Raw genomic sequence first — 576,716 nt, forward strand, 5'->3', positions numbered from 1 at the left:
TTAAAAAAATTAAATACGTAATGTTGTCCTGGCAACAGGGATGAATTAAAAGAGAAAAAGAACCGGAAGATGCAAATTCCCTAGGCTTAGAGCTTACAGAAATCTTATGTCCTGCTAGCATTTTATTTTTAATCATGGAGAAAATGAAGATAGACTAATCACTCAGCTCTTATTTCTTATTTGTTTTAATTTGCTTTTTACTACTTGCACTGTAAAGAGCTGATAAATACTGGATGTCTTAAAGCTTGAGTGGCCTAGAAAAATAAATTGCCTTATATTATTGCTCCTTATGAATAAAATTGACATATCTAAGAAGCTGCTGCCATAGAGTCTAAAAAGATATTGCAGGCGAATCGATTAATTAAGTGTCTTTCACCATTCTAAATAATAATAAAATTCAGCTGAGGGAGGCTTACTAAACAAATCACCTTTTTCATAACCTACCTTGCTTTAGCTTAAATAAGCTGCTCTTTTTTATTTGTATTTTTCCTTTAATTTCTTCAGTCATTTGGATTTTTTTTGTAGGCAGAACTCCCTCCAGGTTTCCACAGTACATTAAAGCTTTATTTAAACCAGCTTTCCTCAAAGTGGGGTACAAGAGCCACCTAAACCAGAATCACATGGGGATGCTTGTTTGAAATATAGGTCCTGTGGACCCATGCCTTCAGATACTCTAATTCAGTAGACTAGGATAGAAGTCAGAAAGGACACATGGACAAAGACAGAGATGGGTAGGACTGAGGGTGGGAGGTGGGGATGGGTGAAGAGGGAGTAGTGAAGAGAAAATGGAGACAACTGTACTTGAACAATAAAAAAGAGAAAAATGAAAAATATTTGACAATATAAGCTCTTTAAACTGTGATGAAACACTTTCTCAAGGGGAGTAAAATCTTTTCTGTGGCATTAAAAAAAAGGAATCTGTATTTTTATTTAGTTATTTATTTTTAATCCTCACCTGATGATATGTTTATTGATACTAGAGAGGAAGGAAGGAGGAGAGAAGTGGTGGGGAAGAGAGAGAGAGAAAGGGAGAGGAACACTGATGTGAGTTAGAAACATCAATAAATTGCCTCCTGTACCCACTCTGACCATGGATCAAACCCCCAACCCAGGTATGTACCCTGACTGAGGACCGAACCCATAGCCTCTCAGTGTATGGGACCATGCTCCAACCGACTGAGCCACCCAGTGAAGGCAAAATCTGCATTTTTAATAAATGGCCAAGAAATTCTGATCATTTGAATTCTATATGCTCTTATTTTTTTAATATATTTTATTGATCATACTATTACAGTTGTCCCAATTTTCCCCCCTTTGGTGTCCTCTCCTCGGCACCCCTGTTCCCTCCAGCAATTCCCACACCCTCAGTTCATGTCCATGGGTCATGCCTATAAGTTCTTTGGCTTCTCCATTTCCTATGCTATTCTTTTTTTTTAAATTGTTCAAGTACAGTTGTTTCCATTTTCCTGCCACCACTTCCTCCCACCCGGCCCACCCTACCTCATATGCTCTTCTTTTAGAGTTCTGTGGCTTCGTTTTTTGTTTTTGTTTTTAATTCACTGGTTCTTCTTTTTGCCACAATGCTTGACTTCACAGGACAAAAGGTGTCCCTGAGAGAGTGTGGTGCCATGAATTGGTTTTAGATGGCCAACTCTGTTGTTCTTCTGGTCTGTGGAGGTTGGAGCTCAACACCACAATGACTTTTAACTCAGAGTGCCAGGACTGTTGGTCTTCTTTGCTTCTTTTCGACTGAAAAGTACCGCTCGGCTATGGGGGCATGAAAGTTCAAGAACAGAATAGAGATCATCACAGAGTAAACGCAGAGAGTTTTAATGGGCCCTCCAAGCTTTGAGAAACCTCTTTTCTGGCACACAGTTAGCCTTACTAATTCTTAGTTTGTATTTTTAATCAAACCTGGGTATGCAATAAACTAAAGGCACAAAACTAAAGCCTAATAAAACAAATCTATCATTGATTCAGTTTTGCAATCAATATAGGATTTGTGGGCCTATGAATGAATAACATCAACAATTTGTTGAGGATTTACTATGTGTCAAACAAGAGCTAAGTGTTTTGTATAGATTATATCATATATCTTTTCAGCAATAATGCTTTGAGGCATTCCAATCTCCCATTTTATAGATGAGAAGCTAAAGATTTGAGAGGATTACTAGTTTACCTGAGGTTCCTGGTTGTAGACTTGACATTCTGTTCCACATTGGTCTGACTCCAGGGCCTGTGCTCTTAACCAGGAGGCAATCCAGCCTCTAATCATAAGTGGGTTTTCTCTTTTCTTTCTAATCAGCTAGTCTTTGTGCCTGTGTCTTTGAAATAAAGTCTAGGTTGTATATGAGCATCTGCTTCCTTTGGGAGTGCTTCTAGCTACTATTACTATATTATAAGTTCTTTGAGATGAGAACAAACGGATTGAGCCCCACCTCTGGGTTTCCTTGCCAGCACTGTCAGAACCACAGCACAATGGTGACGTGCTCAGGCTAAGTAAGTGAGGTCCTGCCGCTCTATTTTAGGACTCAGAGCTCTGACAGAGAGCTCACTGTTACATTATCGCACAACATGATTACAATAGATGAAGTCACTTTCAAGGGAAGCGGGAGCCTATACCCTGCCAGTACTTTGTTTAATGAGCCCAAGACAAAAATAACCGCATCTAATGTGCAGAGATGCTGAGAGAATGGCACAAAATAGTCTTTACAGAGTGCAACTTTGAAATACAAAGTAAGGCAAAGGAAAACTGCAAATTGATTTTTAAAATTTCTCTTTGCCCCAAATAATCATTGCTTTACATAGAGGATTTTCTTTTGTGAGTGTATGCCATAGTTCTACAAAGCAGAATAACCAAATTCCCATCAGACTTCCCCACCTCTGCACTACACCACTGCTCTCATTTGGATGCCTTCCTCATGCCGACTTCTCCTTTCCCAAACTCTGCCTGGCTAGTGGCATTTCTTTAAGATGAGGGACAATGTGACTGTGAAGGTGTGTTCCTACTCTTTTAAAAAGAAATCTATGCAAGGAGATTTAGGGCTGAAAATAGGTTCTGACACCTGAGTTTTTGCTTTAAGTACACAACAAATTTTGATGTCTTATTTGGTTCTGCAGCTCTTGACCTGGTTTTGGTTATAATTCTGATTCCAAAATTCATTCCAATCAGTTCTTATGACTGCTCATCCTCGTAAGTGAGTACGGGATTCTGGTTCTGCCCCTGGAAGCCACAATTCTTCCCTGAACTGGCTTTGACGGCTGGCTGCTGTTAGTTCAGTATCATCCCACAAATCTCTAAATCCACTTTCATTTTCCCTCAACTTATGGCTAATATTTGATTCAAGAACTGTGAACTAAGAGCTACCCTTAACCAAAATCTCGCCTGATTATTCAGGCAAGAAGTGATTTATTCCTCCTCTGCACTTGATTTAGACCTTTTTTTTTATGGTACTTATATTGCCTGCTATACAATGACTATCTGTATGCATGAATACATTTAGTTTTCTCTGCTGAATTATCAGCTCCTTGGTATTAGGGACCAGGCCTACAGTGTTTTGAATTAATAATAATAGTAATAATATTAGATAAGATTTAGTGAATCTCTAATATGTTCTAGGCACTGTGCTACAAGGTTTTCACCCATTTATTTCTTTTGATTCTTGCAGGAATACTGTGAAGTAGGCATTACTCTTATTAACATTTAATAAATGAAGACACCAAAGCTTAGAAGGTTTCAGAAGTTTTCCCAAATTTACAGAGCTAGGATGTATGAAGCCAGGATTCTAAATCAGGTCTGCCTAACTTCAGAACGAGAACCCTTAATCATTGCACTGGAGTTTTTAGTGAATAGGATGAATGAATGGACCCATTTACAAAATTAAATAGAGCAAACTGTTAAAATATAAAACCCTGCTTAATATTTCAAATAAATCATTATAGACCTAATATTTTTAAATATCAAAAGGGGCAGTTTTTCTCTGACTGTACAATATTTAAGGATTTTTTTTTAATTTTTAGAGAGGGGGCAAGGGAGGGAGAAAGAGAGGGAGAGGAACATCAATGTGTGGTTGCCTTTCACATGCCCCCAACTGGGGACATGGCCCACAACCCAGGCATGTGCCCTGACTGGAACTTGAACAAGCAACCCTTTGGTTTGCAGTCCAGCATTCAATCCACTGAGCCACACCAGCCAGGGCGGAATCTATTATTTAGAATGAACATGTAAAAGAACTTTACATTAAAGATGTAAATAAAATAAAACTCAACCAAGTTAGACAGCTAATGGAAAGCATGATGGAAGGAATTTATGGCACTTTCTACAATACATAGAAGACACCCACATTTGTTGAATAAAAAAAGATTGAATTAATGAACCATTTGGTCAGTGAGCAAACATTGAAAATCAGCCTGTGTACTTTAGAATAATTAATGAAAATGTATAGCAACCTCTATAAACTCTTTGAAATTAAACATGCTATCAATAATGTATATCACTGCAAGAATGGAAAAATATATGAAGACAATGATCCTAACAAAATCTCTGTAGTGGAATCACACGTCATATCAAAACTTAAAGTTAGCAGCTTCAGCATGTCACTGGGTTATAATAGACATGGTTAATTCTACTTAACCATAACTTGTAGATTAAATGAAATATAACACTGATGTATAGTAACTTGGTACATAATAGGCACTCAATAAAAGTCAGTTCTCTTCTTCCATCCAAAACCTTCCTATTCTATTCACTTGGTGGGATGGCTTCAACTAGTTACATTTTTTCTGAGACCACACTTCCTCTAGGCCTCAGACAACCATCATGCTGGTAGAAGTCATGCCTGGCTGTCCCAGATGTCTTCAGTTACAACAACAAGAAACAAAGGAGAGTCAGAATACTTGTGGTAATTTCTCTCCTCTCTCAAGAGAGTTCTAAGAAGAAACTTCTAATGAGGTCAGTGTCTGTAGCTCCTCTAGGACTTCTAACTCTCCTCAGGGGCACCACAGGGGATTGTGAGTTAGAGCTAAGCCCACTTTCCTCAGAAGTCTAAAATCCACCCACAAGTTTCAAGGTGTACTTTGACCCTACACAGCTTCCCCAAACTTCATGGCCTTTCCTAATAGGAGTCTGGAGGGAGGCCTAGATACCCAAACCTCCTAATTAACCATAGCACTACACTTAACATCTTTGCTACCATCTCTGCTTGACTCTACCAGGACTAATCACATTATTTCTATTATCCCTGTCTGTGGCAGTCATCAAAAGAAGCCCAGGATCCCAGTCACCCCTCATATCTGTCACTTTAATTCTCATAGGGTTCTGCACAGCCTCTGACCTATCCCCTGTCCCACTACTCCGCAATTCACGAAATCCTTCTTCTGTGTCCTCGGGATTCATGGTCTGTCCAGAAACAATCCCCTAAATCCTTAACTTCTACAAATACCCCCTACACCATTTTTACTGTAATGAAAACCTGGTTTTCCCTGAGGAGGTTGCTTTCCTTATGATGTCTCTCATTTGGGTTCTTGTTATTTGCTTGTTTGTTTGTTTGTCTGTTTGTTTGTTTTTCTTCCTCAGTCCTCATACACCTGGAACTAGAGGTTGTGGAAATGTCTTTCAACCATCCTTTCTTACTTGTCAGTGATAACCATATTATATTGCTAAGTCCAATGGTCAATTTTGGTTTTCATCTTGCTTGACAGAGTTGGTTCCTCCTCCTTGAAACTGCTCTTCATGTGGTTTCGAGGACACCATATTCTCCTGATATTTCTCCTATGTAAGTAGCTGTTCCTTCTCAGTCTCCTCTGCTGCTTCCTCCTCAAACCTCCAACAAAGTAAATATCAGAGTTTTCTGTGGCTCAGTCCTTCAGTCTCTTCAACTCTTTATTTTTTCTCATTGATTTTTGTCCATTTTCATGGATTCAGTTATCATCTATATGTTGATACCTTTCAAATTTATCTTTGGATTTCTCTTCTGATTTTTTTGATTCATATAGTTAACTGCCTAGTCAACACCTTCAGCTGGAGGTATAGTAGAGATCTTGTACCCTTTGTCTCCCACAGTCTATTTTTTAAATATATTTTATTCATTATGCCATTACAGTGGTCCCATTTTTCTCTCCTCTTTATTTCCCTTCACCCTGTACCATTCCTCCCACCAACATTCCCACCCTTCTTAGTTCATGTTCGTGAGTCGTACATATAAGTTTTTCAACTTCTCCATTTCCTGTACTATTCTTAACCCGCACCTGTCTATTTTGTACCTACTATTTATGCTTCTTATTCCCTGTACCTTTTCCCCCACCTTCCTTCCTCCCCCTCCCTGCTGATAACCCTCCATGTGATTTCCATTTCTGTGATTCTATTCCTGTTCTGGTTGTTTGCTTAATTTGTTTTTGGTTTGTTTTGTTTAGGTTCAGTTGTTGATAGTTGTGAGTTTGTTGTCATTTTACTATTCATAGCTTTAATCATCTTTTTCTAAGGTCAGTCCCTTTAACATTTCATATAATAAGGGCTTGGCGATGATGAACCCCTTTAACTTTATCTTGTCTGGGAAGCATTTCATCTGCCTTTCCATTCTAAATTATAGCTTTGCTGGATAGAATAATCTTGGATGTAGGTCCTTGCCTTTCATGACTTAGAATACTTCTTTCCAGCCCCTTCTTACCTGCAAGATTTCTTTTGTGAAATCAGCTCTTAGTTTTATGGACACTCCTTTGTAGGTAACTGTCTCCTAGTCTCCTTTTCTCTTGATGCTTTTAAGATTCTCTCCTTATCTTTCATCTTGGCTAATGCAATTATGATGTGCCTTGGTGTGTACTTCCTTGGGTCCAAATTCTTTGGGACTCTCTGAGCTTCCTGGACTTCCTAGAAGTCTATTTCCTTTGCCAGATTGGGAAAGTTCTCTATTATTTTTTCAAATAAGTTTTCAATTTCTTGCTTTTCCTCTTCTTCTTCTGAAACCCCTATGATTTGGGTGTTGGAACATTTTAAGTTGTCCTGGAGGTTCCTACGCCTTTCCTCATTTTTTTTTTTTGAATCCTTGTTTTTCCATTCTGTTCTGGTTGATTGTTTATTTCTTCCTTCTGTTCCAAATCATTGATTTGAGACCCAGTTTCCTTCCCTTCACTGTTGGTTCCCTATATATTTTTCTTTATTTCACTTTGTATAGCCTTCACTTTTTCCTCTATTTTGCAACCATACTCAACCATATCTGTGAGCATCCTGATTACCAGTTTTTTGAATTCTGCATCAGATAGGTTGGCTTTCTCTTCATCACTTAGTTCTATTTTTGGAGCTTTAATCTGTTCTTTCATTTGGGGCATATTTTTTTGTCTCAATGCACCTGTTATGTAGTAAGAGACAGAGCCTTAGGTATTTGCCAAGGTGGGGCAACCCATGTTGCTGCATTGTGGCACTGTATGTGGGGCAGGGGTTCGAGAGGGAATGATGCCACTTGTTCCACTCTCAGCTGGCTTTCTGTCACTTTCCCCACTACCAACAAGCAAATTGGGCCATTTTGGTGCTGATTCCTGGGTCCCACAATCTATTTTTAATATAGCAAGCCAAACAAAAGGTTCTTCAAAGTAACAGCATGTTACCCTTCTGTTCAAACACTGCAATGACTTCCTTTTCCACTCAGAGTAAAAGACAAATCCTTACAAAGGCCTAAAGGGCCTTATAGAATCCAGACTCTGTTACTTCTCTGAGTCCACCTATGACTACTTGTTTCCTCACTAACTCTGATCCATACACAAAGTTTATGTGCTCCTTTCTTAGGGCTATTTCTTTGACCTGTAAAGCTCTCTAACAGATAATCTGAAAGTCTAACCCCCTTGCACTTTCAAATTTTTGCTCAAGTGTCACCTTCTCAGACACCAACCCTAACCTGACATTATTAGTTCATTGTGCAACCCCTTCTACAGCCCCACATTCCTAAGGCTCTTTACCTGGCTCCATTTCTTCTTCTTTTTTTTTATTATAGTTATCCCTTTTAACATATGGTGATATTTACTTTTTATTTTTTTTAACACCTATTGCTTGTTTTTTGTCTCCCCTGCTAGAATATGAGTTTCATAGATTTAATTTCTTTTTTTTTTGTTCTCGGATTTGCCCCAGGGACATGGAAATCTGTCTGCCACATAATATGTAAATAATACATATTTGTTAAATAAATGCTAGATTTTACAGTGTTTTCCAGTGTGTTGCCTGCTGTCATGTGTTACAAAAGTGTATCCTTAAAATTACCCTTTGCTATTGGTCAAGCAATTATCATTATTTCTGATATTCAGATTGGGATGCTGAGATCAGAGACATTTTTTTCTGAGTCTTAAGCTCATTGTTTTTGATTCTTTAATCTGGGCATCAAGATTTTTTTTAGATTGATTTTTAGAGAGAGTAAAGGACAAAGAGAGAGAAAGAGAGGGAGATAAACTGATTTGTTGTTCCACTTATCTATGCATTCAGTGGTTGACTCTTCTATGTGCCTTGACTGGGTATCAAACCCACAACCTTGGCATATTGATATGGTGTTCTAACCAACTGTGCTGTCTGGCCAAAGCCAGGGCATTGCTTAAAACTTTGCTTAAATCATAACATAAAACAATGGCTTTACTTTTATTGGGCACTGAATTCTGTGTGCTGGCTATTATGCACAGATACAAAATATAGCTCAGAGTGTGGCAGACAAAGTTTTTGGACAAGAAGGACTTGCCTAGTTCTTGACTCCTAAAAAGCAAAGTGCTTTTCCTTCACCAGCAGAGCTATGCAGACTTTTTTGTCATTAGTTTCTCTTCAACTTGCAAGCCACCTGGCATTCTGCAATTGGCTTGACATGTTCAAATCAGGGTTTTGATCTCAGCATTACTCTGAGATAACACCTTGGAAGGTGACTAATACAATTTTATTAAATTTAGATTTTGGTAATTTGCCAGCACTTACTCATTTGACTGGGGGAGTAAGGGTCTTCGGTACTTCTGATCATGGAATGGAAATAATAAGGCTCTTGCTGATTGCTCTTGAATGCATTTAGCATGGGTCTGTCAGAAAGTGTCCAGCCATGTGCTATGAAAAATAGAGACATTTTTAAAAAAAGATACAAGACACAAGAAACATTGTACATAGGACAATGACACCTCAATCCCCTTCAAAATGCACCTCAGGATCTCACACAATTCTCCCAATCATCATCAGCTGATGTATGGTATTTTCCTGAATCTCACCGGTAGTCTGAAATCTCTTCCTTTTCAAAGGTGATTTTAGTTTGGGGAACAGCCAGAAGTCACAGAGCACCAAATCTGGGCTGTAGGGGGGCTGAGTCACCTGGGTAATTTGATGTTTCACCAAAAATCTTTGCAGGAGACATGATGCATCAGCAGGTGTATTGTTGTGATGAAGCTGCCAATCACCACTTGCCCATAGCTGTAGCATTCTGAATCATCCAAATAGTGTCTGTGGAGGAATGTTCAAGCTTAATGCAAAATTTGATGCAGATTCATTGCTGTACTTGCTCAGTCATTTTGAATGATATGGCCACACAGTACTCATGTTCACTCAACGGCATCTTCAGCCTCCGTTAACTAAAACAGTGAAGTCATCATGGTTCACACGTGCACATTCCAGTCCCTTTGGCTGCCAGGTTGCATCAATATCATGTGAACCATTCTCATTATATTAACAATGGTTTGACTTTTTCAGGACAGATCTTGTATTTTAGGGGCAGCTTTATGATTGGTGACCAAAAGCAGTCCTGTGGTTAGTCAACAATCGCAGCTGAATAGAAATTTTTTCACTGTAAGTTACTTGTTTCTCTGAACCATAGTCAGAACTTTACCTTTGGCTTTCATGTAGAAGTATTACTACTCTTTAAGAAGCTTCTCTACTTCCTACAAAGAGATATAGGCCCTTGTGGTCTTCATGTTATTGAGAGCTGTTACCTTCATCCCTGGCTGGCTAATAAACTCTCAGATTCTATTCAGGCATTGGTCTAAATTTTTGTTGTATCTATTTCTGACCTGAGAGAGCAGTTGAATTGATCCTAGTAATCAGGGACATTTTGAAAATCTTAAAGTAGATTTGCTATAATTATTGATTCTTGTTAAATGTGCAAAGGAACAAATGAAAATGTTTACTGAGTGATCACTTCCTATGTGTCATAGCTGTTCGGGGTACTTCATACACATTAGTAAATGCACTTAGCTTTGCCTTAATCCCAAGAGAAAACTGTGCTCAAGGCCATTGCACAGATAAAGATTCTGAGAGTTGGGAAAATTAGGTAACTTTCCTAAGGCTACACAGCTAGGAAAAGGCAGAGCCAGGGTCTAAAATCACACCTCCAGACTGACTCAAAATGTGTTGACTAATATTTTTTACTATTGTACACACCTAAAATGTAGCCATATGAAATCCAAAGAAATATGGAAATAAGAGACGAGACAACCTCACATTTGAGAACTACTACTATAATATGCCAGTAAATAAAGTCCCTAAGCCAGTCAGACCATCTCTATACAGGTCAGGCTGAGAAGCCATGAAGACAACTCTTTTCAGTCATCTTATGAATGAATAACAGTCAGATGTGTAGGAATATAATTAAATTTGTTTGAAGTTAAAATAAACTGATAAATTGGGTGTGACCACTCAGATAAAGAAAAATTTTGACCACATGCTTTCACTGTCTCCATGCATGGAATGCTGACTAAATGCCTGGTGATATATGTTAAATAGCGGATGGATATTTGGTCTGATGTATTTGTCTCAGGAAAACCTCATGAACTCATGTAAGGGGAAAACATTCTGGTCTTCTTTCTCTTCCTTCTCTTCCTCCTTCCTCAGTTTTTCTGTTCCATCTCCTCCATCTTCTTCTTCTTCTTTTTATTTTTTTTGTATTGAAGTCCCTACTACACAGAAGCTGAAAGACCTGAAAATTGATAATCCTGTCCCAGGAGTCATTGGTTTCCAGGTTTTCAGCTATGATTATGGCAATTTATTATTAGAGTCAAAGATCAGAAGAACTTTTCTTTCTATGTACAATTCCTTTTCTCTTTATGGAATACTAAGGAAGTGTTCCTCTGAGTTATAAAGTATACTTTTTATGACTTCTGAATGCCTGAATTTAATTAATTTTCTACTTAATCCTAGTCCATTCTTAATTTCTCAATATCTATTGTTTAAGCAGGAATGAAGCTACAAGACTCTTCTGTGAATAAGAGACTTTCTTATTAGTTTAGAAGAATCTCACCACCAGATATGTTTAATTTAATTATCATGATTTTCATTCATTTTAAATATAATTTGAATGGTTTTAGATGAAGCATATGCTGTCTTGTAAATCACAGACCTAACATCTCTCAATTGTTTAGTTTCTGACTTCTTCCTACATTTATGATACTTGCTTAGGCCCTGAAGGCATTTCAGTTTGCAACCCTTATTTAAATGAAAATCAACAGTAATGTGATTTAATGATGGTTCAAGATGTCTTTAAGAATATGTATGTAGGCTCATCACACAATATATTTCATTTCACATTTTATATCTTTATGATCAGGTTATGCACCAACAACATTCTTATCCATATCTATTTGAAAAGTTCATTGCCATTTTAGCAGCATTTTTTTCTCTAAAATGGATGTGAATTTTACAGGGTCATTTTTGGAAGAGATATTTGTCCTAGCAAATAGATTTGGACCTTTATCTGCCATTGATAGTTTGGCAGTTTCAAATACAAAATTAACTGTGACTTTCCAAATATTTTTTTAAGCCAAGATACTTGTGTGCCTGTAAAATCCAGCCATAGCACTACAGATATTTCTGAATGAATGCCAGTATTAAGGGGATACATACATAGTATGAGATAATTTGTTAAAAAGATTTGTTTTGTTCAAACTAGGGAATTTACTGATCCATGGCTAATATGTAATGAGATGTCAATCAGGTTCTCATTTACAAAAGCTATCTATCCATCCACCAAATGAAGATCTGACCCAAAATGCTACTTAGGAGTGTAAAATGGTTTGAACTTGAAAGTATAAACACGGTTTGTTTACAATATAGAAAAAGTGCCAGTTATGTTTTCACCATATTTTATTATATGTTTATCTTGAGTAGAAAAGGAACTTATTACATTGATATAGAAAAAGGAATACACTGTATTTACAAACTCAAGGAAAATGTTTGTGCTTAAATAATCATTGCTCTGTTGAGGTCATTTTATATTCTTTTCTTCCTGTTTTTTATAAGTCAAATTACTAAAGAGATGTTCTGGGTATTAGAAAATAAAATACTTATATTTTAAATGTCTTTTATTATAAAATTCAAGGACCTAGTTTTCAAATGTAGATTAATTTGTCCTTGAAATACCTACATTATCTTTAAGTACCACTAATGCAGACACCAGAGAAAAAAGGTTCTATATATATTAGCAAAGTCAGAGATGAAGAACTGTTGTAACAAACTATTAAGAACAACCAGGATTACTTAAACCTTTGTAGAAAGGAATAACTGTATTTTGAGTGACAAAAAGGCTCAATACTATCTTTATACGTATTTAAAATTGTGAAAAATTAAGGTAGAAGGAGAGCTCAGGTCTTGAATACTTCATTTAATAAATGAGAAAACTATGATTTGGTTAGTTGTGGAAGAACTGGAACTAGAATCATATTTCCTAATGCCTAAACCACACACAGTTATATATAGTCAGAATAGCTAACCAATTTGGGGGCTGTTATGTGTCTGGCATGGGAAGTCTTTATTCTCTTAACAATTCTGTAAGATAGATTTTAATATCCCAATTTCACCGATGAGTCAATTATAAATTTCTATTTTGAGATTAAGCAACTTGCCCAAAGTCACCTTACAGAGAGCTAACAATCTAATAAACGTCTGACTGAATTCAAAGTCTCTTCTCTTGTTGCAAAACTATGTGTTTAATTTTTAAAAATTACAAACAGGTATATAGAGTTGTATAGGAAAGGGAAAGTATAATATACTCATTGGCTTTTCTCTTTTCAGCTTCTCCTGTTATGTAGATAAAGTTGAATATTTATGTAAAATTTATAACCTGTGCTCATCATAGGATATTTGATCCAGAAAAAAACCAAGAATAGCTCATCCACTTCATTCATTTATAAATGAGGTAATTAGGACCAGAAAGGTCAAGCCCTTTCCAGCAGAGGAACAACTGTAAAACTAGGATAGAGTGAGAGTTCTGGCTTGAAGTTCTCTGATTTGCCCGTTAGTCCACAACCACAGTCTTATGGGTGAAATAGGGGAGAGAAGATGAAGAGGAGAGGTTGGGAAGACACAGAAGTACTACCATGCAGTGAGCAGAGTGCTGACAAGGTCAATGCAGTACATTTTCTGGAAACACAGTACTGTTTGGATGTGACTGACCTTCAAAGGGCCTGGTAACATTTTTGGCTTTTCTATGAGTCTTCTACGAAACAAATGAACAGAATGTGAACTCCATGTTTGGCTCTAAAGGACAGCCAGTAATTTTTATATTTCATTGCATCTTCCAAGAAAAATGCACATTGTATTATGTAAAATGAGGAAGAAGGTCATTGTTAGTTAAAACACAAGTCAACAATTAATTCTAATTTTTTTCTTTGTAAATCTTTTCATTGATTTGTCTTAGGTGAAATTGTTCTAGTGAAAAGAAAAGCATCTATAGCACATTTAGTAATATTCTCCCACATCTAGTTTAACTTACTTTCTTGGGGAGAGTGAGGTGGCTATAAATACCTTAGACCACTTGATCTTGTAATCTTAAATGAGGGCAAAACTCCCTTGGCACTAACAAGAATTTTGTCTACGAATAGTTACAGAATTGGGTCCAAGACTATTATGAAGCATTTGGTTCTTTCCCAGGAGATAGAAACTCCAGCACAATTTTCAGATGGAATACACATACTAACACCTTGTCCATATGCCTAATAATAACAAGAATGAGGGAGTAGAAAAGCCAGGAATTCTTGCAGGCTTTAGCCGGCTTGCTTCAAAAGCCTGTCAGCTAAACAAATAAAGAGAAGTAGTGGGAGGGAGAGGCAGGAAATTAACTGCTGTGGGCTATAGTTAATGAGTAGTCGGACAAAAGGGAAGTTATGGCCATGGAAGTGTACACATGGAATGAAAAAAATTAACACTACCAAAAAGAGTTAGTGTGCACAAATTAGATTTTTATTCAATCCTGAAGTTTATTGCTTTCTTGTGGGATCTGCCTCCATCCAGCTGCAGAAGCTTTGCTGCATCCACTCGCCCCCAAACAAGATGAGTGAGATCAATCAAAAGATTGAAACTTTGAAGCATGGTTAGGCTGCTGGGTAAAAGCATGCAAAATATGTCTGAGACTTCATTAAAAAATGCCTACACGACACCTTGGGTAAAATCCACAGCAGCTTAGCATTGCCGCCTCATTAGGAGTAAAATGAAGTGGTCATTCCCTGAAGATTGTCCTGCCATATTCTGACCGATCCCAGGAGTGTCCTGTTCACACTCAGTGGTTTAAAGCCTAAATGGCCACAGTCCTCTCTCCACCATCTGTACAAGGATCTCTTGGCTTTAGGCACTTCGTCAAGGGCCTTATATCTGTGCAGACTTTTAAAAGGGAGGACTGATCAGAGATTTTCTACCAGCAACTTCTTGTCCCCCTTTTTTCCTCAAAAATTTGAAAATAAATTAATTACCAATAATTTAGTTAAAGAACTAAACTACCCATTAAAACGAAAGTTGCTCTGGGTGTAACAATGACTAGAATTTTTAAAGAAAGGGGCAACACACAGAAAGAAGGACATTTCCAAAACAAATGCTTCGGTGCCCAGTATCCCTGTACCAGATGACACAGGGGATTCAAAACCAGCATGCTCCCAGGACAGAAGAGGGGCGAAGCTTTCTCATAGGTGTTCCCAATAATTGCACTACTTAAAGAGCGGTTCCAAGACCAGCCTTACATTGGTGCTTGTCAGAAATACAGAATTAGGCCGGTCCCAAATGTCTTGAATCAGAACATGCATTTTAATCTCATACTTTTGCACATGAAAGTTTGGAAAGCACTGTTCTGAGTCAAGGGTTCACCATGGAGAATATCATGGAGTGGTAATCAAAAATCCTTATATGCCATTCTACATGAACAACTTACCTCTGACCCCCCTTTCTACCAATGTGGTTCCAAGTAGCCTAATGACACAAGAGGCTTTCAAATTATTCCAACTACTGAGTGCCAATCCTATGAGACTCAACTGTTGGTTGGGTTTGACATTACATGATGTGGGCCAATTATTTCAGTTGAAATATCGATGGGACCATTACTAACTTTTATGAAATATTTGATACTGGAGGTAGAGAAAGAGCTGTAAATAAACTCAAGGCATTTCTGTTTGTTTTCTAAGAATAAACCTTTAAATAATGTAGTTTACCCTGAAAAAGACACAGACAGGCCTAGATCAAAGCTCTCTGTTGATTCAGTACCACAGTTTACACTAGTAATTTCCAGCCAAGGCTTCTTACAGTCAGAACCAAGCTCCTGTCATCAAGGGTAAACCTGTCATCAGCTATTACCTGGGCTAGCGTATGAGTCAATGATGTGTGGCTGAACAATCCTTTAGTTAAATCAGTGGCTCTATTTTTATAATAATTTTTCTTGTATAAATGCCTTCTCTGTGTTTTTTTTTCTAAAAATGAAGCCAAAATATTAGACTGAATTCTCAAGAGTATGATAAATGACATGAAGAATCATGTTTAGACAAGCCGTTGTCCATCAGCCAAATTTTATGTCAGACAAGATCCTGATATCCTAAAATTTGTCACAAAAAACATATTTCTAGATTTATTATTTTCAGTTACTATTACATTATTGTTTTGTAGTTTATGAATTTGCCAAATCTAACATTTTCTTTTTTTAAATTTATTTTATTTTTCAATTATAGTTTACATTCAAGATTATTTTGTATTAAGTTCAGGTTTATCGCACAGTGGTTAGACAATCATATACTTTATAAAGTGATTCTCCTGATATTTCATGTACCCTCCTGGCACCATGCATAGTTATTACAATATTTTTGACTATACTTCCTATGCTGTACTTTTTGACCCCGTGACTGTTCTGTAATTTGTTGGTACTAATTGTACTCCTTAATTCTTTGCCTCTTTCACCCAGACCCTCAAACTTCTCTCCAATCTGTCAACCACCAGTCTCTTTTTTGTATCTATGTGTCTGTTTCTATTTTATGTTAATTTTGTTCTTTAGATTGCACATGTGAGTAAAATCATATGGTATTTGTCTTTCTCTGTTTGACTTATTTCACTTAGCATAATACCCTCTAGGTCCATGCATACTGTTGCAAATGGTAAGATTTCACAGTTTTTATACATGTACCACAACTTTTCTATCCACTGGTCTATTGTAAAATCTAGCATTTTCTAAAGTATGTTTGGAGGAATACAAATGCTAAGAGACATTAAGGGTCCAATGGTTAATTAAATTTGGGAAATAGAGATTAAACAAAATTATACACATTACTTTCCTGTATGATGTCTTAAAGTCTTCAGTATCCTATAATAAGTTATTAACACTCAATACACAATGTTTTAGACCTCAAAAGTAACATGTTGAAGAGCATTCTCTATAATTAGTGTCTTGAGCTACATATTTTGGGACACCCTAACCTGGAATGATTTCCAGTCCTGTTTGGATTTTTTTCCCCCTGGATACCTCATTATACAACTTACAGTAAAAACAGACAAACACACAAATGAAAAGACAAAACCAGCACATTTGTACTACAAAATTTATCACATAATTATATACTCTTTTGTGTTTTTCATTATGTTGTCAGCTGATCTTGCCTCCCAACTGGACTGCACTACTGGGGAAGTATGAGTTATATCTTACACCTTGATACCTACCACAGAATCTAGCTCTGTGTTTGATATGTTTGTAATTAAATACATATTGGTATATTGAACTATACAAAATTAAGTTTTTCAAGTTCCCTTAGGTGTTCATTTCTGGTATTTCAAGATTTGGTGGGATAATCTGTTTTCTTTAAATAGAACTTATTTATGATTTTATAAACTTTGATCCTATATCCAATAAGCCTTTGTCTTTCTGAGACAATGGATATAAATATTTATTGTATATGATTATCTAAGTACTTCTGGGATCATTTTCCAGTTTTAATTTCTGCTGTCAATGTCAGGAAGTAGACATGCCAGGACAATTTTAGTGCAGATGCACCATTAGTTTGAACCTGGTTTGTTATTTATTTTATCATCAACGATTTCCTTAAGGAGATCCAACAATTGTTTGAGTTTGACACGGGAGAATAATGTTGAAATCATAAATCTAGAAAAAATTCAAAGCTTTACTTTTGTTTAAGGGGCACAGGGCCAGAGAAGTGAAGTCAATGTCCTTTAAAAGTTGTTTACAAAGCTGTTTGATTTGGTTTTGCTGGCACATTCTTCTTACAAGTATAGCTGCCATTAGTTTTCATTAAAAAATCATAACATACTGGTTTTTACTATGAGCTTCACTTGTTGCTTTACTTCATTTTCACCCACACTCTGAGGTCCTACTTGAATTTAGTCTTTTTACATGGACATTTCAAAATTAAGAAAGAAAAGTACTTTTTAAAGCTTGGAAAAATCACTTAGGGCTCCATTGCTTGGGGCAGGCGAGGATGGGGAGTGGTGGGCAGGGAGCAGAGAGAAAATCTTTTCCTCCCACCATTTCAGGCCACAGAAAAATTCTCTTGATAGTCAGTTCTATTTTATCCCTTGGCAGGAGGTTCTACAAATATCCACACAATATCTTTGGGGTGATATGGAGAGCTTGTATTGAATTTCATGAATTGAGTAATAACAACCAGTCACAGCCAAACCTATTCAAAAGTATGATGGTTTATAATAAACTAGATTCTACTTGTTACCCTGGAATTTACCACCACCCAGTAATAGAATTTGAATTCCCACAGCAGGCACACATTTGGGTAATATTTGAAACTGCCTTAGTCCCTTAAATTGGCATCTCAGTCAGTGGGAAAAACAAATTGCTCTTTTCCACGTGAAAAGTAAATATATTTGATTGTTTTAAATATTTGTCTTGGGTGAACTGGCTAAATACCTGCCTAAAGGCAGAAAATTGAGCACAATTATTTCTAATATTCTTTACTATATTAGTTTATCCTTAACTGGGTACATTAAAAAAAATCTTGACATTCTAAGCAGTGAAAATAATCTCCGTCCCTCAAAGGATTTGTGACCACAGAGATAAATTTTCTTCTTGAGCATAACGGTTAAAAAAAGTAAGAGAGTTGAGACTTCAAAGTCAAGGAGATGCCTCAAAACACCTATCGACCTTCCATTCCCACCCTGTCCTCATCTGGACACCATTAGGGGAATCACTGAAATTAAATTCAACTTCCATGTATTATGCATGACTACATTGTTTACTGTATTATTTTATGCCATTCAGTTTACCTGAGATGAAATCAGGCAAAGAAGGTAAATTAAGTCTACTTTCAGAATTCTAGACTGCTAACTCTTTTAAAAATTGATTTACTAGTTTATCTAATGTTTTAAAAACTCATTTTATTAAGTTCTAAGTCATATTATTTAGTACTACTTATACAAGAAGGTAAAATTAATGATAGAGATAAGGACATTAGAAAAAACCACAGCATGACTACATGACAACATGAAAAAACTGATGAATAGCAGCTTAGGAGCAGTGACACAGGGTTCAGATTTAATTTGAATGGTGAAGGGCATCATCCTGTTGAGCTGACTGGATAAGGGTAAGTTCATACTGGCACATGGTTTGATGTCATCATGGGTGACATGGAACAGTGGTACAGTGAGAAAATGACATGTGGCATTTTGAAAACCAGAAAAATAAAAATTTGAGGTTAGTTCTTAATAAAAGTGTTTTTCTTTGCCCTATTAAGACCAAAAACAAACAAAAATCTATCCAGCAATTCTGAGATATAAAGTTTCTTCTCTACTGACTCTTTAGAAGGAACCTGAAAGGAAAACAAAATTGATAGCAGGGATGTGGGGTCAGGTTATGTGCAGGTGGAAGACAGAGAAGTTTGTGAGTGAAAATTTAACGTCTGTATAGTTTTATCAGAATGAAAGTAATGCCATCATAGTGAGATGCCTGTAACATCAGGAATTTCATTACCTTTCACGTAACAAATGTGCTTCCTATGCTTTTTATACCAATGCTCATGCCATCTCAAGAAAGAGGATGGATTTAAATAGAGACAAAGGGGTCTTTAAATTTACTTAGAGATAAAGAAGCTGAGGTTTAAAGAGTATGTCATGGGGGCAATGCTTTCTACAAGAAATTCTAAGGCATCAACAATTTGTTCTTCTCAAATCCTTACACTGATTAATATCCAGTCTAGGTCAGCAGCTTTTGCCATCAGATCTCCTGACCACGGACCTGCCCTCTCTCTTTACCTGCATCAGAAACAAGCTCCTTCATGGCCAGCTGTGCACATGTCTCACCTGTGGCTGCAGTTAAAACACATAAGGAAAGCAAATCACTGCTCCTCATCTCAAAGAACTCGGAAATTCTGACATACTTGTTTCAGTATATCAAATGTGCTTATGGAGGCCAGAGAGTGCTACTTTACAAATGAGGGAAGTATGAAGAGGCAACTGAAACCCTCCCCTTTTAATCACCAAGTGACAGATCTAGGAAACAAATTCTGGTTTTCTGCCTCTGTTTTATTAAGGCTGATCATAACAAATAATCAGTTTGCTGCCTTATTCTCCTTTCAAAGAAGAAATACTGCCTGTATTTTGAATGAGTCTGAGCAACAAGGAAAATGTCTATTTTCAGAGGGAAAATGGACCCATTATATAAAATGCAAAACATTTTTCCTTTATGGAAGGGATTAAAACTATAGACATATGTTTTAATAACATAGAGGTGAGAAAATAAGGTACTTAACATAATCCTCAAAATGATAAAATATTGAACCAGTTCCCAGAGTCTGAAAATGAATCAATCTACATATACGATGACGAAGTTTGGAAATGCTACTCCTAAAAATTTAATATGTCAGTCAGGCCTCCCGCCTGATATGAAATGAACACATTTAAGGCCTACTGCATGTGACTGTCTCCTGGTTTATGAGTGAGATTGAGACAAGTGTACACTTGCCCAAGCAAAGTAGACCTCTGCAGAACTCCCCTTCTGACCATTGGAGAATCATGCTCACAGCAGGAAATAATCAGGTCTTCACTCATAACATAAGCACATTCATATTTCTTTATTCCTGTAGGACTAAGAATTTTTTTTAAATGTATTGTATCAGAATTTCTTTTTTTAATTTTTTTATTGTTTTAATCATTGTTCAAGTACAGTTTTCTCCCTTTTACTCCCATTCCAGCCCACCCACCCATCCCTCCCCACTTCCCTCTCGTTACCACCTTCCCCCTAGTTTTTGTCCACGTGTCCTTTAAATTTGTTCCTGTAAACCCTTCCCCTTTCCCCCTGAAATTCCCTCTTCTCTCCCCTCTGGTCACTTTCATCCTGCTGTAGGACTAAGAATTGATTTTTAATGATGAGCAAACAATTTTGTGTCTTTGAAATAGAAATAGGGTTTAAATTTTTTTTATTTTAGTGCACGATAACATACCAGCTCTCTGTGTTCATCTCTACCCTTGTATGTTGGGGCTCAGTGCTGTTGAGCCTGAATAGTTTGTACAAGATAAGAGAACACACTAAGATCTCACATGTGTCTTCAAGTGACTTGGGCAATGATGAACATGCCAGCATCACTTGACTTTTCATACAGTATCTTTTATATCAATTACAAATAGAGCAGTAGGATACCAATAGGAAGAACAGAGTGGAAAAGAAAAATAAAGAAGAACAAAAGGTGTTATGGAAAATAAAAGAAATATAGAAAATACATAAGACAAAGTACAGGCAGGAGGAGTGTCTGGACAGGAACACTTACATGTGATGAAATGCTATGTAGCCAAGTTGATCTTGCACATTATGTTAACCTACTCTATTAAAATTTGTATTCATTCACTTTTTAAAAAATATAGTTGACATATGGTATTATATTAGCCTCAGGTATGCAATATAGTGATGCAATATTTATGTAATCTATGAAGTTATTACCACAGTAAGTAACAATCTGTCACCATACGATGTTATTACAATATTACTGACTATAGCCCTTTTTAATCATTGTGAAACTCATTCTTATATGATAAACTTATATGGATAGAATATAAAGGCCTTACTTTATTTTTAAAAACTTACAAATAATGAAATGTAGAGATTAAACCATTACTTTTTTTGGTAACATATACTTATTAATCCACGTGGGAAACTGGAAACAAATGTATTTGAGGAATGCATAATAACTCATCATTCTAAGAGGCACAGATAAAAGTAAACTAAGAAATACTGATAATGAAAGTGAATATGATATGATTATAGTTTATTTTCACCTTAAGAAAGGGGTCACTGGCTACCTTGTCATGGAAAGGATCTAGCAGTTGTTTAGTGGTTTCTAGAGAAAGCTGAGAACAGTGTTGGTGTGTGTATATTTGGGGGAATCTCATAGGAACTGACCCATGAGTATGCTTCATGTAAAACAAATGAAATAGCAAAAATAAGTAGTCCCTTTCATATGGTTTATCAATAAATAGTAGATTTTCACCTAAAGTGTTAAATACAGGAAAACATATATATCAATACAGAGTTCTCCCATTTAAAAGCCCATTCTTATAAAGAAAGAGAAGAACATTTTAATTGTTCTTTCGACTACATATTCTCTTAAATGTTAATCCAAATACAGACCAGATGACTGATAATTATCCATCAAATTTTGACTGTATGGACAGAAAGTCAATTATTAAAGGCAAATAACATAGTTGTGTTTCAAAAGTGATCCCGATGTTTTGATTGCACAATAAATCTTGTTTTCAACTCTTTCCTCAGTTTCCAGTGTTCAGGTGGGCAGGCAATTTAGAAAATGCCATGACACTCAACATTCCTTCACAGTCTGGAAGGAGCAGAAAGGAAACCCACAAGGTCATAAGAATTTGTCTACCAGCATTCAGATCTTGAAAGCATGGTCAGTTCAAAGCTACATGCATGCAGATAAAAGTCCTCAGTTCTCACCCTACCAGATTGGGCAACTGGGTGTTTTGCTCCTTTAAGACTGTGCTCACAAGACATGTTAGTGAATGAGTTCTTGAAGACAAAGACATTCCTGCAATCCTTTTAATACCAGCAAGGGTCTGGACTAACTGTATGGAAACAAGATAATGGATGACTGAAGCCTTAAAAATAAAGCAAAAGTGCCTTCATCTGTTCTAAAAATAAAACAGTATAAAAAGCCTATTTGGGTTTATAGCATGCTCAATGTTGTGCTATAACCTAAAAGAAAATAGAAACTACCCTAGGCCTGAATGGTGTAGCAGTGGGTTGGTCCTCATCCCACAAACTGCAAAGGTTGCTGGTTTGATTCCTCATTAGGGCACATGCCTGGGTGGCAGGCCCATCCCCAATTGGGGGCATGCAAGAGGCAACCAACGGATGTTTCTCTAGCACACTGATGTCTCTCTCCCTTTCTTCCCCTTTCTCTAAAAATATATAAATATAATCTTTTAAAAAGAAAAGAAACTACCTTGTTTCTTATAGACAAATGCCATTTGTGTAATTCTATTACAGCAATGTGGTGACTACAGGGGTCAAATAACCAAAAAATGGGAACTTGGGACGAGCCACTCCTCTTTCCTTCCATTGTTTGCCTTATTTATGGCAAACAGTACAATTCTCCTTTCCTAAGTTAAATGATAATTCAGGATATTTATACATTGCTTATTTAATAAATCCCCTATCTAAGCATTTCCCAAATTAACGCTAAATAGAAAAGAGTAGAATGCAAAAAGGTAAATATTTTTCTCCCAAATCTAATCTTTTATTAATCTGCATACATGTTATTCCAAATATATACATGTAGATCACCACATATATATGTGCATAGAATGTATAAATACATATATATTATACATGAATGATTTATTACAGAAATATCAGTGTTTCTAGATTACACTGCATACTTGATGAGCTGTCATTAGTGCAGAAAGGATACACAGCTTTTCAACAAAAGAAAAGAATGAGGCTGCCAGAGTGTTGCAGTGGTTTGGGCTTTTTTTTTTCTTCCTCCAGCATCTATCCCTGCCAATCTCTGCACTGCCAGTAGGGAAAACCATATCCATGGCAACCAACCATACCATTCCAACCCACATCAATGACGCCTCCAATCTAAACTGTCAAATATTCTATGCACATCATGTAAAATAGGTCTCTTTCCCCTTATACCTCTGTGCATCTCGTTTCCGTGGCTACATGTTTATGCAAATGAGAATTGTCCTTTCTCTCTCAGGTTGATTGAACACTGAATTTGTTTTGCACCTTGGCAATGCAAAGCCATGCTGTCTTGCCACCTGGTCTACCACATAATTGCAAAAAATTACATTATAATGATAACTGTCCCCAAATTAGCCTGATAACACCATCTACCTGCCTTGTGAGCAAAAGAAACAGTGTGCAATAAAGAAGCATGTTAAAACAGAGTCGAGATAGGGGAATAATGTTTAATTGGCTCTCCAGAGTCTACTAATTTTCAGAATTGGAAACCTAGTGTTTGATTTGTTCTTTTTAGTCAGTGAGAAGAAAAAATATCCTTCATAAATTCTGAATGACAAATTTGCCCATCCTTTTTTGCATGTGGTTCCAGCATCCTAGGGAATCTAAAGTGTCATTTCCTCTCTGGAAGAAAGGAAGCACAAAACATGCTAGGTGTGTACTCTAAATTTTTACTCAGTCTCAGTTCCAGCTATAAAAATTATTCCAATTCCTGTGTATCTCTCATTCTGTTTCCCAGCCCCCTCCAAATTTTGAATCAATACCTTTCATTTAAAGTTGAGATGCAGGATTTTTACAGGATGACACACATTAAAATAAAATAAAACTGGGAAGCTAAAAGAATTACCTTCTCTCCTCCCCTGTCTTCTTTAATCTATTGCTTCCACTAGATTATGTCCTGTAAATAATTTTGTTGTGGTGGTGGTGGTAGTGGTCAGTATCTTTTTCAGAAAAATTATACTAAACATTTTGCAAATAATAAAAGCAATCAATAGCTTTTATTCAATTTATTTTAAATTACAAGTTACATTAATACCATGACTTTAACTAAGGACACTTTGCATGTTAATTTTTCTACAAAAAAAAAAAGAAGAAAACAAGCAGGTAAAAATGTCGTACCTAATGTATTTCCCCAGGATATAAGTAACAAAATAACAGATACTAGATTCTATTAAGATAAATACTGAGGATATATTTTACTTCTTCCCTTACTTAATACTTCTCTCTCTGCAAAACAAATCCTTCATATTTTTTTTAAAAAGCAGGAACAATATTATACAATTTTATAAGATTTTTGTCTGACATATCTGTTGAACTTTGTTTATAAAAACTACAAGTCACCTTTAAGTAGATTAGGGAGAAACAAAGATTGCAGAAGTGGACAAGGGTTTCAATTTATTTCAATCATCTGTAAATATGTCCTGGTCAAAGATAAAAAATATGACATTTCCAAAACCAGAGTCTTAGACATCCTTTCTCTCACTCCCCTCTACATACCTTTCAGGGTTTGGCTGAGGCCCCACCTTCTCCCTGCCTGGGAAGATAAAATGACACCTGCCTCTCTGATCTCTTGGCTTCATCAGTGCTGTTGTTTCGGCATTTCATTAGATACCTTTGCTGCTGGTATGACACGCTCTCTGACAAGACTGTAAACCCTGGGGCAGAGTTGGGGGAAAATAATTTCATATAATTCTTTTGTATTTTCAATCCTTAAAGTGAATATTTTGCTCAGTTAAATTGAATATCAAGCCTTGATTGTTCCTGGATTTTAGGCTGAGACATTTAGGCAGTGAATAGCTAATAAATATGCCTCGGGTCATGGCAGGAAAAGAGAAATCAGTGTTAGTTGTTCACTATGTTCAAGGAATCATGTCAAATGTTTTTACATAAGGAATAATATTTTCCTTGTTAAAATTTACTTTTAAATAACGAATTATACTTTTCAAAAGCTGTGACATTTGAAAGAGGACATGATGTCTTTAAATATTCTGTTTGATTGTTACACCTCTGCCAGTGATGTTGTTTCCTGAGCACTGTTCTTGGCTCTTTGGGGAACTGCTAAGAAATGGAAGACTTAATATTACAGAGATCTCAGTCAAAAGAGTGACAAAGACATATAAATATAGGTGATATGAACAATGAAAAAGTCATGTCTCTATATCAATTATGACATGACTCTTAATATCATTCCAATGGATTTAATAAATATAATATATAAAATTTCCAAGCATTTCAGAGGGCTAAAAAATGACCATTGGAGTTATGGTCTAAAAAAACAAGTATGGTTGAATAGTATGAATGAGAATTGTCTGAGGAACATGATGTTTTAAAACCTAGGTTTTGTGCATTTGGACCGTGCCCACTCAAGTCTTCATGTTGGAGCTGCTTCTTCTAGTCTTTCTCTGGGGACAAGAAACTTGCTTTCAGAATTTCATTCTATTCAGGGAATTCCTTGTTGAATCTACCTTACTTTCCCTTCAACTTTGCTTAGGCATGTAAAGTTAAAAGGGGAAATAAGGCATTTATTTGCAAAATGTGAAGACCAAAAGTTTGTCTGAATTTTACAAGTGAAAAACAAGGAGTTTATGCAAATAACTAGAAATTACCTCAATTCTGTTCTCCACTTTTTGTACCTACACAGTCTACCCTACCTAGATTTCTCCTATGGAAGAGATTTCTACCCCACTGAATCATTGCAGAGAAAAATAAAGAGAAAACAAAAGCCCATCCACTGAGAGCACCTACTTACTTGTGAAGTGATAATACTATTATTGGATAAATAATAATAGTAAATTCTTATGAGATACTCTTTTCTAAGCACTGTTTTAGGATTTATACATAATCTAAATCATTTAATCATCACAACAGCTTTATAAATTATGTACAAGATTTACCCTGTTTTACCGGTAAGGAAACTGAGGCAGAGAAGGGCAGCCAGAATTACGCAGTTATCAAGCAGTGGATCTCTAAAGACCAGGTTGTCTTGGTGTGAAGTCTTCAAAGTGTTGACCTTTTCATTTCAGTGCTATATGACCTTCAAGAAATATTTTTATTCTCAATTATCACAATATAGTTGTATCAGTTTAAAATCTCTTTAAAATGTAATATTACAAAATTCTATCTTCATAACTCAAATTCCCCTTCATTTAATACTTCAAAGCATGAGATTGAAACTTCTCTTGAGAAGAAAAAACAACCAAAAACTTCCTGAAAGACTTCAAAATTGAAAATGTGACTTTTAATGCCAGCAATAATTTAGAAGAACTATGGTGATTTAAACAAAAATACCCAGACATATGTCCATTTGGTGAGTAAGTTAATTAACAAACATTGCACACTTACTAAGTCCCAGTACTGTCCTTGGCTCTGATGATTCAACAGTAAATAAAAGAAAGCTCATGACCTCATCAGACTTGCGTGGGAGGAATGATTAGAGGATAGGATCAGATACGATTGGGTAGGACAGGTTGAGTAGTTTACCATAGGGAAAGGAAGGATAGGATAGGAGTCAGATGATTAATAAGTGTTATAAAAATATTCAAACAAGGTAAGTGTAAATACAACAAAGAAAAGGGGGGACAGGAAAGACCTTTTGGGTAAGGTAATATTTAAGCAGAGACTTGAATGAAGTGAAGCCAGGACCTGGCTTGCCTAGATTCAAGGACTGTTAGGATGGCTGCATGGACTAAGGGGGAAATTGCTGCTGGAGATGCCCTCAGTGAGGCAGCAAATGGTCAGATCTTGGAGGGACTTGCAGGAAAACTTCGGTACTTTCCCTTTTGCACTGAGGGTGATGGGAAGCCATCAAGAGTTTTCAGCAGAGGAATCACAGGAACTGACTTATTTTGTAAAAGAATCACTTTTACTCAGAGTGAAATATAGAATAGAGATTTGGGTGAAATTAGGGAGTCTAGGCCAAAAGGTTTTTGTGTCTTCCTGAGATGAGTGACAGTGGCTTGTAGCAGAATGTCAGGAAATGACTTGTGAGAAGAGATCTTAAAGCTGTAAACTACAAGATTTTATAATGCAAGCTGGAGTAAAAGTAGGTTTTCAGTTGTTTGTATGGAAAATAATTTGATAATTAATAAAAAAATTCAAGAATAAACTGTTCTGTGTACTCACAATTGTAAACCTACTTTTGCCTCAACCAGTATATTGAATGTAAGATGTGAGAAAAATAAAAGATAACTCTACTTCTTACAAAATGAAACAGAAAGTTTTATGCTTAGATAAGAAATTTCCTGTAGGTAGAAGAAGTTGATGAGAAGTGAGAGGATATCTAGTTCATGGTTATGATCATGAGTAAGATGAAATATTTTTCATCATGTTGATCATTTATATCTGTGTTTTTTGTAATTGCTTGTTCATATGCTTTGCCTACTTCTCTATGGCATATGTTCTTTTTATTATGAATTTGTAAGATTTCTTTCTATAAAGTCATTAATACTTTTCTGTCACATAGTTATATTTTTCCTTATCTGTCATTGGCTTTTCCACTTAGCTTGTGATAATTTTCCCTATGTCTTAAAATATTTATTTCAATTTTTGCTATGAATCTTGATTGAAAGGACTTTCTTGACATACACATATGCATTTTATTCAAATAGTTTTAAATTTCACGTTTTATATTTATATTTAATCATTTGGAGAATTATTGTTTTAAGGTGTAGATTGGGACTCTAAATTTATCCTTGCCAAGTGGTTAACTGGTTGCCATAATGCCTTTTATCAAATTGAACATCTTTTCTATATTGATTTTAAATGTTTCCTTTATTATATACTAAATTATTTTTTAAAGATTATGTATTTATTTTTAGAGAAGAGAAGGGAGGGAGAAAGAGAGGGAAAGAGACATCAGTGTGTGGTTGTCTCTTGCACGCGCCCCCACCCCACCGTGAACCTGGCCCACAACCCAGGCATGTGCCCTGACTGGGAATTGAACCAGCGACCCTTAGGTTCACAGGCTGGCAATCAATTCACTGAACCAGCCAGGGCCTAAACTCTTATTTGTAGTTTTGTCTGTCAAAGAGTTAAAGAAGGAAAATACCTAGTATGGTTGAGACTAAAAAGAAATGAGCTCTCACAGATAGCTGGCAGGAGTAAAATTAGTAGGAACTTTCTAAAGTATAATTGGAAGTAATTAAATTCAGACACGCTTCTTCTAAGAATTTTTTTCAATAATCAGTAAATTCAGAAAAATAGAAATATGATATCATCATATCATCATTGTTAATAAGATCACAGTATTATTAACAATGGGGGAAAACTGAAAATACTTGACATGTACAGCCATAATTTATTACTTGAATGACTCACACATTCATAAAATGGAATTATACTCAATTATTAAAATGATGGTATTAATCTATATTGATCAATATGTAGCATGTCAATGACATGTTGCTAAATGTAAAGGTAGTTTTCAAAAAAAAACTACTATGATCTCACATTAAGGTATGTGTGTGTGTGTGTGTGTGTGTGTGTGTGTGTGTACACACATATAGTACATTTATACATACTAAAAATAATCTAGGGACTTCCGGCAAGATGGAGGCATAGGTGGACGCACTGTACCTCCATGCACAACCAAGGTTGGAACAACAACAATTTAGAGACAGAATAACACCCAGAACTGATTGAGAATTTATCTGAATGGGAGTTGGACAGCCAAGAAGTTGAAATAGACCCGTTTATCCAGACCGGTAGGAGGGACAGAGACCAGCAGCCAGGCATGGGGTCGCGGCACAGAGAACAGGGTGCACAAGGCAACCGGGAGTGCGTAAGGCATCTGGGATGCGCAAGATCACAGCGGGCGAACCCTGAATACGCAAGCAGCAGCTGGCAGACCCAGTGAGGTGGAGATTGTGGACCAGGGCAGAGCACACAACCCAGGATCCCAGAGAAGGGACTGAGATCCCACAGAGAACGGAGCTACTGCCATTGTTCCCTCTTGACCCCACCCTCACATACAATGTCACAATCTAGCGACTGGGGTGCCCAGCCCTGGTAAACACCTAAGGCTCCACCCCTCACCGTAATAGGAATGACCAGTCAAAAAAAACAAAAAAAGAGAGAGAGAGAGAGATGGCTCAAACAGAAGAACAAATCAGTGCCCCAGAGATCATCTTTTTAAGTGACTAAGAGATAGCTAACCTATCAGATGCACAGTTCAAAACACTGGTGATCAGGAAGCTCACAGAATTGGTTGATTTTGGGCACAAATTACATGAACAAATGCAGGTTACGATTAAAGAAATGAAGAAAAATGCACAGGGAACCAACAGTGATGGGAAGGAAACTGGAACTCAAAATAATAGAGTGGACCAGAAAGAAGAAAGAAACAACCAAACAGGAAAGAATGAAGAAATAAGAATTCAAAAAAGTGAGGAGAAGTTTAGGAACCTCCAGGACATCTTTAAACGTTCCAACATCTGAATTATAGGGGTACCAGAAGGGGAAGAGGTAGAGCAACAGATTGAAAATGTATTTGAACAAATAATAAAGGAGAACTTCCCCATTCTGGCAAAGGAAATAGACTTCCAGGAAGTCCAGGAAGCTCAGAGAGTCCCAAAGCTGGAAACAAGAAGAAACACACCAAGGCACATCATAATTGCATTAGCCAAGGTAAAACTGAAGGAGAGAATCCTAGAAGCAGCAAGAGATAAGGGGTCAGTAACCTACAAAAGAGTTCCCATCAGACTGTCAGCTGATTCCTCAAAAGAGACCGTACAGGCAAGAAGGGCTGGAAAGAAGTATTTCAAGTCATGAAAGACAAGGACCTATATCCCAGATTACCCTATCCAGCAAAGCTTGCATTTAGAATGGAAGGGCAGATAAAGTGCTTCTCAGACAAGGTCAAGTTAAAGGAGTTCATCATCACCAAGCCCTTATTTTATGAAATGTTAAAGGGACTTATCTAAGAAAAAAAAACACATATAGTAAAAGGACAGCAAACTCACAATTATTAACAACCACACCTAAAGCAAAACCAAAAGAAACTAAGCAAACAACTAGAACAGGAACAGAACCACAGAAATGGAGATCACATGGAGGGTTAGCAACAGGGGAGTGGGAGGAGGAGAGAGGGGGTAAAGGTACAGAGAATAAGTAGCATAGATGGTAGGTAGGAAATAGACAGGGGGAGGGTAAGAATAGTATGGAAAATGTAGAAGCTAAAGAACTTATGACACATGGACATGAACTAAAGGGGGGGGATGTGGGTGGAAGAGGGTGTACAGGATGGAGGGGAGTTAAGGGGGGAAATGGGACAACTGTAATAGCATAATCAATAAAATATATTAAAAAAATAATTATCTAGACAAAATTCTCCAAAATATTACTAATGGTTATATGCTAGTAGTGGAAATAGTGCTAATGGTGATAGGATAGTGGGTAATTTTTTTCTGCTTGCTTTTTTCCTTTTATTTTTTATATAAACAAGAATAATTTAAATAAATTAAAATGCAACAAACAAAAAATACACGTGGTTTCTGGACCCAATTTCCAAGTGTCCGTGGAAGGGTGACTTTTCCCCAAAACAACTCCAAGTAATTCACAGAGAGCAGCAGGGTGCCCAAGAATTCAACTAAAGGTAAAGGGCTCAGATTCACAAGACCGCCTTCTACTTCAGATGCCAGCCACAAGCCCAGGCTTTTACCTGTGCTTCTTGGCCAATCAATTATGGATTAGAAGTTCTTATGACTCCCTCTTCTTGGGTTCAATTAATTTGCTAGAACAACCCACAAAACTCAAGAAAATCTATTTAGTCACTAGATCACTAGTTTATTGCAAAAGGATATGACTTAGGAATAGCCAGATGGAAGAGATGCCTATGGCAAGGTATGTGGGAAAGGGCCCAGAGCTTCCATGACCTCTCTAGCTGCCACTCTCCCAGCTTCTCTCTGTGCTCACTAACCCAGTAGCTCTCTAAATCCAGTCCCCTTGGGTTTTTATGGAGCCTTCATTACATAGGCTCGATTGATTAAATCATTGGCCATTGGTCATTGGTGATTGAGTCAACCTCCAGCCTCTCTCCTAAATTGGGTGGGTGGGGACAGGGTGGGACTGAAAGTTACAACCCTCTAATCACTGGCTTCCTTCTCTTGGCAACCAGCCCCCATCCTTAGGTGCTTTTAAAAAAATAACCTCATTAACATAACAAAAGATCATGACTACTTTCAACACTTTGGAAATTCCAATGGTTTGGGAAGCTGTGAGTCAGGAATTGTGGATAAAAACCAAATATACATTAGAAATGTATTTTGGTTATCTGAAATGTCCAAATACTTTACATACTTTCTTTAAATCCCATTATCACACATATATTGAAGTGTCATGATTTATAACAATGCAAGAAGCCTTAGACCAGACTCTGTGTTTATATTGTAAGAGCTAACTTGTGCCACATTTCTTGTCTATTTTCTGACATGGTGAGGCCTAGTGCCAAGAATCTCCACAGCACACCCATGTAGATGCCAAGTGGGAACTGCCCATACACTTTTAGTTCAAGTCTACAAAGAGCTAGTGCTGTCACGCTTGCCATCAGGAAAACCTGGTGGTGCAAGCCTTGCCCCACACTGGGTACCTGAGCTTGAAAGACTGTTCTTCATCACTTAAAAAAGTTTTTCTTGGTGTTTCCTGTGCTCTTGCTATAGCCCAGTCTTTCTTGCTCTGGGAGGAGAGTTTATCTTCAAGTTCTCTATTATTAAAAATAATAAGAATTTTGCACATTTGAATAGACAGTAATTTATTTTCCAAAGAACCTTGTGACCTATGTTGACTGTTCATCTTCTTCCTTTTCACATGTTAGAAACATAAGGTTCAGAGAATTTATATTATTTTTCCAAGGAGGCAGCATGAGGATTCAAACTCAGATTTTTTTCAGATTTGAGGCTCTATTTTACTTTATCACATAGACTTCCACAACCATCAATGAAAGCCATAGCCTTCAAATAAATAGCAAGAAGAGAAAACCTGAGTAGTTTTGATTATAAAATATGATTCATAAGGAATTATAAGTAATTACTTCACAAATATTTTCCAAGTTTTATTTTTACTTTGTAATAAGAAACAGCACAAAAGAAGAGAAAGGAAAGAAATTTTTAAAAAATATTCCCCAGATTATTTTCTGAACCTACTTCTTGCCCAAGAAAAATTTTTCTTCAATTTCTTGGCAAATAAAACTGGAATAAATATACTGTGAAATCTGATTTATATGTATTCCAATTGGTTTACTAGGAAGAAAATACTAAATTAGAGGAATATATATGATACAGTGCTACAAAGTATACCACTCATTTAATTTTTCTGGCATTCTTGAAATATAATAAAAATTATCACTTATTTTTAAAGCAGCAATGTGGCTTGTATCTTGAATGCCAAAAGAAAGGTGAAAATGACCTAAAATATCTGTACATCAAAGGTTTACAGCTGAATCTGTTTTAAAAGCATAATTTGGTATAATATTTTTCTAGTTTTGGATGAGACTCCTAGTGTATTAACATCCAACCATGCAGCAGTGTCATGCTCTATGAGCATCATTGTCAAAGTGTCCAATCAATTTGCTTGTACCATGAATCATGCCCCATCCCTATTGGTTTTCTGCACATCAACATTCAACTAATGAAGTCAAAGTGCATGCTATGTATGTTAATCTAAAATTTCTCTGTATACAGCCTCTGCAGAAATAACTGACCAGGAGAGCATAGTGGTCACATTACTCTCATGTTTGAAACCCAACAGGTGCACCCTGTGAGTCAAAGTCAGTGGAGATTTTTCTAGTGGGTAGCAAAGCTTTTCATTACTAACTGGATATGGCATGTGTTCTTGCAAATAGTCTCATGTCTTTTATCTTGATTGATTCTTAAATTAGTTGTCAATGCAAGGTCAATAGGGACTCCTCTCAGACCCTCCAGCTATGGGCACTAGTCAGGAGCCTGTTGAAATGCTAATCAATTTAACATTATTTCATTTGTCTTTGTGTTTACAAAAGTTCATGTCATACAGACCCATGGGTCTGCATACTATTTTTAATTAGTTATCAACATTTGTTCTCATTAAAATAATGTTTTAGAAAATTTGAAAAAGAAAAGAAAAAAGTCACAGTCATCACAATAACACAACCATTATTTGTGTTCATTATATTTTAGTCTTTTTATGAATGAATTTTTAAAAAGTATTTTATATTTTAAAAATGTGTTAATCCCCCCTTTGGCTTTTAGTTATTTATAATTACAGGAATCATAATCCTCGATTCATGACAACATTCTCATTAGTGGTTCAAGCATGTACTTATTTTTAATATTATAAAAGTTCTCACAAATTAACCATCTCCTGTAAAAAGCTATGCGCTTGAAAATAACCTGCATCAAACACTATGTCCCCCATTCCTCCCTTTGCCTTTCTCTCCAGAAGGTAGCAATTATTTAAAATTTTATTTTTATCATTCCTTTACTTCATATATATAATATTTATCATATTACATATGTTTGATATATTTATTATATATGCATATACATATAATTTTAAATTGCATTTATATATGATCCTAAAAGTATATATTTTATTTCTGAAGCATGTGGTCACACAGGGAGAGAAGCATATATTGTATGTACTCTTTTGGAATCTACTGTTTTCATTTAATTATTACTGAGACATTCATAATGTTGTCTATCACTCTATGTCATTCATTATGACTGAATAATAAACCACTGTGAACTTTTTTCATCAATTTCCACTTGGACAGACATTTGGTTGCCTTCAGTATAGTCTTTATAACTGTCAGTTTTAGTAGTTTCAGGATATTCCATCAATTTCCTTAATAAGTTCTCTTTTTATTTAGTTGCATCTAATACTTCGCTCAATTGATCATGGTTGAAGTCAGCACCTTTACACTAATAGATTTCCACACTATATATTATAAGTTAGATAAATAGAAATGAAATTAGCCTTGGCTGGTGTGGCTCAGTAGATTGAATACAAGCCAGCATACCAAAGGGTTGCCAGTTTGATTCCCAGTCAGGACACATGTCTGGGTTGAGGGCCAGATCCCCAGTAGGGGGCACGCGAGAGGCAAGTGCACATTGATGTTTCTGTCCTTCATTTTCTCTCTCCCTTCCCCTCTCTCTAAACATAAATAAATAAAATCTTTTTAAAAAGAAATGGAATTATTAGGTTAAAAGATGAACAAAATAGATATTTCCAATTTGTTTCCTAAACTATAGCTCCATTACCAATTGAACAATAACTAGATTGCCATAAGCCCTGCATTATCCACTTTTTGTTGTTAATTTAAGAGGTAGTTATGTTTTACTTTTAGGCCTCACTGACTTCAATCAATTCTGACATATAGAACTTCAGATCTGGAACTTTATCTTTTGATCTGGTAATTTTTCATTCAGTGGACACAAAGGTAAGACATTAAGAGTGAAATAGTGGATCATAACCTGGTTTGACAGTCCAGTTTGAAATTCTGAATAGAATATGTCAGTAAGCACTATATATTCTTACAAGAGTGAGTTTTAACTTGCAAATAATGAAGCTGTAGCCTGAAGAAAATGAGTAACTTTCCTAAAATTATATAGTTAATTTTCCACCACACTATACTGGTTCCCAACTGATCTAATTTTAAAAAGACCATCAATTTTCTAAATTCCTGTAGGATTGACAATACTGATCTTACAGCATTTTACCTGATCATGCCACTATTGTTGTTGTTGCTTTCTTAAAATGACAAATGTTTCCCTTTTTTGCTGATTTTTCTTCCTTGAACTTATCCCTCACAATGTGTTGCACAGTGCTAGGCTTAAAGTGGCTTGTTAATACAGTCTTGCTGAGCTGACTTGTTAGAAGTTATGGTCTTCTTACAATGGAGATACTTCCTTACCATTCCTTTAAATCAAATCAAAGTATGGTATTATTAATTCTATAGTTTTGATATCTTATTTTCAATGCATCCTTTTTCATATTCCCTATATTCAATAATATCAACTAACTACAGTTTTTATCACATTGCGGCTTAATGAACATTACATTTTTTTTCATGCCCTAGGAATGACCACATTACTTGGTCAATGGAAACAGTGATAGAGAGTTTTTTCAGGCTCACACAGGGTGAGAACACTTTCCAGGCATTCACAGCACATACCTGCTCTTTAGTCAATTACCACAACCACAGACAATTGTTGTTCAGCCTGATTTAGCCCTAGGAAAGCAAACACATATTTAACACTTGGTCTCCATGACTAAAGTCAGCGATTTTACCCATCAGAAATGCAAGTTCCCCACCCTTAGCCTCCATGCCTATAATCTGCATTTGAATTGCCTGATGATTGCTCTGCTCAGTTTATTTTGCCCACTCTTAAAAACATTTGCCAATCATTGCATGCCTGTGCAAAAATAGACCCTGGGATGGGTCATTCATTGTGTGTCCAAACACTAGACAAGTCTGTATAACAAATTCACATTTTTACTATTGGCATATTCTTACCTCAGCCTGGAACAATTAGCTTTCCCTACTTTTTGTTAAATAGGAGTATGTCCATATACATTCTATTCTTCTTATTCTCCTTTTGATAGAGGAATTTCTTTGGCCACAGAAAGATGAGTTTCACAATTCAGCAAATAAAAGATTCTCAGCCCCTCTCCCACAGTAACTGGACTGCACCACTGTTTAGTTAGTAAAAGCTTTGGCTGTATTAAATACATCCTTTCTTTGTAGCCCTGATGGTCTATGCATTTCCAGGAACATGGGTTGATTTTTTTGTGCACAAAAAGTGGATGATGAGGCCTTTAACACACACTTCTGAATGGTGAGTATACGCTGCACTGTAACACATAATGCGTTTTCTCAAGGACTGTTCGGTATTTTACAAACAAGGACTGAGGGTATTTGGTAAAGGACTTACAGAAGACTAAAATAACCAACCTGAGGTCAAACAGGCAGTTCCCGGCCAATTTTCTTCAGAACCTTGACCTTCTAACTCTATCTTTTGATTTAACATTTGTAGAATCTTTTTTTTTATCCAGCCAGGAAAGAAAAAGCTTTAATAGATAGTTGAGAATGAACTGTTACCTTTTACTTGTCTTGATATATAAACCCTTGACTTGTCTATGCTAAGCAGGAGAAATACAAGGGAATAAATTCAGTCATAATGAAACAGCATCCAAAAACACCACAAAATGAAGACCATTTTAAACCTGGAAAAGTTAACTTTTTAATAGACTATGTGAGTTAGAATGTTATTTTTGAAATTAGTTATTTGAACCATAAAACATATTTTTCCATTGAAATTATGTGTATTTGCTAGCTATGCTCTTATGAGAAAATGAACAAAAAAGCCTATAGAATGCATAATGGACTTAAACAATGGTAATAATGATAGTATTTCTTCAACTACATCTCACATTGTTTCTATTTAAGTAAACATCTCAAGCTATAGACTTTCATAGCCCTTGGATGTTATGGGGAGAGTATATGGTTGAGCTGTATGATCACACAGGGAGCAGAGGCAGTACACAATGACAGAAACCAGGCACAACCTAAAAATTATATTGAGCATCATATTGTTATAAGCCAAATATAGTGTTAGATTATACAGTCTATCTCCATGAAGTTAGTATTAAATTTATTTAGCTGTTAAATAAAGATTCATGTTAATATATATGAAAAGGATATAGCAATCATAATTATTGATAATAACTTACTGTTATATTCCATGGTGTTGATATATATATGTATATAGCATATTGTGTCATGAATAATTTTGATGTTTTTCCCTCAGCTCATATTAACTTTGAAGACATGGCTTTAGAAAATATCTTGTACACCTCTAAGATAAGCTGGACAGTTATTTATGAGACTTGAATGCATTGTTCCACCTGTAATATTCTTCAGTAGGTAGATGATTATCTACCAATTAAAACCATGATTTTAGAGAATTAAAGAAAAGAAAGACATAACTTGTTGCTAAACAATTGGAAAGAGTAATTGTATTATAAAGAAACAGAAGAAATCAGTCAATATGGAAAATCATTTAAATATGAAATATATTTTCCTTTAGAATCAGATATTTGATGAGAAGTTTTCTGTTTCCCCTTTAATGGCTGAGAAGACTCTTTGGTGTACTCATGGACAGTAATACTTATGTTTCAGTGACTGAGCTTCATATTTATTAAAAAAAAAGTAGATAAAGGAAATCAGAGTCACACTAATATCTGAAATATAATCATAGATTTTGAGCATGACAATCACCTTTATCATCCATGAGTAGGAAAGGCATTTAATAAGGACAAAAGTCACTTTTCTCCTGTTAGTTGTTAGAAATTTGAACTGTGTAATTGAACAGAAACTATACTATTAAAGAGAGAGTTGGAGTAGAATATAGGAACATGTAGCTAAATTATAAAATTGGGTTTAGTTACAAAATGTATTTAAGCTTGGCAAATTTAAGAGCAAGGATTTTAAATCAAAACTTATAGTAAGTTAGATGTGAATTTTCAGTTCAGTGTGACAACCAAAGGATAGAATTTTGGTATTGGGTCTGTAGAAAGAAGAAACTTAAAATTTACAAAGAACCTAACACAAGTCTGGTGCTATTAGATCCTTATATGTTTATTAGTTCATTTTAATTCTCATCTGTCAATATGAATATTGACTATATGACAGACATGGAAACTAAACTTATAAGCAATTCAGAAAATTTATCTAAGATGATATACTTTATCCTTCTAATTGCACAAACAATGCTCCACATCTCTGGTATGTGCAGAACAATCCTGAACTGCTTATATGTTCTTTTAGGCATCTTACTACCTGAAATATTTAAAGTTTATCATTGCAAAGATGAAAGTTCTATCTATTAAATAGGCTTTTTAGTCAAAACAAGTGCCATATTTTGCTATCTGACCTTGGGCAAGTTGCTCCTACTTATGGATAAAAAGTACCCTGTGCTTCAGTTTCTTCATCTATAAAAGGGGCATAATAGTAGAACTTTCCCATAGGGTTGTTAAGAGACTGAAATGACCTAAGGTATGTTAGGTGCATTGAAAAGGGATTAAAAATAGGAAATACTTAATAAATTATTAGCATTACTATTTTGTTTTTCTTTCTTGTTGGGAACCGCCCTGACTGGTATCAGAAACTGAACACCCCCCCGCTAAGGCTAAGGGAATGCCCTTGGAACCGTAAGCCAGCAAGGAGACAAAAGCTTATCTCCCTGGCAGGAGTGCAGCTTCTGCTGCTTCATTCATAACTGAACCCCAAAGCTTGGTCGGTTAGCCAAAGAGGGGTAAGATTCCCCAAGGGGGAAACAATCTAAGACAGGCACAATCACGTGGGAGGCCCCCCAAAAGAAGGACTTTGGGGCTGCAGCAAAAGGGGGTGATGGACCCTCGCTCCTCGGCTTTGACATAGCCTGAATTCTCATCGTCTGGGAGAAAATCCCCTTATTTCTTGATTGCCTTAGTTCCCGTGCTCCACCTAAGGCTGAAACAATGACAGGGTGGTGCAGCTCTGTACTGAGAAGTGCGGAATCCCCGGGGTGATCAGGCCTAAGAAAGAACATGTAAATTACTGTGAAGCCTGCTTTGTTTAGAATGCTCTCACTTGAAGGGTCCAAGGAGGAAGTTAGTTTGTTCCTCAAAGTCTTACAGCTCTTTGACCCCGACTCAAAATAGACCGGCAGAGTTCCTTGTTTTCCATGGTTCCTTACTTCCTTGTAATGAGTACTTTACCTGAATTATTATGCAAAATGAGCCCAATAAAAGCAGGTTTGGATGGTAAATCGGCGCGCTCCTCACTAGAGGGGTGGCCATTTCGTCCCTACTTCCCCACAGAAACTAGTTTGTCTCTGTGCATGTTTTTTCTTGTGTGTTTTTGTCTAGCCATCCACAGCGTTCCGTGACCACTGCTGGCCGGTGACCCACGCATCACTTTCTGTTATTTTATTGGTTTAAATTATCATTTTTTAGATTAAAAAATAGAGATGCTTATAAGAAACTTATCCTACTTGCTCTTGTAAATGTTGAACCTTTCAAGAGGGAAGTTAGGACTATTACTCAAAGTGCCAAAGTGTTGTCATTGAGAGTGATTTATAAAGAGAGCCCAATCATTCTATTTCAGATCCTCACTAGGCCAGATAATCAAGAATTAGGAAATATTTCAAATAAAATTAGACAGAAAATTATAAAGTATTGTGTGAACATACTGCATATACTGAGGACTGAAAAGATAACCCAGTAATGATGTCATGTTTATCTGGTACTGTTAAATAGACCTTGAACATCTAAAAATTATTTTGAATTATTTTTTTATTTTAACTTCCTTAATGCCTAAGCTGGATCCACATGACAATATTACTCTCTCAGGGATGCAGTTACTTTTTACTTTTTTCTGAAAGTACTTTGAAAATCTGAAAGTAATGTATGATAATAAGAAAGTACCAAACAAGGAAATAACAGGTTTCCCTATATGGTAAAGTTTAAACATTGTAAACATGTAGACAAATGACAGTAAATATGTGGCCATGATTCCTAGAGTCTGATTGGAAGTGGAAGGCTTCAAATAAGATTATCTATATGTTTTCAGAATGTCCTTACAAACTAGTATATCTTAAGATACCTGACAAGAGTGAGATGGTAGTTTTCTGTGAATAAATCCCTGATCTGTCTACTCATTGAGCAGACATACCAAGGGAGAACCTACTGGCTTTCTTTCTTTAGTTTTTCTCTTGATGTCAAATACTTGTTTCTAATTATGTACATAAAAATGGAGGGAAGGTAAGAGAATTGAAGCAGATTGGTCAGAATATGCACAAGGTATTTTTAAAAATGTTTTCTTTAAATGTAGCAAAATTTGTGATATATATTAACTTTTTAAAAATTAGACTTCTGCCCTGGCTGGCGTAGCTCAGTGGATTGAGTGCGGGCTGCGAACCAAAGCATCACAGGTTCAATTCCCAGTCAGGGCACATGCCTGGGTTGCAGGCCACGGCCCCCAGCAACCACACATTGATGTTTCTCTCTCTCTCTTTCTCCCTCCCTTCCCTCTCTAAAAATAAATAAATAAAATCTTTAAAAAAATAAAAATAAAAATTAGATTTCTGGTGGGAGGTATAGGTAAACATAGCTCACCTCCTTGCACAATCACAGTAAAAATTACAACTAAATCACAAAACATCTATCACCCAGAACCATCAGAAAAATTGAGCTGTATGGAAGTGTGACAACCCAGGAATTAAAGAAGTCACATTCATCCAGACAAGTAGGAGGGGCAGAGATGCAGAGATGTTGAATAGGCAGTCCCACACCCACATGTGGTAGATAAACTTTGGGAGGGATACATTAGAAACAAGGGGTCCCAGACCCACACCAACCCACCAAGCCCAGGATTCCAGTGCCATGAGATAAGTCCCCATAACTTCTGGCTATTAAAACAAGTGGGAGATGGGTGGCAGAAGAAATTGCAGGACTCTCAGATGTCTCATTTTAAAGGGCCCACAACAGTCTTAAGACTTAATATAGATTCATTCCTTCTGGGCTCCAGCACTGAGAAGCAGCTGGAAGGACACCAGTGGCATATGGGGAGAAACTGAAGTGTCTAGCATCAGGGAGAGTGCCTAGGAACAGTTTTCTCCAGGTCAAACTCCAGAGGCTAGGCAGTGGTATTGTCCCCTTTCTGAGCCCTCCCCCACACAGAGCCACAGAGTGGTAACATCATATCAGAGACTCCATCAACCTAGTTCACACAGAATGCCCTATCCTGACAGTTACCTAAGGCTCCACCCCATCCAACTTGCCAGTGTGCTTTTCTACAATTGGCCATGCTGCTGATGTAAGGAGTCAAAACAGCTCTACCTAATACACAGAAACACATGAGGGAGGCTGCCAAAATGAGGAAACAAAAAAATAGGGCCCAAATGAAAGAGCAGAACAAAACTTCACACACACACAAAAAAACTAAACAAAATGGAGATAAGCAATCTATCAATGCAGAGTTCAAAGCACTGGTTATTAGAATGCTCAAATAATTCACTGGGTACTTCAACAGTATAAAAAAGAACCAGGCAGAAATGAAAGTTACAGTAAGTGAAATAAAGAAAAATTTACAGGAAACTAACAGGGGAGTGGATGAAACCAAGAATCAAATCAATGATTTGAAACACAAGGAAGAAAAAACATTCAATCAGAGCAAGAAGAAAACAGAATCCAAATAAATGGCAATAGGGTAAGGAGCCTCTGGGACAATTTCAAACGTAACAACATTCAAATCAAAGGGGTGCTGGAAGGAGAAGAGAAAGAGCAGGAAATTGAAAATTTATTTAAAAAAATAATGAAAGAAAAGTTTCCTAATTTGGTGAAGGAAACAAACATACAAGTTCAGGAAGCACAGAGAGTCCCAAATAAGATGGACCCAAAGAGGACCACACCAAACACATCATAATTAAAATGCCAATGTTAAAGATAAAGAAGGAATCTTAAAAGCAACAAGAGAAAAGCAGGTAGTTACCTATCAGGGAGTTCCCATAAGGCTGTCAGCTGATTTCTCAAAAGAAACTGCAGGCTACAAGGAATTGGCATGAAATATTCAAAGTCATGAAAAGCAGGGACCTACAGCCAAGATTGGCTACCCAGCAAACCCACCATTTAGATTTGAAGTGCAGATAAAGAGCTTCCCAGACAAGAAAAAACTAAAGGAGTTCATCACCATCAAATCATTATTGTATGAAATGTTAAAGGGGTTTATTTAAGAAAAAGAAGATCAAAACTATGAACAATAAAATGGCAAAAAGTACATATCTACCAACAATTGAAACTAAAAAACAAACTAAGCAAACAAGAAGAACAGACACAGAATCATGGATACAGAGAACATTTTGATGGTTGCCAGATGCAAGGAGGTGTGGGGGAATGGGGAGGAAGCAAGGGGATTCAGAAGTACAAATAGGTAGTTACAGAATAGCCACAGTGATGTAAAGAACAGTATAGAAATGGAGTAGCCGAAAAACTTACAGACATGGCCCATGGACATGAACAATGATGTGGGTATTGCCTAAGACAGTGGGGAGTGATGGTTGGAGGGAGGCAAAGGTGGAAAAATTGGGACAACTGTACTAGCAGAATCAGTAAAATATATTTAAAAATTAAAGTCATGTTCCTTTGACTTTTATTCAACAACAACCAAAAAACCCCCCAAAACTGTTCATCTCTTACTATAAGGATAATATAATAGAAGAAATGACTTGGAAGTAGGAGGTATTTAGAACAAACAAAAAAGTGAATTTTTTTCTGCTTTCATGGAATGAAAGAGGTGAAGAGCATGAATGTGAGACAGCTGTCCAGGTTTAAGTACAACTTTAGACAATGTTATTAAAAAGAACATTTGGACATTGGAGTTGTAGTTATTAGGTATGGTTACAAATCCAATTTTTTAAATTAATGATTTAAACAATTCTGAAAAACAATTTTGGCAATTCTTAAGAACCTGAGTGATGAAAATTAGAATGAGTAGCTAGATATTTTCAATAATCATTTCTGTGAAGAAGGTAATCAACATTAAGAAATCTAAAAAGCAACAAAATGTAACAGTTCTGCATTAGAAGCAAGCAGCTTTGCTGAGAGATGTTATCACAAGCCCTGCCCTATACCACCTCCAGAGAGCTACTCACTTGCTTGACACATGAGATAAAAAAAGGTTCCATATAGGAATCCTAAAAGTTCATATAGGAAGCATGCAGAATTTTAGATCATTTTTAACATCATCTTTTCTGGAATGTTTTCATTGATTACTAAAGATAAGCCATCTGACTCTTTCACGGAAGAAATACTCATGTGCTCATTACAGCCCAACTGAGGGAAGCAGAGACTGTCTCATCGTTAAGTTTTTATTGCATTGATAAGATGTGTTGCATACTTCCAAACAACTGAGTGAATTCCATTTAATCTTTCCTCTGCCCACAGTACTATTAATAGTAGTGGCATTGTCCCCATTGTAAAGTGAAAAATCAAGCTTAAATTTAGAGAGGTCAAGAAATGTCTACAGTGCAGAAGAACCAGAACTGATTTCCAAACCCCATTTCGCTGACTTTGGAGTCCGCATACTATGGAAGACTCTCTGCTCTATAAACTAACATTGGTAAACTGAGAAATCAACTTGCAAAGTTATTATGTATGGAAGTGTTTAATGCTATGATTATAATGTACTACTTGTGTGTGAGTGACACGTAGTAGGAATCCATAAAATGCTAGTTCCCTCATTATTTCCCTCATAATTGATAAAAACATATCTTATTTTAAAAGGAGCAAGAGAAGGCTACACATAGAATCTGTTTAAAGAATGCACTTCATTTCTTTTGTAAACATATTTACAGTATTGGGCATCATTTGGCAGGAAAATGCACTCCTCCTGTTGATGCTTATGGAAATTCTACAACAACAGCATGGACTATACACACATAATGGTAATTTCAGAGTGGAAACATATTAATCACAATTTGTACATATATTTTGGGAGACATAATATGCTATACTGTCTCCAAGGAATGTGCTTATTCTGCAAGGAAATAAAATGTAAGCCTACAATAAATGGAGCTGAATATATCACCACTGTGTTTCACCTTGCCCTCAAATGCCTTGCAAAACTGGGCTTTGACATATATAAATTTCACAACTCTGAACCATTTAGAATCTTGATGCTTATTCCAAAACTTTCTTCTTTTGCACAACTAAAACCAGGTTCTTGTTTTCCTAGTGTAACTTACGTTCAGCTTCCATCACCCCCATACTTTAACTCTGAGTCATGTCAGATTAGGTTATTAATTCTTTTCATCCAATTATTCTATTCAAACACTGGAAAATATAGAAATTGTCACCTATGTGTAACACCATTCTCAGCACCCATGCCATGAGACTAACTTATCATGAGATTTTTTGGGGGGGCTTCTCTAGTAAAACTAAATCTTGGAAAATAGCCATGATATATCTATGTTGCATCAAATTCTGCACTAGCAAATGTGGTGATACAAATGTAGACAACAATAAATACCTCACTAGTTTCAGCAAAATAGTAACTTCAATTAAATATTCATTTGTTTCCTTTTTTGCTTTGAAGTTTTTAATAGAGATTTTAAATATCTCCTTCTTCACAGCAGCCCCATGTAATAGGTGGAATAGATATTATACTCACGTTTACCCACAAGGGAACTAAGACTGAGACAATAAGCCAACTGTCTAAGGTTATACACCTGAAAAGAAGATGGTTCCAAGTTGAGAATTCCTGATTCACATTCCAGGGTTGCTCTTCTTACCACACTATTAAGTCTAAGTTAAAAAAAAACTGAAGTAAGGTCACTCATAAATTATTGGACAAACTGTAAGTACAGTACTTTTGAGGGGTCCGAATATACAGAGAAATCTTGGAGTCATTGTTGGTCTGGCAATACAGGCTTTTCCTACAACTGTCAAAGTTCTCTTCTGCTAAGAGGACATTTGGGAAAATATTTTTTAAGAACATCAAAATTTAAAACTTTTGAGTAGTAAAGGAAAACTTGCCCAACTAGCTATTAAACTACATTATAAAATTAACAATTATTTGTTTAAAAAGATGCTACTGGTACAAGACGAAATGGTTCAAAAACAGATCCCAATACATTAAACAATTTAATATGTTCCCAAGGAAATAGAGGTGGAAGAGTTAATTACTCAAATGTTGGTATTAGAAAAAGTTCCCCTCCTTTTTATCCACCTTGCAACAGACAATGAAATATATTACAAATGGGTTAAAAATTAACTGCATATGAGATATAGAGGTAGGCATTGAACAAACTAAGGCTGGTGACTGAGTGCAGCTGCTCCAAGCAGCCGCACAGCTCAGAGTGGTATTCACAAGGACTGCACTGGGAATGGCACACCCTCTGGGCTGAGCAGCATTGTCACTTTATAACAAGTTTATATTCTTAAGAATATAACAAGTTATATTCTTCCCCTGTTGGGGAAGAATTTTTTAAATGAGAAACTAATATGAAAATTACAAAAAGAGATGAATAGATTTGACCACATAAACACATTTGAATATTATACATCAAACATCACAAAATTAAATGACAAACAAGAACTGGTAAAAACATTCACAACAAGAATAACAATCTCATAGAATTTATGTATGAAATGCATGTATGTAATGACGTCAAATTTAACTTTACAAACACCCAAACCCTACCTAACAACACCATTCATTACTTGTATAAGTTATGGGAATGTGAAAAAGTATAACAAAACAATTAGAAAATATAAAATAGCTCAACCAAAATATAAACATTCATTTTTAAGCTTTTTGTACCAGGGCCACATTAGCAGGCTGGTCACTGAATAATGCTTTCAAATACTAAAGATAAAATTCCAAAATTTTAAAGGAAACTAATTATATACAAATATTAAAATAACATGATATAAGAACAAAGGTGTTTCCTTATTAAAACATTAAATACCAAAATATAGTAGCAGGTTTAATTACTATCATAATTTCAAAGTCATGATTAGTATGAACTAAATTTTAGATACTGCCACAACTGTAGTATGATACAAAAAATACTTGTCATAGGTATTGCTCATGCTAGCTTATTGCCTACATTCCTAATAGAAGGAAATGCTAAACTGGAGTAAAAGCATTAGTGAAAATGATTAAGCAAACAACTAGAACAGGAACAGAACCACAGAAATAAAGATCACATGGAGGGTTAGCAACAGGGGAGTGGGAGAAAGAGAGAGCAGGAAAAGGTACAGATAATAAGTAGCATAGATGGTAGGTAGAAAATAGACAGGGGGAGGGTAAGAATAGTATGGGAAATGTAGAAGCTAAAGAACTTAATAAGTGTGACACATGGACATGAACTAAAGGTGTGGAATGTGTGTGGGAGAGGGTGTGCAGGGTGGAGGGGAGTGAAGGGGAAAAATGGGACAGAGATAATAGCATAATCAATAAGCTATATTGGAAAAAAATAATACTGAATGCATTAACTTGAAAAAAAAAGAATAAAAATTATTTTCCCATTTCAAGTTCACAAACCTCCTAAATTCTATCTGTGGACACTGTAGAGATCCATGGACCTTGAGGGAAGAACTGAACTGTCCCAGCAGAGGTTCACTTGTTGTTTATGTAATGACCCTGCATGGGAAGGCGGAGGAGTGGGGTCAGGCACCAGCTGAAGAAGACCCCAGGATGTGATCCAGGGACCAGCTGAAGAAGGCTTGGCATATTTGGCTTCTACAGTTTCCGACGTTGCTCTTATCTCAGCAGCCAAAAGGGGAGATGAATGTGAAGAACTATAATGAGAATTTTATGGCCCGGGCCTGGACATGGTACAGTACAATGTGAGTAGACATTATAAAATGAGAATTGTTGTGGAAATAAATTGGGTAAAAAAACATTTTGGGGAAAAAACCATCAAGATGAATCAAGTGTCTTAAAATTGTTCAAACTCCTTGACTCATTAATTAATTTCAATGAAATTTTCTTAAGAATGTAATACAAACTGAAGGAGAAATTGTGCACAAATTTTTCATAGCAACACTAATTTAAGTAAAAGGATAATTATTTATTAAGTAGAAGAGATATAGAGATATAAATGACCAAAATAAATTAACATTGTCAATGAAATTAAGGTATATCCATATGATAGACTATTATGTTTATGGGTTGGAATAAATAATAGCTAATAGCTTCTTGAATGCTTATGTATGCTAGGCATTGTGCCAATCATTTTACATGCCTTAAGCTCTCACAACCTCTCCAAGAGATATTTCCTTAATCCCATTTCAAGTGTGAAAAAACTGAATATCAGCAAGGCTAAGTGCTTTGCTGAGGGCTATGCAGCTATGGTTTAGTCTCTGCTGGTTGCTCACCTAAAATCTATTCTCCTTTCTTCCTTACTAACAGAACTCCAATTTTGTTTGAGATTGCAATGCACTCAGCTAAAAAATATGCTCAGTCGGTCACCAGGCTAACACAGTTTAGGCTGGCCATGTGCCTAATTATAGCCAATACCATTTAAGCAGAAATTGTCACTCTAAAGAAAGGATCAACTGGAATGAACCTTTCCAGCCTGATTGCCTTTATCTTTTCCTTCTTCTTCTCTCAGCTGAGCCTGAGAAGCCTGTATGTTAGCAATCATCTTTAACGAAGGCTGAAAACCACAAGCTAAGAATGGTAGGGTAGGAGGCTAGGAGGAGCCTGGACCCTGATGGATGCTTGAGGACTGCACCAGTGTGTGTTTGCCTAAGACCCTTAAATTTGTTTGATCAAGTCACAGAAGTTAGATTTTTATTAAGCACAAACACAATTCTATCTGATTTTGCCATTTGGCAGCAAAATCAAGACTTAAGCCCAGATGTATTTGACTCAAAGGCCTCTTACACACAGCTATATACTGATTTTGCACCTTTCCTGTAATGTTCACGTTAAAAAGCAGGATAATTATTTCTGTAGTATACAATTGTATATGCAGTATGGTATCAGCTATGTTAATATGCACAGGAAGAATACTGGAAGAGACCAAAATTTTAATAATTGCTATCTCTGAGTGGCAGGATTATGAAGGTTAATTTTTAAAATAAATTTATAAGAAAATTATATTATTATAAACATAATACTTGCTTATTGTGGAGAATTTGCAATTTAAAGGACAAAACAAAGGAAAAGGAAAATGTACAAACTTATAATTTTCTCTATATTTATATATTTAATTGTATATACTATTTTGTATCCTGCTGTTTTTATTTACTATTATAACCATTGCTGATTGGCATGAAATATTTTAGAAATGCCATGTTAATGGCTGCCTACTATTCTAACATGGGAATTAATACAAATTGTTTACACATTTTTCAGTTGTTGAAAATTTTAATTAGCTTGAAATTAGTTTTCAAAAGAAAATCTTTTATCTATTTTATTGATGGTTCACTTAGCATAAATTTTCAGAAGTAGGACTTCTGAGAATCTTTGTTGTTGCTATTGACCTTTTTAATAGGCTCTTTAAAATATTGCATAAAAATACTTGTACCGGGTGTATATAAGGGAGTTCCATTATTTATAGGCCTTGAGAGAGCCTCAAGCCTTTATTCACCTCCAGCTGATTACTTTCACACAACTGGTTAAATGGATTTTCAGAGTGTGTTATTTCATGTTAATTAAAATATCCCTTGTAAAATCGTGAGGGAATTACTGATTGAACAAAAAAAGACCTACAATTTGTACAAAAGGGAATCTTAGAAAAATGACAGAGCTGAAATTTCTCCTGCTTATAATAGGAGTTCTTTGTCAGCCATGTTATAAGTTAATACCAAGGTGACATATAGATGGAGCAAGAAGGAGTTAAAGACAGAAACTTAAAAGATGGGTACTGAAATAAAGATTTACATCCACTATCATTAACAGCTAAGCTTTAAATATATATGTGTATGTACACACACACATATATATACACATGCATATATATTTCTTAGTACCCAATGATAGTGAAAATTATGTGAATATAAATAAATATTTCCACATTGAGCTTGTATTTTCAGACTGTTTCAATTGATGAGGTGCATGCATGGTCAAAAGCACAGGGAGCAGTTTTTTAAATTAAGTAATTTATATTACTGGTTCTATTTTTAAGATAGTAATTTCATTTAAAAAATAAAGGACTTTCAGTGACCTCAAAATAATTACTTTCTCAAAAAAGTTGAGTCCTAAGTCCACAGTACATGTTCAATGTATATGTGTTAAAGTGAGCTGATATTTAATATGGTCAATAGAGATGATACATATTTCCATTTATCAACATTATTGACAACTTCACCATGTTTTCCTTATTTTTACTTCAGCTGCATAGAATTGGATTAGTCATGACCAATTGTTCATACTGTGTTCTCATCATCAGTCTGGGTGTGGCTTGTGTTTTAGTTATTATTAAATTAGTTTTTAAAATAGTATAATGAACACTTATAAACCCACCATCAAAAACAATAGCTAGCAACTTGATGACTATCTTGTATATGATTTTCCCCAAAACCCTTTTCTTTGCTACCTCATGGTTTTATTCCCATCAAGTTTTCAATAGACTTTCATTATTTTGTTTTATAAATAGTACCTATGTGTTTGCAAATAAATTTTGAAAACCACTTTCTAATCTTCATGTTAGTTTTCAAATAAGAATTTTTGTTGCTTCAAATGGAAATCATATTTTCTCTGTCCTAGATCCTAATCTAATGTCATATTTGAAATCTAATTCAAGTAAATAGTTATGAAAATATTGAACAGGCTCCTGTGACTTCATAATGCAAACACATCAAACTGATATATCCTTTCAGATCTAGCAAATACACATCTGCTATGAATCCTCTCATTAGATCTAAGGCAACAGAAGTCAAAGGGGCTTAAAACAATAGTAGGCTTGTTTTAATTAAGGTTAGTAAACATTTTGAAGCATTTACCAAGTAGAAGGTCTGAGTTTGGTGTTGGTGGTGGTGGTGATGGACATGCAAAACTACTAGGATAGCGGCTTCTAAGGAGTATAAATTCTAAGAGACAGCCTAGAAACAGAACCAAATATATATGGAAACTCAACTTATGACAGAGGAGCAGATTAAGTCAGTGGGAAAAATTGGGTTATTCAATATGTGGTTTTGGAATAATTATTTATTAAATAAGAATTGAGATTATTATTTAATAATAAAAATCCCAATAATTTGTATATGTAAAAAAATGGCCTCTATATCTCATGCAAGTCACACAAAATGAATAGAGGAGAGACACCTGTCACAAATAAATGTAATTCTAGATGACATGATACAAATTCTGAATATTTAGTAAAAACAAAGTAAAGAAAAGCAGTTATAATTCTGAATTGTGGATACTGTTAAGAGTTCATGAAAAACATGGCATTTGAGATGGGCCATCAAAGTGGAGCAGACTTAAAATAGGATGAAAAGATGGAAACAGAAATATAGGAGAAGTTATTCCAAAAGGTTATTTTCAAGCAAGGTGATCAGTTTGTCCTGGTTTGTTTGGTACTTTCCAGTTTTAGCACTGAAATTCCCATGTCAGGAAATGGGCAAATCAGTGTAGTTGGTCACCTAGAGAACAGAGCTATACCTTTCCTACCATTCCTCCCAATTTCCCAAACAAAGAAACAAACACACACAGTTCCATAAACCCAGACCATAGATGTGAGCTTTAAAAAACTGAATTTAGCCTTTCCTTCATCTACCACTCTCTTTGAGAAGGGAGGTTTAAGATTTCATAGTTTCTTGTTCTTCTCAGGTATCTCCAGCAGTACTTTCCTTTAAGTCTACCCAGGCTCCTAACCCTTTCACTGCTAAAATGTCAAATTCTGATTTTTTCTGATGACCACCTCCCAATCTCTCACCTTCTCACTACTTTATTCCAGCTTAGCATCCCGATACAGAATTCTTATCGACAGCTTCAGTCCCTTAACTTCCTCCCGATTCTCCCAATCCATCAGCCTAATTCTTGTGCAATGAGTCAACCTACATACTAACATAACATACTTGTTGAGATAAAGTGCTTTGGAGTCAGACATCCATCTGCCTGTTACTATCCCTACGAACCTAAACAGCACTTCTCTAAACCCGTTTTCACAGCTGGAAGATAGAAGCTAATCATTATAATCCATAGGATTCTTGTGGGACTAAATGAGAGCACTCGTGAAATGTTGTTTTTGAAAAGGAGCAAGTTTCAGAATTGTATGTACAGAATGATCACACTTTTGTGTAAAAAACATAATATAGGGTGCGTTTTTGTGTATGAATGTTTATGCATGCAATGAAAAGAGGGAAAAACCAAACTTTTAACAATGGTTAGCTTTTAGAAGGGCTATGGGAAAGGGGAGTAACATTAAGTAAATAATCTCCACACTCTATCTTGGAATTTCATGACTATAATACAATAAGGTTAAGTTATTTTGAAATTAAAATATAAATGAAATCTGGATCAAAATAAACAAACATAAAGACTTCATAGGGAAAATAAGGAAGGGAAGAATTTTCCAGCAAAGATAGTACTGTGAGCTACAGAGTAGATAGAGCAATGCTGGCAGGACCCTGCACAAGTCCTGAATTGTGAGAGGCAGAGTACAGTGAGAGAGATGGCAATGACAAGGTCATGAGACATGAGGCTGGAGCGATGGCCAGAGCTATATATGGGTGGCCTTTGAATGCCATCTTGTGGGAGTTGGACTTTACCTTCAAAGTAACAAAAAAGCATGGAGGTATAATAAGAATGTAAAAATGATGGAAGATGCATTTTAGAAAGGTTCTGTATTGCAGGTTGAGGGGATGGGCAAGACTGTGGATTTGGAAAGGAAATCAGAAACTCTTTTAATAGTCACAAAAATTGATGACAGGCCCTGGGATATCAGCTGAGACCAAATAATACCTTTCTTTTTTTTATTCTGTGACTAATATTAATAGCTAGCATTTATTGAGATATTTGTTTAGAGCTAACATTTATTTAGCCAGGCTTCAGATTGCTAAGAATTATAAATGGACCTCTCATTTATTTCTCACAATAACTCTATAAGGTAGGCACTATTAATATTTCTAATACATAAATGGAAAAACTGAGACTCAGAGACGTTAAGATACTTGCCCAAGCACAAGTAGGCATGATAGGTGACAAATGGTGTGGCTGGAATCTGAACATACTGCTCGGTTCCCTGGTCACACTTTCAAACAGTATGTTATAAAGCTTACCCACTAAGTGTCTTTAGTGTTAAAGAAAAATCACACTGGACAGAACTGAACAAGAATGGAAGAATTTATTTAAGACTTTTGTAATAGGGAAGAAAAACTGAACTCAGTTCCACTGAAACAAAAATCAGAGGGTTTTAAAGTGCTGGGGGGAAAACAAGAAGTGCTGAGGGATGTAAGGAAGAAGATTGGTCAATGTGATTAGCCAATCTGTGTTTGCTAATTGCTGCTTACTGAAGTTCAGTTCCTAACTTCCAACCAGGTCTGGGAGACTTGAGGTGCTATGTCCCTTGATGTTTACATTTCCAAGGCATGGCTCTCAAGTCTTTGATGAAGACATTCCTGGGTTTAAAATTGGCAAAAGTCTGAGAGATGATTTATGTCTCAAGGGGGCAGAGAAAGAATGTAGAATCACAAGTTTTCTAAAGTGAATGCTCTATGAAAAGGAGGTCAGGGACCTAGAGTCAGAAAGAAGCCAGTTTTTGTTCATAAATTGTTCTGAAACACGGAATGCAATAAAATTCAGTGTGTTGGCTTTAATTCTCTAGAGAAAGTCAACAGGAATGGCATGTAAGTCACTGATATGCACAATCCATTTTAAATTAAAATTGATATATAGATACTAGGTGTGTCCAGAAAGTATCCAGCCATATACTATGAAAAATGGAAACATTTATTGAAGAAAATACAAGAAACATTGTACAGAGGACAATGATGCTTCAGTCTCCTCCAAAGTTATGACCTCCTTGAGGAAATCTGGTTCATTGGTAGTGGTTTGAATCAAGTCATTAGCAACTGCAGTACGATGTTTCTTCTGCTCTGGTAGCAGAAGCTGCAGAATGAATTTTGCCATCACATATTTCATGCCAAGATTCTGTGTCAAAATCTCAGACACAGTAGTTTTTGGAATCCCCAGATCAGCTTCTGTCAGTCGCTGACCTTTATTGATTGCAGCCCAAACACATTTGACATTCTCAAGTGTTCTGCTTGTTGCAGGCCTTCTAGAACATGGATCCTTTTCAACAGATTCTCAACCATCTTTGAAGCATATGTGCTACACTCTTATTTGCACTACACTCATTGCATCATCCACAAAAGCCCTGTGGATCATCCAAATAGTTTCTGCGAAAGAATGTTCAAGTTTAGTGCAAAATTTAATGCAGATTCATTGCTCTACTCACTCAGTCATTTTGAACATGATGGCCACACAGTACATATGCTCATTAAATGGTGTCTACTGCCCCCATTGACTAGTACAGCGAAGTTGTCATTGTTCACAGATGCATGTTCCAGTCCACTCTCCTTGGCTGCCACGTTACATCGATGTCACACAAATCATTCCCATTATCTTAACAATGGCTGGACTTTTCCCAGACAGACTTCATATATTAAAAAGTTAACAAACTAATATGCATTGCACAATGTGATACACATCCTCAAAGTGAGATTTTCTATTTTATAGACATTTTAAACAGCAGATAGTAATAAACAACATGATTCAACAACAACAAAGCTAATAGTCAGTAGTTATTCAGTATTTATAAAGCTAAATTCTTTCTCATATACTCCTAAGAACAATCCTGGGAAGTAGGTACAATACTTATCTTTATTTTTATGGATGAAAAAATAGGTCCTTAGAAGGTCAGAGTCTGTCTGAACAGTAAGTAGGACTGTCTACCTAATTTGTGAGACCCAGTGCGAAATAAAAATGAGGGACCCCTTGTTCAAAAATTATTGAGCTTCAAGAGGGGCAAACAGAGCATTAAACCAAATGCAGAATGCTTCTAAGTGCAGGGCACTGTGTGACTGCAGAGGTCGTGTGCCCCTGAAGTTAGCCCTGCCCTTAAATGTGTGCTTCCAACCTTTAGGCTATATTTCATCTCTCCTGAATAAGTTGCTAAATGGTAAGGTCCCTGGGGATAGCCAGAGTTTTAAGTAGTGATCAATTGACTTTTTTTAATGCCTGAAAGAAAGACACTTTCTCACAGACAGGATTTGGATATTTAATCCCACCTATATCACACAGCTTCTCAGTTGGATATTAAAGTATTAGAAGACTTGAAACTCCCTACTGAGTTTCTGTCTGAAAATAGTAAATGCTGGGAACAAAGGAGGTTCTTAAAATACAAAGTGTAACCGCAGCTAAATACTAGCCTATGTACTGTGGTTCCTTTCAATACATTCTAATATATATTCTGCATTTGATTAGAACTGAACTTGGATGACATAGTGCAATACTTAGATAACAAAGAACATTAGCCATATAAACAAATAAAAGAGTTTTTTTTAATTGTTAAAATAAAGGGAATGATAAATGATAGTACTGAGGCTACTACCAGGAGAGGCGTATATTTGTACTGAATTAAAAAAAGCTTTTTCTCATTGAAGCATAGCATGGTTGAGGAACATTAAACAAAGATGTTTTCTAGAGCACAATTCCATTATTCCTGGAGGTGAGAATTATCCAAAGTGACTATTATTATCACTCCATGATGCATAATTGGGACTCAGGTAACATTTCATTGTAAACAGCAGATTTCATTATAAAAGAGGTTCGTCTTCCCTGTGAAAGTCCATTTTGCTTTTGATAGAGATGGAACCACTATGAAGCTAAAGATAGACTAAATGTGACGTTCAATGTGAACAGAGGCAAAGGTTATGCATATAAATTTTTTTTCTGATTTGTATGTCTCTAAGATGAGCTCCTTGAAAACTCATATAAACTCTATAATTAAAAACTTGTCATTGGAGATAGACAAGAGAGTATTGTCAGAATGACACATTCACTGACATTTGTCATTTTAAATCATTTTTTAAAAAGTAGTCTTCATTCTGAATGTATTAACAAAATGTTGAGATGTCTCAAATATTATTATAATCTTTGGCTTACATATAAATATTTTTCTTCAAAAATAAGCAACTTCCTTATGTACTATAATTTTAAAAATAACTTCATTAAATATAATTGAAGTACAATATACTGCACATACTAGAAGTACACAATATAAGTTTTGAAATATGTATACACTCATGAAAATATGACCAAAACTATGATAGTGAACATCTTAATTCCCTGATTTCTTTATACCCAACCCCATCCTAACCTGGTTCTCCAAGCAATCACTGATCAGCTTTCTGTCACTATAGATTAGTTTGCATACAGTCTTGTGCCTCATAGTGACATTTGCTCAACCATAAGCCACATATATGACCGTGGTCCTATAAGATTATAATGGAGCTGAAAAATTACTATCACCTAGTGACAGCATAGCCCACCACTTCAAAGGACTTTTCTAGGGTGAGGAAGTTGCAAAAATCAACAAGGCTATGGCTGAGATGGCAGGCAATCTTACCCTAGGTGTGAATGAGACCAACACTGAGAAGCACCTAGAGGTGGTTCCTGAGGAATTGACTGATGAGAAGTTGTTTGAACTGGAACAGGATCAACAGGATCACATAGCTGAAGGAAAGGCAAGGGAACAGGAAAATGCAGGAGAAGGAAAAATAATTCCCAGGATAATTCACAGTGAAGGGGTTAGCAGAAGCTTTCTTTTGTAGCCCTCAACAAGCTCCTTAACCATTTGAAAATGTGGACCCCAACAACAAAAGCTTTTCATCAATTGAGAGGGATATTCATGGTGCATTAACTGCTTACAAGCAAATCTATGATGAAAAAAAGAAACAGACTGAGCAAACCACCATGGGTCTATTTCTGAAAAGAGTGACACCGGAGAGCCTCGGGCAGTTCCTTCAAGGGGTGCTCCAGAAGAAGTCACTGCTGTCATAGGAGATGACAGCTCCATGCATGTTATTGCCCCTGAAGACCTTCTGGTGGGACAAAATGTGGAGGTGAACAATAGTGATACTAATGATCCTGACCTTGTATAGACCTAGACTATGTGTGTTTATGTCCTAGTTTTTAACAAAAAAGTTTAAAAAGCAAAAACAAAAAAATCCATATGTTATATAGAGAAAAGCTTATAGAATAAGGATATAAAGAAAGAAAATATTTTTGTACAACTATACAATGTGTGTGTTTTAATCTCTGTTATTACAAAGGAGTCAAAAAGTTATAAACTTAAAAAGTTTATAAAGTAAAATAGTTACAGTGAGCTAAGGTTAATTTATTATCAAAGAGAAATAGTTTTATACATTTAGTGTAGCCTAAGTGTACAGTGTTGATAAAGCCTGCAGTAGTGCACAGTAATGTCCCAGGCCTTCATTTTCCCTCACTACTCACTTATCCAGAGCAACTCCCACTCCCACAAGCTCCTTTTATGGTAACCACCCTATACAGGTGTACCATTTTTATCTTTTATGCCATATTTTTACTGTCCCTGTCCTATGTTTAGGTGCACAAATATTTACCATTATGTTAAATTGCCTATGGTAGTCAGTATGGTAAGATGCTGCATAGGTTTGTAGCCCAGAAGCAACAGACTGGAACAGGCAGCTGAAGTGCAGTAGGAGGCTGTACCATCTAGGTTTGTGTAAGTGTACACCATAATGTTCACACAACAAAATCACCTAACAATGCACTTTTTTAGAATTTATTCCCATTGTTAAGAAACAGAACTGTATTTTTTTAGAATTTTATATAAATGGAACTGTATAGCATACACTCCTTTCCCCAAGGATAATAATGTTGAGATTCATTCACAGTGTAGCACCGAGGTGGTGGAACCGCTTTATATTTCCAACCAGCAGTGAAAGAAATGTCCAGTTGTTCCACATTTTTGCCAACAATTGTAGTAAGTTCATAAAATCTCTTATGTAAATGCTGGTATCTTAATAGTCATACCAGATAATATTCTTTGATAATGAAGATATGAAGCATAACTTATTTGAAGAGGTTGGAGGGCAGAAGCTAATATATTTCAAAGGCATCTTGAAGAATCTGTTAGCTTTCTGTTCATTTTTCTTGTTTTATCAATAACTACAATAAAAGCAATCATCCCAAATTTTAAACAGATATTATTTAATGCTAGAATCATAGCTATTATTTATGTATGAATAAAAAAGTGATAAAGAAATGCAGCAAAACTATAGGTTAAGGTCAAAAAGGAAACCAAATAGAGAAAGTATTTTTCAGGAAATAGAAATATAACTGGTGTGTTTTATTTTTTAAAGATTTAATTTATTTATTTTAAGAGAGCAGGGAAAGGAGGGAGAAAAACATCAATGTGTGGTTGCTTCTTGCACCCTGCCCCACCACCACTGGGGACCCCCACAGCACAGGCATGTGCCCTAACCAGGAATTGAACTGGTGACCCTGTGGTTCACAGGCCAACACTCAATCCACTGAGCCACACCAGCCAGGGCTGGAAATATGGTAACTGGTGTGGTTCTAATGCACCAACCAAGTGAGAAGTATCTATGTGTTAAGGACATTTGTAGTTAGATTAGGGCAGCATTTTTTACTCTAAAATGTATTCATATTGGACTCTAAACAATCTAGAATACCTAAAGCTACTAGCCAGACCAACACTTTAATTTAGCTTCTATCAGAAGATGGAGTGTGTTTTTGTCAAGATAAACAGTAAAAATCAGATCTCATTTCAAAACTTGCAGGAGAAAGGGGTCAGAAATTGTCTGGTGTATTTTATTCTTACTGGATGATCTGCAGGAGAAGCTCCCCGTGGATGGTATTCGCAGTCTTACTCCTGTTTCAGCCCTTACTGCTCTGCAGGGCAACTGAAGGTAGCTACAATAGGTGCATCTCTCCTCATCTTCCCTGGGTGCTGTGCACAATGATAAATACCTGCCTTACATTGTTTTAGTAATACATTAAACTGCATAATAAAATCCAATTCCTCATTTATTTCATCATGATTATAGAATATAATCATAGATTCATATGATCTTACAGTTGGAAAAGATCTCAGTGCCTCCTGAGAAAGTCCACTTTGCTTGGAGAGTGTTTAATAGAAGATGCTTCTTTTTTCTGAGTTGAAATTTACCTCCTAACTATTTCTTTCAAACTAATGGAAAATTCTTTACCATAAAGAAGAGGCTGAGAGAAGCATGTAGAAATACCATGAAGAATATGAGTTTACTTTACAAACTCAGATAATTTTTATTTTTTAAACCTCCTTTTCTCTATCTTACAAAATGCAGGTAATAATAACCACCTCTTAGAGTTATTTGAGTGCTAAATGAAATTATTATACTGCACAGTCCCTAAATGCTAACTACTAGTTCCAACTATAAGTTCCATTTTTCTCTCCAGGCAACCTGGTAGCCTAGCTTAAGTTAGAAAGTTCAGGCTTTATCTCAGTGAGAATATTGCCTATGCTGTTTGATCATGCTTCATTTTTAGAAGTTCCCTACATTGAGATATTTAATGAGAATGGAGTGTTAAAATTTGAGTGCTTCCAAATGATTTATTTTATTTATCAGTTCCTATTTAGTCTTTAATTTCAAAAATTGCAAAGAACACCTAAGTAAGTGCTATCATGTAAAAAAAATAAAGCATGAATTTTACACAATGACACTAAATAGTTCACCCTCCTTGCAGCTACAGCAGACTAGCCACAATTGTTCCAGTGTCTATTTGTCTGTCTGTCTATCTCCAGCTGATTTACCTCCCACCATGATCTATCACAAATAAGTCATATCCTGATAAATGGTCCCAGTCTTGTTGACTGTAGAAGAACTGAAGAAAATTAATCAAACCCAGTGAGAAAATTAGTGGATGTTTGTTTATCTGTCTAATTCAATAGTGCTTATGTGTGAAATGCCTAACTCGCATTGCATGCCTACTGTCAGAATCTATTGACAGCATGCTTAATCACTGCGTTCTCAACATTTGGTCTTGTTTTTTTTTTAAATATCTTCTACCTTTCAAGCCATTCACAAAGCTGTCAATTTTTTTATATGTACTTCTTTCCCTGCATGTCTACATTTCTGATTATTCCCAATAAAGTACAGCCAGCATCCCACTCTAAGAGTACTTTCAACTTAACATATCTGGTTTTGTAAATTTTTAAGTTGTCAAATATTTTGTTTTTCTTACTGTAATTAAACTTGCCAGTTGCCAGGGAGCAAACTGAAAGTCAAAGTAGAAATAAAAACAGAAACATTCAACATTTGTGATTTAGAATCCAGATAGATGACTTACACTGTTCACAAAGTAATGATCAACATAAAAATTATTTTTTTCTTCTTCTAACTCTTGATTACACACTTATAATAGTTATTAGCCACCAGTAAGAATTCTCTTTAAAGAATTCCATGACTCCTTTTAATCATCCGACAGGTCATTTAGTTAAAAGTCCAATGCTTTTAAGGACAGCTATATTTTTCAGAGTGAAATCAGAACTATTTATTCAATACCTCAGTTATTAAAATCATCACTCTGAATTTCATCTGCTCGGTATGTTGACTCTGAAAAAAACACTGTTCAGCACATTCCCCACATCAGCAAATCTTAATTCTACCTGCTGCATATTTTCTGAATTGGCCCCTTTTGGCATGTCACCACTATTCCCCTAGGCCAGTCTACATCATTTCTCACCTGGACTACCTGTGTCATCTGTTACTTGGTCTCCCAGTTTCCACCTAAGTTCTTAAATACTGTATCCTTTACTTTGCAGCCAAAAAGAACAGCTTAATATATAAATCTAATAATACACATTCCCCCATTAAAACTTTCCAGTCATTTAACCATTCATTGCCCTTGGAGTAAAATATAAACCCTTACTTTCTCTTCATAAATCTGGAAGACCTGCCCTCCCCCTTCCTCTGGGAGCTCCTTCCCTATCACTCTGCCTCCAGCGACACTGGCCTTCTAGTTGTTTCTGCAATAAACCTAACTCATTTCTAACTCAAGTCCTGGAATTCATTTTCCAGATCTCTGTGTTCCTGGCTTTGGTGATTCCACATCAAAAAATAATCCTCATCCCATCATTCTCTATCCTTCTTTCCTGTTTTAATTTTGTTGTAGAACTTTTTCTTCTCATTATCCAGAATTATATTATACATTTGCATACTCATTTATAGTCAGTCTCCCAATCAGAATAGCTCCTTGTGCTACAGCCTTTGCATTACTCCCATCACATCCACCTTACTCCTCCCTTCTACCTTAAGTTAATGCTCAGCAGGTAGAGGGTTCTTGGGAAAGATCTGCTGAATGAAAGAATTCAACAGCAGCATGTAGAATTACGTTCCCAAATGTGTCACTGAGATGTCCTCCAAAGACACTCTTCTAAAATGCTCTTGTAAACTGCAACAAAAATTAAACTTTCATACTTCATTAGAAAACATTTATTTATTTTATTTATTTATTTTTTTAAAATATTTTATTTATTTATTTTTAGAGAGGGAAGGGAGGGAGATAGAGAGAGAGAGAGAGAGAGGAACATCAATGTGTGGTTGCTGGGGGTCATGGCCTGCAACCCAGGCATGTACTCTGGCTGGGAATCGAACCTGGGACACTTTGGTTCCCAGCCCGCGCTCAATCCACTGAGCTATGCCAGCCAGGGAGAAAACATTTATTTTATAAGTACTCATAAAAAATGCCTTTTATAAAACAATTTTTAAATATTTCAACAAAGTAAAAGTGCTGTTTTATTCACTAAACAAGGATGCCTGGGTCATATAATTACCCAGTTAGTAATAACAGAGTGTCTTTTCACAGTCTGAGCAGGACTGCAAAAAGAATATAAACAGACAGTGTTTTGTCTGCAAGGGTGGAAGACATTCAAAACCTTAAGGGGGAAGATATTCATAAACAATTAAAATTATTAAATGTAGTTAATAAACCATTAAATTTGTGATATAAAGGATATATAATAAGAATTTACAATATGATGAAATTGAAATCAAAGCAACTGTAGAAGAAATCATAACACAGGAGTAGCTTATCTTGAACTTCATGGGGTCTGGGGCTATTTTTGGCTGGTTTCTCTGGTTAGGCATCTTTTCTTAAAATGCCTCATAACAGTCTTTAAGCAGAGAGCTTTATAAACCTAAAGTGGTAGGGTATATGGAATATTTAATTGACAAAATTCAAGCCCATATTTGGAATAGACTGTAATATGTATATAGGCTCATGTTTATATTAGAATTTTATGTCTTTTCTTTCTATGTATAAGTATTCTTCAAAAATAAAAAGAACTGCATATTTCAAAAACTCAAATAACTTCAGGAGATAAATACATGACTTTGCTTTTCATGTTGAAGAAATTCAGAGACAAGCTTTCCTGCATTTCTATGGTCACTCTAATATTTCACCAGAGAACCAGGCTCCTTCAATTTATTTCTATCTTCAAGTTGGCTCATGGTCTCAAAATGGCTGCTTCAGCTGCAGCCATCATACATATATTCTATACAGCAGGAAGGAGCAAGTGTAGATGGATATATCTCTCAATTAAATAGTTTTTCTGGATGCCTCATTCTTTGACTTTTGCTTACATTTTATTGGGCATCCTTATTGCAAAGGGAGGCTTGGGAATGTAGTTTTACCTGAGGACGTTGGCACCCTGATATGGAGAAAGTTTTAGTGGTCAAGAAAGAAGATGAAACCAGCTTCATTTCCTTAAACCAAAGCCTAATATGGAGTAAGGCCTTAACTCCCTTCAATTTTGTGAAGGTTGAGAGAGCATCTACCACTATGCAAATATTACCAAAACCACAAAATCATACAAAAATAACTGAAGTGTGAGTTCTGTGAGGAAGATGCTGTGTTTTTTGTTCACTGATATATCTCTGACACCTATCATAGTGCCCAGATATTAATAAATTATGCAGTCCCAATAAATTAATAGAAAAATGAATGTCTGATGAAATATTGGTCTGTAATTAGGGTGTAGCTAGGCAGAATGTCTCTGCTGCCATTCTGGTGTGGGCCATTTCCTCTTTAATCACCTGCCTCTGTGTCACTCCATGAGCATCAACTGTGTCCCTTGTCAGGCTGATCCAATCCAATTCATGTCAACTGTTTTCTTGACTGTGTAAAACGTGGGCTAATAACATGTTGTTCAAAGTTTAGGGGGTGGAGGGACTGAGCAAAAAGGAAAAAGGACTTATGGACATGGACAAGTGTGCTGATTGCTGGGAGGAGGGGGTATAAGGGGACTAAATGGTAATGGAAAAAATACAATAAAGAGTAAATCAAAAAATAAAATGAAAGTTCAGAGTATTCACCAACTGTAGTTTTAAATAACAAGCTATTTCTATTTTCTATAGCACGTATATCGGCAAACACTGCAGTTTCAGGCAAAGTGTTCCAATTCTGTAAGTTAGTTTACTCTTATGAAATTTTTTTAAAAGGCCTTTTCTTTGACACAGTGGCTTTGGCGAAAAGAAAATAACCCAATAGTCTTGGGATCAAAGGTTCCTTCCTATATCAATTACCCACCAGCAACAAAGGTTAAAAACAGTATGCTTTCTACCTAACAATAGTTTTCTGTTTCCATGCTCATCTGTATTTAGGTTAAAGAAAAAGCACCTAAATAACTTTCTTGAAAGTTATCGCCCCCGCTTTGTTTCTGAGCTGTCTACTTTTGATTGGAATGGATATAATATTTGTGCTTTGCGAGGAATTACCCTTATTTTTATACTTTTCTATCTTTTTACACTGTTCAAGTAAATTAGAGAAAGAAGATAACTGTTCTAAATACACAATGTTAAATTTTAAGGCCCAAATCAAACTTGCAATGCTTGACATACACAGAAACATCACAACATTTTCCGATAGCATTGTCACCAAAGAAACTCGACCTTCACACACACAATGACTTTGAATCACCCCATGTCATAAATTCAGATGCTAGAAACTAATGGAGAAACTGAGAGAAATGTCTCTAAGAATGGAGAAAGAGCAAATGTAAAAAAGGTGAGAGGTGAGACCCATGTAAAGCAGGTATCGAAGGCCTTAGGCATAGACATAGGACTTCGAAAGCAAAGGAACATAATAGATCTGACAGCAAAAAATGAATTACAAGAAGTTCAGTAACATAGACACCTATGCCACCTCAGAATTTGCTTTTGATATCATTTGTTGATTAAAGGAACATCTATTTCAACTATACATCTCAGCATCAAGAAATGGATTAAAAATTAAAGGAATTGTTTTACCAATTGCCAGGTTAAGGTATACCTTAGGTTTGATATTTTTGATTATCCTGAAATCTTGAGTCAAATTAATGGTAGATAAACATTATCAACAAGGCATATTATCTATATCTAATATATTTCAATGAAGTGCATAAGTTTGTTCCAGAGAAAAAATCAGTAGAATGTAAGATCCATGGGGGCAGATACTTCTGTTTCACTGCCCAACTTCAGCACCTGGAAGGGTACCTGGCATATGCACTCCATGAATAAATCCAGCAAGAAAAAAGCAACTCAATCCTCAATTAAAAACAAAACATGCATTATCTATAATGTTTCCATGAGGTTAAAAAATCAATTATCCACCCTAGTTAAGAAAAACATGAACTATATAAAATAAAAATGAAGTTTAGAATTCAGAATTTCAACCACACCTATCATATTTACTATAGAAATAACCAATTTTTTATTTTAAGGATTCACTACAGAGCTTTTGAAAGTCACTTGCATGTTTATTGCATAAGAATATGTAAGTTTCTCAACCCTTTCTACTTTCTTTATAAAAGGCAAAGTGGATTTTTAAAACTTTAATTTAAAACTAACTGCATTTATGTTATAAAGAGCTACTAATACTATCCTGGGATCCACATGATAAATTAGAAAACACATAGGCTTTCACGTTAGACTAATCCAAACCTCAACTTGTGAGCATTGTGGCCTTGACAAATTGCTTGGCCTTTCTGAAGTTGACTGTTCTCAACTATAAAATATGGAGGTTATCAGTTCTTATATTACAGTGTAACTATGGAGATAAAACAAGATGATATAGGAAGGGGGACCCCCCCAGAAACCAGAATTATCTTCTGGAGGGTGGGACCATTGTAGTACAGGCTTTCCTTGTTTGGTGAGTGTTCTAGGAACCCCATTGTTCTAGTGTACTAGTTGGGTTGTTGTGAGAGGCTGCATTTGGCTTCAGTGAATTATTTTTGAAGACTCTTTGAACACTTTTGCCCATTTCACGATGGGTGATTTACAACCACAGTGCCCACATCGACTTGTATTCAGCAGTTTTGGAGCAAAAATACCATGACCCCTTTGCCCCACCCTCCCTATTCATCTGACCCTGCCCTCAGTGGCTATTTTTTGTTTCCCTAGATGAAAAATAATTCCTCAAAGGGAAATATTTTGCTGATGTGGAAGAGGTGAAACAAAAAATGACAGAAGCACTAAAAGCCATCAAAATTGATGAGTTTGAAAACTGTTTTGATCAGTGGAAAAAACATTTGGATAGGTGGATTGCATCAAATGGAGACTGCTTTGATAATGACTGAAGTTTAAACATCTAAAAGTAAATACACATTTTTATAAATAAATTTAGGGGTTTTTGGGTCCCCCCTCATATATGAAAATTTTAATATTATATCAGACACAAACTACATCTTCAATAATGTTCTTGAATTACACCTTGTGGCCAGAACAATACGAACTCATTAAATCTCACATGATATTTCACCTCATCTGTTTTTAAAACCATAGAAAATGTATATACAGTTGCTGCAATGCAAAGATGTGATGTTATGTCATATTGTTTAACTAACAATAGCAGAGTCACTTTCTGAGTTATTTTAGAAAGGAGGAATTTGGAAGGGTAAAGCCCTAAATTTGACCTAACCACACAGTGATTCTCTGATAGGCAAATACTGAAGAATCTGAAAAATTCAGCACTTTTTCACATGGCCACAAAGCAAAAGATAATCAAATAGTGACAACAGAAAAATGGTGTGTGGTAAATAATTTCACTGCAGAAAATTTTGTCAAAGCATTTGACTTCGTAGAGAACATATGACCTATCAGATTTATTCAGCCAGTCAATGTCTGCCTTATTTCAAGTCAATCAAAAGTGATGTGTTTATATACTGCCTGAACTATTCTTAGAAAATATTAGACATTTCATATTGAGTCATTCATGTTTTCCTTGGTATATATTTGCATTAGTAAATTGATTAAATAAATTATACACATATATTTAACAAAAATTACTCAGAGAATGAATGGTTCAATGAAACATTTCTGTTAATTTGACATTTCACACTTAACCCCTGTTTTTCATTCCAGACCAAAAAATGGAGATAAAGTAATAAAATATTCATTAACTGCACTGAAACCCATTTACAGCAGATGGTCTCTGGAGGGTAAATTTCAAAACATTTGCTAGAGAGCGCTGTGCAGAATATGCAGTTGTCCTGACACAGCAACCAGTGTGAAGAATAGCAAATGCAACAGTCGTCAGTAGTAACGGAGAAGATCTACATTGTGAATCACAATTCAGCTATCTGTTGTCATTTAGAGTAAGAAAAGGAAAACCATTTTGGGGACTATATAGATAGTTTAAAAAGCAAAAGATATGACCACAGTCTTATCAAATTATGATAATTCCTAAAAATTCTTGATAAATCTCTAAATGCTCTGTAAGTTCTTAAAGAACTAAAATATGTGGGAGCATATGGCCATAGTAAGTGCCGCAGGTATTGCAGGGTGAAAGGAGGGAAAGGAAGGAGGAAAATTATGCATACAGAGATGGATGAATGGAGGGGTGAACATGTGGGTGGATGGATAGATTAAGACAGATGGATAACTAGATAATTAAAAATATCAGAAACTCAAGTGGTAAAAGTTCTAATCAGGCTATATGACAAAATATAAATCTAACAAATGTAAGAGGATAATATACTAGGGTAGAGTAAACAATTTCTGTTTTGTTCAATTGCCTGCTTTTTCAGAAGAATAAAACAATTACCCAGATTTTTCAAACTCTAACTTTGTGTATCTTACTGACTTTCATTATAAAGAATACTTTGAAATTACATTGTTCTTCTTTTGAAAAATTTGCTTTAAACTAATTCTTATTAATAGTGAAAAGCTTGGCAAAATCTTTTCTGTTGGCTAATGCATGTTTAGTTATTAATTTATTTTTAAATTTTTAATTGAGGTAAAAAAACAAAATTGATCACCTTAACTATTTTTAAGTATACAATTCAGTAGGGTTAAGTACATTCACATTGTTGTGCAACAGATCTCTGGAACTTTATCATCTTAATTGAAAATCTACACCCATTGAGCAAAAACTCCCCTATTTCCCCCTCTCTACCAGCTGCTAGTAACTACCATTTTACCTTCTACTAGTATGAATTTTACTACTTTGGATAACTCATATATGTGGAATCATACAGTATTTGCCTTTTGCTGGCAGACTAATTTCATTTAGCATAGCGTTCATCCATGTTGCATTGTTTTAAGATCTTTTTAAGGCTGAACAATTTTCCATTATATCTATAAACATATATATATATGTATATATATATATATGTATGCACACACACACGTAAACATTTTCTTTATCTTTTCATGTATTGATAGATATTTGGATTGCTTCTATCTCTTGGCAATTGTGAATAATGCTGCTATGAACATAGATGTACCATTATCTCTTCAGGGCTCTACTTTCAATTCTTTTTAGATATATAAAAATATCTGGATCATATGGTAGTTTTAATTTTGGTTTCCTGAGGAACTGCTACACTGGTTTCACCATTTCACTATCCCAGCAATAGTGCACAAGAATTCCAATTACTCCACAACATTTGTTATTTTCTGTTCTTCTGATATTAGCCATCCTAATAAATATGAGGTGGTATTTCACGTCAGTTTTGATTTGCAATTCTCTAATGATTAGTAATATTTAAAATGTCTTCATTAGTTTATTGACCATTTGTATATCATCTTTGGTGAAGCATCTACTCAAGTTCTTTGTCCATTTTTTAATAGGGTTGGGTTTTTTATTGAGTTTTAGGGATTCTTATATATTCTGGGCATTACCTTCTTATCAGATATGTGATTTGCAAGTACTTTCTTCCATTTCATAAGTTACTTTTTCATTCAGTTGATGGTGTCCCTGATGGCGCAAAAGTTTTTAAGTTTGGTGTAGTACAATTGTACTATTTTGTCTATTTGTGTTAAAATATTGTCTATTTTTGCTTTGTTGTTCATGCTTTTTTGTGTCATACCCAAGAAATCATTCCCATTCCTAATGACATGAAGCTTTCTTCTAAAAGTTTTATAGTTTTCAGTTTTTCATTTAGGTTTTTAATACCATTTGAGTTAATTTTTGCAAGACAAGTGTCCATTGCAATATTTGTCTCTCTCTCTCACCCTCTCCCCTCATGGCCTCCTCTAGGAATTTTCATAAAAAGAATTTTTTATTAAAAAGTTAATCACCTGCAATTACTTTATATTTTTCTTCTAATATATTTATTTGGAATATTACAATCAGCCTCAGTGAAAATTATTATGATATGATAATAAAAGATTAGCATATCACATGGAGAATAAACAGAAGGAGGAGCTATATATTTAAGACAAAATTTTTCTGTTTGGAATAATATAGAGAGGAAAAAACAACATATTTTGACATAAAAAGGGAATATTTTTAAGTAACATAATTTTTTTGAATGGTGGCTGCTCCTTAGTAGGTTGTCTTATATGAGTCTCAGTACTTACAAAAAGTTATTAATCATTTATTTCTCACAGAAAGAACAAAAAATTGAGACATTCAAAGTTTGACTTATATTTTATATTTACAAAATATAAATACTGGTAACATAATGTTGCACTGTGAATGTGAAAGCATGGTAACTTATTTCCAGGAGAGTCCTTATATAATTGCAAGATCTGCTATGAGATTTGAGTCTACTCCCCACTTGCTCCATTATGTCATACAAAACTACTATCAGGTAAAAATCCTATGAGGTTGCACAAAAGTATTGAAAGTTAATTATAAGTAAAACCCCTTAAGATCTTGATGTTACTACTTTAAAAATATCATTTACTATCTCAGATGTATCAAGAAACAACTGCTATTGAGACTTTATTCTCTATTCCGTGTGAAATCAAATTCTCTCCAGGGCACTTCATGTGACTTATTAAAATAGTCTGTTGGTAGGCAAAGTTTTTCTCACTGTGACCAGAAGACTTTAAAATAGGTGGCAAAGGAATTTGGATATTCTCAGAGAAAAAAATCACTGAGTTGGGTATTTGCTGTTAGGTTTAATGGTCTAATTTCATGTGAAAATATAGGTGCAAGCTCAGACATATTTTTATACAAGTATCTGGAAACTGGATATTGACAGACCCTGAAATAAGTAGAAATTACTTTTGAAATCATGTTAAAAAGCAAATGTTAAATTGATCACATTGGAATAAAAAATATTATGACAAAAATGTGTTTCAGTGATGTATGATTTGTATTTAAAAGAAAATTATTTTCTACATCTTGGATCACTTATATATAGGACTAACATTTAAAGAATTGTTTTCTTTTCAAATTTATATTACATTTTTGAAACAGATAAATTTACTAGAGCCTTAATTACTTAAAGTAGGTCAAATCAGTATTGTATGAGACAAAAAAAAACATATGAGGGGGCTACAATTGATGACAAATTTCTAATGTTATAGCTGCCAATCAAGGCAACCATTTTGCTAAAAAAATTTTCAGAAGTTTTTATTTTCTTTTTTGACTTTTTTAAAGTGCATTTGTATGAAATCTCAAGTATTTTCAACATGTAGTTTCACTTTATCATGTTACCAGACTAAGAGAGAAGAAAGAATGCTGGTGTGCATAACCAATACATCTTAGAACAATTTACAAACAGGTGAGTAAACAATCAAGTAAGTAAACAAAAACCACCTCTTCATACACATAAGAATTTAGTATGTAATTTTTGTGGTACCCAATTATTAGCTGAGAACTTAATATGACTTAATCTTAACATGACTTTACACCTTTAGAGGTATAAATTTGATTTTACTAAGAAAATACTTTCAAAGCAAGCAGAGTAGAAACTGATGCACTCTTTCATTAGCTCTGCCTAATTTTAAGATAATTTTATGTGTGGTCCACTCACAAAATGGAAAATTTGACAACTCCCAACTAGATTTAGTGACTTTTATATAGGTCTAAAATGATCATGTATTATATTGTGAACTTTTTTTTAAAGATTTTATTTATTTTTATTTTTAGAGAGGGAAGGGAGGGAGATAGAGAGAGAGAGAGAAACATCAATGTGCGGTTGCTGGGGGCCGTGGCCTGCAACCCAAGCATGTACCCTGACTGGGAATCGAACCTGTGACACTTTGGTTCGCAGCCCGCGCTCAGTCCACTGAGCTATGCCAGCCAGGGCTTACATTGTGAATTTTTTTATGAACACTTTCCTAAGCAATTAATGTGATCATGTTTAACTCTAAGCAGAACATCTTCTGAATGCAACTCTGCAGACTGAGTTCTTTCTGTCAAAGTAAAATCTGTCAAAATAAAAATTTATTTAAAAATTATTTTAAAAACTCACATTATCAGGAATTGCAAGATAAGATTCTCTCCATGAAGATTTCCTCAAAGGCTAGTCTACTGATAGCCATGTGACATGGTGTGATTGTGATTACTAAAGACAAAGGGTTTTTATATAACAAAGAAGTTCACCAAATAACTAACATTCCACTTCATGTTTATGTGAGAGTTCCATTGACTTCCAAAAATAGAATAACTTTTTTAGAACCATGAAATTCTAGATCTAGAAGAAAACTTAAAGATAATCTCTACGGAACTCAAGACCACAAGCTTTAAAAAGCAGAAATAATAAGGAATAAGGAACAATATATATAATAAGAAAAACCATAAACTACTTCTTTGAAAGTATTGATAATAGATAAACCGCTTGCAAGAATGTCCCGGAGGGTGGGAGGGAGAAAATCGCAAATAAGTAAAATACAATATGAAGTAAAGGGTATATTACATGTTGTAGACATTTTATACATCATACAAAAATGTGATGAAAAATTTCATGTAAGTAAAGTTGAAACATTAGATGAAAAGAACAATTTCCTACTGCATACTGTAAGAAATAAATAACCCAGATGATCACTGCCACTTAAATATTGAATCAAGAAGGAAAAAGAGAACTCAAAATGGCCAGCACAGATATATTTGAAGGCAATTTATACAAAAGTTTAAGAAGTAGATAATTCATATACAACCTGTGTCAGAGAAAAGAGAAAAAGCTATCCAATATATTTTATGCTAATATGATACTAAAAATTGACAAAAAGGTAAAACACCCAATTGTTTAACCAGCCTCACTTACAACTAGAAATGTAAAAACATTATATAAAATACTATTTGAATCACAGTAATTTATTCAAGATTTACCATTAAAAATCTATAAATTTAATGCATTATGCTAATAAATAAAAAGGACTACATGGTAATACTAAAGCCTCCTTTGTTAAATTTTTTTCCTAAATGTCTTTCTGTTGTAAGTACTCATCACAAGTATATTCTCAATATGTCATATACAAGGGTAAGCAAAAGTAGGTTGACAGTAATGAGTCCACAAAACACAGTTTATTCTTTATCTCAATTAATTAATTATTGTATTATTTATTATTATTAATCTATATCTTTAATCAATATTTGCCCTCCCCTTTCATAAATAATGTGATATAAGACTGGAAATTTTGTATTTCCCTTCAGAGTAATTACAAATAATTTTTTCTATTTTATTTTTAATTATAAATACTATTTTTCACTGTCCTCATCACTAAGTTCAGAATGCCACTGGGTCTATTACACCTAGGAAATTTCAAACAAGGTCAGAATTAAAAATTTAATAAAATAAAAATACAAGTTTAATTAAAATATATATTATTTAATAAATTTAATAATTTATAGTTATTAATAACTCTTTAATGATTTAATAAAATGTATAATAAAATAGTATATAAAATATACCATTACCTAAGCCTATGACATCTCTAGTTGATATTGGCTGACAACCTAAGTATGATAAAGATCAGATTTTATGAGTAACTGTACAAATTTAGCTTACCCAATAACCTTACCCCATTAAAATATTGAGTGTGCAAATTCTAACTAATGGAGTGGAACAATCAGAACAGAGAGGAGCTCCCATCAGAACAAGAGAAGCTACTCAACCTCTCCTCTCCTCCTCTTCCTCCTTCTCCTCCCGCCCCCTTCCGCATCTTCTGTCCTAAAAAAAAAAAATCTGACACACAAGACTTAATTTTTCCATCTGGATTTAAACAGTATGAGTTCAAGAAAGTTTTAAGTATATTTGTAAATTTAAATGATTAGTTTCCTGGGATACAATCGATTGGCACTGTGTGGAGATATTTGTGTACTGAGTGATCATGTCATACATTTGCACCATCAGTTAGGTTAAGAATTCTTAAGGGATGCCCTAGCTTCATTGAGACCATAAAGTTTTTGATAAAGATGCAAGAATTTTCTAAGGGATCCATGCAAGGTAATTGATATCTCTTGCCTGAGGGAGAGAATGAGTTCCAAAACTTTGGTATAGACAAATATTCCTCAAATTTAGGGCTTCACTTTGTGTAGATCAATTTAGGTTTTACTCTACATAGACTAAAGCACTTAATTAGTGGTGAATTTAGCAATGATATATATACAGACTTAACTGTTTAAATGAAAATTTTTCACAATGTAATCAGAAGGTTAAAATAATAATGGAAATCCAGATAATAGTATCTGGATATTTATTTTTACCTACCAAGTATAATGTAATCAAACATTAAAGAAAAATGTCTTTTAAATGATAGTCTAAACTTACATGTGTCTTACTGTTTTTTTATGTCTAAAAATTAAAAATCACTACATGAAATAAGACTATATTTACAAGATATGAATTGTTTCCCATCCTTAAAAATGTAATAATGCCTTATAATTTTAATAATGTGGTGATTTATTTCCAAATTTAAACCAATGCTTTGTTTACCTTAAAGAAGGTTTATAAAATACAAGATTACTTCTGCCCTTGTAGGAAGAATCTCTTATTGGAATGTAAAATAAATTCTTTGATCATTCACTAGCTTTGCTGTTTCCAACTTTACTTAAAATGTGTTCTTTAAAAAGGCTTCAGTGACTGCCAAAGATAACATAAATGGCAAACATAAAGGAATTCTCAGTTTATCACATTAAATTGGATATTTCACAATAGTTCCATCAAAAAATTATATAAGAATCTTTCATTTTCAAAACTATACGTGCCTAAAATAGAATGATAAACATGCTGTCACCAATCTAAAGGAAGACAGGACTTTCTTCTGAAATTACAACTATTCATTCCTTGTGTATAAAACAATTTGGATTATTTTGAAAAAATTAAAGGAATAACTATTGAAGAAAATTAAGTTTAATTGATTTCATGTGAAAAAGTATTCAACAGAATGAACATCCCTTGAACAAGAATCTTAAGTTAAATAGTTTCAATTCTACCATCTTTATATAGTATAGCAAAGATTGCTTGGTGTTTATTACAGCTGTAAACATTTAATGGCTGATGATTAAATAAACAGCATCCATAGTGAATCCTGCAAGATTTAATTAAACATAGCACACTGCAGATGTGAGATTTAAATTACTATTTATAATTACATGTAAAACACAATTGCTGATATGGTACATGAAATCCTGAGAGAAATTTGTAATTTCATCTAATTTTAAACAATTTTTGTTTTGAAGTCCTTATTCCACTTTTTATTATGAAGTGTTTTGTCAAAGAAAAAATAGTATGTCAAATGTGATCATGAAAGTTGGTTCTAAGTGAGGAAGACATGTCTTCTTCAGATATTGTCTCAGAAATATTTTAATATATTCATTCAAAAATTTAGTAAGAAAAAGAAAATGGAAAGGGTATTTGAATATTATTTATAAAAAGTCAAATGAAAAATATTACATTGTAATATTGATTTAGAGTGAACTTTAAAATGTTTATATGGAAAATCTGTTATATACTGAGAAATTTTCAGCCTCCTTTATTCATTATTAAAGATGCCTATGGTATTTTTACCTATCCAATGCACAGGAAATAAGTGAACATGAAGAATTTTACAGCTGATTATACAGACCAACTGATTGCACATATCATTCAATATACCTTTCATAACAGTAATTATTCATTAACTTATTCATGATACATTCCTCTATGGAGTAAGAAAACAAAAGTGGAATGTGCCAAAGACTAAATTCAATTTGCACCATTCTCCAATCCTGTATGTCTATAACGTTTTAAGATCATAAATGTTTATGATGAGAATCTTGTCAGTGAGGACTCGGAGATCAGAAATGCAAATGGCTAAGGTTCAAGTGACTAACAAAGAATGGTGTGAGCCTCCATATTCCTCATTTCCACAGTCATAAAGAAAGCACAATATACATTTCAGTAAACTATAGGAGTGAATTATACCCTAATATCTAAATTAATTACCTGGTCATTCTTGATTAACACTTCTCTTGTCACTATTGTTTTGCAAAGAGCTACCAAATTTAAAAACCTGCAGGTAAACTGATAGGAAAATATAAATTTTATATTCAACAAAAAATAATTTGTCAGATCTCATATGCTTATTGTATGCATATATAGTACTGTATGTGTCCGTGGCATTTAAAAGTAGATGAAACAGTCTCAAAGTTATTTAAAAAGAGGATTTTGATAAGGAAAAATAGATCCTATCAATGGAGCTGTCCAGGGCTCCATATGCATGTGACAGTTTCTTATTTACATGTCGCTCATGTTTATGCATACTCAGAAAAATACAGCTGCTACCCCATTCTCCAGAAATCACAGACACCGGTCAAGTCTACAAACAGTAGCCACATTTGAGCTTCTAATGTACTTATCATGAAAAGCTAGAAGCTCTAATGTTAGGGAGGGAGAAAAGCAGCACAATTTGCTTTAAAAAGATAAGACATTTTTCAAAAAACAAATACTGTATATTCTGTTCAGCTCCTTTAGGTGCTTTTATGTTATAGGAATTCTGCTGGTGATGAAAACAGCATTCAGCCAATCAAATGGCGATACCATAGTGCCAGCCAAAGTAGATGCCTAGGGTTTAAAATAACCCTGATGAATAATTCATAGAGCTGATGTTTATGCAAATTAGAGAATCATGCACCCACCTGACCACCAAGGGAAGAAAAAAAATACGGGTAAAAAAAAAAAAAAACACCATGCTTTTAGCATTCTCCAGAACCTATGTAATCAAATGATAATATTCTTTCATTAAATGCATCAAGGAATTACAATTCTTACCTGGTTAGTTTGTAAGGCCTTCAGATTTTCTGGATGAAATAACTGACTGTGCATGCAACCAATAAAACTGAACTGAAAAGCTGATTAAGGGCACTTACTTAATGCAAAGCCACTCACTGAATATTCATATGATGTCTGTGTTTATGCAAATTAAAGCAAAAGAAAGCCCAAGGGGATTGGTTGCCATAGCCCACAAATACTGTGTACAGCAGAAAATATAGAGAGTAGTGACAAATAAATCTGGAAATTCATAGCTTTGGAGCAACAAAGGAGAAATAGTAAAATGTTAAAAAGCCTAGGTGAATTATAGTTTTAAACTGCTTTATTTAATCATATTATTTTAGGATTATTGACTATTTCCACCATGTAATGATCTACAATTATCTTAATGCCAAAAGATGCCATCAGTTGTGTTTGTCATCTTTACTTATCCTACAGTCATTTATATAAGTAGACCCCTTAAGCGTAGAATAGTAAAGAAGAAATAATAATAATAAAAATATGATGCAATACACTGATAACCAAACCCAGGGCCATGTGTAGCCCTTTTAAACTATTTTGTGTAGTGAGCCTTCAGTGGTAAAATCTAACTAGAGTGTGAAGCATCAATGGAAGACCTCCAACATTAGGTTAAGCTCCTTGCTTTCTTAATGCTGATCTGCTTCATTTGAAATGGAGATTATTTTATATTAGAATGTGGGTCTTTTGGCCAGGAAGATTCTGGTCCACGCAGTTTTAAAATCCAAGGGTTTTCACTTTTGGAGTCCAAACGCAATAGTGTTCTCTGGGATGCATGCTAATAGGAACTGTCCTAATCATAAAAACAATGTGAATCCTCACGTACAGTGTATGTACATGAGAACCAATCACAGGCATTGGCAAGATTCTTAATATTTAAGTGGCAGAGTGGATGTCTGGCATAAAATGCTTTACATTGTCAAAGATATTCTCTACTTTTTTTACTTTTTAATAAGTAAGAGGTAGAGATACTAAAAGTGCTGGAATGCCTCTGGTAGATTTTTTATTTACTTTTATCCTCTGTTTTCTCAAACATACTTTCTAAACTTCAAAAATAAAAAGGCAATGTTTTCCATGGTAGTTACCACTGACTGAAAAGTATTTATCCATTTCCAATATTTTCCTAATAATTATCGCACCCTCACCTCACAGTCCTTCTGATCTCCCCGATGTAACCTAATGAATTTTCAAATGCGTTTAAGAAATAAAAATATTTAAAATGACGTAAGATCTATACAAAGCCAGCTACAGTTACCCTAAAAAGCTATAAAGACCTGATCCAATGTTTCATCATCTTGACTGTTATGGCATCATGGGTGTATGCATGTCTAAACTCATAAAACTGTATTCAATAAATATATATGGTTTTTTGCATATCAATTAGACTTCAAGAAAGCCAGAGGAAGTAAAAAGACTATACCCAGTTCCTGGATATTATTTTCCTAGAAGGCTTTTAGAAACAAAGAGACTCCTTTGTGGAGGTACCTTATAGTTGCCTAATTACAGTTTTCACGGCTTCAGACAATTTCCTTTCTTTTACAGGGTTACTCTCTGGCTTTACACGAGAGTAATCTTTGTGAGTGTATTTATCTACATCTACATACATTTCCAGTAGCTGATAATATATGTATATATTAGTTCTAATTACTGTCTCTTTAAAATTCCCTTTTCTTAAGTCTCAGAATTGACTTAGAAAACACAATGTGGTTGACATAACAAGTATTTAGAACGAAGTTGGTAAAATTTTAGAAGCTGTAAATTTCCATTATTGTTTCTTGGTTAATTGTCTTATTTCATTTATTAATTATTATATTCATACTTATCTGTTCCAAAATACAGAATAAAAATTAATGGACAACTAGTAGCGCACCTGCCTAGAAATCATGCAATTCTTTTTTCTTCTACTTACTTAAGAACATTATTATTCAGATGGTGGACTGATACTTTCTTACAGCTTCTAATTAAGTAATTCTAAATTTAAAACTTCTAAGAAATAATATTAAGGTTAATCAGCAACAGTTGCCTTTTATTAAGCTTCCCAATCCAAGAAAATTATTTTTTTGAAAAAATTCAGTGAACATTGATAATTATCTAGTCCCTCATTGTTTCTCAAAAGAATATTTTTTCGTGTAGTGTAATTCCTAATAGAAACATTTTCTGATAAAATATACTCCAATAGTTAATAATTATGATAATTATAATTACAACATTTGGTTTTGATTTCAATATCATTTCCCTCATTGAAATCTCCGGAAGAAATGCTAAGACTAGAAAACCAGTCAACAACAGGACAATACATTTTCATGTAAGTAAATTCAGATTTTTTTACACATCAAAATTTTCCAACTTTCAAAATAAAATTTAAATACATTTCTATCAGGACCAGTTATTGGTTACTTAAGCTGCATTGGTCACACTTTGGTTGCAAGAAAAGTAAGGTTTCCTTCAGAAAAATATATTTTTTCAAGGAAAACACAGCACACACACACATCTCAAAATAAGTGTGAGAGCAAAATATGAGTGGGTATTATTAATGTCATCCTTTGTGAGATTCCTGAAATCATTAATGGGATTTTTCTCTTCTTTTCTTGGATTGACTCTCTTAATCTCTGGTCTTGTACAACTCTGGGGTATTTTTGACAACTTTAAAATATTTATAAACCAAGTCCGAACTGCCCTAGGCCATGGTCACCTCAGCCCTCTAATCCTGCGTTTGTGCAGGGCAGGCATAACTTATTCAGGGAATCAGTTTCTGTAGAAAACCAGATAGTCTATTCCACATAAAATAGCCCCATATTTTTGAGACAGAGTTAACTGATTTAAGTGACAGATTCATAATTTCAGGTTCATAACTCATTCATTTACTCTATGGTCACAATGAATAGTTTCATTGTGACCTAAAGAACTATTTATACATTCTTTTAAATGTTTCATAAAGAAAAAGTTCATCTCGTTTGCCATTTATGTTAGAAGCTGGGTCTCTCTTTTGAAGCCAACTCTTTGGGCTTTATATAATCAACCCAAACAATGTGAAATATGAATGAACATACATAGGTAATTAAAACTCAATTAGTATAGCAATCAGGTAAAACTGGGAGTCCTTTGTCTCAAAAAATTTGGCCAGGGGTGGCTCTCCCTTGCCCCACCAAATTACACACACACACACACACACACACATGCATATACATATATATATATGTATATGTGTGCTTGCTTTATATATATACACACATATGTACATATATAAATATATTTGGTCTAGAAATGTTTTTTTGATATTTTATTTTTTCTCTGTTTTTTAATTGTTGTTCAGGTACAGTTGTCTCCATTTTCCCGCTCCCACTCCCCCTACCCCAGCCATCCCCACCTCCCACCCTTGACCCTACCCCCCTTTGACTTTGTCCATATGTCCTTTATAGTTGTTCCTTGACAACCCTTCCCCCTTTTCTCCCAGTTATCCCCTCTCCACCCTTGGCATATTAGAGAGGCATAGTACGAAGTTCCAATTATAAAAGTTATGAGGAGAACCATGGGGACCTCCCCTCTGGCCACTGTTAGTTTATTCTTAATTTCAATGTCTCTGGTTATATTTTCCTTGCTTTTGTTGACTAGGTTTCACTTATAGGTGAGATCATATGGTATTTGTCTTTCACCACCTGGCTTATTTCACTTAGCATAATGCTCTCCAGATCCATCCATGCTGTCTAGAAATATTTTTAAATTAAAATTACAAGATTTTGCATAAAAAACAGAATTTTATGGTTTTCTTAGAAAATCAGAAGGTGCATCACTCAGGGATGGCATTCCTACAAAGAATTGTAACAAACCCCTGGACCCAGGAAGGAGTGCTCCCTCTAAGCAGGTCCTGAGTGCTCCATCCATCAGGAATTCTCATCAAGATGTTTTGCTCTTTTATGCTGTCCCTGGAGGCATCTGAATTTGTAACTTGAGACATTTGAGTTAGAGTTGTGAAATCTGGGATGATACAGAATTTTGAAACTGTTTTCAATCTGCTGTACATGTCTAATTTCTATATTTTTATTTGATAGGTATGTTTACAAATTTATTATTCAAGAAGTAAATTAGAATGAAAAGTGACCTGCATGGAGTGTAAATTGCCATTAAGTGGCCCAGCTCTTTCCATGTGTACATTTTGATGATTTTGTTTATATTGAATATCACCAGTCCTTTTCATAACAACATTAACAAAAACATCTCTAATAGAAAAGTGAAATAAACATCAGTACTAATATTTACAGATTATTTTCTATAGCAAACTAAAAAATACATACACACATACCTAGGTAGATTAGCTATGTTACTAATTTAACAATGTCCTTTTTTAGTAATCACTTCAAGAAGAGAATCCCTAGGTTCTTTTGTCTTTTCTCCTTCCTTCAGTTTTCAAATATCTCAACTTCCTAGGCATTACAGTCTACATGGTTCTCCTCATAACCTTTATCATTGGTGCTTCATACTATGCCTCTCTAATATGCCAAGGGTGGAGAAAAAAAAGCGAAAAAAAATGTTCTCAGACAGTTCTAAGAACTCCATCTTGTCTTCCAGTTGGCGCTAATATAAAAACAAGATTATGATTCCATGATTCTACATGAATCTTTGGCAAGAAAATTTGTTATCTTCTAGTCCAATCCTAGAAGGCTATTCTCCTCTCTATTTGTAATGGATAAACAATCTATCCACTCTACAATCGTGTCTGCAATAATGAATAACCTTGGGTTTTGGCTGAAGTTTACTTAAAACATCGTTTCTATCCTGTCTGAGTCCTTCAAAAACATTTCCCACAAGTGTAAGCAGGTTCACCTACAGGTATATGCTCACCATTCTTTAGTAAGATCATTTGGTAGATTTTTTTCCCTAAAGACATACTCTCTCTCCTCAGGGGGATAATATTTTACATCAACTAAAGAAAGCTTAACTGCTTCTTGAACATTATGGTTTTGTTTTAAAGATGGGAAGTCTGTGCACAGATGACTAGATCTTCTCTACCCCAAATTGCTTGGTTTGCATGGACCCTTTATTTAGCTCACTGCATTTAGTTCTCTTGGGAATTATACCTGGCTCTCAATTTTGTGTTTGCCCTACATCTCAAAGCTCATTTTACTGCTACCTCTTTTTAAGGGCTCTGAGTGAAGTTCATTGAATTTAACTTCCTAAATTCATTTGAGCAACAGTTTAACAAATAATAAAAAGGCCACTGGCAGAAACAGCCCAAGTGCCCACCAGTAGAGGAGTGGATAAAAAATCTGTGGTACATTTACACAAAGGAATAGTATGTGGCCATAAAAGAGAAGGAAATCTTACCCTTTGCCACAGCATGGATGGACCTGTGGATTATTATGCTAAGTGAAATAAACCAGTCAAAGAAAGAACAACACCATATGATCTCACTCAGATGTGGAATCTAATTAACAAAATAAACTGATAAACAAAACAGAAATGAAGTCATGGATACAGGCAATGGCCTGACAGCCATTAGAGGGGAAAGGGGAGTGGGGACTGGATGAAAGTTGATGAGGGATTAGCCAAAGAACATAAATGCATAACCCATAGATACAGACAACGGTTGGGAGGAGGGGCTGGGAGGAAGTGGACAAAGGACGGGGTTGGGGGGCAGAGAATGAGGACATCTGTAATGGTGTCAACAATAAAAATAAATTATAAAAATAAAGGCCACTGGCAGAAACAATTTGGTTCAAATGAATCTTGCAAATTACTCTATACAAACAAGCATCTGCCAAAACAATATTGGTTTTAGTAATACCTAATTTAAGCTTTAAAAGCAAGCAAGATGGCAAAGTTAGAGTAAATTCATTAGGAAAAAACATTTATAAACATGGTACGGCTCTCATTTTAGTGAGGGAATGGGGAATCTCTAATTGATTACCTGATTTAGCTTATGGTTAAGTACTAATGTAAGTGTTATTGTTGTGGCCCAGTGTCTCATTTCCTAAGGTAACTTCTGAACTTACATGTTTCAGAGCATAAGCCGGTGTTTTGATAAGAATGTCTGCAGAATACTAAGTGACTAATTGTCTTCAGGTTATTGTTCCCCTTCAATCCTGCAACATACCTGTTGATGTCCACTGTATCTTTCTGCATCATATTCTCCCTATTTCCATTGCCATAACTTAAAGGCTTTCCATTATTTAACTTTCTCAAATATTTAATTACTTGACTTAAATGTTTCCTTTCCAATACATTCTTTATAATAAATTTTGACAGCTTCACCTTCAACTCATTTCCTCTATTCCACTTAGCCTTCTTTTTGTTGTCATTGTATCTAGTGCATCTCTGTTTTCATTTTTCTCTGTACTGATCTGAATTCCATGATCAGCCATAGTGAATGTGTTCTAATTCCCTCAGCTAACTATCACAAGAGCTTTCCTATTTTGTAAGAAACGCTCATTTATTTCCTTTACTTCTCTTCCCATATACTGAAGCATATGAATTTTAAGGTCACTTTTTTTAGTGCAACACGAACTCACGTTATCACCCTCCATCTCAGCAGTGAGAAGATGGGCTTCCCACCTAACTTCATTCATATGCTCTACCTTCCACTAGGAGGAATGATATTGAAAAGAATATGCCAATTGCCAGTCGTGTATCTGGCATTATGCACATACATGCATAAATCTACCACCACAACTAAGATATAGGATATCATGGTTACCCAAAAATGTTTTTTTGTGTTCCTTTCTGGTTAATCTTTATTCCCCCATGCCTGGCATCAGGCAACTATTAATCTGCTTTATATCACTGTGAAATAGCATATTTTTATTTTAATATGTAATATCCTATACAATTTTATATAAATAGAAAGTAGTTTTTTTGTCTGGCTTCATTTACTTAGTACAAATGTTAGAGAGTCATTCATTGTTTTGCATGTATCAGTAGTTTATTCCCTTTTAATGCTGAATAGCATTTCATTGTATAAATCACAATATGTTTATCCATTCACCAATAACTAGACATTTTTATTGTTTTCAGGTTTTAGTTGTTATAAATAAATCAATTTTTGAACATTTGCATACAAGTATTTATATGTATATATGCATTATTTTTTTCTCAAGTAAATGCTTATGATTAGAAGTGGTGAGAGATATGATAGTATATATTTAACTTTATAAGAAGCTACCAAACTGTTTTCCAACCTGAATGGGTAAAACAGACTTTCAGATGGCCTCTATGATTCCTTCATCTACCTGAAACTGGATTAACTGTCTAGAAGAACTAGACATGGTATTTTTATTTTATTTTATTTTATTTCGTTTTGTTTTGTTTTAGTAACTCTCACCTCTTCACTGTGGGCAAGAGCTATGACTTGCTTCTAACCAAAAGAATAAGGCAAATGTGGGGGGATGTCATTTCCATCAACTCCTTACCTTATATAAGCCTGTGTTGCTAGTAGACTTATGCTAGAGGCTCCCTTTCCCTTGCTTCTTTGAAGAAGCAAGCTGCCATGAATTCTACAGCCACAAGTAAACTACTTCTTATGGAGTAGGAAAAAGACCTCAAGGCTCAAATAAGAACCTGTCCCTGATCGCGGCATGTTGGCAATTCGTGAGACCTAAGCAGAGGGCCACCCGAAGCCATGCTCAGACTTCTGACCTTCAATGACCGGGAGGTAATAAATGTATATTATTTTAAGCCACTGTTCACGGTAAGTTGTTACACAGAAATAGATTATTAGTACGGTAGCTAAACCATTTTGTAACCCCACCAATAATGAGGCTTCCAGTAGTTCTACATCCTTGACTTCGTACTGTCAGTCCTTTCTATTTTAACCATTCTCATCTATTTTGGAACAACTTTATCACTGCAAAAAGGTGACTTGGATTTTGATTAGATTGCATGTAGGACTAAACTATCAAATCTACAGATGAATTTAGGAAGAATTGACATCTTAACAACATTGAATATTCTGGTAAATGAACATGGTATATTTCTATAGTTATTTAAATCTTTTAAAAATTTCTCATAACAATCTTCATAGTTTTCAGTATTCAGGTCTGTCACTTAGATACATTATGTTATATTATCCCTAAATAAGTCATGCTTTAATACTAATTTAAATGGTATTTAGAGTTTTTAATTTACAGTAGTTAATCTGTTGGTATGTACAAACAAATATTATTTTCTGTACACTGATCTCATATTCTGCTATCTTCCTAGGCTTTAGACTTTATCTGTGGCTTCCTTGGCACTTTCAGCATTTGTTTGGGTAGGCCTAAGGTAGCCTTGACTCTAGGAATACTTTAGTCTTCCATGTTTCCTGTGGGGTTTCTACTGAATTCCCTAAGTGAATATTAAGAACTGTTCTCTCTGTGAGCTCTGGAAAGTGTTCACTTTAAAGAACATGATCCCTCTTTTTCCCTATGCATGCTTATCTCAAGAGCCCTCCTCCGCAGAAATTTGAAGCTTTTTTTCTGTATAGTTCCTCTTTTCCTTACCTCTGGCCCGCAGCTCCCAGGTGCCATAGCCTCCCTGAACCCCAATCTCTGTGTTGTCAATTCACCAAGAATACAATTCTGCCCTCCATGATTCACAGTATGGTGTGTGCTCCCAGGCAGAAATCCAGGAAATCATAGACTCCACACACTTTGTTTCACTGCATATTCCTCAACTGCCTTTTGTTCAACGGTTTCAAATAGTTATAGATAGTGAATCCAGTTTCAGGTTGAAATATAAATCCAGTCCCTGTTACTGTGTCATGGTAAGAAGTGTACATATCTGCTTGTGTTTTAAACTTTTTAAATTCTCCAGTTAGATCCTATTTTTTTTCACAGATTACTCATAATTTCTAGTCCACTATATACTCTTTTCTGCATGCTAATAGAATTGGAAAAAACACAACATATTGAAAATTAATGAGTGCACAGCCATTAACATCTCTTTGAGATATCAACAAATAAAATTGACAAAAATTAGGTAAAGCAATAGAGAATTTTAATAACACATTTAGTAGCATTAATCTAACTGATTTATAGAGAATTTCCTGCTGACAACAAAAAATGTGCATTCTTTTGGAACACACAAAAAAAACATTTTAAAAGATTACCATTTGGCTTCAACACAATCTCAACAATTCCAAAAAGAGATAACCCATACAAATTTTAATACTAGCAACAATGTAATAAAGTTTCTAATTAATGAGAAGAAATAGCTAAAAATATATGGTTATTCAGATTTGAACATGTGCTTTGAAATAACTTTTTGTTAAAGAAGCCCTCAAAAGAAAAATTATAGATAATAATGGAGATGCATCATATGCAAATTTAAATTTGGCAGACTCAAATATGCTTATGTATAAGAGAGAAAAAGAGAGAGAGTGAGATATAAATAACTATATAAATAATGTGGTTGATTCTGACTGCCACTCCATTCAAGGAGCAGATGTATGTGAAAAGGGAGGAATGTTCTGCTGTGTTAGCTCTGTTGCTCTCATGATGTGACTATTACACCATATTTAATAACATACATGTTTAAAGGTAGAGTAAAGAACATTCTACTATTGGTAATGACAGACCAAATAATTGCAAACAAATAACCTACTGAAGCCAATCAGGAGAAAATTTAACCTAAAGCTAACTAAGCTTAGGTTTCAGGGCTCCTCCCTTGCCTACTTCTTCTCAAGGCCCTGTATGTAATATTGCATTCTTTTTCTTAAAGAGAGACCCACAAATTCTCATAACTTTCAGGCTTCACAAAACGTAATAGCTAACCTAAAAATATTAGTTCCTATGTCCAGGAGAATATGGAAACCCAAATACACCTGGTCCTCAAGGCTTTTTCTGTGAAGGAGACATATGCAAATCATGAAAGAACTTTGAGAAGCTGAGCAGTACTTTTGACAACTTCTTTGATCAAGAGCAACAAAAGCTGGAGTCCAAGGTTTGGCAACAGAGGATATTTCTGGTGAACAACCTTAAGGCCTCCACCTTAAGAGCAACCTTTGAAAACACTGCAGCAAGCTCTAAACTGGGGTGGCACAGAAATCTCAAACTTTAGAAGTGACTGAAAGTCATCCATTTTGCTTGTGTCCCAAATGCTTGATATAAGCAAAAAGAAATTCTCTTGGAAGGAAGATAACTTCATTTTAAAGTTCAAATCATTTCTATAAATTATTTTTCAAATAGGTCATCTAGTACACAACCAAAGATGAGGGGAAAAGGCAATATAAGCAACAATCATCACAATAGACAATGAAATAGATCTATCAGCACACTAGTAAATGAAATTACCCGATACAGAATGTAAAATAATTATGCTTACTATGGACTCAGAATTAAAAGCATACTCTCCAAATGTCAGCTAAGAACTAAAACTTGTGAAAAGCAACATTGCCTGTTAAAATCTAGACATTCTAGAGATAAAGCGCACACCGAAAAATGACTTCCTGTATATTACAATAGCAGATAAGACATAGGGATTGAAATGGAGAAATGAGAGATAGATCAGGACAAGCTGCCTATTTCAGGACAGATGGCATTAGCCCTATTCTATACAAACCTCACTGGGAACAAATGGTCTTCACATCCATTTGTTATTGTCACAACTTCATGGAGAAGTTTACTCTCTCATTCCCAATTCTAATTTGGGTTTGGAAAAGGACTCTGACTGGGTCATGTAATATCAAGGATACATTCTTGGTCTAATCAACTATGCTTAGGAGAAGTCTGCCTCTGAAATGTCCCCAAAATACACAGGTTAGGGTATGTACACTGTAATTAGAAGTGCAGAACCTGAAGTCTTAAAAGATATAAATTAATTTTAAAAGACATTGTACTATCTTTATTAAAATTCTTCAGAATGTCACCCTTCTCTTGAAATACTGAATATGTTTATTGTTGGTGAGTTGTCTGTTTTCCTACTTAAAAAGGGGCCTCTATCTAATACATCTAAGGGACTTTTACATTGTAGCCTCATTCCCTTTATCTAACCATTAGGTATTGGTTTTCCTTAAGGTTTTGCCCTACACTTACTCCCTGTGCAATCTCTTCCATGTTAAGAGTTTTAAAAATCACTTATATGCAATAATCCCACATTTAGTCCCTAGTTAGAAATGCCCCTCTCATTTTTTATAAATCTTTACATTCCCCAACTCAAAGTAGTATAAGATGTTAATAACAGAGGAAACTGAGCGCAGGAAAGCTTTTGTATGATCTTCACAATATTTCTGTAAATACAAAATTTAAAAAAAACTACAATAAAAAGATCTTGACCACCAAATTAAAGCATTCAATGGATAAATGGAAAAACGGTGGGAAAGGAACTAATAATGTTTATTTGGTGCCAGAAATGGAGCATTAACCTCTACAAAATTGTGAAAGAAAGGAAGTCTGACCCAAGGATTTTATGATCAGCTAAGTTATCACCTGAATTAAAGACAGAGACAAATACCTGACTGTTCTGGAAAAGAACAATGAGAAAACAAAACACAGCTTTAAAAGTGAACCAAACTTTTAAATTCAGGGTAAAAAGTGTATTGTCTATTGCTGCATAAAAAATCACCACAAAACTTGCAGCTTAGAAGAAAAAATATTTATCATGTAATTATTCCTGTGGGTCAAGAATTGGAGGTGGCTTAAGTATGTGGCTCTAATTTAGTGTTTCTCATGAGTCAAGACGTCATTTAGAGCTGAGTCATGTGATGGCTTCACTGGGGCTGCAGGGTCTGCTGCAGGGTCTGCTGGGGGGTCATTCACAGGCTGTTGGCAATAGACTTAGTCCCTTGCTATTATTTCCAGGAGACATCAATTCCATATCAAATAGACATCTTCCAAGAGCTTCTTGAGTATTGTCAAGGATGATTATCTAGCAGAGAGAAAGACAAAAGCTCAATGCCCTTCATATGTTAATCTCAGGTGTGGGGGAGGGGGAGGAGTGAGGGAGAATGGAGTGAGTTAATTCCACCTCTTAATGAAGAATATAAAATATTTTGTAGATGTATTTAAAAATATCTGGTGGTAACAAGAGCAAAAGTATTAACTGACTTGTATTTAATATTAGAGAGTTCATTGATATCTAGGAGTTTTTAATATAATTAAGAGTTTTATTTCAACTCCTAATGAATTTGTACTCTTCCTTTTCCTCAACATTTTAGGTATATTTTAGAAACTAACATATCTTATGAAATATTTATGTGGTTAGCAATTATTTCAGTTTTAAATCATTTTCTTTTGTTATAGTCGATTAAAACTAATTTAATATTGTTCAAGTAACATGTATAGTACATTCCCACTTATGAAATTATTTCTGTATATCTCAACATTCCTTTATTCTTATCTCTATAGATCTGAATAGAGAAGTGTCTATAATATTTGACTAGGAATTGATTCTATTTCTAGGTGCTGTGATTTTTTCTTTTACCATATAATTTTCCTCATTCTGTATTACATAAGCAAGGCTCTGACCACATGGGTCTTGTTTTTCAGAGTTTACATAATCTCCAGGCTAAGGGCTTCTTGCCAGATCATGGCATCATAAAATGCCTTGTAAGTTTTTGTTCACAGAGACAGGACCAACTAGATGACACCACTGGCAGGACGAGGGTGCAGAGTAGGAGGAAGAAAACTACATTACTCCCCTGGGTGACATCTGACCACCTCCCAAAAATAACGCTTCATGTGATTTCCCATGTGTTCTCCTTGCCTCATTCAACTTTCTTTTTATTAGAATTCAGGTAGGCAGAATAAATGTAAATCTCACTGGTATCATCAGTCTATTTATGACCTTGGTTTTATTTCATTTATTTTGTTTTGTTTTTGTTCCTTTCATCCTCAATTCCTAACCCTATTCTCTACCCACTCTATCTGAAATAGATCTTAATCAAACATGGCATCTTGTTTTAAAAAATGTTCTGTAGAAGTACATTAGATAACATTTTAATTAAGGGTTTTACATCTTTTTTTAAAAGTGAAATTTGCTTATAATTCTTCTGTTGTACTCTCAAAATTGTTTTGATATTAAGGATTTATTAATTTCATAACATGGTTTCCTTTTCTATTTTTTGAAACAATTTGCATAAAACATTATTAAGTCTCAAGGGTTTGCCCCAGTTGTATGTGCCTGGTGATGTCTGTGAAGAAGAGTTGGGTGTAAACCCTCTCCGTCTTTGCATCTCCTTCACATTCTATATCCTCACATTAGCCCACATGTAAGCTCTACCCATTGGTTAAGTTTTTCAGCAGAATTCTTCTTACCAGATTGTGAGATGTCAAAATAAATAAGTGCTCATGTTCATTCTCTCATTGGAGGTTCCTGAAACCTTAACTTTCTGTTGTGTTCAAAACAAGTTGTGACTTTGTAGTTATCTGAATTTTTTGTTGTAATATTGGGAGTGATGAACTTTGCAGTTCTCTACATCCTCAGCAGAAACCTGCAGTCAACTCCTCTGCTCTGACTGCCTCCCAAGTGAAAGTCAAATTCTGGGCTCCAGAGTAATAACCCCATAAGAATCTGTAGTATGCAATATTGGTTTTGTATTTGGTATTATTTGCATATCTATATTTTTCATATGTTTACATATTGCAAATGTATTGCACATATTTTTAAAAATAACCTCACATATTTTATGGAGTTGGTGATTAATAAACAGAGATAAATAGGAAGGTCTATCTGCTTTTCTGCTCCCCCTTCTTTTAAAGAGAATTCTAGTTTTCTCACTCAGTTTCCTTTCTTCTCTTATTTCTGAGTGTTATTATCCTTTGCCTACATTTAATTTAAAATGAAAAATCAACAAGAAAAGGGAAAGGGAAGAGAGACAGGAGGCATGCAAACCAAAACTAGGGTAAGAGTTTTAAATAGTTCTTAAGCTTAAAACATGGAGCATCTTGGATATGTGAAGAACAAACAAAAAGAGGAAGAAAAAGGGAGAATTTATCAGTACCATTGTGGGACATGTATTCCTATATGGTATATAAAATAGACAAATAAATAGATTATTTTAAAATTTTTTTGCTGTGACATTCTTTTCTTTTATCTGAAAGTAGGCTATGCATGTCAGGTATGGCCTTATCATAGTGTATAAATAAATAATTTGGGGATTTTTGTGAAAAATCACTAACACATTCCTGATATGTCTTTCATCATAAGACATATTGTTCTAGATATATAATGTTCCCTCCCATTAAGTTACATGTCCACTGTAATAGAACTGATTTTTGAAAACATGTCTTTTGTTGACTTTTCATTATTTTTAAAAACTTCTCTATAGTGGCAATATATTAATAAATAGAAAAATAGATGCACTGTGCCAGAGATTCCTTTTCTAGGAGTCTATCCACAAAAACAATAATATAATATCAGTAAAAAGATATTTATTTCAATATTATTTCTGAAGCAAAACCTAGAAACAATCTACTGTCCAGTAAAATATATTGACTGAATAAATTATGATGTGTCACTAAAGTGGATATATACAACAATTAAACAGAATGTGATATATTTATATGTATACTAATTTGGATACCTGTGTATATATTCTTAACTGGAAAAATCAATACAGTGAGTAATAAGTATAGCAAATTATATTTTATAAAACGTTTCCTACATAAATATATATTAGTAGATACATCTGTATAAAGTTGGGAAATAGGGAAGAATAAATACCAAATTTAAAACAGCAATTACTTCTAGAAGTTGTAACTGAATAGAGGTAGAAGCACAGAGGGGGAGACCTGTCCTTTAGTTGTATATTTTTTAATGAACCTATTCTTTCCTTACCCTCAATCCTTGCAGAAAGTCTTACATCTTTTAGCTTTAAATACACACTGTCTATACTCTGACATTTCCAAATTTGTACGTATGTCTTCAGCCCGAAAACCTTCCCTGAACTTCAGATTTATATATCTATGTAACATCTTCCCTTGGGCATTAATAACAAAACAAAATTGAGCTTTTAGTCTTTACCTTTCCCTCTTTCAGAAGTCCCCCCAACCCCAGCTCCACACCCTGACAAAAAATAGCCAACACTGCTCCAACCACAGTCTTTTCCACTTCAGGCCCACAAATGGAGTAGTCACGGTGTTACGGGAAACTATGCGTGGGCCCATTGACACGGGATTATCACCGAGAATGAATGTCTGCTTGTCAGGATTGAAATCTGATGTTAGTTGCTCAATATGTTATCAACACTTGGTCAGACCAATCGGCCATTTGGTGGCAACTTAATTTAATCAAGCTAGTGTTCCCTGGAGGTGAATTTATGTGTTGGAATAAAGTAAGGCATAAGTAACACTTCAATACTCCCTCTGGATCAGACTGAAGATAACCTTCAGGAGCTTTTGCTAAAATTACCTGTTTAGCTTCAACCTCTTCCCTGTCTTGCTTTCTCTACCCCTTTATTGGTTATTCCTGGGACTTTCTCTCTTTCTTTTTTCTTTCTCTTTCTTTCTTTCTTTCTTTCTTTCTTTCTTTCTTTCTTTCTTTCTTTCTTTCTTTCTTTCTTTCTTTCTTTCTTTTTCTTTCTTTCTTTCATTTTTTATTGTTGTTCAAGTACATTTGTCTCCATTTCCCCACCACCACTACCCCTCACCCCAGCCACTCCCACTTCCCACCCTTGATCCTACCCTCCTTTGGCTTTGTCCATGTGTCTTTTATACCTGTTTCTTGATGACTCTTACCCCTTTCTCCCCCCATTATTCCCTCCCACCTCCCATCTGGTTACTGTCAGTTTGTTCTTAATTTCAATGTCTCTAGTTATATTTTGCTCGCTTGTTTGTTCGTTGATTAGGTTCCACTTATAGGTGAGCACTTCCTTAAGAAATCACTTGCACATGAGTCCTTCTCAGGGCTCCTACCTGAGGTACTGTTAACGCTGGCAGGCCCCATAGCTCTTGCACTGGCCCCACTTCCTCAGGTACACCTACTGCCTTCAACGTGAAGCTCCAGCACAAACGGTGCAAAACTTTGGGTAAGTGTCTGGAATTATTTCTACCTAATATTCTAATTCATTTACACTTAGAGCTGTGAGCATCCCTGTGAAGGTGTCCTTGCGCCTTGGCATTTTCCACCTAAACCCAGTAGTGGTGACCTATAGAGGGTTTTATTTTCAAAGGTCACATGAATTTCTCCTGACACATTAGGTGCAAGATGTCTGAGAAACACATGTATGTGTATAATACATATAATGCAACCCACTTAAAACAGAAATTTTTTAATTTAAAAAATAGTTAATTTAAAAAAATACAAAGCTAAATACAATGAGTTTCTGATACTGTTGATCTACCAACAATCTAAATATAGGTACCCAGATTTTACCATCTGAAAATAAATGCTAGTATTGAGTAATTGTTCTGGTTTTTAAGACTGTTTTAAACAATCACCACATGTCACTCAAGGTTGTACCTTAATTGCTAAAACAGCATGCACATTTCATTCTTCCTAATTCAAACTTTGGTTTAAGAAAAAGCATAATTGGGAACTGAACTGAAATAACTTTGGATTCACTTTCTCAGCTAAACTGATTTTTTCATGTTTTAATTGCTCACTAATTTCTCTATTATTGCTGCATGTCCTAAAATAAATTTTCCATCTGCTCTTTCCATGTCTGATTGTCATATTGGTTCCCTTTAAAACTGCTCAACAAGCAGCTTTTCTAATCGCAGTTTGTGGCTGTGGTACATTTCAATGCTCACTTGACACATAGAAAATGCACTTGCTGTTTAAAAATACAGATAGATTGAATATAATGAGATAATTCCATTTTGTGGATATAGATTGTACTCTGCAGCAGTTTTATTCCCACATTTAGTAAATTCTGGTGAAATGAACAATTTTGGGGAAAAGTGATTAAAGGGAACAGCAAACATCTGTGCATATTTCCTTCCAAATTTTCTCCAACTTTTACCAGGCTTTCAAAAGTTCTCAGTTCAATTTAAAAAGGAATAGTGCATGTTTGTAAAAAAACAAACAAACATAATGGCATTCTATAATTATACACCTTTCTTAAAAAAGGAAACATGTTGCTATGCGAATACATTTGATACTTCCAAGTAACAAATTTACATTAAAGTGATTGGAATAACAAAGAGTTACTTCAGTCTTACCAGTATGCAAGATTAAAAGGCAGTTAAATGCATGAAATTAAGATTTTCTAGTATTATACTTAAAACACAAATATATTAATAAATACATTTTAATACTAAATTTAATTTCATATACAAAGTAATAGAAAAATCTGATAGTTTGACTCTATGATGTACAACAGTCCATGGTCCACTGATTATTAAACTTTTATTTTCACCATTCAAAATTTATTATAAATATAAAGTAAACCAACTCTAATTTTAGGAGAGCAAATTCATAAATTTAACAAATGTGATTTGGCCACATACTGTAAACTCTAAAAATGTCAGTATCTTTTAGTGTAATGAGTCTATTGTAAGCAAGTTATGATAAGAAAACAATCAGAAATTCATACAAATACATGTTCAGTGATATCCATTTCTTTTTTTTATTGTTGTCCAATTATGCTTGTCTCTATTATTCGTCCAATAGGAAGGGAATGGTCTATAAAAGGGTATGTCCATATATGGACACTAATTTAGCAATTAATTATTTTAGGGGAACATTTGACCTCTTATTAATGCTCACAAAATATAAAGTGAAATTATAAGATAATATATTGATATGAATATAATTTGTTAGTATAGATATAGAAAAATTATGGCAAGATCACAAACAAAGTTATAGTGGTTTTTTCTGTAATGAAATTATTGGTGATTTTTATTTTCTTCTTTCTATTTATAGATTTTTATGTTGTAATGCTAAACCACTACTTAATACATACATCAAAGAGATGATTGAGGACTAAATTAATCAATGAGACTGGTGTGGAAAGAAAAACACAGGCATGTGACTTTAAGTTAGAGTGAAATATGCTTGGAGAAAGTCAGAGGGTCTTAGTATTTTTTTTGTTTTGTTTTTAGAGCAGTTTTCAACATGAATAGACTGAGAAGCTGTTACCTTTTCACCTTTAGTTTAAACAGAAATGTGTGTGTATAACCCGAATCTATGGGATGATGATATTTCTGTACTCTAGGCCTGTCAACCCCTTACCTTTCCAGAACACTAAACCAATAAAGTGAATTATTTTCAAGAATAATGAAACAGAGAAAATGTGATCCATAAATTGACTTCTTTGTTCTGCCAATTGACTAAGTGACACTTAGTCATTTCTAAGTGCCTGGAGGAAATAAAAGGCATTTCTTTTTTGAAGCTGATGAACAATTAGGCAATTGTAAGGCATTGAATGACAAAGTGGAGAAAGCAGGGTAATGTTGTTTTATGCATCTCCCCTCCCTTTCTCTTTTTATTTTTATTTTTGGAGGGAAAAATGCTTGAGGCAGATATTTGACTCTCCCTTCTACTATCTAGCTTTAAAAATAATGATGACCATTTCCTATAGCTAATGCAGAGGAATACAAGCCACAGTTCAAATAGAGAAGTTGCTGTCTGAGTTAACTAGCAGATTGTTTAGGGGGAAAAATGCTGCAAGGATTTTAACTTTGTGCAAAGGTCAGAAGGTCTCATAAGTATTTTCAAATTTCATTCCCTGCAACAACTACAAGTATTTCGTGTTGGGGATTATAGTTACACCGCCATTTGCAATGTTCATTATCTTTCAAATTCAGCTCAGATGGTTCTAGGGAGTCCTCTCTAAAACTACAAAAGACTTTGAAAGCTATCAAATATAGAGGATTATCTTTAGTTATTAAAAAATGAGATAGATTTTTGTCAAGTTCATACTAATAAAAAGTATATTACATGAAATCATATGAAAGCATATATTTTTTTTTAATCATCACTCAATAGATACATTCACATAAAAAATATATATGTTTGTTTATGTTTGATGATGATTGCTAAGAGGGTAAACTACTCTGTAAAGCAACATAATAGACTTAACTCTGCAAAGTAACCCCTACTCTTACAAACACAGAAATCCTAGAAAAATATAAATAAACAAATGTTCTATTGCCACAAAGGAACCAAACTCAAAGGATAAGTAAGCATTAGGCAGCCCAGAGAGTGTTAAATACTGAATATAAGGTAAACATCCCTGCTCCTAACATCCACAGGGATATAGAAAATATGTCCTTAAGGTTAAATCATAATGGAAGATTTAAACATACCCAATTTCAGAATAATAACAGAATAAAAGCAAATAAGAAAAAGTCTAACAATCCAATAGTAGTCTAAAAAGACAAGAGGCAAAAGAAGCAAATATGGAAGACAGTAAATGCAAAACTCAAAATAATATAACAGAAATAAGTTCAAATAACAGTAATCTCTAATATAAACTTAACTGATAGAAGACAGATTCATAAATAAGACAATGTAATAAAAAAAGAGTTAAGAACCCTATAATTTCACTTATATGTGGGATATAAAACTGAAAGCAACAAATGAACAAACAAGAAAAATGAACAAAACTCATAGACACAGACAACAGTATGGGGGTTACCAGAAGGAAAGGAGGAGGGAAGAGGTACTAGAGACTAAAGCAGGTCAAATATATGGTGATGGAAGAAGATCTGACTTTAGGTGGTAGGCATACAGTATAATGTACAGGTACTATATCATAGAATTGTACATTTGAAACCTATATAATTTTATTAATCGATGTCGCCCCAATAAATTCAATTTAAAAAGAAGATACAGAAACCAAAACTATAATCATAAAACAAATTCAAGTATTTTTACCAAAAACAGAATGAGAGAAGTTTATAAATTAAAAAGGCCCATAAAAATGGGACAGTATATCACATGCCAAATTATACTGTCATAAAATTTTTGGTCACTGGAGGAAAGAGAAGATCGTGTTTCCAAAAGTGGGGAAAAAGATGTCATACAAGAATCAATAAAGCAGACCTCTCAATAGTAGCACTGAAAGTTAAAAGAAAATAGAGATCCTGCTTACAAAATGTGAAAAAATATTTATAAATCATATCTGATAAGTAGTTAATATCATGAATATATAAAGAACTTCTATAATACAACAACAAAAAAATAAATAACCCAATTAGAAAATAAGCATAGGACTTGAATAAGCATTTCTTTAAAGATAATGTATACATGGATTGGTGGAGTTGCAGCAAAGATGGAGATGTAGGTAGAAACATTTCACTTGCCCACAAAACCAAAAGAAAGATAACAACCAATTTAAAAACAAAAACAACCAGAACTGCCAGAAAACTGAACTGCATGGAAGTCTAACAACCAAAGAGTTAAAGAAGAAACATTCATCTAGACTGATAGAAAGGGCAGAGATGGGAAGCAGGGCAGAGAGACACATGGCAAGGAGGCAGCTGGCAACTGGAGGATAGGATTTCCCACGTTAGCATGGAATAAGCCAGGAAAAACAACTGGGGACCAAGACAAACTGTGCAAACCAGGGTTCCAGCGCAGGGAAATAACGCCTCAAAAAGTCTCACTGTAAAAATCTGTAGGGGTTGAGATGGTGGGAAAAACTCCCAGCCTCACAAGAGAGTCCATCAGAAAGACCCATGGGATCCTAGAACATATACAAGCCCACCCACCTGGGAACCAGCACCTGAAAGGGCACAATCTGCTTGTGGGAAGTGAGGAAGATGATGGAAAGTGGAGTGAGAGCTGAGCAAGCAGCATTGTTCCCTCTCTGACCGCTCACCCACACATAGCACCACAAGGTATCCAGGTGGGTAGCCCCACCCTGGAAAATACTTAAGGCTCCACCCCTTATAATGTAACAGGTTCTGGAGACAAAGAAATATGGCTAAAATGAAAGAACAGGTCAAAACTCCAGAAAAAGAACTAATCAATGAGGAGATAGATAATCTATCAGATGCAGAATTCAAACACTGGTTGTCAGGATGCTTACAGAAATGATTGAGTTCAGTTGCAAAATGAAGGAAGAAATGAAGGCTATACAAAGTGAAATAAAGGAAAGTATACAGGAAACCAACAGTGAAGGGAAGGAAATCAGAACTCAAATCAATGATTTGAAACAGAAGGAAGAAATAAACATCCAACTAAAACAGAATGAAAAAATAAGAATTCAAAAAAAATGAGGACAGGCTAAGGAACTTCTGGGACATTTTAAATGTTCCAACATCCAAATCAAAGGGCTGCCAGAAGAGGAAGAGCAAGAAATTGAAAACTTATTTGAAAGAATAATGAAGGAAAACTTCCCCAATCTGCCAAAGGAAATAGACATGCAATTTCAGGAAGCTCAGGGAGTCCCAAGGAAGTCGGATTCAAGAAGAAATATACCAAGAAACATCATAATTAAATTACCCAAGATTAAAGATGAGAAGAGAATCTTAAAAGCAGCAAGAGGGAAGGAGAGAGTTACCTATAGAGGAGTTCCCATAAGGCTACTAGCTGATTTCTCAAAAGAAACCTTATAGACAAGAAGGGGCTGGAAAGAAGTCATGAAAGGAAAGGACCTACATCCAAGATTACTCTATCCAGCAAAGCTATCATTTAGAATGGAAGGGCAGATAAAGTGCTTCCCAGATCAGGTCAAGTTAAAGGACTTTATCATCACCAAGCCCTTATTATGTGAAATGTTAAAGGGACTTATTTAAGAAAAAGAAGATAAAAAACTATGAACAATAAAATGACAACAAACTCACAACTATCAACAACTCAACCTAAAAAAACAAAAACTAATCAAACAACTAGAACAAGAATAGAATCACAGAAATGGAGATCACATGGAGGGTTATCAGTGGGGAGGGGGCGGATGGAGAATGGGGGAAGAGGTACAGGGAATAAGAATCTTAATTGGTAGGTACAAAATAGACAGAGGGAGGTTAAGAATAGTATAGGAAATGGAGAAACCAAAGGACATACATGTACAACCCATGGACATGAACTATACAGGGGGATTGTGGGAGGGTAGAGGGGTGTAGGAAAGAGGGGGAGAAAAGGGAGAAAAAATGGGACAATTATAATAGCATAGTCAATGAAATATACTTAAAAATAATATATAAATGGCCAACAAGCATAAGAAAAGATGTTCAACATCACTAATGATTAGAGAAATGAAAATCAAATCCATAATGCGCTTTATAGCTTCACACTTATCAGAATAGCTGCTACCAAAACAGCAGAAATTAACAAATGTTGGTGAGAAATGTGGGAAAAATAGAACCTTTTATACTGTTAGTGGAAATATAAGTGGTATACCTGCTATTGTAGTAGTATGGAGTTTCCTCAAAAAGTTTAAATGAAATTACCATATGAGCCAGCCACCCCCTTTGTGATTATATACACAGGAATGAAAAGCCAAGTCTCAGAGAGTTATTTGCATACCCATATTCATAATAATAGCTAAGAGGTTAATACAATTTCTATTGGTGGGTGAATGAATTTTAAAAATGTGGTATATACATACAATGAAATATCATTCAGCCCTAAAAAGAAGGAAATCTGCTGCATGCGATGACATGGATGAAACTCGAAGACAATATTCAATATATTAAGTAAAATAACACAGTCACAAAAAGAGAAATATTGTGTGATTCCACTGCTGTGAGGTATCTAAAGTAGTCAAACATAGAAACAAAAAGTAGAATGTTGGTTTCCTGGCTCTGGAGTGAGGAGGAAATAAAAAGTTGTTATTCAATGCATATAGGACTTACAGTTTACAAAATCAAAAAGTTCTGGAGGCCTATTGCACAACAGTGTGAATACACTTAACACTACTAAACTGTGCACTTAAAGACAGGTAAGTCGTAAATTTGATAATATGTAGGGGTTTTTTTACCACAATTAAAAAATTTTAATTATTCTTTTAAAAATGGAAGTTCTGTTCTGGTAAAGATAGAATAAGCATATTCTACCCTATCTTTCTAAATAAATCAATTAAAACCCCTGGACCAAATGCAGCTGAGGACTAGAAAATAAACGGCAATCTTACTGAAAGTACCACTGAACCAGCAGTAAGTCACAAGATCTTTTTCTTTCTTGTATTTCCCAGTCTCAATGCAAATGCAGGCAGAAAGAGATCTGAGAGAAGCTCTCTATTTGTGTTATGAAAATTGGGAAAGCAGACCCTTATGTGTCAAATAAGTAAGGAAAATACCATGTTTTTCTTTTTTAAAAAAATTTCAGGCTACTTTTTTCTATTCTCTACTGTCCTCACCCCCAGGCAATCCCAAGTAGAAGCAGTGGCAGCTGGACAGAACATGCCTGAATTTCAAGGGAGAGAAAACATCTCTGATCAGAAAGATCCTGTGGTTGCAATAGCACAGGGAAAATCCCATTGCTTTCTTCCTCTAGTCTTTTTACCATTTCGCCCTGGAGGCATACACAGTAAAGGAAAGTAAGTGCAAGGCAAAGCCAGGGAACTTAAACTCCATCAGAGAACCAGGAAGAGAAGGTTTCTGGGAACTAGAAAGTCTTGGAGAGACTGTAGAGAGGAGGGAGTTCAAGGAAGCAATCCCATAAAATTGTGTATGGCTGCTGTGCTTACTTCTGAGCTCATGCACATGTGTGGATTCTGCCTTTAATGGCACAGAAAAGGCTTTGAGAATGAAATTGCAGTTTAAACACATCCCAGGTCCTAGCCTGGCCACTGTGTGGTACATGTGCAGGAAAGGCACCACAAAGGTCTTAAAACTGAACTGGCACTGAAGCTACAATGAACTTAGAAAAGAACTCGTGGCCTAAGTCTAATCGGATGAAATACCTGCTAAAGAAAACAAATAATCAAAACTTAATATCTATAGGATTCAGCACAACCCAGAGTCACATAACATGATATTTAAAAAGTCAGGAATATATTACAGGTTTACTTTGTATACAAAGAACTAGAAACACTCGATATCTCACAAGGAAAAGCACACTAGAGTTAACTACACCAGGATGATGCAGATATTGGAATTTGGGTCAAAGACCTTAAAGGAGCTATTAAAACTATGTTCCAGGAAATAACAGTAAACACTTTTTTTTTCATCCTCACCCAAGCATATGTTTATTGGTTTGAGAGAGGGAGGAAGTAGGAGAGAAACCATGATAAAGCACTTGTATACAAAGACAATAACAAAACTTAACAATAATAAAACATACAACCCAATAAAACCAGACAAAATATTACAATACCTACTTCACAGAAGACTATCTCTGGATGGCAAATAATCACATGAAATAATGCTTAATATTATTTGCCATTAGGAAAATACAAATAAAATCACATTCAGATACCACTGAACATCTATTAAAATAGCTAAAATTAAAAATTGACAATACCACCCTGGCTGGGTGGCTTGGTTGATTGGAACATCATCTCATACACCAAGAGCTGTGGGTTTAATTCCCAGTCAGGGCACATATTTAGGTTGTGGATTCAATCCCCATTTGGGGAGCTTACAAGAGGCAACCCACCAATGTTTCTCTCTCACATGTCTCTCTCTATATTTATCCTCCCTCCCTCTTCCTTTCTCTCTAAAATCAACAAACATATCCTTGGATGAGGATTAAAGTGAATGAATGAATGAATAATACCTGACAATACCAAGTACCGATGAGGATATAGAACCATTGGACCCATCTTACACTGTGAGGAGAATGCAGAATGATACACCTTATCTGAAGATGAGTTTAAAAGTTCCTTATAAAGTTAGGACTTAATGGGGCTTATGACATGTCCCAGCATCCCCACTCCTAAGTTTTACCTTAGAGAAATAAAAATTTATGTTCACACAAAAAACATGTATAAATGTTTATAGCAAATCTACTCACAATTGCCTAAATCTGGAAGCAACCCAAATGACCACAAATAGATGAATGGAAAAATAAATGGTAGTATTTTCTTAGAGTGGAATAACAATGAGCAATAAAAATGTGTAAACTCTTGATAGCAAAAACATGAATGAATTTTAAAGGCATTATACTACATGAAAGAAGTCAGTTACATACATATTGTATGACTCCATTTATGTGACATTCTGGGAAAGCTAAAAGTATAGGGACAGAAAAAAGATTAGTCTTGTAGTGTTTGCCAGGGACTAGGGATTGGGGAGCATTTGACTGCATAGATGCAGTATAAAGGAGATTTTTGGAATAATGTTACTGTTCCATGTCCTGATTGTGGCAGTAGTTACACAAATCTATACATATGTTTAAACCCAGAACTGCACAGGTACATGCATACACAAAGTAAAATTAGCTATATGTCAACTTTTTATTGAGTTGGCCAAAAGTTTGTTTAGTTTTTTCTATATGATGGCTCTAGTAGTGCTTAGGTGTCTTTAACTTCATTCAGAACAATTTTTGCTAGATTATATTGTGACAGCTGTCATATCGGCATGCATTTTAAAACACTTATCAAAACTGTTAAATTTTTTTTTAAACTGGTAAATTTTTATGCAGCCATTTTAATATTGAAGATGGAAGAAAATATGCCACATTTTTGGTGTTATGCTTTATTATTTCAAGAAAAGTAAAAACACAACTGAAATGCAAAAAAATGATTTGTACAGTATATGGAGAGGGTGCTGTGACTGATTAAACATGTCAAAAGTGGTTTGTGAAGTTTCTTGGTACTATTAACATCTTGGCCAAATAATTCTTTGCTGTGGGGCTGTCTTACTCAGTGGAAGATGTCTGCTCTCTACTCACCAGAAGCCAATAGTAGGAGATAGCGGGCATACTCAAAATAAATTAAAAAATCAATAAATAATCATACTCAAATCAATAAAGTTTTTGGTGAAAATAAAAAATGTGTCTTTATGAAGACAGTCCTGAGAGGGAAGTACATAGTGATACAGGCCTACCTAAAAAAGATAGAAACATCTCACATAAACAACCTAACCCTACACCTACAAGAACTCAAGGAACAACAACAAAGACAGCCCAGAGCAAGTAGAAGGAAGGAAATAACTAAGATCAGAACAGGATTAAATGACATAGAGAATAAAAGCACAATTCTAAGGATCAATAAATCCAGGAGCTGTTTCTTTGAAAAGATAAACAAAATTGAGAAGGCCTGAAGCAGACTCATCAAGAAAAAAAGAGAGAGGACCCAAATAAATGCAATCAGAAAAGAAAGAGGAGAGATTACAACAGACACTACAGAGATACAAAGGATTGTAAGAAATTACAACGAAGAACTGTATGCCAAGAAATTTGAAAACCTAGGTGAAATGGAAAAATTGGTAGAAAAATATAATCTTCCAAAACTCAATGAAGAAGAAGCAGAAAGCCTTAATAGATCAATAACAGCTGGCAAAATTGAAGCAGTAATCAAAACACTCCCAACACACAACAGCCCTGGACTGGATGGTTTCACAGGAGAATTTTACAAAGCTTTTAAAGATGAGCTAACCCCTATCCTTTTCAGACTATTCCAAAAAATCCAAGAAGATGAAAGACTCCCAAACTCTTTTTATGAAGCCAGCATCATCCTATCCCAAAACCTAATACAGAAATAACAAAGAAAGAAAACTTCAGGCCAGTATTACTGATGAACATAGACGCTAAAATCCTCAACAAAATATTGGCAAACTGCATCCAGCAATACATTCAAAAGATCATACACCATGATCAAGTGTGATTCATCCCAGGGATACAAGGATTGTACAATATTTGCAAATCGGTAAACATAATATATCACATAAACAAAAAGAAAGACAAAAATCACATGATCATATCAATAGATGTAGAAAAAGTATTTAATAAGGTACAGCACCCATTTATGATAAAACCACTCAGCAAAGTGGAAATACAGGGAGAATTCCTCAACATAATAAAAGCCATATACAAGAGACCTACAGCCAACATCATACACAATGGGCAAAAGCTTAGAGCTTTCCCACTAAGATCAAGAACAAGACAAGGATTTCCACTTTCACCATTTCTATTCAACATAGTATTGGAAGTCCTAGCCAGAGCACTCAGAAAAGAAAAAGAAATAAAAGGCATCCATATTGGAAAAGAGGAAGCAAAACTGTCATTGTTTGAAGATGACATGGTAGTGTACATAGAAAACCCTATAGATTTCACCAAAAAACTACTCAACCAAGTAAGTAAATTTGGCAAAACAGCAGGACACAAAGTCAATATTCAGAAATCAAAGGCATTTTTGTACACAAACAATGAAATATCAGAAACAGATATCAGGAAAAAAAACATTTGATATAGCAACAAGAAAAATAAAGTACCTAGGAAAAAACCTAACCAAAGATGTAAAACACCTGTACTCAGAAAACTACACAACACTGAAGAAAGAAATTAAGGAAGACATAAACAAATGGAGCATGTACCATGCTCATGGATTGGAAGAATTAACATAATCAAAATGGCCATACTACCCAAAGCAATTTATAAATTTAATGCTATCCCTATTAAAATACCAATGACATATTTCACAGATATAGAACAAAAATTTCAAAAATTTAATGGAACCATAAACAACCCAGAATAGCTGTAGCAATTTTGAGAAAGAAGAACAAAATAGGAGGAGTCACAATACCTGATACAAAACTGTATTACAAGGCCACTGTAATAAAAACAGCCTGGTAATGGCATTAAAATGGGCACATAGATCAATGGAACAGAATAAAGAGCCCAGAAATAAACCCAAGTCTCTATTGTCAATTAATATTTGACAAAGGGGACAGAAGCATAAAATGGAGTAAAAATAGACTCTTCAACAAATGGTGTTGGGAGATCTGGACAGCTACATAAAAAAAATGAAACTCAGTAATGAACTTACACCCTACCTAAATAAATTCAAGGTGGATAAAAGACTTAAATATAAGTTGTGACAACGTAATAGTCCTAGAGGAAAACTTAGGCAGGAAAATCTCAGACATTCCACACAGCAATATTTTCACCAATATGTTCCTTAGAGCAAGGGACATAAAAGAAAGAATAAATAAATGGGATCTCATCAAAATAAAAAGCTTCTGCACGGCTAAAGAAAATAGCATTAAAATGATAAGAGAACCAACTGTATGGAAAAACATATTTGCCAGTGATACCTTGAACAAGGGTTTGATCTTCAAAATATATAAAGAACACACATGACTCCACTCCAAGAAGAAAAATAACTCAATTAAAAAATGGGCAAAAGACTGGAACAGACACTTCTCCAAGGAGGACATACAGAGGGCCCAGAGACACATGAAAAGATGCTCAGCATCACTAGCCATCAGAAAGATGCAAATAAAAACCACAATGAGGTACTACTTTACACTGGTCAGAATGGTCATCATAAAAAAAGCAACAAACAGCAAGTGTTGGAGAGGCTGTGGAGAAAAAGGGAACCCTAAGTGCACTGTTGATGGGATTGTAGACTAGTACAGCCACTGTGGAAAACAGTATGGAATTTTCTCAGAAAACTGAAAATGAAATTGCCTTTTGACCTGGCAATTCCACTGCTGGGACTATATCCTAAGAACCCTGAAACACCAATCCAAAAGAACCTATGCATCCCAATGTTCATAGCAGCACAATTTACAATAGCCAAGTGCTGGGAGCAATCTAAGTGCCCATTAGTAAATGAATGGATCAAAAAACTATGATACATTTACACAATAGAATACTATGCAGCAGAAAGAAAGAAGGAGCTCCTACCCTTTGCGACAGCATGGGTGGAACTAGAGAGCATTATGCTAGGTGAAATAAGCCAGGTGGTGAAAGACAAATACCATATGATCTCACCTTTAACTGGAACCTAATCAACAAAACAAACAAGCAAACAAAATATAACCAGAGACATTGAAATTAAGAACAAATGGACAGTAACCAGTGGGGAGGGGAAGGGGATAATGGGGGGAAGGGGAGAAGGATTTTCAGGAACAACTTTAAAGGACACGTGGACAAAACCACGGGTGGGTAGAAGCAGGGGAAGGAGGTGGGGATGACTGGTGTGGTGCGGGCAATGGTGAGGGGTAAATGCAGACAACTGTAATTGAACAACAATAACATAATTTAAAAAATAAAACAACAATAAAAATGTATCTTTAATTAAAAAAAACACTAAATGGTTTTTTTGGCCAACCCAATAAAACAATAATGTTAGCTCAAGATTTTAAGTAACCTAAAGACCTTGGAAATTATATTCAAATTACAAAGCATAAGTACTATTGAAATTGAAAGTCTGTTAGAACTAGAAAAGTAAATTTCATGAATCAATTTCATTTTCTTCTAAATCTAGATAATGTAAGAATCATATTTTGGTTGTTGCTGTTTAGCAGGTCTCCCATAATTTGAACTGTTAGTTTTGAAATTGAGATATATGAAACTCAAAGATTTTTTTGTTCCATATGTAAGAGCTGAGTTTGCTCTAGTTAAAACACTAATGTGAATTGGGACAACTGTAATAGAACAACAATAAAACATCTAAACTTCTGGAAAAAATAAAAAATAAATGATCCATGTTTTAATCTTCAAAAAATCCACTGATGTGTTTCACTAAATAATTTGGGGATTAAGAAAGAAGTCATATCTTCATATTTCTGAGAGAGAATTATTTTCAAACTAATTTCTATACCTAGGCAAAACATTAATTAATTGTGTGTGGAAATAAGACATTTGAAAACAAGCAATATCTTGAAATATTTACTTATACACTTGTTCTCAGGAAGCTGTTGAAACCAAAAAAGGAAAAAGGGGAACGTAAGCCCTAGGCTCAAGGACCAAGGAGTAAAACCTTGAGGTTCAAAAAGAGTTTAGGACAAAATGAGGAATGTATCAGGAAAGGTGTGAATAAATTAAGTAGTATCATACATAGTTTACTTTAGTTCAACAAAGAAGTAATGAGAGAGGGTACCATGTCAGACTGTTTGGTAAAAAATAAACAGAATTTTGGAGTCTACCAACTAATGGAGAATAGTGACAAGTAAATTTATACAGCATAGCATAGTATTAGGGTGGAAAACACAGAAGTTGCTGATGGAGAAATAAAAAAGGGCCCTAACTCAGAAGAGCATGGGAAGAAACTAGGAAAGGAGAGGAGATGGAATAACTTCATCCAGAAGGTTAGGACAAACATGAAATTTGAGTGTGAGTCAGCCAACTACGGAAAGGCACAAGAAGAAGCAAAGGGCTCTAATTAAAGAACTGCCTTGTGAGAAGGTCTGGGGCCACAGAAGTAAGGGTGTTCTGGGTGAAGTTCATACTTGGCCATGAAAAAGAACAAAATCTTGCTTTTTTGTGAAAACATGGATGGACCAAGAGTGTATTATGCTAAGTGAAATAAGTCAGTCAGAGAAAGAAAAATACCATCTGATTTCACTTATAAATGGAATCTAAAGAACAAAACAAACAAACCAACAAACAAAATTCAAACAGTCTAACAGATATAGAGAACAGAGTGATGGTTGCCAGAGGGGAGGGGAGGCTGGAGGCCTGGGTAAAAATGTGAAAGGATTAAGATATGAATTGGTCAAGGGGATATGAAAAACATTTTAGAGAATATAGTCAATAATATGTAATAACTATGTATGGTGCCAAGTGGGTACTGAAAATATCAGAGGGTATACTTTGTAAAGTATATGATTGTTTAGTCACCATGCTGTACACCCAAACTAATACAAAATAATATTGAATGTAAACTGTAATTGAAAAATAAAATTAGAAAAAATACTGGTCATAGATTTTAAGGAAAAGGCAAGCTAGAGGTGAGGCTAGAAATTTAAGCAGCAACTAGCTTAGATTACACAAGGGCTAGAATCCTTGCTGAATTGTTTTGGATGTATTCTAAGATTAATGAGATGATTTAAGAATGAGTAGATCAAAAGACTGCTGCATAAAGAAGGAATTGAAAGGGATAAATTTAGGGAGAGGGAGACTTTTGAATGGCTGATGAATGTCCAAATGAGGTATCTAGAGTGAAACTGGAGAGAAGAAAACAGCATAATCAATATAATCCAATGGTCAGTGTGACTAAGAGAGAGAAGTAAAGAATGAACCTAAAGCCACTGAAAGGATGGCCCATGTTAGACTTCTTTCTTCAAAGTTTTCTAGTCATTCGCCAAATTTTGGCAAAGTTAGGTCTTGGCTTTATAGTTGAGAAAGTGTATATTTCCCTAAAAACAAGTGTTAGTCATCCTAGGAACCAAAATTTGGGATTGGCTTTTGTAAAGAGAAGCGAAGCAAGTGGAGGTGGTCATACTTGGAGAGAAAATAGTAGAGAAGATTAAAAGCAAAAAGGATAGGTTACAAAGCATGTATGCCTGAAATAAAAATCCTCCTTAGGGTTAGTTGGTAAGAAATTACAAACTGACCTGGAACTTGTAAGTAGGAGTCAGAGAATGGTGCCGGAAGAGTGGGACTCTCCCCCTACCCCGACCTTCTCCCTCCCTTTAATCACAGAGTGAGCAAGAACTGGCAGAATCACTGTGTTTAAACATTGACTCTTCATGGAAGAAAGTATCAGCAGGATCACCAGTTGCCAGGAAAGAAATCTGAGTTTCTACCTTTCCTTTTGTAAACCCATGAGAACAGGAATAAGACTGTGAATATTTGTCTCTGAGCTTTTGGTATGATCAAAAAGGAGATAGAGTGAGGAAACCATGATAGGAAAGAAAGATACTCTTGGAAAAGCTAAATGGGATTTGAAACACTTAATTTGAATGATCCACAGATATGAATTTGTTTTCTACCCCCAAACCTGGCAAAGTGGAGCAGTCTTATTTATACATAGCACAAGTGTACCTAAATCATAATATAAATGAAAAAATATTCTTTCTCCTTCAGTAACACCAAATATGATAGGCTAGAAACATATTTGTAGACAAGAATATGAAGCTTTTGTCTGATAACCTCTCCTGCTACCTAAACAGTCACTCAGCACTTTAATGGTAGGTTTTGTAAGGCAGAATCAATTCCCATGTTAAAAAATGACTGCTTGACTGAGGCCTGCCTACTTAATAATTCCTTCTGCAATCTGTTTGCTTGTTGTAGAGATAGGTCTGAACTCACAGTTGAGATGATTACATAATCGGTGAAAGGAGAAAGGATATTTATCTTGTCACTTAAACAAATTAGCATTTTAGGCATATAGGCAGCCCTCATTTTCATTCACTTATAGTCATTAAAAATGTTTTTTTAGATTTGTCATTTTCCATTAAATTATGGATCCAATTGTCAAGTTAGTTTGAAATCAGACTGAAAATAGATAACAGACATATGAGCATTTAGCATGCCCACATTTACTAAACAGTTTTCAATAATTTCAGCAACTATTTTTTCTGGCACAAAATACTGAATACTGAATTTTAGAGAAATTTAGAGAATTTTAAATACTGAAATTTAGAGAAAAAATCTTTGGTTTGATAAATTAGGCTCCATGTGGAAAAAAATATATTACTCTTAATTTTAAAAGTAACTTTGTTTTCTATTACCCTGTCTTAAAATAAAAGCTTTTAAGAATCTGTGGTTCATCTGCCCAAGCAGAATGAGCAAGACCAATTTACAGTAAGGCCCATGCAGTGCCAATGAAAATGAAACTTGAACTTGCTTTTTCTACTGGGCATCACATTGCATCTGTTTTTGTGACAGCGTCAGATTAGGAAATTAATCACAGCAGGAAGGAAGATCTTGCATGGATTCAAAATATATTGCATCTCTTGATATTATAGCCTGCTTTTATTGGGAAAAAGGCCTAAAACCCCTCTACTGTGCTTACAGGAAATAAAATTGGGGAAAAATAATGTTTCTCCTTCTAAAGAATAATCATCCCCAAAGTTTGCCAGTAGCTAGTTCTGGTGTATCATTCTGACTTAAATATTCGTGATCACAAGATTCTTTCTAGTATTGCAAACAACCAAAATTTCATGATTCCAAAAAGGTAACATCTATTCTGAAAAAGTATTCCATAGTAACATATACTACATATAGAAAGTGTAGAAAACAAAAAGGCATATCTCGAAAAATTAACACAGAACAAACATCCATGTTAACATCAAATGGATGAAGAAATAGGGCACTGCCAGCACCACAGAAATGCCTTGTGCCTCTTTTAAATTAAAGCCTGTGCCTCTAACATTGTCATTTACTGTTGCTTATTTTTAAACTTTATACAGATAAAATCCTAGAGTGTATATTATTTCATTTCTGGTTTCTTTTGCCCCACATTATGTTTGTGAGATTTATTCATTTGTGAATATATATGTTATATATATATATGTGTATATATATATATATATATATAAATCCTTTCTTTTTTTGTAGTAATTCATTATATAAATGCATACATTTTATTCAGTCTGCTATTGAAGGGTATTCATTCGGCTTATTTTCAATTCTTGTGTCTTATGAATAATGTTCCCATGAACATCGATGCATACCTGTTTTGGTGCATATGTACATGCATTTTTATAATACCTAGTGATGAAATTGCTGGACTGAATAATAGTTTCAACTTTACAAGATAATTCTAAAAGATTATCCAATGTGTTTAAAGCAATTTGCACTCCACCAGCAGGGCGTGAGAGTTCCTATTGCTCCATACACTTAGTAACTCACCAGTACTTAATGGTGTCAGTCTTCTTCCTTTTGTGATTTGTCATTTTGGTGGGTATGGAATATGAAACATTACAGTTGTATTTTGTATTTTTCTGCTTATTAATGACAGTGAGCATTTTTTCATATGTTTATTGGTCACTTAGATATCACCTCTTGTATTTTTTTATATTTAATTGCCTATCTTTTTCTTATTGACTTGGGAAGCTTTTACATGTGCAAGCCCTTTGTGCATTATATGTGGTGAATGTATTCTTTTACTCCAGAGGTTACATTTTCACTATCTTAAAAGTGTCTTTTGATTAATAGATGTTCTTAATTTTAATATAGTGAAGACTATTAGACATTTTTCTTTATGGTTAATACTTTTCAAGTTTCATTTAAAAAAAATTTTGTCTATAAGGTCATAAGGAAACGTTTCTTTAGATTTCTGTAGGAGCTTTATTATGTTATCTTTCACATGTAGATCTGTAATAGACCTGGAATTAAATTGTTTCTATGGGATCAAGCTTGATTTCTCCCCATGTGGATATTCAATTACTTAAATTACCATTTGTCAAAAGACTACCTTTTACTTATTGCATGGCAGAGCCACCTCCTTAAGAGTGTTGTGGGGATATTATGAATATGTTTCTGAACTCTTGATTCTTTTTCATTAGACATTTTGTATTATATGTGCTGTGTCAATACAACACTGTATTAATTATATATTAATAAATTTATACAAAGATTTTATATTTGCAGAGTAAATCATCAAACCTGTTTTTCTTCAGATTGCCATGGTATTTCTGACCTTTATTTTGGAATAAAAATTTCACAGTAGCTTGTCGACTACCACAAAAAAAAAACCCCCACAAAAACTTCTAGGATATGTATTAGGATTGTATTGAACCTATAGGTCAATTTGTGGAAACTTGACATCTTTAACATACTAAGTTTTCCAATCCACAAACTTTAATAATCCATTTATTTAGGTCTTCTTAATTTTCTCAGTAATATTTTATAGTTTTTCTTTTTTGCTAAAGAAATTTATACATCTTTATATCTATTTATAGATATTTTATTATTTATTATAAGTGGTATTATTTATTAAAATTTTATTTTCTACTTATTTATTGCTTATGTGGAAATAAATTTATTCTTGTAGATTAATTTTGCATATATATCCTTACTAAATTCTTTACTAAGTATAGTAGTATATGAATTCTTTTGAACTTATATACCTAACCATACTAATCTATAAATTATGAGTGATATATTTTTTTCCCAATTCTTAGAGCTTTAACTTTGTAACATTTCCATTACCTAGGACCTCAACATGATGTTGAATGGATGTACTCATGGTTAACATACTTGTCTTGGCTTCACTTTCAGGTGGAAAGCTTTCAAAATTTCCCAGTGAAGTATGTCATTTGTTGTAAGTTCTGTATGAATAAACTTTGTCATATCATGGATATTGCTTTCCATTTCTAGCCTGTTAAGAGATTTTATCATGAATAGATACAGAATTTTATTTTATCATATGCACTTCTATACCTATTGAGTTTATATGTACTTTTAATCTTTTTTTTCTAGTAATATGGTTGATTTCTGAGATAAATTTCAGAATGCAATCAATCTTACATCCTAGAAATAAATAAACAAATCATGATTTATTAAGCTTTTAAAAATCATCACATCTATTTGCTAAATTTGGGGGGAATATTATTTTTGTAGGGGGATTTTGGCAGCTATCTATATATCAATAGAGTTATTTCTCAAACAAAATAAAGTAAGCAGTAGAATGTATGAGAGAATAATTACATTATTGGCTCAATATTTTTTAATTTAAAGTCAACTTTTATTTTTTACCTTTTTAAAGATTCTATTTATTTATATTTAGAGAGGGGGAAAGGAGAGAGAAAGAGAGGGAGAGAAGCATTGATGTGCAAGACTCTCATTGATTGGGCTGCCTCTTGCATGCCTCCAAGTGGAGACCTGGCTCACAACACAGACATGTGCCCTGACTGTGAATCACACCTGCAGGCAACCCTTCAGTTTTCAGGCTGATGCTCAATCCACTGAGCCACACCAGCCAAATTTGAACTAAAGTCAAATTTTTTTAAAAAAGCATCTAGATTCAGCTCACCATCAATCTCTTTAAGAATATTATACTACTTACATAGAATATACAAGTAAATATGGACTTGGATGCTCTTAGTTCAAACAAGAATATGTTCTCACATAGGAAGGTTAATTACTCAAAGAGCAACCTCAAATTCAAGTTCTAGGCAGCTGTTCAGTTGTAACCTACTTCAAATACATAGCTGTTTTAAGTTTATAGGTATTGGTTCAATTGTTTACCCTTCCACAATTCAGCACCATCTGCCATGTAAATTTGAAGCTCCTTCTACAACTCCTTGATACTGAGCTTAGCCATGTGACTTCCTTTGGCCATTGGATGCTAACATATCTGATATAAGCAGTAGATTCTCTGCCTCTGTGATGAGATCATAACTGGGCAACTCTGTAAAAAAAGGAGACATGAGAAACATAGCTGAGTCATCCTGGTTGTTCCAGCTGTGGCCATCACTAGCTATCAGAGAGATGCAAATTAAAACCACAATGATATACCACTTCACACCAGTGAGAACAGTCATCATAAACAAATCAACAAACAATGAGTGCTGGTGAGGATGTGGAGAAAAGGGGACCCTAGTGTACTATTGTTGGGAGTGTAGACTGGTGCGGCCACTGTGGAAAACAATATGGAATTTCCTCAAAAATCTAAAAATGGAACTGCCTTTTGATCCAATGATTCCACTGCTGGGATTATACCCTAAGAATCCTGAAACAGCAATTCAAAAGAACCTAGCCACCTCAACATTCATAGCAGCATTCTTTACAATAGCTACATGCTGGAAACAGCCTAAATGCCCATCAGTAAATGGGTGGATCAAAATACAGTGCTACATGGAGGTATCATAAAACCTGATACCAAACTGTATTACAAGGCCACTGTAATCAACACAGCCTGGTACTGGCATAAAAACAGGCACATAAACCAATGGAACAGAATAGAGAGCCCAGAAATAAACCCAAGTCTCTATGGTCAATTAATATTCAACAAAGGGGGCAACAACATAAAATGGAGTAACAAGAGCCTCTTCAACAAGTGGTGTTGGGAGAACTGGACAGCTATGCTCAAAAAAATGAAACTCGAGCACCAACTTACACCATACACAAAAATAAATTCGGTGGATAAAAGATTTGAATATAAGCCATAACACCATTAAAGTCCTAGAGGGGAACATAGGCAGGAAAATCTCAAATATTTCACACAGCAACATTTTCACTGATATGTCCCCTAGAGCAAGGGACATAAAGGAAAGAATAAACAAATGGGATCAATAAAAAGCTTCTTCTGCATGGCTAAAGAAAACAGTATTAAAATAAAAAGAGAACCAACTGTATGGGAAAACATATTTGCCAGTGATACCTCCGACAGGGGTTTAATCTCCAAAATATATAAAGAACTTACACAACTCCACTCTAAGGAGACAAGCAACTCAATTAAAAAATGGGTGAAGGACTTGAACAGACACTTCTCCAAGGAGGATATACAGAGGATCCAGACACACATGAAAAGATGCTCAGTATTGCTAGCTATCAGAGAGATGCAAATGAAAACCACAATGAGGTACCACTTTACACTGGTCAAAATGGCCATCATAAACAAAGCAACAAACAAGTGTTGGAGAGGTTGTGGAGAAAAAGGAAACCCTAGTACACTGTTGGTGGGATTGTAGACTGGTACAGCCACTGTAGAAAACAGTATGGAATTTTCTCAGAAAACTAAAAATGGATTTGCCTTTTGACCCAGCAATTCCACTGTTGGGATTATATCCTAAGAACCCTGAAACACCAATCCAAAAGAACCTATGCACTCCAATGTTCATAGCAACACAATTTACAACAGCCGACTGTTGGAAGCAACCTAAGTGCCCATCAGTAAGTGAATGGACCAAAAAACTATGATACATTTACACAATGGAATTCTATGCAGCAGAAAGAAAGAAGGAGCTCCTACCCTTTGCTACAGCATGGATGGAACTGGAAAGCATTATGCTAAGCGAAATAAGCCAGGCAGTGAAAGAGAAATACCATATGATCTCACCTTTAACAGGAACCTAAACAACAAAACAAACAAACAAGCAAAATATAACCAAAAACACCGAAATAGAGAACAGACTGACAGTGACCAGAGGGGAGAGGGGAGGGAATTTCAGGGGAAAAGGGGAAGGGTTTAAGGGAACAAGTATAAAGGACACATGGACACAAACAGTGGGGGGTGGAAATGAGAGGGAGGTGGGAAGGGCTGGGAGGTGAGCTGGGATGGTGGTAAAAGGCATAAAACTGTACTGGAACAACAATTACAATAAATAAATAAATAAATAAATAAATACAGTTCTACATTTACACGATGGAATACTGTGCAGCAGAAAGAAAGAAGAAACTCCTACCCTTCAAGACAGCAAGGATGGAACTAGAGAGCATTATGCTAAGCGAAATAAGGCAGGAAAGACAAATACCGTATGATCTCACCTACAAGTGGAACCTAATCAACAAAACAAACAAGCCAGCAAAATAGAACCAGAGACATGGAAATAAAGAACAAACTGATAATGACCAGAGGGAAAGGGGGAGGGGAATAACGGGGAAAGAAGAGGAAGAGTTAAGTCAAGGAACATGTGTAAAGGACCCATGGACAAGAACAGTAGTGGGGGAGAATTGAATGTGAGACAGCAGTGGCCAGGACAAGGAGAGCAATGGGGGGAAAAGGGACACAACTATAATTGAATAACAAAAAAATTTCAAAAATTATATAGGTCTCAGGTATACAATTCCATAATACATCATCAGAATGTATTATTGTACTATACATTCAGAATGTATGAATGTACATTCAGACATACATTCAGAACAGAATGTATATTGTACTATACATTCACCACAGATTTTCATGTAGTTACTGTTGTCAGCCCCATGATTAAAGATCAGGACCAAGGCAATGACTCAATGAACAGAGATGGCCACAATTTAAACTTGCACCAGTATGAAGAATCTTAGGAAATTTGATTGGATTTGAATTTGATGGGACAACTCTACAGATCTGGGGGAAAATTCAGAATCCTTTTTATTTACAACTTTCTAAGTATATAATATTACAAGTATCTCTTAAAGTCCATGCCATGTTGTATCAACTAAAAGTAGATAATATAAGTTTTTTACGTAGTTTCTGGCACTTTTGTATTTGTTTAAATGAATCTTATAGAACCACTGTGTCATGAAATTATAAACAATGCACCATTCTGTAGCTTAGAAATGTGCAATCTCACAATTTAAAGCACTTAATACCTAAATTATTGTGTGACATTTATATTCAAATTACTTTGGCTGAAATAGGTAAGTAGTTAATATTCTTTTTGTTAACACAGAATGAGATCTGTAGAGTTACAGGACAGAGGTATAGTTGGAAGGGAAACATGTCAAACTTTAAGGCTGCATTGCCTTAATGCTTTATTTCTTAGATTATCTAGTTTTTCTCCCAATTGTGCACATACAAGGTTTATCTATAATTTTTTGCAACATGCTCACACTTACTGAAAAATATTGTAAGTTTCAAAAAAAAATACATGACATTTCCATATACCTACAACTGTGAAAGTTGTAACAGTGCATTATTTTCAGCTGGCACTATAATTAACATAAGTTGGCAGGTTAAAGATTATTTAAAAACACTACATTATATAGACTACTTAGGCAAATAGTGAGGAAAAGTCATGAATTTTAGCAGACCTCTGCAGCAGTATGTCAGAAACAAATTCTTTGCTTAACTATTTAAATTCTACTTAAAGAGAAAGAGGAGTAAAAAATACCTGTCCAAGTATTTTAATTTAATAATGTCAGTAAGAAGACTTTATAGGAAAAAATATTTCTTACTAGACTCGTAGGGTGTTTGATATCAATCAAACCAGAAATACATTTTGGGAGATGAAAAATACACACATATCTATATTGAAAACATAGGCCAACTTATACAAGACAAATTTGAGTAGAAAAATATCTCAGAAACACCATGGTTGCCTAAAAACTGTGATTAAGGTAAACAATGTGTGTGCACAAATTATATCCCCAAACCTCTGTCATTATAACAGAGGGTGAAGCTGGGTGCAGGGTCTTCAGATGCCCAAAAATCATTATGAACTAAGGTGCATGAGAAGAGTTAGTCTTTCCTCATCGCTCAGTTTGGCTCCAGCAAATGCTCTTTGTCGTGTTTGATGAAGTGCTGCACTATATTATGGCAAATAGCAGAAAATAAATATAGTGGCATTTATTCTATCTTAATGAGACTGCGTGTTTACCACATGCAGGCTTGGTCTGGCTGTCTTCATTTTCTCAGATGGCTGTGCCACATTTAAGTTGGGGGTCCAGTTGGTCACAGAATAGAGCTATAATGAAAACTAAAGTGAAAGTGCTAAAAGAGGTAAATAAAAAGAAGACAACAATTACATTAAACCATTTTAATCTCTTTAGAGGATAAGAAGTAAGGTGTCTCATATATATTTTCTAAGGATTTTACACTAACGTGTCATAGGCTAATGTGTCATATACTAATGATGACACATAGAAAATATAAAGTAGAATTAATAATATTCCATTTGCAATTTTGAATATTTCTCTCATGGAATTTTACTTTATATAAAACATCTTTGGCAAATAAATGAGTATGTTTATATCTATATTTCATTTACATCAGAGAAAGACTTTTTATGCATCAAAAAGCTGGACATTTCCCTCCTTTGCCTAGACCTGATTTGTAAATGGATCACATAAGTAATTGATATCAGTTCAGGGTCTCTTTTTATACACTGTTGGTTTAATAATGCCCCCTACTAAAAGAAAACATTTTGCTGTCAAAATTATAGTTCCCCTTGGCCTTCTCTAGGTCTACTTGGCACATGACAGTGTTGTCAGGCAACTCATTTACAAGTAGTATAATCAAGTACATTATGGGACTTCACTTAAAGCACTGATGGTATATCTGTACTACCAGCTGCTGTAACGATGGAGAAGCTGCATTATCCTAAGCTTCAAGTGCACTCATCACAGTGGGACTCAGTGACATATGTAAGTATGTGTGAATGTGCGTGTGCATATGTGCCTTTGCACCTGGACATGCGCATAAGCCCATGCATTTAACTGAATTTATTGAGCTTTGATTGACAGTTGAACCCAATTTAGGGGTTCTACTCTACTGACTCTTCTTAAGCAAGGACTTGCCAGGATAGGGGAGAATAGCTAATACTGAAGGTGCCCAAGTTCACAAGAGAAAGAAGAAAAGAAATAAGGCCGGAAAACATCTCTCCACTGAATTGAAATGTATTTGTAGTTTCTATTCCATCCCCCTCAAAAGAGGATGAAATGTGGGATTGCAGAATGTACACCATGGTGGCATATAGATGTTGTTCTAATGTTTTTGGTTTCTTTGCCATTGCTGAATTTTGTTTTTCTTTTTTATCTTCCTCTTTCTATTTTTACCTTCCTCTCTTACATCCTTATTTCTTTTTCCCCCTTCCTTCCTCTCTCAATTTGTTTTGTTTTTTTTCTTGAGAGTTTGAAGTTGGAGGTAAAAAAAAATCTATTGGAGAGACCACCACAGTCTGAAACAGTAATACACTTTGAGCTGGATCTGTGACAAATCAGCATTATTCACATTTCAAAGTGAACCTTAATATCCCATTCTGGACCAGATCTTAGTGGTCCTGAACATAATTAAATTAGTTGCAGAGATTGTGGTTCCAACATGTAATTTCAAGTGTTTCTCTGTGCCAATTACCCAGAAGCTATGATTTGAGCTACTTCTAGGACACTTTGAGGACAGTGATGTTGCCTGTGTCTAGTGATCCTATGGTCATATTTATCTAATTTCTAATTCACCTCCTCTGTGACCGAGTGTGGAGGATTTTACCATACATCAGCATTGAAGCATGGCGTCAACAGTCTCGCAGATGCGCCAGGCTATCCTTGTCTACTTTGCTAGCAAGTCCTATTTTAAAATATTTTTCCTCTCTTATTTTAACCCACTTACAACTGGAAAACATTCAAGTTACATGTTTTTATTCTTACTTTAAGCTCTCTTGACAAGTTCTGCTTTCAAAGACTCAGTTTTAAAGAACAAGTAATATAAAAGAAAAGGAAGGACAGAATGTGTTACCCTCCAAAACCTAGCTTTATGCATGGCACCACCCAAGAGGAAAAGATATAATGTTGATTAGTTGATTATTAATATTTTAACATTAAAATCTCAAAACTGTTCAAAATAAGTAAGAAAATTTATAGATTAGTAATAAAATATAATTTCCATATTTACTATCTTAATATTCTGGTAAGTGATGACTTAACTAAAGGGCTCAGAGGGTGCAGTATAAATACTAAATAAGTTTGTAGCTTAGTATTTATACTGCTTATTACTAAACAATTAAGACAACAAAGTAAAATGGAAAAATTCTACAAAATATTAATAGTAAGAATTATATAAGTCAAGAAAAATATAATAGAGATATAATGCAAACCACATATATAATTTTAAATTTTCTAGTAGCCAAATTTTTTTAAAATGAAGAAACATGATATTAATTTTAGTAACATATTTTATGTGATCCAATATATCTAATAATCTTAACATGAAATAAACATAAATATATTAATGAGGCATTTTGCATTCTGTTTTTCATACTATCTTCTTCAAAATCCATTGTGTATTTTATACTTACAGCATATCTCAATTGCAAATTTTCATTGAAATCATGATTTAGATTTTATAAAATATAAAGTTGAAATAATAGATTCATATAACAAAGTTGTTCCAAATATACTTAAATTTTTGAACAACCAAGTACTATAAAAATCATTTTTTCCAATATTAGTATTAGAATTAACAAAAATCTAGTTCATCTTTTTTCTTGTAGCTTTTTGCAACCAAGTTTCATAAAACTAAAAATTACAATGAAAATATTCTTCATATTGATTGGTTTTTAAAATGTGTACATCATGATTATTGATTTGTATTATAAAAACTTTCCATTTCAACATTTTGTGCATGTCTAATTTAAGTTTGGAACATCATTCCAAGATAATCTTTACTCTGAATGATCAGCAAATCTTTTTAAAACAATTGACCTTTGTAAAACTATTTCAAGACTTAACCAATGGGTCCTGGCAAAAAACACAAGATCACTAGATTGTCTATTTTCAACAATTCCATAAACAGGTGATATCATAGCATTTACACATGCATACTGACCAACTTTAACAATCCTATCCATAATACCTTTCATAGACTCTGCTTCAGATGTCTGAACATAAACATCTTCAACATATATTGAATAAAATTAAAGAAAGGAAAGAATGAGAAATAATAATCTTTTGTTTTAAAAATAAAATAAATGTAGTTTTTTTGACCCCTTACAGTTAAAATATTGTCCAGTGATATAAACTAATTTTTTAAATATGTACCTCAAATTATTCTTTGATAGCTGTTAAATTCAAAAATATCTATACCATGAGTTTGATTTTTTTGGTCACAAATTAAGAACATTTCTCAATCTCTACATTTAAATTATTTTTGTATGTATTCAGAAATCTTAGTTTGTAGCTAGCCAAAATAATGTTTTGATCCTGTTAAAAATTATTTTAAAATATTTTAGGGACTTTTTATTATGATTTTGGATGATCAATTTTACTAATTTTCTTTTAATTATTAAAAGTAAATTTCTTACAAAATTCAATTTTGCCAAAAATCCTCTTAATTATCCCACTTTATTTTTAACATTTTTGTACACAAAAGAACTATTTTTTACTTTGCTCTAATAACACAAAATATAATTGCCAAAATTTGTGAAATAATTTTTTCTTGTCTTATTTTTCTGGCACTGTTCTGGTGGTAGTACTTTTTTTACCTTTTCATTATTCCAGTTTCTTCTGCTTCAATAGTATGCTTTTATTTAAATTTTAATATTTGCCTTTACTTACTAGAATTAAATTAATAGCAAATAAATTTCATTACCAGTTAATTTTTATTTTAAATTAGAATTACCCAATGTTTAAGGTGGGTTTTTTATGCCAAAAGGCAGGTGTGTTTGGAAGTTACACTCTTCCAGGCTTTGATGACCAGCCTGCAACAGCAGAAGTGAAGATATTAATTTAGAACCCAAAGGCGCCTAATTTACATTTACTGAGTATGGTTGTTAGTGCGTAACTCTTATTCATCAAATGGCATTTTTTAAAAAGTGAAAGAAAGCATGATTTCAGATATCAACTCTCTGCCTTCCAGGCAGACAACTGTGATGATCCTTTTTTGCTGTGCTCTAAATAACCATTTTCACAATGTTGCAGTAATGTGATTCTCTGGTTTAGAGTCTGAAACCCTTGCTGCAATAATAGTGCAACAAAATATAAATTGTAGTGAGACGATTTGTTTGCTAGAGGCAATGGTTAATTTCAGCTGCATTCTCCTTCCCTTGAAACACTGTGTCACCTAGGTTTGCAATCCATGTCACCACATCATAATTCCTGTGAGTATTGTCCTCTTCTTGTGGAAGGTCCCAAATTTGACATAAAGCAATTCTCAGCCCAAACACAGTGATGGGTAAGCTCAGAAGGGTTTCCAGGATGAATTGAAGAAAGACATGGAAAAGCACACTAAACTTTAGAAAATATAGTAAGAGTTAGAGTGAACTTGGTGAAAATGTCACCTCTCTACCCTCTATATGTCTCCAGACTTATAATTTTAGCTCCTTCAATGGTACCTGCTCTTTATCAGTAACAGGAGCACAGAGTCCATGATGCCATAAGGAGGAAGAGCAAGCCACGCTGTGCCTGAGCTCAGGCCTAATCAACAGATGAGAAATCTTTCTGATCTAAACTTTTTATTGCTAGTGCCACTATACTCAACAGAAAGAACAGAAATGATTTTTGTTCAACAGAAATTTGGAGAAGTGATACTGGCTTTTAATATTGTACTGTCTTTATCTGATAAACATGGGAAATATGACAAAGTGGTGTCTGAAAAGGAAAAGATAGAATGCTTAAACTTCTTAGTACATAAATATGATTTTGGCAGTGAGTAAAATTTATTCAAAGGGACCTCAGTGCATCCAGATTCAGTGAGTTGGATTGTCCTTCATTGGGTTACCAGTTGTATTTATCAAGGAGAAACCTTAAAGTGCAAAAGTTTTCTGTATATTAACCCTTGCTAAAAATATAAAAATTAGATAGGTGGCATCTCAGCTGCCAAAGGCAGGCCATTTAATTGTTTGATTTACTTTCTTAATGCAAAGCAGGGCTCAGGATCCAACACAGTAAAGAATACAAATTTCAATAGATGAGTGGATAAAAGAACTATGGAATATTTACACAATGTAATACTACCCGGCCATAAAAATGAAGAAAATTTCACCCTTTACAGCAGTATGGATGGACCTAGAGAATATTATGCTAAGTGAAATAAACCGGTCAGAGAAAGACAAATACCATATGATTTCACTCATGCAAAGAATATCATGAACAAACTGAAATAACGAGGAAAATAAAAGACTCAGAGAGTAGGTTGACAGCTAAGGGATGGGAGGTCGGTTTAGGGGGGTGGCAGGATTGAGCAAAAAGGAAAAAGACTTATAGACATGGACAACAGTGTGGTGATTGGGGGATTGCTATAAGGCAGAGGTGTCAAACTCATTTTCATGGGGGGCCACATCAGCCTCGTGGTTGCCTTCAAAGGGCAGAATGTAATTTTCAGACTGTATAAATATACCTACTCATTAACAGTTAAGTGAGAGCTGGGCACTGCCACTGGGTAGAAACAAGGTCCCAGGCCTGATAAAACAAGGTGGAGGGCCAAATTTGGACCACCAGCCTTGTGTTTGCCACCTGTGCATATAAGGGAGCTAAATGCTAATGAAAGAAATACAATAAAAAATTAAAAATACAAATTTCAAAGAAGGAGCAAAAGCAGTGATAATAATAATAGCTAACAGTGAATAATAGCACTGTCCTATGGGCTTCCCTTATGTTAGACCATGGGATCCTCACAACCAGCATGTGTTGCTGGTATTTTCATTCTCTTGACTTAAAAAAAAGAAAAGTCAGTTTATATAATCTTCCCCAAGTCACTCTGGGTAAACTCAGAATCTTGGCCAGAACATTACCTCTCAACCCCTATACATAATAGGCAGAGGATTTATACTCTCAGATTACTGAATTAGTAATCTAAATTTATACATTTAGATTACTAAAATCTATACTTTTAGATTACTAGTGGAGTCATGTAAGATTTAAAATTTAGAGAAAAAAGTAACCTATCTAGTAAGGCAAAAAAATAATTTTATGTTTTATAGTTATATATTATTCTTTGTATTTCAGTGCATTTTAATGTCCTTTGCTGTTTGAAGAGAGCTGTAAGTTTTTCGAGCAAAATTTTTCTCAATTAATTAGCATTATTGAGCATATTTCAGGCACTGTCCTCCATACTGAGGGTACAAATATCTCATGTCCTCCTTTGAGTAGTGTATAATCTATAGGCAAAAACAGCATCATAAACAAATGTCTCTAACTCAATGGAGCAAATGCAAGGAGAGCTAAAAGAAGGAGAAATGGACCCAGCTGAAGACAGAGGAAATACTGTTTTAGAGAAGCACCAAAGAGACTGACACATTTGTAATGAAATTCTGTGAGACTGAGATTTGGAGCTATGTGGGCAAGGAAATAATAAATATCAACACAAGTTATACTAAAAGTAAAACACACAGTGGTCTTGAAACATAGCTGTCATATTTTGTAAGGTATGGTCTATATTAGGAAAATACAGAGTGAAGAGAACACTGGTAAGAAAACATTTTAAAGGTGAAGACATTCTAAAATTTTAGGAAATATTCCATAAGACTTTATATTAATTTTGAAAAAAAACAAGCGATACAAGCATGACATTAAGTCAAAATTTCTTCTGTGAATTGCAACTTATATTTAGCTTTACAAATTGGGTGAACTAGAATAGTTTATAAAATTAGCATTCAAAGCCACAGAGTAGAGATGCATTTATATTCTGCCATATGCCATCTAAGCTCCATTTTTTGAAAGATGGACAAGCTTCGTGCACTGCTCAACTTTTTTTTCAATTAATTACCCAATTACTTCACAAATTATATACTTGCTGCAAGTTGTGCTATTTTGAGATACTATATTTAAACCTATTTTCTTTCTTGTATGTTGAAAAACTCTCTATACTGATTTCATGAGGCTGAACACCCCCTATTGCAAAATTTTAATTTAACTCATGAAATTTAGTTTGGAATTTATTATATATTTTGCTTTTTGCAGATTCTGTTGGTTTACAATGTGCTAATCTACAGATCACTCATTTGCACTCTCTCTTCCTCTCTCTCTCTCACATAAATACACACACACCTCTAAAATAATAGTTCAATTTTCCAAATAAAGTTTCTGATCCAATATGAAGTATACTATAGTTATATATAAACCCATGCATTAATATTATGAAATTATACTCATTTAATGATGATTAATATAATTATTAAAATACATATTTTTAAATCATTCCTTTCTAAAGAATCAACCTTTTCTTATCATGGGAATGGATGTGAATGTTTCTTTCTTACTAAATATCTAAAACAAGTAATAGAATTATTAATGGAATAATGATATTTTTATCATGATACAGAAGCATATAAACTAGAATTTACAGACCCCTGTAACACTTACATAAATTACAATTGAAGGACAATTAGTGAGTCTAGTATGTGTGTGTTGTGTGTGTCCAGCTCTCGGTCCTCAGCTTCTGCCTATGTTGTCACCTACATTCGTCAAGATGCACTCCTGACATAGAGCAGTGAAATTTTATAAAACTCAATCTGCATAGCTTGAAATACTTAAAAAGCACAAATAAACTGAAGTGTACTTTACCTAGAAGGCCCTCACTTTATGAAAAAATTTAAAATGGTATTGTTCTAAGTAGCAATCTTCTTCATCTCTTTACAACATCATTCACACATTTTTAACAATAATGATATGTAAGCTGGAACAGACCGTTGTTTCCATTGTGTTAGAAACGTGGTGGAATGTTACATGGGTGTAAGAGTCACTAAGACAAAGCAGAAGAGAATGAGCAAAGTTTATCATTTGGAGTCAATAAACTTTCAGGCAAGAAAACTGAAAATTGTATGTATAGTTATAATCTTTTCTCAATCCTAAAATACCATTAATTGCAACATGATTTAGCTTCCAGTATGACAGCCTTTTGACAAACAAGGTGTAATGCTGCATTAAATGTGCACTGATCGCTTGACCTATCCAAATATCAGAAATATTAAAATATGAACAATGGAACTGAGGAAATTTAGTTTAGACATACCTGGGAACATTTTCCCTGTATAATATGTATATTTGCACACACATGTGTGCCTGTGTGTGCTTGTAAACACTTAACAGAGGGGATGGCATGAGAAAGAAAGATTGATGGCTAGTGAGCACGGGTGCATTCAGACTTGCCTGCTTCTTGAAATCTCTTCCACTGCTCAATTGCAAATGCCTCAGGCATTCAGCTGCAGAGTGCAAAAAGAGACAAATACCCTCCTACACATCAATACTCCATTTAGTAGTTTAAAATACCTATCATCTAAAACAGAGTTCTTTATTTGAAAAAAAACCCTCTAAATACAACTGAAAGTCATTTCCATAATGACAAAGAAAAAGAAAGAGGTACTAAACGCAGCACTTTTTAATGAAAATAGATATGTGCTCAGGGCAAGATCTCTTGGAAAGGGGAGGGGTCAAACTTTGAAGATTTGATCCCCTCCCTATGTGCTTTTTAATGTTCACAGTAGTTCCTAAGTTCAAATCTGATTTGTGGTCTTGATGCTTTAGCACCCTTTAGAAACGTTCAATTACCTAGTACCAAGAGAAGGAAAAAAGCCGGTAAGACTTAAAAAAGAAAATCATATAAACATTTAAGTTTTGTTTGACAGCCCTCAGTTACTTACTAGCTAAGAGAACTGTACAGCTTTTCCCTTCCAAAATACACTGCTAGTACTTACAGAGCTTGGGACAGGGCTGTTTACAATACAATGGGAAGATCATCCATGTACTCAATGCACTTCACAGAGTCTCCTGAACAACTGACCCAGTAAATCCAGAGCAATAATAATTTATATAATTTATCCTGATACTCTCTGTAGGCCTACATATGGTTTTGGTTTCACATACACACAACTGCCTTATTTTTGAGGAGAAAAAAAAATGTAAGCCAAGAGGTGCAGTATCTAGACAGGGTTCACACCGAGCCTCATGAAACTCTGAAGCCCATTGCTTTTGACCAAGTCTTGTGAATATAGTCTGTGCCAAAATGCAAAAATAAAACTACTTTCATGAAGAATATTTTTAAAATTGTACTACAGCAAAAGGAGATTATAAAAATGAACTCCCAGATATAAAGAAAGGTGAGTTGTAGTATTGGAAATACTACAAGTATTTGTGAGTACACAAATGTACCCACATTTGTGAGTACAAGTGTGTACAAGTATTGGAAATTTTGAACTAATGAATACCTCTTGGTAATACCTCAAGGAAGAATCTAAGAGCAATAGTAGAAAAAGCTGAGTCAATAATGCAGCATTATTTTGGAAGCAAATATGATAACAAAAGGAATTTGACTTGAAGGGACTTGGGTTCTGTGGTACACAGAATTGTTTAAAATTGTTTTCAGAAGGTGTTTTCTTTGCATTCATCTATGCAGTACTGTCTACCTAATAAATCAATGCTTTTCCTAGCAGAACTAGACACATGTAAACTACAAATTCTTAGTTGTCTGTCTATTCATTAAATAGATATTTGTCTAGTGCTAACTGTTTTAGCATAGTGAACTAAAAGCACAATAAGTTATTTAAAATAAATGAGATGTAATTCATGTTCTCAAGGAGCTTACAATTTATTGTGTGTGTATATATATATATGTCTATATATACATATGCAGTCATTACTAGGTTAGACTTTGCTAATTATAAGTATCCACAGTCGTTGTGCTTGGTTCATCTAATACAGCTTAAAAAACAGCTTTATGCATAGCTTAACCTATTTTATGGAGTTAAAATACAGATGATTCCTGTCTTAACAATATCAAAGCCCTTGTAAGTCAATCACTTGAGGTTATCAAGTTAGGGTTTCATTCCTGAAAAAAAAAAAAAACATATGTCGTAATATACTAAAGTTGTTCCTGAAAGTAAATTAAAATAAAACAATACATTTGATATACACATGTTAAGTATAAGCAGGGAAGGCTGCATCACATGAGCCACATTGTAAATATTCCTTTGGAGGTAAATTTCTGTAATTGTTACCATGGCTATTTTAATTACCATAAGAAGGATAAAAACAGAATGGCATACTTTAAGATATTATTAAGTCTAGGCCTTACCATGGAATAAAACAAAATTGTATGGATTTTGATTTTTATTATATTTTAGAAAGTACTACAATTTCTTACATTGCCTTACTTTATCATTTATATGACCTATTTGGTAAAATTTTGATACCTTGTATTTATATTTGAGCTATTTCTTTAAATTCTAGATAATTAGGCAACTGAAAGTCTTTTGATAACAGTAGAATAACATAAAGGATTAACTAGAATAAGCCATAAAATCAGAGATAATTTCAGTGATATATATAAATTTGGTGGTTAGAGAAAAATAAAGGAGAGAAGAGAAAAGAACAAGTGTGCATAATTAGAGGAATCATTATTGACAATAAGTTGGATATTACATTATTGCCTGAACAAAGATAATTATAGTCTGTATGTTTCCAAATTTTTCTGCTCTCCATATCCCTATATAAGACTTGAAACTTCCTAAGACTTATTAATGCTATTTTCCTCTGCATTTGTACAGCAAATGACACTGTGCTCTTGTTATCACAAGTATATGACTATATGTTGCTGGTATTTTTTTCTACAGTCAGTTACAACCATAATTTATTCATCTCAAGGTGTATCCTAGCCAACACTGGACAAGGTTATTCTCTTTGTAAAAGAAGTAATTCCTGAGAAAGGCTCTTTTCCTCTTTGATGTTATTATAGTACTGGCTTGGTTATTAATCTACTAAGGTGATCATGTCCTACTTCAAATACCTTCTAATCCACATGCAAATGAATCACATAAGGAACTACATTCAGGTACTTGATTATTGGCTTTACTTCATCGTTATTTTGAAAAGAATATGGGCATCCGAATATGTAAATTGAGGCTATAAATGAAAGTCTGTCATTGCCCTCTTCACTCTCCTAGATTCTGGGTGTCTCCCCTAAGCCGTTCTGCACCTGACTGGTTGCATGGTTTTAGCCCCCATTAAAATAGATCTGACACTTCAACAAAAAATAAATTGTTCCTGAAATTGGGACTGTTAAAATTCTACAGTGCAGTTCAGATGTCATCAGTTGCACTGCAGAGGGCCTGTAAAGAGCAAAAATAAAAACATATGAAATGTGATGTTCTATTCGTTGTGGCACATCTAACATTTTTAACCTCCAGAAGTCTTACAGTTTTATCAAGTTGTAACCTATAAAACCAAGGTTGGTGCAAACTGGCTTCATGTGCCTTAGAAAGATTTCCTTAGGATCTGAAATTTATCAATGGCAAATATAGTCATCTTCCTTACAACCAGCATTCATATATATATATGTATTTAAAAGGCAATTTAGCAAGTAAAAATATAAAGGAAACACTTTCACGGTCTAGAAGTTATCTGTTCTAAAAAGCAATCTGCAACAAAGATGTCTTTTCACACATAAGTTATATATTGATAGAGGAATGGTGGTTTTTGTTTCTAAGGGAAAAACAGGCAAAAATTAATGCAGAAATTCAAAGGAGGGGAAGAGAAGTTCAGCACCCTTAAAAACCAACCTCCGTCCACAGTTTCCATTACTGCTGCTACCAGTAAAACCATTACCCGGATCTTTCAGTGGCTCCCGAGAGCCCACAGCCAGCTCACGGCAGCATGCGAGCGTTTCCATGTGGGTATACACACGTTTCATTACCATCTGCCCTCCTCACGTACAAACGCTATTTCAACTCTTAGACTCTGTCCAATTAAATAGAATTCTCAACTCCAACTTGAGCTTTAACACAGATGAACATACAAATACATCAAGGTTTCAAACTTGAGGTATGTGGGTAAAAAACTTGATCTTTGTACCCAAACAAACCAATTGCTCTGGAGCAGCAAGTCTAGATTTCAAAACAATTTGGAACTGTGCTGACTCAGGGGAAGATGGCTGGCCGTAAAGGATGACTAGTCTATGACTCTGGTCTATCCTTGCCAACAGGAAAAGTGGGTGGGGATGAGGGCTGAGATATGAAAACTGGACATACTACACATTTGTAAAAAGCCCCCTCTGTTCTATTGTGGTTAGTATTCCATATGGAATGGGCAAGCAAAAGTGGGAGGGCATGGAAGCAGTGCCTGAAAATAAATAACATGAAAATTTGCTTCCAAAAAGGAATCTGGTAGCATTGCGAGGATAGTCACTCTACAGAGATTCCAAATATGCTCTATTTAACAACTAGACAAAGGGTCCACATTCAACTGAGTTGAATTCAACATAGGAAAGATGTAGCTGAAAGTTATATTACCCCTGCCTGTGTTTTACAAGTCTATTAGGTTCTGAATAATTCTTATACTTTTAATTATATTCTATACCTAACATACTACTGAAAACTTATACACAGTTTTGGAGACTATTAGCAAAGTAACTCTTCATCCTCGATAGGGTCCTCTTGCAATGCATTTCTGAATAAATATACATTGTAAAATGTCTCTTCCCATACCCACAGCTCATCGTTGTCATGTCAAACAGCCTCTCTCTACTAAAGTCTTCACTATAGAAACACAACACCAATTAATTGACTATTGTTGTCCCAACCTGTCAAAAAAACTTATTTACAATTATATAAAGAAAGCCAAACAGTCTGATTAAGAGGGATATACAAATACAAATAGATAGAAATCTTCTTTGAATTATAATCAACCAGTTTTTCTAAACTACATAATCAAAAGGAATTAATACTTAATTCTCACACCCCACCACACATTATTTTCAGTGTGGGTGCAGAACAGGCACATTGTGTTGGGTTTAACAGACGTGGAGATGTGCGATACCATCATCTAAAAATAGACTGTGGCTGAGCTTCAAAGTGCATGCTCAAAAACACACTGGCATTTCGGGTAACTATTACATTACTAGCCCACGTAGTTAACTCAAGGCAGAAGCTATTCCAGTGTAATTACCATTTTTAAAGCTTATATGCTGATGTGTTTTTGAAAGCTAATATCAATGTGAATTTTTCTGATATTCCAAAAGACCTTATCTTGGGGAACTATAACCTGAGGAATAAAACATGATATCTTTGAAACATTCAATTTAATTGTGCTTCAAAAGCTCAGCTCCCATGCAAGTGTATTTTAAGTTAAATCCACCTCTAAGACATTCATTCATTCTTATGTTGGTCTATTTCTTGTCTTTGTCTTTTCTAGAGCTAATAAAACTTAAGTTTTGCCCAGTGAAGCAAACACTGTATTTAATAAACTAGTTAATGTATCTGTAATTAATAACTTTTAAGTAAAATAATAACACATTATTTTGTATTTAAACATTGTCTATACCAACTGATGTGTATGTCAGCTTTTTAGGTAACTGCACATATGGAAGAGTCCTCTCTCTCCCTCCCTCCCTCCTGCTCTCCTGTCCCCCCTCTCCCTCCCTCTGGGGAGTGGTGATATTTAGATATTTAAAATCTTGCCCCCTCCCCTGACATTTTACAGAAACACTATCATCTTCAGGTTAATCATACACATTCCTAGTGAGTAAAGAAGAAGGGGAGCTGAGAAAAAAGGAGGCATTTCAAACTGAAAAGCAACAGATGAATTGGGTTGGGTCAGAAGAGAATAAAATCTTCACAGTTCTTTGAGAGGGTCTAAAGCTATTCTAATGAATTAATAGGATGAAAACATTAATGTTCAAGAAGTTCCTCACAGACAGCAGCATCATGATGGCTGGAAAGAAGAGGGGGCAAGTGGGGGGACCAAGGATGGGGACAACTGTAATAGTGCCAACAATAAAAATACAGCAAAGAGGAGTTCCTGTGGATTCTGATGCTGATTCAAATTAACGTGATTCTCAGCAAGTGCTTTGGCCTCACTGGGCTTCACTTTTCTCACAAAGTTCATCTAGAAAATGAGATTTTATTTATGAGAATGAAAAATATAATATCAAGAATGTTACAAATAAAAAATTAAAAATATTATCTTAAAAAAAGGACAGGAATTGCTATCCTGAATATGTTAAATCTCAAATATGTACGTTATATACATTTCCAAAATAGCAATATTGTAATCAGTTGCTGCAGCTAGCAAGCCCTTCTATGTGAGTGTACATGTTTAGTATAATTATTGTAATCTTTGATCACTTAGTAAGAAATTTAATGAATTTTCAATTACATCAGTTTGAGTATTTTAAAGAATATTTATTGTATGCAATACAAACGATTCTTCTTTAGTGACCAGCTTGAGTTTAAATACAATTATGTAGAAAATACTATAATAAATTTATCTCCTAAAGAAATTAGTGTTTGCAAGAGTGGCTACAAATACAAAATAAAACTTGCTCTTTTAAAACTTGCTTTTTCAGTAGTAGGCTACTTATGTTTTTATGTAAGACTTTAAGTTTTATTCATTTGAAACTCTGGTGTCAAAAGTTCTCCATCTTTTATTTACCCTGAAAAGTATTCTAGAAAATGAAAAAAGCAAAGCCCTAAAAGTCTTTCAATTCCATTAATTTCAACCTGAAGTTACATGAAATGAAATAAGTTGAATAATTATGGGAACTAAATCCATTTAAGTGGAAATCAAAATAGATACATAAAATTTAGAGTAGAAATAATGTTATAAAATATAAAATATAATAAAACACACTATGATATTTTAATTTTTAAAAGGCAAGAAATCAGATGCAAACTGCTCAACTTGTACTTTTTTATACTTCAATTTTTATTTTAATATACTTTTAATTGTATGAGAGTATGCAACCAAAGATCAGAAAACTTTTTTTTAAATGTAGCATATTAGTGAGAGATCTAAAATGCTTAGCTCTGTTAAGGGCCTAAAGAAAAAAGCTTTCATTCTTATTAAAGATCATCATTTATGCCTAAACAAAAGTTATGTCAGATAGAATTATGACTCAGGAGTAGAGACAAAGTGAGAAAATGAATCCTTTACAATATTCTCAATTTGACTTCTTAAATTATATTTTTCTTTCTCACTTTCTTTCTCACCTCCCAAGTTAACTGTTTTTTCCCTTATATACTATGTTAAAAGCTCACTTAATGCTTCTTAACATCACTCAAAAAATATGTAACTTATTTAAATAGACTGGAGGAATATCAAACAAAGCCCTTCAGAGTATAAACATAAATGGAAATGAATATAAATTTTTGAACTATTGTACATCAAATTATCTTTGTATTATGACCAAAACAATATTGGCACTCAATAAATGTAAATAAAATGATGACTTTATTCTAGTTCTGTGAAATACATCATTGGAATCTTGATAGGGATTACATTAATCTATAGATTGCTTTGGGTAGTATGGACATTTTAATGGTGTTAATTCTCCTACCCATGAACACAGTATGTGCTTTCATTTATTTGTATCTTCTTCAATTTCTTTCATCAGTGTCTTATAATTTTCCAAGTACAGGTCTTTTACATCCTTGGTTAGGTTTATTCCTAAGTATTTTATTGAATTCTTTTCTTAATTCCTCTTTCTGTTGGTTCATTATTGACATATAAAAATGCAACTGATTTCTGGATATAAATTTGGTATTCTGCTACTTTGCTGAATTCATTTATCAGTTCTAGTAGTTTCTTGGTGGAATCTTTGGGATTCTCTATTTATAGTATCATGTCATCTGCAAATAAAGACAGTTTTACTCTTTCCTTTCCAGTTTGAATGACTTTTATTTCTCCTTCTTGTCTGATTGCTGTGGCCAGAACTTCCCATACTATGTTGAATAACAGGGGTAAAAGCAGACATCCCTATCTTGTATCCGATCTTAACAAATATTTCAAAATTTTATATGGAACCATGAAAGGCCCCACATAGCAACAGCGATCCTGAGAAAGAAGAACAAAGTTGAAGGAATCACACTATCTAATATCAAACTATACTACAAGGCCATGGTAATCAAAACAGCATGGTACTGACATAAAAACAGACACATAAAACAATGGAACAGAATATGAGAACCCAGGAATAAACCGATACCTTTGTAGTCAATTAATATTCTACAGAGGAAGCAAGCACATAAAATGGGTTAAAGATAGTTTATTCAATAAATTGTACAGGGAAAACTGAACAGATACATGTAGAAAAATGAAACTATGTTACCTTGTTACACCACACACAAGAATAAATTCAAAATGGATTAAAGACTTAAATATTAGATTTGAAACCTTAAAAATCCTACAAGAAAACATAGGCAGCAAAATCTTGGACATTGCTCATGCAATATTTTATTGGATATATCTCACCAGGCAAGGGAAACAAAAGAAAAGAGAAAGAAATTGGACTACATCAAACTAAAGAATATTTACACAGCAAAGGAAAACATCAACAAAATAAAATGACAACCTACAGAATGTGAAACCATATTCACTGGTATGCCTGATAAGGGGTTAATAACCAAAATTTATAAAGAAGTTATAAAACTCAACACTGAAAAAAGAAAAAAAGAAAACCCAGTTAAAACATGGGCAAAGGACCTGAACAGATACTTCTCCAAGGAGGACATACAGATGGCCAATAGACATAAGAAAATATGCTCAACGTCACTAGTCATTAGAGAAATGCAAATTAAAACCACCATGAGATATCCTCTCACACTTGTCAGAACGGCTTCCATCAATAACTCAACAAACAACAAGTGCTGGTGAAGATGTGAAAAAAGGGGAACCCTTTTGCCCTGTTGGTGGGAATGTGGATTGGTGCAGCCACTGTGGAAAGCAGTATGGAAATACCTCAAATAATTAAAAATGGATTTGCCTTTTGATCCAGCAATCTTACTTCAGGGAATATATCCAAAGAAACCCAAAACATGAATTTGAAAGAACTTAAATACCCCTATTTCACTGCAGCATTATTTACAATTCCCAAGATATGAAAGCAGCCCAAGTGTCCATCAGCAGACAAGTGGATAAAACAACTATGGGACATTTGCACAACAGAATACTACTCAGCCATAAAAAAGAAGAAAATTTTACCCTCTGCAATAGTGTGAATGGACCTGGAGAATATTATGCTAAGTGAAATAAGCCAGTCAGAGAAAGACAAATACCAAATGATTTCACTCATGTTTGGAATCTAATTAACAAACTGAATTAACAAGCAAAATATAGACATACTCATAGATGGAGAGCTAAGGGGGTGGGAAACATCAGGGGGTAGAAAAATGGAGTGAAAAAGGAAAAAGGACTCATGGACATGGACAAGATTGTGGCGATTATAGCAGGAGGGGGTTATAAGGGGACTAAATGGCAATGGAAAAAATACTATAATTTTTATTTTTTAAAAAACAATGACTTTAACAGCCAGTCTGCATCTCCACTGATATTATTTACATTTTCATAATTCAAATGATGTGTAAAAAAACTTCACAAGTACAAAAGACAGTCTATAACATCTTAAGTCTCCAGGCTTATTGGGTAAGGAGTTACCAAAATGGGGACACCAGATTGTGTAACCTCAGAAAGCCTGTCAAAAGCACATATATTAAACAGTCAAATTAACCATTCTAGTATTCCTTGGTTCCCTTATGAGCCCATAATAATGGAACTTCATGCTTTGTGAGAACACTTGCTGTTCCCATATTAGTTCCTAAATGTAACACAATATCCATATCACAAAATGTTCCCCAACCGTGACTCTGAATCCATTTCACTCAGAAAAGTCTCTTACCCAAACCCACTTTCTCAGAGTTATAGGATACAGTGTATATACTGGAGACCACTATACACCACTTCTTAAGGACCCACATGTCCTGGCATCCTCTGCAAAGCTATTCCCTAAACAACCTCAACATGAAAAGGGCACTTCAGCCTGTCCAGGCAGAGCATTGATGGGGCAAAATCTATCTACATGTCTAGATATAAAACCAATTGTACACTTACTGGTGGTACAGTGTTGATTTATTCCTAGGGAATAGTAAAGCCATCTTTAAATGTTTATATCACCTTCCATCTATCATCACGTTAGGCAATTTAATATTTATATCTTTTCTAAATTAAGAATATATATTTTTGGAATTTTAAAAATACTATGTGTGGAAGGAACAGAATGATTTTTTTGTTTTTAAAAAAATTATGCAATTTTCCCTGGCTGGTGTGGCTCAGTGGACTGAGCGCCAACCTGCAAATCAAAGGGTCATCCATTCGATTCCCAGTCAGGGCTCGTGCCTGGGTTGTGGGCCAGGTCCCCAGCAGGGAGGCACACAAGAGGTAACCACACATTAGTATTTCTTTTCCTCTCTTTCTCCCTCCCTTCCTCTGTCTAAAAATAAATAAAATCTTTTTTAAAAATTATGCAGTTAAACATTAACCAATCATACCCACTACTTTAAAAGATATCTTCTGAAGAAAATTTAGCTCTAAAGAATTGAAATATTTACCGCTTTATAACTAATACATTTTACTAAATGTTTGTGCCTGCATACTTTTATAAAAGAGGTAGCATCAATAATCATTGATACTTTTTTTAATATCTCCAGAACCACTGTCCTCATAAAGAATGACAAAATGATACACCACGTTCATTCAGCCTCAGAGGCAGGAAACCTGGCCTCTTCTCAGGAGAGTAATAATTTTAATGACTCCAGAGACAAGGCTGCTATTTGGCAATCAACAGGCACAACCTGAATTGACTGTGGCCACTTCATGTTTTACTATTTAATGTGAACTAATACTTTCTCCACTTTCTCATTTTTTCTTACCGACAAATAAACCAATGTAAAGAGTGAGCTCTAACATTCACTGCACTCACTTTTCTACTTGGCATGGAAGCACTGATGCCCCAGGTCCCTAGACTAATCCTTTTCTGGGAAAAGAGCTCCCCACCCCCTCAGAATAAATAAAAACAGAAATTTCATCTTAACAAGGCAAGTGTGGCCCTCTGCTTCAATTTCAGCTAGTGGCAGACAATCATTCTGTGCATCAATTTAGTTTTCTTGGAAAGGAAAATAACGCATAGCTTCTTTCTCATAGTATGGAGTGGGGATCACTAGCACACCAGTGTTAGAGAAGCACATCTATAAATGAACAAAGATACATAATATAATACTCTGTAGAAATGTTTAGAAATGGAAAACTTCGAAACATTCAGGAAAGAATTTCAATTCTGGGAGCCAATCATCTAATAGGTTTGTGATATAATGATTAAACAAAACAACTTTAGCACCTTAGAGGCATATTAGCACAGCAACCTAAGTTACTTTTATTCTTTCATGCTCACATTTTTTCCAGGCAGTCATCAGTCTCGACAGCTCAAAAGTTGCAATTTTAGGAGAAAGATGTAGATGTGAAGAAACTACATTACTACCATGGCACACTACTGAGGCTGAATAAATGGAAAAGAGCTCTGATGAAATAATGTTGCCTACTCCTTCACAACAAAATATTATCGATTCACTCTATAGTTTCATTTTTGCACAAGTTGCTAAAGTGGAAATGGTGATAAACTTAGGGGGGGAAAGGGCTATTTTGACCACATTAAGAAATAATGAAAACAGTATTTCCTTAAGACTTAATTCTAAACTTCTTGTGAAAGAGTCAATGAGTTCATAAGGCACAGTTTCTAGTGATGGGTCAAGACCACACGAATCAGAATGGGCTGGAGCAATGGTTAATAACTCAGATTTCTAGGCTTTATCCCAGATACAATCATCCAAAGTGCAAGGAATCTGCCATTTGGTGTAGTTCCTGTATATTCTCTATAGATTTAGAACCATTTATACAATATTATTAGTACTTTTACACTTAAATATCAACATTATAAGGCTATCTAAGAGCAGTAAATTAGCACAAGTATTTAATATCACAAAACTATAAGACATAATAGTAATGGGAGTATGGGGGAGGGGAGTTCAACCACAAAGATTTCTTACAGAAGAATAATGATTAAAAGTACTTCTGTCATGCTTTCCTCATGTCAGAAACTAAGATGAGAACTTCTGACGTTCTCATCTTAGTGCCTATCATTTGATGAGATGGTGACTTACAGCCTGGTGCAATAAATATTGATTATATTTCTGTATTTACATATTATCAAGTTTTTTCAAACTCTCGATGATAATACTAGATAGGACCCCCACAAAAAAGCTGGAATTATCTTCCAGACAATAGGCCCCTTGTAGTACACTCTTCCCCCACTAGATGAGTGTTCTAGGAACCCATCTGCATCAGTGTACCAGCCGCCATTCTTGTGAGAGGCTGTGTTAGGTTTCAGTGAATCATTTTTGAAGACTCTTTCAGTGAGTTTGCCCAGTTCACGATGAGTGATTTAGGAGCTCACCTGCCCACAGCGCGCTGAGCATTCAGAAGTTTTCGACCCTAAATGGTAGGATCCGCATGCCCCAACCTCTATTCGCCCTATCTTTCCCTAAGCAACTTGTTTCTCCCAAAGGAAAAAAAAAAAAAAGGCCTCAAAGGGAAACATTTTGCTGATGTGGAAGAGGTGAAACAAAAATAGCAGAAACACTAAAAGGCATGATTATATTGAGTCCCTTTTTAATCTTGAAATCCTTCTCTGAGAAGAGATGAAACTTGAATCATTCTGCTCCAGACTTGATTTGTTGTCCTCTGGATCGCCAAACAAACAGCCTTGTCTTTCCCTACTGTTCCGAGTCGGAGCTGCTGTTGCCTGCAGCCCACAATGCCCTTTGTTGGTTTGCTCTATTTTCCTGGTGTGCATTCTCATGTAACTCACTAATAAGTTGTGCATAGAAAATAAATTTTCTTGAGTCCTTGTACATCAGAAATTACTTTATTCTGTCTCCACTTTTAATTGGTAGTATGATTGAGATACAACCCTAGGTTGAAATAACATTTTCTTAGAATCTCTAAAGTTAATTGCTGTTTTGTAGTGTTCAATATTACTGATGAAATGTATAATGTGAGCTGGGTTAATTGTTCTTTATAGTTGATTCTGGTCTATTATAGAACCAGAGTGGTGCATGGTAAGAAAGCCCTTAGAAAAGCTGAGTTGTTTTCCACAAAGTTCAGTTACAAAATCTGGTGACTTAATCTGAACTAGAAAACAGCCAAGCAAAGACAGAACTCCAGTAGCTGTAACTTCATCACTCAGATTTTGGTGGGGCAAAAACAATGTTCTTGTTGTAGATGTTATTGTCCTTGTTTCTTCCCCATGAGCTAAGTAAATACCACAGAGAGCAACTTGGCGAGAGATGACTTGAGTGGTATCTGCTTAAAGGGATTATGTTTGGTGCAAGGTCACAACATTAGAAAGGAGAAGCCATAACAGGTCAGCCACAATGTAAAATACTTTACATCAGAGAACTGTAAGGGAAAGGATTCCCAGCTCCAGTTGGATGGAGGTGGGGAATGGCTATATTTAAAACATTTAAGTACCTCATACAAGAGAGACAGCATTTAGACAGATGACAGAAAGTAAACCTTATCAACAGGAAAGGGTTATAAACAGCATAGCTCAATAAACAAACATTATATTTGCCTTTATTACTCATCACTTCCACTTTAAACTCGGAAGAGCCAAAAATAATGAATGGAGAAAGAAAAATGAAAGAGCTGAGAGAAATCAGTAAAACATACCCTGTTGCAACTCCTCCAGCCTGGATCATGCCCCAGCTCGGGTTTGGGTTGAGGAAAGGGGTGGGAATGGAATCTTTGAGATAAACATGAAATAGAATGGGCTCAGGTTAGACTAATGAGACTAGTCTATTATCTGAAAATAACAGCAACAACAACACATCTGTCAGATATGCTTGGGAAATCTGGACAAGGAAGGAAGGTTTGACATTGCATACTGGAAAGAGAGTTTAAAAAAAATTACAGCTATTTTTTTCCTGTGTATCTCCACCAACTCCAGCCCATTCAATTATCCAGTTATATCATTTCTATTTCTTTATTATTATATTAATGAACTTCTGATAGAAAAAGTCAATAAACATGAGTTTAGTCCAACATTTTTATTATAGATTCTAGAAATTATTCTTTAAAAATTTTTTTAAATGCAATCTTTTTTTGTACTTATTCATTACTATCCCCCCCTGCTTTATTATATTTTGTAAATCTGGAAAACTTGAAACTAATGAACTCTGAATTGACAACAGAACAAATGATACCCAATACTAGTCTAGCTGCTTTTTCCTACAAATACATTTTAAGTTAAAACTAACACACTGTTTTGGCTTCAGGAAGATATAATTTATATAAATGTGTAATAAATGTCATAAGTGGCTCAGTAATAAAAGGCCAGGCAAACCAGTGAATAGCATGGATGCGACAGCAAGTGTAAAAAAGAATGATCAAGATTGATTCACGATAAAATGACGTGGAGCTAGGGTTGGAGAAGAGAGTCCTTCTCAAATATCACAGGTCACGAGTAAAAGCCTCTGTAGTTTGGCTGCCACATGTCTACACACAGCTTGTATCTTTGCCACCGTAATGCCTATCATCCAGCTGAGCTGACAGAGATGCTTTTGCTGTGATTGGCAAAAGAAAAGGAGCAATTGGGGAGAGAGAAGATGAAAACAAGGAGCAGAAGAGACTAGAAGACAGAGAGAATAAGGAAAGATTAAGTAAAGGATTAAATAATGGAAGATCAAGAACAAGTTGTTTATGAAGAAAATCAGCTCCATTAAGGGCATGTTTTTAACTTAAATGTCAGGCGAGAGAAGGCTTCAAAGGAGAGTTTTTCTCGAGGAAGGAGAATCAGATTTTTAGATGTGTTGGCAAATATATAGCCACATGTTATACATGCTATTTAAATTTAAGGTTAAATTAAAGTAAAAGAACATTTAAAATTCCCCAGTCACAGTAGCCATATTTCCAATGCTCAGAAGTCACATGTACCTTGAGGTCACCCTATTGGACAGTACAGAACCATTTCTATCATTACATCCTATTGAACTGTGTTGTTACAGAGTTTAGCATCAGCTGCATTTCAACTAGTTTGGGTATAGTAGATCAGGAATGGTTTTTGAGAGAGAGAGGAATTATCTTGGAGAGCAGCAGTCATTGTAGTAGTGGGCAATCTAGGTTTATTAAGTAGGGTGTGGAGAAACAATCAGTAGCCAAGCCTGTATGAAAGAGTGGGTACAAAAGAACGATTGTGCAAAATAAGGACATGTGAAGGGTGTGATGGCAGATTTTTAGGCTTCAAAGTCTCTTACAGTCTCTTCTGTTGGTCAACAAGGAATCTGGGTCTAATTTTTTGGTCCATGTGTTGGCTTGTTTATTTCTCCAGATTTAGTCCATTCTTGTCAAGTGTAGTTTCAGACTTAGTGATGACCATTGTCAGGGCTTCTCATGAATTTTCTCTGTGCAGTTAAATTTCAGTCATTTGAGTGAATGGTTGCGTTGATGAAAACACAGAAAACGCTTTGAGGACAAGTAACATGATACTTACTAGATGACCTTGGATGATGTCACTTAGCCATGATACTGCCTCACTTGGCATCATCCAGAAGAACAAATCTTATCTCCATCTTGAGTCTGTACACAAAAAAGTTTAGATTACCCACTGGTTCATTTAACACTCTGTCCTGATTTAACCAGAGTAACAAGATTAGGGAAACAATTTTATGAATCTCATTTTAACAATCATAAGCCTTAAATCCATAGAGATACAAACATGAAAAAACATAGCCACAAAAAAGGAGAATGAAGAGGCAAAACAAATGTGGTGGCCAACATTCAGGGCTTTTGATCTCATGATCTTAGGATCCACGTCTAACCATCTCTTCTTGATCTGACATTCTTGGGAAAGCTGTTTCCTTTGAGATGCCTCTGCTACTAGAGAATCCTGAGAGATTCTCACTTTCTCAATTTCCTATTGGCATGAAGGTTTAGGAGGTGGGCACAAGATGTCTTTTCAGCTGGGAGGCATTAATCCAAGGGTCAATTCCCTTGAGTTTCACTTCAGTGTTTATAATTAAGAGTACCTGATAAGCTTCTTTCCAAAAAGGTTCAAAGGCAATGATTTACTGGTATCATTTCCAGTAAATCAGGTGTCTAGCTGAAAAGTCACAGGGATTCTCTAGCCTGTTTTTTGAGAAAAACACCTTGGCCTTTTTGTGTACTGCATTAAACCTCTGTGATATTTGGCCATATCTGCCTTCAAAAGAACAGAGGTAAAATCCTTAGTGGGGCATACTGGGAGCAGCTCATGTGGATAGTCTGTGAGTTTCTGTTGAAGAAGACTTGATGGCTACAGAAGCTAAGAGCAAACTTCTTTGACCACAGCAACTGAAGTTTATTGGATAGCTTGCAAGTTTCAGTTTCAAAGTGCTATTCATTCTAATACGGATAGTAGGGACAATAAAGCTTCAGCACAACAGACAAAGCCTTAAGAATTCCTTAATTACTATTCTAATGAAATAGGTAGACAGTAGTCAAATGTGTAAATATTACCTAAATCTCAAGTTTCTTTACTACTATTCAAGCAGTGCATTGTAACAAGGAAAAACTTCTAGTCAACATGTTACAGAACACAACAAGGGGGGCCTGGGACAATATACTATTATTGAAAGAAGGTCCCGGGTCCGTTATGTCCGCCGCCAGAGGAAAGACTTCTCTCAATGCCAGAGATTCGTGAAAAGGAAAGGAAATGTTTATTTAATGCTATACAAACTTAAAGTAGTGTCCTAATGTCTTTATCAAAAATCCCAAAGTCCCTTAAAACACCCACAAACACAGTCACAGTCCTTCCTTCTTTCCCCCTTTGCCCAGTCCAGAGTACCGTATCTCAGGAAAGGAAAACGAAGTCCATGGCTCAGACAGTCTTCTGGTTCTTCCCAGTTAGTCCTCCATCTCGACTGGGAGACCTTTCTGGGTTCCCGGCACCCTCGGCTGAGTCGCCGGGATCTCTGCTAAAACCAGGTGATGGTTCCCCTTCTAAAGCTGTGAGGGTCCCCACTCTGTCCAGGCCTCGTGGTTCTCCCTCTCAGGGCTGCGGGAAGGGGAGAGTCCCCACTCTGCCAAAGCTGCGTGGTTCTCTCTCCTATGGCTGCGGGAAGGGAGAGTCCTCACTCTGCCAAAGCCACGTGGTTCTCCCTCCTAAAGCAGCACGGTTCTCCCTCAATGGCTGAGGTCCTCCCTATTCTGCTAAAGCCGCATGGTTCTCTCCCTCTCAGGGCTGCGCATGGCTCTCCTTCCTAAGGCAGCATGGTTCTCCCTCTTCTGGGATGCGGGAGTCTCCACTCTGCTAAAGACACATGGTTCTCTCTCTCAAAGCAGCACGGTTCTCTCCCCTCAGGCCTGCACATGGTTCTCTCCTTCTCAGGGATGCACATGGCTCTCCTTCTCAGGGCTGCACATGGTTCCCTTTTCAATGGCCGTGATCCTCTCTGCACCTCCACAGCCACATGGTTCTCTCTCTCTCCCATGACCGCCAAGTCTGGGTTTTAAATCCCCAAGGCCAATCTTCCTCTGCAGCCTCATTTCCGACTCCTCCCACACTCGGCTTCACATGCCAGAACTTGTATCCTTCCAGCTTTACTGGGCTGCCATCTTGAGTCTGGGCAGGTGTGGTCCCATGTCCTGGAGCCAATCTTCTCCGAGCTCCCACGCAGGCGCTGTAGCTTGGGGGGGGCGGGGGATCTGCCCCCAGTCACGTGTTGGTGGGGAAGTTACTTCCATTCCCCTGGCTCAGAGATGATCACAGCTATTTAACATATCTAAGCGACCAGCCAAAGGCCATAGATATGTTAAATGACCACGCCAGAGAGAAGCTTGCAAGGCTGTTGCTATGCAAAACAGCTCTCAATGGCCTTGCTCCATTTGTCCCTTCCCCCCACCCACACCCTGGGTTGGGGGGAAGGAGACTTCTTAAAATCTCCTGGACACCTTAAGTTCTGGACCCCATTTTAAATGCCCATTTGGGGTCCCCCCTCTAGGCTGCACCCTGAACCAAACAGACAGTAGTAAGAAGATACTCATAACTGCATAGTGGGATAACTGAATATAATCTACTGTGCTATTGAGTTAGAATCCTCAAAGTTCATGTGCAAATAAAATAAATCTTCATGGTGACTGGGAATTTTTTAAGTTACAGAAGATAGTTTCTAGAGAGTTTGTCCAGGTCAAGGGCTCAGCCATGTCAGTTTTCAATAGATCTTATATAGGGGCAATCAATTCAAAAAAGTTAAATATCCAATGTTTACCTTGTCTCTTGAGACCAAGAAATCCTCCAGATTGGCGAGTGGCTAGGAAAAGTCACAAACATCTTTTAATCTTTTAGGGGAAAGAGACTTTTTGTTATGTGTAATGCTATGGCCTAGATAATGGACTTACAACTAATAAAATTGATATCTGTCTTAAAAACTGTATGTATCTAATACATAACACTATCAGCAAAGGGAGGGAATGAATTCTGCAAGGCTTTCAATCTATCAGAACATAACAGAGACCATCCACATGTTGTTTAAGTGAGTATATGTATAAATTATGTATTATTCAGATTATATGAGTCCTCAGGGAACTGAATGCTTCTAAACTGTCTCTAACGTTAGGAATATGTAATTCTAAAGAGTATGATAGTACTTCTGTCAACCTTTGGACAATAACTGTGCATGTGTATTGTTGATTTTCTCAACTGAATGCGGATCAATGCAGTGACTCTGAGGGCAAGGCCATTCTAAAGAATGCTGAGCAAGATCTACTACCGTAAGGTGAGCACCTAGTTCTGTGAAGGAGGATGAAGTGGTGTTAGGTTTGAAAACTACAGGGAAGTGAGGAAACACAAGCTCATTAGCAGATCTTTAATCTTGGTGAAAGCTCTAGCCCTGCCCCTTTGTCTTTCCAGGGGTAATGCAGAAGTGTTACAAAGGCTAGCAAAGAAGATAATGACTTTTTTCTGTAGGTGTGCAGAGGGGGTACAGTCCTCAAAAACATCTTTTTAAAAGTTATTTTGGGTCATTTTCAATAAAGGTAGAAAATGATTGATTGAGATCTATAAAGACACACCTTCCTTTGTGTGTTCCCTGAATGAACTGTCTTAGCCCCAGAGGCAACTGGGGACAGATTCAAGTTCTGAGACTTGGTTGGGGAAACATCAGATAATAGGTAACCAATTGTGCCATTGTCAGAGTACAGGCCAAGGCTGCCTCTCTTTCTGGGAGTTCCAGAAAGACTATCAGGTCTCCATCTAATACTGGTGCCCTGTTAGCAAACACCGCCCCTTCTCAACACGTTCACCAAAGAAAAATCCCTCAGCAGCAAAGCATATTTGCTAGTGAGAAGGCCCAGAGAGGCAGGAAGTGGCTCAGAGAAAAGCTGAGTCTGAAGGGCTTACGAGATAACTACCACTGAAACATTAAAAAAGAACAGCTTTATTGAGGTATAATTAATATACATAAAAAGCTATGAAACATTTTTGTTACTCAGAGAAAGAAATGATTTAAAAAAGTGAGAGTGAAGGCAACAAGAAATGGAACATTCTAGTTTTGCAACTCTCTGAAAATCTTTCTTCTTTGTTGAGGGCAACTGTTAGCAGACCAGAGCAGCTGCTTAGTCTGAAGGGTATTTAGTCTGTCAGATAGTTTGTCTTTTTTCTTTTTAGATACTATCTTTTGCTCCAAGACAGGACAATTGTTCTTCCAATGTCATTTGTGCTTATAATAACAGCAGGTGTCTTTATCTAGACTAGACAAAAGGGCGTCCTTGTCCTTGGGTTTTTCTAATTGTTTAAACCCAAGAGCTAAAGAGCTATTCATATGGTCTTTAAATATTCTTTTTTTCTAAGTCAAAATATCATCAATGTACTCTATATACTCTTGTAATTCAGAAAGAGTCTGCCATCCTATTTATTTTCTGACTAAATCTGCCGCCTCAGATTTAAGACCATCAGAAAAGTAAAGGCAGTTATGAGGTCTTATTTTATAATCCTTTTTATATCAATCTGTAGTCAGCTTTTGACCCATAAGTCTTATATCAGTCTAATCATTGTTCCTTTCTCTTTTTTCTAACCAAGTTTTGGCATTTGGAGGTTTCACAAGGAGCTGAACTAATTGATAAGTATCAGAAAGTACCATAGTCCAAAATTCTTCAGTGTACTTTTGTCTTGCCTTAAGGGGGTTTATAAGTCCTTAACTAGATTATGCAAATCTGATCCTGACCTGAATAAAAGTGAGGGAATCGCTGGCTAAATACTAGCAATTGATAAAATGACTTCCTCAAATGTTCTGTCACAGAGACTCCAATGAGCAAGAGGTCAGGGACGTCCTGCACTCTGTCCTCATGGAAGTAGCCCAGGCTGAGCAGCAGTGGGCCCTTGATCCCAATCAAAACCACAACACCGAAGACTGTGGAGGAAGAGTAACCAGAGCCACTGTAGGCATAATCCAGTGGTACTCAACTCAGGAGGGGAAGGGGCCTAAGGGAAGGAGGCTAGGGTGGGAGCAATGACACAAAGGACATATGTCAATGTCTGAAGACATTTTTGGCAGTCACACCAAAAAAGCTGGGTGTGCTAGTGGTTCTAGTCAGTAGAAGCCAGGATGCTGCTGAACATCTTGTAATGGACAGGACAAACTTCCACAACAAAGATTTAGCCAGCCCAAGTATTAACAGAGCATAAATTGAGAAATCCTGGCAAGTCTTTGTCTTAAAACATACCAGACATTAGAAGGCTCTGAAGGAGAGGTTGGTTTGGGGGAAAGAGGGTAAAAGTTTTAGATCCTTAACAAAAAGGGTCAAAGTTGTGTTAACTTGGGAACTCATTTGTCAAAAATAGTTCTCTGAATAGGGAAGGACTGTCCTTGAAGGTTTTGTTAATATTCATTGGGTAATCCATATTTATCAGGAGGGGCGAGGAAGAGTTACGAATTACGGTCATAGGGATGGGAAGAGTTACCCATCAAAAGGACAGATAAGGGCCAGAGTGGAAAGTTTTCATATAAGAACAATATGAAACATAGGAGATCCATGGGAGTGGAAACATGCTATCAAAGTGTGGGATTCTGCCTAATGGAGGAATTTTTTTCCTTTTAGAATAAATAAAATATGAAACGTAGTAATTAAGTTGGTTTACTATTCAAAGAACTATGTAATATGGGATACAACCTGTAGTACTACTCTGGTCAAGGCAAAAATATTTAGGTATTAAACCATTTCTGTTTCTCCTCCAAAGCCATATCAAAGATTTTTAATTGAGTAATTTTAACCTCAAAGCTTCTTACCAGGTTGATCCTTATATAAACGAAAATGGGCAGGATTCTGACCAATGACGGAATATCTCCTAAAACAAACATATGCTTAAAAGTAGTCATGCTTAAAAGACAGTGATGTGGAATAAAGACAGTCTAGATTGTCTGAACTAGTTGAATGAAATCTGTACAGATTGTAGGCTTTTATTCAGCAGTACAGAAGCCAACTTTCTTTGAAAAATGTTTTTAAGTATAAACATCAATTCCTCATTAAATCTACATGTTTTTTAGAAGGACCTCCTCTAACTTTTTCTAAGAGTTAAACAAAAATATTTAAAGGAAATTTAACAGGCTTCAATAGGTGAAAAAAGACTTCCTATCACAACCAGGCAGAGAAAATGACATTTTCGTGAGGGGAGGCATGCCATGGAAATCCTCGCAACAAAGGCCCTTCCACAAAGCAACCTGGTCAAAGACTGAGGAGCAGAGATATGCATATGAGGAAGCACAATGCCTCGTAATAAACAGGCCTGTTTCTTTTTAATGTGTAATCTTTTAGCTTTCTGCCTGGATGATGTTATATAAGGCCATCATAATCAACAAATTTCACTGCTGCTGAGGAGAAGAGTAAGTCTAAACACATCAGCAATTTCTTAAGAAAGCGCAAATGCCAAACAAATCAGGAATTCATTAACTAGGTGGTGCTGACATTTCCCAGTGGCTTTTGGAGAACTGAACCATTCATTCTTCAATCTTTACCCAGGAATGGGGGCTCTTTGATAGTACGTATGAAGTATGATTTTCTTTAGACTTGAAAAAAAATGTTCTGATGGGCATTCCTACCTTCAGGTTTTAGTATTCTATTGAGCATTACCTGAGGTAACTCAAGGGCAACAGACCTTCCACATCTTATTCCCAATCCATGCTCCTTGCTCATCCCTGATGGAAGACTCTGAAGAATTTGCATCATCTACAACTTGTTAGATTATAGGGCAAATATAGTAAAATTTCTTTCTAAACTACTTTTATGTCTTTCTCTAGATTATATTGCTTATTCTTTTTGAAATATTAATTTTACAATTTCATCTTTATCATATTTGAATCACTGGAGTTAGAATCTATTCACAATCTATAAACAGCTAAGCTAAACAATCTGTGCCAATTCATTTCCCTTAAATGAATACACAGCCGATTGGTCAGAGGAATAGATGTTCTGAAAAGAAAACAATGAGGCACAAAATATGGGTACACATCTTCAGCCAGTGTGGGGCAAGCAGAAAAAGTCTGTGAAGAATTATGTTGAATAATTAGATAAAACAAAATTTCATAGTCATGTGGACTAACAAACAGTTCCAAGCCAGGCTCCCAAGTCCTTCCTCATATTATCTTTCATAATATGTGACACAGATTGATACTTATTTTTAAATTACATTTTATTGATTCTGCTAGTACAGTGGACCTGATTTTCCCCCTTAGTTACCCTCCACCCAGCACCCCCAAGTCCCTTAGGCAGTCCCCCCACCATTGTTCATGTCCATGGGTCATATGTATGTTATTTGTCTACTCCATATCCTATACTGTACATCACTGTGGCTATTCTGTAACTACCTATTTGTACTTCTTAGTCCCCTCACCTCTTCACCCATTCCCCTACACACTCTTCCCATCTGACAACCATCAAAACACTCTCCATATCCATGATTCTGTCTCTGTTCTTCTTATTTGCTTAGTTTGTTTCTTAGATTGAGTTGTTGATAGGTTTGTATTTATTTCCATTTTATTGTTTATAGTATTGATCTTCTTTTTCTTAAATAAGTCCTTTTAACATTTCATATAACAATGGTTTCATAATGATGAACTACTTTAGTTTTTTCTTGTCTAATAAGCTCTTTATATGCTCTTCGATTATAAATGATATTTTAGCTGCATAGAGCAATCTTGGCTGTAGGTCCCTGCTTTACATGACTTTGAATATTTCTTACCAGTCCCTTCTAGCCTGCAAAGCTTCTTTTGAGAAATCAGCTGACAGTCTCATGGTAACTCTCCAGGAGGTAACTAATTGCTTTTGTCTTGCTGCTTTTAAAATTCTCTGTTTGTCTTTAACCTTTGGCATTTTAATTTTGATGTGTCTTGGAATGGGCCTTTTTGCATCCTTCTTGTTTGGGACTCTGTGCTTCCTAGACTTGCATGTCTATTTCCTTCACCAAATCATGGAAGTTTTCTTTCATTATTTTTTCAAATAGATTTCCAATTTCTTGCTCTTTCTCTTCTACTTCTGACATCCATATGACGTGAATGTTGGACCCCTTGAAGTTGTTCCAGCAGCTGCTCATACTATCCTCGTATTTTTGGATTCCTTTTTCTTCTTGTTCTGATTGTATGTTTTTTGCTTCCTTATGTTCCAATCATTGATTTGATTCTTGGCTTCATTCACTCTGCTGTTGTTTCCCTGTAAATTGTTCTTTACTTCAATTAGTATATTCTTTGTTTTGACTGAATCTTTTTTTATGCTGGATCTTACCCTCACTAAGTTCCTTGAGCATCCTTATAAACAGTGTTTGGAACTCTGCATCTGATGAATTCCTTATCTCCATTTTGCTTAGTTCTTTTTCTGAAGTTTTGATCTGTTCTTTCATTGGGGCCATATTTCTTTGTCTCCTCATTATGGCAGCCTCCCTGTGTTTCTTTCTATGTATTAGGTAGAGCCGCTTTCACTGCATGTCTTGGTATCATGGCCTAATGTAGTAGGTGTCTGGCAGGGTCCAGTGGCACAGCCTCCCATATCACCCAAGCTGGGTACTCGAGGTGCATTGCTCTTGTAGGCTGAGCCTTGATTGCTGTTGGCAAGTCAATGGGAGGGATTTACCCAAGCCAATCAGTTGCAAGGATTAGCTGTGATTACTGACCATCAACCTCTGCCCTCCATGGAGGATCAACTACACTAGGGCAGCATAGTGGTGCTCCAAAGTGATCTGTAGCTGTCCACTGGGTGTGCTGGCCCGGGGGTTCCCCGGGTGGTGCAGACCGAGGTCAGCCCCCACCTGTGTTTTGCCCAGGGCCACCCTGTCTGAGCTATAGAACAGTCAGAGATGGCTGCTACTTGTCCTGGACTTGGAGAGATTCCCAGATGAAACCATGCTATGAATCTAGACTGGCTGCTGCTAGTGCCATGAGTGGGATCATTTATCAGGAAGTAAAAGGTCTGGGGACTCACTGAGGCCAACTCCTGCTTGTTTGAAAGAATTTAAGAAGTTGTGTAGCCTGAGCCAAAATCAGCCATTCATATGGAAAAACCATAGTTAACAGGGTAAGTTGGGTGGGACACAGCCTCAGGGGATCTGCTTGTGGGGCAAACAGTGTTAACCAGGTTAATGGAGTCTCAGATATGGCATCCATCTGCTGGCTGTGTGGCTCTGCCCACCTTTCTGTCTTGGATAAAACTATCCCCCAGCTCTTCCCTTGATACCAGGCACTTCAGTTCCTCCCTGTATGCCAGTGGTACCTTTCAGGCTGCTACCCCAGTGGGGCTCAGAGGGAGTGATTCTGGGTAGGTGAGTTTGTGTGTGGGTTATTTAAGAAGAACTGCTTGGGACTACAGAAATTTCTTCTGCTGCTTCAATCCTGATGGTTTTTGCAGCTAGAAGTTATGGGGAATTATCTTCCTGGCACTGAACTATGACCTAGGGGGCCTGGTGAGGAGCTGGGACTCTTTGCCCCCAAGATATCCCTGCTGAATTTTTATCCACTACATGTGGATATGGGACCAGCCCTTTCTGCATTTCTGCCCCTCCTACCAGTCTGGATGGATATGGTTTCTTTATTCTGTAGTTGTCAGACTTCCATTCAACTCAATTTCTGCTAGTTCTGAGTGATAGTTGTTCTATAATTTAGTTGTCATTTTTGATTTGGTTGTGCAAGGAGGGGAGCTATATTTACCTATGCCTCCATCTTGACTGGAAGTCCTTGACACTGATTGATTCTTGAATTGTTATAAAGTACTTGTCCAAAAAAGTGGAAACTTTGATCTTAATTACATTAAGAAGCAGATGTATTCAACAGTCTATTACATTATCAATATTATATTTCTATCTGAAACAGTTTCTTACTCTAAATCATGCTGATATACCTTTGGACATTTTGGACATATTGGTATGACATTGGCCTAATAGTCTTATGTAGAATTACATTTATTTTTAAAAAGTTAAAATGATTTTAATTCACCTTTGTCTAAGTTAAAAAATATTAAATTTCAACTTTGACTAAATAGCTATAGTCACTCTTGCTTTGTGTATTGTTTTGGGGTATCATTTTAGAAAATTTTACAAAATGTATTAAAATTATGCCTGAGTATTATTTTAGAATGGTTTTAAAAGTGTAGTTTATTTTGTCATTTAGTAAGAAAGCAGAAGGAAAAAAGGAATATGCTATCACTTTATAAATGTAGCAACTGACACCAAAAAATTTTCAGCTCAGAAAGTTCATAAGTTTGTCAAATCACCACTAATATTTGCCTAATCAATTGAATTCTTTCAGGTTTCATGTTTTTCAGTCTCACCTAGTATTCTCTAAAGTATTAAATTATTTTCCATTAGAAATAGAAAGTAATGTTTTATCAAATAGATGACTGCTTTACAATGAAAACTAAGTTTCATAATTGTTAATATATTCTAAATTTTTTTTGCCTGTGTGTAAGATCACAGGCAAGATCACAAGCCCAGGTTTCCTGTGCATTAATATTTCCTTGCATATACTGCCTACAAGACAGGAACTCAGCAAATTTATCTAAAAATTGTATGTATTTATAACTGTAAATTCTCTGGTTATTCAAAATATTCTAAAGCCAAGAAGTGCTCCATATATTAATAAAACTGTTATAGACAGTTAGTGAACTTTTATAATTAGTAGTATAGCTATTAAGTACACAACTATAGTTACTATCTGTTAGTCTCCATATTCTACTGTCCGTAAGTTTTAGCTAGAAGTTTTAATATGTTCATACAGTAGAACATTCACCATAACTTTAGAAACCTTTGGAAGGTTTTAAAACTAATAGTCCTTTTGCCCAAGTTTTATCATTTATCTTTTGATTACTTGAAATCTGCCCTGCAGTAACTTCCTCAAAAACATTTTATTTACATATTTCTTAAGCTCTTGCATATTCAAAACTGTTTCACCATAGCCATTATACTTGAAGCACAGTTGGTTGGACATAAAAATCAAGGGCTTTATTTATTGTTTCTTTGGCTAACTGTAATTCTAACTAGAAATCTTTTTCTTTAAAGTTTAGCAGTTTTACTAAATAATATGTCTATGTGAATCATTCTGGAACAATTTTGAGCTGCTAAAAGTGTGCCCTTTCAAATTAAATTTCAAGTTGTTTTGTTTGTTTATTTTAAGAAAGTATTAGCTATGGTTTTAAAAGGCTGTTTTGTCTTATTGTTTTAGTTTTCTTTGCGGGGGGACTCCAATTATTCATTTCTTGATTCTCCTTTGTGATTTATATAATCTATCAATTTCCTGTAATTTTTATCTCTTTATTTCTATTTCATTTTATTCATATTCTTTTTCACATTTCTATCTTCCTTTAAAGTGCTTCTGTGCAAACAATCTCTATTTAGAGATTAGTAAACAATCTCTACTTTTCTCAAAGTTTTTACTTTTTCTTCTATTGCCCTACCAAGTTTTTCCAGTTTTAGTTTTATACCTTCCTCTTCTCTGACCATTATCTCCCTGAGATCTACTTTTATTTCATAACTTTTCTATGGTTTCATATTTCTTTTTAATTCATGTTGGTATGCTGGCTACAGTTTTCATCTACCTTAACTATCTTCTGGTAAATTCTTATCATTGGCAGGAAAGTTGTGCTACTTTATAAATTTTTATGATATTATTGAATGAATACTTTTTATTTGAATAATTAAAGATTTCCTGGAGCTTTAAAAATACTTGTAAGGTAAAATTTTATTATTTTTACACCTGAGTAGTATCCCATCCCCATCATATAAATACCCCATAGTTATTTTATCCACTCATCTACTAATGGACACTTGGGCTGCTTCCATATCTTGGAGATTATATATAATGCTGCAATGAACATAGGGCTGCTTATGTTCTTTTGAATTAGTGTTTTGGGTTCCTTTGGATATATTCCCAAATGTGGAATTGCTGTGTCAAAGAAAATATTCATTTTTAATTTTCTGAGGTATCTGCACAGTGCTTTCCATAATAGCTGCACCAATCTGCCTTCCTACCACAGTACAAAAGTGTTCTATTTTCTCCTTAATCTCTCCAGCACTTGCTTTTTGCTGATTTATTGATGATAGCCATACTGAAGGGTGTGAGGTGATATCTCCTTGTGTATTTAATTTGCATTTCTTTGATGATTAGTGATGATGGGCATCTTTTCATATGTCTATTGGCCACCTGCATGTCCTCTTTGGAGAAGTGTTTATTCAGGTCCTTTCTACATTTGGGGGGGCGGGTGAAAAGGAAAGTGGTTTATTCAGATAACAGCAATATGAGAAGATGGGGAACTCTTGTCCATCCTCACGTATCAATGCAAGCAAGGGGTGTTTATAAGGAGGGGGAGGAAAAGCAGAAGAGGTCAAGGGGAGAAGAAGTTCTCTATGTGCAGACTAGCACAGTCCATTCCAATCAGGACCTCAAAATTGGTCAAGCATTGGCCTGGTGTGTGTCATCTTGGTTTTTGTCATCCTGGTTTTTTCATCATCCTTGTTTTTTTAAATATACTTTATTGATTATGCTATTACAGTTGTCCCATTTTACCCCCTTCACTCCCCTCCACCCTGCACACCCCCTCCCACCCACATGCCCCCCCTTTAGTTCATGTCCATGTGTCATACATATAAGTTCTTTGGCTTCTACATTTCCCATACTATTCTTGCCCCCCCCCTGTCTATTTCCTACCTACCATCTATGCTACTTATTCTCCATACCTTTTCTCCCTCTCTCCCCCTCCCACTCCCCTGTTGATAACCCTGCATGTGATCTCCATTTCTATGGTTCTGTTCCTGTTCTAGTTGTTTGCTTAGTTCATTTTTATTTTTGTTTTAGGTGCAGTTGTTAATAATTGTGAGTTTGCTGTCATTTTACTATACATGTTTTTTATCTTCTTTTTCTTAGATAAATCCCTTTAACATCTCATAAAATAAAGGCTTGGTGATGATGAACTCCTTTAACTTGACCTTATCTGAGAAGCACTTTATCTGCCCTTCCATTATAAATGAAAGCTTTGCTGGATAGACCAATCTTGGATGTAGGTCTTTGCCTTTCATGACTTGGAATACTTCTTTCCGGCCCCTTCTTGCCTGCAAGATCTCTTTTAAGAAATCAGCTGACAGTCTTATGGGAATTCCTTTGTGGGTATCTGTCACCTTATCTCTTTCTGCTGGCCCAAATGAAAGAACAGATCAAAGCTCCAGAAAAAATATAACTAAGCACTGAAGAGGTAGCCAACCTATCAGATGCACAGTTCAAAACACTGGTAATCAGGATGCTCACAGAATTGGTTGAATTTGGTTGCAAATTAGATGAAAAAAATGAAGACTACACTAAGTGAAACATAAAGGAAAATTTACAGGGAATCAATAGTAATAGGAAGGAAACTGGGACTCAAATCAACAGTGTGGACCAGAAAGAAGAAAGAAACATCCAATCAGAAAAGAATGAAGAAATAAGAATTCAGAGAAATGAGGAGAGGCTTAGGAACCTCCTGGACATCATCCTTGATTTATGTCATCCCTGTTCTATAGTTGAAGGTCAGCAAATCTCTTGGAGCTAGGATGATGAAGGTCAGATGCTGTATCTTTTGAAGCTAGTTCCTCCTATCATCTGCAGTGAGTGTTATAGCAATGGTTCCATTCTGCCCATCTCTAGCTGAAACCATGGGAACTGGCTGGAAGCAGCTGGTCAGGCTGGCCCACTGTGCATCCTCTGTCCAGCAGGCCCCAAGTCCATGGCTGCTTCCCTGGCAGATGTGTCCCACAGGCAGTGGGAGAAGCAGCAGCTGGACATGTGCTACAGCAAGTGTCTCATGGTTCTGGGTGGCCATATGGAGCTATGGTGCCTTTCAAAGGGAAACCGGGCTCTTTCTTGTACTCACAACTCACCCAGTTCTTCCCTTTGCCCATTTTTTAAATTTAATTAAATAATTAAATTTATTTAATTACTAAATTTTATTCTTTATATTTTATTGATTACATTATTACAGTTGTCCTAATTTCCCCCCTTTTCCCCTCCTCCTGGTACTCTCTTTGCCTGTAGTAGTCCCCCCTGCCTTAGTTCATGTACAAAGGTTTTGCATATAAGTTCTTTGGCTTCTCCATTCCTATACTGTTCTTAACATCCCCCTGTCTATTTTATACCTACCAATTAGGTTTCTTAATCTTTATGCCTTTTCCCCCTTTCTTTCCCTTCCCCCTCCTGACTTATAATGCTACAAATGATTTCCATCTATGATTCTGTAGGTACAGAATCTACTTGTTTGCTTAGTTTGTGTTTTTTTTTAGATTCTGTTGTTGATAGTTGTGAGTTTGTTGTAATTTTAATGTTCATAGTTTTGATCTTCTTTTTATTAAATAAGTCCCTTTAACATTTCATATAATAAGGGCTTAGTGATGATGAACCCCTTTAGCTTTACCTTGTTTGGGAAGCACTTTATCTGCCCTTCAATTCTAAAAGATAGCTTTACTGGTTAGAGTAATCTTGATTGTAGGTCCTTGCTTTTCGACACTTTGTATACTTCTTGCTGGTCCCTGCTTGCCTGCAAAGTTTCTTTTGAGAAATCAGCTGATAGTCTTATGGGAACTCTTTTGTAGGTAACTCTGCTTTTCTCTTGCTTCTTTTAAGATTCTCTCTTTATCTTTAAACTTTAGCATTTTTATTATGATGTGTCTCGGTGTGGCCCTCTTTGGGACCATCTTATTTGGGACTCTCTGTGCTTCCTGAACTTGTATATCTATTTCCTTCACCAAGTTAAGGACGTTTTCTTTCATTATTTTTTCAAATGAGTTTTCAATTTCTAGCCCTGGCTGGCATAGCTCAGTGGATTGAGCGCGGGCTGTGAACCAAAGTGTCGCAGGTTTGATCCCCAGCCAGGGTACATGCCTGGGTTGCAGGCCATAAAAATCTTTAAAAAAAAAGTTTTCAATTTCTTGTTCTTGTTCTTCTTCTTCTTCTGGAACCCCCATGATTCAGATGTTGGCCCTTTTGGAGATGTCCCAGAGTCTTCTTATTCTCTCTTCATTTTTTTTTTGTATTCTTGTTTCTTCATTCTATTCTGATTCACTGTTTATTTCCTCCTTATGTTCCAAATCATTAATTTGAACCCATTTCCTTCCCTTCACTGTTGGTTCCCTGTGAATTTTTCTTTATTTCACTTAGTGTAGCCTTCATTTATTCCCTTATGCCTTTGCCATACTCAATGAGTTCTCTGAGCATCCTTATCACCAGTATTTTGAACTTTGTATCTGAGATGTTAACTATTCTGTTTTATTTAGTTCTTTTTCTTGAGTTTTGTTCTGTTCTTTCATTTGAGCCATATTTTTTTGACTCTTCAATTTGGTAACTTCCCTTAGTTTGTTTCTGTGTGTTAGGTGGAGCTGCTTTGACTCCCTGTCTTGGCACATCTGTTACATTGTATGGGGTAAAGCCTTAGGTAATCACCAGGATGAGGCAACCCACTTCACCACTTTGTGGCTCTGTATGTGGGGAAGCAGTTGGAGAGGTGACAATGTCACTGCCTGGCTGCTGGAGTCTTGCTCAGCACTTGCCCAATTTCCAGTCACTTCACCCAAGTCCCATATGAAAATGGTGCCCCTCTAGCTGTTGGCCTGGTAATGGTTCCTAGAGTGGGTGGGTGTGCATCATTCTAGAATTATGAAGTCCCTTTAAACAAACTCTCCTGAGAGACCAGCAGTTTCTTCCACTTCCCCAACATCCACTGATTTTTACAGCCAAAAGTTATGCAGCTTAATTTCCCCAGGCCTGGGTCCCTGAGCTGCACAGTCTGGCCTAGGGCTAGGATTACTCAATCCCCAGGTATTCCCCCTGATATTTATCCACCATAATTGCATGTGGGACTCCCTGTTCCACCAGCCACCACCACCTTGCCACCACCACACCATGTCCTGTCCACCCCGGTTCCCTTCTCCACCCCTCCTATCCATCTGGATGAATAAGGCTTCTGTAAATCCTTGGTTGTCAGACTTCCATACAGTTCCATTTTCTGGCAGTTCTGGGTGTTTTGTTTTGTTTTGTTTTGAGATTACTTGTGATCCTTCTTACAGTTGTGCAAAGAGGCAAAACATGTCTACCTACACCTCCATCGTGAACGGAAGACTTCCCATTTTTCAATTGGATTGTTTCCCTTTGCAACAGAATGGATGGACCTGGAGAAGATTATGCTAAGTGAAATAAGTCAGTCAGAAAAAGACAAAAACCATATGATTTCACCTATATGTGGAATCTAATGAATGAACTGAACTAACAAGCAAAATAGAACAGACTCATAAATAGAGAACAGGATTATAGCTATTGGGGGGAAGTTAGGGGGTGGAGGGATTGAATAAAAAGGAAAAAGGACTCATAGACATGAACAACAGTGTGGTGATTGCAGGGGGAAGGGTGTATATGTTAAATGGTAATGGAAAAATACAATAAAATTTAAAAAATAAAAGTATTTGTCAGGGCTAGGATAATTTTCCAGATTTCACTAGTCAAGGTCCTCCCAAGAAAAGAGCCATTTCTCCATTACGCAGGGCTTCTGTAAAGACAGGTCCCCACACCCATTTAAGGTTTAATCAGACTCTGGAGGATTTCTACTGTCAGCTTTCAGTTTCCCTGGTTTCTTTCTAGATTGTTGTCACAAATGAATAATCCTTGTCTTTCAAATGATTTCCACCTGCCTTCTGGCTGGAACTTTCTAATCTTTTTATCTTTAACAATCCTGGGTATCTCATCCAGTTCAATCTTAAATCTCACTCTCAAGATAGGGTCGTACTTTCCTGGATGACTCTTTGCTGTGCTATAGCAGGGTCCCTCTGCACTTCTTTTTCTTCCCCACAGCTCTGTGACAACCTCCCATGTGGTCCTGCTTCCCAGGGCAGCTTAGTTGCCTTTGAAGCCCTTGCAAATGATTTTGAGTTTGCAGGTACTTTCCCTCTCTCACCTTGATTTGTTAAAAAATATAGATTATGAATTTTTTGTTTGTTTGTTTTTTCTGTGGGATTTCCAGAAGAAAAGAAAATGAGATGATTTAAAACTATGCTGTATTCTAAGAGGAAACTGAAAACCTCTTAGAAAGTTTTATTGAGTGTAATTTTCAGACAAAATCAAAATAAATTTTTCTAGAATCAATTTACTAAACAATGATATATTTTGACTGCAAATTGTCTCACATTCTATAATTTAGTAAATGAAAATAAACTTTAGCATAGTACTATAGAATATATTTGTGTCACTGTACTATGGGATAAATTCTGTCTTTCCAAATTCATATGTGGAAGACCTGACACCCAGTACCTTAGAATGTAACCATATGTGGAGTTAAGTTCTTTAAAGAAATGATTAATTAAGAAGAGGCCATTAGGGTGGATCCTAATCTAAACTGACTAGTGTCCTTACAAGACCAGCTGTGTGGCAACATCAACACCTGTGCAAATACAAACACAATGTTTTGCTGCTTTCTGCAAAAACCTTGTGAATGGCAATGGGGTTTTGACAAGGTGACAAACAAGGATGTATAAAGAAGATAATGGAATGTTAGGCCTTGAGGGAAAATATTTTAGGTAGAAAGATAGGAGAAATGGCAGGATGGAGGAAAATTGGTAAAAGTAAGCATTGCTAATTTTTAATAGGTATTCAATGTTTCACTTGAAAACTTCATGTTTTATTAGTCATAGAGCAACAGGCCCTGCAGCTAGGTGTATTTGGGGTTTAGTCATAAATTCTGGGGACAGCATTCTCAATCCTCTTACCTCAACTCATAACAGCAAACCTCCCTTTTCTTTTCCTTTGAGTCCTAGAGAAGTGTACTTACTCTTTCCAAATGAATTTCAGAGTTAGCAGTGTATATTAGTTCACTAGGGCTGCCATAACAAAATGCCACAGATTGAGTGGCTTATACAACAAGAATTTATTTTCTCAGTTCTGGAAGCTAGAAGTCCAAGATCAAGGTCTGGATTCTTCTGAGGCTTCTCCTTAACTGGTTGATGGATGAAATTTTAGGATGCTGGCTGTCCTCACATGGCCTTTCTGTTGCCACACAGCTGGTTGAGTGTTAGGGATTTCAGGAAAAGAGTGCGGAGCCACTCAGCATGTGTCTCCACATTTCTGCCTTGACACTCTCTAGATGGCCCTAAAATGCTTCCATGCCCCAAACCCCACCTCAACCACGGCCCAGTAACTCTGCAGTCAAAAGCCTAATTAATTTGAGAAATAGCTGGTGGAAAGTCTTTTACTTTCACAGTAACTCTAAAATGTGTGAGATCATTGAATAAACACACTTTCCCTAAGATGTACAGCATGATTTTGCCTACACTAATTTCTCAGAAGTACCTTTTTAGTGTGTTTATATTTTATGCTGGTCCATTCGCATTTTGATAGACATATTTTTGAAAAAAAATCTTTAATTACACGAGAACTTAGTTGACATCTAAAAAATTATGTATACTTCTAAAAGATTATATTTATCTGATGATATTCTAAAATTAAATACAAATTAGACCACTGATCTTAGGTTGCCATTCCTTCCCTTAACTCTACATGTGTGTCATATTGTTAAGATTCAAGATGAGGTTTTCCTATTTTTAAAAGGCTTGCATCAAGTAATAATATTTTTACTAATACTTTTAGCCAAATAATTGATTCATTAATATGTCAGAAAGGTATTCCCGGACTGGACTGAAGACTCTCAATCCATTTACACTACAACTTCCATTTCAAAATATATCCCCAAATAGTCTACTTCCTTCATCTCCACTGTTAGAACCATTGTTATTGGTCACTGGGGTTGCCTGAGTAATCTCCTGAGATCTTGTTTCATGTTCTTTACTCTTGGAATCCCTCCAAAATGATCTTGTAAAAATATGTACTAGATTGTGTCACTCACCTGCTTAAATCTGTGCCCTGGCTTTCCATTGCTCTTAGAAATCAAACCCCTTCCCATGGCCCCCTATAACTATTCAAGTTTATCTACTAGAACTTTTCTTCTTATCTGTTGGGCTCCAGTCCCATTGGTCTTCCTCCAAGTTCATTCTTACCTTGAAGCTTCACACTTGCTATACCCTCTGCCTCGGGTCCTCTACCCCAGGACAGTTCTAGGGCAGGTGGCTTTTTCCCATTCATGCCTCAGTCAACATGTCACACCCTAAATGTGGCTTCCTCTGACCATCCAATTAAATTTTTGAATCTCCTCCCAATGTCACCCCTTCATGTAACCCTATTTTATTTTGTTATGACATTTACCACTATCTAAAATGATTTATTTATTTATTTTCTTTCTCCCCATTCTCACATAATTTCCATCAAAGTAAGGAACCTGCATGTTTTCTTCACCACGTTATCCCCAGTAGGAAGAAAAGGATGACATACTCATAATAATTGAGTGAACTTTCAGTAGGTAGTTGTCAAGTATACGGGATCTGGCAGAAGTAATGCTACACCACTGAGTGCGCTGGGCAGGGTACGTGAATGTCTCACACAAGGTAGACATAATTTGAACATTTCACCTAAAATGTCATATAGTGTGCTTGAATGTGATATTGTTATGTTATAGAATCACATGCTTATGATTTTGTAATAAAATATCTTTATGTAATAGAAAAGGGCATTATCTGTGCCAGACCCTGCATATGACTGACTGAATGAAAAAAGGATTCTAAACATTGCATTCTTTGCAAGCTTGCTTGGATTTCACCTAGATTATCTAAGTGCACTATCATGTTTTAAAATAATTTATTTTTCTAATAAAAAGCAGAGTCTAATTCAATAGCTATGCTTATAAAGATCATAGGAATTGGACAATCTAATTAGTTTGTTTAGTATCTTTATGCCTCCTACTAATCCATTAAAATAAATAATTAAAATAATCCAGATAACATTTGTTTAATAATAGCAATTTCATTCAATTACTCATGTGCAATAGAGACATAGGATACCAATTAAAAGACAATTTTAAAAGATCTCAAGTGAAATGAAAGGAAAACTTGATTTTTAAAAAATTGTATTCCACCAAGAAAGAGAACTAGTGTGTGAATCTCAGGGATCCTCAGCCTCGTGTGCTGAAAGGGCCATGATGACTGGGTGGAGTGACCCCCTTACTCTGCAGTGGGTCTCCACTGAGACCTGTGCTCCCTAAACCTGACTGAAGGAAATACAGCAAGAGAAAGCAGATTAAGAGAGCATCAGGGTGGCCAAACAGCTTGATTTACTCTCATGTCTCAGAAACTTTCATTAAGATTTACATCATGATGCTGACCTAAGTGGCAAAGCAATTTTTTCAAAGCTGAACAAAAAAGCTAATACTCTCCAGTTGGGTCAGGTAACCTTTTTCTTGCTCACAGCAAGTAATGGAGTTTTCTCATGTGAATGAGACTGACCGGTGGACATATATCGCTGCATTCCAGTGGAGCGGGTTCCCCATGTGATAAATTTGCACTCCACTTATTAAGGTTTTCTGAAAGCCCTTTCTCATTTTGTTCATTTTTCTTAGTGAGCCTAAGAGAGGCTATATGTAAACACTTTTTTTAATGTGCAAGCTGACATTAAAATGCTCAGCATGATTTTCAAAAGCACTTGGAGAAAAAAAATGACCTAGTACCTCAAGAGTCAAGTCCATATAATAAAACTAAAAAAAGAAAAAAAAAGCAAGCAAGTGTACATACACACACCCCATATTAAAGAGATTTAAGTGGTGGCTGAAATTAATAAGACTGTTGTTTTATGTAGTTATTTTCAGAAAAACAGATTTTTGTAAGTAAATTTTTTTTTAAGTTTAACGTGAATTTTGTTATCATGGTAAAATTCTTCTGGTAAGATTCTAATCTCTTTAGAATTTAAGATCTTTCTGGTCCCTGTGAATAAACCAGGGTAGGAAGCATTTAACCAACCTAAGGGTTTAATTTGTCTTTCAGTTCTCTCTCTCCCTCTCTCTCTCTTTCTCCATATGTATATATGTAAAAAGTCATATGTTATGTGTATACCTATATATATATTTATAAAAAGTCCAGCCATTGTTAATATAATGAAAACTATTTGTGTGACATCAGTGTAACCTGGCAGCAGAGGAGAGTGGATTCTAATGAATGTGTGTGAACAATGACAACTTCACTACTAGTCATTGAAGGTGGTGGATGCCATTGAGTGAGCATGTGTACTGTGTGGCTGTCACATTCAAAATGACTGAGCAAGTAGAGCAACAAAGCTGCATCAAATTTTGTGTGAAACTTGAAAAGTCCTCAGCAGAAGCTATTCAGGTGAATCAGAAGACCACAGCTATGGGCAGCTGGTGATTGGCAATTTCATCACAACAGTGTATCCGTTCATGTGTCATGTCTTGTACAGAGTTTTTTGGTGAAACATCAAGTCACCCAGGTGACTCAGCCCCCCTACAACTTGTATTTGGTGCCCTGCAACTTCTGGTTTTTCCCCAAACTAAAATTCGCCTTTGAAAGGGAAGCGATTTCAGACTGTTGATGAGAATCAGGAAAATTCAATAGTGCAGCTGTTGGCTATTGGAAGAACTGTGTGAGGTCCCAAGGTGCCTACTTTGAAGGGGACTCAGGAGTCATTGTCCTAAGGACAATGTTTCTTGTATCTTGTATCTTTTTCAATAAATGTCTCTATTTTTCATATTACATGGCTGGATACCTACCTTCTGGATACACACACACAAACTACTTTTTATTATTACTATTACAGATGCTCCCCTTTCCCCCACTTTGTCCATCTCTACCAGTGAGATTAATCATAGAGAGGAAAGACACCACAGAAAAACAAAGTGACTATTAGAAACTGAGGCATTAACAGTCCCAAAGCAGTAAAATGTAGTTATCATAGTGTAAACTCATGAATTATATTAATGCTTTTGAATGGGGTGGGGCTACAACTATCTTAGCCCAGACAGAGAAAGCAAACTGAGTCCCTCTAGACTGACCGTGGCATGTCAAGGAGTTTTCTTTTCCTAACTCTGTCCAACAAGCTTTCTCAGGATCTTACAAACATTTGTCATGTCTCCATGCAGATGTAAAAAGAAAAGTATTCTTTACTGAGCAGAGAAGTCTTATAGGAGTGTATTATTTATTTTACAATAATAACAAGTTCATTTCATATAAAGTATACAAATTAAATAATTTAATTAAAGAAAAAAATGGGAATTAAGGGACAAATGATTAGTATATACTTGTTATAAAATAATTCCTGTCACTTTCATAAAGCAATATTCTTTGTGGCAGTTTTGATGCTTACTTGTTCAAATATCTTCATTCTTATAGAAAAAGTGATACCTAGAAACCTTTCCTCCTCGTTTTTTCTTGTTGCATCTGTAGTATTTAGATACAGCATTCTACAATGAGAAATGATATTAGAAAAGTCAAATAGATACAAAACTAAGTGTTTAGAAATCTGTGTTTTAAATGATTACTGGAAATATATTACAATATTTCAATAGGAGTCATATCACATTTTGGAAAACAATGACAGTTTTTTAAATTCTATGCATATATATCAATGTCCCACCAATAATATACTGTTACTATGTTCATTGTTAAGTGTCAGCTGTAAATTTTATATTGTTGTAGTATTTTATTTTTGTGTAATTGTTGAAATTATATATGCCATCTGGAACAATGTTTCTCACACACAAATCACATGGAATCTTATTAAAATACAATTTACATTTCAGGGCCCAAGATTCTTAATTTCTAACAACCTTCCAGAATTCTAATCTTGTTGGTCTATGGATGGCACAGAAAAGCCATACTATTCTTTCAATACTGTAAAGCATTTTTAAATATACTTTATTGATTGTGCTATTACTGTTGTTCCAATTTTCTTCCTTTACCCCTCTCTATACTAGATACCCCCACTCCCCATAGCAATCCCTCCATTAGTTCATGTCCATGGGTAATACATCTAAGTTCTTTGCCTAGTGCACTTCCTATACTGTCCTTAACATCCCCCTATTTTGTATTTACCAATTTGTACTTCTTTTTTTTAAGATTTTATTTATTAATTTTGAGAAAGCGGGGAAAGGAGGGAGAAAGAGGGGGAAAGAAACATCAATACATGATTGCCTCTCATGTGCCCCCAACTGGGAACCTGGCCCACAACCCAGGCATGTGCTCTGACTGGCAATGTGCCCAAACTGGTGACCCTCCGGTTCGCAGGCTGGTGCCTAATCCACACTAGCCAGGGTCCAATTTGTACTTCTTAATCCCTGTACCTTTTTGCCCATTCTCCCCCTTTCTCCTCCCAACTGATAGCCCTCCAAATCACATCTCTGATTCTGTTTCTGCTCTGCTTGTTTGCTCAGTTTGTTTTTTAGATTCAATTATTGATAGCTGTGAATTTATTGCCATTTTAATTTTCATAATTTCGATCTTTTTAGTATATAAGTCCCATTCACATTTCATATAATAATGACTTGGTGATGATGAACTCCTTTAGTTTTGTCTTGTCTGGGAAGCACTTTATCTGCCCTTTAATTCTAAATGAGAGCTTTGCTTAATAGAGTAATCTAGGTTGTAGGTCCTTGATTTTCATCATTTTGAATACTTCTTGCCAGTCTCTTCTAGACTGAAAAGTTTGTTGTTTTTTTTTTAAGAGAACTGACAGTTTTATGAGAACTCCCTTGTAGGTAACTCTCTGCTTTTCTCTTGCCGCTTTTAAGATTCTATCTTTATCTTTAACCTTTGACATTTTAATTGTGTGTCTTGGTGTGTTCCTCTTTGGGTCCATTTTATTTGGAATTCTCTGTGCTTCCTGGACTTGTATGTCTATTTCCTTCAACAAATTAGGGAAGTTTTATTTCATTATTTTTTCAAGTAATTTTTCCATTTCTTGCTCTTCTCCTCTCCTTCTGGCACCCTTATGCCTTGGATGTTCAGAGGTTTAAGATGTCCCAGAAGATCCTTAAACAATCTTTTTTTTTTTATTCTTTTTTCTTCTTGCTGTTCTGATTGAATGCTTTTTTCTTCCTTGTGTTCCAAAACGTTGATTTGATTCTTGGCTTTATCATCTCCACTGTTGGTTCCCTGTGGATTTTTCTTTATTTCACTTAATGTAATTTTCATTTTTGCCTGGGTCTTTCTTATGCTGTTGAAGGACCTAATGAGTTCCTGAAGCATCCTGATAACCAGTGTTTTGAACTCTACAACTGATAGTTTGCTTATCTCCATCTCATTTAGTTCCTTTATTGGAGGTTTACTCTGCTTTTTTCATTTGGACCATATTTCTTTGTCTCCTCATTTTGGAACATCTCTGTGTTTGTTTCTGTGTATTAAGTAGAGGCGCTTTGACTCCCTGTGTTAGTGCCTTGGCCTACTGTAGAAAAGTGCACCTGTAGGTTGTAAGAGGTGGAGCTTTAGGTAATAGCCTGGGAAGGGCAACCCATGTAACCACTCTGTGGCTCTGTGTATGGCAGGGCTCAGAGAGAGGACAATGCCCTGCCTTGCCTCTGGAGTCTTTCCTGGAAGGAAGCTGCCTCCTAGCACTCGCCCTGATGCCAGTCATTTCACTTTCTCCAAGTATGCTACTGGTGCCCTTCCAGCTGTTGTCCTGGTGCTGAATCCCAGAGGGTCTGCTTAAGTCTTAAGTCTGTTGCGCACTTCTTAGGAGGAGTCTCCTATTAGTCCCACAAGTTCTTCCAAGGCAACAACCCCTACTAGTTTTTACAGCCAGAACTTCTGGGGACTTAACTTCCCAGCACTAGAAACCTGGGATGTGGTATCCCTCCTCTACCACACAAGGTTTTGGAACTGCCCATTTGTGTTTCTGAGCTTCTCTTAGCCTCTCTACCTCTGTGCACATCTATCTCCATGTCTCCATTCCTCCTAACCGTCTGGATGAATGTGTGTTCAATAAATCCTTGGTTGTTAGATTTCCATGCAGCTCTATTTTCTGACATTTCTGGGTGATACTTGTTCTATAGTCTAGTTGTAATTTTTTCTGTAGTTGTGCGAGGAAGCAAGACATGTTTACCTAGGCCTCCATCTTGACTGGAAATCTGTAAAGCATTTTTTAATGAAGAGTTAGTATTTTGTCTTAGAACTAGTAGCTTTTAAAGTAAAATGTATATACTGGGTTAACCAAAAAGTTTGTTAGTTTTTTCCATGTGATGGTTCTAGTTGTGCTTAGTTGTCTTTAACTTTATTCAAAATAATTTTGTTAGATTGTATTGTGACAGCTATCATATCAGCATGCATTTAAAAAAACTTATCAAATTGGTGAATTTTTGTCCAGCCATTTTAATATTGAAGATGGAAGAAAATACACAATGTTTTCAGAGTATTATGCTTTATTATTTCAAGAAAAGTGAAAATGCAAATGAAATGCAAAAAAAGATTTGTGTAATGTATGGAGAAATTGCTGTGAATGATCAAACATGTCAAAAGTGTTTTGTGAAGTTTCTTGGTACTATTGACATTTCAGCCAAATAATTCTTTGCTGTGGGGCTGTCTTACACATTGGAAGATGTTTGGCAGCACCCCTGGCCTCTACTCACTAGAAGGCAATAGCAGGAGATAGTCGATATACTCAAAATATCCAAATCAATAAAATTATTGGTGAAAATGAAAAATGTGTCTTTCATTTTATGGAAAAAACTAAATGAACCTTTTGGCCAACCCAACATTAAGCTGCTAAATTTTAACAAGTTAACTTCGATATTGATTAAATTTCCATATTAAAAATAAATAATTTCTGTAATATAATTAGCTAAGCATCATTTTGCCCTCCTTAATTTATAACAAGCTAATACTAAATTTGTGGACTGTTAATGATTAATGTATTAGATTATTTCATATATATTGATGTATGTTATGTGGAGCTACTTGTGAATTTTAAATGAGGACTTAACAATAAACAAATGGCAGATAATATTAACTGAAAAATATGTCTTATTAGCCAGTATACTCTTACTGAAAGGGTTTATTAATTTATTATTTTTAAGATACCATTTAGAACATCAGTAGGAAAAACAGCAGAGGCTCCTTATTGAAATAATGCTTTATCAAAAAGGTCTTTCAATTACTAGGTGTGTTCCTCTAGAAAAAGAATATATAAATTCTGTTAGAACAAGTTACTTTACCTTCATTTGTCAGAAAATTATTGTAATATGCTGAATTTGTTAGAAGAATATACTCTACTGCCATCTGCTGTAAGATCATTATAAGAAATATACGTATCACTTATATGTGGGGACAACATCATTATGATAAAAATGCAAACATTTTTCCAGCTAATAAGACATCTACCAGGTACTCAGTATGCCTGTACATGTGGCTCCTTGCATGGTGTGCAACCCGAGCAAATGTCCATGGGAGTGTGACTTCACACTCTGATGTGAAGGTAAAGGCTGGTCCATAAGTGGTCTGATTAAAACGGGATCTGATGTTGTCCTCATGACACGGCATCAGGAAGGACAGTGGCAGACATCTTTAGCACAGATGAAGTCCAGCATTCTTGTGCATGATCCTGGAGGGTCTACAGGCTATGACTTGGTTACCATGTGGCTTACTCTAATGCAGGGTGGCGATCACTCAGGTAGACAGACAATGAGCTCACACTTCTGACTCAATAACCACTTTCAGTAGGTGTCACCTTTCAAAGATCCAGTTATAGAGAGACATACCTCCATTCAGTTAGGAGGGGTGAGCAGATATCGTATAATATAACTGCATCTCTTTCTCCCTTAAATTTACACCAAAGATTTTGAAACTTAAGCATCAAAAATGCAATGTCTCTCTCTGCTCTTGTTCCTCTTGCCCATGGGAATCTGCCTAGGTAAGAGACTGAATATAAAGGTGGTTCTTACGTTATTTTAAAATTTCCATGTTATTTTAAAAGTTCACGATATTATTCCATACTGATTTATAAACTGTAATTAGAGGTGTGTCATTAACCTATTATACCATGTTGTTCCATTTAAGAGATAAGGCTTCAAGCTCAATTCTTTTTTTGATGATGAAACTAAATATAGTAGCTGCTGGAAACATTTGTGATAAATTCTATATAGAAACATCCGTCATCCTCTATTTCCACCCTTTGATAGATATCATTTAGAAAGTAATCACATAAATCTGACAGAAAAAATGTTTAAAAGTTGTATCAAAAGGATGTCTGGCAATATGGTGGGCCAAACTGATACAAATAAACATTTTTCTCATTACAAACTCATAGATAGGCTGGATATACTATAACCAAAATTTTAAATGCTGAGTTAAGTTAAAAAATGAAAACAAGGGAAATCCCCAGATATCAGAAAGAAGAGGGCAACAAAACTAGAGCTGAAACTTGGCAGGTTTGTGGAAGTTTGTAACAGGTTATAGGCCTTGGGGTGTGAGGACTGGGGAGCTGATGGTCATGTGGGGGTAGACGTATAACCACAAGCTATAAGAAGTAAATGATTTCACCATAAACATTCTATTTGCTAACAACTCCCGGGTATATTTCTTTTGGCTAAAGCCTTCTCAGGAGCTTCACCTTCTCTTTACTTTTCTCTCCTGGGACAATTCAGTACGAAAGCCTTTAAAGTGGGTTCTACATGTGATGGGAGTTGGGGCAGAGTCCCTATGTGAGGAATCAAACCCAAATGTGATGAGGAGGGATCTGCATGAGGTGAGAAATTGGCCCACACTGAGTTTGGGGCTGTGGTGGGGTGAGAAGGGGTCCTGTGCTGTGACACAGGGCAGCTCGGGGTTTGAAGTGAGAGAAGGGAAAGGAGGGCATCCAAACAGGCTGTCAGGGCCAGTGGGATGGGGCAGGTATGTGCACAGGACAGGGGTTACAAAGGAAATACTAAAATAAATACAATTAACCAAATCCCCCACCGTCAGAGAAAAGGATCACAAATATGAAAAAGGAAAAAAGTTATATTGAGCCCTGTAACGTTGGTCTGGAATCAGGGGTATCAGTGAACTACTGGTTTTCAATTTATTAAAGTAGAAGTAGAAATAAATATATGTGTATAGTACATAGACATATATTTCTTAGCTCTCTACTTAGAATCCCCCCCAAACAAAGCATGGCTAGCATCAGATCTTGGTTTCAAGTATCATTATTCATATAAAGGAACCAGGGCTCCTGGGAGAAATGTCTGAGTCCAGGGCTAGGCAGGGAAAGTACAGATGGACCTAAAACACTTTGTTGTTTTGAAAGTGATGAAGTGCTTTAAGAATCATGTCAGAAAATGCACAGGAATCAGCTTCAAAGAGCTCCCAATGGTCAAATTTTGGATACTATTTGCACCAAATAATGATTCTAGTGGATTATGACCTATTGCATAAAATAGGAAATCACAGTCGATTCTGATGAATGAATAAATCAAAAACCTTCTGAGATAAAGGATAGTTATCTTGCTTCAAAAGGCATTTCCCCAAAATATTTGTTGATTATAAAGTTTAAAAGAAGTTACTTTTAAAGGGAGATCCTGGCAAACACTATCTGAATCAGGGATCAAGGGAACATTGTGAGTGATGGAACAAATCAAAGTTTGTGCACCACTCATTAAGATGCACCGATGAGAACACGGCATCATTTTTGTGATATTTTTTGCCCAAGATGTATAAGCTGAATCTAATCATGAGGAAACATCAGGTAAAACCAAACTGAGTGACATTCTGCAAGATAAGGCTCCTGCAATTTTCAAACGTGTTAATTAAGGTCATGAAAGCCAAGGAAAGACCGATGCAATGGCCCAGACTGAAGGAGGCATGATAGCTAAATGCCCATGGAACTCTGAAATGTACACTTTCACTCTAAGGAAAATTATTATGACAATAATAGGTGAAGCTTAACTGTAGTCTGAGGATTATATGTAAAGTATCAGGTTAATGTCTTAATATTAACGGTGGTACTGTGATTATATGGGACAATGTACTTGTTTGCAGGAAATGTGCACTATTTGGAGGACTAGAGTGGCAAATAATTCTCAAGTGGTTCAAAGGAAAAGTTGTTTTTTATTGCACTTCAACTTTTCTGTAAGTTTGAGGTTCTTTCAAAATATTTAAACATTATTTTTAAAATGTCAGTGTTGCATCTGTATAAACAGTTACAAATCCAAAAATATTTATATAAACTAAATTGTGTGATGTAAAGAATAATAGAATAATAAAGTAATTTAGAGCACATGTATGTTAGGCATGATTCTAATAACTTTTAATGTATAAGTAATTTAATTTCACGTCAACACCATCAACTCTATGAAAGGCCAACCTGATGAACATAAAGGTTACATAACTTGCCCAAAGTTATACTAAATATCCTCTCTAATCATATAGAAATCTAACTGGTCCAGAGTAATTTTTCTCTGGGATTTGCTTTAGTACTACCTTTATTCAAATGAAACTCTCTTGATACTTATAAACTATTATATCAACTGATATGGGGTGTTTGTCCAGCTTCTTCCACAGGGGGTCATAGAGAAGCTCCCTGCTCAAGGTCAGTAAACGCAAACAGCAGGTGCAATTGCAGCGTAATTAATTGGAGAGCCAGTTTCAGCACATCTGAGTCAGAGACCCACTCTCCCCCTTTCTGCCTTCCATGTGTACAGAACATGATCCCAATTGGCAGCAAGGGTCGAACCTACACACAGGATAAAACCTAAGAGCTATTTTCTCAAGACAGTGGATGATCTTTATGAGGAGAGATTCATAATGAGTATTGAGGACAGCGATAATAAAAAATAGCTTAGTAAAAAATAGCTAAGACCTTCAATAACACACCAAAGGAAAAAAAAAGAAAGTCAGATGCACTGAGGAGTCACATACTCTACACTGTGGAGTCTACAGCTACTTGTACATAGAATAAAGTCCCATTTACTTCTGCAGCTAGGAACACCTCGGGGCTGCCTGCCCATCCATGCACCTTCCCAAGAAATCTTGCTTGCCAACACGAAATAAGCAGGTAACCCTCCTCCACACACCCACCCCTGAAATGTAATGACTATTGAAGAAAAACTGATTTAAATGCAAAGTACACATTCCAATCTTTCATTCACAAAGATTGTGACAACTAGGGTATTAAATACTTCTTTAAACCATTACCAAGAAAAAGGAGAATCACAATGAACACGTGAAACAACCAGTATTCAGAGGTCACCAATACAAAAATAGACAATGGATGTGAACAGCCAATTAAAGAAGAGAAAACCCAAATTGCTAATAAAGATATAAAAAGATGGTCAAATTGAAGAAGAAAAATTCAGTCTTGATATGCAGATGACTCTGTATAATATCCAGCCATCACCTGGACATGGACAGCTGTAGCACTGAGACCCCACCCAGGGTGGCTCTAAAGGACACTGATGAAGGGAAGTCCCTTAGAGAGGCCAAATTTAAGCAGAACACCTAAGGGTTTGCTGTGCCTGGCATAGGGGATAGCCAGATATACAGATCTATTCCAATTCATGAGCTGTAATGAATAGTTTACATGGGCAGTCAGAGACTTGGTAAGAAAACTATTGGAAAACCTCTCTGAGTGGGCCATGTGTGTGAAGATATTTGTATCACATGTGAAGTCTTCCTCATCAGAGGAAATTCTCATAATCAGGTGGAAGATTACCTCATCTGAGGACATCAGTCAACATCCCTCTCTAGCCTCTTAATTCATTGCTCAAAAGGCTCATGAAGAAGGTAGCCATGGAAGCAAGTAGGGAGGTTATACATGACTGAAGCAGCATGACTTCCTCTCACTAAGACCCATCTGGCTCCAGCCAACAGCTGAACAGTTTTCCTAAAGCACAGACTAACACTGAGCCCCTGATATGACACCAGTTCTACAAAAGAACCAGCCAGCTCTTGGTAGTAGGTTAATTAAACTGGATTGCATCCATCATGGAAAGAGCAGTGTTTTGTTCTTACTGGAATAGACACTGTCAATGGACTTGCCTTCTCTGCCTGCAATGCTTCTGCCAAAACTACCATCTGTGGACTCACAGAATGCTTCAATGATCATCAGAGAATTTTTCACAGCACCATTTCTAACCAAAGAATTAATCTTATAGAAAATAAAGCTCAGCAATATGTTCATGGTCATGGTATTCTCTGTCTTACCATGTCTCCGGAGCAGCTGATATAATACAACAATGGAATGATCTTTTGAATACAGTTGAGAACCCGTATGGTAGCAACACCTTACAGTGTGGGAACAATGTCCTCAAGGACACAGAATATGCTCTCAATTCATGATCAGTATATGATGCTATTTCTCCAAAAGCCAGGATTTTTGGGTCCAGAAACCAAAAGAAGGAAATGGGATTAATGTCTATCACTTTACTTTAAGTAATAAATTAGCAAAATTTCTGTTTCTCATCTCCACAAATTTGGGTTCTGCTGGTCTAGAAGCCTTAGCTCTGAAAGGAGGATTTTTTTCTACCAGAACACATAGCAATAGTTCCATTAAACTGGAAGTTAAAAGTGGCACATGGCAACTTTAGGCCTCTAAGTTAATAAATCAACAGGCAAAGAATAGGGGTATAGTATTGGCTGGGCTGATTTAGCTATCTTGACAACCAAGAGGAAACTGGGTTGCTACAGCACAATGGATGTAAGAACTATATCTGGAATACAGGAGATCCTCTGGGGTACCTAATAATGCTATAATGACCCATAATTAAAGTCAATGAAGAACTAAACCCAATTGAAAGGACTGCTTAATGGCCCAGACCATTCAGGAATGAAGATTTTGGTCAGTCCATCAGATAGGAGACCTTGCCAACAGAGATGCTTGCTGAGGGCAAAATGTATTTGGAATAAGTAGTTTGTGAAGTTGTTATAAATAACAACTATAGTGATGTAACCATTTGCAAGAATGAGGACTGTAATAATTGTAAATATTCCTTCCCTATTGTGTTATTAGTAAATTTGTGAGTGTATTATCCATTTTTCCTTCCATCCTCTCATCTTCCAATCATCTAACATAAGGTATGTTAATAGTAAACTTTATACCACCATATTTAAGTTACAAGATATCAAATAGAATGTGAGATTCAGATAGATGAAGAATGAACATCACCCAAAGATAGAAAATGGGACATTGTATCCTTTTGTGGGGAGAGGTTTGCCATGTTCCAGTTATATGAGAGGTGGGTGCTGCATTGTATTAGCTGGATAAGCTAAGTTACATTCACCTGGATTCAATTCCCTGGATCTTTCTAGTTAAAGCAGCCACAATGAAAACTTGTATAAGACCTAGAAGGGAGAAAAGAAGGAATAGCCAGGGTTTGTTGTCTGAAACTCAATGTACCTCAGACCACATTTGGAGCCCACGTTAAGTTTTCACTAACTTAACACCTCACTTTGTTGCAGCAGCAGAGCCTCCAGCTGCTCCAGCCACTACCAAATATTTTCTTTCAACTTCTCAAAGTTCTGGACCTGGTGAAAATGTGGGTCTTAAACAAACCAACAGCTTCTTCAGCAGATTATCACCGAAGCACAGCTGAAGGCTTTGAGCTGGGGAGAGGCCAGTGGGAGTTCTTTGAGTGACCAATGCAGGATTCATCTTGTTCCTTCTGGTTTCCAGTTGTTTATGCTCCGCCTTCACTCCACTCCCTCCTTTCTTCCCAATAGCCTGCCTTGTGTCCTCAGGCTCAGTACCACATGGAAGAAACAGCCAGACTAGTGCTATTCTTACCAGTCCCTGCAATTTCTTAAATTCCAATCCCTATAGTCTGTTATTCTGTATTATTCCAGGTGGTCTGCTTCTCTGACAGAACCTTAACTGATAGAAGAGATCATTTTGCCACAGGTGAACTGCAAAAAAAAATGTTTTTTATTTCTAGAATTACTAAATCATATCTCCCTAGGTAAAAGAGAGAATTTGAGACAACAACAAGCAAACTCATAAATCTTTACATGTGATTTAGGAGTAGATATGCATTAAAAGAAGTGTTTTATCCCTGATTCCTGAGAAAGCCTAAAACAAGCACTAATGTGTTATTTGAGGAGATCTTCTAGGGCTGCCTGGACAAGAAGAAAGGAAGTGCAGTAAGAAAACATGAGAAACATTGTAAAGTGAAGAATGACAGTGCTGAACCGTGCAAGGAAACTAGTTGGTCATGTGGCAGAGGCATTCATTCCATACACGGGACTTCTTGAGAGGCCACAGGAAGCTGCCTTGAGTCTTCTGTGGAAGAGGGAACAAAGGGAACTGTACCTGCTGGGCCCCTCCCACCTTCTGCTTCCCAATGATTAAAGCTCAACACAAAGACTGCAAATCTCCCCCCCCCCCCATTTTCAGGTCTCATTATTGGCCCCCCTCAGCAGCTTGCTCCAGGTGCCAGACTCCACATTACCTGTGGCAGTGGTGGCAGACTCCAGAGATTCCCTGTGTGCAGCTGCATCAGGGAAGCCAGTGCTGAGGAAGCAGTACCCCCAGGGCACATGATCAGCTGGCCTGAGCAGTGATGGTGCTAAATCTTCAGAAGGAAAATCGGCATCTTTACCCATCAGAAAAGGGGGATCCAAGGGGCGCAGGGAGCCCTATGTCTGATAGAGTAGGTAAGTCAAAGAAAGATAGTTAAGCCCAGTGCTTCTGATGAACAGCCTTGGGCAAGTCCAGTGAGCAGGTCCCCTGGCTCTGCAGGCTGCACCTAAAGGGGGAGCTAATTAAATGACCGAGCACATCATCCTTGGTAAAAACACTGAAGCATGCCTATAAAAGTCAAGATCAAAGCAAAGATGGCCACTAGGATAACAACTACTTAGCATTTCTCTGAAGAAGCTAGTCAATGTTTATTAAAGGGGAAGAAATTTACACTTTAAAAATAAAAAATAGTAGAGTGTCATTGTAGACAGTGTAATTGCATCTTGGAAAATGTAATAGAACTACTTGTACTATTACAAGAGATTTCAGGGAGATGGATAGATACATAATTAATAAATAGAAATCATTGGCTTTTATGTATACAAGAACCATATTTTATCTATTGAAGGCTACGATATTAAATGAGAAAGAGCTACACAAAGAAAATTTTAAAGGCTACTACAGTCAAGAATATAACATGTAGACAAAGAACAGATCACATGATCTTGATAAGAAGATTTAATATTACAATATTTTCAACTCTAAGTTAATTTATAAACATATCACAGTCACAATAAAAATAAAAAGGAGACTGTTTTTTAGACAAATTGATTTTAATTTTTGTTCATGTGTAAAAATAAACAAGAATAATCAAGGAAATTGTGAACAAAAATAGTGATAAAGGGGAACTGGCCTACTAAGTATTAAATTATATTGTAAAAGCATATAAGTAGAAACAGTACACGAATTGACTCCTGAATAGAAGACATTTTAAAATTCCAGAAAAAGACTTAACTACATATGAGAATTTAATGTGTGGTAAAGGTTGAATTTTAAATCATTATGTCAAAGATTTATAATTCAGTAAATAATGTTAGGGAAAATTTTAGGGAAACTCCATACATGAAAATAAATATCATTTGGCTATAAATGTAAAAACACAAATTAAAAAGAAAATTGAAGCTATTAAACTACTATTCTTGGTAATCTCAGGATGGAAAAAGCCATCCATGAAGGATAGCTCACAGAGATCCAGAAAGCTGCCTCCTGGGCTCACATGATGGGATGAACTCAGTGTAGTTTACGCTCCAGAGATTCGTTGGGATCAGACTGAAGCCAGACCGCAGTCCCTGTCATTCTATCCTACCTCTCTCACTCTCCTTTTCCTTCAAGTACTTTTTTTTTAGAGAGAGAGAGGTGTGGGGGGCAGGGAGGGAGATCAAGAGGAAGAGATGCATAGATGTGAGAAACATCAGACTGGGGACCGACCCCACAACCCAGAATGTGCTCTGACTGGGAATCAAGCCCATGACTTTGTGGGATGATGCCCAACTAACCGAGCCACACCAACCAGGCTGCAAGCACTTTAGGTTAAATCAGATATATAAGAATGCCATCTCAGGATCCCCTCCAGGGAAATGGAGCTAAAACACTGGTGAGTGTATTGTCTGTTAGGAAATTAATTTAAAACAAAAGTTAAAATAAAATGAAACCTACATTCTTAGCCTGGTTACAAATAAATTTTACTTCTAAGCAAACCATGCTTTATTTACTTTATTCTTTGAGATCCAACTTTAGCCTCATGAATTCCCTCAGAAATTAAACTTTTGCTAACTAAAATATGAAAAAAATTTCAATAGAGGTATTGGAAAAAATCAAGGATAACATTCTTTAGACAGTTGCTGCATTACCAAGTATCTTATATCTTATGGTAGTGTATGTTGGCTAGCATAAATCCAGTTGTAGGAACTACTGGAGAAGATACATACTCATTGACTTAGTCACTCCCATTCTTGTTTCTATATTAAGGAAATCAGAAATTTATAAACTAATATTTGCATAACAATGTCATTGTGTTACTCATGTACTTAAAAAAATGCAACATTAAAATTAAGTAATTTCATCTATAATAGCATCAAAAAGAAAAAAATGCCTAGCAATAAATTTGACAGAAAAGGCAAGATATACACTGAAAACTACAAAATAATATGGAAAGAAATTAAGGAAGACAATTAAATAAAAAGATTGCTCATGTTTATTGTTTGGAAAATTTAATATTGTTAAGATGGCAATAATCTATAAATTGATCTATAGATTCAGTGTAGTCTCCTGCAAAATTCCAGTAGAAATTTATAAGTTGGTTTCAAAATTCATATGGAAATACAGGAGCCCATAATAACTAAAGCAATCTTTACAAAACAAAACAAAGTTAGAGTATTTACACTTCCCAATTCAAAACTCACTATAAACCTAAAGTAATATTGTGTCACACTGGCATTAGGATTAACATAGATCAACAGAACAGAACTAAGATTCCAGAAACAAAATCATATATCTACAGTCAATTGTTATCAGGTAAGGCTGACAAAATAATTCAAGAAGGAAAGAATAAATTTGAATAAATTTTGAATAAAACACAAGGAAAGTCTTTTGAATAGATTTGCTGTGGTAACGATATACATGAAAAAATATGTATTTGGATTTCTACCTCTCATCATATACAAATATTAACTTGAAGTGGGTCAAAGACTTAAATGTATACACTAAAACAATAGAACTCTTAGAAGAAAATAGACATATATCTTAGTGGTCATGGAATAAAAAATGGTTTCTTATATATTATATGCAAAACATATATGAAGTAATCAAAGAAAAACTAGATAAACCGGATTTCATCAAAACTAAAAAAAATATTGTATATCAAAGGACACCATAAAGAAAGTGAAAAGACAATCTAGAGAATGAGAGAACATATTGGAAACCAAGTATCTAATAAGAGTCTGTTATCCAGAACCTATGGGGAATTATTATAACTCAACCATTAAAATACAAATAACCCAATTTTAAAATGGTGCGCATTGCTGGTGGGAATGCAAATTGATGCAGCCACTACAGAAAACATTTTCACTTCCTAAACATGTTAAACTTAGAGTTGTCGTATGACCCAGCAATTCCATTCCCAGGTAACTTGAGACTTGAAATTACATGTCCATCCCAAAACTTGTACATGTTTGTTTATAGCAGCATTGTTCAAAATAGCTAAGAAGTGAAAACCCAAATGTATATCAACTCAGGAAAGAAAAAACAAAATATAATACATTTATATAATGAAATATTCAGCCATAAAAGTGAATGAAGTACTGACACATACAACAATGAAGGTGCACCTTGAAAATGTAATGCAAAGTGAAAGAAGTGAGTCATAAGAGGCCACATATGAGTCCATTTACTGAAATATCCAGAATAAGCAAATGCATGCACACAGAAAGTAAATAAGAGGTTTTCAGGGACTGAAGGCAAACAGAAATGGGGATTTTCTGCTAATGGCTATGGAGTTCCTTTTTAGGTGATGAAATGTCCTAAAATTAGGTAGTGGTGTTGGTTAGAATGCTGTGAACATACTAAAAGTTGTTGAATTATATGCTTTAGAGTGGTGAATTCTGTGTTTTTAAATATAACTCAATATAGGTGTTATTATAAAAAGGGGGAGGGATTACACTAGCCTACCTCTACATAAGAAAGTATTGAGTATATACAATATTGCCCAGAGAGAAGTAAGAGATGCCATTACATCCATAAACCAAAATTAGGTTTTTCTGCAGAAAGAATTATGGAAAAAAAGGAACACTAATTTTTTTTAAATTTCTAATGAAAATATGAAAAAACAGCAATAGTGATATTAGAAAATAAATATTAAAAATTATCCAGGAAGTAGAACCAAAATATAAAAATTTTAAAAAGAGATTAAAAATAAAATTAATGCAGAAATATGTAATACAAGTTCCAGCAGGGATAGGGGAAAGAGAGTTAAAAAAGTAATAAAAAAATAATAGAAGAAAATTTCTGAGAACTAAAAAACATGAGTCTCCAAATCAAATGAGCCTGCCAATGGTCTAACAAAAGGAATAAGAATCCACTTTAAAATATTTTCTCATGAGATTTCAGAATACTAGTTAATAAGAGATGATCTTAAATTCTTCCAAAGAAATAAATGTGACATACAAGTGTTAGAGATCAAAATAGCTTGGTTTCCAAATTTTGAGGATCAATGGATTTTAATCTAAAATTCTGTAAGTAACAATCAAGCAAGTAGGAGGATAGTATGAACATTTTCATAGTACAGTTCTTTAAGAAAATACCTTCTATGCGTCCTTTTAAAAGTTATTCCAGTGTGTTCTTAAGAGTAACAGAAAAGTAAACTAGGAAAGAGGAAACAGAAATTCCTACTGAAGAGAGTAGTGAAGGGAGATGTTCAGATGCTCAGATGACAGTGCTGCAGTATCTACAGAGAAACCAAGCCAAGAAGCAGGAGGATGAAGTAGGAAAAATTTCTGATGGTGGTTTGAAAGATATATTGAAAAAACTGGTTAAAGAATTGTAATAGATAGAAATAAAAAAAAACAGAGCAAAGCAAAATGAATTATTTATTACTGCCCTCTGCCACAAAAAGCAGTGTCCTACTAGAAAAGAAATATAATCATAGTAAACAAATTGGTGAAGCAAAAACAATATTTGCATAGTCATAGTGATGGAAACATTGACTATTGACTTAACAAACATTATGAAAAAAATTGGAGGAGGACTTCTGGCAAGATGGAGGCATAGGTGGTTGCACGGTACATCCACCTACAAACAAGATTAGAACAGCAACAATTTAGAGGCAGAATAACACCCAGAACTGATAGAGAATTTATCTGAATGGAAGTTGGACAGCCAAGAAGTTGAAGTAGACCCTTTCCTCCAAACCGGTAGGAGGGGCGGAGACAAGCAGCAGACGGCACCGGTTGAGGAGCATGGAGAATGGGGAGAACTGGGTGCAGAGGGCAACCGGGAGCGAGTGAGCCATCCGTAGGCCATCGGGGAGCACAAGATTGCAGCGGATGGACCCAGAATATGCAAGCAGCAACTGGCGGACCCAGTGAGGCTGCGATTGTGAACCAGGGCAGAGCTTGCAGCCCAGGATCCCAGGGAGGGAACTGGGATCCTGGGAGAGCACAGCTACTGCCATTGTTCCCTCCCGCCCCTGCCCCTGCCCCTGCCCCCTCCATCCCACCCCGCCCCCACATCCGTCACAATCTAGCAACTGGGGTGCCCAGCCCCGGTGAACACCTAAGGCTCTGCCTCTCACTGTAACAGGAGCAACTGTCTCAAACAGAAAAACAGATCAATGCCCCAGGGCTCATCCTTTTGAGCAACCAAGAGATTGCCAATCTATCAGATGCACAGTTCAAAACACTGGTGATGAGGAAGCTCACAGAATTGGTTAATTTTGGGCGCAAATTACATGAAAAAAATGCAGGTTACCATAAAAGAGATGAAGGAAGATGCACGGAAAACCAATAGGGATGGGAAGGAAACTGGGACTCAAAACAATAGAGTGGACCAGAAGGAAGAAAAAAAAAACCAAGCAGGAAAGAATGAAGAAATAAGAATTCAAAAAAAATGAGGAGAAGCTTAGGAACCTCCAGGACATCTTTAAACATTCCAACATCCGAATTATAGGGATACCAGAAGGGGAAGAGGAAAAGCAACCGATTGAGCACATATTTGAACAAATAATAAAGGAGAACTTCCCCACTCTGGCTAAGAAAATAGACTTCCAGGAAGTCCAGGAAGCTCAGAGAGCCCCAAACAAGCTGGAACCAAAAAGAAACACACCAAGGCACATCATAATTACATTAGCCAAGGTAAAAATGAAGGAGGGAATCCTAGAAGCAGCAAGAGATAAGGGGACAGTAACCTACAAAGGAGTTCCCATCAGACTGTCAGCTGATTTCTCAAAAGAGACCTTATAGGCAAGAAGGGGCTGGAAAGAAGTATTCCAAGTCATGAAAGACAAGGACCTATATCCCAGATTACTCTATCCAGCAAAGCTTTCATTTATAATGGAAGGGCAGATAAAGTGCTTCTCAGATAAGGTCAAGTTAAAGGAGTTCATCATCACCAAGCCCTTATTTTATGAAATGTTAAAGGGACTTATCTAAGAAAAGAAGATAAAGAAAAAACATGTATAGTAAAATGACAGCAAACTCACAATTATTAACAATCACACCTAAAGCAAAACCAAAAGAAACTAAGCAAACAACTAGAACAGGAACAGAACCACAGAAAGGGAGATCACACGGAGGGTTAGCAACAGGGGAGTGGGAGGAGGAGAGATGGGGAAAAGGTGCAGAGAATAAGTAGCATAGATTGTAGGTTGAAAATAGATAGGGGGAGGGTAAGAATAGTATGGGAAATCTAGAAGCTAAAGAACTTATAAGTATGACACATGGACATGAACTAATGGGAGGGATATGGGTAGGAGAGGTGGTACAGGGTGGAGGGGAGTGAAGGGGGGAAATGGGACAACTGTAATATCATAATCAATAAAATATATTTAAAAATTGTATTAAAGAAATGGATGAAGGAAGAGGTAGTGTGGAAATCATGTAAAAGTTACAACCCTCAACTACCATAACAATAAGTTAATAAAAACATCTAAAGTTGATGAGTTAAGAAATTACATTTTTATTTTGTTTTTAGATTCTACATATATGTGAAAGCATACAGCATTTTTTTCTCTGCCTGACTTATTTCACTTAGCATAATAATCTCTAGGTCCATGCAGGTGGTCAGAAATGGCAAGATTCCAATCCTTTTTATTGTGGTGTGATATTCCGTTACACGTGTAACATTCCCTTCATACATTCATCTATCAATAGACACTTTGAATACTTCCATATCTTGGCTATTGTAAATAGTGCTACAATGAACATAGGGGTGCATATATCTTTTTGAATTAGTGTTCTCATTTGTTTTGAATATATACCCAGAAGTGGAATTGCTGGGTCATATGGTATATATATCTAGTTTTAGTTTTTTGAGGAATCTCCCTACTGCTTTCCATAGGGGCTGTACCAGTTTGCAGTCCCACCAACAGTACATGAGGTTTCCCTTTTCTCCACATTCTTGCCACACCTTATTTGTTAACTTTTTGATAGTAGCCATTCTGGTTGGTATGAGGTGGTTTTAATTTACATTTTTCTGATGATTAGAGATGTTGGGAATCTCTTTATATGTCTATTGGCCATTTCTATATCCTCATTACAGAAGTGTCTTTTCAGGTTCTTTGTCCATTTTTAAATCAGATTGTTCATTTATTTTTTGGTATTAAATTGTATAAATTTATTATATATTTTGGATATTAACCCCTTTTTGGATGTACTGTTTGTGAATATATTCTCTTAGTCAGTAGGTTGTCTTCTTGTCTGGTTGGAGGTTTCCCTCACAGTACAGAAGCTTTTGATTTATTTCTTTTTTTGTATTTTATTTAATCTTTATTATACTTTTTCCATTTCTTTTTATTCCCTTTATATCCCCCTCCCACAAGCAATGAATCCACACTGTTGTCCATGTCCATGAGTCCTTTTTTCTTTTTGCAGAAGCTTTGTAATTTAATGTAGTCTTATTTGTTTATTTTTGCTTTTGTTTCCTTTGCATCAGGGTACATGTCCACAAAGATGTTTACTCAGATTGATGTCAGATAGTTTATTTCCTATGTTTTCTGCTAGAAGTTTTATGGTTTCAAGCCTTACATTTAAGTCCTTAACCACATTGAGTTTATATATATATATATATATATTTAATCATTGTTCAAGTACAGTTTTCTCCCTTTTACTCCCATTCTAGCCCACCCACCCAACCCTCCCCACTTCCCTCCCATTACCACCCTCCCCCTAGTTTTTGTCCATGTGTCCTTTAAATTTGTTGAGTTTATATTTTTATATACTGTAAGAGAGTGGTTTAGTTTCACTTTTTTTCATGCATCTGTCCAGTTTTCCCAACACCCCTTATTGAAGAGACTGTCATCACTCCAGTGTATATTTTTACCTATTTGTCATAGACTAGTTAAAATTAAAAACAAAACAAAAGCAGACTCATTAAAAAGAGAGATTAGCCCTGGCTGGTGTGGCTCATTGGATTGAGTGCTGGACTGCAAACCGAAATGTAACTGGTTTAATTTCCAGTCAGGGCACATGCCTGGGTTGTGGGCCAAGTCCCCAGCTGGGGGTGTGCAAGGGGCAACCGATGGATGTATCTCTTGCAAATTGCAAATTGGTGTGCCTGAAGACTTACTGTGGTTCTTCCTGAGAAAGTGGGCTGAGAATCGGGGTGGCACATGGCTGGACAGCATACTTTTTTTGTTAGAAAGCTGTTAACATCATTTGACTTGTTAATAATTTGTACATATTGATGAAAATTACTAATTTTAAAAAGAAAAACTGGAATCATTTGGGATATTTGAATAACAAAACAAATGAGCATGTCAAATATACACCTTTTCATCAAGTTTAAGATTTTTTTTCACATTTTTACATCCTGAAAATTTGATGCATTTTACAATCAATGACATCCTTTTTTTACTGGAAATGAGTTCTCTCTCTTAGGAGAACATAAACTAATGCTTTATAAAATCAACAACATCTTAGCTTTCATGAAATATGTATTCCATGCATTACTGATAAAAAAACAGAGAATACACTTTTTAAGCACAGACCACTTATGAAAATTACTCATATTTTAAGCCACAAAGTTTCTGTCAGATGTGGTTTATGTGGACAAGTAGAAGTATCCAGTATAATAGGTGAAGTAGGCACACAGTCTTAGCAACATGAAGAAAAAAAGAGCAAGAATCAATGTGGAGTCGGCAGTGCGATGCCTATTTTCAGGTGAAACTAAATATGTGATTGGAAGCTGAGAGCCATCTGTAGACGCACTGAAAAGAAATTAAAAATTAGGGGTGAGAAGACCAACTGAAAATAATTTTTGAAAATGCCTAATGGTTAAGACCAAATGAAATTAATATAAAATCAGTTATGACATTCTGGACAAACGGACAAATGCCTTAGTTTAGCAAGCTAACACTAGAGTGATATCCTTTTAAATTTATTTATTTATTTTTAAAATAAAGTATAGTCAACATTATAAATATTACATTAGTTTCAGGTGTACAGCATAGTAATTTGACACATATATACCTTATGATATGATCACCATGATAAGTCTAGTAACCACTTGTCACTGTACAAAGTTATTACAAAAATATTGACTACATTCCCTGTGCTGTACATTATACCCTTTGACTTACTTATTTTATAACTGGAGGTTGTACCTGCATTTCTCTTTACCTTTTCATCTATCCCGTCTGCACTCTCTGGCAACTATCAGTTTACACTCTATTTTTGTTTTGAGCCTATGAGTCTATTTTTGTTTTGTTTTGTTTGTTCATTAGTTTGATGTTTTTTAAGTTTCCACATATACGTTAAATCATGTGGTATTTGTCTGACTTATTTCACTTAGAAAAATACCCGCCAGTTCCATCCATGTTGTTGCAGATGAAAAGATTTCATTGCTTTTTATGGCTGAGTAATATTCACTTGTATGTGTATATTATATCTTTATCAATTTATCTAGTAAATGAACACTTAGGTTGCTTTCATACCTATGCTGTTGTAAATAATGTTCCAATAAACATAGGGGTACATATATCTTTTCATATTAGTGTTTTCATTTTCTTCAGATAAATACCCGAAGTTAGTTCTATTTTTAATTTTTTTGAGGACCATCCATACTGTTTTCCATATTAGTTATACCAATTTACACTCCCACCAACAGTGCAAGAGGGTTACTATTTGTACACATCCTTGCAAACACTTGTTATTTGTCGACTTTTTGATAATAGCCATTCTGACAGGTATGAGGTGATATTTCATTTGGTTCTGATTTGCATTTCCCTGATAATTAGATATGTTGAACATCTTTTCATGTGTCTGTTGGCCATCTGGATGTCTTCTATAGAGAAATGCCTATTCAGGTTCTCTGTCCATTTTTTTAATTGAATTGTTTGTTTTATTGATGCTGAATTATATGAATTCTTTATATATTTTGGATACTAACTCTTTATCAGATATGTCATTTGCAAATGTCTTCTTCTATTCAGTAGATTGTATTTTCACTTTGTTGATGGTTTTCTTTGTTGTTCAAAAGCCTTTTAGTTTGATGTAGTCCAATTTGTTTCTTTTTGCTTTTGTTGCTGTTGCCCAGGGAGATATGTCCAAAAAAATTAAAATCAGGTTGCATAATACCTCCAATGTTCTTCTTTTTTTCCTCCTGTTTGTTTTGGTAATTTGGGTTCTTTTGTGATTCCATATAAATTTTAGGTTTATTTGTTCTAGTTCTATGAAAAATGTCATTAGTATTTTTGATAGGAATTGCAGTAAATCTGTAGATTACTTTGGGCAGTAGGTACTTTTTAACAATGTTAATCTTTTCCATCCATGAGCACAGTGTATCCTTCCATTTATTTATATTTTCCTCAATTTCTTTCATCAGTGTCTTATAGTTGTCAGACTACAGGTATTTTATGATACAGAGAGATAAGTCTTTATGATACACAATGGAAGGAACCTACCCTAGGCATCTAACTAAAGCCACAGGAAGACGTGATGCTTGACTTTACAGAACTCATCATAGCTTATAATGATCAAGTGGTAGCACAGTGACAGAAATGTTCTATGCTGCCCATTAAGCTTAGGTCTTCTAATTTTTCCATATTTTATAGTATACAGTACTCAATTCCCCTAATAGAGGCTGCAGACTGACTGAGAACCTTTGAATGATGCAATTCCAGAACTGGAAATACTGAGTGAAGAAAGATATAATAACCCATCATGCAATTGTCACATGAAAAACTCATATTATGGCCCTGGCTGGAATGGCTCGGTGGATTGGGTGCCAGCCTGCGAACTGAAAAGTTCCCAGTCAGGGCACATGCCTGGGCTGCAGGCCAGGTTCTTGTTTAGGCATATGAGAGACAACTGATCAATGTATCTCTCATATATTGTTTCTCTGCTCTTTCTCCCTCCCGTACCTCTCTCTAAAAAATAAGTAAATAAAACCTTTAAAAAATATATTATGAACTTCAGCCACCCAGACAATAAAGAACAGAATAAATAAGTATTATGGGATGTGGAAGATGGAAACTAGTTAGTCATCAAAGCCAAAGGGGCAGTCACTTCTGACTCCCCCAACTCCTGCTCACTCCTGCCCCTCCCAAATCCCCACAGTCACTAAGAATACCCAACTCTTATTTTTACCTTTGGGCACAAAATGTAGGTTCTGTCCTGGAGGCATGTTTTTTTCTCTCAATTAAAAAGAAATTTCAAGTATCCTGAAGGCAAAGAATAAACTTAGGTGAATTTTACTAATCTCTATTTAAAGGTCTTTAAGGCATAGGTATTTTCCAAGTTTCTACATTATCTACTCACCAATGATAAATATTAGAAATCTATTCAAAACACATTAAACCTCCTAGTAATGTAAGAATCTAGGAGAAAATTTTATGTCTATAGGAATACCTGCTAATGTATTTCCTTTTCGATATAATTTCTTAGGCTGAATTAAATATTGATATTTACAATTAACTGGTTGTTTAACTCAAAGTTTCAAGTAGATATGGTTTATGGTATTATAATTGTTATGCTGGCAATCTTTTCTGAAATATGCTGTGATATTGTGAAGAATATACCGTAGATTTTTGCACCTTTTACTTCTTTCAAAGCAGACTTGTATAGGAGCCTATATTGAAAAGCCTTCATCAATCTTCAGTTCTGTATTGTTATTTTATTGTTTGTGTGTTTATGTCTTTTCTTCCCCTCAGTAGTATAGCAAAAGTTGGCAGTGGGAGTATGTGGATCTCTGCAAATACAGGAAATAAGGGGTATGGTGTCTGTAGAGAATTCAAAACACTAATAAAACCCACTTAGAGTGGGTCTGCTTTTCATCACCATGCTCTAGCAATTCTAAACAGTGGTAAAATAAACTTCCCCCAAATTATTATGTGTATGTCCTAAACAACTGTTGCAATCATGGCTGAGATTTTTTAGTTTATATGTAAGCTTCAAATTAGTAGAATTTTATTATTTCTTCTATAAAGAATGCCATCTTTTCCTTAAAAATTAATAGAGTCACCTGCCATATAGATATGGATTCAGCTGCATACATTTTTTGGAGAGTAATTTCCTAAGTTTGCAGATTTTTGTCTTGTTTCCAGCACTGTTGTGACTTGATCCCCTGAGGTGCCAAGTGTACCTGCCTTCAAAGAGTAGACTCAAAGTAAACAAGGATGGTGCAAGGATCATAAAGACAAAGAAACAACTTGAGTTACTTCAGCTCTGTCATTCCATGTGGACATATGGAGATTTTATATGTGCTTAAAATGTGTAAAGCTCGAACAGTACAAACAAAAAAATATAACATTTTTCAAAAGTGCAAATTTTATAGATGTGAAAAATATACTTGAATATGCCTGAAATATCTTTGGTTTATTTTGTGATTAATAGTGAAAGTGGTGTTCTCAATGGAGGGAAGGTATTTTTAAATGATATCCTCTGGAGTCAAATGATGAGATACACCACAGCCCACTACCCTCCTTCCTTGTAAAGCCTCTTCAGTATAATATACAGCTGACTCTGATTAGTAGACATTCTGAGAAGACACATATGCAGAATCTGATTATTGTTATAAAAATAAGAAATTGAATTAATATTTTACTTAAGTAACATGAAATTAATTTTAGAATGTCCCCCAAAAGAATTATAACCAAGTTATAAGTAAGCTATAAATAAACATGTGTACATGTATTAAAACAAACAGATATATTCATAGTTTATATGCATATTACTTTAAGTGCCCTCTTGGAAAAATATATAAACACCCTTCCACATAATTCTGAGGTGAAAGAGGAAATAAAAGTGGACATATAACCTTCAGAAGTAAGTAGCAATGAGAGGAGGCCATATATCAAATCTGGACAAGACAGAATTGAAAGGAAAATTCAGAAGCTTTAATGTCTTTATTAGCAAACAAAGTATGCTAATAACAAAATAATTAACTTTTAAATGAAGAAGCTATTGGGAATATTAACTCTATAAAAATGAGAAAAATAAAATAGGAATTAACAAAATAGGATAAAAGTTATAATAAATATAATAAACATACTAAGAATTAATAATTTTAATTACTCCTATAAATTAATAAGGAAATTACAAAAGATATAATTGTTTAAATGGACCAATAAAATGAAAAAGGCAAGAAACATGAAAATATACCTAAATCAAGAAATTACACACTGAAACAACTCCCATTTTTAAAAAAATCCTCACCCAAGGACATGTAGAAAGGACAGGGGGTGAGAGAGAGGGAAGGAAGGAGGGATGGAGGACCAGAGAGAGAGACAGAGAGAGACAAACATTTATCTGTTGCCTCCTGTATCTGCCCCAACCAGGGATGGAACCACAACCTAGGTATGTGCCCTGACTGAGGATCAAACCTGCAAGCTTTTGGTGTAAAGGACCATGCTCAACCTACTGAACCACCCAGCCAGGGCCAACTTTCCCATTTGATGGGCAAAATTTACTCCTGGTAACATCAAGTGTTAGAAAAGCTGTGAAGAAATGATTTTTCTGATACTATTGATGGAATTTGAATAATACAGTATTTTTGGAAGAAGATTTATTAGTACTTAACATTGCAGGTGACCATACCCTTTGACCTGACAATTCAACATATAGAAATTTATTTTACAGAAAGACTTGTTTACACGTTCACAAAGATATTTGTACAAGAATATTCATTGCATCATTTTTATAATAACAAAAAATAGGAAACAACCTTAAAGTCAGTCAGTGTGGCATTTACATCTTAATGGAATACTATGTTTTCATTAAGTAGAATGATGCAGATCTGTGTGTACTAAAATAAAAATCTCATGTCCTCTAATTCCCAAGCACATTATTAAATGAAAAAACTTAACTCATGGGAAAATATATAGTATAATCTCATTTTTGGAAATAATTTTTAAATAGTGAATATGTATGTCCATCTTTATAATTCATGAAATGCAACCTGAGAAAACACAAAACTGCTTCCTGTTGGAGTGGCATTGGAATTGGGCTAGGCAGATAACTGAAGACTTATATTTTCCATTCCACATACTTCTGTATTAACCAAATTTTTAAATAATGCATTGATGAATAATTTGAAACTGTGAAATTATAATATATATAAATGATATATATAAATAATATATAGTCATATGTGTTATATATAATATATACTATATATATGATATATATATATAAAGATAGCACAACAGTGGTGAGTGGAAGACAGCCCAGAGGCTAACATCAAAGACAGGATATTTGTAGAGTGGTCTCTCAAACAAGGCTGCCTGAGTTCAAGTTCTGCCACTGTGTGTTCGTGGGAAGGTAATTAACCTCTTTGTCTCAGGTTCTTCATCTGTTAAACAGGGGTAGTTAATGGAGCATTAGCCAAGTGGATATGTATAAAATTCTTAGACCAGTGTGTAGCATGTATGAAGCACTCAAAGCATATGGAAAAGTAGTGTTAGCAATTCTTATTAAAGTCAAAGGAGGAGAATTTTCCCAGAAGAAATGTTTGGTACTCCCAAATTGGGAATGGATAAGAAATGAGGGGAAACATTGCAATGTTATTTTGACATTTGAGAGGACTGAACCAAAAGAATAGTGTTGAATCCTCAAGATAATAAGAAGTGATAAGTATAAGAATTTCAAAAAGTGTTAATACCTTAAGTAAACATAAAAGAATGATGACAATGTAGATTAATTTGTGGCAGCAGGCTTGAAGTAAACATTATTAGAATAAAAGTATTCATTTTGTATGTAGTAATGGAAAAAAGGAAGCAATGAACAAAAGACGAAAGGGGTGTTGGGAGGTGAGGGTGAGCGATGGAAAATAACCCCAGAGGGCACAGAAGGAGATGGAATCAGTAGCACAGAAAGAGATGGTAGGGAGTTACTATTTTTAAAAAGGATTTAAAGCACGGATCCAAAATTCCGAACAGTAAAACTCACACAGAATTTTAAACTTCGAGTTTAAAACCCGCTTTGTACTGAGAATACTGACACAGTTTAGAGGAGAGGAGCAGTTTCCATGGTGGCTTAGAAGAGGAGTATGGCTATCATTCTGAATGACAAATTAAGGGATTATAAGGACAGAGGAAATTGTAGTCTCAGAACTATTGATGAAACTTTAAAAGAATTGTGAAGATATGAGAGAAAGTTAAATCTAGGTGTGGAAGCTTAAGAAAGAGTGTGTTAAATCAATCAGTTACAAGATTTTGAAACTTCTCTAGCACAGGAAATAATGGAATTGGCAAAATGATGTATCTACATAAATTTCTAAGGGATATAGACATTTATATTTTTGGTATGATCTTTTAGCATTTTGGTAGAATTTTGAACACTGTGTATTTAATTTGTATTACACTGCATTGAATCATACACACAGCATTATTTGTTGCTATGTTTTTAAATTAAATTAAGGTACTTAACAAATTTGTTGGCCCCTAAATTTCAGTTTATGTTTGTTTTTACAACTAGAAAAGAGACCTGGAAAAGAACTTCAAGCATACTTTCAGCAACTTTTGTTACAACTAACTCCATTGATGTCTGTCATGTTCTAAATCCCTAGGCAAGTGAGGTTATGGTGAAGAGTGAATATGTAGAACAAATGGAAGGAGAAGGAGACATGACATTTATTCCTGCTCGCATTCTGACATGATTTTCCCATGCTTACAACTATTCTAGAGAGACTTCTCTCTTCTTTGGCAGATGTTTTAGAAGAATATGGATAGAAGCAGTAGACAGACACATGGATAAAGTAGACAATGTATGCCTTTGTGACAAGGAAACTTGTGCACGTGTACATGGATCCTTGAAACTTGTAAGACTGGATCTCACTTTAAGTAAACCCAGTACATGAAATAGTATTTAATATGTGCAAAAAATAAATCAAGAGGTTTTTTACTTACTTTAAAAAAGACTATTTTATTTCATGAATGTTTTCTCTTGAGGTGTTTTTTTGTTTGTTTGCTTTTTTTTTTTAACGAGCAAACAACCCCAGGGCCCTAAACATAAGACCTAATTTACACACAATGCTTTAGAAATGTATCAAATTCTGCCCAAATCCCCAAAGCAGGAACATAGCTGTGCCACATATGGCTCAGTGACAGCATTTCTATTGTTCTTAGGGCCTAATCTAGGTAAGATGATGATATTTTACAAACCTAATAAACTTTTTGTGGGGTAGAGAGGTTTTCCTAAGCTACTTAAAAGGGAAATTGGAAGAATTAATGAAGAGGAAGTTTCCTTTCAACAAGTGGATAGCCTGAATGATAAGTCTTTTCTTCCTTTGTCATGAATAAAAAAGGGAGGAATTGTTTTATAATATACACTTGAATATCTATTTTCTTTTTCTGATCTTAGATCTCTGTAACTGTAAGAGTGGAAACTTCACCAGGCTTTATTCCTTTTTGATATCTAATTAAACCTGATTTAGTGGAAAATTTATCAGTGTGCCTTTTTCTCTCATATTTCATACTGGTATATGGACAGACGCCCATTTTTACCATGCGCTGTATGTTGAAAGATCAAATATATCAGCATAGTTTAAATAAATCTGAGTCCTATAAATTCCCACTGGATGCAAGACCACAAATGGAAACAAGAACAAGGGCATGTTCAATGACATTAAAATGCAACTAATTTAAAACACAAAGGAAATACATTTCAATGGAGTGCCTAATAAATCTACAGCAGTCATTTCCACAGAATTTTAGTGAGCCGAATACCTCAGCAACTTTCAAGAGAGAATTACATATTCATAGAATAGGAAAAAAATATTCGTGGCCACGAGGCTACAAGGACCATTAATTTACATCCTTTCTTTTTTGTCATAAGAGACTCCAGCCAACTTTCTAGATTAGTAAAAATTCCTTGATAATTAGGTAATGTGCTATACTGAAAATATCTATATTTTGAGTCTTCATTTTCTTAATTCTTTTATTTGACTGCTGTATTTATTTTAAGAAGCTAGCAGTGGGGTTGCAGATATAGCCAAATTTTTTTGAATTAATTACACCAGTAGAGCATTAGCATAATCAAATCATCTTCTGAAAAGAAGATTATAACACAAATATACTTATATAAGAATATTATTTTATTAATTTTATTGTAATGCAAATATATTTGTATAGGAATATTAGTAGGAGGAAAATAAGAGAAAATGATACTGAGGAAAGAGAAGCAAATGAAAGCTGGAGGGGAGAAAGGGAGAAAAGGACAAAGGCTAGGGGTGAGAGTGTGTCAGGAGCCACAGCCTTGTTCTGGACCAAAACAGAGATAGAGCATCAAGTTTTCCTAGTAAAATAGCAAAAGCCTTTATTTTCCCTCCTTATTACTAGTGTTTTTTTTTCTTTTTAAGTATATTTTATTGATTATGCTATTACAGTTGTCCCATTTTTTTTTCTCCCCTTCATTCTCCTCCACCCTATACTCGCCTCCTACCAGTTCATGCCCATGGGTCATACATATAAGTTCTTTGTCTTCTCCATTTCCCATACTATTTTTAACCTCCCCCTGCCTATTTGTACCTACCAATTATGCTTCTTATTCCCTGTGCCTTTTCCCCCTTTCTCTGCCCACCCCTTCCCCACTGATATCCTTCTCTGTGATTTCCAATTCTGTGATTCTGTTTCTGTTCTAGTAGTTTGCTTTGTTTGTTTGTTTGTTTTAGGTTCAGTTGTTAATGGCTGTGAGTTTATTGTTGTTTTACTGTTGCTAGTTTTGATCTTCTTTTCCTTAGTTAAGTCCCTTTAACCTTTCATATAATAAGGGCTTGGTGATGATGAACTCCTTTAACTTAACCTTATCTGGGAAGCACTTCATCTGCCCTTTCATTCTAAATGATAGCTTTGCTGGATAGAGTAACCTTAGATGTAAGTCCTTGCCTTTTGTAACTTCAAATACTTCTTTCCAGCCCCTTCTTTCCTGTAAGAAGGTTTCTTTTAAGAAATCGGTTGATAGCCTTATGGACACTCCTTTATAGGTAACTGTCTTTTTTTCTCTTGCTGCTTTTAAGATTCTCTCCTAGTCTTTAATCTTGAGTAGCTTAATGATGATGTGCCTTGGTGTGTGCTTTCTTGGGTCCAACTTCTTTGGGACTCTCTGAGCTTCCTGGACTTCCTGAAAGTCTATTTCCTTGCCAGATTGGGAAAGTTCTCCTTCATTATTTTTTCAAATAAGTTTTCAACTTCTTGCTCTCCCTCTTTTCCTTCTGTCACCCCTGTGATTCGGATGTTAGAATGTTTAAAGTTGTCCTGGAGGTTCCTAAGCCTCTCATTTTTTTGAATTCTTGTTACTTCATTCTGTTCTGGATGAATGTTTATTTCTTCCTTCTGCTCCAAACTATTGATTTAAGTCTTGGTTTCCTCCCCTTCACTGTTGGTTTCCTGTATATTTTTCTTTATTTCACTTTGCATAGCCTTCATTTTTCCACTATTTTGTAACCATACTCAACCATTTCTGTGAGCTTCCTAATTACCAGTGTTTTGAACTCTGCAACCAATAGGTTGTCTGTCTCCTCAATGTCTAGTTCTATTTTTAGGGCTTTGATCTGTTCTTTCATTTGGGCCACATTTCTTTGTCTTGGCATGCCTGTAATGTTGTAAGGGGCAGAGCCTTAGGTATTCACCAGGGAGAGCCAACCCACATTGCTTCATTGTGGAGGTGTATGTGAGGAAGGGGTCAGAGAGGGAACAGTGCTGCTGGCTGGGCTTTCAGCCAGCTTTTAGTTACTTCCCCAGATACCCACAAATAAATTGGGCCCTTCTGGTGCTGATTCCCAGGTGGGTGGGTTTGTGTATGTTCTAGGACCCTGTGGGTCTTTCCAATGAACTCTCTTGTGAGACTGGGAGTTTCTCCTGCCACCAGAACCCTCCACAGACTTCTCCAGTCAGAGGTTTTGAGATTTTCTTTTCCCACAATGGAACCCTGGGTTGCATAGTCTGTCTCACTCCCCACTTGTTTCTCCTGGTTTATGTGCCCACAAATGTGGGACTGCCCATTCTGCCAGCCACCACCTTGCCCACCCAGTCCTCCAGCCACTGCCTTGCCATGCATTGTCTCTGCCCTGGCTGCCCATCTCCACCCCTCCTACCAGTCTGGATGAATGTTTTTCTTAAACTCCTTGGTTGTTAGACTTCCATACAGTTTGACTTTTTGGCAGTTCTGGTTGCTTTTTGTTTTTAAATTTGTTGTTGTCCTTCTTTTGGTTGTTCGAGGAAGCACAGTGTATCTACCTATGCCTCCATCTTGGCCAGAAGTCTTATTACTAATGTTTCTTAATGAATAGTCTTTCTTTTAATATGAATCCCAGTGTTTTCATTCTATCCCTCCTACCTTCCAGCAATTACCAAAGAAGAGAGGTTCATGTAAGTTTCCTTTTATCCAGATACCTTCTTACCAGTCTTCCTGAGGTTTAAGAAAACCAATTATCTTAATATAAGCCCAATCTTCTGAATGTCATTATAGAACTCTCTACAATGCCAAGCCTATGATCCTTGTACTCATTCAGCTTAGTTCACCATCTATTGTCTCCCAGACACTATAATATGCTGTGGAGATATGTCAACAAAATAGACAAAATTCCCTGCTCTCATAGAGCTTATACTCTACTTGGGCAGGAAAGACATGGGAGAGAAGGTATATAATAAATTAAAAAAGTAAAATATAGATATGGTAATACATGCTATGGAGAAAAACAAAGCAGGAAATATGATAAAGAGTACTTTGTGGCAGTTGAGGGAAAAGGGAAGTTTTAAATAGAGTGGTCAGGAAAATCCTTACTGAAAAGTGTCAGTTGAACATTATATAACATAAAGGAGTTAGTGCTTGGCACAAGTGTTCAAAGCAAATTCCCAGAGTCTGGTGATGATTCTGGATTTAATTTTTATGAATATGGGGCATCTGGGGGATATTGACAGTTGTGTCATGATCTGATTTGCAGTTTAATGGATCATTCTTGCTTTGTATTGAGAGTAAATGAGTCTGAAACTCTGCCTAGCTAAACTTAGAGTGGAAGATGTGGAAATGAAAGTCTTTAGGACAGATGTGGAAGTCAAAACCACAAATGTCAATGGGTACTTCCACAAAAGCATGTGAGGAGAACGATAAAATAAGGGCTATGATGAAAGCCTGCTGGATGCTAATATGTAAGAGATGGAAAGAGTTGTATGACTTAAGGGATCCAAGAAAAAACTGGTCAGCAAAGTATGAAAAGAAGTAAAAAAGCATACAAAGTAAGAACTGTTGAGCTTCACTAAGTACCCAGGCAAAATTAGACATGATGAATTTGGATTGACTTAAATTTAGACTAACATGTTTGTTTGATATACTTAGGAGTACTCTATACCAGTAATAGCATAGAAGCTTAATTAAAAATTTGATTCAGAGTTGTGGTTTTCCTGCATAGGTGCAATATACAATATGAACATCAAATAACTAAGATATTGACAAGAAAGAGTGAATAAGATATTCAGCTATGTGGTTCCAGGCAGGAAAAAGTAAAAAAAAATCAAAAATACGATAAATAATGAAGAAATATAAGAATTAAGAATTGTGATCTAAGAGATTAAAGAGGATATTTAGAGGAGTAAGGTTGAGAGTGAGACTAGTAAAGGGTTGTCAGAAGTGGTGCTTAAGGTTTTTAATGTGGAACATAAAATATCAAAATATAATTATCAATATAATTATCAGAGACTTCTGGTGAAGATAGAGGCATAGGTAAACACAACAATCATATCAAAATTACATAAATTACAGACCAAAGATTACTCAGAGCCATCAGAAACCAAATTGAATGGAAATCCAACAACTACAAAACTGAAGAAACAACATCAAACCAGAAGGGTAGGAGATGTGCAGACACAGAATGTGTGAGTCCTACACCCACATGTGATGGATAAAAATTTGGGAGGGATATCTCAGTAGCAAGCATTCCCAGCCCCACACCAGGTCCTCTAGCCCACACAGGGGCAAACTGAAGTGTCTGGCATCAGGGTGAGACCTGGTGGACAGCTTTCTCCTAGACAAAGAGGTGGGCAGAGACTATTGTGCCTTTTTTGAGCCCTTCCCCAACAAGGTTACAGAACTGGCAGATGGGAGCCATATCTGAGACTCCATCCACCTGGCTTACACTGCTTGCCCCACCCTGGTGTTTACCTAAGGCTCTGCCCCACCCAATTTACAAGTCTGCCCCCAACCCCATATCTCTGACTGAGTGGCCTCAGGCCCAGCAGTAGCAGCAGTAGGCTTTGGATCACAGTTTGGCTCTCCTTGGGACTCTCCAACCCCAGCAAAATTAGCAGGCATCTGCAGATTGCTTTGTAGCTCACACTGGGTAGCCCCAGGTGGAACACAGGTGGTAGATGACCCTGACCTGTACCAACCAGAAAACCCCAGAGCCTGTGCACCCCGTAGACAGCTTCAGACCACATCAAAGTACCACCACCCTGCCCCTGCACAACTGATCCTACAGGGAGGGCAGAGGTTTGTGGTAAGTGGTCATAGTCTCTACTTTCTATTTCTATTTTATTTCTGGGACCTCTATTTTTTAAAATTTATTGGGGTAACACTGGTCAATAAGATCTGTTCCATTGATCTAATGTGTCTGTTTTTATGCCAATACCATGCTCTTATTACTATGGCCTTCTATTGTACTTTGATATCAGGTAGTGTGATTCATTCAACTTTGTTCTGCTTTTTCAAGATTGCTGTGGCTATTTGGAATCTTTTGTAGTTGCATGTAAATTTTTGAAATATTTGTTCTAGTTATGTGAAATATGCCATTAGTGTCTTAATAAGAATTGCATTGAATCTATAGATTGCTTTGGGTAGTATGGACATTTCAATGATGTTGATTCTTCCTATCTATGAACACAGTATATGTTTCTTCTTATTTGTATCTTCAATTTCTTTTTTCACTGTCTTATAATTTTCCAAGTACAGGTTTTTTTGCATCCTTAATTAAATTTATTCCTAGGTATTTTTTTCATGTAATTGTAAATGGGATTGTTTTCTTAGTTTCTCTTTCTGATAGTTCATTATTGGTGTATAATAATGCAACTGATTTCTGGATATTTATTTTGTATCTTGCTACTTTACTGAATTCATTTATTAGTTTTAGTAGGTTTTTTTTTTGTGGAATCTTAAGGGTTGTCTCTCTGTATAGTGTATGTTGGGTATGTAGAAAATGGAACCATCATGCACTATTTGTGGAAAAGAGTATGAAAGTTCCTCAAAAAAATTAAAAATGGAACTGCCTTATGACCCAGCAATTCCACTTCTGGGAATATATAAAAAAACCCTCTGAAGCACTAAATCAAAAGAATATATGCACCCCATGTTCATTAAAACATTATTACAATAGCTGAAGTGGCCATCAGTAAATGAGTGGATAAAAAAAGCTATGGTACATTTACCCAGTGGAATACTACTTGGCCATAAAAAGAAGGAAATCTTACCTTTTGCCACAGTGTGGATGGACCTGGAGAGTATTCTGCTAAGTGAAATAAGCCAGTCATAACCTGGTCAGAGAAAGACAAATACTATTTGATTTCACTTATATGTGGAATCTAATGAACAAAAGAAACAAATGGAATAGAAACAGATTTATAGAAAGAGAGAACTGACAGTTGTTAGAGGGAAGTGTAATTGGCTGGCTATAAGAGAAGGGTAAAGGGATTAAGCAAAAAATCCAAAACAAAACAAAACCTAATAGACACAGATGACAGTATGGTGATTACCAGAAGGGAAGGGAGTGGTAGAAGAGGATAAAGGGGGGATAATTGGTGAAAGAAGGAGACTTGACTTTGGATGGTGAATACACAATACAATATACATATGATATACTCAATTATAGAATTGTATGCCTGAAACCTATATAATTTTATTAAGCAATGTCACCCCAGTAATTGCAATAAAGTTTTTTTAAAAAATGAATTTTCTTCCAGATGTTTTTAATTAGCATTATCTATTCTAGTCTATACCAACTAACTACTATAGAAAACTTGAGGGTCCCATTGTAGAAAAGCTGCTCCAGCTTACAGAATTCTCTTTTCACAAGACTTATTTCAAAGTGGATGTGAGCATTTAACTCAAACATACATAATTCTAGGGAGTCTAAATATTATGAAAAATGTTTTGACTGTTACCAGACAATCACATACCTTCTGAGTATTTTTTTTTCTGTTAAATAATTTGGGTTAAACACATTCACACTCATTTAGTAAAACCAAACAAAATCTTATGTAAAGGAGCAAAGAGGTATTATTTAAATAAAAATGTGTTGTTTACTACCAAATAAAAATAGACAGACAGATAACTTTAGTTTTACTTTTAAACTTAAGTTGAATAACTCTTTTGAAGCAAAGTAATATGGTTGACTAGCACTGCTTATGCTTTTCCAACTCTTCTGTATTTTTTTCTAAATGAGAGAGCAAGGTCTCCTAGGTGTAATTTTCTTTTTCAGAGTGAATGCTGAAGCAAATTGCTTCACCTTCTCTTGGTGAAATACATTAGTTCAAGTTTGCTGCTGGCCCCTTTGAGTTCCAGTAGCTGAGTATAAATGTAAGTTTTCAGCTTCACACCTCTTTATCTAGTATTTATTACTGCTTGTTTTGCTGTGGAATGTATCGATGTTCAGTACATTGAAACTATGCATAAAATTATGACAAAATCACCCCAAAGGCTTTTTCTGGTCATTTATCTACAAGTTTTCCTCTCTCATGTAAACCCACAAAGGAAGAACTTGGTAACTCCCTGCAACAGAATGAAATCAAAATTTTATGGTCCTCAAAGGTAGAACTTCTGAAAGTAAGTCTAGCAGAACATACTTCTCCTTTTTTACTTAAACCAAATATCCATTTTTCCTGTAGCATTAGTATAGAGTTTATCAAGAGAAAGAAATTCTCATAAAAGCTTAATTACATATTATGAGAAATAAGCTAAAAGAAAAAATGAACAAAAATGGAAGATAACTTTAGGCATAATTTGATAAATAATGTCCACTAATGTTTTAAAATAGAAAAGAAAAGAAAAGTTAGGGGAAAAAAAGCAAAGAAAAACTAAGGAAACAAAGTCCCAGAGGTACATAAGAGGAAAATAAATAAAACAATGGAAAGTAAATTTAAAAAGAAAAAATAAAAATACTCCACTATTTTTAAAGCAAAGCATTATTATTTTAATAATATTAGAAATAGTAAACCTCAGAATGATTAGTAAGCAGAGCTTAAAATCTTTTCTTATTAAAATTCTGTTTACATGTCCCACTGTATTATTTTTTATTTTATATACTGCCACCTTTGTAAAAATATCTGTATTTCCTTCTTTATATTGTTGGATGAATTATTTAATATTGATAAGTTCATATGAAAACAGAATAATCACATAGTGTCTCAAGTGCAGAGGACTCACGCGTACTTTAATCAGAACATTCAATTCTACTTGAATAAGCACCATAATAATGCTAAAATGTTTACATTTTCTGCATGCCTAACTATTCCATCAGTGCTTTAAGATTGCCCATTTATTTTGAGTACAATTGGGATGTTCCCAAAAACCTAATGGTTGCTTCCTCATTATAGCCATGTGCTCACGTTCATTCAAATAAAGAACAATTTCTGCAGCGTCCTTTAAAAATAAAATAAATAAATAAAGTATCTGATTTTGATTGCTGTTTTGTAGACTCAGACATTTATATGCATTCTTCCTTGGAAAAATAACAACTAGGAACAACAATCACAGGCAAAACTTTGCAACACCAATTGCCTTGAAAAGGAAACAAATATTTTCCCCCCACACACACGAGGAAAAATACGGTCCATTCCTGTCAGCCTTTTCACCCTCTTTTGTGTTCCAAGAAATTGCCAGTAATGAAAACAGGGCAGAGCCAATCAAATGGGTGTGTATACTAGTGCACTGTGAGAGTTGAAAGCTCTGCATTTAAAATAAGGTTTATGCATAATTCATGGCTATGCATGTTTATGTAAATTACCCAAGGCGGAAGTGTACACAAAACCAGAATCTGAGGTAAAATGACGATGTTATAATATGCTGCTGGACTTGAATCTTGCCAATTCAACATCCCCCTGTTATACTATTCTTAAAAATTACATCATGCGCCAGCTCACACTAGGAAACCTAATAAAACTTTGAGGCTTACATACGTTGTATATTTTTCAACATTTATTTTAGATTCAATATATTATTAAACACTGCAACTTAGCCTTATGTAATTCAGACAGCCTGCGAATAAAGATGTACACATGTAGTCCTGTTAATGGGCATTATATAAGTTGAGAGAAATGGAAACATTGCCTGAAATTTAATTTCAAGATAGGTTTTTTTTCTAATGTATGGAGATTGCACATTTTAAAAAATGAAGTCTTCCATCAGTGGTAACAGAACCTGTGAATTTTGAAAGGTAAATATTATTTCAAAGGCAACCTCTCACCTAACATGGAACACTGGAGTGGTTTCTGGCTGGTGATATTCAGCTCAGACTCATCTTCTGGGTTAAAGTGTTCCTTTGAATCAGTCATTGTGGGTTGCCTGTGGAGGGGAAGCGCTCATTTGCATGAGCTCTCCACCTCCTGGTCAGCTCTGACAATCTTGGCAGCTTAGCACTGCAATTGGCAAAGGAGTGTTTCAAAAAATAATAATAATAATAAATAAAGGCTTCCAAAGAAAACACTGTCACTGAATTAAGTCCAATGCACCTGAAATTCATTGCTCTGTTATCTTTTTAAATTGTTATAAATATAGCAGGCATTTTAAAGTCATTTCTGTTTATTCCCTTCCTAATGTACTGTGTGAACCATTTTTCATATGTGTTAACCTACTATATGCAAATGACATTTAATGTGCTTTATTCATAGAATGCATTTACAAATCACTTTGCATATGGAGGGAAGCAGTTGCTTCATTTTTGCATGTGAAACTGGAAAGTAGGAGTACATATCACTACACTTCTAAAATGAGAGAAAATTTAAATGGAATGAGGAAAGCCCACAGATGCTATAACAGAAATTTTCTGTTTCTAATTCATCTATTAGTACCTTTTCCTCACTTCACAGACTTTCAAAATCTGGTGCTGAATTTTCCTCCCTAAGAAGTTTAAGCTCCTGTCATTAGAAACAATTATCCTTTCCATTATTCTTGCTTAGGTCCAAGTGTACTATTCTTAGAAATCAAAAGAAAAGCTCAGAAACAGCAAACATTTTTAGGTGAAGCAAAATTAATTTAAACACTTGTGTCCCATGTACTACCACCGTAACTGAGAGTAATTGCCTACCATCTACTCATCATGTATTTTATTCATGGCATTTAAAGACTTTCAAATAATGTACAACAAATTTATTTTATTTTAAATAGTTCTCATACACTAAACTATGTAAAATAACTAAGTGTTTAAAATGCAGAGAGTAGATTAAATATTGAAGGTGTATTAAAATTCCATTTCTACATAAATTAAATATGTAACAAAAATGAATCTCTCTAATTGTGATAAAAATAATGGGGAAAATGTGTATAACATAATGCTTTTATTCTCCTAATTTATAGAAATAGTTCCCTAAGTGGTTATTATTTTCATTCCATGTATAGAATGACCAGGAAAAAAGCTGGCAATTACTCTGTGAATGGTGTTCTATCCTGGCATGAAGCTGTAACTAATTTGCATATAGCATTGTTGGTAATGAAGCCTGTGACATTCAGATCATCATCAACATTGGGAATTCACACTGCCAACTGTACCAACTGTACCTCCTCATACAGATACATACCTCCATTTATGGATCAAAGAGGGCGTTAAGACTGCAGTCTTGAGCTATTAAAACACATCATGCTGGTGGAATTTTAAACAGGTTTTAGAAGTGGGGTCTTTATCATCAGAAGGGTGTTTTCTCTCTTGTTATGTAAACAAAAGAATTTCTCTTACAAACTTATTCCATGGAAATAATTATCTTTTACCTGCATTGTTATATTTTCTCCAAATGAAAAAGGCATGTGGTACTAATAAAAAATTTTAATTACTAGATAGTAACGAAATAGGTTAGTAAAGAGCACTTTGCATTTTTCTGTAATAGAAAGAAAATTAAAAAGCCATTTTTACTTTTAAAAATAAGAACGGGAAAGCTCAAAATGTAGATACAATCCACTAATATTTGAGCACTGATTTAGTAGTTTCCATGCTGATGTGAGTCAACAAACATACACTCAGGTGAGGCAACTTTGACCTCATTATCAAATAAATAAATAAGAAAGCAAAAAAGAATTTTATTTTAAATTACCTAGACAATTTTGTTATTTCCTTCCTGTTGCATATACAGACACTGATTGGTTTATCTCTTACTATACATCTTTGTTTTTTTTTTAATTTTGCTGTGTGCATTTGAAAAGACTAAGTATTTTGAAAATGATAAAGATTATGATTACTTCTTGATGTAAATAAAAGCTTTCTTGATAACAAAATAGTGAATTAGTTAGGGAACTCAAGTTCTCAGTGGAAAGATATTTTTCTACCAAATTCTTGAAAGAGGTTATATGACTGTATTTGAGAGTTTACATCTACTTTACAGGACTATCTATAGTAGATTGTTTCTATATACTAAATGTCAAGACTTGCCTATTGAGAAATATAAAATAGGTATGCCCTGTAGTATAATTTATATAGTATGCTTAGAAGGTATTTTTCTAATGTCCTTACCTATTGCCTATTACCTCTCTTATCCTCTAATTTTCATGAGGCTCTATTGTGCAACTTATTTTTTATCTAGTGAAGAAGCCGAGTAATTGGTTATGGATGATAAGAGAAAAAATCAGTCAAATGTGGACAAGGCTGGCCTGATCACAATGAAATGAAGTATGCTTTCAGTTGTGTAATAATTTCCAGCTGTGTTCTAGTTTAAGAAAATGTACAACATGACACTCCTGGCTTAATTCAGTCACACATTTCATACAGGTCATATTTTTCAGATGACACCAAGTTACAAGGGGTTGCTAACAGTTTGGAAGAAAAGATCAGAATTCAAAGTGACCTCGATAAATTGAAGAAACAGCATGAACCAGATGAAAATACTGGCTAGCCACAAGTCCTACAGAGATAAAAAAAAAAAAAAAGCTAAGCTACAATTCATCACTCATTTATTTATTCATTCACCACATACTTATTGAATGCCTACTATGTGCCAGCCACAAGCTAAATATCATTTAACACAAATGCATTTTTAGTATGGAAATCAGCCCCTTCTTTCAATGCATGATTGGTCTTTTTAGGAAAATTGGTCCTTTTCAAAATTATATGTTTTGACACAGTGCAAAACCAATAGACTTAAGCAGGAAAACTACCAGCAGATCAATAAATACCAGCATCATGCTGACATATATATGTATAAATGCATACAACCTTTATTTTCTTAAAAGATGAATCACTTTGGGAGACAAAAATAAGTCATATTTATTGTTTAACTTTTAGTCACCATTATGTTATAAATAATAAAATTGATTAAAATACTTCACTGGTTCAATTCAGAAATATAGTAGTCCCCCCTTATCCGCAGTTTTGCTTTCTGCAGTTTAAGTTACCTGTGGTCCACTGAGGTCTGCAAATATTAAGTAGAAAATTCTGCAAATAAACTATTTATAAGTTTTAAATTGTTTGCCATTCTGAGTATCATGATGAAATCTCACAGTATCCCTCCAGGGATGTGACTCACCCCTTTGTTCAGCATATCTTTGCTGCATAGTCTCCACCAGTTAGTTACCTAGTGTCCCATCTCAGTTATCAGATTGGCTGTCATAGTATTGCAGGATTTGTGTTCAAGTAACTCTTATTTAGTAGTTGCTCCAAAGCACTAAAGTAGTGATGCTGGCAATTAGGATACACCAAGGACAAGCTGTAAAGTGCTTTCTTTAAGTGAAGGTGAGTACAGTACAATAAGATTTTTTCAGAGAGAGACTATATTCACATAATTTTTATTATACTATATTATTATAATTATTAATTTTACTATTAGTCATAATCTTTTTTGTTCCTAATTTGTAAGTTAAACTTAGATACATCTGTATCATTGTATGTATGCAGTTCAGTGCTATTCATGAATTCAGGCATCCACTGGGGTATTGAGACCCATCCCCCACAGATATGAGGGGCTACTGTACTCAATTTACTTTAAAAGTTGATCCCAATAGTGTCCTACCTTTGTTTCCACCCAGGTTGCCTTGAAGAAAGGTAATAGTGCATCCTGATTTAATTTGGACAGTTTACACCAGCTACCCCAGCATAATTATTAATCTTTCACTCTCAGAAGTGAACCAGTTTAAACAATAAGTTTTGTGATCCCCTACCTTGAGATGTCTCATCACCTGTACCTGAGCACTGAACATTTTGATGGGGTCCTATGACCCCATGCTAGATGCTATTCCTGCCCTCCTTGTTGGTCAGACACTGAGGGAGACATAAATATCAATAGACATTTTGAGGGGAAATCAAGGACCTGAGGATGAACAGGCTTCACACAAAGGTACAGATAAAAGGGAACTAGTATTCAAGACATTAAAGCTGTCAAATTTTAAAAAATAGAATTGCAAAGCCTAATTGCCAGCTTGTCAGACACAGTTCACCTTTGAGAAAAACCACTTTAGATGGGCATGTTAAACTTGAAAACCATGTTCCAGAGATAAAACAGGCAAAAAAATGAAAATAGTATATGATAGCAATATCCATAAATAAATATATACCTATAAATAATGAAAAACATTTTCATTACTTCACCATTCCTTGAAAATGGACAATATATGTTTTTCTGGCAAACAATATTTCATAACCGTTCTTACTTGGATTAGATTTCTCACAATGTTTTTCTCCTCTCCATATTGTAATCTTAGGTGTGAGGAAATAAAGAGTTAAATTTTTAAACAGTCACCGATATGCTCTCTAAAGCAATTATTCCTTCTGTCACCAAGAGATAAATGTACTACCACAAGACATTACAAATGTGCTCTTCTAGACTCTAATACAAATTACTGTCAGACCACACCACTTAAAGTCTTCCTCCTCTTGTTTAGTAAAGCCAATTTCTTTTGATTTTTAAATATAAAGAGGAAAATATCTTGCTCTAATGATTGTCGAACACATTATAACAACTTTTAACCCTTTTAAAATAACATTAACTGCTTATTAACTCTTAACATCATTCAATACTAAGGCTTAAGGACATTCTGGAACAGATTTGCAAGGAAGAAAGCCTCTGATGAGTCTGCTACCATCTGTTAGAGTTGTGGAAAGCACCTCCATCAATGAAAGGAACTCTAAAGTTAGTCTTAACCCCAAGCAAGCCTTATGAAGAATTTAAACTGCAAAAATTGGAGTATAGGTTTACCTCCATTATAGTCTCATCTCAAGCAGAAATGCACTCAAGGTTATTCAGAACATATCAGTCTGCCAAGAGATTGTGAACATAATGCATACATGTAAGTTTGCACTATAATTTTTTCAATTCTTTGAGCCTGTGAAAAGATGTCCAATCAGCAACTTATGCTTGGGAAGCTGAAATTAAAAACCAAATAACTTGACAGCCTACAGGTCATGAAAAGATGCCATGAATTAGGTTAAGGGCCAAGCTTACACTGCTTGTGAGAGACCTCTGAAGTTTAAGTAAAAGATTCCAATCCATATAGTGGTGAATGATATGGAAACACAAAGCAAACAAAACATTTAACATAAGTCCTGGAGACTGACCAGTCTTCAGATAGGTTTCCAGGCATTTACTCTAATCACCAACCTCCTTTAAATAATATATCTTACAGCTCTCTTATTTTTTTTTTCAACTAAAATAATCTATTTAGAAAAAAGTGAATAATTAGTGTATGAATAAATAAAGTGTGAGACTGGTGGGATTGCAGACTGGTACAGCCACTATGGGAAACAGTATAGAACTTCCTCAGAAAACTAAAAATGAATCTGCCTTTTGACCCAGCAATCCCACTGCTTGGGATTATATCCTAAGAACCCTGAAACACCAATCCAAAAGAACCTATGCACCCCAATGTTCATAGCAGCACAATTTACAATAGCCAAGTGTTGGAAGCAACCTAGGTGCCCATCAGTAAATGAATGGATCGAAAAACTAGGGTACATTTACACAATGGAATTCTATGCAGCAGAAAGAAAGAAGGAGCTCCTACCCTTTGCTACAGTGTGGATGGAACTGGAAAGCATTATGCTAAGTGAAATAAGCCAGGTGGTGAAAGACAAATACCATATGATCTCACCTTTAACAGGAACCTAAAAAACAAAACAAACAAACAAGCAAAATGTAATCAAGACACTGAAATAGAGAACAGGCAGACAGTGACCAGAGGGGAGGAGGAGGGAATTTCAGAGGAAAAGGGGAAGGGTTTACAGGAACAAGTATAAAGGACACATGGACAAAAACTAGGGGAAATGGAAATGGGAGGGAGGTGGAGAGGGCTGGAGGGGTGGGCTGGGATGGGAGTAAAAGGGAGAAAACTGTACTTGAACAACAATTAAAATAAAATAAAATTAAATTAAAAAATAAAATGCGAGACTGAGAGATTAATTGCCTTGAGTTCAGAGTAGAGGTTGTGTGTTGAAATTAATGGAAAATGGGTTAAATGCTATGCCAGGAGACTTAGAAAATCTGGCTTCGAGACTATTTATCATGAAAAAAATATATATTCTCTACACTTAATCTGAAAAACTTTTACTAAATTTAGAGTAGGGGACCAAGAGGTGTTGGACTTTTCTCCCACAAGATAATTTACTCAAGATATAACAATGGCAAGAAATGGAAGCCAGGAATATCCTTCAAGTCATGCTTTCTGTTGGAAAAAATGTCTACTTTCTACTTTATAATATTTAGATTAGATATTAAAATCACTTCTCAGGGTCCTAAATAAAAACAGTTATATTTGGATGGCATCACTTTCCATCATATTCATAGAAGGGGGAATTCCATCACCTCATCTTCTTTGAAACTAGTCAGCAGGTAATTTTCCTGGAGTTTGGGCTGTGGACAAAGGTTTGGGTTTTTTTGGCTTATTTGTTTGTTTGTTTGTTTTTTGTAGCCCTGATAATACTGATGATGAATTTTTTTAAAGTATTTTTTACTGATTATGCTATTACAGTTTTCCCCATTTTTCCTCCTTTATCCCTCCTCCGCCCTGCCCCCACAACCCTCCAGCATTCCCCTCCCCACTTAGTTCATGTCCATGGGTTGTACATATAAGTTCTTTGAGTCCTCTGTTTCCTATACCATTTTTTTATCTCTCCCCACCTATTTTATGCCTACCAGTTATGCTTCTTCTTCCTTGTACCTTTTGCCCCGTATTCCTTCCTTCTCCCTCCACACTGAAATCCCTCCATGTGATGTCCATTTCTCTGATTCTGTTCCTGTTCTGGTTGTTTGCTTAGTTTTTGTTTTCTTATCTTTTAGGTTAATTTGTCTATCTTTTAGGCTTATCTTTTGTTTTTATTATCTTTTAGGTTCATTTGTTAATAGTTGTGAGTTTGTTGTCATTTTATTGTTCATATTTTTTAATCTTCTTTTTCTTAAATAAGTTCCTTCAACATTTCATACAATAATGGTTTGGTGATGATGAACTCCTTAAACTTGACCTTATCTGGAAAGCACTTTATGTGCCCTTCCATTGTAAATGAAAGCTTTGCTGGATAGAGCAATCTTGGATATAGGTCCTTGCCTTACATAACTTCAAATACTTCTTTCCAGCCTCTTCTTGCCTGCAAGAAGGTTTTTTTTTTTTTTTTGAGAAATCAACTGATAGCCTATGGGCACTCCTTTGTAGATAACTCTCTCCTTTTCTCTTGCTGCTTTTAAGATTCTCTCCTAGTCTTTAATCTTGGGTAGCTTAATGATGATATGTCTTTGTGTGTTCCTCTTTGGGTCCAACTTCTTTGGGACTTTCTGGTCTTCCTGGGCTTCCTGGAAGTCTATTTTCTTCACCAGATTGGGAAACTTTTCCTTCATTATTTGTTGAAATAAGTTTTCAATTTCTTGCTGTTGTTCTTCTCAATCTGGCACCCTTATAATTCGGATAGTGGAATGTTTCAGGTTGTCCCAGAGGTTTGTAAGACTCTCTTGCCTTTTTTTGAATTCTTGTTTCTTCATTCTGTTCCAACTGGATGTTTATTTTTTCCTTTTGTTCCAAATCATTGCTTTGAGACCTGGTTTCCTTTCTGTCACTGTTGGTTCCCTGAATATTTTGCTTTATTTCATTTTGGGTATCTTTCATTTGTTTTTTTATTTTTCTACCAAGCTCAAACAGATCTGTGAGCATTTTGATTACCAGGACTTCAAATTCTCCATCAGATAAGTTGGCAATCTCCTTGCTTAGTTTTCTTTCTGAGACTTTGCTCTGTTCTTTCATTTGGGCCATATTTCTTTGTCTTGGCACAGCTGATAGGTTATAAGGGGGGCAAGGCCTTAGGTATTCACCCAGGCAGGGCAACCCTCCTGGCTGCGTGGCACAGCACTGCCTGTGGGGTAGGCTCCAGAAAGGGAACAGTATGGCTCACCTGCACGTCCCTAGCGCACTTTACAACTCTCTTGTGAGACTGGAGTTTCTCCCACCACAGCAACCTCCGCTGTAGTCCACAGACAGCTCTGAGTCTCAGTTTTGCCATCAGCCAGCCCAGCCCTCAGTCTGCCACTTTCCTGGTCTGGTTGTTCTGGTTGATTTTTTTCTTTAAAGCCTTGGTTGTTGGAGTTCCATGCAGTTTGATTTTCTGGCACTTCATTGTTTATTGATTTTAGATTGATTGTTATCCTCCTTTTGGTTGTGTGAGGAAAAGAAGGGTTACTACCTACACCTCCATCTTGGCCGGAACTCCCTGATAATGAATCTTAACTGACTGGAATTTTGAAACAACAAACAGAAAATAGCAAATAAACAACATGGCAATATACATACTATTACCTGAAATTAATTCATTAGCATTTAATGCCACCAAATTATATACTTAAAATAGTTAAAAATGATAAATTTTATGTTATATACTATAACTTAAAAAATTAACTCAAGTTAAAAGTTTATAAAAAGCCTTTTTCTTTCCCATCTTGCAAAATGGCTGGTGAAAAGGGGGATACTAAGGAGAAGAAACCTGAAGCCAAAGAGGCTAATGCTGGTGGCAGATTAACAAGGGTAACTTCAAGGCCGAGATATCTAAAAAGGGGCAGACCTGCTGCTGCTGAAACCCTGTTCGAGTCAGAGGAACTGGCAGATGTTCCCCATTGGCTATGTATTCCCCCAAGGCCATGTACAAGGGGAAGTATTCAGCAGCTAAATTCAAGGTTGAAAAGAAATTAAAAGAATAGGGTTCATGCTTCTGTCACAAAACCAGTTGGGGGCTACAAGAATGGTGATACCCATGTGGTGCAAGTTTGCAAAGTGCCTAGGCATTAGCCTACTGAAGCTGTGCCTTGAAAGCTGCTGAACCACAGCAAGAAACCTGTCAGTCAGCACGTGAGAAAACTGCAGCCAGCATCACTCCCGAGATCACCTGATCATCCTCACTGGGAACCACAAAGGCAAGAGGGGGCTTTTCTTGAAGCAATTGATCAGTGGCTTACTGCCTGTCACCACATCTCTGTCTGCCAATTGAGAATCTCTGTGTAAGACACACCAGAAATTTGTCATTGCCATTGTCACCAAAATTGCTATCAGTGGTGTGAAAATCCCCACACATCTCACTGTTTGCTTCTAGAATCTGCACAAACTCAGGCACCAAGAGGGTGAGCTCTTCACAGAGAAAGAGAGCTAGATGACAGAGCAGTGCAAGGTTGATCAGAAAGCCATGAACTTGCAAATTCTGCCAAAAATCAAAGCCATCCCACAGTTCCCAGGCTACCTCCAATCCGTGTTTGTTCTCACAAATCAGATTTATCCTCACAAACTGGTGTTCCAAATTTCTTAGGCAGAGCCTAATTAAATACCTGATCTATTTCAAAAACATAATAAAAATAAAAAAGGCTATGTTTAAAAAAAGAAAAATCTTTTGACTTGTTTCTGCCTCTGAAAATTATGATTTTTAAAGCCAACAAATTGTGAAAAACTAGTTAATTATTTAGGCCCTGAATGGAGAAAGAAGACATTTCTTCTCTAGGTTTTCTAAAACAAATGGGTAGGATAAGTCCAGAGAAAGACAGGCCTTGAGACTCTGTTATCTTAGAAATGCATTTAGAATAAAACAAGCTTAGTCCTTAGCTCATCTCTATTTTTGAGGTCTTTATTACCATTATGGGGAGAATTAAAACAAATGACCAAGTAAAAAGAAGAGGAGACAGGTGATAATTAAGAGCGGAAAAAAATTAATTTTTAAACATTGAGAAGCCCTTAAGTATAGTGATTGCTTTGCTACAACTGTAGTGATATGAAGACTATTAATTTATCTAAAAAAAAAAAGAAAAGAAAAATTGTTGGCACATCATAGAATTAAGCAAAGCAATCTCTGCTTATATGTTAAAAGTGTTGTTAGGATGACTATCAGACAAACTAAAATTTTGTTACTCCTATAGAAAATGGCATTTTCAAGACACCAGATAGCATAAGGATCATATTTAATAAAATATTTTCTTTTTTCCCCTTTTGAATTCCCAAAGCTGAGGGAATTCAGGTATCCTTTATACAGTACAAGCCAATGTGTTAAGTTTCTCTACCAAAAAAAATGTATGCAGTAGGGAATTAATTTTGCTTAATTCCCATTTATGGACTATTTAATGGGCCTATGATACCTCTCCATGCTGGTCTGCAATGCTATTCTCATGCTCTCTGTTTTTCCATTCATTGTTCTCTTCCAGAAACAACTCTTTCCTCTTACTTCCTTGGTTTAATACTAATTAAATACTGAGCAAGTCAAATACTAAGCAAGAAATACAATAGATAATCAGTTAAAAATTGAAAGTGATAACAAACTATCAACTGGCAGATACAGTGCAGGGTCCAGCACAAATATCACCCCTTTTTTATTACATAAACATAGTTTATTACAAAATCATAAGCATGTAATTCTGTAGCATAACAATATCACACTCAAGCACACCATATGACATTTTAGGTGAAATGTTCAAATTGCTGTCCATCTCATGTGAGACATTCACGTACCCCACCAACCACACTCAATGGGATTACTTCTGCCAGACCCTGTAGTTGTAAAAGCAGCAAGTCTGTTTCCTCAGGAAAAAAAAAATGGCAGACAAGGGCTCCATTTCTAATAGAATGATATATTTCTACAGGATTATTTATAACAAAATATTTTCTTCTTGATTTTGTAGAAAATTAAAAACAAAGATATGAAAAAATCATGAGCCTTTGCTCTTGGTTTGCATTTTAGTGACATACTGACCCAAGTCCAAAGACTGAGATAAAAAGCTTTGATTAAGGTTCTAGGTAATGAAGATTTTCTGTTTTTTCCACTACTTACTATCTCTTCAGAGAGATAAATGAAAGCATCATGGCTATATGCATCCCTGAGCAAAGTTACTCATTAGAAGAAATTTCCCACTGGGGCTTCCCCTCTCTCCTTTCATCACCCTTCCCTTGTTGGTAGGTATATATTGATACAGCCTTTTGGGAATGTCTTTAAAATTTAAAATATACATACTCCTTGATCCTGATACTTTTATAAATATTTCTGTAGGACTGATTTTGAGAAAGAGAAAAGCAGCCCCTGACATGCAGGAACTGGCCTTACACTTGCAGCGAGGCCCTGGTGGTGTTAGTGGCCTAAAGCCTACAGCCAGACAGAGGTGTTCTTCCGTTGGATGTAATCTGACAGAACACCAGCGTTAGACTAGGTCTCTTTGTGACTGTGATGAAGTGAGATCAAAGCAAAACAAACAAAACAAAACACAGCTTCCTAGAATCTTACCCATAACTGCCTATAACCATAACCCAAATCTTTCAAAGTGCTTTCTGAACCCTACTTACTTTGATTCCCCATGGTTCTCCATGATGAGGACTCTCTTAATGCAGCAAGCAATGAGCACAACTTACTTGCTGGTGGTCATTAGCAGGAGGACAGGAAGAGTTCCCAGAGAAAGAATGTTGTTTATAGATATTGATAATACCAAAAATTGAAGACAACCTGGAAAAAATTCAAAAAATTATTACATACCCATTTTATGAAATAACCTTTGAAGAGTAAGTTAGATGTATGGTTATTGGAAAAAAGAGGAAGGATCTTTAAGACTTGCTGTTATATTGGAGGAGAGAGCAAGCAAGTGAAATAAAATTACAAATAATAGGATACTATTCTATGTTTAAAGAAAAACAAACTAATGTATGTAGAAAAAGTATTGGAAGAAGCATGCACATCAAACTCAATAGTACCATAGGGAAAAGGTAAAAAGATATTTTTATAGTTCAACTTTTATACATATGTATTGTTTGTTAACTTTTTACTTGTTTGTTTATTTAAATCTTCATCTTACTTTTTTATTGTTGTTCAATTACAGTTTTCCCAATTTTCCCCCATTGCTACCCCTGCCCTGCCCACCTGCCCACCCCCACCCCCACAGTCAATCCCAACCCTGTTATCCATGTCCACATGTCCTTTATACATGTTCCTTGACTAGACTCTTCACCTTCTTTCTCCCATTATCCCTCATCACTCCCCTCTGGTCACTGACAGTTTGTTCCTTACTTCTGTGTCTCTGGTTCTATTTTGTTTGTTTATTTGTTTCATTTTGTTCATTAGGTTCCACTAATAAGTAAGATTATACAGTATTTGTTTTGTGCCACCTGCCTTGCTTTGCTCAGCATAATACTCTCCAGTTTTGTCCATGCTGTCACAAAGGGTAGAAGTTCCTTCTTTCTTTCTGTTGTGTAGTATTCTATTGTGTAAATGTACTACAGTTTTTGGATCCACTCATTTTCAATGGGCACTTAGACTGTTTCCAGCATGTTATTGTAAATAATGCTACTATGAAAATTGTAGTGCATAGGTTCTTTTGAGTTGGTGTTTCAGGATTCTTAGGATATAACTCCATCAGTGAAATCACTGTATCAAAAAGCAGATCCATTTTTTAGTTTTTTGAGGAAATTCCATACTGTTTCCCACAATGACCCCACCAGTCTGCATTCCCACCAACAGTGCACTAGGGTTCCCTTTTCTCCACATCCTTGCCAGATTTGTTGTTTGTTGATTTGTTAATATGGCCATTCTAACTGGTATGAAGTAGTTTCTCATTGTGGTTTTAATTTGCATCTCTCTGATGGCTAGTGATGTTAAGTATCCTTCCATATTCTCTGGGCCCTCTGTATGTCCTCCTTGGAGAAGTGTCTCTTCATGTCCTCTGTCAAATTTTTAATTGGATTGTTTGTCTTCCAGGAGTGGAGTTGTATGAGTTCTTTATGTATTTCGGAGATCAAACCTTTGAAATATCATTGGCAAATATGTTTTCCCATATAGTTGGTTTCCTTTTCATTTTGCTGATGTTTTCTTTAGCTGTGCAGAAGTTTTTTAATTTGATGTACCTATCATAAAGATGGTTTAGAAGTCTTCTCTCTTCATGAATTTTTGGGCATAGTTTGAGAAGGTTAGGAGTTAGCGCTTCATTAAATGTTTGACAAAATTCTCCTGTGAAGCTGTCCAGTCCAGGGCTTTTGTGTGTCAGGAGTTTTTTGATTACTGCTTCAATTTCACTAGCTGTTACCAGTCTATTCAGGCTTTCTGCTTCTTTTTTATTCTGTTTGGGAAGATTATATATTTCTAGAAATTTATCTATTTCACCCAAGTTGTCAAATTTCTTGGCATGTAGTTGTACATAGTATTTCTGACAATCCTTTGTGTATCTGTCATATTGGTTGTAATTTCTCCTTTTTGATTTCTGACTTTATTTATTTGGGTCCTCTCTCCTTTTTTCTTAATGAGTCTGGTTAAAGGCTTGTCAACTTTGTTAGTCTTTTGAAAGAACCGGCTCCTGGATAATGATCCTTTGAATTGTTCTTTTGGTCTCTAAATCATTTAGTTCTGCTCTGATCTTATTTCCTTCCTTCTGCTCACTCCAGGTTTTGTTTGTTGTTGTTTCTCTAGTCTTGTAGATATAGGGTAGGTTGTATATCTGAAATTTTTCACTTTTTTAGGTAGGCCTATATTGCTACAAACTTCTTTCTCAGAACTCCCTTTGCTATGTCCCATAGGTTTTGTGCTGTTGTGTGTTTATTTTCATTTGTTTCCAGAAACTTTTTAATTTCTTCCTTGATCTCATTGTTAACCAATTCATTGTTTAATAGCACACTATTCAGTCTCCATGAATTTGAATGTTTTAAGTCTTTTCCTTGAGGTCAGCTTTTAGTTTCAAGCCATTGTCATCCAAGAAAATGTTTGATATGATTTCAATTTTCTTGAATTTGTTGAGGCTTGTTTTGTGTCCTACCATGTGGTCCATCTTTGAAAATGTTCCACATGCATTTGAAGAAACTGTATATTTTTCTTCTTTGGGATGAAAGGTTCTGAATATATCATTTAAGTCCATTTGATCTAGAGTTGTTCAGTGCCACAATATCCTTGTTGGTTCTTTGTTTGGAAGATCTGTCCATTGTTGACAGTGGGGTGTTAAAATCCCATACTATAAATGTGTTACTGTCTATATTTTTTTGAAGTCCTCCATGATTTCCCTTATATATTTGGGTGCTCCTATGTCAAATCCTTATATGCTTAAAAGTTATATCTTTCTGATGGATTCTTCCCTTAAGTATTATGAAGTGTCCTTCTCTGTCTCTTTTTATAGCCTTTGTTTTGAAATCTATTTTGTCAGGTACAAGTATTGCTACCCCAGCTTTTTTTTATGTCCATTTGCTTGGATATTTATTTCTATCCCTTCACTTTCATCTGTGTGTATCTTCTGTTCTGAAGTAGGTCTCTTGTAGACAGCATATATGGTGGTCATGTTTTCTTATCCATCCAGTTACCCTATGTCTTTTGATTGGAGCATTTAATCCATTTACATTTGTTGTTATTCGTAGATACTTATTCATGGCCATTTTTCCCTTTGTAACTGTATTCCTCTCTCTCTCTCTCTCTCTCTCTCTCTCTCTCTCTCTCTCTCTCTCTTCATTTTATTAAAGCAGTCCCTTTAGCTTAGTGGTATTATGGAGATGTATTCTTTTAGCCTTCTTTTGTCTGGAAAGCTCCTTATTTGGCCTTCCATTTTAATTGAGAGCCTTGCTGGGTAGAGTAGTCTTGGTTGCAGGTCTTTGCTTTTTATTACTTGGAATATTTCTTGCCAATCTCTTCTGGTTTGTAGTGTTTCTGTTGAGAAATCCACTTCTAGCTTTATCGAAGCTCCCTTGAATGTTACTATCTGCTTCTCCCTTTAAGATTCTCTCTTTGTTTTTGAATTTTGCATTTTAGTTATGATGTGTCTTGAAGTGAACCTCTTTGGGTTCATCTTGATTGGGACCCTCTGTGCTTCCTGGGCTTGTGTGACTTTTTCTCTCATCAAATTAGGGAAATTTTCTTTTGTTAATTTTTCAAACAGGTTTTCTAACACTTGCTCTTCTTCTTTTCCTTCTGGTATCCCTATTATATGGATATTACTATTTTTCACATTGTCTTGCAGGTCCCTTAGTCCCTCTTTATTCTTTAAGAGTCTTTTTTCATTTTGTTGCTCTCTCTGGGAATTTTTTTCTACCTTGTCCTCCAGTTCACTGATTCAATCCTCTGCTTAAACTGCTTTTAATTCTTTCTACTGTGTTCTTCATTTCAGATATTGTATTTTTCATTTCCTCCTGTCTCTTATTGATAGGTTCTATGTCTTTTTTCATTCTGGTGTAGTTCTCAGAGACTTCCTTGTAGCTTTCCTGAAGTTCTTTGTAGCTTTCACTGAGCTTATTGAGCATTACCATTATTTTGAATTCGATGTCTGATAGTTTGCTTGCCTCAGTATCATTTAGCAGTCTTTCTGGAGATTCCTCCTTTCCTTTCCATTGGGGATTGTTTCTTTGTCTCCCCATTTTAGGTGACTTTTCTTGTTTGTTTCTGCATATTAGATTGATCTGCTTTGACTCCCTGTCCTCATGATATGACCTTCTGTGGTAGGAGAACTTGGGGTTCAGTGGTGCAGTCTCTTTGATTTCCTGAGCTTTATGCTCTTGGGCTACCCTTTATGCTGTTTATGTGGGTTCTCTGGTTGCAGTTGGGTTTTGGTTGTTGTTGGGTCATCTTTTGGTGGGTGCTTCCCTCCAGCTGGCTGACTGAGAGTCACTTTTCCCGCCACATCTTGTATACTGTTGTGCAGGCACTGCCAGAAGAAATTAATGTTAAGAAGCTATGCAGGAAAGAAGATAGTACCTTGTTGCACCTGTCTCTATTCTTTCTGCTCTGCTGGCTTTAGTAGATCAGGTCCCGAGGCTCTGTGTAGCTCTTAGTGTATGGCAGAGACTTTCTTTTCTCCCCTGCAGAAATATACACAGCAGGATACTCCAATGCCTGGATTTGCTAATCTGCTGAGCCTGTAATCCTGCAGATGGGTGTTGGGCTTGCAGGGCTGTGAGGGGATCTGGCTGGCTGCAGCAAATCTCAAGCACTCAGCTCCCATGTTTCAGTCCTGAGTCTGCTGCTGTTTTGCAGGAGGTCTGGGCCAAATTCTCCACTCTGGACAGCTACCTGCTCACAAGTCATGCTGGGTCAGGTGCTACTATTCTTCAGGTACTCTACTTCTCTGAATTTTTGGTTAGTAAAGCCACTGGGCCAGCACACAGGTATGCAAGCCCCTTGTCCCTGCCGAGTCTAGGTCACACCTCAGCCCCTCTTTTAAAAGAGTTTCTATGTGGTCTCCAAACTGTAGCACTGGTCCTTGGGGGGCTTGTTCTCCACGCCTGTCCAAAAATCATATAGTCTCTCACAGTCAGGGCTGTCTACCACCTTTTAGAGCCTCAGACAGTTTGTGATAAAGTTTCTCTCTGGATCTTTCCAGGATGGCATTGGGAAGAGGCCCACAGCTGTATTATAACACAGCAAGGTGGCAGAGACCCTGCTGCCTCCAGGGCTCTTCAGCCTCAGGCTGGCCTGTTCCTGTGGTGCTATTTCTGGGGCCCACCCTCAAGGCCTTCTCTTTCTGCTCTGGTAGCTCACAGCTAGTGAATTTGTCCACCGCCACCCAGACTCTATGCAGCCAGGAGTGCTGAGCTGAGCAGGGTAGCTGTCTCACAAAGAAATCCCTGGCGGCTGGCTCCTGAGCACCCTGTAGGTGAGCCAGTTCTAGCCCACTGCCAGGCACTGCCTGTGATCTCATCTGCATATAAGCTTACTCACAGATGCTCTCACTCACTCTACACTCCGTGTTTTGACTGCTAATCCTGTCTGTGTCTGGGACCAAGTGCTGTTTTTTACCTTCTTATTTAATTTATTAGTGTGACACTGGTTAACAAAATTATACAGACTTTAGGTGCACAATTCTACAACACATAATCTGTATATCACATGTGTGTGTTCACCACCCTGTCAAGTCTCTGTCCATCATGACTAATCCCCCATACCCTCCTCCACTACCCCCCAACCTCTCCCCTATGGTCTGTGCTCATTTTGACAAGATTTTGTCATTTTGTAACTTTTAGAAAAAACTATAATTTTTTTTAAATTGGCTTCTCAAAAAATAAATGCCCATATAATAATATATACAATGAGATCTATCCAGAAAATATCCAGCCATATAATATGAAAAATAAATACATTTATTGAAGAAAATACAAAACACAAGAAACATTGTATATAGGATAGTGATGCTTCAGTCCCCTTCAAAGTAGGCACCTTGGGACCTCACACTTCTCCAAATTGCCATCAGCAGCCCTCTCGAATTTCCCTAAATTTCATCAATGGTCTAAAATCTCTTTCCTTTCAAAGGTGATTTAGTTTTGGAAAAAGCCAGAAATCACAGGGCATCAAATCTGGGCTGTAGGGGGACTGAGTCACCTGGGTGACTTGATGTTTCACCAAAAATTGCACAAGATGTGATGCATGAGTGGATTTGTTGTCATGATGAAGCTGTCAATCACCAATTGCCCATAGCTGTGGACTTCCGAATCATCTGAATAGTTTCTTTGGAGGAATATTAAAATTTAATGCATAATTTGAGGCAGATTTGTTGCCCTATTCGCTCAGTCATTTTGAATGCTACAGCTACACAGTACACATGCTAACACAAAGGCATCTACCAGCCCTGCTGGTAGTCATCTTTGTTCATGCATGTGCATTCTAGTCCACTCTCCTTGGCCTCCAGGTTACATCAATGTCACATAAACCATTCTCATTATATTTACAATGGCTCAACTTTTTCCAGACAGACCTCATATAACATCTATTTGCATTATATATTTTGAGGGGGTGATATATACACATTTCTCTGTACCTGCTTTCATATATATATATATGAAAGCTTTCATATATATATATATATAATAGAAATGCTCTCAGTCAACTGGTATAGGCCTAAGTCAATGTTTTTAATAGTTATATGATACTCTATAATAAAGATGTTCAGAAATTATTCATCCATTTTATACATATTTGACCACTATATATATTTTCTTGTATGTGTATACTTCACTACTTTTTATCCTTAGGTGAACAATAACAGGAATGAGATTTGAAGGTCATGGGGCATGGACTATTCTTAATCTTAATAGATATTCACAATTTTCCTCAAAATAATTTGTATATCTACCAGCAGTGTTTCAGAATACCCTTTCCTCTAAATCCCTCTTCTAAATTTTGCCATGCGGATACAAAATAATAACCTAATTTTACATTATTTTACATTTCCTTTCATAAAAGTGGTTGAGTACATATTCATTCATTAACATTTTTGAACTTATTTTTCTGTGAATTGCCTTCATAGTCTTTGTTCATTTTTTCATTTTTACTCATTTTGTTAATAACTTATGAGTTATTTGTATAATAGATAAAGCTTCAATTTGGAAATCTATTTTCACATTTTCTCTTCTATTTACCTTGGTTTTGGTACCTTGCTATTTTTATTGTATTATTTTTAAAGTTTTTATGAAAATATAGTGGGCATAAAATAGTATGTTAATTTCAGTTGTACAACATAATGCTTTGACATTTGTATACCTTACAATGTGATCATCACACTAAATCTAGTAACCATCTGTCACCATGCCAAGTTATTACAATATTATTGACTATATTCCCTATGCAGTACAGCACTTTTTTTTACCCATCCACCCATCCCCTCCCTTCTGGCAACCATCGTCAGTTTATTCTCTCTTTCTATGGCTCTTCTTTGTTTTTTATTTTTCACATGTAATTATGTGAAAAATTATGCAGTATTTGTCTTTCTCTGTATTATTTCACTTAGCAAAATAACCTCTAGATCCACTAATGTTGTCACAAATGGCAAAATTTTATTTATTGCTGAGTAATTTTTCATTGCATGTATGTACCAAATTTTCTTATCCATTCAGCTATCATTGGGCACCATTGTACATAATGGTGCAGTGAACATAGGGACGCACATATCTTTTTGAATTGGTGTTATTTCTTCTGCTAAATACCCAGGAATGCAATTACTGAATATTTCCAAATTATATGATCCATGCTAATTTCCACAATGATTGTACCAATTTGCTATTCCACCAACACTCTACCATGGTTCCCACTTCCCCACATCCTCACCAACACTTGTTATTTGTTGACTTTTAGGGGATAGCCATTCTGACAGGTGGTATCTCATTGCACTATTGATTTGCATTTCCCTAATGGTTAGTGATGTTGAGTATCTTTTTATATGTCCATTGGCCATCTTTTATCTTGCTGTTTTTAAACATTTTTATATGCTGAAGCATACATTGTTCACTTTAATGGTTTAGGGGTTCTCATTTGATTAAAACTTTATCTCTAGTACCTCAACAACCTCAACATTTACTCTCTTAAATTTCCTTTTAAAATTTGAGTTGTTTTTATATTGAAGTTTTTACTTCATCTTTTTTTTATTTTTTAAATCTTCTTATTGTTCTTCAATTACAGTTGTCCTCATTTCCCCCCACTACTCTCCCCCACCCTACCTACCCCCACCTCCCACATTCAATCCTCCTCCCTCTGTTGTCTTTGTCCATGCATCCTTTATACATGTTTCTTGACCACCATCCCCCTTCTTTCCTCCATTATCCACCTGCTCGCTCCCCTCTGGTTACTGTCAGTTTGTTCTTTATTTACTTGTCTCTGGTTCTATTTTGCTGGCTTGTTTGTTTTGTTGATTAGGTTCCACTTGTAGGTGAGATCATATGGTATTTGTCTTTCAGTTCCATCCAGTTCCATCCATGCTGTCATGAAGGGTAGGAGTTATATTCTGTAATTTACAAAAGGTAAGGGATGATTCTATTTTTCTCCCAATTGATAACCTACTCTTCCACTTACAAATGTACTTTCCTCCCAAAATTTCTAAACCATCTTTCATATATTAAAGTGCCATATGTACTGTGATCTCTATTCTGACACACTTTCCTGATTTACTACATTCCCCAGGCTCCCTAAAACAAGCTGAATTATAATTACACTAATTTTCATATTTAGCTTTTCATCATTTAGAGTGATATTTGCTTTAATTTTGGACAGATAATCTCTAACATATTTAAATATAGTTCCTTAATTTTTCTGAATACAAAATATCTTTTGAGGATTAATTAGTTAGGAACTACAAATCATAATTTCTTATGAACCAAAGGTCTCATTCCAGGAAGGAACAATCACATGAACCTAAAACTACTTTTATTTGTTCAAAAACCTTGCTATCAATAGCTTTTCTCTATTCTGAAAAGGAAAGTAGAAAATATTTACAAGTCCATGAAATTGGGAATAAAGCATTACCTGACTAATCAGGCTAAAACAAAGGTCCCAAATAAGATGGCATTTGACTATACTCTGTAAACAATCATAAGTTACACACTTTTTTATACTGTGTTTCCTGATACCATGATCAGCTACATAATGTGTGAGGCCAAGTGAAAAGTGGAGATGAGGGACCCTTATTGGGAACTCAGGAAATACATGCAAGAAAGGGTACTAAAATATTTCTTTTCCTTTTTTTCAGTCTCTTTCCTGACCTGTCATGGGTTGTTTATTTGCTACTTATAGGCATGTGCTCTGGAACATGGCAGTGTTCTTGTGCAATCACAGACCCTCACAGGCATCCAGGAACTGGGCTATAATTTGGCCACAGGGACACCCACCTGCTGCCAGGATCCCTAGCCAGCCAGTACCACCAATATATGTTAAAGAGACTGTTCTTTCCCCGCTCTCAAATCTATCCTATGAATTTATATGTCTATTCTCATGCCAATACCACACAAAAAAATATGTTTACTTAGCTTTATAGGAAATTTTGAAATCAGGAAGTATGAGTCTTCCAACATTGTTCTTTTTTAAAAAAAAGATTTTATTTATTTATTTGTAGAGAAGGGGAGGGAGAAAGAGAGGGAAAGAAACATCAATGTGTGGTTGCCTCTCATGCACCCCCAGCTGGGGACCTGGCCTGCAACCCAGGCACGTGCCCTGACTGAGAATCAAACTGGTGACCCTCTGGTTCACAGGCTGGCACTAAGTCCATTGAGCCACACCAGCCAGGGCCCAACTTTGTTCTTTTCAAGATTGTTTGATGACTGTTAGGGGCCCTTTGAAATGTCACATGAATTTTGAGGATTGCCTTTTAAATTTCTTCAAGAATGGCCATTAGAATTTTGGTACAAATTGTGATGCATTTCTTTGGGTAGTAATGACATCATAACAATATTAAGTCCTCCAATTCATGAACATAAATGCCTTTTCACACATTTAGGTCTTCCTTAATTTCTTTCAGCAATGTTCTATACTTTTCAGTGTATAAACCTTTCATCTCCTTAACTAATTTTTCCAAGATATTTCATTTCTTTGGATGCTATTGTAAATGGAATTGTTACTCAACTTCTTCTGCTTGTTTATTGTTGGTGTATAGAAATGCAGCTGATTTTTGTGCATTGATCATGTACCCAGAAACCCTGCTGAATTTATTTATTATTTCCAATAAACTTTTTGTGTGTATGGATTTTGATATTTTTTATATATAGGATTATATAACTTGGAAATTTAGTTTTACTTTTTCCTTTCCAGTTTGTATGCTTTTTAAAATTTAAATGCCAGCTGTAAAAGCAAACATCATTATCTTGTTCCTGATTTTAAAGGAAAAGCTTTCATTCTTTCACTATTGAGTGTGATGTTAGCTGTAGGTTTTCTGTAAATGCCCTTTATCGTGATGAGGAGGTGCTTTCTAGTGCTTGGTTTAGTCTGCTCTTCTTTTTCTAGGTGTAAAGTTAAGTCATTAAACTTTACTCATATTTAAATTGAAGTTTTTATTTCTTTCTTCCAATAGTTCTGTTTTTCTTCTAGTTCTTTGTCTGTATAGCTGTTGTATCCTTTTAAATGAGTTGATATTTTTCTTTGACTACCCACAGGCATTCAGACAGACATTGGGGTAATTTAGGCAGTGTAATTCCAAAAGTAGAGGTAATCTCAGTAGTCTCTACCTGTGTGGGGTAGCTGCAGAGTAGCCAGCAAGCTACCAGGACCCTGTCTGACAACATAGGAGGTCTCTCTTCTTCTAGATTCTTCAAATGCGAAGATAAATCTTTTAGCCATTCTGTCCACAGCATAGAGACCACTGAACCCAACCTATTTGATCAGATTCCTCTGTAGCTTCTCAAGTACTAGGTAAATCAATAGACCCTCTAGAGATAATTACACAAATCTCCATGAATTAAAATTACTATAAATATTCTCTCTGATTGTTGCTTCATGGCTATTTGCTACTTGTCCACAAGCTATTGTCCCTTCTAGATGGGAAAATTTCAGTATAGCCCTCTCCATCCAGATCCAGAAGAGCTCAAGGCTTCTAGGGCTCGGCCTCCCCACACCTCTACTAAATTAACAGCTGCTGATTGGGGAAAAGTAGTTATCTAAGGTGGAGTTAAGAACATAGCACAGCAGTCATGTGTTTTAGCTGCCATCTTTCGAGTCATTTATATATATATATATATATATATATATATATATATGTATGTATGTATACATGTATATATACACATATGTATATATACACACACACACATATACATATACACATATATATACACACACATATTCCTGGTGAAGATGGCAGTATAGGCAGACATGGCTCACCTCTTTGCACAACCACATCAAAATTACAGCTAAAATATAAAATGACCATCACTCAGAACCATGACAAAGCAAGTTGAATAGAAGTCTGACAACTATGGAACTGAAGAAACCACATCCATCCAGACTGGAGGAGGGACAGAGATGTGGACAGGCTGCTCCGACATCCATGTGTGACAGATAAAAACTCAGGAGGGATATCTCAGGTGTGAGGAGTCCTAGCAACCGAGCCCAGGGTTCCAGTGCCAGGAAGATAAGTCCCCACAATTTCTGGCTGCAGAGATCAATGAGGAATAAGTGGGTGAAAGAAATTTCCAGAACCTCAAGCAGTTTCTCTTAAAGAATCCCCACATGGACTCACCTACTCAGACTCACTGCCTCTGAGCTCCAGCACTGGGGTAGCAGCTTGAAAGGCACCAGTGGCACACACGGAGAAACTGAAGTGTCTGGCATCAAGGTGAGCAGAGCTTATTGTCTGTTTTTTAAGCCCTCCCTCAATAGAGCCACCAAGGCAGCAAGTTGGTGCCATATCTGAGACTCCATCGACCTGGCTAACACTGTTTGACCCACCTAGTGGATACCCAGAGACTCCACCCCACCCAAGATGCTTTTCCAAATGAATGGCTAGCCTTGGCTCATGCTTCACAATGTCCTAAATCTTATAAAACAAGCAATAGCTGGCCTCAGTGAACCCCAGGCCCCAGGCCCAGGCCTAGGTTAACATCTTGGCTCTGCCTGGGAATCTCCTAGTCCAGCACAAGTAGCAGCCATCTCAGATGGCTTTATATTTCAGGCAGGGTGGCCCCAGGCAAAATACAGGTGAGGGCTGACCTTGGCCTGCACCACCCAGGAAACCCTAGGGCCATCACAACCCGAGAACAGCTAAACACTACATAGGAGCACCACTACCCTGTCCCTAAACAGCTGATCCTTCACGGAGGGCAGAATGTGGTCGTCAGTGGTCACAGCCCATCCTTCCAGCTGACTGGCCTAAATAAATCCCTCCAGTTGATCTGCCAACAGCAACCAAGGCTCAACTATAAGAGCAGAGTTACTCAGCCCACTAGAAGGGTGCAATGCAAGTACCTAGCTTGGGTGATACGGGAGGCTGTGCCACTGGACCCTGCCAGACACCTACTACATTAGGCCATGATACCAAGACATGGAGTGAAAGCGGCTCTACCTAATACATAGAAAGAAACACAGGGAGGCTGCCAAAATGAGGAGACAAAGAAATATGACTGAAATGAAAGAACAGATCAAAGCCCCAGAAAAAGAACTAAACAAAATGTAGATAAGCAATCTATTAGATGCAGAGTTCAAAACACAGGTTATAAGGATGCTCAGGGAGCTTAGTGAGGACCTCAACAGTATAAAAATGGTCCAGTCACAAATAAGGATATACTAATCAAAATAAAGAACAATTTACAGAGAAACAACAGTAGAGTGAATGAAACTGAGAATCAAACCATGATTTGGAACATAAGGAAGCAAAAAACATCCAATCAGAAAAAGAAGAAAAAAAGAGAATAGTATAAGCAGCCTCTAGAACAACTTCAAGTGTTCCAATGTTCCCATCATAGGGGTGCCAGAAGGAGAAGAGAAAGAGTGAGAAATTGGAAATCTATTTGAAAAAATAGTGAAAGAAAATTTTCCTAATTTGGTGAAGGAAATAGACATGCAAATCCAGGAAGCACAGAGACCCAATTATGATGAATGCAAAGAGGCCCACTCCAAAACATATCATAATTAAAATGCCAAAGGTTAAAGATAAAGAGAGAATCTTAAAAGCAGCAAGAAAAAAGCAGATAGTTATTTACAGGGGAGTTCCAATAAGGCTGTCAGATGATTTCTCAAAAGAAAGTTTGTAGGCTAGAAGGGACTGGTAAGACATATTTAAAGTCATCAAAATCAGGTACTTACAGTCAAGATTGCTCTACCTAGCAAAGCTATCTTTTAGAATTGAAAGGCAGATAAAGGGATTGCCAGAAAAGAAAAAACTAAAGGAGTTCATAATCACTAAACCATTATTATATAAAATGTTAAAGGGACTTAGTTAAGAAAAAGAAGAACAAAACTATGAACAATAAAATGGCAAAAAATACATGTTTATGAACAACTGAATCTAAAAAAATTAACTAAGCAAACAAGAAGAACAAAGAATCATAGATGTGGAGACCATTTTGATGGTTCCCAGATGAGAGAAGTGTGAGGATAATGGGTGAAGAGGTGAGGCAATTAAGAAGTATAAATAGATAGTTGCAGAATAGCCAGGGGGATGTAAAGTACTGTGTAGAGAATGGGGTAGCCAGAGCACTTACATGATGAACCACAGACATAAACAATGGTCGGTGGATTGCCTGAAGGAGTGGGTGCTAGGTGAAGTGGGGGCAAAAGGTGAAATCAGAACAACTATAATAGCATAATCAATAAAATAGAATTTTTGAAAATAAAGAAATAAAAAATATGAAAATAAAAATAAAAATATGTATATATAAAATTTTTCTCAACCCTAAAGGACAGTTTTGTTACATCATACAGTCATCCTTTTTGTACTGGCATGCATTTTAGAGATTTAAATAGAAAATATGACCAGTATACAGAAATTTCTTATTTGGATAAATTTTAAGTTTTTATCTATACTTTATACAGCAAATATAAACATCACACTTCATAAATAAATGAGTATAAGCACTATTTGCTCCATAATAACAATAAATTGAGTTTTATGTTCTAATCAAATTACTTCTTTCAACCAATGATTAATAGCATACTGCATACTGCAGTATGCACCCTGGAAGACCAATTCCAAACACAGAATTAGGAAGTACAAAGAATCATCATTATATTTTCTCCATGAAAAATGCAAAGCTTCTTTATTTGTTTTCTAAAAATAAAGAAGTCACAAAAATAATTCAGTTGAAACTTCAGAATAAAGTTATTAGGCAGAAAAATCTATCCAAAGTCATCAGAACCAGTTACTGTAATTTGAATATACACTGTTGCAATCTTAATAACCTTTGTAAGTCAGTGGTTATTAAGTGACATTTATTTTTCAGTGAGTAACCATAAATGGTTTGTTGTAAGCCCCTGAGCTGTATTAAAGCTGTTAGAAAAGATTATGCACACACTTCAAAAAAAATCTATTGCAAAGGATATTTTTCTCTAAAAGTATTTTTCTGTAGTTTTCAAAATTATGAACAATGAATTAATGTTCCAACTCTCTGACTTGCAACCTACAACATTTTATTGATCACCCAACCACACACAAATATATAAGATCTATTCCTCATAACTCAAATTCTTCATAGCAGCAATAATTTTGGAATCAACTCATGCTGGCAAACACATGTTAAACCCATACCAGTGTCACCCATTTGCTTATAATCATCTCAGAAGCCATTTGTATGTTACCGTTCACCTAACAAAACTTTTCACCTGCTAGATATATGGGTAAGGGGCCATTCAGAGAGTTGCTACAGATACTAGTACATTTTTATTTGTACTTTGTTGGTTTGTCTTAGAGTTTTAAAATACTTGTTTTCATTTTTGTAGGATTTGCATCTTTTGACAAAGAAGAGAAATAAAACTATTCTGTAATTACTCTAGTAACTCATGATAAGAAATAAATGAGAAATTTTACTTGTATAGTAAAATGATACTCAAATTATTTGATTCTAAGTTTTAAAACAAAAAGACATTATCAGTACAACCAAATCTGTCATTGCTTATGAATGTAAGTGATATATACATAATACTAATAGCTTTTAAAAGTACATGTTAATTTTAATTCCATTGAGTTGCTTGCCAATGTATATTACCTTGATGATATTTCTCTGTAAATAATCTACTTGCTGTTGTTCTTTGCTTATGACGCTATTAGGTAACATTATGATTTGAAAGTGCAACTGAGGCTGAAAATGCCAGGGTACCACTAATGCTACATTTCACAATGAACACAGGACAGCCTGCTGCATAAATTCATACTCTAACCACAATATCACTAAATCATGTATCAGCTAATTGGCCCACATGTACTAATAACACATGAACAATTTTATTTTAATAACTTTTATTTTTTAATACATTTCATCGATTATGCTATTACAGTTGTCCCATTTTCCCCCTTCACTCCCCTCCACCCTGTACACCCTCTCCCACCCACATCCCCCCCCTTTAGTTCATGTCCATGTGTCATAAGTTCTTTAGCTTCTACATTTCTCATACTATTCTTACCCTCACCCTATCTATTTTCAACCTACAATCTATGTTACTTATTCTCTGTACCTTTTCTCCCTCTCTCCTCCTCCCACTTCCCTGTTGCTAACCCTCCGTGTGATCTCCCTTTCTGTGGTTCTGTTCCTGTTCTGGTTGTTTGCTTAGTTTCTTTTGGTTTTGCTTTAGGTGTGGTTGTTAATAATTGTGAGTTTGCTGTCATTTTACTATACATTTTTTATCTTCTTTTCTTAGATAAGTCCCTTTAACATTCCATAAAATAAGGGCTTGGTGGTGATGAACTTCTCTAACTTGATCTTATCTGAGAAGCACTTTATCTGCCCTTCCATTCTAAATGAAAGCTTTGCTGGATAGAGCAATCTAGGATATAGGTCCTTGTCTTTCATGACTTGGAATACTTCTTTCCAGCCCCTTCTTGCCTGTAAGGTCTCTTTTGAGAAATCAGCTGACAGCCTGATGGGAACTCCTTTTTAGGTTACTGTCCCCTTATCTCTTGCTGCTTCTAGGATTCTCTCCTTCATTTTTACCTTGGCTAATGTAATTATGATGTGCCTTGGTGTGTTTCTTTTTCAGTCCAACTTCTTTGGGACTCTCTGAGTTTCCTGGACTTCCTAGAAGTCTACTTCCTTTGCCAGAATGGGGAAGTTCTCCTTTATTATTTGTTCATATACATTTTCAATCTATTGCACTTCCTCTTCCCCTTCTGGTACCCCTATAATTCAGATGTTGGAACATTTAAAGATGTCCTGGAGGTTCCTAAGCTTCCGCTTGTTTTTTTGAATTCTTATTTCTCCATTCCTTCCTGTTTGGTTGTTTCTTTCTTTCTTCTGGTCCACTCTATTGTTTTGAGTCCCAGTTTCCTTCCCATCACTGTTGGTTCCCTGTGCATTTTCCTTCATTTCTTTAATCATAACCTGCATTTGTTCATCTAATTTGTGAACAAAATCAACCAATTCTGTGAGCTTCCTGATCACCAGTGTTTTGAACTGTGCATCTGATAGGTTAGCTATCTCTTGGTCGCTTAAAAAGATGAGCTCTGGGGCACTGATTTGTTCTTCTGTTTGAGCCATCTCTCTCTGTCTCTCTCTCTCTGTCTCTCTCTCTTTTTTTTTTTTTTTTTTGGTCTGGTTGCTCCTGTTACGACGAGGGATGGAGCCTTAGGTGTTCACCAGGGCTGGGCACCCCAGTCGCTGGATTGTGACGTTGTATGTGGGGGCGGGGGTGAGAGGGAACAATGGCGGTTGCTCCATTCTCCGTGGGACCCCAGTTCCCTCTCTGGGCTCCTTGGCTGCACGCTCTGCCCTGCTCCACAATCATTGCCTCACTGGGTCTGCCAGCTGCCGCTTGTTAACTCAGGGTCCACCCGCTGTAATCTTGCGTGCCCCAGATGCCTCATGCACCCCCGGATGCCTTATGCGCCCATCTCTCTCTGCTCTTCACACAGCGACCCACTCCAGTCTGCTCATCTCTGCCCCTCCTGGTCTGGATGAACGGGTCTATTTCAACTTCTTGGCTGTCCAACTTCCATTCAGATAAATTTTCTTTCAGTTCTGGATGTTATTCTGCCTCTAAATTGTTGTTCCAATCTTGGTTGTGTGTGGAGGTATGGTGCGTCCACCTATGCCTCCATCTTGGTGGTCTGTTCGTTATTTTAATAACTTTTAACATAAATATAGTATGTGTTTATTATGGGAATTGGGGGTGTGAATTATAAAGAATTTATTTGTCCTGGCTGGTTGCCTCAATGGATTGAGTGCCAGCCTACAGAATGAAAGGCCACTGGTTTGATTCCTGGTCAGGTTACATGCCTGGGTTGTGTTCCAGGTCCCCAGCTGGGGGAGTGTAAGAGGAAACCGACCAGTGTTTCTCTTGCACACCTATGTTTCCCTTCCTCTCTTCCCCTCTCTCTAGAAATAAATATAAAATAAAATCTTTAAAAAAACATTGAAAAAAGAATGTATAGCCCTGGCTGGTGTGGCTCAGAAAATTGAGTGCCACTCTGTGGACCAAGAGGTTGCCTGTTCAATTCCCAGTCAGGACACAAGCCTGGGTGGGGGGCCAGTTCCCCAGTTGGGGGTGTGACAGGTTGATGTTCGTGTCACACATCAATATTTCTCTCCCTGTCTTTCTCCCTCCTTTCCCCCCTCTAAATAAATAAATAATGTATTTTAAAAAGAATTTATAATGTTTATTTGTAAGTCTACCACAACTACATTAATATACATATACAAATACATATACACATACATACATATATAGCATATGTAAATATATATACATATGCAAACTTAATAAAAGTATACATACAACCCACCAAAACTAAGATCACATTGTATGTCTTATTTTGATGGCTACTTACCATACTATGTATATCTTACAAAATTTTTAAACATATTGGTGCTTTGTATATCTTTAAATCAGGCTTCTACATTGGTTTAGTAATAACTATACTAACATTGCATCCCAGAATAAATCTGTTTCTTAGAGATATCCAAATTGCTCCTTAAATTTTGCTTATTTTTAAGAAACTATGTCTTCTGTTCAGCAATTGATAAGAAATTAGTACTCTAGTGACTTAACTTCATAGTAGATGTGGACTTTAAAAGGTGAAATGCTTCTTAGTTGTTGTTTTTTAGATATTGTACTCTAATTTTAAGAAATTTAAGAGGCCATTAATAAGCTAGGTTGAGATTCTATACAAGGAAGCTTGTGTTATTTTATTGTATTTTTCCATCACTATTTATCCCCCTATTCCCTCTTCCCCCTCCACCCTCCTATGCCCTGCAATCACCACACTGCCTTATTTTTTAAGGCACACTTGGGAATATCACTTTAAGTAATAAAAAGTATTTAAAACCTCAGTAACATATAAAAACTTAAAAGTACCATTAATAAGTAGATGGTAATTTTTTGTTTTGCATCTACTCAAACATTTCCATATATGAAGGATATTTAGGAATTAGCCCTTTAAGGGGCTGAGCTACTTACCTCCCTTCAGCCTCAATGACTAATACGGAACATTTGTGTGTGCTGCTGCCATTACAGCTTCTATTGTTGTTGATAAAATTGGTAAGAAAATCATCTTGCTTTCTGCTTTACTCTATTGCTCCTCAAACCTCAGGTAAGTTAATGTATACTTGAGTGATCTCTAAAATAGAGATCAACAAATATTGAATAATAAAGCAAAATGTCTAAGTCTTAGCTCTTGGTGAAATTATTGAAAAGACTTTAAAAATGGGGCTATACAAGTTGATTTGGGGTGAGCAATCCTGGTTGCCCAGGCTATAGGCAAAGATCTTACAGTGGATAGATCACCTCCCCTTATTACTCTGGCCTGAATTTCTCTCCATTCTTACACTCTAAATAATGCCCTCAGTCCCTTGCCCTTTCCTCCACAGATAATGTCATTTATGACAATTACTACTCGTCTTTAAACATGCTGCATTCTCATTAACAACCTATCTTCCTTATCAGTCAATACATCTTCTATGATGTACTGATACGTCCTTAGTGCACAGCTTATTTGTTGGTGCTGGATATTAGGGAAAATACATGTGACCTAAATGGGGTATCTCTGGACCCCAGGCACGAGAGTCCTTCAGCCTTTAAGTATGCATTGGCTGGAACTATCAGGGTCACCATCAGCAAGTTGTCAAAAGGACAGGCCTGCTGAAGACACCGCCAAACTGGAAGTGAAGTTCTCAATTTCAGACTTCCTCCTCCATCCTTGCCAATGATGAGAAGTCTATACAGGGGTGGCAGAGTGAAAACTGTTTCAGTGGGAGAGAAGCGTACATGGAGTTTGTGAAACTTTGGAGAGCTCACCTTGATATATTACATTCTCTTTACTGTGGTTCCATTGTGCACCAAGAGGTCAGTAGCTTTCCCTGGACTCTGTGAATCAGAACGGTTAGTTGTTACTAGATTGTTCCTGTGACTTCATAGAGGCCAAGGCTACATGGGTGGAGGGTAACACTAATAACACAGTATTTCTTCTTATCTTAAATTTCTGTATTTTGTATTACGAATAAATTAGCGTATAATGTTTCCTGCAGGCTAGTGTGTGATATATCACTTCCTACAACAGATTCAGGTAGTGGGGCTTATAGGAAAGTGGAGGTTATGACAGAAGGAAAGTATCATAGAGGGAGAAAAATGGGTGCTAGAAGAGTGATTAAAAAACTTCATCAATATAAAATAACTCTATATTCACTTCCTGGTACCACTTAAGATCCAAATCAATGATTTACCATAAAATGTTGACATTGACTAGTTGAAATTTACTTCATTGAGGTTTTGACAGTGAATTGTAAGCTCTGAATATAGTTTGTCTCCATTTTCCTCACTCTTGGACACTCTTTCAATAGAAATTTTGTTTTCTTACCTGACTCTTGCCTCTATTAGCATCCCTTTTTATAAGAATTGTCTTTATGTATATAACCACATATTATTTTCTCCATCTTTTTTCAATTGGCATCATTGGTTTTAGCTCTTTAAAGATCCCAGATATGTGCTAATTAGAATGCCTCCCCAAAAGGTATCACTAAATCAGGCTGCTGCTAATCCAGCCCTCTCAGTGCATCTGAAATGCCCTAGGATAACCTAGGGCATTGAGAAATATCAACCCTAGAGAACAGGATTTATCACCCCTGTCAAATAGCTCTCACACTGATGAATTCCGACATTCCCCTCCATATAAGTCAGAGTCCACTTATTATTTAATTAGCCAATTCTATGTAACTTTTGCCATTAAGTTTGACAACATGCAGCCTCTTTCTTTTCTTGTATTATGGTATAACCTGATGTGAATTAAAGTGCAGTTTTAAATTGAGAGTTCAGTCTTCAAAGTCAGATATTCCTTGACCTGCAGCATGGCATGCTTTGGTTGACATGAGGTTTTATGAGGAACTAAACCCTGTTGTAGCATTATAAGGTCTGGTGACATTTTTAAAAAAGATTTTAAGATTTTATTTATTTATTTTTAGAAAGAGAGGGAGGGAGAGAGAAAGAGAGGGAGAGAAACATCAATGTGCAAGAAAAACATCCATCTGTTGCCTCTGGAATGTACCCCAACCAGGGACTGGGGGCCAAACCTGCAAACCAGGCATGTGCCCTAACCAGTAATCGAACTGGCAGCCTTTTGCTTCACAGGATGACACCCAGCCACCTGAGGCACACCAGTGAAAGCAGGTCTAATGACATTTTTAAAATGCAATTTTTTTACATCAGATTGAGAATTATTTCTAAAAAAGGGTAGGTCACAAGTACATAAAGGTTTATGCCATTTATCTGAAATATAATTGCTATTATTTAAGTAGTCTCTGTCTTGAGTATTTGTTTATTGAGACTAAATCAGATCTTCTACCTTTATGGGAATAATGGAGTTTGGCTATAGACTTGAAAGTGCTTCTAATTCCACATCCTGCATAGCTGATGAAGCCTAAGTTTAAAGGGAAAGTGGATAACCATTCAATTACCTACCCCTTTGCTTCTAAACTTCCCTTGTTTCTTTTTAAAGGAAACTGAATAAAATCCTAGTGTCTAGAAGTGCTAGCATGGCATAGTGTACAGAAGTTGTTTTGTTAAACCAGCAACCTGCCCCATTACATTATTCTAATAGCAATATCTCCTTCTTTTGTGGAATTTCTCCCTCACCAATCCATCCCTATGTTTCTAGTGGGGATACCATTAGTATACAATTCCCTAGCTAAAAGTTGGGTGGCCGTCATACTGAGACCAACTTATTGCCTCATCCCTGAGGCTATAGTAATTATTCCAACACCAAATGGGTGATTAAAGTTGGACCAGAGGACTTCTTAGGAGAATCTAGAGATTGTCAGGGTTTTCCTATTGCCTTTAGAGTTGTGTAGATGGAAGAATCTTAGTAAGAGGTGCTCTAGAGCCATGTTCCCAACCATCAAGCAAATGCATCTGGAATAGGGGGGGAAAATGTCTGACATTCAGAAGAATGAGAGACAGGAGTCAGTGAGAGGAAGTAACCTGACAGTGTTAAGTCTGTGAATTCTATCATCTCTGAGTCCAAATTCACCCTTTCATTTGCTGTGGATTAGAGATGAGAAAGTCCTTGTATTTGTTAGTTAATTTTTGTCTCTTGCAACTATAAGCATTTTGAATGACTAGGAGTTTTGGACCCTGAAATACTGAGAAGTCTTAATATTTTTGAGAAAGCCTGGAAGCCTCTGACCACACACATTCTTGTTAAGTACTCATGGAGTAGTCATTGAGGTAGGACATACTTGGACCAATTTAAGGAGGATGAAGTCTGACAGACTATGTTCTGTGCCTACAATGGAGTTAAAATAGAAATCAAGAACAGAAAAATATTTGAAAATTCCCCAAATATTTGGGAGTTAACACTCTTCTATATAACTCATGGGCTAAATAAGAAATGAATATAAATAGAAATGATCAGAAATAAAATGTTTTGAACTTAAAAATCAAGACTTAATATATTAAATATGTTATGACAATTATTAACAGCTAAGTGCTCTTAATTCTCTCCAAATTGGTTTATAGTTTCACTGCCTAGTTTGGTAGCCATTAGCCACATGAGGATTTTGAACACTTGATATGTGGCTAGTCTGAATTGATATGGGCTATAAGTGCAAAAACACCAGATTTCAATGACTTAGCACCCCCCCCCCCAAAAAAAATCACATCAAGACTTATACTGATTATGTTGAAATAATGTTTATGAGTTAAATTAGTTCCACGGGGTTTTTTTTTATTTTTTTAGTAAGGTTACCAGAAAAAATTAATGTATGTGCCTCATATTTTTGGCTTGGATTGTACTATGGTCTGAATTCTTGTGTTTCTTCCAAATTTATATTTTGAAACCTATCCCCTAAGATGATGGTATTAGGAGCTAGGGCCTTTGGTAGCTGAGTAGATCATGAGATTAATTAGATCACAGCATTATGCCCATATAAAAGTGGCCTGAGAAAGCTCCCTTGCTCTTTCTGCCTTGTGAAATTATAGATAGAATACTGCTATTTATAAACCGAGGCAGGCCCTCACCAAACACAGAACCTGTAGGCACACTACTCTTGGACTTTAGGCCTCCAGAACAGAAACAGATTTCTGCTGTTTACGAGGCATTCAGTCTGTGGTATTTTGTTATAGCAGCCTGAATAAACTAAGACACATTGAATCTCATTGGTCAGCATTGATCTACAGACTTAATGCAATTCCAGTCAGAACTCTCATTGAATTTTATTAAAAATTAACAAAAGGGTTATTAAATTCATACCAAAATGCAAAGAACCCAAAATAATGAAAAGAATTTTTAAAAGTACAATATTAAAGAATTTATATGTTGCGTGTGGGTCACCGGCCAGCAGTGACCACAGAACGCTGTGGATGGCTCGATGATAAACACGTGAGAAAAAACATGCACAGAGACAAACTAGTTTCTGTGGGGAAGTAGGGACAGAATGGCCACCCCCCCTAGTGGGGAGCGCACTGATTTACCATCCATACCTGCTTTTATTGGGCTCATTTTGCATAATAATTCAGGTAAAGTACAGTACTCATTAGGGGGAAGTAAGGAACCATAGAAAACAAAGAACTCTGCCGGTCTATTGAGTTGGGGGTCAAAGAGCTGTAAGGCTGAGGAACAAACTAACTTCCTCCTAAGACCCTTCTCATTCAACTGAGAGCATTCTAAACAAAGAAGGTTTCACAGTAATTTACATGTTCTTTCTTAAGCCTGATCACCCCGGGGAATCCGCACTTCTCAGTACAGAGCTGCACCACCCTGTCATTGTTTCAGGCTTAGGTGGAGCAAGGGAACTAAGGCAACTGGGAGACAAGGAGGTTTTTTCCCAGATGATGAGAACTCAGGCTATGTCAAAGCCAAGGAGCGAGGGTCCATCACCCCCTTTTGCTGTAGCCCCCCAAGTCCCTCTTTTGGGGGGCCTCCCAAAGTGATCATGCCTGTCTTAGGTCGTTCCCCCCCATGGGGAATCTTACCCGTCTTTGGCTAGCCGACCAAGCTTTTTGGGGTTCAGTCATGAATAAAGCAGCAGAAGCAGCATTCCTGCCAGGAAGATAAGCTTTTGTCTCCTTGCTGGCTTACAGTTCCAAGGGCATTCCCTTAGCCTTAGCCTAGGCGGGGGTTTCAGCTTCTGATACCAGTCGGGGCGGTTCCCAACATTTATACTCTCTGGTTTCAAGACTCATTATAAGGCTAACTGTAAAGTAATCAAGACAATGTGGTATTTAGTACAAGGATAAACAAATCAATGACAAAATACTGTCCAAATATTGACCCACATGATATAGTCTCAATTAATTTTCAATAATACATGAAAGAAATCCAATGTGCCCCACAAATGGTGTTGCAACAACTAGATAATTCTAATAAGAAAATATGAATCTTGATCCTTGTCTCATGTGATATACAACAATTAATTATACATTGACCATAGAAGTAAATAAAAACTCAAAAATTATAAAACTTCTGGAGGAAATCGTAGGAGGATATGAAACCTAAGGCTAGTGAAAATTCCATAGGTAGAACAAAACTGTACAAAGCATAAAAGACAAAGAATGATATATTGGATATTATCAAAATTTAAAACTTCTACTCAATGGCAAACACCATTAAAAAAATTAAATACTGATCACAAACTAAGAGAAAATACTTGTAGTTAGTATATCCAACTAAGAACAAGATACAGGTATACAAAAAAGACCTTAAAATTCAATAATAATAACATAAGCAATCCAGTTAAATTTAGACAAAGATTTTTTGCCTAATTGAACTTTTTTTTTTTAAAGATTTTATTTCTTTATTTTTAGAGAGGGAAGGGGGGGAGAGAGAGAGAGAGAGAGAGAGAGAGAGAGAGAGAGACATCAATGTGCGGTTGCTGGGGGTTATGGCCTGCAACCCAGGAATGTACCCTGGCTGGGAATCGATCCTGGGACACTTTGCTTCCCAGCCCGCGCTCAATCCACTGAGCTATGCCAGCCAGGGCGCCTAACTGAACTTTTAAAAAATAGATGGAAAATAAGAAAAAAATTTAAATGCTCTTAGCTGTTACTAAAATGAAAATTAAAACCACAAAGAGATACCACCACAAACTCGTTAGAATAGATAAAATATTTAAAAACTGATATACTAAGTATAAGCAAAAATATGGAGTCAGAGTTGTCATATTTTGTTGGTGGGGATATAAAATGGGACAGTCACTATGGGAAACAGTTGGGCAGTTTCTCAGAAAGTTAACTATCTTCTTACCGTCCAGTCCAGCATGTCCGCTCTTAGGTATTTACTCAAGAGCAAGGAAAGCAGGTCCACAGGTCCACACAAACAGTTGTTTATAAAACTTTATAGATTACTCCATAATAGCCCCAAGTCAGAACAAGCCACTTTCCATCTAAATGTACAAATAAACTATCATACCCAAAAACAAAATACAACTTAGCAATAAAAAGGAATAAACTTCTGATACATTCAACAACCTGAATAAATATCAAAAACCATGCTGTGTGAAAGACTTTAGATGCAAAAGTATATACCTTCTGACACACAAGAACTATAAAAAAGTAGATTTAATCAATGGTGATAGACAACTAATTGCCTGGGGAACAGGGGAGAAGCTAGCAAGTGAAAAACTGAAGAAAATCTTTTGGGATGATGGAAATGTTCTGTATCTTGATTGTAATGGTCACATAGTTGTATATATTTGTCAAAACTCATCAAAATGTTCATTTAAAATTAATGCATTCATTTTATGTAAACTACAATTCTATATAGTTGGGGACATTTTTAATTAGTGAGAACTTTTTAAAGTGGAATTACACTATTTTAAATTTTTATTTAAAAATAAATCCTTTAAATAAAAATAAATCCAGTAACATTCCTTTTTTGCTCTACCCTTTCCTTTACTTCTCCATAAAATCTGTTCTTACATATGGTCTTGGTCCACCTTCTAATACAGCAACAATGTTAAGATATAGTCAAGTTTTAAGGATGCAAAAAATTAAGGTACAATTTGAACACAACTTTATAAACCTAAGAAGTTGATGGCTCACTAGCCACTTGCAAAATAATTTTGTTTTAAAGAAGAAAGGAAGAATTTCTCCCCAGAGTTCTAAACTCATGATGCATATCTATAAAGGAAAAGTCACTTTTGTAGATAGTCTGAGAAATAATTTCCTCTCAGCCAAGTGCTATAATCCACATTGCTAGACAGAACATCTTTGTAAAAGAATGAAAATTCTATCTGTAAGACAAATTATTATAGCTATTGTCTTTTTTTTCCACAAGGGAAAATAAAGTTACAGAAGCTCAAGTCATAAATACATGGATCATAGCTTGTGAGTTTTGTAACATTTTATCAACTATAAAAGAAGACTAGTGAAGCTAAACATGTGCATTTTTGGTTACTCTTTTATGCTATCTTTTGTCTGACTACTGATAGCTATTATCTATCAGTAGTCAGGCAAAACTATTCATGCTAACTGGAGGTGAGAAAGTTCAATTTGTTTATCAAGAGAAAGATATTTTATTGCTTATGTTTCCCACAGTGAAGCAAACTGATAAGCTTTAAAAGAGGAGATCTGCTCATGCTAGGAATATGATAGAAGGAATCACTTTTAGGCTTAAACTTCCCTTTTGGCATAGGCATAAAGAATTAAATTTTCAAAATGCATGTTTTTTGAATCAGCCTAGCAGTTTATATTTCTATACATTTGGAAAAAAATAGTCATAAAAAGTCTTCAAACTGTGTTGATGGGTAAAAACAAAAAAAGTGTATGTCCCAGTCATTTGTATTTGGTGATAGATCTACTACCCTCATAAGTCTAATCCAAAATATGATTACAGTTTTGCCCCCAACTCACCGGGTGCCTCTTGGGGAGTCACTTCATTTTCTGTCTTACATGTATGTCTGACAAGATGAAAGAATTAAACTAGACAATAAAGGACTTCATAAAAACATAAATTTTTAGGTGAAGGTCTGCTGGTATCTGAGCCTGCACTCATGCTTGTGAACGTCCTGTACATTATAAATCACTCTGATTTAATATACATCTCATTGTCTTCACCCTAACTGAACATGTGTTTACTTTCTGTTTTGTTGCTTCTATCACCTCCTTTTTACTAGAGCATTGAAAAAGGATCGTCTCTTCAGTGAAACTCACACTTCCTTCTCTTTTAGAGCCAAATGGCTACTGACTGTTTATAAACTGCTTATATCCTTATAACTGCTTATATACTTCCTCCTCTTTATCATGTTTTAGTTCCAATTGGAACACTTCAATAGATGCAAAAGCATAGGGTAACTTTATTTTAACCTTGATAGAATAATTAATTATCCATGCAGAAAAAAATGGAATTGGGTCCCTACTCCAAACCATACTAAAAAAATATTACCAAAGGAATAAAAATATAAATATGAAGGATAAACCATAAGCATTTTAGAGAAAATATATTTATGATAACAGGATAGGAAAAGATTTTTTAATACAATGAAAGCAGTAATCATATGATAAAAGGTTTAAGAGAAAATTACAACCTTGTGGTAGGAAAGAATTTTTTAACAATACACAAAAAATAATCATTATGAGTCTTCTAAATTTAACTACATTAAAATTTCAATTTTTGTTCACCAAAATGCACACAAAGAAAATAAAAATATACTGCAAACTGCAAGAAGGTATTTATAACAATATAAGGAAAAAGAATTAGTATCCAGGTACTAATTTGACAAAAAAATTGACAATATATTTTACTGATCACATTAAATATTAACTCATATTGTTCTAACTAACCTCTCCCATTTTATATAAAGTGACAAAAACAATAAATGAATTAATGAATCTGATTCCCTGACATAGCACCAAACTTGAGAAACTAGCATATGTTTATGATTGCAAATAGAATTTATTTTACTGGTAAAAGAAATGCTTACTACTGAATCAAAATATGATATGTACATTTTGATACTATAGGTTTTTAGAAAGGTAATACAGTATATTTGAATCTTAGTTTTATTCTGTAGCTTTTTAATTAAAAGTGTTTTAAACTTTAAAAAACTATTTATTTTATTGGGAGCTATAATCAAAAGATATTCCTTAGTTAAAGAGTCAAGTCTGAACTGATGCTGAAAACATAGAATACCATTGTGGTAAACCTTTTCATGCAGAACATAATCTTTGAGAAATGCTTAGGTCTCAAGCACCACTTATAAATCAGAATTTTCCTGTATTCCCTCAAGAACTTTGTCTTTGCTAGTTTTTTTTTCTACCTATAGGCTCCACCCCCTTTTTGTGCGAGACTAAAATGCTTCTCTTTCATTGGGGACCTGCTAAAATCTACTTCTCCTGGAGAACTGCTCTCTGCCTCCTGCCCTGACTCTTGCAGCCACTACCCTTAAAGCCAATCTTCCTTTTTCAGATCCAAAATTCTTGGGCTTCTGTTATAGCTATTTATGGTCCTTCTCCCCTCATTAAATTATAGATCCTTAAGTGTAGAATTCATGTCTGACTCAGCTTTGGGTTCCTACTGCCCCTAAAACAAGCAATTTGCATGTAATGGGAGCTCTAAGGATATTTATTGGTTCAATAAGTTAAACAAATGATAGCATACTCAGTTATTTGTTGGGGCTTGCTTCAATATCTTAAAAGCCACTTTCATCCCTATATATATAGAAATCTATTTCTTCCATTGTTCTGTTCCATTTTATAATAAATAAATTTTTCACTTTAATTCACAAATTGGTTATTGTTAATCATTGACCATTTGGATTTGTTCATGTTGTCTAAGGAAAATGGATGCTTAGAAATCTGTTTGGGCCACTGATACAGTTAATGAATAATAACGGCAGAATCTCCAAATGAAATATTTGTCTTAATTTTTTTGAAAATAGAAACCTTATATATTAGTTTTTGAACTCACATAATAGTTCCCTATTTATTCTATATATCTTTGTAATTATGGTATCCTCATCTACACAAATTAATTTTTAAAAGATTTTATTTATTTTTAGAGAGAGAGGAAGGGTGGGAGAAAGAAAGAGAGGGAAACATCGATGTGAGTGAGAAATGTCCATCAGTTGCTTGAAATGATGACTTTTTCCTTTGCAGGATAATGCCTAACCAACTGAGCCATACCAGTCAGGAAAATCTATTGAAATTACTAAAAACAGTTGTGATTCTTGCTAGTCAGTCTTTCCAAAAGTGTTTTTTTAACTAAATTAATGGGGATGACATTGGTTAATAAAATTATACAGGTTTCCAGTGTACAATTCTATCATATATTATCTATATATTTAGAAGTGGTTTTCTTTTCTTTTTCTTTTTCTTTTTTTTTTTTTGCATGATGATTTCCATAGGAAACATGTGGGTTGTTTTTTTTGTTTGTTTGTTTGTTTGTTTGGGGGGAGTTAACATCTTTTTTTATTGTTGTTCAAGTAGAGTCATCTCCATCTTCTTCCCACCACTCTCGCCCCACCCCACTGACCCCACATCCCACCCTCAATCCTACCTTTCTTTGGTTTGTCCATGAGTGCTTTATATATGTTCCTTTATTACCCTTCCCCTTCTTTCCCCTGTTATCCCCCTCCTCCCTCCCTTCTGGTTACTGTCAGTTTGTTCTTTACTTCAATGTCTCTCATTCTATTTTGTTTGCTTGTTTGTTTTGTTGATTAGGTTCCACTTAAAGGTGAGATCATATGGTATCTGTCTTTCACCACCTGGCTTATTTCACTTAGCATAATACTCTCCAGTTCCACCCATGCTGTCACAAAGGGTAGGAACTCCTTTTTCCTTTCTGCTACATAGAATTCCATTGTGTAAATGTACCATAGTGTTTTGATCCACTCATTTACTGATGCGCACTTAGGTTGCTGCCAGCACTGGGGTATTGTAAAATGTGCTGCTATGAACACAGGGGTGCATAGGTTCTTTTGAATTACTGTTTCAGGGTTCTTAAGGTAAACTCTCAGCTGCGGAATTGTTAAGTCAAAACCCAGTTCCATTTTTAGTTTTTTGAGGAAATTCCATACTCTTTTCCGCAGTGCCCCCGCCAGTCTGCATTCCTACCAACGGTGCACTAGTGTTCCCTTTTCCCACAACCTCACCACCACTAGTTTGTTAATGATGGCCATTCTGACAGGTGTGAAGTAGTATCTCATTGTGGTTTTAATTTGCATCTCTCTGATAGCTAGTGATGCTGAGCATTCTTTCATATGTCTCTGGGCTCTGTGTGTGTCCTTCTTGAAGAAGTGTATGTTCAGATCCTTTGACCATTTTTTAATTGGGTTGTTCGCCTTCCTGGAGTGGAGTCTTGTGAGTTCTTTACACATTTTGGATGTATCCTTGTTTGCTGTATCATTGGCAAGTATGTTTTCCCATACTGTTGGTTCAGCCGGGTGCCCAGGGTGGGCTGCCTGCTCCTTTCAGTGCGGCACCAGCATGGACTGCCTTTTCCCTGGTGTCCCTAGATGTGTGTCAGGGGCACTGTGCCATTGACACCTATGTCCATGCCCTTTTCATTTTGCTGATGTTTTCTTTAGCCATGCAGAAGCTTTTATTTTGATGAAGTCCCATTTGTTTATTCTTTCCTTTATGCCCCTTGCTCTAGAGAACATATCAGTGAAAATATTGCTGTGTGGAATATCTGAGATTTTCCAGCCTATATTCTCCACTAGGATTTTTATGGTGTCATGATTTGTATTTAACTCTTTTAGCCATCTTGAGTTTATTGTTGTGTATGGTGTAAGTGGGTGGTCAAATTTCATTTTTTTTGATGTACCTGTCCAGGTATCCCAATACCATTTGTTGAAGATGCCATTTTTACTTCATTTTATGCTTCTGTCCCCTTTGTGAAATATTAATTGACCATAGAGACATGGGTTTATTTCTGGGCTCTCTATTCTGTTCCATTGATCTATGTGTCTGTTCTTTTGCCAGTACCAGGCTGTTGATTACAGTGACCTTGTAATATAGTTTGATAGCAGGTATTGTGATCCTTCCTACTTTGTTGTTTCTCAAAGTCACTGAAGCTGTTTGGGGTCATTTATGGTTCCATATAAGTTTTTGAAATGTCTGTTCTATATCTGTGAAATATGTCATTGGTATTTTAATAGGGATTGCACTGAATCTATAGATTGCTTTGGGTAGTATGGACATTTTCATGATGTTAATTCTTTCAATCTGTGGATGTGGTATATACTTCTATTTATTTGTGTCTTCCTGAATTTGTTTCTTCAGTGTTCTGTAGTTTTCTGAGTACAGGTCTTTTACTTCCTAGGTTAAGTTCATTCCTAGGTACTTTATTTTTTTTTATTGCTATAGCAAATGGGATTTTTTCTGATTTCTGTTTCTGATATTTCTTTGTTGGTGTATAAAAATGCCTTTCATTTCTGAATACTGACTTTGTATCCCATTGTTTTACCAAATTCATTTATTAAGTAGAGTAGCTTTTTAGTGGAGTCTATAGGGTTTTCTATGTACACTGTCATGTCATCTACAGACAATGACAGTTTTACTTCCTCCTTTTCAATTTGGATGCCTTTTGTTTCTTTTTCCTGTCTGATTGCTGTGGCTAGGAGTTCCAATATTATGTTAAGTAGAAGTGGTGAGAGCATATATCCTTGTCTTGTTCCTGATCTTAGTGGGAAAGCTTTTAGTTTTTGCCTGTTGAGTATGATGTTGGCTGTAGGTCTCTTGTATATGGCCTTTATTATGTTGAGGTATGCTCCCTCCACTCCCACTTTGCTGAGTGTTTTTATCATAAATGGGTCCTGTACCTTTTCAAATGCTTTTTCCATGTCTATTGATATGGTCATATTATTTTTGTCTTTGCTTTTGTTTATGTGATGTATTGTTTATTGATTTGTAAATATCATACCATACTTGCATCCCTGGGATGAATCCCACTTGATTATGGTGTGTGATCTTTTTAATGCATTGCTGGATACAGTTTGCCAATATTTTGTTGAGGATTTTAGTGTCTATGTTCATCAGCGATATTAGCCTATAGTTTCCTTTCTTTGTTGTGTCTTTATCTGGTTTTGGGACTAGGATGTTGCTGGCTTCATAAAAAAGAGTTTAGGAGTCTTCCCTATTCTTGGATTTTTTGGAACAGTCTGAGGATAGGAGTTAGCTCTTCTTTAAATGTTTTGTAAAATTCTCCTATGAAATGGTCCAGTTCAGGGCATTTGTGTGCCAGAGTTTATTGATTACTGCTTCAATTTCACTAGCTATTATCAGTTTGTTCAGGCTTTCTGCTTCTTTTTCATTCAGTTTTTGATTATTATATTTTTCTAGAAATTTGTCCATTTCACCCAGGTTTTCAAATTTCTTGGCATATAGTTGTTCATAGTAATTTCTTACATTTTTTTTGTATTTCTGTGGTATCAGTTGTAATTTCTCCTCTTTCATTTTTTATTTTATTTGGTCCTCTCCCTTTTTTTCTTGATGAGCCTGGTTAAAGGCTTGTCAACTTTGTTTATCTTTTTGAAGAATCATCTCCTAGATTTATTGATCCTTTGAATTGTTCTTTTAGCTTTTTTTGTCATTTAATTCTGCTCTGATTTTGATCATTTTCTTCCTTTTGCTCACTCTGGGCTTTGTGTTAAGTTCCTCCAGTTCTTGTAGATGTAGGATTGTTTCATCTAGGTTGTTTCTTTGAACTATTGCTATCTTTTTTAGGTAGGTCTATATTGCTATAAACTTCCCTCTCAGAGCTGCCTTTTCTATGTCCCATAGGTTTTGTGCTGTTGTGTGTTCATTTTCATTTCTTTCCATAAAAGTTTTAATTTCTTCCTTGATCTCATTCTTAACCCATTCATTGTTTAATAGCATGCTCTTCTATGTCCATGAATTTGAAGGTTTTTAATTTTTTCCTTGAGGTTGGTTTCTACTTTCAGGCTCTTGTCTGAAAAAAATGCTTGCTATGATTTCAATTTTCTTGAATTTTTCAATGCTTGCTTTGTGTCCTATCATGTGGTCTATCTTTGAAAATATTCCATGTGCATTTGAAAAGAATGTATCTTTTGCTTCTTTGGCATGAAAGGATATATATATATATATATATATATATATATATATATATATATATATATATATATATATATATATATATATATATATTCCACTTGATCTAGGACATTGTCCAATGCTACAATATCCTTGTTGATATTTTGTTTGGAAGATCTATCCATTTTTGACAGTGGGGTGTTAAAATCCCCCAGTAAAAGTGTGTTGCTATCTATATCTTCCTTGAAGTCCTCCAAGATTTTCCTTATATATTGTGGTGCTTCTGTATTGGGTGCATATATGTTTACAATATTTATGTCTTTTTGATGGATTCTTCTTTTGAGTATTAAGTGTCCTTCTGTGTCTCTTTTTATGGCCTTTGTTTTGAAGTCTATTTTGTCTGATATAAGTATTGCTACTTAGCTTTTCTTTTCCTTCCACTTGATTAGAATATTTTTTCCAATCCTTCACTAAAAGTGGTTTTTAAATATTACAGGACACTTGGCAAAAGAAAATTGCTTGACTCAGCCAGTTCGCTGAGATAAACCACTTATATCCTTCCTTTCTCTATCTCTTCTCTGCAGTGTCATTCAGAGAAGGCAAGTGTCTATCTCTCTGTAATCAAGGACACTAAAATGAAACTTCCTTTAGAAAAACTTAATGGTTTCTTCAGTTTAGTCACTCTGAATCACACAGTGTACATTAACATTCCAAAAATACTGGTTATAAAGAAATTCAGCAAAGACCTGGTTTCTGTAAGATATTCTGGATTCTATAATGCTACTTTAACAACCTGATATACTAAATCAGCAAAGAATTTTTTCCAAGAATACTTTATGGGATGCCGCTTGTTTCTAGGCTCTATAATTATATTATCATCAACTTAATTATAGTTTCTGGGAAGAACTTCAGAAAAGTTCTTATGATCATTCAAATATTTTTCCAGGAGTACCCCTGCTAGTGAATTCAGAAGACATTGCCAATATATTAATCTTCCCAATAATATATTAACCTTCCCAAACATGTCAAGATAGATTTTTTTAAATGTTACTAAGAAAAATAGTATTTCTATAGGGTCAGCATCTTAACTTTTAAGAAACCGAGCCTCAAATGCTTTTGGTTGTATTTTGTGGTCTGGACCTGCACTGACTATATGGTAACAACTAGCCCCATGTGGCTATTGAGCACTAGACATATGGCTAGTCCAAAGTGAGACATGCTTAAGAATAAAAAGCAAGTTGAATATTGAAAACCAAGTATAAAAATATAGTATAAAGCTCTCAATAATTTTATATGGATAATATGTGGAAATTACAATATTTTAGACATTTGTTTAAATAAGATATTAACATTAATTTTGCCATTACTATTTACTTTTTATAAGAGTAATGATTAAAATATTTAAAATTATGCATTTAACTTGCATTTGTGACTGACATTATGTTTCATTTAGACAGTATTGTTCTATATATTTAACCAGTTTTGCTCAAATTAGAAATATTTTAACAGGATTATATAACTACCTGTTCATTACTCTAGCTTTTATCAATTATTAGTAAATCAGAAAATTTAAGAAAATAATGGATAACAACTTTGAATGGATAACTAATAATGGATAACTAATTTTTCAAAATGGGTCAATGTTTGTAAGGTAATAATTTGGCAAGTGATCTTTTCTTTCATCAATAGTTGTTTTAAGATATCATAATAGCTATTTGATGTAGGGTGTATATAATCTCATATACCAAAATTGTGCCTGGTAGTGTAGTATGAGATTTAGATACAGATAGATAGAGATGATAGATAGAGGTAGAGATAGAGATATATGTAAAGTGCTGATCAACGAATATGGAGAGCCATATTCAGCATATCACTTCACATCTTATAAAGGCTGAATAAACAACTAGTAATCACATAAAAATATTAATACTCTAATGTCAAGCTATCAATAAGTACAGGAATCAAAAAAGAATAATTTGAAGAATTTAAAATAAAAGTCTTATGAAGAACTAGATTGAAGTTATTATAGTGACTTTCTTGCCTTTCTCATATCAATTAACCTACAGATTATTTTTTGTCCACTAGTGTAGAAAGGATAATTTTTATATGTTAGAAATATAATGGGACTTTTCTAATAATTTTTTAAAATTTGGCTTTGCCAGTTCTATACCCATGTTGTCTTTGAGAGAGAAAACTATTTCTTGGCTTCCGGTCACAAAAGGTGTGAAAGCAATGACATACTGATAGGAAAGAGATAATTTTGGAGGTGTCTATGAACTTATTAAAGTAGATTGCACATTTTCCATATTTCCAAATTCTTTTTGAACAGTGCTGATCTGCTACAAAAATAATTCAGAATCAGATACTTAGCATTCAGATCCTCTGTGTTATTTAAAGCAGAGGAAAAGAGACATGAGTGGTGGATAAGTAGTGTGGCTTCCCTTGCAGGGTTACTGTTGCTAGGGAAACCACTTCCCTTTAATCCTTGTGTTCTGCCTGTCCATCCCACTATCTGGCACCATTGCCTCTCAAGAAAGGGCAACATCACAGCATGGCATAAGAGCAGAAAACAAAGAGAAAAAAACTGGTATAGCATCCTGATGCACACACATTTCTCAAAAAACCTATATGGTAGTTAACTTCTGGGAAGTGAAACACAAAACCAGTCCTCTAAAACTGCTATATGCACATGTGCTAGTGGCTATGAGATACTGCATTCACACATACAAGTATGCAAAAACACCAATTTCCAAGTCATGCTTGCGATTGCAGCAGAGAATATAATGTGTCAGGTTTGGACAGGACGGGGCTTGGCAGCCCAGAGTCCCAGGGCTTCCTGGGTCAGTATGGAGCCTTGTGATCTTTCTGAGAGGCAGAGTCACTGGCAGGCAGTATGATCAGGGAAGTGATTTTGTGGGAGTAGATTCTAAGAACCAGTACAAGGACTGAGACCCCTCAGGTCCTGGGGTCAGGATGAGGTCTAAAAACAGAGCTGTTAGTCAAATACGAGCATACTGAGTAAAAAGAAGGCTGACATGTTCAGGTAAAACAACCATAAGCCATGAAGGCAACTGCTCTTATAAATCCAACATTGACTTCCCCCTGAACATCTTAGCAGCCCACTCAAAGACCCAAACTTGCTCTAAAAATGCAAAAAACCCAAGCTCTGAAAAGTGATGATACACAGCAACTGCTCTGATTGAATAATACAGTGATAGGTACAGTTCTACTTACTATCACTTATGCATTTAAAAGACATCAACTAATCTGTACTATTTTTTGTTTCACTCTGATTTTTTAGTATTTATTGCATGTGTGTTCTGTAAACATTTGTTAAATTTAATTAAATATACAAGACAAAGGATAAACAATATCTACCAAATTCTGAAGTCAGTTGGTGATATAAAAAGCTATGAGCATAATAGATAATTATACAACTAATACTGCCAGAAAAAAATGAAAATACTTCCAGAAAAATTATTTTGAAAGAACTATAAACCAAAAGTTGCTAATTATGAGCCAGGTGTATCAATGGGCACAGCATCGTGTAAGACCATGCTCTAAGGCTCTATCTGGATTCAGTGTACTTTCTTCATTCTTGCATCAACCTGGAAATTCCCCTGATACTGCACTCCCTGCCTTATAACATATATGCTGTGTCTTCTTGAATGATAATAGAAGGTGGTCCCTGAACATTGCTACTATAAAGAACACTTATGAAGACCTCCTTAAATAACCATACTAATTTAAAAGATTGTTTTCCTGGGTTCTCAAGGATGACACTCTGCACAATCCCAGAACACCAACCTCCCATTTCAAGCAAACTATCAAATATACAAAAACAGAAGCAAGTTGTCTCAATGTCTCTCTCAGACCATTCAGAACAAAAATTCATCCTGCAGGTTTTGACAGTTTTTGGAGGCAGTCTCACAAAACAGACAGATACCTTCAAATTTTCCTTGTGTAGACATATCTGAATTGACTCTGGAACTCCCTTATTTTTTCAATATTTTGTTATTGTTGTTCAGTTACAGTTATCCCAATTTTTCCTCTGTTGCTCTCCCCTGTGAACAACCCTCCCCCCTCAGCTCTCTCGGGCAGTCCCCACCCTGTTATCCTCTCCCTTAGGTCCTTTATACATGTTCCCTGACTAGACCCTTCCCTTTCTTTCCCCCTTTTTCCCTCTCCCTTTTTTTTATCAGCTTTGAGAAACTTGGATAGATCTGCAGTCTCAGAGAAAAATCCAATTTTGTTTTTAAAGGATTGTTAAGAGAAAAATAGTAAATTGCTATAAGTCATACTAATTTTATTTCTGTTTTTTCCTAGATAAAGACTATCTTTCCTGTGACACAGTATTAAATACAGGAATCCCTTTATAAAAATTTGAGGAATTAGTCCTGAGTGTGATAAATACCCAGTCCCTATGCAATGTAAGAGGAGAGAATGTAGAGAGAGAAAAAGGAGCACATCACATTCGAAACTGTCTGTCTGAATGTGACCTCCTTCCACTCCCCAGGATGGAGCTTTAGCAGTACAGCTCCAAAGACAGAGTCATACACAGAACAACTCACATTCTCCCAAAGCCATCTGCTTTCATTTCACTCCATAATCTGATATGAGGGTGCAGCCCATGTGATGTTGTCTTTCTTCTACTCATCATGTTCCTCACATGAATATAACCTTATTATTTTATTGTTGGGCACAAACCACAAATATAACTTAGTAACAGTTCTCACAGACATCATGAGGTATCAACTCCATGCTTGACCAATTGGAGCATTTACAAGTTGAAAATTCTTTAACTTACAGTCTGTTTAGTTGAAATGTTAGTCACTGACACATAAAAACAACAGAGCTATTTGAAGAGATTGCATATATATGTGTGTGTGTGTGTGTGTGTGTGTGTGTGTGTGTGTGTGTGTGTGTTTGTATACTGAAGTAATGTGTGATATTTTAGAAAACCTCCAGTGGGAGAAGAATTTATGTGTGAAATTGGTACCCTTTCCCCTACCATCTCATGGCCCACACCAATCCCCCAGTGGAAGTGCGTTGGGCATATACAATTTAGCTTCTGCTTCCTGCTCTCCAAGAGAGAGGTCAAAATCTATCCAGTAAAAACAGTAAATGACAAATGACCTTTCACAAGAGGCTGAATGTGGTGGGAGGTGGTGAAGTGTCTGGCAGGTCACCCGTGGGAAAGTACAGGAGGATGGAGCATGGATTCGGGGAGCATAAGAGAATCCAGGAGAGACGGGATATGTGAGGAGATTGGAACTTCTGTTTGGGGTGTTCTTGAAATGTTAAACCAGTGCAAGACTAGACCCCTTGGGTCTACTATGATCTGTTTTACTACACATCATAGTAAATATCTATGATATTCAGTGCATAAATTTCTTCAGATGAAATTCCTCAAACCCAAAGTTTCCTCTGCTCTGACCCCCCAAAAAAGCTAAAGAAAATCACAAAACAATTCCATAACTTGGAAGAATATGTACAGAATACATGTTCTGGTAGACTGGCCACCTATTTATTATGAATAAAATCATACGTGCATACCCACACCACAGCCTGGACAGCAGCCAAGTTTCCCAAACATGAGAGCTTCCTCCAGCTTTTCCTCGCCTTTACACTGTTCTTTCTCTCCAAGTAGCCCAGAGCCACATTTTAATAAGTGACCTTCAGCAAGCTGAATAATTTCTTCAGTACATGGGTACATTCAAAAGCCTTGGAGGATTTAGCTGTAATAAGTAGTCCTAGCAAATATATGGTCTTATGCAGCCTTTGAAGTCTCTAAAAACTTCCCCTAAATAGTCTCAATTGAAGGTTCGGACTAGATGATTTACAGAGCCTTGCAAAGCAAAAATCCTATGATTTGGGATCAGCAGAACTAGCTGGATTTTATAGCTTACCATAGTCAATGTGATGTTCCCATCTTTAAGAATATATTTGGATCCAGGACAGGCTGCTTGAATTGTTTATCTATTAACTATTAGTTAATGTCCAGTCCTCACCGAACTAGAAACAAAACCAAATTAGGTAGAGATTTGTATTCTCATTCTCAAGCTTAAAGAATCATAATATGATAAAAAAATTTTCCATTGAATGCAATTTAAAAACAGCATAGTATTGTAAAGCCAAATATATTTTTCTTGTGATTCTAGATCCATGATCATTTGGCAGACTCAGGGTTTGTATTTTTCCCTTTAACAAATTCCTGCACATATAACTCATACCTTCCACATCTGTTTCTGTAATTTTATGAACAAGTTTGAAAATAATATAGCAATATGTTTTCAATATTTCATTATTCAATTAGAGATATAAAATATCAGAGATACTCTGGTTGGTCAGTGTTCTAATCATATGTGCACTGAATACCTTTTTTTTAATCCTCAAGGACTTTTTATACTAAGTACTGTCTTTCAAAAATTGTAATTCCATACTTAGTCATGTAAAGAATCTAGGGAAATAGCCCTGGCTGGTGTACCTCAGTGGATTGAGTACAGGCCTGCAGACCAAAAGGTTGTGGGTTCAATTCCCAGTCAGAGCATATGCCTGGGTTACGGGCCCAGGTCCCTGGTGGGGGGCTCATGAGAGGCAACCACACATTGGTGTTTCTCTCTCTCTTTCTCCTTCCCTTCTCCTCTCTCTAGAAATAAATAAGTAAAATCTTTTAAAAAAAGAATCGAGGGAATAATTGTTGAAGAAATAAAATTTTAAGTTACAACCACAAATAATAAATATATAAATAGTTATCCTCAATAGAAAGCATAGAAATTAAGAGAAAATTAATCAATTGAAATCAATGTACTTAATAACCAGTTCCTAAATGGCAAAATTGACTGTTGGATTGATCAAATTTACCAAAAACTTATTTTAAGAAGTATTCTTTTAGAATATATTTAATGAGAATGAAACTTTTAAGTGTATCTACTGAGTCTAATCTTTTTTTCCCTAAGATTTATGGAGGTCATACACTATGTCAGTCACTAGTTTATGTACTTTTCATAAGTTAATTTATTTACTCTTTGCAAGCATCCTATGAGGTATAGTCTATTATTATCATCCCTATTTATAGAGAAGGAAAGAGAGGCAAAGTCATGGGTAACTTGCCCAAAGTTACACAGCCAATAAGCTGCAGAGTTTGGCCCACTTGTTCCATACTGCCTCATAAAATGACATTCACAGAAACTGTATTAATGAGTTTATTTAAGAATGTTTTCAATCTATCAAAATAAGGATATTAAATCAATTGTGACTCTGCTTTCAAACGCTTGAATACTTTAAAAAAACACTGCTTAGAAAGATATATCCATTGACTAAAATTTAAAGAGAATATATATCTATATTTACTAAATATATTTAAGAAGAATATTCCTTATAACATACCATCACTTGGGATTTCTGCTATTCATTAGAAAGGAATCACTTGAAAAGGTGGGGAATTAAGTCCCATCTCTTGAGGGAGAATCAAAGAATTTGTTGGCATAATTTAAAACCACCACACAAAGAAAAATGTATTCAAGAGAAAATATTAAATATAGAAATGTTATATGAGGATTTCACAAAATGAAGCTAAAAATACCATTGGTTGGATGTCATAAAAACACTTTGAGATTAGGGGTTTTCTTTTTAAATATTTTCTTTTAAAAAAGAGATACTTGGTTCACTATATGTTTTATGTGTTTTCCAATGTTGAAATTGCTGCAGCCATGATCAAAGGCTTGTAGTGTTTAGGGCAAGAAGCTCTTGCTTGTGTACTCAAAGAAAAAATTTACTTCCTGATTAATTTTTGGTTTAGTTCACTGGTTGCCCCTTAGCCAATTGTATGGGTTTAGGGTGGCTTAATACTTCTGACAAGCATTCTCAGATCTTATGAGACTTCAATCCTAATCCATTTTGGATTATCTACAGAACAGTCCCTCTAAATTTTCTTATGTCTTTTAATGAATTTGTCCCAAGGCCCCGCATAGAATTGTGTTAGTCATCCGGGAAGGAAATTTAAGAGTCAGGATTATGTAACTCCTCCCTGTGTTTATTGTAAAAATGATTGCGAAGATGCTGCCCATCACTTTATGTGGTATGCTCTTTATGAAGGCCCTTCCTCACCTCAGAATAGGAAAAAAGAAATTGGCTTCTCTTAAGAAATTGATTTATTTTTGTCTTATGGACACTGTAAATCACATAGCTGATTCCTCTTTCACTGGCAGTTAGAAAGTTCAGAAGCATGTTTTCAATTCCTTCTCAGTGTATATAAATTTTATGGCATGTGATATTTGAAACAACTTACTCTTGCTACATCATTTTCTACCTACCTTCATTCTTCTCTGTCCTGTTTTCTTCATCACATCTTAAAATTTATTTTATTAATATACAAAACATATTTGTAAAAATAAGTTTAATTACTCCTGAGAACATTTGGAAAATGCATAAATATATAGGTCTACTAATTAGACCTATTTGTCATGGTGATGCTTCAGAACACAGTTTTGCTTACCTGTACTTTTCAACTAAAAACAATCATTCTTTAATAAATCCTTCTTCAAACATTTTCTGACACTAATTTTCTTGTGTCCACATGCATGTCTTCAGCTATCACTTACACTAGATGTGACAGCCAGGAAGATGTGCTACTGAGAGCTCCCTTCAAGAAATAACTTGTCATTCATTAGGCAGTGAGGAGGGCTGTTAAGTGACAGACTCCAGCTGTAATTCTTTCCAAACTCGCTGCAGTATTTAAGCCAAGGCTATGCTTTTCCTGGAAGCCCACAAATAGTAACTGAGGTGTTCTAGAGCCTGGCCACTTCTGCCCAGTGAGGGATACCTCCAGTAGCCAATCTTCGATCTGCGGTTCACCATTGAGTTGGGCAGGACTTCGTCATATCTGCATCATTGCCTAAGGCTCTCCCTGACCAGTTCTGCCACTTTCCTGTAAGGTTTCAGGCCAACGTCATGGTGCAAAAGCAGTCTGTGATGAGTCTTTTTTTTTATTTTTATCACTCCTTTGCCTTTAATAGGCATTATCAACCCTCTACATCTCTGATCAATAAACCTATGTTACTTCTAACTCCAAATCATCATCTGATTCTCACAGAACACAGAATGCCACATCAGAAAACTCACAAATATATATCTTTTCCAAGTTCCAAGCATATAAATATATATATCTACTTAAAGTCATCTCCTGGATGTCTCAAAGACACCTTAGATGGAACCTGGCCAAACCGAGCTCCTAATTTTCTCCTGAAGTTTTTTTTTCTATCCTGATGTTCCATATCAGTGGATGGTCCAAGCATCCATTTGGTTGTGAAAGCCAGAAAACTGGGAACTATCCTTGACATTTCTTCTTGCTCATTCAGTTCATCATAAAGTCATGTTGGTCTTCCATCCCAAACAAAATTCTCTTTCTCCTTCTCTCCAGCTTGCCAAAATAGGCATGGTCTAGAAGGCCATCATCTCTTGATTTCATTCTATACTAGCTTCCACCATAATCACCAACCCATCCACCATTCTCCCTATTTCACCCAGAGTTATTTTCAAATCACACATCTGATTATGTCACCTTGTGACTTAAAATCCTTCCATTATTTCCTACTGCTCTTACAATGAAGATAAAAGTCTTTAATACAGCAAGTCCATGTCAAGCTCCAGTGTCATCCCCATTCCCCTTGCCCCAGAATACTGTTTAACTCCACGATGGCAGGGACTGTGCCCATTTTGTTTTTACTATTTTATCTCAGAATCTGCTTCAGCACCTGGCATAGGCCAATACTCAATCTATAGTTGTTAATACATGATTAAATGATTGAGTACATAAATACATCAACTGAATAAGTCTATTCATAATCCACTGGGTACAATTTGTGTTTTCTATCATGGTACTTTATGTTGGAGTTGCTCATCCAAATATTACCATCCTTTAATTCTTAGTTAAAAGACTGGCTCCATCAGGATGGCTTCCTTGATTTATCTAGTGGAAAATACTCGTGTATCTGATTATAAAATTCTATAGCCTTTTTATCTAATTAAATATCTTTAACATAACTAATATATCCAATTAAACTGCAAGTTCCTTGAAGGTGAGTGTTGAGTTTATGCTTTTAATTGTCCTGCACATCACCTAACATACTTGATTGATTAACTGATTGACTGATGTGGCAATATCTGGATGATTTTTCCTGCCACTAGAGCAGTGACTTTCACCTAGTGTGCCATGGCACAGTGGGGCGCCACAAGAATTCTTAAAACATGCAGTACATGCATATTTAGTCAGGGGCCCTGATCTCTTTTCCCTTAGATTGTCAAATAAAAAAAAAAGACAACAGCCAACACAACAATAGCCATCTTGTGTGAATGTATCAAAATTATACATATTTTTGTCAGATCAGCAAAAATATATATATATTTTGGTGTGCCACAGAATTTTAGTAATTAGTTTATGTGTGCCAGGAGATGAAAAGAAAAGTTGAAAGTCATTCCACTAGAGCAACTGCGGTGATATTAGAAAGAGTGGATGAGGCTAATAAAAATGTGATGGCCCAGTAAAAATGTTGGTTAGGTAATATATCTCTTGAGTCTAACATAAAGGATCAAGAATAGGAGACTTATTTGCCCTATAAATTTTTGTTAGTTTTCTAAACTCAAATGTCATAAAATCTACTCCATAGCTACAACATGTGTGGTGGGTGTATGTTTTAAAATATTGCCTAAGCTTCCCATCAGAGAAATTTTCCAAAAGAATATTATGTATGCCACTGAGGTGGAGCCTAACCATGGAGACTCTTTGAAGCTCCCCAGATAATGCTTAAGTGGAAAACCACTTCAATCACTCAAAATTACCATTTTACAATTATGGGGCGAGAAGACTCACAGCTCCTTGAGCCCAGCAGTTCTTTGGCTCCGACTCTAGACCAGACACTTTCATAAGTGGTTAACGTGGTGATTGACTATGTTAATAGCACGGGGTATAAGCTTGAAAGGATGTTTGATTTTAGTCTGTTACTTATTTCTACAAGATGTATCTATCAGTGGGTGATTTACTTTGGACTAGAAACAGAAACTATTTCATCCCATAATTAAGACCAAACCATTTAAAGGGGCATTTGCCTGAAATATGTGAACTACCAGGCCAGAGAGTTAAAATTTGAAAAACATGTGAAAACTGCTCAAAATTATATTCTGTCATAATATATACCCATGAAAGGACAAGACGTTTTCACACAAAAGTAAATTAATGCAAGAAAAAAGATGATAAAATATGTGCACAATCATTGCAAATACTGAGAGACAGAAATATAAATTTAGAAACTCAATAGCTTTGTTAGTAACCAAATGTTATATCTAAACTTCACCCAGGATAAAAGAACTAAGGTAATAATATCAAGTTCAGATATTATTTTATGTTACATACATTTTTAAAAAGTTTAACAGATGATATAGTATCCAAAAAACTTTATACCTCTCTGGCCAAGCATAAAATTTAGGTTTAACTTGGTCCCAATTTCAAAGATTTGTGTTACTTGCTACGGGGAAATTAGGTATCACCTGGAGGTGTAAGGACATCGTTTTTTTGCACTGACTTTGCAATTTGCATTTGTCTGGTCACTATTCTTGCTCCTTCCATGATTTTGCATGTCAAAATTAAATAGTAATATTTTTACAAAGGGAAGTTCACACAAAAAGTAGAAAATACTCTTCAACATAGCAGATTCACAAATAACATATTACTTCTTTAAGTTTATTTTAACAATTAAGAACAGAAGTTTATCTTTTCACAAAATGCAAATAATTGCTCCTAGCCTTTTCCTACATTTGTGTTAAGTGGGTCCTAGTTGCATAGCTTAAATTCAATATCAAGTTCAGTGCACACAAAGAATGTAAATCTTCCAATAGTTCTAGAAATAAATTTTATTTGGCTACTACTCAAACAGTATCTTTGTATGTACAATTAACCAAAACAGTTCAGTTCTAATACAACTGTTAACTAGAAAAAATGAAACCTTTTCTCCTATGTCTTGCCTCCATTACCATTTGCTCCAGCAAGACGTGAGAAAAGAATTATGCTGCAATATTTAAAAGGAATGATATCCATGTTTTGGTTTGGTCATAAGAAAGCAGTCATATAAATTATACCTAGTAGCATTTGGAGACACAATTTCGAAATGGGAAGTAAAAGAAAATGGGGCTTAAATGAAAAGAATTAGTACTAGGAAAAATTTTGTATAATGATGGCCTTGAAAATTATAGGGAAGAAAAATCATCTTTTTATGGGTTTAGTCTTTCCTGAGCCTGAATATTTGCCCTGGGTGATGGGTATATGCATGAGTGTGTGTGTGTGTGTGTGTGTGTGTGTGTGTGTGTGAGAGAGAGAGAGAGAGAGAGAGAGAAATTCAACAGCAACTCACAGCACAATAAGAGTAAATCCACCTGCCTGCCACTCACACCCTTTGGGAGACTTTAGAGACAAAGCCCGGAAGACCACACTCAGTCTAGACCTTTCCGTGAGATCTGGAGTGTGAATGCTAAATCTGAATTATCTTCCTTGAGTCCCCATTGAAGTGACAGAATTTTAGGAAAGAGGAAATTAATTCTGGAATAAATTCTGAAATTAATCTTTGTGGGTAAGTAGAAAGTTCTTAACAGTGGTTGGAGAGATGGCTAAGGAGAAACTCTTAGAATCGGAGATAGAATGAGATTGAGAATAGAGACAACTTCCCGAGAGGCCCCTCAGAAAAGGTGCAAATCCATGGGTGCTTCCCTCTGGGTTCTGGGAGAGCCATGTCAAACACACTTGTTGATAATTCTTTCTCCATTGCTTTTACTCTTCTTCAGTCCTTTAATAAATTCAGATATACAGTAGTAACTGTTTGTAGTGACTGGGAGGTGGAAGTAAGTAGGGCCATTATGCCCCCCCCCCTTTAACTGTGTGCATGTTCTGCAGAGGATTTAGCACACAGCACCAAGTTCCTGAGGGAATCTGAAGTACATGAACATGGTAGAAAAAAGTCAGAGTAAAGCCTTGCATCTGTTTTTTCTATTGTATGCCATTGCCTGCCACGTCTCTTCTTTCTATGTGCTACATTAGATATTGTGGAAAAAATGTTTTAAAACTGAACATTTATAATAAAAAATGGGAGGGAAGAAAGAACTAGAAAACAATAGTGTAGAATATTACATTTCTCTTTCCAGTACTCACTGAATTTACTTCTTCCCTAACCTTCTACTGATAAACATATTCTATCACAAAATCATTGTTAGAACCTTAGAGATTTTGATAACAAAATGCCAAAGAAGCCAAAATTTCAAGTCATTTCCAAAGAATATGAACAGATTTTATTTGAGAAATTGTTAAAAAAAATCCCACATGTTGATGTGAGCACAAATGGACATTAAACAGGTGGACTGACCAAGACCTGCAATGTGTCAATAACAAAGTAAGAGTCTGCTGCACCCTGCCACGCTGTACCACCCATCACTGTGTAAAGTCACCCTGGACACCTAGATCATAACGAGCCTGTGGATCTCCTGGGACCTTGTGGAGTGACAACAGCCCTGATGGAACCCCGAGGGCAGGTTGTGACTGCATCACTTCCTTTGAAAATATGGAGCTGAGTTCCAGTATCAGTTTCCAAGCATATAAGGATACTAATAGTTTTTATTCTTTATTCAGAATTAAGAAAGGGACATGGAGCATCAAATCTGACATGCAACAAATCCTTCTGTCTACAGCCCCGAGAAGCTGTGATATTTAGGTAGTTAAAAGGTGACTGGCAGGAAGATCCACTGTGCTCACTGCGTTTGACATGCATTCAGAATGTTGGGTAACAGGAAAATTCTGAATGCAGGATATAGATTTCTTGTCATATATCACATTTAATAGATATATTTAATATTCACTATTGAATATTAAAACTATATTCCCTTGAAGCAATAGAGGCATCAAGAAGGAAAGAAAAATGACATGTTATCTTTTCTGACATAGTGAACATTGAAAAAGATTTAGAATAAATACTAACTTAATCATGACAGGCATGCCTGGGGAAAGCGCGTGGTAATTATCAAAAGCACGAGAGCATCAGAGGAGGAGTCCAGCAAGCTCAGTTCATCCATGGCTGCGACACAAATTATATAATCTTGAACAACCTCAGGTCACTCACCTTGGCTCCCCGCTCTGTCAAAGGCAGCTAATCACATGACCTACAGTTATTGTGAAGAACAAATCAAACAATGGGTATGATTACAGCAAACTCACAAAATATAAGTTAATCTAGTAGTTTAATGAGATAATACACCCATTATAGGCACATTACACTCATTAACTACAAAATTATTTTAATTAGCAAATACAGATTGGCTGAACCATCCATGTAAAATTAGCAAATACAAATATTAAATATGAGTATTTAAACAGGAGTGAGAGAAACATTGAATCATTGTTTATTGAGAGTAGTGTCAGAAGCTGAATTGATTCTCATCCCAAGTGACACAGAATATCTGTTGCCTTCACATATAAAGTACATCAAACTCTTGGAAAATTATTGACATTTTAAAAGAAATATTTTCAATTAACATTACATTCCAAATGGTACAATGATTTTAAAGAAGAACTAGTAGAAAAAGTAAACAAATATAAGTTGATTTTCAAGTCTAAAAGCTTAAAAACATAAGAAGTTAGAATTGAAACAGTAAAGGAGTAGGCTGTAGAATATGTGGAAATTTGCATATTTCTAGTTCCAGAAGCACTCCGCACTTGGGAGTGCCTTTCTCTAAATTTTCTAAAACATCCTCTGGCACCTGGTACCGGCCATGGCTTGTGGTGCTATCTAGACAGTGTTTTCTGAGCTGAAATCATGAACCACAAGAGCTTCAATCACCATTTTTCCACTTTGGGGAACACACCGACTCTCTTTCCATGGTGTGAAGTCAACCAAATACCCCAAGGAGCTCTGGAGTTGATCATTCACGCTGATGGAGTTGTCCTGTACCCCCGCAGTTGGTCCTATTCATGGAGGACAGCCTGATGAATGGATAACTCCCAATGTCAGCACAGCATTTCTTTCCATAGGATCACATGAGAGTGGGTTTGAATGGATAACTCCTGACATCGCATTGCTTCATAGGATCACAGGAGAGTGGGTTGCCATAATGGCAATTACACGCAGCAGATGTTGGTTGATGTTATCATCAGCCATAAGACAAGTTCTGGACTGGGTTACCAAGGATCCATTGCTGAACCTTGGGCTTGAGCTACGTGTGTTGGTTTGTGAGTGAGCTCTCCCTCAACTCTTGTTCTGACCACAGTGCCACCTCTGGTTCTAGTATCCAAGAGTGTGCTTTACCCTATGCAACCCTGGCTACTGGCCCCTAGTGCCATCACCTATCCTCCTATCCTCCGTATAGGCTCTATGCCATGTGTCTGCAGCTCTCTGGGTGCGGATGCACTTTTTTTAAAAAAATTATTTATTTTTAGAGAGAAAGGGAGGGAGAAAGAGAGGGAGAGAAACTCAATGTGTGGTTGCCTCTCACATGCCCCCTACTGGGGACCTGGCCTGCAACCCAGGCATGTGCTCTGACTGGGAATCCAACCAGCAACCCTTTGGTTTGCAGCCTATGCTTAATCCACTGAGCTACACCATCCAGGGCTGGATGCATTTTTTTTCCAAGGGCTTTGGTTTGATAACTGCTCTTGCCTTTGACCAATGTGATAATGCTATGCTCTCCTGAGATGATTTCCTTATACAAATTGGACTGTTCTTTTGCTCTCCCATTCCCCCAAGCCCTGTAAGTATTCTGTCTGCTGATTGCGGTGTGAGGAAGGAAGACAGGGGAGTCAACACTGAATGAGATCACATGCTAGGAATGCAATGACTATAGCATAAAGGATTCAAGACAAGACATTGTTAGAAGACATGTTGTTTTATGTTTATACTAAAAACTTCTAAATGGTAAATTTAACATGAGTGAAAAATAAATTGTTGTTCACGCTTTCCTGTGTAGTTTAAGTAAAGCTTACATTTGTGAGCATTATCTAGGAATCAGTGACAACATTTGAGGGAGGCCTTGGAAGCTAGCTATCATGGGAGGCACTGTGAATGTTGCAGTGTCGAGTAATCATGTAACCAGAATTAAATAAATAGTATTAGGGAACTGCAGAAACAAGATCTCTATTTTTCAATATCTGCAGTTTCCAAAAAGCTATGATCCTGTGAGTAATAACAATGTTGATGCCTTTTTTCTCGATGAGAGATATAAAAGTAGCCAGGGATGATGCATTCAACAATACACAACATGAAGAGATGGTTCCTGAACCTGAAGAGGGAGAGAGAATGTCTGTACACTGTTGGGAATGGCCATCTGCCATGGGCCCTGAGCAGTCAGTCCTATTGTTGCTCTGTGTGCCAGGTTACAATGTTTATCCACCTTCTGATATTGATCAGTTTCTGTAACTAGTCACAGGGACACTAAGTGACTGCAGCAAGGCTGGGGGGAGGGGTAAGGCTGAATGGTTTGCTGCTTGCTAGAAAACAGCAAGTTGCAACTTGTTAGAAAGTTCTGCTCTCCTGGTCCTTGGATCCTCTGCTATAACACAACCCACTGCATGTTCAGGTGGCATCAGGGCTCATAGTACCAACCAGTGGGACTTGGCAAAGACAACTAATGCAAATATGCTGATGGTTATGCTGTTTTGTGTGTGTGTATGTGCTGTGAACAATTTATTCCTTTGTCTCTGACCCAAGAGTCTCCTTGAAATAAAAACTAACTTCTGAGATTGTAAGTAGGGTAAACTCTTACAGCCTTCATGGTTCTTGGCAGACAGTACAAACAATTCTCAGGTGCATGACTGGACAATAAACACATAAAAATCTTTCTACTTATTATTCTAATTTTTATCAATATATTACTGTAATTCACCTGGACCTATAAATTCATAATGCATTTTAAAATCAAATTAGCTATGTAGACAGGGGCCCAATAAAAAAAATTTGCTCTGGACTCTATACACTCCACGTATAGACCTAGGTAGGGTGTCATTATTTGGAACAGCTACTTTGCTGTTAAGCAGAAAATGTATTCAAACTGGTTTTTTGTCTTGTGAAACTAAGAATTCTAAATGAATATAATATATATTAATTATTACAGTCCTCAAAGCAAGTGTTGTATAAATAATCAAAAAGGTAAAAAATAATAACTAATACTTATATTGAATTAACATATACCACACCCTGATCAAATATTTGATATATATTATCTCATTTAATCCTACAGTCCTATTATCCCTAGCTTTTTTTTAAACAATTAATACTCCTGAAATTTCATACTTAGTTAACATTTTAAAATATTCTACTTAAAGGTATGGGTAGATTTAAGCTTAGGATAAGAAGAGTGTCAAAGTAGAAGGTGGGTGTGTTTGCAGATATATTCAAAGGGCATTGCATTAAACACTCACGGATTGGATAAGATCAACCAAGCCCAGGAAAGGAACTGCAAAAACCAAGGTTTCCAAGGACCTCAGGGCCTAGAACTAGAGATTTGAATGCTTTGCTCAAGAGTCTGTTTCTCACCTTCTCCCCCACCCCCCTTTGTCTTTTATTTCTTCCATCTGTCTGCATAGAATTTGCAGTCCTAGCCTGAATCACAACTGGCAACTCCTGGACTGGAATCCTCACGTCTTCACCACCTAAGATAAAAGGGCCCATCCTTCTAACTTAAGTTCAAGTTTGATTGGCACAATATACATCATGTGCTCACTCCTTAGATTAATCATTGTGGGCATGGTGTATTATCATTACAAACTTCTATTAACTGTTGAGTTTAAGCATTTAGTAAAGAAGAAGAAAAAGATGTGGGGGAAACCAAACAAAGAAATATTTACAACAATAAATTAGACAATGAGTCAATTGCCAAAAATTATGAGCTAAAATTTAGTCAATTGTTAACACTATGAGCTAACCTTGTCAAAATCATTGGTTTATTCTTCACAAAGAAAGAAGATCTATTGTTATGTAAGTATGCAACTTGAATGCCATCTAGGGAGCCAGAATCCAGCAGCTCAGGGCCTCCTACTACATATGAGCATAGCATTGAGGTTAAACAAATGGTGCTCTATCTACCCAAGGAATGTACTCCAAACATTTTGTAATTATCATGGACCTCAACCCTAAAACATTCCTATCAACAAAAAGGGATTGCCTGGTGAATCCAGTAAAGGCAGTAGAGTTTATTCTTTATCTCTTACTAAGAACTATACTAAGCCTATCTAATCTCATAGGAACACTAGCTGATTGAGTAGCATGTTTGAATTTACATTAGAAAGGCAAAATGACTTGTTTAATATTGCACATAACAACCATCTAAGTCTAATTATAGATTTTGACATTAAAGGTGCTCCTCAGCTAACTGTGAGCTCTTTGCAATAATTGACACTTTCAAAATTTGTTTTCATAAACTTGAAAACTTTAGCAACCTCTTTCACTGGAGGGCCATTTCAAAGACTACTTCTGACAGGACTGTGTTATATTATGATGGCTTGTGCTCATTCCTGGTGGTGACACCTTTTTATCTGAGCACCATGGAGCCGTATCTGTTCACCAAGGTGGCTGTTAGTGCTAGATAACTCACTTAGATACAAAAAAGTACATGCCATAGTGAAAAAGCAGGTTAAGGGGATGATTAGAAGGGCATTTTACAGAAGTCTGACATAGGCGTACCCACAACTACCTCTACTTTGAAAAAAAAAAGAATAATTGTATTGGAATAGATATTGAGGGCCTAAAAATAAGTCCAAAACACCCAGGCAGTCACTATCAGCATTTATGTCATCTGGCAGACACTGGTGGGGAGACTTTTTAAGGCTGGAGGCCCCTTCTCCAGTTTCACTGGAACTAGGTTCCTAGGTACTTTTGCCTTTGTGGGCCCCTTTTCTCCATTAAAAAATAATGCATTGTATCATGTTATTGGCATGAAGATGAAGATATTACTATTTTATATTGAAACATTTTTAACCTAAAAGCCTGTTTTAAATTCTGATTTAAAGGACATTAAAACACATTCGTGGACTCCTAAAAGCATTGTGGTCATAAGACACTGTGCCTTCTGTGCCCAACAGATAAGGTGGCCTTGGCTAAAATCACACCTTTTCCTCTTCAAGAATATTCAGCCTTTAAAATATAGTTGCTAGGTTGTTGTGAGACCAAGTATTCTAAATGAATAGCCAGTGAGTCCTAGGATGTACTAATTTTAAAAGAATAACTGCAGAACATCGTCACCCACAGGCAGTCTGTTGATTTAACCACAAATGTTAGAGTTGAACATTTTAGAATGAAAATAAGTACAATATAGAAGCAGCTTTTCCTAAGGCTTTCCAATGTTCCTTTGAATGGAATAAATTGGTAGAACACAGTGTCTGCTTTAAAATACACTTAACATTTGTTGGTTAATCCAATGCCACATTTTGTACTTTAAACTACCGAAAGGTAAGCAAATGGTGGGATTTGTTTGACAGAAATAAACATATCTGTCCTAAATAAGACAAAGCCATTTTACATTATTCATTCAGTCATTAAGTAAATATTAATTAGTGTCTATTGTATAGTTGCTAGGAATGTGAGCTCAAGCCTGAAAGTGTGAAAAAACCTGGTGAATTTAGAAGCCTGCAAGTAATTGTGTAGGCTGACTCTCTGTGCATTTTGAGGGGTAGTAGGTGGTTGTGATGATGCTGGAGATGCAGTGATCAGGTGTTAAAGGAGATTATTTGCCTTGTTAAGGAAGTTGATTTTTTTCTGAAGTCAATGAGGACCCAATGAATTATTTTAACTGAGGAATGCCATGATTAAATTTAAAATTTAGAAAGAGATCTCTAGTGGAGCATGGAGCACTGGTTTGCAACCTTTCTTTCAGGATAGAATCACAAGTAGAGCCCTGAAACTTGCCAGTGCTGAGAGCATCCCCTACAAAGACTCATTAGCCTCAGGTAAGGCACCAAGTACAACGGCTTTTAAAAACTGACCAGCTGGTTCTCAGGTACAGCTGAGGCTGGAGAACAGGAGTTGTGGCAGACTGGCATGGAACAAGACTGCGTGACGCTAAGTGAGAAATAATAAGAAACTAATCTAATAGTAGCAGAGAAAAAATGCATGTAGGAACAGAAAATCGGGTTGGTTGGATTTACCATAAATTATTTGAAAACGGTTAGTATAATAAAACTGGTGTCTCCAGGATCTAGCCACATGGCTCCACCGTGTGGATAAACTGTGATGTATCAAGTCACCTGATTGCTTGTTTCCCTCTCTCTGATCCTGTTTGCTCATTAATGTGAGACTGTTAGTAGAAATAAATTTTAAAAGGCAAAAAATAATGTGATTAGAAGAAAAATATACACTGACACATGAACACTTTTAGAACTCAGATACTTTATTCAAATCTGACATAAAGCTTTTATGTATGAAATTTCTTTATAGTTTTTCCTTAGGCACAACATTTATGAAAAAGGCATTTATTTGCCTTTATTAAGTCTAAAAATCTATTATATAGTGAAATTATCACAGTTGTTTTTGAGTAAAAGATATAAAGAGTGTGGCTCTGAGTACTAGAAATGCCAAACACAATTATTTTTTTATCTCAATAGTATTCCTTGAAAGTCGCTTCATAATCAGTCATACAATTCTTACTCTTTGCATATACTTACATAATTCAGGTAGAAATTTTAAATTGATTAAAAGAGCAAAATAAACTGATTAATTTTTGTGACCGCAGAAGTTTCTCATCTTATTTAACTACTAACATAATTCTCTTTAAAAGCTTGGAATGTATGATTCTTAATGGCAAAATAAAACATCTTCATAGTCTGTAAACTTTCATACATGATTTGCTATTGTAATTTCTCAATATCTTCAAGCAAATTCTGAAAATGAGATTATTAAACTACTGATATTAACATTGCATTTCTAATTCTCCAGCCTCTGGACAACTTGGTCAATAAGCACTTTTCCAGTTATAATTAAGTTGTTCTTTTCACCTCAAGGTTTGAACCAAGTTTAAATTTTAAGTCTATAATCTAATATATCAATCCAAAGATTTATGTTTTACCTCAAAACTGTCTTTCTTCTGGAAGAAACATAATCTTCACCACTGAAATATATCAAATAAAAGAAAAACAAATTAAGTCTAAATATGTGAGTGGATAAAAATACTGCCTTATTGCAATGATGTTTTTAACAAAAATTGTCTAGATGTGGAACAGTAATTAATTTAATAAATATTTTTAGAATATTTTCCAGGTGTAAGGTATTAATTATGTGAGCATTATAGGTAATAGATGTCTAAAAACCAGGATCTCTATTCTGAGGGAGTTTATATCTTTGGAGCAGCAAGTTAAGATAGTCACACATTAAACAGTCAAACAAGATGATACAGATCACATTTAAAGGCCAAAAGAGTGAAGCATACATAGTACAGGGAAGAAGAGATCCTAGTAACTGGAACAGTTAGAGAAAGTAACAGAAGTAACAGGATTTAAGCTAGATGGACCTAAGGGAAATTTGTACAGATCGAAGTTTCCGGGACTGTGGTCAGGGATAGTAACGAGCACAAAAACTGAGAAACAGAATGCAGCTTGCAGGCCAGCAGCACTGGCCTAACCTGGGACCACGTCAGAAAGGAGAACCTTGGTTTCTGCCTACCGCACCAAATTCTGCATTTTAACAAGAATCCTAGGTGATATATACTTATATTAAAATTTTTTAAGTAATCGCCTAGAACATTAGTTAGCAAACTTTTTTTTCTTAAAGGGTTAGATTATAAATATTTTTGTTCTCCATCTCAACTAGGCATCTCTGCTGCTTAGCATGAAAGCAGCCATCAATGACAATGTATAAATAAATAAGCATAGCTAGATTCCAATCAAACTTTATTATTATGATGGTTAATTATACATGTCAGCTCGACTAAATCAGGGGGTGCTCAGGTATTTGGTTCTGGGTGTGTCTGTAAGGATGTTTCTGGATAACAATTGAATTGGTAGACTAAGTGAAGGAGATTGCCCTCCCCAACCTGCTGGAGACCTAAATGGGAAAAAAGGAGGGAGTAAAGGTGAATTCACACTCTCTGCCTATTTTCCAGTTGGGACATTGCCCTTCTGTACTCAGACTAGAACTTACACTATCAGCTCTCTTGTACCTCCAGTTTGCAGACAGCCAATCATGGGACTTGTCAGCCTCCATACCTGCATGAGTCGATTCCTTATAATAAATTACACACACACACACAATCTCCTAATATATATAATCTCCTGATATATAGGCCTGGACAGCGAGAGTTGAATTTCATATAATTTTCAGGTGTCATTAAACACTTTCCTTTTTTTTCAACTATTTGAAAAACTTAAAAACCATTCTTAGCTTGCTGCCCATACAAAAACAGACACAGGCTAGATATGGTCTGTTAGCCACAGTTTGATGGCTGACTCCTGTCTTAGAAAACTGAGCAGTGACCCAGTCAGTGTGGCTCAGTTGGTTGGGCATCATCCTGCAAACTGAAAGGTCACTGGTTTCATGGCATATTCCTAAACTAAGGGTTTGGTCCAATTGGTGTTTCTCTCTCACATTGATATTTTTCTCCCTCTCTTTCTAAAATTTAAAAAAGAAAAAGAAAACTGAGGAGGGACTAAAGATACTGAAAACAAGTTACCCTTCTATTATTTTTATAATCTAAATTTTAGATTTTATAATAGAGGAGTAATACTTAAAGGCGGCAAATTTTTATTACTCTACATTCAAACGGTATTTTAATCCAATTGTGGAATAAATTTTTCTTCCCCCTTTCAGCCAGTGAGAATGTGATTAATAATTTTTTCAAATAGATATTCAATTTCACAATGCTCGTTGTGTGTTTATAAACATAAGGCCAACAAATGATTAAACACCTTTCATTACTTTTTCTTTTTAAAGTATATTTTATTGATTATGCTATTACAGTTGTCTCAGTTTTTCCCACTTTGCCCCCCTCCACCTGATACTCCTCTCCAGTGATCCCCCTTCCTTAGTTCATGTCCATGGGCCGTGCATGTAAGTTCTTTGGCTTCTCTATTTCCTATACTGTTCTTAATATCCCCCTGTCTATTTTGTACCTATCCAATTATGTTTATACCTATAATTTTTCTCCATTCTTCACCTTCCCCCTCCCAGCTGATAAACCTCTAAATGATGTCTGTATCTATGATTCTGTTCCTATTCTAGTTGTTTCCTTAGTTTGTTTTTCAGATTCAGTTGTTGATAGTTGTGTTTGTTGTCATTTTAATGTTCATAGTTTTGACCTTCTTTTTTTCTTAGATAAGACTCTTAAACATTTCATATAATAAGGGCTTGCAAGAAGTATTCAAAGTGATGAAAAGCAAGGATCTGCAACCAAGATTACTCTATCCAGCAAAGCTATCATTTAGAATGAAAGGGCAGATAAAGTGCTTCCCAGACAAGGTAAAGCTAAAGGAGTTCATCATCACATCTTTCAGTATTTTATCTCACAAAGGTAACCTGAAGTACTACAACTGATCTTAACCAAAAGGCTCAGAAGTAATTAAAGGTAACCAGAAATAAAAGTGTGGTTTCCGTTAATCAACCTAACATAAAAGGTGAAGCCCAACTGTGATAAAGGCACTGTCATTTTCCCCATTACCTGGGCTTTAAAAACCAAGTACATTGACACAACTGAAACAACAGTTCTCAAAGTGGGTCCAAGTTCCCAGCATCACCTGGGAACTAGTTAGAAATCCATATTCCTGGGCTAAGGGCCCAGTATTCTTTGTTTTTACAAGCTTTCCAAGTGGACGTTGAACACTAACGTTTGAAAACCACTGAACTCGAGAGAACTCTTGCTTAAGAATGCAGATTCCTGGGGCTCCACTCCAGACCTATTGGATGGGAACCTCTGACTTGCATTTTAACAAGCTCACTGATGACTGTTACGCTTATTCATATATGTAACCCACTGCTTTAGAGTTGCTATTTTCTTTCATCCCACTACCTCAACCAACCTATGGGATTTTGCCAAATCCTATAAATTTTACATTTGCAAATACTTAACCTAATGCTAATCATCAAACTTAGGATTTTTATAAACACAGATTCCCAGGCCCTGGTCCAAAATTACAAACAAAAAGGTATTATGTGAATGCATTACCTCTAATAGAGCATATGTTATATCATATATTGCCTATCTTGGGAGCATGGTTGGGAATTCACCTTTATAACACTGAATTTGATGTAGTTACTCCAAAGAAAAGACATCTGGAACTCACCATGACTATTGACCTCCTTGTTCTATTTTAATGTGAACTGTATAAAGTTATCATCAAAACAATCACAAATAATTTCCAGATTAAAGTAATGCAACTCTGATAATTTTACTCTCACTGAAAAAATTTTTACTGCACTACATAAAAATTACTCAGCTTAACATTCAAGACCCACTGCTAATCTTCTTGCTAGTTCAACTCAGTGAATTCATCTTATTCTCCAACCAATCAAGCTATGATCTTTTCTGGCCTCTAGATTTATACCTTGTACTTTGTGCCCCTTTATTTTGCCTAAGCAGATCCCACCTACCTAAAATGCCCCTTTCCTCAATGTCAGTAAAAATTCAAATTCACAGAAGTGCTATATCCTTCAATTAGTCTATTCTATATACCCATTAACATCTAATATTTATTGAACAATTTGTAAAAGTCAACCACTCTGCTATATCTTCACATGCGTTGACTAATTTACCTTATTTTTCAGACCATAAGATGCACCTAGGTTTTAGAGGAGGAAAATATGAAAAAAAATTTGAAGCAAAAAATGTGGTAAAATATTTAATAACATAACATTTCACCAATGTAAACAGAACTCAACAGCAGCATTAACAACCATTATTTCTCCCAAATTTGGGGAAGGGAAACGTGTGTTTTATAGTCTGAAAATTATGGTAATCCTCACAACCACTTTATGAAGTAGCTACAACTACTTTCTTCACAGCATAGCACTCAGGGTAAAACAGAGTGAAGTGACTTTCCCAAGAATATTCAGTAGCAAGTAGTCAAGCTGGGATTCTGATTTTGTATCCTGAGCTCTGAACACTAGATCTACTGAGTCACGAATGAAATATTTCCACCCTATTGTTACAAAACTGTGTTGGTACTTTGTATAATAGATGTATTCATGCTTAACTAATTGGTATAAAGGGATAAGGTGGTAACAGATCACTTTCAATCAAGGTTGTAACCGAACAAAGGCTAAGGAGAACTGTTTTTTGGATTAACAGTGATTTTTTTTAAATCCACAAAAACTACCTTCAGGTGGACCACTTACCCCTGGCTAGCAGACACATTAACCCTTTAAACTGTGTTGTGGCTGGTTGGGGCCAAAGAAGTAGGCTTGGGGTCTGCTACTGGATTCAAATAGGGGTCTTGTCTACATCAGTACCAGGTATTCAGGGGCTTCAGTATTCAGTAGTACCAGCCTTCAGGGGCTTTATCCAAGATTACTGTCATTGACAGAGGGCTGTATTTGTTCATAATTCTTCAACTATACTCTAAGGACCCTGAAGTAGGAACTGTAAAATAGTCATGTTTATGACCCCATTACCATCATCACCAACACCTGAGAATTAGTACCAGGCCTTGGGTTTAATGGTGATTTAGTGAAATATGCTGAAATGAGCATGAATGTACAGAATTCATTCCTCAGTATGTTGTCAAGCCTCTTTACACCTTGATTTTAAATAGTTCTAAAACAAAAGAAAAAGTGTTTCAATTTGGGTGTGGTTACATTTAGATCAAGGGTATTTTTAAGTATTGTTTATTTTGATTTTTTTGCCTTTTCTTTAGTAGTACTCTGTTTTGGAGAATCTAGGTACTTGCTGCAAGCAATTACTTTTCTTAGTCCCACTGACAAGTGGGGAAAAAACTAGAAAATGATTTTAGAGCCAATGTTAATTGTATATATCAAATAGAATTGCAAATAGCTTGTTTTTGAATATCATTCCAAAGCTATAGTTAGAATGTCAGAAACCCATGTTAGTAGCTGAAGGGGTACAGTTTCATGTCAGGTTTTCAAGTGAGAAAGACACTCTGTTTTGTGAGCATAGTTGTGGTTTTAGTCTGCCCACCACTACCATTTTTTTCCTTGTGACACTGAAATCAGAAACTAAATGAGTATGAATATACTGAAGTGTTTGGGGAAAAAAGGACTATAAATTAATCAGACCACTTACTAAACTGCAAAATTATTCCAGGTTGCACGCATATTTATTGAATCCCTCCCTTACCTTTCTTATTCCCCATTTCTTCCTTTATTCCTAAAATCAAGCAATCTAATCTTTATTATCCGAAATCATTAAGATCGCTAGGGCAGAGTCTGAAGAAGAAGGAAGTCTGTCCTATAGCAAGAGAGAGAAATTCTGAATACTTTAACGGGAAACTCTGGCATGGCACATGGGGAAGTAGAGCCTGTCTGCAGTGACCAGCAGATGACGCTTTGTATCACTTGATCTCTGACTGGCAACCCTGGATTTTGAGGTAATGCCTGCAGTCCAAATATTCAGTTTGAAAATACATACTATAACACAATGTAACAACTGCAAAACAATAAATGAGATTGTGTTTACTTAAAGAAGTCACTGTGATCTTTCTTAATGACACTTCTGGGTGGTGCCTAATGAATTTATATCTTTGTTTTTAAAGGAATTTTTCTATTACTCTGAAAAGTATAAATTCTGTTTTGTTTTTTTGTTTGAAACATCTCTATCTAGTAGCAGAGACATTGTTATTTAAAAGTAATGAGAAGAAGATGAAGGGATTAGCCAAAGAACGTATTTGCATAACCCATAGACAACGTGTGGTAACGCACAGAGAGAAGGCAGGGGCAGGGACTGGGTGGAGGTGGGCAAAAGGTATGGGGGTGGAATCCAGACAACTGTAAGAGCATAAACAATAAGAATAAAGAACAATAACAAAAAATAAAAACAATTTAACAATAAAAATACAATAAAAGTAATGGGGAGGAGCGAGGAGTGAAAGGGAATTGGCCAGGCATTGATAATTGTTGAAATACACTTCTCTCTATTCTTAATGTTTGAACTTTTCTATAAATAAAATGAGCAGAGAAAAATACTTGCTACTTTTTAGTTGAAACTATAAATGAAAATAGGTAAAGGCACCAGGTTGTAAGTCCACAGTCTGCCTTCTGCAGTAGAGATAGCAAAAGAAATTTGTGCTCAACAGGCTCAACAGGGAAATGCCACTCAGGCAGGCTGACTAGTTCAGCATCCAGCCTGGCTCACCTTCAGTAGAAGAAATCATATATGAGTGTTTATGTTAGGGCATCAGCAACAACTTTTTTTCTGTAGTTAGTTAACTTAGGTACAATTTCTTCTACATTGCAAAAGTATGTTGAATGTTCATTTTAATAGGCTAAGACTGAAGATTTTTTAAAAAATAGTTACACCAGAATCACCAGGTTTTTACATTTGTTTTCCTAAATGAACTATGACATTCAGCAATTTCACTCATATCCCCATGGAAATCAAACTCTGCCATCTGTCCCAAATGCCCATTTTTATTTACCTTTACATAAAACTAAAAAAGTTGTCAAACATCTTTCAGCAAAGCAAAATAAAAAGAATTGACATGGTATACTTTAATCATGGGTCTAAAATTTTGTGCATGGATTCATAAATCACTTCTTTTCCTGCCTATCTTTCGTACCTTTTGGGTTTTCCTTTTACTTCTTCCCATTACAGGATCTCATAGGACATTCACAATCCATTGGACTCATAACTTACTGTGTTCCTCCTTAACACTGTAACAAGTTGACTTAAATGGAGCCATTTAAAATAGAGCTAGGGCAGCCATTCCAGAGGAACTGATTTGCATGTCTTTTCCCTCAAACCTTTGAAATGTTGGATCTGGGCAAAATAACTTCGGGGCTGAACCAAACCAACTTGTGTTTCAAACACAGTGTGTACAGCTAGCAGGAAAGCAGACATCCTCACTACAAGGACTGAAAACTGAGGGCAGTCTTTAGAATTAGTGCCACCATGTATAGCTAAAAATTAACCTACCTTATGAGCACCAATAGAAATTCCTTTCTTCTATTCAAGTAATTATTTCCTTTCCGTTACACAAACCCCTCACCTTCCCCCCATAAATTAGAACACTTTTGGGGTTTCTGCCAGAATCCGTGCTTCCCTAATAGTTATTCTTTGATCTCAAATAAATTTTTGTTGCCTCTCACTTTGACTTTTTATTTTTTAGGTAAACATCATCATATGTTCTTCTTCATTCCGGTTTTCTCACTTAGCCAGTACACTAGTAGTCCAAGTTATGGACACGTGTTCATGGAGTGTATCTCCAAAGTTATAAACCACACATTGTATTCGTCAAGGAATTCAAATAATCCTGGCAAACTCGACCCATAACTGCCCTCACCAAAATGAAACAAAAAATAAAACTCACTCCCTTTCTTAAGCTTCTAAAAACATTTTCATAGAAAGCTGACTTAGAAACATATTGCCACCCCTTTTTAACTGTACGGCCTTTTCATATCTAGATTCTTCATGTCTCACCATCTTTTTTTTTTTTTTTAACTATTTGCTGTGGGTAAATTCATCTTTCTCACATGATGTATGACGCACCGAATACGGTGTGCCTAAAGGAGATATATGAAAACAAGTAAAGGGTTTGGTAATCAATGTAAATTTTGTATCACATGCAATTTTGCAAGTACTGGTAACAAAAAAAAAACATTGTAAATGTCTTAAGTATTACAGATAGCTTATTGTAAGATTTCCGTGAGGCAGTAATGAAGATGGAAATCTCAACAAAACGTTAAAACCACCATACCTAAAGAGATTTCATACATATTCAAAAGACGGAAATAAAGTGAGAGGATTGCGAGAACCCAATCCAATCCAACAGGAGAGAGAGGAAAAAGGCCCAGGGAAAGAGTGGGTCGCCGCAGCGGCGGAGCAGTGAAAACAGCGCTCACGCATGCTCCGAACTCTCCCATCCCGCTCCGAGCCCAAGGCGGGACGCCGGGCCGCGCTCCAGACGCTCTTCCTCCGGACCTGGATCCTCCCACCAGCCCCTCGCTCCCGCCCGACTCCAAGGCCTAACCCCTCACCTCCTTCAAGTCTCTGCTCCCCGTCACCTTCTCACCGTGGCCTGTCTAAAAGCTCGCCCCCTCAAGTCCCTTCCCCACCTCTGAGTACCCCGCGTTTCCACTATTTAAGTTGGCCCCTCCTCGCCTTCGATTCAGGTTCCTTCGGACGCCCACCCGCCGCTCCGCTCCGCTCTGCCCCGCCCTAAGTCCCGCAGGAAAGGGGCGGGGCCGGCGCCGCGGCCGCCGAAAGGAGGGGCTCAGCCTTGTGCTCCGTCCATCCACGCAGCGGGCGGCGGCCGAACGCGCGCGAGGTTCGGTTCCACTCGCTCCGGAAGCGCGATTGCGGGCGGGGTCGCACGTGACCGTGACGTCAGCGCACCCGCGCCGCCGGCTGGACGCCAGGGTCTCTGCCTTGGCCCGGGCCCTTCGCGCCGCGTGGCCGTGTCCGCGGACTCGCCCCCCGGAGCCGGCCGGCAGCATGTACCACAACAGCAGCCAGAAGCGGCACTGGACCTTCGCCGGCGAGGAGCAGCTGGCGCGGCTGCGCGCCGACGCCAACCGCAAGTTCAAATGCAAAGCGGTGGCCAACGGGAAGGTGAGCACGCGTCGGCCGCCCCGCTCTCCGGGTCCGTGACGTCTCGGACCGCCGCGGGCTCCCCGCACACGCCCGCCTCCCCTCCCCTCCCCTCCCCTCCCTCCCTCCCTCCCGGCACGCGGGTGTCTATTTAAACTGGTTGCTGGGAGGGAGACGGGGAAAGCCACGCCCCGAGCCTGAGTGGCAGGCAACTAGCCAGTCGCGTGGCCAGGAGACGTGTAGGATGTCCACGTGGTGCGGGACCCGGGCCGGCCTTTCGCGGGTCGAGAGGGCGGGTCGGGGAGGGCTTCTCCCGGGACGGGTGTGGGGAAGTTGGGCGGAGGTGCTGCCGGCCGACCTCGCCGCGGGTGCGGGGCGGGCTCCAGGGATGCTGTGGGTCCTGGGTGTCGGAAGCTGAGCACTCCAGCAGGAAAGGCTGAACTAGGCAGGGAAGTTGTAGGAGGAAATAAAAGGAGTTTGAACTTTGTGATGAAGGGGCGGGGAACCTTTGTAAGATTTTAAATGGCGAATTAACCTATATTCTGTACTAGAAAGCCCTCCGGCGTCCTGGTGGTGGATGGGTCGGATGGGGCAGGTTGGAGGCAGGGAGACGAGAGAGCTAGCACACACCAGTTGACTTAAGAAGGTTTGGATTATGGTTTGCCATCCAAGCCCTCCCTGTTATTAGCTCCCAGACACTTCTGTTTAATCTTCCTCCACAAGCTCCAACACCCATCCTAGCACAGGCTTCCCTGCAGCAGGTATTCCACGTCTCAGACCTATTGTAACTGAGATACTGTGCTCTTACCTTTGTCACGTCTATCACATCACTTTATTTTGGGGCTGCTCAAAGTAGTACGTATTATGCTGTTTGCGAGGCACTTTTCTAAGCATTTGGAAGCGTTAGCCCTTTTGATCCTCACAGCTACCTCCTGCGGTGGATAGGTATTTTCCTGCCTTTATAGCTGGGGAAACTGCAGTACGGAGAGATTGAATCACTTTTCATGGCTGTATTACTAATAAGTGGCAGAGCCAAGGTTTGAACCCCATCTAGTTCTAGCATTCCCGCCCTAAAACACAATTACCTGCTCTCTCTATAAATTAACACTTGTATTAGTTTTCTAGGGCTGCCATTAAAAAAAAGACACATAAACTAGGTGGCTTAAAACAACAGAAATCTACTGTTTTCACGGTTCTGGAGGCTAGAAGTCTGAGATCAAGGTGTTAGCCCGTTGGTGCTCTCTGCCGCTTCTAGGAGAAGATTCTTCCTTTCTCTTCCAGCTTCTGGTAACCCCAGGTGTTCCTTTGCTCGTGGTACCATAACCCCAGTCTCTACCTTCATCTTCCCACAGTGTTGTTCCTGTGTTTCTGTATCTCCCCATGTTCTTATAAGAATATCAGTCATACTGGATTAGGAGCCACTCTACTACAGTATGACCTTACCTTACTTAATTACACCTGTAGAGGCCATATTTCCAAATAAGGTCACATTCTGAGGCACAGGCATACCTTGTTTTATTGAGTTTCACTTTATTGTGCTTCACAGATGTTGCATTTTTTACAAATTGAAGGCAAGACCCTCCACCTGCAAAAAGATTACTATTTGCTTTATTGTGGTGGTTTGGAACCGAACCCACAGTGTCTCAGAGGTATGCCTGTACCTGGGTGGTTAGGATTTCAATATATCTTTTATTTCGGTAGTTGTAATTAAACCGGTAACAGGACCTAAAGGATATGTGTTGTAAAATTGTATGTGGTCTATTCTATAGAGAGTTTACTAAGATAGATGAGAGGTAATACCAAAGTGAGAATTATCCTTGAGACACTTGATTTTTTTTATCTCAACCTGTGTGACTTAATGATTGACTGATATAGTGGTTTTGCATACTTTGCAAATATTAACAGTGTGTATCTCCGTTTTGATTTCTAAATAATGACATTATACCTGTGAGTATATTTGTACACTCCGTCAGGATTGCTTATACCTTAATGAAGCAAATGTCCAGCTGACATTCTGCAAAACTGTGAAATGATGATCTAGTTTTAGTTTATTGAGTATTTTCCTAAAGCTGCTTTACGCAATATTTGGCCCTATTTTAGCAATAAAGAGAAAGTTATGTGTGGTATATTTCCCCTTGGCTGAAGATAGAAAAGTAATCTGGACAGAGAAAAAGATTTTAAGATGATTTAAGTTACTGAACTTTTGTTGTAACTTTTGATCTAAAGGTTCTTCCAAATGATCCAGTCTTTCTTGAGCCTCATGAAGAAATGACTCTCTGCAAATACTATGAGAAAAGATTACTGGAATTTTGTTCAGTGTTTAAACCAGCAATGCCGAGGTCTGTGGTGGTAAGTTATGGTAGTGATGAAGGAAAATGCCCTTCAGCTGACTTCTGAAGTATGACCTCTTCTAAATTTGTAATTCAGTCCTGTATCCACTTCATTCAGGGATGTAGCCTAGATATATAAATATATAATTTATGTATTTTAAGTTTTTGTCACATACTGCTTTTCAATAACTGTCTTAAATTATGAATTCCTATATCATATCTTATAAAGTGTTTCAAGACTCATTTCATAGTCGGAAGAATTGTGAGGTCTGCTAGATAGGCCATGATATCCTTGTTTTATAATGAAAGAAAAAATTATTTTTTCTCCAGGTTCTCAGTTGATGAGTAGAACTGGGACCAGAACATAGAGTAGTGCTTTTTCAGCTGTATCACACATGTTTTAAATAATGCATTCATTCATCATTTGTAATCATATGAACATGTGCTTTTTTTCTTTTCGCGGTGGGTAGGGAAAGGCAGCAAAGGGTCTTTGGCTGTGATGTTTCTATAGTATTTCATCACAGTTTATTTTGATGAAGAAGAATTAAGTTTTGGTACTTTGTATGAATAACATTTTCAAAGAAACGTTTTTTTATTTATTGAGATAACATTGGTTAATAAGATCATATAGGTTTCAGATGTACATTTCTATGATACATGATCCGTAAATTGCATTGTGTGCCCACCACCCAAAGTCAGATCATATTCCATCACCATATATTTGACCCCCATAACCACCCCCATAACCACTGTACTGTTGTCTGAGTTTCAGTTTTATATCCTGCATATGAGTGAAATCGTATGCTTCTTAGCTTTTTCTGACTGCCTTGTTTTGCTTAGCATCGTGTTTTGAAGGTCTATCATGTCATTGCAAATGGTGGAATTTCATGTTTTCTTATGGCTGAGTAGTATTGCATTGTAGATATGTACCTCATCTTCTTTATCCAATCCTTTACTGAAGGATACTTTGGTGTTTTCATTTCTTGGCCACAATGAATAATGCTGCAGTGAACATAGGGGTGCATATATCTTTGGAAATAAATTTTTTTTGAAGAAACTTTTGATAAATAAGTTTTAGTTTTTAAATTAAAGTTAACATGCATGTGTGAATAGATTCTGATAATATGTATTTTTTTTTTAACCTTAGGGTACAGCCTGCATGTATTTCAAGCGTTTTTATCTTAATAACTCAGTAATGGAATACCACCCACGGATAATAATGTGAGTATAAATCTAATTTATTGATTTTTATTTAAGAGGACCTTCATACTACGTGTGTGTGTGTGTGTGTGTGTGTGTGTGTGTGTGTGAAAATGACTTCCTAGTAAAAGGTAATTTAGACTCGCATTCTATTCTGTACTTAAGATCCCTGAATATACTCCTTACATACCTGTAATACTTCCCTGTAATACTAATAGCATCTGAACTTTAGCTTGTACAAATTCAAGTAGTGTTTTTTTTTTTTCAAGCTGGCTTCCCTAATGCCCCTTTCTTCTCCCATTGCTGAGTGAGAATCACTAGTGGTACCTCCTCCCCTGCATCCAGCCAGGTTACAAATTCTGTAGGTCCATATTAATTTCAATTGAACAAAGGTCTTTGTGTTTCTGCCCTCCGATGAGCACTCTGCTTATCATTGAAGATAAAATTGAAAATAGTAGGAGGCTCATGAAAGAGCTTACTGTCGATCACATTGTCCCTATTTGCTTTTTCCACTTTTCATCCTCATTTCTATCCATTTTGGTCAGGTCCTTGTTACTTCCAATCTTGATTTTTGTAGTAATTTTATTACTAGCATCTCATTCTGAAATTTATGTAGTAGCGATGAGTTTCTTAGGTTTGTTTGTGCATTAGTAATCCCCTATTCAGATGTTCTTAGAGACTTCCACTGACAGGTCTTTCACAGAGGTACTTCTATAACCTATGTTTCATCCCATGCTCATGTGGTACATATGTGTGTGCTGTTGCATTTTTTTTCTCTTCCATCTATATTTCATGTTTCAAAGTACTCCTGTTTCTCAGTTATTTTGTTCTTCCAGATTTCAGGTTGAACACTGTGAAACTGCCATTAAATCATTAATGTTGAATGCTGCTATAGTATTACACGGTTCAACCTAATTTTAGCGTTTTTTTGGCTTAAAAGTTTGAACAGGAAACTGTCTCTCCTCTCTCTTTTTAAAACATATCCTGTGATGTCTGCTATAGTCACTTGTGAATATTAGGTAATTTTAGAATGTACTTTTAGAAATAAAATATTTAGATATTTTTCAAAGTGTATATATATATCCCTAGTTCTGTGTGTATGAGAGAAAATTACTTCCTAGTAAAGGGTAATTTAGACTTACATTCTATTGTGAATTTAAGATTCCTCACTATATTCCTTATATTTTCTACTAGGCTCACGTGCGCATTTTTGGCCTGCAAAGTAGATGAATTCAATGTATCTAGTCCACAGTTTGTTGGAAATCTGCGGGAGAGTCCTCTTGGACAGGAGAAGGCACTTGAACAGATTTTGGAGTATGAACTGCTACTTATACAGCAACTTAATTTCCACCTTATTGTTCACAATCCTTATAGACCATTTGAGGGCTTTCTCATTGACCTAAAGGTAATTTTGTTGCTATAAAGTAAACTAGTAGAGTGTACTCCTTTGCTGTCATACTGTAACCAAAGGAATTAAAAATTAAAACTTTTAGTTAACTGTTACAACATGGTCTCAGCTAAAACTTGAGTGCTCCCAGGTATTCTGGGGCAATGATCCTGTTTCATTGTGCAGCAGAAGCACCTGGAGAGCTTGGTAACTCAGTGTTGGGCTGCAATTCCAGAGCTTCTGATTTAGTAGATGGCAAATACTGATCCAGGGGTCATAATGAGGACCACTGTGAGTTTAGAATAATGTTTTTAAAAACTTAAAATGTCTCATAACTCTGAAGTGACTTCATAGATCTGACTTAAAGAACCATAAAAAAATTCTTAATTTTAAACAGGATTACTAAGTGACTTCTAGTTTTAGCACATTGTGAACTGAAATAAGTATGTAGGCATAAAAAATGTAAGTAAATAAGTATCGGCAAAAGCAACTTTTAAGTTATTTTGTTTTGACCCTGAAAAAGGACTTGGATTATCTGAGTAAAGCCAGACAGGAATCAGAAACTGGTTCAGTCATCTCAGTTGAAAGGTGAAATTTGGGTACATACTGGATGCCAAACATTGTGCCCGATGATAATGCCATGAACAAAACAGGAACAGCCCCAGCTTTTCTACACCTACAGTGTAATGGGAAGGAGGATTATTTATTCAGATGCTCAGTATTACAGAGAGGGAAATACAGGATACTTTAAAAGAAGATAGCATATTGAAGGGAAGGGAAGACAGTTCTGAGAAGGTGCCATTTAAAGTGAAATTCACACCAAGAGTGGGAATTTGGTGGTGAAAGAGCATCCCAGTAGGACTTCTCTGGCCAGATTCAAAAACGATGGTGCACTAAAGAACCTAAATAGCCTAGAAATGTAGGGGAAGACTGCCACAGAATGCAGCCTGAGTGGAAGGCAGCACCTAGTAGAAGTGATGTTATGGATTTTGAACAGAGCAGTGGTAAGCCAGGAAAAGGTTTAAATCTGGAGAGTGGCAAATTAGGTTTACACCTTTTAAAAAGTTGTGTTTTCAAGCTCACACATCAGTCTCCATCAAGTATTTATTGCATATCTGTATGTGTCACAGTGATGTGGAGAATGGATACAAGGATACCATTACTATGCTTTTAGTTTCACTCATGTAGCAACAGGGGGTCCAGAAGGAGTTTCTTGGACTTAAGAGCTAGTAGGCAGCATCAATAGAGCTTGAGGTTTCATTGCATATAGAGAGTGAGGACCAGTGAGGAGCCTTTGGGTTTCTGGCTTGAGCAGGTGGTGGTATACTTTCTGATATAGGAAGTACTGGCCCAAGAGAAATTTGTGGATGGTGGAGGGGTAGAGGGTTGATGAATTTGGTTTGGAACATGGTAAATTTTCATTGCCTGCAACACACCCAGGTGGGGAGTCATTTGTATCTGGAGGTCAGAGAAGATGGCTATGTGTGGGCATCATCACCCCAGGAAAATTTAGAATGGGTTGGCCATGAGGACTATTGAAAGGGTAGGGGGAGAAATATAAGAATCTAGTAAGAAGGGTGAAGAATATCCAGAGAGGTAGGACTTTCTAAAGAAGTGGAGTAGAGAATTTAGGAGAGCACGGGCAACTCCCCACCTCCTCTCAGAATTTAGGTGGAGTAAAAGTAGATGGATAACATTTGCCAGATTCAGTGCCTGAAAGGTCATTTGTGATCTTGGTGAAATTAGTCTCTGTGGAGTATGAAGGAAGAAGGCAAATTAGAGCCATTTGGGGAATAAATAGAAAGTGAGGAAACATATATGTAACTTGGATTAAACAGCTTGTCTTTGAAGTGGGGAAAGATGGGATTACTGAGAAGATGGAAGTGCTAGAAATAAACAAAAGGGACTTTTGTGCAAGAAACTGATGTGGGGAGCTGGTAGTAAGGGAAAGCTTAAAGGGGAAAGTGGAAAATACGGAGCTCAAGTTTCTCTTTGGAGTAAGGTAGACGATTGCCTTGAGCATAACAGCTTTTAAGGCAGGAAAAGAGGAGAGTATGGGTGAAGATAATGTTATGCCTGGGGATTTGGTGGTGGCAGGAAATGGAGTGTTGTTCTTTGTCAGGAACAGAGATCATTTCTGAGAATGGTGGAGTTTCTGAGCATTATTAAAGACATTGAGAGAGATGGAAATGTTTAACTTAGTCACTGAAAAATAGAACAAATTTTGTATGGAACATTATAGTGTTGAAAGCCCTACTAAGATCAGGGAACCTAATTTGTAATAATAATACCAGACCTACTAGTTGTATTGTTTCCTCTAGCAGAGCTCAGAAATCTGGGTGTAGTTGCAAAGAAGGTTTGCTGAATTCACCTATTGTTGAAGTTTAGCCAGAAACATGTTGGCAACATATCAGGGCAGGGAGTTCGGGAGGGAGATAAGGACGGTAGGACATAGGTGAGCTAGAGTAAATGGAGGAATAAGGGACTGAAGGTTCTAAGGAGAACCAAAGAATAGCCATGAAATAATTGAGCAAATGTATTGGGAAAAGGAGCACTGTGGTCAGAGTGGAATGTCTGAATTTATTGTATCTGAGGTCAGGCGTTTTGGGATGATGACAAGACCTGCATGTGACTGCACAATTATATCTGATATTTTGTTTCAGATTATATTGTGGAAAAGATTTCTTACTACTTCAGGACCTGAGTGTGGATAGCTATACTAAATCCAAGGATTTAGGCCTCATCTTAAAGTGTAAGAATTGTCAGAAAATATGGAAATTTCCATATTTCTTAGGCATATTGTAAAAATAATTCTGTAATCAAACTAAGATTAATTTCCATTTGCTTTTTCTCAAAAATAGATTTAAATAGAGGAATTTCCAATTGAAATGAACATGTGCTTTGCTTCCTAAATGTTGTCTTACATCTGAATCACCTGGCTTGTCTGGGTGTGTTTACCTGGGAGTGTATATTTCTCAGGTTAGCTTCAGACCCAGTTGAATTTCTGAGAGTCTCCTTTCCCCTTACTCAAAAGATCAAAGAGAGGGATTCACATAAATCAGAATAGCCACGTACTATGCTGAAACTTGAGATATATTATCTTAAAGCATATATAAGCATATATTATATGGTGACCTCACTTTCAGTACATTCTAATGGTGAGTACAGAATAATCTTACATGTAAAGATCGTTGTTGCTGCAGTGTTGAAAAGAAGTTACTTTTACAAAAGCACCAGGTGGTGCTTATTGGTGGTTAAAACAGATATTTTGAACTGTTGTTACTCCATTAAACTCTCATAAATAATAACATTTGCAAACTTTCTCTCTAGACCCGCTATCCTATGTTGGAGAATCCAGAGATTTTGAGGAAAACAGCTGATGACTTTCTTAATAGAGTTGCACTGACGGATGCTTACCTTTTATACACACCTTCTCAGATCGCCCTGACTGCTATTTTGTCTAGTGCATCCAGAGCAGGAATTACTATGGAAAGGTATTGATTTGTGTTTTGACTTAGATCACTTGGTCACTCAATTTATTTCTTCCCGGAGTCTGAGTCTCAGATCACTTAGTCACTCAATTTATTTCCTCCTGGAGTCCAGATATAAAGGACTATACTCACTTTTGTGAATATAGTCCTTTGTATCTCCTATGGCTGGAAAGGTTGGGGCAACTGAGGGAAGAAATGAAATCACCTTTTAAGGAAATCTTTAAAAATTGGGGATGATATTTTCAAGCTAAGAGGGTCTATTTATGACTAAAGTAGAAGTAAATTAGTTTATCCTCAAAAGACTGATATAGTTATGACTACACGGCAAATTCAGAAATTTTATGAACTGGTAAGCAACATGAGTGCACAAAATTGTCTGCTTGTTTTATTCTCCTGCTATGGAGCATGTGTGGCACCTGGAATTCAGTAAAGTTTTTATTGGCTGAATAATGTCCAAATGAAAATAGCTGTAAATAGCAATAGTTAACACACAAATGGACACTGAGAATGAGGTTCTGTGATAAGCACTTTACCTCAGTTTAATTCACTTGATTCTTATAGCAGTACCTTGAGTACAGATTAATTATTATAACTATTATATTTATTTATAACTTGAGCACAGTCTGGCAGCAAATTGGACTTTATATTTTTATATTTTTTGAGACCTTTGAGTTCTGCTTGATTTTATTCCTTGAAATAGCTGAGGAAGTGTTCTACATGTTTGTCATCCCTCATCCGTAACTTCAAAATCCATTTGTATGGGGGCAGCAAACATGAGCAGATATGATTTAGTCCACTCAACTTAATGGGAATATGCTTTCTTGTGGAATATCACTGTGTACTGCTAATGACAGGGTGCTGCCCCGGGCATCACTGTGGTGCTGTTTGCACTCGGGTGTGTGCGCCGGGTTACCTTTGCAAGACATGAACAGTTCTGACTTCAAACAAATCAAGGTAAGGATTTGCAGGCTTGTATCTTGTTTAATTTCTGGTATGCTTCTACAAATAGAGCTAACCAATTGTATATAAAAATACACATTTAATCCCAAAATGATACCTATCTAATTTCTAAGCAAGCCTTTATTGAATGCCTTCTGTGTACCATGCACTGTACTACACTTTAGGAATATAATAATTAACAAGCTGTAAATCCTTGCCCTAGTTGAAAAAGATAGTCATACAAATAACCTGGAGTTCAGGTGTGAGGCTTCCAGTCTGTAAGGGAAGAAAGCCTCTTTTCCCCAATTCAAATAACAAATGAATATGTTTAAATATCGGATCTATACAGTGTAAATGCAGATTATTCAGGAGTAAAATTTTTTCTTAGAGGATTTCGTTGATGGTTTCCTTTTCTGTGCAAAAGCTTTTCAGTTTGAAGTAGTTCCATTTGTTTACTTTTTCTTTTGTTTCCCTTGCCTGAGGAGATTTACTAAAAGCAATGTACAAGAGTTTACTGGTGATGTTTTCATCTAGGAGTTTTATGGTTTTGGGTCTTACATTTTAGTCCACCTCATTTTGAGTTTGTTCTTGTATATGGTGTAAGAAAGTGGTCTACTTTTATTTTCATTTGCATGTAATATCTGTCCAGTTTTCTCAACACCGTTTATTGAAGAGACTCTCTACCCTATTGTATGTTTTTGTCTTCTTTTGTCATAGATTAATTGACCATATAGGTGTGGGCTTATTTCTGGACTGTGTTCTGTGCCATTGACCTACACATCTGCTTTTGTGCCAGTACATTGCTGTTTCATTACAGCCTTGTATATATAGTTTGATATCAGGTAGCGTGCTACTTACAACTTTGTAGTTCTTTGTCAAGATTACTTGGCTATTTGGGATTTTAAATAGAATTACATGAATTAAGGATTAATTTGGAAGATTTTATGTTTCCAGGAGTTTATTCATTTCTTCAAGGTTGTCCAGTTTGTTGGCATGTAATTATAATACTTTCTTATAGTCCTATGTATTTCTGTGCTGTCAGTCATCACTTCTCTTTCATTTCTGATTTTATTTCCTTTGGTTTTCTTCTTAATGAGTCTGGTTAAATGTTTATCAATTTTCTTTAAAGAAAACAGCTCTTGGTTTTATTGATCTTTTATGTATTTTTAGACTCTATTTTACTTTGGCTCTGATCTTTATTTCCTTCTACTCTCATTAGGCTTTGTTTTTCTTTTTCTGGTTCCTTTAGGTGCAAGGTTATATTGTTGAGATTTACTTGTTTCTTCAGGTCTATATTACCATGAATTTCCCTCTTAGAACTATATTCCGTACATTTTGGGTTGTTACATTTTCATTTTGTTTCAAGGTATCTTTTGATTTCTTCCTTGACCTCATCGTTTAGTAATTTCTTAGCGTCCATGTGTTTGTGTTTTTTCAATTTTCTTCTTGTAATTGATTTCTAGTTTCATAACATAATGATTAGGAAGATACATGATAAAATTCCAGTCTTAAATTTTTTAAGACTTGCTTTGTAGCCTAATCATGTCATTGATCCTGGGAAATGTTTCAGTTGTACTTGAAAAAAATGCATGTTCTGTTTCTTTTGAGTGAAATGTTCTAAAAATATCAAATACAGTGGTACCCTGGTTCTTGTCCATTAACTTGTTCCTGAACTTGTGGCGAGTGCCAAAACCCACAAATACCAAGCAGGCCACAAATGATGAAGCATTCGCTCCTGTGGGGCAGCGTCATGACTCAGACAAGTTCTAGCAAGTGTGATGAGTCTCACGTGAGTGCCAAGTGCTAAAACTTTTTTTTTTTTCCCATTAAAATGGAACAAGTATAGGGTTTGGTGACTTCTGAAGCCCACGAGTACTGAGGTGTGGCTCTACATGCATCTGGTCTAATATTTCATTTAAGGTCACTGTTTCCTTGTACATTTGCTGTCTGAATCATCTAGCTGTTGATATTAACGAGGTGTTAAATTTCCCTACTATTACTGCTCTAATGTTTGTTTATCCCTTTATGTCCATCAATATTTGCTTTAAAATTTTTTTTTAAGATTTTATTTTGGGAGAGGGGGAGGGAGGAAGAGAGAAACAATGATATGTGAGAGATACATCCATCTGTTGCTTCTTGCACACCCCCAACAAAGGACCCGCCCACAACCCAGTCATGTACCCTGACTGGAAATTGAACTGGCAGCCTTTCTGTTTGCAGGCTAGCGCTCAGTCCACTGAGCCACACCAGCCAGGGCAATATTTACTTTATATGTTTAGATGCTCCTACATTGGGTGTGTAAATTTTTACAATGGTTATTATATGTCCTCTTCTTGGATTGTTGCCTTTATCATTATGAAATGTCCTTTGTCTCATGTTATATATAGCCTTTGTTATATATAAAGTCTATCTTGTTTGATATAAATATTGCTACCCCACATTTTTTGTTTGTTTCTATTTGCATGAAATATCTTTATACCCATGAAATATCTTTATACCCATCCCTTTACTTTCAGTCTGTGTGTGTCTTTCAACTGAAGTAGGCAGTGGATGTATGGGTCCTGTTTTGTAATCCATTCAAACACCCTATGTCTTTTGATTGGAGCATGTGTTCCCATGTACATTTAAAGTAATTATTGATAAGTATATTGCCATTTTATTGTTCTCTGATTGTTTTTGTAGTCTTGTCCTCTTGCTCTCTTGTGTGTTGATGATTTTCTGTAGTTTTGTGTTAGATTCTTTTTGCTTCATTTATTATATATCTCTTGTAGATTTTTAATTTGTGGTTACCATGCGCCTCATGTATACCAAGCTGTGTTTAAAGCAGTCTATTTTAAGTTGATGGTTGCCTAAGTTTGAACACAATCTATAAACACTCCCATTTTAATTCACTCCTTCCATATATATATTTTTTATTTGATTTTGAGAGAGAAAGAAAAAAACATTGATTTGTTGTTACACTTATTTAAGCATTCATTGGTTGATTCTTGCATGTGCCCTGACCAGGAACTGAACCCACAACCTTGCTGTATCAGGACAACACTTGAACCAAGTGAACTACCTGGCCAGGCAGGGCTCGTGTTTGGGTTTGTCATTATTTTTTACTACTTTTATGTGTGTCTGTTAGTGTGTATTCTTTGATTTCCTGTTATAATTACTCATGATCTTACTACTTTTGTTTTTTAACCTTTATGCCAGGTTTTTATTTGGTTGACCCACTGCTTTTATTGTGCTTATCTTCATCAGAGTTTTGTTTTTCTTTGCTATATTTTCTTATTCATATTTTTTCCTCTTTCTTAAGAATTCCCTTTAACATTCCTTGTAATACTTGTTTAGTGTTGATGAACTCCTTTATCTTGTCTGGAAAACTCTCTTTTCTTCAAGTGGAGTAATACTGGTTGTAAGTCCTTGCTTCATCATTTTGAATTATTTTTTGGCAATCCCTCTGGCCTGCAGTTTATGTTGAGAAATAGGCTGACAATCTTGTGGGAGCTCTCTTATACATGACTGTCTGCTCTTTTCTTGTTACTTTTAGGATTCTGTCTTTGTCTTTTTTACTTTGGGCATTTTAATTATGATCTTTCTTGATGTGGGCCTCTTTGAGTTCATCTTGTTTGGTTCTCTGTGCACTTCCTGGATTCGTATGTCTCTTACCTTCACCAGGTTTGAAAGTTTTCCGTCATCATTTCTTCAAACAAATTCTCAGTTCCTTGTTCTTACTTTTCTTGTTCTGGTACCCCAATGATACAAGCAGTGTAAGGTTGGTGTTGATCCAGCAGTTCCTTAAACTATCCTCACTTTTTTTTCTTTTTGCTGTTCTGATTATTTTGCTACCCACTCTAACTGATCACTGATTTGATGCTTTGCTTTATCTAATCTGCTGTTGATTCCATCGAATGAATTTTTTCTTTCTGTTACTGTATTCTAAATTTCTGACTGGTTCTTTTTTATGGTTTCTCTTTGTGTATATTTTTCATCCCTTTACTTTTAGTTTATATGTATCTTTCAATCTGAAGTAAGTCTCTTATAGACAGCACATGTAAAGGGTCTTGTTTTCATAACCATTCAGCCATCCATTCAGTCTTTTGATTGAAGCGTTTAAAGTAATTATTTATAAATATGTATTTATTACCATTTTATTCATATTTCTTTATTTCCTTCTTAAAGAAAGACCCTTTAACATTTCTTGTAATAATGGCTTGATTGTGATGAACTCCTTTAGCTTTTTCTTGTCTGGGAAGCTCTGTATCTGCAGTTCCATTCTAAATATAGTTTTACTGGGCAGAATAATCTTGGTTGTAGGTCCTTGTTTTTCTTCAGTTTGAAAAATTTGTGTCAGTCCCTTCTGGCCTACAAAAGTTTCTGTTGATAAACTGGCTGCCAGTCTGTGGGAGCTCCCTTGTAGTTCACTAACTGCTTTCCTTTTGCTGCCTTTAAGATTCTCTTTGTCTTTAACCTGTTGCATTTTAATTACGATGTGTCTTAGTGTGGGCCTCTTTGGGTTCATCTTGTGTGGGACTCTGCACTTCCTGGACTTTGTGTTGTTGTTTTTTTTTCCTTCACCAAATAAGGGAAGTTTTCAGTCATTATTTCTTTAAATAGGTTCTCAGTCCCATGCTCTCTCTTTTCTCTTCTGGTACCCTAAGATGCGGATTTTGTTACACTTCACGTTGTCCCAGAGGTCCTTTAAACTTTCCTCATTTTTTAAAATTATTTTTCCTTTCTGCTGTTCTGAATGTATGTTTTCTGCTACCTTGTCTTCCCAGTTGTTGCCTCGATCCTCTGCTTTGTCTGATTTGCTGTTGATTCCTTCTAGTGTATTCTTCGTTTCAGTTGTTGTCTTCATTTATGACTGGCTCTTTTTTATTATTTCTATATACTTTTTTATTTTTTTTGAAGTTCTCCCTATGTTCCTTGGGTATCTTTATAACCATTGTTTTGAACTCTGTATCTGGTACTTTGCTTGTCCTCATTTCATTTAATTCCTTTTTCTGGAGATTTCTTCCATCCATTTATTTGGGACATGTTTGTCTTGCCATTTTGGCTGCTTCTCTGTGTTTCAATGAATTTAGGTAGATGTGCAGTGCCTTGAAGTGTTGGTATGGTAGCCTTAAGTAGTAGGTGTCCTGAGGGCCCAGTTGCTCAGCCTATCAAGTTACCTGAGCTGGGCACTCCAGGTGTGTCCCCCTTCACCCCCTGTGTGAGCTCTGTGTACCCTCTTGTTGAACCTTGATTGCTGTTCATGAATGGGAGGGATCAACCCTCAAGGCAGTTGACAACTAGAGTAGTGGAGGTGCTGTGCAAGGCCTGACCCTGCAGAGCAGAAATTGATTCAGCATGGCTCTGTTTGAGTCCGAGTCTGCCCCTTGAGTGTGCCACTCATGGAGTGCTCAGGTGGAACTCCATCATGGTCTGAAGCTGTGTGCACTGCTTCTGGGGCCTCCCAAGAGGTGCAGGCCAAGGTAAGCCACCATCTGTGCTCTTCCCATGGCCACCCAGCATGGGCTACAAAGTGACCTGTAGATGGCTGCTACTCAAGCAGGGCTGGAGTTGCCCAGGAGAGGCCAGGCTGTGAACCGAGTCCTGTTGTCACTGGTGCCAAGCCTGGGGCTACTTAGCAGGAGATATGTGGCACATTGAGGCCAGATGTTGCTTGTTTGAGGTTTGTGAACCTTGAGAGAATATAGGAAAGTCCACGGCATGAACCAAAACAGTATTTGTATGGATAACCTACTAGAAGTGTCTTGGGCCCACAAGTTGGGTGGGATGGGGTATCAGGAAATTTCAAGGGTAGGGTGGACAATGTTAGGTTAATGTTAGACTCAGATCTTATGCTTATCTGCATCTCCAAGGGGAAGGCTCAGCAAAGGAACAATGGCCTCTGCCAGCACTTGTCTGGGAAAAAGCTGCTCCTCCAGCCTTCATCCCAAAGCCAGACAGTTCCTCCCTGAATGTCCCTGGTGCCTTTTGAGCTGCTCTACCAGCACTGGGGCTCACAGTGAGTCTGAGTAAGTCCATGCAGAAGGCTCCTTAGGAGGATCACGTGAATTCTAGAAGCTCTCCATTTTACTCAGCTGTAGTCTGCAAGTTTTCACAACCAGAATGGGGTCTTCCCTTTCTAGCACTAGAACCCTGGGGTAGGGATCCTGGTGTGGGGCTGGGACTCCTCACTCCTCAGGGGGGAGCGCCATAGCTGAAGTATCCCTTGTGATTTTTAACCACCATATGTGGGTATGGGATCAGCCCATTATGAATCTCTGCCCCTTCTGCTTGTCTTAATAGTGGCTTCTTTATATCCTTATTTATAGGACCTATATTCAGCTAGATTTCACATGGTTCCCAATGATGGTTGTCCTATAGTTATCATTTTTATGTAGTTGTGGGAGGATGCAAGTACTGTGTTTACCTATTCCTCCATCTTGAATGGAAACCTCCCTTCTATTTAATCTCCACACATGGGTGATGGACCAGCCCATTTTGTGCCTCTGACTCTTTTACCAGTCTTGACATGGCTTCCTCTATCCTTGGTTAGTGCAGTTCTGTTCACCTAGTTTTCAGATGGTTTTCTATGATGGCTCTATGATTTTGTTGTAGTTTTGATATAGCTGTTGGAGGTAAGCACAATGTCTACCTACTCCACCATCCCGAATGGAGGCAAGTAGGATGTTGCTTTTACATCATTGCTGATTTCAAAAAGGGAGAGCCCTTGTGCTGCTGTGATATTCTGGATGATGCTTTAGATCATTAGTTATAGGATGTTCTGTTGTCAGTTCTGGGGTTTCTTCTTTTTCATTGAATTTAGAGTTTCATTTGTTTCCTCATTTGACTTCTTTTAGATATTCTTGCTTGCCTATTTTTTTAAATCAGAATATTAAAATCTAATCAGGATTTAGATTAAAAGTTGCTAACTTGAAAATGTTTCACAGAGTTGAAGAATGTCTGAATCTGACTCTTAGAACCAAATGCATTGCTTTTATGCTTAAAAAGGAGTTTTAGGAGAAAAAAGGGAAAAGAAAAATGAATTGTTATTTTGAGTTACTAGTAGCCAGAAATGTATTACTGGTTAAAGGAGTTATTGATTTCCATATCTGAAGTTAATTCCCATAACAGATGATGAAGATCTATTAGTTTAAAATTTGCTGTATAACTTATCTTTATAGTTTAAAAACACATAGCAACACAGTTTCTTAAAGAACTGTCTATTTCTGTAACTTTAGTTTGCCCAAGAGAAACATTATTTTTTGCAGTCATGTTTGAAATATTACATGTCTTGAGAATCTTTTCACTTGGGCTGTTATCAATTATTGATCAAGTTCAGATATATAAAGTCTCAGAATAAACATTTCAACGTAAAAATGATACTTTCATATTACTGTCATTGCTTCTGAGAATGGATAATTGGGTTTTAAATCCATTTATTAAAAAGTATTATCACCTTTGATTTGGACTTGATGCAAATAAGACATAACAGAATTGTAAGGCATGGGGAAGGGTTGATACTCTTAATCGTTTGAATAGCTGTTAGTCCAAGAAGAATAACTATAATTGGCAGAGACTTGGTATTAAGGAGGAAGAATCCTTACCAATGCCAGGCTCCTGCTCTGTTATTTTTCGCTTTGTGACTTTGGGCAAGTTATATGCTCATGACTTGTCTGTCCCTGATGCTCAGATTCCTCATCTGTAAAATGAGGTTCAGACTCATAAAGTTTATACATTAAACACTTACCATTAAAAGAAATGACTGTTGCTATTATTAATTTCACACCTCTAAAAGCTTATATATTACAGGCACTAAATGAACTTTGAAAGTTAAACATCTTATAAGTTGTAAATCTGTAAGACTATAAGAGCTTATGGGTTATAGTTGTATAGAGTTCAAATTATTGTTTTTTAATACTTTGTAAATAAATTAATTTTAAAATTGACCTGGGTGATGAAATGAACATGGAGGAGAATAATTTGTCAGGTTTTCTCAAGAGGTTATAGGTCTCCAATAGATTAAAACTTTCTTCCTTTTTTACCAGTTACTTATCAGAAACTCTGATGCTAAAAGAGAACAGAACTTGCTTGTCACAGTTACTAGATACAATGAAAAGTAAGTAAAAGAATACTTTATAAAATGTTTTTATAACTAAGCTACTTTGTAAAATATCATCTTGATTTTTAACTTGAGATAACAGATTGTTGTTTATACTTACTTCCATTGAATTATGGTATCTTGAAACCATGAAGGATGTATTGGTGGGGAACAAATAAAAGGTACATGAAAAGACAGAATTTTACACATACAGAAGTTAAAGTAAAAATATAATCACGTTTAGAAAGAGTTTGAGTTTCAAAACAGGGTTCTTTTAAAATGTACACAAATATGTGATAGGCACTGGAAAAGTTCTAAAGGGAACTAAAGAATATAAATTTGGAATTATCTGTTTTGTAGCTAAATCAGCTTTAACTAGTGAACATGTGTCACTTGCTGATCATTTTGTCAGTTAATATTACAAAAACTGTGGTTCTCAACTGGGTGCAGTTTTTGCAATATCTCTCAATATTTTTGGCTGTCACAACTTGGGAATTGGTGGTGGCCACTACTACCATGTAGTGAGTGGTAGTAAGAATGTCACTAAGTATCTTAGATTCACAGTATACCCCTTTGGCAAGCTGAAAAATGGCTTCCCAAAAGATAGCCCTGTCCTAATCCCTGGAACCTATAAATTTTATTTACATAGGTGGGGGAGGTAGTTTTTTTGGAGATGTGATAAAGGATCTTGAGGGGGGGAGATTATCACAGATTAGCCAGGTAGGGTCTAAATGCAATCACTGGGATACTTATCACAATAACAGAAAGGCAGAGGAGGGAGGTTTGACTCAGAGAAGACAATATGAAGACATCAGAGAGAGATTTGAAGATGCCAGCCTTGAAAACTGGAGTGATATGGCCACCAGCTGCCACCAGAAGCTGAAAAAAGGGAGGAATGATTTCCCCCTAGGACCTCCAGAGAGAGGGTAGCCAGGCCAGCATTTTGATTGTGGCCTAGTGAAATTGATTTCAGACTCCTTGGCTTCAGAAGCAAGAGAAAGTGCATTTCTGTTGTCTTGAGCCTTACTGTTTGTGGTAATTTTTAATAGCCTCAGAAAAATAATGCAGCCCCTTAAAACAAAGAATTGCCCAGCTCAGACTATCAGTAGTGCTGATGTTGAGAAACCCTGTTTGAGGGGTTGTGTAAAACCTCCACTTAATGATCGGTTAGATTAGCCAGCCCTATTATTCTTGCCTGCTACATAGAATGCTCATGGCTACTTGGCTACTCTACAATAAAGTCAATTGTGTTTGTCCCCGAAACTTTTTGTGCCAGTATTCCTGTTAAACTTGCAGTTAAATGCTGAAAAAAACAATAAAATAATGAGATTGAAGATCTTGATCTTAGATGATAGTAGTAAATGGGTGTAATTTTTATGTTTTCAAAGTTAAGATGCTTCAGGGCATATAGAAGCATCATTTCTTGATAATGGTTTAAAATGATCTTGAGGGCTTTTCCCTTTTAATTGAGTGATGTATTTGTGATTTATGAATCATAAAACTGTAGGTCTTCAGTTATACGACTCAGAAGGCTCAGCTCCAAAGCTAACTATGATTTAGCCAGTTGATGAGGATCGTGGAATTTATTAGGTAGAATGGGCCTTAAAGATAACCTACTGTGATCATTTCATAGCTGACAGTTTTATTACTGATTTCTTTTCAGCACCTTAATTTTACTCCACTTAACATGAAGAATAGCTCTTGCTAAAATACTCAGAGCTTTAACAATATTAAGGTATCTTACTCATAATTTTTCAGAACAAAGATACTGCCCTAAGAGTGTTGAGTCACAAGTGTTATTTGAATTGAAAACATTGCTTTATTTGCATTATGAAATGTCAGTGAAATACTCCTTTAGAGCACGTGGCTGGCTAATAAGCCCTAGATCTCTCATCATTCCCCTGACAAATCTTGAGATTTATATTCTTTGGTTTATTGCCATTGAATAAACAGTTCAGGTAGAGGGTGTTTCTGCAGTTAGAGTCACTAACATAGTAGTTTGCTTTTAGCTTAAAAGGACATTTTTATTTTCTTGGTGTAGTTTCATTGAATAGATTCTGTATTTTATTGAAGCAAAGAATCATTGGTCGACACATTTTTACTAAGTGTCCTCCCTTTATTACGTGTTGTGTAACAATGGTTTCTTTTGTATACAAGTACACTCTTGACTTGTAGGAAAGAATGTTACGAATATGGTTGATGGCAGGAAACACTGTATTCACTAAATGATGTAAGCCCTATTGTAGGGATTTTTTTAAGAGCCTTAAAACAGCAAAAAGTGACCACAGTAGGATTTGGAAAAATACTGACTAGATTATAGTGTGCTTATCTTTATACTATGTATATGGACTAAGCAGCAGACAGAAGTAATTACTTGAGCTAGAAGTATGGTGTTCACTGTATTATAAAGCAAAGACAAATCCTGAAAAGGAGTCAAGTGGTTGTTACATAACAAGATGGGAACGTATTCAACTCCCTTATGAGAACAAGACTCTTGATTATCTAGTACAAATCCTTTTTTTATCTTCACAATAGGCATGAGGAACTTGGTAAAAAAATATGAACCACCCAGACCTGAGGAAGTCGCTGTTCTGAAACAGAAGTTGGAGAGATGTCACTCTGCTGAGCTTGCTCTTAACGTAATTACGTAAGTAGTTGCGATAGTGTTGTTCAAAACAGATAGGGGAATCCCTGCACCTTTTCTTGTCTTTTTAATTTTTGGATTCTTTGCAGGTCTGAGATCTAATCTAAGGAGTAAGTGTACTGTTCCAGACTTATTTCTGTTAGCTACTCTAGAGAAACTTGGTGTATTTTCTTTCAGTGGTGAAATTTTACATTAAACACAGAACCAATAGCAAAATGTGCTGTTTTTTTTCTGAGTACTTGAGGGGTGCCTCTCAAACTGTAAAGGACTTTGTTTTTTAAACTCAACTTAACTTTTGTAAAATATAACAAACTACTAGAAAATGAATAAAAGACATACAATATAAGCTTAAATTTTATTAGGTTCAAGTCATAATTTACCACATTTCTGTAAAAGTTTCTAAACAGTTTCATTATGGACCACTCATAAGTGCTACTTTAGGATGTGTTTTCCTTAGTCTTTATATAATAAAAATGATGTAAGAATTTTAAGTAGTAACTATGTCATCATTGTTCAAGTCAGTCAGCACAGGTATACTCAAGTGTTCTTTGACTAAAATCCCAGATCTTAGTTTTGTCCTCAGAAGTAATTTAGTGTTTACCTTTGTCAACCTTTTCTCTCTGTGTGTGTAGGAAGTAAAGGTTTTTTTCTTTTCATTAATGTTTTAATACACATTGTACATTTAATAGTATCAATCTTTAACTCATGTCTGTAGGGGTGAAAAAAAATACCATCTTTGTATTTTAACACATTGCGTACCACTCACAAGTTTTCTTGTGTTTCGAGCGCCATCTGCTATGGACTTTAGATGTCAACACACTGTCTTGTCCACATCGAATGAAGCAATCTCATTGGTGGAAACCATGCAGGTCAATCTACGAAAAACTATATAATTGCACGAACCCATAAAGCATTGCAGTTACATTGTAGTTTGGTCACTTGAATAGTCTTCATCTTCAAGTTCCTGGCGCTTTTAGAAATGCCCTCTCTCAGAAAAAGGAAGGAAACCAACGAAACTGATACATTTCTGGAAGTATTTAACAATAATTTATCAGATATTCCTAGTGAGATCGAAGATGCGGATGACTGTTTTGACGATTCCGGAGACGATTCTACTGACAGTGACATTAGACCTGTAAGGAAGTGCAAGGTGGTAGCGCTTTCAAGTGATTCCAACACTGATGAAGCTACTGATAATTATTGGTCTGAAATTGACACACCACCACACTTACAAATGTTTGAAGGTCATGCTGGGGTCACTACATTTTCGTCTCAGTGTGACTCCATACCCTCTGACCAATCTCTTTTGGTGATGAATTGTTTGAGATGTTGTACAAAGAGCTGTCCAAGTATCACTATGAAACACAACGCCCACATGAAAGGCGTTGACCGTGTGGATCAATTCCTTTCGTGTTGTTCCATTCTAAGGAAAACAAAATGGACAAAAAAAGTAGTGCTGTACCTTACAAACTGGACTTTTCAATTCATTTAAAGTGTACAACGTCCTCAATCCACAAGCAAAAATGAAGTGTAAACAGTTTCTGATATCGGTGGCAAGAGATTGGATAACATGACAATAATGAAGGCTCTCCAGAACCAGAGACAAAATCTGTCCAGCCGTTCCCTTGGGGGTGTAAGGAGAGCACCTCATAAAGATCCACCCAAAAGGTTGTCAGGTGATATGAAACAGCATGAACCTATGTGTATTCCAGCGAGTGGAAAGAAAAAATTTCCTATAAGAGCCTGCAGAGTTTGTGCCACCCCTGGAAAAAGGAGTGAATCTAGATACTTATGTAAATTTTGTTTGGTCCCTCTTCATAGGAAAATGTTTCCTCTTCAGAGGAAAATGTTTTACGCAGTACCGTACGTTAAAAAAAGTACTAGGAACTTTGTTTAATTAGTTGTTTAATTGTTTTTGTAAATAAAAATGTTATAATTATTGAAAAAAAAAACACCTAAAGTGCATTATGATCTGTCGTTATGACGATTTAAATAACATGCAGTTTGCCCAAAAACGTGCAGTCCCTGACATTATGTATTAGAGTTTTCTATGCGGTATGCAATGTGTTAACTTACATTTCCCTTATTACTATGAGGCATTAATGTTTGTTTTACAGTCATTTGTCTTTTTTCTGTATTGCTTAACTTAAAACCCTTGCCTAATTTTCTGGTGTGATTTTATTGATTTCTAGTTCTGTATTTTAAATATTCATCTTTTAACATATTACACACCTGTTTCCTGTTGTTGTTTCAATTTGTGATATATAAGATCAGTCATTTCCTTTATGCTTTTATATCTAGGTACCTTTTCTTAACCTAAGTTAATCTATATTTTATTTTGACTTTTCAGCTGTTTAAACCATTTAGAATTGTGAATGGTCTGGGGTAGAAACCTCATTAGTTTTTTTCAAATCAATAACCTATTATATCATCCATTTTTTAATATTTCGTAATTTTTCTACTTTTAAATATTACAGTTTTTACCTATCTGCTCTAATCATTTTAATCTGTTTAACTCTTTGCTGATACCACACTTTAATTACCATAGCTTTTACATAAAATGTTTTGATGAGAACTGAGATATCATCAGACATGGTCCCCACACTGTTCTTTTTCAGATTCCTTTTGCTATTTTTGCATAGTCTTTCCCAGGTCAGAGTTAGACTTGATGATTTCCATGAAAAATTTTATTAGGCCTTTAATGAGAATTACATTAAAGTTGACTTTGAAAGATAGTCTTCATAATTATTCTTATCTCTTTCCATGTATGCAGACCTTGTTCTTTGGTAGAGAGATAGTACTACATATAGCCTTGCTAGTTTATTTTACAGTTATGTGGCCAGTTGTTAAACTGCTTACTGATGGTTGCCTAATTACAGGAAGAAAAGGAAAGGCTATGAAGATGATGATTATGTCTCAAAGAAGTCCAAACATGAGGAGGTATGTTCTCCATAGGTAAATAAGTTATTGTGCATTCTGGTGTGCCCATACTATTAAGATTTTATTGTTCTAAAATGCAAAAAATTATATACCTTATATATATATGGGTTTGGAAGCTTTCATTTTTTGCATCCTTCATGTACATGGCCTATTACTACAGAGATTTTTCCCCAACTTTTGTATGTGTTCTGAAGCAGTGGAATACTTGATGAAGAATCCATCATAAGAAAGCATAGAAAGCAGCAGAGGTAGACATACATGCTACAAAGTTTTGTTCTATTTTTCACTCTCCAAAGATTCTTCTACTCTTAAAAAAACAGATATACCTGGCAAGTCCGATATAAATGAGTAATCAGAGGCTGAAGGTCACAACTGTAACCGTTATTCCTGTCATTGGAGTAGTCAGGCAAGACAATGCCATTGTTACAAGATTAAACAACTACACATTTTCCTGGTTTGTATACCTTCTGTAATCAGCATTGTAAAGTAAAAGAATGTTTTCCTAAATTAGGGAGTCAAGGAGATAAGTTATACTGGTTATGCTTCAGTACGATGATATCCTCACTGCATCTTCTTTTCTTCTCAGGAAGAATGGACTGATGATGACCTGGTAGACTCTCTCTGACCATTTGAAATTGATCTGTCAATGCTTACAAATCAACAGAACGATGGAACACTTCGGGCATTTAAATTTCTTTAAAAATGAAATAATGTGAAAGCATCAAAATACAGTAAACGTTTTTATTTATTCAGGGTAGCTTTATATGAAGTAAAACATCTTCAAAGGACTCAGAATAGCACCTGGTTCAGATAATCTGCCTCCCCCATAACTAATATGAAATTTAGTCTTTCTGTAGTAGCCAAATGAAAGCTGTAGTTTCTTTGCCTATGATGTTTTAAACACAATAAGAAAACATCCCTTTTGAAAAAAGGCACCATGAAAAACAAAACTTAGTATTCAGCTTTAAACATGCTAGGGAATGCTTTTTGCTCTCTAGAAACCTTATGTATGGCTTCTCAAATGGCATCCTGATATAATTAACTATTTGTATGTTACTACTTAATTATACAGAATGTACTTCAACTGTTATGTGATATTGATAGCTTAGTCACTCAAGGTATGGGGATATTTGTTTTTCCCAATTAACTGGAAACATGTCCAAAAGGGTTTTTTTTTTTTTTAAATATTGATTTTAGAAATAGGGAGAGAGAAACATGGTTTATTTATGCATTCATTGGTTGATTCTTGTATGTGCCCTGACCAAGGATCAAACCTGCTACCTTGGCATATGGGGACAGTGCTCTACCATCTAAGCTACCCAACCAGGGCCTCTGAATGGCCCTTTTTTTTTTTTAAAGAGGAAATCAATCAAATAAACAGTCTTTAGTAGCTGTCTAGACTAAAACCTAAGTTGCTAAAGGTAAGGTAGATAGTAGCAAGTTGTATGTTCAGTTTTATAATTAACCTGTTAGATTACCCAGGTGAACCCATGTAAATGTGTTACAGTTACTAGAAATTTTTCAGAGTGAATATAAAAACACAAAGGCACAGACTGTGGCACCTAATCACTTGTGGCTCTGAGCAAGTTATTAAAGCCCTCTGTGTCCATTTCCCAAGGTGAAAAATGGGGAAAATAATACCTATCCTCACAGGATTACTTAGAATAGTGCTTCTGTATATTAAGTGTTCAAACAAATGTTGGCTATTACAGCATGTTTATTATTAATTGTAATCTTAACAATTTTCTACATTGGAACCAAATTCTGGACACCTGTCAAATTTTATGGAACACTGGGCTAAAGGAATTCTGAGAAACTCTCAATCTAAGTTTTGTGGATACACCTGGCTGCGTTGCTCACATGAGTGTAGGTACTGTTTTAATTACATCTTAGTATTTGAGGGCAGTATTTACACTACGTGTATTCTCATTTTAGGCATAAGGTTTGGAGTTTGTTTTATTTTTCACTTCCTTCTCATTGAATGGGAGGAATAAAATCGATGGAAGTGATTTTACAAAAGTGGAAAAAGCCTAAATTGGCAGTCCTCCAGTGCAGTCCATCCTGGTTAAGTACCAGTGCTGCAAGGCTCCCGACAGAATTCTGCAAGCTGTTCACAGATTACTTTCTATTTTAGGTCACTAAACTTTGGTATCAGAGCAAGGTCCACATTTATCTCAAATTTTCCTACCTAGCCCAGTTTTAGAGGTTTTATTTCATCACTGACCAGCTAGTTATTGCAAGGCCTGAAGAGATGAACAAGTTTCCTATTCTAGATAAACAGACAAACATATTAAAAAAATAAGGCAGAAGAGGAATTAGCACTTCAGATTAAGGGGTGGCAGGTCAGTACGACTGAGCCTGAGGTGTGATTACTGGGAGGGCTCCAAATGCGTAGGACTAGGTGTTGAACCTTTCCGCATACTGTCAAAAGAGGCACTTTGGAGATGTTGCTAATCCACATTACTTTGTCCTCTATCCTGTGATATGAGGGAAGGAGACCCAAGTTGGATATTACTGTGGCAATCCACTTGAAAAACAAGAGGGATGAAAAAGAAAGGAAAGTAACAGGAAAAACACACAAGGGGGGGAATGGAATTGAGTTGACCTAAAGAAAAAGGGGTACAAAGTGTGTTTGTTTTTTTTTTGCTCTCATTGTTCAACTGTGACTATAGCCACACCAAGGCTAGCTGCCTCCCCAGAAATAAGTTTATATTGTACAGAACCTTTTAAAACCTTGACTAGTTAACAGTATTTTTTCCTATATTTTAATCAGAGGGACAGAGTAAAATGTTGCTCTTGGAATATAAGCCTTTAGGAAATTTCTTTACTGTAGAAAAGGTTGTCCCTAATATTTTCCCCTTGGTTCCTGTCTGACCCACTTTGATATGCTGCTGCATACTTTTTACATGCCCTCTCCTTTGCACAATTACAGGAGTGAAGGAACGGTTGCTTAACAAATACATAATGAAGGAATTAATATAATCTTTCCAAAGAGACCATTAGAAAAAAAAATGATCTGAAGTTTCATCTTTGTGCCTTGCTCTGGTACTAAATTTGAACTATCCCTAAACAAGGAAGAAAATGAAATTAAATGCTTACCTGTATTTAGAAAGAAGTAATCAATTATTTAGTATCCCTTGGTTTTATTTTAACTTAACCCTTGTGAATACTTCACAAAAATACACATACAGAAGCAAATAAAACTATACAAACTAAATACCCAGCAGATACAATAAGTAGTCAGAAGTTCAAAAATGGATAGCTGTTAACATGACTGATGAGGTGGTCTGCATAACCAAAATCAACTTGGAATAAAAGAATACTTTCAACAAAAAGCATTCTAGGTTTTCTTTCTTTTTTAACACAAAAGAAATTGGTAATCTATAAAATGGTTGAATGGGTAACATGCATCGATCATTAGTACAACCAATAATATTTATTGAATTGAAATTATTTACTGTTGTAAACATTTAACAAAAAGCATTATGAAATCTAAATACAGTCTTTGACAGTTCAAATAAGTGGTATGTTTAAAAAATAAAGCTGATGAGCAATAGATCCATTCTAGAATTCTCTTTCAACAGTTCCAGCAAGAGAATAGCACAATATTTTTAAAAAGTATACAGCAAAGATTGTTCCTATTATAATGGCAAACTCTGGAAACTGTAAATACAAATAAAAGTCATTGAACAGTCAAACGGTCATGTTCTGTATCAGGAAGAAGTTACAGTAAGAACAGTCTGCAAATCCAGTTATATTCAATTGTTGACAGAATGTTTTTTCTTGTCAGTTGATTTCAGTTCTTTTTCCGAGAGACAGCAAAACTTTGGCAATTGGATGTATTGAAAATATATTCTCAAAGTTCAAGATAGTCATTTTGTTGTATGAAAGGTGATCTGTACACCAAGGCTCAGAGGTTGGTAAAGATTAATTCCATATGTGGAAAAAGTGCAAATATCCTGCACAGATAGCTTACAAAGCTGCTGGCTCAGTTAGTCACCAGCAGAATCTAGGGCTTTGTTTGCATAGCTCACACATCACTGGAATGTGGAAAGGTGTGCTATTTTTTGGCAAGAGCAGAGGAGACACACGGATGTGAATTTACCATGTTGGACATGTTGAATCCATGCAGAACACTTGGGTGAAGGCTGCTACCTGACATCATTGGTTTTTGTGTATTGGTTTTGTTTTTGTTGAAGCAGTTCTGTTATAGCCAGAAGCTTTTTCAGTACGTGCTAGACAAGGAAAAACAGTATGAAAATAATTAAATAAATGAAAGCTTGGTTGGAAATTTCAGGGATGGAAACCTGGCTTTGAAAAAAGCCATTATTACCATTCCACTGAAAACATAAAATTGTCAAAGTTGCTGAAGTGCTGAATAAATTTGATGATAATATTTTGGCTAAGAGAGCATTTTTGTACACTAAAGTAACTAGACATTCATTGTTTGACACTCTCTTATCTACTGAGGCCAGAATACAGACTTACCATTATAAATGACACATCGCAAGCCCAATCAACTTGCATCAGAGCGAGCACTTTAAAGAATCATAAAAGAAACACTGGGCTTAAAATTAAAACAAACATCACCTTTACCTATCTTAGTCTCAATTGGCCCAAATCCTCCAGTAAGAATTTTAATGTTTATGGCAAGTAATATAGTAAACTTTGCCCCAGTGTAGCAAGGAGACATACATGCCATAGGCATGCAGGTAGGCCCATGATGCACACTACTTAAGTTTCTAAAGTGACTAGAACTTTAGTGAGAGATTATTATCTTAACTTGGTTTTAGAATCTCAGGTTGAAGAAAACTCAGTCCTTTAATCTCCTCTATAAGGTTGGCCAGTGTAGTGACACTACTCAGGAAGAATTTAACTAGAAATGGTGATTTCCATTGTCACACTATAGAATTTCTGGATCTGGAAATATTTGAATCAAACTTCCTGAATAATTCTCAATGTGTTTGACAGTTTGTGAATCACTTGGCCATGGACTTACAAGCTTATTTGCCATTTTCACACATGGCACTGAAGTATATAAACACCATTTTGCAGTACCAAACTTACGTAATCTTAGTCTGAGCCTGTTAACCCTGTCTGCTGAGATCTTCTTATATTATGGTTCATTCTTAAAAATGCAATATTATAACTGATAAAATAAAATGCTGACCTTTATTCAGCTACTTATTACCTCTCAGAGAATCTTAAATGCTAATGGAACATCATTTTCAACAAAGGCTGGCAAAAACCTACCTGCTGTACACCACGCTCATTACTGAGCGTTCGCAGTTCATCTGAATGGGCCACACAAATCTCATGCAAAGCTGCTAAATCACGGGACAGGTCAGTTCTAGAATGTTCAGTAGTGTCTGGAAGTTCAGGTACATTCTTCAAGAAAATCATAAAACTAAATTTAGAAATATAAATCTTAAATTCTTTTCTAAAAAAATCCTAATTATGCTAGAATTTTAAACATATAACACTGTCAAGGTATTATTTGAATATTCTCTTAAAGTTCTGTTAAAATTCTAAAGTCTTATTCAAATGTAACATTCAGTGCTAATTCTGATTAACAGATTTTGTGACCTCAGTTTCACATCAAAACCAGTTCAGTTTCCTTCCACAGCATAGCAGAACACTGTACAGTATTACTGCTATTCTAAATAAATGGATTTCCTAAACTTTATAGTTCTGTGTATGTGGTTTTTTTTTTTTTTTTAATCTGGAACATGCCAAACAATGTAAGTATTGGTTGCTATTCTGGATTAAATGCAACCTAAAAAAGCCCCTCCGTGCTTTCAGACTGAATTTCATTATTTAGCTACTACAGTTTGCCTAAATTTATCAGCATATATAGTAAGAGCTATGTTACAAAACTGTCATGAAAACCCGTTAGGCCCATAATGTGTATGTGTGGTTCATTCCTGAAACACTAATGTGTGGAAATGATCAGTGTTAAATTATGGTACTTCAGAAAAGACTCAGAGAGTAAGTCACTTTAAGTTGATAGTACCTTATTAACAGTAAATACTGATGTTATTTTGAGCCTTAGAATAAAATTTAATATGGCACCCAGGATGGTGACAATATTTGCTATACATTCCTAAGTACTGCAGAACACTCAGTGTTCTATAGTATCAAGAAACAATTAGAATGTAATACATTTTTATTTATTAAATGATTCATTCACTCATTTAGTGAATGAAGGATTATGTAAATGAAAGACTAGTATTTGCCTTCAGAGAGCTTACAGTCAGGTAGACATGACAGAAGTAAACTGATAATAGCAACACAGGATTATATATCAAAGAAATGCAGAGGAAGCAAAACAAAAGAAACTCAAGTTTAGGGATCCGCAAAGCCTTCCTGAAGGAGGTATTTCAGGTGAGTCTTGAAAAGTTACATTTGATTTACACATGTAGTAAAGGAATAGAAAGAAAAGTATGAGGAAACTAGAAGAGTATTAGAACACTGGGATTCTATCAGTTTGAAAAGCTACATTACACATGTACCATTACTAGGAAAGAGGAAGCTGGACTATGAACAATTATGATTGGGAAAGGGAGTCCCAACCATGCATCCAATTATTATATGGGAAAGGGAGTCCCAACCATGCATCCAAAAACCTAGAAATACAACGTAGAATAAAATGAACTAGCCTTAAATACTGGGTGAACAGTTTTCAAACAGCTCTGTAAAATTAAATATATTTTTCAATCACTGGCCAACTATATTTTTTGAAACTAGAAATATTTCTATCTTCAAAACTTCCCCAGAGTTCACGTACGGAAACATGATGGATACCATTAACATTTGCTCTTTTATTTCTCTATTTCATTAGAAATATGGAGCTATGCTATAAATAATTTTTCTTAAAAAAAAATTTTTATTTATTTTTAGAGAGGGAAGGGAGAGAGAAAGAGAGAAACATCAATGTGCGGTTGCCGGGGGTCATGGCCTACAACCCAGGCATGTGCCCTGACTGGGAATTGAACCTGCGACACTTTGGTTCGCAGCCCACGCTCAATCCACTGAGCTATGCCAGCCAGGGCAATAATTTCTTACACAGTATTTTTTTTTCATACCTGAGGTTGCAAACTAGGGGCCCACAAGCAGTACTGATAGGTTTGATTGCACAGTGGTGTAAGGACTGCTTGCTTGTGTTTTTGACTGAATTGAAAATGCATTAAGGCAGAACATGGGCAGCTCAGTCTCCTACCCTAGCACTCCCTAATGCCATACACCTGTCTTACTTCACACATACTTGTTCCCTTCCTGGTTTCTATATACATGAACTGAACTGCTAATATATTTAGTTGGTTTAGATTTAGTCAGTATCTGAAAATATATAACTTAGTAAATTATACTCAGTAAATTATATAAGTAAATTATACTAAGAATCCAATGTCTTAAATATTTTCTTTAAAACCCCCTGTTCTTAATTTCATAATCACTATTTTATTTGTAAAGGTTCATAAGACATATAGGTGGTCCTACTGAGTGAATTATAACTCCAAATTCATGGATTTTATTCCTAGAAAGCCACAAGAACACTCATTCTCCAGTACATTTACTTATTGAACATGGTCAAGACTATGGGTTATCTATCTTGTTTCAGATTCCACACAATTGCAGCAAAGTAAAAGTAGCTAAACCAGCAAAAGAATGTCACAATAGTGAGGTAGAACAACTAATAGAGTAGTGAAAGACAAAACGGAAACTACAAAATGACACAAACTCAACCCAATAGTGTATGCTTGATGTAAACCATTTAGTGTAAGAATAAATGGTTAAAACTATAGTCAAAACAATTTAAGAAGGTAAACAAAAATATGAAGCTTTTTCTTTAGGTCCAGGTAGAAAATGTTATTCAAAGTTGTTGCTAAAATGAGTTAACTCTCAGCAATACTAACTATAGGTCTCAAAGTACTTGAAAAATTATATACATACCCCGAGTTCATCTAAAAACATGATCATACGATGTTTGTTACTTTTGATGAAAGGATTGACACCTTCCATATAGGGCTCCTAAAAATATTTAAAAAAAAAAATACTTACTATATACATCAGAAAACAAATTATATAAATATTGTTAGATCTATATAATGAAAACCTACAAGTACCAAGAATTCTTATAAATCTGTGTCCATCCATAGCAATACGTTTCATGCAGTGGCAATATTTTCATTCTAACATAAGTAAACAACTATACTAAAGAACTGAATGTAGTTCAATCTGTTTTTTTTTTTTTGTTTCCCTTGTCTAATGAGATATGTCAGAAAAAATACTGCTATAAGCATTGTCCAAAATTCTACTGCATATGTTTTCTCCTAGGAATTGTATGGTTTTGGGTCTACCATTTAAGTCTTTAATCCACTTTGAATTTTTTATTCTTTGTGGTAAAAGAAGGTGGTCTAGTTTAATTTTTCTGCATGTATCTGTCCAATTTTCCCAACATCACTTACTGAATAAGCTATCTAGCCAACTGTATGTGCTTGCTTGCTCTGTCAAATAGTAGTTGACTATAAAGTTCTGGGTTTATTTGTGGGCTCTCTGTTCTGTTCCATTGGTCTATGTGTCTGTGTTTATGCCAGTACCAGGCTGTTTTGATTATTATGGCCTTATAGTATAGTTTGATATTAGGTAGTGTGATTCCCCCAACTTTTTCTTTCCTGGGATCACTGTTGCTATTTGGGGCCTTTTGTATTCCATATAGATTTTTGAAATATTCTAGTTCTGTGAAATACGTCACTGGTATCTTGATAGGAATTGCACTGAATGTATAGATGGCTTTTGGTAGCACGGACAATTTAATGATGTTAATTCTGCCTATCCATGAACATGGTATGAGCTTCCACATATTTGTATCTTCTTCAAATTTTCCTTCAGTGTCTTATAATTTTCCAAATACAGGTCTTTTACATTCTTGGTTTTACATCCTTGATTTATTCCTAGCTATTTTATTCTTTTTGAAGCAGTTGTGAACGCAATTTTTTCTTTTAATTTCCCATGGGATTATATCAAACTAAAGATTTTGCACAGCAAAGGAAACCATCAATGAAATAAAAAGACAACCCACTGAATGGGAGAACATATTTGCAAATACCTCTGCTAACGGGTCAATATCCAAAATTTATAAAAAACTTACAAAACTCCCACCAAAGAAACAATTCAATTAAAAATGGGCAAAGGACCTGAATAGACACCTCTCCAAAGAAAACATACAAATGGCCAACAGACATACGAAAAGATGCTCAACATCACTAATCACCAGAGAAATGCAAATTAAAACCCACAATGAGCTATCACCTTACACCTGTCAGAATGGCTATCATCAATACATCAACAAGTTGCAGCAAGGATGTGGAGAAAGGGGAACACTTTTGCACTCTTAGTGGGAATGCAGACTGATGATTGGTGCAGCTACTGTGGAAAACAGTATGGAGATACCTCAAAAAAATAAAAATGGAACTGCCTTATGACCCAGTGACTCCACTTCTGGGAATTTATTCAAAGAAACTCGAAATACTAATTCAAAAGAACATAAGCACTCCCATGTTCACTGCAGCATTATTTACAATTGCCAAGATATGGAAGCAGCCCAAGTGTCCATCAGTAGATGAACCAATAAAACAACTATGGGATGTTTACCCAATGGTATACTACTCTGCCATAAAAAAAATAAATTTTACAGTATGGATGGACCTGGAGAACATTATCCTAAGTGAAGTAAGCCAGTCACAGAAAGACAAATACCATATAATTTCATTCATGTGGAATCTAATGAACAAAATGAACGAACAAGCAAAACAGACACAGACTCAGAGAGCAGAATGACAGCTCTGGGGAGCAGGGGTGGTTGGGGGTATTTAGGTGGTGGTTGGATGACTGAGCAAAAAGGAAAAGGGACTCAAGGACATGGACAACAGTGTGGTGGTTGTGGGGGAAGAGGGGCTTACGGGGAATAAATGGTAACAGAAAAATACAATTAAAAAAGAAAATGGAGTATTTTATTGAAAGAATAAATCCTGGAATGAGAACAAATCAGAACACAAAACCTAGCAGACACAAATTGCTTATGTGTAATTTATACAAAATAATTACTGATAAACTATTATTTGCGAAGCACTAAGACAAATATGGGCCCCACTTTGAAGTTAGAATCTAGCAGATGATAGGGAATTAAAATGCAGTGTGATTAAGGACTGCAACACGATTCAGATAAATTCAAAAGTTAAGCTATACATATAAATTGCTCTTCATACTAAAGACTTAAGTCTATTTTTAAAATATGCTATGTTGTAAAATAAGAAAGAGTTAATATTAACACAAGTTCTCCTAAAATCAGTAAGAAGAAGGAGATGAGATAAAGACCTCACTGGTCAATTCCAAAGAAACAGACGTAAAGCAAAAGGTTTGTTACATGTGGGGAAAAGGAGGTGCCATAGTACGATCCCTAGCAGAGTATTAATAGGCCTTAGGTTGTAGGATCACATGTGGGTGGTTTTACAGGCTCATCCAAGTTTTAAAATTAACGATGAATGTTTATTGTGAAATAAATTTTTGAAAGTTTATTGCAGTGCATTTACATATATGCTGACTGATTTTTAGACTTAAAAGTTTGAGGATCTGAGTATATTCAAATTTGAAGATACAGTTTTCTATAATGGCTAAAATAAAAATTTCATTATTAAAATGTAAAATCTAAAAACATTTTTAAAAAATCAACATACGAACAAAAATATAAATTGGGTTAATAAAATACCCAATGTTCAATTTACATAAGCTATTTTTATGATTTTAATCATGTTCAAGTTTCATTCACAAATGTTATTTTAAAGAATCAAAATGTTTTTACCTTAGCTCCAAATTCCACAAGATTTGCTAAGTTCTGAACAGACTTAGCCACTAATGTCAGTGTTCTTGCAGCAATAGGAGATGGAGAATCTATAAGAGAATTGTACAGAGCTAATGAGACCAGCACCAAAAGTACTTCCAGGTGAAACTATTAAAAATTTAGGACTTCAGTAATTCTTTACTGTTCAAAATACTAATGTTCTCCCATTCAGAACTCAATTTTTTTGACAATGTATGACCTGCATAATTCAAAAGAACTTGAGATAAAGGGAGAGATACTGAATACACTTATTAGTTTTGTGAAAAGAGTAGTACTACAGGACTCAGCAATTCCCAATATCTCAAAGCTTTTACCTTTTATCGCTTAAAAAAACTGTTGCTCTATACACTGTGACAATTCACAAGGCTAATTTCAACCCACTCACGTTAGCAATCTGCAATCTGAGCAATTCTCTGCTCCGAACCTCCACTGACTACAAATAATTCATGTTATAAGCTCAATAACAAAGATGAAGTCTGGTACCACTGTTTTATTTTTGAGAGAAAACATGCAGTTTAATACATGTTTTAAAATAAACATGTATTTAATCTTTAAAAATATTTTAAAGATTACTTAGGAAACAACTCCTTATAGAATACTGATAGTAGATGTAAATGAAAAGTATGTGGCTATTAAATATAAGCCCTGAAACAAGATAATTATTTAACAGTAAAAACGGACAGGGAGTCTGACTGCCTGATTCTCCATTGTACTTTGTAGCTTAAGCTGCTAAACTAAATTGTACTGACTAATGGGGTTCAGAGGCCAACATTTAGATTAAAAAATTTCTCCAAAAGAATTCTAAATGCTTAATTTTTAATAGACCACAGATTTAATCATTTTAGTAGCAACAGAAAACAATGACAGAGATGGGATGGCTATAAAGGTAAAAATTAAGATATTCCTGAATATTTTTATATAACTTTGAGCTTCAAATTATTAAGATAAATATGGTTCAGGTTCCTTATTTTAGTAATGGCTCATTATTACATTCATAGTAGTCACAAATATCACCCTCAAAAATCTGAAAGTCATTACACAATGGACATACAGGTAAAAAGCAAAACAGTTTGGTTATTAGAGTTAAATATAGCTGATTAACACTATATAACTGGTGGAAAGAAATCTCTAATGGAAAATGTCTAATCTCTAAAGAGCAACTTTCTAAAGTAATCACGGAGCACTACTGCAACTGTAGCACACAAAAAGCTCTTCTCCCTATTTGGAAAAGCCAAGATGCAAATAGGAAAAAGTCATCATAATAAAGAGTTTGAGATACATATAGAAATGGAAATGAAGTGATATGTACAATAACTAATTATACCATCGAAAGCTTCAGGTATTAGATGGGAAAGAAGGGAAAAGAGGCAAATGGCAAGAAAAGGTAAAGTAGCAAAATGAAGGAAGAAGAAATGGAAGGGTGCTTTGGAATGTTTCATACCAAGGCTCCTAATTGGATATTTAAAAAAAAAAAATCAAACTTAAAACATTATGTCACCTTATTAAACAGAATGAAGTTTTATTCTAATTTTTTAATTTCAAAAATTTACCAAAAAGTATTACCTGAGATGATATTAAACATCCGTGGGTTCAGGATGGCAGGACAGATAAGTCGAAGAAAAACAAAACCACTGAAAGGGAGGACAAGATTTTTTTTTTTTAAAACTACTACATAAAATGATAAAATTTTCAATACTCATAAAACCATGAACATTGAACTAATACAGGGAACCACAAACACAGCGTTAAGAAAATGGCTAGAGTATTCTACTTTAAGAACATATGTATCTTCTTAAACATACATACTCACTTTTCCAAATTTAGGATTTTAGATTTACTCTGGGAAGCCTTTTATTATTATCTCTAGTATTTATTACCTTGGCTACTATTTATTTATTCTAAGCCAGTAGTACATTTTAAATTTAATTTGCTAAAGCAGTGTCCTTAAAAACACTAAGACTTTCTGGAAAAACTATAGGAGCACAAATAAACCTTTTTATGATACAAAATCCTGGAACTACTCCTAAAACTACTGTTTTCTCACTTTTCTTTCTGTATTTAAACAGAACCCAGTAAAGTCTGGTTCTACTGATTTTCTTGACATGCCACATAAAAATAAGAATCCACTGTCCTAAGGAAAACGGTGAGTCCTTGATAAATGCAAATGCATACAATAGAATGTGAAAAGTTTTTATGGCCACAAAGAAAACGACATCAGGCTTTCTCAAGTAAAAAAAAAAAAGTTCTTGAATTACAAAATAATAGCAAAAACAAAAAGTAGTATAAAAGAATATGGCTTAACAACATTATCATATATGATTTTACCTGCTAATTTTACTCAGGGAAAAATGTATAATGTAAACTGCAAGCCTATTTAGCCTTTTCCTAGCCTGATAGAGTATATGTTGTCACATAGACACTTTTTCTCAATTTCCTTGTAAGAGGAATCCATATTAATACTAGACCTCTTACCTGCTGCTTGTAAAGACAAGCATTATTCCCAAAATAGTTTATAAAATTCCTTCCAGAGACTAAAATAAGCAACACAATTTCTGTTCTTTGTCAGAGTGGATAACCAACTGTTCAGCATTTACCTTCCAATACACACTTGACAGTTCGCTAATTTGGGAATCTTAGAAAGTGACTATGCTACTTCCTAACATCTGCTGCAATTAGATATACGACAATTATGAAGTCTTTAAATTTGGATTTTAATTTATGAAGAATCTTTTATATATTTTATTTGAACATATTTTGATACTTATGTAGGTTGTAGAATCTGAAATATAACCTGGCAACATGAAACCCTAGAATTTTAGTGTGCAATCTACTTTGTTTTAAGAGGTATACTAGGTACCTACACATATATTTAAAAGCTTATTAAGGGCAGAAATGGTCACCTTGGCAATAAATACTCCTTAAAATACCCTATGGTATCAATGCACATAGCAGAATTTCCTGCTGTGCTTGTTTAACAAGTGTATGAGGCCTATCTAGAAAAAGTTGAGCCATTGTTAATGTAATGAGAACAGTTTGTATGATATCCATGTAACTTGGCAGCCAAGGGGAGTGGACTGGAATGCTCATGTGTGCACAATGACAACTTCACTGTACTAGTTAGTAGGGGCAGCAGATGCCATTGAGCAAGCACGTGTACTGTGTGGCTGTCACATTCAAAATGTCTGAACTAGTACAGCAATGAATCTGCATCAAGTTTTGCATTAAGCTTTAACATTCCTCCAAAGAAACTATTTGGATGATTCAGAAGCCCACAGCTACTGGCAACTGGTGATTGGAAGCTTCATCACGAAGACAGGCCAGCTCATGCATCACACCTTGTGCAGTTTTTTTGAGAAACATCAAATCATGCGGGTGACTCAGCCCCCCTGTATCCCAGGATTTGGCGACCTGTGACCTATGGCATTTTCCGAAACTAAAATCACCCTTGAAAGGGAAGAGATTTCACACAGTTGATGAGATTCAGGAAACTATGACAGGGCAGCTGATGGAGACTGGGAAAATTGTGTGAGGTGCCAAGGTGCCTACTTTGAAGGAGACTGAGGTGTCATCCTGTATGGTGTGTCTTCTTCAATAAATGTCTCTATTTTTCACAGTAGATACTGGATATCTTCTGGAAAGACTTCATACTTATTTGAAACTTACAGTTTATACAAGTGTTAATTTACATTACACATACATCTGTTCTGAAACATATGCTTATAATTCCTTTTTTCTCTCAATCACAACTAAAGCCAAGAGATACAGAACTTACAATTCTTAAATATTTATGGTATGATTCTAAAATTTTTATCTGTAAAAAGAGTAGATGCCTCTACAAAATTTAGGTTAGGGACTAGATCAACACACAGTTTCAAAACTAACTGGATGATACTGGTGTTTTTAGTAATTGGCTAATTTTTTTATGGGATGTTAACATGACTGGCAGTATATATATTCTACATAATATATCATATCACTATTAAACTACTATATTCTCTGATGCTTTTTCACTAAATTTCCAACAGGCTTGAATGGCTTCAGGATGGTTAACCAAAGTCTGCAGTAGTATTAAGAATATTAGATTGGGTCTTAGAAGTTTAGTCTTTAGTTCTACATTAACCACTAACTTTGTAATTCCTCTTAGCACCAAACAAGAACACTGCAATACAACTTTAGAACTAGAGGACCTGGCTGCAGATAAGTCCAGAGTCACAGAAGTGTTACAAACCAATTAATGCCTAAATGGCTCAATTATTGCTCTTTTTCTTTCCTTCCTTCCTCTCCTTAACTCCTCCCTCTGTCTACAGATACACATGTATATGCATGTGTGTACACATATATGTGCATGAAGGGTACTATAAAGTTAGCCAGATTTTGTTGATTATATAACTTTTAAACCTCATTCTATAAAATAAAAATCCCAAATAGTTAACTGACTATAAATAAATATTTAGGTTTTCAGAAAATGCAGAAGATATCGAAGTAATCTCACAGTAACTTCCAAAATCAAAACAGTACAATACAAAACAAACCCACGATAACTTATAGTTTAGGAGCCATCTGAACTCAAGAAAATTTTCAACAGGGCTCCAAATTAAAGTAAAAGAAAAAAGTCTTGAACAATTATCTCCTTGACTCTCTGTGAACTATATACAGTGATGTAGCAAATGAACTGCTCAGCCTTACCTAACAACTCTTGTTCTCATGGTGTTATTTGTAGGCCACTTGCGCTGAACAGATTTCTGTAAACATCCATAAATATATCTCAGTGTCCTGCCAAAACAATACAATCATCTCAATACAGAAAGCAAGTGAAAATACTGATCTCATTATACCCAAAGTTTATTTTCCCAAACACATGATATATTTTAATGCAATTGGCCTTCCCCCCCTAAAAAAGTATTTGGTTCAAAGTACTGACAAAATCAAATAAGCTTTCATCATTAATTCATTTAATCAATTTTTACATTTACTTTTGAAGAAATCTTACCATTTTTAGATTACTTCTGCATTAATGAAAAGTACAGAAAAAGTATTTGGATGATGAGACAGAGGTATCATAACATCAGGACAATGTAAAAGCTTATATGTTTTAGAAGTATAAATTTTTTCAAAATGCAGATATATAATATAATGTCTTTCCAAATTAAAATTTCACCACTTACGGTGGAAGTATTTCTGAAGCCATGAATATTTTCTCCACAAGCTCTGAAAGTATGTTCAATAAGTGTGCTAAATTAGTGTTCACATCTTCATTTTTTTCTAACTTTGATGGACTTAACTAGAAGAAAGAATAAGTCAATATAACTGAATCTTGGCATTGATAAGCACAAATGAATCCAGGTATCAAACTTGCTATTTTCAAGGTTCTCTACTTTTGCATTTTTCAATCTCTATTAGTCTTTTAGGGGGAGGTAAACTGGGAATTAAGCTGTTTACACAATAGAACTCCTTGGGTTTGTTACCATTAATTCCCAATTGATGAAGCTGACCCCCGAACAACATTGTTTTGAACTGCACAAATCCACTTATACACCAACTCTTTTCAATAAATACTTGTAGTTTCTGATCTGCAGTTGGGAGTCTGGATGCAGAGAGCCGACTATATGCATTGATCTATGCCATTTTATACAGGGATTTGCACATCCACAGATTTATCAGTGGGGGTCCTGGAACCAATCCGCTGCAAATACAGAGGGACAGCTAAGTTTTGTGGGAATCAGAAGTTATACATAGATTTTTCCCATTTAGGGTGGGAGCTGGGGTGAGCCCCTAAACCCCCAGGATTGTTCAAGTTTCAACTGTACTCAATTGAAGAGCAAGCTAAGATTATTCAACAATTTTCAGGTGCTTTGAAATTAATACTGGTAAATTAAAGTTCTATTCCTTTACGATGTTTTACTATAGATTTTTACACATACATAAAATTGGATTAGACTTTCTTTTAAAATATAGATTAACTAAAAGACAAAAAAACCAGCTTTGGTGGCCACATAGTCACAAACATACTAGGAGCATTTAAATGGAAAGAAAGATCATACTGTTATTATAAAATATACCTTAATTTTATTTGAAGAAAAGACTGACTTTTCTAAATGAGATATGACTTATTTATTGACTAATAAAACACTAAAATGCATTGGGCAGAATCATGAACCTTTCTCAAAACTTTTCCTTTGAAGTGTAAATTTTCTGATATAGAATCAATGGAGTGGATTTATCTGTATATGTCTATATTCCCCAGCCTGGATCCAGCAACCAGACACTCTGTAGACTTGCAAAATTTCTGTATCGTTTACCCTTAGACCAACTGTGGTGTTACCCCAGGTTTTCAACACTAAATCTTCACTTTATTTCCTCTAAGTTAATAGTAAATATCGACAACTTAATGCAGAATTAACATTTGATAGTTCCTAGTATAATTATCAAAAGCAATTTCTTAATAATTTTGTATTAGATCTACAAATACATTCAGTATTTTTCTTCTGTAGTTGCTCTTCCTTCAAAATAAAATGAGACAATATCCATATAAGTGAGATTCCACTCTTTACCTTCAAAGTTTATTATGAATTTACAATGCAACCATTTTTTGCTTTTGAGAGGATTATTCCATACTACCACAACCTCAAAAAAAAAAAAAAACCCTTCAAAGACAAACCTAAATGTTTTTATGATATGCTACAGAACTTAACTAGATTATACAACAGAAGTCTCGAGCAGAAACTTCAGTGTATATTATTCACACTTTTTGAAAGTAGCATATACTTTACCATTAGTACAGTAGGAGAAATAATAAAATATGTTTATGAATTTCTGATGCAACTTGAGGTTTTTAATCCCAAATAAAGTGATGTTTTAAAAGAAGTCAGCTTTACACATTTTATAAATGTATTATAAAAGATATAACCATTCTGATAATTTTAAAAAGCTAATATATTTTCCTTAAAATGCAATTAACTATAAAGCATAACCTATTAAAATATGCTCTTTGCTCAAATACTTAAAACATTAAATTCTTACCTCACAAGACTGCTTGCTTTCCATTATCTTTAAAATGCAGTCTTTCAAAGCATGATGAACAAATTGTGTAGCAGTGGCTTTCATATACTGCTCCATCAAGGTACTTGCAAGTGTTGTGGCTCGAAATAAGGTAGTGGCTTCGTCTACATGAATATATTAAAAGATTATCTGTAAAGAACTGTACTAATGTGAACCAATTAAAAATTACATGAATTCATTTTTTTCCTCAACCATTTTCCCTCAACAATTATAACCATTTAAGTATGTTCATTTGCATATAGCATTAAAGTATTGATTATAACAACATCCTATATTTCCATACACTTAACTCTTCAAAAGGCTTTATATCTATTACTTCATTAGACCATAAACAAGAGAAGGGATTAACACTACCATGTTCATATATAGATTTTTTTTAATAAAGGACTTAGAATGGTTAGGTGACTTGCCTAAAAACAACGTTAGTGACACAACTAGGACCACAATTCAGCTTTGCTGTCCATTGAGCCCATATTTTGAAAAATTTGAGTTAATTTCCAAATGAAAAATATAAAATCCCAATATAATTTATCAGCCTAAAACATGGCTGCTAATAACTTTTAATAAAGTCTTAAAGACCACAAATATTGTCAGAAAAGACAATCTCAGTGTAAAATACATATAGTCGCTTTATCTTTTCTGACAAATCTATGTATTTTTACATTTTCTATGACTAGGAGGAAATAGTTCTAGATTTTACAGTTTATTTGGAAAAGGCTAGAAGCAAGCATTGTTACTGAATTAAAGTGCTGGTTGGAAATGGGTTATTCTGACATGACCTATAAGCTGTTAACAAAGCACTATGTGCCTGGTTATATTGCCTGGGAACTACCTATCTGTAGAATATAGAAATGAAATTCGGCTGACACACGACTTTCATGCAATGACTTAAAGAGTAATCAATAAACAACTGAACATGGAAGGTATACCAACCGATTCTTCATAAAGTACTATGAGCCACAGATTTGAATGTAGAGGCCACTTCCTTATGACTTTGAATATTAATATGCCATGACAGAAACTTGTAAAAATACCAACCACCCAACTAGCCAGCATAAGAAGCAGAACTGACATTCTAACTGATTTTTAATAAAGGAAAAGCAGAACAGCTTATTTTGCAAGATGATAGAACTCTTTAATACATTCTAAGATAGAATCCATATATACTTTATATGTAAAATCTAATTGTTGACGCAATGTTTAAAAGTATCACACTAACACATCCATACTATACCTTCCATGCTTATTTCTCTGTCATTTAGTGTACATAGCAATAATGATTCAAGCTTCTCATGAAGAAAAATCCTCAGCAGGATGCTGGCCAGTAGTGTTCGGTCCTGTCCACACACATGTGATAAAGCATAGACTACATGAAGCTCCTTTTGCAGTATAAGCTAGAAATGACATCAGAAAGATTGTTGAAAGTACACAGCATTAAGTACTCTCAGTGAGATTAATAGGAAATACGTCCTTTTATGTTCTTATAGTTAAGAATATGTGCTATTGAACAAACCTATTTTAAAAAGAATAAGATTGTAGCCTACATATTTTTGTCTCCCAAGACCAACATCACACTACCAACAAGGCTGTTCAACCCTCTCTGCCTATCAGTGTGCTAGTAAACTATGGAATTACTACATTTAACTTAACTGATCTTCTATTAAGTGTTAAATATTTCTGTTATTGCCATCAAAAATAATTAGCCTGGGCCCTGGCCGGTGTGGCTAAGTTGGTTAGTTGTCATTTCCACATGCTTGGGTTTCAGATCAGTCCCTGGTTGGGGTGCAGAGAGGCAACTGATCAATATTCCTCTGCCTTTTTCTCCCTCCCTTCCCCTATCTCTAAAAGTAAATAAATAAAATTCTAAAAAATAGTAATTATATTGGTAAATAATTTAATACCTCTTTAAATTCACTGTATTCTTCTTCTGGCATGATTTTTTCCATAGAGTATCGTGCTCGGACACGCAGGGATCCTGGTTCAATACCTTTTAATGGTATATGGGAGCTGAGCAAAAACCATTCATCTGTGGCGTGCCCTTTCTGTAACCGGCTCAACTGGCAGCGCATAAATACTGTGATAGAAAAACATAAAATGATTACTATCTACAAAGATAACACTATAAATTAGTCACACAAATAAATTATCCTGATATTTTGCCTTCTCTATAGTGTTAAATGCTTTTTATTAAAGAAGTTTTCAGTGATACCACAAATTCAATACTGAATGTTTACTTCATTCACTTATAGAATGTCTACTATGTGCCACACTCTCTTATAGGAAGGGTGTGGGATACAGACATGATTAAGACATAGTTTCTGACTTGAACGGAGGTGACAATCTAGCCAAGAGGGAAGAAAATCAATTATGGTACAGTGTGATAAATGATCTAACAGTAGTTAATGATAACAGAGTATACAGAAATGATATCTAGACAGACTTCCGGCCAAGATGGAGATGTAGGTAGACATACTGTGCCTCCTTGCACAACCAAGATAGGGACAACAATTTAGAAACAGAATAACAACCAGAACTGACAGAAAATTGAACTGTATGGAAATCAGACAACCAAGGAGTTAAAACAGACACATTCATCCAGACCAGTAGGAGGGGTGGAGTCGGACAGACGGGCGGGGAGGAGTCAAGGCACAAAGAGCGGTGGGACCAGGTACGTAAGGCATCCTGGGTGCAAAAGACCACACCTGGTGGACCCTGGGAGCACAGGTGGCAGCTGGTAGACCCCGGGCTCGGGGTGGCAATGGGCAGACCCAGCAAGGTGGCACCTGTGAAACAACATACTGTGTGTAACCCAGGGTCCCAGAGCCAGGAAACAGAGCCTCGGGGTACTGATTGAAAACACCTGTGGGGGTTGAGGCTCAGGGAGAGACTCACAGGAATTAGCACCAGAAAGGCCCAGTTTGCTTGGGGGAAGCAGTGGAAGGGACTGAAGTCTAATAGAAAGCAGAGCAAGCGCCACTGTTCCCTCTCGGACACCGCCCCCACATACAGCGTCACAACCCAGCAACTGGGTTGCCCCATCCTGGTGAACACCTAAGGCCCCACCCCTCATACATAGCAGGTGCGACAAGACCAAAAAAGAAAAAAAAAAAGGCCCATACTAAGTGACCGAGAGATAGCCAACCTATCAGATGCACAGTTCAAAGCACTGGTGATCAGGATACTCACAGAATTGGTTGAATTTGGTCATAAATTAGATGAAAAAATGAAGGCTACGCTAAGTGAAATGAAGGAAAATGCACAGGGAACTAATAGTGATGGGAAGAAAACTGGGACTCAAATCAATGGAGTGGACCAGAAGGAAGAAAGAAACAACCAAACAGAAAAAAATGAAGAAACAAGAATTCAAAAAAATGAGGAGAGGCTTCAGAACCTCCAGGACATCTTTAAACATTCCAACATCCAAATTATAGGGGTACCAGAAGGGGAAGAAGAAGAGCAACAAGTGGAAAACTTCACTGAATAAATAATAAAGGAGAACTTCCCCAATCTGGCAAAACAGACTTCCAAGAAGTCCAGGAAACTCAGAGAGTCCCAAAGAAGTTGGACCGAAAAAGAAACACACCAAGGCACATAATAATTACATTAGCCAAGGTAAAAATGAAGGAGAGAATTCTAGAAGCAGCAAGAGATAAGGAGACAATAACCTACAAAGGAGTTCCCATTAGACTGTCAGCTGATTTCTCAAAAGAGACCTTGCAGGCAAGAAGGGGCTAGAAAGAAGTATTCCAAATCAGGAAAGGCAAGGACCTACATCCCAGATTGCTCTATCCAGCAAAGCTATCTTTTAGAATGGATGGGCAGATAAAGTGCTTCTCAGATAAGATCAAGTTAAAGGAGTTAATCATCACCACGCCCTTATGTTATGAAATGTTAAAGGGACTTATTCTAAGAAAAAGACAAAAAACATGTATAGCAAAATGACAGGAAACTCACAATTATTAACCACACCTAAAACAAAAATAAAAACAAAAACAAACTAAGCAAACAACTAGAACAGGAACAGAACCACAGAAATGGAGATCACATGGAGGGTTAGCAACAGGGGAGTGGAAGGAGAGAGGAGGAAAAGATACAGAGAATAAGTAGCATAGATGGTAGGTAGAAAATAGGGGGAGGTTAAGAATAGTATGGGAAATGTAGAAGGTAAAGAACTTATGACATACGGACATGAACTAAAGGGGGAAAATGTGGGTGGGAGAGGGTGTGCAGGGTAGAGGGGAATGAAGGGGGGTAATGGGACAACTATAATAGCATAATCAATAAAATATATTTAAAAAAGTGATATCTAATTCAGCCCATGGAAGTTAAAAATCCATTTCAAAAAGGTAACCTTTAGGCTGACTTGTAATAGGATCTGGAGATGTAGCTAAGTATAAAGGCAGAGAAAAAGAGAGAGAAAGCAGGAAGGGGGACACAAGTGCAGTCCAAATAGAAGGTAGGATGGGTGCTTTTAAAATCCATGGATAATGTAAAGCTGTGAGAAAGCTGGTATAGCTGGAGAGAAGCGCACACAAAAGATTATACAGGGAGAGCAAAAGAGAGAGTGGATCAAAAAAGGGTCTTTCTTCTGTGTCATTACTGGGAGTCAGATTTTATCTTAAAATTAATGTGGAACCACTAAAAAATGTTAAGCATTTAAATACAAAAATTACAGAATAAACATTTTACAGAGGAAAATTCAATTCAGGCTTTGACCTATCTGTTAATACATAAAACACTTCTTTCTCTAGGCCTGATTTTTAGGAAGGTATTAAACTAATTCACACCTGTGTGAATTGCTAAATCCAACTGCTGCCTGTTTCAGCAACAGGCTGGGAAAAGGTGTGCTGCTAAGATAAAACCTGGGAAGATTTGACAACTAAAAGTGAGCAGTGTGCTTGTGTTTAAAGAAATTTTTTAAAATAGAGTGCTTTTTTTCATTTACATGAAAAGTACAGGAAAGCAGGAAAAACTTAAAAAGTAGAGAGAAGGTACAGGGGAAGAACCACAGAAAGATGACCTATGTAACTGTTTTCTTCTTCTTCCTACTCATTAGGAAGAGGGAGAATGAACAGATATGTAATTTAATCTTAAAGGCTTATTAGGTATACAGTACGTATAATTTAGTCATATCAATACTTTTATAAAAACACAAAGGAACTACAGTTTTAGCCTACATTATGAATTTTTAAAAGCACACAAAACATTTTTGTTTTGCTCTAGAAAGAAATTTCTTTATCAACTTACAGATATCAGGATCTTTGCTTTTCTTTGTTTTATTACTAAGAGTTATTTCAAATCTGTTGATGTCAGGAGGAAGATCACTAAAGGAGCAAGGAGAAAAATAATTAACAAAAGGTCCTTGTATCAAACTATCTTTCTAGTATCCAGCAGGGCCCCTATTTTGCTACTAAACAACTTGAATGTATTAGATTTACAACTAGATTCTAAACATGTTTTATTGCTTGCTATACAGAAATACAGACAAGCAAACTACATTTGCCCTACCACCTTTAACTCCTTCAAGTAAAGCCTGAAGGATATTTACAAACCTTTGTAAATATATTGTATGTGTGTATTAGCAAATGCTTTAAGAGTTGCCAGTAATGCTAATTTACATTAATAATGAGGTGAAAAACAAAGGACATAGCACTTTATTAATAAAGCAAACAAATGCAACAGAAATAAATATGTATGTACTATTAAAACACTGGGCTTGGTACCCTGTTGCGACAGTTTAGATATAGAAACAAAGAAAAAAAAACCAAAAATGCAATATAGTAAAAGAAAATGATTTAATATAATAATAAGACTTACTCAAAGACAAACTCTTCTGACCATACAGGGTTTTGCCCTTCCCTTGCATGAGTTTTTGCTACCTGGACACTGTTCAGGTAGATGTTGCAATATGGATTAGTAAAATGTTTCATAGGGAGTTTATGGGCTTCTTCAATATGTAAAACAAGACTGCTGACCTAAAGAAACCACAAAAATTATTACCCCAGATTTCAAGAACTATGCATTAGGTTTCAAAAACAATTGCTATAAATATAGTTTTGTTTTACAAGTTATTCCTCTAATTATACTCTTGCAGTAGTAATGAAATATATCTTTTTCACTATAAAACAATAGTTCAGAGAAACTGAAAAGGATACTTTATTAATATAAGCAAACAACTATCACAAGTGAAATCAAAATCCTGTATGTTATTTAATGCTCATCTGGAAGATTAAATTTCTATAAAGAGTTTCACGGCTATAAAATATTTTTAAAACGGTGTCTACCTTTTCATTCTACAGAAAAAGATACAATCCAAAGAAAAACATAGTCATCTGTCAGTTTTGATGCCAAAGCTCAGACCAACTACCTTCTAGTATCAGGTCTTCTCTTCCCTCCTGCCATCTACTACTTGCCTTGGACAAGTCAGCTTCTCTGAACTGTCTTCCTCAGATATAAAGTTAGAATAAAGTTTATACTGCAAATATTTATAGAGATTCAAAGTAATATGTGTAAAGCACAAAGCAGAGTACCTGACACATAAGGGTTCAAAAGATATTAGCTGTATGATATTATACCTATAAATAATAATTTTATGGCTAAGTTTCACACAAGACACAATCTGTAAAAATTCAACATGCTTTTCCATAGCTTACACAATGTTAAAATATGTTTTGAAAACACACAGCAATTATGTGTATAATTCAATTTCATTAGGGAGTCAGTCTTTTGGCTACTGGGAATATAAATTGTACTCACCCAAATATTAACATTTATCCATTTCTAATAGAACATTATGTTAAAATCACCAAGCTTCTTGGCAATTCCCATAAATAAAACAAGTCACTTTCATCAATAAACACTATACTAAACTTCCCTCAAAACTACAATGTTAAAATTACTTAATTTTTAACCAGTAATCTATAGGTAACTATAAAGAAAAAAAGCAAGAAAAAGCAGAATATGAAGGTGACTTTACATACCTTGAAAGGAAGGACCTAGTTTAACTCTCCATAATGAACACATACAACACGTTAAGGTTTCAAACAAGATAGTTAAGAGTTATGTAATAATATTTCAAAAACAATTTCTGTCAAATGAAAAACCCAGAGTACCTTAAGGAAGATGATCTTTTCTATAAAGTACCTTTAGTTCCATTTTTTTGAAATGGGCGAAAATAATGTTTTTAAGGAAGAAAAAGTGCCCAACAAAATAATTTGTTTTTGTTGGTTTGGTATTTTTACTTTGAGTGGGAGATAAAAAGACCCTTGACAGGTGTTCAAAAGATGACATTGATAAGTATCCAGCACATATGTAAAGAACATTCTCTTTCATTAAGAAATAAGTTTATCTGGCTCCTGAAGCAAGTAGAAGATTTAAAATGCCTGACAAGATTAATTTCTCTTAAGATCTTTAAAGTGTTTGAAATGTTGCCCAAAACAGTTCATACAGAAATAAAGAGCAAAGTGATAAACAAAATGTGACAGTCATAAATCAAAGAAAAGTAAGTTTCACCTGACGCAAGCGTTTATTAGATGTTCCTGGACTACTTTTCCGTAAATTGCAAAATGCCTGAAGACCTTTCATCCAATCCTACAAAAAAATAAATGAAATAAAATAGTATCAGCTCAATAAATTACCATACTATAGTTTATTTAGTTTCAATCATCAATAGTTCTTTCTTTCTTGAGACTGCTACTTCTCAACTCACAGTACACTGTACTTTAATATATTTGTACTCCAAAAAAGTAAAAGTGACCAAAAAAATTATAATTCTGTAAGAATTTGTGTGTCTGTAGAATCTCTAAATTAATGTTAAGTATATCACATGAGTGGCCATTAGTGAAAAAAATAAAATTTATGTATAGGTAAGCTGGTATATTTGAGGCACCCTAAGGTAGAATTGATATATTTTATGAAAGGAGGCCTACTGAAAAACCAATGGGTAATGTAGTGACTAATTTGATGACAAACATTCTAATCTTTACTTTATACCATGATATTAGTAGAAATGTATAAAGGGATCTGGGTTATTTATAATATAACATTAGACTTAAAAATTTTTCAGCCTAATATTCAAATTAAATTGTAGCTATATTTTAAAATGTTTGACCATGTAGTGCTCTAGAGAAAACAGAGAAAAACTTTAAAATTATCTAAAATAAACGTTGGCATTTGATTTTCTAGAAAGCTCTATATCATTGTTTATTCAAATTATGTCTTTAGGCCCTGGCTGGCGTAGCTTAGTGAATTGAGTGCGGGCTTTAAACCAAAGTGTCGCAGGTTCAATTCCCAGTCAGGGCACATGCCTGGGTTGCAAGCCATGGCCCCCAGCAACTGCACATTGATGTTTCTCTCTCTCTCTTTCTCCCTCCCTTCCCTCTCTAAAAATAAATAAATAAAATCTTAAAAAATATATTAAAAAAATTATGTCTTTAATTTGTTGGCTATTTCAATGAATCTGCGTCAGTGTATAGTAGAGCAAATTACGACCAAATCAATTAGAAATAGAATAACCAGAGATCTCATAAGCCACCAAAGTAACAAAAATTGGAAATACCAGTGGTTTTTTCGACTTTAAGCAGTATTTGGAAATACAAATTATAGAAAGAGTATATATAAATGTAATACAAATGTTCTACTTATACAGCTAAGTGAGGCTGCATAAACATACTGAAATATCATCAAGGTATATAAACATCTTTATTTAGAAAAAGGGAACATAGTAAAATAACTAGAAGGCAAGGCACTAAAGTTTAAATTTCCTTCCTAACTCAATTTCTCTAACATTTAAAAAATGTCTAAGTTAGCAAATGTTTTGAACCTTCCTTTTTAATCTAAAAATTAGGTATATATACACATATAAAATATGGTTTTATATGTGCTGTGGACTGAGTATTTAATTGAGATATTTTGCAAAGATCTGAAATATGGCACTCAATTATGACCCATAACACATAATTGTTCATTGTCAAAGATATTTTTATAATATTCAGTCAAATATTTTTATAAATTATGACAGGATCCACAATTTTAAGAGCATCTGCTTCATATTCAGGGTTGTCAAATTATCTTCTCTTTCCAAACAAAGTCACTGTCTTTGACCTTTTAACCACCTTCAATTTCCTTCCATAGAGAACATGCAGAAATAAAACCATATTTATAAAAAAATACCACCAAACACCAAGAAATACTATGGTTCAAAGAAATCAAAATATTTTTAAAGATCTTTTTGAAACATTGCTTCTTCGCAGCATTCCCTGAAATTTAATGAAGGTTTTTAGAAGGGCGCTGCACATAGACCAATGGCCAGTGCCAAAAGTAGACATTTAAACTTAGAGAAAAACAGAAAATTCCTAAAGTAGTTTTCTTTCTGATGATTGAACTTCTATTTTTAGATTTGGAGTTTAACCAGCAAAGAGTAACAATGCTTGTTAGCACAACTAACTGGCTTACCTTTTGATTGTACTGAGAACATCTATAACCTTTCTGCAAAGAGGATTTTAAATGACTATTCTCAGTTGGACTCAACATCATAGAGTATTAAAGGTCAATTTAAAATGAAGTTTTCATACCTAATAACCCTTCACTGTGTTTTTCTGCATTTCTTAAAAAAAAAAAGTTTTACACATGAAATTTCTCATTCCTTTAAAAAGATGATTATGTCTCACATATTCTTATCACTGTATCTTAAACACAAAAGTATACTAGTCTAGTTAAAGAAAACACAGGCATAGGTATAAAAATATCCAATTACTATGCTGTACACCTAAATTCATTTAATACTGTATGTCAACTGTAATTGAAAAATAAAATAAAAAATAAAACAAGGCCTAAATGTTTATACTGAAGAAATAACTAACTTACCTCTGCTTGTTCTGGAGTTTCTCCTGCAAAGTAAAAAATGTAATGTTCTTCACTAAAGTGCTGGACTACTATCTGAAAACAGTTTGGCCTTTAAATACAAATAAAAAAGTTATTAGGAAGCTCAACAAGAACTATTAAACACTTAAGACACTTTAAAAAATAACCATATACTATTATATAAGTCATATAAAATTTACATAATTCTTAATTTATAGAAATATTCCATTGTACCAGATCATTACTAAAAAGAAATTGTCAGCAGACTTTTTGGTCTGCACTATTAAAATTTTATTAATCAAAATTTAAAAACTTCACACTACTGTAATACACAGTATTAGTACTGTGTATTAATTTGAAGACATTACAAATAAAAGTTATAAAAAAATTGAAGCTGAATTTCACATAGCTAATCCAAACACTTTTTAGAGCACATAAAATGTTGCTCCAACTCATTACTTCAGGATGATATAAAATATACATATATATACACTCCTGAAAAAGACTACAGACATGTTCTTAGACCAAAAATGTTCTTAGTGGTTGTCTCTCAATAGATAGTGGCTGATTTCAATTTTCCTCTTTATAATATTATGTATTTCCAAATTTTTTACAAGTGACAGTTTTCCCCATCTATTAAAGTGGGAACATCATCTACGCATGCATAACTTGTCCCAAGGATTAAATGACCTCACAGTGGCATACAGAAAATGCTGGTTCTTGTCCTCCCAAGGCATGCATGTCCTGTAAATTCATTTAACATGTAAGGACAATATCAAGTAGTTTGTCTTTTTTTTTTTTGAAGAGGTGCTCTTTCTAACTAGACTTGAAAATGTTTATTAAGGGCCTTCATGTTTTTGAAAGTCAATAAATATTACTTCTATTTCTTGCTTTAACCAAAGATTGTATCTTACACTTTAGTGTTAGGAGGCTATAGCAAAATATCCAGAGCACACACAAACTTAATATTTATTAAAGATAAAAGAACTATTTTTTCATGCTTTGAGAATGCCATAAAATAATGAAAAATGTAAACTAAAACATTCTTCTGAAAGTGGATTGTATCAAGCCAAACTCCTAGCTGTATAAAATATAATCAAAACAAAAGGCAGCTGTTGGAAAATATTGGAAAACAATCAAAGCAGTTAAGACTTGAGAGGCCAAGATCATGTGAGGAGAGCCTGACATTCTCTAGTTTTTCCTTTCAAGGTGTGCGCCAATGCCTATACTGTGTGGAGCAAGAAGTTGAGCAGCCAAGCAGAAAGCAGCAGGTATGATGCTAAAAAGCTAACCAGCACATTCAGCATTACAAGAGAAGGCTTTCTTTCTGTTGAGTCCCCTGCAGAGCTATGCCTTCAGAATAAGGGCAAACCAGAAACAGCCTTCACCAATATCTCTGCTTGATTCTGAGGGAATCAAGATGAACTACCCCGACTCTAAAGTTCTAGCAGAACAACAGTCCTTTCTGGAATCAGTAACATTATCCACAGCTTCTACAGTTTTGCATACATAATGTCCACCATTTGTGTACAGTGTGTTCACAAACATAAGTAGACATTACAGGAATCAGGATCAAATGACCAGAAGCCAAAAGAAAAACCTGACAAAGGAGAAAGCTACACATATAATCAGATATCGAGGTTAGATGTGACTTTCAAATACTACAATTAAAATGTTTAGAAAAATAGGTAACAAAATAAAGAATTTCCCCAGATAACTGGATCTATAAAAGAAGAATTAAATGGAAATTCTAAATTAAAAAATATGCTAAATAAAAGATTTCAATAAATGTACTAAACTTCAAGAGAACAGACTAATGAACTAAAAGACAAATCAAAAGAAAATCCAGCCCAAGGTACAGAAATGATAAGAAATGTAGAAAACTACATAATAGACATATGGACATAGTAAAAAGGTATAAAGTGTTAACACAAATCCCAAAACACAAAAGAGAACGTGGCGGAACTGTTTAAAGAGCTACCGACTGAGAATTCTCCAAAACTGACAAACATCAGGTCTGAGGTTGAAGAAGCTCTACAAAGATTAGGATAAATTTTAAAAGAAAACTACCATTAGGCACATTTTGGTTTAACTGCTGAAAATCTAAGATAAGGAAAAAAAAATCTCAAAGCATACAAAGAAAGATAAAAGACAGTCCCTTGAACACAGAAAAATAGAAGAAACATTATCTCTGAAGAGAAACAATTGGAATGACAGAGAAAATGTTGTAAGGCAGAAAACAATCTTTAAAATGCTGAAATAATTGCTAATCTAAAATTTTAATACCCATAAAAAAAATCCTTACCCGATGAGGATAAAACAGTAAATACTGCAACAGTGAAATGATAAAGGTATAAAAATTCCCAAATAAATTTCATTACATACAATAACTCTATCTCTGAAGTATCCTTAACTTATGCCTCAGAAGTGGTTATTACGTAATAGAGGGTAAAGAGGGGATAAATAGTGACAAAAGGAGACTTGACTTTGGTTGGTGAACACACAATACACAAATGATGTATCTTGGTACTGTATACTTAAAATCTATGTAATTTTGTTAACCAATGAAATTTAGATTGAAAAATAAAGTAAAACAGCATCAAGAGTCAGAAGTTTCATGTAAAGGGCACCCTGACATGGCTCAGTGGGTTGGGTGCCATCTTGCAAAGCACAAGGCCTTTGGTTCCATTCTCAATCAGGGTACATGCCTGTGTTGTGGGCTCGCTCCCTGACCGGGGCACATATGAGAGGCAACCAACTGATATTTCTCTCACATCAATGCTTTTCACCTTCTTTTCTCCCTCCCTTCCCCTCTCTCTAAAAATAAATAAAATCTTTTTTTAAAAAAAGAAGAGTGCTAAGAGATGTCTTAAAATTGAAAATAATCTAAAACATTGGTACAGCTGTGCAATTAAAGCACACAGGAAAATAGCCAAACGAGCAGTGCTGTCCAACATTTCTCCACAACAGGCTGAGCATGCTTACCATGCACATCTACAGCAGAGGGCTGCCTTTAACCTCACATTAGACATCAGTTAAATGATGAAGGTAAGTCAATAGATATTCTATGCTTATACAAAGCAAGAAATGCTTAGTGCCATATATTTGATAACACAATAATGAAAAAGATAACAGCATTTATTCACAATTTCCCCTTTTGTGCTATGGTATTTTCATCTCATGATACACAATTTGGTATTAACCCATTTTTCACTACTCTTAACTATCTGGTAGAGGTATCTTTTCCCTTTCCTGAAATATGTTATGGGTGCTGTTTTCCCTGGCATTCACTCTTTCTTGGCACTTCCCAACAATTTTATAGTCAGGCACACAAAAATACAGTTGATGGTAAAACTGGCAAATTGGGGGGGGGGGGGGTCATTTTTTAAAAATAAAGAGACATGTGTTACTTCCCATGGATACAAATTTTTCATCTTAAGTTTAGACTTGGTATTATTAAATACAATTCATGAACTAGACTTTTTCAAATGTCTTCAAATTCCTGGGTCACCTTCAAGATAAAACTGCACAACAAAAGCAAGTGATGACCTGGCAGCAAACAGTAAATGTGTATTTACTGCTTTTTCACTATCTAACAAAAACTCCTTTCTTGATATTATTAACCAGAATAGAAATAATTCAGTCTTTTTAAATTGCACTGAAAAGATCTGTTCTTCCTTTAACTCTAGGTGTTCTTTTTTTTAAGTTGGCTAGTATAACATTACCTTTCTTTTGATAGTAAAAATAGGTTTTCAATCCAAGTGCACTAGTTCATACAAAGTATGTCAAAATCATTGTCAACCTTTTCATCAAACTTATAGTTGTTGCTTTATTGCTCTTAATAATTCTTTAAGATTCATATTATTCAAATTATAAGTATTACCAGTTAATCATGTTCAACCTCACTTTTTCAAAGTTGAATTTCTGCTTTGAATCCAAAAACTGTCAGAACACATTAGTATCTTTTTGTGCTGTAATCATAACTTTGAGGAAGTTTACCCATTCTTCAATAAATGTGCAAAGTAAGAATCATTCATCAAAAAGTTTATTTTTTCTTCTAGATCATAAACTTTGGACAGCTTACATATTTTGGTATCAAATAGGACGGCATTATTCTGATCCTACTTCCTCCTATAAAACTGAAGACATGCAGCTTAAGCAGCTCAGATTTTGTTAGTCTCCATGTAAAAATTTTATTTCATGTGGAACTACTGCATATAACATGTCTGTATTGCTTGTTTTCCAGAATGAATTTTTCATGCAAAACCTTTAAATGTTCCTATCATGAAGTCTCGTCATCAATCATAAACTTAAATACTATTTCCATAATATCTTTCTGGTTTCTCTGAATGACCGATAATTTACTGCCAAGTATTTCTCTATCATCTGTAGCTTGATTATAGTCTGCACTAAAAATGTAATCTCTGTATCTTTTGATTCATCAAGTCACTTACTGATAATCCTATCTGAACATAATCTAATATAGTGGAAACTCAGTTCTCAAACTGAATTCGTTCCGGCAAAGTGTTCAAGAAATGATTTGTTCAAAAACTGCATCTCTTTTGTCACCTGAGAGACCCATGAGTGATTCCACAGGTATCAGCACGAAAGAAGTGTTGGACAGAGAATCAAGACCCAAAGTTTGGTTAGACAACCCAGACATATTTTCCATAAATAGCCTGTTTGAAAACCACACTGTTCAAGATTTGGAGATTTATCTGTACTGTTTCAAAGTGTCATATCTTATATTTCTTTTGCTTTTTGGCCTCAAACATAGAGATTGCAGTTTTCCATGCAGACTGATAAAACAAGCAACTCTCCAATGCTATGAAGCGTTTTTGGCTCTAGCTTCAATTTCATGATCTCCTAATGAGCTTCCCAAGTATAACCTGATATTGCAGGAAGAGATCTATGAGGAGGGGTTTGGGGAGGAGGAGGGGAAAAGAGGAGAAACTTTATTTGGAGCTCACAGTTCTTTAGTGGTATGGCGCCAGCACCACAGATGTGTTCAGTAACTTTTATGCAATATTTAGTCTAAAGAAGAGAAGATTTACTGGATTTAGTTATCTAAATTCAACACATTTCTTACTAAGAAGCCTGATTAATGGGTTGAATGTTTTAAATGAAAACTGTTTCTATTTTTTTAATTTAATGACTTACCAGTTTTAATCACCAAATTGCCTTTATGGTGGGAAACTATTATCTGTACATTAAAGCTGACCATAATATAAAAATGAAAAAATATATAAATTAATTATTCCCCCCTGCAAGAAATCCATTAAGTATTTTACAGTAATTAAAAACAATTTTAACTTGTGTTAATAGAAAAAATATAAAAAACGAAACTAAATTTTACACACAAATACAAAAAGTTAACTTCATCAATGATGAATTAAAAACAGTGAATACAGTAATATTCAGGGTATCCGGGTGATAAAACAAATCAAAGGGAAGTACTGAAGTATGGCCACTACAGTGAGCTTTCTATCTACAAGTATTATGTACCAATTCTTTTGCCACAGTAAAACAGTGAATTAGAACAGTTTATAGAGAAAGTCATATAATATCAAGTGTCATAATATTTTAATATTTTTATTACAATAACTTTCACAACCACCAATATTTTAAAACACCTATAACTTACTCATGCCATACTGGTTGGGAAGCTCTGCCTTATGTAAATGATTTCATACTCATCCTCCAAGCCTCTGCTTTAACTACCGTCATATTATTCATCTCAATAAGCTAGTTCTGAAATTCTCTTCCTTATTGAAGTTGTTGATAGCACAAATAAACTATAGAGTCAACATTATGATTGTCTCCCCAACATCCACTTCACACCCCACAAGGTAAACCATATCCTCACTACTTGCGGGGGTAGGGGAATGATCTCCAGTAGCAGGACTGAGTATTGAATGGTCTCACTTTACGAAGGTAATCCTATTTTGCTCTCAGGTAACCCAAGACTAGAAACTATCAGGGGTGGCTCAATAGTGAGTTCTCAGGATTTTCAACAGATCTGGAGAAAGTGTTCACCTCTTTCTCTGGTATTACTTGCTAACCTTGGTTCCATGAAGGAAGGTGGCCTGTGAGAAAGAATCCAGCATACACAAAGGAAGGCAAAACAGAAAGCTGAAAAGGAGACAGGTCTTACAAAAACTTTTTCCTTGTTTTTATTTTTTTTTGGAACTATTTTATGAGATATTAGGAAGTGTTCAGAAAAAAAGAGGATATCAAAGTCAAATGAGTTCATGAAATACATCATGTTATATTACACTTCTAGTGATTCATAATATAAACACAAGCTAAGACTCCAATAAAACCTGCTATAGAGAAACTAGCACTGCAGAAACCTATTTTAACAATTTTTAAACATTGACTTATCTATTAATATCACAATTAAAATGAACATGATCTCCAAAACACAATCTGGAAAAAGTAAATGAAAGGCTGTAATTCTACAAGTATTTCTCATGTAGTTTTATCAACTTAATTAGGATAAAAGTAGATTTGCCTAGGAGAAATGCCATCCTATATTGGAAAAACAAGTTGTTAAACTTTTGTTGTAACTGCATTGTGATTTAGTAATCATTAACAATAGGTAATAAAAATGGCAAATATACCTAGAAAGATTCTGGAATGGATTATTGATAATACTGATGGTGGAAGGTAAAAAATAAAGGCAATTGTACAAAAGCAAAAAACTAGACGTAATCAAGAGCTGGATTTGCCATGAGATGTTCAGATTTACCTTCAGTGCACACATTTCATAGTTTTAAAAAACTTTAGAAATTAAAGTAAAAAAAATGTTTCAATAGAAAATCTGAAATACTATATTTTTCTACTGAAACAATTGTTTTTATAATTTTTTAAGCATATTTTGTTGATTATGCTATTACAGTTGTCCCATTTTTTTCTCTCCTTTATTCCCCTTCACCCTGCACTCCCTCCTCCAGCATTCCCCCTCAACTTAGTTCATGTCTGTGGGGTGTACATATAAGTTCTTTGGCTTCTCCATTTCCTATATTATTCTTAACCTCCCCCTGTCTATTTGCTACCTACCAATTACAATTCTTATTACCTGTACCTTCCCCCCCATTCTCTGCCTTCCCCTCCCCGCTGATAACCCTCCATGTGATCTCCATTTCTGTTCTAGTTGTTTGCTTAGTTCGTTTTTGTTTTTTAGATTAAATTGATAGTTGTGAGTTCGTTGTTATTTTACTGTTCAGTTTTGATATTCTTCTTTTTCTTAGATTAAGTTCCTTTAACATTTCATATAAAAAGGGCTTGGTGATGATGAACTCCTCTAACCTGACCTTATCTGGGAAGCGCTTTATCTGCCCTTCCATTCTAAATGATAGCTTTGCTAGATAGAGCAATCTTGGATACAGGTCCTTGCCTTTCATAACCTTGAGTACTTCTTTCCAGCCTATTCTTATCTGCAAGGTTTCTTTTGAGAAATCTGCTGATAGGATTATGGGAACTCCTTTGTAGGTAACTGTCTCCTTTTCTGTTGGGAACCGCCCTGCCTGGTATTGTTACAGGGTGCAGCCAAGAGGGGGGACCCCAAATGGACATTTGAAATGGGGTCCAGAACTTAAGGTGTCCAGGAGATTTTAAGATGTCTCCATCCCCCCACCCAGGGTGTGGGTTAGGGGAAGGGACAAATGGAGCAGGGCCACTGAGAGCTGTTTTGCATAGCAACAGCCTTGCAGCTACCCTCTGGTGTGGTCATTTAACATATCTATAGCCTTTGGCTGGTCGCTTAGATATGTTAAATAGCTGTGATCATCTCTCAGCCAGGGGAATGGAAGTAACTTCCCCACCAAGACGTGACTGGGGGCAGATCCCCCAAGCTACAGCGCCTGCGTGGGAGCTTGGAGAAGATTGGTTCCAGGACATGGGCCACACCTGCCCAGACTCATGATGGCAGCCCAGTAAAGCTGGAAAGATACGAGTTCTGGCATGTGAAGCCGAGTGTACGAGGAGTCGGAAATGAGGCTGCAGAGGAAGATTGGCCGCGGGGATTTAAAACCCAGACTTGGCGGCCATTAGGAGAGAGAACTGTGGTGCTTTAGGAAAGAGAACCATGCTGCCTTGAGAAGGAGAGCCATGCGCAGCCCTGAGGAGGAGAGAACCATGCGGCTTTAGCAGAATAGGGAGGACCTCAGCCATTGAGGGAGAGAACCATGCAGCTTTTAAGGAGAGCTATGCGCAGCCATTGAGAGGAGAGAACCATATGGCTGTGGAGGTGCAGAGAGGATCACGGCCATTGGCGAGAGCTACACAGCTTTAGTAGAGTGAAGACCCCCGCATCCCTGAGAGGGAGAACCACACGGCCTGGACAGAGTGGGGACTCTCCCTTCCCGCAGCCCTGAGAGAGGGAGAACCACGCAGCCTGGACAGAGTGGGGACCCCCACAGCTTTAGAAGGGGGAACCACCACCTGGTTTTAGCAGAGATCCCGGCGACTCAGCCGAGGGTGCCGGGAACCCAGGGAGGTCTCCCAGTCGAGATGGAGGACTAACTAAGAACCAGAGGACTGTCTGAGCCATGGACTTCGTTTTCCTTTCCTGAGATATGGTACTCTGGACTGGGCAAAGGGGGAAGGAAGGAAGGACTGTGTGTGTTTGTGGGTGTTTTGGGGGACTTTGGGATTTTTTTTTTATAAAGATTTTTATTTATTTATTTTTAGGGAGAGAAGGGGGGGGAGGGAGAGAGAGAGAGAGAGAGAAACATCAATGTGCGGTTGCTGGGGGTTATGGCCTGCAACCCAGGAATGTACCCTGGCTGGGAATCAAACCTGGGACACTTTGGTTCCCAGCCCGTGCTCAATCCACTGAGCTATGCCAGCCAGGGCGGACTTTGGGATTTTTGATGAAGACATTAGGTCACTACTTGAAGTCTGTATAGCATTAAATAAACATTTCCTTTCCTTTTCACAAATCTCTGGCATTGAGAGACGTCTTTCCTCTGGCGGCGGACATAACGGACCCGGGGCCTTCTTTCGATAATAGTATATTGTCCCAGGCCCCCCTTGTTGTGTTCTGTAACAGTATCAGAAGCTGTAACCCCGCCTAGGCTAAGGCTAAGGGAACGCCCTTGGAACTGTAAGCCAGCAAGGAGACAAAAGCTTATCTCCCTGGCAGGAGCACTGCTTCTGCTGCTTCATTCATAACTGAACCCCAAAGCTTGGTCGGTTAGCCAAAGATGGGTAAGATTCCCCAAGGGAGGAATGACCTAAGACAGGTATGATCACGTGGGAGGCCCCCAAGAAAGGACTTTGGGGGCTACAGCAAAAGGGGGTGATGGACCCTCGCTCCTCGGCTTTGACATAGCCTGAGTTCTCAGCGTCTGGGAGAAAATCTCCTTATCTCTTGGTTGCCTTAGTTCCCTTGCTCCACCTAAGCCTGAAACAATGACGGTGGTGCAGCTCTGTGCTGAAAAGGGTGGATTCCCTGGGTGATCAGGCCCAAGAAAGAATATGTAAGATCCTGTGAAACCTCCTTTGTTTAGAATGCTCTCAGTTGAATGAGAAGGGTACAAGGAGGAAGTTAGTTTGTTCCTTAAAAGTCTTACAGCTCTTTTACCCTGACTCAAAATAGACCCTCAGAGTTCCTTGTTATCTATTGTTTGATCCTTACTTCCTCGTAATGAGTAATGTGCTTTACCTGAATTCTTATTCAAAGGAAACCAATAAAAAGCCTCTCCGGAGAGGGAATGGCGCACTCTGCCCACCAGGGAGGGTGGCCAAGGCGCTCCCCAAATGTGGAGTGGCCCTGTTGTTCCTATTCCGCCACAGGACCTGGTTGTCTCTGTGCATGTTTTTCTCTCATTTCAACGAGCCATCTGCAGCGTTCTGTGATCACTGCTGGCCGGTGACCCACGCATCACTTTTCTCTTGCTGATTTTGATTTTCTCTTTATTTTTTAATCTTGGATAATTCAAGTATGATGTGCCTTGGTGTGTTCCTCCTTGGGTTCAATTTCTTTGGGAATCTCTGAGCTTCCTTGTACTTCCTGGAAGTCTATTTCCTTTGGCAGATTGGGGGAGTTCTCCTTCATTATTTGTTCAAAAAATAAGTTTCAATTTCTTTTTCTTTTTCTTTAAGATTTTTTAAAAGATTTTATTTATTTATTTTTAAAGAGGGAAGGGAGGGAGAAAGAGAGAGAAACATCAATGTGTGGTTGCTGGGGGCCATGGCCTGCAACCCAGGCATGTGCCCTGACTGGGAATCGAACCTGTGATGCTTTGGTTCCCAGCCCATGCTCAAAGCACTGAACTATACCAGCCAGGGCTCACATACGTTTCAATTTCTTGCTCTTCCTCTTTTCCTTCTGGCATACCTATGATTTTGATGTTGGAACATTTAAACTTGTCCAGAGGTTCATAAGCCTCTCATTCTTTTGATTTGTTGTTTCTTCATTCTGTTCTGGTTGAACGTTTATTTCTTCCCTCTGCTCCAAATTGTTGATTTGAGTCCTGGCTGCCTTTCCTTCACTGTTGGTTTCCTCTTTATTTTTGTTTATTTCACTTTGCATAACCTTCACTTCTTCCTCTATTTTGTGTCCGTACTCACTTCTATGAGCATCCTGATTACCCGTGTTTTGATTTGTTCTTTCATTTGAGTCATATTTTTTTTGTCTGGGCACCTGTTATGCTGTAAGGGGTGGAGCCTTAGGTATTCACTGGGAAGGGGCAACTCCTTTTCTGCATTATGGCGCTATATGTGGGGGAGGTGCGAGAGGGAACAATTAGCTTGCTTAGCTCTCATCTGGCTTTCAGTCACTTCCCCCCAGTACGCACAAGTCGATTGTGCCCTTTCAGGGGCTGATTCCAGGGTAGGTGGGTTTGTGTACATTCTAGGACCCTGTGGGTCTCTCCAATGAACTCTCCTGTGAGACTGTGAGTTTCTCCTGCCCCTGTAACCCCTACAGGTTTTTACAGTCAGGTTTTGAGGCTTTAGTTTCCTGTGCTGGAACCCTGGGTTGCAGAGTCTTTCTTGCTCCCCAGTCGTTCCTCCAGGCTTATCCACATGTGCTTGTGGGACTGCTGGTCTGCCAGCCACAGCCTTGCCTGCCTGGTCTGCCACTTTGCCATGTGCTCTCTCCGCCCTAGCTGCCTGTCTCTGCCCCTTGTATCAGTCTGCATGAATGTTTCTTTTTAACTCCTTGGTTGTAGGACTTCCACAGAGTTCAATTTTCTGGTAGTTGTGGTTGTTTTTAGTTTTTAAATTGTTTGTTGTTCTTTTGGTTGTGCGAGGAAGCAAAGCATATCTACCTATGTCTCCATCTTGGCCGGAAGCTCTGTTTTTATAATTATTTCAGCAATGCTGCTTAGGAACATGCCTATCAAGGGAACAGTACAACTAACTATACCTTGTACTATAAGATGCACTAAGTTAACAGAGAATGTGATAAAATAGGGGAGGAAATGATAAGACTCCAAGTAAGTCACTTAAAAGATTGGTGGCAGGCACAGGGAGGAAACATACTATATACAGATCAAGTCTTACTATAGGAAATGCCATTCCAAAGATTTCTCTGCAATACAGTGGAATAGTATTTTATGCACAGGTTGATCTAAAGTAGTAAGGATAAGTAAGAAGGACAAAAATTACCCTGAAAAATAAATGTAATTTTAGATCATTTTAGGGCTCTCAAAATTGGTTTGCTATGATGTGAAATTATCTGAACATATCCACTATTTTATTAATAAAACAATTACAAAATAAATATTTTCTTACCTGCCAAAGAGACTATCATGGACAACATAGACAGAACACACACTCAGATCTATTAATCCTTTTGGTTTTGTAGCTCGTTTTTCACTCTCAAAATAAATAAGTTGGGCATCACTGCCCTCTAGGATAAAATATAAATTTTTCCACCGTTTTCCTTTGCCTGTTAAAAAAGCAAAAATTTTGCCTTAGCCAAATGATGAACTGTGAAGTCATACATATTAAAATCATAAAAATTATAATTGTTGAAAATATAAAAATATATCTCAGTGTGGTGATTGCAGGGGATGGTGGGTGGATGGAGGCAGAAGAGGGTGGGTGCAAGAGGGGGATAAATGGTAATTGACAAATACAATGAAAAATAAACTATTAAAAATTAAATATATTTCAATTTGTATTCCAAAGCTTAAATAATATACTAGTCCTTATAAAATGAAAAAATGTTTGTAATTTATCTGTAAAAAAATGACTTTTATATCACTTGTTTTTTAATGAATCAGAGTGAATGACAAAAGTACCTAAACTATACCTTTAAAAATTTTATGATGATAAACTCTTTAAGATTCTTATTTAGTAGTAATTCTTTTTCAGTCATAAAAAAAATAAAATCCACTATGCATATACCCTTACAACCCCCTAACATTTCTTAATGTCAAACTGAGGCAACCCTATAAAATAAAAACATCAACACCATAAATGTGCCAGATGCCATAGGAAGTTTCTCTTTTTGAAAAAGAATTGGGGTGGGTATTGGGGTATGAGGGAGGGAGGAGGCAAAGAATCAAATATCTAGTACTGGAACTGACCTTAGGATTTAAAGACATAGTTGGAAATATATAAGCATTTTTCCTAAAACTGTGATTGGAAATGTGGACTTAATATACCTAGACAAGATTTTGAAGGCTCTTTAGATAAAAGCTCTAAATAAGGGCCAATGACTAATAATTCAGGTCAAGCTTATTAAATAGATATCTCAATGATAAGTTTAATTCTCAATATTTACAGTGCTTCTATTGTAAATGATAAAACACTAAATTTGAATCTTTATAGTCTTAAAAGTTTATACTTACCCTTTTTTAGAAGGTAACCTTTTTTAACAATATTTTTATAAAAGGCATCTTTTGGTTTTCGACGAATTGTATTATATATTTCCTTGCCATCCACTGTATCATTGAGTACTTGTTCTTGTTCCTGAGTTTTTAAAAGCATTAAAATTGTTTCTTGAATTATTGATGGAAATTAAGTAAAATCTATTCAACTACAAATTAAAAACCAGATTATGTGTTTGTCTAGACATTAAGGAAATGTTTTAAGTACTAAAATCTAAAGCAATGTAACACATATATAAAGAGATCATTTGCTTTTTAAAGAAATTCTCAAAATGGTTTCCTTACCATTTCTCAAGAACAATGATAACTAATAAGCTATTTTGAAAAATACAGTAGTCCCCTTTTATCTCTGGTTTTGCCTTCTGTGGTTTCAGTTACCAGTGGTCAATCACTGGCCAGAAATATTTAACAGAAAATTTCAGAAATAAAACAATTCATAAGTCATACATGGCATGCCATTCTGAGTATCATGATGAAATCCTGTCTGGGATAATGACTCATCCCTTTTTCCAGTGATCCACACTGTATCTGCTATCTGTCCATTAGCCATCTCAGTTAGATTAACTGTTGAGGTATCACAGTACTTGTGTTCAAGTAACCTTTACAGTAGCCTAACAATATGTTATAATGTCTACGTCACTCATCTCACTTCATCTCATCACACAGAAACTGTTATCATCTCACACCATTACAAGGGTAATATACAATATTTTGAGAGACCAAATTCACATAACTTTTATTACAGTATATTGTTATAATTGTTCTACTTTATGATTATTATTGTGAATCTCATACTGTGCCTAATCTATAAATTAAACTTTATGATAAGTATGTGTAGGAAAAAATACTATATATAGGGTTTGGTACTATCTGCAGTTTCAGGTATTCACCAGGGGACTTGGAATGTATTTCCTTCAAGATAAGTGGGGAGATTACTGTAGTTTCCTTTTATTGTGTTTTACAGCAAATGATGTTTTGAAAACATAAAAATTTGTCCCAACATACTAATAAATTAGGAACCAATTTAAGCATAAAGCAAAGTCCTGTTTGCTTCTGTACAAATACAGCTGATAAAAGCATCTGGTGAATGCAGAAAACTGCACCCAGCTGAACTTAGAGACATGGGAATACACAAAGCACACCTCAGATCCCGCTCTATTCTCAAAGTCTTATATGCCATACCCATCCATTCACATCTAGTATTATAATGCTAACTGATTGTAGATAATCCTCTTCCTGCCACTTTGAAAAACTCTTCCAATGGTGACTTCCACACCTGATCTTTTATAAGGTAAAGTGCCATATTTATTGTATTGTTTCATCCTTAACCATTTAACATGTATAAAAACTACGCTACATTTTTATTAGGTTATCTTTAAGTGTCATTGATGAAGTTTCTCGTGTTGTACCCCTAACCACACTTTTCTCACCACCCTGTGGTTTTTATTGCATGACTTTATATAACACTGTGACTTTCAGGAATACATGTCTTAATGTCTAACCTGCCTACCCCCTACTCCCAAATAACAAAACAAATTATGACATCAGGAAAATGTAAAGAGAAGAATGCCTTTCTAATCATCTTTCCAAAATAATTCAGTCTTCAATACTACCATCAGGGTACACCAGACTCAATTTTAGTTGTTTCGTTTAGGGGTTTTTTTTTGTTTTTGTTTTTAGCAGTTCTTATATTTGCATGGATTAACGTTTTTATGACTTTTTCCCTAGAAATTTCAGGGAATATAAAAGGAGTCCATTTGATTCTTTTATAAATCTAGGACATGAGTCCTGGCTGGCGCAGCTCAGTGGATTGAGTGCGGGCTGTGAATCAAAGTGTCTCAGTTTCGATTCCCAGTCAGGGCACATGTCTGGGTTGCAGGCCATGGCCCCCAGCAACCACACATTGATGTCTCTCTCTCTCCCCCTCCCTCCCTTCCCTCTCTAAAAATAAATAAATAATCTTAAAAAAAAATCTAGGACATGAGATTCTCATGAATCTTATTTTTCCTATATCTTGAAACAGTCTGCTGTTTCATCATTCTAGGAACCATTTCATGATTACTCAAAAATGACCCCCAAGTGTGCTCAAGAGCAGAAGTTGGAAAACCATGGTACATATGCTAAGTTTATCCCATGGATCATTTTGGGACACAGAATTTTACTGGAACATATAGCTACACTCATTCCTTTACAGAGCCCTGTGGCCATTTTCACACTACAAAGACCAGGTTTAGAAGTCAAGACAGGGATTGAATGGCTCATACAACCTAAAGTATTTATTATCTGGCCCCTTGCAGAACAAGTTTGCCAGTCCTGGGACTAGAGGATGGTGTGATAGTGAAATAAATCAACTCTATTGCATTACAGTTTTGCTGTCCTTTTTTTCTTTTACTATGTTGTCAAGGATTCCATTATCTTTTAAAGAAGGAGAAAACCTAGTCCTGTTTTCTTATTAATCTTCATTGAAGCCTAAAATGAAGAACTCAATTTTTCACAACAGCAAAGAGAAAATATTGACAAAAGAGTACGTTGGACAATTATTAAAAGGATCAGAAGATGAATGAAAAAAAACAGATGGCAGCACTCTGGCATCTAGTGTCACGATAAAATTTATTTTGATAACTAAAGTCTCAGACTATGATTCTTCAGAATATCTTTGATAAATATTCTCAAAACTTGAAAATTACTGAGTGAACAATGTATTTCAGGGCAGTGGGAATATGGTGTTTCCATTGGTTAGTCACTCAAGAGTGAATTCTTTAAATTTTTATGCTCATGTACCGAGATTTACTTCACATGATTTTAAGTGGACGAAAGGTAATTTGTATCTAAAGGCTATTAGAAGGAGACACAATGTAGAAATTTTTAAAATTCACCATATTGATCATTCTGATGTTTATTTATAAACCTGAACATAAAGATATTTTGAACTTATGAAGAAAGACTGTACTCTCCAATGAAGATATGAGCCATCACATTTTTCAAAAGTATTGCTATTGATGATGCAAGTGTAGGAACAACAAGAAAGAATCATAAACTAGAACCCAGGAGAGAGATACTGAAAATCTGGACTCACTAGTCCATTTTGACAGTGAAAGTACAAGAAGAACCAGAGTAATTATAAGCAAGAACTTAATAGAAATGTATCTGGAATCTGGAATTGGGATTTACAAATGGGTATGTTCCAGGCCCACGCATAACAGTGGATGAACAGTTATTTGCATTTAGAAGGCACTGCCTATTTCCAGTACACAGACCAGGATGGGTGTAACAAAAATTTGAGTTTGCTACATTTAAAGTAGTATTAAATTGTCTAATAAGGTTGCTTTGGGACTATCCTTTACCCCTACTTCTACATATTATTGGTAAGATAACTCAGAACATAAAAAATTTAAAAGGATACACTGGGCCCAGATGATAAATAGTAATGACTACTTTCCTATTTATATAGATTTGTAACTACTGTTTATTTCAGTAGTGATAATGTTTAGTCATAGCTGCAGAATAGGGCATATTTGTAGTTTGTTATTTAAGACATATTACTACATTAACATGTGGTTTTAAATACCTGATTTCAAGAAAATATATAGGTCTTTAATAAATTATACTAAGGGTGGGGCTGATACACAGATGTACAAATCCTAAAGGATTCTAATATATTAGAAGACCTTGTGGGCAGGAACAGAGCTTCACTTTCTGAGTTTTAGTAAATCATTAGATGGTAGTTGGGAAGGCTTCTTGGCCCACTCTACACATTCTAGAGGAGGAAGTCTTATATACACCTCTCCAAGGGAAGAAAATAATCTGATTGGCTGCAGTCTGATAACCACTGAAGGAAGCTTTTGCACTGAAGTTAGGTGCATAGACTTGAAGCCATACCTCTACTGCAAATGCTTTTGTTACTTAATGGCTAGGAAAACTTCATTTAATAAATTAATTCAATAAATGTTTGAGTGCCAGGCACTATTCTAGTTAAGATACATTAGTGAACAAATCAAAGATCCTTCTCCACAAGAAACTTATATTCTAATGAGGGAAAGAGATAATAAACAAGTAAATTCTATTATTATGGGATGCCACGCTAGGGTCTCATAAGCCATGAGAACTTTGGCTTTTCCTGTAAATGTAGAACACCTACAGTATTAAAGAGAGGGCTGACATGATACGACACATTTTAAATGTACTTCTCTGACTGTTGTGCAGTGTTAAGGCAGCAAAGGTAGAAACAGAGAAAGAAAATCAAATTCTGGTCATGGTCATATTCTATATATACTATGAAGACAGAGCCAGTATGATGTTCCCGAGAATTTGGATACAGAGCATGGGAGAACAAGAGAAGAATCAAGAATGACTTTGAGACAGAATAGTAAAAGCTAGGAAAATTTCCTGGTAAGTGGAGTAGGGAAACTGAGACAGAGAGTTGAATAAACTGGCTGGGCAATTTATAGCCAGACACAAAAGGTCACCTCCCCAGAGATGACACCTAGGTCTCAGTTGTATTTCAGCTCCAGGCCCAGAAAAGCTGCAAAATCAGATGGGAGATGCCAAGTCCAACTACAATGGCTAAAGACCCTCTGCCCTGTCACTGACCAATTATTGGGGACCACAGTCCTGAAAGGGCATACCTGGAGAACTGAGAAATATTTTACTGAAACCCTCCCTTGAGACCTCCCCCAAGATTCCTGTCTGCAAGACTGTAACAGGGCGGGTTGGGCCAAATCACTGGGGAGCAGGGAGAAATGCCAAGGCAACAGATTAAAACAGCTACAGTAAGCAGAGGCTGCACCAGGCAACAGTAAACAGCATGCAGGACCTTGGCAGCAGGGCAGCTTGTGACCCAGCGAAAGGGAGCCTGTACTGAGGCTGCATGGAGCCAAAAAGGTCAAAACACATGTGTATGGAGGGGGTCAGCAAGCAGCAGGGGCCAGATGTCCTGCCCCAGGCTAAGACTTTTGTGTGCCTGTGTGTGGCTGGGAAACTTCTACCCCCTTCCGCAAAATGGTGGCTAGAAGAGGGGCGAAGACAACTGTGACAAGCATGGCCAACACTGGAACACACTGGTTGAAAAGCTGGACACTCCCAAAGCGCACAGAATTTTGGGAGGGGACTTTAAAACAGAATGCACACAAAAGCCTCTCTCTCTCTTCCTTGATTTGCACCCCGGTTAGGAAATTTTTGCAGGACCAGCAGATGCTGAGCCCACTCGGGGCTTAGGCCTCACTCAGCTGGAGGACAGTTTGAAGAGGCAGAGTCCCACACTAGGATGTGTGCCTTACCTGGCACCAGCCCTGGGACACTGCAACCCCGTGCAGCACATGGCACAGGTCCTAGACTGCTTTCACTCTCTCACCCTGAGAGAGGCATGAGCTGGGGAAGTTCCTTAGCCCAAGGAATGCAGGCAGCCTCAGGTGCTGGGGCCCCAAGGATGGGGCTTCCCCTGCACGACCGTCAAGAGTGATCTGGCTGCACACACCAGACCCCAGGAGAGAGAGAAAGAATTGTGCGAAGTGATGGCAATGTTAAATCCACAAGTGCACAATGGAAAGAGAGAACCTGAGGATGGGAACCCATTTATGTGGCTCTCTTGAGTTCCAAAAAGACAGATAAGCAACTAAGGGAACTTCTGGGTATGGACTTGAATTCCAGTCTTTTTGGGAACATAGGAATTTCCATGCTCTGCAGGAGAGGTTGGCTTAGAGTAGGAATGCCCGTTACTCTGTTAATAAAAACCTCTTTCCTTTCCCATAAATCTTCCTGTTATGTCTGTACACAGCAGCAAGCAGCCGGACCCCAGGCTGCCCTGTTACAAGAGAGAGATAAAAGCCTCAAGACAAAGGACCCAGTATGTGTGCTCTCCCTCTGGGCAGCCACACTCACACTCCCTTCCCTTTTTGCTTCTCCGACTTCTTTCCCCACAGGTGTGCTTCTCCTAAACTCTACAGCAATGGGCAACTGGCAGCTTGTTCGAGGCTAATGCCCTGAACTGGTCTCCAAGTTCTACTTTTCTCTGAATTCCCAGTGAGCTAAGGCAGTCCACCCTAGGCTCTCCTGTTGCTTCTTCTCTACTAAGCCCTTTCTTGTTTTACTGTCCCAGCTTTAATAAACGTGCCCCCACAGTCACCTGGACTTGTGTTGTGAAATCTTTCCTATATAAAATCAAGAACCCATGCATTACCAGTTGGCCCTAAGCAGATCCACTCAGGGCCAGGCCCCCTGTCTGGTAAAACTCACTGCTTTAAGTAATTTAATTATCCTCTTGGGTCTATCTCCCTATCTGTAAAAAATGCATAATTACAGTATCAACCTCATCAAGATGTTAAAAAAAAATACATTAATTAATACTTTTAAGAAATAGTGCCTAAAACATAGAATAATCAAAACCTGTTTTTTTTATTGTGGGATGCATTGTCTCAAAAGGCTGCTGCTTTTGTCTAATGTCTGTTTCACAAAGTTTTAGTTCCGCAGAGTAGGCATACCTGGCTAGGATTCTTGCGCTTGCACCCCAGCTCCTTCCTCCGAGTTTGCAGGGTCATCTCAGGGGAAGTGAGCTGATGTTCTAGCTAACCAGTTTCTCCATTAACAAAAGGACTTTTCTAATAGTTATAATCAGGCTGGTAAAGACAAGAATATGTCTTGATCCCCAAACTTCTACTATAATCTACTTTTACTCCAGGCCCAAACTAGTACCCTTCAAAGAACATAATGGTTTTTATGTAGTAATCAAATTGCTTTGTAATCTGCATCAGTTATTCCTGAAGTATTCAGTGCATTACTAGGCACTTACATGAAAAACAACAATTTGAGGTTTGTTCAGGTCTCAAACAGTAACCCATGCAAGTATGGGGCACACTGTATATTTGGAGTAATTATTAAAGCAACCTTATGGCCCTGGCTGGTGTGGCTCAGTAGACTGAGCGCTGGTCTTTGAACCAAAGGGTCAGGGGTATGATTCCCAGTCAAGGCACATGCCTGGGTTGCAGGCCAGGTCCCTAGCTGAGGGTGTGCAAGAGGCAGTCAATGTATCTCTCACATATCAATGTTTCTCTCCCTTACTTCCTCCCTCCCTTCCCATCTCTCTAAAAATAAATTAAAATCTTTTAAAAAATTATATTTGAAAAACCTTAAAACTTAAGTACAAAAAGTTTTCTAGATGCCACATGCTATTATGACCACATAATTATTTTTCTAATTGTAAAAATTAAATTAGAAAATTCTAAGCAAAAACTCATGATGGGAAAAATGACAATTTGTAGACCAATATGTTTTGTGGACTTATGAAACAAATTAAAATCATTATTAACTCAACAGTCAATGGGAATTAGAATTAAGGATATAGCAATGGGAATGAGTCATAGGATCTGACATTTGAAGGCACCTCTGCCCCTAATAAAAAGACCCTAAGTAGTGGTTTCCAAGAAGCATACACAACACTACAGGTTTTAAAAAAAACAGTCTTACATTTGTTATGAATTGGAATAGTGAACAGCCAACGTCTGCCAGAACTGTCAACAAAAGTGGACCATCAATGCCAATCAGTTATTAAGAAGGTGTCAAAGAGGAAGTGCAACTTGATGGATCTTAAATCAGCAGCATTCAGATAAGCAGAGAGGAAGAGAATGACAGGGAGATAGCAACAAGCACAATGAGATCAAGAGAGATTACTGATAATACAGAGAGCAAAGTGGGTAGTTCCTGCTGAAGAGCAGATGACCATTCTCAACGAAGACTGGTTGCATATTTAATGTCAGGTACTATTCTAGGCACTTGGGAATACAACACAAAACCCCTGCTCTTGTGGACCTTACATTCTGCCAGGAAAGCATGAGGAAATAAAGCAAGATACATAGGGTGGGGCAAAAGTAGGTTTACAGTTGTGAGTACACATAACAGTTTATCCATGTATTACTATTTATTAATATTTGTATTATTTTCCATACAACTGTAAGCCTACTTTTGCCCATTCCTGTATTAAAATATGAGAAGATAACAATAATTGTTGAACTTATATTAAGCATCAGAATAATGATTCCCCCCTCAGCAACTACAATGAGTATTAGGTATAGTCATCTGAAACTAACTTGTTAGGAAGAGAAAAAATCAAGGAATTAGAGACAATATAAATCACAAGTTTAGCTAGATACGCAAAACCTCTCACAATCCTCCTTTATGTCCCTGGGCTATTATAGTCAAGCACCACTCACATAACCAGTTTGGTCAATGATGACAGAAGTCTCGTAAGATTATAACAGAGCTGAAAAATTCCTATCACCTAGTGATGCCATGAACATTGCAGTGGTCAGAATGTGGTGGTACAGTACACTACCACGTCTGTGATGATGGTACTGTAAACAAACCTACTGCATTGTCAGTCATATAAAAGTATTACCACATACAATTATGTACAGTACACATGTGATAATAAACAACTATGTTACTGATTTATGTACTTACTACACTTTATTTTTAGCATAGAATGTAACTTTCTACTTATTAAAAAAAGGTTATTTTAACACATTATGCTGCGTTATGCCAGCAGCAGCATCATACATCTCATGTTTACCACATCTCCTGATTGCATCATTTCTCTGGTGACAATTTGATCTCATATTGTTTGCAGACTAACTCGCTGCGCAGGCTGTCTAGGTTTGTGTAAGTACACTCCATGACTGTTGGGAACCGCCCTGACTGGTATCAGAGGCTGAAACCCCCCGCCTAGCTAAGGCTAAGGGAACGCCCTTGGAACCGTAAGCCAGCAAGGAGACAAAAGCTTATCTTCCTGGCAGGAATGCTGCTTCTGCTGCTTTATTCATGACTGAACCCCCAAAAGCTTGGTCGGTTAGCCAAAGACGGGTAAGACTCCCCACGGGGAGAACGACCTAAGCCAGGCACGATCACTTTGGGAGGCCCCCCCCAAAAGAAGGACTTGGGGGGCTGCAGCAAAAGGGGGGTGATGGACCCTCGCTCCTCGGCTTTGACATAGCCTGAGTTCTCAGCGTCTGGGAGAAAATCTCCTTATCTCTTGGTTACCTAGTTCCCTTGCTCCACCTAAGCCTAAAACAATGACAGGGTGGTACAGCTCGGTACTGAGAAGTGCGGATTTCCCGGGGTGATCAGGTCTAAGAAAGAATATGTAAATTACTGTGAAACCTCCTTTGTTTAGAATGCTCTCAGTTGAATGAGAAGGGTCTTAGGAGGAAGTTTGTTCCTCAGTCTTACAGCTCTTTGACCCCAACTCAATAGACTGGCAGAGTTCTTTGTTTTCTATGGTTCCTTACTTCCCCGAATGAGTACTGTACTTTACCTGAATTATTATGCAAAATGAGCCTAATAAAAGCAGGTATGGACGGTAAATCAGCGCGCTCCCCACTAGGGGGGGTGGCCATTCTGTCCCTACTTCCCCACAGAAACTAGTTTGTCTCTGTGCATGTGTTGTTTTTTCTCGCGTGTTTATCGTCGAGCCATCCACAGCATTCCGTGGTCACTGCTGGCCGGTGACCCACGCGCAACACATGACAGTCTCGAAAAGACCATACTGCATAACAATGCATTTCTCAGAACGCATCCCCACCATTCAGCAGCGCATGCCTATGTCCTTTTTTTGTCTACTACCTTTCCCACCACACTTCAGAAAGTATAATGAGAAAGAAACAGAAGCTAATTAATCCCCCTATGCATCCAGGAACTAATATTCAACAGACCCTCTTGTTCAAGGCCAGTTTTTCCTATTGTGTTAAAGTAGTCACTCTGCCTTCTCTAGGATCTGGTACATCCCTCACCCACCATTCCCTCTCTCCTGTTTAGAGCTGGCTTTATTCACAGTATAAAGACATGCTCAAAACTCACTTACCATAAAACTATAGACAAATAAATAAAGAAATAATCTTATAAACTCTTGGCCCTATATTTTCTTCCAGCTATCATTTTTTTATATAGTTTCTTTACTTACCAAGCTCACCTAGATAAGCCTGGCTGTGATTTCTCCTTGCTGTCTCCACTTTAGCCTCCAACAAACTCACTCCTTGACCCAGTGCAATCTGGCTTCTGCCCCCACCACTGCTTCTATTCTCAAAAAGTCATCAAGGACTTCCTAATTATCTAGAACCAACATAAATAAAAACTAAGATTCTCTTACAATGTACTTTCTGAAAGAATTTGAATAATCCACAGTTTTAAACTTTATCCAATTTAAATGCATGAGTGTGTATGTAAACATCCCACCAAATTGCATTTTGAGATAAAATGCTAATTATTACAATAAGAAAAACAACACTGACCTGCATTGGTACAGGTTCCTTAAGATAATAACCTTCAACAATTTGTTCCTTCCGATAGTGATCTATGATGTCCCCAATGCTGTTAAAAATAACTTATATTGACATAATTTGCCTCATAAAAAATGCAAATCTTGAAAAAATAGGCAAATCGTTAGCAAAGATTATATATTTGCAACTTTTTTAAAAGCAGATAACTGTAATACATTAACAGAACATATAATCATAATATACACATTATTTTAGGAAAACAATATTGTTCCCAAAACAGATTTACATTCAGAATACCTTAGTCAGACACTCCAAATTTCCATAAGCATACTTAAAAATCACTACTGAGAAAAGAACAAAAAAGTCCACCTTTAAAGTCTTTAATAACAGTATTTCTTAGATTGAAAGGAAGACTTGACAGAGAAGAAATGGCATTAATTTACTAGCAAGTGGTGAGTTCAGGTGAACTTTAAGAATTTTTATCACCAAAACATTTATATATTCTGCTTTTATAATAATAATAATTTGGCCTTAGGTTATAAAACATAAATAGCAGGTGAAAGCAGAACCAAATTTTAAAGAAGACTAGAAGCAAATCTTACATGTAGGATTAATTACTACAATAGCAAAGGTTTATTTGATAACTTTGATTAAAAGTGCTACAAAATATTCTTTATATTTGGGAAACATTTTATGCAAAACTACAAATAAATGACATTATATATTTTAACACAAATTTTAACATGACATGAGCTTTTTTAAATATAAAAAAATATGTTTCTCTATTATCAGTAGGCCATGTTATCATCCTGAGTACTTAAACCCTAGAATTTTAAACATTCCTTTAGTATACTATAAGGATGGGAACTTCAGGGATCCCCCCAAAAACATGTCTCTTAATCTACCATTTGATTTTTTTCATGTTCTTCCTATAGCTACAGCAATTGAAATACAGATATTGATGGCTGGATATTATATCACTTAATTTTTTTCATAGTTCTTCCTGCTGACAGAATAGTTGAAATATATACAGGGTGGGGAAAAAGTAGGTTTACAGTTATGAATACTCAAAACACAGAGTATAGTCCTGTATTATTATTTAATTACTGTATTATCTTCCATATAAACAACTGTAAACCTACTTTTTCCCCACCCTGTACTTTACAGACTGCTTCCATATGCAGGAAAAATTTATATCTTTGCAAAATATGTATCATAAGGAAGGTCCAGTCTTAAACGAACTTCCCCTACAATTAAATCTACATAAATTATTTTACCTTTTAAAAAAGTATCAAGATGGACATTTAATAATTCAGTTAAGAGTGCATGTTTTGAATTCAGTTTTACATATGCCAAAATCCATAGAAAGCTGGACAATAGGCAAAATTAATTTACCTTCATTTAGAGCTCAAGTTTCAACTAGCTAGATATTCAGTGAGGATATCTACATCAGACTAATGTCGAAGCACTAGCAGTTTATGTGTAAGGTGTGCAAAAGGATCTCTCTCTACACTCACATCTTTCATCTGTTACTTTTTAACTGTCCACTTAACTTCTTGAAAGCAACTAGAACTTGTATTTTTTGTTTGTTTGTTTTGTTATGCTGTGTTTTCCAGATAAACTAGTCATCGGATCCCTATATACTCAAAGGTTGAGCTGGAATTGAGAAAAAATTGGGATGGAGAATCATGCTGTGGTATTTTATCTTATGCAAACCTCAAAAGAGGAAAACAAGGCTCTTCTAGAATTATCCAGTATGGGCAAACCTTTATAGTCAGACATAAAATGAAAGATGATTTTCTCTTATACAAAAAAAGTGACATTCTGCTATATGATTTCTTTATTAACATTTTACCTAGTTAAATGACTAAAATCCATTCTGACTTTTGGGACAAGCAAAGAGTTTACTTAGAATTTTAAAGGTGAGAAATAGGAACCAATAATTACAAATCAGAAATACCAGTTAGAGAACCTAATTACATTTGTAGCAAGACTCAAGTTATTCTTTAACGAATGTTTTTTCTATTGAAATGTCTCAAGGCTAAAATAATTTATTTTCCTTTCTACATATTTTGCTGTCCTACAGATAATACATGGATTTAGCAAATTTGCTGCTTAAAATATATGTAATTTTTTTATTATTTATGCACAAGGTATACATTCTGTATGAAGGAAACAAGTTATCTATATATTCATTTTGGACACTGTCTAAAGAATTCTTAGCCATGACTACTACTAAATTATTAAAGGTCTTAAAACTTTAAATTTTAAAAAGTCTAAAACTGTAATTTTGAATGATATAATATTGATATATCAACTATTTTTGCCAAAAGTAAAATTAAAAACTTCTTACAACTTACCTGTTATAATATCGGCCTCCCATCATAAACTGATTGTTTGGTGTTGGACATATTTTAAAACGCTGAATATTTTCACTGGTCCGAAAATAAAGTGAATAGTCACCAGGAGTGTTATCTGAGGGCCTCACAAGAAAACTGCAGACTTGGCCAACTGTAAAGATTAGACTATTAGTTTTATTCCCTAATTATCAAATTGGAAAAAGTGTTAAGTATTATAATTATAAAAGTATGTTCAAAAGTCATAAACATATACTAATTTTCACCAGTAAATTATTTTATAGTAAAGATAATTTTAAGACTTTTCAAAAAAAAATTTCCAGTTTATGAGTCACAGCTATCCAGGAAGTTGCTTGTCTTTCTTAAATAAATATACAGGGCAGAAGTTTGCAGCAGTGACTTCTGGTTAATAATGTCTATACCTGTCAAGGCTGGAAAAAAATAGTCTAAGCACAGTTAGGGGATAATGGCTAAAACTGCCACATTCTGTTTGCAAACCCACTTAGTAAGGAAGAATCTAAAAAATTACAGTGAATTTTGTTTAGGAGTACTCTGTACTTTATCAATGCTTTTGATTAAACATTAAAATAGTAACTAATAAAATAGTAAAAAAGCTTACAAAGGTAGATTCAAAACAAATGAAGTATTTATGTACCTTATAAAAATCAATACATATGCATTGTATTTTCATTCAATAGGTATGGTACTGAGAAGTTAAGTAGAAGCAAATGAATATGAAAATATTTTACATAAAATAACTTTAAAGATGTCTTTTTGGTATCTTCAATTGGCTATGACTCAACACTAAGTTGGCTCTTGCCTTTTCTCTGTTTAAGTCCTAATGATATAGATCAGAACTTGATTGCTTTTAGGGAAATACAATGAATACTCATAATATCAGATGTAATTTTCCTGTAAATTACTAACAGTTCCAATCATCTAGCCAGCACTTACTTGACTATTCAATATAAAGAATAGGAATTACTACAAAACTGTGTAAGTGCTTATGTGTACTTTTCAGAGGAGAAAAATCACCAGATTCTTGAAAGAGCACATAACCCAATGAAAATAAGAACTAATGTAAGGTAATTAAGTTTAGGTCCTTTCACCTTTATATGCCTAAAACAAGACTGCAAGTATTTGGTGGTACACAATTAAACTGATATTCAAAATTCAGTACCTTCATTAAAATAAACATTTTGGTCCCACTGAAAATTAGTAGCATGCCATTTTGGTTGAGCATTTAGTCTCCATTACTTAGTACCATGTAGCATTATCATATTTTTATTTTTAACCTACTTAACCTACATTCTGACAAAAAACCTGAACACTTCTAAAACTGCCTCAAATTGTTCAAAAGAACAAAGCAGTAACTATACTAAAATGCAATGCCTTATAGCTTAAAATCACTCAAATAACATATTTAACAATCATCAGTTTATTTACTATAAATACACACTATTGAACTCTGGCTGTTTAAAGAACCAAGACTTCTCAATTACAGATTGCATGTAAACTTGTCTCAGATCCCAATACGATATGGTTTACTTTAAAAATACTTGGAAATTAATTAAGATGGTTTTTAATTAAGATGATGACAGGACAGTTTTTGTTTTAAATGTAAACTCACCATACAAGTCAATTTTTACTTTGCTTATCTCTACATCCAGAATTTTGGGAAATGTTAAAAAATAATACATTTTAAATAACGCCCAATCATATAATTCTTAAGTGCACAAAGATAAATGCAATAACATTTGCTGCAGCTGAACAGCAAAAAAAAAGAAAAAGAAAACAGCATAATATTCCTTTATAAGAGACTGCTCATAAATTATGGTATTTATACAATGAAAAACTCACAATAATTAAAAATGAGAATGAAAATTTATTTGCAGATATAAAATAATCTCCCAAAATACATCCTAACATAAAAAAAGTATGTTGCATGTTCCTGTGAGTGTGTGTGTGGAGCAGTATGTATAGGGGATGTATTTAGGGGTGAGGAAGACTACAACAGAACACTTCAGGAAAAAAAAACTCATCTGGTGCTTCTTCTGGGGAAGAAGAAAGGGGCTTAGGGCAGAAGGAAAACATACTTCACTGAATGTAATTAAACTGCATGTATGTTTTCAACTAACAACACCAAAAACACCATTTTCTCTTTGCTGGGCAAGAAAATACAATATGCATAAATATAAATGAGTGTGAAAGGCAAAACACATGTTAAATAGATGTTAAAACACATGTTAAATTCTTTTCTTTTTAAACAAAGGCAAATGAATATACAAGTACCTGTCATTAGTAAATTATAAGCTTCTTGTTTGGAAATTTTCCCATGGAACCATCTTAAAAAGAGAACAAATTAAATATGTAAATCAAAAGTCTTTCTGGCTGTTACACAATCAAAGCTAAACAATCAACATTAGTGTAATTCAATCTGACATAATAAAATAATTCCTTTTACATCTATGTTACTACACTTTCTAAACATGTATAATTTCAATAAAACAAGAAAATTCAGGGACTATCCAGTATAAGCTACAATTTCCATATTAATTACCAATGTAAAAACAGTGGTGATTTTAATTCTGATAATGACAAACTGTTACATCCTTACATCATAGCTAGTGTTCTCTTTTCTCTTTATTGGGAGGGAGAGATGGTACAGTTAGAGGCCACCATGGAATTACCCAGAAAAAGAAAAAAAGGGGCTAAATTCTCTTATTTCTCTCAAAATGAATTTCCATATAATATGTGATAAGTTCTCTCTCCAAGTAAAATCAACAAGGCTGATTCATACTTTACTGAAAATCAGAAAATAAGATTAAGTCGATTAGAAAAAGTAAATACCATAATCAAGAACTGAAAGAAAAGAATAACTTAGTATTCCTAATTCTATTTGAGCTGATGAGCTATCAAATTAGACTGCTACAAGTATATATCCGTATACTTAAAGTAAGCCTTTAGAAAGATCATAAATGGCATTATAATCAAGATCCATAACATATAATAAAGTATTTGCATTTTACCTTAAAATAAAAATAACACCTCTCATTTAAAAAATTAATTGCTAGTATATGAACTACTTAAGATCTCCTCTTATTTACCTAAAGGACTATTACATACATAGCTGATTAACACATGTAAATGCCAAAACTGAAAATTCAAGATCAACTCTCTACTGCTTTGCCATATATTCTCAAGGCCTATTATTTTTAATAGAGACTTAAAGAGCAAGTAGGAAAGTAAAAATACTACCAGACTAAAAGATATAAGCACTCTAAAACCCAATGTTACAGGTTTAGAGGCTATTCATACTATTTTAAATTATCTGTACTATTACTGATCAAAGTATTAAAATGTAACTGAATTTTTACCTTTTCACATGAAATGGGAATGAATGAAATGTCAAGCTTTTAAATTCTTTAACTCTATGCCAACCATTAACTCACTACCCAGGGCTCATGATGCAAATTATGATCAATGTAAAGAAAGTACACAACTGGAGCAGTACAGGCTGCCTTACAAGGTAGTAAGGTTCTATATTGCATTCAATTATATTCTAAATGACTATTGACTACAAATGCTAGAATAAGACTTCTACATTCCAGGGGAGAGTTGACTAAATGACCTCAAAGGCCAATCCTATAATTTTACAGCTAGAATAAAGGAGAAAAATGGAATTCAAAGTGGGAGGAGAAGGATAACAAATGGGAGTTTACAGAACAAATAAGCAATATTGTTTTCTGAAAGGATTACATTTGAGTTTCTTCATTCATATATTTATTACCTATATGCAATATGTATGTATTTCAAGCACATGGTTAGCATGAATGACAGAAAGATAAATCTCTGTTTCTTAGAAGTCCCCATTCTAGTACAAAAAAGGGACACAAATACTATATGACTATAAACACAATGTGCTAAGAGCATTTTTGGAATAACAGAGAAGGGGCACCAGTTCTATAGAGCGTATAAAATAAAAGATTTCTTGAGAAGAGTAAAAAATGAGTTAAGTCTTTGAGTAAGAATAAGAATTAACCAAAAACAATAGAGGGGAGGTCCTGGCCAGGTTGCTCAGTTGGTTAGAGAGTTGTCCCCACATGCCAAGATTACAGGTTTGATCCCTGGTCAGGGCACATACAAAAATCAACTAATGAACGCATAAGTAAGTGGAACAGCAAATCAATGTTTCCCTCTCTCTCTCTCAAAAAAAATGAGGGATTCAGCCTAGGGAGTAGCTTGAGCAAAGGAGAAAATATTATGCATATTAAGCATAATATGCATATATATAAGCTGGAGAGTGTAATACTACAAATGACAAAGGGTAGAACTAGAAAAGCACACAAGGGCTAGATCAGAGGGTCCTTTCAGAATTTACTAAGGCAAGGATGGTAGAGAACCAGTTAAAATATTTAAATGAAAAAGTGATACAGTCAGATACATGTTTTAGGTAAATGATTCTGGCTATTGGAATAACAGATCTGCAGAGACTAAAGCATTAATTAAGAAAGACCACCTTCCAGGTTGTTGCTACATCAAATCCTGTTAAGAGATTGAAAAGTGCCTAACCTAGAATACAGTTGTTTAAGATACTGAGAAGAAGGCACACAATCAAGAAATGTTTTAGGAGATAAAATGACCAGGACTTGGCACTTATATAATGGAAATAGGAAGCAGGAAAAAACACAGCTAAAGTTATACCACCTATTTAATCTTAAAGGGCACTCGTGGATGTTACTGAGAACGTTTCACTGTCAGTCTCCCCTTAGGAAATTAGAAAAAGCTGACAAATTAAACTTAAACCAACAATGCAAATTTAGCTTATGCTAAATACCTAATGAAAAGTGTAAAGTTCAAAAAATTGATCAATCACAATGGTATTAAATTTAAAAAAAGATTTCCAAGTGAAAGTGGGATACTTTATGCTATGAGAAAACTGGCTATAGTTTTAAATGTTTACGAGCATTTGACATTTCACTGGCATTTGACATGTTTTCTTTTTTTAAGTAAATATATGGTATTATGTTAATAGCACTAAAAATACATATTTCTAGCTGCTCTTGAAATACAACAGAATTTCACAACCCTAGACTCTCAATTCTTGCACAGATCAGTTAGAGTGGTGACCACAGTACAGGCAAACACTTTTCTCATTTTTGACTTCCCAGTCTTCCCTAATGTAAAGAATGAGTGCCAGCTGCCATTTATTACCACACTTGCAGTGTTGTTTTCTTACAGTAGGAAAACAGTTACATGTACCTTGATCTCTATCAAGAGAGAAAATAAGACCAAGATTACTGTAATTTGAGAAAAATGGGAATATATACACCTGACCTATTTCATTTGCTTACATTATCTCTATGTCCCCCCATGCATTAATTAGAATTTGTAACTCCTGATAGAGGTAGTGGGGAAACGTCAAACTACTACAGTCAACAATGTACAGTCTCACTGGGAGGCTATTTTGCAGTTGCACAGAACGATATAGAGAATAAACTCAGAAAAATATGTTTCTCTTAAGGAAGAGTAGGGAACTAAATAAGGTGACTGCAAGAGTGAGTATTCATTCAGTTTAATATTTTTATATGTTCAAATGATTAGGAAAAAATGAGAAAATATTTGAGAGGCAAGCCTTAAATTCTACCCATTACTGCTGACAAAAAAAGTTCTGCCAAAAAGATATTAGAAGATGAACAAGTGATATATTAAAATAATTTATGTCAAGAAGAATTAGGATTAAGAGTTAAGATCTTCAAGGACAAAAATAAAATTAAAGCAAAGCTAAACACCACATGGAGTGATTTCCCATAAGAGGTTATTGGTTACAGCTATAATTTCTGTAATATAAGAAACAAATGTGGCAAGTAGCAGCTGTAGTAAAACCTGCTACAAGGTACTTAAAATCAGCCTAAAGAGATTATGAAAAGAAAGTCCTTGCAGTCTTACTAATATGGTAAACAGTCATGATCTTGAGGAAAAGGTCTCTGCTCCTCCGAAAATACTGAACCATAAAATGCATAAAAGCATGGTGATAAAAACAAAACATGCTATTGATAAATCAATAAGAAAATAAAGAAAAATGTGAGGAATTCTGACATTTATAATGTTATTAATGTAATATATATTGAAAAGTCCTTAGTTTGCTGATGTAAAAGCTATATATGGATATGAGCTATCTTCATTATTTCAAATTAAGACTTTATTACTAGATTCATGAGAAAATATTTAAACAGCAGTTCCTGAGCCATAAAAAAATGAAGTCAGCTCCAAAAGTATCAATTTTTTAATAAATATTTTTTGGCCAAAGTCATTCTATTAGTAGTTTACAATATTTTTTTCCTTTTAATAATTAACACAAACTCACATTTTGCCTTCATGTGGATCTTCTTCCCGGCCCTAAAGGGGAAGACATTAAGACAGTATTTTATATAATTAACTATTAATCTATTTTTATTAAAAATAACAAAAAACGTACCTTCAAACAACTCTACACTGCCCTTCATGTTTGTTTATATATATGTAAGATATTTCTGTTCCAGAAGTATCTTTCCAAAACTCTTTCCTACTCTTCTTCCCTTATTGTGATTTCTCTAATTCAGGCCCTTTCTTTCCCTTTTCTTAAACTATTATAGTAGCCCAACTAGTATGATTATCTCTTTGCCCTACAACATCACTCTAATCTGTATTTGCCTTACATTAAGAACACTAAGGCAAACAAAAACAAATACTTTTTTAAAAACTGAACATTTAATGTCCCCCTACTGCCTACAAATTCCTCAGTTTATAACCAAAGTCTTGTATCATATAACTACATCTATGTTTCCAGTCTCATACTATTAATTCCCGTTAGATATCTATACCATTATCACACGTCACTACCTATTCACTAATCTACATTCTCCCAATACTGTAGCTTGTTCTTTTTCATTTAAAATGTCCTTCCCACTCAATGCTTTCTGTTGGTTGAAACCTAAACCATCCAGGCAGGATCCATCTCAAATACCACCTCTGAAGTGAGACACCAGGTCCCTAAAATGTAAATATGAACTTTGAATAGAAAGGGCATCCTTCATCTTTTGAACTTTACTCTATTTGACACTCCCACTATTTAAGATACACCCCCCAGTGTTATTCATTCTGTTATAATAACTATTAACCTCTTAAGCTCTTAGTGCTTCTTTCTTTGTACCTATTACCAACACAACCACTAGCACAATGTTGGGCACATAATTTTCACTGAAAATAAGTACAGGGTAGGGCAAAAGTAGTTTATAGTAGTGAGTGCCCAGAACACAGTTAATTATCGTATCACTTTCCATACAAACAACTGTAAACCTACTTTTGCCCTACCCTATGTTGAACTGTAGTCCTAGTATACAGCACAGTACCTGGTACTGAATTATCACTGAATAATGAAAGAAAGAGTAGAAAAATGGTCTAAGCAAACATGAATTTAATTCTCTCAATTTGGTTCTCATTCATCAAATACGTAACCAGACTAGAGTCAAACGTTCACTGAGTGCCTATATTACAAAACAGTATGCTAAAAAGAAAAAAAAAAAACCTGAAAAAATATATTATCATTGCCCAAAATCTCTAGAGAAGAGGTTTACATAGTAAGTTAATTTTATATAATGTAATGGAATATAAAATTAAGGTGCTATGGTAAAACAAGAGGAAACAATTTAGCCTGAGAAAATGTTGAAATACATAAAATCTCTGTGAAAGAAAGGGCAACACCTGAAGTTGAGTGGGTAAAGATGAATCAATTTTACAAGGCAGTCTAGCAGGGCAGGAATGTCAAGGAAGAGGGGAAAAAAATAGGCAGAGAGACAATCATTCATTCAACAAACATTTACTGAATGCCTACTGATGCCACACACTACTCCAGTCAATGGGCGTACGTCACTGAATCAGACAAACTTACAGGCTTACATTCTAGAATTAAGACATAGAAGTCTAATTGTGCTTGGAGAACAGTAATTAGAATTTCAGAGTGGGAAATTCCTTAGATTCAACCACCAGCTGAATGCCTGAAATCTAGGCACTCTCCAAATGGCTTTTCAATGTACAAAGAATAACTGTGTCCCAGTGAAGATCATTATGAAAAACTATTTTGAATATTAGAGTAAAAATTGTTTGTAACTGCAACTTGAAAGTAGGCCACGATTAAAGTATTACTATATTAATTTCTAGCAGCCACATCACATTGTTTACGCCTACTGAGTTGCTCACTTTTTCTGTCTTTTTTTCTTTCCTTGTATTGACATTAGATCATGTCTCTTTATGTCAAATCACAGGTGGCAAATACAAGGCCCGAGGAACAAATCCAGCCTTCCACGTTGTTTTATCTGGCCCGGCACCTTGTTTCAAAGCCTTGTTTCTACCTGGCAGTGCAACTATTAAGGAGTAGTTACATTTATATAGCCCTAAAATTCTTCCCTTTGAAGGCAACTGCAAGGCAGATGTGGCCCTCAATGAAAATGAATTTGACACCCCTGTGTTAAATTGAGTAATTTTTTTTCTTTACTCACTTTAAACTTTATTCAAGTTTATCTTGTTAAATCTAAAAGCTCAAGAAAAGTTCAGCTATACTGTAATTCCTTTAAATAATCAGAATAATTGGGGGGAGGGGATTATAGCAGGGAGAAGAAAATCTAACATGAAAGTTTTAATCAAGAAATTAGCCCTGGCTGGTGTGGCTCAGTAGATTGAGTGCCAGTCTGCAAACCAAAGGGTTGCCAGTTTGATTCCCAGTCAGGGCATATGTCTGGGTTTGAGGCCAGGTCCCCAGTAGGGGGCATGCGAGAAGCAACCACACACTTACGTTTCTCTCCCTCTCTTTCTCCTTCCCTTTCACTCTCACTAAAAATAAATAAATAAAATCTTTAAAAAACAAAAGGAAATTTTGTAGTAAAACCAATACAGAGTAAATTTCTTCAGCTTGAACACATCTTGCCAAAATGGAATAAATATTTCTCCTACTATAGAATGCAGAATATTAATATAGGGATTAGGTAATCTAACCCTAGCTCTTCAACTAAACTATATGACTACGAGTATAGAATGTATCATACCATTTCCCTAATTCCTCCCACTGTTCTTCAAAAATTTTACTTCTACATATCAAGATCTGGCTGCCAGTATAGGCAGACAAGACAACTAACAGCAAAGAAAATATTTTCCACTGCCACCTTTATGAAACCAATTAAAGCACAGTTTCACAGCTTCTTTCCAGGTTCATGGTACAATTTAAAAAAAAAGAGTAGCACCCTGGCTGGCGTAGCTTAGTGAATTGAGTGCGGGCTTTAAACCAAAGTGTAGCAGGTTCGATTCCCAGTCAGGGCACATGCCTGGGTTGCAGGCCCACGGCCCCCAGCAACCACACATTGATGTTTCTCTCTCTTTCTCACTCCCTTCCCTCTCTAAAAATAAATAAATAAAATCTTTAAAAAAAAAAAAAGAGTAGCTCCAACGACTGTAAAAGATAACAGAATGCCATTCCATTTCACTGGGAAAATCTGAAAGATAAGGGTGGATTCCAAATTTGTAAAATAATGTTTGCTATCTTTCAGTGAGTATTGCCTCTGAAATGCAAATGCTGCTGGAATGCTGACCTATTTAAAAATGCACAAACATAATTACTTATACTGTTACTAATAATGTATTATTTGACGACAATAAAAACAAGGGGGATATTCAAAATGTAGAACCATGTGATGATTGATATGTGTAACATAACTGAGTTTTTCAGAGGTTACTAGAAAATGATACATATATTTGGAAGATAAAAAATTTAAGATTCAAGGATCAGTGGTATATCATTTATGAAGAAGATTAAGAAAACAAAAAGAAATACAAATAAGCATAAATGTTAATACATTTTGATACTTAGAAATGCATGAAAACTTGAAAATTGGCAGCTATGGATTAAAACATGCTAGCTTAGCTATGTTGTTTTACAAATAAATAGCAATTACTAATAGTGGATACATTTTAATAAAAAATTCCTTGTACTTGTGAAGGCATTTCAAAAACAAAAATGTATTCACAGATGATTTCCCTGATTATATATGTTTCACAATTTTACCAAAAAAAAAAAAAATCAGAATTCTGAGAATGAAAGAACAGAACAATACTTACCACCTCTTCTACAAGGTCTTCAACAATAAGGCCTTGTTCATCTGTTCTTAGATTTGTAACCCACATCCATCCATCTTCTAATTCGTTATGAACAATGAACATATCTCCTTTTAAGAAACTGAATCATAAATTTAAAAGTTGTATAAAGTTATTGAAAAGAATTATAAAGTTATTGAAACTAAACTGTTAATCATAGAAATTTGACATGTACCACACTGCCGAGACAATATGATACTGGAAAAATCCAACAGATTAAAGTCAAATACCCTAGTACCTGGATGGCGTGGCTCAGTGGGTTGAGTGCTGGCCTGTCAACTGAAAGGTCACCCGGTAGGATTCCCTGGCAGGGCACATGAGTGGGTTGGTGGCTAGGTCCCCAGTTGGGGGCATTCAAGAGGTAATTAATCCATGTTTCTCTTACACACTGGTGTTTCACTCCCTCTCTTCACCTCTAATTTTTTTTTAATTTTTAAAATAAAAATAAAGCCAAGTACCTAGGTTTTTGTCCTGTATCTAGAATTATCTACAAGTAAAACTTTTTACAATTAAAACTCTGAATCTTATTTTCCTCATGGGAAAAATAGATGTAATAAAGGTACCTGCACTATCTATGTCACTGGATTATTGTTCGAGTCAAATTGGCATTTTCGTAAGCAGTAATTATGTATCTTAATACATTCTTTAGAGTATAACTCCAAGAAAACTGAATTTGATAGTTTAACTCAATTGTATTACTCTTTCAAAGGTAAGTTAGGTATGAAATTATAAACACAAAGTAATTAACTCATTTCACATATAAAGATATACTTGTGTTAGAAAAAGTTTAAGCACAATTAGCCTTATCACACAGGTGCTTATAAGAATTAACACTTTTCTCATTAAAAACATTAAGTTTTATTTAATTCATTCAGACATACATGATCCAACAAGTATAGCATTCTTTACCTGAAAGTGGTACCACAGGATAATATATTATGAGGATGCATGCACATTTTTTGTTATCAATTTCTGAGTACAGGGATGCATATACTACCTAGTTTCTTTTCAATGGAATCTAGATGGTTTCAATTTCAACACAATCCCAGTAGGAATGTGTTGTTTATATATGCCATCAATATAAAACCATCAATAATTCCTTCAACTTTCCTTTTTTAGGCTTGAACAAATGCCTCTGAGGACTTAAGGTTTCAAGATTGGTTGGATGCTACCATTGTCCTGTATCAATATCCGTATCTGTCATATATATTTCTTACCAATTTTTCTTTCATCCTTAATTTTCACAAACCAAAGTTCTATTAGGTAAATCTAAAAAACTTTTCTTCTAGACTTTCTAAAGTTTCACTGTTTGTTGGACAAGTTCAAGAACAAAAATCTTGGACACAACACTTTAGATGTACTCCATTTGAACAACAGAGAAGACTGCATTCTATCTTTTTAAAAGGCTTACTTTTATTTTATTGATTTTATTGGGTTGACATTGGTTAATAAAACCACACAGGTTTCAAATGTACAACTCAATAAAACATCATCTGTATGATGCATCCTGTGCTCATAGCCCAAAGTAAAGCAGAAATTACCACTTAACCAAGTAAACTACTCCTTTCTAGAACCAACTACATTTAACACATTCAATAAAATAGTTATGAATGAGTAAAAAGAGAGTACATACAGAGCAGAAATAAGAGAATTGAGAAACGACAGGTGTCATTTATTTATCAAAAGCAGTCATCTGAGTTTGTCTTTTGATATGTTATGCTATACTATTTTTTATGGTGTAAAAACACAGATTAAAATAAAAAACTTACTAGCACAAAATATAATTGTAAGATTAATTCTGTATTATTTTGCATTTTTCACCAAAAGAAGTTAAGGTGCTTTGCTAAATCTTATCAACCTTCAGATGTTTTTACCTAAAAAACCTCACAGGCATATGCAAATTTTAAAAAGACTCAGAACTTCACACATCATTAAATTAAAATGTGTACAATTCAAACTGTTTAAACTTTCATCTTCCTAAATCATCAGTAAGTCTCAATTTTGAGAAGGTCTCTAAGGGCCCCTTTATTCTTAGAAATTAATACCTTAAAAGGTTCTTATTTATATGGATTATATCTGATATTCATTATATTAGAATTTAAAATAAAAATATTAAAAAATATATACTAATTCCTTTAAAAAATAATATAGCCCATTACATGGTAACAAAGAATATGAACAACAATTATAATTTTTACAAATTTTGCGAGAGTATTCTTGTTTTACCATTTTTGCAATTCTCAATGAATTTTCATATCTGTTTCTTCCTTTAATCTGCTGCAATCTGATATTTTGCTTAAAGTACATGAAGAACATCTGGCTTCAAATATGTAGTTGTGAAAGAGATAAATATTTTAATAGCCTTTCGGACCATTATAGATTATAACAAAAACTCAAAAGTGGTCCTTTCTTGAAGGTTAGCTATAATGTAGAATCTAAAACTGTATAGCAATGACCTTTCTAAACCTATTCCAGTGACAACTATTTGTCTGTCTCATACTTTGAATAGATCTTTTTCACCTGTGCATAATTTTGTAATATCATGCATTGATCATTAAGAAAATACTGGTTCACTGAGCTACGTAGATGCAGATATTACAGATACAAACACATTATACACTATCAAAACATCACATTCCTTAATATTGCCACCACTCTCATCAAAAAGTCATTAATTATTTAGAAAACCATCAAACTCCTAATTGCAGATATAGGGTTTCCAAAATTCTAATTTTTTTTATTAAAAGCTCAAATTTTATCATTAGTAAGAAAAACTGTCAGTTATTTCCCTTGAAGTAACAGACTCACTTTGTTCTTTAAAAAGAAAATACTCCCCTGGCTGGCATAGCTCAGTGGATTGAGCATGGGCTGCGAACCAAAGTGTCGCAGGTTCAATTCCCAGTCAGGGTACATGCCTGGGTTGCAGGCCATGACCCCCAGCAGCCGCACATTGATGTTTCTCTCTCTCTCTCTTTCTCCCTCCCTTCCCTCTCTAAAAATGAATGGATAAAATCTTAAAAAAAAAAAGTTAAAAAAACAAGACAGAAAATACTCGAGTCTGAATAATCATAGTTTGCCTGTCATTCTTTCTCTCAGATAAAAACAGTATGCACAAAAGCAGCAGCTAGTTCAGCTCTGAGCTCCCTGTTTTTCCTCAAGGTCCTGAACTTCGGTACACAGCAATGGTGCTTTAACTATACATCCCAATTTATCCCATAAAATATTAAAAAAGAGGTGTAGCCAAGGGTTGATATTTAGTAAAATAAATAGCTTTTTACTGTCTGATCAAGAACAATCTTGAGTGAAACTGCCTTTGTTTATGTAACTGCAATTGTGTGGCAGTGAAGAACACTACAGTTTGATGCCACTATCTTGATTTGTGCTAAGGCACCAGCAATTTTACTGTCCATTGCCTTTGTACCATCAGTGTAAATGTCATGGTAAAAAGGCAAATGATGTCTTAGTATTATTATAAATATAGCTTTGATGTCACGGGCCCTCTAAATGGTCTCAAGGATCCAAATACAGAGTTACATGGATTGTACTCCGAGAACTACTGTCCTAAATGATCCCACTGGGAAAAATTTGAATAAATTAAATTATCCAAAATGCCTAAATTTGTAGTTTACAGCTGTTTATTATATACATTTCCTCCCTTCTCTCTTTTATTGAGTTTTCCAGCTTAGATCACTACTAAAGGTATATCAATAAGAATAAAATAAAAAGTGAATTTGAGGACATTCATGTAAAAATTAAATTCCTATATGGAGATTCCAGATACCTAAGTCTTTGTTTTTTTAATACCGTAGTTCCATTTTAATACCCCCCAAAGTTATCACTATATTCTAAATGCTCCTTGTTGATTTTCATGAAAAACTCTATACTCAGAATCAAAATTATTAAAAGTAGCCTTAAAATTTTACCAGTAATAAAGAAATTTTCTATTACAAAATTCAATAGCTTATAGGAGACACTAAAAATATAATTATCAAATTATATAGAAATAATAAAAACAAAAAATTACTGTGTTCTATAGTCGCATACCACTAGTAAAACTTAAATTATTCATCTATCATGTAAAACAGAAGTTTAATAATCATTTGAGTAGCATTTACAGCTGAGACACAAATGTCATGCAGTAATAAAAATTAAAATGGATTACAGCATATAACCAAACTCTGCTTACTTTGTCAGAGATTGTCTAATAAAAGCTAAGTTACTTTTCCTGTCATCTTCACTGTGGCCACCCTGATCCAAATCCACAATATGAACAGAAAAGCCAAATAGGGTACTAGAACATTAGACTCAACAATAAAGGCACTTTTACCTTGCTGCATGTTATATCTTCAAATTCCAAAGCTTTCCTGGTCCAAAGGCAATAAATTATCACAGTCTTTCAAACGTCTATTTCAAATGCCAATAAATGAGAATGTCATAAAAATACCTTATTTCGTCAGTGTCTGGTACTTTTGTGTAAGGCAGAATGGCTCGCACACGCCTTCTGTCTTCTACTGGCTAAAAACCATAAGATAATAATTTACAAAAATGAATAACCTCTTTATGTCAAAGTCAAATCAAGTACGTATTTCCACACAAAGAGAAAGCCAGTAAAAACCAACAGGACAATTCAAACTACTTTTTACTAAGGTTCTAAATACCCAAAGCTTGAAAATGTTTGTATTATATTTGTCGTATTTACAGAAATTCTTTTAATGTATAACCAATGTTTTATCAAGCAACATGAATAATCATTAAATTCGAAATAAACTACATGGAACATATAAATTGACTTTAATATAAAGCCATTACAGAATCTTGCAGCAACTTCAGCATTAGTGCTATAATATCACTAATTACTCCTCATTCATTCAAACATACTTGTTAGGCTATTACCATAGAGTACTATTAAAAAAATCAAGCAACTTAAATATAAAATTATAGAAAAATTATCTTTCCCTTTTTGAAAAAGTTGTCAGATTTGCTCTGACAGTACAACCAGAATTAAAATATAAGACAACAGATACTTCTTGAATTATATTAGATAAACATCACAAGAAACTGAACAAGAGCTAACCCATTAGTAAAGTAAAATAATGAAGTTTTGAAAGATTTTTTTACAAGTTTTACTTGCCTCTGGTGGTGCAACTGGATAAAGCAATTTTTCTCCTTTCAGCAAACAGGAAACATGACTGTAATAACCTATTAGGTCTGACAGTGAAGAAAAACGTCTTCCACCAATGTAGTAATCTCCACACATAGCAATAATCCTATTTGTACAGGAAAAAAATACAGTATAACAAAACCCCTTAAAGACAATTTTGAAGGCCACGTTCCATAAACAAATTATAAATCCATAATTTTCATACTCTTTTAACTGCATCCCTGCATTAAATACCACTTAATGAATATCTTCACCACATGCTAATTACTTAAGGTTATTTCTTCTACAAATATATATGTATGCATTAGATATGAGATACATATAATACTTATGAACCTCAATTACATAATTTATTACATTATTTGTGAATCCATCCTCAGATATTTCTCACTTTCCATATTAAAAAATGAATAGCAACTTTCATAAGGTTTCTCTGGCTAAAAGCAGCTTGGAGATCTCTTGAAATATTTACAAGGAACATAATAATTTCCATTCAAAATGTGGTATGACAGTACTCTTAAAGCTTATTTTAAAATCTAAATATCAAGGGTATATAACAAACATTTTATCAATTACACTATAGACACTAATTTTTTAATCTTCCCATAAAAATAAAATTTAAAAATATGTAAATGCATTTTTTATACATACAGATTTTGACATGTGCACTTGAAAATCTACATGCCCATTTAATTGAAACGAATGTTTGCAGTTTCAGAACAGTATAGCTAAAATGAATCTTAATTCTAAAAACTGTTTCCTGTATTTTCTGTTACCCTATATTTCCACTTTACCATTCAACGTTTCCTTATAATTCAAAGAATTTATATTTTAAAAGTGGTAATTATATTGGATTAGCACAGTAACGCCCAGTAATAATACTGTTTTTAAACAAAAATATAAGCATCCAACATCTAGTCATCTCACTGAAAACAAATCTCATTTTCTTTTATTTAAATGTCACTGAGTCATTCACCTTTATTAAAGCGGATATTTTTATGAATAGTACAGCAAAACAGCTACATTATACAGCCTCATAAAAGGAATAAAGACTTACCTAAAATGGTTGACAACATTTGTCTGGCTAAGAAATGAAAGTACAAAGGACCCTGGCCTCCGATCACTCTCTCTTATTAGGTAACTGCCAGACTTGCCTGCCTGTCTGAGGCGTTCTTCTGCCATAGTTCTATCAAGTTTTCCATGATACCACCTAAGGGGAAAAATTAAGAGATTAGTATAAAAATAGCAACCATAAAGTTACTAATGATATTTGAAAAATATACTACCAGAGGTTATAAATGACTACATATAACTGAACCAGTTATTCCAATTTTAACTCAATTATTTTTAACTTCTCAGTCTCTCAAAAAATTTCATTTACTCAGTTTTTAATTTGTTCTATGGCCTAAGCATCTCACCTATGAACCTCTTCCATTTCTGCTCATCTCTCTACTGCCAGGATTGTCTATATGTTCAAGATACACTTATTACAATCAAACCCTTACTTAGAAGAAGAGTAAGACGGACAAATGGAAACAAATGGTTAATTCATTACTTCTCAACCTACTAAAGAACCAAGATTTGACATTAGGCACATGGTACCTATGAGAAAATAAAACTTTATTCCATTTTAGTGTTTTTCCCTAGAACAGGAAAATAGAATGATGCTAATGGCTACTGTTCTAATTTCCCATTTCATCAGGAAGCTGACTAATACCTTTGGGTCTTATGATGATCTACTCCTTAAACACTCATTTGAACTCAATTCCTCAAATTTATTTAACAAACCTGTGAGGAATAAATAATACCTGTTGTCATTTTAACTTTTCTGCTCTCAGTTTAACTATATCTACCTACCATACTACCAATGATCTGCTTAAATGACTGGCTGTAGCTCTAGCATCATCCCTGCTACCAATCTATGCCTACAAAAGTCTCATGGATTGATATAAACAGAAGCATACTGAGAAACAGATTGGAATTTTCAAATGGTTATGGTAACAAATCTATACAGTAATTTTTATGAAATAGTTTTATATTTTTTAATATGTTAGTCATCCAAACTTATCCTCTGGTACATTCCCTGCTGAGGACCTGGCCCACAACCCAGCCATCTGGCCTGACTGGGAATCCAACCAGCGACTCTTGGTTCCCAGGCCAGTGCTCAATCCACTGAGCCATAGCAGCCAGGGCCCTAAAACTATTTTTTAAGCTTGCTATAATAAAAGCTTAATGTTATTCTTGACTCCTTAATTTACTAAAAAAGAAAACCTGAAAACTTCTCAAATTAATTATTTTTAATTTTCTTCTAAAAGGCAACCCATTTGCCCTGGCTGGTGTGGCTCAGTGGTTGAGCACTGGCCTGCAAACCAAATGGTCACCAGTTCAATTCATGGTCTAGAGCACATGCCTGTGGTTGCAGGCCAGGTCCCCAGTAGGGGGAGAGTGAGACGCAACCACACATTGATGTTTCTGTCCCTTTCTTTCTCCCTCCCTTCCCCTCTCTCTAAAAATAAATAAGTAAAATGCTTTTTTTTTTAAATCAACCCATTTATCTATGCATAAGACTGAAATAAAATAATGAAAAACTCAACCATTGGAACTGCACTGTAACTTAACAGAAAAAACATAATTGCAAACCCTATTATAAGAAGGAAAAGAGCAATCAATGTTACATTCCTCTAAAATTTCAGTCTCAGGTCAACCATTACCTTTGAGGTTACTTATGAGTAAATTTAACTTTTAAGAGCTGTTTTTTTAAATATAAAAGGAAAAGTTTCAGACTAATGATCATGATAACTTCCTTGAAGAGCTAAAGTTTAATAATATATGATCAGTACAAAATTTTGATATTACAGGACAGAAGTTTACCTACTTGTAATATATGGAACTTCCTTAGTATATAAAACTGCTAATTCTTCATTACCTAAAGGAGTGAAGCTATGCCACGGAGCAGATTTACACATCAAAATTAAGGACAATTTTAAGCGAAGTCCCTATTTTTGCATACTTGATAGTTCTTAAATCCTTGTTATGATTCATGTAAAATATCAAGATTAAAAGATTTTATTTAATTCCCTTTCTCTTATGAACTCACCAAGAGGTGCTACACAGAGGCTGTGTGAGGCATTACACAATTACTAGTTTATAATACGTACCTAACTAAAGACCTTTACTGATACATAAAAGATATATTTGTGATTTTTAATTTTTCCATCTGTGTGATTTATGTAAGATTAAGATGGGTATTAAGTTCAAGACAAAGACATTAAAAAACCAGCTTTGTTTCCTGAATATTACTGACTCCATGCCAAAAAGCTCACAAACTTCCAACACAAAAAGCAAAACATGTCAATTCTTGATTATGATTATAAATTGAAATTAAATTGTTCAACAACAGATCCTCAAAAAGTGTTAAAATATTCCACTGTTACAGGTGTCAGACTATCTAGAAAAAAACTGAATAGTCTTAAAACTCAGAATTTCTTGAATTACCTTTATTGTTTACTTCAAATTATCAGTGTGAATCATAGTAACAAAAACATTAAATACCTACACAGATACTTTAAAGCCACTATTGAAGCATAAAAAGCACTTCAATTAAACTGTTACACTATGAAATCTTTATCCCATCTTAAAAACTGGAAATCAAAAAAATCATTAGTATCATACTAAAATAATTTTATTTAGCCCTGGTTGGTGTAGCTCAGTGGATTGAGTGCAGACCTCCAAACCAAGAGGTTGCCAGTTTGATTCCCAGTCAGGACACATGCCAGGGTTGCAGGCCAGGTCCCCAGTGAGGGATGCGCAAGAGGGAACCACACATTGATGTTTTTCTCCCCCTCTTTTAAAAAAAAAATCATTTTATTTAAATTGCATATAGTATCATGATATGCAGTTAAAACTTTTATAAATAAACCACAAATCCAATGTGATATGATTCAATTCAAATACTTCACAGATTTATAGAACCTAAGTAAACTCTATCCACTGAGGATTAATACTTAGGCCTACTTTCAAACACTATCTCTCAATACTTTTTTAATTTATGATCTTTCTTAATTTTTTATTTTTATTTTAGAGAAAGGAAGGGAGGGAGAAAGTGATGGAGAGGAACATCGACGTGAGAAACATCAATCAAGTTGCTTCTCGCCTAAGCCCCACTGGCAACCTAGGCACCTGCCCTGACCAGGACAGGAACAGGCTACCTTTCACTTTGAGGGGCAACAGGAAACCAACTGAGCTGTAGTAGTCAGTGCTGACCTATGATCTTTTTGATAAACATAAAAATTTCACCTGCTAGGAATTATTATATATTATATTTAACTTCGTGCTATCTTTGTGAAATCTGTAACATAATTCATTTTATATACAAAATAATGGGTAATATGCCTTCTCAAAACATAGCCCCCATATCAAAGATATACTTGTATTTTCAGACCATAAGACACACCTAGGTTTTAGAGGAGGAAAGTAGGGAAAACATTTTTGAAGCAAAAAATGTGATAAAATATTTAATAACATAAATAACAATACTTCACCAATGTAAATGTAAGCAGAACTCAAGAGCAGCATCAACAACCATTATTTCTCCCAAATTGGTGGGCGGGGGGTGGGGGGGGGTGCCTTATAGTTTGAAAAATATGGTAACACTCCCGAAGGAGTCACTTCCCTAGTATGATATTTGTCTAAAAGATTCAATTTAATAAAAATGCTACCCTTTCTCACTTCAAATAGTTACAATAACATTAATACAAGAAATGAAACAAAACATCTATTTAATTATCTACACTACTTCTCTAAATCTTCACAGTCAAAGCTTTATTCTATTTCTTTAATGGTAGTTTTGCTGGTGATTGTTTTCAAATAACCTAGGAAAACACCAAAAAAAAAACCCGCAAACAAAAAATGCAACTAGAATGTAGAATACTTGAAAGGAACACAGAGTAACTGAATTGTCATATTAGGGGTATGAAGACACACTGAGCATAATATGAGATTACCAGATATCTATGGGCTAAATCCCTTAAATTAAATTTTTTACTCTGCTTATATCTGTGGTAACTGTAACCCATGGACTAAACTTGGTATGTAGTAATATTAATTTTAAAAGTATCTGTTGAATAAAGGAAGACATGTCAAGTCATAAAACATAATAGTAGAAAAGACTTTAGAAGTCCAGTCTAACTTCCCTGCCAATGAAAAACATTTAAAAAGACGAAAGAAAAATTTTCTTTGATGTCCACAATAAGCAAGTTCTGACCTTTGAGAATTGCTATCTTTGTCTAAAAGGACTTGAAACAATTTCGGCTGACAGAGCTCAGAGAAAACAGCTATACTGACACCCCCTAAATTCCTTCAAAAGAGACTAAGCTGACTGGTGAGACCAAGATTTACCAGAAACCATTTCCGTAACTACGGTCAAGTCACTACATTTTGTACCTCACTTGTAAAATAGGGAAAATAATCTCTACCAACCTCAGAATAAATTAAGTATTTGTTCTAAACTCCTTCAAAGAAAAAAAATTTTTTTAACGTACTACACAGTCTATAGCAAAGTATAATGGTTAAGGGTAAAGACACTGGAGCCTCTGCTATGTTTGAATCCTAGCTCTAGCAATTTGCTGTACAAATATGGGCAAATTACTTAATTTCTGAAGCTCAGTTTCCTCATCTATAAAATGTATGTAATAACAATACCTATCTCACAGAAGGTTGGCTTGGTATTATTGTTAAATGTACTAACACATATATTCATATAAATTATATGCATATATACATGTAAAAGACTACAGGAATGATTAATACAACTTCATCAATAAAAATCACAAATTTTATGACTGTTGGATGGTTAATTTGAGAATCACCTAGGCCACAATTTTCTTCCTATTTTCCACTTGTTTACTCTTTATTTAATTTTGGGAGGAGAACAAGAGAAACCAATTCTTGTTTCTGCTAAAGCAAAGCACTGATTTTACAAGAAATTTTCTTCCCCAAAATTCCTTTAAGAACTTTACTGATCACACATATTAATTGTGGCTGGAGGCACCACAGTATTTATAAAGTTAGAAATTCTTTCATTTCGCCTGGCAACTCTAGAAGGAAACCTTCAAACAGCCCCACTCTTTCCCCAATATATATATACAGGGTGGGGGAAAAGTAGGTTTAGTTGTTTGTTCATATGGAAAATAATACAATAATAAACTGTTGGTATACTCACAACCGTAAACCTGCTTTTGCCCCAACTTGTATTCTTTGGAGGATGGCAAAGACAGTATGCATTTGATATGCACTTGGTATGCAGTATACCAAGATGTTTTCTTATCTAAAAGTAAATTCATTCTCTCTCCCCCACCTCACTCCCTCCCTCTTTTTCCCCAAAGGTTGAGAAAGGAAACACCAGGAAATTTAAGAAGTAAATACATTTTTCTCAGCTGGCTTTGCAAATTTTGGTTGAGAATTATTAGCAGGCAAATATGGAATCCCTTGATTTCATTTCCTTAGAAAATATACAATCTAAAATACCACAGCATCCAAGATGAAACTATACAATAAATTAACAATAAAAAAGACAAGTTGAACAAGTTGAAGGAATTACTTTATTTCTAAATGTAGAATCGCATGTTTTTTTCTAAAACATGTTGTATATTGTTGGAGAACATCTGAGGGGCCTAAAAGGGGCCTCTGTGCTTTTTAGTTGGTCTCTTGTAATTAGGAAGAATATAGAAATCTATGCAATGAGAAAACAACCTAGTCTGAATACAAAGAAACACTTCATTCAGACTGCACAATTAGTTAAATCTAACTCGACAATCTTAAATGGAAACTGTCTACTACAGTAGAAAACAATTAAAATAGAGCTACCATCAACAGACTTCCTTCCTTTAAAAAGGAAACCAAACTGAAGTTCCCAGATCACTTTTACTTTTCCACTATGCTCTTCCTCTTAGTTATGTCACTGACAGGCACCAAAGTTCTTACAGAGAAATGTATATGCAGAATCCCAATTGTCAAGAAATCTCTTCTATCACCAGAATCACTTGGGATTCTGTGTGCCTTATCATACTACAAACTTCTAAGTTTTTCTGTAACTCTCAAAGATGCTGATCAGATTTTTTTACACATGCTTGTCCTTCCTGAAATTAAATGGGTTATTTCAGGTTAGTTCAGACATGTACACACAAATTTGCTACAACTACTATATTCTCTTAAAGCCCCCATACTTCCTCTTAACAAACATAGTTCCTACTACAGTCATACTGTCTGAGTTGATGGTTAAGAAAAAGAATGACTTTTTAAAGTAAAGGGAAAATAAAGAAAATATACCTTATATTAAGTAATTGTATTCAGTCTTTTTTATTCATATCACTATGCAGAAACTAAAATTTGGTTACTAGTAAATTTACTAGAACTACTAGGCTAAGCATTATAGATGTAGTATCCCTTCAACCACCTACATCACTTAAACTTAAACAGAAACAATCACATATATATGGTTAGATATCTTTAGTATAGTTGTATTTAGACAAATATCAAGTGTATGTGTTTAGTTTTTATACCCCAGATCAAACTAGCTCAAGGCAAAAGCAGAAACTGTATTTCCTTTTGCCACGGGTAACATACTTACAAAATCCAGGAGAGGTTTCCACTCAGGGGAAGTATTTTGAAAGAAACAGCGCTGTAATATGTTCTATTCACCCCAAAATTGAGTCCACTGAAAAACTAATACATGAAAGGTAGGAATCAATACCAAGCTTACATAGGAAAATGTTTACATTGAAATGTACTCAGCCAACTTTCATATCACTACCCCTTACTCCCACACCCTAGAAAACAGATAGTGAAGAGCAAAAAAAGCCACACTCTCCAAAAATGGTACACAACAATCAAGCATTTTTTAAAAAATAAGAAAAAGCACAAAACCTACTAGCAGGAGGCTAACATCAGTTCCTACCTTACATCCTCAATCTCTTACAATTTAATTCCTCAAAAACTACAAATTCTTACAGTTGCATTTTTCTTAGATTTTTGACAATTACAGTGTCAAACCACTAAATGCACGAAAATTGGGAAAGGAAATGACTGTGGTCATCTGGTCCAATGCACTGCTACAACATAGTTTTGTGAACTACTTGAAGCAAGTCTTAAGAAGAAACACTTTACCCCACTACCCATCACGTGGCCCTTTTTGATTTTTGTTTGTTTTAAATTTCACAACACTCGGTCTAAAACTTTAGTGGGTATGGTGATTCCTATCTACTGCAGCTAAAACATTTCTTAATCTGTATTTTAATATACACATCCATCTTTAAAACATCAAATCTGAAAGTTAAATGTAAACTTTAATTGAACATTCCCTTTTATTTAGTGCATCTCCAACAAACTATATGCCACGCATTGTGCTACATAGTAGAAAAACAAATTAACACCACAGAACACTGACACAGAAGTTTATGATTTAGTGGAGAACAGACAAAACAAGCAGTTGCAATCTGGTACAGTAAGTGCTGGAATGTGAGGGAATTTAGAAATATATCAGTCTTAGGATTTTAGTATATGCTTCCTGAAAGAAAAAAAAAAAACTGATTACTAAACGGAAACCTAAAAGATAAGTACGTAGCAACTCATTCAGAGAAAGCAAGGGACTGAGAAGGTGAGAAAGATGTCACAGTCAGAGGGAAAAGTACAGGCTCCCCAAAATAAAAAGTTTATTTGTAGATATAGGAACATAAGAATGTGTTTCAAAACTTTTTTGAAACTTTGAAATATACTTTATAAATCTAATTTCTTATCAAATGAAATGAAAAAATATAAGCTTTCCAATTAGACTAGATTTATAACCTTACTTGCTGAACTTCTCTGGGTTCCTCAACAGAAATATATCTCAAAGAACATTTTAAAAGTTCAAAATATTCTCTGATCCCGTAAATAACCCTATAGGGGTAGGGTGTGGGTGGGAGGTATGGGTATTATTCCACAGCAATCAAAGTTTTCTACAACATGCCCATTATTCTTATGTCCCCTGTATCCCAACCAAACTACATTTATTCATTCAAAAATTTCTTTTAAGCTCCTACTATATTTTAGGCACTATTTTAAACATTGGTTTATCCCTCTGCACTTAACTCATGGCGTTTTTTCTATATAACTTTTTTTTTTAATGAAGGTGAAACTATTATGCAATTTAGCCAAAAGGCATCCTAAAACTAAAGCATTTCCTATGGATTTATTTCAACAGAATTTTCTATTTCTCTATCTGTTCTTATGCATGGAAATATCAATGCCTCTTCAGTTCAAATGATAAAATCTATGAATATGACTCCCAAATTATTCTCTCTAAACCTGGCTTTTCTTCCAAGTTTAAGGCCTAAGTTAACAAGTAGCTTCTGAGAATCTTCACTTCAAGGTTAATACCCAAATCTTAAAAACCTGACAACCACTCCTACAAACACATACATACACACACACACACCTTCCTCTTTATTCCTCTATATTGTTAATGGCATCAGCATCCTTCCTACCGTTCAGACTCAAAACTTCAAAAGCAACTTTGATTCCTTCCTCTCTCTCTCTCTCTATCCATAAAACTACTGCCAACAAATTATTCTCCAGTTTTCCATTTCCACATTGATCACTCTAGTTCAGGCCCTCTTTTCCTGTCATACTGTTTCCACCCTCTCTACAACTGTGGAAAGATTCTTCTTCCTAATAGGCTCTTCTTTAATGGTACACTTGATTATTTCATTCTAGTAACTCAAAGTCTACAAATGCTTGTGTATCCATTACCAAATGAAGCACAAACTATTCAACTTGGTATTCAAAAGACATCAACAAAGGCTCCAATCTCCCATTGAGGGAGAGAGGTGCAGAATTTAAATAGAAAGATGAAAAAAAGATTTAGGTTCTGAAGTACGTTTGTAATGGTCAACTTTAGCTGTCTACTGATTATCTGAAAATCACAAGGAGCTACTCACTGACTTTTGAAAAGCTGCTTATTTTTTCCACAATGAGAATTTACATTTCTTCAAGTACATTATGAAACTAATAGGCCCTCAATAAAATATCCATATTAATCATCCCAAGAAAAGAATTATTCTCCAGGTAGGTACCATGACCAGAACAACGATACCTTAGAGAGCATTTGTTAAAGGCAGGAGAGCAAAGGTACAAGCTAATAATTATTCCTCACATTTGCTTTAAATTTATACTCTTCTATTTTGTATTTTCAAATAAATAGCTCTGGTCTCAAGACATTAAAATGTAAAGAAATTAAACATTAGTAACTGAAATTTATACACAAAAATGTCAGTTTAAATGTATAACTTTGATAGATTTGAATATCTATTAATTTTTTCTAAATTTTGACAAAGTTACAAATAAATTATCTAAGAAGCCACAGAAAATTATGATTAGAAATTTGAACTTTCATGAATAGAAACCAAAGGATCAGCCAGAATATTCATTTTTTTAAAGTTAGATTTGTTTTTTTTACCTGTAGTATACTCTATTTTATATCAACATTGCTTGTCAAGCAAAACAAATAATCATAAACACTAGGAAGTATTTCATTTTCTTGATTAAATATATCAAGAAAATTAAATATAGAAAATAATATAGAAAAACAATGGACACCAAGACTGTTATTCTCAAGCTGCTGCAACTTGTTTAATAATACATAAAATAATACAAACAGCAGTTGTACAACCCTCTCCCAAATCAATCATTCTAACTTGAGCTACCAAATAGTACTCTACACTTACTCCAGATTGAGATATTCTCTGAGATCCCCAGAGGATAGCATGTTTCTTTAAAAACACAAGATTTTTAAAAAGGAAGCTTTTGCCTGTTAGCCATTAATAAGAGGTGCAACATAATTCTGTACTTTCATATTAACTGAATTCATAAATATCAGAATATATCCATTTTAATATAAAACTATTTATATTTTAAATAATTTATAAATCTTATTCTGTCTAGCTCCCAAATATGATGTCCTCAAAAACTGGTAAAACATTCAAAAAAACTTTTTAGAATCTCTAATAAAAAGGGGTACACATCACTTATGTAATCTAAGTCAAATATTCATCATGCTCATCTGGTGTCATGACACAGAGTGTTCACCAATATGACTCATTCCTATCTCTCCAGTCAACCTTCCTGCTTTTCCAACAGGTGCTGGCTGGATCTTTCAATCTAGATATCTTGACAAACTCAAACCCAACATCAAAATAAAATGACCTCATCCTCAATCTTCCCACATTCCTTCTCCTAACCTCTTCTTTCTCTCCCACTGCCCATCTTTACATATGTCATACATCAATTCACTAACCAAAGCTATTAGTTAGAACCATGTATTGTTTTTTTAAGGTCAAATAAAAAAAAAGGCAATTACATATGGGTCAACCAAGAGGAAACCTCTCATCATTACCTGACTCTTCTCTATACTGTTTCCTTCATATGCAATCAGTAAAAAAGCCTTAAAATTCCAAATTCTCATGCCCTTTTTTCTACCTAATCTTTTCATTTCCCACTGTCAATGGCCTTCCTCATCATGTGTAGCAATTCCTGCAATAGGTCTCTCAGTTTCCATGCTCTTCCATTTCCTTATGTATCTCTAACAAATATTCAGAAGCAGCTACCTGTGAATCACAACTCAAAAACTGAAATGGTTCCACTGCTTACAAAATTAAGTCCAAACTATTGTCTTGGCATTCAGTAATTTTTATGACTTTCCATTCCTCACAGGACTTCTTGCCTCTTCCAAAACATATCAAGCACACACCAGCAGGCCTCTATCCCTTTGATCATCAGATTCTTTTCATTTGAAATGTTGATATTGCCAGCTTTTGCCTATAGAAATCCATGTCTTTCTTCAATAATTAGCTCAAGTGCCATCTACTTGATCCTCTAGTCATAATTAGTCTTCTACCATTCTCTCAGTTTATTTATCATACTTTTTTGACATTTTAATTTATTTGTAATATAATCAATCATTTTCATGTCTGTTTTCTCCATTAAACTGAAAGGTACTTGAGGATATTGAGGATCTTTAAGTCATCTTCACAATTCTGTAGACTAGCAGTTGGCACAATTCTTTGAACACAGTAGTCATTGACAGGTGGAAGGTTGAGAAAAACAAATTAATCAAAAATCCCTGCCTACACTGAAATTGTCAAATCATAATCCCTTACTGGAATCCACATATCTAGCCAAACAGAGAATGCCTTGCATTCTCCCATTTAAGCTATTTCCTCAACCTGAAAACTGTCCTCCCACCCCCATTCAAGAGATTTTTAATCACTTTGCCCCCTGGGAATACCTTTGCCACTAGGCAAAGTAAAAATTCCACCTCCTCAATCATCTAAAGAGCACTCTTCCCCAAAATGTTGTTTTAAATAAAAAACCACCTAGCATATAATGCTTGTGATCACATCAATTTTCTCAGCAGGAAAAAAAAAACAAAAATAAAAAATCTTGAAGCAGAAATGTAGTACCCTCACCTAAATACCCCTACTTCTACTCTAAATTTATGTAATAGTTGCACAGATTGATGATTTGCAAAGATGCTGATTTGGGAGCTGCCTGTTCATCACCCATCACATTTAGGTAAAACAGACTCACACCCTCTCTCTGGGACCTCTTTCTTTCCAAATTGCAAAAATACGGTTTCTGAGAAACTTCACTTTCTTTGAAGAACCTGGCTTAGTTAAAATCTAGCATTTCACGGTAAGCACCTGAACCAAGCAGAGTCAAAACTTCTTTTCAAATATTTTTTCACACTAGAGACAAAAGTCACTCTGATGACAAAAGTTATAGGAGACAACATCAAAGAAAGGATTTTGTTTATTATGTTTTCCATCACTTAGAAGGGCCAGGCTGTAATAATTTCTTATTAGGCTGACAGGACCTAACAGGTAAAGGCATGAAAATGGAGATCCATGACATCCTTCAAATCCCTGTCCAGTTATCTCTGAAATCCTAGTTACAAGCCTATTTTTCCCTTAGTTTAGCTGTTGGTCTCATCCTTTTATTACTGGACCCCAAAGAAATTTGTTTATGTGGGTTATATCTATCAGGATTCATGGTATTAGAAATTAAAAGTGAGAATATTTAAAATGTTTACTATTAATTTTTCATTAATAATGGAGTTATTGTTAATATACAACACATACTATTTTCAAAAAATTTAATGAAGAGTAGTGTTATTTTACATTTTTATACAATTCTTTAATAGTTAATTTCAGTAGAATAGCTGGGCTTTCATATCTCTTCCTGTATTCAATTAGTTAGTGTATACCGTTTGGTTCATGGTATACAAAGACTGATGTAGTTACTTCAAAATGTAGTTACTTAAAAGTCAGATGAAATTTACAGGGTCAGGTAAAAGTAAGTTTATAGTTGTTCATATGGAAAGTAATACAATAATTAGTAAATAATACAAGAATAAACTTTCGAATATTCACAGCTGTAAACCTACTTTTGCCACACCCTATATAATCTGACCATACTTATAAATATCGCATATTCTGCTCCATTAAAGTTGATTGGTCTATTATTTATTCATGCATATTCCCTAGCATCATGCAATAATCATCTGGCAATAATGATTGGTTCAAAAAATATATATTGATGGGTTCAGTGAGCTATGAAATCTTCCAAATGTTAACATGTTTCATAACATCAAAACATCACATTTTTTATGTCCTCACTATGCAGTCTGAGTTATCCAAAGTCTGCACATCTGGCCCTTATCCAGACCTCTAAGTCCTCGAAATATCCAGCCCAGCAAGAATGTCCTTTTTACTAAGAAGCATGACTTAAGTCGAACTGATGAAGTAGCTAAGGTCGGCCACAAGGGGGCTCCTGGCCTACGTGATCAACCTCCCCTCCAAAGCTCCTCTACCCATTCCCAATCCCCAAAATACTGAACACACATTACTACTGGGATACTTAAGCACTATTTGTACGACTCCGCTGGCAAAGGACAACCAGCACTTTGCATTTAGTCTCCCCTGCTCTCTGCCTTAGGTACTTTCTTTCTTTGCTGATTTATTTGTATGCTTTTACTATAATTAACTTCTACTATATGTGTAACAGCTTTGCTGAATCCTATTAGCCCTAGAAAAATCACTGAACCTGAGGGTGGTTTTAGGGACACCCAACAAGTAACCATCAATATTAACAGAGAGGCTGCTGGCAGGCAATAACATAGGTGTCATGAGTCTTTTCAGGAAGCAACTGTAATTGTGAAGAGGCAAGTAGCAGCACTGTCTTCCAAAAAGTAACCTGACCCTTACTTTGGTGAGTAAAAGCAAAAAATAAAAAGTGCTCACATGTATATTACACAGCCTTTCTAGATGACTACTGCTTTTTTCCTAGGCTTTAGCACAAAAAGACATTTATTTTGTTGTTTAAGTGAAATGCCATGTCTGTTGCTAATTCTAGCTATTTTACTTGCACATGTGAAAAACATCTATATGTAGTTTATGGACTGGTAGCATTTCAAATAAATGACATATTGAAATGTGAACTTAAATTGTCTTAGCTGTTTATCAAGTGACATCTTTTTCTTAGCCCAAATCTGAACTATTATTATTTAAAAATTATCTCTTGTAAAATTAGATTTGTTCTTTTAAATATATTAGGACTTGAAACATAAGCATGCCATTTTATTTATTGCTACATTATTAGAACTTAGAACTTCTTATATCACAAAAAGAATTCTCCACAAATGATTTTGGTCTTTTGAAAAAATAAGCAGCAAAAGAACTTGTTAAACTGTATTTAATCTGTAAATGAGTGTAACTTAAGGTATATTTATAGTATGTAAATTTCACCCAAATATTTATATTTTGAAAAATTATAAAGTTTAATAGTGCCATAATAAATCTCCCCAAAATAAGTATGTATCACCATAAAAGTCATTAACTAGTTATGAAGCTCTCAAAATTCACAACTGTGATACAAGGTTTCCAAAATTCTAAAATTTTTTTTGAAACCTCAAATTTTGCTTGAAAACACCAATTACTGTCCATTATTGTCCTTAAAGTGAGAGGCTATCTTTGTTCTTTTTCAAGAAAATTGCAGTTAAATACTGAAGTCTGACTAACCAGAGTTTACCTGTCAGTCATTCTTTATAGTAAAACTAGTGTGCAATAGATAAAGGGAGGGGCTAGTTCACTTCTCACCTTAATCACACATTGATTTTCCTCAAGACAATGTACTTATTTAGAGATGCAACATTGTATTTTCCACTTTGCCACATAGAATACAAGAAAGACATACACATAAGGACTGCAAATTAATATTAATATTTTCTAATAATATAAAATTTATATTTTCTACTGCCTTAGCAAAGACATTCCCAAGTGAAACTGATTTTCTTTTGCTCTACATGTGCAAGATCAGTACAGTTTGGTGCCACTGCATTACTTTACACTAAAGAACCAGAATTTTTACTTCCCATTCCCCTGCATCATCAGAACAAATGTCAATAAAGTGAAAATAGCAAATAATGAAAATGATTTTGACTTTACAGACTTCTGAAAGAGCTTCAAAAGAAGCCTAGGGCTTGGAACTAATATCCTAGTCAAAGCTTACTAGAAGTATTACTCCTGGGAGAGCTATTCCAACACCTTTCTTGAACAGGCTCAGCTAAGCTTGTCAGCTTTTATATGGAAGACAAGGCCATCACCAATATTATAAATAAAATCTTAATTATTTCCTCATACGTTTATTTATGCCAAGCCCACCAAGCCTTAATTAGTTATTAATTTTTGATTGTCATATAATGATCCATTTTGTTATAAAGTATATTATTTCCAAATAATTTATAATTCAAATGTAATTTTATTGTACTGTTTCAGGGGTTTTTTTGACTTCCTAGCTTTGACCTCTTTCATCTGCTTACAAATATATTTATAAATATATATAAATATATATTTATAAATCTATATTTATATAAATGTATATTTTAAATATATAAATATATAAATATATACTTATTTTAAATCTATACAAATATATAAATATATTCATATATATTCTAAATATCTATAGTTACATTTTAAATCTTCATGTGAACATGTTTATTGATTTTAGAGAAAGGGAGGGAGAGGGAAAGGAAGAGAGAGAAACATCTATGTGAGAAAAGAACATCAATTGGTTGCCTCCCCTACATGCCCCCACTGGGGATCAAACCCACAACCTAGGCATGTGCCCTAACCAAGGACTGAATCTGCAATCTTTTGGTATACAGGACAATGTTCACACCAACTAAGCCACCTGGTCAGAGATGCTTACTAATATTTGGATGCTCAATTTCATTCTCTTTAGATTACTAATTTTTTTAGTTGAGCCACAGGCTTACAAAATTGTTTAAGGTACTTTTAAAATTCCTTAGTTTTACCTTAAGTTTGCTATGTTTGAGGAACAATACTCAAACAATAACAATAATAACAATTATTTAGTAATGTTTTATAGGTCATGTCCACTTCCAACTGAATCACCCCTTTGTCCAGAGTATCCACAATTATACACTGCCCACCCATTAATGACTCGGTATCCATCTTGGTTATCAGATTTACTGTCAGGGTATCACTCACAGTGCTTGTGTTCAAGTAACCCTTATTTTACTTCACAATAGCCCAAAGCACAAAAGTAGTGATGCTGGCAATTACAATACACCATAGAGTAGCCATAAAATCCCTTCTTTAAATGAAAAGGTTAGTATAGTACAGTAAGATATTTTGGTAGAACATGAATGTGCTCTATTTTATCATTAGTTATTGTTGCTAATCTCTTACTATGTCTAATTTATAATTTAAGCTTTATCATAGAAAAGAAACACAGTATAGTGTTCTGTACTATCTGTAGTTTCAGACATCCACTGAAGGTCTTAGAATGATGTTGATCCACTGTTGATAAGACAGGACTGCATGCTGTATACCCAATAGAAAACTATGGAGAGACTTGAGAGGATAGAACCCACAGAAGCATACAAATGTAGTCTTTCTACAAAAATCTTCTCAATGAATCCTATCCTGACCACCCTATTTAAAATTATACCCCCGTTTAGTACTACCAATTCTCCTTTACCCTGTCCATTGTTTTTCTTTTTTATAGCATTTACTACCTCTAACATTCTATACTATGAATTTATTATGTTTATTGTCTTTCTCCCAGCAAAATGTAACCTCCAAAGCAGCATGTATCATCATGTTTATTTATTTATCCTAAGCATTTACTATAGTGCCCGGAAGGGAATAGGTTGTGAAAAATGTATCTGTTACATAAATAAATATATTAAAAAGGTGGTCAACAGTTGACCTTAGAAAGTGTAACTGAAGAACAGAGAGCCAGTGGCATATAGTTTTTTTTAACTAAAGAGTAACTTTTAATACTTTTTCATACATATTGCATTTTTACCCTTTGTTCATATATATTGCCTATAGGGAAACAAAAATCTTATCACTCAAAATAATCATATATATGCACTAACATATACAATAGCAATGGTTACTACTAAGGACAGTGAGAATGCAAAGGTATGAAGTGGAGACTTTCATGTTTGTTTTCTCACAATATGTATTCATATAATACTTGTAACAGTACTTGTATCAAATCAATCTTCCCACCAAGAATAACGACAAAAGGTAAATAAAATACAAGGAGAGGAAAAAAAAGAAATTTGTCCATTTCAAGTCATCCAAGAGTTGCTGCAGCAAACGGAAATTGAGGAGCCAAAATTTCACAAGTAGATTGCTATTCAGCATCCACTTTGCCACTTTTCCCCTCAGATTATTTGCCAATTATGGTCACAAAGAAACAGGCTGAGAATTTCTGCAAAAGACCCAGGTCTTCTGCCTGGGTCCTATCAGAAGGAAAAGAACCCACTAGAGGTTTTGGCAGTCTAACAAAGCTGGTGAAACACATATTAAGAGACTTGAAGGACCAGGATTCTGGTCATAAAAGAGAAAAAGAGAGACCTGAACCACAGACTGTACTGTTCCTCTCCAGAGACACCACTTATTGAATTCTGAAACTGAAGAGATGGCACTCAGAGAAGACTGCATAGCAAAATGGAGTACTTGAAAATTCTGTGATTAATGTGATCTGATTGCATTTTATCTGCTAGGGAAAATAAAAGCTGAACAAATATGAAAATAGATAATTTTAACAATTCAAGAAAATATAAAAAAAGATAACCAGAAAATTTAACCATAAAATTGAAATAATTAAAAAAGTAATCAAATTCACAAAATTAAGAACTAAATATGAGAATAACAAATTAGGTGTATTTTTAAAAAGCTAATAAATGGATGGCTTCCACAAAAAATATCCTTATTGAAGCACAACAAAACACCGGATAGAAAATACAAAAAAAGAGTACAAAAGATAAATTGGATATAATTCCTAAGAAGAGATTAACATGTATACATGGAGTCTCAGAAGGAGAGAAAGGAAATGGAAGAAAAGTACGAGCTGAAGAGAAAATGGGCAAGAATTTTTTAACCACAATGAAGACTATCAACCCACAGATTCAAGAAGCTCTCAGTACACCTAAGCAAGCAAGTGAAAAGAAAAAATAAAGAAAAGCCACATCTAGGTACATCATGGTAAAAATGCTAAAAACCAAAGACAAGGTTAAATTTTAAAAGTAGCCAGAATAAAAGACATTATCTTCAAAGAAGTAAAAATAAAAATCTTTACTGACTTAGCAAGAATTTCTGCAACCCTGAATAAATGGGTTATCTTCACAAATTGTGAAAAAGTAACTTGCAAAGCTAGAATTTTATGCCCAGAAACAATTTATCTTTCAAAAACAAAAAAAGAGAGTATCTTTTCAGATAAACAGAAAATAAATGTTTCCAGGTGATGTTTACCTAAAGTTACATAGATTAAGAAGAAAAGAAAAAAAAAGTTTCCTGTAGATATGCATGGAAATGCAATATAAAGCAAAAAGAATAAATATGTGGGTAAATCTAAATAAACACTCACTGTATAAAAAATAGTATCTACACTTAGTAAGAGTATTAAAGAGTATGTACAATGAAATTTCAGGAAAATAATGTAAAAACCAGAAGTCTAAGTAGAGTTCAAGTGTTATAAGTTCTGAGGATTGTTAGGGAAGTTGTAAAAGTAAATATTTTCATTATACTGCAGTAAGTTAATGAATTGTGTTTTCATTTCCAGGGAAACCACGTAAGATCAAAATTGTTCAGAATGGATTAAAAAAATAATGAAACATACTAAGACACACATCTTAAATAAAAGAATACAGAAAGGTTGAAAGTAAAAGAATAACAAAAAAAGTTATACTATGCTAGCACTAATCAAAAGAAAAATGATGTCAGACAAACTAGATTTTAAGACAAGAAGTATTATTAAAGATAAGGGCATTTCTTATTACAAAAGCAACAATTTGCCAGGAATTTAAACTAAGCTAACAGGACATATACCCAGTAATGTAACATCAAAATATAAACCATACAAGGTTGTTGGAGCGTTAACATACTTCTCATAATAGTTGATAAAAGAAGTTAACAAAAGGAAAAAAATCAGTATAAAACCATTTGAAGTTAAAGAATATACTTAACTCTTGAATCAGAGAATAAATCACGAAGGAAAACAGTATTTAAATAAATGATAAAGATAGGACATATAAAAAGTTGTGACATGAAGCTGAAGCTATACTTAACAGTGAAATCAGTAGCCTTAAATGCTTTTATCAAAAAAAAAATGAATGACAATAATTATCTAACTCAAGAAAAGAGAAACAACAAAAAGTTAAACCTGAGAAAGGCAGAAAGAAGAAAAATACAAAATTAATGAAATCAAAAGCAAATGTTTAAAACTTCTCCCAAAAATCAAAAGTTGGCTTTGGAAAGACTAACAAAATTGATGCTAACAAGACTAATCAAAACAATAAAAGTCATACATTGTCAATTTCAGTAATGAAAAGGCAGAAATCCTACAGATCCTACAGAAAAACAATTAGCTCTTCTATCATTTATCAAGACTTACTGCAAAGATAGACAAGTACACCAAAGGAACAGAATTGACATGTAACACACTTATGGAGATGGACATTAATATATGACAATGATCAACCTGAAAAAGAGGGATCTTTTAGTTACTGGTTCAACTAGATATCCATTTAAAAAAAAAAAGAAAAGGAGGAGGGGGAGGGAGGGAGAATGTAAGGAGGGTGAAAGCAGGAGGGGGAGAAGAATAATCTTGACCCCTTCCCTTGCTCCGTACACAAAAATTAAGTCCATCTGCATGTTATATCTAAAAGTGAAAGATAACACAAAAAAGCATAGGCAGATATATTCATGACCAAAATAAAAGCACCAATCATAAAAAGAAAATTTGATATAGTAAAATTAAGAACTTTGTTCCTTAAAGGCAGCATTAATTGACTGAAAAGGCAAGACACAAAATTGATATATACAAAACATACATCCAACAAAGGACTCATAGCCAGGATATAGAACAACTAAAAATCAGTAAGGAAAAAAGGAAACTCAATAGAAAAATGGCCATTTTGGGGGAAAAAATTATCCAAGTAAGTTAATAAATAAGATATGCACACTATCATCATCCATCATATCAGGAAAATCTAAACTAAAACCAAAAGATCTATTTCATCATCCACACACAAAAGTAGCTACCATGAAAAGAATAAACAATACCAACTGGTGAACAAATGTACAGTAACTGCAATTCTCAGACAATGCTACTGAGAATGTAAATTTCATACAAGCACTTTGCAAAATTATTTAACAATATCACCAAGCTTATATGAACATCATACGACACAGCAATTCTAACCCTAGGTATAAAACTAACATTACTATATATACATATTGAACAAAAAACATTGCGGGAATATTTATAGATACAAAACTGGATACAACCTAAATGTCACATCTACCAATAACAGGAAAATAAATGTGTGTAGTTGCAATGAAATTAGTTAAATATTGCTACATGCAACATGAATAAATAAAGACTTCTAGGATATTGGTAATATTAAGTTCCTCGATTTAAATATGGATGACAGGTATTATCAATGAAGAATATAGTGTATTTATATGTACTAATACATAGTACTAACTATGAATTACTATGTATTAATACATAATTACCCATTAATACAATAACTATGCACTAATACATAGATATTACTTGTTAAAATTTATTGAGATAGAATTATGATGCTATATTTTATGTATGTTAAAAATTATTAAAAAGTACATTTTAAGAAAAAAGTAATTCAAAATAAAAACTCTATACTAAAACTTTAATTTTAACATTAAAGGGGAACATGCTTTAATATATTTTATACACCTACAATGTTAAGCAATCAAAGTTATATCCACATTAGACACCTTGTAACAGTATACTGTCCAATTGTTACCCTACCCCTCACATCTTTTACATTGTCTTGGATTCAATACTGTTTAACTCCAAATACTCCCAAATGTTTGCACAGGTCAAGACAGTGGTAACTTTTGCAAATTTGTGTTATGTTCTGCTCAACAGCCTAATACTCTATGGTTAGTACTAAAAGCTGAGTCAATGACTGACAGAGAGCCAGGTCCTATCCCTGTGTTATCTGTCCTATCTTTCTCTGACTAACAACTCATGATCCCAGAGGTCAGAGATGTGATGAAAATATATGCTCTACCTGTTTAGCATGTGCATTTTTATACATCTCAGGATTTGGTCACCATTTTTCACTTTCTTTCTTCATTAAGTAACTATGTAAATTTAATCATATCCATCATTTTAAAACATTTTCAATAATAAAAAAGTGCTTTAGTCTCCATATAAAAGGCTCTTCATCTCCAGATACTGTAATTATTCTAAAACGCATACAGTTTTAACTTTCTTAGAATAAAGCAATCAGAATTGTAGATGTTATCTCAAAAACAACTGCATATGATCTTATCCAATTTTTTGTCACATTTCTGTATTTCTGTCCTTGATAAGGAAGACAACCTTCTCTGCTAAGCAAACTTATCCCTGTAAATCTTAATAAGCAACACTAAAATATGTATTTATTCTTGCTTTATTGTCATCGCCTCCTGGCCAGATATTATAGTATGTGCCAAAAAATTACATGAAAACGTTAAGTTGTTAGAGTACTGCTGCCTCTACATAACATTAACAAGCCATTCACTTATGTACTTCATTCATTTACTGTTTAAATATTTATAGAGGTTTCTGACTTCTGTGAAAATTCACATCAGTATCACCTGCCCCAGAAGGTAGGCATCAAATGTTCACTTCCATAAGAATCATATAGAAGCCTTATATATAAATGCTTTCCTAAGGCTTTTTGATAATTATAAAACATCAACATCAGTGTGAATTAGAAAAGGAGAAAAGTTACCACATTTCACAAAAGGTAAATTGAATCATGAGGTAATTAAATAAATTTTCCAATGTAATGATTCACTGAAGCATTAAAAACAAAAACTCAGGTTTTACAAAGCCAAACTACGGGTTCTTCCTCTATACCACTTCCCCTATGAGTACTAGATGGATAAAAACCTAGCTATTTGCTGTTACTGTTTCTCAAAACATGTTCTACCAAGAATGTTCATTAAGCATGTAATTAAGTTTAGGAAAAGCAGAGTTAACAAAAAAGTTTGTTTAATATAGTAAAGACTCTTTGAATCCCATAGTGTTCTGGATTTCCAAGAACAGAGACCCAAATTATTTAACTGTCAAAAAAATCACAGCTATCAATTACCACTGTGAACAATGCAGTGCACAAGTTACAAATGCTATGAAACACTTAAAAAACAGTGGACACTTGTTGAGTGAACAGTAATTCACTGTATTTGTTCAAAATGCTTTCTTCTAATGATAAAATCTCTACCTTAATTCTCTAGGTTTTAACTATATTAATATACATCAAAAAATAAGGCATAACTTGCTTTTGAATATATTTAAGTAAAAACAAGAAATCCAAGCTAAATGACTATTTTAAAAGACATCTAAATAGTTACTGTTAGAAATAAAATTATTCTCCTTCAATTTACTTGTCTTTGCTATTTTGAAAAACCTGTTCCCCTTACTTTGCTAGGTACCATCCTCTTAAAGGATTTAGCCTCCAAATTCCCACAAACTAAATTCTATTAACCTCTTTACAGCTTTTCACTTAAGACTCCTTTAAGTCACTTGCGCTTTCCAGTCAGGCATATTAGAACTTAGAAGTCGCTATTGTGTACTGACAACAAGGAAAAAGGCTGACTAAAAAAAAAAAAGGTAACAATTCTTAGATCAGATCCATCAGACAAGTGAGAGCATAGGACAAACCACTGCAAAAATTAAGAAAGAGACAGGTGGATAAAGAGAAATATAACTTACCTGAGCACAAACCCAGAAACCACACTGAGAACCAGCACTGAAGTAGGAAAACCGGAACTATAATTGACAAAAATTACTGCAGGCTTGGGGTGGACTAACCCTCAGAGTTGAAAACTCCAGGGTAATCCTCCAACCCTCATGGTTAAATACCTGAGAAAAATCACTTTATTTTCTGGCAGCGAAGGGAAAGGAACCATTATGAAAGACGCCAGAGCATTGTTGTTCTTCAGAACAAGGTCTGCCCCTGGGAGAAATTAATTTACCAGAGGCAAACTTGCTGGGTTTTTATTTATCAATAGTCCAACCCACCTGAATGAAGGGAAATATGTAACTCTAGCCAGCTCTAACCTTCTATGTGGTGGAAAGGAAATAGTGTACTCAATTCCAGCCCTCTATAGCCACCCTGTTCCAACTAAGCAGGTTATAAGAACAAAAATAAACTAAACAAAAATACTAAGAAGCACTGAAGTTCACAGTACCAGGGCACTGTATTGATCACTAAAAGACTAAGACCTAATCATAGGACTACAGAACACTTCCTTCCCTGCAGGTGTTAGCACTACATCATTAAATGCCTAAGTTATTCTTACCCAGTACATCATGTCCACCTTTCAACAAAAAACTACAAAGTATCTAAAAAGTAAAAAACACAATCTGAAGAGAAAAAGCAAGCATCAGAATCAAAGTCAGATATGGCAGGAATGTTGGAATTATCACACCAGAAATCTTTTTTTTTTTAAATATTATTAATATGCTGCCCTGGCTGCTGTGGCTCAGCGGATTGAGTGCCAGCCTGTGAACCAAAGGGTCACCGGTTTGTTCCCAGTCAGGGCACATGCCTGGGTTGCAGGCCAGGTTCCCACTTGAGGGTGCATGAGAGGCAACCACACATTGATGTTTCTCTCTCTCTCTCTCTCTCTCTCTCTCTTTCTCCCTCCCTTCCCCCTTCTCTAAAAATAAATGGAAAATTTAAAGATATATATTATTAATATGCTAAGAGCTTTAATAAAGAAGGTAGACAGCATGCAAGAACAGAAAGATAATATAAACTAAGAAATGTAAATTCTACAAAAGTAGAATCAAAAAGAGATGTTGCAGGTCAAAGACATAGTAACAGAAATGAGGATTGCCTTTGATGGGCTCATTAATAGACTGAAAACAACTGAGGATAATAAAACTTCCAAAAGCAAAAAAAGCTTTGGGGGTAGGGGTGGGCACAGAATATCCAGTAACTATGGAACAACAAAAGATATAATATACATGTAATGAGAATACCAGAAGAATAACAAAAGGAATACAAGAAATGTTTAAGCAATGACTGAGAATTTCCCCATATTAATGTCAGACACCAACCAGGGATCTAGGAAACTGAAAATACCAAGCCACATAAATACCAAAAGAATTACACATCATAATCAAAGATAAAGTCTGGAAGAAAGCCAAAGGGGGAACACCTTATCTATAGAGGAACAAAGACAACAATTAAATCCAACTTCTCTTCAGAAGAGCATGCATTTAATATCTGAAATATTGAGAAAAACCACCAACCTAGAATCCCATACCCTATAAAAGTATCCTTCAAAACTGCAGGGGAAATGAAAAAAAAGACAAATAATAATTGAGAGAATATGTTCCTAGATCTATTTTGCAAAAAAAGTTAAATTTTCTTCAGAGAAGAAAAATGGTTAAATCAAAAACTCAGATCTACATAAAAAAGAACACCAGAAAATGAATAAATAGAAGTGAAATAAGTTTTACTTTTCTTATTATTAGATCTAACAAATAAATTTTTAAAGTAATAACAGCAATAACATATTTGGTTATATATGTTTATATATAAGCTTATGTATAAATGAAATGACTGACAGCAACAATACAAGACACAAGAAGAAATAGAAATGTTTTGTTACTATAAAGTACTTGTACTATCTGTGAAGCAATACAGTATTAATTAAAAGTAAACTTGGATTAATTGTAAATGTATATTGCAAACTCTAGGGCGAAAACTAAAAAAGGTGAGATGCTAAGTAATAAAGGAGAAAATGGAATCATATAAAATAATCAATTAAAACCAGAAAAGATAGAAAAAGTATGTCATACAAAAACAGGAAAAAAGAACAAGGGCAACAGAGAAAACAATAATAAATATGGTAGGCATTAATCCAGATATATCAATAATAACTTTAAATGTAAATTAAAGGACAGAGATTGTCAGAGTGAATCAAAAACAAAGACCCAAATATATTTTTATATAAAAACCAGCTTTAAATATAAAGATATATTAAGATTAAAAGAGATAGAGATCTTAAGTTGTCATCTCTGTCACACACACATACACATGTGAACTGTACCTATATGTAAAAAAAAGAGAGAGATAGAGAAAAATATATTATGCTAACACCCAGTCAAAATAAAAAAGCTGTAAAAGCTGTATTAATTTCAGACAGAACAGACATAAAAACAAGGGAAGCTGTCAAAATAAAGACAGGTACTACATAATGATACAGGGGTCAATATCCCAAGAAACACAACCTTTAGTGTATATGCACCCAACAGACAATCAAAAAATGTGAGGAAAAAACTGATCTAACTGCAAAGTGAAATACATGAATTCACATTTATAATTGGAGACTAACACAATATTTAACTATTCCTTAATAAAACTACCAAAACACTTCAGAACAAGTAGTTCCATTTCTATCAGAAGTGGACAGATCCAACAGACAAAAATTCATGAAGGACTGCTGAACTCAACCATACCATCAATCAACTAGACATAATTGGCATCTATAGACTGTTTCATACAACAGCAGGAACAGATTTTTTCATTTTATTTTTTATTGAACTTATTGGAGTGACTTTGGTTAATAAAATTATGTAGGTTTCAGGTGCACAATCCTATAATACATCATATGTATACTGCACTGTGTGTTCACCACCCATAATGTACTCTCTTTCTATCACAATTGATTTATGCCTCCTTTACACTTTTTTTCTACCTGCCCTCACCCGCTTTTCCTATCTATGAGGGTTTTTTGTTTAGTTAGTTGTCTTTTTTTTTTTGCTTATGCCCTTTGTTTTTTTCACCTCTGACAGCTGTCAGTCAATTCTCTATCTATGAGTCTGTTTCCATTTTGTTTGTTAGTTCTGTTTGTTCATTAGATTCCACATATGAGTGAAATCATATGGTATTTGTCTTTCTCTGACTGGCTTATTTCACTTAGCATAATGCTCTCCAGGTCTATCCATGTTGTCACAAAGGTAAGATTTCCTTCTTTTTTATGGCCAAGTGTTATTCCATTGTATAAATACATCACAGCTTTTTTATCCACTCACCTACTGATAGGTACTTCCAAAACTTGGCTACTGTAAATAATGCTAAAATGAACACAGAAATACATATATTCTTTTGAATATTAGTATTTCGGATATTTTCAGATATATTCCCAGAAGTCGAATTGTTGGGTCATAAGGGAGTTATATTTTTGAGTTTCTGAGGTGACTTCATACTGTGCTTCACAGTGGCTGTACCAATCTGCACTGCCACTAACAGTACACAAGGGTTCCCTATTTTCCACATCCTCACCAACACTTGTTTGCTGATTTATTGATGATAGCCATTCAGGCAGGTGTGAGGTGATATCTCATTGTGGTTTTAATTTGCATTTCTCTGATGATTAGTGATGTTGAACATCCTTTCATATGTCTGTTGGTCATCTGTATATCCACTTTGGAGAAGTGTCTATTCAGGTCCTTTGCCCATTTCTTAATTGGATTGTTTGATTTTTTGGTGTTGAGTTTTATAAGTTCTTATAAATTTGGGGTATTAACCCCTTATGAGATGCATCATTAGTGATTATGTTCTCCCATTTAGTGGGTTTTCTTTCATTTGTTGATAGTTTCCTTTGCTGTGCAAAACATTTTTAGTTTGATATGGTCCCATATGTTTATTTTTCTTTTGTTTCCTCTGTCCCAGGATGTATCAGAAAAAATATTGCTACAAGCAATGTCCAAGATTTTACTGCCTATGTTTTCTTCTAGGATATTTATGGTTTCAAGTCTAACATTTAAGTCTTTAATCCATTTTCAGTTTATCCTTGTATATGGTGTAAGCAGGTAGTTCAGTTTCTTTTTTCTTGTTGAAAAATCAATTTTCTGTCCAATTCTCCCAACATCATTTATTGAAATGACTATCTTTACTCCATGTATGTTCTTGCCTCCTTTGTCAATTATTAATTAACCACAGGGCATGGGTTTATTCCTGGGCGCTCTATTCTGTTCCACTGATTTATTTTGCTGTTTTTATGCCAGCATCAAGCTGTTTTAATTACAACAGCCTTGTAGTATGGTTTGATGTTCTTCTTTCTTATTATTGCTGTGCAGATAACATTCTTCTCAAGCTTACAAGGAACATTAACCAAAAACACTATGGGCATTAAAAACAAAACCTTGATAAATTTAAAATAAAGATCATACAATGCCTGGTATCAGACAACAATAGAAGTAAAACAGAAATCAGTAAAAGGAAGATAGCTTGAATATACCAAAATACTGAATGATTACACAATGCCATTGTAAATAATACATGCATCAAGCAAGAAATCTCAAGACAAATTTAAAAATATTTTGGACTGAATGAAAACAAATACAAGTATTAAAATTTATAAGATTTAGTGAAAACATCCTTAGAAATGTATAGCACTGAATTCACAAATTAGAAGAGATCTAAAATCAATAATCTAGGCTTCCATTGTAGGAAACAAGAAAAAGAACACATTAAACCCAGAGCAATCAGAAGAAAATAAACAAATTTAGAGCAAAACTCATTCTTTGTGCAACTGAAATTTAGAACAGGAAACCAATGGAGAAAAATCTATGAAACCACAAGTCCATTCTTTGAAAAAGATCAATAAAATTTGTAAGCCTCTAGAAAGGTTAAGAAAAAAAAAGACACAAATTACTGATATCAAAAACTAAAGGGGGGGACATAAAAAGATACTAAAGATACACAGTAACAACTCAATGCCTACAAGTTTGATAACCTAGATGAAATGGACCAATTCCTTAAAAAATACAATTTGCCTAAACTCACACCAGAAAAAAATAGACTATCTGAATAGGCTTACATACATTTAAAAAAATGAATCAACAATTTATAACCTTCTAAAAACAGTAACCACCAGGCCCAGATAGAATCACTGGGGAATTACAACAAACATTTCAGGAAGAAATTTTAACAATTCTCTACAATCTTTTCCAGAAAATACAAGCAAAGGGAATTCTTTCTAACTGATTCTTTAAGGCCACCATAATCCTAATACCAAAACCGAACAAAGAAATTATAAGAAAACTACACATCAGTATCTTTCACAAACAAGATGCAAAAACCCTCAACAAAATATTAGCAAATCAAAGCCAACATTACATAAAAATTATAACCATTATCAAGTGACATTTATCACAGGTATGCAATTGCAGCTGGTTCAACATTTGAAAATTAATTAATGTAATTCATCACATATCAACAAGCTAGAGAAGTCACATGGTCATATTAATAGATGGGAAAAAAAAACATTCACCAAAATCCAACATCCACTAATAACACAAAACCTCTCAAAAATCTGGGAGCATGAGAGAACTTCCTTAACTTGATAAAAGATCTTACATAAAGTTTTATGTAAAAGACTTTACATAAAACCTGCAACTGACATCACACTTAAGGGTAAGTAACTCGAAGTTCTCCCACTAAATTGGGAATAAGGCAAGGATGTCTTCTTGTGCAGCTCCTATTCATTATCATACTGGAAGTCTTAACAGATTAGATAAGTAAAGGAAATAAAAGACATACAATTGGGAAAGAGGCAATAAAAGGCATACAACTGGGAAAAAAGAAACAGACTGTCATTATCACAGAAGACATGATTGTCTATGTAGAAAATCTAAAAAAAATCAACAAAAAAAATCCTGAAACTAGTAACAGACTTTTACAGGGTTAAAGGATACAGGTTAATATACAAAAACCAACAGTTTTCCTATCCACCTGCTATGAAAAAGTAGAATTTAAAATTTAAAACACCTTACTATTTATATTAGCACCCCCCCCAAAAAAAAAACACTCAGGTATAAATCTAACAAAATATGTGTAAGACTTATATGAGGAAAACTACAAAACTCTGATGAACAAAATGGAAAGATATTCCATGCCCGTGGATCAACTCATATTGTCAAGATATCGTTTCTTCCCCAACTTGATCTGCATTCTAGGTAATTCCAATCAAAATCCCAGCAAGTCATTTTGTAAATATCAACAAACTACAGTTGACCTTTGAACACAGGAATCAGCTGTGCTAACCCGTCACTCAGCTGGAAATCCATGTATAACTTTTTACTCCCCCTAAATTTATCTACTAAAAGCCTAATATTGACCAAAAGCCTTACCTATAACATAAACAGTAATCAACACATATTTTGTATGTTATATGTATCATGTGCTGTATAGTCACAATAAAGCTAAAGAAAATATTAAGAAAAATCATCAGAGAAAGTACATGTATAGCATTTACTGAAAAAATCCACATATAAGTAGACCCATACAGTTCAAACCTATGCTGTTTAAGGGTCGACTGCAATTGTACAGTTTATTGGAGAGGGAAGACCCAGAACAGCCAACTCAATATTGAAGGAGAAGAACAAAGTCAGAAAACTCACATTACCTGACTTCAAGATTTACTATAAAGCCACAGTAATGATCCTGATGAAAGAAGAGACAAATAGGAAAATGAACAGAAAAGAAAGCTGCAGTAGTAGACCCACATAAATACAGTCAACTCATCTTGAACAAAGGAGAAAAGACAGTTTTAAAACAAACTGTACTGCAACAACTGGACTGCCACATGTTAAAAAACAAGGAATCTAGATAAAGACCTAACATCTTTCACAAAAATTAACCCCAAATGGAGTACAAACCAAGTATGAAACATAAAACTATTAAAGTCCTAGAAAATAACAGAGTAAAACCTAGATGACCTTGGTAATAGTGGTAAGTTTTTAGATACAACACCGAAGGTATTTTTCATAAAAAAATTAATAGGTAACAAGACTTAATTAAAATTCAAAAGTTCTACTCTGTGAAAAACAATGTCAAGAGGGTGAGAACACAAGTCACAGACTAGGAAAAAAATATTTGCAAAAAACACATCTACCTATGAGCACTGACACTCACTAGAAGAACCAAATCCAACACACTGACACTAATGCTGGCAAGGATGAGGAACAGCAGAATTTCCATTCATTGTTGGTGGGAAAGTAAAATGATACAGCCACTATGGAAGACTGTGGGGGTTTCTTAAAAACTAAATATTCTTGCCATATAATACAGCAACTGCATACTTCAGTATTTTCCAAAATAAATCAAAAACTGATGTCCACATAAAAACCTCCACACAGATGTTTATAGCAGTTTTATTTGTAACTGCCAACATCTCGAAATAATGAATATATTCTTTAGTGGGTTAATGGATCAATAAACTGAGGTATATCCAATCAATGGAATAATATTCAGCACTAAAAAGAAATTAGCTATCAAGCAACGTGACATACATGAACCATAAATACACATTGTTAAGTGTGAAGTCAAACTGAAGGGCTACATACTATATAATTCCAACTATATGATATTCTAGAATAGGCAAAACTATGGAGACAATAAAAAGATTGCCAAGGGCTGAAGAGGGGAAGGAGAGAGAAATCGGTGGCAATACAGAGACAGCTCTGTTAGGGCAGTGAAACTATTCTGTACGATGCTACAACAGTGGATGCATGTCATTTCACATTTGTCAAAACCCATAAAATGTACAACACTAAGAGTGGATCAGAGAGTAAACCATGGAGACTTTGGGTGATAATGGTGAATGTAGGTCCACCAATCTTAACAAATGCACCACCGTGCTACAGGATGTTGATAGTGGAGGAGGTCAATAGTGCCTGCATGGGGACAGGGGATACATGAGAATTCTCTGTATTTTCTGTTCAACTCTGCCTTGAACTTAAAAATTGCTCTAAAAACTAAAGTTTATTGCCCTGGCTGGTGTGGCTCATTGGATTGATTGCTGGCCTGTGAACCATAAGGTCATTGGTTTGATTCCCAATTAGGGCACATGTCTGGGTTGCAGGACAGGTTGCCAGTAGGGTGCGCACAAGAGGCAACCACACACTGGTATTTCCCTCTCTTTCTCCCTCCCTCCCCCTCTCTAAAATTAAATAAATAAAATCTTCAAAAAAAATAAAAACTAAAGTTTATTAATTTTAAAAAGCAGAGTTGGAAAAAAAACTATTCCTTTTAAGCCTATCTATAAGCATTCACTAATTTACTCAAAACAGCATTCTTTTTTAATCCATTACCTTAACCATTGATTTGACACCTTTTTTGATAAGCATCATCCTAGCCCTCATTATTTTAAAGAGACCACTGTAAAAACACATGAAACGAAAGGGTAAAGTGCTAGAAATAATTAACTTGCTGGCTGCCAAGAGGCTTCATACCACTGAGCCACACCAGCCAGGGCAAACCAAGAGACTTCATTAAGTAACAATAGCCAAGATAGGGGTCTGCAATTCAAACGCAAGTTAGTCAAGTTTCAAGAATTGACTAGACTCAAGGTGGTCAATACACTCTAACAAAGCTTACAACTGACTAAAATGGAAACCACAATTTTTCTAATAACAAAAAATAAAAGACCTCATATATCTCTTCCCATCTTACTTCCCCTGCAAGCCTGCTAAGTAGGAGGACAACTGTAATCATAAGGATGTATAATGAAGAATGCTAACTAATAAATTTCAAAGAAATGGTAAAGAGAAAAACAAACAAAAAAGCCCTATTTTACAATGGTATTACAACAGGGTAATTATTGATTTGGGTAAAAATCAAATACTAATATCACTGGGTATATATAACTTATTAATTAACTTTTTTAATGGCAAAGCCTGGTGGAATACCCCTAAACCAAGCTCAAACTTACGTGCATCATCAAAAGGACAACTGACATCATGCACCCCCCGGATGTAAGTTACCAGAAACTGATGATTTATGGAGTCTTTCTGCCAAGAATGTTAACCTGAATCTAATTATGAGGAAGCAACCAGACAAATACAAATTGAGACACATTCTGCAAAACAATTTTCCTGGACTCTTCAAAATGTTAATATCATAAAAGGAAAAAAAAGTTGAGGTATCTATTCTAGATTAAAGAACACTACAGAGAAAACAATTAAATGCAATTCATTAAAATAAACGGATATAAAGATTATGGGAACATCTGAGGATATCTGAATATGAATATTATATTAATGTTCAAGTCATTATATTTAGCTATGTAGTTACTGTCCTTATTCTTAGGATATGCATAGTGAAGTTTAAGAGGGAAGGGACCTGATCTCTACAAACCACAAAGAATTCAGTAAAAATAATTTATGTATATTATGTATATATGAAAAAGGGATAAACAAATGAGGCAAAATGTAAAGAAAAGGATATATAGTCAGTACATTATTAGAAATTTTCTGCAGATTTTCAAGATAAAAACTTGTTGGTGAGGTTCCTTATTGAGCATGAAATCTGTACAAAAGGTATAGATAATTCATCTGTAATAAAAACATACATGCAATAAAAGAAATTCTTTGAAGCGTACCAGAAACAAAGAGGCTTCATCCTTTGGCTTAAAGAAACCCAATCCCTTGAACTTAGGTGATCACTGACAAACTTACCTTTAGTAAGTTTCCATTTTCTCTTTTTTTTAAAGACTTTATTTATTTATTTTTAGAGGGGAAGGGACAGAGAAAGAGAGGGAGAGAAATATCAATGTGTGGTTGCCCCTCGCACACCCCCTACTGTGGACCTGGCCCACAACCCAGGCATGTGCCCTGATTGGGAATCAAACCAATGACCCTTTCATTCACAGCCTGCACTCAATCCACTGAGCTACACCCTCCATGGCAGTTTCCCTTTTCTATGAGTCCACTGTGACCAGATCATTTGCTTCAATCCCATTACGTAAATATGTCAATAATACCAACCACATTGCTGTCAGGTCTTTCTGAACAGAATGCATCTGTAATTCATCAGATGTTAATTTAATATTTTATTTACTTATTTTCAGAGAGGGGGAAGGGAAGGAGAGAGGGAGAGAAACATCAATGTGTGGTTGCCTCTCATGCACCCCACTCTGGGGACCTGGCCTGCAACCCAGGCATGTGCCCTGACTGGGAATCAAACTGGCAACCCTTTGGTTCACTGGCTGGCACTCAATCCACTGAACCATACCAGATAGGACAGCAGCTATTAATTTAACTGAGATACTGTGGTTTACTTCTCTGAGGAAACACTTCTTCTCAAGTTTGTTTAATGAGATTATTGTCAGTGTTTGAGAAGAAACCTTTATTTCTGTAATCATATACCCCCTTCAGTAATGTCTCAGGCTGCATTCAGAAGTTATGAATGAGAATTTGTCACACAATCAAGCACAGAGAAGGGCAACCCAGGCAGAATAAACAGTAAATGGAAAGACAAAATAGCACAGCAAATTTAAAAAATAAACTGTATAGTACTGCAGAAATACAAAATACTGGAGAATAGGTTAAGTTGGCATTGTGTGTCATGCTAAAGTAAGCTTTAATTTTTTGTCTCATTTATGCAGATCTCAAGCCATTGGGTCAAGAAATCAATTAGGATGTCATAATCTGCACTTTTTTTAATGAAGTGAAATAGAAGAGAACAACACTAAACAGAGTGCATCACAGGCAGTATGAGTTAGTTTGCTTCATTACACTTTTGTTTCTGTTATCTGTCTGTATATGTTTCTTTTGGTAAATCATGGTCAAAATCAGGTTTGAAAGCTACTGCTATCTAGATAATGGAGGCTCAAGTAAAACTACATTCTTTACAAAGCCATACTTGCAGTAATATCAAGTAATTTTTCAAACTGCTGGGAGTCCCAATTTTTTTTTAAGTAAAACAGAATAGAGTTAAAAAGAAAATAGAATGCACCACAAGTAGTAATTAAAAAGGATATATTTTTTAGGCAGTTTGGGTTTCATTTTGTGTGTGTGTGTGTGTGTGTGTGTGTGTAAACACACACAAGTTGTGTGTCAAAATATATAATGAATTTCTTAATTTTTACTCGAATGGAATTAAAAAATTGAAAACCACTGATATCAAGTTAGTAACTGGCAGGGAAAGAGATCAGGAACAGTGAGAAAATTAAGACTAACACAAAAGAAGAAAACAGAAAATGAGGGTTTGAAGTCAAAAGAAATAAAAGAATGTTAGATTCTAAAGCAATTTAAGAGGTAGAAAAGAACAATTTTGGTAAATAATTAGATTGGAGTGGGGGAAGGAAAAAAAAGGAAAGGCCCACTGACTGAAATCTTTTTAAAAAAATGTTTTGAAGTAGAAGAGGATGCATTCTATTTATTCCACACACCTACACTTCACACTCCAATGCACAAGCTCCATAACATGGCATTTAAAACATACCATTTTATATCTTCTAGTTATATTTCAATTTTTTTCTACTGCAACCACTCACAGGCCCTATGTACTGGGCAAATAATGCCATATCCATAAAAATCAATGTTAATTAAAACACACTATTTCTCCACAGCACTCAAAATTTTGTACAATTTCTGACACTAAACTATCATGTTACATGTTATTTCATCACATAACATAGATTAGGTCCCTAAAAACTGTCAAAAGATGAAACATTAGGTCTTTTATATAGTCACTTTTATAATTATTTCAAAAATGGCTTCATGATGAAAACATGATAGTTAGGAATTCTAGTGTTAGAGGATACAGACTCCTGTCAGTGTGATGTCTGTGTTCCTTTGTTTTGAATTCCAGGAAAAGTTAAACCCATGTAAGCACTAAAAGCAAACAAAAAACCACATGGTTAACTTGTCTTTAATTCCCAGCAATAACAAATGTAGAGAATTCTTATAGGATTCAAAAAAACTACTATAAACTAATATAAATTTTAGTTCTCTAACCATCAGCCCATCAGCATTGCTGTGTCCCATTAAATAAATAGGTGCTAGTAGCCTTTCCACTCTAGATACATGAATTCGCTTTCTTAGGTAAGAAATAAAAGCCCATAAAATGGAATCATACAGTAACAATTTAACTCAGTGATCACCTTAAAACTCCACAGATGAGGACCCAAGCTCACTATACCTATGATGAGCAACCTTAAAGTCACTGAAGTAAAATAATGCGTGGAAAACTTTCTAAATTTCTATACAGTTGTTGCTCAAGAAATAAGGAAGCTAACAATGATTTAGTTAAAAACAAAACAAAACAACTATTTCTTTTGAAAGGAGATAAACACCATGAAAGAAAAAAAGGCCTAATATTGCTTCCCATTAAAATTTAAGGACGTATTTATTTACTTACTTTATTTATTTGAATATCCGTAAGTTAATGCATAACAAGACTTATTAAAGCTCCTTTCTCTTCTACCTAACATAATCTTTCCAAATACATGTATATATCTAAACATATTCAAATACCTATATACATGCACACTGACTACAAGTAACTAACATATATGTACACACACTTCATCTATACTTCAACATACAGTTGACCCTTGAACAACGTGGGGATTAGAGGCGTCAACCCCAAGCTGTAGAATATCTACTTATAACTTTTGACTCCCCCAAAATTACTGCTGTCCCTCAGTATCTGCAGAGATTGGATGCAGGACCCCCTACACAAACACACACACACACACACACACACACACACACACACCCAAAATCCACAGATGCTCAAATCACTTGCCTAAAATAACAGAGCAACACATACAGTTGGCCCTCATATTTGCAGATTCCCAACAGCAGATCAAATAATGTTGCTTTGGATCCGTTGTTGGTTAAATCAGAGAATGTAAAATCAGAGACTTTTGATTTATATGTAGATTTTTATATGTAGAGACTTGACTGTATGCTTATTGAAAAAAATCTACATATAAATGGACCCGCCGGGGTCAAACACCTGTTGTTCAAATTCAACTATTTACTTCATATATATTGAAATACTTAAAATAAGTACTATGCAAAATGCTTAAAGAGGTCTATTAATCTTCCCACTCTGCCATCTTGAACTTGAAGCCAGAAGCCTTGCTCTTGAATGCCAATTTAGCTTGTCCATGGAAAGTCGTTCCTCCTGGTCTGTGCATTAATCCCATGAGAAATGTGCCTCCAGGTGGGATCACCTGAGTCACTGCCCCCCGCTCCTGTGTGTGGGTCTCTCACTTTGTCTTTGTTTTTGGATATGTTATGATGATATGTCACGGGGTCATTTCTGTGCATTTACCTGTTTGTAGTTTGCTCACTGGAATCTGGAGGCTTATGTCTTTCTTTACATTTAGATGTTTTCAGCCATTATTTTTTTAATACTCTTTCAATTCTAGTCTTTTCTTTATGGGACTCCAATGATGTGGACTTGGACCTTCTATTATTCCATACATCTGTGAGATTTTATTTTTTTTTCAGTCATTTTTATTTTTCTTGTTCAGACTGGTTAAAGTCTATTGACCTCTCCCTAAATTCAATAATTTTATCCTTTGTAATTCCCTACTCTCCAGAGGTTAGACTATCCAGAAAGGTTTTGTTGTTGTTGTTTTTGTATTTTACAGTTCTCTAATTTCCATATGTTTTTTTCTTTTTTAATTTCTATTTTTTTCACTTGGATTTTCTATATTTTTGTCTGTTCCAAGTGAATTTGTAATGAATTGACAAATAATTTTTATGATGTCTGCTTTAAAAATCCTTGATAATTCCAATATCTTATATAAGTTTTGAAATCTGTTGTCTTATTTAAGTAGTGATTTTCTTGATTCTTGGTATGAGGAGTGATTTTTTTTATATGTTGGACATTTTCTAAATAATTTTAAAAATCACTTTTCTCCCAAAGTATGATTAATATATGTTTACTCTAGAAAACTTGGAAACTGTTGGAAAATAAAAAGAATCACTTTTACTACCAAAGTCAGCTACGGTTAAATTTTTGTATATTATATACATATCTGAATGGAAATATGTATATTCCTTTCCCCTCAAAATCATTATAGCTAACACTTTTATATATGAGGAAACTGAGGTCAGGAGAGTTTTAGATAACTTTCCTAGGACATAAAACTACCAGATGATTCAAATCTAAGTTTCTGACCCACAGGTCAGCTTTTAACTAGTAGGGTACACTTCCTCTTGTTCTCCCCCGCCCCCCTTACCACTTCAGAAAAAAGTTGTTTAAATAGAGAATGAACTTTTTTAAGGCAGAATAATCATTGACACCAAAACTGCAACTACATATTGAACAACAATCTCTGAGACTCACCTAGAGAACAGCAGACAGATTTTCTACAACTATAGATACAAAGTAAAAGCCACACTGAAACCGGTAGGAGGGGCAGAGACTAAGCCTACTCCCAGCTCCTCATGCAGTGACTGAAGAGTGGGAGGATTAGCATAGCCGTGGAGGTTGTCCTGAAGAGCAAAGGGTCTGAGCCCTAGCCTGGTTGACCTGAACCAGGGCAGGAGCCCACATAACATCTGACTTTGAAAACCAGCAAGGCTTACATCTGGGGTAGCCAAAGGAAAACCCAGGCAGTGCTCTTTCTGAGTTCTGGCACAGAAGCAGCAGTTTGAAAAGCCCCTAGGTCATACATGAAGGCAATACACTGACTAATTTTAGAGTGCATGCTGGAAGGACACATATCTGTTAGAACTTGGTCTTGTGTCAGAGGTGCTGGTGGGCACCATTTTTTCTCCTTTCTTAACCTAGCTGGTCTGACACTGGCAGACACCATATCTGACACTGTCCATCAAACTTGCTAATAACACTGTTCACCCTACCCTGGCATTTCCCTGACAACCTACCCAGAGTAGCACCCCTCCAAAGCACCTCTTGCCCTGCCACACCCAGTATATCACTCAGCACCAGGATGCAGCAGTGTGTCTATAATAGCAGGGGTGGGCTTTTGCAGCCAGCAGCACCAAAGGCTTGCCCGGCACACCAGTGAGCAACAGTTGTGGCCAGGGCTCACAGACAAAAGGCCAGAGACCAACCTAGCCTGTTAGTATGCACAGTTGTGGCCTAGCAACAACAGGAGGCTACACTAGTCCACACTCTAGAGCACGTGGCTCTGGTGACAAGAGGGACATCTTCTAAATAAGGGCTCCAAGGGAAAATAAGGCCACTTTTTCAAGACCAGCAGATTTAGCTTACCCACCTAACAAAATACATGGAAACAAACAGGAAAAATTAAGACAGAAAAGAATAAATTCCCAACAACAACAACAAAAGGACAAAACCACAGAAAAAGAACTCAATGAAACTGAGGTAAGACATCTACTAGAAGAGTTTAAAGTAACAGTCATAAAGATGCTCCTTCAATACTCCAGAAAAATGAATAAACTCAGTGAAAACTTCAACAACTTGAACAAAGACATAAAAATTCTAAAAAAGGATCTATCAAAACTGAAGAATGTAACAGCTAAAATGAAAAATAGACTGGAGGGAATCAACAGCAGATCCAATGACACAGAAGAATACATCAGCAATCAAGAAAACAAGATAGTGGAAATCACTCAATTGGAAAATCGAAAAGAAAAAAGAATTAAAAAAATGAAGATAGCATAAGGCACCTTTGGGACAACATCAAGTGTACTAATATTAGAATTATAGGGGTCCCAGAAGGAGAAGAGAGAAAGGGACAGAAAATGTACTTGAAGAAATAATGGATGAAAACTTTCCTAATTTAGCAAAGGAAACAGACATCGAAGTCCAGGAAGGAGAGAGTTCCAAACAAGATGAACTCAAGGAGAGCCACACCAAGACACATTATAATTAAATTGTTAAAAGATACAGATAAAAGGAGAATCTTAAAGCAGCAAGAGAAAAACAACTAGTTACACACAAGGGCATGCACATAAGACTATCAGCTGATTTTTCAACAGAAACTTTTCATGCCAGACGGGAGTGACATAATATATTCAAAATAATGAAAGGGGAAAAAAAAAACCTACAACCAAGAATATTTTACCCAGCAAGGTTATCATTCAGAATTGAAGGAAAGATCAAGATTTTCTCAGACAAGCAAAAGTTAAAGTTGTTCATCACTACTAAAACAGCATTACAAGAAATGTTAAAGGGAATTCTTTAAGTGAAAAAGAAAAGGCCAAACCTTGAAATAAGAATATACATGAAAAAAAATCTGACTGGTAAAGGCAAACATACAGTAAAGGCAGTAGACCAACCACTTATAAGTCTAGTAGGAAAACAGTTAAAATGGCAATGAGCACATACCTATCAATAATTACTTTAAATTAAAGTTGATGAAGTGCTCCATTGCAAAAACATAGGATAACTAAATGGATTTAAAAAAAAAAGACCCCTACATATACTGCTTACATGAGACTCCAGATTAAAAGACGCTTGGAGACTAAAAATGAAGGGATGGAAAGATATTTAATGAAAATGGAAATGAAAAAAAGAGGGAGAAGCTGGGATCACAATACTTATATTAGATAGACTTTAAAACAAAGTAAGTAACAAAGGACAAATAAGGGTCCAGCAGTTCCACTTCTGGGGGCTTATCTGAAAAAAAAAAGGGAAACAATTCAAAAAGATATATGCACCTCTATGTCAACTGCAGCATTATCTACAACAGTCAAGTTACTGAAGCAACCTAGGTGTTCATCACTAAATGCATAAAGAAGCGGATGTGTGTACACATGCACACTAGAGTATTACTTGGCCATGAAAAAGAAATAGATCTTGCCATGTGCGAAAACATGGATAGACCTAGAAGGTCTTATGCTAAGTGAAATCAGGTCAGACAAATACTGTATCATTTCACTTAGGTGTGGAATCTGAAAAAACTAAAGAAATAAATAAACAAAGCAAACTGATCCACAGATACTGAAAAACTGATCATTGCCAGAGGGTTGGGCGGTGGCAGTATGAGCAAAAAGGTTAAGGGAATTAAGAGATACAAACTGATAAATAAGTCATGGGGATATAAAGCACAACATAGGAAATATTAATACTATCACAGTAACTTTGTACAGTGGCAGATAGATAGTGGACATTTTGTAGTGATCCCTTTGTAAGGTATATAAGTACTAAATCTCACTATGTCCTACACCTGTAACTAATACTGTATGTCAATTGTACTTTAATTCAGAAGAGCTTTACATTTCAAAATAAAAATTAAAAATAAAAATTTCTTTAAAAATTTTTTTTAAAGAAAAAAAATACAGAGTAAATCTCGTAAGCAACCACAAAGAAAGGACACATTACCTATAGGGGAACACCAATTTGACTGAGAGCATATTTCTTCTCTAAAACTGCAAAAGTCAGAAGAAAAAAATGTCAAGTGCTAAAAGGACTGTCAACCATGAATTATACACCTGATAAAATTATCTTCAGGAATGAAGGGGATATAAAGACATAAGCGAGCAAAGGAAAACTAAGGATATTTATTACTAACAGCAGTATATCCTTCCAGAAATTCTTCAAATGATGAACTACTGAAACATCAGGAAAAAAGTACAAGAAATGGAAAAACCAAAAATATGGCTAAAAATAAGACTCAATAGAATGCCCTTCCACTCAAGTGGTTTTAAAATCATATTTGATACATAAGAGAAATATCCAGGGAAACTTTTTTAAAGGTAAGTTTGGAGTTTGTCAAAATTAAAAATCTCTGGTACATCAAAAGACACTCTCAAAGTAGCCAAAAGGCAACCTATGTAATGAAAGAAAATATTTACAAACCATTTACCCTGAAAAGAAATTGATATCCAGAATATATTTAAAAAATCAACACCACCACAAAACCTGATTTAAAAATGGGCAAAAACCTGAAGAGATATTTCTCCAAAGATACACAAATGGTAAATAAGCATATGAAAAGATGCTCAACACCATTAAAACAGCTATTATCAAAAGAGAGAGAGAGAAGGAAATAAAAGCAGGGAGGGAGGGAAATGATGATGACCATGACAAACAACTGGAACCCTCACACATTGCTAATGGGACTGAAAAATAGCATAGCCACTATGGAAAAAATTAAACACAGCCTTATATATGATCCAGCAATTCCACTTCTAGTTCCAAGAATGAAAGAAGCAACTTCAACACAAATTTGTACCAAATTTGTTCAAGCAGCATTTGTCACAATAGCCAAAAGGCAGAGCACACCAAATGCCTACTGATGGACAAATCAATAAACAAAAAGTGTGATAAGCATAAAATAGTATTCAGGCTTAAAAAAAAATTCCAACAAATGTTAGAACATAGGTGAACCTTGTAGACATTATGCTAAAGCTATAGTATCTCTCATTAACTTTAGACACAAAAATCCTCAACATTATCAACAACATGAATTCAGCAATGTTTGAAATACATTACACACCATAACCAGTGGGATTTATTCTAGGTATGCAAGGCTGGTTCAACATTATACAATCAGTGTTGTCTACTAATCAACAAGCTAAAGAAAAAAATTGTATGATCAGATAAATAGACTCAGAAAAAGAATCTGACAAAATACAGCACCCATTCATAATAAATTCTCAGTAAATTAGGAGAGGTGATCTACCTCAACTTGAATAGAAAGTATCTATGTATCCTTCTTTCCCCCAGGGTGTCCAGTTAACATCATACTTAATAGTAAAATATTAAACACTTTACACCTAAGACAAATAACAAAATACTCTCACCACTCTCACTCAGTATAATAGAAGTTCTAGCCACTGCAATGCGAAAAGAAAAAGAAATAAAAGGCATACAGATTAGAAAGAAAACAATAAAACTGTCCCTATTTGCACTTGGCATACTTGTAGAAAACCCCAAGGAATCTGTACAAAGCATCTTAGGACTACAGTAAGTTAAGCAAGGCTACAGGATATAGGGCTAACATACAAAAATCAATAGTACTTCTATATATTAACAAAAAATGTGAAAATTTTAATTTAAAACATAGTAACATTTACAAAATTGCTCCAAAGAAAACAATAAAGTATACATTTAAACATGTGTACAGAAATGATACACTAAATATTATAAAATGCTGAACAAAGAAATCAGAGAGGACCAAAATAAATGTAGATATATACCATGTCAATATAGTAAAGATGTCAATTCTCCCCAAACTGATCTATAGGTTTAATACAATCCTATGAAAATCTCGGCAAAGTTTTTATAAACATGGACAAGCCTGTTCTAAAACTTACATGTAAAGCCACAAGGCTTAGAATAGCTGAAAACTTACTGAAAAGTGAGAGGAACCAGCTTACCCAAATTAAGGTTTACTGCACAGCTATACTAACCAAGAGTGTAGTATTAGCATATGAAGACACACAGATCAATGCACCAAAATAGAGAAACCAAAAGTAAATCCACACATGTATGTCCAAATGATTTTTGACAAAAATACAAAAGTAACACAGTAGAAGGAGGATAGTCACCTTTTCAACAAATGTTGCTGGGACAATTGGATAATCTATAGGCAAAAATATGAACCTCAATTTTAACTTCATATCTTTTATGAAAATGAAATAAAAATGGATCATGGACTTAACTGTAAAACATAAAACTATAAAACTTTTAACAGTCAAAGAACATCTTCAAGATGTAGGCTAGACAAAGAGTTCTTAGATTTGTCTCTGAAAGCACAACCGACAAAAGAAAATATAAATAAATTAAGCCTCTTCAAAATTAAAAACTGTTGCTCTATTAAAAGGAGAAAAAGACAAGCTACAGAATGGGAAAAATATTTGCACACCACATAAAAAAAGAACCAATTTTAGAATACATAAAGAACTCTCAAAACTCAACAATAAAAAAAATCCTATTGGAAAAGGGGCAGCAGAGATAAACAGACATTTTGCCAAAAAGAATATATAGATAGCAAACAAATTTGTACCCCCTAAAATTTTCAGCATCATCAGACATTAGGGAAATGCAAATTAAAATGACAATCAGATATCACTAGACATCTATGAGAACAGCTAAAATAAAAATGGTGACGATATCAAATGCTAGTGTGGATGCAGAGAACTGGGATCACTCATACATTGATGGTGATAATGTAAAAGGACACAGCCACTCTAGAGAACAGATTGGTAGTTTCTTATAAAGCTGAATGTGCAATTACCATCCTATTCAGCAATTGCACTCTTCGGCATTTGTCTGACAAAAATGAAAACTTCTGATCATAAACGTAAGTGTTGATAGCAGGATTATTTTCAAAATAGCCAAAACTGGAAATAAACCAAATGGGTGAATGGTTAAACTAAACAGTAGTACATTCATACCATGGAATACTACTCATCAACAAAAATGAACAAAGCATGGATACATGCAACAAATCGACTGAATCTTGAGAGGAATTATGCTGAATAACAAATCCAAATTCCAAAAGCTTACATACTATATGATTCCATTTACATAACCATTTTTAAATGACAAAATAAAGAACAAATTAGTGGTTGCCAGGGGTTAGAGATGGAGGAAGTGGATAAGGGAGTTAAGTGTGGTTATAAAAAGGCAGCACAGAGGATCCTGGTGATGATTAAAGTGTTCTGTATCTTTACTATGGTGATGATTACACAAATCTATACATGATAAAACTGAATTCAGCTAAATTTACAAACACACACACACGGAACTAGTGAAATCTGAATAAGTGAATTTTATTAATGTCAATTTCCTGGTTGTGATATCAGATGTTACAATTGAGAAAAAAATGGAAGGATACATGTTATTTCTTACAACTGAATGTGAATTTACAATTACCTCAAAATAAGAAGTTTATAATATTTGAAAGAAAAATCAATATTTAGGTAGACATGGATGGAGGAGAGAGATGGTTTTATTTTATATAATTTCTTAACTGTGAAACCAGTCTAGTGGGTTATTTCTACAAAAAAAAAAAAAGACTTAAAAGAGTTGAGGGGCACCTCTAGGTCATTCCTTTAGCATAGGATATATATAAGGAAAAGAGAATTTAAAAGTAACATTGAATGTTACAATAATGAATACAGAATGAATACAGAAAATTTGCCGGAGTAATGTCACACCCATAAGATCTTCCACAGCTACCACCCATGGCCATGCATAAAATCTTTTATACCATAATGATGAGGCATGCATTTAAATGTTTTCCATCTTTCAAAATCAATGTAGCCAAAGGAGGAAACATAAGCCACTAATTCATAAAGAAAGGTGACATATAAGGATTAAAGTTTTTCTTTCCTACAGTGATAGGATATAGAAGAATGAAGACCCTGTTTCTCAAGTAGTTGATGTACATACACTTAACTGCTCCAAAATCATCTGCAGCCACTTTTAAAAATGCAGGGTTAACCAATGTATCAGTCAGCTTGGGCTACCATAACAAAATACCACAAAGTAGATGTCTTAAATAACAGGATTTTTTTTTTCTCATAGTTATGGGGGCTAAGTTCAAGATCAAAATGCCAGGAGAACTGGTTTCTACTGAGGTCTCTCTCCTTGGCTTTTTGATTGCTACCTTCTCACCGGGAACTAACAAGGCCTTTTCTCTAAGCTCAAGCACTCCCGCGTCTCTTCCTCTCCTTAAGGGAACAACAGTTCTATTGGATTACAGACCCACCCATATGGCCTCCTTTAACCTTAATTACACCCCCTTAAAGGCCCTACTTCCATATATAGCAACACTAGAGGTTAGGGCTTCAACCTATGAATTCTTGGAAGAACAGAGAAGAAACACATTTCACTCCACAACCTCCAGTGACCGAAGCATATTTAGTTGTGTGTGTGTATGTGTGTGTCTGTGTGTGTGTGTTATATGTACTGGAAGGGGGCAAGGCGAAAGAAATGGTACAGTTTTTGCATCAGAACTCCAGTGCTATCACTTAAGTGTTCTCAATAAAAATGTGAATACCTATTTACACTATATAGTTGTGAGAATTAAATGAGACCATCTATGTAAATTACCTAGCATATACTAAAAAGGGAGTCAACACTGGGCCTCTGCTTTTCCACCCACTCCCAAATTAATTATAAATATTATTCAAGTCTAAACATATCTGAAAAATTAGGGACACTGGATTCTGTCCCAGTTCTACCACTATCTAGCTATGTGATTTTAATTAAGTGAGCCACTCCACCTGAGTCTGCTTCTGAACCTAGACAATAGAGTTGTCTCTCACTACAATACTATATACATCTATGAACATCACTCTTATGGTTTTACTATCAAACACGAATGCTACAAAAACTAATCAAACTTTCTATAATTCACCAGTAACTAAGGATTATGGTATGAAATTTCAGTATCATTCTTTCATTTACTTTCATGTCTTCACCAACTATCCTCTCTGATTTGAGACACATCAGTAGGTGTCTATAAATCAATTTATCACCTGATTTCTGTATCATTAATGCCTCAGTGTATATTATCTTATATTTATTTTTGTTTCCCATAAAAATGACAAAATCACTGAAACACCCAAAACCTACTGAGATGTGACTAGACATATGAAGAAGTATATTTATTATCTGACAACTATTTTTAACTGAACCCATAAATGAAATGTATTGCAGATAATTTCAAGGTAACACACCCACCTTCCATACACTTGCATATTCAGATAATGATCCACAACCAACATCCATACCTAATTTTTTTTTGGTTTAAAATTGAGATAATGGTGGTAAGCAGCAAAATCTATTTTGGAGATATTTGAATCATTTAATAAAAGACAATTTATTGCCATGACCAGTATGGCTCAGTTGGCTGGGCGTCATCCCACAAAATGAAAGGTTAAAGGTTCAATTCTGGTCAGGGCACATGCCTGGGTTGCAGGTTCAGTTCCCAATCAGGCCCATGAGAGAAGCAACCAATCTATGTTTCTCTCTCACAGGTCAGTGTTCTTTTCTTCTCTTTCTACCTCCTTTCCCCTCTGTCTAAAAATAATAAAATCTTTAAAAAATAAATAAATAAAACAAAAGACAACTTACCATGCTGAGCCTAAGGAAAGAAATTGTAAGTACTCATCCTTTAATCCCTCCCTTACCACTAGCATTCTAGTATTATCTGGTATTACATGTAAATGAATACACTTTGATGCCCCCAAGAAATCTCACCTGCCAGTATTGATGCCCTTGCATATTCAAACAATGAGCCATAACCAACAACTCATACTAAATGTGGAATGGGTCATGTGATTAGCACTGGTCACTGGAACTTTAGCACACATGAAGAACACAAAGGCTTGAGAATGCTGACACAGAGAAGCTCATCCTCTTGTAATGCTCCCCCGTGGAACCCAGCTGCCATGCTGTGAAGAAGCTCAAGCTAATGAAGGAGAGGGGCTACAGGGAGGGGGATGGGGAGCGTGAGGGACTGTGGGAAAAGGTGGGGAAGGGTGGGAGGGGCAGCAGAGAGAATTATGCCCAGCTTGTTGCAGCTATCCCAGCTGAGGCATCAAACTTAGGAGTTAAGAAGCCATCTTGAATGTTATAGCCAACAGATGAGAAGTGGAACATCCGAGGTGGCTTCTTAACTCAGAAGTCTCGTGTCTCAGCTGGGATGGCTGGAGTAGCTAGACATATTTCTCTCTCTCTCCCCTCTCCTCACTCTTCCCCCCAACTTCCCTCACCCCTCCTACCCCCCACCAACCTCTCTGTTCCTCTCTCTCACCCCTCCTAGTTTTCCCTTTCTTCTTCCTAATTTACTGCTGTCCTTTTTCTTTTTTGTCTGTCAATAATGTTTGTCTGGTTGTCAGTGATCCAAACCAATTCTCACCTTTGGCTGTGCTCTGTATTCTTAGTAACTACAGGCACTTCCTTCAACCTCCCTCTAGACCACAGGTAAATAATTAAGAGTTCAGTGAGGAAGACACTTCACTATAGTCAAAAATTTATACTCATTTAATTTATAATGCTTTTTTTTACCTGATAAAGTCATTAGGCAAAGGACATAGGAACCAATAGCCTCATGTTCAGAAAATACATGTAAATTAAGCAGCAAGAAAAATTTACCTGCTACTTCTCCTCAGACTTTACTGATCCTATTTATATAAATTTCTTACTCTTTTAACCCCCATGACCCTTTGCTCATACTTCACTTATGATAGTTATCTTAATCTAGCCTGAATCATAATAATTGGCTGACTTAACTTCCTACTAGATCTACAACTCTCTGAGAAAAAGACTCACTGAGAAAAGAGGCATCTTACTCATTGTTGTAATCCCTTAAATTAAGTACCTACTATGTCACTCTACTACAGTTATGGTACAAAATCTGGGTCCTGGTAGGCAACCACTCTGTCCGTAACTAATCTTTGCAATTCTCACCCCCACTGTTATTAAGAAATAATGACTCAACCATAGTTATAATGCAATCAGTGACAAAGTTAATGAACACTACATGTCTTAACATTAAGTTTAATAATTATTTGACTTAATTAAAAATGATTTTATTGTTGTAGAGACAGTAAGATGATTTTTATGGGGAAAAACAGTATTATTTATATTCTTTATTTCTTCCTTCAATTTCAGGCCTGAGAAGCCTGAATATTAGGTACAGGATAAGATCTAGGCCAGATGCCAGACAAATAATATCAAAGGCAAAGAAGGCCTAGTGGCAACTACAGTGAAATGGAGAACTCAGAACCCACCTCAAAGGGACAACCTTCACTCAACTCTAGCAATGTACTCTCAAGAAGGAACAGCAACCTGTGATTTCTCAAGCGATACTGGAAATTAAGACTTCTTAAGGTGAAGTCTTCCAATTTTTAAATGGTAGCAACTAATATTAAGAGCAAGCAATATTTATCTGTGGGTTGGATTCAGCCCAAGGACCTCCTGCTAATGCAGGCTCTTAGTTATGTGTGTGTGTGTATCACACGTGTATGTATGTAATTGAAGGTGGACTAAGAGAACAATACTTCTTTACTGTTGCCCCTCAGCTCTGGAGAAGAGAGAAAGAAATAACAAGAACCATGAGAAGCCACTCCATAAAATTACAGGGAGTAATAGCGACCAACTCCTTTCATTTAACTTTTCTCTCTCTTGAGAAATTCACAGTTTTAGATATAGAATCTTCTGTAGCATAAAAATAAATGGTAAGAATTTTCTTTTTACATTTTTTCCTCAAAACTTGCAGAAAGAAAAATACTCAAATAAATGTTATAGCTAAAATTATACAAATTTTTCTGGCCTTAACCAAATTAATGAAAATGTGCAACAATGAACATGAGACTAATGATTCACCATGCACACAGAAAAACAGATACAAAATACTACCAGCAGTATTATATTTGCACTGGTAGATCTACATATTGTCATTTGACTCTCTTGTGACCAACAGCGCCAAACAAGCTAGATACAAGGTTAAACTCTTGACCAGGGAACCCTCGTCTAACTGTTGTAGACTTAATCCTGTGACCTGAACCTCCAAACCATATTATCAATAAGTAAGATGACCAGTCACTAGTAATAAAATACCAATCTATTCCAAAAACATTTCTTTAATACTTTTATGAAAAATTTGACATTATTTAACCAAGTCATTAAGGCATTTTTCTTTCATTTAAAAATTGAATATATTGAAAACATAAATTTCATCTCTAAACTTGCTTAACTTAATGGAAGCCTTATGAAGTTAAAATTTTTAATATAATTAATCGTTGAATGCCTTTGGAGTTCAAACATTCTCTGAAATAGCTATTAGTAAGGGAGTCTCTATGCCAACAGAATTAGTAGGCAATGTAAAGATAAAAATTGTATTATTGTTATTTTAGGGTATCATTTATTTGTTGAACATTCAGTATGTACCAGGCACCGTACTGAATACGTTCAGGGTTCTCATTAAGCCTTAAAAACGACCATATGAAAGTACCATTATTATCCCCATTTTACAGTTGGGGAAACTGACCTTTCCAAGATCACACAGCTAGTAAGTGGTACAGTCAGGATTCCAACCCAAATCTTGTCTAACTTCAGAATTTGCACGCTTAACCACTACACTGTAATGCCTCCAGTGACTCTGGGTTGATATCTAAGATAAAGAAAAGAGGGAAATTTGTATTTCTCAGTGGCAAATTTAAAAAACAGTAGAAATGGAGGAAACTTTTTAGGAATAAAACAAATCTCATATGCATAGCCACACAAATATTTTTATTTTCAAATACATATAAAAATGAAAATCTCACACAATGGCTTCCTAACAATTTTTCCTAGTAGTCATTCATGTTTATTATTAAAACATTTAATAGAAAGGCTCTGTATTTTCTGCTCAATTTTGCTGTGAACCTAAAACTGCTGTACAAAATAAATTCTAGTTTTAAAAAAATTTAAAACTGCAATATACTAAATATGCCTAATTCAACTCAATAAGACTGTATTCTTTTGGTATAAAAGGTTGTACTTTGTTTATTACAACCATAGTGCTGAGCATGTAGTGGGCATTTTATATTTAACTGATTTTTTTGCAGCAAGGCTTGAGGAAGTGTAAACAGTGTATAAAATTAGAATTTTTATCACTCCCAGAACACCTTCAGGTAAGTCTGCAATAGACATAAGTTGGAATAAAATTAGACCAAAAAAAAAAAAAAACCCCTCTACTGAACAATACAAAAGGAATACAACACCCCTACACCATGGCTGACATAATTCCACCTGAATATCAAAAGATGTAGACATAAGTCAAAAATGGATTAACATTACAGAATCTTTTCCTAATTTGTTTTTTCATTCCTTTCTAAATCCTCCAAAAAAGCCCCTCAAAAAGTAAAAAATATTTTCCAGTGTCAACATATGAACCAAATCTTTTTTCTTCTGATACCAAGGTTGTCAAATTCTAAAGGTCAATTAGGACAGATGTGAGAGTTCTATAAAACGAGTTTTACCTCCTACATCACTCCCCATCAACGTTTCCCTCTCATCAAGGTCCACATTTATATATAAATACATACCTAAGTTCACTTATGAATAGAGTAAGTAAGAGGGAGGGACTAACCGTATATAAAAAAGTCATTTGTTCTATATGTTTTGCAGTAGACTGTCAAAATAAATTTATAAATAGAATACCGTATTGGCCACCAACAAAAAGTGTTGAAGGGAAGCACACTCTTAATTTTGTTTTACTTCAATATTCTTACTTACAAAGTCTCAACTCTAAAGAATCGCAGTAATATTAATAAACGAGAATTCTAAGGCACAAGTTACAGATACTGTTGGAGTATGGGTCTTTAATCACATTTGTAATTCAGAGAACTCCTTTCCTTTCTCGCTGACCCACGTTTTCAAAAGTGACCCAAAGATTTTTTTGCATCACTATGCTTTCAAGAGGCTGAAGTTTGGATTTGCAGTGCAAAACAAACAATACATTCCGACCAAGACATGTTTCAAATGGTATCAGTACAATACTCGTTTAAACACCCATTTAAAGCTTTTCACTAGCCTTCTAGCTTCAACTGGGAACACAAATAAGTTGACAATATACAACAGACTACGACTGCCTTAGTAGCTTGCAAGCTGCCTTGCAGCTTGCAGCTGCAAGCTCAGCTGATTCCCAGGACGCCACCTCAATTTGGAAGGGGCAGAACCATATCCGGTTCTCACCTGACACACATTTTCCCATGTTTCTCATCTTAAAAACTTTACATCTTCCCAGAGGAGCAATTAAATATACAAAGACGGCACGGAGTATGCCTGTAGGGAAGATAAGTGGTCGAATTAAATCCCTACGCATGGAACCTGAAGCTTCAAAACTTTTCCAGAACAAATCACAGCTGACAGATGAATATATATGTTTTCCCACTTCTTTCCAGAAGTCAGCTTCCCCAATCCCTTAACAGTGATCTAACTTACTGGTTTGTTGGAGGAGCGGTGAGCGGGATGGCTACCTCTTCTTCCTCGTATTCTGGTCCATCCAGAGAATCACCTTCGTCCACTGTCCCCAGGCCCGTGCCCAAAGAGGGCAGTTGGGGAGGTGGCGGCAGAGGAGGGAATCCGCCTCCTGACCCGAAGGTCTCAGCAGGTAACGAGTTGGTCCCTTTGGTGAAAGCCATCTCCCCGCCAGATCCCGCAGCGGCCGCAGCACCGGCCCCGCCAGCAGCAGCACCTCCCCCTGACAGTCCGGCTCCCCCCAGTGCCCCCGCCACAGACCCGGCTCCTAGAAATCCTGACCCCAAAGCGGCTCCGCCATCCAGAGTCCCGGCCACTCTGCCCTCCGATAGGCCAGTATAGGACGCAGCTGCCACCGGCAGGGCCGCGGGTATCTTCACCCGACACACTGCCGGATAGAGACTTGAGCCCGTGGCCGCACCGCCTCCTGCTGCCCCGGCGGTGACCGGGCCGCCCTCCTCACTGCCGGCCTCGGCCGCCATCATGTTGAAACCCGCTCTACTCTGCCTTACCCTGCTCGCTCGGGAGCCCCAGGGGCCACCGGGCCCGGGCTCCGAGCCGCCCCACCCAGGCGCGTCCCCCCTTCAGTTCCCCAGGCGGAGGAAACAACAACAAAAGGAGAGAGCCCGCCGCCGCGCCCCCTCCTCGGGCCACAGCCCAGGCTCCTGAGCTGCCCGGGTTACGGGAAGCGAAGTGGGCAAAAAAACCCAACGCCTGCACAAATGCCGTCCAAACCTTCACCTTATACACCCACACTCACGCACACACATGCACAGAAGCGAAAAACTTCCTGGCTGCACGAAAGAGGAAGGGAAGCGGCTGGGGCAGCTACCGCTCCTTCAGCCACCGCTGCTGCCGCCGCCACCGCTCCTCACCACCCAAGTTCCGGCCACCCCCACCGCAGCCACCGCGGGTGCCGCTGCTGGAGCCGGGGCCACTGCAGCCGCTTCATCCTCCACCGGACTGGAGATGGGAGGGGTGAGGAGAAAAAGAGGATGGGGGCGGGGTAGTGGGGAAATCAACTGAACTGCTCGCAACCTGCAGCTCTCAGTGAAATCTACCGGAGAGAAAGGAAGGCGGGGCACCGGAGGAGGAGCGGAGGGAAGGAAGGGCGGGGAAGGAGGGAGAGGGCGCTTCTGCGCAGGCGCGTTCCTAGCGCGGGTTTGGGGGCGGGGGCGCAGAGCCCAGAGGGAGGAAAGGGAAAAGTCGGAAGGGAAGGAAGCGGCGGGTGTAGCGGCGGGCGGGCGGCGACGCGCGGTACGTTGCCGCGCTGGCTGTCCGGGTCCGGTTAGAGCGCGTGGCGAGCACCCTTTCCTATCGACGTTGCGGGCAGCGCGCGCCCGTCTTTCTGGGATTTTTTGATGGGCCGGTGTGGCGGAGGAGAAGTGGAGGACTGGGTACCTAAGCAAGCTGTCGCCGGGTGCTGTGAAAACCTGAGAGCCGAAAGGGATATAGGAGTGGTAGGAAGGAACGAGGAAAAGGAAAGGAAGATGCCTCGAAGCCAGTGCCCTGCTTCCTGACTGGTAGAAAAAAAAACACCCTTACTCGGCGAAGCAGAAACCTAATGGTCAAGGCCCGGGGTAGGAGGGGTTGCAGGTTGCTTCGAAGGTTGAGGCAGTACTATTAATGTTTTCATTGCATAATATAAATCACTATATGACTGTTACAAACTAAAAGAAATACAATGAAACAGTAGATTCTAAAACTCCAGAAAACGAAACAGATAAAGGGGTGCCATATGGGGAAGGCTGAGAATTTTGATACAATGGTTGTGGAGTCAGATTTCTACAAGTATATACGTATTGTTTTCTTCACCGACCACAACACGCCCCCTCCTCTCTCTCTCTCTCTCTCTCTCTCTCTCTCTCTCTCTCTCTCTCTCTCACACACACACACACACCTGTGCCATTGCGAATCTGTAGGTACTAATTAAATGTGGAGAGGAGGGGTGCCGCATAGGACACCAATGAATTTTTTTCCTCATGTGAAAAAGACAGTAGGGCATGCACTACAATGCACATGTTACATACACACAGCACCCTCAACACGACAAACGTCAGTTATGTATTGGTTCAAACATTATCAATAAATTGAAATCTCACCCTTAATATAGCCAAAGAAATGGGCTTTTTTTTTTTTTTATATACTGGAATATAGAAAAACGATTGTATGCAGAATTGGGGGAATTATTCCTTTTGTTTTAAATTACAGTATAAGTAATTTGCCCTCATGGATTTATATATTGTTCTTATCTTTTAAATTCTCCCAGAAAGAATCGCACATTAAATACATTAAATATCGATCTTTGAGATCAATATTTTCTCTAATAAGGATGATCAAACAAACATAGGAGCACATTGAGGCTAGGAAAGGTCTATAATAGAGGCCCAAGAAAAAAAGCAAAAGACCACTAAAAGTGGTAGCAAGGTGCATGCACGACATTTTCTTCTTTAGAAATCTGAATAAGCCTATTTACCAAATCAGTAACAAACTTGATCAAACAGTAGTTCTGAGTACTCCTTCATTACACTTACCTCTTATGCCTCGTACCATTTGAGAAAATGAGGATGGGCTAATCATATTTTCTTAGTACCTTATTAGAAATGCAAATTTTGGGCCCCATCCTAGACCCTCTGAATTAGAAAAAACTGCTGCGATGTTTTAATGAGCCTAAAATTGACACATTTAAGAACTACTATACTATACAGTATGCTAATCAGGAAGGAGGTATATAATACCTATAAATGGTTATGAAAGAAAGAAAAATGAGCCGCTGACTGGTGTAGCTCAGTGGATTGTTTGCCATTCTGCAAACCAAAAGGTCTGCTGCTCTATTCCCAATCATGGCACACACTTGAGTTCCAGGCCAGGTCCCCGGATGGGGGTGTGCAAGAGACAACCAATCGTGTTTCCCACATCAATGTTCCTCTCCCTCTTTTCTCCCTCCCTTCCCCTCTCCCTAAAAACAAATAAAGTCTTTTTAAAAAAAGATAAAAATGGGTAAGAAAGCCAACTTAATGTCATTCAGTAAGTAGGTGGGTAAGAGATGTAGGTATTGGCTTACCAAGCTCTGTACTATTGGAAAGAAGGTTAGGAAATGAGAATAATGAATAATGAAGTAATTCCATATTAAAGAGAATAATGAAGTTTTACAGTGGCCTACATGAAAACGCTTTCTTTTAAAACTTAGATTCTCAAAGTTAGACCATCAGAGTACCTGTTTCACGCAGTGGCAACGAATTTACATGTAACCTGTGTTGGAAAACCTACTGTGTGTTAGCATCCTAACTTCCAACACTCCCACCCCAATTAGCACTATCAGCCTTTGAATGGCTGGACTGGCTGGTTATCAGCAGCTCTTGGTTATCACTGCTCTCTCTTCCCTAAGTGCTCACACACTATCTTGTATGCTGCCTAGGATTACAGGTCAGGCTCACTAATTTGCAGAATTACATCCTTACCCTTTTTTTAAAAATTCTTTGACAATTAAAGACCAATAATTACTGATACTGAGTTATATTGTTTTCTAGCACATGTGTCTACAATATTATAATATTATAATACTACAATTCTCTATTGCAAATACAACCTGTGGTCTTTCTTACTGCCTATCCCAGTGCTAACTTGACAACCTTGCCAACTGCTTTGACCAACTCTCCATCCTTTTAAAAAATAGTGGAATAGATCAACTCACATCTTCAGCCATGAATTGCTCAACTGGTAGGGAAGAACCATTAAAAGTCTATTTGCAAATCAATCTTATATTACTCTTGCCTTATATTCAATCTTTCAATTATGCTGTCCTTTTCACTTTAGTTCTGATGAGATATTTTCAAATTACTCCTTTTATTTGACAAAGCTAGGTTTTGATTTTTACTCTTCTTTACGTACTTCCTTAATCTCAAATCACTCTATCTTCAATGACTTTTTATTTTTTCCAGAAGGGTTAAATATTTCTACCTTCTTTACTTTTGTCTATTGCTTTTTTTCTTTTCCTACTCATCTTGATTGTCTGTTTGCTTGTCTTATGTATAGCTTTGTTTTCTTTTGTCCTGCTAATTTCACCCTCAATTTCTACTTCTGTGTTTTTCCTTTTTTCCTCCCCTGAATATCCTGACATAGATGTATTCCTTGAAGTTTCATAAATCAAAAACTGAAGGACAATAAAAAAATAAAAATAAAAAACTATGAAATGTCTATGTGGAGAAAGGCCTTACAGGGATTCTGCAGGAATTGGTGTTAGGTGTGGTGTTATATAACATCAGTTAACAAAGGGAAGTAAACAGTCTGTTAATTAAATTCACAGATAATAAACAGGGAGGTACTTAAAAACGGAACAATATACAAAAAAAAAGAGGAAAATTCAAAATAGCTTTTACCTTTAGTAAAACAATCTTTAATATCTTTGGTTTAAGGAAAATTACTCCAGATATTGAATTAAATATAGTATTTAATGAAGAATAAATGATCAAAAATGCTGGACAAAGACTGATGGGTAAAAAGAATTTGAACATTTAATTTTAAAAATGTGAATTAGGTTCATTCTGATTTTATTGGCAACCCAAATATGAATATAATACATTCTGAAGTATTTTGATACCTCAGTATGTGAACGGTAATTCTGAGTCAGTAATTCAATTTTAGAGACACTCAAGGTGTTCCAAGCAAATGTATGAATAGCTTCTAAACAGAAAACTGATAAAGAAATGTTAAAGCACTGTTAGCTGTGTTTGAAGAATTCCAAATTGTGTTTCATACTTAGTTGTACAGGTAGGCTTCTAAGTGTATCTAAATAGTGTCAAAAGGTTTCATTGGCCCCCAAATTTGAAAGAAAGCCTTTATTCCTAACCCCTAATATTCCTACTGCATTCGTTGACCTCATCTTAAACCCATAAGACCACAGATTTCCTTATTAGAGAGATGTTTTGAGAAAATAAGATTGAGGAAGTACAGATTAAAAGAAATTATTTGATGAAAAAGTAAATATTTTTGCAGCGATTTCTGTATGTGGCATAACAACCAAATAAGATTTATGAAAATTATAAGCACCCTGTAGAAATAAAGAATAGTACCAATCTCTAAGGCTGTAGAATAAAATTCAAAAAATAATCAGGAGTCCTCTTAGAACATCTAAACTTATATATGGTTAAAGGCGCTTAAAGCAATTGGATCTAAATATGTCTTCTCTTGAAAAAAGAGTAGAAAAATGTGTTTTTATAATTTAGTTTACCCTTATTCTTATCTCTATTTTGCTAATTTTTCATTAGTCTCTATTTGAAATTTTCTCCCTTCATTATTTCCAGTCTGTTTTTCTTTGCCTACTGTTTTCCTCTGATCAGGAACATTTCTATTTCCTTTCTATGACTTGGTGCCTTTCAATGGTAGTGGTTCACGGTAGAAGTAAAAGAAAAAAGCAAGTGCAATGCTTTTAGGTCAAGGGAAATGGGGGAGTCAGGGTGAGGAGGACCCCAGTCCATATTTTTCTCATAATTTCACTCCTATTTTTGACTATGTCAGCAACAATTGAAACATCATGTGAAGCAGAGTAATGAAATCCAACTAACCTTTGATCTCTTTACCTCAGTTGTCCTGGAAAGTCTCTAATTCAGGTTGCATTCTTAGTTCTACCTGAGAGTCTCCTGGGAACCCCTTTACCTCTAAAATCAGTTAGCACTTTTAATACACAAGCCTCTTTAATAGCCTTCAAAATATCTACACAATGAAAGAGTTAAATGAAGCCTTGATTTGAGAAAATTAGAAATACAGTAACAGTTTTAAGTACATCAGAAGAAATTGTGATTTATATAACATTACTAAAAATTAACTGAAACTACCTTCTTAAGATATTTCTAATTACAATTTTTTCTCAACCCATATGTTACTTTGAAGAATTTTTCAACTTTGCCTGTTGTTTTAACACATTTTATTTTTTAACTTTCTCTTCATTCTTTATCTAATTGTTAAAATAGCAATGAAATATAACATGTAGTAAAGTAGTAATTTTCAAATTTTGGGATTTTCCAGACTTCAGCAAAAACTGAGACAATTGTTATGAATTTCTCAATTTTAAATTTTATAAAAGGAAAGGTCATCTCAAGGCAGAAGGATAGAAAAAAAGGGGAGACAGAGGTTGAGACAAAAGAAGGGAGGGGGAAAAAAGAAAAGGCAAAGGAACAATTCCAAATTTTTTTAAAAATGTTAATTACATAAGTGTATCTTCATAAAAGTGTATCTTCATAAGTGTATCTTCATGCATCATGTTATATTATTCTTTTTCATTTTCCATGGAGTTATTAAAAAGTTGGCCATGGTTTGCAGACCAGGTATCTTAGTTTGAGTTTCCAGAATAACAGACTCAAACTAGGACTTGAATGTTAAGTCATTTTTTGAGGGGATGTGATCCCAGGAAATTTCAGTAGGACAATAGGGGAGGGAAGGAAGCCCAAACAGTATGTGTTAATGAGCAGGATATTGGTAAGAGCAACTGGGGCTCAATCCTCTTGGGAGCTCTGGGAGAAAGCACAGACCCCGCCTGAGAGTTTTCACACCTGAGGGACAAAGAAACTGGTTTTATTTATAAGCTCCCATTTGTCATTGGCTGAGGGCTAGTACTGGAAGCATCTTGTCTGCAGTACTTCTGCACTGCCTTGTGTGCAGGCAGCTCCCATGGCTAGAGAAAGCCCTCAGATAGAAAGTTACTGGTGTTTGCAGTGAGAGGCCATTGCATGCACAGAACAGGTATATGTCAAGGGGGTATGGGCTTGGACCTGACAGTAACTTATTTCTGTTAAATATAGGTACCTTGGGCTCTGGCTGGTGTGGCTTGGTGGACTGAGCGCCAGCCTGTGAGCCAAAGGGTCGCTGGTTTGATTCCCAGTCTAGGGCACATGCCTGGGTCCCCAGTAGAGGGCACATGAGAGGAAACCACACATTGATGTTTCTCTCCCTCTCCTCCCACCCTTCCCCTCTATCTAAAAATAAATAAATAAAATCTTAAATATAAGTACTTTGGAATGTTACTATATTAGAGCCATTTTATGTTTAATGTATCCTACTCTATGATCTATTAAGGCTATTTAGCACAAATGGCTAAGACTTTCATTCAGTGTTAGTCATGGTGTGAATGGGGTGAGAACTCATCATTTCCCAGTGTTACATATTAGCACAGGAGCAGTGCTGACCAGAGGGAGTGATTTTCTGTATCTATTTAATGCTTGATTCTAAATATATTTTCTGTCACTTTTAACATGTATTTTGAGCTAGATAATACAGAGTATAATAGAAGCAAAAGTGATTATATATTGGACGTAAAATACCCTATGGATAACCAAATGGGAAATATTCAAGAAAAAATGTCATGAATATTACAACAATGTCTTTGAAGAAATAATTTGATAATTGTTTTATTAAAAGCAGTCCAAAAGCCATGGCTTGAATTTGTAGAACATTTTAATCTGTCAAAGTGCTTTCTTGTCCATTGTTTCTTTCACAACTCTGAAAAAATATGACAGTATTTTTTTCAATTGACAGCTCTGTAAGCTTTTGAGTTCCAAAGGTGCAGACAACTCAGCTGAAGTGTTGAAGGTTTATAATAAGAATTCCTGAGGAGGTAACATGGGATGAGAAAAGTGTCCCACAATAAAATGTCTAGTCTTATAGGGAACCATAATATCTTACTGTTCAGGATCCAGAAGCAGCTCTAGGGAACTAACAAGCATGCTTGTGGTTATGTCTGAAGAATGGGAACTGTGTTATTGTCTCCTTTAGTGGCAGCACCATTTACATGACTCAAGTACTCTGTCACTACTTTGTTCTGTTTCTTTGCTCATCACAACTACCACTTCTATTGGTTCTCACTCTACCCCCAGTACCAAACACCCCTGTTTCCACAGCACTCTACTGCATGATTTCTGCTTCCTTGTGGCTTCCACTACTTCTTTGCTTCCACCTACAATTGTTAAAGTGTCAGGGAAACAATGATGGGCCAAAGTGCATGATCTTTGTTTTGCCCTCATGGAGCATACAGTTTAGAATGAGGAAGATGTTTAACCAACCAGCCACATAAATAAATGCAGCATTTAACACTAAGATAGATTATATTAGAGGAAGAAAGACTAAATTGAATTGAAATCTTTTTGTCAAGATTTTATAGTCACTTGATGGAATCTTTGTTGAATGTTCACAGAGTGTTGCAGCATAGTAATGAAGACTAAATCAGCTCCAACTCTGGGATGCAGGAACAGGAAGATTGTATTTAAATCCCTCCTCTGCCACTACTAGATTTGTTACTCAACTGAAGTTACTTAACCTCTCTGAGTCTCAGTTTCACATAGGTTAACTGTGTGGATAACAAATACCTATTGGCTTAGGTTGGGTTTCCCCAGAAGCAGACCCTGAGACCTGAATGGATTGTAAATTGGTGGTGATCTCAAGAAGCTCCATTGCATAGAGGGGAAGGGAGACAGGGAAGGAAACAAATCAAGGGTCTCTTATTAAATAGGTAGTCACCGCAGGTAAGGGGTGGGGAGCTGAATTCCATGGGGGAACTATGGAAAGCCCAGTTAATCATGTCTCAGTTATCCTACATGAGGAGTGAGGAAGCTGAGGACACTTATCCTTCAACTTCCTTCCATCTTTTGTGAAGGCTGCTCCTAGTTCTTTAACTGCCTACACTTCTGAGAAGTGCCATGTGCTCACAGGCAAGAGAAAGCTCCCAAACAAATAGTCAAAGGGAATGTTCCATGGCCATGCACCGCCACAATGTTAAGTGACAAGGAAATACATGTAGGGTGCTGACAGCTTCAACAACTACCTATATTTAGGAGGTTTTCATAAGGATTCGAGATAATGGAACAAAGTAGGAGCTCAACAATTGTATTTATTGCAATGAAGCAGTGTTGTTGAATAAGAAGGATGAATTATGCACTTATGAAATGGTAACTAATATACTACAATATAAAATTCAATATTTGTTAACATGCATTAACATGAGTTAACATGTTAGATTACTGAAATGGCAGTTCAAGCATCAGGTAGAGTGTGTCCTGGAACAATGCTCTTTTTTTTTAAGCTTCTATTAACTTTCTCTATTAATTCCTTTAATAGGGAAAGAAGAGAGACCAGATATCCAGGCAAGGAGATAAATAAAGGTAAGAATACATGATGAACAGTTTTCTGTGGTAGAGAAGGAAGAAGCCAGACTTACTAGAGCAGAGAATTTGTGTTCAGAAAGAAAGATAAAGTACAAAGTACTGTTTTTAAAACCTCATTAGAGACACTTGAATTTGATCTCGAGGCAAATAGGCAGCTGCTGAAACTGTTAAATAAAGAAGACCATCATGAAAACAAAAGTTTAAGGATGAACAATAAGTCCTAGATCTTGAAAAGGACATTGGAGTTCATCCAGTATAAGTCCTATCCAATTCAAAAGGCCTTTGTAGAAAGGCTGTGACTTGGTGAAAATGTGAACATTTTCTGTCAATCAATGTTCATAAGATTAGGCATTAGCTATTAGTGTTAAAAAGTGGTTCCCTTTACTGAGCAGAAATATGCTCCTAGTAACTTCTTCACACTGGTCCTAATTCATGAACATACAAATTGAACATATTTATATTGAAGATAACTAGTAAGTACTCCAAGACATTTTCCAAAGTTCTGAATGTTATGAGAACCCTTGACTTTCTTCACTATCTACTGCTCTTTCAAAATAACTTAATCTAGATCCATGATTTTAAATAGTGTATACATGCAGATGACTCCGAAATTAATATCTTCAACCCCAGACTTGGGTGGTGAACACATAATACATTATACAGATGATGTACTTTATAAATTGTATACATGAAACCTATATAATTCCATTAACCAATGACACCCCAATATATTCAATAAAAATAAAATAAATTTAAAAAATCACCAACCCAGCCTCGTAGCTCAAACTGTTCCTTGCTACCTCCCTTCAAATATCTCATGTCTAAAATAGAAATCTTAAATTTATTACAACAAAAACTCCTCCCCAAGTATCCCCATGTAGCTAATAGTATCATTAGTCCTCTAGTGGTCAAAAACCCAAGTAACATCATTGATTCCTCTTTCTCTCACACCCCATATTTAATTCATCAGTGTATCCTGTCAGTGCTGCCTTCAGAATCTATCCTGTATTTGACTGCATTTCAATATTATTTGCTACCACCCCAGTACAAGCCACCATTGTCTCTTTCCCAGACTTCTATAACAGTATTTTCTAACAGTCTTTCTGCTTCTACTTTTACTCTTGTTCATTCTATATACATAAGCTGGAATGTAGAATGTGAATCAAATCACCTCACATTCCTTTTTAAAATCCTCCTATCACATAAAATATAGTGGGAACTTCTTCCCATGATCTAGAAGGCCCTAGATGACGCGGCTTCTGTCTCTCTCATAAACCTCAGGCCCTCCCACACATCTCCACCCTTTACTATAGTCCTGTCACACTGAATGTCTTGCTGTCTCCTGAATACACCAAGAATCCTACTATCTCAGAGTCTTTTGAGTTATCATCCCCTTAGCATAAAATACTTTTCAACAAAAGTATTTTTGCCTGGCTTCCTTCCTTCATTGAAGTTTGCTCAAATGTCATGTCCTCAAAAAGCCACTCTAACCATGAAAAGCCTCCACTTACAGTTTGGTTTTTTTTCTTAGTGGTTTTCTATGCCAGAAGTTATGGCATTTTTTTATCCTCACCTGAGGAGATGTTTATAGATTTCAGAGAGAGAGGAAGGAGGAGAGAGGAAGAAAGAAACATTCATGCGAGAGAGAGACATTGATTGGTTGCCTCCTGTATATGCCCTGACCGGAAATTGAACCCACAACCTACATATGTGCCTTTACCGGGCATAGAACCCACAATGTTTTGGTGTACAGGACAATACTCCAACCAATGGAGCCACCAGGCCAAGGCAATTAGGGCATATTTTTATTTGTATTCTTATTTCTTGTCTACCTCCATAAGTAGATTGTAAGCTTCATGAGTGCAGGATTTCTACTATATTAACTGCCATATTGTGCTTACCTGAGACAGTATTTGCCACATAGTAAGTGCTCAATACATCTTTATGGAAGGAAAGAAGAATAGAAAAACAAAGGAAGGAGGAAAGAAGGAAAGAAGGGAGGGAGGGAGAGAGGAAGGAAGGAAGGAAGAAAGGAAGGAAGGAAGGAAGGAAGGAAATAGGATTAATGGCAGTTCACATCCCATTGTGGAAAAACATTGAGTTTACAAGTAGTACTATTGAAATATTTTCCCTATAAATATTCATCAAATCGAGTCTACCCAGTGATGGTGAAACTCATAGTATTTAATCAAGTGCATTCTTTTAGTTTGAGTTTAATATTTAAAGCTTTCAGAAAAAAATTTTAAATCCACATTATGCAAAACAATATATTAACTATTTCTTCCACCTTTTTCTGTCTGTGATGGTTAATTTTATGTTTCAATTTAGCTAAACTACATTACCCAGTTATTTAATTAAATACTATCTAGGTGTTTCTATGAAGGTTTTTGAAGATGTGGTTAACAGTTGGCTGTAAGTAAAGATTACCCTTAATAATGTGAGTGGGCTTCATCCAAATGAGTTGAAGGCCTTAAGAGCAAAAACAAATACCCTGGAGAAGAAGAAATTTCATATTTTCAGTTTTGCCAGTCTACATTTCCTTTGCTTATTAATAAATCCTAAAGGGAATGAGGGTTTCTGAATTTGTACTGTTATTTGCTATAAATACTTTTTATGTCTTAGCATATAGAAATTTATGTCTTAAATTTCTGTATTTTTGGAAATGCTTGAACCAACTAGAAGAGTATGTCAAGGATTTTTTATTGAAAGATCAAAGCAAATAAAGTAGGTTGAAAAATACAGTGCCAGATTATTTTTCTAGTCACTTAAAAATTTATGACTTACGCACATAGCCTGACTCGTTTAAAATTGTGCTTTCCTCAGGTAAAATACTCAGTGTTTTATGACTTGGCATTAACCAAACCATGACATGATTTTGGCCTGAAGTTTCTTAAATGCATTTTTTATTGATGATTATTTCCTGGAACTTTTTGACTAAGGCTATAGACAATATGCTGGTTATATAATCTTTATTCTTAGTATAAGTATGTTTAGCTTTTTAAAGCATTCTTCTAAACCAATCATCATAACATCACAGGAATAAATTGCCTAATTAAATAATTATTGGAAGATTACATAATTATACTTATTATTTTCTATATTTTAGAACTATAAAGACTTCATATTATATTGTCCACCTGGTGTGAAGAAAAGTTTTGAGTAAAAATCTGTGATTCATTTTCATCTAAAACAATTTGCTGTCCCTTATAGTAATTATTTTTATTTTTAAATTAATTTGAGATTTTCCTCTTTTGATAAATTGATAAAATAATAATATTTTCTTTCATTTTATATGGACTAGGTAAATATGTTTTTAATTAAGCCTATGTTATATGCTTTTTATAACAAAATGAGTATTTGTAAATGTTTTATATTGTGTTATAGCAAATATTTTATAATTTATATTGTTGGTTAATTTCTGATATATTAGCATTTATTTTTACTTTTGTAATTAAAATAAAATGTTAAGAGAAGATACAATTAGACAATGCTATGACAAGATTTCATGATTCTGGAAGGAAAGGACACAGTGACTTTATGGCAGATCTTATTAGTTGTTTATTCATAAATCTTTTCCCACCTTCTTCCTTGCTAACTGAGTCTTGATTTTGTTCAGGACGACAGTGTGTCCAGTTTTGAGCAATGAAATCTTACTTCTCCAAGCCAATCTTTAACAATCCTCTTCCCTTTGGCAGATGCTTAATCCCCAGCAACCCTTGTGACTAAACATGGCCATGTTACCCAGCTGGGGTCTGGATTTGTGTCATAGTTAAAAAGACCTTCTCTATTATATAGCTATTTTGAGATAGTCTCCCAAGTTATCTTCTGGTGCTTTGGTGGTTTCAGTCTTTATGTTATTTAAATCCTCAATTCATCTGGAATTTATTTTAGTATAAGGAGTGAAGTAGTCATCCACATTTTTCTTTCTAAATATAACTTTCTCCATTCATGCACTCAGTTATTGTCCTTACTTTGCTTTTTCTCCCATTACACATTTATAATCCTTTTTAAAAACCTTTGTCTCGTAGAGTAGACATTAAAAGGAGGAAGTAACATTAGCACTCTCATATTTCAATTATCTTTGACATTCAGGGAAATCTTCTATTATATTTAAAAGTTTGGATAATGGGAGCTCAAAAACAACCTGCTTGAAATACTTCCTCCTTTCTCCACCTCACACAAACATCAATTGTCAAGTGAAAATACCAAGGAGAAAAAGAGAAACTTGAATAAATAAATGTGAAGTGTGATGATTTATTTAAAATTTTGTTGGAAATTTTTTTCATGTAAAAGACATTTCTGGCATGACACTTTTTGAAAGTTAAATAGAGGTCTTTTGTAGTTAAATGTTCTGTTTTTTTTTTATATTTTATTTATTTATTTTTAGAGAGGGAAGGGAGGGAGAAAGAGAGAGAGAGAGAGAAACATCAATGTGTGGTTGCTGGGGGCTGTGGCCTGCAACCCAGGCATGTGCCCTGACTGGGAATCGAACCTGTGATACTTTGGTTCGCAGCCCGCGCTCAATCCACTGAGCTACACCAGCCAGGGCAAATGTTCTGTTTTTAACAAAGTAAGGAATCACTCCTTTCTATAGAGGAAATATGCTTCATGTATCCCCTTTCCTCTGGATAGATCATGATTCTCTTTACATAGAGACAAAAAATACAGTCATTTACAGTTATCTAGGCTAGGGACACAGCTTTACAGGAAGATCCCCTTTAAAATAATATGCATCCCTATTAACAAATTTGAGAAAAAATTATTATAAAACTGACAAAACATGAATATTTGTTGAAGCTGTATGATGCTAGTACTTCTAGGTTTATTATCCTAATCATTATTCTTTTAAGTATGTTTGAAAAATTCCCAATGAAAAGAGTGATATTTTACACACATACTAGTTATTTATCTATTACTTTGTATAAAGATCCTTCAAACAATAGGGGAGGAGGTTCTAGCAAGAGATGAGAAGGGCTGATTTCAGAGAGATTCATTCATATCAACCAGCAACTGGGAATAAAGTGTTATCATTTTTCAAGCATTTGGAAATAATTCTTGACTAACCAAGAGGAAGGAAAAGCCTAAAAGGAAGACAGTACAAAATGGGTCTGAAGACATCTATCAAATGTTCTCTAAACAAACTGTCTTTCCATTCAACTGAAGTTGTATTACAATACTCCATCAGTGTGTCTGACTAGTTTTTATGAGTCAATATCACACCCCAACTTTTAGGACCTTATGTCATAGTTTTGTAGCTTTTTGTTATTTCTTTTGTGAACAAAGGGTCTCTCTCTTCACTATAGTTCTATGCTGTTAAGGCATATTTAGAATCTAAAATGAAAATAGTATGCCATTTTGATTAGTAACCACTGAGATAAAAAAATAAACAAATATATATGTGTATATATTTACAAATGTATGTATATAAAACCTCTGATTTCTATATTATTTCTAAGATTCAAATAATCTCTGATTTGAAATGAACTAAGACTGAAACTGCTTGATGTTCATTAAAAGCACATTTCTACTGAATTCTCACTCAAGTTTTTCCGTTCATGTAGCTTCATTTTTTTATCAGGATTCACTTCTGCAAAATTGTTAATTAATTAAAAGAACAATAGGAAAGGGCTGGTGAATGTGGTGTAGTTTGTTACCAAGCCAGATCTCTCTTGTGGGTGATTCAAACCAAAAGTTAAATCCTTCTCTTCTTCATCTCTGATTTAAAAAAAAAAAAGACAGTGGAGTGGGATATGAGAAAAATCATAAATCAAAATTGTTTTCAAGTACCTCACAAAGTTGTAAAAAGGAACTTGAATAAGACTGAATTGTTTTATATAATAAAGAAGTGGCAACAGTAGAAAATACAGATAGAAAAATTATGAAGGTAGGGAAGGGGGATTTTTGTTGTTTTATACTGGTAGGCAATGACAGAAATGAATTTCAGGAAAAGGAAGATGGGAAAAGATTTTCATGATATTTTGAAGGATGATTGGAATATGTCTAATTTACTTTAGAGTCATACCTGTTTATTTTAGATGTGTTTCCAAGTTGACATGGGTCTGAAGTTGAAATAAAGTAAGCCAGTTTCATTCATTTGAGTTCAATAAAATGAGCTTCACTTAGGCTAGTCTAAGCCTGCATGTTAATGCTTCTCCTTAAGATCACCATTATAAAGATATGTTAATTTCATGATCAATGATTTGAGTACTACTGAATGTTAAGTCAAAAGACATTATATATGGAAAGCCCTCATTGCTTTCCATATATAATGGAAAGAAATTACCTGGTACTGTTTGAGTATGTCAGGGTTTTAGTTTTTGTTTTTTATGTATATACATATGTATGTATATATGTATATATATCGCACAAATACATATATACAAATCTTGAATCATTTGAACATACTTATGTTGTAGTCAATATCTAATAATTCTACTTTCTAAATTTCTTGGAGTCTAACTATATTGTTTGTTGTGTTTGTTGACTTAACTCATGATGGATTATTTCCCCATGTGTTTTGATTTGTTAGAGCATTTTAATCACAGATTTACTTGTGAGAATTCTGCATGATGTGTCATTCTGCAATGGTTTGTACATTCACATGTAGGCTAGATGAAGTAACAGGAATATTTACCCTCCTGCTTAAAACAACTAAAAATCTGGATAAGATATACAAAGTTATACAAGATATATAAGCCACAGTTTTTAAAAATAACAGATATTAAGCAACAAAGACAATGACCCCTGAAAGACAGAAAACAAATGAAGTGAAGTGAGGTCCATGATTAAGGGTTTCCAGGGAAAGGGTATACAGGAGAAGCCTGGAAGTTGTTGTGTTTTGTTTTGTTTTTTTTTTTGAGGTGAGAAAATGGAACTGGAAATGTGGAAAGGCTAAGGAGGCTGGAGTTCACAAATCAGAATATCAAGGACAAAAGATACGGAGATAGGTGGAGGTGGGGAGAGAGAGAGAGAGAGAGATTCAGAGACTTGTGAGGGTACCCTCTGCACTAATTAAAAGGCAGACATTGACAGATTGGATTTTAAAAAAAAGCACCTAGTGATCCAAGAAACTCACTTCAGATAATAAGACACAGTTTAAAGGTAAAAGGATAGAAAAAGATATACCAGGCCAACACTCATCAAAACAAAGTTGGAGTGGCTATATTAATAACATGCAAAATAGATTCCAAAGTGAAGAAAATTGCCAAGGATAAAGAGAATCATTTTACAGACTAATTTGGTGTTTGCTTCTGCAAGTTTCTCCCTGAGTATTATTAACTTTGATATTAATGCACATACAAGGAGAGGAGAATAAGTCTTAGATCAGTAAGAGGCAGAGAGTTGACCCTGAGGCTGGGAATTTCTTGTCTTAAAGGTTTCCATGTACAAAGAGAGTATAAATTCTAATCTCAAATCTGAATGCTTCTCTGAAGCAAATAATTTTTAAAATATTTTATTTACTTATTTTTAGAGAGAGGGGAAGGGAGGAAGGAGAGTGAGAGAAACATCTATTGGTTGCCTCTCACACGTTGCTACCTGAGGACCTGGCCCAAAACTCAGGCACGTGCCCTGATCAGGAATTGAACCTGTGACCTTGCATTTTGCAGGACAATGCCCAACCTGCTATGCTGTACTAGTCAGGGCTTGATGCAAATTCTGAAGAGACTATGTTTTCAGACCCAGAATGCAGTGAAATAACAAGATTTCCTGTCTCCTGATGTCGCTGAGTTAGTTTATCTCTACTCTACCCTTTCACTGGATCTCATTGAATCCATCTTTTTGCAGAGTCTCAGTTTAACACCCTTGCGATGTCCAAGCCTTGCCTTCCCATTTATTTACCCTTACAGGGAATGAGAACATATCCCATGCACTACACTAAGACAACCTCACCATCAGTTCCTACTTTTAGCTCTAGTTCTTAGTTTTCTCTTCATGTTTGACCTCTGAGGATTCCCTTTACTTTATTGCAAGCTCAGCTATACATTTAAAAGTATGCTTGTTATATTTTATACAGCATTTGTGTGTGTGTGTGATGGGAATTTTTTCAGACATAGATTGCCATGTTGCTGGAAATGGAACTCTGTCTTCCTGTAAGTGACATGGGAATAATAGTGGCTATCAGAGGATGAGGGTAAGATTTGAAGATAATATTCATAAAATACTCAGCACAGTGCCTGGGGTATAGTTAGTGTTCACTATAGAGGTTTAATACAGGCTGAGTGACTATGGTGTTAAAGTCCTGGTACTTTGAGATTACAAAATTCCTGCAAGCACGCACTCTGGAGAATACAAAGATAGGTGAGACATAAAGGTCCTGTTAATTTTGTAAACTTTCTGTAGGAATTTATCAAAGCTTTTGTTTTTCAAAAGCTTCCTAATTTTGTATCAGTGACTTTTTTTTTCTTTACATGAAGTACTCTTTCCTTTCTGTGAGGAAAATTGTACATAAAATGATTTGATTATCTGAAAATGACTACTGTTTAAAGGGACTATGTACTGAATAGGTGATTAATTATGAATGAAGGAAAATTTATCAATATCTTTCTTAAAATTAGTAATTAAGATTCTTAAACACACACAAAAAAGTTTTGCCCTAAAGGAACTGGGGACCTGGTGAAAATACGAAATGCATACATATTTGCAGAAAAACAGCTGACTATGTTACCAGAAAATATGTGCTTTAAAAAATAATGGTTATAGTTAATAAATACTATGTAAAGGCCATAAGAGAAAAGCACCTTGGGTTGAATTAGCCAGGAAAGACTTGACAGCGAAATTTTAGGGAGCAAGAAGGTAGCCAGAAAAGAGGGGATAAAACAGGTGTGGGCATATAAGCAGTAAAACAAAAAACTGAGAAGGCTAGTCTAATTAAAGGGGATAATTTGTAAAGGAAGCAGGGAAAAAGAGGAAAAAGCTCACTGAGAAAGGCCCTAAATGTCAAGAACTTATATTTTAAGCATTAAGAGCAAATGAAGATTGAGATTAATTGACAGCAAGAGACTTTATAATTGCCACTCCCAGATATATGACGTACTCTTTTATAAATGTCCTTACTTCTTGCGTTAGAACATATGCTCCCTGAGTGCAGCCACTATGGCTGCCTATTTCACTGCTCTAGTCTTAAGCATTAGACCAATGCCTAACAGAGACACCACTGAATGAATGAATGAGTGAATGAATGAATGAATTTATCTGGCAGCAGCGTGCAGAGCCAACTAGATGTAAGGAGAGTTTAGAGACAAGACAACTAGTTAGGTTTTTGACATAGAGCAGAAAATGGAAAGTAAAGGAAATGCAGAACCACTGTGCTGGGCCTCAAGATCCTTAAAGCACGAGTTGTGACTTACTGTGGCAGTTTGGGAGCCCGGCATGCTGCCTAATGATAGCAAGCACTTGGTAAATGTTTATTTAATGAATGAGGGGAATTATATAACTTAGTGACTCTATTCGTTATGGGGATAATATAGGGAAGAACATGGAATATGGCTGTTATTTTGTGCTAGTATTCAGTTAACTATTTTTTAACAGATGGTAATTTTTCTCCATGTGCTTGTGAATGTTTGTATAATGAAAATGTTTGAATTCTAATTTTACTGTTTGAGCACTTCTTTTTATTTTAAATTCAGGGTATTTGAAGGAAGGACCTTAAAGATCATGCCATTCTTTCTTAGCATGGAAGGTAAGGTAGGTATCAGATGGAAGGAGACATTTCCTGTTTATAGTTAACAAGATATCAAGGTTCTATTATATGTTTTTTGAATATGTGCCCCTCTTTTCAAATGATAACAGATGTGACCATCCTAATGAGTGCATTTCTTGAAATAGAGCAGAAACTTAAATAGCTAGAATGGGCAGGATACCAAGGAAACAGACTAATCAGACAGATGGTGACTGTTTCCTAGGGAAAGTCTGAGTAAACCAGTAACTGCAGCAGTAATCTGAAAATAAACGAACATTTGTGGGCATGGAAAACTTAATGTTATAAAATAATGATTATAATGTCAATAGGTTTACATACGTATTTTATTGGTTACCATTGACTATATGATGAAATTTAGTTATTTTCTATATTATAATGTTTTCTCTCCATATTAAAATTTGTCCAAATAATCTATTTTTCATAATTAAGGTGCAGCAATGGATTTCTATTTTGACAAAACCTTTTAAACATTTCTACTGGCCTTTTAAAGTTATATAATCATCTTAAAGTAAAATGTTTAATTTAATTAAATAGATTTATAAATGGCTGAGCTCTAGTTATATAAAAAATAAAATCTCTGTTAAACTGAAATGCATTTGTTAAAGAAGAAAATTTTGCATAAGAAAAACAGAAGTAAAAAACATATCCTAGCAGGAAACCAGGAACGGAATAAAAACACAAAAAGGTATCTCTGGCACAATGCCCTGAAGGTCAACAGCCATGGCCAAGAGCATGAGGTAATGTCAGAAATAAGAAAACACCCTGTCACTCTGATTCTAACACCATTAACAATGATGTAAAAAATGCAATCTGTATAGTGATTTATGAAGTTGTTATATATTGCATCTCATTTCTACCTTATAACCATCTGGTGAGGAAAAGCAGTTCTTGTTATTCTCATTTCACAAATTAATAAATATATTCAGAGAAACTAGTTTGCCAAAATTCAGTTACTAAGTGGAAGAGCACAAACTGAAACTGAGTCGAACTCTGAATTTAATACACTTTTGGATTGAAGAATGGAAAACCAGGGAAGAAAGTGCCTATCAGTCAAAGAAGTGAATGTATTTCTGTTTAGCATCTTAATATGCAGACAGGCCATAGTTTGCCTGCATTCTTACTATAGCATGCTATATTTAGCTTACAAATATAACACTTGGGGGTTATTAAAAAAACTTTGTACTGAGTTTATTTCCAAAAGTTGTGAAGAGGTTGCATTGTTTTGTAGAAATTTCTTTCCATGATTTTTTTTTGCTTTGTCTCTGTATCAATTGAAAGAAATGCTCACCCAAAGGCATCTACTGCCCCCACTGACTAGTACAGTGAAGTTATTATTTTTCACACATGTGCATTCTAATCCACTCTTCCTGGCTGCCAGGTTACGTCGATGTCACACAAACCATTCTCATTATATTAACAATGACTGGACTTTTTCTGGACAGATGTGGTATGTGAAAGTCTAACCTGTGTTCACTACATACTTTTTCTTTAATTCCTGGACAAACCACTTAACATTATCCAGCAGTCCTTACAGTTAGGTTTGTGCATAAGACTAAATTATCTAGCCAATGGAATCTAAGAGATAATGAACAGTTACTGGTAATTTATATTTAATGCTGACTAAGAAATTCACAGATACTATTGAAAAAAATCCTCTGTTTTAAAATTAACTTTCACAATTTATGAAAATTATTTCCCATCAGTTGGGCTCTCTCTCTTCTTTTTTGTGGGGCATAGGTGTCTGATGACTTCACCACTACTGTGGGGAGAATTGTTACAATGTAGGCATTGACTGGAGCTTCTAGAACAGTTGTCTCAATAGTGAGATAGATGTATGTCCCCAAGAAAAGACATATAGTCAATTCAATAGGTAGTTAGATAGATTAAACTTTACTTATGTTTCTATATATATTGATCTATATATATGGATCTAACTAAAATCAGACCTGTTGTCATATGCTCACACTTCACAAACAGTATGTTAGGTATAATTGAGAAAAGAGTCCCACAGTGTGGAAGATTTTTTCACTGGTACCCACATTTGTATAAAGTCATATTACCACATAGTACAGTTGTTATGTGCTTTGTTGAATAGAGGAGATGATTATATCTCCTTATTATGTGAAATATGATATAATTAGAGGTGTTACCATGAATATAATTATACAATAAAAAGTTCATACTGTATCTTGGAAAAGTATTTATATCGCTTACTTTCCGAGCCTAAAGGGAAGGCTTATGTGTTACATCCTCATCTAACAATGCAATCCTCCCAGGAGTGATAGAAAAGGGCAGTGTGGCAGGGACAGAGCCAATGCAAAATTGCATTAACAAGTTTGCCACCATTAGTATCACAAGTCATAGCTTAGTCTCATGTGATCATCTTCTATGACTGTATAAATAACTTCATCTTCCTCTTCATTGATCCCTTGGAGTGAGAAATGGGCAAGTAAAGTAATCCCTGGTTATATCTTGTTAATCAAAGATTGTGACAGTTAATTTTATCTGTTAGCTGGACTAGGCCATGATGCCCATGTATCTGGTTAAATATTATTTCTGGGTGTGTCTGTGAAGGTGTTTCTGGAAGAGATTAGCATTTGAATTGATGAGCTGAACAAAACAGCTGTTCTGCCTGGTTGGTCATCATCAAATCTTTAGTGCCTAAATTCAACAAAAAGTTTGAGAGAAATTGAATTTGCTCTTTGTTTGACTGTTGAGATGGTACATTGATATTCTACTGCAATCAGTGCTCCTGTTTTTCAGGCCTTCAGACTCAAACTGGAATCTATACCACTGGCTCTCCACCTCTCAAGCTCTCAGGCTACACACACACACACGACACAGACACCGGCCTGCAGTGTCCGAGGTGTCATGGATGAGACATGAAATCTATTCACACAGACTACCAAATCCTGTGGAGGAATAGGAATGGAATGGCCACTCCCTCAAGGGGGGAGCACTGCGCCTTCCCACCCGAGCAAGCTTTTATTAAGAATACAGATACAGTTTGTTGATTACAGTCTGGCAGGGAAGATCAAACAAGTAGGTAACTTTCAAAGAGCTAAAAGGGCTCATGCTGAGTTGGGGTCTTATCACCTAAAAACTATAGGACCTAAAGGGCTAGTTTCATTTCCTGCCCATGCCTTCATATTCTAATTAAAAGTATCCTCCAGCAAAGTAAGTTTCACAGGTTCTTGCATATTCTCTGATTCAGGCTAATTACCCCGGGAGGTCCAGTGTCTCTGGTCTGGATTGCACTGCCCCTTATCAATTGCCACAGGCCTGAGTTGGGCAGAAGAGACAGAGGCAGCTGGAAGATTTAGATTTCTCACAGGCAGAATAAAGACTCAGTCTTGTCAAAGCCAAAGGGGCGGGGATCGATCACCCCCTCATTTCCACAGCCCCGAGTCTTTCCCTGAGGGCCTTCCCACGTGATCATGCCTGTCTTAGATCCATGCTCCTCTGAGGAATGTTACCCGTCTTTGGCTACCGACCAAGCAATGGGGGCCAGACATGGAGCAGGCAGCACTCATGCCACAGAGACAGGCGTTCTCCTGGTTCAGAGATCTCTCACTCAGCCTTAGCCACGGAGGCTTGCAGCTCCTGAAACCAGGCAGGGTGGACCCCAACATATATGTATATACATATATATGTATATACGTGTGTGTGTATCCCCGTCCCCTATTGATTCTGTTTCTCTAGGAAATTCTAACTAATACAAAAGTTTACCCCATGAGTTCTTCTGCATTTGTGGCTTGTGCATGTGTAACTGCCCAGAGGTCCTGTAACATCTTAAGCCTCAGCATCAAAAGAGAGTCCCAGGTTTGGAGGAGAAGCCCTGTTAGGTTGTACCCACATGAATTTTGTTGAAATCCACAGAGGGTGTTGCTGTAATGGCTGCCAGAATAAGTGCATCAAGGCCCCAGAGACTGCTGAGGCCAAGATGAATAAATCATTTTCTGTTACAAAAGGTGTATTTTACCTAGCACTTTTTTAGAAATAAATATTATAGTTAATCTGTCCCTTAAAGATAAATTATCATTAGTGAAAATGGACATGTTTTTGAGAGAAATTCATGATGGGGACTTCATAGAGAAAATGTTTTGAATATAAACCTTTATAAAATATTCATCTTCATGTGATATTATAGCTAAAAATGATTAAGTATAGCACCTATAAATACTCGTTTAGCTGAACACTTAAAGAGACTTTTCAAAGTTATTCTAAATTATCCAAATGAAGTATTTCAGTGAGTTTGAAGTTATTTGTTACAAACATAAAAGTGTTACACCTTTTGATTGGTTTAAGAAAGCCTATTGACATTAGGATAAATTGAAATTTACTATATAAAAGTTACTAAAAACCTGTGCATGTTTGGTAGATGAGATTGAAAAATGAGTATCAAAAAAGGTAAACACAGTCAACTAAATACTTCTTTCATTTGATTATAAATATTTTGTAAAGTTCCTTTTTTGGCTTCAAGTCATTAAAATCATGGGCTGATATAAATGAAACTCAGTACCAGACCTTCACATCACTCAGTTACGTGGCACCTATATGGCATGTAGTTAATTTAGGATAATTAAAGCTCAAACTGGACACTCCTTATAATAGTCCAGTAAGGCAGGTTTAAGAGAACCTATATGATCAGTTGCTATTCTTGTTGTGTTTATGCAAATGAGGCCAAATTGAAACCGGACGTAATGCAGTAAATAAATTGGTCTCAATTTGGCTCTTTGAAAAAGATGAGGGTAATTTTAGAGGGAAAATTGTGTTTCAATAGACTAATACAGAATCATGAATATTAGACTCTAGTTCACCTTGTTGTCTTCAGAGTTTTATACTTGACCCATAAACTGAAATGGATCCTGAATTTTTCTGTTTTCTTAAATATTTGGCTGCAATTCTCCAAATTAATGTTTCATTTTCTCCCTATCCTTTGACTTGAAATTACTGAGAACTAGAACTATGTTCTTTCATCAAACCATTCATCATAATTCTTGTTATTTTGACTTTTGCCCCAATAATACTGAGATTTGTAACACAGTTTGTCTCTACCAGGTTATAAGCCCTACTTCTACTCAAGGAATACTGCCCCTAGATACTATTGCAACCTCCTTCCTTGACCAGGCCTCATCGTCCCTCAGAAAGACAGCAAGCATCTCCTGGCTCTGAAGAAAAACGCTATCCCTCTTCTGCTTCCTGAAGAGACTATGTGCCCCTTTTCCCTTAAACAATTTAGAGTCAAGATCCTTGAGGGAGGAATGTGGTAGGTAGTTAGACAGACATGAGCAGAGCAAGAATAGTGGGCCAGGTACAGAAAGTCACCAGGGCAGAAAACCCAGGGTGCCTACCAACAGGCAAAAGTGGGAAAACAAGGACTTTGCCCCCAGGATAACCTTTCCTCCCCTAGCATATTGCCGGCCATATGGTTTAGACCCCCTGACCTTTCATATCGCTGGTCATGCAGTTTGAATGCTCCCTTGACTTTTCCTCCTCTGACATGTCTCTAGTAATGCAGTAAACCCCTTGAAAAAGAAACAGGGGCCAAAGAGTGGCCTCATATGACTCCCACGTGGGCCCTTGCACAACCACTCCCTTAAACATTAACCCCTAGGGATAACATCTAGGCCTCACTTGTATTGTAGCTCTAGGTTCAGAAAAGTAGCAAAACCAGACAAGTGATGCCATGGCTGACATCAGGACCAGCTGCACTAACTAATGATTCCTGACTTGGCACTGACCAATCAGTGGAGACCAAGGACATACTTGGAAAGCTATTGAATGTTCTCTTGGAATCGTCCCCTGAGACCTTCAGATAAATACACTCAAGACTGAGGACCCAGTGCAGCTCTCTCTCCTGGGAGCATGTCTGCACCTTTCTCCTTCCTCTTCTTTCTCTTCTTCCCCACAGGTGCTACCGTTACCTTCCTTTCTTTTTCCTCCTAAGCTCCAAGGGCCTTTCTTGTGCCTCTGTCACTTGCTTGCTGAGTCCATTTCTTCTACTGCTTACTTCTACCTCTGGGACCTTACAAAGAAATGTTCTCATACTATTTGAAAAAAAAATCACTCAGTTACAAGTTTAAATCAGGAGTAAAAAAATATTTTCCATTATAAAGTAATTAATAATAATTTTATAATGAGAGCCAAAAAGGCTTTTTAATATTAATAAAATAAAAATAGGTTTGAATGTAGCTTATTTCATATACATTTTCATCTTTATTATATTGTTTCTACTATTCCAGGTGTCTCCAATTTTTCCCCCTTTGCCTACTACTACATAGTCACCCCTCCCTCAGGCAATCTCCACACCATCCTTGTCTGTGTGAGTGGGTCATGCATATATATTCTTTTACTAATCATGTCACCGTATTTCATACAGTCACCTCTAACCCCTCCCCTCTGACAACTGTCAATCTGTTTCATGTACCTATGCATCTGTTTCTATTTTGTTCATTAATTTACTTTGTTCATTAAATTCCACTAAATTTTCATCTTTTAATATCTTTTATAATAAATATCTTCAGAAAGTAGCATATATGTGATTTACCAATAAATACATGTTGCAGTATATGCTCAAAATTCTTTTCTGATTTAATTTATTTTTATTTTTTAAAAATTAAAAATATTAATTACAGTTTATATTCAACATTAGTTTGTATTAGTTTCAGAGGTACAGCATAGTAGTTAAACAATTCAAAATTCTTGACTGGAGTGTGTAATTAAAATATAAAAGCATTTATTTTAGAAATTAAATAATAGTGTATATATTTTCCTTTATGGAGTCATCCTCCTTTGTCTTTAGGACAATATCTTTTTAAAATTATATTATATTGATTATGTTGTTACAGTTGTCCCAATTTCACCCCCTTGCTGTCCCCACCTAACACCCCCCCCCCACTCCCCTCAGGCAATCCCCAGCCCTTTGTTCATGTCCATAGGTCATGCATATAAGTTCTTCGTCTGCTCCATTTCCTATACTGTACTTTACATCCCCATGGCTATTCTGTGACTACCAATTTGTAGTTCTTAATCTCTTCAACTCTTCACCCATTCCCCCAAAGCTCCCTCTCATCTGGCAACCATCAAAACACTCTCCATATCCACGATTCTGTCTCTGTTCTTCTTGTTTTCTTAGTTTGTTTTTTAGATTCAATTATTGATATGTATGTGTTTCTTGTCATTTTTTATTCTACTTCTGGTCTTCTTTACTTTAAATAAGTCCCTTTAACATTGATACAATAATGGTTTGGTGATGTATGAACACTTTTAGATTTTTCTTGTCTGGAAAGCTCTTTATCTGCCCTTAAATTCTAAATGGTAGTTTTGCTGGGTAGAACAATCTTGGCTGTAGGTCTCTGCTTTTCACGACTTTGAATATTTTTTGCTAATCCCTTCTAGCCTGCTAAGTTTCTTTTAAGAAATCAGCTGACAGTCTTATGGGAACTTTCCTGCATGTAACTAACTGCTTTTTCTCTTGCTACTTTTTAGATTCTCTCTTTATCTATAATATTTGGCATTTTAATTATGATGTGTGTTGGTGTGGGTCTCTTTGCATTCATTTTGTTGGTACTCCCTGTGCTTCTTGGTCTTGCTGTTTATTTCTTTCACCAAGTTAGGGAAGTTTTCTTTCATTATTTTGTCAAATAGATTTCTGATTTCTTGCTCTTTCTCTTCTTCCTCTGGCATTCTTATGATGCAAATGTTGGTGTGCTTGAAGTTGTCCCAGAGACTCCTTACACTATCCTCATTTTTTTTAATTCTTTTTTCTTCTTGTTATTCTCACTGGTTGTTTTTTGCTTCCATATGTTCCAAATAATTGCTGTGATGCTAAATTTCATCCCTTCTACTGTTGATTCCCTGTAAATTGTTCTTTATTTTTATTAGTATATGCTTCATTTATGCTTGGGTCTTTTTTATGCTGTTGAGGTACTCACCAAGTTCCTTGAGCATCCTTACAACCAGTGTTTTGAATTTTGCATCTGATAAATTGCTCATCTCCATTTTGTTTATTTCTTTTTCTGGAGTTTTGACCTGTTCTTTCATTTGGGTCATGTTTTTTTTTTTTTTTTTACAGTCTCCCCTATGACCCAAGATGGGTACTCGAGGTATACTCTCCATGTGGACTGAATACACCCTTCTTTCTCTTTTAGTTGAGCCTTGATTGCTGTTGATAGGTACATGGGAGGATTTAGCCAGGCCAGTCAGCCACAAGGACTGACAGTGACCACTGACCACCAACCTTTGCCCTCATGGAGGGTTAACTGTGCAGGAGCAGGGTGGTGGTGTTCTGACATGGTCTGTAGTTGTCCACTGGGTGCACAGGCTCTGGGTTTTTCCAGGTGGTGCAGGCCAGGGGTCACCTGTGTTCTGCTCTGGGTCACCCTGAATGAGCTATAAAGCAATGTGAAATAGCTGTTACTTGTGCTGGGCTTGGAGATTCCCAGGTGAAGCCAAGCTGTGAATCTAGGCTGGCTGCTGCTAGTGTCATGCCTGGTTCCACTTAGCCAGTGGTATGGGGGCTGCTGCTTTATGAGACTGGATGGTGCTTGTTTGAGAGGATTTGAAATAGGGAAAGCCTGAGCCAAGACCAGCCATTCATATGGAAAAGTCTCTGTCAACAGCTTTAGTGGGCCTGTAAGTTGGGTGGGACAGGGTCTCAGGAGATTTCCAGGGTGGGTCAAACAGTATTAGCCAGGTTTACAAAGTGTCAGATATCTCATCTACCTGCTGGTTCTGTGGCTTTTAGGGGGATGGCTCAGAAAAGGAACCATGGCTTTTGCCCACCTTTCTGTCTTGGAGAAAGCTGTCCCCCGGCTCTTATCCAGCTCTTGCCCAGCTCTTGCCAGGTACTTCAGTTCCTCCCTGTATGCCATGGGTGCCTTTCAAGCTACTACCCCTGTGCTGGAGCTCAGATGGAGTGAGTCCAAGTAAGTCTGTGTGCAGGTCCTTTAAAAGGCACATCTTGGGAATCCAATTGTTTCTTTCACCAACTCAAACCCCACTGGTTTTTATAGCCAGAAATTATGGGGGCTTATCTTCCTGGCACTGGAACCCTGGTCTGGGGGCCTTGTGTGCAGCTGGGATGCCTCATTCCTAAGATATTTCTCCCAAGATTTTATCCACCACCCATGGGTGTGGGACCATCCTGTTCTGTGTCTCCACATCTCTGCATCTCCTACCAGTCTGAATGGATGTAGTTTCTTCAGTTCCATAGTTGTCAGACTTCCATTCAACTCAATTCTGACAGTTCTGAGTGATGGCTGTTCTGCAGTTTAGTTGTAATTTTGATGTAGTTGTAGGAAGAGATGAGCCATGTTTACCTACCAATGCCTTAATCTTCACCAGAAGTCTCCAACCTGCTGCTGGCTGCTTGACCAGCCATGAGGTTCCCTGGCCTTTAGGGAAACTGAGATCAGATATTGAATTTAAAATTGTACTTTTCTATGCTGTGAAACCCTTGTGATATCTTCAAATCATCCCACAGTCGAACACATATATGCACACCAGTCCTATGTCAGTGATTCCTTTGGTGTTACCAACAAAATTTGGATGCTACCAATAATCTGGCACAGAGGATGTGCTCAGTAAATGCTGGATGCAAGAATGAATAGATGGATGGACAGCCAGATGGATGTGTATACTCAGGCAAGCACACGTAATCTGGCTACCAGGTGGGAGGGCCTCCTGGCAGCTTTGTAGGGTCCCAGGCTGTGGCAGTGAGGAGCAGGACAATTGACACGGATACCAGCCCACAGTGTCCACAGCATTGTGGATGAGATGAAATAAATTCACATGGACTACCAAGTCCTGTGGAGGAAGAGGGATGGCACAACTTCTCTCTCAAGGGGAGAGCAAGCCTCGGAGCACCTCGCCACCCTCTCAAGAGGAGAGCTCCCAAATCCTTGCCTTGAGAAGCTTTTATTGGATTCAATTTGCATAGGAATACAGGGTGTATACATAAAGCTCATTAATCATTATCAGGCAGTAAGGATCAAACAATAGATAACATACAAAGAACTACGAGGTCCTATTTTGAGTCAGGGTTAAACAGCTAAGTGGCCATAAAACTTTGGAGAACAAACTCACTTCCTGCTTGGACTCTTATCATTTAATTGAGAGCATTCTAAACAAAGCAGGTTTCACAGGATTTTACATATTCTTTCTTAGGCCTGATCGCCCTAGGGAATCCACTCTTTCCAGCACAGAGCTGTATCCACCACCAGCATTGTTTCAGGCTTAAGTCAGGTAGGGGAAGTAAGGCAGCCAAAAGATTAGAAGACTTCCTACAGACAGAATGAGGACTCAGGCTATGTCAAAGCCAAGGGGCAAGGGTCCATCATCCCTTTTCTGTAGCCCCCAAGTCCTCCCCTGGGGCCCCCCATGATTGTGCCTGTCTTAGATCATCCCTCCCTTGAGGAATCTTACCTGGCATTGGCTAACTGATCAAGCACTGGGGGCCAGGCAGAAGTAAAAGAGGCAGAGGTGGTGCCCCTTCCAGGGAGATAAACTTTGTCTCCTTAGTGGCTTATGGTCCGAAGGTCACTCACTCAACCTTAGCACTGGGAGGGTTACAGTTCCTAAAACTAAGCAGGGCAGTTCACAACAGACAATATCTTTATAAACTAGCTGAACAGGTATTCTGTGGGTTCCTATCTAGTTTTACTACCTATGAGCTTTTCTTTGTGGTATTTCATAGCTACCTTCCTCATTCATTTCTCCTCATTCACCTAAGACTTGAACTACTGATTCACTGCCTTCCTGTACATATTAATTTCTGTCATTTTTCTTAGTTGTGGCAAGTACTATGTGAATGAAATGCCCTAAACTTTAGCCTCTCTGTTTCTTGACCTTCCCTCCTTCCTCTCTTCCTCAACTCTATCTTTGCCACCTACTCACAGGAGCACTGGAATTTGCCATCACCAGTAAAGAAAATACCTTCTAAGCCTTCATTCAAAGTATCCTACTTTATGACATCATGTCCTATTCTATTTTACTCATTGTAGTCTTTTAGTGCTGCAGCTCTTTAACCACACTGTAACTTCCAATCTACAGACCCCTGTCCTTATCTGTACATCAATAGCTGAACATTGGTGGAAAAAGCTAGGCTGCCTGATAATCCTTAGAATTCATCACCAAAACATCAAATACCCAGTCAATACTGCCTAGTACACTTGTATGTTTTCATAGTGAATTTTCTTTTCACTTTCTCAGGTGATTGTTGCAAACCTTCTGTCTACTCTTAAACCCCTTCCTTGAGCTTAACTAAGAAAATACAGGGCATCAAAGGTAAACTTCCTTATCTTCCCACCCTAAATTTAACCAAACAGAACCTGTGCCTCATTGGTTACAGTGAAGGAAATATCCCTTCCCCTATCAAATACAAATCCTTCTACTTTTCTCTGGATTTAATTCCCTCTTTCTTCTGGACTGTGATCTACTCCTCTACTTCCCACACTTTCTTCTGGATCATACCAATTAACATACTTAACCTGTACCATGTTAAAAAAAAATAAACATTGCCCAGTTCCTCTACATCTTTCTGTTAAACATGTTAAATGTGATATTGCTTATTATCACCTTTTTATTTCTTCTAATTAAGTCTTCACCACTTTCTAATCGACCTTCTATTTCACCTATGTACTGAAACCCCTTTTGTTTAGGCCTCCCACAGTCCTTACATTGCTAAACCTAACTCCTCTTTGCTCTGATTTGTTGCCTTGACAGCTGTTGACACAGCCACACACACCCTCCTGGAAACCTTTTCTTCCCTTGGCTCTGTGACATACTCTTCTGGTTTTCCTCTTACCTCACTGTTGCTCCTTCTCTTTGCCAAATCTCAGAGCTAGCCCTTCAATTTTTTTCAGAACTTTCTCCTTAAGTGATCTCTTATAAAAGTAATTCAGTCTTATAAACTGAAGTACCTGGTATATGCTAATGACTTTTGAAATTAAGTTTCTAGACTAATGTTCCAAACTGAGCTTTTGATTTTCTTTACAAGTCTAGTTTTTTTGCTGCTCTTCTTCATCTCTACATTTAGCACCATCATTCATCCATTTTCATAAATAAAACTTAAGTATTAGCTTTAATTTCTCTCTGCAACTCCTCATATACAATCCATTATCCAGTTCTTTTGTTTCTAATATTGCCATTTCCCTCTGTATATATACCACCATCCTAAATTAAGCCAGTATAATCCCTATTCTGTGCTATTTGAAATAACTCCCCAACTGGTCTCTTTGTTCTGTATCTTGTTCTCATTCAAAAAATTTTTTCACATAGCAATTAGAGTTATTTAAAAACATGAGCCAAGTCTGTCACTTGTTTCTTAGACTCATACAATAGCTTCTCACTATCTTACAAATAAATCTGTATTTTTTAGGCTAGCATATAAGACTCTATATGACTCAGCTTCTATCTACCCCTACAAAGTCATCTCCATTATGATCTTGATTACAATATTCCAATCCCATTGGCCTTTCTTCTGTATTTCAAATTCCCCAAGTGCTTTCGGATGCCATGGCATTTGTAATCCCTGTTCTCTTTGCGTACAAAATTCTTACCTCAGCATTATTGAACAGCGAGCTCATTTTCATTCTTTAGGTCTCAGCTTAAATGTCATCTCTCCCAAATTTCTTCTTTGACTGTTCAAGACATACCTATACCATATGTAATTATTTTTTTTTAATAAAGATTTTTTTAAGATTTTATTTATTTATTTTTAGAGAGGGAAAGGAGGGAGAAAGAGAGAGAGAAACATCAATGTGCAGTTGCTGGGGGCTGTGGCCTGTAACCCAGGCATGTGCCCTGACTGGGAATCGAACCTGCGATGCTTTGGTTCGCAGCCTGCGCTCAATCCACTGAGCTACACCAGCCAGGGCCATATGCAATTATTATTTATTGTATATCTCTTAATAGCACTTTTATGATCCCTATGTATTTGTTTATTTGTCTATTATTTCTTAATTATGATTCATTGTAGAATGTAAGTTCTATGTAGGTAGGAGTTGTATATTTTTTACTATGTATTCTTGAGGTCTAATAGAGTGTTTAGCACAAGGTAAATTCTCAATAATTATGTATAAAGAAATAAAGCCTTCTTAATTTTTGGCTTCCTTTTGCTAGATTATCTTGGTTTTCTTCTTATCACTATTCACATTTCCTCATTTACCTTCTTACGACAATCTGCATTATTTGCTCAAGCTGCCATCACTAAATATCACATACTTAAACAACAGAAATTTATTTTCATACAGTTCTGGTGGCTAGAAGGCCAAGATAAAATTTCAGTTGATTTGGTTCTGGTGAGAGCTCTACTCCTTGCTTGCAGGTGGCTTCCTTCTCACTATATCCTCACATGGATCTTAACAGGTTCATTCTCTGGAAAGGGGAGGGAGAGGGAGAAAGAGCTCTCTGGTGTCTCTTATATGGACACCAATCCTATTGGATCAGGGCCCACTTTTATGACATCATTTAACTGTAATTACTTCCTCTGTGGCCCCATCTGCAAACATAGCCACACTAGGGTTAGGGCTTCAGCACATAAATTTAGGGTGGACACAAATATTCAGCTTTTACCACCATCTGTTTTCTCAACAATCTCATTTATACTGGCACAAGGTGTGCTTTTTTGGGGTACTCTGCACTGAACTCTTACACTGCTTATTTTTACTAGGTCTTATCTGATGCTATTCATTGTTCTCTATTGTTATTTTCATGCTGACATATACCTTGACTCTCCAATAATTTGCATTTTAGTATATACTCACTTCCCCTTCTCCATACAGGGCCTTATAAACAGTTGTTTCATGTATATTTACTGGTTGATTGATTAAATTTAAAGCTACGTTTCCATTCATGAACTTTCAGCCAACATCAAATTCTTTACCTCCAGTTGCTGATTATATTTATACTTGAATTACCCACTTTTGTCTCAAATCTTTTGTGTCCCAGACTTATCATTTGCTCAACCACTAGCACACTTCCTCTCTTGTTTTTCCTCGTTGTCACTGGTGTTATATCCTCCTGACCATTCAGGCCTAAAACTGGCATAATCTAACTCATTCATTATTTGTTCATCTACTTTATCCAATTAGCCACCAAACTGGTTGTTACTGCCTTTAAGATCTTGCATAAAACATTTCTCCCTCTAAATTCTCTCTGCTACTTAAAAGATAACCTTTTTTAAAAATCTTAGAATAGCTTTAGAGTTACAGAAAAGTTGCAAAGAGAGTACAGAGAATTCTGCTATACTCTACATCTAATTTCTCCTATTGTTAACATTTCACATTAGTATGGTATATTTGGCACAACTAATGAAAAGATATTAAAACATTATTATTAACTGATGTCCACACTCTATTCAGATTTCCTTAGGTTTTACCTGATGTGTTTTCTGTTTCAGAATTTTATCCAGGATACCACATCGTATCTACCTATGTTTCCTCAGGTTCCTTTTGACTGTGATGGTTTCTCAGACTTCCTTTGTTGTTGATGACCATGATAGTTTTGAATACTACTGGTCAGGTATTATGTAGAATTCTCCTCCCCTGAGACTTTCCTGAAGTTTTCCTCGTGATTAGACTATCATGATGAATTTTGAGAAAGAAGATGACAGAATAAGTTGCCATTCTCATCACATCATATCGAGAGTGTATGCTGTCACTGTTAATGTTAACCTTGATCACCAGGCTGAAACTGTGTTTGTCACATTTCTACACTGTAAAGTTGTTCTCTTTTCCCCCTTTCCATACTATATTCTTTGGAAGAAAGTCACTACATGCATCCCACACTTAAGGAGTGGGTAGTCATATTCCTCTTTCTTGAAGGCAGAGCATCTACAGAATTATTTGAAATTCTGCATAAAAACTTGTATATTTGCAGTTTAATTATTTATTGAGTTGAGCTACTTATATTAGCATGGACTCATGGATATTTATTTTATACTTAGGATTGTAATACAACACCATGCTGTTTATTTTGTTCGATTGTTCCAGCTTTATTATCCATTAGATCTTTCACTTAGCTCCTGTGTTTCTTTGACATACCTCCTAGGGGTATGTGGTGTGTGTATGTGTATGTGTGTGTGTGTGTTTTAAACACTTTCTTACGTTCTGGCTATAAAAACTTACCATAAGCTTAGTGGCTTTAAACAACACAAATTTATTATCTTATAATTCTGAAGGTCAGAATTTCAAGATGCATCTCATTGGGCTATAACTGAGGTATAGGCAGAACTGCATTTGTTTTGGAGGCTCTAGGGGAGAACTATTTTTTCCTTTCGTATCTCCTAAAATCTTCTGGCATCCTTGACACAGCCCCATTTCTCCAATTAGAAAACCAGCAATGTCAGCTTGGTTTCTTCTCATGCTGCTATCTCTCTATTTCTCCACTTCTGCCTCCCTCTTCCATATTTCAGAACCCTTGTGATGACACTGGGCCTACCTGGAAAATCCATGATAATCTCCCTATATTAGAGTCAGCTGATTAGCAAAGTTAAACTCAAATGCTACATTAATTCCTCTTTGCCATTTAAAATAATGTTGGGAACCGCCCTGACTGGTATTAGAAGCTGAGACCCCCGCCTAGGCTAAGGCTAAGGGAACGCCCTTGGAACCGTGAGCCGGCAAGGAGACAAAGCTTATCTCCCTGGCAGTAATGCTGTTTCTGCTGCCGAACCCCAAAAAGCTTGGTCGGTTAGCCAAAGACGGGTAAGATTCCCCACGGGGGAACAACCCAAGCCAGGCACGATCACTTTTGGGAGGCCCCCCAAAAGAAGGACTTGGGGGGGCTGCAGCAAAGGGGGGTGATGGACCCTCACTCCTCGGCTTTGACAAAGTCTGAGTTCTCAGCGTCCAGAAGAAAATCTCCTTATCTCTCGGTGGCCTTAGTTCCCGCGCTCGGTACTGGGAAGTGCGGATTTCCCGGGGTGATCAGGCCTAAGAAAGAACATGTAAATTACTGTGAAACCTTCTTTGTTTAAGAACGCTCTCAGTTGAATGAGGAGGGTCTTAGGAGGAAGCTAGTTTGTTCCTCAGCCTTACAGCTCTTTGACCCCCAACTCAATAGACCGGCAGAGTTCTTTGTTTTATATATTCCTTACTTCCCCTAATGAGTATTGTACGTTACCTGAGTTATTATGTAGCATGAGCCCAATAAAAGCAGGTATGGACTGTAAATCGGCGCGCTCCCCACTAGGGGGTGGCCATTTCGTCCCCTACTTCCCCACAGAAACTAGTTTGTCTCTGTGCATGTTGTTATTTCTCGCGTGTTTATTGTCGAGCCATCCACAGCGTTCCGTGGTCACTGCTGGCCGGTGACCCACGCGCAACAAATAATATATTCACAGGTTCTGGGAATTAGGATATGGACATTTGAGGAATAGGATTATTTTTCCTCTCATACTGCTGTAGCAAAAAAAACCTAACCATTTCTCCAAGGATTGCTAGTTCCTTTTATTGGAAAATAATATTAGAAACCAAGATGTGGGTTCTGGGTCCGCCCATTTCTGCTAGGTTCTGTTGCTTTCATACCTTCTCAAATGATGAGCAAGGAAATGTAAGTATGTATGCTAGGCCATTAATATGCAGATACACATAAATATTTCTATACATCTGTATAGGAAGCATGCACTAAAAGCATAAGCTACTATGAAGCTTCTGGACTGAGTGGTCACCTTAGTGCCTTTCCTTATTTACTGTACATAACTGTAGCAGATCAGTTTTCCTTAAAGACCATTTTTATCAGGTACCCATGCTTAGAAACACCCAACAGTATTCCATTTAACAACAGTTTGTCCAAGTTGAGACACAAAAATTTGGCTTACAAAGTTTTCTATAATCAACATCTACACTAACTAACTAACTAAAGTTGTTTCACAGAATTTCCTACTATAGCCATCATTTTCTCACAGCTTCACTGGCCACATGTTAATCAAGTTACTCTCATGACCCCTCAAAATGCACTACAGTTTTTAACATTATATCTTTGCTTTTTAAAAATGCACATCTCCTAGACTTTTATGTTTAATCCCACTTATCATTGAAAATCTATTTAATACTTCCTGTCAATTCCAACCAACATTAATCTTTGTCTACTTTGCATCCTATAGCATTTAAATAGGTGACCCATAATGTTTTATTCTTTTAAAACATGTTTAATAATCCTATAAGAAGTGTTTAGTATTTATCAATGAACAAACTAATCAACTTATTTCTTAACTTCTCCAAGTTTGTAGATCTTTAAAACAAAAGTCTAATTATTCTTTTCCTTTTTTGCCTGTAAGGTTAAGGTAGAAAATTAACCTTTCTTTTAAAATATCTTTAATTTTTTAAAAGGGACTCATGGCTAATGTTAGAACTCAAAACGAGTGTCAAGTTTTAAAACGTTAAAGTACAAAGAAATTACCTGGGAAATGAATAAAAAAGCAAAGTCCTGGACCTCATTTCCAATGGTATGTACATTATTTTTCTATTGCTACTGTAATAAACCAGCACAAATGTAAGGCTTAAACAACACAATTTATCCTTCAGTTCTGTGTGTTAGAAGTCCAACACCGGTCTTTAACACTGGGTTAAAGACAAGGTGTCAGCAGGGTTGTTTCTTTCTGGAGCCTCTGGAGGACGATCTGTTTCCTTGCCCTTTCTTTCCATATTATTTGGTCCTGTCCATATTATTTGGCTCACGGCCCAGTCCTCCATCTTCAAAGCCAACAACATCACATCTTTCTGTGCCTTTCTGCTATAGTCACATTTTCTTCAGACTGATTCTCCTCTTCTGCCTGCTACTCCATTTTTAAACATCTGTGCTTACCTTGGGTCCACCTGGATAATCCAGGATAATATTCATACTTGTTTAAAGATTTTATTCATTCATTTATTCATTTATTTACTTATTTATTTGTTTATTTATATAGAGAAAGAAGAAGGGAAGGAGGAAGAGAAGGAGAAAAACATCGATGTGGGACCAAACCCTCAACCCAGCCATGTGCCCTGACCGGGAATCAAACCTGCAACTTTTCTCTTTGCAGTATGGCACTCAACCAGATGAGCTACACAGGTCAGGGCAAATCTCCATATTTTGAGGTCAGTCAACAAGCAGCCTGAATTCTATGTACAACTTAAATTATCCCTTGCCACATAACATAACATAACATAATCACTGGATCTTGGGATTAGTGTGTGGACATCTTTAGGGGGTCATTCTTCTGCCTCCCATAGGATGACTGGGGTGGTGAAACACAGGAGCTGGCTTTTTAACTATCACCCCAGCTGATTCTAATAAGAATAGTAAAGACAACATACTTTAAGAAACATTCCTCTAGATATTTAAACAAAGCTAGTGTACTTGTTTGACTTTGGAATTCAAAAACAGAAAAGTTGATTTGATGTAAAGAGAAAATTAAAATCAGATTCCAGTGGGCACGTTATCTAGAAAGAGCTGTTTACACAGGAAAAAGAGGTATTGGTAGATTTATTGATTTTTGTAGGGCTTTTATTCTGAGGTGCTACAGGGTTGAAATAGTTTTACAACTAATTTTAAGAAACATTTTGCAGCCTAAATACCAAATATCAGGAAAGACAATGAGAACATAGTAAGATAAGAAAATAAAATATTTTTATTATTATTATTATTTTTAAATATTTATTTATTTATTTATTTATTTATTTTTTCCTTTCTTCTTTCTTTTTTTTTATTTTATTTTAATCATTGTTCAAATACAGTTTTCTCCTTTGTACTCCCAATCCAGACCCCCCTCCCACCCTCCCCACTTCCCTCCCATTACCACCCTCCCCTTAGTCTATGACCATGTGTCCTTTAAGTTTGTTCCTGTGAACCCTTCCCACTGAACCCTTAAATTCCCTCTTCTCTCCCCTCCGGTCACCATCAACCTGACCTCTATTTCAGTGTCTTTGGTTATATTTTGCTTGTTTCTTTGTTTTGTTATTTAGGTTCCTGTTAAAGGTGAGATCATATGGTATTTGTTTTTCACTGCCTGGCTTGTTTCGCTTAGCATAATGTTTTCCAGCTCCATCCACGCTGTTGCAAAGGGTAGGAGCTCCTTCTTTCTTTCTGCTGCATAGAATTCCATTGTGTAAATGTACCATAGTTTTTTGATCCATTCATTTACTGATGGGCATCTTGGTTGCTTTCAGCATCTAGCTATTGTAAATTGTGCTGCTATGAACATTGGGATGCATAGGTTCTTTTGAATTGGTGTTTTAGTATTCTTAGGATAGAGTCCCAGCAGTGGAATTGCAGGGTCAAAAGGCAGATCCATTTTTAGTTTTCTGAGGAAGTTCCATACTGCTTTCCATAGTGGTTGTACCAGTCTGCAGTCCCACCAGCAGTGCACAAGGGATCCCTTTTCTCCACAACCTCTCCAACACTTGTTGTTTGTTGCTTTGTTTATGATGGCCATTCTGTCTGGTGTGAAGTGGTATCTCATTGTGGTTTTAATTTGCATCTCTCTGATAGCTAGTGATATTGAACATCGTTTCATGTGTCTTTGGATTTTCTGTATGTCCTCCTTGGAGAAGTGTCTGTTCAAGTCCTTTGCCCACTTTTTAATTGGATTCCTTGTCTTCTTAGAGTACAGTCTTGTAAGTTCTTTATATATTTTGGAGATTAAACCCTTATCTGAGGTATCATTGGCAAATATGTTTTCCCATACAATTGGTTCTCTTTTAATTTTGATACTGTTTTCTTTAGCTGTGCAGAAGCTTTTAATTTTGATGAGGTCCCATTTGTTTATTCTTTCCTTTAGGTCCCTTGCTCTAGGGGACAAGTCAGTAAAAAAGTTTCTTCGTGAAATATCTGAGATTTTCCTACCTACGTTCTCCTCTAGGACTTTAATGGTGTCATGTTTTATATTTAAGTCTTTTATCCACCTTGAATTTATTTTTTGTATATGGTGTAAGTTGGTGCTCAAGTTTCATTTTTTTGCACGTGGCTGTCCAGTTCTCCCAACACCATTTGTTGAAGAGGCTGTTTTTACTCCATTTTATGTTGTTGCCTCCTTTGTCAAATATTAATTGACCATAGAGACTTGGGCTTATTTCTGGGCTCTCTGTTCTGTTCCATTGGTCTATGTGCCTGTTTTTATGCCAGTACCAGGCTGTTTTGATTACAGTGGCTTTGTAGTATAGTTTAGTGTTGGGTATTGTGATCCCTCCTACTTTACTCTTCTTTCTCAAAAATTGCAGCAGCTATTTGGGGGTCGTTTATAATTCCATATAAATTTTTTGATGTGTTTGTTCTATGTCTGTGAAATATGCCATTGGTACTTTAATAGGAATTGCACTGAATGTGTAAATTGCTTTGGGTAGTATGGACATTTTGATGATATTAATTCTTCCAATCCATGAACACGGTATATGTTTCCATTTGTTTGTGTCTTCCTTGATTTCTTTCCTGAGTGTTATATAGTTTTCTGAATACAGGTCTTTTACCTCTTTGGTTAGGTTTATTCCTAGATATTTTATTTTTCTTTTTGCTATTTCAAATGAAATTTTTTCCTTGATCTCTGCTTCTGCTGTTTCATTGTTGGTGTACAGAAATGCCTTTGATTTCTGGATATTGACTTTGTATCCCGCTGTTTTGCCAAATTCATTTATTAGGTCAAGCAGTTTTTTGGTAGAGTCTATAGGATTTTCTATGTATACTATCATGTCACTGCAAACAGTGACAGTTTTGTTTCCTCCTTTCCGATTTGGATGCCTTTTATTTCTTTTTCTTGTCTGATTGCTGTGGCTAAAACTTCCAGTACTATATTAAACAGAAGTGGTGAAAGTGGACAGCCTTGTCTTGTTCCTGATCTTAGTGGAAAAGATTTTAATTTTTGCCCATTGAGTATGATGTTGGCTGTAGGTCTCTCATATATGGCCTTTATTATGTTGAAGAATGCTCCCTCTATTCCCACTTTGCTGAGTGTTTTTATCATGAATGGGTGCTGTACCTTGTCAAATGCTTTTTCTGCATCAATTGATATAATCATGTGGGTTTTGTCTTTTTTTTGTTTATGTGATGTATTACATTTACTGACTTGTGAATATTGAACCATCCTTGCATCCCTGAATGAATCCCACTTGGTCATGATGTATGATCTTTTTAATGTATTGTTGGATGCGGTTTGCCAGTATTTTGTGGAGGATTTTAGCGTCAATGTTCATCAGTGATATTGACCTGAAGTTTTCTTTCTTTGTTGTGTCTTTATCTGGTTTTGGAATTAGGATGATGTTGGCCTCATAAAAAGAGTTTGGGAGACTCCCATCTTTTTGGATTTTTTGGAATAGTCTGTGAAGGATAGGGGTTAGCTCTTCCTTAAATGCTTTGTAGAATTCTCCTGTGAAACCATCTGGTCCAGGGCTTTTGTGTGTTGGGGTTTTTTTGATTACTGCTTCCATTTCTTTTGTTGTTATTGGTCTGTTCAGACTCTCTGCTTCTTTTTCATTGAGTTTTGGAAGATTAAATTTTTCTAGAAAGTTGTCCATTTCACCTAGGTTTTCAAATTTCTTGGCATACAGTTCTTTGTAGTAATTTCTTACAATCCTTTGTATTTCTGTGGTATCTGTTGTAATCTCTCCTCTTTCATTTCTGATTGTGTTTATTTGGGTCTTCTCTCTTTTTTCTTGATGAGTCTGCTTAAAGGCTTGTCTATTTTGTTTATCTTTTCAAAGAACCAGCTCTTGGATTCATTGATCCTTAGAATTGTGCTTTTAGTCTCTATGTCATTTAATTCTGCTCTGATCTTGGTTATTTCCTTCCTTCTGATTGCTCTGTGCTGCCTTTGTTGTTGTTCCTCGAGTTCTTGTAGACATAAGGTTAGGTTGTTTGTTTGGAATGTTTCTAACCTTTTTAGGTGGGCCTATATTGCAATGAACTTCCCTCTCAGGACTGCCTTGGCTGTGTCCCATAAGTTTTGGGTTGTTGTGAGTTCGTTTTCATTTGTTTCCAGAAACCTTTTGATTTCTTCCCTAATATCATTCTTGACCCATTCATTGTTTAATAGCATCCTATTTAATCTCCATGATTTTGAGTGTTTTTGGTTTTTTTCCTTCGGGTTGATTTCTAGCTTCAGTCCCTTGTAGTCTGAGAAAATGCTTGGTATGATTTGAATTTTCTTGAAATTCTTGAGGCTTGTTTTGTGTCCTATCATGTGGTCTATCTTTGAGAATGTTCCGTGTAGATTTGAAAAGAATGTATATTTAGCTTCTTTTGGATGGAGGGCTATGTATATATCAGTAAAGTCCATTTCATCAAGGGTATTGTTCAATGCCACAATATCTTTGTTGATATTTTGTTTAGAAGATCTGTCCATTTTTGATAGTGGGGTGTTAAAATCTCCCACTATAATTGTGTTGCGGTCCATATCTTTCTTGAAGTCCTCTAAGATTTTCTTTTTTTATTTCGGTGCTCCTATGTTGGGTGAATATATATTTACAATATTTATGTCTTCTTGATGGATTCTTCCCTTGAGTATTATGAAGTGACCTTCTGGGTCTCTCTTTATGGACCTTTTTTGGAAGTCTATTTTGTCTGATATGAGTATTGCTACCCCGGCTTTTTTTTCCTGTCCATTTGCTTGGAAGATTTGTTCCCAGCCCTTCACTTTCAGCCCGTGTAGGTCTTTTTATCCTGAGGTGGGTCTCTTGTAGACAGCAGATATGTGGGTCATTTTTTCTTATCCATTCAGCTATTCTGTGTCTTTTGATTGGAGCATTTAATCCATTTACGTTTAAGGTTATTATTGATAGGTACTTATTCATTGTCTTTTATGTACGTGTGTTCCTCTCTCTCTCTCTCTTTCTTTTCCTTCCCTTCCTTAAAGCAGTCCCTTTAGGATCTCTTGCAGAGCTGGTTTGGTCGAGGTGTATTCTTTTAGACTTCTTTTGTCTGGGAAGCTTCTTATTTGGCCTTCTATCTTGATTGAGAGCCTTGCTGGATATAGTAGCCTTGGTTGCAGACCTCTGGTTCTCATTATCTGGAGTATTTCTTGCCATTCTCTTCTGGCTTGAAGTGTTTCCACTGAGAAGTCAGCTGTTAACCTTATTGGGGCTCCCTTGTATGTTACTTCCTTTTTCTCCCTTGCTGCCTTTAAGATTCTCTCTTTGTCTTTAAAATTTTCCATTTTAATTATGATGTGTCTTGAGGTGGGCCTCTTTGGGTTCCTCTTGATTGGGACTCTCTGTGTTTCCTGGATTTGTGTGACTTTTTCTCTCATCAAATTAGGGAAGTTCTCCTTCATTACTTGTTCAACTAGGTTTCCGATTCCTTGTTCTTCTTCTTCTCCTTCTGGTATCCCTATTATATGGATATTATTACATTTCATATTGTCTTGCATTTCTCTTAATCCCTCTTCATTGTTTCTGAGCCTCTTTTCCTTTTCTTGCTCTTTCTGGATATTGTTTTCTACTTTGTCCTCCAGCTCGCTAATCCGATCTTCTGCTTCATCGATCCTGCTTTTCATTCCTTCTACTGTGTTCTTCAGTTCAGAAATTGTATTCTTCATTTCCTCTTGACCTTTGTTGAGAGTTTCTATTTCCTTTTTCATGTTTATATAGTTTGCAGTGAGATTGATGTAGTTTCCCTCTAATTTCTGAAAGCTCAATGTGAGTTCATTGAACTTCCTGGTAATCATTGTTTTGAACTCACTATCTGATAGTTGAGTTGCCTCTATTTCATTTAGCATTTTTTCCTGAGGCTTCCTCGTTTCCCTTTAGTTTGGGGGTTGTTTCTTTGTTTTCTCATTGTTCGTGTGTTTCTTCTTTTTTCTTCTTGTTTGTTAATTTAATCTGTTCTGATTCCTTGTAATTATGGTGTGAACTTCTGTGGTAGAATATTTGTGAGATTCAGTGGTGCAATCTCCTTCGTGTATCCTGGTGTTCACAGCTTCCCCCTACTCTGTGTTACAAGAACGGAGGAGGTAAGTCAGCTGGCCGGCGGCACTGAGGAGGATGCAGGGAGAAGAAAGTAAAATCTTTACTCAGTTGTAATACTATGCTCGGCTAACTATTCGTTATTCTTTTATTGGCCCATATTATTTCCACATATTCATATTATTTACCACCTCACCCACTGTCATATATATTTGTCATTCACTGGACACCCTAAAGTACTCTTTTCTATCTCCTAAAATGTGTAATTATACTAGGAATTATCTCTAATCCCTTAACACATATTATTGAAAATGAAAATTGAATTTGCTTTAAGTTATATTATTTATGAGGATAAATCCACCTATTTCATTGTATAGTTTATTCTAGTTTAACAGTATTCTGAAACATCATCTACTTTAGCATAGCCTGTCTATTGGCATATTGCTCACAAGTCATATTCAACCAAATTCAAGAAAAATTACTTAAAAAATTTATATTTGGAGAAGTGGTCATGAGATTTAGTAAGAGATGAATGTTAACAGTAAGTATAATATTTTTGAGTTTCATTAGTTTATTTCCTCTGTAAATGAAACATTTATATCTACTTATATGCTTCTTTTTTTCTAAAATAAAGTACTTCTTAGAGCTGAAGCATGGAAAAGCTGTTCCCAGTATTACTGTAAGAGAATAGAAAACTTTAAAGAATGATGAAATTTTAATGAATAAACACATTAATTAAGACAGTATGTACTCAAATCAAACTAACTTGAAATATTAACTCAATTTCATTCTCATAACAACCCATGAGTAAAGTATAATTATTCAATGTTTTCTAATGAAGAAACATGGTATGCTGACTGATTTTTTTCCAGCTCTCAGGAATATCTGGTAGAACTAAGTATTCAAACTAGGGTCTCTGATTCCAAGGTAAATGTTCCTAATAGTATAATCAGGCTTCTGCATGCTTTATTCATTATGTTAATAATAATAATTTATTATATTTATATAATTTATTATTGTTACTTGGTGGGGAGTCAAAGTTTTATTTAATAAATGACTGAATGCTCTCTAATCCACAGGGATAGAAGGCAGCCTTTGGGCAGGGAAATATTAGCCAATGTTTGGCCCTGGATTTGGGAGGCAATGCCTTCTAGTGCTGGCTCTATTATTACATGCTCAACCAAAGATGTGATTTAGTAATCAGTCAATAATTAGTGATAGGACACTTAATCCAGAATTTCAAGTATTTGGTATCCCTCAAGTTAACTGGAATAAAACGTTCTGCATAGTTAATGATTATTTTCCACATTAAATCTTTCTGGATATTCAGGCTATTTCAATTGCTGAGGCATAGTTTTACTCTATCCCATCATCTAGCAGCTTGCACAGCTCCCTGCCATAGAAAATGGCACCCAGCAGATATCAGATCCTGAGGGCACAGGATGCGGAGATGTTTGTGTACTAGACCACGAGGCGGTCAGTACCCATGACCCAACCAGGGAAGACCCTGGACTGGCACCCCGCATGCCCAATGCTGGGTGCTTTGAGGGCCACAAAACATTCCCTAATGATACTGATCATCGCATACAAACCAGATTGCTATGTTTTTTCATTCTTCTCAGGTTGTAATTAAGAAACTACAAATCAGCACCAAATTATTCAAATCAAGTACTTAATCTTTTTTTGTAGCTAAAATTCAATCAGCATTATCCTATGGAATTTAAGTTTAACTCAGTTTATTAATCAAAAAAACACTGAGTAATATTTTCTGGTAGTATGGGATATCTATCACTGATAATATTCAAGATGATATTAAGAGGTACCAGGTACAACATGAAGTTCATGGAAATGGCATTAATTAGCATTGAATTACATAGAGACGATGTTAATTTCTCTGCAAATGTTTCTCGATCCTTATAATTATATTAAGAGAGAAGTAATATTTTGGTGTTAATTTGTGCCTGAATTTCTCGAATCCTCCATTTTAACAAGGCAGAGCCAGCCTCTGACAGAATTTTTACCAAGTAAGATAATTTTTACTCTGTTATTTTAGTAGTTAATCATGCTTTCTATTTATTGCAAAGCATTCTGGTTTTCTTTTTGTGGCAGTGACATAAAGTTTCTTCTTTGCATAAATGTATTAAGTAAAAAACTAAATAAATTTTAGAAAAAATTATGATAGTGCTAGAGATAATAATATAAGGCAAAAAGTGAAGAGGAAAGTAGAAATGACTAAAGGTTGGCAAACACTGGCACAGAATAACAAGAAGAAAGGTGACCTAGTTGTCCACAGGGAATCCTGCCATTAACTTATTAGTAACCTTGGACTTATCACTTAGTACTTATGGGCCTTGATTTCCAGATGCTCTATTTGAGCAGTCTGAGTTGGATAATCTCTAAGGTGCTTTTTTTAATCAGTAAAATCTGGAATATAATTATATTAATAAAGCCAAGGATGAGGTTAAGATAAATTTGTTGGCCAGAAATATATTTTCAGGCCTATTAGATTTTGTACTTATGTATTTTATCCCAATTTTATAGTGAGTTTCTCCAGTAATCAAGTCACCAAAGTCCCTCTTCAGTATTCTTTACTTTTCTTTCTAATCAAAGTTTACCTGTGCCTTAATACCTATGAGTTCTTTTCAGATAGTTGCTGCTATGGAATACAATCTGGAATACACATCATCAGTGAAAGATTATGTCACATATAGCCTAATAAGTTATCCAGCTCTGAAATATTAGTGTTTTAACTGTGTACATGTAGAAGTGGCAGTTCAATGAACCAAAGGATAACTTTGTAATAATGGAATATCGGGCCTCTGGGAGAAATTTTGAGAGGTGTTTCTAATGCTCCTCAAATAACATCATTGAGGCAACGATTAATGTCATTTATATATAACAAATCCAAATTTACCTTGTTGCAAGGCAAGGAGAAAACCAATACTATAGTTAAAAAGACCTCAGGTTATAAATACAAGAAAGATTTGGGGTTTTGAATAGCAGTACATACACCCCCTTTTCTTTCAGACAATGCCTTTTTTTTTTTTTCTGAAAGAAGGCAGAGATGCTACACTCCATGCTTTTAGAATGTATATGAAGATGTCTTCACATTTTCCAGATCAGGTTTCTTGTAAGCTTACTGAAAGATTCCATTTAAGTATATTATCAAGGTTCATATATCAGTATTTATTAAAAGTGGAAATGAAAGTATCATTTTTCTTCTTGCCTTAATTTTAGTCTAGAATTTCCAGTACTAGCATTTCTTCTGACCCCAGCCTACTTTCTTTTCTTTTCAAGGACCCCTCTACACCCCAAGGCTAGTCCCGACACAGTCCCATCATACAGGTACACCGTATGGGATGGCAAAATATTTGCCAGAAATTCTCTGTTGCTTTTGGCATTTAGCCAACCCACAATTCTGAAGGGCTCACTAAACAATTTAAAGAAAAGCCAATTTTTTTTTCCAGATACACATTTCATTGTCCTCTTCTCCTCCATACAGTTCGCCAAAGGCTGGTTTGGGGACTGACTATTCCCACAAATTCAGCTTACTTTGACTGAGGTCAGGATGGTTTCCCTGAACTATGTTTCTGCCTGGCTCTTCTATGTGTGATTTTGTTTCTCCTATGCTAGACAGTTGTTGTTCCTTGGTTGGCTGGCTTCCCAGTAGGTTCTGATATTGAAAAACAGGTTAGATTCATTTAGTTCACAAGGTCAGGTTCTTAGGGTGGAGTAAATAATTTAAATGAATCTTACCCATTTTGTAACAGCTCCATGAAAGGCTGCTTACAAAATAAGGCCTATGGATCTCAAAATTGCTGTCTTGAATGTATACCAAGGCAAAGTCTACCGCCAACTTTTTCATTACCGTAAGTGTCCATTTGTGAAGTCTGAATTCAAACTAAGTCCTTGCTGTTTCTTAGCACTTAATCACTAAAATTTAGAATATGAGACTTCAATGAGAACTATTTTTGCATTATTATTGGTCCACACGAGCACTTTTATTCATAGTTAAGAAAAACATTATAAGTATAAACCACCCAAAATATAAATTTTTTATTAGGATCACCTCCAAAAGGCACTGGCAATTTTAAAAAGAGCCTGTTTCCTATGTATCCTGAGATGCTAAACTTTAACTTCTTGGGTAAGTTATTCTTCAGAGAGAGCTGGAGCAGGGGAGCAAGGGTGACACTGAAGGGCAGGGGAGGACTACCGGAATTTAGGAAGCTCTTGTCACACTCAACTACTCAGTTATCCTGAGTTGTAGTTTAAAATATGACAAGACTGGTTTACAGTTACCATTATTATTTTTTTTTTAAATTTTAGCCTTTGGTAATAATAGGAGTTTCTGTGACTGTTTCACTAATTTAGGGAATTCAAGAGAGGGTTTTCTCCAAGTATATTAATAATAAAATAACAATGACTTATGGGCTTAGTTGTGCTTATCTGTGTTTTCAGTCTCATTTCTTTTTGGATGAATGTGAAGAAAAGTTAAATAAAGTTGAAATCCAAGGAACTAGCCAGACTCTATCTAAATGTCTCAGATCCTAATATATTTAATTTAAAAAAATATTTGCATTCCTCCAGGTCACTGAATTATATGCTGTACTACAGACTTTATACTTTGATCTCTAGACCTGATTTAGTGAGCTTGGTAGGAACTTACTAACTAGGAACCAATGAGGTTGGTACTTTTGAGGACACACTGGTATAGTGATTCAAGATGCATATTCTGAATGCTGTCTTTGCTCTAGAATCTTAGACAGGTTATTTCACCTCCTTAGTCTCTGTTCCCTCATCAGTGAAGTAGGGGGATAATGGCCACATTGTACAGAGGATTACTGTGAAGACTAAAGACGGTATAAAATGCACAGTACGTGGTAATGTTGGTGTTTAAAAATGTTATTAGTTATAATGATTCACTCTAAGTAAGAGTGAGTTACAAGCTTGGCCTGTGTTTTTTCTAGACATTTGTAGCATAATTATCATTGCTCGAATCAAAGCCAATTCCCAGTTTCTAGCCCTGTGGCTGGACATATTTTTCTGCTACTACAATAGTGCTGTGGCCATAAACCTTCCTTTTAATTACAGGTTATGCAAGTGGGACAATTAGTAATGGCTTTGTAAAGATTACAAATTTATTTATAAAGAAAATTAGCTATGTAGGAATATTTTCAATACTCATTTTCTTACACTGGTGATTGGTTCTTTTACTTTTAGGGTTCATAATGTAATTTCATTTCTATAAAAACTAACAACTTCTGAAAAATATATCTGACTCACAGTTGTCAATCTGCATCACTGTGTACATATACTTCATCAAAAATAGAATAAAAGCTTTCTCATTTAGGAAATATTAGTCTCCCTGATTAATTATTAACAGTCCATGAAATATGGATATGGGATATAGTGTGGCTGCAAGATGCAGTAATCAAAGTTCTGAGAGCTTATGATAAAGATAATATGGGAAACTGTAAGACTGGTTACTCTGCATTGTATGATAGTGCCATCTAAGTTCTATTAAGGCTGAGAATCTCTGTTTTGTTAACAGCTATATTCTATTAACAAAACAAAGATTGTTAACAAACAAGGCTAAAAACAATTCCTGGAACAGAATATGCATTGAATAGATATTTGTTGAATAACTGAGCTTAGACTTATTATATTAATAAGCAGTTCTTTTACTTTTTGAGTTTGTTTTGTTTCTTAAAGCCACATCAACATAGTATGTGAATTTGATATTATCACTTAAAAATCATTGAATAAAAATGTACCATTGTGATAGAAAAGTAAGAATTTCTTAAAGTAAGCCTTTATCTTCTTTAAGGTTTTTTTATTGTTGTTCAATTTCAGTTGTCTGCATTTACCCCCCCACCACTCATCCCCACCCCAGCCAAACCCACCTCCCTCCCTTACTCTCACCTTCTCCTCCCAAGTAAGCCTTTATCTACCTGAAATAAGTTATAACAGCATAGATTTTCCCGTGGAAGGTAATAAAATATAAGTAATATTAAAGTGTTCAATTTAAATTTATTTTGGCATATGTTATCTCCTTCTCTGTCTTACCCCCTCTCTCTATATATACACACACACACGCACATATATATATAATATGCTCTCTCTATATAGAAAAATAATAATTATATATTCTCTATATACAAACACATGGGTACATATATATGTATGTGTGTGTATAGAAATGTATAAGATAATTATATGGAATATTCTCTATATACATACATACATACTAAATACTTAAGTATAATAGCCAATCACTTGATAATACAAAGATACTCTCTAAATAAATATTCATTTGAAGAGATCTATCACTGTGCCTGGAACATGGTAGATGCTCGGTGAATATTTCTCGATTAAATGTACTTGACTTAATGAAGTATCTTATAATACATGTGTGTATATTTTGTTTTTAACATATCTGTTTACAATGCATATGAATTTTTCATTGTATTCTGGAATTATAGAGTAAATCAAATAATATTTCAAGTAAACTTGAAGCAAAGTATTCTGTAACATTAGACTAGCCAAATTATTTAAATCACTAGATTTTTAGCCTCCTGGATCTATAAGGTAGATTCATAAGTTTATTTTTAAAATATCTCAATGGTGTTAATTTTAAAAACCATTAATAATTTATTCATTTCATACTACTTAATATAACAGAGTAGTATTTAATTGATGATGCATTTTACTTTTAGCAATATTTTTTCCTCTTAGGTAAAAATACTCTTGACCATTCTTTCCCCTCAACTTAAGGGAACAACTTTAGATTCTTTTCATCTGAATTTTTGTTGTTGTTGTGATAGCAATAGCATTCTAGAACCACTGGAAGCTTGGGTAGAATGAGTAAAGGCATTCAGGATGTTTCTAGTTGTATTGAAGCAAATGACACCATTAAACACAGTTGTGTGTGGCGGGTAGCGGGGGTTGTTTGTTTTGCTTCTGCAAGTCAACTTTTAGATTTAAGTCAAACTACTGCTTTTGATGATTTTGGTAACTAGGTCCAGGAAATTACTCCCTCGATGTGGCATTGCTTGGAATATCTGCTACTGAAACAAGAACATTGCATAAAATCCCACAGTAGTAGTAAAATTTTATGGAAAAGAGGAAAACCTATAAACAATTCTCTTTACCACTCTCTCTGCCTCTTAGGATATTAAACAAAATTAGCTGCTGATCTTGAGGAGAAAAAATTCTTTTTCCATTTTGGCAATGTGTGTGCAGTATGAATGCATTTGCAATATATATATATACACACACATACGTACATGTACACATATATATGTAAGAAATTGGTGGCTATGTTTTTCTACACCACCCGAACCCATAGACACTAACTTCCATAGGGCTTGGACAATACATCTCAAAGTTTACATTAGAAAATAGTGGGACTGTCCTTTTTTTTAAGTTTATTTTATTGATTATGCTATTACAGTTGTCCCAATTTTTTTCTCTCCTTTATCCCCCTCCACCGTGCACCCCCTACCCTCCAGCATTCTCCCCCACCTTAGTTCATGCCCATGAGTTGTACATATAACTTCTCTGGCTTCTCTATTTCCTATATGATTCTTTACTTATTCCTGCATATTTTATGCCTACCAATTATGCTTTTTATTCCCTGTACCCCCCATTCTTTCCCTTCCCCTCTCCATTGATAGCCCTCCATGTGATCTCATTTCTGTGATTCTGTTCCTGTTCTAGTTGTTTGCTTAGTTTTTGTTTTTTTAGGTTAAGTTGTTGATAGTTATGAATTTGTTGTCATATTATTGTTCATAGTTTTTGAACTTCTTCTATTTCTTAGATAAGTCCCTTTAACATTTCATATAATAAGGGCTTGGTGATATTGAACTCCTTTAGCTTTACCATATCTGGGAAGCACTTTGTCTGCTCTTCCATTCTAAATAATAGCTTCGCTGGATAGAATAATCTTGGATGTAGGTTCTTGCCTTTCATAACTTCAAATACTTCTTTCTAGCCCCTTCTTGCCTGTAAGGTGTCTTTTGAGAAATCAGCTGATAGTCTTATGAGCACTCCTTGTAGGTAACTATCTCCTTTTCTCTTGCTGCTTTTAAGATTCTCTCCTTATCCTTAATCCTGGGTAACTTAATGATGTGCTTTGGTGTGTTCATCCTTGGGTCCAATTTCTTTGGGACTCTCTGGGCTTCCTGTACTTCCTGGAAGTCTGTTTCCTTTGACAGATTGAGGAAGTTTTCCTTCATTATTTGTTAAAATGAATTTTTAATTTCTCACTCTTCCTCTTCTCCTTCTGGCAGTCCTATGATTTGGATGTTAGAGTGCTTAAAGTTGTCAGAAAATGGTGGGATTGTTCTAATCTATTAAGTACTTTTTTAGAATTTGGATTTCTTAGTACACTGTATAATTAACTCTTTCAGGGCAAGAAATCAGTTTCTTAAACTCTGAAGCAATTCCATCTGATAACTCATCATTATCCTGAGTGAAAGATGTTCTATGTCTGGTAAAATAAATGTAGTCAGTTTCTAATTTAACCACAGGGTACTGTCCCAAAATTTGTTTGAGAGTTTATATTTGAATATGAAGCAGACATATATTCTCAGAGAAATAATTTTATAATATTAAGACAAGTTGTAGGTGTGGTATAAAATTGGAGATCTTTAGTGACAGATAGCTAAAGTAGTCAAGATAACAGCATTAAATATAGTACTTTCTGTCCTATAGACATTTGTGTGGTTATAAACCCTGAACAAAGACTGCAGTGTTGAAGTCACTGTTAGAGCTCCAGCAAGGTCAAGTTTTACAAAGACTTTCCTTCCAGAAAGAACAGAAAGTAGTTAACTATCTATAGGATCTGAATTTCATTGCTGCTTAGAGTCTTGTTCATAATCCACTCATAGTCGCTATGTGTTCTACCTTAACATTTGGCTTCATATTTTTTTGTTGTTGTTATTTGTTTTTTATATATTTTTTTAATTTTAATTGTTGTACAATTTTCTATCTTTTACTCCCATTCCAACCCACCCACCCGGCCCTCCCCTCCTAGCTCCCATTTCCACCCGCCCCTAGTTTTTATCCATGTGTCCTTTATACTTGTTCCTGTAAACCCTTCCCCTTTTCCCTTGAAATTCCCTCTTTGGCTTCATCTTTAGTAGTATCACAAAAGATGTATTTCACTAGGATCCAACATAATTTTACTTAAATATTCTTCTTTAATTTTTTCCTTAAGTAACAAGGACATTTCTGGATTTGTAAGCTCTTGGTTCTTTAGAGAATGTAATGGCAAATCTACTGAAAACTATGACAATGCAACTTTTTAACAGACAGCATGCTTTGGTTACAGATTATTTCCCAAATAGTTTTTGTGTCAACCTCTTTCTATGATGACCAGAAACTGCTAGGACTAAAATGTCTTCCTTTACACTTGGAACTTTGTTTACCAATATTGTGTTCTCTGCAAACTTAAAGGGAGCATGGGGCTTCAGGAAGAATCCAGTTGGCCTCATGAGAAACATGAAGGAAAGCTTTGTGAGTGTGTGGTTCAACTTTGAACAGTACGCTTTGTCAGAGGGATCTTTCCGACAGAGTGTGTTGTCTGTGTCTTCCATCATATGCACTAAGATTGAAGGGAATATGTTTGTATGCATATATTCTGGACATATATTTCCTCTATTCTGCTGCCCTCCTGGCAAAATCTCTCTCTCGGTGTGTTTTGGATGATATTTAGAGAAGTTTATTCTTTCATGTTTGTAATGAGTGGGAGAGCAGTTTCTACCTTTGACTTTTATGAGAGAGTCATAATTGACCAAATTGGTATACTCACAGGACACCACTGAAGTGTTTGATTAATAAATGTCTATTATGCAAGATGATACATAATACTGTCACCTAAGAAATCCTCAAGATTTCTGTGTGAAGAAGGTAGCATGAAAATATCCTTCAAAATGCTAAGACTATAAAAACTTTTTGGGAACCTACAGAGTATTCACAAAAATCATCATGCAATAGACCAGCGATGAAGCTTCAACATGTTCCAGATATCAACATCAGACTCACTATACTTTCTTAGCAAAGTGTGGGGTAATTAGAAATTAATAACAAATAAATATCTTTAAGAATTCTACATGTCTCTAATATAAGCAGCAGTAGTGTCTCTAGGCTGCTAATTCTGCTTAAGAAATGTGTCTTTAGAAAAATTAGAGGAAATCAGTGTGTCCTTTAATAATACAAAAGTTATCAATTATCTAACACAAGTGAGGCAATGTTTATTGTATAATTTTATTAAGGAAAATACTTGGGTTCTATAGTCAGGATAATTCCAAGTCATTTTTCTGTGCAAGTATTTGGTGGAACCAATGAATTATTTTCTTTTTCTTTTTTTCTGACACATTTTAGAATACTTCTATAATTAGCATGTATTACTCTCAAATGTAAAAAAGGTAAAATGTCAAGGAAAATAAAGGGTATACTTCTGACAAGAAGCACTTTCCAAACCTACTCCTGGAGAGTAGCCTATATCAGGAACAATCTAATTTATTCCTGAAATTAAAATATTTTTGTAACTCAGTTATTCAAAGAAACTCAAATCTGCTATATATTTTGGTTTGGTAAGAAAATTATACTTAAAAAACCTCCCTCGGTTTTCTTAGAAAACAGTAAAGTTAGTACTTTTCAGCATTTGCATTTTTTTTTAATTTTTTAGGTTTCTTACTTTTTTTATTTTTTTAAAGATTTTATTTATTTATTTCTAGAGAGGGAAGGGAGGGAGATAGAGAGAGAGAGAGAAACATCAATGTGCGGTTGCTGGGGGTCATGGCCCGCAACCCAGGCATGTACCCTGACTGGGAATCGAACCTGCGACACTTTGGTTCGCAGCCCGCGCTCAATCCACTGAGCTACGCCAGCCAGGGCCAGCATTTGCATTTTGTGAAGTGTAGCAGCTAGATTTATTTAAACTCAACAGCTGAAGTAAACTCAACAAGTTACGGTGTGCGGCCCTGTGGCCAGTGTTGTTGCTCCTCTGCGAATGTCCTGGGAGCCCACCCTGAAGGTCATCTACACCCCTCGTGGGCAGTTGCAGGACCTGCCAACAGCTGCCTGCCTCAAGCAGTTACATCTCTGCCTCGGGGCCTTTTCTGGCTACTTGGAAGAATGCTTGGCCTAAAAATAGGGCTGGTGAGCAGAAGTCTTGAGTTAATCCCCCTAGGGATAACCTTCCAGTAAGGGATTTCTACCTCAGGAACCATTAGAGTTCTATATGGTTTCCCCTGCTAATTATTTTTTCCAGCTTTATTGACATATAGTTGACACATAAGGAGCAAGTCAGTGATCACGAACACAGGACTCTTGGGCACAGACAATTGAGTGAGGATGGTCTCTGGGAGTGGGGGGTGGGGCAGCAGAGAGTAACAGGGAAAAAGGTGGGACAACTGTAACTAAACAACAACAATACAAAAATAAAATATGCAACATGATGATTTGATATGCATATGCATGGTGATATGATTACCACACTCAATTAATACATCCATCATCTCCCCTAAATACAATTTTTTGAGTGTGTGATGAGAATGCTTAAATTCAAGTGTACAACAGAGTATTATTAACTAGGGTCACCATGCAGTACATTAGATCTCCAGAACTGATTCATCTTATAACTTAAAGGTTGTACCATTTGACCAAAGTCTTCCCATTCCTCCCCCCACCCAACCCCTGACAATCACCACTTTACTCTTTGTTTCCATGGAAACCTGCTCCTTATTGTGGCCCTTTTGGGCTTTTGTTTTTTTACAATCTCACTTCTTCACTCTTCACTTCTAAAATAAATTACTTGCATTCAAATCCTTGTGTCTGCTTTCTGACAGGGAAATATAACCTATGTTACATTTGCATCCTAAATTTTCCATAGTTTCTTGAAGTCAAGGGCTTTTCTGTGTGTGTTTATTCTGGAATCCCTGATACTTAAGATGTCCCTGGCATATAGAAAACTGACTATTTTCTTAGGTCTCAAGTAGATCTGAATCTAACAGGGGAGACAGCCACACACTACAGAACAAGGTAGATGAAATTAACTTTTCTAAGAGGTATGATAAAAGTGCTATGGGAAGTTGTGACTAATTACAAATTTGCAGATCAGTAAAGTCTTCAAGGAGGAAGTGGTATTAAATTAGATGTTTGAAGTTGCCTCAGATTTTGGCAGGTACAGAAGGAGAGAAATGACATTCCAGCCAAACAAAAGAGAAATAGCAAAGTCACAGAAGTATTAAGGTATATATTATTTTGGTAGAAAATAATAACATTCTTAAGCTGAATCTTGGGTTGCATACAGCATGTAAAAATAGAGAAAGTAAAACAAATCTAAATTAGTCTATGGCAGCTTGGTCATTTGAGGAAGCCTCAAAGAATGCAGGAAGAATGTTTCAGAATTGTACACATAAAGCTATTTTTTTCATGTGACTTCTAAAAAAATACTTGCCCACGCATTGACAGTCACTTCCTTTCCTAACACTATTTTGAAAGTCTGACTCACTAATAGAGCATTTTTTTTCTGAAACCCAAGACATTTATATATTTTTCTTTCCTTCTTCTTTTGTTTTTAAAGAAGACAAGGAAAAGAAACAAGCTTCTCTTCTTGTCTGAAGTTTTGATAAATGTCTCTATCTTGTGTTGTCTACTTTATTAGAATTAATTTCTGTGAGCCCCCCATTTTAGAGGTGTCATGCAGCCCCACTTTTTTCCTGAAGAGGACTGTGATGTGAGTAGCTCATTCTCTTTATCATGTGCACACACACACACACACACACGTTTGTGGACAGGAGGATGCAGGGAAGCAATGAAGCACTCATAGAGCATAGTTGGGTGGGGCAAGCACTAGTCTGGAAACCAGAGACCTGGGGTCTAGCTTTGAATCTGCCTCACCCAGATCTTTGGCCTTGGGCAACTCATTAAAGTGCTCACTGTCTGTAAAATAGCATCCTGGGCTTGGAGATCTCTCAGACCTCTTGTAGCCCGGACCTCCAGTGACAAAGTCAAGCTTGAAAATGAAACCACGTCTCTCATGCATGGCATACACGTGCACGTGCACACACACAAGTTGATGACATTATAAATTTTTGAAAAAATTTATATGCAAACATCATTGCCACTAGTTCCTTCAAAATATTTATTTCCTGATGACTTGACATAAGCCCCAATCTATTAAAATAAGCATAATCCTGCTCATATAAATAGTAATTTTCTAAAATGCATCTGATGACACCAGACGTGGGATATGTTCCATTAGTTGCTATAAGATAACAGAATTTCATTAAGAAATGAATCACAGGCAAAAAACTAAATTCTGAATGTTTTGTATTCCCCAATGAAATGTAGACACTATTCATAGATGAGAGTCTGTTTTGAAATCTAATATTCTTGCATTGTTGTAGCAAAAAACAAGAGGCTAAAAACATTGGGGTCCTTCTATAGCCATATATTCTGTATAAAGTAGTAGCCAGAGAAGCAGTCATTTTATTTAACTACTAGCTTCTTTTATCATGCACTTTCTATAATAAATCAAATTGTTGGCGGTTTTGTTTTTTAATTGAAAATACTTGGGATAATTCTGAGTGGTTTTTCCCTATGTGTAAAGGCTTTACTTTACAGAGAAATCACTGTGGAAGCAGTGAGCTCAGGGATAGGAGAGGGCATGCGGGAGGAAGGAAGTCTTTGTGCCCAAGGGTAGCTCTTGTCTGAGAGCCCTGAACACAACAGCATTCTACTCTTAACCTTTCTTTTTCTAATTAGAAGTCTAGAGTACCAGCATTATGAACGGAATCTGGAGAGAAAAACTTCTGGGCTGAATAGATATTTTTAAAAAATGTATGTTAGATTTAAAAAATCTTTAGCCTGATTCTTTAGACATTAAATAGTTCAGGGGAATACAAAACAAACTAAACTTTGAACCTAATTGTACATACAGTGACAGAATAACTAGTTTCTTTCTAAAATATTTGAAGATATGTTCAATGTACTTCTTAAAACGAAATTCTAGATCCACAAACATTATAATCACAAAAATGGTTCTTGTGAGAAGTGGTGAGGAGGCCAGGCAGGAAACAAGAACCAAGAGAGAATTAAATCCACAGTGCTTTTACTCTGTGCCAGGTAGCCAATTTATACTTTATATTTGTTAATTTTTATAATCCTCACAAACAATTCAATGAGGTAGGCATTATCTTTATTTTACAGTTGATAGAACCAAGATCTATCAAAGTTCATTGACTTGCCAAGACACCTATAGCAGTTAATGTAAGAGATCTCATTTAATTTCAAGAACTGTGCTCTTTCTTGCAGTATGCGGCTTCTGCATCAGATTATATAGCTCTGCTGAAATTACAAGTACCTACTGTACACTTATCTTCCAAGAATCAAATTGCCATGATTTATTTTGAACACAAGCATGGCAAAGTTTCCCTAACAGAGGTCCAGCACAGTTCACCCACTCCCTCACACGTGAGCACACGGGGCACACCTGGTAGGCTTGAAGGGGCTTCAGTTTGGTCTGACTAAGGTTTCAATGTATCAACACCTGATATAAGATATTGACGGGCCACTGATGGGCCACCAGAGACCACTTGGAACCTGAGTTCCAAGCCTGTTGCCTATGGTCAGGCCCAGACTAGGGTGAAACAAATGACACATCTGCTTTGGGAGTAAAATCAAAGGAGCACTCAAAACTCATTAATCAAAGTAAATAATATTTTTAAAAACTTCATCCTCATCTGAGGACATTTCTTCATTGCTTTTTAGACAGAAGAAAGGGGAGAGAGAAACATCAACTGGTTGCTCCCTGTGTGTGTCTGGACCAGGGATTGAACTTGCAGTCTAAAAATAATATATGCCCTGAGTGGGAATTGAACAGGCCACCCTTCGGTTATAGGATGATGCTCCAACCAACTGAGCCACACCAGCTAGGGGAAGATAAATAATATTTTCATGTAATTTCCTAAAAAGTCAAATCAGCAGATTACAGCCATGGGCTAACCGCATGTTTTTGTAATTAACACAAGGGCTCTGAGTTACAAACTTTCAAACAGTGCCCTTTCTCTCTCCCTCAGGATTCTAATGAAGAAAGCTCTGACTTTAAGTGGAATCAGAACTAAAGATTACCTGCCTGGGCCAGGCACCCTGCGTTTGGGGGTCTGGGGATAACATTTTCTCTGGTCCCACTCAGCAGGAATCTCCTACCTTCTTAGGGTAGGAGCTAGACTTAGGGTGACCAAGTATTCTGGTTTTCCCAGCCCATACAGGTTTTAGCAGTGAAAGGACTGCATCCCCCAAATGCCGCAGGTCAAACTGAAACAGTTGGCCATCCTAATGAAGGAAATGTCCTCCAAGTTATACAATTAGAAAACGGATGCTTTGCTTGGGGCTGACGTTTAGAGTTAACATAGGTGCAAGGGGAATATTTTCATTTAAATTTGACTATTAAAATTAGAGTCATGCTAGCCAGGGTGAAGGTCCAAGGTGCTGCAATGTGTGTTCCCTGGCTACACCAGCCTAAACCACTGTATGGGGAATCACAGTTTCAGTGAATTCTCTGGCAGATACTCCCACCTGTTATATTTGGCCCTCCACCTCACTTTAGAACCTGTTCTACCTATTTCTGAAGTCCCCAGGCAATATTGCACCAGTGTCATCAAGCAAGTCCTCTTAGACTACATTGTTTGATAGGACGTTGGTGACCATCACTGCAATGGAGGGGTTGGAGTTCCTGAAGCAGCCATTGTCAACACTTCCTGCAGGGGTGGCCTTCTGCTTTATTCAGTCCTGCTCGCTGGATTAAGATTTGCTTTCCAAGTCTCTCCTTTTCTCTATGTGCCCTGTGGTTTGATCTGAACGAAAGTCTAAGAGACCTCCTACACAGAGGCATAATTACTATGAAGCTGGAGAAATTAGTTTCTGGGGCCTTTAAAAAGCTTTATACTAATTCTGTATTTTTTTTTTAAAGAAGATTCCTGGATCCATGCTATGGACTGAATTGTGTCTCTGCAAATTTCAGATGAGCTTGGGCGTGTTCAGGATAGTATGGCCGTGGACTCTGCAAATTTCATATGTTAAAGCCCCGATCCCCATTGTGACTGTATTTGGAGGCAGAGCTTTTCGGGAGGTAACTAAGAGTAAATATATATATAAGGTTTGGATCCCAGTCCAATAGGATTGGAGGCCTTGTAAGAAGAGGAAGACATCTCTCTCTTTCTCTTCATGTGCACACAGTGAGGAAAGGCCACATGAGGATACAGCAATAAGGCGTCCATTTCCAAGTCAGGACGAGCTCTCACCAGAACCTGACCATGTTGACACCCTGATCTCAAACTTCCAGCCTCTGGAAAAGTAAGAAAATAAAGTTCTGTTGGTTAAGCCACACAGTCTGAACTCAGACAATCCATTTTTTCCCATAACCATGTATTAGCTCATTAGGAATATAAATTGGCAAATTGGAAGCTTTTTCTCTGCCTTCCTCAACTGCAAATTACAGCGGTAACTAATGGTGCAGAGAGGTGATAGTAACACAGAGGTAGAGGTATTTTTTTTGGCGTGAGGTTTTGATAGCAACTTAGCTACTGAGAAGCTATTGTTAGCATTGGAGGTGACCATGGGAAGAGAATGGAAGCCATGAGATGGGAAGGAGAAACAGGTCCTTTTGTTTGAACAACTCACGGGAAACAGATCTGGGGTTAGGACAATAGGAGACATTTCTGAACATGGGGGAGCACAGTAAAGTGGTATAAAGCATGGCTCTGGACTCAATACCACTACTTGTATCTCTGTGTAAGTGGACATGCCACTTAATCTTTCTTTGCTTTAGTTTATCATCTAAGTTGGAGAAAACAAAAGTAGTACCTATCACAGATTTGTAAAGAACAAATTTTATAAAACACTTAGAATGATGACTGTTGCATGGAAAATATTTAATTTAAATATTATACATTTATTTTATAAGTTTCTAGTGTTCCCCAAATGAATGACACTTCATCTATCCTGTTGTTCAAACCCCTTGTATCTTGTAACCATATCTAATCCATCACTATGTCTTGTTACTTTTATATTCTAAATATTCAGTTAATCTACTTCCCTCCATCTCTACTACAGAGTGCAGGTTTTTTTCTTCTTTATTTTCCTGGGAAATAAAGTATTTTTCCTATTCTTCTAGAGAGCAAAGAGTGGCTAAAAATCTTTACAATGAACTTAGATTTGCACCATTTACTGCCTAATTCAAAATTCATGCATAGCCTCCTAATTCTTCTAGTATTGTCCTCCTCTGTCAACCATGGGTTCTCTACGCCACAGGAAGGGTGGATTTTTCAAGAGCAAATCTGATCATATCAGTCTTCTCCACATCGTTCCTCAAGCTTAAAACTCTTCATGATTTCTCATTGCATTTATGATAAAAATCAAGTCTGACCTTTACCTACCTCCCCTTTCTCCCTTAACTATTCTCACATCACTCCTATACCAGCCATTTATTATCTGTTCCCTTCTCTCTCACCTCCTCTCCTTTCATCCCCAGGTAAAATGCTGAGTTTCAGGAGGGCAAGGATCTTTCCTTTTCTTCATGGATGCATCCACAATACTTAATACAGTGCCTGATATATAAAAAGTACAAAAGGTATTCAATTGGGATTTATTGAATTAGTAAATGAAGGGCTATGCAATCTATATGAACTGGGAAGTATATATCAACTAAGGAGGCAGTAGAGTGATTTTCATATACATCTGCTTTTGCTAAGGCTGGAAGGTACAGAAACAGGAAACCAAATAAACTAAGGGTTTGTTTTGTTTCCTGGGGAAAAATCTACTTAGAAACTGGTCCTTTTTACTACCCTCACAGTATTACCTGAGATTAATTATAATATTTTCACTTTGGATGATACTTCAAATTTTTTTCTTTAAGATCTGTGTTATATGTTATCTCACTGTAATCCCTATTTTACAATGAGAAAACTAAAACTCAGTGAGGCAGAAACTTGCCCAATATGTCCCATTCAGAAAATAAGAGTTTACAGAATGGTATCCAGGCTTTCTAATTTCATATGCTTTCTCATCACACAGAAAAAGACAGAAAAGGAATATATCTTTAAGGGGACAAAAGGACGGTGTGTGCATGTGTGTGTTTGTGTAACATTCAGAATGTGATGTCTGTTGGTAGACCAACAGGCCAAGATCAGAGGACAAGAACAGAGAAAAATTGTTAGAGCTAAAGGCGATCACTGCCATTTCAGTGACCTACATATATTGATCAGTATTCAAAACATGTTTTAAAAGCATAAAATGATATCTAAAGTATATTTCACAGTTTTCATTTGTGCCATAAAATTTAGGGTTTGAAAGGGGATTTATTATTATTTTCCCTGTTTCTTATGATACTCTAACCTGTTTAGAAAGTTAAGGTCAATACTAAAAATTTGTCATTGTTTTTCAATAGTTCTCAATATTAGCCAGCAATTTTAACCTTTGTTCTTGTGTATTTATCATATATTTTATTTCTGAGATATTTTTTGAAGTGTCAACTTTAAATCATTTAACCATTTCATTTCTATATTTTCTCTAGCAACTGTTCTATTGAGTGTCTAAAAATTGTCCCTTCTGTGTTTAAAATCAAAATAGGAAGTAAAAAAGTAAAGGAGATATGTATATATATATAAATTATAACAATCTATACTATACTTTAAGAAAATGAAGTGCATATTCCCAGTAAACATATACACACACATACACATTTGGAATTCATCCATTTATTAATTAATAATGGCTTTATTAAAATTCAGGAAAATATCAATACATTAAGTACATACTATATACTTGTTACTTTGCTAAATGCTGAAACATTTTCAGGAAGTGGGTATATTATTAACCTAATTTTACAGTTAAGAAACCAGAAGCTTGGGAAAGTTAAATAACATAATCAAGTTCCCAAAGCTAGTATATTCCAGACAAGATAGGAACTGTGTCTATCACTTTCTTATAGACTGGTAATGAAAAGTGGAATTTGAAATTAAAAACACAATACCATTTATATGAGCAGCCCCAAAATTAAATACTTGGATGTAAAGCTAACAAAATATGTGTAAGGATATCTGAGAAAAACTGTGATGAAAAAAATCAAAGAAAAACTAAATAAATGTTCATGGAAAGAAAGACAAAATATTGTCAAGGTTTCAGTTCCTCCCACAATCATCTGTAGATTCAATGCAATCAAAACCAAATCTCAGCAAGCTATCTTGTGGTTATCAACAAACTAATTCCAAAGTTTATTTCAGAAGCAAAATACCCCCAAAAGCTAACACAATATTGAAGGTGGGGAACAAAGTTGAAGGCTTAACACTACCTGACTTCAATACTTACTACAAAGCTACAGTAATCAACACAGTATGGTATTGGTAAAAGAACAGACAAACAGATCAATAGAACAGAAGAGAGAACCCAGAAATAGACCTCCATGAATATAATCTTAGACAAGGAAACAAGAAAAAAAAGTGAATCTTCACACAGACCTTACACCCTTTAGAAAAATTAACTAAAAATGGATCACTGACCCAAATGTAAATGAGAACTATAAAATTCCTAGAAGATAACATAAAAGAAAACCTAGATGACTTTGAGTATAGTGATGGTGGTTTAGATACAACACCAATGGCATAAGCTTTGAAAGAAACAGTTGATAAAGGACTATTATCTTAAATATACCAAGAACACTTAAATCTCAACAATAAGAAAACAAACAACCTGACGGAGAAATGGGCAGAAGATCTCAACAGACACCTCACCAAAGAAGATACACAGAGAGCAAATAGGCATGTGAAAAGATTCTCAACAACATATGTCATCAGAAAGATGCATATTAAAACAACAAGATACCACTATGCACTGATTAGAATGGCCAAAATCTGGAACTGACATTATGAAATGGTGATCAGGATGAGGAGCAACAGGAATGCTCATTTATTGCTGGTAGGAATGCAAAATGTTACAACCACTTTAGGATAAGCTTGATGATTTCTTACAAAATGATATATACTCTTGCCATATGGTCCAAATTGTGCTCCTTGGCATTTATCCAAAGGCATTGAAAGCTTAGGTCTGCATAAAAACTGGCACATGGATGTTTATAGCAGCTTTATTCATAATTGACAAAACTTGGAAGTAACAAAGATGTTCCTTAGTAGGTGAGTGAATAAATAAACTTTGGTACAACCAGACAATTAAATATTATTCAATGCTAAAAAGAATTATTCTGTGAAGCACAAAAAGACATGGAGTTACCTAAAATGTGTATTATGAAGTGAAAGAAGCTCATCTAAAAATGTTACATAATGTATGATGTCAACTATATGATCTTCTGGAAAAAGCTAAACTATGGAGACAGTGAAAAGATCAGTGGTTATTGGGGGGGGATGGGGAGTGAGGGAAAATGAATAGGCAGAGCAAGCAGGGTTTTTAGGTTAATGAAACTTTGATACTATAATGATGGATACATGTCATTATAATTTGTCCAAATCCATAGAATGTACAACCCTGTGAGTGAACTGTAATATAAACTATGGACTTTGATTGATTATGACATGTCAACGAAGGTTCATCAATGTGAACAAATATACCACTCTGGTTGGGGATGTTGATAATGGGGGAGACAATGCATGAGGCAGGAGGTATATGGGAAATTATGTGTAGCTTCCCCTCAATTTTGGGGTAAACCTAAAACTGCTCTAAAAATAAACTTTTAATTTTAAAAACTCAGGCAGGAAAGATAAACTTCCTAGATAGAAGAGTATTCCCTAGGAATGGGAGTATCTGGTTTCCTTGCTAAAATCTTCAAACTGTTAAGATCCATTTAGTATACAACCTAATAAAATTCCTAGTGGTAAAGAACTGATCATTAGGGCAGATCTAGGCATAGTGACAGCTCTGGAGGAAGGGGAGAAGTGGGATAGCATAAAGATGCTGGATGTTTTTAGAGTAAAGAAAAATAGGCAGGGACCTCCAGTTAAGATGGAGGCATAGGTAGACAGACATGCTTGGCCTCCTTGTGTAACCACAGAGAGAATTAAAACTATTTCTCAAAACAACTAGCAACTAGAATAATCAGAAAATTGAGTGGTATGGAAGTCTGACAATCATGGATTTAAATGAATCCACATTCATCCAGAGGGGTAAGAGGGGTGGAGTTGTTCAGAGCGGCAGAGAGGCGTGGAGATGCGGTGTGGCACAGAGAGGTGGTGGCGGCGCTATGGGTGGTCCCACATTCACCTGGGATGGGTAAAAATTGGGAGGCCTATCTTGGGAGTGAGTGATCCCAGCCCCAGGCTAGACCACACAGCCCAGAGTTCCAGTGCCAGGAAGATAAATCCCCATAACTTCTGGCTATAAAAACCAGTGGGAGTAAAGGTGGTAGAAAAAACTGTCGGATTTTCAGGAGAGTTTCTTTAAGTGGCCTGCACAGATTAGAACATACACAAACCCGCCCACACTGGGATTCACCACCACGGCAGCAGCTGGAAGGTCACCAGTCACACAGGGTGAGTGCCAGACAAACCTCCAGAAGCCAGACAGCAGCATCATACCCTCTGAGCCCTCCTCCCCCCACACATAACCACAAAGTGGTGAAATGGGTTGCCCCACCCTGGTAATTACCTAATGTTCTGCTACACAATTTACAGGTGACTTTTCTAAGACAGGGTGTCAAAGCAGCTCTATCTAATACACATAAACAGAGAGGCTTTTGAATTGAGGAGACAAAGAAATATGCCTCAAATTAAAGAACAGAACAAAACCCCAGAAAAAGAACTAAATCAAACTGAGATAACCAACCTATCAGATGCAGGGTTCAAAATACTAGTGATCAGAATGCTTAAAGAACTCACTGAGTATGGCAAAAATATAAGGGAAGAAATGAAGGCTACTCTATGAGATATAAAGAAAAATCTACAGGGAACCAACAATGAGGAGGAAGAAACCAGGAATCAAACCAATTATTTGGAACACAAGGAAGGAAAAAGCATTTAATCAGAACAGAAGGAAGAAAAAAAGAATTAACAAAAGCTTAGGAACTGCTGAGACAACTTTAAATATACCAACATCTGAATCATGGGGGTGCCAGAAGGAGAAGAAGAAGAATGATAAATTGAAAACTTATTTGAAAAAATAATGAAAGAAAACTTCTCTAATTTGGTGAAGGAAATAGACATACAAGTCCAAGAAGCAAGAGTGTCCCAAATAAGTTGGACCCAAAGAAGGACAAACCAAGACACATCATAATTAAAATGTCAAAGGTTAAAGATAAAGAGAGAATCTTTAAAGCAGCAAGAGAAAAGCAGAGAGTTACCTACAGAGGCATTCCCATAAGACCCTCAGCTGATTTCTTAAAAGAAACTTGGCTGGTAAGATGGGACTGGCAAGAAGTATCCAAAGTGATGAAAAGCAAGGACCTACAACCTAGATTACTCTATCCAGCAAAGCTATCATTTAGAATGGAAGGACAGATGAAGAGCTTCCCAGACAATAAAAAGCTAAAGGAGTTCACCACCACCAAACTAGTATCTTATGAAATGTTAAAGGGTCTTCTTTAAGAAGAAGAAGGAAGAAGAGAAGGAGAAGAGGAAGAAGATTAAAAATATGATGATAAAATAGCATTAATTACATATTTGTCCACAATTTTGAATCTAAAAACCAAAATGAACTAGCAGAACAGAAACAGATTCATAGATACAGAGAATATTTTAACAGTTGCCAGATAGGAACGGGGTAGGTGGATGGTTGAAAAAGGTGAAGGGATTAAGAAGTACAAATTGGCCGTTATAGAACAATCATGGGGATGTAAAGTATAGCATAGGGAATATAGTCAATAACGTTCTCATAACTATGTATAGTGTCAGATGGGTGCAAGATTTATCAGGATAATCACTTAGTAAGTTATGTAATGCCTAATCACTAGGGTGTACACCTGAGACTAATATAATAATGTATGTCAACTATAATTAAAAATGATTTAAAATAAATAAATAAAATTTAAAGATAAAATAAAGTAGCAAAAATATAAGAAGGAAATTGGTACTATTTATGTTCACCTTGGATAGTAAAATTTTGGCACAGAGAAAGACTACTGTAAGCAAAGGTGAAAAATATATGACAAGGTGAAAAATATTTATAGCATACGTGACAAAAGTTAATATTCAGTGTGAAAGAGAGAAGAGGTCTTATGATTAGGCTTGGAAGTCGCCTGGGCAAAGAGCATTTCCTACAATATAAAGAAATCCACAGATGCACATTATTTGTCTTCAGTGTTCTACCTAAGTAAATGAATAGAAAACATAAAGTAAAATTATTGTGATACTAAACAGAATGTGATCAATTTGAAAATACACACATCTTTATGAAGAAGTCTTACAAATCAATAAGAAAATGCAAACACCTCAATTGTAACTAAGTAATGAACGTAAATAGTCAATTCACAAAAGTATAAATAGACAAAAATATGAAAGGTTTTTTTTTAAATCTAACTGACAATGATTAAAACAATGGTAAAATCCAATATGGGATGCAATGTAGAAAAATTGACACTCCTATATGTTTTTGTCAATATAAATTATGTCAGCTTTTCTGTATCACAGACTCTTATACTGCAAATTAAAGATGACCATGAGCCCTGACTGGTGTGGTTTACTTGGTTGGGCATTGTCCCACAAAGTGAAAAGTCGCTGGTTCTAATTTTGGTCAGGACACATGCCTGGGTTGCAGGTTGGGTACCAGATCAGGGTGTGTTCAAAGAGGCAATTGATCGATGTTTCTCTCTCACATCAATGTTTCTCTCCTTCTCCTTCTCCCTACCTTCCCGTCTCTCTAAAATAACTAACTAACTACCTAACTAACTAATCTTTAAAAAAAGATGACCATGATATTATCAAAGAGAAGCCAAATCTGAATAAAACATAATGTCTCTGATGTTATGAGGAAATTTTTGTTGTTAATGATTGATATTGACGTTTTGTTGATGTTTTGGTTTGTTTTGTGAAAGAGTTCTTATCTTTTAGAGGTAAATGTTGAAGCACTTATGGATAAAATGACAAATCATCTGGATTTGCTTTAAAATAATTTGAGGCTAAAGGCATAGGGTAAGGTATAGCCAAGGCAGGATGGCCATGTCTTGATCACTGTTGGTTACACATGAAGTTTTATTTTTCTACATTTTTGTATGTCAAAAAATTCCATAGTAAGTTTTTAAGCTATTTATATACTAAAATCCAAATTTGTATGAAATAAGATCAAGTACACATTACATATAGAAAAAAAGGACAGATGAAAAGATACCACAAGTTAACAGTGATTAACTTGGAGGCAATCTTCATTTTTCTCCCCTTTGCCTCCCCATATATGCTGCGAATTTACAATCGCAATGATTGTAAATTACTTTTATTGCCAGGAAATAGTTTTTACAAACTGCATGCAGTGCAGTCACCTTAATCTTAGAAAATAGGAGTCATGAAAGATAAATTAATATATTTTGTAGGAGACATTTTTACCCCCAAATATTTCACCATTTTAATATTTTTTCCTTCACTCCATCTGCTTTCAATTCAGGAATATCAAGCATATTGGTCATTGCTTTAGATTCACTTTTCTTTCAAAATTTATTTCCAATTCAGTCTTTTTTTTGTTTGTTTCCTTATTTGGTACATCCCAATGTTAGGCCTTCATTTTAACTAACCACAATTACACATTGTTAACTAAGTCCAACATTTTATCACTTATACTTTCATCTGAAACCAATAAGCATTGATAATATAAGCTATAAGCAACATAGAGAAAGATAAAAAGTCTGCCTTAAGATATTTCAATTACTCATGCAGATATCATTGTAGTGGGACCTGTAAGCAGTAATGTTAGGGTCCACCAACGTAAAGTAGAACTGTGCTTTCAATGAATTTTTAAATAGCAGTGAAATATATTTGTCCCTTGCACTTTGGCAGAGCACAGTATTATAAGAGCAAAGAGAAAAGTGAGTTTATAATGTTTGAGGGAATAAAGTTGGTCCCTTTGTCTCCTCCTCCCACTCATCTCACCCATCAAGTTTGCTAAATACTTGTTTTGTAATGATAATAAAGTCTGATAATTATCATTATTATCATCACAAAACTGTACTGAGCATATTCCATTTATAATCACTGATTGTTACAACCATCGTTATAGGTTTATATCAGTAACCCTCCATTATAGGAAGAAACTCCATTATAGAGAAGATTGTCTATAGTTCAAAGTTGCAAAGCCTAGATTCAAATACTGTTTCTATATTATGCCAAAACTGTGATTTTTTTATTCTACCACACATCGTTTATAGACAGAGCACATTATGTGGATTGATGGGGAATCAGAGGGAAAATAGTGGGGGCAGGGCAGCATGAGATATGGAAAGATTAAAGGAGAATAAATACTCATTTCAGCTGTGATGGTTATTCTATTTTTTCAGCAATAAATGCGCATTAAAGGAATTTATAACAATGTTTTCAGTTTACAAAGGCATCCCTCTTGCCATTTGCTGCATACCAGTGTGTACTAGGATGATTCATGGATTCAGAGAATATTAAAACTAGTTGGAGCAATAGAGTCATCTAATAGAATCTTTACTTTTTACAAAAAAAATGCGAGAATATTGTGAAGTGCTTCTTCATCTGTGAGCTCAGTTGCTGTTGCTATTTATGATACCAACAAACAATTGGTATGAACTTGATTTTGTTTGAAAACTCCTCCAGTAGCACATATACTCTAAGTCCAGTGAGTATCACATATATTCAAGTAAATAAGTTACTGAAGGGGCAAGACACTGAACTGGAACTAGAAGCCTGAGGGTTTCTAACAAGTTGTGTGAGTTTGATCACTGAAACTAGTGATTTTGAACTGATGTGCCACAAGAATTTCTAAAACATGCAGTACCTGACTATTTTAGTCAGGGGCACTGACCTCTTTTTCCTTAGATTGTCAAATTTAATAAAACGACAACAACCGACACAATAGCCTTCTAGTGTGAATGAACCAAATTACCTATTTTTTTGTCAGATGCTAAAAAAATATATTTTTGGTGTGCCACAGAATTTTAGTAATTAGTTTATGTGTGTCACAAAATGAAAAAGATTGAAAATTGCTGACTTAAGTTGTCAGATTACTCCTGAGTAAGTAAAAGTAATTGGACTGAATTACCTTCTCTTGGCTCTGTAGGGAAAAATGACTTTAGAGTTGTATTGAGGATGTAACTCCTTTGCTAACACAAGAAGAGGATGTTATGATTAGATTTGGAGGTAACCTGGACAAATAATATTGTCTCAAAATATAAGCAAATCAACCCGGCCAGGTGTCTCAGTTGGTTAGAACATTGTCTTGTGCACCAAAAGGTTGCAGGTTTGATCCCAGTCAGGACACATACCTATATTGCGGGTTCAATTGTGTACAGGAGGCAACCAATCACTGTTTCTCTCTCATATCAATGTTTGTCTCTCTTTCTCTTTGCCTTCCTCTCTCTCTAAAATCAATAAAAACATATCCTGAAGTGAGGATTAAAAAATATATGTATATTTATATTGAAGCAAATCCATGAGTACATAGTCTATATCCCTAATGTTCTGGATCAGTAAATGAATAGAAAACATAATGAAATCTACAGCATTACTAGGCAGAGTGTGAACTATGTATGGTTATCCACTGTCTTTTCATATAAATAGACATTTTTAACTCAGTTCAGGTAGAGTAAAGTTAACCAAGCAGAGAAGAAATCAGAGTGAACAGGAAACTGACACTCTGGGATCTGAGGCAATTGACACCGAGTGAGCCACAAGAAGAGTCAAAAGCATTGATTTATTTAAGAAATTGATTAAAGAAAAAGAAAATAATAGTTACACAATATTTCATATATGCCTCCACTCACATATTTTAAAATTAACTTCATGTACTATTTTACCTCCATATTTGGTTCTATTGATTTGTAAATAAGGGATATAACTAATTATTAATATTTTATGTCAAATGAAATCTAATTCTAGAAAATCTGAAAGAAGCTAATTAAATAGCTATCTATTCAAACACCTGACTCATGTAATAGTTAAGGGGTTTTGGCATTAGCTATACTTTCAAAGTCTTTGGTTGTGATGTCCAACCAAAAAACCCCAAACAACCCAATTAAAAAATAGGTAAAGCACCCGAATAGACGTTTTTCCAGAGAGGACATACAGATGGCCAATAGGCATATGAAAAGATGCTCAATGTCACTAATATCTGAGAAATGCAAATTAAAACCACAATGAGATATCACCTCACATCTGTCAGAATGACTATCGACAATAAATCACCAAACAACAATTGTTGGTGAGGATGTGGAGAAAAGGGAACCCTCATGAACTGTTGGTGGGAATGTAGACTGGTGCAGCCACTGTGGAAAACAGTATAGATTTCCTCAGAAAATTAAAAATGGAACTGCCTTATGACCTAGCAATTCCATTTCTGGGAATATATCCAAAGAAATACAAAGCATTGATTCAAAAAAACATGTGCACTTCTATGTTCATTGCAGTGTTATTTACAATGGCCAAGATATGGAAGCAGCCCAAGTGTCCATCAGCAGATGAGCAGACAAAAAAGCTGTGGTACATGCACATAGTAGAATACCACTTGGTCATAAAAAGAAGGAAATCTTACCTTTTGCAACAGCATGAATGGGCCTAGAGGATATTATGCTAAGTGAAATAAGCCATCCAGAGAAAGACAAATACCATATGATTTCAATTATATGTATAATCTAATAAAATCAACTGCAAAATAGAAAAGACTCAGATATGGGAAACAGACTGATAGCTGTCAGTCAGGGAGGAGAAATTTAGGAGGCTGGGTGAAGTAGGTGAAGGGATTAAGCAAAAACAAAACAAAACAATGCAATGTACAGATCATGTATCATAGTAACGTACACTCAAAATCTATATAACTCTGTTAACCAATATTATCGCAGTAAATTTAATTAAAAAAAAAAAAACCTCATAGACTTAGACATCAGTATAGTGATTACCACAGGGAAAAGGAGGTGGGACAGGTAGAAAAGTGTAAAGAGGGGGATAAATGTTGACAGAAGGAGACTTGGATATAGGTGGTGAACACAACACAATATACAGATAATGTATTATAAAATTGTACACTTGAAACTTAATTAACCAATGTAACCCCAACATAATTCAATAAAAATGTGATGTTATTCTCATGGTGTTATCAGAAGTGGCAGGCACTACCAGATTCTGGAAATCTGAATCTGCAAATCCGTGGCAGTCTTATTATTTTACTATTCCCACTCACAAATTTGGAGACAGCCTTTATGCTCTTTCACACATGCCTAATTCTTTGACTCAAATGATATGGATAGTAACACAGCAGATGAGGAAAATATGAGCAATAGCTCTGTCTGCTAAGTAGTGACCAAGCTTATTTTGAGGAGAAAAAAAATGTTAGCACTATTTTAAGACCCATTTACTCCAGAGCATTGCATTTTTCCTTCATTTGGCAATCCTGTTCTCCTTTAAATACTTCTTCACAGTGTTTTTGTGTATTTACTAAACCAAATTCTCAGGTATGTTGTAGATAAATATAACTAGAAGTCACATGAACTGCTTTATCTGCATTATCTGATTTATTAGTAATTATACAGCTGTCTTGCTAAGAAATATGGGAAGTGTTTATTTTTCAGAGTGAGAATCTAGTGTTTAAATTGACCCTCTGAAAATAAAGTCAAGCTCTGAGAAATTTCCCAGAGGCTAAATAAAATCAGGGAATTTAAACTATGGTTGTGGGTGCTTGTTTCATTGATAAAGCCCTCCCAGCACTATGCATTTCCATGTGCCCACTAAGTTGAATAGCCGACAGTTCCATGGACCATATGGCTACAGTCTAATATACTTGTATATACTAATTTACTAATACCCAGATATAATAATGTTACTAAGAGAACCAAGCAATGTTGGTGATGTCATTGGGTACCATGGTACCACAGTGGACATAAGGGATAGACAGCAAGGAATGAAATAGGAGGAAGAAATAAGATAGAAGACAAATATGCAGGTATAATGGAGACTCCCCCAAAAGGGAGGAATAATTGTAGCAAAAAGTACAGAAAAGGAATTTAAAATATAACAGAATGGTAGTGAGAAGGACTTGGCAGTGTGACTTACTCTCTCATGAAATTGACCTATAGTCTGTCATCATAAAAGTAGCTTACGTTAATGATTTATATGGCACATTTGTTAAAATGGTACTTTCAACAGACTTTTTTGTATCATCACTCCCACTGAAAATCAAGAAATAGATACATGTAAGATTTAAATATTTCTGTCATTCAAAAATTTTTGTAAGTGTGACTCCTGGTTCCACACAAGAACATCTCATAATGAACAACTAATACCACCCCATAAAGGTAGTAATAACTCAAATGTTTGTAAATTGAGTCACATATTTAATATACAAATGAAGGCTTCTTTTAAAAATACTTTCCTAAAATATAAACCCATTTTTTGAAGTGAATAATTAATCCCTGAATTATATATTTGTTTAATATTTGTATGCTCATTTATTGCATTTGCTGAGTAAATCTGAGTATTTTGCTAAAAGATTACATTTTGCATTTGTTTTATTTATGGATACATTCCAAAGCTTGGTGGTTTTTAAAATCAGTTTGTGCCACACACAGCCTCAGCTTACAGGTTCAATTTTCCTGCCTATCAATTAATGTGTTTAGTCTTCATTCTATGTCTTTATCCCAATGAAGAGTATTCAGGGTAAAATGACCAGTTCTTTTTTATACTGTTGATGTTCTTACCAAGTTCATTAAGCATTGTTAAAACCAGTGTTTTGAACTCCATCTAGCAGGTTGCTTGTCTCCATTTTGTTTATTTCTTTTTCTGGAGTTTTGCTCTATTCTTTCATTTGGGACATATTTCTTTTTATCCTCATTTTGGTAGTCTCCCTGTGTTTGTTTCTATGTATTAGGTAGAGCTGCTAGGTCTCCTAGCTTGGTAGAGTGGCCTAATGTAGTAGATGTCCTATAGGGTCCAGTGGCACAGCCTCCCCTATCATCCAGACTGGGCACTTGAGTTGCAACCCCCATTGAACTGTGTACACCCTCCTCTTGTAGTTGAGCCTTGATTGGTATTGGCACATCAGTGGGATTTATCCCCAGGCCAATCAGCTGTAAGGGCCTGCTATAACCCCTGACCACCAACTTCTGACCACCATGAAGGATGAGCTGTGTAGGCGCTGGCATCACAGAGCAGTACTTACTGCAGTGGGGCTGTGGTAACCATTAAGTCTGCCCCTTGAGTGTGTCACTTGTGGAGGTGATTGGGTGGTTCTTTGAAATGGTCTGAAGTTGTCCACTGGGTGCACTGGTTCTGGGGCTTCCTGGTAGATGCAGGCCAAGGTCAGCTGCTGCCTGTGTTCTGCCTGGGGCTATCTGCCATGTGCTATAAAGGTATCTGCAGATGGCTGCCACTTGTACTGGGCTTGGAAGTATTCAGGAGAAGCCAAGCTGCAAACAAAGGCTGGCTGCTTCTAGTGCCAGGCCTGGAGCCACTCAGTAGGAGGTGCAGGACATGCTGAGGTCAGATACTTCTTGTTTGAGAGATTTTAGGAAAACCTGAAGCATGTGCCCAGACAGGCCATTCATAATTGCTTGGTTAGCAATCCTAACCAAGCCTCCGGAAATTGCTTGGGTAGGCCCACCAGTTGGGTGGGGCAGGATCTTAGGGAATCACAAGGGTGGGCCAACAGTATGAGCCAGGTTGATGGAGACTCAGATATGGTACCCACCTCCTGGCTCTTTGGAGGTAAGGCTCATCAATGGAACAACAGCCTCTGCCAGGACTTCTATCTGGAGGAGAGCTGCCTCTTAGCACTTGCCCTGATGCCAGACAATTTGGTTCCTCCCTGTATCTCTCTGGTGCCTTTCAAGACGCTGTCTCAGTGCTGGGGCTCAGAAGGAGTAAATATGAATGAGTTTGTGCAAAGACACTTTAAGAGGAGCTTCCTGGGACTCCTGAAGCCTTCTGTCTCCCTCAGCTTCAATCCCTGCTGATTTTTTAAGAGATTTTATTTATTTATTTTTAGAGAGAAAGAATGGGATAGAAACATTGAAGTGTGAGAGAAACATTGATCAGTTGCCTCTAGCATGCCCCCAACTGGGGACCTGGCCTGTAACCCAGGCATGTGCCCTGACTGGGAATCAAACTGGGCGACCTTTTAATTTATAGGATGACACCCAACCCACTGAGCTAAACCAGTCAGGACTCAACCTGCTGATTTTCACAGCCAGAAGTCATGGAGACCTATCTCCCTGGCACTGGAGCTGTGGGCTGGAAAGCCTGGTTTAGGGCTAGGATCACTTGCTCCTAAGGAGGGACCTCTGCAGCCAGATATTCCTCCCAGTCTTTTTGTGCTGCTCATGTGTTGGGCTGCCCTGCCTGGTTTGAGAAGCTGTAACCCCCACGGCTAAGGCTGAGTGAGAGACCTTGGGACCCTGAGCCACTAAGGAGATAAAGCTTATCTCCCTGGTAGGGGCACCACCTCTGCCCTTTTTACTTCACCCTGCTTGGCCCCAAGCCTGGCTGGTTAGCCAATGATGGGTAAGATTCCTCAAGGGAGGAACAACCTAAGACAGGGATGGTCACAAAGGGGCTACCAGGGAAGGACTTGGAGGGCTACAAAGGGGATGATGGACCCTAGCCCCTTCCTTGGCTTTGAGATAGCCTAAGTCCTCATTCTGTCTGAAAGAAGTCGCCTAATCTCTTGGCTGCCTTACTTCCCCTGCCTGACTTAAGCCTGAAACAATGACAGAGGGTGGTGCAGCCCTGTGCCGGAAAGGGTGGGTTCCCTGGGGTGATCAGGCCTAAGAAAGAATACATAAAATCCTGTGAAACCTGCTTTGCTAAGAATGCTCTCAATTTTCTGATAATGGTCCAAGCAGGAAATGAGTTTGTTTCCCAAAGTTTTACAGCCCTTTAGCTAACTGACCCTGACTCAGAATAAGCCCTCAGAGTTCTTTGAATGTTATCTATTGTTTGATCCTTACTGCCTGACAATGATTGATTAGCTTTACTGTATTCCTGCACAAACTGAACCCAATAAAAGCCCATTGAGGAAAATGCTCCTGGTCCTTCTTTGAGAGATTGGCCACTTTTTGTCCCTAAGCAGATCATTTCTTGGTAGACTTATTCTCATCTGTGGTGGCTGGAGGTGGGGGTGCCCTGCGGGTGGAAGCCCCCCTCACAGGTGAGTATGGGACCAGCCCCTTCCATGTCTCCACCCTTCCTACCATTCTTGATGTGGCTTCTTCTTTAATTCCCTAGTTGTAGGATTTCCATTCAACCAGATTTCGGGCAGCTCTGAATGATGGTGGTTCTGTAATTTAGTTTGTAATTTGGATGTGGTTGGGGGAGGAGGTGTCTACTACACTGCCGCCTTGACTAAAGTTACTTCATTTAAAAACCTTAACTCAGTCTGAAATTATTGTAATATGATACATGAATTATAAATTTACCTTCATCACAATATGCTAGCTAATTATTCTACTACAGTTGAGTAGACCATTTTACCCAACAATATGCCTTCTTTATCACTTGAAATATTTTATATATTGAATAATTTCAGAGTAGACATTACATGTTTATAAAATATATATCAAAAATAGAGACCTAAGGTCCTGGCCAGTGTGGTCAGTTGGTTGGAACGTCGTCCCATAACCAAAGAGTTGTGAGTTTGTTCCCTGGCCTGGGTGTGTTCAACCCTTGGTCCATGTGTGTATGATCTTTGGTACACAGGAGGTACCCAGTTGATGTTTCTCTCTCTCACTTCCTTTCCCTTTCCTTTCTCTGTTAAAGCAATGAAAAAATGTCCTTGGATGAGGGAAAAAAAGCAGGGATCTCAGAAGCAGGACAAGTTTTAACTGAGTAGAAAGAAGACAGTCTAAATAGAGTTGATGGAATGCCTCACTGGCATTTTGGAAAAAAAATCCTAAATATTTTTAGGGAATTAAAAATAAAAACTTATATATGGAAAAGAAAAATGACACTTGTGAACTGCCAGTTTTTCCCATCTCACAAGTTTGCTGAAGACTTATCAGAGAGTAGAGCCTGCTCTTCCATATTTACCTCTGGGTACAAACCCTGTACCTTTCACTTATTCAGCATTTATTTAGCCCCATTATGCATTCACTATTTTGCTAGGTGCTTATTATACAAAAAAAGAGAATATGACTTAGTCCATGTTCTTAAGGAGTTCAAAATTTCATTGACTGCATTTCTTCATTGTGTTGGAATAATGTTTATGGGACTAATTCTCTTTCCAGACTATGGCCTTCTGCAGCACAGTCTAGAATGGGGCATTCACGTTCTACTCTCTAGTGTTTAAAATAAGTCATGACATATAGTAGCTGCTGATCAATAAATATTTGCTGGATCCTCTGGGAAAAGAATCCCATTATTTCCAGGGTCATTCATATTCAAATCCACCTGCCAAGAGAAGATAAGAATCATCTACTAAGCATTCATTGTTGCAAAAGAGTGACTTTTTCCTCCTGCCAAGGTTTTTTTTTTCAATGTCACCATGTCAGATAACTGTTTTTTTTCTCCTAAAGATCCACCTCTACCCTTCCACCATGTCCTCCTCCCCCCAAAGGCTGACCTGTTTCCATTCCATAAATGGTTTCCAGCTACCCGGTTTTCTTGCTTTGATGTTTTCTCAGACAGCTAGAATCCTGTATAGAAAGTCTTTAGTCCTCTCAAGGCAGCCTACTGTGATATACTTTCCTCTCCTTTGGCTTCCATAACTCCTCATTCCCTTCAAACCTCAAGTCCATGGTGGAAGCCAACTGGCAGCCAATAGCCCTGCATTCTTAATAATCTTTCCTGGTTCCAATACATGCTCTAGCCACTCCTTTTTGAATAATCTATCTACAAATACAACTGCTTCACATTATACTTTTAAGTGTGCCCTCTATTTGTTTGCTATCAATATGTCATCATCCCCATTACTTTTCCTTAAGAGCTGTGCATGTTGAGGCAGGGAAGGAAGACAGGTCAGGTTGGCAGTGTGCTTGTGCACATGCAGAACAGTTTTATGTCTGAAGGTATCTGAGGGCTCAAAAGTAGTTCCAAAAACTGAAGTGATACGTTGACAGAGGAATCAGTGAAAATAAAAAAGTACAATTTGCATATCCTGAAAAATAAATGTGTTCAGAAAGTATAGTGATCAGTTGATGAGCCACAGTGAGTCAACGCATTTACTTTTTTACTCATTTTACCCCAACATTAACTATTCCTGTTCTGGGACTCTCAATGGTTTTGTGTTCCTTGACAAGCTACAAAGAAAACCTATTGACTATTATTATTTAAAGATGATGTTATCCATTGTAAATAGAGAATTTTATTCTGCACATAATTAGTTGAGCTACAAAAACCCTGTTAAACTTAGGAACATAGCTTTAGACTTTCAGGAGTAAGTTAATAAGGACTCCAAAATGACATAATTTACTGATTTTTAATTTTCCTTCATTGTTATGGTGCATTTCATTGTAAACAAAAACTCTAAACCTTAGGGAATAAAACAAGTAATACAATGTTACTTTCAGCCACTTGACTCAGGTTCTGCTAGATCTTTCACCCAGTGCCTGCTACTGTGTTACCCTTACAATATAGATAAATAATGTAGATAAAAATATCCTTGACATTGTATTTATTTTATTTCTTCTTGTATTCAATAAGCTTTTATGAGAACTAATTAAATAATAGATTTATGATAATTAGGTGTTGAGGAAGATAATTAAATAAGACACATTTTTTTCTCAAGGTACTTAAATGAAGATTGATGATGGACTGTGATAATGAATTTTATTAAAAATAAAGTTTCCTGCCACTTATGTTACAAAGATATTGGAAGAACTATTTTTCCTTCATTGTATGCTTTTTATATTTATTTATTTATTTATTTATCTAAACTTCTTGGTTATTTGTTTTTAATGTTATTTCACTAAAGTATCTTTTCTTTTTATTACATTTATTAGGATGACATGGGATCATATTAAAGTTATGGGTGTGCCATGAGATAATATAGGTTTCAAGTGTGCATTTCTATGATATAGGATCTGTGTATTGCACTGTGTGCCCACCATCTACCAAACCTTTTAAAGTGGCTGTTGTGGGAGCAATTTCAAGGGCATTACAGAGATTGGAAACAAAGCTGTGCATGGTCATTGGTGTTTTTTGGTGGTGAGAGATACATATGAATTAACCTCTCCTACATTCTGAGACTCCTTTCTCAGTATTAATATTTTTATAATGTTACCCCAGTCGTGAAATTCATCTCTAGTGAAGCAAGTTCAGACACAATAAACACAGGTTTGATTTTTCTTGTGTTGTAAGGAAAATGTAGGAGAGTCCTTACATGTGTGCGGCCAAGGAAGGCATGTGTATAAGCTGTTAAAATAGCTGTGATAAGTACTTGATGTCACTTACCTTAATATCTTGATACTGAAGGAAATTTTCTGTATGTTGAATTTATCGTACTGAAGCAATAGTACTATTTTATCATTCCCCACTGAAAAAATTTGAGTACGGAGGTGTCAGTTCCAGGGAACTACGAACTCATGCTTTAAAGTCGCTATTTAATTCACTACTTTGCTATTACTCTTGTCTCCTTGCATTTCCTCGTGGTACTCCATTTCATTAATAATAGAAAAGTTTCAAGTCTTAACACACTTGATTTTTATGTACTTAAGTTCTTTTGGCTGGCAATTGCTGATATTCCTCCCCATCTGTTTCTATTTATGATGATACCACTGTGTTTTGAAAAGATACATATTTTTAGGAAGCAATAAGAGAGCACTTTTTAAATCAATTCTATATTGGTAGGAATGTTTGGTTTTATGCAGTTTTTGAAGACCAAGTAATAGACTTGAAAAGATAAATTTTTTTTTAGTAGTGCACATAGGTTCTTAATTTTGCCTCTTTATAGAAGAGTGCTGGCACTCTTGGAGAGTTAGGTCCCCCATGTCCTGTTGCTTATAGTTCTCACAAGGCCCTGCAAATGTCCATGCTAACCAGGCATGGGTTCATATGTTCTATAAATGAATTAGTAAATAAATATTAATTAAGCAGCACTCTAGCCTGTAACTGTGAATGAAAACCAAAAAGTAATACTGATTCTCAAGAGGAAATGAATTAAGATCTTAAAGATTTAAAATTCAAATGGACAATTGCTTCTCCATTTTATGAGAAGCAAAAGTATCTCCATAACACAGACAATAGTAGGGTAGTTTCTATAGGGGAAGGGGTAGGGTGGTAAAGGGTAAAGGGGACCAAATATGTGGTGACAGAAGATGATTTGACTTTGGGTGCTGGGCACACAACACAATGTATAGGTCGTGTATCTTAGAAATAGTCACTTGAAACCTATAAAATCTTATCAACCCCAATAAGTTCAATAAAACAAACAAACAAACAAATAAAAAAATGTATCTCCATTTGTCCCTCACATAAGACAGTCCAATTTTAGATATGTTGAGAGCTTGGATTCCTTAGAGAATGACTTACAAGCACATTTAAAAAATCCAGTGGCTTTTTGTGAAGTCTGTATTATCTCTTCTTTGAAGAAATTTGTCTAGCTAGATATTCTATTTTATAAATCTCAGAAGTGAATAGGTAAAATGGCAAGCATTTTGTTTAGAAGTAGTTTTGAAATTTTAAATATTATCAATTAAAACTTCATTCAAAAGCACCAGACATAGCTTCTTTTTTAGGATGGGAAGAAGGAAGCTTGCTTCCCTCACCCGCCCCCTCAACCTGGTTCTTAAATTAACTTGGCTACAGAAACCAAACTGTTCTAAGCTGCTATAAATAACCAAAAAATGATGTTCTGCATTTTTTGAAAGTATACATTTTTTTTCAAATATTAATGCTTTAATTTCAGGAGAGTGGTCTTTAAAGAGAGAAGCCAAATGCATCTTTAAAAAGCCAAGAATATCATTTCCTCTCTCTCATTAATATGTTCTTGGCATTGATGGAAGCATCTTATTTTAGATAACCTCTTACTAATGTCCTCCTCAAAACTCCTGGCCATCTGCATTCTTTCCATATGTCCATGTCAGTGGTTATTTGCCATACAAGTTAGTTATTGTTTACAAAGATACATTTTTTAAGTGAAAAATGTTTATATTTCAGAATTTACATTTTGGATTATGCTCTTAAATTTTTTTATAGGATTGCATTAATTTTGCATTTTAAGAAAAAAAGTCAATTATAAATTAGAAAAATATTATTTAGTGATAAACAGTAATTGCTGCTATGTAATGTTCCAGATTTTACCAGCTAGTCACCTCAAAATTAGATCATGCTTTCTTTTATTTCCCCATTTATTACAGCTTGAACCTCTACTATTCTAAGCACTGGAAATAGGCCTGCTTTACTTCTGAGGGTTTTCCTGGGTCCTGCCTCACATCTAGTGAAGACCAGGTGGCCTCTGCTCACACTGCTGCCTTTACCGTTGGTCCTCCTCATGAGACCACCAAACCTATGGGCTCCCAGATGGTCCCCACCACTGCTGCCTCTCAAATTCCATGCTAGCCTAACCTCTTGCTCTTCTCCTGAAAAATGAACTAGGCCCCTCCTTACTCCCCACAGCACAACTGAGACCAGATTAAAATGTTAACTAGACTTTGGAAGGAAAGTACAGCAAAGACAGTAAGTTACCATGGGCTATAAAAGTAGCTACTCTCAGAGTAGACAGAACCTCAGACCTGTTATTGGTCCAGCTTCAGGCTGACTGACAGCTTGCCAGGAATATTCCAGCATATCCATGACTCAACGCTCTGTCCAAATTCCTAGGCCCAAAATAAAGATGCCATGCATGTTAATCTAAGGCTCTCAATCCTCATTTCTTGACTCATATTGGATCTCATCTAGGATGATTAACAAAGAGAAGATAAACTTTCTTTGAGGAAAACTCCACACTTAGCCATGAGACTGTGATCTTGCCTTAGGAACCCTTGGGAAACCCTATAACCTGTCGGGGGTTTTTTCTTTCTTAAGTAATGCCTCATTTGAATGCAGTCATCCAAGAGACTGTGTGTGCGGGCCTTAGCCAGTCCAGCTTCTTTTTAGCAATATGAAGTGGGGGAAGAATTGTGCCTCTAAAACCTTCTTACCATCCTCTCTGTTCCCGCTTTGCATTTTAAACACTCATAGAATGAGACAAACAATTCTACGAATATGCAGTCATTAATACTTATAGTATGGTTCAAATCCAGTTTATGGGAAAAAAACATTTTTAAAAAACATATCTGTAAGATCTCATCTAACAAATTCCCCAGTTGATGTTGTTAAATCTTAACTTTCTGTTTTGAAGCATTTGTTGGAGTTTCTTAATTGAGTTCAGGATTTTCTTCAAAACAATGAGTTGGAACTCTTCTGTGTGTTTTTTTTGTTTGTTTGCTTTTGCAGGAACAAAGTAATGCCTTCCTCAAGGATCTTCTCATTACCTTCAAAGTAGCACTTCAGGGAACTTGTAGAGATTGTCAACAGCAGGGAAAGCAGTGTGATGAGGAGGCCACCAAGGTGTGTTTGTTTGTTTGTTTTGTTTTATTTTGTTTTTGAGATTTATTTTTATTTTTTTTATTGTGTTTTCTTTTTGAGGCCACCAAGTCTTAGAAAATCACATGTTTTAGAATCCAGAGTACCCTATAGAAAACCACTCTAAAATTCAATGGCCACCTTGCAACAACATTTTATTTTCATGATTCTCTTTTGGGTAAGGCTCAATTCTAGAGTCGGGCTCTGGGCTGCTGGTTGCTTGTTGGGTTCAGGTCTGCTCCATGGGCCTCATTCTGGGGCTTAGGCTGGATTTCAGTGGCTCCGGGGGCATCTTCTCACGCAAGATCCCCAGAGTTCAAAGGCTACCTCAGGTGCACAAGGACATTTTAAGCTTTTGCTTGTCCATGCCCACTAACATCCTTTCAGTCAAAGAAAGACATGGCCAAGTCCAAGGTCAAGGGGAAGTTCACAAAGCTGTGGAAAGGGTGAAATATACTCTTCTATTACAGGGAAGCAGATAATTATGTCCAATATTTCCGTCTCCTTTTCTGGAGCATTGCAGACTTTGCCTGATTCTCAAACTACTATCTTTTGTGCCCAGCCTTGCTCCATGTGCTCATCATTTATAACTGATTTGGTCATTCCTCTGCTTAAATCAATACTTCCATTATAGGAAAAACTTAAAGTTTTTAGTAATATAAATGAGTTCATCTTGTTTATCTTTATAGCATGTTTTATTTTTATTATTTTCTCTTTCACATTACTGTCTAAAGCTGTGCTTCCATCTACCTGTTACCTCTTTAAACATCTAAACTTTTAAAAATAGATTCTATTTATTTACTTATTTTTAGAGAGAGGGTAATGGATAGAGAAAGAGCGGGAGAAAAACATTAATGTGTGTTGCCTCTTATGCACCATCCACTGAGCACTTGACCCACAACCCAGGCATTTGCCCTGACTGGGAATCGAACTGGCAATCTTTTTTTTTGGTTCACAAGCCAGTGCTCAATCCACTGAGCCACACCAGCCAGTGAAACATCTAAACTTGTTTAAGATTCATGGCTTTTTGCATACTATTTTTTCTTCCAGAAATTTATTTATCTAGCAAAATTTATTAAATGCCTATGACATGCCAGTTGCTCAGCAACATTAGATATACATTGGAGAACAAAATAAACTTTGTCCCTTCTCCCTGAGGACTTCTAGAAGAGTTAGGGGAGGCATCTTCCCACCCTTCTTCAGCATAGTGAACATGCAGTTATCTTTTAGGGTGCAGTTTTGATCATCTTTGTCTTTCTTTGCTTTTCCCACCGAGAGTTATTTTTTCCTTTGTTACATTCTCATACCACTGTTCATCAGTGTGTCTAAATAATGTTTTGAGATATAATTAATGCTTTTTTTTCCTTTCTGTATTTTCCCTTTCCCTCCCTGCTATTCTTTGCCCAGGGGAGTTTTGTAAAAAGAAATCTCCTCTCCCTCCTCCCCCTGCCCAAGAAAAAAAAACATGTTGAGGACATTTCAATAGATGACTGTAGGATGACTGACAAATATCATGATAAAATAGTGTGCAACTGGAGGTAGAAGAGCTAAGGGAAAGTGGTGGAGAACATAGCACCTCTCTCCCGGATGAAAAAGATTTCCCTGTCCTGGGGAAGGGAGGCAGAGAAAGAGATCTGCAGGCCCTAGGAGCAGAAAGGACAGAGGACTCCTGGTAGTGCCCTGAGCATGATGGTGTCAGTAATAATAAACAATAACAATGACAATAACAGTGAGAATAATAGCAGCTGTTACTGAACACCTACTATGTACTAGTGCCTAGATATTGTGCTAAGCACTTTATATCCGATTGCCTCCTTTTGCCCTCCCAACTCTGAGACAGATAACATTATAGATCTAATGTTGCAGTTGAAAATCTGAAACTTAGGAAATTGAAAAAATTTTGCCCGAGATCACACAAATATGGTATGCCCAGGATGCCAGTCCAAGGGATCCAAAGTCAGCTTCCTTAAAAAATTCATGACTCTGCCTCTCTACAGTCAAGCCCTCAAGACCAGCTGCCTAGAGAATTTAGGCAGGGAAGGGCACCTGTAAAAGCCTGTTTGTCTTGAAGGACACAGAGGTGGTTCAAGGCCTCTGAGCCTGAGGAGTCCACAGACAGGGCAAGCCATGAACAATGTCTGGAGGGCCAGTCTCCACCCTGCTTTCCTCCCAAATTCCAAACACCAGGTAAAAGCATTGGAGAGAAAGAACTAAGAATTACCAAGGTCAAAGTTTTTGCTGGCCTGGAAGATGGTGATTTGGTATAAAAAATAATCAGAAATAATTATTTTCTTTTTTTTAAGAATAGTCATTTTCTGCCCTGGCTGGTGTAGCTCAGTGGATTGAGCGCAGGCTTTGGACCAAAGCATCGCAGGTTTGATTCCCAGTCAGGGCACATGCCTGGGCTGCAGGCCACAACCCCCGGCAACCACACATTGATATTTCTCTCTCTCTCTCTCTTTCTCCCTCCCTTCCCTCTCTAAAAATAAATAAATAAGATCTTTAAAAAACAAGAATAATCATTTTCCAACCACCAAGCTGTACATCCGAAACTAATACAAAATAATATTGAATATAAACTGTAATTAAAAATGATAAAAATAGAAAATATAGAACTAAAAAACAATAATTATACAACATAATAAAAATATTTCTTGTGTATGTAAATTTGTAAGATGGTATTTATACCCATTACATATATTATCTCTATTCTCCCTCTTCTCACTTTGCATTGTAATTAGGGCCTTTCCTGTAGATTTTGAAAAACTACCAGTCAGGGTTCTGTTGCTTGACTTTGTTACCTGCAGTACGCCAGGCACGTACTGGTTGAGTGGATTATTGAAATACCCTTAACAAGATTTTTCTGTTACTCTATTTTCGCCCTGTAAATTCTGTCCACTTAAATATTGGAAGTCTTTCTTGTGACTATAAAGTCAATTAACACAAATAATTTATACTTCATATGTTCTTGCTTTTAAAAGTATATTTTTACCCCTTTATTATTATTCTAACATAATGTTTTGAGAATAGATCAGAAAACATAACTTGAAAACATGTTAGACAAAATGTTCATTACCCACACTGTAATTTCTAAGGGTAAAAGGTATTTAGACACTGTAACAACAATAGCTGCAGAATTTATAAGAAAACAATGTAGATGAATAGGAAGAGGAAGTACATTCTCTGTACAGGAATGATGCCAGCGAGAACTGCAACAAATGACTCAGCAGGTCTTACAACTGTCAAGGGCCTGAAAGCCAAGCACTGTCACCTAAGAGGAAAATCGGCCAAGGAATCAAGACCACTCCTAGTGTTGAAGCAACGTGAGTAAATCAGAGCTATTATTGGTGTCCATGATGGTAACAGTTACCAGCTAGTGTGCTGCCCTTCTTACTCACTTCCTTCCTATTTCTCCACCTCTTTGTGGTTCTTGAGCTTGGGTCCTGTGAGCTCGCCAATTCTCTACTCTCACTGACCTCAAGCAGAATTGTTTTTTTTCGATTGGAAAAATATCCACATTTATAGCTTTTATTTGAATTCGTGGAGAACAATTATGTCAGTAACAGCAAATTACATGCATAAACTTACAAGTGTGAACTGAGATTTTAAGACTTGTGAGGAAAAGCATAGGTTCTTATTATGCTTGTCCCTTCATTCACATGCAGAGCATCCAGTCACCATCTAATGTTTACTGTATGTCAAGCTCTGCTCTAAGTGCTGGAATTCACAGGTTCACTGGGAAGACAGACATGTGAATAAATTCTACATGGGCATAGAAAAACAATAGGCATTCTAAAGTTCCATGGAAACAGAGACAGGGAAAGAAATACAGAAAATAAAGAAGGACTTCTAGAGAAGAGGGCTTTTGAGCTAGATCTTGGAAGGGTGATATAAATTTGTCTATTGACTCAGAGGGGAAAACACCGCCATGGAAAAAGAACAGCATTTTCAAAGGCCCAGAATCATGAAAGAGCCCGGTGTATTTCTGGACTGGAAAGTAATTCCATGCGGATGACATTAGTGTGGGGTGGGATAAGAGAAGAGTGGGAGACGACATAGGAGAAGAAAGCAAGGCTGCGATTGACTTTGTATGCAGTACTTAATTTAGAGATTGTTACAAATTTGACTGTTGGAGCTACTTTTCGATGGCAGCATGTTCTTCTGCTGGCTGGGTAGGGACTGATGAGAATGTTCTATTTCTCTCCACTGACAGCAAAACGATGATTGTGCCAAGGTTAGAACAGTGAACCCAGCAGGAACAAAACCAAAGAGGGTGCAGAGCTGCTGCAGCTTGTACCACATAGATCTGCACACAGTGAATACCCATGGCTGCTCTTGACCTACTGGGGTTTGGGGGGGTGTGTGTGTAATGAGGATATTTAGTTCAAAAACTGCTGCGAGGAAAAGTGGACTCGGGTGAAGTATAAATATTGGAGCTCACTCAGGTACTAGAGATTCTTCATTACGCCTCTGCTTGTGACTGAACGGACAGAGTTGCCTTTCAGGTTCCTGTGAGACATGAGTAATAGGTATAGTATGTGAATGTTTCTCTGACCCACCCCTCCCTTAGTAAATGGGGGAGTATTTTAGTTCAAGAGAAAAAGGGAAGCATAGAGGAACTGGTGTGAGAGATAAAATCCTTGAGAAAAGGTCTTTGCTAGTTTTTCTCATAGGTTTAATCTTTTTTTTTTCTCAAAATTAGTCAGCATGGCAGAGTGGTTAACAGCATTTGGAGGTAGATCATTCTAGGCTCTTATTCTGATTTTATCAATTAACATCAGTGGGACCTGTGGCAAGTTGGATAACATCTCATAACCCAATTTCTCATCTGTAAACTGGGCAAAATAACACCTATGTTGAGACTAGTAAGAGTCAAATGAGGTAATGTGTGGAAAAGTACTCAACACAATGCCTGTCTCATAGTAATCATAAACTAAATTAATTTTGGTCAGAGATTTCCTATAAAGTATCTCTTTGGATCTGAAACACATTGGTCACAACCCCCCCCCCCCACCCCCAGTAAACCTTTATGCCTATTTCCGTGCTCAGTATGTCCTGTTCATTTCATATGTCTCAGTCATAAACCTCTGAGCCTCCTCCCTGTTCTAATGTTTTCTGTGAGGAGCCGCCAGGCCCCCTCCCTTTTAGGTACAGCAGCTCCTGTCCTCTTTTTGTTTCTACTTTGATACTTTGATGGCTGTAGTCTGCTTTGGTTCTTCAATAATCACGTCTAAGATGAATTTTTTGACCTGAGAAGTAGCATATTAACGATTTTATACTATGATTCCACATTTTCTATTGGCTCTTAAGAACTTCCTCAGGGTTTAAGAAAATCTGAAATCATCTCTCTTTTTCAGTTGACTCCTTAGTCACAAATATAGGAAAACTAAAAACTGAAAGTTACTAGATACAGGATAGCAAGTAGACTTAAATACCTAATCATTATATAGTGAAATGTTATTTGTTACAATAGAAAATTTGAACTTATAATGATAATGTTTGGAAATATTTGGCTTGTTATTTCTCAGTAAAGATTATTTATATTCAAACTTGGGAGTCAGGGATTACCTTTAAATTGTTAGGCTCTTTCCAAATTAACCAAGAAAAGGCTACCACCTGTTAGAGATAAATTTCATGTAATTATAATTTAGCAGATAGAGGGTGGGATTTTGAATTAGAAACTCTAGGTTAAAAGACCATGCATTTTCTGGCAACATGGTTAATCATCTGTTAATTTACTCTCTCTCAGTTCTTCCATCTCAAATGGAATCGACAAATCCTTACTTTCCTTTGTTTATAGTGAAGTAGTGAGGTTGAAAAAAAATTACAATATGAAAACATTTTGTGTTCCTTGGGAGAAAACTACTATTTAAATTCGAGGTATTATTATTGGAAATAACAAGAGCACTGAAGCAGGAACATACACACTGCTTAGTTCCCACCCTGACCTCTGGGCTTCAGTAGGCAGCTTGGAGGATTTCTGTTCACTTCCTTGTCAGTCACAAAGCTGACAGGAGGGCCCTCTGTTAAACTAAGGAGGTGGAAAGGACCATGTTATTATCTGGAGACAGCAGAGACAATATCATGCATAACCATTTTATGTTCTTGTTGACATCCTTGAGAGTCTCAGTGGTATTCAAAACAGGGGTGTAGAATCCGAGGCATTACTACCTCAATTAAAAATAGAAAACTAGTGTAAGATGTGTATGTGGGCACAATGAATAGTAAGAACTGGCAGGGCCAGTTCCACCCTTCCTTCCTTTGTAATCTGATCTATAGTATCTTTTCTATTGTTTTCCAGCACAAATCTAAATTCTTTGTATCTAACAGTGTCTTAATATTCTGGACTTTGAGTGCCTTCAAAAGTAGATACCTTGGTTTTAATTTTTTTATGACTTAGGTCAGTAAATATCCAAACTACTGTAAATATCTTTAGCTCTGTGTTGAAATCTTTGTTTTGCTTTGTAAGCCTAATATTATCTTGTAGCAGGTGCAGATTCTGTGTTTTTTTTGAGTTCTTAATGAACATAAATCCCTAGTGGAGATATTTTTCATTCCCTGCATGCCATTGTTCTGATAATGCTGCTTATAAAACTCAGAGAGATCCTTTGCTAGATGCCATGTCTAAGCATATATTTCAAGAAAGGCCAACGTTCATTCAGGAAATGGGGAGCTGCCTACGGGTTGCTGTAGATATATATGTATGTCTTTGTGCAAGTCTGTGAGAGATAAAGTTGCTTTATTTGTCCCAATCCTCTGACTTCCATGTAGTTCATAGAAAGTATGCCACACTATGAAATTGTTATATGTCTCTCCGTGTTCCTAGGGTCTTTTAGTTGTTAAAAACATAATTTAAAATGATAATTGCTAGAAATGGGCATGATCAGAAAAGTGTTCCAGGGCAGTTTGCAAATAAATACAGAACATTTGTAAACACACTTTCAAAATTTTGTTCCCCAGACTCTACTTAAGAGATATTTGCCTTTGCTGGTATGGCTCAGTGGATTGAGTGCCAGCATGCAAACCAAAGGTTGCAGGTTCAGTTCCCAGTCAGGGCACATGTCTGGGTTGCAGGCCAGGTCCCCAGTAGGGGGCACACGAGAAGCAACCACACATTGATGTTTCTCTCCCTCTCTCCCTCCTTTCCTTTCTCTAAAAAGAAATAAATAAAAAGTAAATAAAAAGAGAGATATCTGGGTGAGAGAAAAAATGATACCAGTATTGTCTATTGTCTACCATTTACCTATGCTGTATCATACTATTCCAGAAGCAAGCACTGGTTTCCAAACAACAGAATGGTGACCTGATTCCTTTTTTCCCTCTCTCTCTGTCATTGATAGAAATAATGATAATCATGGGGGTGTGAAATCTCTGAGGCCAGTGACTGCTATGTTAATAAGTTTCCCTTTAGTAGACATTGCAAACTGCTATGACAGATCCTGTCTTTAGAACTTTCTCTTGAGAGTTTAGAGTTCCATACCCACCCTAAAATAAATATAAACATAATAAGCTTCTACCAATTATTCATGAGAAGCTTGTTGGGGCTGTCAGACACAGCAGTGGCAGACCTCTGAATGTAGATGGTTGCTTCTGATCTCTATCTTCATTCTGATCTTGCTCCAGAGGTAGCATTTCACATTTCTGACTGCTGCTAGATATTTTCTTGTGAATGCCTCTTTGTTACCTAAAACTCTACATGGCTAAAGCTAAAGTGAAACTTGGTTTGTGTATTTGTTCTTTACTTCTCTCAGTCAATTGACAAACTCCATCAAAGTTTTTACCCTCCCTTCTTTTTTCGCTCCCTTCCTCTCTCTAGCTTCCTTCCTTCTGTCCATTTGTGCTGTTATCCAAGCCGGATATATTAAGTGTGTCCTCTTTGCATATTTCTGGATATATAGACGTAAATGAGCAGCCACATGGATGTCTGTCTTCCTTCTTTACTGATAGAACTAGTTAAGGGTCTCTATTCAAACCTTTGTTTTCACTCTCTGTTATCTTTTTTCATCTTCTTCTTACCAACCTCCTATCCATCCTACATATTTCTACCAAACTGTTGTTTGAAAAACTTTCATTTGAATACATCACCCTTTGGTTAAAAAAGAAAACCTTCATTGGTTTTTATTTTCCACAGAAAATGGAAGTGGTTTGGGGGGGGTAGGAGGAGGGAGAAACACTTCTTTCCTCTTCACCCTCCTCAAGCCACAACCGACATGTCTTCTCAGTGGATGCCCTCTTACCTTCTGTGTCGGGTCTTGTCCCCAACAGCACAGATGTGTTCTCTACCCTCTGAATAAGCCATGGTCTTCCCAGTGCTATGCTTTGCTCACCTTCCTCTTGCAAAAAAAAAAAACAACAACAAACCACACAGTGCCTCCTCACCATTTTATCAGTACAAATTCAACTTATCCTTTAACATTTGATTCAAAATATAGATAAATCATAAAACTTTCCTTGATCCTTTAAGCTAGAAATTGACGTTTTAAAAAATTTTTCTGGGAAGGGCCAGATAGTAACTATTTAAGTTTTGGGGGGCCATACAGTCTCTGTAGCAACCTTTCAACTCTGCTGTTGTATCATGCAATCAGATATAGAAAAATTGTTAAGGAAGGGTGTAACTGTGTTCTAAAAGAACTTTTTAGACATTGAAATGTTACTTTCAAACAATTTTCAAATGTCATGATATGCGAGTGTTTTGAATTTTGTTCAACCATTTAAAAAATATAAAAAGCAGTCTTAGCTCGTGAGCCAGAGTAAAACAGGTGGCAGGTGTGCATGGCACTTTACACACTGACCTGCATTGGATTTTAAGTGTGTGTGTGTTTACTAAGACCAGAATCCATAGAACCAGGGTTTTTATTTCATAGATCTTTCTATTTCCTCAGCATCTATGATAATATCTTTTTTATTTGCACTTATTGGGGTGACACTGGTTAAAAAATTATACAGGTTTTAAGTGTACAACTCTATAATACATATGATGATATCTTCCATGTAATGAATGCTCCAAGAAGATATAATGATATGATTGATTCAAGCAAGCTCTGTTCAATGAGTCTTTCTGCATCTACGTTTAAGTCAAAGTAAATAAGAATTAACATTTTTTACAGATAATTTGTTGCACAGTTATTATCTCTTTCTTTTTATGTGCTCATGTGAATTTAAAATACAACTTGTTAGAGAGCTAAATATGACATAAACTTTTTAAAAATAATCAGTATAGCATTTATATGGAAATATTTCCCTTCTTGGGAAATAAAATAAATTAGGAAAACATTATGACAAAATTAGGACAGCAGCAATGGGAACTTTTAAAATGTATTTTTAGAACAAGGACACTGAACATATCCTTCTTCAAGGCCCCCTAAGCCCCCTGGAAACCAGCAATACTCTTGCTCCCATGGAGCCAGACAGCACAGTTATGGGCACATCCCAGGGTCTGTGTTCAGCCTGGGCTGTTTGATGGTAGATGTGAGGCCACTGCATAAGTCATGGGTAGCATAGTCTTTTCAAATAGTGACAACCTTAAATTTAAGAAACAGTTAAATAAAAAGTTACATATTTAATTAATTAGAAGGGTAGGTATTTCCAGGTATGAAAACATGCCAAAAAGGAAGAAAATCAGGGCATTTTCTCCTTCTATTAACTTTATAACCCCCAGTCTCAAAAAAGTGCTACGGATACTCTTCCCAGTAGATGAGGGGATAGAATAAGCTCTGCAGTTCTTTTGGTTTTTATGTTTGTCACTAGTTTTTCAGGCCAGCTGGCTAAGCAGGGACTATTTCTAGCCTAAAGGAAGCTCTAAGGAAGACCTTGTGATTTAGTTGCTAAGTAAGTATTTCTGCAGATGCTGTTATCTTTAGGTAATGGTGCCCTACTTTGCAAATGACACTATGCATTTATTTTGGAGGAATAGTTGAATTGCTGAAATCTCGAACTTGCTAATCTGGGATTCTGCTGTTAACTGCCAGTGTGTCTTAAGACACTGACTGACCTTCGTTTTTAAAGTAAAGTATTTTACTTTAAAGTAGCTTGTATAGTGTGCAAATTTCTTTCTGGCTCTATAGCTCCACTTGCATTTTAGTGCCCACTAGGACTGACGGTATCCTGGTTTCCCAGCTAGGATAGAAAATAGACCTCCTGGTCTAGACTGTGGAGGGCAGAACTCCCAACATCCGTGAGGTGCAGGTGCAGGACCCTCAGCATGCATAACAGAAAGCTGCACACTGTGACAGCGACAACTTTGTCCCTTTGCACATGCATTTCCTGCTTCTGAGAAGTCCTTGCTCATGAAAGGACATCATAAGCTCTCTGGTTTGTTACCAGTGGTTATAATACTTTGAGTAACTCAGATTACTTTGGGTTAAGCAGGATTGAAAAATATTTTGTTTCTGCCTGTGGGAGCAAATCATGAAAGATTTATTTTTAATCGCTCATTTGCCTTCTTTGCTGAAACTCTGTTTCTTGTCCTCGTTCTTCTCCTTTTTTTTTGAAATCTTATTTTCCACCTTATATTAAATAGTTTGTAAATTGAGCTGTTTAATCCAGAGAAAGGTGACTTCCTTGGTCCCCTTGACTGCTCTGATCACATTTGTGCAGCAGAACTGACCACCCTGCCCTTCTCGGGCACACTGTGGGGACGTGAGCATGATTCAGGCTTATTTTCAAATACTAATTCCGGTGTTGGCTGGCCATAGTTAATTGGGAAACTATTTCACCTTCCTGAGCCTTAGTTTTTAAAATGTTTTTAAAGACTAAATTAAATAAAACATACAAAGAATCTAACACACTACTTAACTCAGAGTAGCAGTATAAGAAATATTACTTTCTGGCCCCACTTCCTCACCTAGATCTTTTTTATTGTTTTATTTGCTGCTATTACAGTCTAGCAATTGGGTAACTGCTGATTTTCATGACTGTAATTATATTTCATAGTGAAATACACTTCTAAGAACCTCGGAATTTTTATTGGATCCTACGCCCACTACCCATTCCCATCCTCTGTCCTCATGCTAACAAAATGTTAAACAAACAGCTACTCTTTTGCACAGTTTTCTTACAAAGGGAGAGCTAGAAATAAAAGGTAGTTAAATTTCAAGCTACAGACAGTAAATGAAGGAAGTAGGAGTAACACCTGAAATTCTTCCTTTCCATGGTGCTAAGATAAGGATTATTAGATCATGTTCTCCGCTGGGAATGTCTTATCACCAATTTTGTGTAAGCATCCAGAAAGGTTTGACATTTTGTTTAGTTAAGAAAACAATGCACAGAAAATTTTAGGCTGCTGTAATTTTTCAGTGCACAATATGTTGTGTTTCAATCTAAAAATTAAAAAAATAGTTAAATGAACAATCTCCCAAATCTATTAAAATATAATATCTGACACTAGCCCTTCTCAATAGTAAATTCCAAAGTGACGTTTCATTTAATGTCCAGTGAATAGCAGCTACTTTAGATCTTCAAACTAGTGATTATGTTTGATCTCTACAAATCTCAATTTGGTATAATAATAATAATAATAATATAATAATAAATTTGACATTAATTTATGTTGACAAATCTTCTACAATGGATTTAAAGCTTCTTTGAAAACACATTTAACAGCAGTATTATTAAAATAAAAATTCTATAATTGAATACTTGAAGTAACCTTGAAAGTAATATCAAACATTAGAAAATACTTAATGTTAAATGTCATTTTATTTCCTCATAATAATTTTGCTTGGAATTGGTGCGGAGTGGGCCTAGATTTTTAAAAAAATATCTGAATTTGCATGCAGATCTGTTAGGGATGTAAATTAGAAAACATGTTTGAGCCCTGACCAGTGTAGCTCAGTTGGCTAGGCATTGACCTGCAAAGTGAAAGGTTGCTGCTGTGATTCCCCATCAGGGCAAGTGCCTGGGTTGCAGGTTCTGTTCCCAGTTGGGGCACATAAGAAAGGTAAGTGATGTTTCTCTCCTTCTCTTTCTCCCTCCCTTACCCTTACACTAAAAATAAATCAATAAAATCTTTAAAAAAGAAAACATGTTTGAAAGCAATTTAGCTTAATGTTTTTAGATCCTTCAGATTATGTGTAGTGTTTGACTTAGTATTTACAATTTTGGAAGCTCATTTTCATAAACAAATTAGATTACATAAGCCTCATGAACAAATATGTTTATCTCACCACTATATGAAATTTCAAAAATAACAAAAAATAAATGGTTAAGAAAAATATAGTACATCTATTTGATGAAACATTTTACTACCATTAAAATTTATAATAATACAATGAAACAGTGTTATAATAGGGGAAATCAGAATACAACACTATGTTTACAATAAGATTGCAATTATGATATCAAAATATGCTGAAGAACAAAGCCCAAGGTAAGTAGAAGGAAAGATAGAAAGATCAGAGCAGAAATAAAATGAAATAGACTAAAAAGACAACAGAATATATCAATTAAACTAAGAGCTAATTTTCTGAAAACATAAGCAAAAACTGACAAATCTTTAGCTAGACTCTCCAAGAAAAAAGAGAGAGGATTCAAAGAGATAAAATCAGAAATGAAAGAGGAGACATTACAACTGATAGCACAGAGATACAAAGAATCAAAAAACTATGATGAACAATTAAGTGCCCACAATTGGATGACTTAGAAGAAACAGATGAGTTCCTAGAAACATACAATTTATCAAAACTGAATCGTAAATACAAAATCTAAACAGACTGATTTCTAGTCAGGAAATCGAATCAGTAATCAAAACCCTCCCAAAAAACTAATCCAAAACCAGATGACTTCATGATAAATTATGCCAAAATTTTAAAGGATTATGAATAACCAGTTCTTCTCAAACTCTTCCAAAAAGTAGAAGAGGAGAAGGTACCACATCCAAACTCACTTTTTTAAATTCTCACCTGAGGATGTGTTTTTTAAAATTGATTTTAGAGAGAGAAGAGGGGTGCAGGGAGAGAGAGTATGAGAGAGAAACATGGACTGGTTGCCTCCATATGTGCCCAGCCCAGGGATTGAACCCACAACCTAGGTACATGCACTGACCTGGAATCGAACTGGCAAACATTTGGTGTAAAGGACAGTGCTCTACCAACTGAGCCACCTGCCAGGGCTCCAGACACACTCTACAAGGCCAGCATTACCCTAATATCAGAATCTGACAATGATACCACAAGAAAAGACAATTACAGGTCAAGGATATTGACCTGTAATAGGTCATTTTGCATAAATGCAAAAATCCTCAACAAACCATTAGCAGACCTAATGTAAAATGCATTAAAAGTTCATTAAAAATCCCACACCATAATCAAGTGGGATTTATTCCAGGGATGCAAGGATGGTCCCATATATACAAATCAGTCAATGTGATATATACTGCATTGACAAAATGAAGGATAAACATTACATGATTCCCTCAATAGAAAAAGAAAAAACATTTGCCAAAATTTAACATCCATTTATGATAAAGCTCTCTCCACAGAGCAGGTATAGAGGGAATGTATGTCAACATAATAAAGGTTATATGTGACAAGCCCACAGCTAACATGATAGTCAAGGGTAAGAAGTTGAAAGCTTTTCCTCTAAGATCAGGAACAAGGCAAGGATACCTACTCTTAACACATTTATTCCATGTAGTACTGGTAATTCAAGACAGAGCAGTTAGGTAAGAAAAAGAAATAGAAGCATCCAAATCAGAAAGAAAGAAAGAATATTGTTACTCTTTACAAATGTAAAAACATTTGAAAAAACATTTGAAAAACAAATGAAAAAACATTTGCCAAAATTTAACATCCATTTATGATAAAGCTCTTTATGATAAAGCTCTTACTCTTTACAAATGTAAAGAGTAACATCTTTACTCTAAAAGAGTACTCTTTACTCTTTCTATATAGAGAAAGCCCTACAAACTCCTGCCAAAACTTGTAAAACTAATTAAACAAATTCAGTAAAGTTGCAGGATAGTGGTGATTTAAAATGGAATATTTTCAAATCATCATTTTGGCATCATGTCCACCATTTACACAGAAAAGATTTGGAATTGAAACAAGATGTCATTTAAGACACTCTCCTCAGAATGTGCTGGGTGTCCTACACCTGACAGGGTCAGCATATTCCTAGAATGTCTTTTTCTTTTGCTGTGTCCAGCCTGCCAATGAGTAACACTCATGCAAATAGAAAGATTAAAATAAGTACTGTTTTTGGGTTCTCTAAAAATAAACTACCTGCAAAAATAGAGTCTAAAAGCATAGTGTTTTTCTAAAAGAAAACTTAGTATGTAAGCATTTCCTCAGGTACCAGCGTGACACATGACCTGACTGATGGAGGAAGTGGCTTGGCCAGGATGACAAGAGTGCAGACATTTTAAGGGAAATTCTAGTGGCAGAAACAAAGATGTTAACTGCAGATGAGCCACTGAAAGATTACCTATGCAAAAAGTATTTTGTTTAGAGAAAAGTTTTGTTTGCAGAATATTTCTAGAATTTAGGGAAGACACATCCCAATGAGTCTGACTCACAGGTAATATAGTTCATCATTAATAATATTATATAAGGATATTCTTAACAACTGGTCAGTGAGAATCAAATATAAGTATATGATTCTTGAAAACCAGGAGAATCTTTTGGATGTTGAATTTTACAGGTTCTCTTAAATAAGTAGGAAGAGCATAAGAAAAATATGTTTAATTTTTTCATGTATAGTTATGGAGCAAGTGAAGTAGAATATGTGGGGATATCATAGCTTGAATGGCAGAAAGCTACAGCTTTCTAATCTATGGAACAAAAATAATAATTCCTATGTTGGAACTACTTGTGGATTAAATGTACTATTATTTCTGTAAGTCGTTTGTCATAGAAATGATATACTGAAACTGGGATGAAATATTTAAAGATGGCTGAATATTTAGAAATTACTTTCATCCCATTGGGTAAAGTATCCAGATGAATGACAATTGAGAAGATTTTGGAAATGAGAACCAGGACACAGTCATATTCAATACTGTGATGTTATATAAAACTCTGTCATGAAGAGCAGCCAAGAAAATTTTGCAGAGGTAGGAAAGAAAAGAATTAAGATAGTCAAATTGAACTAGTGGGTTGAAGTGTTAAAGCTGTTGTGAGAGATGAGAAAACCAAGCATGCCCTGATAAAGAAGAAAATTACCTGAATCACCAGGTAATCATTTGATCTTGACTGAAAGAAAGGATGAACAGTAATGAGCAGAGCTAATTATGAAAGTTGATGGAGGTTGTGATCTCTTTTATGATGTGAATTTGAGGGATTGCATAGCATAGCTCCCTGCTTGAAAACATTCCCTTACTTGTTCTCAAGATTCATATTTGATTCCCATTGCTGGCCACATTTTGTAGCCCCTAAAATACACTAAATAAATGTTCTTGAATAAAGAATGGGTGAGTGTCTTAGGCTGCCTCTTCCTAGAATCAGACTGCAAAATAAGGTTGCACAGTTAAGTATATCAGTTCCTTAAATAATGCACTTTTTTTCACTGTCATTTCATTAAAACATCAATGAGATGTATAGAAACTTAACTCATTTATATCAATTAGCCTATGGTAAAATTGATTTCATTATATATTATTTCATTTGAAGTTTCAGAACTATAGACAATTGTGAGGATTTACTGTAGTTTATTTGGAAGCTTTGTTGGAAGACTGGGGAAGTGAGAGAAAAAAGCAGGAGGTGGGATGCAGGGAAAGAATTCAAAAAAGATTATGTTAATGAGCAGGTTACCACTGTGGGCCACTGGGCATTATTTATACTAGGGACCTCTGAGAGATGATACAGAACACCCATTCTTTATTAGTTGAGGGTTGCTGCTGAGGGCATCAACTCCTCCTAAGCATGCTCCTGAGGCAGAGAAAGCCCACCGACAGAGTAGACTGCATAAGAATGGCTAGTCCTGAGGGATCATAAGCAGGACACTGGTGGAGTCTGCTAGACTGAGTGAGTGAATGAATAAATCATAGCTTCTTCTCCTTGGACTTTAGGTCATTTCAGTCTTCTAATGATCAGCATTGAATGTCAATGCCTAAGTAACCATCCAGCTGTACTAATAAACATATTATGTACTGTCTTAGTTAACTTTTGATAAGAACCATGTTACAGGAAAAGAGACATTGGTAGGAAAAAAATAACAGTTTGTAGAGTCCTGGAAGATAATTTTGTGACAACAATGTTGCTTAGGACAGCCCATTTTTATGAAGATTCTGAAATTCTCTTGTGTGGCAGGGTAAACATAATTGTATCCTGGAGAACTTTGAAGCATGTAAGCTTTTTCCCTCCCTCTGTTCTGTTCTTTCCTCTCCTCCCTCCTTCCCTCCCCCCACCCTCCCACTTTTCCTTTCTCTCCTCCCTCCATCCCTTTCTTCCTTCCAAAATGATATAAAGCAGTGATTTTCAGCCTTTTTTATCTCATGGCACACATAATTACTAATTTTGCAGCACACCAAAAATATATATTTTGCTGATCTGACAAAAATAGGTATAGTTCTATTCATTCAATACTGGATGGCTATTATTGTGTTGGCTGTTGTCATTTTTTAAATTTGATTATCAAAAGGAAAAGCGGTCAGTGTTCCTGACTAAATAGTCAGGTATTGCATGTTTTAAAAATCTCGCAGCACGTCAGTTGAAAATTGCTGATATAAAGTATTAAATATTTTCCTTCATCTTCTTGTAGGATTTAAAAATTCAGGTGATAGTGAAATAAAATAGAATCTTCCAATTTAGAGAAAATTTATGTTTGTTCCCTCTTTAATTATGGCACTTAGAAAAGTTTCTAGGAGTTTGAACATTAAACCAAATTATATACTGTCTGACCTTAATAGGAGACCAAAGCAAGCATAGAAGCCAAAGTTTGGCTCAATACATTCACCCAGAGAGACTAATTATTAAGTATATTTTATTTACTAGTTTGTGACTTTCTAGTGCCCACACATAAACAGGACTGCATCATCACAAGAAGTGCCAGTTTGTGTGATTAGCCAGTTCAGACTTGGAAGAATTAGCAGATCAGAGCTGAGCATTTTATTGTTACTTGCTTTTTCTTTGGTCCAGTTTGTTAATGTGAAAATAGAAAATGTATTTCACTGTGTATAATGTACACCCATGTTTTTGGCCCAAACTTTCAGGAAAAAATTCTTTCATTTTAATTTTTTAATCCAATTATTTGTTTGTTTGTTTATATTTAGATATTATTTTTGTATTATAAAAGGTTTTAGCATTTATTTTTGAACATACTATACAATAAACTTTATGTAACAAATAATTATAAAACACAAGAACAGATACAAGGTACAAGAAATCTTAAAAAGAATTAAAAACATTTATATAGATGTGGAATTAGTACTAACCATGTATAATATGCATCTTTATTTTTCTATCAAAAATTTGTGCAAAAAGTGTATATTATACATGGCAAAATATGGTACATTCTGTTATTAAGGTCAAACACTTAACATATTATTCACTGGCTATTCAAAAAAAGTGAGATTTAAAAATGTCTGAATCATGTGAATACTTTTTTAATGTATTTCAATTAAGTATAGTTTTAGGGAAAGTTATTTAGAATATTCTTACATATTTTTCTGGAAATCAGTTGTCTACAGTGGTTCAAATTTTATTTTTTCCCCTTTATCTTTTATTTTGATGCATGAAAAGAAATATAGTACTTACTGTTTATTAAAATATCACTTAAAAAGAATATTTCTCAATGCTTTTTCTTTTAACCACTTCATTGAACTCTGCATCTAATATATAACACTACATTTTTCTGTATCTACTCTTCCTTTTAAATATATTAGATAATTTTTTTTTCATTTATTCTGGTCAAGATGGAGGTATAGGTAAACACAGCTTGCCTCTTTGCACAACCCCAGCAAAAATTACAACTAAACTACAAAACAACTATCACCCAGAATCATCAGAAAATGGAGCCACATGGAAATCTGACAACCAAGATATTAAAGAAATCACATTCATCTAGACAGGCAGGAGGGGTGGAGACAAGAGACATAGAACAGATGGTCACACACTGATGTGTGGTGGATAAATGCTTTTTATCCACCACAGGAGGAAGAGTTGGGTATGAGGGATCCCAGACCCACACCAGACCATACAGCCCAGGGTTCCAGTACCAGAAAGGTAAGTTCCCAATAACTTCTGGCTCTAAAAACCAGTGGAGCTTGGGGTGGCAGAAGAAACTGCAGAATAAATTCTCAGGCATCTTTTCTTAAAGAGCCCTTAGCAGACTTAGAGCTTACCGAGACTCACTCCCTCTGGGCTACGGCACCCAGACAGCAGCTAGAAGGGTACCAGTGGCATACGGGGAGAAACTGAAGTGTACAGCATCAGGGTGAGTGCTGGGGGTCAGCTTCCTCCCCAACAAAGCTACAGAGGCCAGGCAGCAGCCATTGTCCCTTTTCTGAGCTCTCCCTGACACAGAGTCACAGAGCAGAGACACCATATCTAAGATGGTGTCAACATGGTTCACATGAGTTGCCCTGCCCTGGCAATTACCTAAGGCTCCACCCCATCCAACTTATGGGTGCACTTTTCTGCAATAGGCCACGCTACTAAGACAGGGAGTCAAAGCAACTCCACCTAATACATGGAAACAAACACAGGGAGGCTGCCAAAATGAGGAGACAAAGAAATATGGCCCAAATGAAAGAACAGATCAAAACATCAGAAAAAGAACTAAGCAAAATGGAGATAAGCAATCTATCAGATGCAGAGTTCAAAACCTTGGTTATTAGGTTGCTCAAGAAAATCACTGGGTACTTCAACAGCATAAAAAAAGACCCAGGCTGGTGTAGCTCAGTAGATTGAGCATGGCCCTGGGAACCAAAGGGTCACTGGTTTGATTCCCAGTAACGGTACCTGCCTGGGTTGAGGCCAGGCCCCCAGTAAGGTGCAGTGAGAGGTAACCACACATTGATGTTTCTTTCCCTTCTCCCTCCCTTCCCCTCCCTCTAAAAATAAATAAAATCTAAAAAAAAAAAAAAAGACCCAGGCAGAAAGCAAGGTTACATTAAGTGAAATAAAGAAAAAATTATAGGGAATTAAGAATCAAATCAATGATTTGGAACACAAGGAAGGAAAAAACATTCAATCAGAACAGGAAGAAGAAAAAAGAATCCAAAAATCAAGGGTAGTGTAAGCAGCCTCTGGGATAACTTCAAATGTACCAACATTTGAATCATAGGGTTTCCAGAAGGAGAAGAGGAAGAGCATGAAATTGAAAACTTATTTGAAAAAATAATGAAAGAAAACCTCCCTAACTTGGCAAAAGAAATAGACATACAAGCCCAAGAAGCAAGGGAGTCCCAAACAAGTTGGACCCAAAGAGGAATACATCAAGATGTATCATAATTAAAATGCCAAAGGTTAAAGCTAAAGAGAGAATATTAAAAGCAGCAAGAGAAAAACAGAGAGTTACCCACAGAGATGTTCCCATGACTCTCAGATGATTTCTCAAAAGAAACTTTACAGGCTAGAAGGGAATGACAAGAAATATTCAAAGTGATGCAGAACAAGGATCTATAACCTTGATTACTCTATCCAACAAAGCTATCATTTAGAATTGAAGGGTAGATAAAGTGCTTCCCAAATAAGGTAAATGTAAAGGAGTTGATCATCATCAAGCCATTATTATATGAAATGTTAAAGGAAATTATTTAGGAGAAAGAAGAAAATCAAAGCTATGAACAATTATATGGGAATAAATTCACAATTATTGACAGTTGAATCTAAAAAACAAACTAAGCAAACAAGCAGAACAAAAACAGAATCATAGATACTGAAATTATTTGGAGGGTTATCAGTTGGGAAGGAGTATGGGGAGAATAGGGAAAAAGGTGCAGGGATTAAGAAGTACAAATTGGTAGGTACAAAACAGATGGGGATATTAAGAACAGTATGGGAAATGGTGAAGCCAAAGAACTTCTATGCATGACCCTGGACATGAACTAAGGGAATGGATTGCCGGAGGGAATGTGGCTGATCAGGTGGAGGAGGGCAAAGAGGGAAAATGGAACAATTGTAATAGCATAATCATTAAAATATTTTTTCAGTTAATTTAATTTGATTAAATATTTTATATTATAAATACATTTAAACTTCTCATATAAAAATTAAATGGTCATAATTTCTCTACTTGAATCTTAAATTTCTGAAAAATTATTTGTCTCAATTTTTATAGGTTTATTATAATAACTTTTTTATTAACACATGAATCTTTGTTGTATCAGTGTTGAGAGGAGATAGTGCACCCAGTAACAATATATATCATTTATGGAGTATGTTTTTACTAACAATAGGTATCATATATGGAGTATGGGAAAGCAGCTGTGGCTGTGTTCCTAAGCATCAGAACTCAGATATAGTGATATAAAGAAATGCCATTCAATGATAACAATAATTACTAAAACTTTTCCAGGTTACTTTGTACTTCCTTAACTTATCACTATTAGACCACTAATATTTCAGTATTGGAAAATTATTGCTACTTACAAAGAAACTTACAAGATACAGAAACTTCAGACACATATTTTGGTAGAGGATGTGGTTAGCAACTGTAAGAAAGAAATCAATTAGCATTAAAACTTTGTCAGCTCTTACCTTGTCTCAATATTTGTTTTTTTCAAAGTAAAACAAATACTATGCAAAAATCTCTACATATAAAATTCAATAAAACAAACAGCATGCTCATATAAACACAATCTAGGTAAATATTTTATGATAATTACCTTTATTTTTTTTAGCTCAGTAAATTTTAAGCAGCCATTAAATACATTTCTTTTTTTGCATATATTATTTTTTTATTGTTGTTCAATTACAGTTGTCCCCTTTTTTTTCGCCATTACTCTCCTCTGCCCTACCCACCCCCACCTCCCACATTCAATCCTCCCCACCATTGTCTATTCTTTAATGCAAAGTTGTCACATTACCTGGTTTGCATTATTTTGAAATTGGAGCCTTAACTGAATGAGAAGAATGTAGATAATATTTTAAAATTTCAATTTTTTACATTTTATCAGTATTTTTATAAACATGCATTACCTGATCAAAATAAATTATTCAGAAAATTACACAATGAAATTAACTTTTTGTCTTTTAGCAACTTGCCCTATAGCTTCCTCCCCAGAGGCAATTGATATGAATTCCATACATGTCTGTCAGACGTATCTATACACTCACCATAATACAAATATAATGTCTTGATCTGTTATATATGAATGACCATTTATCTTTATATATCTCCTTGGATTAACATATTATACAGACAAGTTTGATGACAATATTTCTTAGATATTATTCATAACAATATATTATGATTCTAACTCACTTTAAGAAATAACTATCTAGTATAACATTTTGTAAATATAATCTATTTTGTGTCTTTAGTATCTATTATTAGACATTTAAGTTATTTCCATTTTTTCAGCAATCAACATTTATAGTAATCAACATCTATTTTTTTACATATGTCTTTGTATATGGATGTATTTCAATAGAATATATTCCTACATGCAGGGTTGGTGTTTTTAATTTTTATAAATATTAATTTTGATATCTATCAAGTTTCCTTTATATAGAGTTTTTATCAAAGAATATTTTTAATTGGAAAAGTAATTAAAATGTATTATGTTGACTCTCCCAAAGTTTAGTGTCTAAACCACTCATTTGTCACCTAGCCTAGGTGACTTTATACTAACTTATTTTGTTTTTCTAAAATAAGAAATTGAAAATTGAAAATTTTTTCAATTTCAATTTTTTTGATTGAAAATTTTTGAAGGCTGCTATAATGCCTTGTGTATTTTGGTATTCCTAACACTAAGTAATAAAGCAAGTCTCATTTAAAACCCTTCTAGCCAGTAATTTGGTATATTTGACATCAGTTCTTAATTATTAAAGTAAATGGATAATCTCAGTAGTGTTTTAGTGTCCATTTACTTCTCATATTAGTAAGTTCTTGAAAAACTGCATTTGAACAGAATTGAAAAATGAATAACTAGAACAAATATAATGTTGCTTTTACATCACTACTTTATTAATTTTATTTCTGGAGACTGTATTTATGCATCAAGTCACAAAGAATAAATAGGTTTTTGTCCTTTATGAGTCCCTTGAGCACAGCAGGTCCTGGGCACCTTCCTCTAGGGTGTCTGACCTTTGGCCTGCAGGCCATGTATGGCCTAGGATGGCTATGAATGTGGCCCAACACAAAATCTTAAATTTACTTCAAACTTTTTTTTGCTCATCAGTTTTCATTAGTGTTTGTGTATTAATGTGTGGCACAAGACAACTCCTCTCCTTCCAGTGTGGCCTAGAGAAAACAAGAGGTTGGACACCCCTGATGCTAGAATGTTGCACCAAGGGTTCCAAACACCAAAATAAAAAAATGTTATGAGGGAATCCCCATTCTATGGTACAAGGGGCTGCTTCCCTCTTTGCCAATAGGAAGATTAAACTACTACAAAATGGGAGAAAACATTAGCCTGACTTTGACGATTGCAAGGATAGCACTGAAGACAGTACAGGCTCCTGTAGAGGGAAGTGTCTCTCACATCGGAACTGTATGCTGAGCGGCAAGTTGGACGTAAGTGCAGTAATACCCTTGGGTAATAAAAAAAGAAGTATTAACTTTCACAAGTTGTTAGTAGTCAAATACATTTTCTCAGTTTCAGATTCTCAGCTATTTTATTCAGTGGGTATGTTGCATTTTCTCATGTCTCAGGAAACACTTTTTTTGGTAACTTAGATTGTCGATGAACAAATCCACTATTTCAGACACTGACAGTCTTTTCTTTACATAATCGTATACACAAGAACACTTTAGGTGTATGTGACTAATTTTAACAAATCTTATAAAATTTGTTTCAACTGGTTACATATTATTTTTATAGTCTTTTGTGAACCACTGCATTTTTGTTTAAAAAGATGCCTATTTTGCATCTTTATATAGTTACATTCCTGTTTTTGTGACCAAAAATAAAATAACTTAAATAATGACCATCAGAAATTGTTCAGATTTCGGGTTTTATTTTAAAGTGAATTACTGTATTTGTTTAATGCAGAAGTGGAAATTCAGCATTCAGTGCAATTTTCAATAAAAATAATTAAAATTGTTGTTAAAAACATTGAAAACATTTGAATAGCTTTTATTCTTTTACTTGTATTTATTTATTTTTAGCTATCTATACCTCTTAAAGATGTAGATTAATTTTTCTTCTAGGATTTATTTGTCTTTTTAGGTTGTGTCATTACCCTTCTTTCCAACATGGAAAATTTAAAAAATGTATCTTGTCAGAACTGTGTTGTAATTTGAGTGAAAGTAGAGAGACAGATGGACAAATGGTGGGTGCTGTGAAATAAATCTAAAAATATAAAAGCAGTTTTGTTTGCAATGATAACTAATGTAATTTAAAAATGAAAGATTACTGTAATAAGCTAAAACAATTTTAAATAATTTTAAAGAAAATTAAATCATTCCTTGTGTAGATGTATTCTGAGACTTGAAAGATCAGGCTTAAATCTGGCGAGTGGGACAGTGTGTCAGTTTGTGACACTCCAGGGCACGTAGCCTCAGGGTATCACGATGTGACCCGCTGACTCAGAAAAGTGAGATTATTCTAAATGACATCTCTGAAATATTCTGGAAAGTTAGCTTTTTTAGTACTTCAGTACTGAAGAGGCACTCAGCTAAATAACAACACAACTCTGTGACACTGCAAAGAGTAATTTCTCTTTTTTCTGTCAACATTTAAAACACAACCACTTACTTTTAGGGAATTATCAGCATAAGTAAAAATGCAGAGAGGCAGTGGGAAATGTGTGGTTAAAATTCTTAGTTAACTTTAATGGCCATGCCAGATGTGGGTAATACTGAGAAAAAAAATTGAATGCTATCCACACAGAATTGAGGGAATCAGTTTTTGATACCGATGCATCAGAGCTGGCTCTGCGATACAATGGCAGTTCAAAAGTTCTAATGAAACGGCTATCAGCTTCCACTCTGAACCCAATATAAAAAGACTTGGTCTCAATCATATTTTTTATAAAATCATGACTAATTAATGCTCAATAAAAGCACCAAAAACAAGCACAAATACTGCTCCAAGACTTACAGAAAATACCCATTCATTCTATAAACAGTTTGAAGTCCAGGAGATACAATGAAGAATAAGATTAATAGCATTCTTACTTTTACCAAAATTGCATCCTAGTTGGGAGACTTACAATAATCAAGTAAGCATATATATTCATAATGTAATTTCAGATAGCATTAAGTTCTATGGAGAAGATAAAAGAGGGTGATGTGATAGAATGGACCTCGTGTGAGGGTATTGTGAAGAAGGTCAACATTACACAGAGAATGCATCCTAGATAAGAACACATCAGCCACAAGAAGATTTGGAGGAAGGGCATTTCATACAGAGAAACAGTATTTGCAAAGTCCTTTCAATAAGAATGATCAAATAGCAGAAAGCAAGCAGCAGTGTGTGGGCAGAGGCTGCTGTGTAGTACAAGCTGAGGTCAGCGAGGAGTGAGGAGCCTTGACCACACGTGGTCTGGAAGTAATGGCAGTTTTGACTTTGTTCCAAGTACAACAGGAAGCCGTTGGAGAGTTGTAAGTAGAAGAGTGAAATAACATTTATGATTAAAATGATCAGTTTCTTAATCTAAGAAATTACCTGATGCCAATCGTGGTAGTCCAGGGCTTTTCTTTTTTCCCTTTCCTTCCCTTCTCTTTTTCTTTCCTTCCTTCCTTCCTTCCTTCCTTCCTTCCTTCCTTCCTTCCTTCCTTCCTTCCTTCCTTCCTTCCTTCCACCTTCCTTATTTCCTGATTATTTTTGGGGGGTACAAGGGAAGGGAGGGAGAAATAAAGGGAAAGAAATATTGATGTGAGCCCCCAACTGGGATCCTGGCCAGCAACCCAGGCATGTGCCCTGACCGGGAATCCAACTGGCAACCTTTTGGTCTAGGGATGACACCCAACCCACTGAGCCACTTTAGTCAGGGCTTTGGTACTCCTGTTATCTGACAATGGTGATGGGATTGGGGAGGTAGTAGTGAAGTTGGTAAAGTGATTAAATTCAGAATAATTTGGGGAGCAGAGTCTACTTGCTGAGATTTCAATAGAGGGAATGAGGGGAAGAAAGGACTCAAATATCACACCTAGGATTTTGCCTTGAGCAGCTGGCTAGATGGAAACATATTTACTGAGAAAAGATGGGGGGGCACCAATTTATAGGAGAGGAAATTACAAGCTCTATTTTAGACATGTTAAGTGCAAAATGGCTATTAGATGTGAAAGTGGATCCTGCCGGTCTGGTCTATCCCTCGTCTCCTCAAACTGAGGAGCTCTGTGGGTAATCAGCATTGCTCTCTAGTGCTTGCTGTTCTGCATATTCTTAGATTGAGGGAATAATTTAAAAATTCACTTTTACTGTTATTTAACAAATAGTTATTTAAAACATGTATGCTGTAAGCATTCACAGCAGGCTCTGTTCTAGCAGTGTAGACAGGGCAACAAATAAGATGGAGTTGCATTTTGTATTAAGTTTTTCCCTTTCAAGTTTAGTTTCAAGAGTGTGGGTGAAAAATGGGTGACTCACTTCCGTTCTTTACTAGCTAGCACAAAGTTGGCGGTCAGTTTGGTCTCTGTTGCATCACACATCTCTGGTATTCAGTGGAAACACTCAGAAGCAGACTTAGTAGCCTGAATGTACAATGTCACCTGCCAAAATCCACTAGTAATGAGTACAAAGTGAACAGTATTATTTAATATATTTTCCACCCACTTGTCCTATTCTTTTATTTTTCTACCATTTACTATTTTATACAGTACCAGAGTAAAATAAATGTTTTGAGCTTGTGATGATTAATAAAAAATGGTGAGATGTAGAAATAATTCAGTTTAAATTTGCCAGAGTCACCAAAATACTTCTGAGTAACTGGTTATTGCAGCCTTCATGGAATTTACAGCCTTCATGAACAGTAAAAAACTGAGGTTACTGAAACTAAGAATTGCCTGGTGTTTTTCAATACTAATGTGATAGATACTACTTGCTTAATGAAGGAATAGTTTCTGTTTTTGTTTTATAGAATTCTAAACCAAAGAGAGAAGCAGAGACTTTAAAAAACTGAATTCTCATTTGATCTTTGAACTAATTCGGGTCCTAATTACCTTCAGGTGAATCAAATTTGGGACCATAAAACACAGCCTGACTGCTCAGCGTCACTTAGTATTCTGTACCCCTCAGCTTCCCTTAAAACTGGTTCCTCCAGTTTCCATCCGAATGATGCTATCATCAGTGAGTTATGCCAAACTGAGATTACTGTGTGCTGTAGTCATAGTCTGGTTTCCTGTCTGGCGAAGAAGTGTTTCATGGTGGTTGACAGCACTGGCTTTAGTCAATTCGACTAGGATTTGAATTCTGGCACTGCCATTCATTGGCTGAATGTCCCTCGGGCAAGACTCTCATTCTGCCTGCACCTCAATTTCCTTGTCTGTATTTATGTGTGAGACTTACATAAGCTAATGTAGATAAAGTACCAAGCACAGGGCCTGTCACAGGGCAGGCATTTGTTTATACACTCCCGAAATATATATGAGTGCCAGTCACTGTTCTAGGCTCTGGGATAAACCAGAGTCAGATTAGACAAAGTCCCCACATTCATGGTTCTTATATTCAGGCACTCCATGATCTCAGTTACTCTGCATATGATTTTCTTTCTTTCCTGATGGCTTTGGGTAAAATAGGAACACAGGCAAAAAATCGGTACTTTATCATATTTTTCCCTTTGTGTGTACTGTGGCCAGAGTCGGTGTGGCCAACCTCTGGCTCCATCCATGCCGCACCCAGGCTGTCTTCCGAGACCGAGCTCCTCTACTGGCCTTCCCTGCACTGCTCCCCACCAGGGCACTGATGCTCACCTGCCTCTGCTGTGTCTTATTCCCTCCCTTCTCAGTCACACAAGGCAACCGATAAAGAGTTCTTTGTAACTGACACAGACCTAGCATAGTACCCTATTTAGGGCTTTGCTAAGTTTCCCAAAAATGAATCTCGAGAAGTCAAACGTTGTAATTTGTGGATCGTATGAGGCAGTAGAGGGCTATGGAGGAGCTGCTTGTATCTACCTGTTTACAAAGTGTTATATTTTATTTATTGAATCTAATCTGTAAAATGACTTTTTCTCTTCTCTTCCCCTACTTCCCCCATGCTTTTCCACTTTTGTCTCTTTCCCTTATGTTTATGTCATTTACTTTGCACAAAATGTATTATATCCTGAAGCCGACTTAAATGCCATGTCCTCCTCTGACTTTCCTAGTTGAAAGAAATCTCCCTCCTCTGTACCTCTCTGGCCAGTCTTCCCAGTATTGTCTGCATACTTGTTATTTCCTCCTCACTTCTCTGCATCCATAAACTTAGTTAGGACGCCTGTGAGTGTGTGGAGGATAAAATACAAGGGGGCAGCTAAGAGCTGAAGCCAGGTCAGGGCCTTTCAGAGGTTGAGCAAGTCTTCTTCCTTCCTCTTCTTTAAAATTTATTTTCAAAAACTAAAACAAGTTTTTAGTATAATAATGTAAGAAATAATAGTTATAATATGTAAATTACAATGTAATATTTATGTTACTTATAAAAATTTGGGGGGATATTATTAAAATATAAATTGTGATCTACAATAGATATCTAGTAATGGGCTATTAAAGTTTCATGATGACCAATATCTTAAGTGTATACCAGAGACTACATGTATAAACTAATTCAGAGAATTTAAACATTTATTTTGAGGCCTTGTTCCAGGGTGCAGCCAAGAGGGGGGACCCCAAATGGGCATTTGAAATGAGGTCCAGAACTCAAGTTGTCCAGGAGATTTTAAGATGTTTTCACCCCTTCCCCCACAGCTGTGAGTTGGGGGAAGGGACACATGGAGCAAGAACACGCAGGGCTGTTGTGTACAGCAACAGCTTTGCAGCTAATCCATGGCATGGTCATTTAACATACCTATAGCCTTTGGCTGATCGCTTACATATGCTAAATAGCTATGGCCATGCTCTGGGCCAGGGGGATGGAAAGGGACTCCCACGGCCTAAGATGTGACGGGGGGGCAAGTCCCCCGAATTACAGTGCCTGCGTGGGAGCTTGGAGAAGATTGGCTCCATGACATGAGGCCACACCTGCCCAGACCCACGATGGCAGAACCCAGAACCATGCGGCTTTGGCAGAGTGGAGACTCCCTCAGTCCTGTGAGAGAGAATCACCATGCAGTTTTAGCAGAGAACTGCCACTTGGCTTTGGCAGAGTGGTGACTCCCCTCCTTGCAGCCATTGAGGAGGGAGAACCATGCGGCTCTGGCTGAGTGGAGACTCCCGCAGCCATTGTGCAGAGAGGACCCTGCAGCTGGGGCAGTGGAGAGAGAACCTCATGGCTTTGCCAGAGTGGGGACCCCCCACAGCTTTAGAAGGGGGACTACCACCCAGCTTTAGCAGAGATCCCGGTGACACAGCTGATGGTGCTGGGAACCATGAGAGGCCTACCAGCCGAGATGGATTACTGGGAAGAACTGGGGGCTGCCTGAGCCACGAACTTCTATTTCTTTTCCTGAGATACGGTACCCCAGACTGGGCAAAGGGGGAAGGAAGGACTGTGTGTGTTTGTGGGTGTTTTAAGGGACTTTGGGATTTTGATGAAGACATTAAGTCACTACTTTAAGTTTGCATAGCATTAAATAAACATTTCCTTTCATTTTCACAAATCTCTGGCATTGAGAGAAGTCTTTCCTCTGGCAGCAGACATAACAAACCTGGGGGGTTTCTTTCAGTCATAGTATATTGCCTTTGGCTCCCTTAGGCCCCCCCCTTGTTGTTCTGTAACAGCTTTACTGAGTAACAGCCTGGGTGAGTGATCCTTTGCTCCCTGCCCCCATGATACAACCTGTATGTGAGCAGTAGTATCAGACATGGATAAATTAAGTAACCAAAACATTAAAAAACAAGGGCGATCACAGGAGGATAAAAAGGTACAGGGGTAGAATTCTGGGGAAGGACTGAGATGATATTGGGGAACAGTGCTTATACCAGTTCAGGACCTGGGCTTTGGGGTTTCACAGAACCAGGAAGGCAAACCATTAGGGACCACTTTGTGTGGTATCAAAGACTGTAGCCCTGATATCTGACAAGGAAGCAAGCAAGCAAGCAAGTGAGCATGGCCCTGAAAGAGGCCTGTAAGTCTCAACAGGAACGCTGGGAATGCAGTGGCAGACATGACCTGATACTAGCACTGAGGGTGCCCTTGAGAGATCAGGCCTAAAGAATGCATTATACCCCTTGAGGCTTGCTTTGCTTTGTTTAGCCCTGTTGCTGTGAATCAGATATCTAAGTCCAAAGGCAGATGGAGGGAACTCCTTATCTCATGAAATGCGCCTGAACAACCATCTGGAGTCAGCAGGTCTAACAGAACCTGGCCTGAGGCAGAGCCCTGTGTTTCTTCAATTGTTATCTATAGATAATATCCGTTTTCTGTAACTATGGCCTTTAGACATTGATCAATGAGCTTTGCATGCATACTGTTTACCCCTGTGCATACTGATCCCAAAAAGCCATTTCAGAGAAGGGCTTGGGGCATTTTCCTCTAGAGGGAATAGCCACCCCCTTCTCTGCCAGAACAACAGATTGTGTCCAGGATGACTCATTCTCATCTGTGGTGGCCGGGAGAGCTCCTTGGGACTGAGTTCCCCACAGGAAATAACATAGAGAGCTAGAAGGATGGCCTCCCAATAGGAGATTGGATTGCCACAGTAGCGGAGGATGGATATAGAGGGAGAGTCCTGGTAAAGACAAAGAGAAGAACGTAACATTTTTGGTGGACATGCTGGGGACATCTTTGCTACAACCCCCGTCTTTAACACCCTGTTCCCTATGAGGCACTGGTAGTGAACAGCCCAGAGTAACTAGTGACTGTCTTAATAGCAAGATGGACTGCAAATAGAAGACTGAGAAATTGTGCAGAGAGAAGCAGAAACTGGAAACCATGTGAATCCTGAGAAATCCAATGAGTTGTCTCAGTTCCTTGACAATTTCGGTTCCCATGAATCCTGTTGGTACCTTGCCATGGATTCTGTGGATTATTTGCAGCTCCCTTGCTTTATATCCTACAAATGAGTCACTGCTTTTTTGCATCAAAAAGAGTCTTGTTTAGAACAATAACTGGTATGTTGTTGAAAAATTTATAGTTTCTTGTTGTCCTAGGAATTTAAGTTCTTAGTCATGAATACAAGAAAAACTAGATCTGTTTCTTCACCCCAGTTAATATAGTTTTTCATTTTCAGTATGCAGGAGTGTTTGGGCATTCTTTATAGAGTTAGGTTGGAGCTAAGGTAAGAAAGAAGGAGGCAGTTTCTAATGAGGCCTGAAGATAGATCAATAGATGTAATGTTTAGTGCAAAGCCTAAACTGATGAAACAAAGGGATACTTTCAGTACAATAGCTCAAGTAAGATTAAATTTGATCTCCTTTTTTAACAGTTATGGTAAGAGGTGAGTTTCTTCTACTTGGGGTCAGTTGTGTCAGTTGTGCCTGTCCAGCTGGTGCCTAGTGTCACGGTCATGTTCTAATCATGTAGGAATAGAGAAAGGGCACCGAAGACCAGAAGCTAGATTTGTCACATTACCACTATTTAGAGTCAAACTCCATTGGCCTAGTGTGCTTATTTGACCATATGTAGGTACAAGCAAAGCTGGCTAATGTACTCTATTTTATGTCCACATACACAGCTAAATAACTTTTGGTATTCTACAATTTAAAAAAAAGTGGGGGGGGGGCTGGGGTTAGGTAGAGGTTGAAGAGGGTATAAAAGGGATAAATGGTAATAGGGAAAAAAACAATAAAAAATAAACAATTAAAAGAGAAAGTCCTGACTGGTGTGGATCAGTGGTTTGAGCATTGACCTGCAAACCAAAAGGTCACTGGTTCAATTCCCAGTCAGGACACATGCCTGGGTTGTGGGCCAGGTAATCTGTTGGGGGGACGCTAGAGGCAACAAATCATTATTTCTCTCCTCTTTCTCCTTCCTTTCCTCCTTCCTTTCTAAATATAAATAAATAAATAAAATCTTTAAAGAAAGAAAGAAATTACCTTACTGTTTCAGTAGGAGAATTTGTAGTGAGCAGGAGCTAACTGGAGCACCACCAGAAAGATCAACATGGTTTGTATTCTCCTCTCCCTCTGATGCGTTACTGTGTTTGGGATTTTATTATTCTATTCATTACAACTTAAATTTATTTATTCATTTCATTTTTATATGTTCTTTGTTTTTATTGTTAGATCTTTTTTACTTCTAAGTCACTAAAGGTCAATCAAAAATTCAAATTAAATGTCATTTACTTTTATATAACCATTAATAGTTTTATTGAAGGGTGCCAACTACTTTTTTAAAAAAAATTAAAGGGCCAGTTATTGCTGATTTAGCCCTCTGGATACATTAGCAAGGAAAGTATGTTTCACTCTGATAAGCCTCTGGGGATCAGAAATTGCTATTTCAAAGTGGAAAGAAGTGCTAGCTAGCAGCTGCAGGAGGGGGATAACTGTGGAATATGTGAAACACACCTTTGTAATTTATTTAGTTTTTCAAAAATAGTTATGTGATAACTCTACAGGGGGTGATGGCAGAGTAGGCATATGTCAAGCACAAAAAAGGCAATCAGACGAGTAAAGCACAGGGAGGACACAGAAGCCCAAAGCTGAAAAAACTGGACATATTCATTGTTTTATACACTGTGTCAAAAAGTACCTTAATAGTGCATTAGAAATAACCTGACTTTAAATATGTGGAAAACTCCTGTATTCCCCCCCATTTATTTATTTGTGTTTTTTCTAGATTAGGTGAGGGATAAAGAGCAGAAAAGTCAAAGTGCTCTGTTATGATCCCTGCTCTCACAGGCTTACTGCCCCATTATAGGTATTACAGAGATGTGCTGTGTCCTCAAATCAGATGTGACTTGCTTAAACGGAACGGAGATAAGAAAAATTCCATGAGGCCACAGGGCTAAGATGGAAAAGACTGGAAAAAGTGAGGCTGCTGGGAGGAAAGAATGGGAAACAACTTTAGATATAGTGTCATTTATTCTCCACAAATTGGCTTCTTAGAATCTCTCTGGATTCCAAGGTCTTTTGTCTGCCCTGGTGATATTCAGTGGTTTCCTGCCCTCCTGGCCTTTTCTAAAATGTGGTGCTAAACTACCACTTTGACCTGAGCTTTGACCCTAGCTTTTGGCACATGTATTTAGAAAATGTTTCCTTTGTAAAATTCTTTGTTAGTTCCAGGCTTCACCATGTGGTCACCTGCATATGAATTTCCACCAGAGCTGACCCACTCTTGTGCCTATTTTGTGGCTCAGCATTGACTCAGGTTCTCTGAGCCTGATTTTCATCCTTCTTTTGTAAACTGCTGTGTTTCAAGTTTACTTAACAGTACTAGAGGTCAGACACACATTTGAATTGTGCAGAATAGACCTGGAAATGGTACAGGAAGTCAGAGAGAAAGATTATTGGAAATTTAAGGTAAGCAATCAGGATGGAAGTGAGTTTTGAACAAGGCCTTGAAGGATGAAGTGTGTCCACAGTGGAATGACACCTTCGTGATGCTGTGGAGTGAAAGCAGCTGCATGTGCACGGTATTCACACGAGACAATGCTGGGCGAGGTGGAAGTGTTTGGCAGCATGTGTTGAGCTGATCTAGGTCTGGACTCTTGTTCTTGTCTCTGGATACCTGTGTATTTTTCCTGCTTCTGGTTTTGGCTACTTCCCAGGATGACAGCTTTAGAACTTCCTTGCTGATAGGTTTTTTTAGGGTCCTGAGAATGATTAGCAGCTTTTCATATACAAATGTATTCTTCAGATCATAGCCCATGTATATCTTTTGTTCATAAAATACTTAGTATTGACCCTGTATTGCTTTGGGTTCCAGTCCTAAGTGGGAGTTAGATGAAGGAGTAGAGAAGTCAAAGACAATTCTACATTAACGTTGAAGGAATTTGGGGTCTTGTTGGATAATGTAAAACACTGGAAAAATAAAAATCTATAAATATATAAAATAAAACATTGCAACTTTGGTTTTATTATGTAATATCTCTCTTTAATGTGATGATTTAATTATTAAATGCACACTGTCTTTTAGAAAGGTACAGCACTGAATATTTCAAGGACATCGTCTATGGTTGGGCCACAGAGGAGTACTAACCATGCCTAATTTTCATCCTTCTTTTGTAAACTGGAAGATTAATTTTTCCAAATGCTCACCATGTAGACCCTAAAAAACAGTTACATATTTATTTCATGTTACATTTGCTCATGAGAGTTATATCTGATGTTAAAAAATATTTGGCAGATTCAGAAGAATCCTTTTTAAACTGAAATTTGACAATGTCCTCTTAGCTCATAAATGCCATGCTATGCGTGGAGATGTGGTAAGAGAAAATGTCTTTCTGGGAAAGACACTGACACCTGGAAGGCTTCTGTCAACTTCCAACAAAAGCGCTTGGAAACACTGCAGATCAGATGCTATGCAAATGTGTTTCTACTTATCATATGCCATGGAGTACTCTGTATCCAGCTATTTTAATACACACTGGAAAATAATTTTAATATTCATCTTAGGATTCTTCTATATGAATCTCTCTGAGAAAAAGAGAATTTTCTGATAATCTTTATAGCTATTTATTAAAATAGCAGAGACTTGGCTATGAGCATCTCTGATCGCATGGCCATCCTCCTTTCAATCTCTAGTGTACTTTACGTCTCGCTGACGCCAATTGTCATTTCCAGCTTTCTTTACTTTCTAGTTTCCACTCTCTTATTTGACTGTGAACTCCCAGAACAGGTTCCGTGTTCGTTTTGCCCATTTCCTGTATAAGATCTTGCTTAAAATTGGTGTTTAAGGGAATAAACTATTGTGACACTGTTCTTTTTTACCTTGAGGTCCAAAGAGAATAGCTCAATTATCACCCCCCAGCACCTAGTAAATGCCTTAGTCTGCAGAAGAACTCCATAAATAATTGTCCCATAAACCTATGGAAATTGTATGCAAATGCTACATTTTATCTTATATATGTGTTCTTCTCAGTGCTTTCAAGAAGAGAGGAGCTGTGTTCAGACAAACCACAGAAATCACATGAAATGGCCCCTTTGGTTCTCTAGTTACAACAGAGGTCGTGTATAAAGTTGCCAACAGATCAGAAAGCTCCAAAGAACAATGTGGGACCAGTGACAAATTTATATGGAGAGACAGGGTAGATTCTAAAGAGTAATTATATTCTATATTGTTTTCACATTCTGGTTTGGGAGACATATATGATACAAACAAATTCATTAACTTTTTAAACTACAACTATCAAAACTAATGTGAAGCCTCTTTACCACTGGTATCCAAGGCAGATGGAAAGGAGTTATTTAAAGGCAATCTTATGGTGATATTATGAGAACAATACCAAGTGGGTTGACATTGCCATCTGCTACACAGTTGGATCCACAAATGAATGTGAAAATTATACCAATGAGTTGTTACTGATGACCTGTAATAAATTATAGTTCAAATAGTCTAATATGGTGGCAAATAGCAGAAATGGTTGCAAAAAGGATAAAAGTAAAAGCAAACAAAAAATCTTGATACTATAGAAGAAAATGTTTGAAATAAGGCAATATAATTTTTAGTTTTCTAATTCAATCAGAACTCTTGCAAGGATCTTGTTGACTTGCTACATATATCACATAAGCTGGTCCTATTTTGTGGGCAATTGATTTTTTGGCTTTGTGTTAGGGGTAGCCATACAAAGAGTTTCTTTCTAGTCATCTCCATTAATGTTGGAAAGATAAAATACATTATCCTATGTGGCATGCATTTCAGAGGCTAAGCTATTTTTAAAACAGGAGGCACCTCTGAGAAAATAAATAATGGAAGCAAGGCCTTTATATAAAAGTGAACTAAATCTGATACAAAAGGAAAAGAAAGTTTTAGAAACACAGATGCATGACAAGAAAACAGCATAATAAATCATGCCAGGATTACAAAGTAAATTATTTTACTTAATTTGTCTCAAAATTAGCCAAATTTGTTTCAGATTATTTTTGGGGGGGGGGAGAGTGAGGTGTTGAATTAATATTTAGAATCTCTTTTATAACCATCACAGGTGATTCTTTAGAGGATTACTCTATGAAAAAAAGATTTAAAAAATTTAATCTGAATTTTGACAAAAGTAATATCTATATTCTTGACCAGTTATATTAACACTAAATGGCAAAGGAGAGGTAAGTAATATTTTTAAAGTGGGTGATACCACAAGACCAGTGTCGAAGTGATGTCATCCTAAGTGGTGTCATCCTAACACAAAGTCAGAGAGTAGCATACCTGTGTGTGGCCAATGGGTCAAGGTGCCAGACAGCTTTGTAGAGAAAGCTGTAGTAGGGTAAGGGAAAAGAGAGAGGCAGGTAATATTGGTTCTATTTTCCATATTGTGTTATCACTTAATAATACACAAATTCTTATCTGGAGTCATTTTGTGGTAAGCTTCTCTCACTTTATTCTCTCCTTTCTCCTTGCAAGTATTATAAAATATATGACAAAAAGCTTAAGTACTACTTTTGCACTCTATTGCTTAATATGATGAACTATTTATTCAGTTAATTTTGTATGTTAACCCACCTTTCCACTTGCCCAGAAGACCAGACAGCACTGAGGCATGAGCCTGATCTTTGGAGAGTCTCATTAAGTCAGACAAGGTTAGGTTGGGGAAATGCATTTATTGACAATCTTCTCAGTAATTATGAAAACTAGCCAGGATTTTAAACCCTAAAGTGTACCCTCTTTTACCCTTTCTTACTTTATGTAGGAATCATAGTAATATTTCCTTTGAGATTAACTTATTTCAATAATAATGTAATTAATGTAGTACTTCTTTGAGTCTACATTTGCATTTTAAAGTAGGCTTCAGTGTATTAAAATAGAGTGCCAGTTCTCTTTTGAGATCCCACCACTTCTGGAATTATCTAAGAATCCAGCTGGGGTGCTTACTCAATCCAAAAGGTCCTGTCTACTTCCCAAGGCTGTTGAAGAGAATACTGGTGAGTCTAACCTGTTCACCACTACACATGCCTCTAGTGCTCGCACAGTATTTGAGGGATGCTTGTAGTCATGCCCTTGGTGACTGGACCCTTGTCTAGGCCCAAGCTTCACAGTTAGGCCTTCTGGGTAGAGTTCCCTTTATTTCACACTCACATGTTTGCCCAAACACTGCTGGTCCTCAAGATTAACCTGTATATCTCTGTATGGGAGTATGTGTGTGTTCCAGAATCAATTCTCTTTCAAAACTCTATAGACCTCATGGTAAGCTTATCACTTCAGCCCAGAGTACCCTTTTCTTATGGTGCCCTCTCTGGCTAACAAAGTAGCTCTCAAACTTTAACTTGCATTAAAATCACCTGGAGGATTTATTAAAACACAGATTGCTGGGCCCCAATCTGTTTCTTTCTTAACAGGTATTATAGTTTGAATTGTGTCTCTCCTAAATTTGTATGTTGAGGCTCTAACTCCAGTACCCAAGACTGTGACTGTATTTGGAGATGGGACTTTTAAAGAGGTAATTAAGGTTAAATGAGGTCATAAGAGTGTGGCCCTAATGCAAGATGACTGATATTAAAAAAAAAGAGGAAGGGACTCCAGAGATACACACAGAGGAGAGGCCATATGAGGACACAGCAGAAAGGCAAATGTGTGCAAGACACAGAGAGAGAAAGAGAGGGAGAGACAGAAACACAGAGAGAGACACAGACAGACAGATGGACGGAGAAAGAGAGACTGCGGGAGAATCAAATCTGTAGACAACTTCGTCTTAGACTTCTAGCGTCAAGAAACAGGAGACAATAAGTTTCTGTTGTTCAAGGACCTAGTCTGTGGTACTGTGTTATGGTAGCCCTAGAAAACTAATACATAGATTTGCAGTGAGCTCAAGAATTTACCTTTCTAACAAGTTTCCAGATAATGTTGATGCAGCTGGTCTGAGGACCTCACTTTGTGAGCCACTGGGCTAGCAATTTTTTGGCTTGTTTTGCAAAACTATAATGAAATAATAGCTATACGATACTTCCTGTCTTGAGTCATAATGAATGAGCTACATGTCTAAGTTCTCTCTGTCCCCCTCTTTAGCTTTGAGGTGCTTGGTTTATCCCCTTAGCCCCAATTCTGAATTAAAAATAAAAGAGAAATTTATTAGTTAAAAAAGAGTACAAAAGAAAAACGGAAAATGCATTTCTGATGTAGAGTAGTGCAAGGGGACAGTGTGAGAGTGGTCTTAAGAATGTCAGAATGGGACCCCGGAGAACTGAGAGTTGAAAAACTTGCATTTGTCTTGATTCTGCCCCTGGCTGTCTCTGGGACTGGGACAAAATTAAGAACTTTAACTTGTATAAAGATGGCACTAGATTGGGATGGTCTTTCAGGTTTTGTACAGTTCAAATATTTTATAATTTAGCCAATAACTGTCAAAGAATCCCTGAAGAATGTGATAGAGATTACTTAATGTTTTTAACTCTTTCCCTTTCTCAAATCAGTGAATAACCAATTGATAGTAGTAATAATAATAATAGTAAATATTGGTATCTCCAAAAATAGCAAGTATTGTGATCACCTAGTACAGAGCATTCCTATCCTCTATTAGGCTTTTAACTTTTTAAGAAATAAGATAAATGAAGGAAAAGAAGGGTACGTATCAATAGAGGCCATGTTGGAAGGTAATGCTGGACTGGGATAGGTCTCCCAGGCAAGGTTTAAGACGTGGAAAAGCACATCATTGTTCTCTATGATTTTGATTGTCTTCCTTGCTCCTTGGAGCTGAATGTGACCAGTTATTAATCAGAGAAATCTTTCCCCAGAGGCAGAGCTGAGTAAACAGAACATGGAGAGAGGTCAGTGCTGGTCTCTGGACCTGGAAAAAGCCCTCAGTAGTGGGGAGATAAATTTTATCTCCCACAGTCTTCACCATCCCATGAAGTTGATGAGGTTTGCAAAGGTGAACCACTTCCTCGAGGTCACACAGCTGGAAAGGGCAGAGCAGGGACTGGAGGCCAGTTCTGATCATCTCTAAATCAGCATTCCTCACTCCTCTGCCAAAGCTTTAGCTGTAGAGATGGAACCTGGTGGTGTGTGTGCAAATCCTCATACTGATATATGGGAAATCTCTGCCCAGGTTAAAAGCCTGGACTTCATTTGTGATAATTAACCATCACAGCAGCAATTTTCTCTGGGAATATATTCATTTAATTTTAAGGGAAGAAATATAGCCCCTGCTTTTCTTCTTCCTGACCTCATCTCATCCTGCTTGGCCTGCAGATGCTTCAGATTTACTTGGTTTATTTATGCTATCACAGAACTATAGTGATCTTTGGCTTTTCACAAATACAGGACTATTGTATTACTTTATTAAAGAGTTACTGGGCTAAACGGGACCATTAAGCACATTGTTTCTCAGCATTCACACTTTTTTCCCCTGGTTAAAGTATACCCTATTTTCTTGAGAGTTTGGGAAAGACTACTGTCCTTTACATGCCTGCAAATGTTTAAGTTTGAAAAGGAGATGGAGAAAAAGTTTATGAAAGTAAAGTTCATATCCAATTCACATTCACACGCTCTCAAAAAATGCTAGTAACAGCAGATGCCTCTGCTTGCAGGAACAGATTTATACTAAATCTGGATACAATGAACTCCTTTTATTTCCTTAGAAAAGCAGATCTCAGCCAGATTTGGTGGAATATTTCTCTCTTCTGAGTTAACAAAATTATTTCAGCCTCTATTTTAATGATGTGCAATGATGGAAATTGAATTTTTCATCATTTTTCTTTATGTATTATTTCTATGTAGTATTTTCTAGTGTCTAGCACAAAGCTAACATATAGTTCAATTTATTTAGCTATTCTTTCATTGTTCCTGGCTTGATTCTTTAAAAAATATAATGTTATAGTATTTACGTAATCAAGCACTTAGAGAATATCAGGTTTTAAGACATTCAGAGATTGTTATAGAAAGCATTACTATTAGGCTAATTAGCTATCTGATTACTCAACAAGTGATAAATAGATTTTTACTTTATTCGTGACCATATACCTGTCAGTGTATGATGCTAGGCAATTTTTACAGGTTTGAAAATCTATACGAATGTGGTAAATGAGAAAAATTTATATCATTATATAGATCACATTATAAAGATCAAACCCTTGATCTTTGACATATTCACACATTTTATATTATGGTTCCATTAAGTGAACTTTGGGTAGAATTTCCCAGAGAAATGTTGGACACAACTGACATTATCCTTTCTACTCTGCATGCTACACTAATTTGCTTCCACATCAAATCACCCACTTTAAAAGGGCAATATTTTATACAAGGGTTTTAGCAAGCACTGGATTATTGGATTATCAATTGTACTGTTTTCTCTCAGGCATTGCTAATCTTTCTCAAGGGAAAGTTAGTTTAGGTTTTTCTTTTTTTCTTTCTCAAAACTTTACTCAAAGGTTTAATTTTTCAATGTTTTCATACCTTTTTCTCAGTGACATACTTTTTTTTCATGTACTACCTCAACTCTTAACTTTAACGATTATACTTTAACTAAATAAAGTCAGTTTTCTGTTTTAATTGTGCTTGCCTGGTATTCTAACAAGTACTTTTATGGCTAATTGGAAGTTAATTGTTGCAGAAATGGATTCCTTTTTGATGAAATTAATCAATACAATGGAATCGCTTGTTCATTCACTTGACTTATAGTTGTTTAGCACCTACTGTGTGCAAAGGCATGGTTGTACCTTCCACAGGAAGTACAATGATGTGGTAATTAACCATAAGGTTCTAGGAGGTCAAGGACCATGTCACAGTTTTGTCTCCAATACTTGCTGTGATGGTTGGCATGTGCTAGGGGTATATGAGCTACTCCCTGAACAAATGAATACCCTATGAATACGATATACCCTAATCTAATTTATCACTTAATGATTGTCCTTTGCATTGTTTTTATAGATTTTTAAAGAGAAAAATATTTTCCATAATTGTTAAATGATTTAAGTAAATTTTTGTTAATAAGTAGAAGATAATGAAGATAGTGAGTTTATGCTGTATAAATTTATAGTTTCTAAGTCATTAACAACCAAATGGCAATATTCCAAACAATCAAAATTTCTCACTAATAACTTATGTTTATTTTTTCTAGCCATTTTCTTATAGAACAGTAGCATAATGATAAGGCACAGAGAATTTTTATCTGTGGTGCTTAGAAAGAGTCAGGAGAAAATGAGAATGCCAGGGCTTGGATGAGCAGCTAAGCTGGCAACCTATAGTTAGTAGAACTTTCTCCACACCTACTGGGGAGGAAGGGTGTGATAGTGAAGCAAGAGCTCTGTTCAGGTACTTGCTCACAAAGTCTCCTCCAAGTTTGTTTGAATATATATGCATTGTTGAGGTTGAGGAGACATAGTCAAGGTTGAGGAGATGTAGCCAAAAACCAGAGCTGAAGAATTTTGTTTCAGCTCTGCATTACTATCCTTACAAAGCCAGAGTTGAGTCACTTTTCCCTGAGATTGGAAGACAAGTTTTCAGCAGGATTGAGCCCAATTTCCACAGTGCCTATTTTTTAAACAGATAATACAAGTAAAAATTTCTTCACTTAATGCAATAATAAAACCTAAACTTACTATGATGCATGAGAGCCTACAATGAGCTGTTTCCAGCCAACTGTCTGATCATATCTCCCATCACTCTCTCCTTTACATGTAGTCTTCATTCCATACTCAAGTTTCATGAGGTCTTTTCTGCCCTCTGGGCCTTTACATTGCTGTTTTTCTGCCTGAAATGCTCTCCTTAGATCTCCCCATGGCTTCTTTCTTCTCATCTTCAGACCTCTGCTCAAATGTCATCTCCTAACATGACCATCCTCAATTACTATTCCAAATAACTCCTCTGCTTCCTGCTCCCTCCCTATTCTAGTGTGAGCCTGGACTTGCTAGAGGGCAGATCCCATCCTTGATAGTCTGCCCCCGGCCTATTGGTCAGTGAGGCTGACTTATGCCAGCTATCTTCTCTAAGCTGGCATGCATGCTGGCTTCTTGTTGCACCTGACCAATGGGTGGCACTGATGCAGAGTTGGAAGGAATTTCCCCTTTCTCTGTGTTCCATGCCTATTTTTAAAATCTGGGACTCTAGCTCACTCCTTCAAGTCACTGTGGTTCCAGCTTCTTCCAAATGATTCCAGTCCTTAGAATCTGGCTCAAATGACTTTCCTTTTTCCCCCCAACCTAGGTGTGGTAATGACATTATGTTCTTGCTAATCTCTGGTAAGTCTTACTCACTGTCCTATTTGATTCTTCAGCTCTTTCACTTACTCATTACTTTCATTTTAAATAGAGTGTTTCCTTGATTGTATATGATTATGAATAGGGTCATGACTAAAATAATTTTATTACTTTGCCTTATTTTCTTTAAAATCCCTTTCTGCAATTATTTTTGTTAATATCTGTGCCATCTGTACTACACTGTACTGTTACTATTTAATTTACTATAATGTAAGATCTAAGAGGATAGAAACTTTTTCTTATTTATCACTGTATTTTCAGCATTTAGCACAGTGCCTGGCACATAGTAGTTTCTTAATAAATATTTTCTGAATAAAAAAAAGTCTGGGTGAATTTCTTCAGTTTTTAAATATAGTAATAGTAGTGGCACACACAGTGTTCTCTTACTAATTAGTTTCTTTGAACACCAAAGCTAATGAAAAGGCCATTATTATTTTTTTAATCCAAATGGAAATATAAGTGTTTTAATTCATTTTAGAGGAGAGTGAGAAAAGGTATCTAAGAAGTTTACTTCTATGAGATTCAGAATTCTAAGCTGGATCAAGACTTTTATAAATCCAGATGGATTATTCCTGTAAGGCTGTGGTGCCCCCATTCTTAACAAATGGTTTTTTATATGTGGGTGTGTATGTGCTTTTGAACCAGAGTCCTAATAAGGGCCAGTTGTTTGATTGATTTGACAATGCTCTGATTCCCTTCAGTTTGACTGGCATCAACAAAAACACAGGGTACATCTTACTTTGCAGACAAAATCAACATATCACATTACATCCTAAACAGTATCCTAATGAATATGATACAAATTTTATTCTGTTGGTGGTACCATTTTCAATGATTTTACTGTTGAAGGTGTTTTCAGTTTGCTAACGACAATGCTGCTTTTGAACACTTGCAGAAGCTTTTATGGAATAATCAAGACCTAAATATATTAAAATCATCGCTCAGTCCCTTCAAAAAGTCAAGTTCTGGCATACTATATTTATTTATTGGTTTATTTGTGAATCTACCTATCTATCTGTCATTCATTAGTATACATTTATTTGCTAACATTTCTGTCTCATTGTCCAGTTCAAAAAATAGTTTTAAAGGTACTTATAGCAATCCATAACATATACAGGATAAAGAGAATGAATGGTTTTGACAATTAGAACAGAAGGAAATAATGAATGGTAAGGGAAATTGGGTATAAATTTAGTATACAAAAAACATGCTAAAAGATTTTTAATAGTTCCTAGAGGTAAGACACTAGTTGGGTCTGAGCTTTCTAACAAAGAATCTGATAATTTGCAAGTTCATAGGGCAAAAGGTTAATAAATAAAAATAACTCAGGAAAAGCTAAGCCTTTTCGGGTACTGAAACCTGAAAGGATTTCCAGCAAGTTCTCATATAGTGAACAAATATTGCCTGGTCAAGATAGCAGAAGGGAAATGTGAGATACGATTACAAATAGGGTCAGATGTCAGAAGTGTCTAGAGCTTGTCATTGTGCCTGCACAGACGGGCTGAGGGCATCCCCAGAGAGAAGACAGTTATGTTATATGTCATCTACTGAAGTCCTCTGATTTGAGAGGTGAGGCATCTGGCTTCAGAATAGACAAATAGCTTTTTCAAAAGCTTGCAGTACATATGAAATGCAAGCTTAGGATTCTAATCAACATCTCTGACTCTATAGTCAGTGTTTTAAAACAAACTAGATAAAAAATGCAACCTGTTTTTATTTCCCTAGTTTCATAAATCATTGACAGATGGAGAAAGGAAGAATATAGATATAGCCCAGGCTGTGAGTTAGTTGTGTCAGGAGATAAAGAGCTTAGATGCTTGGGAGTTAGGAAGTGGGAGTGTGAGTGATAACGTGGTCAGGTAGGAAAGAAAATGGGTGTCGTATCAGACAGACCTGGTATAAATTCTGTCTCTGCCATCTCCCAGTTTTATGACCTAGACAAGTTATTTATCATTCTAGAGATTCCATGTCCTTGTGTATAAAATAATAATAATGAAACACATTGATGTATTATTTCAAGTATGCAAAAATGTGTGTATAGCAATTGACAGACAGCAGGTAACCCGTAACATTAGCCTTTATTGTAAGTATGATTATTATCAGGTCAGAGAAGTAATTAAGAAAGCAAATAGTTCCATGCACATCTAGAATTTGAAGGTCAGGACAGGCAAGAAATAAAATACCAGGCTGGAAACAAAGTCACACATAAAGGGCAAATCTAAACTTAAGGTTAAGAAGCCATGAGTACAGAGGGGAGCAGAGCCAGGTGGACAGGATAACACATTCTAATTTCCTGGAATGGGAAAGGCTGGATTTAATGCACTACTATGTTTAATTTAGGAATTTATCATTTGTTTTCCCCTGATACAGGAGCCTGTCCCAGCACTTGACCTCTGGGGAAGTGATGCTCATTAACGTGAAAATGAGAGCAGATCCTGACCTAATGGGAATGCTCCTGCAAATCTTATCAAAGAAAACACATACAGTATTTTCCAAATGGTAGTTTGACTATACAAACATCTGAACTCACCCATGGAAGTTGGCAGTGATTGTTTAACCTTTGGGGTACCACCTACTACATCAAAGTCTAACTGTTCATAATATGTCAGATGAAGAAAACAATGATCCAGAATAAATTGTGCACTGTGTTCTATCACTCATCATTTTAAATTTAAATATTAGATTGATTTTTTAGTCAACATGAATAATATCAAGGACTTTGATTGTATCTTAAATAGAAAAAGCATCTTCATATATATTATTCCCCAAATCAATTTGTAAATGTTGATTTAGCATTGCCATTTCTATTTTTGAAATGAGAAAAGAGAGCTACATGAAGGCTAAAGAGAACTATACAACTAAGCATTATAAAACCAAGTGCCAAAATTCAATAAAACCAAGTGCCAAAATTCTCAGCATGTCATCCAGAACCTCTGCAAGTAGTACCTCACTTCCCCTCAGGTTTACTCTTTACTTCCTTCCTCATAAATGATATGTTTTAACCTCATCTACTACTTCAGTAATATGTCTTACTGTATTTCCTTTTCTGGGATCGCTCATTTTCCCCTCAGCCACTGGGGACACATTCTTTCCCTCCCCTTTTGAATATTGAAATACTGGTTATCTAACTTTCTGTTCCTTTATGGAGTCTTCGCAAGTGTCCTGGATTAATTAATTATACTTAATTTATTCTTCATTTTTGGTTATTGAATTTTGCTTTATTTGCATGCATCCATGTTCTCTTCTTCCTCCTCTTTCACAGTGCTAAGCATTTGTACTAAGTTCTGAGTAATAGTGAGAAAAAAGAAGAAAAAGGGCACTCCTGCCTTCTTCTAAGTTAAAATTAAGGAGGGGAGACAAATACAAATATGAAAAAATAACCTAAAGTAAATTATAATTGCATACTATGGCAAGTGTTATGAAAGAAAGCAAGCGTGTACTAAAATAAAGGCTTCTAAGGGAGGCTTATTTAGAGTTAGGTAGAGAGGAGTGGGAGAGACTTTCCGAAGTCACATTTAAACTGAGAGCTGAAGGTTGAGTGTCTTTTTATTGCAGTCATTTGCATACTTGGATATTCCCCTGCTGGATCAAAGTGCCTATGTAAATGTTCATTTTTATCTCCTCTATGGGATCTGACACTGGACCTTGTGTGTGGGCAGATTCGATAAATGTTGCAAATGTTGAAAGGAATCTGCTCACTTAGCAAAAAACCTAGCTTGGGTAATTCATCTTGGCTCTGAGTAACTGTTCTAAGTTTTCTTTTGTTTTGAATTGGAGCTTTGGACTGAGCCTTTGATTGATCAGGAGGCACTGGAATGGGAGTAAGAGGAGAAGGAATGGTTGCTGCTGGCCAGGTCCTTACTATACGATGAAGCTCAGGTGGTAGGAACTCCAATTCTGCTCATATTAGTTTTTAACCCGTTAGGAGAACATTGAGAGGGCATTCCATGGGTAATCTTTGTCTTTTTAGACTAGTGGATTCTGTTATCCAATCAGGGAAAATCAGTTTAAAATGTCAAAACACGGAGACTATTGTAACTAGAACACATTTAATACTTGCATTTTTTTTTCTTTTAGTGTCTTGATCTATGTGGGCTTTTTAGTAGTATTGCCACTGTGATAAATATATAAACTATGTGCCATTTAGCCATTCTCACCAAACTGACTTTCCAGTTCAATACCTCTACATGTCCAATTTTCTTTGGCAAGAGAATATGGTTGTTTTCAAATTAGAGGTGGTAGGTCCTATGCATTGCATTGGAGATATGAAGCAGTCCAGCTACAACACTAACTTTTTATTGATTTTCAGGGTGGATTCAACTGGTCTGGCTGGTGAGGCAGGGGTTCCCATCCTCCTCATTTGTCTTTGCTTCAACTTAAATTTGACTTTCAGGATAAAATATCCAGTACTCCTTTTCTGGGACCACCCCCCTCCCCCACCCTCCCCTACCCACAAGAAACCCAAAATACAAATAAGTAAGCTGGGGAAAGGGACTGAATCTGGAGTTATATGGCAGAGGCTGCTTGTCATATAAGACATTCAGGCTGGGGAGTCCAACTGAAGAAAAGCGTGGCCCTCCCCTGCTGAAAGGAAATAAACCTCATTTTCCTACTAAGCAGTGCAGGCCTGAAGTCATTTTTGGAAAGTGGTCATTATCATCTTTAACCGTTTCAATATAGGAATATGATAGTGTTAGAACTGAAGTTAGAGAATTTTATAAAGAAGAATCTTACTAAAATGGAAAAGGTTTCAGAATGGCAGTTTTTCTGCTACAGTTAGACCAGAAAAAAATTTTTCCCCACATTAAAATGTACTTAATAGTTTATATGGACTAAATAGAAAAACCAGCGTTATTTTTCTTTATTCTTGTGTCCTAAAAACATAATTGGATACTCTATTGTTGTAACACATTGTGATGTCTTTCTAAGGACATTTTCCAATTAACGATATTGCTTCCTTAGGTGTGAGTTCCACAATTTAAATAGCAGCCTATATTTAAAGATACATTTCATGCTATGTCATTTTATCAGAAGAACGGTCTGCCATTTTTTGACAGCCAGTGACTTGTGGCTGATTCAGTGATAACTTTAAAAAGAACTCATTATCAGTCTAGTGAACAAAATGTGCATTATAAAATAGTGCAGGATTTAAATTTTCAATGTCAGTGATTTTTGTCTGCATGTGTCTGATGAATTGGGGTTCAGCTGAAGCAGTTTCAAATATTTGATATTTCAGGAGATTGGCAAATTTAGGCAGTCAAGGATTCCCTTCATTTTTTTTAGGATTAAACCAGCTGTTCTTCTGTTATGAGTAGTTGAAAAAAAGATTAAGAAAAAATTAAGGCATGTTTCAATTAGTGAGAAGTCATTGTTTAAGGCACAAAGAATCATTGTTAGTACCATGCAGACATATTTTATAAACATCAAGAGATATCATTTGAGAATTAAGGATGAACGAAATATGGACTATGCTGTATCATCTTGATTAATCCTTAAAAGTTCTTCATCACTGCCACATTACCGTCAAATTCACATCCCGTGAAAAGTCAGCAAGTGGAAAAAACAAAACAAAAACAGAACCAGAATGGGAAGAGGTTAGGAGAACTGCATCCTGCTCGCTGACCCAAGGACATTTTTAGACAAACAACCCTAATCACTGACGGCCTGTGGCAGATTATTTCCACATCTCCAGTGCCGGTTATTATATGGATGCCTCGCATTATTTCAGATGTGGAAAGGTGAAGTTAGATGGTGTCAGGTTGAAACCTCATTTGAGAAAATTCCACATTCCACAGTGACTAGTGACTGGAAATTCAGACTTGATGAGGGAAGGGAGACAAGTGAGAGCACAATGAACCAGCATGGACACCAGAGTACTTGTTATTTTTCAGAAGAAACTTTTGAAACTGATCAGTTATATTTAACCTCATAGAGGCACCTCTAAGTTTCTATTATGGAATCCATGCCATCCATTTGGCTATGTACTATTTCAAAGCCTGTAATATCTCCCTCAGAAAATGCTCTCCCTCATAATGGCTTATAGAGATTTTGGAAATACTGTGAGAAATTTTATGAGAAGACACCATCTTCTTATAGAATATGCAAAAATCAAAAAAAATAAATGAGGTAAATCTATTCTTTCTTTCATTTTTCACCAAAATGCTTTTTCTTAATATGTGTGTGTCAGCTGCTTGGTGGTGGGAGGCAGTGCTGGTCTATCTACTGACTTTGGAGTCACAGTAGGTTATGTCTAAAACTCAACTTTTCCACTTGTTTGGAATCTATTAAAAGTTAGGTATGGGTAGTTATACTTATTATTACTGCTCATATGAGGAACTTTGGCAGCATTCTCCACCTTTTGGTTACCAAATGCTGTCTGTCTGATCTCATAAATGTCCCCTCCTTACTGACCATACAGTCGCCGAGGCTGCTATTGCATAGGCCTTCATCACTGTTTATTGGGTTTCTGAAATAACTTCTTCTTTGGACTCCTTGTCTACTATCTTGGTCTTGTGTAATTCTTTCTATACATTACTGAAAATTATAATCTTTTAAAAATACAGCTCTAATTATGTTATAATGTATTAGAACATTTCACTGGCTGTGTTTAATGGGTAGCATAAAGTTGAAACTCATAAAATTGTGTACAACCCTCCTCCTTTCCTTTCCTATTACATTCTTATGGGTAGCCTATGGGTCATTTAGGCTGAAATACTCATTATTTTTCACACTTAGAGGCCTAAAATTTCCCCCCTGCTGACCTCTTGTATCTTATTCTGCCCTTTCCCCACCCAGCCCTCTAACTTTTACTGGTCCTGAAATCTTCCATTATTGACCACAGTGAATTCAGTTTACCTTCCTTGTGTTTCAATAACACAAGCCCACGCCTCTTACTGAGCACCTCGAGTTTATTCTTAATGTTAGTTTTTCAGGAATGGCTTTATTATTGGATCATGTCTTATTTACTTTTATTTCCCTAGCGAAGTGTTAGGCACCATGATAAACAAGGTATAAAAGTTTGCTAAAAGTATGAATGGCTCAGGTTTAAGTGTTACTAATTCTAGGGGCATTAGTATTTTGAAAGAGATCAAAGACTTACCATTAAGGAAATAAGTCTTAAATCATGGAATTTGAGGCTTAGACCAGCTGACGAATTAGGTATGTGTATGTGCTCTGTGCTGTGTTGGCGTGTGCATTAAGGGCCACGGTACCAATGTGGGGAAGCAGGATGTAGAGAACAGAGATATCTGAAAATACTTTGAATAATATCAGGTAGTTGGATATTTTTTCAATTCGGAATGTGACTAACATAACTAATATGGTTATTAGTCATAATGACTTAAACATACTAGGGCTTATTTTTCTTTAGTAATAAGAAGACCAGAAATAGATAATTGCTGGCTCAGTGGCTCAAAAGTGTCAGGACAGAGGTCTCTGTGATTCTTTTACTCTTTTGCTTAAGGCCCTAAAATTCTTCCAGAGTTTTAGTCACCTGGATCACGTTTCAGATGGGAAGCAGGAGAAAATGTGGAAAGGAGAAAGGAGAATACCAAGGGGGAAAGTAGGTGAAGACTTATCATTTCACTGTGTAGAACTGTGTGGAGTTGTGATAGGCAGTTAGACAGACATGAGCAGAGGAAGGACGATGGGCCAGGAACTGAAGGTCACCAGGGTAGAAAGCTCCGGCTGCTTACCAAAGGGCTAAACTGGGAAAACAAGGACTGTGCCTCCAGGGTAACCTTTCCTCCCCTAGCACATCACTGGTCATGTGGCTTAGACACCCTGAACTTTCATATCGCTGGTCATGTTGTTCAAAACCTCCTGTGACCTTTCATCTCCTGGCATGTTGTTACTCATGCCAGTTAGACCCCTGTAGAGAGGGAACGAACAAGGGGGAACAGAGAATAGTCCTTAAACATTAAGCCCCAAGGACAATAAGGTTCTGACCCTCATCAAAAACATCTAGGCCTCAGTTGTGTTTCAGCTTCAGGCCCAGAAAAGCAGCAAAACTAAACAAGTGACACCATGGCTGATATCAGGACCAGCTGCATTCACTTCACCCCCTGTCCTGGTGCTGACCAATCAGTAGAGACCAGACTGTGAAAGGACACACCTGGAAAGCTGATGAATATTCTGTTGGTATCCTTCCCTGAGATCTTCAGATAAATACCCTCAAGATGGAGGACTCAGTGGGGCTCTCTATGGAGTATACCAGTGTCTTTTCCAATCCTCTTTCCCCGGGTATGTTTTTGCCTCTTTCTTTCTCCTAAGCTCCAAGGGCCTTTGTTTTGCCTCTTTAACTTATTTCCTGAGCCCATTTTTTTTTCTATAGCTAACTTCTTCCACCTCCATGATTTTCTAAATAAACTTTCTTTTATAGTTTGAGTCTTGACTCTAATTCTTTCTTAGCCAGAACTCAAGTACCAAGTTTGCTGAAGTCCAAACTCCAAATTTAGATTGATGGTAAGACTCCATCAATCTAATACCTAGTGCTGTTTAGCTGCCAAAAAAACCATTGCCAAAACTAGGTGACTATGATACCTGATTAAATAACTATGCTTCATTATGCTTCTCTTTATTGAGTTTAAGGGTAATGAACTTACTTGATCTTTTGAAAGATTAGTAAATATAAGCATATAAATTGTGCTTCAGATGAGTACTTACATTTAGCATATTTAGTTTAGCTATTTAACTGTGCATAATTTTATTCTTCCCCATCAACAAATCCCTCAGTCTGCCAGTATTATTCCCCAAATGTTTTAAGGACTGACTCTATAGCAGCTACAGTGCTCATCTCTGGAGATACATAACTAATGATTCTAAGAGAGCAGGACACCCTTCTTGCTCTTTAGAAGTTTATTACTTAGTGGAGGAAACAAAGAAATCAGCAGGTAATTCTTATAATAGGTGATACATTCTATGAGGAAGGCAAGTCTTCGAAGCTTTGGACAGGTAACATCTGGACCCATTCCAGTCCAGTCAGGGGAGGACAAAAAACAAGAACACCTGCATGAAAGAACTGACAGCTAATCTACTTTTTTTTAGAAGAGGAGAAATTGAGGGAACATGACTGTAGTTCTAAACAGATTAAAAACAGATATTCAAATACAGGAAGGTGTGGGTTTATGAAATACTACAGGATCATTAAGCCCTAGATAATTTATGAAATAGCTCTCTTCAAGGAATTCAGAGAAAATGTGATCTAGAGAGAGGGTGGGAGGAATTAGCCTGTAGTCAGGCATCTCTTCCACTGCAACCAGAGAGAGCGCAGAGTTCCAGCATTTTGGTACAAGTGTGTCCAGGGGATTGAGAGATCAAACGACCTTACCCACTGACCTTAGTTCTCCGTGAAAGGGCCCTAAGTGTCTTTGAATTTAGTATCAAGATCTTCAAGAGAATGGTGAAAATTTAAAATGAGGACATTGGGAGTTGGTGGGAGAGTTGCTAGAAGCCCATCAAAGGATTGCCAGATTGTCTTGAGATTCTATCTGAAATTAAGAGATCAGGATATTTTTCTTTGTACCACTTGTCATTACTGTAATTTTTCTCCAGAGTACCTACGAATTTAGGTTTGGGAGCTGAGGAAAGCCATAGTTAAATAAATTATTCCAGGACTGAGGGCAGATTGGTTCAGAGAATGAGAGGGTAAGAGATTTGAGGGTATTAAAAAAAATGGGTTAAGTCAGAGCCTCCAGATTTTTCCTTCTGGAAAACTCGAGCTGTCTTCTGCAGCTACAATGCAATGATGCACTGAGACTGAGCATTTAGTCTTCTAAGGGCAGAGCAGTGCTGGAATAATAATGGCTCTCAGGTTTGTTATCTCCAGTGGGATAAATAACCTTGAACATTTAAAATATTAAAATACAATGCTAAATTGAATTAAAATATTAACATAAAATGTTATCTTTTTCTATTATGTTATGCAATGGTTCTGAAGCACCGGATTAGGCGATTTATGAGATCAGTGTGGGATAGGGGTGGAAGTGTTGCCTCCAGGAAGCTTTGACTTAGAGAAAATAGTTGTTTCCCTAAGGTAGGAACACAAGAGTAGAGGGAATGAGAGTCCTGCCAGGAAAGGGTGCTATGGCCACGGAGAAGGAGAAAAATAATGATTTCAAAGGTTTGGGAGTGGCTGCTCCCGCGTGATTAGCTAGACTGGCATGGAGGAATTGGGCAGGAATTGGGTTTTGGGTTAGATTCTCCCCAGACATTTAAGATCACCTGCAATAATGGCAGTCAGGACTGCCCACGCTCCTCTTTCTCTTCCCCCAAGTCCTTTTCTTTTCTCCCTCTGTTCTGGTGAGACCTTATTTAGGGATTTTATTTTAAGGATGCATGTGGATGGAAATTGGAAAATTGTCAGATACTAGGACAGCTCTAGGGATCAGAGCCTTGTCTTTTTCACTGAAGAAGCGGTTCCATGACTAAAAACAAACCTGAGGGCCATGTATCAAAAGGAATAGATGAATTAAATATCTTTCAGTAACTCTATGTAATTTCTAGTTCTTTCAGTTGAGATTCAAATTGTTTTAAGTTTTGTCATCAAATTTTTTAATTTAAATCTTTTTCCCCACCTCATAAACCACAGTGGCATTAATCTTAAATTAAGACCTGTTTAACTTTGTTGTAGATGATATTGTTGACTTTTAATGTCCACAGCTTTTCTTTATGATTTTCCTGTGCAAAATAAGACCATCACCTCACTGGAATTTGTTCATCATAAACTGGCCTGAAATGATCTCTTTTTCACAGACATCTCTTACAACCATTCCAGGTGTTAGCATGCTTACTAAATACTTGAATATCGGTGAGACAGTCTGTGATTCTGTGATTGGACACAGTTACAGTTTCTTCTCAAGTGACTTCTATCTACTTTTCACTTCATACACATACATTTAAGAGATGTGTGTATATAAAAGATTTTTGTTTCTTTGTTCTATGTTAACTCCCAGGAAAGCCTCAGTTGGAAATTCAGTGATGTTCTCACACCGTTAAGCCAGGAGAGAATTCTTTATTTCTCTCTCTTATTGTTCTTTGATTTTCTTTATTTACTTACTTCTTTCCTCTCCTTTTTTCTGCTGTAACTTTAGGTAATTTCATTAAAAACTCTGTGGGAGAAATTGTGATCTTTACTTAGATAGCCATGGGCTATGTGCTAACTATGGCTAGTGTTAGTCAGAATTTCAAAGCAATTACCCAAAAACATTTCAGAAAAATCCAGCATTTTATAAAAGGCTACAGTCTGTATTTCCAGCAGGAACAATGTGGTATAATGTGTTACTAAATCACAGTAAAATAGAATTATATAATTTTAAGTGTATATGCAAATATGTGTCATCTTATTGTTTGTTTGCTGTTCCAACAAATTGCAGTCATTCAAAATGAAATGTAATAGGTTTCTTTAAATAATATCTAGGAATAATTTTCAAATATGTATTTGTGAAGAATGAATTGTTCATATCTAAGTATGGGGATATAACTTGGCAATCTGTTTATAGACATTTGGGTTAAACCACAACAGGAGGGAAATAAAATTAACTTATTCGGATTGTGCTCCTGTTTAAGATAAGGGGGGGAAGTGGCTGCTGCTATTAGATCTAGTGCTAATGTGTACCCATGAGAGGAGAACTCGTTTCAGAATGCTCTGTGAGACCAGCAAACATGAAATGAAAAATCTAAATGTGTGATGAAAAGTGAACTATCTCTCAAGGGCAGAATTTTCAAAGGAAAGTTACTCTATAAATCTCTTTAGATGTTTAATCTGTGGTTTGAACATTTAATATATTTTGCTCAGCTTTGAAATTGTACCCATTTAAATCTGCCTTGTGCCATTTGAGAAAGGTCTATACGTTTGAGAATGTATCTGAGTCATTTCTCAAATTAATGCCAAAGGCAAGAGACAAGGTCTTTGAATTTATCTTACTGGGACAAAATCAGAGGTTTAGAGTTGTAATTTTAGAGAGACAGGGAAATGCATAAGAACCAGCCAATTCCTGTATCTTGCTTATGGATTGTTTGGAAGAGATAATTTAGCCTGTGCTATTATTCTAGAGAACTTAAAATGACCATTATGTATGTTTTTAATGACAATTCAAATTCTCATATATAAGAATATGAAAGATTCTCTCCCCATCTCATTCACAAGTGTGAATTTTGGAACCCTTCCTATTAATCTTGTGATATGCTTGGAATTTTCCCAAAGCATGAAGAAGAATGGAGCAAGAATGTCCAAGGAGAGGAAAGCTGAGAATTAAAATAGCATATTTCCTATCAAGTAAATTAACTTGACACATATGTAGAAACTATTTCTTGTTATCCTCTTAAAATGACCTAGAATTGTCCCTGATTAGTGTCTTCTGGTCCTAGTTTGTCTTGGAAATATTTTATTTAGTGTAGAAGATTAAATATACATAAATGTCTTTAAATTAATAGAGAGGCATTTTAAACTTGTTTTTAAAAGGTGGATTTTTTTATCCTTACTGAAGTGAATAAAGTTCATAAGCCTATATGCTATTAAGCTAAATGTCTGTGTGATTCTCTTCTGAACTAATGGTACCTAAGGGTGCTGTTTGAGACCTGTCTTAATAAGCTACCTCTTAGTTCATTTTTTCTAGGTTTTTCTCACTCTCTTCAAGACCCCTCAATAGCTCTCTTCACTCTTGAAGTAAAATCATTTTCTCATTAATTTAACTCATTCATTTAGGTATTCGTTGACTATGTAAATATTCAGAAAGTTATTCGCTCATGTATTTGTTAAAATAAATCAAAAGAATATTGAACTACTCAAAATGATGTGTTGTTCTGGGTGATGGAATATTCATTAATGACTAGGACACAATTTTCTTTTTGTATAGCTTGCAGTGCACCGGAAGGTATAATATCTGTTCAGAAATAACCATAATACAAGGAAGAAAATAGGGCTTCAGGAGAAGAGGAGACCATTACTTAATAGAGTTCCAAAGAAGATGAAATTAGCTACATACTGGTTTAATATTTCGTTCTGATTAACCTCTCCATCTTGCAACCAGAAATCATTTTGAATACATTATTTCAGGATAAAGTCATGTACAATTGGAACTTGCCTAGAAGAAATTTTGTTTTTCTAGTATCTTCTGAATAATTCTGGACCTCAGGCACCTTTATCTGTTTCTAGGTATTGAAACCCAGATATCTTCCTGCCTTGCTCTCTCAAAAGTCGGCTTCCTCTAGCACGTGGTGGAGGAGGGGTGGAGAGAGCAGCTCAGTCTAGCATCCCTCCTCAGTACCTTCAGGGTCACGCATTGTTTTCCCCAGCTGCTCCTAGCAGTCTTCTCAAGGTTATCATGCCACACTGGGAAAATCTACAAAATTGTTTATTGTACATATGGAATCATTTCAAAAGGGGATTATAAAGTAGGATAGGAAATATTTTAAAACTTGATAAATAAATAGGACCTTCCCCCGAGTGCGGAGATAGTGTCATGTGAATTCCCAAGTCCTAGATCATCCTGCTTCCCTGAGATTTTGCCCTCTCTCTAACATCACCTGTGATAATCTCCAATCACCTGTCTCATTAATTGCAATCCCACTTGCAGGGATGCTCCCACTCTCTGCATTCAACTCTTCTCTACCACTGCCATTGGTATTGATAGAGCTAGCTCTATAGACAGAAAAATGTAAGACCAAAAAAAAAATAGTCTGATTTTGTCATGCTTTAAACAGTGGGTGAAATAAGTCTATCAGAGAAAGACAAATACCATATGATTTCACTCATATGTGGAATCTAATGAACAAACAATTAACAGTGAAAATAGGGATGGACTCATAGATGGAGAGCAGGATGCCAGCTAGTGGGTGTGGGGAGGTTAGGGGGTGGAGGGATTTAGTGAAAAGGGAAAAATTTATGGACGATAGTGTGGTGATTGCAGGGGGAGAGGTGTAGAAGGGGACTAAATAGTAATGGAAAAAATACAATAAATATTAAATTTAAAAAAAAACTGTGGAAGTAGTGTATAGGAGAGTTAAAGTTATCATTTAGCTATGTGAAACAACTACCTGATTGTTGTTGCTGTTTTTGCAGTTTTTAACTTGTTTAAGAATATCTAGACATAGGTCTTTATCCAAATAGATACATCAATAATGTAGAAAGTTGACACAATTGGAAGATTTCAAAACCCCTTTGGTTAAGACGTTGTCTCCTAAAATATCTATTAAATGTATTTGTAGAGTGAGGGCTGCAGAAATGAAATAGATAAACAAAAGAAAAACTTTGATACAACTGAATCTAGCACAGAAATTTTATGAAGGAGGTAGAAGGAAAAATAATACTACATGACATTGGGGTATGCTAAGAAATCAAGAAGTAGCATGGGCATTGAATACACATAGAGTTTTCAGAAAGGAGAAGGTGCTGAAATACACATCGCTTAGTTTATATTCTGCCCAGCACTTGTGGGTGCTCATGTAATCCAATCTTGCATGCATATTTTCTCCTGATTTGGTGTTCAGATTTCACCTTTCAAAAATAATTTGTGACAGAAATAGAATAAAAAATGTTGCCAAATTGTATCCAGATATGTAAGTTTCACTAATGAAAGGACACATTTTACCATGTTGTTTTTTTCTTATTTAAAGAATTGAATTTACTGTTTGTCTGTCACATATTTTTTTAAAGAAAATCCAGAAAAATTAATGTGACTATTAGACTAATTGACAAATAATGTAGTAAAATTTCTCCAAAAGAGCCAGAGTAGGATGGCCAGAATCTGCACCCTGTGTATTTGTATTTCCCTCCACACTTGCAATTATATGAAAACCTGCAGAACATTTATTACATGAGGACACCCTTAGAAAATGTCTATGTTAAGCAAATGAGGTATGTGATCAATATTCTTGCAGTTTATTATCTATCAGGGTCCACACAATATATTCCACAGATATATAATTAAATTGATAACTAGAAAACTGGACAAATGAAGTTTGGAAGTTAAGGGTGCATTTTATAGGGTTTTGGCTGAGAAGGTCACACTCTATATGCATGTTTAGACTGCCTGGGATGGAATCAAATGACCATCTTTCTGAAAGAGAGAAGGGTTTATAGAGGAGACGGTATTTCATGATATCTTGCTTTAAAAGCAAGGGGAGAGTTTGGTCATCTGACAAAGCTTTAGGCTCTTTATTCTTGTGATATTACTGGTAGTTTGAAAATAGCCTTTTGTCTTACTTATATTTATAATATAAAGGTTTTTTTCCAGTTTTATGGAGATATAATTGACATACAACTATGTATAAGTTTAAGATGTACCAAATAATAATTTGATAAGTGTATGTACTATGAAATGATTACAACAATTAGTTTAGGCTTCTCACATTAGTTTTGAATTCCTGATATCTTTATGTTGGCATTAGACTCAAAATTGCTGAACAATTACTTAATTTGGAAATATGCAAGTAATTATTATAGATGCCACTAATTTTGTGTGCCTTTTCCTTCCTCTTGTCTACTTCAATACAAATATATACAGATCCAGACTCCTTGCTTTCCATTTGTGGGCATTCTGAGGGAAGGCTCTTTTTACAGAAAATATCCAGACCACCCTGCCACTAAGACATTTTATGTTCTAGGATCTAATTTCCTTGTACATCTGTAGGCAGCTCATGCTTTTATCTTCTCAGCTAAATTAGTTCCTGTATGTTAAAAAAGGGGAAGTGGTGAGCTGCCCCCACGGAAGGCTTTATTTGGTTTTTAAAAGCGGGTTTGTTACGATCCTGCTGTGGTTATTATAGGAGACAATTTTAGCACTTTGGGCTGTGTGTTTTCCAGAGGAAGTGTTCAAAGAAGAATTTTGCAAAATGTTGAAGGTTAACATTTCAGCCCTGCTAGTTGTTAAAAGTCAGGATGTGTTTTGTGATTAAGTTTGAGAGAAATACTGGGTAATGTGAGTGATGGGAATTAGTATGGATATATAATACAGGGCATGCATTTCTACACTTTCTTGTCCCTACAACTTTTCAATATGCACTGAAAAGTCTTTGCATTTTATTTCTTCTTCAACTGAATACTTTGCTGGAAACAACTGAAAGGGCTTTCCCAAGTGTTAGTGGGCGGCAATTTTGCATAAAAACAATAGCTCAGTGTTACCACGCTGAAAGAAGGCACTGATAAAGGTCTTCATCTTTCTTAAATTATGGATCTATGTGTTGCTTGTTTATTATATACGATTGGGATCATCTATTTGTTGGTACTATGATGTAGTCACTTGAAATTCCATGTTATAAAAAATCGGCTTGGGTAAATTGGTGTTTTGACAATGAAAAAGATACTAGTCTAACACAAAATTAGTTTTATAGTTTTTCATTGTGTTTTTAAAATCATTGCTTTGAAATATAAATTGACTTTTTGTTTCTTACTAAGGGGACAGTTACTTTGATTTCATGTAGAGAAATTATATGTGAAAACCTCTCACTGCTTCAGGCCCTGGAACAGGGCAGGCACTCAGTCAGTGTCATGAACACATTACAGGCAAACAACTCACAGTGTGAAGGAAATAATAATTGCCTATAAGAAAACAGTAAATATATATTAGGCCTAAAAAGTCTTTCCAAGAGAATAGAAGGAGAAATTGAAGAGATCCTAAAAGTGTCAATGACTGACAATTTTTTCTCAAAGGTCATTCAAAGAGAACCAAAGGGCAAATTACCACATATATCCTCTCCACTTCAAAAATATTATTAATTGGGAAGAATAGTGTTTGCCAATAGCCCTTTTTTAAATCCTTACCTGATGATATTTTTTATTGTTTTCAGAGAGAAAGGAAAGGAGAGAATTTTAGAAAGAGAGGGAGGAAGGAATAGAGAAATAGAGAGAAACATCGATTTGAGAGGGAAACATCCATTGGTTGCTTTTGGTGTATGCCCCGTTGGTAGCCTTTCATAGGTACTGTGACTTGGGGAATGAACCTACAACTTGGGTATGTGCCCTGGCTGGGAATTGAACTCATCACCTTTTGGTTTGTGGGATGATTCCATCCCAACCAACTGAGCCATGCCAGCCAGAGCACCAAGAGTCCTTTTTTAATCTGCTAGAAAGAAATCCTCTTACTAGTAATTATATCACACTTAATAAGCTCTTGCTTTTGGTCAGCGTGCTGAGTGACTTAGAGAGTTGTCTTAACCCTAACAACTGGATGAGGTAGAAAATATTACCTCCATTTCACAGATGAGGCAATTCAAACATAGGACACTGAAATAATTTTCTTGTCTTTGAAGTAATAAGTGGGGAAGCCAGGATTTGAACCTCCAGACAATTTCTAACCTAAACATTGTGATACACTGTACAATACTTTAAAAGTTAAGATAACACCTTCTGGTAGAGAACAAAAGGTTAGCAGCTATTGTGCACTTTCAGATACTGCTACTGAAGCTCGATTTCAAGCTCTGAAGAGCTCATCATCCTCATCGATTAGACACAATTTCATTTATTGTGCTGGTTTCTACAGTAGCTTAATTTTTTAAAGTACTTTGTTCTCTGCCACCTTCCTACCCCCTTTTTCCTCTCCCCCAGAGAACTATGTAAATTAAAGAGCAGAATTTTACCTGCTTATAATTAATTTAAAATTTTCTCCAAGTGTAGAGTTTAACAACTCAAACAAGTAGCATTTTCAGGGAGAAGTGTTTATTACAAGTGTTTTTTTGTCTTGTTTTTAATGGAATGGAGAATGCAGACAAGGTCTTCATCCCTGCAGAGGCTAGGACCAGAGCAAACAGGTTATAAGTGCATAGTAATGTTTACCTCAGAATGCTGGAGAAATAGTATTGTCAGGTTGCCTCTATTCTATTCACTAGTTAGTAATTGTAGGCTTGTGTGTTGGAAATCTCCTTTAAAGGCAAGGTTTTCCCAGCTGCTGTTCTTGTTACTTAGTATCACTTTTACTTTTGTTGTATCCCATCCACAGGCCACATTCTGACAACTCAGCAGATTCCTGCTACTGCTGGCTCTTCCTTGGTTCCTCCTTCACTATCTCCAATCTCTCAGTGCATAACTCAAGGTTCAGCATCCCCCTTTCCACTTGTGACACTTTAATCCACTGCTCCTACTTCCTGTGTAATTCCATTATCTCCAATTCTATCAGAGATTTTGATGGTTGCCAGATGGGAGGGGTTTGTGGAGGAATGGGTGAAGAGGTAAGGGGATTAAGAAGTACAAATTGGTAGTTACAGAATAGCTATGGGGGTGTGAGGTAGAAGAAATGGAGCCCTAGCTGGTGTAGCTCAGTGGATTGAGTGCAGGCTGCGAACCAAAGCATGGCAGGTTCGATTCCCAGCCAGGGCCCATGCCTGGGTTGCAGGCCATGGCCTCCAGCAACCGCACATTAATGTTTCTCTCCCTCTCTCTCTTTCTCCCTCCCTTCCCTCTCTAAAAATAAATAAATAAATCTTAAAAAAAAAACTTGTGTTATTTAAAAAAAAAAGAAATGGAGTAGCCAGAGAAGTTATATATGCATGACCCATGGACATGAACAATGGTGTGGGGACTGCCTGAGGGGGCATGCTGGATGGAGGGAGGCAAAGGAGAAAAAATTGGGACAACTGTAATAGCATAATCAATAAAATCTAATTCAAAAATACAATTTTTCATTATCACAATTTTTACATTAAGTTTTATTTCTATTTGTTTCATAAAGCAGTCTGCATTGCATTTTTGCCTAACTACATGCAAAGCTTCTCAGAACTAGTGTTTCTTTAATGCCCACAAAGGACAATTTTGAGTGTCAGTAGTTACTGCTTTGAATTATAACATAAACCAAAAATAAATCAGTACAGCACACCTCCACCTTTCTGCCCCTACCCCAAGTCCCCATTTCTCCATATTTCTTAGTATTTTGCTAATAGTCATCTATAGGCCTCTCTCTATTTATAAAGGATTATTGGAGTTACATGTGATATGTTTGTTTTATTCTTCTACATTCAGTCTGTCATCTCCTTTTTCAGTATTTCCCAAACTCAGGCATTCTTTTTCCTTTTAAGTATCCCCTTATTGGTCAGATCCTTATAACATACCTGAACTACGAATGTAGCCTTATGGCTCATATCAGAAATTAACTCATCTTTCCCCAAACCCAACCTGTACAGCTTTCTAAACATCCTTACCATTGTGTTATCCTCTGTTATAGAAACTATCATGTCATCTTGACCTATCAGTTTCAAGTTCTTCAGCCACGTATACATTTCTAGGACCACCAGTCCTACATAGATTTATTCTTTCCTGCTCCATAAATGTGCAGCCTACTTTGCCCAGATTGATTCCGTTCACTATCTCTCCATATACACTACACTTATTCTTACCTCTCTTCTTTAAGTTGTTTCTGGGATTGACAATATCTTGGCTACCTACTATTATGCTTTGCTTACACTCTGATGAGATCTCTCTGTGTCCTTCATTGAACATTGTCTAGGATCCAGACTCTGTACATTCAACCCTGTTAGAAAAAACTATCTTTCCAAGATGCCCATGGCAAAAAATATTTTTATGTAATTAAATTTTATTTGTAAATTATTGTGTTTTTTTCTCTACATTTAGATTGGAGTGTCTTTAATGTTTTGATTAGAAGTAATTCTATTATGTTTAGATATTAAGTGATCAAGAAGAATTCTGGTTCAAAATTCTGTCATGGTCTTCATTATCAACAAAAGTCTTTTGCATTTAGAGAGCAGGAAAAAGAGGTCAACTTCCAGAAACTTGGATTTATCCTTGCTAAGTGACAAAAAGATTCTGGGAAGAATGGAAAACTTTAATCTTTAAGTTTTCTTTCAATTTTTTTCCTGCTCCAACATAAAATAGTACTGTTAGCAACAACTTAGATTCCTGTGTTCATATCAGAATATATTTTGTATATCAGAGTCACGTAATTTTTAAAAAGAGCTTTAGCAAGTCATATGCTAAGTTCACTCTAAGTTCAAAAGTAAAAATGCCCTTTTTTATTTCCTTAGAGCATAGCTTTAGGCAACCAAAATATATCAAAGTGGCTAAAAAGGACAGAACCTAACTTTAGCTCCCTGCTGATCATCTGAGGTATATTCTTACCGTTGAGGTCTGTTGGTCTCATGGCTTTATTTCCTGGTCCCTAGTTGGCCTGGTTGATGGGTTTAGAGTGTGACTTTGCTCATTTCCTTTCTGTACCTCACGAAGTCTCGGTTTGTTTGGTTTATATGAGACCTCTGTGCTACCTAGCTAGCCCAGCTTCCTGTGCTGTTCATTGTGTCACCATGGTCTGGCTCAGATGAAGGAAAACCAACCAGGGTTCTGAAAGTCTATTGAGTTTTAATGACTGTGGTAAATTTCTCACTTATACTTCAGTGCTGGCAACAGCCAGGTCAGAGCAGAAGGTAGTAGGAGTGACTCAAATACTTAGGTTTCAGCACAACAAAAGTGCCTCATTTCCTGCTGGGTGAAACTGTATAGGGTAGGAGAGGGAGTGAAAATTCTAGGGCAGAGCAAGTACTATTTTCTATTTTGTGTATGTGTATGTGTTTGGGTTTATCTATACTCCTCACTACCTTATGCTAGTGAATATTAAAGAGTCTGATGTTCCTTCAGGTTGGCATTTTAGGGAATCACTCCCACTTATTCTAAGAAGTAGAAGAATTTTGGATATGGTGCGAACCAGAGTCTGGATTTGCAAAGGATAGCAGTGAACTCATAGTCAGTACTAGAAGCAGATGGAGCTTTCCCAGTAAATAAGAAATAGCTTTTTTAGAGAAGAATGGAGAACCTACCTCCTGTCTACACAGAGTGCAGATGTTTCGTTCCCAACCAAGCATGGACTCCGCAAGAGAGGTTTATTCTGAAAGTGTTGGACCTTGTGGAGAATCATTCTATCAGAAGGAAATTTTCATGTCTGTCTTACAATTCTCTAAATCTCTACCCACATCTCTAAATGGAGATCCAAATCTCTAAAAGATGTAGATAGAAATTCAAGGGACATAGGTCAGGCTTGTAGATATGATGGGGCAGGCTTATACAATTTAAGGGTGAATAGTCAATCTTCTGAAAACTGCATACCACACAAGGGCAAGGAAAAACCACTTGTGAGTAACCCATGTCTGTGAACACTTCTGAGGTTTGTGGTGGACTTTGGAATGAAAGCTTAAGAGAGTGTCTGTAAATTTACATGTAAATTGGCACAGCCACTGCAGAAAGCAGTATGAAGATTTCTCAAAAACATAAAAAATAGAACTACCATAGTACACAGCAATTCCTCTTCAGAGGTATCTGCATGTCTATGTTAATTGCAGCATTACTTACAATAGCCAAGACATGGAAACAACTTAAAGTATCCATTGACAGATGAATGAATAACAGAAAAATGTACATTATTCAGCCATAAAATGTAGAATATCCTGCATTTGAAACAACATGGATGGACCTTGAGGATATTTGCTAAGTGAAATAAGTCAGGCAAAGAAAAACAAATACTGACTGCATGATCTCACTTATATGTGGAGTAAAGAATAAAAAGAACTCATGGAAACAGAGAATAGAATGGTGGTTGCTAGGAGCTGAGGGGTGAGGAAAACAGGGAGATGTTGGTGAAAGGGCACAGACTTTTAGTTATAAGATGAATGAGTTCTGGGAATCTAATATTCAGCATGGTGATTATAGTTAACAATACTATGTTGTATACTTTAAAGTTACTGTGGAAGTAATGATCTCACTGTAACAACAGCAACAAAATGGTAATTATGTGACATAAAGGATGTATTAACTAACCTTATTGGGGTAAAACATTTCATAATACATATGTCTATCAAAACACATCATACACCTTTAATTTACACAATATAATTTGTCAATTGTATCTCAATAAACCTGGGAATGGAAAGCTGATGTGAATCTAAATGCCTTGATTAAGGTCACCATCAAATAATGGTCCTTGTTTATTTGTGCTTTGTCACCACACATACACACCTACCACTAATATGATATGTATATGTACCTATTTACCATTATTGCATAGCATTTTATTGTATTATCAAAAATGAATAATAAAGCCACACCTCTGAGATGATACTCTGTTTTAACAAATTGGGAATGAAAGGAACATGTCCAGAAATGAAGCTGTTGATATATATTTTTAGAATTTTTGAAGGCTGACTTGGTGTTTTTAAGTGTTAAATTGAATGCAGATTTTAAGACTGCTTGACATGCTTTTTCTAAAGAATTATCTGGGAATTTGACTTCTCAAAGTAGTAGGTAAAACTAAAATAAGATGAAAATTCTTCCATACATTTTGAGCTATGCATGGTGCATACCAAAAATTCCTACATTTTCTACACAAGGAATAAGCCTACTCTACTCCATTTGTTTTTTCATTTTTTTAAATTAACTTTCAGTTCTAAATCCTGATATAGATATATAGACTAAGAAAATAAATTATATAATTTCAAAGAGTTTAAGCATAATATGAGGTGAGCTACTAATTTTTGAAAAATGTGTTTTTTAAAGAGTATGAATTTAATTTTCAAATAAAACTTGGAAGTCATTATTTAGGTTGGCTTCCAGTACCAGTTAAGTATTTCACAATAAAAAAGTTAATGAAAAGCAAAATTGGAAATGGTAGTTGAAACAATTTTTTACATGGTATTTAACCCTTAGAGAATATTCAATAAGTAATAACCTTAAATTTTCAAAAATATCCCCTCTTCCAAATTGGGCCCTTCAGAAATTGTGATGGCTCATGAATTTCTCCAAATTTTAAAAACAACTTAAGAAAAATTATTACATGGAAATATAGTGCCAGGAATATTTAATCCTGTTCTATGATTAATGAACTATTTACAACCAGCATTTTGAAAAGGAAATTGTCTTATAGGAATACCTTAGTGTTTGAAGGTATGAACTCTGGAACAAAATTCTTAGGTTCAAATCCTACTTCTACTATTTACCAGCTGTGTAACCTTGGACCACTTATAAACATTTCTGTGCCTCAGTTTACTCATCTTAAAAATGTAGATAAAAAGAGGACTTATCTCAACTGGTTGTTAGGAGGACAAAATGAAGTTATGTAAAGTACATTGACTATGTTCCTGGCACCTGCAGAGTTTTACATAAGGGTTAGCTGTCATTTTTATCAAAGCACAAAGGTTGCACACTAGTTTCCTGCAAGCTGTTTACAGTTTTTTTCAATATTTAAGTATCAGAAGAATGATACAAATTTTTAGCTTCCCTTGACAATTAAAAAACAAGCAAACAAAAAATAAAAATGAACCTGGTCATATGGTAGCAGGGTTAAGTGGCCATAGCCCTTCCTGCGCATGGGCCAGCTTCTCTCATTTTGCTCTGGTTAAGCTTCCTTGCAGTCCTGGGTAGAGCTGGCTGGAGTGCCCTTAAGGCCAAGAACCTCTACAGAGCAGGACTTGTGCTGATGGGGACATCCAGGACTGGGCATTCCTGCTCTCTTCTCCTCTTTTGAAATTAAGCACTTAAAAAATATGTGAAAATGCAAAAGTTTAAAGAAAAGCCTGGAAAGGCTAAATCAAATTATTTGCATAAGATCTGTAATAGAATGTCCTTTCTTTCTTTCTTTCCTCCTTTATTTGATGCTTTTGCACTTCACTGAGTTTCAACTATCCTCGCCCTTGGCCCCATCCTGCAGCCATTCATTCATTTGTACTGTCTACCGGGTCTTCAGTGAGAACAATCAAGATTTAGCACTTAAATTTGCAAATGAATAACTAACACAAGATAGCTTCCCAGTAACATCTATCCTTACTCATCAAAACCACTTTTAATGCTCTCTTTGCTTCTCCCCCTTTGCTGTGCTTAATTAAACTGATTTTTTTCATTTTTCTTTTCAGTAGATAAGAACCATTAGCTATCAAGTCTAACAGAAAAAGAACAACCATGAAAATAAATACTGTCAGGGAAAACATCAATGTTGAAATATTTCATTTTCACACCATTACAAATGTTGTTTTAGCCCATGATACTCTGAACATCTAGATCTTATAATGATAAGCACATCACTCATAGATCTGATGTTATTTAATTTATTTGAACAAATAAGAAAATTTTCAGGTACCTCTTTTGTCATCTGGCATAATGAAAAGAATAGTTCAAATATTTGTGGCTACATATGCATTAACACCCTGATGTTAAGGTGATAAAATTCTCAAATTTGTCTAAACTTATACTGTGTTTTCATTATATAAATTATAAGATCTTAACAGAGACAGCATTTTCCTTTAAATTAGTGACAAAATGTCACTTAGACTTATAGGCTGACTCATTTTAGAACTTACGTTAGAAATGTGTTATAGTGTTATGCATTGAATTACAGATTTAGATGATACCCTTCATGGTTTATGTGAATTGTAAGAAATAGATATGACAATAAAATGTTATGCATTTCATTACATTCTGCTTCAAGTTGTCAGTTGATCATTTAATGGTAAAGTTGTTTTTTTCTATATGATATTCAGATTAATTTTGAAGCTGACATTTTTGTATCACATGGACTATTTTACTGCTTCAGCTTACCATAAATTGTTTTATTCCTTATTGCTGTTCTTTAAAAAAAGTATTTTAGAATTTGTAATTATTACCCTGATATAATATTTCAGAAACTTCAATGGTTTTGACACATAAAAATAGTAACATACCAACACTTCAGGGGCATTACTTCTCTGCTACATCTTTAAAAGTGTGACTTTTCAAACTCTGAGATAGGTAGAAAGATAGACAAAGGTATTAACTTCATTGTTTGGCTTTTATTTCTACATTAAATTAATAGGATTAATTTATATGAATTTATTTATATCAATAAGTAAATTCACTTTAAAGTATAATCCACTCAACAGGTAATAAAATTATTATTAAAATTTTTAAAAATTATTTTAAAAATTAAAAAATAAACACATAAATATGTAAAGTCTGCAAAGCCTTGCCTTCCATGCTAGCACATGGCCTAGAACAAAGGAGCTATTTAATAGATGCCTGTTAAAATAAGATGACTTATTTTATCCTGTCTACCATCCAAGATGCTTAGTTGTTTAGAGAAAATGTTTTATAAGATGGTTTTACATAAAAGGAGTCATAATGGCATTAAATCTGGAAAGCTCTATAGTCCAGCCTCAAATAAATAGATTTGACTCCAATGTTTGATGCTATTTTTGATGCAAAGAACACCAAGAAGAGAGTGAGCAGATTGTTTAGAGAAGTTGAAAAATTTTTATATGGCCCTGGCTGGTGCAGCTCAGTGGATTGAATGTGGGCTGTGAACCAAAGGGTCACCAGTTCGATTCCAAGTCAGGGCACATACCTGGGTTGCAGGTCAGGTCTCTAGTGGGGGCCACTTGAGAGGTAACCACACATTGATGTTTCTCCCCCCTCATTCTCTCTTCCTTCCCCTCTCTCGAAAAATAAATAAATAAATAAATAAATAAATAAATAAATAAAACCTTAAAAAAAAGAAAAATTTTATACTTTTATATGGGGAATTGAGTTTAGTGTGGGGAAGAGAATGATAGGAAGAACATTCTATCTTCAAATATTTTAATAATGACTAAGATATCCTTTCTCCAGTCAAAAGTTTTACAGTAGAATAGAGAAACCACATACTTGTTGCAACATAATTAAGTACACCCTGGTGGAGTCCTCTGGGTTAGAGAGGTAACCAGTCAGTGACCTCTTTGCTTGGAGGGATGGGGTGAGCTAGAAAGATGCCCTCCTCAGGGAACCTCGCAAAGGTGAGCATGTGCAGAGAGCTTCACGTCATGACACAGTCTGCATTCGGAGAAAAAGCCCTGGGTGCAAATCAAGAGTATTTCTCTTTAATGTTAAACTGTCGTATTTGGATGAGAGTGTTGTTCCTGTCACTTGACCCACATTGGCCACTTTTGAGTTATGGCACAATGCAGTGTGCGTTCACTGAAATGTATGAAATACTTTTCAAATTGCTAACATAAAAGTGAACCATTCAACATTTCTCTATTTTAGGCTTAGCAACAATTCAGCTGATTCTATTTATATCTTTTTGGTGATACTTTTCTTTAAAGAAGGTGAGAAATTCTGTGGGATTCAAAAAAAGTGCTGATATTAAGTGGCTCGGCATATGAAAACCTTGTAGCTTTTACCCTGCAACATCTTCACTTTATTAGTGGATCATTCTGTGAGCTAAGTGAATTCAGAATTTCTCTTTCTACTCATTGCAGATCACCAGAGTTCTATGTAATCCAAGGGCTGATCATATTCAGAAAATGGTTTGTTTCACAATCTTATGTGTAAAGATAATTGCATTTGATCAAAATGAAAATACAAATGATTTTAATTAGATCAGACATTTTAATGAGATTCTTATTAGAATTTTTTAAAAAGAGTTAAATGGTACATTTCATATTACTAAGAAATACTTTTGCCCATACAATTTTAAAAAATTTTGTGTCTAAGATTCTAGAAAAGAGGGATCTCCCAAGAATTCATTCTACTCTTTCATACTAAAATGACAGTCTTCACTTCTTGTTTTGGAATTTTACTTCGTACTTAGCTATTCATTTTTTTTAATCCTGAAAACAATTGCTATTAAAAATTAGCAGAAATTAGTCATCAAGTGAGACTGTGGATTATGCTTCTCTGAGGATGTTTATGAATTCATTATCTCCATGTATGGAAATATTGGGGGAGCACTTTGTGATGTGTGTGATTGACTGCTGTAATGTGCAAAATAATATTGAATATAAACTGCAATTAAAAAAAATAAAAGTAAATATCTATTTAGGCAAGTTAAGAGATGGTCTGCCCAATTCTGGAAATGTGTTAGTTGGTCATTTATTCACTCAATTTTTATTCATCAAGGAAATATTTGTGAGAGACTATTAAAAAAACACTCAAGGTTCTCACTTACAGGCTGTTGTAAACATGCATACAAGAAAGGAGCTAGTTTTTTCAGCATTTGTTAAACAAGTCATCTCAAAATAGTGCAATGTAGGAGAAAGGGTGCAGCTTAAGAGTCAGCCTGATCTGAGTTTGAATCTGGCTCTCTACACACTAGCTGTGCAAAGTTTGACAACTTTTCAATGTACCAGTTTCAAATATTAAACACGATAAAAGCTGTAACTACCTATAACAATGTCTGATATGAATAGCCATTCAACAGCCACTCTACAGCCATGCAAACAGGCCTGATGAACTTAAAAAAATTAGGGTATTTGCTCCTGTTCCCATAATAACTAGTCTGAGTCCATTTGGCTATTTCTGAGACTATTTTGAAAGCATGATGGAATGTTGACCAATAAAAATACCATATAATGATGATTATTCATAATTATTTATATTCAGACAATTTGAGTAAACATTTATAATTGTTTCATACTTTAAAAAGGCAGTTCTGTGGTGATCAGAGAAGACTGTTTTTGACACTAAAAGAAGCTGTTAACAGTGTTAAATCCTATTAAACTTTTATGTTTTAAAATTTTTATGTAAAGGAAGCAGTTCTAATAATTCTTTGTTTTCCACTTATGTAGGTGGGAAATACGAGTAAGTTTGGTAGATTCTTTTTACTTTTTTTAGTGATTTCTATAACTTACAAATCTCTTCTTCAAACTCGACAATAACTCCTTTTCCTCTGTGTTAAGAGTTCACTTCTCCATATTTCTCAGATACTCAGTTTTGGATCTTTTGAACATTATTTTCTGCCTTTCACCTTTGCCTTTAGAAACAACTTGTGTGGAAATTACATCTGTAAAGTATTACTGTGCTGTAGTCACATATGTCCTCCTCTCTGTGTTGATAATTGAGCTATGGCAAGGGATCATTAGTAGACCAATATTCTTTTGTCTGACAAGGGCTAGTATGGAATACAAATAGGGTTTGAAGTGATCTAAAAAATCTTGGATTACCTGGGCCCTGGTCATTTCAAGACTATAGAATCTAATGTAAATAGGAAAGATTCAATTATGAAAAGTAAATCTGGACTTACTTTAATATTGACTTGGGCTTATTTTTGCATCCCAACTTATCCTTGCCCTCTCTTTCAGAGAAACCAATTCCCTGTATGTGTAGGCCTACACCTAATATCATACTGTTTGCGCTGAAGGGTTATCTACCTTTATTTGGATTTCCAGAGACCTCTCTAACAAAGGAATATCCTGGCATCTGTGAACCATTCATGGTGGTTTTGTTGGGTAATTGCAGGGCATTTCAGCTTTGCCCTTTCCATTGGTGACATCTGCTTTTCTCATTTGCTTTAGTTATATAGAAAAAGATCTCTGGAGGATGTCAAATGCCTTTATTCCTTTCCTGGATATTTTTTAAAGTATATTTTCAAACTTCCCCACTAATTAAATTCTTCCTTTTCCTTTTCCTGTTTAAAAACTTCATTGTGTTATGCAAAATGGAGGCCTTGATTTATGGGAAACGGGCTACATTATCATTTAGTCCTTAAATTGTCAAAATAGGAAGTGATTCCACCAAATAAGAAAAGAAATATGAATAAAATCTGTATTCTTATAGACAAGGTAGTTAGCAAAATTCAGTGTGAAGCAGGGGTTGGAGGTTGTGGAGAGGCAAGAAAGAGGCCAGAACATACTAGCTTGTACTCCTAGGGAGATGCTCCATACTCGTCTACCAATTTTAAAAATTATTACCTGTGTTACCCAATTTGAAGATGACAATCTAGATGTTTTGTTACTGGTTTTCTTAGGTTGCTAACCACTGTTCTGAATAGATTTCAATAATTGTCCAATTTTAGGATGTTCATTGTGTCTCTTCAAATAGCCTAAGGGTTCACCATCACTGGTAACAATGGTGTCTCCTTACAATCTATATTAGCAATTTTAAAGGGAGATTAGCCATTAAACTGCCTTTCCAATTTTTTTTAAAGATCTTATTTATTTTTAGAGAGGGAAAGGAGGGAGAAAGAGAGAGAGAGAGAGAAACATCAATGTGCAGTTGCTGAGGGCCATGGCCTGCAACCCAGGCATGTGCTGTGGCTGGGAATCGAATCTGTGATGCTTTGGTTCACAGCCTGCGCTCAATCCACTGAGCTATGCCAGCCAGGGCCCCAATTTTTAATGTTTTAGGATTTGAATAATAATTTTTGTCATATTTGAATAAATATTCTTTAGAAAGAAATAAACTAAAAAGCTTTTGCACAGTGAAGGAGACCATCAGCAAAGCAAGAGACAACCTAGTGAATAGGAGAAAATAGTTGCAAATGATGTTTGTGATAAGGGGTTAATATCCAAAATATATAAAGAACTCATACAACATGACATGAAAAAAACAAACAACCCATTAAAAACGTCTAGAGGACCTAAACAGACATTTTTCCAAAGAAGATATATGGATGGCCAACAGACCTAAGAAAAGATGCTCAGTACCACTAATCATCAGGGAAATTCAAATCAAAACCACAATGCAGTATCATCTACACTTTTTAGAATGGCAGTTATCAAAAAGCCAACAAATAACAAGTGTTGGTGAGAACGTGGAGAGAAGGGAATACTTGTACACTGTTGTTGCAATTGCAAATTAGCATAGTCACTACAGAAAAAGTTGTGGAGATTCCTCAAAAAATAAAAACAATAGAGCTGCCATATGATCCAACAATTCTACTTCTTGTTATTTACCTGAAGAAAACAGAAACACTAATTTGAAAAGATATATGCACCCCTATGCTCATGGTAGCATTACTGACAATAACCAGCATTTGAAAGAACTTAGGTATCCATTGATAGATGAATGAATAAAGAAGATGTGACATACACATGCACACACACACATACACACACACACACTGGAATATTAATCAGCAATAAAAAATAAAATTTTGCTATTTGCCATTTATGACAACATGTACAGATCAAAAGGTATTATGCTAAGTGAAGCAAGTCAGAGAAAGACATATCACATGATTTCACTTATATGTGGAATTTATAAGACAAAACAAATAAACAAAACAGACTCATAGCTACAGAGAACAAATTGATGGTTGCCAGAGGGAAGAGAGTTTGAAAGATGGATGAAAAAGATGAAGGAGAGTAAGAGATACCAATGTCCCTTTATAAAGTAAGTCATGGGAATATAATGTTTAGCATAGAGAAAACAGTAAAAAATACTGTAATAACTTTGAATGGTATAGGATAATCACTTATTATGGTGATCATATTATATAGTACAAAAGTATTGAATCACTATGTTGTACACCTGAAACTAATATAATATTGTATGTGAACTATAATTTAAAAAAGAAATAAACCACATGTCAATTATAATATCTAAAGAGCCACAAAAAAAAACAAAAAAGCAAGCAAAATATAACCAGATACATTGAAATTAAGAACTATCTAATAGTAACCAGATGGGAGGTGGGAGGGGATAATGGTGGGAAGGGGGAAGGATTTTCAGGAACATCTATAAAGGACACATGGACAAAACCAACAGGGTGGAAGCAAGTGAGGGAGCTGGGGATGGCTGGGGTGGGGGAGAGTGGTGGAGGGTAAATGCAGACAACTATAATTGAACAGCAATAAAATAATTAAAAAATAAAACAAAACAAAAAACCTTACTTTTAAGAAATAGAAGTGACACAATGTCAATTTAACAACAGATGCCATTTCAGCCATAATGATTGTGTAAGGAACTAGTAGAAGCCATTTTGATATATGATAGATTCATATATTATATGATATATGATATATGAATAGGAGTTCATTTTGATATATGATAGATTGACCATATCTTATATGTACAATATAATTTCTGGTTAGAAAACTAGCTGAGTCTTCAAACATGCCATCACTCAGTTATTCAAAATACTACTAATATTCAGGGCCTTTCTCCCCCTAATATGATTTGACTTATTATTTTTATAAATTATACTTAATATATGGTTTTTAGTTCAGGTCAAAAATAAAAAAAAAGTGAATAAATAAAAAATGTAGTAAGTCTCCACATTCTTGAGATAGCCAATCATATCAGTTTGATGTGTAGCACAACAAATATTTTTCTGTGGTCTTACATGCATTTATTATTTTACATAATCAACTGTGTGCATATGATATATATTACATATTTCCTTCTTTACAAAATGGGTGTGGTGGGCATTCTGTAAGGACTATCACAAGTAGGTGTAACTTACTTTTTCTTTTTTAAAAATATATTTTATTGATTATGCTATTACAGTTGTCCCATTTCCCCCTTCACTCCCCTCCACCTTGCACACCCTCTCCCACCAACATTCCCCCCCTTTAGTTCATGTCCACGTGTCATAAGTTCTTTAGCTTCTACATTTCCCATGCTATTCTTACCCTCCCCCTGTCTATTTTCTACCTACAATCTATGCTACTTATTCTCTGTACCTTTTCCCCATCTCTCCTCCTCCTACTCCCCTGTTGCTAACCCTCCATGGGATCTCCATTTCTGGGGTTACGCTCCTGTTCTAGCTGTTTGCATGGTTTCTTTTGGTTTTGTTTTAGGTGTGGTTGTTAAGAATTGTGAGTTTGCCATCATTTTACTATTCATGTTTTTTTATCTTCTTTTTCTTAGATAAGTCCCTTTAACATTTCATAAAATAAGGGCTTGGTGATGATGAACTCCTTTAACTTGACCTTATCTGAGAAGCACTTGATGTGTCCTTCCATTCTAAATGAAAGCTTTGCTGGATAGAGCAATCTGGGATGTAGGTCCTTGTCTTTCATGACTTGGAATACTTCTTTCCAGTCCCTTCTTGCCTGCAAGGTCTCTTTTGAGAAATCAGCTGACAGTCTGATGGGAACTCCTTTGTAGGTTTCTGTCTCCTTATCTCTTGCTGCTTCTAGGATTCTCTCTTTCATTTTTACCTGGCTAATGTAATTGTGATGTGCCTTGGTGTCTTCCTTTTTGGGTCCAACTTCTTTGGGACCCCCTGAGCTTCCTGGACTTCCTGGAAGTCCATTTCCTTTGCCAGAATGGGGAAGTTCTCCTTTATTATTTGTTCAAATAAGTTTTCCGCTTGTTGCTCTTTTTCTTCCCCTTCTGATACCCCTATAATTCGGATGTTGGAATGTTTAAAGATGTCCTGGAGGTTCCTAAGCTTCTCCTCATTTTTTTGAATTCTTATTTCTCCATTCTTTCCTGTTTGGTTGTTTCTTTCTTCCTTCTGGTCCACTCTACTGTTTTGAGTCCCAGTTTCTTTCCCATCACTATTGGTTCCCTGTGCATTTTCCTTAATTTCTCTTATTGTAGCCTGCATTTGTTCTTCTAATTTGCAACCAAAACCAACCCATTCTGTGAGCTTCCTGATCACCAGTGTTTTGAACTGTGCATCTGATAGGTTAGCTATCTCTCAGTCACTTAAAAGGATAGGTTCTGGGGCTTTGATTTGTTCTTCTGTTTGAGCCATCTCTCTCTCCTTTTTTTTTTTTTTTTTGGTCTGGTTGCACCTGTTACAGTAAGGGATGAGCCTTAGGTGTTCACCGGGGTGGGGCACCTCAGTGGCTGGGTTGTTACGTTGTATGTGGGGGCAGTGTCAAGAGGGAACAATGGTGCTTGCTCCATTCTCCATGGGACCTCAGTCCCTTCTGCTGCTTTCCCCTAGCAAACTGGGCCCCTCTGGTGCCAATTCCTGTGTGGGTGGGCTTGTACACACTGTGGGACCCTCCCAGGACCTCTCCTGTAGGGCTGGGTGTCTCTCTGTGTGCCTCAACTCCCACAGGTGTCCTCAATCAGTGTCCCAAGGCTCTATTTCCCAGCACTGGGATCCTGAGTTGTGCGCACTGCCTTGCTTTACAATCGCTGCCTCACTGGGCCTGCCAGCTGCCACTTGTGCACTCAGGGTCCACCTGCTGCGGTCTTGAGCGCCCTGGATACCTTGTGCACCCGGTCCCAACTCTCTCTGCTCTCCGTGCTGCGACCTGCGCCTGGCTGCCCCACTCTGCCCCTCCTACCAGTCTGGATGAATGGGTGTATTTCAACTTCTTGGTTGTCCGACTTCCATTCAGATCAATTTCCTGTTAGTTCTGGATGTTATTCTGTTTCTAAATTGTTGTTCCTACCTAGGTTGTGCTTGGAAGCACAGTGTGTCCACCTATGCCTCCATCTTGGCCAGAAGTCTAACTTACTTTTTCAATAGCTACATGATATTACATATTGTGTACACACCAGGTTCCTCATGATTCCAATCAGGCTGTTTCTACATTATTGTTTCAACAACTAATGTACAGTAAAGCATTTTGAGGATAATGCTTTCAATTTTAAAGATATCTATATCTATAAGTACACAGATATATAGGTATGGATATATATGCAAAACTTAAAATGTCTGAGTGTCATAAAAGGATAATACATCATCTCAGAAAAATTTCACGTAGAAGAGCTTTTTAAAGGATTTTTTTTCCTGAAAGACTGCTCTTCTGACATTTACTTCTATTTCCACTTTGTTGATGGCCAGATTCATTTAAAGTTCATTAAAAGTCCTTCTGAAATCATAAACTCAAGATGCTTATATTTTATCAACCATTATTTATAAAAGAATAATATGAAACATTTTTAGGATATGATTCCTTAATAAGTCACATTGAGAATTTCTAAATGCTTTGCAACTAAATCTATTTGAAAATAATTTTTAAAATTTTAACAATTTATTCCACTAAATTTCTAGATATAGAAGTTATATTAATGCTACTAGTAGAGGACAAGGAAAAGCCTGAAGAGAAATTGAATTTTCAGAAATAAAAGTGTGGAATACTAAATAGTTAGCAACCTTTATCTTACAAGTTTCAAATTTTAAACAGGCTTTTGTGTTTTATTTCACCATATGACATGTACTGGAGTTGGCTGAATGTGACAAATGCTATATTTCTACATGTTGCAAAATTACACAGTAGCGGTTTATAGTTCAGCAGACTGCATCATACAGTAGTTTCCCCTTGTTCACGGTTTTGTTTTCCATGGCTTCAGTTACCCATGGCCAACCACAGTTCAAAAATATGGAATGAAAAATTCAAAGAAAGAAACAATGAGCTTTAAATTGCATGCCATTCTGAGTATCATGATAACATTTTGTGTCATTCCACCTGATGTGAATCATCCCTTTGTCCGGCCACACAGTGTATTCTTAGTAGCTGTCTTTTAGTTAGCATACCAACTCTTGTGCTATTGCATTGCTTGTGTTCAAATAGCTCTTGTTTTACTTAGTTATGGTCCCAAAGTGTAAGCACAGTGATGCTGTTAACTCAGATATGCTAAAGAGAAGCTGTAAAGTGATTTATTTAAATGAAAGGCTTTCAAAAATTCTCTACTTAAGCATTTTATCACCTCACATCATCATAAGTAGAAGAAGGGTGAGTACAGCACTATAAAATATTTTGAGAGAGAAAGAGAGAGAGACCATATCCACATAAATTTTGATATGGTATACTGTTATAATTATGTTATTTCGTTACTAGTTATTGTTGATCTTTTGCATCTAATTTAAACTTTATCATACCTATGTAAGTGCAGAAAAAAATCATAATATACGTAGGGATGGAATCATATTCAGTTTTAGGCATTCACTGGAAGTCTTGGAATATATCTCCATGGATAAAGGGGCACTAATGTATTAGTAACTTTGTGTTATTAGTATGAATTACCTTATACTTCTCTTCCTAAGTGGTATGGATTCTTTATGATTGTGGTGCAGCCTATGGCTACCCTTTGTTTCTAATTGGTATTTTAGTAAACATTTAAGCTGTTGGTCCTGATCTTTCATGGATTGCATTAATGCTTATAAATAATGCTGTTTTATATTTCCCTTTACTAATTATATTAAGTCAAGGTACTTAGGTTTAAATTAAATTGAGGGAAATATTTGAACTGATATAAATGGACTAGATATTTACATGTGCAAATTGGCTAACTACGCTTCTAACATTTAGTTATTTTTGTGTTTGACCTGAAATATAGAAACAGAGCAGTAATAATCCCAAATGTTTTTAAAAATTGGATTGTTACAGCAGCGTCTGGCTAATCTGGAGAAAATTGATTAATTTTGATGGATATTTTCTCCACTTAAAAAATGACTAACACATTTATTTACAAAAATCACTATTTTTTTGTCAAGGACATATAACTTTATTATTGTAAATTATTCTTAAAAATAAATGTTCTCTTGAAAATGAAGAAAGAGAATGATAACATGTAATTTCACTAGTGGTTAAAACTATAGCAAGCATAATTTAGATGAGTACTGAAGTTTAACTCAAATTTTTTTGAAGAAAATTATCTCTTAAACTTGACAGGGGGTAGCCTGAGTTTGTATAGCTTTATAAAACAAACACATTAGCAGATCACTTCCAGTCAAAGAAAACTCAACATACATTTTTAAATTTTTAATGATCTAGTCGTTAAAAGTCATAGATGAATTTCTATGAGCCTCAAACTTAATTCTTGACACACTTGAAAGCAATAGTATTGAATTTCTTAGCTATACTATAAACTCCTGCTACTTGCTTTTAATATTTATTTAAAGAAGTGATCTTTCGATGTACTTTTGTTGTTTATCACCATCCAACAATAATTGTGAATATTTATTATGTGTTAAATTCTATATGTTACATACTTTCAATATTCAAGCTACATTTACTTTTTGCTGGGAGGCAACAAGTGAAAAATTTCGATTCAAGATTAATCAAAGGCTCAACAAAATATTCTCAGTATCTTATCTATAAATATCATTTTTTCACACTCCTAGTAATCAGTTTCTATCCTGTTTGAATTATGTAATGTCTTGGACCTGCAATTTCCTCATGTGAAATTTTAGAACACTTACAGTGTAAATGCCAAGTTGAACTAATGTTGGAAAGCACACTCCTTCATTACCAATTCACCTATACCAATTCAACAACTATAGGAAAACTATTAAAATTTTAAGGTATGTAAAGTTACATAGCTGAGTCTCAAAAGAAGAAAGTTAAATCTCCAATTTCTGGAAACCACACAGGAACAGACAGTGGTAAGTGGGAATGGGAGCCATGAGACCCCTCAGTGTAAATCTTTAGATGTTAAAATGGCAACACAGCCGCAGGATTCAAGGTTGCAGACTATACAGGAGAGGCTAGTGTTCAGCTTTTTGCAGAAAAATAGGATCTGCAAATATGTGGTCCCACTGGAAATACTCTTTCTTCTTATTGCAGGAAAGGGTACAGATTACAGTCATTCATCCTGGACTGTGTATGGAAATACTGTAAAGAAGCCTTGAACTTTTATGATCCTATGGAAACTGTGAGCCAGGAAAGTAATGTGAAATCTGATCTGAAACCAGCAAATAGTGTCACTCAACAGAGCCAATGACAAAACTGTCGCACAGAAAATTTCTTTTTCGTTGTTGTTGATGGCTTCCTTTGTTGTGCAAAACCTTTCTAGTTTTATGTAGTTTCAATTTTTAAATTTTGTTTCCCTTGCCCAAGGTGATATATCAGAAAAAATGTTGCTAGCTATGAGAAATGTCCAAGATTTTCTGCCCTGTTTTCTTGTGAGATTTTTATGATTTTGAGTTGAACATTTAAGTCTTTAATCCATTTTGAGTTTATTCTTGTGTATCACCATACACAAGGAGGGTAAGCAGGTGGCCTAGTTTCTTTCTTTCTCTCTTTCTTTCTTTCTCTTTCTCTCTTTCTCTCTCTCTCTCTCTCTTTCTTTCTTTCTTCTTTTTTTGCATGTATATAACTTTACTAATATCATTTACTGAATAGACTATCTTTACCCCATTGTATGTTTTTGCCTCCTTTGTCAAACATTAATTGACTATAACGGCTTGGGTTTATTTCTGGGCTCTCTACTGTGTTCCATTGATCTCTATGTCTGTTTTTATGCCAGTATCATGCTGTTTTGATCATAATGGCCTTGAATAACCTCAATAACAGTTAGCATGATTCCTCCAACTTCATTCCTCTTTCTCAAGATTGCCATGATTGCTGTGGCTATTTGGGTTCTTTTGTTGTTCCATATAAATTTTTGAAATATTTGTTGTAGTTCTGTAAAATACACTATTGGTATCTTGATAGGAATTGCATTGAATCTATACATTGCTTTGGGTAGTATGGGCATTTAAATGATGTTAATTCTTCCTATCATCAATATGGTAAATGTTTCCACTTATTTGTATCTCCATTTTTTTTCTTCAGTGTCTTATCATTTTCCAAGTAAATGTCTTTTACATCTTTGATTAAATTTATTCCCAACTATTTTACTTTTTTGAAACAGTTGTGAATGGGGTTGTTTTCTTAGTTTTCCTTTATGATAGTTCATTACTGGTGTATACATATGCAAGTGATTTATATATATATTTTTGTGTCCTGCTACTTTACTAAATTCATTTATTAGTACTAGTAGTTTTTTTGATGGAATCTTTAGAGTTTGGTATATACAGTATCACGTCAATTGCAAATAATGACAGTTTATACCTTCCTTTCTGATTTGGATGCCTTTTATTTCTTCTTCTTGTCTAATTGCTGTAGCTAGAACTTTCAGTACTATGTCAAATAGGAGTGGTGAAAACAGACATCCCTGTCTTATTCCTGATCTTAAGGGAAACTTTTTAGTTTTTGCCCATTGAGTGTGGTGTTGTCTGTGGGTTTGTCGTATATGGCTTTTACTATGTTGAGATATGTTCCCTCTATTCCCACTTTGCAGAGTTTTTATTATAAGTGATGATTATCAACTTTTTTGCATCTACTGATATGATTATGCAATTTTTATCTTTCATTTTTTAATATTTTAATGTAAACAGTATATCACATTTACAGATTTGTGAATATCGTACCAACCTAGCATCCCCAAAATAAATCACACTTGATCATGCTGTATGATCTTTTTAATGTATTGCTGGATCTGGTTTGCTAATGTTTTTGTTGGGGATTTTAGCATCTAAGTTTTTAAAGGATATAGGCCTATAATTTTCTTTCTTTGTAGTGTCTTTATGTGGTTTTGGAATTAGGATAATGTAGGCCTTATAAAATAAGTTTGGGAGCCTTCCCTTCTCTTGAATTTTTTAGAATAGTTTGAGAAGGTTAGGTGTTAATTCTTCTTTGAATGTTTGTTAAAATTCACCTTTTTGAACCAGATGTGAAGTCATCTGGTCCAAAACTTTTATTTTGGGGGAAGTTTTTTATTACTGCTTCTATTTCATTAGTTTTAATCTATTCAGATTCTCTGATTCTTCTGATTTAATATTGGAAGATTGTATGCCCACCGAATGTGAGAACATATTCACAAATATATGTGATAAAGGTTTAATATCCAAAATTTATAAAAAAACATACAAAACTCAACACAAAAAAAATCCCCAAACAATCCAATTTAAAAATGGTCAAATAACTTGAATAGACACTTCTCCACAAAGGACATACAGATAGCCAATAAACATATGAAAGGTTGCTCAACATCCCTAATCCCCAGAGCAATGCAAATTAAAACCACAATGAGATATCACCTCACACCTTTCAGAATGGCTGTCATCAATAAGTCAACAAACAACACATGTTGGTGAGGATGTGGAGAAAATGGAGCTCTTGTGCACTGTTGGTGGTGTATCTCCTGTGGATGGCAGTATGGAACTGATTTATGATCCAGAGATTCCACTACTGGGAATTTATCCAAAGAAACCTGAAATACTAATTCAAAAGAATATATGCATCCATATGTTTATTGCAGTGTTATTTACAATAGCTAAGATTTGGAAGCAGCCTAACTGTTCATCAGTAGATAAGTGGATAAAAAAGCTGTGGTCCATTTACACAATGGAATGCTACTCAGCCATAAAGAAGAAAGATATCTTATCTTTTATGACAGACAGCATGGATGGACTTGGAGGCTATTATGGTAAATGAAATAAGCCAGTCAGAAAAAGACAAGTACCATATGATTTCACTTATATGTGGAATCTAATGACCAAAATAAACTGACAGCACTGACCAGTGTGTCTCATTTGGTTGGGCATCACCCCACAAAGTGAAAGGTTGTTGGTTCCATTCCCCATTAAGGCACATGCCTTTGGTCCCCATCAGGGTATGTATGAGAGGTAGCTGATCGATGTTTCTCCTTCACATCAATGTTTCTCCACCTCCCTTCCTTTCTCTCTAAAAATAAATAAATAAAGTCTTAAAAAAAAACCTGACAAATTGGAGACAGACTCATGGATACAGGGAACAGACTAGCAGCTGTCAGAAGTGAGGTTGTTGGGTGCTGGGTGAGAAGAAAGAAGGGCCCATGGACACAGGTAAATGTATAGAGGTTTCCAGAGGAAAGGGTGGTGGAAGGGCAATGGAAGTGGGTAATGGTGATGAGAGGGTACAGAAAAGGACAAACAGTAATGAAAGGAGACTTGACTTGGGTGGTAAACACACAATACAGCATACAGATGATGTGTTGTAGAATTGTACACCTGAAATCTATATAATTTTATTAACCAATGTCACTCCAACAAATTCAGTAAAAAATAAATTTAAAAAGCAAAAGAAAATGTCTCCTTAAATAAAAGGCATATACAGTATCCCTCTAAAAGACAACTAGATTCCAAAAGGTACTTGTTCTTCCACTTGGGAATGGGAAAATGCTATGGGACTTGCCCCCATAACAAAAACAACCTTAATCCTTATTTCATACCATATGTAAAAGTTAAGTCAAAATGGATGATACACCTAAGTGCAAAAACCAAAGCTATAAATCTTTGAGAAGAAAACATAGGAGAAAATCACAGTGAGCCTCTATCAAGGAAAGATTCTTAGACAGGATATAAAAAGCATGTCCTGTACGAGAAAGGAATCAATAAATTAGAGTTAATCAAAATTAAAACCTTTTGCTCTTTTAAAGACACCTTTAATAAAATGGCAGAAAATATTGGTAAAACATGTGTCTATCAAAAGACTTGTGTCCACACATTAACAAAGCTTATAACTCAATATTAAGATGAGAAACAATTCAACTAAAATATGGGCAAAAGTTTAGATGAGACTTCCCCCAAAATGGTATGTCAATGACCAATAAGCACATAAATAGGTGCTCCATGTCATTGGCCATCAGAGAAATGCAGACTAAAACTACTAGGAGACACCACTACATACCCATCAGAATAAAAGGCCGACAGTGTCAAGTCTGGGCTGAGGAGTGGTGGAGTGGCAGAACTGAAACTTTCACGTACTGCTAGTGGGAATATAAAATGGCACAAACACTATGGAAGACAGTCTGGCAATCTCTTACAAAGTTATAGATGTTTGTTATCTTATACAGCAATTTCACTCCCAGGTATTTATTTAAGAGAAATAAAAATATATATCTATGGACATATATAAAGGCAAACATAAATGTTTATAGGAGATAAAAAGTAAAAAACAAACAAACTAAATATTCACCAACTGGTGAATAGGTATAGAGAATGTGTTATCCCCATACAATGGAATATTACTAGTAATGAAAGAAATGAATTATTCATACACATAAAACATGAATAAAACTCAAAAGCATTATGCTATGTGAAAGAAACCAAAACAAAAAAGGACGCACTGTATGGCTCGACTCATCTGAAATTCTAGAAAAATAATAACTATTTCAAAATGACGTAAAATACAGCATTAGTTTCATAGGGTTGGGTTGGATAAATGACTACAAGGGGTCCAGAGGGAACCTCTTTTTGGTTCTTGGGAAGAGTCTATATTAAATATGTGGTACCTTTTATTGTATGTAAATCACATCTCAATAGTTCTGATAATAAAAAACTTAAAAAATTACCACAGAAGATATGCTCACAGAAACATGTTACAAAGAAGACAAAGAAATCAAATGCCATGAAAGACTGTCAAGAGAAGCATGATATAGGATAA

The 576,716-nt window shown here is 35.8% G+C and overlaps 2 protein-coding genes, 2 long non-coding RNA genes and 1 pseudogene across 7 annotated transcripts; 3 read left to right on the forward strand and 2 right to left on the reverse strand.

Annotated features, from left to right (window-relative positions):
• Window positions 1-205,064: 205,064 nt before the first annotated feature.
• LOC123824928 lies at window positions 205,065-205,914 on the forward strand (annotated as a pseudogene).
• A 2,078-nt stretch (window positions 205,915-207,992) lies between these two features.
• On the reverse strand, window positions 207,993-269,716 carry LOC123824872. 2 transcript variants are annotated; one of them, XR_006786777.1, is made up of 5 exons: window positions 269,565-269,716; window positions 261,496-261,537; window positions 254,568-254,607; window positions 227,227-227,295; window positions 207,993-208,083 (listed from the first exon to the last, which is right to left on the reverse strand). It is a non-coding gene; the product is annotated as an uncharacterized LOC123824872 (long non-coding RNA). The 2 variants fall into 2 exon arrangements; XR_006786776.1 differs by lacking the exons at window positions 207,993-208,083; window positions 227,227-227,295 and adding an exon at window positions 231,486-231,614.
• A 170-nt stretch (window positions 269,717-269,886) lies between these two features.
• Window positions 269,887-297,521, forward strand: CCNH (cyclin H). Of its 3 annotated transcripts, none has more exons than XM_045848293.1 (9): window positions 269,887-270,138; window positions 272,344-272,466; window positions 273,595-273,668; window positions 274,842-275,052; window positions 278,365-278,528; window positions 287,489-287,559; window positions 290,077-290,188; window positions 293,065-293,125; window positions 293,712-297,521. In XM_045848293.1, the coding sequence occupies exons 1-9, from the start codon at window positions 270,022-270,024 to the stop codon at window positions 293,748-293,750; spliced, it is 972 nt and encodes a 323-aa protein (XP_045704249.1). In that variant the 5' UTR covers window positions 269,887-270,021; the 3' UTR covers window positions 293,751-297,521. The 3 variants fall into 3 exon arrangements, with proteins under 3 accessions (XP_045704249.1, XP_045704250.1, XP_045704251.1); XM_045848294.1 differs by having other exon boundaries at window positions 293,716-297,521; XM_045848295.1 differs by lacking the exon at window positions 269,887-270,138 and adding an exon at window positions 271,668-271,766.
• Window positions 296,252-413,589, reverse strand: RASA1 (RAS p21 protein activator 1). Its single transcript, XM_045848291.1, has 25 exons — window positions 413,069-413,589; window positions 362,810-362,962; window positions 361,723-361,858; window positions 361,036-361,106; window positions 356,556-356,673; window positions 352,777-352,808; window positions 348,702-348,754; window positions 346,413-346,563; window positions 344,065-344,143; window positions 333,752-333,872; window positions 332,688-332,844; window positions 320,946-321,033; window positions 318,594-318,671; window positions 316,899-317,056; window positions 316,329-316,405; window positions 312,983-313,155; window positions 312,316-312,475; window positions 311,043-311,185; window positions 309,188-309,303; window positions 308,709-308,795; window positions 305,586-305,653; window positions 303,984-304,072; window positions 301,076-301,153; window positions 298,379-298,513; window positions 296,252-297,360 (listed from the first exon to the last, which is right to left on the reverse strand). The coding sequence occupies exons 1-25, from the start codon at window positions 413,587-413,589 to the stop codon at window positions 297,277-297,279; spliced, it is 3,126 nt and encodes a 1,041-aa protein (XP_045704247.1). The 3' UTR covers window positions 296,252-297,276.
• Window positions 413,590-422,208: 8,619 nt separating this feature from the next.
• Window positions 422,209-449,380, forward strand: LOC123824540. Its single transcript, XR_006786723.1, has 3 exons — window positions 422,209-422,253; window positions 431,883-431,940; window positions 449,293-449,380. It is a non-coding gene; the product is annotated as an uncharacterized LOC123824540 (long non-coding RNA).
• Window positions 449,381-576,716: the final 127,336 nt, after the last annotated feature.

The sequence above is a fragment of the Phyllostomus hastatus genome, unplaced genomic scaffold (genome assembly GCF_019186645.2).
Source record: "Phyllostomus hastatus isolate PE091 unplaced genomic scaffold, TTU_PhHast_1.1 phas_contig_58, whole genome shotgun sequence".
NCBI classification, from domain to species: Eukaryota; Metazoa; Chordata; class Mammalia; order Chiroptera; family Phyllostomidae; genus Phyllostomus; species Phyllostomus hastatus.

What these genes read in the sequence shown, in the direction of transcription:
- CCNH (XM_045848293.1), top strand. Translation starts at nt 270,022, where the DNA reads ATGTACCACAACAGCAGCCAGAAGCGGCACTGGACCTTCGCCGGCGAG. An exon ending in AAGCGGTGGCCAACGGGAAG is followed by an intron (nt 270,139 to 272,343) that starts GTGAGCACGCGT and finishes TTTGATCTAAAG; the next exon opens with GTTCTTCCAAATGATCCAGT. An exon ending in AGAAGTCCAAACATGAGGAG is followed by an intron (nt 293,126 to 293,711) that starts GTATGTTCTCCA and finishes TTTTCTTCTCAG; the next exon opens with GAAGAATGGACTGATGATGA.
- RASA1 (XM_045848291.1), bottom strand. Translation starts at nt 413,589, where the DNA reads ATGATGGCGGCCGAGGCCGGCAGTGAGGAGGGCGGCCCGGTCACCGCC. An exon ending in TCAGAAGAGTTTGTCTTTGA is followed by an intron (nt 316,406 to 316,898) that starts GTAAGTCTTATT and finishes TTGCTCCTTTAG; the next exon opens with TGATCTTCCTCCTGACATCA. An exon ending in GCTTCAGAAATACTTCCACC is followed by an intron (nt 308,796 to 309,187) that starts GTAAGTGGTGAA and finishes TTGTTTTGGCAG; the next exon opens with GACACTGAGATATATTTATG.